Source organism: Phyllostomus discolor, chromosome 2, assembly GCF_004126475.2.
Source record: "Phyllostomus discolor isolate MPI-MPIP mPhyDis1 chromosome 2, mPhyDis1.pri.v3, whole genome shotgun sequence".
Lineage (NCBI taxonomy): Eukaryota > Metazoa > Chordata > Mammalia > Chiroptera > Phyllostomidae > Phyllostomus > Phyllostomus discolor.
The window spans coordinates 202,782,056-203,358,771 of record NC_040904.2 but is presented as its reverse complement, the minus strand read 5'-3'; the positions used below and the strand labels follow the sequence as shown (position 1 = coordinate 203,358,771).

Here is a 576,716-nt window from a genome sequence, read left to right as displayed (position 1 = left end):
GATCATATCCGATCACAGTGCCCCACCAGCTGCCAGCTTCAGCACCAGTTCCGCATCAGGAGTCCTCCACAGAACAGTCCAACCGTCCTCACCACCCATCGCCTCCTAGACACACACTCTCCGCAGGCTCCGGCTGAACTTCGAGACCCATTTTATTCCCCACTTCTGCTCACAATCTCCCCTTGGCCAGAAGTGGTTTTCCCGCTTCCTGTCTCAGTCTGCCTCCCATCCACACATTCAGTTCATTGGGGAACATTTGCTGAGCCCTGTCCTGTGCTTGACACCACGGAGGAGAGAGCGAGGAGCAAGTTGAACCCCTGGGGGCGCTGCCTTTCAGGGCCCTCCTGTCTCCTAGAAGAGGCAGACAGGCAGCCGATCGGTCAACGTGGTCACTGCAGATTCTAGTAGAACAGGTCAATGCTGTTCGGCGGAGCTTCCTGGCCGAGTGCCTGGAACGGATTACAGAGGTGTGAGAGATGGAGCTCCTCTAGAGTCTGCTCACCCATCCAGTCCGGCGTTGCCCTCATAGCCTCCGCTGTGATGGGAACAAAGTTCGGGAGGCCTGAGTGCTGGGGAAGCCTGCCTGACGGGAGGAGATCTGCGTGGAGCCTGGAGAGGGGCCCTGTGTGCAGAAGGGCAGGAAAGGGCAGTCCGGACACAGGGGGCCAGTGGACTGCAGGCCTTGACGCAGGCCACAGGGCGCCCTGAGGACACACAGGAACACTGGGGGCTGGGCAGAGAGGTCGGTCCAGTGGAGGCCTGGCGTGCGATGAGGCTGGAGGAAGTGGCCAAGGTCCACACTGGCCCACCTCACATGGGAATACGGTAGAAATGCAAAACCTTGGCCACGCCCCAGATCTGCTGAATCAGAATTTGCATTTTAACAAGATCCCCAGGCGATTCATATGTGCATTCATTAACCCTGTGATTCTGGACCAGGTCACAGAAGGTCTTTTTAGCCCCTGAAAAGGAACTTGAAATCCTTCCCCTCACTGCTGCTCCCTCCCCCTCCCCCTTCCAGGTCAGTGTTGAGTGTTTATTCGTCTGGGAAGCTTGTCCTGACCCCACACACCTTTGGGAATCCCCACAGGGATGTTAGAATTTACAGGCTTACCGATGACTCAAGTTTACTTGGCCCCAGTTACTGAATCACAGGCTCCTTGAGATCCGGGAGTTATCTTTGTCATCTGCAAATCCTCTTGTAACATCTTGCCTACAGTGGGTGAGTTGTCAGAAGAAACTGAAACAAAAGAAAACAAAATCAGTCACATCAGATGGAATGACGCTGCGTCAGACAGGACTCCGAACCCTTTTAGGGAACAATGACAGCATTGAACTCTGCTGGCTTGGGTAAAAAAATGATGGATTGATTATCTTCCACGGCTGAAAAGCACAGCAGAGTAGCTTCAGCTCCAGTCTATTTTCGTCTACTTCTCTACTTTGCTTTCCTTATAATGGCTCCTTCTTTAAGATCAAGTCCAAATATTGATGAACATGACCTCCAGCAGTCTGAGGCCCAGAGCGTACCAGCCTAGCAACCTAGAGAAAAGAAAGCCCTCTTTCCTGATAGTTACAGCTTTGGCTCTAGGCCCATCCTTTGGGTCAAGAGGTAAGCCTTAGCGCCATCTGAGCCAAACAGACAGGGAGAGGGAGAGGGGAAAGGCCCTAAAAGAAAGTCAAGGTGCTACTAGCAGAAAGAGAGGAGAAAGGATATTGAGCAGAAAGGGAAACCACTCACTACAAGATGAGCCAGACCTGCTGTGCTATCGTTAAACATCAGGCTATACGACGAAAATATTTAGTGAAAAATTCATGGCGTCTTGCAAAATGAAAAAAAGTGAGCTGCAGAACATTAATGTGAAATGATACCATTGGGGGTATGAAAAGAAATTATTTATATAAAGTGTCCAAATGCCTAGAATTAAGGTGCTAAGGACTATCCCTTCCAGTGAACCCTGATAGAGTTGAAAGTTTTTTCCTTTTTTATGTTTTTGCAATTTTCAAATTTCTATATTGAAGACATACTACCTTTGCTGTCATTAAGAAATGTATTTTTAAGCCCTGGCTGGCGTAGCTCAGTGGATTGAGCTCGGGCTGGGAACCAAAATGTCCCAGGTTCGATTCCCAGCCAGGGTACATGCCTGGGTTGCAGGCCATAACCCCCAGCAACCACACATTGATGTTTCTCTCTCTCTCTCTCTCTCTATCTCCCTCTCTTCCCTCTCTAAAAATAAATAAACAAATAAATAAATAAATGTATTTTTAAATAAGGGCACATGTGATGGTTAATTTAATGTGTCAACTCGGCTGGCCTATGGGGCCCAGATATTTGTTCAAACATTATTCTGGGTCTTTCTGTGAAGGTGTTTTTTGGATGCAGTTAGCATTAAATTAGTGGACATGAGTAAAGCTGATTATACTGCATACGAAGGTGAGCCTCATCCAATCAGTTGAAGGCCCTACTAGAACAAAGACTGATCTCTGCCAAGGGAGAGGGAATTCTGCCAGCGGACAGCCTTTGGATTCAAACTGTGATTCTCCCCTGCATCTCCAGCCTGCTGGCCTACCCTGCAGACTTTGAACTTGTCAAGCCTCCACAACCATACAAGCCAATTCCTTAGAATAAAATATCTCTCTAGATATGAGGTCTGACCAGGAAAAGTCCACCCATTGTTAATATAACTAGAATGGTGTGTATGACATCGATGTAACCTGGCAGCCAAGGAGAGTGGACTGGAATGCGCATGTGTGAACAATGACGACTTCACTGTACTAGTCAGTGGGGGGAGGTAGACGCTGCTGAGTGAGCATGTGTACTGTGTGGCCATTGCATTCAAAATGAGCGAGTACAGCAATGAATTTGCATCAAATTGTGTTAAGCTTGAACATTTCTCAAGAAGGCCATAACCGGAGATGAATTGTGGGTCTACAGCTGTGATCCAGAAACGAAGGCCCAGTCGTCCCAATGGAAGTCACCTGGTTCTCCACGCCCGAAGAAGGAGCAGCAAAATTACAGCAAGATGAAGACCATGTTACCTGTGTTTTTTGACTGGGAAGGTGTTGTCCATCACGAGTACACCTCCCCTAGGCCAAATAATTAATAAGGATACTACTTCAATGTTCTTTGGTTGAGAGATGCAATGCAATGAAAACAGCCACAGCTGCGGGCAACTGGTGGTTGGCAGCTTCATTGCAACAACACGCCTGCTCATGCATCACATCTCATGCAGAGTTTTTTGGCGAAAGATCAAATCACCCAGGTGACTCAGCGCCCCCTACAGCCCAGATTTGGTGCCCTGTGCCTTCTGGCTTTTCCCAAAACTGAAATCACCTTTGGAAGGAAAGAGATTTCAGACCGTCGATGAGATTCAGGAAAGTACAACAGGGCAGCTGATGGCAATTCCAGCAAAGGATTTTGCAGAGTGTTTTGAACAGTGGAAGAGATGTTGGGAGAACTGTCCCAAGGTGCCTACTTTGAAGGGGACTGAGGCACCATTGTCCTATGTACGACGTTTCTTGTATCTTTCTCAATAAATGTCTCTATTTTTCATGTTACGTGACAGGACACTGTCTGGAGAGATCTTGTATACATGTGTACATACCCCCTTGGTTCCGTTTTTCTGCAGAGACCTGACTTGTGCAGCATGGTTCCTGCCTTTCTCATTAACTCCCCACCAAAGGAAACAGCACTCTTGGCATCAGAAAGCCTGTCTTTGATCAAGCCCCAGAAGCCTGGTCTCAGGTACACCCATTGGCCCCCTGAGCCTGTGGTCCTCGTCTCCGACACGGAGATGACCGACCGTTCCAGCCCCAATCTCCGAGTCTGGGGGACAGAGCCACTGACACGACGGCCATGATAGCCCTTTGCATCATTTTCTCAACACTGAGATGCCACTCTCCTCTTGCTGCAGATTAGGTGCTGCCCTGAATTTCTTTACCTTAGAAGTTAGCATGAAAACAGAAAACAGAACAACAAAGTGTCTCGATCAGGGAGACTCGCCTAGTCACTAACGGACAGATGAAAAGAAGCGTCTCTCTTATCTTCACGTTGAAAACACCTGGAATGTCCATGTAGTTTCCAGTGTCGTTACTAGCATAGTAGACGGATCCGGGCCCAAGCCCAGGCAGACTTTGCTCCCACAAGAAGGGAGCCCGCACTTCTCGGCTCGCCTCTCGGACTCGCACTTCTCTGTCCTCTGAACGTCAACATCAATTACGGCACGAAGTGAGAAAGCCCCTCGAACTCCCCGGTGCTCTGAATCTCCGACCAGGTTCGAAGAGCACTGGTGGTGAAAGGATGAAAGGAAACTCCACCCTCCCTGCATTCCGGCCAGTGCCCACAGGAGATGCCCGGAAAGGAAAGCCTGCCTTTGTCCCAGGCGCGTGTCTCATCAACTACGCCAGCGCCAGCGGAGTTTCTCAAGGTCCCCAGAGCACCCGCCCTTGGCCTGCCCAAGTTCCTGCAGCTTCAGAGATGCTCGGGGTCCCCTCCCACCCCCGGGGGCTTGTTAAAACTGGAAAGTAACCAAGAATCATCCTGCCTCACCCAGAAGTTCTCCCGTCTGTCAGACTTGGCTGCCCCTGAGCAAAGGCTTGAATGCTTCCTTCATTGTGTTGCAATGAAGTTCATAGCTCGTTTTACTTCCCCGCACACACAATTTTAAAAACATCAATAGAACACCCAATCCATAGCATGGAGGGATAAAAGAAAAGTAATCCAGAATAAAAATGAAAGGCATTTAGGATGAAACAGTAGCCAAGCTTTCAGTCAATCAGTGAATGTTTGTGAGCACATGTCCCTGGGCAGTTCCGCAGACGTCGGGCGGAGCACAAGACGGGCAGGAAGAGGGAGAGGAAATGTTGAGGGTGTGGGTTGGCAGCTAGGGCAAGACCTCACTGGAAGTCCTGATGACCTCATCGGAGGCTTGCATCTTCTTGTATTAATTAGCTCAACATCTACCGAGCGTTGGCAGTAGGGTGAGCACTGTTCTGGGGGACGGGAAATCAGCCGTGAGCAAGCCTGCCCCTCGGAGCCAGCAGCAGCCAACCTGTGCAGGAAAACGAAGGCGTGGGAGGTCTGGAAGACACAAGAACAGAAGCCAGGCTCATACTTCCCACAGAAAGCCTTTGCGCGTGGACGGCAGGCGGAGAGAGTCGTGGGTCACCCCAGCCTCAACCCGTGCCCGAAGTTAGGGCGAGAATATTCCCCGGAGACAGCCGGAAACACACCCGTGTTGTATGAGACAGCCCCGGGCTTCCCAGACCTCTGGGCCTTGAGAAACAGACTAAACCCCACCCCCACACATCTCCCCACCTCCTGCCTCATCGACTTTGCCTGTCTCCACAATGTTCTTTTCCCGGGCACCCTCACGGACTCACTCCCTCGCCGTACTAATGTGTGCTCCTGACACACATCTGAGAGGCCGTCCCTGCCCACTGCACCCAAAATCACCCCCCACCTGTCACAACCCTTTCTCTCACTCTGCTTTGTCACTCATCACTCCTTGATGTGGCGTCATATGTTTCTTGTTTATTGGTTAGCTTGTTCACTTATCGTCTGCACTGCATTAAGACAGGGACTTTTTTCTTTGGTTCACTGCTATGACTTCAGCAGCCAGGACAGTGCCTGGCACATAGTAGGTCCTCAGTCAATGTGCTGAACATATAGCGTACTGTGGCCAGTGATGTGCTGAGCCAGCTCACAGAGCTTTGGGGGTGAATTGCCTACATCCCATCCCCAGTGCGAATTCCATGACACTGTGTTGCTATCTGCCACGACGGGAGTGTTTACACCACAGAAATTGGCCAGTGCTATATATGGAGACTTTTTTTCTGCCTGGAAAGCTGGTTGCTAAACATTAACGAGCATCTCACTAAACATAAATGAACGTGAGCTATTGGAATATGCCCCCTTCGTTAAGAGGGGTAGTTCCAGTATAACTCTGAGGAAAACGAACTCATTTCAGGAGTCCGGAACACAAACTGCTTCAACCTTAGGCTGTTTTTCTATCGCAAGCCTAACAGCTGGACAACGGTGCAAAGCCCAAACACTTTATATTTGTTCCCTGCACACTAAGTTACTGATATTAATATGCAAATGCATTCTTAATGACACTAGAGTCATCTCATCTAGGGGGTAACATTTTCTTTTTTCCTAGTAATTAAAAAAAATGGAAATTGCTAGTCATCAAGATAGGAAAGTGGATAAATAGTTGTGGTAATTACGGCCTCCTTCTCTTCAGAGAAAACAGCAATACTGTATGTAGTCATTTTCGATAAATATAGAAAATAAGTAATTATTGCTGGAGCTATTCATGATGGATCTCCAGTCCCAGCCTCACTTCTGTAAACACCATTCATTGTTTAAAATAATCATTTCGGAAAGGCAAGCCAAACTTCCGATTACTGGCGACCCTCGGCCAGAGACTCGGCAAGCACATGGGCCAGCCTGGAGAGTTGGTCGGCGGTCCCAGTGCTGACTGCGACCAACAGGTTTGAGAGATTATCTTTCCCAACATGGAAAAAGCCCCAAAGAGCAAGAGAAAGCCAGCGTGTCCCTGTGTACCCGCCAGGGGCGGCTGCAGGTTCGGAGGTCTAAGTGAGAAATGGGCGGCGGGCGAGTGTCTGGCGGGGGGAGGGGGGGTTGACTTTGGGTCCACTGAGCCCACAAGCGCTTCTTTCATGTCTGACCTTGACTGAACCGGGCTTCTCAGAAAGTCCGGCCCTGATGGAAAATAAATTCCGCGAATTCGAATGGAGCCATTAATGTCTTCTTTCTCGGGCCCTGAAACATTTATTTGCTTTAAAATACACACTCGCATCTCAGTTTTATTAGGAGGTAGAGCCAGCTTTTACCTCGGAGCGAGATTTGTCTCTGCCACCCTCTCCCCTCTCCTGCACGCTGCTCCCCTCCCCCAGGCAGGGCTGAGCTGCTGGGAGAGGGGGCGGGGGCAGGGGGCAGGGGGCACGGGGCAGGGGGCAGCAGACAAGCTCCAGGGAGTCCCATGGGCTCCACTCCTCAACAGCTTCTGGGAGGAAACCTGGCACCCCCTTGGGGTGCTAACTCATAACCAACCCCAAATTTGGACAGTGTAGGAGTTCATGAGAATGATTAAAATAGGTTCATCCACCACAAATACCTTGTGAGCGCCCACTGTGGGCCAGGTTCTGCAGTGGGTGCGGGGATCCAACACTGAGTCAGACATAGATCTTGTCTGCCTGAGACTCATCGTCCAGTGGAAGCAAATCTGCAATTCTGGGAAGGACGTCACGCCGCCTGGGGTCACCAGCACCTGACCCCCACTCACTGGTCTCCCGTTAGGTGTCAGGCTCGGAGCCACACTGGAGACATGGAGAGGAAGGAGACAGCGCCCCATCCTTAAGGAGCTCAGAGTTGGCGGGGCGGCAAGCGAGTCGACGGTGGCCCAGCCCTGCAGCGCCGTGGGATTGAGCCTGTAATGCAGGTGTGTGCACCGCAAGGTAAGAGCTACCATTGACCCCGCTTCCTGCGCGCCAGGCCTGCGCAGGCGCTCTCCGCACGTTGCGCCGTGTGAGCCCCAGCGCGGCCTTATGAAGTAAGCCCGCGTGGACATGCGCCGCCAGGTTTCCGCCACGCCCACCTGGCACCCCTTCTGTTAGTCACGTGACATTTTTCTTAAGCCAACCCTTGTTTTAATACCTCTCAAGTTCTAAACGCCCACCGAAACCAGGCAGGGGCCAAGGTCGTGCCATATGCCCACCAAAACCTGGCCCCTCTTGTCACACTGGCCACCTGATACCAGCACCAAAATGAGGCTCTTTTGCAAGAAGACGAGAAAGTGGACAAGCAGCACGCAGTGCCTCCCCACTACCTCTCCCTTGCGCCAGTGCCCAGCCGGTCAGCACAGCCTGCCAATCCCGCCTCCTCCGTTTCTCTCGGCTCCCTGCTTGGTCTCCCTCTAGGCTGTCATCGTGCAACGCCTCAGTGAGTTGGGCAAACTTCTGCTAGCAGCAAATGAGTCTGTTAACATAAATACGTCCTTCTCAAATGCTGGAAGTTAAACATTCTTTCTCTTCAGTGCTCTGTACTGTCAATTTGCTGCACCTCGTCTTTCCTCGTAGCTTTACATAATGAATTGTATCCCAGTTTGGTGCAAACTGTAAAAGAATAAATGAATTCTACAAGCGAGGCATCAGCATGAGTGGGTAGGTCCTGTAGTTGAGGTCCTTGGTTTCTAGAAATAATTGTGACTGAAATTATCATGGAATCTGGTTTCTGAAGATGCATTTATTAACATTTTTTAAATGGCCCATTAGATCATATATAGGTAACTCACTACCATTTGAAATATTCATGAGAAACATTATCGCGGAAACAGAAATATGTGTGTATTATACATATGCAAAACCAAATTCACTATTTTCCCATTTTCTATTTTCACTATTTTCTATTTACACACGTCTTATGATATGAGAAATGGTAATTCTATTCTTCTAGCTGCCCAGACCAAAAGAACCCTTCTGCATTAGTTCTGTATGGCTGTATAACCAATTACCCCCACACTTAACAGCGTAACACACCCACGTGCTATCTCCCGGTGTCTGTGGGTGAGGAATCCGGACACGGCTGGCTGGGCCTTCAGCTTTAGGATCCTCACAGGTGGCAGTCACCATATCAGTGGAGGCTGGGTCTTGTCTCTCTCTTTTTCAGTAAGATTTTTATTTGTTCATTTTTAGAGACAGGGGAAAGGAGGAGAGAAACATCATCAATGTGCGAGAGAAACATCGATTGATTGTCCCTCACACACACACCTACCAGGACCAAAACCCACTACACAGGCATGCGCCCTGACAGGGAATGAACCTGCAATCTTCCACTTTGTGGTATGACGCCCAACCACCTGAGCCACACCGGTCAGGGCTGCAGTCTCATCTCAAAGCCCAAATGAGGAAGGACCCTCTCTGAGCGCATGTGGTGGCTGGCAGGACTCAGTTCTTTGCAGATTATTGGACCGAGGGCCTCAGTTCCTTGCTGATTGGCCAATGGGCTGCCCCGCAGATCCTTGCCTCGTGGATACTTCCAACAAAGCAGCTTGCTTCGATGAAGTATGTAAGCCGACAGGGTAACACTGAGGGTCCACTAACAAGACAATCAATCTTCTGTAACCTACCTCAACTTTGTCACATTTATTTATTAGAAGCAAGTCACTAGGTCCAGCCCAGACTCAACAGGAAGGGAATTACACAAAGACACGACTACCAGGAGGCGGGGTCACTAGGAGCCATGTCATAAGCTTCTATCACACCCTGACATGATCCCCAGTTCCTTTCCTCTCACCCTGAAACCCAGGCCAGCAGGCAACTCAACAGGCTGTCCCTTTAAAACAACAGGCCCAGAATCACTCAAAGGTCACCTGTTCAGGGACATCTGATCGCCCCACTGGACATCACAACCAACCCATTAACACACATAGTCTCAGCCCTCCCTCCTTATTTGTCCTTATAGACCCCCACCAGATAGGCTAGATAATTTTAACATTTCTCAGGTTCTCTCTCTCCCGCTCTTAGCCTGTAAGCTCCAGGAGGGCGGAGATCTTGACCTTTCGGTTTGCTGCTGGGTTCTCCACACCCAAAGCAGCTCAAAAACACTGCTGAACGAATAAATACCGAAGCGCATGGGAATGTGCTCTCTTCTTTCCAAAGCCTAATGCAATGGGAAAAACTTTAGTCAAAAACTTGCAGATTCCAACCCCCATACACACACACAGCTGTGGACTCTGACCATTTTGTGAAGCACTCTGGTTTGGTGGGGCTTCCCAAGAGAGCCGGGCTCAGCTCGAACTCCCCGCCACACCAAAACCAGGTGGGACTGGACCGAGGAAGAGACTCCATTTCAGACTCAAGACGCTAGGGTGGTCTCTCATTTCGCCATGCAGACCACACGGCACAGGCCTCCTGAGCTGAAGCGACAGGGGACGTTCTGCCAAGGGTGCCTTCACCTCCGAAGACCCTGCCCGCCCACGGGCAGCCCATGGCCATGGGTGGACGGCAATGGAAGGCAGCCCAGGACAGAGGGAACCGCATGTGTTTTTCTGCCTAGTGACCGACGGCCATGAGGCTCAAGGGACTCTTTGTAAAGCGGAGTTGCTCAAACTTTTCCACATCGGTGTCCCTTGGGCCAGATGAAAATGACCACTGGGCCCCGGGACTCGGGGGGTCCAGTGTGAAGCTGACCAAGTCAGCTTCGCTTTCCTGAACTCCCCAATCCTGAGAGAGCAAGAAGCTTGGGCCGGACAGGGGGCGCAAAGGGGCTCTGATACCCATCTCTCTTTCGTTGTTGCTTTTGTCCAGGAAAAACAATTTCAGAGGAGATTTTCCATGAACAAAGATGATGGATTCTTTGATTCTTGTTTTATCCCCAAAGCTGTACATCTTGTCACCTGCAAATGAGCTAAGCCTCCGAAGATTCAGTCTCTGTGATCAGCTCCTGTCACTCACGTCCCAAATTTCACTGTCATCGGATCAGTCTTATCATGTGCGATAAAAGCAATAAAACTGGCACTAATTTAGACTTTCCGTTAAGCTGCTAAGTGAAGTAAACCTGGGAGGTAGGCTTGACTGTTAGGTCAGACTCTGAATCCATATTTGGACCCTTTGTCCTAATGCCTGCTTAATCCTTTGCAGAGAACATTGGTTTCATCCCGGGAAGCTGGGACTGCCTCCTCCCCCGACTAAGGCAGCAAACATCCACGGTTACAGTCATCCTTCGAGTCCTCCCCCAAGTCCGTGTGCAGCCATGGGAAAGGTGAGCGGCCGCACGACTTTTGTTTCTACTCTTTTTTTTTTATTTATTTATAGAGAAGGAAGGGAGGGAGATAGAGAGAGAGAGAGAAACATCAATGTGCGGTTGCTGGGGGTCATGGCCTGCAACCCAGGCATGTACCCTGACTGGGAATCGAACCTGCGACACTTTGGTTCGAAGCCCGCGCTCAATCCACTGAGCTATGCCAACCAGGGCTGTTTCTACTCAAATTTTAAGTCTCTATCAAATGCAATGAGAAACCACAAGGAACTGTCCAATGTGGGGTGCTCTGGGGAAATGAGGTAGGGCCTCCTGGGGAGTTTGGGCCCAGAAATAACCTTCATGTAGGCTCCCTCGGTGGCCCTTTGCCTGCACTGATTGGCCTTGACTTTGCCGTAGGTTTGCACGTTTTCTTCCTAATCTGGTCTGTGCTCATTAAAACACAAATCTGGTCAAAAATTCACTGCCAGTTATCATCTGACACAGCATACACTCTTGCGCCTCAGGACCGTGTTGGACCCTGGACCCCGGAGCCGGTCGCTGGCGTTGGAATCCCACCCCGCTCTACTGATCTCTGACTCTGCCGCTGCATCTCCTAGGTGCCTCAGTTTCCTCCCCGGTAAAAGGCGGCGGACAGGAAGGAGGATTTGAGTGAGCTAATGTGTGTGAAGTGTTGATGCCTGGTGTCGGAAGGGCCACGTGTGTGAGCTGATACTTCACTTTGCATGTGTAAGATGTCATCCTTTGAAAGGTGCACCATGGTTTTATGTACTACTGGGAAAGAAAAAATCCTCCCAATGAAACTATTCAATGTTTTCTTGTCTCTTAAAATTTTTATTGCAGACTTCTTTAGTGACTCATTGGACAAATCGACCCATTACCCTTGGCTGCACCTAAAAAAGGAAAATGTAGGTGAAAGAAAACAGGTTATTGTCAAAACAGCTTCAGAGAGTTCAAATTTCCTTAACGCTTTTCACCTGAATCCTGAATGTTGTCAGTGTTCACCTTTTTCAACTCAAGGTCGCCCTCTGGGCAGTTGAGGGCCAACGAGGAAGCATTGAGTTCAGGGCGCTGCCCTTTGGGTCTGTGGGAGGTGCCAGGCAATGAGAGCCGTGTCATGCATGACCTTGTGTCAGTGACAGTAAGACTTTGATCACAAGACACATCCCACCTACATGGCTGCTAAAGGTGTGTGTATGTGGCAGGGGGAGTGCATCTTAGAATGAATGAAATATGTTACTATCATTGCATTCTCATTATCTACAGGCCAGGCCAGGCTCACCGAGATGGTTGGGCCCTCCAAGCGCACCTGGGATGGCTTCATCTAACCGTGAAGAGCTATTAACCTCGGTCACGATCTCAACCCGGTCGTTCGAATGAATCTTTTGAGCACAGTCAAGCGGTCCCTCCACAAGGACCAGGGGCTCAGCTTGGCCGTGTATTTTTAACCCAGACCAGGTGCCCCTAAGTCTTTACCAAAGTTCCCCCTGGGGTATGAAGGCCACCATCCAAGGGGTGCTGAAAGAAAAGGTCAAGTCGTTCTTCATTCCTGAGTCTGATCACGCATTGGAAGGAGAAAGAAGCAAGCGCCATGGTGATTGTTTTCAGGCCACCCCGTCCCTGTGTCCCCTCGGGCTTCTGCCCACGATGCCAGGGGCGTGCGCCCAGGTGTGGAGGGACAGTGGTCCTCACTCAAACCTGGCTGCAGGACGGTCCCCTGGAGAGCCTGGGGGACAGGCAGCTATGGTGCAAAGGGCTGCAGTGGACTCTGGAAGTGAGACCCAAGAGTCTACATCTTAAAGAACCGGCCCCTCCCCATGTTCCAGACGCACCAGAGTCCGACAGAGAAAAAGGTGGGAAACACGGGCAAAAGATGGGAATGAGGAACATGGGGAAGAGGGGGCACAAGAAAGGTCATTTCTAGGGAATGCACTTTCCAGAGTGGCTCCTTTTCAACGGCTTTCTAAAAGGAGTATGTTGACTTTGCAGTGCTGTTAAAGTGGGGTGAAGGATGTGTCGAAAGCCGTGGAGAGTGTTGGGTTTACGACGCTTTCTCCTCCATCGAGAGCCCAGTCCCCGCTGTGTGAAACAATTGGGAAACGTGTTGGCCCACCCAGGAGGAAGTCAGAAGTGCCCGCCAGCAGTGCTCGGAGACCATGACGGGCCACGTCCCTTCCTGTCCCTCCGCTCTGCCACAGACAGCATCCGTCTGAAGGCTGCAACTGCCAGGAAAATCGGGGTGATGTGCTCGGCAGGCAGACCCCGGACGAGGCAACCGACTGGAGCCCCCAGTCAGAAACTAGTGCAGGAGGGCAGCGCCGCGCCGCCGTGGAGGACGTGTGAGCTACAAAGGTCCCACCTTTCATGTCGTCATGGGTCTAGACTTTTGTTATAGTATATGCAGTGTTAGAAAACAAATAATCCACACGTCTAGAAACCTGTCCTGGAGAGGTGGAAAAAAAAATGAATATGAAGACATTAATGTTGGGATGGCTGTGAACAATTTTAAACATAAGTGGCAACATAGATCAATAACTGAATTATAAATCCACACTGGGAAATAGTACGCAGCTCTTCAAAAAGGCATTCTCTAAAGAGGATCATTAATACTGTGAAGCGGAAAAAGCAGGGTGCAAAGCTGGATATGAGACAAATTTAGGTAGACCCTTAGAAAATAAAATCAGATCTCACACACACACACACAACAAAACAAAGAGAAATCACTGCAGGAATTCTTCAGAAGGAATAAAATACAATGTCCACTATGGAATACTGTAAAGGGTATTTTTAGCTACTCATAATCCCAGCAGTCTTACAAAGAATTATTTCCATTCGTTAATAATGGCCTTCTCATTTTAATTCGTACAAACCCACAAAATGTTTACATAGTTATAATCACAGCATATATATATATGTATATATATATATATATACACACAGTTTTTAGCATAATTTTTCCTCTTAATAATATTCTGTAGACTTTTCTTCAAGTTTTATAGTTGCTGGGGCACAGTATTGCTTTTTATGGCCACACCACCGCCCACCTGAGCAAACTCGCGCTGTCTTCTTGTTGTTCCCTGTCACGGGCAATGCTGTGACGAAAATCTTTGGCCTGTGGCATTTACTCACACCTGCTGCTTAAACTGATTTCCATTTTCATCCCTGTTCCCGGAAGGAGAACTGTCCCTGGAGCTGCCACCAACCGCCCCTCAGCTCGTCGGGTCACGCTATTGAGGTGAGGAGCCCGAGGTGGGGAAGCTATCCTGGGTTACGTGAACGGGCCCAACGTACAAAGGCCCCTTAAGAGGGAGAGGCAGCGGGGTCAGAGTTAGTAGGAGGAGATGTGACGATGGGAGCGAGAGGCTGGCGTGATGCGACACTCGGGGTCACAGGCCAAGAAATGGGGGTGGCCTCTGGAAGCCAGGCAGGTCAAGGCCATGGATCCCCCCTGAAGTCTCCAGAAAGAGTGCAGCTTGGTCACAGACCCCTGGCCTCCGGGACTGGAAAGGAGTAAACGCGCACTGTTGTGAGCCTCCTCGTTGGCAGTGTGTGTTCGAGCGGCAGCAGGAAGCGAACACATCTGGTCCCCGGGTAGGGATGGGAGAGGCACGGCAACCCGTGACGGGAGCGGTGACAGAAACGCCTGCTCGCACCCACCGGGTGCTGACGCTGGGCTGCGTGTCTGTGGAGACTCACAACACTGTGAATCGGTGTCATTGCTATCCCCTGCGCGACAGAGGTGAACCCGAGGCTCACAGGCTTAAGTAACTTCCCCAAGGGGGCATGGCCCCGGAGGGGTTGAGTCAGGATTTGGACTTGGTCCAGAATGCAGCAAAAAGGCCGCACGGGACTTGCCGGAGGCACACGGGGGCAGTGGAGAGGCAGGACTCCTCCCTGAGATCACCTGGAGCCTCGGCAGAAGGCTGGGTCTGGTGGGGGAGCCAGGCCTGGGAGGGGATCAGGGTAGACGTTTTCAGGACTCTGCTCTGGGCCCGGCTAGGGGGATGTCACTGCTTCGTGCCCAGATGGAGGCTCCAGGTGGGCGTTCTTGTCTCAGTGTGGGCGTTCTTGTCTCGGCAGCTGCTCTTGGGTGCTCTGACATCTCCCAGGAGCCTCCACGCCAGCACCAGCCTCTCAAGCATTAGCACTTTTGTCTGCAGGAAGGTCTGAGAAAGCATTGCAAACTCCACTGGCCCAGAGCTCCCGTGGTCCTTTGCAGGCTCTAGACTCCAGAGTTCATCTCGCTGAAAGAACAAAATGCCCCATAGACCTGTCCTGCCGAGCTGGGCTTCTTGGTCCACGTGGGCCCTGGCAAGCAACTGTGCGTTCGGAGCGCCACCCAGTGGTGCCCAGGGTCCCTGGCGTTTCTTCTCAGACCTGGTCTGGAGGAAGGGGCTCCTACTCTTCTCGGAGGTCCCTCCAGGAAGGTTTAGATGACTTACAGAGGGTCTCCAGCCCTCTCGGTTCCCAGCACACTTTAGAGAAACCCAAAGACAGCTGCTTCCCTGCAACCCTGGGCTCCACCGGAGAGTCCACAAGGCTGCTTCTGGGTCAAGACACAGAATCACGCTTTTTGTCATTTGTCCACTCTGGGACCCAAATGGGGCGGGTAAAGTGCTAGGGGAATTGGCATCTCATTGAGAAGAACCAGTAGAGGAAAGTGAATTAAAAAAATGCTGCTGAGAACACACACCTGACGACTCAGATGAAAAGGGCCGATTCCTCGAAAAACGCAAACAGCGGCAGCTACTCAATATGCTCCAGCTGATTTGAATATGCACGCAGCTGCTCAGGGAATTGAATTTGTAGTTTTAAAAGTCCCCCGAAAAGAAGTCTCCAGACCCAGATGGTTTCCCTGGAGAATTCTACCAAACACTTCAAGAGAAATGAACACTGTCTCTCTATACTCTCTGTCGGAAAACACGAGAGGAGGGAGCAATTGCCAGTTCACTCTGTGGAACTCGTACGGCCCTGATATTAGAGCCAGCCAGAGACAGTACAGAAAAATAAAACTACCAATTAAAATCTTCATGAACACGGACACGAAAATCCTTAATCAAATATTAGCAAGTAGGAGTCGGCAATAGATAAGAATTGGACAGCACGACCAAGGATGCAAGACTGATTCGATATTTGAAAATCAATCAGTGGAATCCACCATGTTAACAGACTAATGTAGGAAAACAATCACACGATCATACAAACTAAGGTAGGAAAAGTATTTCACAAAATTCAGTGCCCATTCATGATTAAAAAAATTCTCAGAAAAATGGGAATGAATACTCTCTTAGCTTAATAAAGAACATGTACCCAGGAGAGCCCCTCAGCTGACACGCTCACTGACGAAAGGCTTCCTGCGTCCCCATCGGGACTGGGAACGAGGCAAAGGTGTCTCCTGTCGCCACTTGCATTCAACGTGGCGCTGTCCGGTCTAGCCGGGGACACGTGGCCAGGAAAGGAAGAGAGGGCATACAGACCAGACAGGAAGATGTGTTTGAGATGGTATGACTGCCCACGTGGAAAATCACCAAGGCATCCACAAAAATGCCCTCAAACTGTGTACATGGGTTTATCAATGACACGAGACACGAGATATAAAAATCAGTTGTATTTCTGTACCCTAGCTATGGACATCAAAAATGTTAAAACAATACCACGTACGATTGTTCACAAAAAGAAGAAATACTTAGGTGTAGATGCAACAAAACGTCTACAGGACTTGTATGCTGTAAACCACAAAGTATTCATGAAAGAAATCGAAGAGGACAGAAATATGTGAAGAAACAGAGCGTGTTCATGGGTTGGCTGACTCAGTATAATAAAGATGTCACTTCTCCCCAAATTGATATACCGATTTAACCCAACCCCCATCAAGCTCCCAGCAAGATTTCTGGAGGTACAGACAGATTGTTCTAGACTTTACATGGGAAGGCAAGGAACCAGAATGGCTGGAACAATTTTGAAAGAGAGAAATACAGTGGGAAGAGGGGGTCAGACACCGGAATGCTGCTCAGCACCACAGAGAAATGGGAGACCGAGTCATGAAGGGACACGGGGGCCTTCAGTGCTCACCGCTGAGGGAAGGAAGCCCACGTGAAATGCTACGTACAGTATGACCGACCACACGATGTCCGACCACACGACGTTGGGAAAAGACCAAACTATGCGGAGAGTAAAGATCAGTGGTTGTCAGGGGTTAGGGGGTGGGGGGAGCAGAGCACAGGGCATTTTGGGGGCAGTGAAACTGAAATTCTGAAAAATAAAAGGGCTCCCCACCGTGAACCCCTTTGGACTCCCCTCTGCCCACAGCCCCCTTGACCTGAGAGAGCAGAGGAAACGAGAACACCCAGGATCAGAGATACAGGAGCTTAGATCATCATCTGCACCCCACACTTCTTAGGGATCTAACTCGGGAGCCCCCTTGCCCCGGCTTCTTGATGGCATTGACACTGACGCGCAGTCACTGCTCAGAAACACAGAGCTCGTCACCTGTGCGATGGCGTCAAACACACGGTTGGGTGCAACGAGACCACCCGTCTGGACGAGAGTGCTGGTGAACCAGCAGAGGCTGAGCTGGTGCCAGTCTTCCCCCTCCCCCTGCCCCCAGAACGAACCGTCCCTCCTGTGTGTCCCCACAGGACGTGCCACCAACAATACTCGATCAGGCTAATTTCTCTACCTGTTTCCATTCTCATACCACGACGGGGACCCCATTCATTTGTCATCTGTCGAGGGAGCCCCCGTCTGTGAGGTGGCAGGTACGAGAAACACAGAAGACGGAGGTGAGCCAGGCAGAGTCACAGCCGCCGGGGAGGGGACAATTCAGGAGCCTAGTGTCCTACTAATTCCTACGTCCTGGACAGTTAGCACAGGGCCCGTTGAAGATGGATGACAACCCCTAACTGAGGTTGCAGAAAGGGCAGCCACTAAAATCCATCCTAGCGCTTTGGCCGTGGAGGCTCGAGCCCCACACTCGGAGAGGGGCAGTGACGAGGAAAGGAAGGGTCCCGGTCACTGCAGCACAGAGGCGTCCTTTATCACCGTAGATGGGCGGCCAGCCGGCCAGCCAGCCAGCCCACGCTGACAGCCCAGGGCTGCCGCCCTTTGTGTGAGAAAGCTGCAAGCGAGACCCGTTCTTCCGGGAGCGGAAATAATCTTTTTTCTCCTTGTAACAAAAATAGGACTATGTAGTATGTACTATTTTGTAACTCTCGGGTCCCCCCATTTAACAGCGCCAGGAGAATACTTTTCCACAGGACCAGATCTCCAAGTCATGCACCGATTTCATGGCTGCCTAATGTTCCATTGCATGAGCGGATCGGCTTATATTTAAGCTATTTCCCGAGTTTGGGGTGTTTGGGCTGTTTCCAGACTTCTGTGTGATGAATCCTTAGCAGAGGAATGGCCGGGTCACACAGCCTATGCCTGTCACCTTTCGGCCCACACTACCTCATTGCCTGCAGAGTCCCTGCAGGGATGGCTGGACAGGGGCCCTGCAGGCAGGGCACACAGACCCTTGGTGCCCAGCTGAGTCCCCTGGGACCAGGTGCACTTCAGGACTCGGGATTGTCCAGGTTCTGGAGAAGCAGCGCCGGGTAGTTCTGCGCACCTGTGACACGTGCAGCAGGTTCCGGGGCCGGCCCACGGTCCGACTCATTATCACAACGTCTTCTCAGTAAACAGACAGACGTTCACAGTGACTTGGATAAATCAAGACCACAGAGAACCTCATGGCTGCTCAGGATAGGTTTTGCTACTATATGAGTTTTGGAGCTAGAAGTACGTTGTGCTTTTGTTTTGTTTTTAAACTTTCAGTGTTCCAAATTCTTGCAGTTTGGGTGTATGGCGAAGGGATGTGGTAAGCAGCCCATTCTGCTGCTTTGTGAGGGAGCCGGGGCCAGGAGGAGGGAGGAGGGAGGAGGGTATACAGGACAGGGAGCAAGGCATCAGCCAGCGTGGGAGGGAAACCGTCTGTGATTGGGTCCTGGCTGCACCAGCTACGAGCTGGGCGTCCCAGGCCAGCAGCTTGCCCTCTCTGGGCCTCATTGCTGAAGCGTGCACAGATCCCAGAGCTGTGGAGAAGGCTGTAAAGGATGAAGCATGTAAAGCACTTAGCATACGTACACTTAACTAGATGAAGAGATGAGCATTATTAAATTTCCCATGGTAGATGGCAGAGCTGGGCGGTGCAAGTGAAGGGAAGCTCTTGCTTTCTCTGTCACACCGGGTGGGGCCAGAGAAACACCAAGGCCCTTGGAGTCCATCAGCCCCCAAAGTCAACCCTCAGAACTCTGCTCTCGCTCCCCTAAGCAGAAGCCCAGAAATCTGGGCAGGAGGAAGGGCCCCACAGGAGGAGCGGTGGCCCCCCTCTCAGTGGCCCCCATCTCGGTGGCCCCCGATGGCTTCCGCCTGCTGTGGTGGCGCCGGCCCCCGCCTCGCTGGCAGCCCAGCTGTGTGGGGCCGGCCCAGCCAGCTCCGCCGGGGCCTCCACAGAGACCTATTTTGGTTTCCCGGAGTGTGGTTGTGGCAAATGGAGGCCTGGACAGTTGGACGCTGCCGTTCCAGGAGCCAGTCAACCCAGCCCCCGGGCAGGACACCAGCAGGGCCCACAAAATGTCAAACTGTCTCGTTAGGACACCGGCTGTCCAGCAGGAAAAGGTGTGACAATGGGCACAGGTGTGCTTCCCGAGAGCACTGGGGTCCCGGGTCAGGCCGCAGCAGGGTGCTGGGTGGGCGGGGCCGAGGCAGCTGGAGTGGGGGCGGGGGCGGGGCAGAGGCCTGGGCTCGCTGCAGGGACAGGCAGGGGGGCGGGGCTGGTGCCAGGCTTCCTTCCACGCGTTCCGACCACACAGCCCTGGCCGTTTACTAAACTTGAGAAAGAGAAAAAGAAGAGAAGGAACAGACTTGGAAATAAAAGCCTGAAAAGTCCTCTGTTGGCCAAGTGTGACCAGAGCAGATGATGGCACCGCGGGCGCTGGAGGCTCCTCGCACACCACACCCCGTGTTTGCCTGGAGAAACCTGTGCCAGGCCCCAGCGGCTCCGCCCGGCTCGCTCGCGGTGAGCAGATGGAAATTTCCAGAGCCCCCCATCGAATGAGGATCGCAGAGCTCACCAGACAGACCCTGAAAAACAGTCGGCTGGCTCATCAGTTTCGTGAGCAAGCATCTTTAGAAGAGTTTTAGAAGAGTTTCTCGAATCCAGTGTAAAACATTATCGAAAGTGTTTACTTGCTCATAAGCCCAGTCATTTTATACAAGGATAACTTCATTACTAAACGTGCCTTCCAATCTTAACCTATATAGATCTAAGCGTTTATGCTGTTTTAATCACAGTATTATTACATTTCATCTGTATCCCTGTCCTGTATATTCCATAAACAGTTTTTCATGTTTTTATACTGCTCATGGTAATGCTAAGACTAGCATTCATTTCATTGTGTTCAATACCACAGATTTCTTAGGCTATTAAAAAAATGGTTTTTCACTATTGTAAATAATGTTGCAACAAACATCTTTGTGCATATGGTACCCTCCTATATCGATGACTTAAATTCATGATCAGTTATTTAATCAACTACATTTATTGGATACCTATTATGTAAGGCCCTGGGGATAAGTGAACAAAACAGACAATCTCTGCCCCAAAGGCTAAACATTCTAGATTTTAATAAGTTTCTATCTTCCTGAGTGGGTCTCAAATACAACAATAATCCTGACTTAGAAACTGTAGCATTTACAGCTGACAAAGCGTGGACTGGGCCCTGCCAGCTTCAGCTACGTGACTTGTGACTTGGAGTTGGGGTTGGGGGGTGACCAACAGCGCCCCTCGCCTTCCCACGGGGAGCACGGAGAAGGCCCCGGTGGGGAGCGAGTGGCAGCTCGTTTCCACGGAGCTGGGCTGGAAGACAGAGGCCAGGGGCCCTGTGCTGGGGGCTTAGACTCCGTGCAGCAGGAGCATGCCCCACCCCTCACGGGACAGGGGCGGGGCTGGGATCTGCAGGCCTCTCCCCACCCCCACTCAGACCCTGGGGCCCGCCCTGGGAACTGCTGGGACTTGGGGTGCAGAGAAGGCAGAGCGTTTGCTTCCTGTGGGCAGACTGGCTCCTGATGGGGAAAGGATGTGCGGGGCATGCTCACTCCTTTTCCTGACAGAGGCCCGGATGCTACTGCATCTGGAGCGCCCCTCCCTGCCCCCGAACTGCCTGGAGGTTGTGCGGTTTCTTAAACTTACAGCCCCCAGCCCCACCCAACACCCGCTCCTGACACCCAGCTCCTCTCAGAGCCCAGCCTCTGGGACTGGCCCACCGGGGTTCCAGGGCCTTGTCAGCAGTCACGGCCACGGCTCAGGCAGCGCCCACAGGCTGAGAGGTGACCCGAGTGGTAAGAGCAAGAGGATGGCAGCACCCGTCTGAGAGCCTGGACCGCTTCCACCCTGCTTCTGCCGTTTGGTGGGCTGATGGGTCATGGGGTCGACGGTCAGGAGGCAAACCCCTCTCCCGCACAGTTTGGGTCGTGATGGCTACATTAACTGACTGGAGGCTCATCGTGTGCCAGGCGTGTGCCAACCCTGTCCATCGCTGTCTGCCTGAGCCTTCCCAGCAGCCCTCGCTCCGGGTGCACTGACCTCTCTCCTTCGCACAGGAGGGCAGGTAACTTCTCCAGGATCACACCCGCCAGGAGCAGCAGCCGGGCTCGGACCAAAACGTGTCCCATGGCACCGTCTGAGTTCCCAGCCTTCGCACTGTGCTGTTTACACAGCACCTGGCCACTCCTGTCCCTGTGCCTTTCCTCGCACTGCTTCCAAACTCACTGCTCGGGCAACCAAAAAGGAAAGAAAGAGAAAACATGTTTTTGGACGGACCACACATAACATTCCCAGGTTTGGCTGGGGAAAGGCCAGCTCTCCGGTGGACCAGCTGCCTGCCAGTGGGCCACGTGCGATAACCGCTAACGCCGGCCGAGCTTGGCCTCCACGCCGGCTCCGCTATCAGTGCCTGACCCACCGAAGTCAGCTTACATCGTCCCCACAACAATCACAGGAGGGAGACACTGATATTATCACCCCCATTTCATGGCTGAGGAAACTGAGGCACAGAGAGGCTCAACAACAAGCCCAAAGCCACAGAGTGGCTATGCTAGGATTCGAACCTCCCATCTCTCATTCCTTTCCGACTGAAGAACACAGCAGCCAGTCCCCTCAGAGTCCAGGGCGCTGCAGTGATTGGGAGCAGCTGCTTCCCACTCAGTGCTTTCGGCATAAGTGCCATCAGAATTTTTCCATGAAACGGTCCCTGAGAAGTGTGCATTATTTCTGGAGATGGGGACGTGGGGTGGTGAGGGCTGGGGGAGGTTATGAAAGCCTGGTTTCATTTCTCAGCCGGCAGACTCGCCTGTGCCTCCTTCTCACACACACGCACCCAACCCTTCTGGGTCTGTTCACCGACCCTCCCTGCTTCTAAAAATGCCTCGCTGCATAAAACACTCCATTTCCATAATGTGGCCTTTCCTGCGCGTGGAGGCTTCTCCTCCCCACAAATATTGACAGAGCTTTTCTCCCTGTTGGGGAGTTAACACACGCCCGGCCCAGTCGGCAGCATTCACGGCCCCCATCTATGCCTCGGAGTGCGCCTGGAGGTTTTCCACTGGTTCTATTTACAGAGAGGACCGACCGGCCCCGTCGCACTGAGAACAAAGAGTGACCAGACAAGGAGGGGGTCACCAGAGGTGAGGTGTACAGGCGAGTCCTTAGACGGCTTCACGATGGTTTAACTCAAACCCAAACCTTCTCACAAGTAAACAGGGGAAAAGAGCCGGCTGCTTCAGGGTGGCCCATTTCGCCCTCCCCTTTGGCAGCTCCGATGTTCTGAAAGGATGACCAGAACGTGTGCAGCACGTCACAGAGCCCTTTCTCGTACACGGTCCTCTGGAGCCCTGCAGCTGTGGGGGAGGGGTGGAGCCTGCCAGGGGAGGGCGGACAGGAAGCAAAGATTCGTTGTTCCTCTGCTTCCCTTCACTGTCTAGTGTGTCTCTATTTAGATGCTGAGACAGACACTGTACATTGGCTAATCCACTCATTAGACTGGACAAGGGTAAAGAAACTCACTTTCCCAGCTTCCCTTGCAGCTAGGGTTGGCCAGGGGACATGGCTCTGGCCAAGGAGATAAAAGTAAAAGTCTGCTGGGGAATGTTGGGACAGCTGCATAAGAGGTAAAGAGATAGTTCTACCTTTTGTACCCCCTCTTCTGACTGCCTTGAATATGGACTTGATGCCTAGAGCTGCAGCAGCCATCTTGCGACCATGAGGAAAAGACAAGAGAATTGCAAAGGAGCAGACCCAGAACCCTGGCTTCTTGGAGCCTGTTCTGTTCCTGGAGCAATGCTGGCCTGGGAGGGGAAACCATAAGTCAGTGCTGGGGTTCGGGGACCCGGGAGGGGAGGATAGCTAAGCGTGGAAAGGAAGGCAGCATGAATAACAGCGTGGGAAAGATGGTCTCTTACTGTTTCAATTCTTTTATCACACCAAGAGAAAGTTTCAGATGGATGCATGGTTTCCTCACCACCGCCCTCTGCTTGCTAACACTCTTTATCAAATTCCTAGGGCCTGGCATCTTCAGGAGGCAATGGTATCTAGCCAGAATTTAATGCCAATGTTTTATTTTCCATTGTATTTTTTTCAACTTATTTGTTTTTCTTTAATTCCAAAAGCAGGAAGTATACATGGAAATACACAAGAATAGTCACCAACAGTTGTCCCCTACCCCATCCCTAGTGACCAGCTCGTCTCTCCGTAGGTGATCACTATGTGCTCCTTATGCACTCTTCCAGAAATATTTTATGCATATTCAAATATATGCAAATATGTTTATTGATTTAAAATTAATCTCTATAGCACATGAGACTGAGTTCCATTTATGAGTTTGATCTGTGGTGTGTCTACACCGAAAAGAAAGGGGCTCACTTGAAAGCACAGTGCTAAGCAGAAACACAAAGATGACAAAAACTGTGACTGAGGCGTGTGACGGCACACACGGGGGAAGCTGGGGAGTCTGGGGGGCTCTGCTCCCAGGTTTGCTCTCTGCAAGAACAGTCTTCCCTCCCCCGCTCCCTCCTCCAAGGGGGGCCGGAAGGTGCTTTGTTGAGATTCGGGCCTTGGGTTCAGAACCTGAAGTCCTGCCACAGAACCCTTTTCCCCCCGGGAAGGCAGGGGTCCCTTACCACGAAGGCTCCGAGCCATCGAGGGACTCTGCGGGCGGGACCTGTGCCCCGAGTCCCACAGAATGTCAGAAGCTTTGGGCACCTGTTTCTGTTGTTGCAACCACATAATGGGGTTCTGTTAGGTCATGTCTGGCATGTATCTGCTTCCAGAAAGAACTCGTCACCTGGACACTGTTCTCCTTCCTGCTGCACGAGGGTCCTGGGCACAGGTGTGTGCACACGTGCCTGCATGATTGCGTGACTGCGTGCCTGCATGTGGGTCCCCGTGTGCGCCTGAGTGAAGGAGCAGAGAAGCCGCAGAAGCGGAGCAATGACTCAAACTCATGCCCAGCGCGGCTTTGGTTTGTCTACCAGCACTTCATAGTTATGAATAAAATATTAATGCATCTTATGTATGCACTAGTGAGTTTCAATATTAATACAATTAATGTTCTCATTCTGCTCAGACACAACACCTCACGAATGTAACGAACAAAGTGGAGGGAGCCACGAGCTGCCACTGTCCGCAGCTAAACCCCCATCTCCGAGGGTACACGCAGACTCTCGAAACCGGCCCTTCTAACTCCAGGCCGTGCGACTCGCACAGCTGCAGCAGCTGCGGTGGAGTCGCAGAGGTGGAACCTGTGTAGACAGCCCTGCACAGAGCAATTCTCAGATCCATTTCCGAAGGGTCAGATGAAAACATGCTGGAAATGCCTGCGATTGTCACATTCTGGGATGACCCACGACAGTCACTTACATAGTCTCAGACCTGATTGTCCTGTGACGAAATTCTTGCGCATTCATTGGTTGGAGGGATCTTCAGTACCCAGGTGAGCCTTGGGGAACCTACCTGAGCCTCCTACTTAGAGAATTATTCACAAAAAAACTCCAAGCCCCAGGGGCTACATCAAATAAACATGGGCCTCTGAGCTAGCCGTGAGAGACCGAGGCCACACTAAATGGGTCTTACATAGGTGGTGTTTGTCTATAAAGCCAGGTTAAAAAAAAAAATAGACTACTTCTAAGAGCAGCTTTAGGTCCACAGCAATGTTGATCATAAGGCCACCCCCACCCCCCCCCCACACACACACGACCTGCCCCATTACCAACACCCCCACCAGAGCGGCACGTCTGTGAAACCCACGAGGCCACAATGGCACGTCCTGACCGTCCTCAGTATGGAGTGTGCGACGGGCTCACTCTGCCACCGCTGCACACTTTATGGGTCTGGACAAACGTCAGCGCCGTGCATCCACCACCATAGTGTCACCCAGAGTCGTTTCACTGCCCTAAAAATCTCATTCTCATATACTGACTTCACTGAAATATAAACTCCTAGCTTTTTCTCATATCATTAAATATTTTCAGTGGCGGGGGGCAGGGATTTAAATGACTGCTTTGGTTGGAGGACAGGCGAGGCTGCCAGAGCAAAGCCCCCAAAGTGCTGCACCTTCGAGTGGGCGGGAGAAGACCCACACAGTGCTTACTCTCTCACCCGGCAGATGGGGGTGGGCAGGTGCTCGGGGCCGCTCGTCGAGGGGCCCTGGTTCCTTCCACCTTGTCGTTCCCCCTTTAGACTTGATTTGCTAAAGACACCAGATTGTCCGCAATCTGTGGGTGAGTCACCACCTGGAGGCTTTTCTGGGAAGCTGGGGGATAGCCCTGGGTGGGTGGCTCCGTTGGTTAGCGCGGTGTCCTGATACACCAAGGATGCAGGTCCCATCCCCGGTCAGGGCACATATAAGCAGCAACCAATGAATGCATAAATACGTGGAACAACAAATCGATGTTTCTCTCTCTCTAAAATCAATTTAAAAAATTAAAGTAAAAAAAAAGAGAGAGAAGAAGAAAGAAAACAAAGCAACGTGCCCAGCTCTCTGGTCCATCTGGGAGCTGAATGAGATCGTGCACAGAGGAGCCCTGGAGGGTGGGCGGCAGAGGGGGCGCTTCATTAGAGCATCCTCATCTCAGAAGTCAGGAGAGAGCGGAATCTGTCACGGTGGCGACAAGCTACGCCCTTATAAAGCACAGCTCTTGAAATTCTGCCCGTCTCCCAGAGCCGCCTGACCCCACACCCACCAGGGATGAGCCCAGCCCCGATCAGCTGCTGCTTTTCTTCCTTTGCTTAATGGCCCCGGATGTGGACCTCAGCAGAACACTGCAAGAATCATAAAAAGGAATTTATAACAAGATAGTCTTTAAGCTGTGTGAGCCACACAGGAGGCAAGGCAATTGCATTCCTAATCGTTTTCCTGTCTCCTCGTTTCACCATGAGAAACTCATTTCACCATTAGGCTCAAATTTACCGCAGGAGGAAGCCAGGGAAGGGAGGTGCCTATGACGGAGCCGGTCACCACCCCGCCTCCTAGAAGGGAAACTCACCCCACAAAACCCTCCTCCCACGGTTGTTTCTACACCAGGGCTGGGGAGCAGGGGAGGAAGGTAGTAGCTCCTGATGACACCTACCTGATGTCACCTTACAGGGTTCCTAAATGGGAAGACACAACACAGGGCCATTTTTTAATTGTGTCCTCTCTTAGAGGAGGCCTCTGTGGGGTTCCAGGGGGGCCGATGGGGGCCAGAGCGTTGGAGGGGCTTTTCTTCCCTGGCCTCTGTATTGCCCCTTGGTAGAGACAAGCTTTTCCTTCCGGGTCTCCCTTCTGCTGGCCCCAGAGGTCATCTTGACATCCTTGAGCATCAAATGGGGCTCAAAGCCACATTCCAAGTCAGTCGTCGCTAGGTCGATTGGGAGTGGGGCTGCAGTAGAAAGAGACCCAGATCAGCGTCCTGGGCTTGTACCCCAGCGCCGCCCGGCCCCCTGTGCTGAGAGCTGCTACTCCTTCTGGTCCTTCTACTAGCAGTGGTGCCCGCTCACCCGGCACCATCTGGGTGCCAGCCACTAGTCTGAGTAATTTTACATGTGTACTGACTAATGCGGTCCTCACAGCAACTCTGCAAGGTGAGCATTTATTTGTATTATTATTGTCGCATTCTCCCCTCTTGCCCCTTTGAGTCTTTTTGAAGACTAGACTCGCCCTTGCTTTCCATTCAACCCAGCTCACAGAACAAGTTCAGGTGCATCGTAGAGATTTTACACGTAAGTGCGGAACGGGTGAGCACTGTCAAGCCCCACGGGTCTTACTGCTCCTCTCTGTAACATTCGTCACCTCATCTCTCCATGACAACTGCCCCCTTTCAGGCCTTTCTTTCTTGCTCTGACGTGCAATTGCCTTTGAATTCGTCTCCTTCCCATTCTCTACTCTGACCAAACTGTGTGATAAGTCCAATTTTACCATATGCTTACTGTCTGCATAGCAAGGTCATGTTCAAAGCGCTTCACGTGTTTCAACTCGTGTAACCCTAGGAAGGTACAGTGAATATTCCCGTTTTACAGATGAGGAAACTGAGGCAAGGCGAGGTTAGGCACGGATAAACTGGCCAAGACGTGGCAAAGCTGTGATTCCAATCTGTGTTGGCTCGGTCTGGAACAGGGTGGGACGCTAACCCACTCCCCGCCCAGCTGTCCGTCAGGCACACGGGGCCGGGAGCAGGGAGAGGGGGGTGTCCAGGGTGCAGAATTCCACCCTGAGTGGTGTGAGGCCGGTCCCTGTGTGCACGCCTCTCCCCTCGCTGGTCCCAGCCTGCAGCCCTGCACCTTCCCGGCTCCCTGCGGCCCCAGGATGCCGCCCGAGAGCACTGGCCTGCTGTTCGGGGCCTTCCACGGGCTGCTTACAACTCCCCGCTCCACCTCTACCTTGTTTCCATGTCTTGTCTGGTTGTCTGTCTGGGATGTCCTTTCCCTGACCACGCTTATGGGGTAAAGCCTGTCATTCTTCGTCAAAAAAAAAAAAAAGAGAGAGAGAGAGACGCTGCGTGGTCCTCTGGCCCTGCTGTTCTCCTGGTGGGGAGGCAGCTACTGGTCTCTGGCAGATCTCATTTCTGCCTGCACTCATGACCTGGGGCCCTCCTCACTCTGAGGACCTGAAACATCCCCTCTGGGCTGACCCGACATTGAACCCTCCATCCTAAACTTTTGCAACTCCCCTCTGCGTCCACCCCCTACTCACCACCTCTACTCCGATGTTTACCAGCTACCTCAAACGCGGGACTCAAACCTGCCCCTCCTCCCAGTTTCCCATCTCTGTGAATGACACCCCTGCCTCAGTGCTTCCTGTCACTGACGCCCTAAAGGTCGCAGTCACTCTCTCCCACCCCACACCCAATCTAATGCGAAGTGCTACCGGTTCCTGTGTCACTGTATGTCAGAACAGGACTTACCCACCACATCTGCTGCTGCCGCCTCGACCCCAGACACCACCTTCCCTCCCCGGATCGCTGCCGATGCCTCCTTCTGCCTCAACGCCGACCAACCACGGGTGAGGCCGACCCACACTGGGCGGGACAGCCACCCTGGAGCATGCGCCGATTCCAGTGTGTTCCATTCAGAAACAACCAGACAAACTGGAAGTCATGTGTAGCCAAGGATCTGGGCATCCCCCATCCAGTCGAGCTGACACATAAAGCAACCCCCAGTGTTTATTATTCACTTTGGACCCACTGTGCCTTGGATGCAAGCACTCCACCATTTCCTTCCTGTGTCTTCACTCAGTACCAGGGGTGGGCGGCCACGGGCGTGCACAGTGCCGGGACCCAGAGTGACCCGGAGCGGGGTGGGCCGGGTCTGCCACCGTGGAGACCAGGGCAGACAGGTGGAAGAGGGCGAGCTGAGCACCAGACCGGGAAAAGTCAACCCGCTGAACCGTGGACGTAGCTTGCCAGCCGGGCCCCGGAGCCCAGCGTCACTGCGGCTCACGCGGCACCCGGTGCTCGTGGCCCTGGGTACGAAAGCTCACGCGAAGGACCCCAGGACCCCCATTCAGTAAGAAGGCACACAGGGCGCGCATCAGTGACTTTTAATGGTTCACGTTTTTATTTTAAAAAGAATTATAACAAAAAAAAACATGGAACTTAATATGTTTTGGTAAATCGGGCAGTTACAGAATCTAAACCAGGCGAGGCCATAGAGTGGGATCCTTCCCGTGGGGGCAGAACCTTCCACTCTACGGAGCAGGAGAACCACATGATTCGGCTCCATCGTCTCACGCTGCCTGCTGCTCTCACTTCAGAGACCCACAGACGTGGAGGCAAAACGAATTTTAAAAAATAAATAAAACTCAACAGGGTCAACTGCCTCGGTTCCCCTCACCATCTTCCCCTTCTGGCGTCTCTGTCATGCACGCGGGGGACGGGGTGGTGAGGGGCGAGGCAGAGCCCCGTGGGACGGGTCGGGGGCTCTGCCGACGGGGTGCCAGGCAGGAGCCTGGGTTCCCTGAGGTGGCCGAGAAATGGACTGTGACTCTAGTCCTCCGTGTTGCGGCTGAGGAACACAAGAGCGGGGGGGACGAAAAAGGAGCCACAGAACCCGCTGGCGGGAGGCCTGGTGTCCCCGGCACACGTGTACAATCCAGCCCGCGTAGCGAGGAGGTGGCCCGGAGGCAGCCCTTACCGCACGCACACGGGACCCCCTGACAGTGGAGTTCGTGCCCCTCCGCAGTGGCACGAGTCGGAATGGAAACGGGGCACAGACACTCCGGCCAAGATCCCACCGGGTATCGTCATTCGTTCAACAGAAGATTATCAAAACCATTTGGTTTTTAAACAAAAATCCTTCACATCCACCTGTGTTCAAAAATAGTAATAACTTATGCTATTAACAACTTCCTCAAAAGAGTAATTACCACAAAGGAGTTAAATCGTAAGTGTAAGAAAGAAAGACTTCCCTATAAATGTAGTTCTTAGGGAGAGACAGATACATATACATGAAAAATGAAGCTGTGATATTCTGTGTTTTTAGCTTGAAGCTAAAGTTACAAAAAAAAAAAAAAGGTTGTAAGCCAGCGTTAGGTGTTGCAGCTCACTTAGACCAGCAGGCAATGAGCGAAGGACATTTACTGTGTTTCACATTTAGGGGCGTGTCTGCCTCCGTGACCAATGACGATGGACATCGTGCCAGACTGCGAGGTCCCAGGCAGCAGAACAGCGCCTCCGACGGGCCTTTTCCTTTGCTAAACAGAACTGAAACTCATCGTAACTAGTGACACAGCACGCGGGGCGAGCCTGGCCACCAATCACACACGTACTTGCTTGAACGTGTAACTTATCGGGGAGACGACGCCCGATGGGTCAGGGGAGCGGCACAGGGCGTCCGAGTCCACGGGACGAGCCCACCACTGGCCGCCGAGGGGCCGAATCATGCCTCTGGAGCACCGAGGGGCCCAACGTGCGCACCCAAGCCCTGACCTGCTCCTGCTTCGGACAGAACTCGAGGGCTCACGCCTCTCATCTCTAGGATCATTAACACCTTGGAGAAAACAGAAAACAAGATCCGGCCTCAGGAGCCGGACAAAGGGAGTAAGGAAACCTGCAGAGGAGGAAGGGGCATGCGGAAACTGCTTCGCCAGTCGCTCCATCACGGCCCACCACGCGCGCGGGCTTGAGGCCAGTGACTTCATGGACGCATCCCTCCGATGCACTGCCGAAGGCCAGTTTCGAGTCCATCGCGGTGACCCCAGTGTGACGCTGCTTGCCTTCCATCCACCGCCTCCTGCCCGGGAGATCCAAGGGGGGGCCTCGGGTGATGTTAGCACAGGACACGCGGGTGCCAGAGCCCAAGACACTTCCTGAACACTTCACCTTGGATGTGGGCAAGGAGACCCCGGTGGGATGGCGTCTCGGCAGCAGCATCCACACTGGGGCTTAACCTCAGCAGCCAGCCTGCAGGATGTCGCCCCCGGAGCGCTTGGTCACCGACAGAGTCGTGAATACCTGCGGGGGGAGACAGCACGAGATTCTCAGACACGCGAGCAAATGGGTGACCAGCGAGTAAGTAATTCGGATCGCACTGTCCATGCCCGGGAGTGCGGTGTTTACCGAAATGGAAGAAACAGAGGAGCAATATGAGGAAGGATATCCTCAGCTTCTCCAGAGGGGAAAAGGGGAAAAACATTTTAAAACCAAAGCAAAAGAGAAGAAATATTTAGGTTACACCTAACACCAAACTTCTTAGCACGAGGGTGACTGGAACGAGCTACCCGGCCACTTGTCCGTTCTCTATAAAGCGGGCACCGTGGAGACTTCTGGGTCTGTGGAAAGGTGTGTAAAGTGCACTGTGACAGCCCCCCACGGGCCCGCCCAACCCGGGGAGCTCTGTGAGTGCGGCCAGAGGCCCACTCGTGCCGCCGCCTGGCCACTCCCTCCCCACTCCCTGCTCAGTCGTGTGGACCACGCCCCTACAAAGTTCTTCCCGCTTTCCTTTGTAGGTTTTTTAAAACTTTACATGAAAATGGCAGATGGTGTACATCCTCTTCTGCTACCTGCTTTCTTGGCTCACACTGCATTTCTGTAATCCGGGCACATGGAAGTTTTGTTCCAATTCTTCCACTTCTCACCAAATAGTTTCCAGTTACTGTAGTGTCCCATATATGCGGTGTACTGCAGGACCCACTCATTCGAGCAGTGAATGTACTACAGTCGCTTATCCGGGCTCCTCTGGCTGGCCATCCTGGCTACTGCCAATACGCTGTTTGCAACACGCTCTGTGCCATCCAGGAGTCTCCTTGTGCCCAGAGCTGGAGGTGCAATTGCTGGTTGGAGGGTAGGTGCCACTTTGATGTGACTGGATTTCCAAGGTGCCGGCCAAACGGCACGCTCACTTGCAGTGACCGCCGAGTTCTCACCTCACATCCCTGCACACACTTGGTGCTTGTGGGTTCGGGGCCTTAATTAATAACATCTTCAGGCGGCTTTAACTTGCTGCTGCGCAAGATGGCCTATACGTAAAACAACGGTTCTCAAACTTTCGTGAACAAAGCCTATTCATGCTGATTCAAATACACAGAAATTATGCAAATTGGGCGGACCTAGGGTAGGGCTGAGGGACCTCATTTTTAGCGAGAGCCCCAAGTGATTGGCTGTAACACGGGTTGTCTGCGAGCCGCATGAGGATTTGTCGTGCGACACCAGTGTTGCAACCCTAACCATGAGCTGTGCATCTTCGTAGTTTCACCAAGTAAGAAACATACACAAAAACATAGTATTTCCCTATCTAGAAACAGATTTTTATCCCTGGCCTAATGGAGTAACTGGCACCAAACCAACTGTCTCCGCTAAAACAACCAAAAACTAGACAAAACACAGGAAATAATTATTCCAGATACTAAACAACAGGCAGTGGGCTGAGGGTCCCGCAGGAGGAGCAACAAGCAAGCTGAGGCTTCGGCAGGCCTGGCTGTCAGCCTGGAGGCACCCATAAGCCCCGGGGGGAGGAGCCCAAGGGAAGCACAGACCTCTTGGTGACAAGGAGATGAGAGTGGACCCTGGGGAGGCTGAGGCGGCTAGGATTCGGGGGGCTGCATTCCCCAGACAAGGGAGCTACCCAGAGAAAGAAGAGCTCCAGAAAGCTGCAAGCAGGCCCGTCGTCACTGGCTGAATACCAGGCTGCGCAGGTCTGGGGGCAGGACCTCGCGAGGCCCGGGGAGAAACCGCAGCCCCAGAGCTGTAGGCTGAACAGCCACCAGTGCCCAGCCAGGACTAGGAGCAGTCCCGGTTCTCACGAGCTGCAGTCTGGAGGCCTCCCCGAGCCCCTGGGGCAACCACCGGAGACCCCAGAAAGCCACGCCCAGGCAGAGGGCTAAGCAATACTGGCCCTGGAGTAAAAGCTACTCTAGACTGTCCTGGCAGAGCTTAAAACACACCTCCCAGGGATCTAGTGAGCCACTAGGACGTTAATGGTGCGTGCGCCACAACGAAACCCGGGTACCCGGCGCAGATTCGAAATGCTGAAAGGAACAAAAAACCCTGTCAACCTAGAACTCTTTAGTCAGCAAAAAAATACTTCCACGAAGACAGCAAAATAAACACACTTTCAGACAAGCAAAAGGTGAGTGATTTTGTCACCTGCAAACAAATACTACCAAAAAATGTTCAGGGAAGTTCTTCCAGCCGAGAGCAATGGCAACAAGGGATGACACCTTTCCCTCCAAAGGGGAAACAGAGTCACCGTCACCTGCCCGGCGCTCAGCACCCACTGCTCTTATGAACCCCCCTTCCTTTATGACTTGGGGCAAGAACATCCCCCCTCCTGCCAGGCTGGGCTCTGCACCCCATCCCTCACGTTCTGGTTTCGCACACCACTCGCCCCGCCTTTTGATCCTTCACCTTGCTTTTTCCAGTGGTCTTTCTCAGACTGTATTTATCATAACACAGTCCTCCCTCAAACTGAGGATCACCTCTATCACCAATGTCTCTCATCCTCTTTCAGCCAAATGTTAAGCTGTTTGGCATTTACAGCCTATTTTTGCTCCCCATGTCACTGAAACCCGGCAGCCATCCTCCCCTTCTGTGGGAACACCCTCCCGCAGTTCATCAGGACTCTCACGGCTGCACCCACAGGACACCGTGCAGTCTCCATTTCACACAGCCTCTCCGTAGCATTTCGTGCTGTCGACCTCACCTGCCGCCTTTTAACAGCTCTTTCCTCTCGTTGTTTCCTTGACAGGGATCTTTCCCGTTTCCTTCTTTTGTGACTGGTCCTCGGCCATGGCATGGAGGTGTCCAAAAACACCGATTCCCTAGCCCCGGCAGTGGCCAGAGCCCCTGAGCTGGCTGGCTGTAGCCCTCAGCCACCCCAGTGTGCTGCATAAACACTGCCACTGTCCACGCGTGCAGGACACTGCGAGGCCAGAAAGCACTGCCCAGGGCTGCAGCCTCTGCTCCCCGCCTGCCCTCAGATACCTCCTAAGTGAGTGGCCTCGTTCAGGCAACACCCCCTTCTAGGCAGATGAATCTGCCATCTCTCCAGCCAGTGTCTCTCCTGAGCTGCGCACCAGCGAGACCTAACCGACACCTCTGCGTGGGTGACACCGCGAACCGAAAATGCCGGGCACCGAACCTGTTACCTTCCTTCCCCAAGTCCCGCTCCTCTCAGTGAACGGCACCACCACGACTTGGATGCCCAGGCCACACACCTGGAATGGATTGTTAATGTTTCCATCTCCGTTACTATGATAGGTAATCAATTGTGAAGTCATATGTCTCGCTTATCTGTTAAATCTGACGTCTCTTTGTGTGAACACTGGCAGCTCCGGTCTTCCCGATTCTGACCGGCCACTGTGAGGTTTTCAGCGTTTTCACCCCACTGTGACCACCTCTCATGTGGACCCCATGCTGCGCATTCCTGCCCTGCAGGGGCACTGACCTGGGGGCTGGGCTTGCCCTGGCCAAAGGCGTGTGTGCGGAAGTGGCACGCACTACTCAACGCCACGTGTGCTCTCCTCCCTCCCTCCCCTCCGCCCCTTGCCAGCAGTGCCCCAGGGAGGGGCTGCGCCATCGGCCTGGCCCTGCAGTGAGGATGCACGGAGGCAGAGCTGCGGCTCACCCAAGATGACCAGACAGCCCTGGCAAGGAGTAAACCGTTGCTTTTAGAGGCAAAACAAACCAAAACCAAAACACCACCCAAATGGTCCGCCTACACTGCCTAGTCACGGAAACACAGAAAGGCTCGTGTTCAACAAATGAAGTCGAGACACATATTTGGTCTCTGAGTACAACCGGAACTTTAATCCAAACCATTCTGGCTGCACTGAGTGAGCTGGATGGCAACACTGGTAAGATTCGGCTGAGTCAATCAGTCCTACCCTGCCTACGCGGACCACCCTTTCGAGGCCCTTAAGTGTCTCGCTGAGACTGGGCGCCATGGCTCATCTGGGTGTGCCTTGCATGGACTCGTGGAGAGCCTTCGCCCTTGTTGGCGCCCCTGGGCACCCAGATGTGTTTTTTAGTTAGCTGCCCCTTTGGTTCCTGAGAAACATCTGGCTCCCTGGCTTTTATTATGAGGAGGGAAAAGAGTACACGCACAGACACACACAATCAAGGCCACTCTGACGTACACAGATCAAAACAGCAGGTATCTGCATCAAAACTACTGTGGAATAGAAGGGGAAATACCGCCGTGTAAAGGAGGGACAACACTGAGAAAAACCCTGGGGCTGCTGCTGCAGCCCTAAACCGGTGACACCAGTGACAAAGCTTTTCCCCTTCCTTACATACTAATATGTCATCAGCACCTCAAAAATTCAGACACAAGTAATAATGGCCAGTATTGGAGAAGCATTTAAAATAAGATGCCAGAAGAAACTATGAACAATTCATATCCAAACCAATAATTATGGGCAAGAGCCTTGTTAGCAAAGATATGTGAAAATCCCCCTTTTGAAATAAGTTAGCTCCCCTTTTATACTTAATGCATAGAATTTTATACTGAAGTTTGGAACATTTTCATCAGCACTCGTAAATTCAATGCTGATGACACTGTAAGCTAGTACAACTCTTGGGAAAAGCGATAAGGTTCCTTCGTTTAAAAAATGTGTTACTGCAGGAGAGAAAAGACAATATTCAACGGTGAAGATAACTGCGCCAGAACGATGGTATCGTGGGCAACTGAAATAGCATCAAACACGCTCTCTTTTCCATTCTTATGATGGAAGAAAAAGAAAGAGCCAGGGAATGTATTCAAACAAATTTCAGGCATGCGAATTTGCCAGCCTGACTTTTCTTTCTCAGGAATTAATTTAGAAATAGAACTCGTGGCAGATTTGGAGAGACGGAAGCATATCACACATGCAACTGAGTAACAAAAGGAGAGTTCTTACCAATTTTTCTTACACTGATTTCTGTTTAAAAGATGGGGGAAGTCAATATACTGCCAGCGTTGTGTCGTGTACACGACAAATCCAATGAGTCAATTTTTACAAAGGTTTTATTTGCACATTGCTGCTTTATAATTTTCCTAAGAACACAATGTGCAAAGTGAGCATAGAGGCTGCCCCTTCATGCTTTTCTATCCAACACACAGAACATCATGTTTCTCTCCCCCTCTCCCTCCCTTCCACTCTCTCAAAAAATAAATAAATAAAATCAAACACACACACACACACACACACACACACACACACACGAGGGTCAAAGGCTGCTGCAGGCTTCACCTCACCTTCACATCTGGCCCTAACACCTCCAAGCCTCACGAGACCCCCTCACTCTAGACTGGGATTATGTTGACTATTAAAACGAAACATTTAGCCCTGGTTGGTGTGGCTCAATGGATTGAGGGCAGGCCTGTAAAGCGGAAGGTCGCCAGTTCAATGCCTGGTTGGGGCACCTGCCTGGGTGAAGGGCCAGGTGCCCAGCACAGGGCATGCAATAGGCAACCACACATTGATGTTTCTCTCTCTCTCTTTCTCCTTCCCTTCCCCTCTCTAAAAATAAATAGATAAAAGTCTTCAAAACAAAACAAAACATTTGATGGTGGGCACTGAAATTCATTTAAACACATTTTACAGGGGCCTTTTCTAACGTTCTTTCCTCTTGAGCTATTATATTTCCCCTACAAATAAACTTGATTAGTTGAAATTACTACTCCGAATGATGGACTGTCGGTTTCCCATTCAATTACTGCCGCTTAGCTGTCCGGAATAAATTAGCGCCACACCATCTTCACACTGAATAATGCTGATGCACCGCTGATGCTCCCGGCCTTACATGCGTACTGACACCAACGGGCGTTCAGTCAAAACTCGCGCAGCCCCCTCCTCTTGGAGCAACTCTGGAAGGGAGCCCTTCAGAAAGGATTTTGCCTCAAAGAGCAAAGTCTCAACTGAAGACTCTGTCGACTTTCCTAAGTACATACTCTTCAAAACCAAAGGCTGCTCAACTGCCCGAGTTATTTTCTCCAAGGGGTACGGAAGACGTCCCCCAGTGCGTCCTTCTGCCCCCCACCCGCAGCTGGCCTGGGGGCTGCGACTGGTTCCGAACACTCTAGAGCTGGGCTCAGGACCAGCTTTTAAGTTATTGTTAGTTCGAGTCCATCCAATGGGCTGACATTTGTGGAATTCAATAACAATGTATTAGGAAAGTAAGTTTTTAAAAGCCATAAAAATGAAAACTCAATTTTTAATTATTAGATAAGACGCTGTCAGATTACCCTTCAAGCTCCCAAACCTCTCTTCATTTCCGTCCTTAACTCAGTACGGATGGGGAGCGAACGTTCCGTGGCCGGCACGTTGCACAGCACCCCCGCACAGTGCGCGGCTTCACACGACAACACTACAGTGCATCCGGTCGCCAGTCCACGCCAGAACCCAGCATTCGGCACAGGGAAGAGAGTCCCTCAAATCCTCTGCCTATCAAATTTCACTTGCCCTTGATCGAGCAGCTTTAAAGAGATTTCCATCATCAGGGGTCAGAGGCCTTTGTTTTTTCAAAATCTAGTTTCTAAGCAAGTAATTCATGACCAGGGGCTTAGAAAAAATCCAGAGGTGCTTTTTCGAAATACACATCCTTCCCTACCTGCTTTGAAATACTGTAATGATGGCCTTTAGTGAAGCCACACCTATAATGAAATACCCTGGGGAAACCTGCCAACAGATGTGACAGTCACCGATCACCTGTCACACACCAGGGACTCTCCCAGACACCTCCACTTCCCGCGTAACACTGCTGCTCACCAACCCCCTGAGCGAGCCCTTACCTCTGCTTTATTTAATGTGAGACCCAGCTCCTGAAAAGCTGGGTGACACCGCCAGGCTCAACTGCTGAGTGAGATGACAACCCAGGTCTGTGTCTCCTCATGCTCACGGTGCCACCCGTAGTCATTTCCCGTTTTTATTCGATGTCAACTACTGTAGGAAGGTCTGTGGAAAGGGAGTATCATCTGTGCACCGTGGTGCCTCGGGGGCCAGGCAGCTTGGGTTGGAATCCCGGCTCTGCCACTTCCCGGCTGGCAGCCATGGGCGAGCCCCTCAACCCCTCCGTCCTCATCCATGAAAGGGAGAGATACTGCCACTGTCTCCCGGGCATCTTCTAAGGGCCTGGCAAGTGAATGCGCACGCTGCAGAGCCCCGCACACCCACCGTGGCCCTCGCCAGCACCAGTGCCACTCTCGGTGTTTCCCCTCGAACCTGCTCTTCCTACTGCTGCTCCCTGCTTCAGGCCACAGATAGAGGAGTCGTTCCCAGTCCCTCCCGTCCACATGTCCCAACGGCTGGCCAGTACTATCAACTCTATTTCCTGTTTCGGTGTATCAGCGTCTCTCAATTTCCACGGCCACCACCCCAGTTCGGGCTACCACTCTTGCCTCTAGACGTGCCTCCTCCAGTCCGTTTCTTAGTGAGCAAGAGTGATATTTCTCCATGTCATATCTGATCCTGTTACTCCCCTGCTTTAAGCTTCTCTCAGCAGAACCCAGTGCCTCAGGATAAAGTCAAAATGCGCTGCACCCTGGCTCACAAGGCCACGCGTGACTTTCCACTTACTTCTCCAGTGTGTGTGTCTGTGTGTGTGTGTGTGTGTGTGTGTGCACACATACTGTATTTTTCAGACTATAAGATGCACCCCCGCCCCGCATTTGGGAGGAATAATGGTTGCTAATGCTGCTGTTGAGTTCTGTTTACATTTCCACTGGTGAAATATTATGTTATTAAACATAAATATTTTATGTTTACCACGTTTTTTGCTTCAAAAATTTTTTTCCTCTTTTCCTCCTCTAAAACCTAGGTGCATCTTATGGTCTGAAAAATATGGTGTATTTTTTTTTTAAACTTCTCTGTAAGCTTTTCGAGCTACAGCACCCTTGAGGGGCTGTCAGTCCCTGAATGAGCCACGCTTGCTCCCACTGAGGCCTTTATTCAGTGTTCCTTCCGACTGGCCAACACCAACATAGCCTTCCAGCCTCAGGCAAGCACTCCCTGCCCGATGCCCCTGCCCCAAACACCACTTGGCACTCTTCCTCCATCCGAGGGTCTGAGGCACTGAACTGTGACGGGCACTTCACCACCTGCCTCCAGCTCTCCATTGCGTCTCAAATCCCTGCTGCGTTCCCGAGTGCCCAGCACAGTGCTATGCGCATAGCTGCACAGCAAGTGTGTTCATAGCGAGAGAGCGCCCAACGCTTTATCTCATTAATCACCCAGCTTGGAAAAAAAGGAGAGGTTGTGGAAAGCCCTAGCAAAGCAGTGGAAATTAGCTTCTGAGCTTCAAAGTCATCAGAGAGAACCAACAGATGGAGATGCACAGAGGCAAACAGTTAAAAAAGGGCTCCCAAGTGAGCCAGGTGTACCAGGGGGCACAGGCACTGGCCTGGCCCCGGCTTCAGGAAGACGCCCTGCCTCTTCGCTGCATCTCTGCCCGGCTGCTGGTGGCCACCCTGCCAGATGCAGCCGGCTCACTGCTGCCTGCATTATAACACAACAAACACTGCCAAAGGGGACAGAAGGAGCCAAGCCCTTGGCAGTCTTCGAACCAGCCCAGTGAAAGCAGAATTCAGATAAAAAAATTAGACACCCGTAAGTAAACTGGAAAGTTAGCTTTTCCTTCACATTGGGGATGATTGTGGTAGCTTTTCAGTATCTTGGACTGGCATCAAGATTTTTAAATATATTCCTGTTGTGGGTTGAATGAAGTCCCCCAGAAGGGCATGTGCAAGTCCAAAGCCCCAGAACCTGTCAGCGTGACCCGATCTGGAAACAGGGTCTTTGCAGATGTAATCAGGCTAAGGTGAGGCTGTAATGGCTTAGGGTGTGCTCTTATCCCATGACCGATGGCTTCGTGATAAGAGGAAAACAGACACAGACACACAGGAGTTAAGGCCACGTGAAGACGGGGTCGGAAATGGGAGTGATAGTCAGTAAGTGAAGCAACACCAAAGCTGCCGGCAACCACGAGAAGCTCGAAGGGGCAGGAAGGGCTCCTCTCTGGAGCGTCTGGGGGGAGCGTGGCCCTGCCCATCAGACTTCTGGCCCCCAGAGCTGCGGGAGGGTAAGTTTGCTGGTGTAAGCCACCCAGTTCGTGGTACTTTTTTACGGTAGCCCTAGAAAACGAACAAGCTCATTAAAAGTGTTTTCGGAAGAAAAAGAAAAAGAAAAAAGAAGTTAATTGGCTCTTTCCCTAGGCAGAGAGTAACAGTCTCAGTCATTACACTGAATAAAAGATATTATCACGGCACATTCTTTAAGAACATTAATCTAGGCTCTTTCCAATTTTCATGTTATATTTTTTTGAAGCTTAGTTTTAGTTCACAAGACAGCAGTTTTCTGTGACTAATGCCCTAGTCGCCGACCGTGTTAATGTTTTATGCTACCATCTCGGCTGGGTGCACGATGATTTAGGGGACACGATCTCTAACACGGCGGGGCGAAAGAAGAAAAGCGTTTTCCCAGGTCTTGACGCTGACCTTCCCTGATCAGCAGATAGTCCAGGTGTGCAAGGGCAATCGAGAACAGAGAGCAACGAGTCAGCAGGCTGCGAATGAAATCTGGCAGGAGTGCATGTACGTGTGCGAGCACAATGCACACTATGCAGACCACTGGCGATGGTGACCTGGCGACAGCGGCACTCTCATCCCCACACTTGAGCCAGGATGAGACAGCGCTTCCCGGTCTTCCCCGAGTTCTCCGGCAGAGACGCAATCCGTAGCTAACGTAGGCATCACGACCTTCGACTCTTGAATAGTCACTGACAAATGTGAAGAAACACTGACACGCGGAGGCCCAGAGGGGTCAATTTCCGATTCTACTTTCATCTGTCTAATCTTTTCAAAGCATCATTCTCACAACTCATTCTGATACCTAAAGCCGAAGAAGCACACATAGCATTTGGCCTCGAGGCGGCCCCAAGATAACTAGTATTGAAGATCTTTCTGGGTGTGAATGGCATTATTAGCTGACAGCCATGAAAATAATTTAGAAGACATGGTAAGTAGAAGATTTAAGGCCCATGGCTATCAATCACTCTCACGGCTTTTACCATTTAGTAGCATGACAGCACCACCCATCCGGAAGAGGGGAAACTCGGGTTCTAGAGGCAAGGCCTTGTTCGGAGGTGTTCTCACTCACTAATGAGCTGCAAGGAGGTACCGGAGTGGCCGGAGTACAGCAGAAAGAGCACACTAGCTGCGGCGCCCTAGACCCGCCCCCTGTAAGCCTGGGGATGGTGTGCAGGGCTCTGCAAGTGTAGGCGACCCACCTCGGCACAGACGGGGTGGATTCCGATGGTGCTGTCCAGCTGCTGCTTGGTCAGTCCGCACTTGATGGCGGCTGCGAAGCCTTGCGTGACTTCTCCAGCGTTTGGACCCAGGACGTGGAAGCCCACAACACGTTCCTAGGATAGAAAATCAAGTAATGCAGTTACACTGATATTTTTTCCCCTTAAGGGCCTAGAGTATTTTCCCAGTCCAGTCTAAAAACCCCATTCAGAAATGGCCAAGGACATACTCGTACTAATGCTTGCTGCTAAAAGCTATTTAGGCTGAAGATAACTCCAACGTGGGCCCAGACAGAGTGTGGGGTCACATGGAGCAAGAAGGGAGGGACAAAGGCTGGCCATGAGTGATGGTGAGGGGCAACATTAAAAGCAAAACTGTCTGCAATTCCAGAAGCATCACAACGTTCTGCGAAACGTTTTCAAAGGGCAGCTGTGTCCTCACCTCCTCTACCTGGCTGTCTCCAGCCTCCCAGTACACTGTGGCAGCTGAAACACTGAAGAGCACTCAATCAAATCAACAGTCATTTCAACTCAGGTTTTGGGGACAGATTAAACTTAAGCCCCTTGCCATCCAAAAACATTTTTGAAAGCAATAGAAAAACGTGTGGCAACTCTGAAATACCTGTGTAGAAATTACTTTCAATAAATTCTAAGTCCCAGACTCGGGACAATCTCTGCCAAGGGCAGAGAAATCCACTGCCCCACTCAGACTTTCAGAACCAACTGGGACCGAGCTGGCCTGCCCAGTGCCCAGTCTCCTCACACCAGACGTGGTGACGCAGGCCTTATCTGAGGCTCCCTCCCTCAGCGGAGAGCAATCAAGACAGTCACTCTGTCGCCCAAACACTGTAATATGTTCCACGTTGGACTGATGGGACTCATCCTGACAATCAGGGGTCGAGTATATGGATAAACAAAGCATATTCTAGGTCTTAAAACATCTACGTGTACAGGTAATATGAAGAGATCTCAAAAAATGACATTACAAACAGCTCTAGCCGGTGTGGCTCAGTGGATTGAGTGCCAGCCTGCGAATCAAAGGGTTGCCAGTTTGACCCTCATGGGAGGCAATTACATGTTGATATTTCTTTCTCTTTCTCCCTCCCTTCTCTTCTCTAAAATAAATAAATACAATCTTTAAAAAAATAAAAATTTAAAAAACAAACAAACAAGTTGCAAGCCTCTATTTAGCTGAGGATACCACTCAATTAAACCACAATATATAAAGTTTATGGATAAAATATGAACAGGCGAGACGCTCCAAGTTCAAGACCGTTGCCTCCAGGGTAGGGAAGAAAGGAGGGGTACAGGATCACGAAGGACTACAAAGGACAGGGGATGATGGTAAACAGCACGGAGTCTACCTTGTCCAAGTCTGAATCCCAGCTCTGCCATTAACTAGTACATGCCCTGACACAATTTTTTTAGTGCATCTAACATATATTTAACAGAACTAACATCCCTAGCTAACATATACTCACACAAGTAAACTTTTAATAAAATTTGTCTAAAAAGAAAAAAAACATCTAAGATTGTTTCTACGCCAAGTCCACATAGCTCACGACAGGTCACCCCAGCGTGTTCATGCACTAAGTGCACACGTGACGGCCCTCTGTGCAGAGGACCCAGGTGCTCCTAGGGCCCTGGGCTCTGCAAAAAGCGACATGCTGCTGTGCTACTGCCTGGAGTGATATCTTCTAAATAGGACACATGGCTTAACTGTATTCAGATCCGAGATAAAGAACTGTAAGTTTGTTAGGCTTTTAACATATGGATTCTTTAGCATCATTTATATTTTTACTGAGGGCATTTTCCTTAAAGTAAGATCCCAGCCAAGTTAAAAACACCAGTTCTTATGAGATGTAGTGAACACCACAGAGCATGTGTACGGACATGCGTGTGTCTGGGGCTACAATACAAACTGAGGGGGCAGCAGTCTGAAAAGTTTGCAAACCAATGATTTATTCAAGTATGGAAACAAACTGTAAGGTCGAGGAGTTTGCTCCCAGGCCTTCGTTGCCTACCCATGTTGCATGAAGCAGCAAGCAATAAAACCTTAAATCACAACCCAGTTAAGCCTTGGCCAGGGAGCTCGGTTGGTTAGAAACGTCATTCTGATACGCCAAGGTTGTGAGTTTGCTCTTGGTTAGGGAACACACGAGCAGCAACCCACGAATGCATAAATACAGGCCCAACAACTCCACGTCTCTCTGTCTCTCATCAATTAAAAAAAAATAGAATCCACTTAAGAGCTCTTCCCATTACTGCTTTCTCCCTTGTGCCAGCTGCTGTAGGGTATAACCTTGCACTGCTCCTGTTCTTTTTCGTGTTGTCATTACTTCTAGATGATCAATGACTTAAGTGGCTCCCTGTCATACACACACAGAGTTCTCAAATTGTCCTTCCGGTCCCTCCACTCAGCGCGTTTAACTGCTAGTCCACGTAGTGGAGCAGAGGGGAGATCAAGTGCGCCGCCGCGGCCCCCGCCCTGGCGTGCCTGTGCTCCGGGGGGACTGGCGGGTGGAAGGGTGAAGGAGCGCAACGTGCATCGTGTGACCAAAACAGAGCCACGTACTAAAAGCAAAATGAGGCCCGCTGAGAGGCTTAAATGAGAACTGTACTTACACTGTCTTTCATGTTGCAGACTATTTTTGCGTAGCACTTGTTGCTATCTCTTGATGGAACCGTCCACTCCAGCGGCCAGAAGTAGCTGTGGTAAACCTAAGAAGACAAGAGCACGGTGAGACCCGCCGTCTGCAGCAGCACGTCTGCCACACACCAGCTGTGGCGCAGGGACAGCGGAGGCTCTCCAGCGATCGGACTTGCATTAAACAGTAAAATTCACATGGAAACGGACCCACGGCTGCAGAGAGCAAACCGATGGCTGGCAGAGGGGAGGGGGCTCGGCAGCTGGTGACAAAGATGAAGGGACTGAGGAGTGCGGACCGGTGGTTACAAGACAGTCACGGGGGTGGAAAGTGCAGCACAGAACACGTCCCTGGTGTTGCAATAACCACGCGTGGTGCCGGGTGCGTATTCGACTTCTTGGGGGGATCATTTTGTGAATTGTGTAATTGTCTAACCACTATGTTGTACACCAGAAACTAATGTAAAGTAATATTGAATGTCAACTGTAACTGAAAACTAAAATTTTAAAAAAACCCACACAAACCAACAATAAAATTCGTGAAGTAGAAACCCAGTCAGAAAGCAAATGGTTGTAAGCCCTTGTCGTGAGACCCTGTTGCTAGACGCTCACCCCTTAATGACATGTCAGGCCGGAAAGACGAAACCCTAAGTTCTAACCAGCAGGCGAATGAGAGGAAGGGGCCACGTCATCACTTGCTGTCTTGCGTTAACATATGGATTTAAAAAACTGAAAACCAGCACTATCTTGTTACCAGAGAGGAATGACCACTTTGGGCAGGAAACAAGTCAAGTGCCAGCAACAATGACAGCAATTACCTAATTTTCTTGGTTAAGGCTTCCAAAGACATTTCCTCCTTTGGCATTGCTCACAAAAAGCACAGAAGGGAGGCGGGGGTTGGGGGGGGGGAGGGGAGGGGCCAACGGAAAGACACAGACATCCTTACTGATGGTTCACAAACTTAAGTTTTGCAGGGCTAAAGGGATTTTACTTTCTCCAACTGCTGGCCTCAATTCAAAACATATTGTATGTGGTTAGCTGCCTTTTAAAAACACACTGATTAGGTAGACATTATAGTAAGTGTTCTTTCATATTATAAAATGATATGAATTTTTCTTAAAATAAGGGTTACTAAATTGAACGTATAGTATTATAGTATCACAACAATTACACACGAAAAGGCGATTAAAAAAAAAAAATGACACCCGCCCTGACTGGCATAGCTCAGTGGATTGAGTGCGGGCTGCGAACCAAAGCATTGCAGGTTCAATTCCCAGTCAGAGCACATGCCTGGGTTGCAGGCCACGGTCCCCAGCAACCACACATTGATGTTTCTCTCTCTTTCTCTTTCTCTCTCCCTTCCCCCTCTCTAAAAATAAATAAATAAAATCTTAAAAAAAAATACACCCGATTACTAACAATTATTGTTATAAACATAACTATGAGTAATTATATGAGGGAATCCTACTTCCCTTACATATTTCAAAATTTCAACTTATAATAAAAATTTCAACTCTTACAATAAAAAATGCAAATTTTAATAAAACAAAACCCAAAGACAGTCTGTCAAGAAGTAGAATGTATAATAAGAACCTTAAAATGTAAATACTTCTTGATAGGCATCTATTCTCAGAAAATAATCAGAGAAACAGATAAGGGATAATGAAGAAGTTCATTATTCTATTAATAGTGAAAAACCGTAAACAGCCTAATAAAGAATGGCATAACAAATTACTATAGAGCATCCCTAAAAGGATATTACACAAGCCATTTTAAAAATGGCGAGTTTCGGGGGAAATGCTTACGACCTAATGTTAATTGTAAAGTAGGACTGAAAACTGCACAAAACTTAATCACACTTTTACAACCATTTGAGGCATACATACCTACATAAAATTATACATCATATAATATGTAGAAATACACAAAACTATTTAGAGACAAAAATATGCCAAAATATTAATTAGCAACTATCACTTCATGAATTAAAATTTCCTTTTTATATTTTTTTAATTTTTCAAACTTCCTATAATGAGGATTATTATTTTTAGAATCAGAAAAAGTTAATAATGTGTTAGGAATGGACCACGCTATTACATGCCACTATTAACGTACATAATAAACACAAAGATTGGTCAGAGATTTAAAATACACTCGCATCCTAAGACCTGGTCTTTTAGAGGGTTCTCCTAAAAGCTTTTCCCCAAACGATTTAAAAAGCAGCAGTCACGTTGTGTTGCATTAGTTGTGTATACAAAAACAGTGTACTTTGTGCGCATTTTCCTTAAGTATATGATAAAAGGTGAGTGGTAAAGTTAATGTAAATTAGATGATAATGGCAGAGGGGAAAATACCTAATAGAAGAGTAGAAATGTAATTAACTTTAATTTTCTTCTTTGTAGTTTCCCCTATTTTTCTTATTTCTAACAATATTGTTTTAATTTAAAAAATAAACCAGTAAAAGTGGTTCTAAAAAGTTGTATTATTGGGTCAACGGATGAAGTAGAAAAATGGAAGGTGGACCAGATAAATGTATTGTATGAATACATTAAGTTTCCTAAACGTGATAACTATCCTGTGGTTTTATAAGAAAATGTCCTTGTTCATAGGAAATACATACTGAAGTATTTAGGAATAAATACTTAGGAAAAACTTAACTTGCAATTGGTTCAGGAAAAAAAAATACACACAGATACAGAGAAATAGAGAGAGAGACTGTGAGTGTAAGAAACAAACGGGCAAGTGTTAACAACACATAAATCTGGATAAGGGGTATATGAAAGTTCTTAGTACTATTTTTCTCCTTTTCTGTGTGCCTGAAATGATTTTTAACTTTGAAAAACCCGTGGTAGTAACTAAACAGAAGAGTAAAGAGAACTTACCTCAATATTTTCTTCCCCAAATTTCTCCACGGCTTTCTCTTCTGAAAGCCCACAAGCGCCGTATTCCAAAGGAGTAAACACAGTGGTAGGAACATTTTCATAGTCGCACTGTTTCAAAACGGGGAAGAGTTAAGATGAGAGAAACTGTAACTCAAGAGGGGCTCACAATTAGGAGACGGAAGCAGACTAATACATTCCCACCGAAAGTATGGGAAGCCACCATCCCAGAGAGACATCTGCTACGCAAGAACCGTGAACTCATGCGACGGAGTTTCAGCAGAGGTTTGAAGTCACGAAGAAACGATTCGCGTGATGTTAACTACAAAGACAGACTTTCTCTTCTTTTAATGAAGCGGCCAAAAATAATACAAGCGTACCCAAAGCTGCTGGTCTCGTTACTGGTGACAGAAACCAACAGATGTCTAAAAATTAATTAGGTAACACATATTAAGAGTCATAAAAATATTTTATAACTCCTGACCCAATAATCTCACTCTTAGACATCTATAATGATTTAATATGTAGGAAGAGCAACATGCATTAACTGAGCCACGCTGTAGCTCTCCTCAATAGTGGCAATATTGGAGTGGCTTTAAAATGCAAATAAGGAAGTGGTTCTACAATATATACATGCAGTACAATATTATGCAGCTATTAAAATGAAATGAAAGCCATAAAAACACAAAAGTTAATGATTCTGACTATTTCCAAAGAGTATTTTATGTAAATAGGCGCAGATGACAAAGGGATGCTGAAGTCAAAGAAGTTGTAAAATGCTGTATTAAGCAAATAAATAGGTTTCTCAACCACCAGATTTCTCAGAGCCTTTAATGTGCTGATGCAAATTGTGAAAACTGTTATTATGTACATGCAAAATATGTCTGTAAATGCTATGTGGTATAAACCTACCCAGGCACATTTGCCCACAGAGGTGGGGTTATTCTGCCTTTAAAATATGAGAAACTGAATTCTCACTCTCTAAAACAGTAGGGTGAAATCTTTAAGTGTGCCTCCCCTCTAGGAATAAGTATAATCCTTTCCCTCTAAGAACATAAACCTCTGGAATTCTGATTCAAAAGTAAAGGCAGACATCCGCTTACAGCCATAAAGGTGTATTAGGGGCCAGATTTACCTCCCTGCTTTAAACAACTGCAAGACCAGACAAGGATGATGCAACACCTTTTAAACACTGGACAACAGCTACAGGGCAGAATGCCACTGGGGGCGAAGCTGCACAAGGAGAACTCTTGAGGTCTGCAGTGAGGTCCTCTGGAGGTTTGGGCTGAGCTCTGCAAATGTGCCAGAGGAAAGTACTCAAGAGTAGGAAAGAGCCACTGGAAAGCAGTGGGCCCCCAGCCACCAGAGCTCTAACGGGACTGGAAACGCTTCTGGTTCCCACAGCCAGGCCAGCGTAGAAAGAATTCACCTTGTGAGAGGAATGGAGTAGAGACCTCCAAAGGGCATCAATTTAGCAGTGAAACTAAATCATCTCTAGATGACAGGTTGCTATTGCCAGACCCGAAAGAAGCTTAAAAGCAAGTTACAAAGGGATAAAATTAATCCTCGGTAACTTCAAGGGCTGTATGAACAAAGTCCAACACTGTACAAAGCAACTCAACAAAACCCAGCACTGGACGATGTAAAATGTACCATATCTGCATCCATCCAACAGTATCCGGGCATGCAAGGAACACGCGAACCAGTACCGTAAGGAAAATCAACTAATAGGAACAGACACAGAAAAAGTGATGATGGAATTAGCGGAGGACATTAAAAGAGCTAAATATTTTGTCTATTCAACAAGGTAAAGGAAAACCACCTGCTGAAGGAAAAAAACAAGAAAACTTATTTTAAATAAATGAAAAAAACAATTTGAAGCACCAACTACACAAATTGGGATTAACAGCCCAAGACAGTGCAGAAGAAAAAAGGTCAGTGAACTTGAAAACATCGCAACAGGTTCTCTGAGAAAACAAAGCACTGAGATGGGGCAGGGCAGGCTGGAGGGCGGGGAGGGGACACAGGAGCAAAGACCAGAGACCCGTGAACCAACATCGAGTGAACCAGCAGTCATTAATCAGAGGCTAAGGGAAAATTTAAAAAGGGGAATACAGAAAAAAAAATAACCGAATGGCTGAAAATTTCCCAAATTTGATGAAAACTATAAACAGATAAATCTAAGAATCTTGGACAAACCATAAGCAGAATAATTATAAAGAAAAGCATACCAAGGCAAGCAATAATCGAATTGCTAAAAAAAATTAAAAATCTCGAGAAACAAAGATAAAAAAGTTTACTTTCTATGCAACCACAACACTATAGGTAAATTATTAAAATATTTTAACTAACACCATAAACCTAGAACTTTATATTCAGTAAAAATATCTTCCAAAAAATGAAGGCAAAATAAACGTATTTTTAAGCCTTGGAGAGCCCTATCCCCACGCCATTCCATGTCTGTTTCCTCCTTGAGTATTCTCTCAGAGTCCTAGAGTTTCCTTCCTCCCTTCTTTCCACTCCTCCCTCCCTCCCTCCTTCCCTCCTTTCTTAAAATTTTAGATATAATTCACATATCATAAAATTCACCTTTTCAAAGTTTCCATGTCAGTGGTTTTTCTGTACAGTCCCAAAGTTATGCAACTATTACCGCAATATAATCCAGAAAATTCCATCATCCATAAAAGAAACACCCATCAACAGTCATTCTCCACTCTTCGCCCTCACCCCTGACACCTCAGTTAAAATAAACTTAAAAAAAAAAAAAAAGAAAAGAAAAGCCAAAGAAATCAGCATGAGCAGACATGCATTCAATAACTGCTCTCATGAAACACACCTAAGAGTTTCAACGTCCTACACTGACTTCTAAACACCACACTAAAATATTCACATAAGGCACTCAACTCTCCAGGAGCTGCAGACACACGTTTAGAAGCACAGGGAAACACAGCCCGAGTACCGGTGTGAGCGGCTCTGCACTTCGACACTGTTACCTAGAGCCCCAGACCCTTTCACGCAGCCTCCACAGGCGCCACAAAAAGAGTTCTTAACTTGCTAATGATGAAATTGATAGAAAATGCCACCGTTATGAGTATATGAAACATAATAGTGCTGAAATGTGGTGAATCAAGCTCATTTTATTCTTAGTGTGATTCCAAGAGTGACCATTTTCTTATAGAGTCACAAAGGTACGGCGTCCTTCACCGTGTCGTTTGGAACTCAGCTAATGAAGCACGTCTAGGAGGCCATCATCAAAGTAACTGAATTACTGGGGACCTGGAGAACCTCTCAACTGCCCCTAGACAGAGAACTGGGAGCTCTATTGAAAGCGGTGCTGCGGTGGGCGGCGGCCGTGGCACTCACCTTGACAGTGGAGCCGGCATACAGCCTCTGGGCCAGCAGCCTGCCCGCCTGGATGGCGACCGGGGTGAGCTCCGGCTTCCCCTCCAGGATGTCGCCGATGGCGTAAATGTAAGGCACGTTGGTCTGCTCCTCATCCGTGACAGGTATTTTCCCAGTCCTGCAAGTCCATTCGGATAAAAATAGGCATTAATTACCATTATTAATTAAGTGGAACAAAGTCCCCTTTATCCCCAAGAAGCCCCAAACTAGGACTCCGGCTGAGGCAACGTTCTAATGTATTACCAAAACAAAGCAGCTCAGAGGAAATGAAAGCTTAGAGATAATTCTCCCTGCTCTTTTGAAAATTAAAGGAATAAGAAAACTATTAAGAAACCCTGGGATGGGAAAGCTAGAACGTGGTGATTAAGAATAAGGACTCTAAATTGTAATAACCAGGTCTGTTTGTTATTACCTCTGTGATCTTGGGAGAGCTATTTACCATCTCTAAGCCTCATTTCCCCACCTATAAACGGGAATCATGATCACGGGGATGGTAGTAAGAAAAAGAACTCCCTCCTCCGTTACCATAAGGGGTTGTGAGGACTGAATGACAATCCCTGTAAAACAGTCAGCACGAGAGTCCATGGCTCACAGTAAGTACAGGTTAAATGTTAGCTACTCATACATGAAATCTAAACCTTAGAACCATTGGCAACAGGCTAGCAGGTTATGAAGAAAAAGGAAGACAAAATAATCCTCACAGAAAGACTAGAAGTCTCTTCTCCTGAATAAAAGTGATTCCTGCAAGGACTGGCGGCTGGCCATGACCCGGGGGGGGCTTGCCGCCCGCACCACGGGCCTCTACTGGGCTGTGAGGAAGGGGGTACTGGGCAATGCCCCGTGCTGCTCCCACAGCAGATGCCAGAGTCTCGGCCATCCAGTGCGGGGCTACAGTCCAGAGGACTTGAACTTCTAAAGCACTGGAAGAAATAAAAGTTTCTATACTTGTAACTGTCACTAGAAATGTGACCACTCTAGTGACCCTAAAACTTAGTAGCTTTAAACGTGGCCCCCAAAAGTGCACACCTACAATTAGCTGGGGGCTGCAACTCGTTCTGTTCGCGTTAAAGAAACAAAAGGCAAGCCACTGCAGCTCTCACTTAGATTTTGAAAAGAAAAATAAGTGAAAGTAAAGCAAACAGAAAATACTATGAGTGGCAACAGATTTTTTTCTGAGCTTAAAAAGGGAATTCTCTATGATAAAATTAACTTTAAAAATCTGAAACTCCAGTATTAATCAATATTAGAGGTATCTAAAGTAATATTCAGTAAGATAGAAGAAAGACTTTGCTCTTACTTTTCATTTATCTTCACCCCCACGGCCTCTAAGCCGATGTTTCTTGTGCAGGAATCTCTTCCTATTGCCAGCAACACCTGAGAAGTGGACATACAGCAACTATCAACAAAAAGTCTTCATGTGAGTCATTTAATCATTATTTTTTTCTGCTTATTAAGCCAATTGGATTCATCCATAACTGGAAAGAAATATTTCACTAAGAAAATGATGCAAGTATAATGCAAGAGTTTAAACAATTAAAATCTTAAAAAAAAATCCTTCAAATGTGATATAGCAGAAATCCTTATCCATTTCTTATTAAGAAAAGGGGAGTTTAAGCCAGGTGGTAAAAGACAAATACCATATGATCTCACCTTTAACAGGAATCTAATCAACAAAACAAACAAACAAACAAGCAAAGGCACTGAAATTGAGAACAGGCAGACAGTGACCAGAGGGGACAGGGGAGGGAATTTCAGGGGAAGGGGGGAAGGGCTTGCAGGAACTAGTATAGAGGACACATGGACAATAACAAGGGTGGGGGGTGGATCTGGGAGGGAGGTGGGAAAGGCTGGGGGGATGGGCTGGGATGGGAGTAAAGGGCAGAAAACTGTACTTGAACAACAATTAAAATTAAGAAAAAAAAGAAAGAAAAAATCCCATTTGATATAGGGCAAAAAAGAAAAAAAGAAAAAGGGAGTTAACAATTCCTTAATAAACCTAGACAGGATTAAAGACAAAGACAGCACAGTGCATGAATGAATTCAGTTATTTTAAATATTGAAAGTGACGGGCTGGGGAACTGAAAGGGAAGAACATGGGACAGAGAAATTCTAGCTCATTTAAAAATGCTGATGCCTTTTTGTAGCCATTTGAGAAATAACATTTTAAGTGTACACTGGAGAAATCTGAAGCTATCCCTGTGCCACAACAAATTATAATGTCACAAATTAGAATGGGAACAGAACCAATGACCTTGCAAACAGCAAATAGCAAACAGCCAACAGCCATTTTAAGTGCCCACAGAATTTCCAGTAAGCACACTATGTGCTCTGTAATGACGTGAGGACCTGGGTCCCTTCCTTACCGTGTTGTACTCTCCTTCGATGATTTCGTCACTGCTGGTGGACTGAGCTAGCACCCTGAGTCGGCCTGGTGCCCCTGCTTCGATCTGTTCAACCTACGAAAGTGATAAACTTTTATTCCACAAGAAACACCTGTGTCACGGTGGATACTTATGTCCTCCCTTTCTACCTCGTTAACCCACAGTTAAAACAGAAAAGCTGGCCTCAAAGGTCTTTTAAGTCCCATCTCTCTCACCTTAACATCATCAAGATGCTGTCATTCTCTCATTATCCCCTTTCCTCGTGGCTTACGGTTCCTAAGCAGACGTCAGGGAAAAGAGTGGAAGGGAAAGCCCGAGGAAGCAGACTGCCCGTAATCCCTAAATCAAAGCAATGACTCACTGCCGGTAAGTCACCCGGAACCACTAATCCCCAGTAGAGCCACTGCTGCTCAAACTCAGAGGTTTTCTTGGCTGCAGATGACCAGCTTTGTCTACAAGGGTCAAACCGGGGGATGGGTCGGTCATGACGCATGTGACATCTAAAAGCCCTAAAAACCACCATGGGCAAGGAGGTGTGTGCGTTTACGGAAACCTGGTAAGAACGCTGGGAGGAAGCGAGCAGCCCGGTGCCGGTGCCGCGCCCGATGAGACACCAACCCACCGCGCACAGCTGTCAACAACGGTGACTCACAGACTGGGCACCGACGACCCAGACCCTACTGCCTGGAGGCTTCTGCAAGAATGCAGTGGCCCTCTGATGTCTCCCAATGACACACAGATCATGGGTTTCTATGAAATATTTACTGGGAGAAATTCATCAAAGTAACCTGCAATTTCTACCTGACCTTTAAAATACAACCACTCTGAGTGGAAAAACTGTCAAGGCTGATTTTCAGTATCAATTAGATAGTAAAGATTTACTTCTTGAACTCCCTTTCTTACACAGCTAAGTCCCTTTGAACATACTAGAAATGTCTTTCCTATTTAATTTAAGGTACAGTGTTCTAATCTTTGGAGAAAAGTTGAATTGGTCCATGGCTTAGATTTGCTTAAAAAAAAAAAAAACGGTAAGGGCCTTATCCCACCTCTAATTCATTCCTGCCTTCCTCACCTTTCAGTTCCGGTCAGGTCAGGCTGTCTCTGTATCCAGAACGACTTCTTCATTTAGAACAATTTTGTTCCCCGCGGAGTTTTTGCTCACACTTTGCTCTTTGCTCAAAATGCACTCAGTCCCTCCCTCCTCTCTGTAGAAGGCTGCTTCCACTCAGTCACTTTATAACATAGCAAGCGTTCACTACTAGCCTCTGGGGGTCAGACACCCTAGTAACCCCAGCAAAATGTTACATGCACAGATGTGGGATTATTTCACCAGGGAGAGTCCACCAGTTCTCAAAGGGACCCACTACTCCCTGAGTGTCAAGGCGGTTGTAAAGGAAGGTGTTACTTTTTCTACCAGCACAGCATTTACAAATAGCATTGTTTTCTAATCGCTGTCCTAATGCAAACATTACCTCCACTCCCAGAAAAACAGCTTTCAGGAGATTGGTTACTTAATCCTCACAACAGTATTATGAGACAGAGTCCAGGAGACTACTCTGAGCCAGGTACTGTCTTTCTAACTGTAAGCTGATGTGATCCTCACAAGAACCGGGATAGGTGCTATGACCATCCCAATTTCACAGAAGAAACTGAAGCTTGGAGAGGTTAAATAATTTCCTCCAAAGTCATGTAGCAAGAAACTGGCAGAACTGGATTAAATCCAGTCATTCTGACCCTATGCTCCACGCTCTACCCACATTAAGAGATTCATGGTCAATGCAATGAAACTACCTTAACCCACAGAGCAATTTTTAAAACGACAGCTCAAATTCCTTAACTGCAATGGAACAGTCACATCCTTATCTGCACTAAAGGAGACCATTAATCTGAGATACACAAAATATTTGATTCTGTCACTCTTATCTTTCGAACATTTGTAGTAGTTAACAAGTCTCCATATAATTTGGCATATTATTCAGCCTATTCAAAAAAAGATTAAATGAGCAAAAATGGATAGCCTACATAACAAAATTAGATAATTGTGTTCAAGGGAGCCGGAATAATATAGTATATCTACTGACTATACTGTAAAAAAGTTTTAAATCAGCCTAGTCTTGAATTCTTACTTAAATCACTGGTATGTATGAAGAAACAAAGTGTAACAGACCAAAGATAATAAAGGAATGCATAAAGCAAAGCCTTAAAAGAGAATCAAGGTTAAGAAAGCAGAAAAAGAAATTAAATTATTCTTCTTCAAATAAGAACAAAGCTATTTAGGTGGTAGGCAGGTACAAGTTTATACACCAGTATCACAAAACTGAGAAATTACAGCATTCCTAATGGTTTATCGTGCTGAGAGAATGCTTCCATCACCCACCCAACTCTCTCTCCTAACTTTTAACCTTAGCATAGAATCAACAAACTTACAGGCAATCCCACTTACTTTTATTGGTACAAATTGTCTGATAAACTTGACACCGTGTTCTTCCATATATTCACCAATTTTGTTGGCCATGTCCTGGTCAAATCCTCTAAGGAGAATGGACCGTACCATGACGGTGACATCCAGACCAATGCCAGCAAGAAATCCGGCACATTCCAAAGCGACATAAGATGCTCCGACCACCAGGGTCTTACCCGGGCAATGAGACAAGGAGAAAAGATCATCGCTGAAAAGAAATTTTTATTAAAAAAAAACACGTCAGAAAAATGTTCATATGTGAATAATGACCAAATCAAAGTAAAATATTTCTACTTTCTTATGAACAAGACACTTTTGAGACTTAAAACACTTAATCAGCTACACATATAATACATAAGAAGTTTTTATGAGGTCTTAGGCTCTCCCTTCTTGCCACCCAGTTGCCTGGGGAAAGGCTCCAGCTGCCCTGGCCAAGCACAGCACACTGTCCAACCTCTGACCGTGAGCCAGCTCACAGCCAAAACCATTCTCAACTGCCTGGGAAAGTTCTCCACCCATGTGTTCACTATTGTACATTTGAAAACCTAAGCCCTCCACCCACCACTCAGCTCCCTCTGAGGTGGAAGATCTGCTACTTCTCATCTGGATACCAATTACCAAGAGTGGGGAGAAGAGTGGGGGCAAACTCAAAATACTGTTTTTGTAATATAAAAGGCAACTATAAAGGGTAAAATCTAAAAAATAAATAAATAAAATAGAAAGTAAAATCTGACAAAACCTTCTAGTCGAGTGAAGAGTATGGACGACATGAATGATATCACAAAAGCACTGTCAGAAAATGAGTTTTTCTAAATATGAGAAAGGAGCCTGTTCAAGCCCACGGGACAACAGCTGCCATCTGAGCCGCCCTGTTTGAGGCACAAAGGAAAAAAGTATGTCCCTCCTCCCCTAAAAAAGGCCTAAAAAAAAAAAAAAGACTACTTTATAACACAATCAGGAAGTCCTGGGGAAAAAGGCATCCAAGAGGACATATTTATCAACAGTCTGTCTCAATGTCTTCATAATCTAAAACATATGAAAAACAATGTTGCCAGTACTATCACTTCACGTGCAAAAATAAATCTCTCAGCAAAGCCTTCTTGCTTGACTCATTTATTTCAGAAGGTCCGTCCCCACTGGCGCGGTGACCACTCGGACACAGTGAATGGGGCCCAGGGTTTCATAAACCAAACGGTCTGCCACCCTCTGACTCTTTCAGTGTCCATGCTGCAGGTGTTTTTAAAAGGGTGAGGGAACAGATGACCCTAGTTCTGCAAGAAGTATGTATGTACATGTGTATCATTTACAAAATGTTTGTGATCATTCATCTGTTCTTTTTTTTGTTTGGTTTAATCCTCACCCAAGGATGTGTTTATCGACTACAGAGAGACAGGGAGAAAGAAGGACTGAGGTTGTCACCCAAATGCACCCCGAACCAGGGCTCGAACACACAACCTGGGGACGTGTCCTGATCAGAGATCAGACCTACAACCTTGGCCTACCGGACACACTCCAACCAACAGAGCCACCCAGCCAGGGCTCGTCTCGTTTTACATTATACATTTATAAAATAAAATATACTCACAACTGCAACTTTCAACATGAGCATGTATCTGTATGTCAGTAGTGATGTAAACTCTGGGCAGTGAGATGACCAATGTTTAGAGTACTGAATTTTTTAAATGTTCTCTTGCCTAAAATAATTTTTCCTTTCTCTTTTTCCCAATCCCCTGCCCCTTTGAGCAAAAATATGGCCAAAAAAAAAATTGGCTAAGTTCAAGGAAATAGACAAAATGGATTTGAAGAAAAAAGCAAACCCATACATCCACAACGGTTTTTCTCTGCTGAAGTGCTGCCCTTACCTACTGATGCAGTGTTCCTTGTCACCAGGGATGCCCAAGTAACGGGGCCTTTCACCAGTAGCAATGAGAAATCTCTTGGCTGAGTAGATTTTTTCTTTGCCTTTGTTATTCGTTGTCTACAAAGGAACCAACATGTCAGCTTTTAATAGTTGTTATCTCGTAGAAGTTACAGTCAACAAGGGCTATTCCCCTCTCTGTCCAGTTTGATTCTCATAAAAATTTGGTAATACGTTGCAGATATTAACGCTCAGAGTAAGGAAGGGACTTTCTCAAGGTCACAGTGCTAGTAAGCGGCAGAGCCGAGACTCAAAGCCACGCAGCCTGGCCCTGGACCTAGTGCTCTGACCCCCCTACCGCACCCCAAAAAAAGCCCCGTGAGAAGATGTGACGGCACAATCACCACATTGGACAACTCTGGGTCACGGTGGCTATTACTTTCATTAGGATAATCAGCTTCTCTTTTCCTCCCCGACCTCCAACCACAGCTTAACGCAAGCAGAAGTCCCTCGGGCTGTCACACCGTTACCTTAATCCTGTGAGGGCCCACAAACTGCCCGTACGCATTCTCATAGGTGACTTTCTTCTCCCGCAGAGCCACCCGGTAGCCCCAGTTCAGGGAGCCAATGTGACTCTGGACAGCTTCTGTCATTTTTTCCCAGTCGTGTTTAACTGCGCAAGAAAAGGAGACACGACAGTTGAAACCCAAGGCTGAGCCACTGGAGCGTCGCCCCGAGCTGGCCAGGCTGTGTCTCACCTGGGTGTGCTCTTGTGCCCACCACAGCCACTGGATCTTTTTTTTTAAATAAAGATTTTATTTATTTATTTTTAGAGAGAGGGGAAAGGAAGGAGAGAGGGAGAGAAACATCAGTGTGTGATTGCCTTTCCTGTGCCCCCTACTGGGGACCTGGCCTGCAGCCCAGGCATGTGCCCTAACTGGGAATCGAACTGGTGACCCTTTGGTTCACAGGCCCATGCTCAATCCACTGAGCTACATACACCAGCCAGGGCCGCAAAAGGATCTTAAGCCAACTCTGTTGCTGCTCATCTGCCCCAGCCCACTACAGAGAGCCAGGCCATACCCTTCAATTCGACAATAGTAGTCAGACTAGCAAAACTACTTAGTGTCTTTAACATTTTCAGTGCACCCTCCATGTGGACTTCAAAGCACCTAAAGGGGCCCGAATTACCTCTGTTATATACACAGGGAAATGAAGGAGGGGCGGCTTGCCCAAGGGTGCACACTAACCCAGTGGCAGACACAGACACGTACTGTGGTAGAATATGTCCCCAAACTGCAAGCCCCCAACTACAAACCAATGAGCTGGCTTGCTTTTTGTTTTCTTTTTTAAGATTTTATTTATTTATTTACTTTCAGAGAGAGCAGCAGGGTGAGAGAGAAAAACATCAATGAGCGAGAGATACATCCATCGATTGCCTCGCCCCCAAGATGGGTCCTGGCCTGCAACCTGGGCATGCGCCCTGACCGGGAACTGAACTGGCGACCTTGCCGTTCGCAGGCTGGGGCTTGCTCCACTGAGTCACACCAGCCAGGGCTAGCTGGCTGTCTTTGTATTGACAATGGGATCCTAAAACTTCCAAAATACTTAATATTTTAAATGTGTATTTAACACTTAAGCATAGAAGTCAAAGAGAGAAATCTGAAAAAAACATAAAGCCCATAAATCTTCCAGAAGGGACCACCCATCCATTCAGTTTACACAGCTGAGCTCAAGTAATTTTGTTTTTTTAAGGCCTGCGACTTTCTCTGTCCATTCTGCATTTGGAGCTTTAGGAAAAGGGCAGATGACAGGCTGCATCCCAGACCTGTCACTGCCCCGTCTCCAGGCAGATCCAGCTGTGCCGCCCGGCCCAGGTCCCTTTCCTCCTTAGCCAGCTGGGAGCAAAGACAGCCTTCCCAGAAAACTAGAGCACTGTGCTTGCTCAAGGACATGAGATTACATGTGTTTCTATGTGAAAAATGCAAAATAAGCCTTTACTGGAACATTGATCAGCAACCTCCAGGGGTTTGTCACTTGAAAACTAAATTTCCAAGTTTCCATCTTCCTTTAAGATCTAAAGACATAAACATTTGCCTAAACCCACTGATTCTTCACCGCAATCATTTTAAGTGCAAAAAAAAAAAAAAAAAAAAAAAAAAAAGGGAGGCAATACTGCTCCCTCAGTGGTGGATCCCGGCAGGCCACTCCCACAAAGCTCAGCCCCGGTTCTCACAGCCAGGCCCCAGCTTCCTTCAGAAAGCTCAAGGTTTAAGGAGAAAAGCTGCAGATAACACTAAACAAACCACCAGGCTTGATTTCTGAGGGGGGAGGGATTTAACGAGAGGGCACAGTTCTTTGGGCCTCATCACAGACTGCAGGATTATTGCTTCTGCTGCTGATGAATACAAGGGGTGAAAGGTACACAGCTAGAAAACCATATTTCTACCCTAAAATCTGGAAAGGGGGAGGAAACACAAAAGGTAAAACTGGTAAACTGGTTGGATAAATAATTTTTGTAAGAACAGACAAATAAGATAAATAACTAAGTTTTAAGACTGTGAGATTCGGGGAGTTTTTGCTGGTTTTAATGTACAGATGGGGACTCTGATTGTAGTGGCTTATTGCTGTTACATGACAGCGACAGGGATACTCTTTTGCTGGAAAGAAAACATCGAATTCACCAGGTTATTTCACCACCCACCTGACGACTGAGTCTGTCAGACTCAACAACTCAGTTGGCCCCAGTAATAAAATTTGCCTTCAGCAGGGGCCTGTACTTACCTCCTATCTTTTCAAGATTCTAAAGACCCAAGAATCTTTTCAAGATTCTAAAGACTTTCCTCTAAGAGTCTGAGGAAAGAGCTATAACCCCAGGAAAACTTTTAAAGGAACTGACTTCTAAGATTTCAGACTTGAAGAAAAAGTACTGCTGATTTTAAAGGAGAAAGAAAAGCACCAGTAAAGAAAGCATGACTAGTTTGAGTGGAAGCAAAGTTTTTCAAAGCATGTATTTACGCTTGGGTTTTTTTGTTTTGTTTAAATAATAAACTATTAATTAAAACTAAAAATAAAAAAATAAAAAAACCCCACAAAATAATTTACCCCAGCTACTGGCTGGAAGATGTTTCCTCGGTTGTCCCATAACCCACAGATCTCACAACTGAACTCAGACAGGGGCTGCAGTGTCACACTTGGAGGACGCGGTGACCTAGGTCATTCATGAGCCATGAAGCTGCGCCAGTCCTCACGCTATTCTCCTCCCAGATAATGCAACGTACTTTGTAAACTCAACAAATCCCTCAGCTTTCCTAGGGCACTCTACATATTTTTAATCTGACAAAGACTAACCATCTGCTCTCTTCCCAACAGGCCAGCCATCTCCCCACCCCCAAAATACCAGCTCATGAAACAGACTTCTTTGGATGAAGAAAAATGTGCAGCTTCAAAAGGAAGTAAATGTAACTTGTACTCTCCTATGAAGCTCTCTAACGATGAGAATTTATTTGAAAGAATTCTGGTTTTCTATTAAAGAAAGATACTCCAAGTGCAACCTCTGTTCTTACCATGATAGCTGTGTAGCCACCTGACACAGAGTAACTGTAGTGATTTTATCCTTTTAAAGTATGAACCATAAAAACCACTCCCAGGCCACCGCCAGTCCCACAGAAATGGACGATGCACCGAGAGATCATGCACAGCTCAAACTCCCCCAAAGCACAGAGGGAACAGCCGCTCTCCCCCGTACCCATCTCCTCGACTTTCCACCCGTAGTTCCGAGAGTCTCTCAGCGCTTGTCCCAACAAAGCTGCCTGGTGCATCAGTTTCTTCGGTATGCAGCCCACGTTCACACACGTTCCTCCGAGACCTGCAACAACAGTGAGATGCCAGTTCACAGGCCGCTCCGTGGTCCTTCAGAGGAAAAGGGCCCCAATGGTTACCATTCTGAGAACCCTTAACGGAGTCAATACTGTTTGTACAAGCTTATGCCTAAGTCCTGTGACATTTCTAAGTTCAGACAACCTTACATGCCAAACAGAGCCATCCGAAGACAATACAAAAATGAGATTTCTACAACTTCCACGTACTTCGAAGGTTCAAAGTAATTGACTGCTGGTACAGATGCCAGAAATTGAAATTTTACTTTGTGCACAAGCCTGTACTTGCCACAGAGGCCGCGAACAGAACTGCCTGATGGAGCGGTTGGGAAGCTGAGCACGACTGGGCTGTAGTGGCTCTGAAGCGACATATAAAGTTGGGTGTCTAGGAGCATTTTGTAAACTGTATTTTTATTAGTTTTATTATCAAGGCATCAACCCCCATGACCGCCGTGAAGCCCAGGCCGGGTTAACAGTGACGTGTGCTGGAGGTAGCCACACGCCACTCTGTACTTTCTGGTGATAGCCGCTCTCTTCTCTCTCTGCCTCGGATGAAAACCCAAACCCACGAGGCCTCGATCCTTGCCCTCCTATTCCTGGAAGATGTCAAAACCAACTATGTAGGAGGCGTTTTCAGAGGAGAAGACCACTCAGTCTCCCCAGAAGACAAACCCTCTACTTTGCTTTATGAGGCTGATAGCAACTCCAAACCACGGCCAGGTCAGGAGCTGCGCAGGCCTCAATACGTGAGCATTGTTTTAAATCCCCACCCAAGGACATGTTTTTATTGATTTGAGAGAGGCAGGGGGGAGAGGGAAAGGGGGAGGGAGAGAGAGGGAGAAAAAAAGAAATGGGGGGTGGAGATGGGAGAGAAACATCACTGGGTTGCCACCCTGACCAGGGATCGAACCTGTAACCTAGCTACATGCCCTGACTGGAAACTGAACCCACAACTTTTGGTGTATCAGGACAACATTCCAACCAACTGAGTCACCTGGCCAGGGCAGAACCTAAATTTTTAACATTTAACTGGAGTCCCCTTTAACTTAGCATAAAACAGATACATGTTCTATTTTCTATTTTTTTTTATAATTGGGTTTTAGGAGCCATTTAAACCAGAATCAAGGAAAAACCTGCTCCTACAAATTCACTTCCAAAATATTTTAAAAACTTACCCCATTTAGTTCCAAGAGGAGTTGGCGTGACAAAATCCAGAACCATCACCTTCTGGTTAAATCTGGCTGCCTCCTGGAAAATAAGATTATTAAAATGAGTTGGAAAGGTTAACAAGATAGACTGGAAATGGGATGTTAAAAATCCATGCTGCTTTTATTAGGCTACAATGCCTAAAGCATAAACAGTAACCAGTGATTAATACCTGGGAATTTCATATAATTAGTGCTACTTCAGAAAAAAATTAAGCAATGCTTAGATAATCCTAAGAGTAGCTTTAAGAATATGCAGATTACAGTTATAAAATTGTCCATCAACTGGAAACCCCAGCACTCTTGCATAATCCCACTCAACCAGTAACAGATTAAGCAACAATCTGAAAAACATATGGCTGTTTCCAAGCAAGTGTGAACTAGCCAGTAAAACAGATTTACTGATAGTCTACAGCCCTTGATTCTGCATGTACCCTATAATATTTTTAAGTACTTTTGGTTCTATGCAGAATATTAGAGAAGTTTTTCTGTTGAAATTGTGATTTACTAAAATCTTCATGTGAAGAGCAAATGAAAAGTTGGCATCTCTAAGGTTTCCAAATCTGTTTTAGGGGAGTGATGACAGTCAGAAGCTCATTTGGAAGAGTATCCATTATGTTTCTCAGAGAATAAGCTTTGTGTACTGGCAACTTCCAAGACATCCAGGACTTATCTCAAGGTACTGACTCTACGTGTCTTTCTTTTTTTTTCTTTAAGATTTTATTTATTTATTTTTTAGAGAGGGAAGGGAGGGAGATAGAGAGAGAGAGAGAAACATCAATGTGCGGTTGCTGGGGGTCATGGCCTGCCACCCAGGCATGTGCCCTGGCTGGGAATCGAACCTGTGATGCTTTGGTTCGCAGCCTGCGCTCAATCCACTGAGCTGCGCCAGCCAGGGCTCTACGTGTCTTTCAAAATCACCATCGCTCCAGCATAACACGCACACCCAGTGCTACTCCGGAGTCATTTACAGCAGAGCACTGCTTGACACCAGCTACTGGCCTGCTCCTAATTGGGGAAGCTTCTTTTGAATCTACCTTTACTGATTCACCACAAGCTACACCTTCAAGGAGTATACGCACTTCATCTTTTAAAAGAAACTCTGCAGTGAGAATGACAGTTCCAAGGGCCCCTTCACACACGAAAAATGTATCTCAATTCATGGCCAGGAGCCTCACTCCTACCTCCCTGGATCACCCCCAGGCCACAGTTAGCGGTCATTCTCTTAGCTCCCTTTATAAACACGAGAGGCAAATCACTTTTACTGGGCTTAAGAAATCCAACTGCTCTCCATCTTTCTGTTGGAGAGGAGTTTCGAACAGGGAAATCAAAGTGAAAAAACATTAATATTTGACCCTGGCTGGCGTAGCTCAGTGGATTGAGTGCAGGCTGCGAACCAAAGTGTTGCAGGTTTGATTCCCAGTCAGGGCACATGCCTGGGTGGCAGGCCATGACCCCCAGCAACCGCACATTGATGTTTCTCTCTCTATCTCCCTCCCTTCCCTCTCTAAGAAAATAAATAAAATCTTTTTAAAAATGACAAAGAAAAAATTTTTAAAAACCATTAATATTTATTAAGAATAGAAATATATGTATTTAATTTCATTATCTTTGAAAAATCAACCAAACTTACAATGAATGAAAATGCATCCAAAACACTGGGCCCAGTGCTTTCATGTAAAGAACATATAGTTCAACCTGGAAAAGTGACTGATAAAATGGTCCCCTTAACATGTTCCACCCAAGGTAATGTGCAAAGTGTGACAGGAGTGGCTCAGACAAACCCCACGGGGAACCTGGAGACCTGACGTGACCCACGTCTCACACAGGGAGCCTTGCCTTGGCGGCTGCCAGTCCCCCGGAGCCCCCTCCGATGACAATGAGGTCATAGTCGTAGGACTCGGGGAGATCCTCAGAGCCGTTCATGGTTAGTAGCTTCTGAAGTCTGCCTTCCTGATAAGCCTGAAGAAGAAAAACAACAAAAAGGAAAAAGCTTTCACTTGAAAGCCACAGTGCCTGAAAAGCTGTGTGAGAAAACCTTTCTTTAAACAAAAGCAAAGGGAATTTTCACAGGAAACGATGTCGTTTGATTCACAGGACAGCACACAACTGGAAACGTTCGACCTTCTCACATCACCTTCTCACATCGCAGAGAGCTACTGTGAAGTGTCGCCTGAGCAAGGTCCCGGTGGCCCGGTGACATCCATCTAGGCCTAAATTAAGTTTGGTCGGCCCTTTTATCCTAGCACTTTTAAACTAGGTTTTTAAACCATTTTTACTGCATGTCTTTTAATAGAATCATTGATACAATTTGTCAATTATCTTTCCTTTCTAGTCAGAGGTGGAATAATGAGTGAGTGGGCTTACATCTCAGATGACGGCAGGGGCCCAGCAAATAGCAATGAAGACAGAGTAGCCAAATACTTAAGGGTTTTCTGCATTTTTCAGGTAAGGCCTCAAGTCTAGAAAGTCAGAACTCAATCATGAACTGACATACACCTGCAGAAAAAGGTAAGTGTAGAAGTCTCTGCTTTTGCATAATAAATAAAAGGGGGGATACATAAATAAACACGGCTCTATAAGGCTCGCTTCTTTACCTGTGTGCAAAGCCTCCTATGCTGTATTTATTACTTAGTTTCCATGTACTTAACACATGAAAGACTTTATAATATGACTGTTAGACTTTTAATTGTATTTTTATGATGAATATTTCTATTTTTAATTTTTTACTGTATTTTTCCCATTACCTTTTAGTTCCCTTATACCCACCCCATGAAGACTTTTAGTTTTAAAAAACCACTTCATGCCCCTAGTTTTTATATACATTATTTATCATTTCCTATTAGTTTTGAACACTGTTTTGGTGATATATTTTATATTACCTTTTATTAAAACAAAAATCTGTGCTAATATGAGATAAAACCTGGTAACGTTAAAAAACATTTTTTTTTGTGATGCTCATTAAAAATCAAGTTTTAACCTTCATAGAAAAAAGCCCCCGAACTTACCAGCCTAGACTGTACATTTTTCTCCTGCCTACCATCAGGTGTGGGGGGTGAGAGGCAGGGCCTGGGGTCAGTAGAACAGGATGCTTGGGGCGTGGGAGAGGGTGCAGTGGAGGAAGATGGTGGAGGTGGAGGAGGAGGTGGAAGAGGAGGCGGAGGCGGAGGCACAGGCAGCGCTGCAGGAACACAGGGGGGCCCGGGGACGGGAGGCAGGACACCGGGACACCAGTGACAGTAGGGACAAGACCGCGTCACCCAGACCGTCTGTACAAAAGGCCTAACATGAGTGGCTGGCAAGCACAGCCAGTATTCATCAACTGGCATTATGGCACAGGGTCCTCCTTCGACACAGGGCACTGTGGGGGGAAAAGAATTTGGAAATGACAACTATTCGGATCAAAGGATCAATGCAATCTTCAGATAGCAAGCGTTACTCTCTAGTTCGTCTCGAAGAGCACAAAGCTGGCTTGCTGGTTTGAAAGAATTAATAAGTACAGCTAGGCGTTCTTCTGGAAAACAACTATATTTAATCTCAGCCTCGCTTTATCTGCACGTACTTGGCGCAGATGGTGCCAGAACACATCACTGGCTGTATAAAACCACCGTTTCCGTAACCGCCTCCCCCAACACATCTACTAGAATGGGGAAAAAATGCACTGTCATGCTGAAAAGCCACATACTCCCCCAACAATGTTTATAATCTGTGCTGTACTGAAATTCTGTATCAGGGGGTCCAAGGTTAAAGTCAAATTATACCAACCAGTGCACACCCTTGACAAAGAAAGCGCTGAGTGAGCCTGAACATTGTAACTGTAAAACCAGTAAGACATAGGCAACTGAAACATCCACCTGACCCCAGGACTAAACACGGTCTCTTTAAACTTGAATCTAACTCGAAAGCGCAGTGGCTGTCATTCAGCTCCAGGTAAGTGGTTTCCCTCCTGAAACATAAACAGGGCGGGCAGTGGGAGACAGGCCACACGAGGAAGGAGCGTGCAGATGGGGTAAGGACACGAGAAAAACAAATGCTCCCCCCTCCCTCCTCCAATTACAGCTGCTAGAAATAGTGGCTGCTGACCGTAGCAGCTGATATAGAAGAGGGGTTCACACTTTTTAGCCTCAGGATCCCTTGACAGCCTTAAATTATTTAGGATCCCAAAGAGCTTTGGTCAATGGAGTTTGTTTATAACATTTAGCACATTAAAAATTAAAACGAAGAAAAAATTTTAAATATTTTAAATTATTAAAGTATTACATTTTTTAAAGGTTGTTAAACATAATTTATTTTAAAACTTTTAATTAGTGAGAAGAGTGGCGTTGCTTTGTACAGTATCTTTGTAATTCTCTTTAATATCTGTCTTGATAAAAGGCAGCCCGTATCTTTTCTGTGTTCACTCAGTTGCAACATCACTTGTTACGGACGTAGCTTCTGGAAAACTCCATGGTAGACTTGTGAGAACTCGAGTGAAAAGGACAAACAGGATCTTTAGTACTGTGAAGGTATTTTTGACCTCAGGACTCCCAGAGAGGGCCTCAGCGGGACCCAGACCACCCTGGGGACCACCGCAACAGGACGTACGTGCACATGCACGCACGACACCTCACCTGTGGGTGTTTGCAGGCTTCCCTGGTGGCCGCTCTCCCCTCTCTTTATCTGCCTCTCAGCAATGCCTCCCCACTACCCCCCACCCGCCCGCCCCAGTAAAACACTGCTCCAGATTCCCCGGAAGAAGGCCAAAAGCAATTCAAGTGTACTGGAGTTCTTTAAAATCAGAGTAAGTCATATTTATTTCCCCCAAACAGGATTTCTATCCTTAGACACAGATTTATACTGGGGCTTCTTACCATTAGACCTGAGTTCTGGTGTTGAACTGACCTACTATAAAACGCTTGCTCTACTGCTCGCTAAGCCAGGTAACTTGTGCTAATTGCTTGCTTTTAGAAGTCCCTGTCTTTTCATTTGTAAAGTTAACATACCCCTGTAACGCTCCAAACTGCAGTTTAAGTGAGACCATACATATGAGCACAGTGGCCGGGAGGAAAACCCCCTGTAAGTTACTAACTCTCCCCTACCCAGAGAAGGGAACCTGCCTGGGACCACACACAAAAGCTCCGGAGTGTTTAACAGATGTCCCTTGCACTTCCCTGCACTGCCCCCTACCTGAAATACCCTCTTCTGGTCAAATCCTGACCCAGTACATAGGCAGACTGAGAGTTCAAAGGGTCCTTTTATCAATACTCTAAGAGCCCACCATAAGTCCATTTCCTCCGCTGTCTCCCTGAAGTTCCCAAACCACATTCTCCTTTTCTTTCCTGCAGCTCTATTCACACACAGTGTCAGGGCACTTAGCACAGGCTGTTCCACCCCATTTAATCCTCACAATAGTCTTCCAAGCAGATGTCTTTCCCATTTCAGAAATGACAATCCAGACAGAAGCCCTTAAGAGATGAAGAGCCTTGCCCATTAGTCAAGAATGGAACTCAGCTCTGTAAGAGGATAAATCTCTTGCTTTTCTCACTTATGCCATACTCAGTTATTCATATTTCAAAGTTCTTGTCACATACATTTTCTAATTTTATCCTTACTGTAAATTTGCGATTGGTATTATTCCCACTTAGTAAATCAAAAACCGAAGGTTTACCGGTTCAATGATTTGCCCAAAGTCTCTACTGGAATGTTAAAGGGTCAGGATCCGATCCCAGGTCCTTCAATCACAAAATGGTTGTTACCTACCAAAGTTCTGGTAAATAAAAAAATTTTTCCTGTAATATTCTTCAGTTGATTTTATTGAACTTGTGAAACTTAAGCCACTCCATTAGTGGGAAACCAGCAGATGCGCAGTTTGGTTGATACCCAATCTCTATAATTAAATTATCTATTGGTCAATTCTCCTCTTTCTTCCAGGTAAGCAAGCGGTCACTTTAATTTCGAAGTGTTGCGGTGACCCAGGTATCATAACCAGTAAAAACAAAAACAAGAGGTCGAGTTCATTTATACCTTACCAGCTACAACTGTAGAGAAGACCCCCAACCTTTGCGTTCTCTGTTAATGCATCACCAAGTCTCAACCACTCCGAGTCAAGACACCGGGCATTTGACAGAGCAATCTGGTGGCAAGGAAAGAACGGGAACAAGACCGTTTTGCTCTCATTTTAAGAGTACCTTTTCCTCAAGCAGCAAATCTCTGGAAACCAAGGAGCTCAGTTAGTGAGGACACGCGCAAGTGAGGAGCAGCAAGACGGAAAGATGCTCTCCCCACTGCTGAATAAAAGGGTGGCAGACCCCGGGAACAGGCAGCATTCCTTCAGATTTTTGTGTGAACTAGTCTGTCTAGATGAGGAACTGCGGGGAAGGTCAAGGATTAGGGCATGCAGAACTACACACTGACCGCAAACTGGAAGGGTTCATCTGCTAGGAAAATAATTGACCAAGTTTGGTGAGAAATTTCTTTTTTTGCTAAAAACCTTCACCGTTACTAAAGAACCTTTCCCTCTCCCCCCCTACCTCTCGCCACCCACATATAAGATCTCTCCTCTCAATCTGACAACATTCCTTTAGCCTTTGGATTTCCCTCCACATACCACACTAGACCTAGCAGGACAATTTACCATTACTGCTATGCAAAATGCTTATCCACTTGCCAAATAATGGCAAAATCCACCAGGACCAAAGTAAAGTCCAATAGGGATGGGGAAAAAAGGTTTATTGGGATGCTCTCTCTACCTTCAAAAACTGTTTTTTTCTTAAAGACTTAAAGTTTTGGCAATAACCTCCAAATAAGGATGTAATTTATATTTTTAAAACAATCGAAAGTAACAAAAAGAAAAAATGATGGCTGTATGAATAAATTAATCAATTATTTCAGGTTAAACAGGAACAGTTTCCAGGCATTTAAAGTCCTATCAAGGAATGCAAAACTGAATTGAGAACAAATATTCAAGGTTGTTACATAATGAAACATCACTGATTTCTGAAGCACATTCTGTGTACTAGCAGAAGTTACAAAGAGAAACTAGGGACCAGGGAAGAAATTAACCAAGCAGATAAAGACTAGAACTGGATGTGAAAAGATGTTGTTTGAAATAATCTGACAAAAATATCATTTACCTCTGAGAACTAATCGACAAAATAAATGAATTTTTGCCCAGTTTAACATTCAAATGGAACACTTAAAATAGAAAAAGTTATGGTTCTCTGGTGCCGTACCTTCTCATGATTCCACATATTTGGCTTCCGTGTGCCCTGCCCAGTATACCATTCCTACCTGTGGCCAATCCCTACTCACCTTCAGCACTTAGTTGATGCCTCACCTAATGCAGTAGATACCCTATTGCTTTGGAGTCTAATCACAGAAGAATTATTTAGAATGTGGATACCCACTAACTAATCTGAGTCGTCCTAGCAATGGAGCAAGGCAACTAACATTTTACAATGTTAATACTGCATATTCACTGACCTACTGATAGTCTTTCTTTACCATTTTTTTAAACCTACTCTTTCCCCAGTCTGATTAGGAGTCCCATATGGGATTCCCTTCATTCCCTGTAACAGAGGAACATGGTATCACAGAGCATCATAACTAATTTGTTTTTGTAAATACCAAATACCTTTTAATTTCTGAAATTTTAGGCTGATTTTATTAATAAAGTCTTAAAGGACATTCAAAATTTTTTTCCATGAACATGCCACTAATTTTTTAAACAACAGATCATGACAACTTTATAAACTACCAAGAAAAAAAATACACTGCACAGTAAAACAATTTCTGATGTTCTGGAAAATACTTTTTCACTTTACAAGAGGTACAATATGTGCTTCTGTTGGGATTTTACACTCTATTTTGAGATGCTTTAGAAAAGCCACAAAATGCACCCTATACTAAGAACAAGAATATTTAGTAGGAGTTTGTGATCATAGCCTCTGAAATTTCAAAAGTCGCCACGATATTTTTCCAGTCCTGTAAACTCAAAGATATAACTCCTTGTTTCCGGCCATGGGAACTGGGGTCACTTCCCTCACCCACTTGGTTAATATTAATTGGCTCTAATATTGGCAGCCTGTCTTGGTCAAGCCTTATTCTTGCGAAACCATCCCTTATAATGAAAGAAACATAAAATATATTCTCCACAGTACGAGAAAAAGACTTTGGATCAACCACAAACTCAAAATAGGACACAGGAGTATCAGGATACTTTCGAAAGTACGTCTGCAACAATCCCAAGATTCTTTCCACTTCTTTTTCTGTGGCTTCTTGATTACTACTCAGGTCCAGCCTCCTCAGCTTTGTAGGCATATCCCCATTTTCTTCCATTCTGTGAGCTTTTTTATGGTGTTCAGATCGGTGTTTTGGTGCAGAAGAATGCGACTTGAAGGAACCAAAGATAAAGTGGAATGTTTCAGCTCGCAACATCCAGGACGCTGCTTCTTTGTGCACTGTCTCCCAGAAGGAAAGAGCTATATTATCATCACAGCCGCTCAACTCATTGTGCTCATCATCTTCCATCCAGTTCATGCCCACAAATATAAACAGAAAGTCACAAAATGCAACTTGATTAAAATAGTTCATATCAGAATTTAGCTGCTTGGCTTTTTCTTTACCCAAATCAGAAGCCAAAACAAGGAACTGGGCATCGAGAGCTGCTTCTCTTGTTCGGCTCACTCCATCGAACAGGACATTGGCTTCCTCCAGGGCCTCGGTTAAGGAGTCGCTCGCCGTGTTCACTATGTCTTCCCGGTTCTGCTGGACGTTATGGATGAGCTGCCGGTACTGCTTGCGGATATTCCGGCACTTCTCCTCGTCGGCCGCAAGCCCCAGGAGATTTGGATCTATGTGGGCCTCCCCGAAGCTGAAGTCGTCAGAGCAGCCGTCAGAGCAGCCGTCAGAGCAGCTGTCAGAGCAGCCATCAGCCCCCAGCGCCACTTCCACCTTCATGGGCTCTTCGTCCTCCGCCGCCTGCTTCACAGAGTGCGCACTACTGGTGACGGTACGCACCGCCGGCTCCTCCGCCTTCTCCTCGTGTCCCCGCAGGGGATCCTTTTCATCTGTCATGCTGGTGACCGCGGGGGCTCAGCTAGCGCTCTGCTAACGGCCTGCGCAGGGTTTCCGACAACGGCGGAAATTGAATGGGTCGGTCGGAGCGGAGGCTGCCGAACGCCCATGCGCCCCGGCGGCGTCGCCAGGAAGCCCCGCCCCAGCGCGCGCCGCCCGAGCGGCACACGCGCACAACACAGACGCGACAATGCATCCCAACCCTAGGCTCCAGGAACATCCGCTCGAGCGATAGGTGTTCTTTTGGCGTTTTCTGACAGTGTCGTGTAGCTTTCAAAGAAACACCTGGGTGATTTATGACAAAACTGAGGGGAAACTAAAGGTCCTGCAGTTTAAAACACTTGCTGTCACATATTGGAGTTAAGTCGACCTTCATCTTTCATTCTTACTATGATTCAAAGGATCTTCCTTATTTTTATTTTTATCTTTTGGAAAACTAAATCTGGCCAAGTTACAAACTGCCCCTAAGGCCAAGGAGCTTGACGCGCAGAACCACTACACAAACAGGCGGACTTCTAAGGGTCTATTTGCAAGGTGGTTGTTTGTAACTCAATTCATTATACAAATGTAAATTGAGTCAATTACTTTCACGGGCCCTCAAAAGCCCTCAAAGGCCCAACATCCTCCAACCTACCCCATGGGAGGTCGAGGGTATTCACAAAGTGTATTTCAGTGCTAGAGCAAGCTAAAAAATGGGGGCGGGGTGGGGGCGCGAGAGGTATTACCCAGGTGATCTTTGGTTCCACCATCCAAGGGTGGTGGAAGGATAAAGTGAGTACATTCTCTGCAAAAGAGCTGTTTATTTGAAAGCTGTGAAAACCTAAAAGCCACAGATTGAATGGATAGTAACTCTGAACCCTAAAAGGTGAGCAAAGCTGTAAAGATTTTAAACACAATTTGTTATATGAATATAAAAGTGAATGCTGTAAATCAGGCGACTAACCTAGATTGGAAAATTCACCCACCAGTTTACTGGGAATTCCAGTACAGCTGGAGAAAGGCCTCCGCTCAGCAGTCACATGAGCAGCAAGTACACATAACATTAAAACGGAATAATTTGGTTTTAAGTAGGGGTAGTAGAGGAAGAAGCATACATTTTTCAAAAACACCACACGTTATGGGTACTTGTGCATATATATTATTCTACCCTATTATACTGCTGGCTTCTCTAAAGCAAGGAGGTATATAAATCTTCCAAGCAAAGCTGTTTTCACATGGATGCGTTTGAGTATGCACATTTGAATGTATAAATGAATGTAGACGAAAAACTTTGGTCCAATACTATTGCAAGTTACTTGGCAAGAAAAGATTTAATTGCAGAGAACAGCTTAAGAGAATGAAATGCTCTTGCTTTTCGTTTTACTCATTGAAAATAAAAGTTGACTGCTTTTCAGCCTTACCCTTCTCGGAAAAAAGCAAGAGCAAAACAAAGTCGGGGCCCAGGATCAAGAAGGCGCCACATTTTGCCCCCAAGTCTGGCCAATTACCAACTGATATTTAAACCTGTTTTAAATCTTGGATGAAAACACATAGCTAATTCCAACTCCCAAATCCAAGAAATGTTTGTTTTTATCGTTAACCATATTCTTGGGAACTTCCAAAACCCACTTCACATTCCATAAAAGTAACCCAGAACTCCAAAAGGTAAATCAACCTTCCCACCCTAAGGTGCCTATTTTCTCCCGGCTCAGAGAAGGGAAAACAGGCTCATACCGATTTGCTCCATACGGAGCCTTTCATCTAAGAATTTCAAAACGCTTTACAAAAGCAAATTAATTCTCCTAACCTACTTATAAAGTATTACTAATACTACTCACAGGGATTTCTCAGGAGATAACAGCCCACACAATTCGCTTAAAGCAACAGAACACATAAAGACAGCACCATATCATTAAGGTGTGATTTCCAGTGCTTAATTCATTCTGTGCTACATCTCTGTCCCTAAGGAAGCTCAGTAACATGCAACTTAAATCATCGTCATTGAGCCATGTTCACATTATATTCTGCCTTCTTAAATCTGCCTTTAGAACACGAGCTTCAGATGTAGCCTCAAAGTAAACATTTCACGTCTAATGGTTTTCCCTAATCATTTATAGAATGGGAATTTCTACACTTGTGAATCTTTAAATCCCTAAACAGTGACTTTCTAACCTAAGGTCAAATTACCAGTAATAATTGTATAAATGCCACTTTACAAAGGAGAGAATAGCAATACACAATTTTAGTTATACTGGCAAACTTCTCTGTGACTTGTAACAAAAAGCAAAAAAGCACTATTACTCAAAGAAATCACTAAAGTCTACCCTCTTCATGCAGTAAGACTGGTACAGGCAACCAATGGCACGCAGCTCGGCCTCCAAGACAATTCAGCTCCTCTCCTCCCCTTTTCCTCCTTCAGGTGTTGCTGCCAAGGGCTCCAATGGTCTTCCATTTCCTTCCTTTCTTTCTTCCGTTTTCCCTCCTGCGTTATTTTTCAATCCCTTTGCTGGGCCTTCAGATTCATTCATTCCAAGCATTCTTAAGCTCCTCCCCACAACCCCCAGTGCTCGACACAAACATGAAGGGATGGATGTCATCAATTACAGGTCTCTCTCTGGCCAAATAAAAAAAGAACACAGACAGGGTCCACTGTCTTTCCCAGTGGGATTTTAATTTCAGGATCACTCTATAAGAGGGGTATCAAACTCATTCTCACCGGGGGCCACATCAGCCTTGTGGTTGCCTTCAAAGAGCCAAAATAATTTTAGGACTGTGTAAATGTAACTACTCCTTCACTGTTAAGGAGCTAAAATTACACTCGGCCCTTTGAAGGCAATCACCAGCCTGATGTGGCCCCTGGTGAACATGGAGTTTGACACCCCTGTTGTATAACAGGTAGATGTTTAAGAGTTTAAGTGCTGCACTCGGGTAAGAATTATCCTGCCATCTAGCGACCGCCCTAAACATTTTTGTTCCTTCTTTCACAGCACATTCTCTCCTCTCATCCTGCCCGGGTAACTATTTCATATTGAGCTGTAAAGAGATGTGGTAAAAGTCCTAGTTTACCACAGATTTGTCAGAGTAGCAGAAGGCAAGGTATATTTTCTTTTCCTTCTTAATTTCCTTTAAGTTTATGTTCCTGAATGTATACTTTGCTTCGACTGATTTTTAGTATTAATGGCAAACTTTGCTACAACCAAGCAAATGGGTTTTTGAGAGACCATGAATAGTGAGGAAAGAGGCAAACCTGGGTTCCAGTCGTGACCCATTAGCCACTAATGTTACCTTAGCCAAGTTGCTTCACCTCCAGGCCTCCAGCTTCCTCATTAGTAAGAAGGGAATACTACTATTTACATCATTGTTACTCTGTGTATTGAACGAGAATTACGTGATAGATTTGACAATATGTACAACTACTGAGTAGATATTTAATAAATCTTACATTATCCCAAAGATAGCAAATGTTTAATAAACATTAGATACCAAATAGAAAAATATATATACAAACCAGTAGCTTTACTCATTGATGCTGTTTTAGAAACAGAAAAATATTTTAAAGGTTGAATCCATAAGGAGGAATAAAGGAATATATCCCACTATAAGAAATACCAGTGAAAAGAAATTCGCCATATAATAAAATTTTAAAACCTAAGGTTTCACCTAATGGAAGTGTGTATAGTACTTTCAAGGGTAAACCAATCTACTAGATATTCCGAAGCAGATCCACAAAAAGTCTGGGACTATATGCAAAATTATTTATGTATCTTTTTCTCCTGAATGGCTCCTTGGATTTCAGCAGTGTATCCAAAAGAGGTTTTGAATAACTATTCTATTCAAATAGTATTGCTTTATTGTTAGTGGAATAAAAGATAAAAATGACAGTCCGGCTCCACAAAATGATTTGGAGCCATTCACTGAAATATTTCACAGCATATAAAACCTCCACCCCTACTCTGTGGAAACAGTCGCACACTTAACTGCACTTCGGCAAACCCAGTACGGCTGACCTGCCAAGCCTCAAGAGCTAATGTAAACAAGGGTGTGACATGAGGACAATAGAACCTTTCAGGTTGTAACAGCAATTATCAGCTCTCTGGGGACACCTCTGTAGTAGTCGGCAGTGACCAGGAAGATGGTTTTGATGGACAAGGTGTTGGAAGAAGTGCAGGAAAGGACCCGGTGTGTGGCTTTCAAAGGAGGCAGCCTGGAAGGAACTGCTGTGGAGGCCTGAGTTCAAATCAAAACTGTATCAGTTTCCACTTGTTTTCTTCAGTGTGAATTTCCTCTGTTGTGAAATGGGTCTAGTGAATGTGTTCTCTGCCAGGTTGTGACTCTCAATAAAAAAATCATGTACGAACACTGCAGACAGATGCATTCTAACGTACACACACTGCCCCACAGACTGGTGTGAGAGATAACAGAGTGCCTAGCTCAATGTCGGGAACACAGGTACTCCATAAATCACAGCGAAGTAGACGTGATCTGACTTGCTTCTCCACTGACCTGGACACACGTGCTCAGGCAGCTGAAGGCGGACAACAAGACCATCGTACAGCTCTTCGAAATGCTAAACTGCTTCACATGCTTCCCAGACTCTCTCCTGAACATCTGAGGGCTTGGTCTCTGACAAAGACTGCCCACCTTCACAAAATCGGCATCTTGTAGCTAAACACCTCACTTCAGTGAGTCTCCTATAGGCGTGGTCCGTCCGTTCCACAAATACTAACCGAATGCATACTAGTTGTTAAAACAGAGAAGATATAAAACTAAATCATCTCTGTCCTAAAGGAAGCTAAATTTAGTAGGCACAGAGGAATGCAGTTCCACTCAGCAAGCATCTAATGAATGAATTCCAAGTGGCCGGAGCTATGCTAGGAATACCAAGATCTGCACGGAGTCAGCCCTGAATCATGAGCACCCACCACACTCGGGAGATCAGGCGTGGATCCCAATGGCAACAACACAAAGCCAAGTGCCAGAAGTGTGAGTATATCTGAGTGAACTTTATAGACAGGCCTAGGTCCATTCCTGGCTCTGCCACTTAATTACTGTGTACTGGGCATGTTCCTTAAATTCTCAGGGCCCATTTTCTCATATGTAAAACTGGGTAATAACTCACCTCCTACATAAGACTACTGTCAGGATTTAATCAAGTAAGTATTACAGTGTTGAGTCTTTTGCATAGTAAGGCATTCAATAAACGATAGCTATTATCATTAAATAGGCATGTCTTAAATATTTGCTGAGCTCCATCTAATATAGACCTGGGATCACAGGCACAAAGAATACAACTAATGCTCTACTTTTGATATAGAAGCCAAAAAAAAAAAAAATCATTGGCGGGCTCCCTCCTTTTCCACAGAGGAGAATTTATGGAAGTGCTGTGGGAGGACAGAGGGGGGAAAGTACGGGCAACTCTGGCCTTGTACTCTAAAACAGGCCATGGGAAAAGTGAGTTTGAGCAGGAGGAACTCAGGAAATGAAATAAAGAGCAGAATGAAAAAGGGAAATTTGAGGGACTCTACCTGTAACAGCATTGCCAGGAGCTTCCTGTAGGTAAGGGAGCAGAGCAGAAGGTAACCAGAGAAGTAGGTGGGGCCGCAATCCCTGAGGCCACAGAAGACCAAACTAAGGGATGTGCATGTGAGCACGGATGCAGATCTGCGGGCAGCAGAGAAGCAATCAGAAAGGTGATTCTGTCAGCTGATGCACCGGAAAGAGAAAGAGATCAGAAGTGGGAAGCAAGTTAGAGACTGATGAAATGGTTTGAGCAAGAGGATGTGAGCAGCTGAAGTAGCCTGAGCAAAGCTAATAGAGGTGCACGTACATGGGAAACAGGCCCTGGTAAGTGAACAGACAGGACAGGCGCCAGGAAATCTGAGCCCCGGACCACCAGAATCGTGACGTACTGTAAAAGAACAGCTACACAGCAGAAAATGGTTTGGGTTCTCACTGGGTTACAGTGGGAGGAGGGGGCACTGGGTCTCAACATGGATTCACAACCAGTAAAACTCTGACTATATATGATCAGCACCAGATAAATTCATTTGCAGACTTAACCATCTATGCCCCCTTTAAATTGTGTTAGTCTTGATGCTTTCCTTATTTTTAAGTAAATCAGAGCCTGTTCGAGTCCCTCATCTTCAAAGCAGTCCTTAGATTCTCCTCAGACCTCAACCTTAAGTAGGCCAGAGGCAGGGACACTGCTCATCACCACCCTTCAGCGGACAGTCCTGTGGTAGGAGTGCCACCACACTTGCCACCAGCCAAGGGGACACTTCTCTCTTTTCCCTGCACCCAACTGTTGACTCTGGGCTACAAGAGAGACACCTGAAGAGAAATAAACCCACTCCAGGAACTTCCTGGTGGCTCTCCCCCCAGCACCTAGGGTTTCTGGGTTTCCCTCCCAGAGAATTAAAAGGAAGTTACAGACCAACAAAGGTAAGCATATCCTGGTCCCCTTTTCTCAGTGCTTCCTCAAACCAACAAGTTTACACTTCTTCTAAAAGTTTTTAAGTTATTTAGGTGTCCTGGGAGGGAAAGAAGAAGGGACAGATCCCACATGGAAATGTCTCAGAGGAAAGAATCTGAAGAAATAAAGTTTTCTGCCAGTTTTGGTACAATATTAAGAGAGAAAGGGAATGGCTGGAGAGTTACTAAATTCCCACTCATCTCCTGGTGTCTGTTCAGTTAAGAGTCTGGTTTCTGGAAACTGCAGAAGTTAGACTTGGAAAAAGGAGACCACCTGCCTTTGTTTCAATGCCCACCCCACCTCAAGGCTGGAACACGGGGCTACCTGACTGCTACAGGATCACGTCTGAGCTCCTCCCACAACTGTCTCCGCAATGCACCTGGATTGTTCATCGTGCACTGATGTGTGTCTGTCATCTCTCCCATTATTGCTTTGAAGAAATGAACTCCCACGTTGCCAGTTTTAGCCTTATCTCCCAAAACTAGTTCCCCAAACTGCTTAAGTCTAAGTAAGTCCAGAACTTAGTATTCCTATAAGCACTTTTTCATTCACTTTGCTTTTCTCTATTTCACCAGAGTGGTTTCAACACTCTGGAATCCTGGAGGTACTGATTTACATACTGGGTTCCCTATAAAGAATACTTGCAATCCTGCCCTTAAGAACTAAAATGTTCATGAAAGCCAGGTGTCCTGGAGCAATAGGAGTGCCATTTATAGTTCTCTGAACTTAGTAGCTCTCCAATTCCAATTTTACACATCAACATACAAGTCCTAGCATATTTCCCTATTTTTCTAGTCAGGTATAAATTGTTCCCTACTGAGTTGTCATTTGCTATCTTCTAACTATTGCATTTTGGGTGTCAAGAGTAGTCCTTGGCTTTCCCCACTTCTAACTATTTACCAACTAATCCTGACCAAACTACCTTATGCATTAAAGTAAGTCCCAAATTTGGTTATTGATAACAATGACCTAAGGGGGCTTGCTAAATACATACATACATACATACATACAGGCAGATTCTAGCCCCTTGCAGAGGGTTTACTCAGCCAGGCCTCAGGTACAGCCCAGGCACGCATGTTTAATAAGCACTCCAGAGGATTTGGTGCAGTGGTCCACAGACCACAGTTTTTTGTAACACTTTTGGAAAGTGTCATCTAAGCTCATCAGTTTCTTCCAATAGGATTCTCACTCCCATATCTCCTACAATAAGTGCATTAAAAGCAAGGTGAGCTCTGTTGTTGCTGCTGTTATTTATTGAGGGGGAAGGGAGACAAAGAGATGAGGAGAAAGGAGAAGCAGACTTTTTTTAAAAAAGTCCCCTCTCCATAATCTGTGCTACAATCAGAGTATGAAATCTTAACCTTTTTAAACGTGTGGACCTCAAGATTTTAACACTAATCCTATAAGCACTCAATTCTCCACTAAATAAATGCCTTTCTCCACTCAAACCCAATATTCCCTAAAGAATTTCAGAACCCACCATTTAGCCCCAAATATGGGCAATATTTGGCTAGAAATTCACAAACATTTCAAACCAGTAGTTCTTACCAGTAGTCTCTTCCTCCATTCCTTAGTACTCACTAAAAACCAAAAATAAACCAAATGATACAAAGCTGAATGGTAAGTCTACTTAAAAGAGATGTGCCAAATGATCTAATTATAAGTTGATGGTGAGTGCCATTCATGAAATTGCACTTCCCCAAATGGTTGGAATGACCTGCGATCACATGGAATTGAAAACATCAGATCATATCAATAAAATGGGTCCAAAGCTCATAAACAGTCATTCTTTTTACTCCCGCTGAAGTTAAAACCAGGACGGTCTGTAGAATTTATATAAAGATCAAATACCTTTTAAGTGCAATTTTATGACACAGGTGGAACACAGAGATCAATCAGACAGGAAGGAATATTAATAGATCTTTGTCTTATTTTCCCTGCAAACTAAAGGTCTGAGTAACACAATCATTTTAAATCAAGCCAAAAGCCTTATTAGCTCTTTATTTTCCATTAACTTGCTATTGTCTTTGAAGTCTACCTCCATTTCCTATGCCCATTTTTCAAGAACGTAAATAAAAGTCTTTTAGAAAAAAAGGCAATAAATAAAAATGCAAATCAGTTGCTAATATCCTTCCTAAAGAGGCACACATCTAAATAGACTTTACAAGTAACTGAGGCCTCAAGTTTACTTTCTCAGAAGGAAATGTTCAAGTATGAGTTCCATTTCTTAAAAATTACATAAGCCACAAACAGACAATGACAAAAAAAAATAATTAGCAGAAATCAAAGAAGTATCAAGCTGATGGGATTATGAGGCTTTCTAACCTGGTAACCAACCAGACCTGATGTAGCTCATCCATGAAACTACAGCCCCCTAAACGGGCTGCCAGCCTCTTGGCATTCTGCCAGTGCCCCAGGCCATGACCCATTCACCCCTCAGGGGATGGAGCAGTCAATGGAAACCTTTCTCCCTCTTCCCTCCACCCAAGTGTTAACCCTGGGTTACAAAAAAAAGACACCTGAAGAGAAATAAACCCACTCCAGGAACTTCCTGGTGGCTCTCCCCTACACCTAGGGTTTCTGGGTTTCCCTCCCAGAGAATGAAAAGGAAGATAGATAGAGACCAACAAAGATAAGCATTTCCTGATCCCCTTTTCTCAGTACTTCCTCAAACAAGTTTACACTTCTAGAAGTTTTCAAGTTATGTAGATTACTGGGAGGGAAGGAGGAATGGACAAGAGGAGGAAAAGGACACTCAACAGCTCGTTTTAAAAAATGAAAATAGTTACACACACCCTTCCCCAGTTCAGACATTTACCCAACGTTTCATCACCTTGGACTAACACGTGACCTAGCCCCTGTGCGTTTCTTGGTCTTGTTCTAAGGATGGGCTGGGTCCCTCTGAAGGTTCGTTCACGTCCATCCACCCTGGCTTTGAAAGTTGGTCTGCGACCACGGTGGGCTCACTCCCAGCTCAGGCGGGCGAAAAGAAACGTTCACGACTCCCACCTACCTTCAGGGTTGGACCATAGCCGCCTAGCTTTCTCCGTTTCACAAACACCACGGGTACGTTGGTCTCCGAGGTCTGCTCGGCCAGCGCTCGCTCGAGGCCCGGCCCGTCCTCTGTGGCACAGAAGCAGAGAGGGGAGCGGGTCAGGCTCTCCGCCCAGAGCCGCGGCGGGAAGTACGCGCCGGGGGCGGGGGCGGGGGCGGGGCTTCCGCGTCCCAAGGGCGCGCCCCCAGGCCACCCGCACTTGCCGCCTCGCCGCAGAATAGCGCCACCCGCCCCAGCCCTCACAGCGACCTAGGCCTGCGCTCAGGCTCGGACCCTGGGCCCGGTCCACTGCGCGGAAGCCGGAGACACGAGGTCAAAACGCCAGAGATCCGTCCAGACTCAAAGCGTGGCAAGTCTCGCTAAACTTACACCTCCGCCTTTCCCAGTAATTTCGGAATTCGGGAAAGCCTCAAGAAAGAGGCTTAAGGAACGATGGTCTCAGCTTTTATAGAACACCTCCTAACTTAATCTTCCTTTGAATACTGCATGCGTACAGAATGCCAAAATCCAACTTCTAATGTTTCTTTGACATTTGAACCCATGGGGCAAAATTACAAACACTCTGCCCACCTAGAGTTATCTATTTAAGAACCTTGAAGCAATACAATAACACCCTACACGACATAGGGGGCCTTATGGTCCAGTTTTACAGGTGAACTCGGAATGAGTCAGTGACAATCAAAAATAGCTCCAGTTACTCTGACATCAGGTCCATTTATGAGACAAAAACCAGACCACCACTCAAAAGTATAGTTGTTTGATAATAATGGTAACAGCAGCTAACACTTCTGTAGTGTTTTGCATATATGAACACAATCTTCACAACTACCTTTTCGAAGTGGGGCCTATCAGGTCCCTTTCACAGATAGGGAAACTGAGGCACAAAAGCTAATTTGCCCAAGGTCACGCAACTGGTCAACCGCAGACCCAGTATTCACATTCAGGAAATGTGGTGCACGACTTTATCCGCTCTCCTGTAATACCTGATACAGTCCGATAAAAGCGCTGGTTCCACTCTTAGCTGTCCCGGTTAATTGCCTGGGGCAAGTCATATGATTCTGAGCCCTGAACATGGAAATACATATAATTTGCCCACGTTTCAGGATTTCTGAGGATTCAATGGTGTGAAAACTCCTTAAAAGGCATCCTTAAATTGTTACACTCTCTTAATGCTGTCCAGGATCTGTCAATCCATTTCACCACCTACATTTCAAGACTCGTGCACCAAGAAACGATACGAAAACCCATTTTCCCGGATAATTTTGCGAGGAAACTGTCTCTACAAAGAGCTAGAGAAAAGAAACCACCAGGGGGCCGGTATCACCTACCACATGCTAAGCTTTCACCAACCCAGACGAAACAATGAAAGCTGCAAAGAAGCTCACTTGCCTCAGAAAAGCCTCACCCCCGCTCAGACACGCCTTACAACGTCTCCCCTTCCCCTGCATTCACCACGCACCGGGCAGGCGGAGGTTCACGTCCCGGGCGAGCTCACGGCCTGAACGCTCAGTGAGCCCAAGGCTTCAGGCTCTTCTTCAGGTTCCCCACGCCTTCGGCTCGGATGCAATGCGGGACTGAAGCAAACAGGGGAATGGGCTGCTGAGTCCTAGTGGCTACGAGAAGCCACGCCCTCGTCTGAGCTGAACGGGTGGGCCGAGAGCCAGAGTCAGAATGACAAAGCAAAAATCCACTCCTCGTGCAGCGCTGGCAACCTACGCCAATGGCTTAGCTAACTAGGATCCCCTAATTGGGTGACGCCACATCCTCTTCCTGCTCATAGCGCCCCCAACCCAAGAAAAGAGCAAAAACAATTTAAGGAGTATTTGAAACTAGAACCCAAAATAAGAGTGTGTTTTAAGTGAACAAAACTGGACTATGCCCTGAGGCAGTGACTCCAGAACTTTGCTTACCGCCCGTGGTAATCACAGATCTTTAGAAATGCTGGCGCCTGCCTCCCACCCCCAGCTATTCTGTTGTAATAGGTATGGGGTGCGACCTGGGCATCTGGGTTGTGGTTTTGTTTGTTTTTTTTTAACTCCTTGGGTGATTCTAGTGGGCAGCAAAGTTGGGGACCCATTGCCCTGAGGTAATGTATTAATTAGCCTGGAGGAAGTTAGTTATCAGGCTTTTAAAAGAAAACATCTAGCCCACCCTGACTAATCCTGAAAAGAAGTGAGCATATTTCCCTGCTCTCAGTCATACTCTCACTCAGCATCTTGTACATATAGCTAGCTATGAGTATTTTCTGAATAATGCCTTCCCCTCGTCTTTGTCTGCCTACTGCCGGGCTGAAGCTCACTCAGGTGAACAGGTTCTTATGGCTTTAAGAAATCACACCTGTGACCTGGCAGACACACACAATCCACTTTTTTGAACTTCCAATCCTCTCAGCTTTTGAATGCACACACACACACACACACACACACACACAACTGACACTCTTTGCATGATAACCACCGTGCATTTCCGTGGGAGCATGCCTCACCTGATTGGGGTCCTTAGAACAGAGGATGGGGCTAGCACACAGGTGTTCAGGAAACAATGTGAACTAAGGAGCAAAGGACGAAAAATGTGCCAGAAAGAAAGCTGGGAGAAAACAATTTCTGTATTAACTATTTTATAGGCCTTAGGTCATTTAATCTATACAATAACAGCCCGTGAACCTGGATCATAAACTCCTCCTTCTTGAAAATACATAGAAACTACAGCTTATTTCAAAAGTATGTCTTTGGAGAGGGACTTTAAAATCATTTAACCTGAAATAAAGTACTAAAAGCAAGTAATAAGGATTGATTTCTAAGAACCCTCCCTGTATGACAGACAGGTCAGAGTCACCGGAGTTAATATTTTCTAAAAGTATACCAGAAAAGGCTAGGTAAGGTATTTTAACTTCAGACTATTCATAAATGAGCAAATGACAGTACAAATCCCTAGAGTCGCTTCAGGTAGTTATTTTTTAAGTAAAAAAAAAAATCACCATTTTTTTAAAACCTTCACTTTTATTTGAAGTCCTTCTTGCCACCACTAAGGGCCCAGAGGCCTCACCCTTGTTACAAAATAGAGACCACTCCTTAGTTCTATTTAGTTGCTGGTTAATGGAAGAAGTTCCTCATCTCCCACATCTTCCGTGATGCAGCATTTGTTCTGGTCACACATCTCACCCTCTTGTCTGGGCTTATGTCATACCCCCGGCCTGAACTGTCTTCCCTCCCTGAGCAAAGCCTGCTTATTCAAAGTCCTCTCTGTGTCCCATTGTCTTTGCACGTCACAGCAAACATTTGTTCTTTCATTCCCACATGAAGTCCCGGTGCCTATCCCTTCTCTTTAGCTCCGGATGGCATATAAGCCTCAATTGCCCGATTGTCTTTGGGCCTCATTTTTTATGGGGCCACTGTAAATATGAAATTAAACTTGATTGTCTCCCATTAGCTTGTCACATCTTAATTTCATTCTTAAACCAGCTAGAAGACTCTGCAAGAGTAGAGGAGAAATTTTCCCTCCCTGACACGGGCCAAGAAAGATGTAAGAATATGGTGCTTGCGCAGAGACCACAGTACAGTGAGGGAGGGAGCCGTGAGAATATTGAAGGGACCTTTACAAGCAGAGGAAACAGAAAGGGCCCAAGCCCTAAACTGAGGGCCTGTTTTCTTTGACTTGTCCAAGGACCTTCAAGGGAACCAATGCGTCTGAAGTTCAGCGAGTGAGGGATAAAGTAGCAGACAGTAAGATCAGAGGAATAAGCCAGGGGTCAGATCCCAAAGGCCATAGTTATGTCTTTGGATGTCATTCTCAATGTGATAAGAAGCCAAAGCGTCATGAGAGAGGACTGATCTATTTTGTATTTTAAAAGCACTGCTCTGCTGTGGGGAGAATTGACTAAGGGGGCTGAGACTTAGAGTGGAGAAACATAACTGGTTAGGAAGTTACAGTGGTGGTCCAAGCTAGAGATTACGAAGGCTTGGATTAGTGAGGTGAGACGATATATTATTTGAAGGTAAAGCAAATATGTTCTGCAGATGGATGGAATGAAGGATGCAAAAAAAAAAAAAGTAGAATTAATGATGACTCCAGAGTTCTGGTGAATAAATGGGGACACTTTTTAATGACAAGGGGAAACATTTGGGGAGGAGGAGAAAAGATGGGAATGGAAGAGATGGAAAGCAATAGTTTGGGACAAATCCATAGTGTGGTTTCGGGGACCTATTGTTACCAAATGGAGATGGTGGACAGGCAACATCTGGAGTTCAGGGAAGAAGTCAAGGCTAGAAATAAAAACTTGGGAGTCAAATGCAAAAGATATTTACTTCCAGGTATGTCAATGAGGGTTATCTATTTAAAAAACAATAGGATATATCTATATATATAGATAAAGATTTTTATAATTGGCTTACAGCACTATGGGGCTGGCAAGCCTGAAACTACAGGGCCGGCCAGCAGGCTGGAAAGTCCAGCAATCTTAATGTTGCAATCTTGAGTCTTAGGCAGTCCGGAGGCTTAATTCCTTCCCCTTTGGGGAACCTCAATCGTTTCTCTTAAGGCTGTCAACAAAAGAACACCCAGCCTACAAAAAACTCTTATAAGAGTTTATTTGAACGAAACTGACAGCAATTTGTCCAGAAGCAAAATCTCAACAGATTGAGAAAATGCTCGGGAGAATGGCTGCTTTACAGCTTGTTTTATACACAAGAACTACAGGGGGAAACTAAGGGGAGTTACATTAAATCCACTGATGGTGGGTTAGGGAGGCAGGAGAAAGCCAAGCTGGGAAATCTCTGAGACTGGGTAGACAGTAAAACGGAGAGACACGCATTTCTTTTACACTAGTGGGCAGGGGACAGCTGACATTTCTAGCGCACGGAGATGGTATTTGGGCAACAGCATAACAATGCGGTGTTCTGCAACCTCACGCTCTCGTGGCAGATTGTGCCCCGAGTGCCCTGCAAAGAGGAGATTACTCTGACGTTCCAAAGGCATGTTATCTCAGATGCAAAAAGATAACAGGCAGGCTCACTTTCTTAAAGACTGACTTTTGTCAAGGAGGCTTCTGGCCTGGGACGTGACTACCCGCCATGACTCACCTTTACTCAGGAATTTTTATGTTCAGACCATCCTGTGGGTGGTTATTTTCAGTCTCTGAGTTTGTGAAGTCCGCCATGCAGGCCTCTCCTGACCTTGTCTGGTTGAGCAGGTGGCCCCTTTTTCATCCACAAAGCCTGCACTGATTGGATGAAGCCCACTCACATCACAGAGGGAATCTACCCTACTCAAAATCTACAGATTTCAATGTTAATCACATGGGAAAATACCTTCATAGCAACATCGAAACTGGAATTTGACCAAAAAAAAAAAAAAACAACAACAAAAAACTTGGCACCAACTTGACACATAAAATTAACCATCACATCACGGGAATAGATTAAATTGCCAAGGGAATTAATATATCATATTTACAAAAATAGAGATGGTCCAGGACTGAGCCCTGGCAGTGTGCAGAGGGGAAGAGTCCAGCAAGGGGCCTGAGAAGGAGCCAGAGGGGGGCAGGAAAAAAACAAGAGAGTGTGATGTCTCAGAAGCTACCGAAGAAGTGCTCCCCAAAGGGGGAAGATCAGCTCTATACGGTGCTGCCAAGAAATCTTGCAACATACGGATGGAGCCAAGGGAGTCATTGCTGATTTTTATGAAAATGACAGGGGGAAGAAAGCCTAATTAAAGGAGATTCAACAAGAAACGAAAAACAAGGAAGTGGAGGTGGTACATATAGGCAACTCTTTCAAGAAGTTTTGCTATAAAAACAGGTAAGCGGGAAAACAGCTCAAGAGGGATAGAAGATCAAGGCAGGTTTGTTTTCTGTGTTCTGAGAGGGAAGTTACTGTAGTGTGTTTTTATGCTGAAGGAACAATCCAGCAGAGGGAAATTTGGCGATTTCCAAAGAGGAAAGTAGGAAGAGCAGATCATCACAGAAGCAAAGTCCTTTGAATATACGTCTGTTGTGCAACATATACTTTGAGGTCAAATCTAGATTCTATCCTTGATCAGAGAATGGAATCATCAAGTTATTCAGTCGTTTAGCTTCATCGTCCTCTTTCTCCAAGCCGCTGTGGACCTCCTACCTCTTCGTTTCACCCAGATCTCTCTGGATCTCTATGCCCCAGGCCTTAGGTCTTTCTAAATCTCTTTAATTACCAAACCACAGGGCTTTGCAAACTTCCCGTCATTCATCAAATCTTCTTCCTTGAGGAAGCCATCACATAAGTCAAATCCCCTTATGAAATGCTCCTGTGTTACTATGTATTCTTTCTACTGAATACATACCAGTTGCAATTGTATGTTTATTTATGATTATTTGATCAATGTCAGCCTCAACTTCTACAACAGCATAGTTCAATAGAACTTTCTGTGATGACAGAAATGGTCTATATCAACACTTTTCAACCCAATAGCCACTAGCCCTTAAAATATGGCTAGTGCAAGTGGAGACCTGAAGTTTTTATGTTATTTGTTTAATTAATTTAAGTGCAAATAGCCATGTGAGGGCAGGGATCAGGGTTATTTATGCTCATCATGGTGTTCCCAGCACTTAATACGTGGTCCGCTTATAATAATTGCTCAGTAAATATTTGTTAAAAGAGTCAATCTATAAAATGGGATATTATTAGTTAAGTTGTGGATCCTAGCTTTTTCCAAAGAGGAAAGGGGGAAGAAGATTTTATATGGCAGCTGTCACAAGTTCTCAGTCCTCCTATAAAGGTAAATTTGATCTTTAAGAATTTGATCGACCCCAGAGAGTAGCTGGAATAATAACTGAGAACACACTGGGTGGTCTGAGTAAAATAAGATCTGCAATATGCCTATGAGCATGCCCGGAGCACAGTAGGTATGCAAATGTCGTGGCCCATCAGCTTGACAGAGGGGAAGCAAATAACGGTGTGGGAAAATTGGGGAAGGCTTCAAAAAGCAGGTGATTTTAAGGGAACCATATCTTGAGGAATAATGAAGGTAATAGTAATGGAAGTAGAAGTAATGCCTAAAATTTTTTTTCATGGTTTATTATGTGCCAGGTATAAATCTGGGTATTTACATGACTCATTAATCCTCTCGACAATCCTATGAGTGAGATGCTGCTATTTTTCCCATTTTAAGGCTGAAAATAAACTGAGGAATAGAGAGGATAATTGTCTTGCCCACGGTCTCCTACCTAATAACTGACAGAGCTGCGACTGACACCCGGCCCTTGCCTCTTACCACAGCGCTGTTCTACCTCTTGAACAGACTTTTTCTAGGGGGCCATATGTACAAAGACACAGCAATAGGAAAGATACTGTGTGTGACTTTTGGTCGAGATGGATGCATAGGTGAACATGCTTCACCTCCTTGCGCAACCACAGAAAGAATTGCAACTAGACCTCAAAACAAGTAACACCCAGAACTGTCAGAAAATGGAACCATATGGTTGGAAGTCCAACAACCAAGGATTTAAAGAAGCCACATTCACCCAGACGGGTTCCGGGGGCGGGGCAGTGGGGAGATGTGGCGATGGGTAGATGGGTGCAGAGAAACAGTGTGGCGCAAAGAGGCGGCAGAATGAGCGATCACGTGTGGTGGATAAAAATAAGAAGGGATAGCGTGGAAATGAGCGACCCCAGCCCCAGGCCAGACCACACAGCCCAGGATTCCAGAACCAGGAAGATAAATCCCCATAATTTCTGGCTGTAAAAACCACTGGGGGTTGGGGCAACAGAAGAAACTGCCAGATTTTTAGGAGACTTGGCTTAAAGGGCCCGCATGAACTTAAAATATACACAGACCTACCCCTCTGGGATTCAGCACCAGGGCAACAGCTGGAAGGGTGCTAGCCACACGGGGTGAGTGCCAGACAAATCTCCAGAAGCCAGCAGTGGCAATGTCCCCTCTCTGAGCCCTCCTCCGACACAGAGCCACAAAGTGGTGAAGCAGGTTGCCGCACCCTGGGGACTATGTAAGGCTCCACCCCACCCAATTTACAGGTGCCTTTTTTATAGTAGGCCACACTACTAAGACAGGGAGTTAAAGTACCTCTACCTAATACACAGAAACAAACACAGGGAGGCTGCCAGATTGAAGAGACAAAGAAATATGGCCCAAATGAAAGAACAAAACAAAACCCCAGAAAAAGAACTAAATGAAATGGAGATAACCAACCTATCAGATGCAAAGTTCAAAACACAGGTGATCAGGATGCTCAAGGAACTCAGTGAGTACAGCAACAAAATGAAAAAAGACCCAGGAAAAAATGAAGGTCGCACTAACTGAAATAAAGAAAAACCTACAGGGAACCAACAGTGGTGGAGATGAATGAAGCTGGGATTCAGATCAATGATTTGGAACATAAGGAAGAAATAAGCATTCAACCAGAACAGCAAGAAGACAAAAAAAAATTTTTAAGAAAATGAGTATCCGTGGGAGGGGGGGGCTGGACTGGGAGTAAAAAGGAGAAAACTGTATTTGAACAATGATTAAAGTAAAATAAAAAATATTTGCAAAATGAATAAAGTTCTTTCCATTTAAAAAAAAAGAAAGAAAATGAGGCTCATATAAGAAGACTCTGGGACATCACCACACATACAAAAATCTGAGTCATAGGGATGCCAGAAGGAGAAGAGAAAGAGCAAGAAATTGAAAAATCATTTGAAAAAACAATGAAAGAAAACTTCCCTAATTTGGTGAAGGAAACAGACATACAAGTCCAGGAAGCACAGAGAATCCCAAACAAGTTGGACCCAAAGAGGACCACAGCAAGACACATCACAACGAAAATGCCAAAGGTTAAAGATGAAGAGAGAATCTTAAAAACAGTAAGAGAAAAGCAGAGAGTTACCTACAAAGGAGTTCCCATAAGACTGTCAGCTGATTTCTCAAAAGAAACTGCAGGCAAGAAGGGACTGGCAAGAAATATTCAAAGTGATGAGAAGCAAGGACCTACATCCAAGATTACTCTGTCCAGCAAAGCTATCATTTAGAATGGAAGGGCAGATAATGTGCTAAAGGGCAGGCAAGGTAAAGCTAAAGAAGTTCATCCTCACCAAGCCATTATTACAGGAAATGTTAAAGGGATTTATTTAAGAAAAAGATAAAAACTATGAACATTAAAATGGCAACAAATGCACAACTACCAACAACTGAATTAAAAAAAAAAAAACTAAGCAAACAACCAGAACAGGAACAGAATCATAGGTACAGAAATCATTTGGAGGGTTATCAGCTGGAAGGGGGGAGAGGTGAATGGGGGAAAGATGCAGGGATTAAGAAGCATGATTGGTAGGAACAAAGAAGACAGGGGGACATTAAGGACAGTATAGGAAATGGAGAAGCCAAAGAATTTATATGCACAACCCATGGACATGAACTAAACAGGGGTGTAGGGAGGATTGCTAGAGAGAATGGGGGTACCAGGTGGAAGGGGACCAAGGAAGAAAAACCGGGACAACTGTACTAGCATAATCAATAAAACATTTTAAAAAACAGATTCTGTTGGTTATTGCAAGGGATACAGAAGCATAAGGGAAGATGAAACTATAAATATATGTTAGATTCTGTTTGGGTTTCACAGGGCAGCTAGGGATCTGGCTCTTTTCCCCACATTCTCAGCTAATCCTCAAAATCATCCAACTATTACCCTCATATTCCAAAAGTACAAACTGAAATTCCAGGAAGTGAAGAACCTTGCCAAAGGTCACAAAGCAATTGCGTTAGATTTGAGATATAAATTCAGGTATGTGTACCTCTAAATCCATTGTTTGTCTTCAAATTTGAAAGTGTGTGTAGTGAGGTACAGGCTATAAAGAAGTAAAAGCTGCCCTGGCTGGCGTAGCTCAGTGGATGGAGTGCAGGCTGGGAACCAAAGTGTCCCAGGTTCGATTCCCAGCCAGGATACATGCCTGGGTTGCAGGCCATAACCCCCAGCAATCACACATTGATGTCTCTGTCTCTGTCTCTGTCTCTGTCTCTCTCTCTCTCTCCCCCTTTCCTCTCTAAAAATAAATAAATAAAATCTTAAAAAAAAAAAGAAGTAAAAGCTATATGCTTTAAGGACAAAAAAAAAAAAGCATTAACTTTCTGACAAAGACCAGGACAGACTTCACCCATGAAACAACTACCCTGAAAACCTCGAAACTCTGCTTGGGGGACAATGATTCCCGCCAAGCCTCTGAGCAAACACAGAACTGCTCACTCCTTGATTTCTTACATCAGGCTGCACTAATGCCGTCTGTGTACTCATCTGCCGACCTTAGAACTGCCCCTGCTCGAGCACCCGTGTGCCGGGAGCTTTCCACGTTCTCATTAATCATCTCAATAAGCCTTTGGGATACGTATTACCATCTCCATTTGCAGATGAGTAAACCCAAGGTCTGACAGCTAGTCCAGGATTTACGCCCACACACTCTTCTTTCTCCACTGTGCTATTTTTTTCACTCGAGGGGCGTGTCTTTGTATCCCAGTACCTGGCGCAGCGCCTTTCCCATCGTAGACACGCACGCGAGACTTTGACTCAGCTGGCACTTCAGCAGGCTTTCACATGTCAGTGAAGTGGGGAGGAGAATCTAAGGTGTTCTGGTAAAGCAGCTTTGGGTGGTGGTGGAGAGATGCCCTAATTTGTAGCATTTGCCAATTCTTAAAAAAATTAATACTCCCACGTTGGCTGATTTCAAGTCATCAACCTGCCTGAAAAATTCCTGAATGTTTAACAATGGTTGTCCTGAGCTGGTTGGAGCCAGCTCCAGGATGCTACCCAAAAGCTCAAGGTCATCCATCAGTCATGAGCTACTTTCCCTCCTACCTCTACTCTTCAGGTCAGCTCTCTGTATTTAGACTCCACTGCAACCTCAGACGACACGGCCGAGGACCGTTCTACCTCTGCTGAAGCTTACCTTTCCCAGAGTCCCACCCACAGCCTGTTCCAGTCCAATTCCAAGCAGTCTTAGGGGTCCTTACACCCCTTAAACATCCTCTCCCTGTCCTGTCCGCTGCCTTCAAACATGTTCAGGTGTCCTCTTTTGTAAACATATGAGTGGGTCCCACAGCTCATCTAGCTTTCTACTAACAAGCAGGATGGCTCAGTAGTTATGGGAGCCTCCTCTGAAGTCACATAACCTGGCTTTTCTGCTGACATGTCCCTAGGCAAGTTCTGTCACCTCTCTGTGCCTCAATGTACTTATCTGTAAAATGGCTATGAATTTAGCACCTGATCCTCATGTGGTGGTTGCAGAAATTAGATGAAGAAGTACGATAGATGTAAAGAGCTCAGAATGTGGTAGGTATTCGATATCTGAGCTGTCATTCTGTCTTTATGCATAGTGCAACTCTATGTGTTAAGAGTTTGGATTTTCCCTCACAATATCTGTCAATGTGTTACACTAGATGCTATTCAAAATTCAATTCAAGGGGGTAATTCATTCATCTTTCTTTTAACTAGCAGTCTATAGCTAAGCATGTCATCTCCCACAGGCCGTCCATTTTCACCACTCAGAGTTTGTTCTCTCCCTGGCAGAAGAAAACCATGATTTTTTTTGAGTGGTAAAGTGTTTTTTATTTCTTAAAAAAAACACATGATTTTTTAAATGTAATTTTCTTAAAATTGCTAAAAGAAGTGGAAAGGACATTAGGAAGTCCTTAAAAATCAGTGCACGAATTCCTTATTACATGCACATATACACACAATGTACCTATGCTAGAACATGCAGGAATATTCCCCTTCTGCACTCCATTTGCTTTAGGTTTCTTGGTGTCCCCTTTCAACTCCAGAGCAAAGAAAACATTTTTCCTGTGGAAAACCCCCGGCCAGCAGAGCTTCAGGAGGCCCGGGCTCTGTTGCAGGAAACCCTTTATATCTTATAAAACGAGTTCAGCCACCCTTACCTCCAACCAAGAGGATGTGTGCGTATTAATTAATAGTGGTAAAAAGATGAAAGAAGGTACGTATAGCTAATTATTATTATTAACCTCTAAGTTCTTAAACCCTGTTTGAGGGTAGTTGATATTGAGAGGAACACTCCCCTCTAATTTATCCAAGAGCCAAAATTGCAGAATCCCCAGGCAAGTCACTGTGGAGGGCGATGGTCATGTCATGGAGCTGAGCCTGAGGTGGCCTTGACTCCAGGTTGGCAACTAAAACTCCAGACCCTGGTTTGGACTAAGAGTGACCTAGGTCTTATTTATGACTTTGGATATGTTAAGGCCAACTTTCCCACGGAAAGACAGATGAGAATATTGTAGTTCCCTGCCAAAATATTTCTGAAGTCCTTTATCTACAGAATTACAATGCTTCTTTAATCTTTCAATACTATCAGGAACTCTTGAAATTGTCTTGCAATGAAGGAGGCTGGATTATCTCCTACCCTCCTTGATGGGGTTCCATGTTGACCCTGAAGCGAGTTTACTAGGCCTCCAGCTCAGTGTTCAGTCATTGGCCTTACTGAGTAGACAAACTATTTTCCACCTCACTACCACCCTGCAACTCTATACTTATGATTTAAATAACGAGCAAATGTATGGCTTATGTGGAAATTATTGTACTAATCCCTTTAGATGAGTCAATCTCAGCCGTTCCACAGGCAAACCAAGATGTTATTAGCATCCCTAACTGGACTCTCTTATTTTTAGTGTGCATATGACTTCCCAAAATAAAGATTTTATTTCCCAGACTCCTTTCAGCATACATCTATGTCTAAACGACTAAATTCTGGCTGACAGGATGTAAGCAAACTGTCACGTGCAACTTCTGGAAAACGTTTGGGAATGGAAAGGACGTGCTCTCCTTCAACCCTTCCCCCTGCTCGCGGCTGGAGTTTGGGTGCCTGTCCTGGAACATGGGTGGAAGACAAATGCTGAGAACTGTGACCATGAAAATAGAAGGACTCGATACCGGCCCAAGCCCTGGACAGACTACCTCTCTCTGGCCTTCTTTTATGGTGGGAGAGAAATAAGCTTATATCTAGTGGTTTAAACTACATATAAACTTATTTCGAGTTTGCTGTCATGAGTGGCCAAACCTAATCCTAACTAAAACACTTTATGTTATGTTACAGGAAACACTTATATTTACATTACAGGAAATTATAAATAAAGAAGAGAAAGAGTCATTCACAATCTCACCATCTAGATGCGATTGAAATTTAAGGCTCTTCTTACACTCCATGCCTTTCCCTAAGTGCTGTTACTCGTTCCCACAGCTTCAGCCCTCACCCGTAGAGTAACCCTTCCGCCCATCCACACCTGTGTTCCCACTAGCCTACAGGTCTACGCTGGACAATCACAATGTGTCCAAAACCAAATTCATCACCTTCCCTAGTCTAAATCCCCTCTCTCTCTCTCTCTCTCTCTCAATGAATGATACCACCATCCTCCTTTCTTCATGGCAGAAATCAAAGCAGCATGCTTGACCTCTTCCTCTACTTCATCCTGCGTGGGACTGTGACCATCTGTCCCCCATATTAAAACTGTCCCCTGAGGAAGAACCAAGTCTCGTTCGCCCATGTTTCCTCAGGACCTCCTGCACTGGCAAGACAGACGCACAAATATTTGAGTGATTATGCATATTTTACGCATTTCTTTCCAGTCCTTTTCCTATGCTTTTTAAAGTAAGATGTGACTATTATACAAAAAGTATTTTAAGCCCTTTATTTTCTTGGCATAACTTGCTTTTTATTTTTTGAATTATTGTGTTTTTATTTTTATTTGATAAGCTCTTTGTTTTTTTAATGAAAGATTATAGTATAGAAAATTTCTCCTTGCTATTAAAGCCTCTGTGAGTCATTTTTAATGACAACATAACATTACATGAGTCAGTACCTACCACTGAACACCGACTCCATGTCAGGAACAGCGCTAGGCACTTCACATCCATCCTCATTAGATCCCCACTTTACAGATGAGGAAACAAAGGCGCAGAGGAGCAGAAAGCCCTCTACTTGTTGTGACTTGGGCCAATGAAGGCAAGGCTCTTATCAATTTTATGTATAAGAGCAGGTCCTCCAAAATTTGTTGAAAGAATGAAAAGAATCAACAATTTACTAGAATGTTTATCTGGTAACTAAAAAGAGATTTATCTTGCCTTATAAAAAGCTTCTAAATCTATCCTTTTTATATTGAAGTACAATGGGAAAAGGACACTAATTAAACACTGTGTCAGATGCATCACAAACATTATCGTATCTAATCCTAACAACTCAAACAGAGGGATAGACACTACCTTACCTGGTATGGATTTGAACGCTGGTTTGCATGATACAAAACCATATTTTGTTTTTAAGAGAAATTCTTTTATAAAATGTGTGAGCTGTTTTCTTAAATGGATAATCAACTTCCCTACGCTCCTTGCATCCATTCCAACACAGACATTTACTTAAATAGTGGTACCTACATATGGACCTTTACGGGACTGCTACATCACCACCGCACTCCATCCTCTCGATACATTTATATAATAGCAAAGCACACTCTGGGTGTCCAATCACAGCCGTGGCTTTTTCTTCCATAGATAGCACTGACACAGGTATCAAAAGCAGCCCGGTGGGGCGTGCATGGGTCTGTGTATAGAACTTAGAGGGGAGCACTGTGACCAACATGATCACAAGCACAGATTTGATCAGAGAACAGTCAGCATTAAGAGTCTGGTCTTTGGAGCCATTTGCCCTAGTTCCAAGTTGCAGCTCTGTCACTTGGTCCTTGTGTGTCGCCAAACAGGTTACCTAATCTCTTTGTGCCTCATTCCCTCATCTGTGAGTGTGATCTCACAGAACACAGGATTAAATCAGTGCCGACGTGCTTAGAGCTGTGGCTCGCAGTGATCGCCACCTCGGGGATGCCTGCTGGTATCATTCTTCCACAAGGAACATGAACAGACAATTCAGATAATGAAATATAGTAAATAAAATACTATTTGGATAATATAACATACAGAAACATGTTGCCTCATTAAGAATCAAAGAAATACAAATTAAAATAAAGATTTTTTTCCTCCCAAATTGGCAAACAAGAATTTTTGAAACCAATTCTTATTTCTTAAAGCTTCATTGAGCTTATGGGGTTATCAATTAGTACACATCAAAAAGGCTCTAGAACTCTAGAAATGTTCACACTCTCACCCCAAAATCTATTCTAGTAATCTATCTTAAGAAAAAAATTCTAAATACAGCAACACTTTATGTACAGAGAAAAATATTTCTAACCTGCAATTCTATAATAGCAAAAAATTGGCAACACACTATTTGCCCAATAATAGTGAAGTGACTTAATAAATAAATGAATATTTTATAGAAACTGAGTAAATTACTAAGAACTTTAATAACATGCAAAATACTTATTAAATAATAAAACAGAAAACAGGATATATAAAAGATATACAAAAATATTAATAGTGTTTATCTCTGAATGTAACTACATGTGATTTTTGTATTTTATTATACTACAGTCTCCAAATTTCCTAAAATAAACATTTTTTACAGATAAAACCAAAATGCTTAAATAATATCTTAAGCTTAATTCAAAAAATAAAAAGAACAGCCCCTCATGGAGCCCTCCTTCCTATAGGAAAAGCCTTGCCCTGGCTGGTTTGACTCAGTGGATTGCATGCTGGCCTGCAAACCAAGGACTCACCAGTTCGATTCCCAGCCAGGGCACATACCTGGGTTGTGGGCCAGGTCCCCAGTTGAGGGCGCACAAAAAGCAACCACGTGTTGATGTTTCTATCCCTCTCTTCCTCCCTCCCTTCCTCTCTCTCTGGATATGAATAAATAAAATTTAAATAAAAAGAAAACCCTCTTTGCTTGTCTACTTTTATCTCGCATCATTCTCTCTGCAACACACTCCTTAATAGAGTCACTATAAATGAACAAGCCATCATGTTTTAAATTCTTTCCTGTTTACAGCCATGAATTCCTTACTTTTTCCCACCTGTCCAATATCCTGTCACAGCTGCTCTGTGATCTGACAGCCTTTCCAGGCACCTTATTACACTGGAATGGGAAGGGAGGCAGATGCAAACGAGTGGAATGCCCTTGAAGAATGTGACGGTGTCTCATTCATCTTTTTTCTCCTTCCAGGGCTTGGCACATCAATAGGTGTCCAAACCACACCTGTCGAATAAATAAAGCTCTCGAGATCTGAGCTCGCCTGGGGCACCTCTGCATTTAAGGGGCTTTTATTTGTTTAAGGAGAGGGTACTGAGAACCACACGGGCCTGGGCTTGACACAGCCACACTGAGCAAGTTACTAAAATGCTGAGCATCTGCTTGCCTCCTTGTAAAACAGAATCAGCTCTGGCAACTCACAAGGTCACTGTGAGGATTAAGTGAGAGACATGTGAAACACTGGCAGAAAAAAAAAAGAAATTCATATGTTAGACTCTCTCCCTCTTGGTGGAGGCATTAAAGCACGCTGTCTGTAAGCAGCCAGGGAACAAAATGCTACATATCGGAACCCCCAAGCTAGTGACACGTGGCATCCAGATATACACTTCTGGCAAACTGTCACACAAGTCCTCTCAAAACCTTAGACTGTCTTCCATAGCGATAGCTGAAGAATGACAGCATGACAGCAGCTGCCAGACCAAAATGAAGGTGATTGCACTGATGTCTGTTCCTGGGATCAAAGCCACTGGGCAGACACCTGAGGCTGAGATCCAAGGCTTCATGTATTAACAAGTCCTGTGAGAAGCAGCTCATCACCAGGATAGGTAAGGAGCAGCTGGCATGGTGACAGATTTCACAACTTCCGGTGACAACAGCCTCTGTCACATCCGGGAATGCCTATCATAGTATCAATACTATGAGCATCATACGTAAGGCAGGTGGGATGAGGCATGAAAGGCTCTGAGGAGTCAGTCAAAGGAAGCACAGGGAGGGGCCAGGAATCACCACTGGGTTTACTGGCAAGCCACCTACCCTCTGTATTAACACTTTTCTATACTTTGCTTCCTCACCATAAGGTGACACCACACCTACCTCACTGATGGTACTCTGAAGATTAAGTAAGAGAACATGCGTATGCCTCTGGTACAGGAAAGACAGCATTTATGACTATTACCACTGCCCACATAGAGATGCTAATGCCTTGTCTTCCTGGTGCTGAGCTCCTCTCCAACACCAAACTCGGTAGATTGGGTTGACCAATCTGGGTTGACCTTGATGGTTGTTCTCAGTAACCTTAATCCAAAATGCAGCTCAAAAGAAGGAAGAGAAAAATGTCAGGGTGGTGGAGGAGGGTCCTGGCTAGTACAGCTTCCCTTCTTGATTTTTTTTTTGAGAAGCGATACTACGGCAAACGCAAGAACTGACTGCACAGTCACTCCATTACCAATCCAGTTAGGTGCTACAGTGCACTGGCTGCCACAGGCCCCCAGCTCGAAAGGAAAAGAAAGGAGATTTCCTGGGGTTAAAAATAAAAAAGCAAGCCTATCTCTGTAAGAGTAGGAAGCACACCTGCCTAGTTCCCTACTCTGTTTCCAGTGCTTAGTAGGGCACAGCGCACAGCAAGCACTCGGTAGACATGCTGGATGAATAAGTGCATCCATCTGATTCTACACCAGACAGCCCCACCAATCCATCTTCTGCCTCTTTGGGAATCTACTATGACCCCAAGCACTGGGGAGCTGAGGCAGCCATGGCTGGTGCAAAAATCATGCCTACTGAGGGTTTTTTGTGGAGCTGAGCAGAAGCAGATATAAAGCTGTTCATTCTCAAAACTAGCACCTAGAGACCACATCAGCTATTCCAGTCCCAAAATTAAAACCTAGAAGACATGGGCCAGGTCCCATATCTTCCTGTGGGAGGCCCTGCGGGTGCCGGGCAGTGTTCCTCTTGTGCTGGAGCAAGTAACTCCCACGGGTTCCAAAGTGCGTGGATTAGTAACACTCGTACTGCCTGCTTATCCCAGAAATGAGATATCGAACTTCTGTGTCAGAGCCCCTTTACACTCTTCAGTAGTCACTGAGAACCCCGAAGAACTTTTTTATATGGGTTACAGATATTAATACTTATCATATTAGAAATTAAAACTGAAACATTTAAAAATACTTATTCTCTTAAAACTAACAATAATCAATAATAAACCTGTTACATGTCAATATAAGACATTTAATTTAAAATAATTATACTTTCAAAAATATATAGTGAGAAGGTTGGCATTATTTTACATCTTTACAAGTTTTTTAGTGTCTAGTTTAATAAAAGACAGCCAGATTCTCACATTTGCTCCTTCAGTTTGCTGTGATATATGTTGCTGTGGTGGAGGGGTGTGCCAAAAACCCTATCTCACAGAGGCAAGTGGTTGGAAAAAAAGGAGAAATATTGAACAGATTTTTTCAGATGACTGTGGATATTCTTCTTTGCTACAGTACCAAAACTCATCAGGCAGTAGTTGATTAAAGGTCAGCATAGACTCTGAAACCAGGTGGATGAGCTTACCATACTCTATCACATTAAAATCCATTGGTCCATCTTAAACTTTGAATGGCTCTTTTACCCATGAATGACCTTGTAAGGTTATACACTGATCATTCAGAAAATATCCATTCATTAATTTATGCAGATTTTCCAAATGTTGACATATTTCACTATACAATATCAAAAAACTACATTCATAAACATTACCACCAACCTTATCAGCAAAGTCTTTTAAAGCTATCAAGTTCACATGGCAGATACTACTTCCAAAATTCTAACTTCCATGGAAAAGCTCAAACTTATCATTGGCAACAGATACTGTCAGTTGTTTTCCTTGAAGTGATAGACTCACTTTGTATACTTGGGGGAAACGTTTTCCAAGTACCCAAGTCTGAATAACCGGAGTCTGACTGTCAGTCACTCCTGCAGGCATGTATGGTGTCCCAGGAAAAAACCAAGTTGTTCGGTTTGCAATTCCAACCATCACCGCACAAGTGCTTTTCCTTAAGACAGCCATCCTACTTCACGTGGCAAAACTCTGCATGCCTACTTCCCTCATCACACAGAACACTGAAAATATGCATGCTCAGAGGGCTGAGATTTAGTAGTTAATAATTTGTACTTCTTAAATAAAATGGGCAGTTTTTTACTGTGATGGTGTGGTGGTGGGGACTGTGTAGTTTGATGCCCCCGCTTAGATTCATGCTGAGACACTGTGGTTGTACCCATGGTTGCTTTTTCACTATCACTGAAAGGGTCAAACTGTAAGGTGGTAAATAGCATCTTAACATTATTATGAAAGCAGTTTCGACCTTGAGAACCCCCGCAAGGTCTTAGACATCCTTTTGAGACCACATTTTGAGAATGGCTGCCTTACTCTATGAATCCTGATCTGTCCCGGCCAGCTGCCCAAGTTCCAGATTGTAGGTGAGGATGAAGAGGATGACAGCTTCTTTTTTTTTTTTAATTTATTTGAATCATTGTTCAAGTACAGTTTTCTCCCTTTTACTCCCAATCCAGCCCACCCACCCCAACCCTCCCCACCTCTCTCCCATTACCACCCTCCCCCTAGCTTTTGTCCATGTGTCCTTTAAATTTGTTCCTGTAAACCCTTCCCATTCTCCCCTGAAATTCCCTCTTCTCTCCCCTCTGGTCACTGTCAGCCTGTCCTCTATTTCAGTGTCTTTGGTTATATTTTGCTTGTTTCTTTGTTTTGTTGTTTAGATTCCTGTTAAAGGTGATATCATGTGGTATTTGTCTTTCACTGCCTGGCTTATTTCGCTTAGCATAATGTTTTCCAGCTCCATCCAAGCTGTAGCAAAGGGTAGGTGCTCCTTCTTTCTTTCTGCTGCATAGAATTCCATTGTGTAAATGTACCATAGTTTTTTGATCCATTCATTTACTGATGGGCATCTAGGTTGCTTCCAGCACCTAGCTATTGTAAATTGTGCTGCTATGAACATCGGGGTGCAAAGGTTCTTTTTTATTGGTGTTTTAGTGTTCTTAGGATATAGTCCCAGCAGTGGAATTGCAGGGTCAAAAGGCAGATCCATTTTTAGTTTTCTGAGGAAGTTCCATACTGCTTTCCATAGTGGTTGTGCCAGTCTGCAGTCCCACCAATGGTGCACTAGGGGGATGACAGCTTCTTACATGTGATGAAGCAACAAGCCAGGACACAGGGGATCATTAGCTCCTCATCTAGCAGGAGGAGGCTACCATCCTTCAACACAGAAGATGGTTCTAATTAATCCTATCCCGCCTCCCAGACTTCAGGTTTCCTTAGGCAGGACTTTAGCAAGGGGTGAGTGGGAGCTCCCAGCCGACATCTGTAGAACCATCGCCACTTCCACAGTAAAAAGAAGGAGCTTTCTGTCTGATTAGTGTTGCCAGAACTAAAATTTTGAAAATAGTTGACAGCTGCCTTTCCTGACCTCCCATCTACCTCTTGGCACCTTTGCCCATCAACTCACCTAAGGACTCATGCCCCTGGGCACTTGGTAACTCCATCCTGCCCACTCCGTGCCAATGTCACCTCCCTCACTTTTCCCATCTTTAATGGACATGCTCATTTGCTCACTTATCTTGTTAGTTTAACCATCTCATTGTGGGATTGTTTTTTCTAATTCATACCAAGTTGTAAATGACTTAACTCTCCCAGGAACACTTACATTTTTAAAAGACTACTTCTTGGCCCCTGTGAAATTATAATTATTGGAATTTTTCTTCCATCTACTACAGAGTGTTTAGGGGCAAGAGCCTTCCTTGACAGAGGAATAGAAAGGTTGTTCTAGAGAAGACAGATAACATGGTGTTGTAGAAAACACAAAGGCTTTGGAATTAGAAAGACTTCTGTCCAAATTACAGATCCACTACTTGTATGACTTTAGGGAAGTTATTTGACTTGTCTGGGACTCAGTTTCCTCGCCTGTGAAATATGATATTTTCCTTGTAGAGTTCTTGTGAGGATTAATGATGTTGTGTGTACACCCAGCACAGCCCCTATGAAACAGCAGGCATTAGAAAAGTGGCAGTTATTATTTGATTCTCTCTGTGTTAGGGAATCTGCCTTCAGAAGCATCAAAAAACAGTTTCCTGCTCAACAACTACCACCTTCCTCCTGATCCTAGAAACGAGCTTTCAATCCCAACTACCATGACTCTCTCTGGCTGAGTCTTTTCTCTGCTGTTTTATTCCTTTGGAGACTGGGCTAATACTGTAATTGCCCAGGACTCTGCTTCCCCAAGCTGCTGGGCCTGAAGATTACCTATGCTTCTTGATCTGGAGGGGCCCATTTTTCCTACAGAAACAAGGATGTCGGGCACCTGATCAGCTTCCTAATAATGTTTGACTGATGAGTCTTGGGGATTTTCTGGCCCATGATCAAAACACATGAACACCATGGCTCTAGGGCAAGGGTGTTAAACTCATTTTCACCGGGGGCCACATCAGCCTCACAGTTGCCTTCAAAGGGCCGAATGCACTTTTAGGACTGTATAAATGTAACCACTCCTTAACAGTTAAGCGAGACCTTGGTGCTGCTGCCAGGTAGAAACAAGGTGCTGGGCGGATAAAACAAGGTGGAGGGCCAGATTCGGCCTGCAGGCCTTGTGTTTGCCACCTGTGGTCTAGGGGGAGGCTTCTGTTTTACCCCACCCACCTTTCTTCCCCTGGGATTTCCAGCTACAGGCAACTATTTCCCTAGTGGCTCCTTGTGGACCTTTATCCCCACCGGTCTGTCTATGTCCTTGCCACAATTTCTGAATGCATCACAATTTATATTTAATTCAAATACAATTTGGTATGGTTTGCCAGAAAGGAGACAAATTTACAAAAATAATAAAGCTACCGTAAAAGCATCAAATACTGTACCTGTAACTAGACTCAAAGTTAGTAGGAAGAATAATTTCAACAACAGGAAACTCAGAGTTATACCAAGGCTATAAAACTAAGTAAAGACTAATGGTAAATATGATTTGTCCCAGGGAAATGCCCATCTAAATGGTAAAAAGAGAGGAATGGTTTTTTAAAAAAGAACTCACTAAACAATAAAAAGCTCAGAAAAAAAATAAAAGCCAGACAGAATAAATTAAATAAAAGGCACAGTGAGCAGATATAATTTACATATTAAACAGAATCTTACCTGCCTGGTCAAGTTCGAGCAAAAAATAAGGAACACACATTGATTTAAATAACTTCTTTACCTGGAAGAAGTTGAAAAACAAGGGGAGAGTGTCAAAAAAAGAGAAGAAAAGTCACCACCAACAGAAGAGCTCCTTACTCAGCTTTTTCGCTTTCCTCCTCAGTCGGCTTCTCCTCTGGAAACCTGCCAGTTCATCTGGATACAACCCACGAGAATCTTCCTGCTGACAGTAATGCTGTTTAAAGGAGTATTTAATGTCTCTTGATTCTATTCTATTTTCAATAATTTACCTGTATGGCTTCACAAAATAGTTTTTACATATTTATTGATTCAGTCAACCCGACTATAAAATGGGTTTAATATTAACAATCTTTAAAAATCACTGGAATATTTAATGTTTCCAAAACATTCTGTGGCAACCCTGAGGGAAAAAATACATCCTACAATAGTCAAACTATTATTTATGTTTTGGCCCAATAACCTTCAAATGACAAATCATTTACAACAGTTGTATATTCAAGATTATACAAATTATACTGGTAAAAAATTTTTACTTCAAGGATGAGTTAATTTTAACAAATTTATATCACAAAAGTAACATTTAAATTACTGATAAAAAAGACTTTAAAGTGATATTCAAATACAATTCACAGCCTATCATTAATAGGAAAGTTTAGAACCACATTCCTTCAACTTATACAATAAAATGAGAAAGGCCAGAGTAGGCTGGAGTTCACAGAAATCATCAATCAAAGGAATGTGTTTTTGTCTAATTTAACTACTAATTTAACTACATTCTGATTTAACTACTACAACAGTAGGCTTCCCATTGCACAGAAGTACACTGGAAGATTTCTACCATTAGTACTGGACCAAGTACGACATTTAGATAAAAATGAGAGATCAAGTTCATTCACATAAGCTTGGTCGCCCTCCTCTTACACTCCTTTAGACAGCTCTCATGCCCCAGTCTGAACTCAGCTCCCCCGGCAGCACCAACTTAAGAAAGTAGGAATCCTTTTGAAGGATGAGGGGCTTTGAGGATAGGGCAGGAAAATTATAGCTGGGAAACCACCTGGGTAACAGTCAATTCATATTCCAATGCTCATTTTCTAAGACTAAATATAAGTTCATACACTGAAAAACTCATGGACTCCTTAGATTTCTTAGTCACTTAGTTTTAGAAATAAATCATCTGCAGTATGTTACCAAAAGAAGTTTTCCAGATTTACAGAGTAAGACCTAAAAGCTGATCCTAAAAGTAATTTTCAAAATTTGATAACATGTGAACCTAGAAAATGCACTCTCTAGATTCCGGAGTAAACACGAGCCCACCTCAAGAAACCCACTACCTACTGTTTGGTAGGTTATTTTAACTCTGACTGAACTTGGGCACTGTTCCACAGTACAAGGTTCGAGATCTATATTGAATATCAGAAGTGCCAGCTTCTAGAATATTCTTATTGAGAAAAAGTAGAGGATGGAAACGTTGCTTGCAAAATAGGCACTTTATTAAGACACGGAAGTGGATCTGGATATCAAGCGACAGGTAAGCCACAGTGAGATACATCATCTGCTGATTCCAACTACATGCTTCCTACTTCACTGAAATATCTACAAGAAATAAATACCACATTTTCTGAAAAGGCAGGAAGGGTTTATCTTTGCACTTTAAAACCTACTCTTTGCTGTAGGGTGCATTCAAAGCACACACGGCAGTGTGTTGTGCAACAATAGTATGTTCTGTAGAAGTTAATTTCTTTGTGGACATTTCCCCACTTGAATGAATGAAAATTATATTACTGATCCCAAAGAGAAATGCAAATTAATCAGACCAAGCATAATTTATAAGGTCCTCCATTCTCATTCACTCACCTCACAATTATTAAATGAAATGATAAAATCAAAACTGAAGGAAACAGCCTGGGGAAATTCTATTTAATGGTAATTTTAAAAAAAAGAATGTGAAGAGCCAAGTACATAAGTTGTATCCCCACAGAAGGAAATCACCATTTTACCAAGAGAAATACCTAACCATCCTTCATGGCCAAAAATATTGAAAATTATTTCCATACAAATTAGCACAAATCTGAAAGTAGCTTTTATATTATGTATCTGGAAAAGCTAAGAAACTGGTATTTATCAAGGTAAAAACAGAGGTTGTCTGCCCAGAAGACTTAGCATACCCAGGAATTATTCAGATAATGACAATAAATAAAATTGCCAAAATAACTATACTTTTAATAAAAGAAGAATGCAGATATCTGACTCAGGTTTTTTAGGAAAAGTCGATCATTCCCACAGTACACTTAATTAAGTAAAACACAAAAAGGAAAGGGCCAGGCTTTGCCTTTTCGGAGCCAGGGAGGACAGCTAGGAAATGAAGAAATCAGTCGAATTCAGGGACAGGACAGTAAGGATAAGGGTAATCACAGGTAGGCCCAAGAGATCCGCAGGGAACAGGAACCCTGGCTGCCTATCACGAGTAGCGACCCTGACCACACTAGCCCAACCTTTCATTGCAGAACTAGAGCAGGGCCAAAGCTGGAATTGCCCAATTCATTCAAAGTGTTTTCAAATGTAAGTGAAGTGACCAAAACATGCGTGGCACGTGGGAGGCACTCATATGGTAGCTATTACTAATATCAGTGTGTACCGAATGCTTCCGACGTTTTTCACACAGATTGGAAGTCATCTGGGCCTCATAGTAAAGCTGTGTACTCAACGGTCATCCTTACTTTGTTGTTAAGGAAACTGAGATTCACAAAACGAGAAATGGGCTCTCTGAACTGTGCACGTTCCTTTTTCCACGCCGCCAGGAGCATGTGGCTTTGGAGGGGGTGGTCCACCTTAAAAAGGTAACCCCTCTTTAGCAGGATTAGTTGTACTTGGGACAGACTCAGATATTTGGGTTCTGGCATCTAACCAAGCCTCTGTACTGATGAAAGGAGGATCACCATCCAAGGATTTGAGTCGTGATAGGATAACGGGAAAAGCAGGGAGTTCTTTTATTTAACAAACACTTCTATAGTCTATACTACATGCCAGGCCTGTTCTGTGGCTTTTAGAAGTATTAAAGAACTTACCCCACAACAAACTTACGAGATAGGTGCTGTTATTATGCACATTTTACAGACGAGGAAACTGAGGCACAGCAGGTAAATAACTTAATTGGGGTCACATGGCTAATACGTCACAGAGCCAACATCCAAACTCTGGCTTCAGAGTCCCAGGTCTCAAGTACTTTCAGTGACAGAAAAGATGGAACCACCACATCATTTCAGAGCTAAAAGGAGTCTCAATAATCAACTAGCCCAAGCCCCTCACTTTAAAGATTAAACAAACAAGGGAGAGGAGTCCCAAAAGTGGACAAGATCATGAGAGCTAGATAATGAGCCCCCAGAGGCCAGGAATTATACCTCAGATTTCTAACACCCAGCCCCCTTTGAAATTCTCTATCGCTTACTGCCTATACTCACCATTTAGAATTCAGGGTTATCTTAGGTCCTTTTTCTTTTTAAGCCTATGTCCTGCCTTCTCAGTTTGACTAAAGCCCCCAGCAGAGGCAGCTGCGTCTCCTTTGTCTTTGCAACTCCGCCCCTAACAAGATGTCCTACACAGAAGGCATCAAGGTGATGGTAGGAGGGACAGATGCACAAGCTTGCTCAATGAGAATCAAGATGCAAGGTTCTGCCTACCTTAACTCTTTCTGCTGCTTGCCCACCTTCCCTGTTCTTTTTGGAAAAAATAGAAAACACACACACAGTCAAAAAGGCCTGTCTCTATGTAAAACTTCCAGAATAAGTCTTCTGACTTGAATAAACCTCCCTGAGAGCTGGAAAGTGAGTCAAGAGACAAACAAGCTGAGAGAAAACAGAACTTACTAAATAATCCTGCAGGTGAGCCTGGACAGGTGGCCAGTTATATTTACCTACGAGCCCACTGTGTCTAGTCCCAGAGCTACCCGAGTATAATTTAAAGCTGAACTTCAGTGACGTGTAAATGCCTTCAGCCTTCCTGTAAAGCACCAGAACAGCTTGGTCTTTCAACTCTCACCTTCATTCTAAGGTGAAATCAGGGTAGATTAACCCAATCCTCCCCTGGCTGTGATCCCTGAGCTTTTCTGCCTGATAATCTAAGGTTAAGAACCAAGTAGGAAGCACAGTTGATTCTTTCTGAAATCATCTTCCCCATAATAAACCAGAGCATGAAGAGGTATTTATCAAAATTTCAGAGTGCCCTAAGCAGCAGCTCCTTAAGAAATATTCCCTGTAGACATGCCTAAAAGAGCGGCAAATCACCTGGTTTGATAACTCCCCCGCCCTTACTTTCCCTGACTCTGACCCTGACCCTGACTGCCTGAAAACATCTAGCACTTTGCAAAAGCTCAGAAAAAGATGACTCAAGCAATACTCTGTCCCCAAATCAACCCTCCCGAAATACTCCAAAGCGAGTTACACCTACGCACACATTGTGCTGAGGTGAAATCCAGTTGTTTACACCTGAGCTCAAAAGTCTGTCGGATTCCCATAATTCAACAGCTTGTTAGCACCCCGGAGGTTAAAGCCTTACCTCAGTACAGCGTCTGCACGTGGACTTGCTGAAGATGACCACAGGGTGGCTGTCTATATAGGCCCGCAGCTGGGCTCTGGGGTCTGTGAGGGCTGTGCTGGTGGATCCTGAGGGGCCACTCCTACCAGTGGCTGGGTTTCCTGGCAAAGTTGGCCTGGAGAGGTGATCGTTAGCTGGAAGTAATGGAAGCAAAGATGGTAATTATCAGAAAGGAAAACAGGATGATGCATTTTCTAAGATTAGGCACACTCTAAAAGCCTTACAATTTTGGCCCCAACGGCCACAATAAGCAATCCAAGGAAAGACTCTAACGTGGATTATACATTGAGCTCTGTCACCTGACTGGAGGTGTGGGTGACTTCCCAGTGTGTCTGACTCATTCAGGCCCACTCAGAGTGAGTTCTCTGGGGATCCGGACAAGTGACAGCAAGAATCTGAGCCATCCTCAGAAGCAGGAGAGTACATAACAGGTTCTCGGACATTGAGGGCCATGTTTTACCCCACGCCCACTCCTCACCATGGTTTACATGCAGACAGACCAGAGATCAGACATTATGTCCCCTTCCCGCGCAACCCTGCTCAGAGACACAGGTGTACACAACCCAAATCAAGGCTTACTCTTGTTTTCTCCAACTAAGTGCTGGATAAGCAGACAAATCCATGGGACCTTCAAGCCACGCACAGCAAGCTTTCAAAAAAACAAAACAACAAAACAAAACAAAACCAAAACTTTTCTTCAGATTCTCTGTTTTCTCCCCAGGATTTTGCTGTCACCCAATCTGGCACCAGAACAAACATGATCCAGCCTAGTGGCATGTCATTCCCACATGACGACACTGTCATCCTGGGCATCATCACCAGACAAAACCACCGAAAGATTGCTACCTCTGGCTTGTAAATGTTTTAAACTACTTGAGGACCCACAAACAAACCAAGCTCAACCCTACCCTTATGACTTGCTTCATAAAGGATTTCCTCTAATTTCTGCTCATCTAAGATGTACCCACTCTTCTTCAATTTCTTCATCTTCATAGTCGATATCCAGAACTAGAGAGGGAACTAGCATTTGTATGCATTAACTCACTTAACCCTTACACGGATATCATTAGGTAGGTGCTGCTACCATCATCCCTGTTTTACAAGTAAGGAAGCAGAATCAGAGAGGTTAAACAACTTCCCCAATGTTGCATGGCTTACAGTAAGCGATGGAGCTTGGATTCACATCTAGATTATAATTCTCTGGAACCCATCCTTTAAAAAAGACAAATTTATTGACGGATAATTCACATACCATAGATTTCAGCAATTGACAGAGCACAAGTCAATGGTTTTGGTATATTCACAGAGTTGTGCAGCTACCATCGTACCCAATTTTAGGACATATTCATTACCCAACCCCAAAAGAAACCCTGTACTCATTAGAAGCTGCTCCCAAATTCCCCCCATCAAGCCCCACCTTCCCTACATCTAGGCAACCACTAATCTATGTTCTGGAATCGAACGGCATGTAGTCTTTTGTGACTGGCTCCCTTCACTTAGCGCAATATTTTCCAAGTCCACCCATGCTACAGCATGTATCCAGTGCTTCATCCATTTATATTACCAAATAATGTTCCATTGCACAGATAGTCCACATTTTATTTATCCATTCTTCAGTGGATGGATATTTGGGGTATTTCTACTTTTTGGCTGTTGTGACTAGAGCTGCTATGAACATTCATGAAGGGATTTTTGTTCGAACACCTGTTTTCAGTTCTTTTCAGTAAATACCTGGGAGCAGAACCGTGGGGTCAAGTTAAGTCTTTTGAGGAGCCACCGCTCCTTTCCAAAGCAGTGACACTATTGTACGTTACCACTGGCAATGTACGAGGGTCGCAATTTCTGCACATCCTCGCCAACATTTAATACCTGTCTTTTTTATTCTAGCCATCCTAGTGCATGTGCACATACCTATGAGCATATATTTTAAGTGTCCGCTGTCATTCTAATGCACACTTCTAATTAAGAACTGTTGGAGTAAGGCAGTATGTCACATGACTGCAACTCCACCAATGACATTTCAAAAATTTTCAGTTAAACTCTGGTTTTCATTCTCTCATTTCTATTTTGCTTCTTGTAATTTTAATAAATTTATTGGAGTGACCTTTGTTAATAAAATTATATAGGTTTCAAGTGTATAATTCTGTAATATATTGTCTGTTATATTGCATTGTGTGTTCACCACCCAAAGTCAAGTCTTCTGTCACCATATATTTCACCCCCTTTATCCTTTTTCTACTTTCCTCCCAACCCCCTTCCCCTCTGGTAACCACCATACTGTTGTTCGTGTCTATGAGGGGTTGTTTTTTTTTTAATCCTCACCTGAAGATAAGTTTATTGATTTGAGAGAGAGAAAGACGGGGGGGAGAGAGAGAGAGAAACATCTATGTGAGAGAGAAACATTGACTGATGGCCTCCCATACACACCCCAACAAAGGATCAGACACACAACCTAAGTATGTACCCTGACTGGGGATCAAACCTGCAACCTTTTGGTGCACCGGATGATGCTCCAACCAACTGAGCCACCCAGTCAGAGCTGTGCCTATGAATTTTTATTTGTCTTGTTTGTTCATTTGTTGCTTTCTTTTTTTTTAAATAAGATTTTTTTAAGATTTCATTTCTTTATTTTTTAGAGAGGGAAGGGAGGGAGAAAGGAAGAAAGAGAGAAACATCAATGTGTGGTTGCTGGGGGCCACAGCCTGCAACTCAACTATGTGCCCTGTCTGGGAATCGAACCTGCGACACTCATTTGTTGCTTTCAGTTTTATATCCTACAAATGAGTGAATTAATATGGTTCTTGACTTCTTCCATCTACTTCATTTATCATGGTACTGTCAAGATTCACCCATGTTGTCACAAATGGCAGTATTTCATCTTTTCTTAGGGCTAAGTAGTATTTCCTTGTATGTATGTACCATATCTTGCTTACCGAATCATCCGTCAAAGGATGCTTTGGTTGTTTCCATGAACTGGCCACTGTGAATGATGCTGCAGTGAACACAGGGGTGCATATATCTTTACAAATAAATGTTTTCAAATTTTTCAGGTAGATACCCAGAAGCAGCATTGCTGGATCATATGGTAACTCTATTCTTTAATTTTGAAAAATCTCCATACTCTTTTGCATAGTAGCTGCACCAATTTACTCTTCCACCAGCAGTGTATGAGTGTTCCTTTCCCTCCATACCCGCTCCAACACTGTTACTAACTTGTCTTGTTGATAACAGCCATCCTAATAGGCATGAGGTAGTATCTCACTGAGGTTTTGCTTTACATTTCCCTAATAGCTAGTGAAGTTGAGCACTTTTTCATATATCTGTTGGCCATTTGTCTGTTCACATCCTCTGCCCATTTTTAAATTGGATTGTTTGGTTTTTTGTTGAGTTGTATCAGTTCTTTATAGATCTTGGATATTAGCCCCTTGTCAGAGATGTTGTTTGCAATTATCTTCTATGGAAAGAGAATCAGCTGTTTGCAATTATCTTCTCCCATACGGTTGGTTGTGTTGTTTTGTTGTTGATGGTTTCATTTGCTGTAGAGAAGCTTTTAGTTTGATGCAGTCCCAATTCACTTATTTCTGCTTTTACTTCCCTTGACTTTGAATTTTAGAAGGCATCAGGGAAGGCCCTGGCTAGGTAGCTCAGTTGGTTGGAGCACTGTCCCAGTGCGCCACAGTTGCGAGTCAGGACACGTACAAGAATAAACCAATGAATGCATTACAGCTGTAACAACTAAATTGATATCTCTCTCTCTCTCCCTCTTTCTCTCTCTCCCCGGCCCTCCTTCCTTCTTTCTTGATCCCTCTCCCCTCAAATCAATCAATAAAAAAAAATTTTTTTAAAGGCATCATGGAAATAAGGGTTCATAGTGATAACATCTCATGGAAAGAGAAGCACAGAACACCAGCAGCAGCCAGCGTGGGAAAGATATTTGGGGTCACTAGGCCAACCGACGTCCAGATAGGTAATTAATTGGTGTCGGAGTCAGGGCTGCCACACGAGCCTCCTGATTTCATTATGCCTTGCTGCATCCTTGGGATGACTAACTCTAAAAGTAGGTGACAATTCCTAACATAACATCTACGCTTAGGGCACCACCTGCCTATTAAGCTCAGATATTTGCCAATAGGCACAACGCGGTATTCGGGGCCATTCCAAGGAGAGCAGTGTCTCTGTGGTTAAAAGGAGCTGCAGCCTGACTGGGAAGAGACTGTTCATCGAACATAATAATAAATAGGTAGATGGCTAGATAAATAAATAATAAGAGCTTACCCATCTAATCAAAATCATTAGAATTTTTTCTTAAATTCTGCCTCTAAAATAAAAGGCAAATAAAATTTCATTGGGTTTATCATTTGCTTTAAAATTTTCCCCCTCAATTTTGAAATAAAATCTGAAGCAGCATTCAAAGAAATATTTTAACTAGCCCTCACTGGTGTGGCTCAGATGGTCAGGTGTCATTCTGCAAAGCGAAAGGTCGCCACTTTGGTTCCTGGTCAGGGCACATGTCTGGGTCTCGGGTCAGGTCCCCGGATGGGGCAACCGGTCGATGTTTCTCTCTCACACCAATGTTTCTCTCCCTCTTTTTCTCCCTCCCTTTCCCTCTCTCTAAAAATAAATAAATGAAGTATTTTAAATGTCACAAGAATGGAAGAGAACCAGGTGATCAGAAAAACTCAGATAACACTGTAATTATTAGTTTCTTCTATTTTGTCCAAACTATTCTGCCTAAGACCAATGTCTAATATTGGATTCATAAAGTACACACCATCCACTGGTAAAAACTCAAACTAAAGGGTATAAATAAAATATGCTCCATAGTTACATTTATAAAAATAAACACAGACATCAACATGAGATTGGATAGCTCACAAATCAACAAATACAGAATAAATTATAATAAAAAAGTATCATAAAGCAATAAAGAGAGAATGTATTTTTAAAAATAGTATGGTAATAATGGCTTGAATTTGGAAAGAAAAATTTCACTTATCTCTTACTATGTAACAAAGCACGTCAAATGGAACCTTTTCCAGATCTCTAATGAGTCGATAACTTCCTAAGCTTAACAGTAAATACAGCCCCAGCTGGTGTGGCTCAGTGGGTTAGGTGCCAGCCTGTGAACCAAAGGTTCTCTGGTTTGATTCCCAGCCAGGGCACATGCCTAGGTTGTGGGCCAGGTCACTGGTGGGGGACAGGGTGCATGAGAGGTAACCACACATTGATGTTTCTCTCCCTCTCTCTCTTGCTCCCTTCCCCCTCTCTAAAAAGAAATAAAATCTAAAAAAGTGAATATAAAGAAAAGAACGACAAATTGAACTACAAAATAATAATAGTAATAATAATATTTTTAAAAGCCAAAGAGCAGCCTAGGGAAGGTATTTACATAAATAACAAAAAGAACTCAAGCAAACTGGTTAGAGAACAGTAGGACCACAAATGATAAAACGAATAAAGAACAGGAACAGCCAAATTGGTAGGAAGAAAAGAGCAAACCTAGAATTAAAAGGTCAACTTACTTTACTGTTATTTCATAATCAGGAAAGCAGATTAAAGCAATGAAGTGTGATTTCTTACCTATTAAATATGGGAACTCCCAGTGCAGGCAAACGCACATTGAGGTGAGTCCGTGGACACAGGGGCAGGGGCTATAATGTAAACCAATGCTATTCTTTTGGGAATGGTTTGACAGTGTGGATCAGGAACCATCGAAATGGTCATACCTTTTAAATCGGAACTCTTGTGGGAATTTACCTTTAAAAGGCATCTAAACAAAAACATTCTATTAACAAAAACAACCCCCTACCTCCAACTCTTCTCATAAGAAAAGCGCTCAGTACTTTGTATTACTATAACTAGCAGTACATAGTTGAAGGGGACATGTCCAAATCCCTTTCCAATGTGAGTGCTATAGCTTTAAGATTAATCATGTTAACGTCCTGTAAAACTCAATGGAACAAACTAGGCCACTGGCCTAACTATCAACCGTCTCCACGCCCTACCTCCTGGGCACGTCCATCACCTTTCCAGGGACAGAGACAAAGCTATCTTGTCTCCACTTTCTCCCTCCAAAGGCTAAGTCGCAAACAGTTTCTACCCCTGCTCTCCAGCCTACTTCACCCTTTTCTATTCCCAATCCTCCGTCTCCTCTTTTTACCTAATTATTATCAACAGTTTCATCACAACCTCACTGGTTATGGTAAAAAATTGGAAGCAACAAATGTCCAACATTAGAAAAATAGCTAAATTATGGTAGTGCTCTTTTTTTTTCCAGTAATTTTAATGGCTGCATACTGTTCAAGGTTCAAAAGAACATGGAAATGGTTTGACGTCATGTTAATTGAAAAGAAACAGAATATCCAATGCTATGTACCATAGTTTTACAGGTATGTGAAACTCTGCATCTCGAGTCCTAAAAAGGAATATGCAAAATGGTCATATAAATTACAAAAGTATGATAGGACTATGTATGGCTTCCTCTTTCTTGTATTTCTCAAACTGTTTTTGTTTTGTTTTGTTTTGTTTTTGCAAAACATTATAACTAGCCACAAATTACAACATGTGATCCTCACTTAGAGCTTGGATCCAAAAAATTTGAGGAGACAATTGCATAAATTTAATATGAACTTACACTGGATAGTACTATTGTATCAACATTAAGTCCACTGGATTTATGTAGAAGAATACTTGCTCCTATGAGACACATGCTGAAGTATTTATGGGTGGAAGTCATGATGTCTGCAACTTACTTCAAAAGGTTCAGTAAAAATGTGTGTGTATGGGGTGGGAGAGATTGGAGGGGAGATAGAGAGAGAAACAGAGAGAGAAGGAAAATAAAATAAATGTAACAAAATGTGAATCTCGTGAAGGGCTTATGAGCATTTGACATATTATTCCTTCGATTTTTCTGTTGTCTGAGTGAATTGCTAGATTGCTGAGATAGTCACTTTCAAAACTTTTCTGTAGAGCCCATAATAGTATATGTCTGTTCAGATCTGTGGGGAAAGCTGGCTCATTCATCTTCATCCTATCACCATCAGTCACGTTCCGACACGGAAGCTGGTTTGTGTTTGAAGAACTCAGGAAGCTGTAAGTCAGCCAAATCTGGGTATCTCCACCTGTAGCTAATAAGGAGACGCTGGGACTGGCTTCTTGATTTCCTTTGTTCAGGCAGAATCCCAAAGACTTCTCTGGTCCAGTATAAACATCTCTAAACATAGTCTCCTAGACCAGTGGCCCTGAAAATGTAGTAGACGTACCTTTGGAGGTCTTTGAGGTCAAAACTATTTTTAAGATGTTCTTTGCCCTTTTCACTGTTGGGATCCTTGATAATGTTTGAGAGCAAAGGGGTCCTGAAACCAAAAGTTTTCAAACCACCAACCTTGACATTTTGAAAATTTTGAAAGAAAGAATATGTGAAAAGTAGGGTTTCCGTGGCAGCTATAATTTTTTAACTAGGATCTCCTGTACCCCCAAATTCTCTTTAAACCAAATGAAGTGAACACAAATTAGTTTCTCTTCCAGAGCCCCCAAAACTAAGTGGAATGGGGCAGTGTTTCACTTTAGGCTTCCCTTAAAAGGGAAAAAAAAATTATTGTTGTTATTGTTGTTAGTTCTAACTCCATGCCCCTTAAAAAAAGGTAACAAAAAGAAAAAAAGATGATGACGTAGCTTGACTCCTACTAAGGAATAGACTCATCAGCGACTGCCCTTTTCTTGATTCTTCCACATTGCACGAGGCTACAAAGGCCTGTGTTTCTACATTGTGGTCATGAGAACTGACAAAAACCTGCAGAAGACCATTATTAGAGTTGACTGCTCAGACTTTTGAGAGGACTTAGGCTGAGGCTCTCAAAGGATGACAGAAGGAGGCTCTAAGTAACTTGCGAACTTCAAAGCAGAGAAACAGCAAAGTGCCACAGCCAAACACACACTGAAACTGCCACTTGTCAGAACTTGAGTCCTTGCCTTTAATGAGCAGCATGATCCCTTCACATGTGATGATAAAGATTTTATAGCACTCTGCTCTGCCTGCTGTCATCACTTTCTGGCTCGTAGGTTTGTCACGTGCATGTTTTTATTCTGCTGCTTGAGGTTAAAAGCGTCTGGACTGTCAGATGTCAGAAGAAATCAAGGATTTATGCAGATCCCAGAGCTCTTAGCGACACTTTTGATTCAGCTCAAGTACAAAGAGTCGCGCAAACACATTGCCCCTTCGGATTTCTTTTAAGAAATTAACAATTTTAGTAACATTTTATTCAATGCACAAAACACACAGAATATTAGTACAATTGGACCTATCACGATTCCATCAAATGAGAAGTAATTCCATAAAAACACCTAAGAGTGGGGAAGCTTAAATGGGGAGGCATAGCATGATCCATAAAGTGAAGAAGACAGGATAATTATACATGCTTTTTAGAGTCTGCAGGGTGTGAGACACGCTGGGAAATAAAACAGAAGTATTTGTGGAAACCGGAAAGATGAAAGATTCCTGAAAGGACAGGACCATGAGTCTCTGGTGCTGAATGCCATAAATGCATCTTCGTTTTCAGTACTATTTCTTTACCAAATTGAAATAAAACATTAAGATGTTTTTTTTTCACCTTAAAAGGGATTTTTAGTTCCTACAAAGAACGTGTCATATGAAGTGCTTATTAGGTTCAAAGCGAGCTGCTACAAAAAGGCCTACAACATCATGGTTATAACTCTTCTTCCTTTGTCTCTTCCAAAGGAGTCTTATTAGAAGGTTAAAATTAAACCTGAATTGCATTGCAGGCCCTAGCTTAGAAGGAATTTACTACTTACCTTATTCCACAGTTATATTTTAATATGATTTTTTTTTACCATATACAGGATTCAATGACTATATGAGCCTGGGAATACACATTTGAAAGGAAATATGTTAGGTCTGGTTTATGGAATGATTCACGATAGGAGAAACCACGCCAGAGTTCAGGCGTACTGTCACTGGAAGCTCCTTGTGTTGGGGTGGCGGTGGGGTGTGGCTAACCTCAGTTTACTGCACCACTCAGCCCACAGACTATTCTGTCATGGTTAGGATCTACTGCAGGTACCTTGGAAGGATCACTGAAGGACCAAATGGAAGGAAAAAAATCCAATTTTCTTTGGTCTTAGCTGTTAAATTTCATATTGATGATGTTAATAAGATAAGAAAATCAGCCCTGGCTGGCATAGCTCAGTGGATTGAGCTACGAACCAAAGTGTCGATTCCCAGTCAGGGCACATGCCTGGGTTGCAGGCCATGACCCCCAGCAACCGCACATTGATGTTTCTTTCTCTCTCTCTTTCTCCCTCCCTTCCTTCTCTAAAAAATAATAAATAAAATCTTTAAAAAAAAGATAAGAAAATCATTTTAAAGGCAATATTACTGAACTTTTGAAAAATCAAAAATATAAAAACATAAAAATGTTATATAAAACAATAAAATTTAAATGTTTTCCTTACTATACTACTTTTTTTAAATGACTTAAAAAATCAGACTTTTCACATCTATTGGAAAAATACCCTTGTCTTAATAATGCCCTCTGGACTTCAATTTCTTCATCTGTGATATAAGTGTTGGGCTAGATACATGCAAAATTTCTGTAATATGTCTTTCCTGGCATATACATGAAGACGATGTAAGTGCTACTTTTGACTGTATAATATACCCACTATAAAACCTGAATTACAGTCATTAAAATATAAAAGGAATACGTGGGAAATGACTAAACTGATCACATGCACCTACTAAGTAACACTAAGAGCTAACTAAAAAGCTCTCACCTACACTAGACCTTTAATCCCCACATCACTAAGCATGCTTTGAAGAGATACACAGAAAATATTTTCCATTTTTTGTATTCTTTGTTGCCTAGTGGTTGTTAAGAATAGCCAATAAATGGAGTAATCATAGTAAACTAAAATGTTTAGCGAATACGATCAACACTGGGGTTTTAAAGAAACTGTCTCAATCTTTCTGGTTCTCTCATAAAAGATTTAGAGATAAAAGATAAGGTTATTTTGTATTGGAACAGATTTCCTTTAACCCCAGGGTCTAAGAGAAAACTACAGAAAGCCGAGGTATTTAGAAAGTCACCTGATTCAGCAACATTTTCATATGTACACACATACACACACAAAGAATACCAGGGAAAAGAAAAGCTTAATATGATACCCTTCCAATCTACACAATCTTGTCCAGAAAATACAAAGGGAAGGACCATTCTCCAACTTATTTTATGAGACCAGTATTACTCTGATACCCGAACTAGACAAAAACAGTACAAGATAAGAAAACTATAGACCAATATTCCTCATAAACAAAGATGCAAAATTTCTCTACAGAATGAGGGCAAATTGAATCCATCAATATATTTCTTTTTAAGAATAATCATATGCCATGAGCTACTGGGGTTTATGCTGGGAATATAAGACTAGTTGAATATTCAAAAAATCAGTCAAAGCAATTTACCATATTAACAGTCTAAAAAGAAAAACCACATGATCACTTGTATGCCAACGAATTAGAAACCCTACATGAAATGGACAAATACCTAGGAAGATGTGACTGCCCAAACTGGGTTGAGAAGAAATGAAAATCTGAATAGCCCTATAATAAGAGATTGAAAAAGGAATAAAAAAAATTCCCACAAAGAAAAGCCTGGGCTCAGATGCCGTTATTAGTGAATGCTACCAAACATCTAAAGCAGAATTAATACCAATTCTTCCCAAAGTCTTCCAAAAAATAGAAGAGTTTCCAACTCAGTTTAGGAGACAACTATTACACTGATACTAAAACCAGACAAGAAAGTCACATAGAAAGATAAATGCAGACCAGTAGAGAAAAACACAGACCAATATATTTTGTGTAAATGGAGACACAAAAATCCTCTACAAATATTAGCAAACCAAATCCAGCAACAAATTAAAAGAATTATAAACCATCTAAGTGGAATTTATCCCAGAATAAACTTTGCATAGGTTGATTTAAGTTATGAAAACTCAACTGATACAATATCTTATATATATTTTTAAGATTTTATTTATTTATTTTTAGAGAGGGAAGAGAGGGAGAAAGAGAGAGAGAGAGAAACATCAATGTGCGGTTGCTGGGGGCCGTGGCCTGCAACCCAGGCATGTGCCCCAACTGGGAATCAAACCTGCAATGCCTTGGTTCGCAGCCGGTGCCCAATCCACTGAGCTATGCCAGCCAGGGCACAGTATCTTATATTAATAAAGGATAAAAAGTACACAATCATTTCAATAGATGCAGAAAAAACATTTGATGAAATTCAACACCCTTTCATGAAAAAAACACTCAACAATCTAGAAATACAAGGGAACTTTCTCAATCTGATAAACACCATCTATGAAAAACCTATAAACTAATATCATACTTAATGGTCAAAAACTTAAAGTTTTTCCCCTGAGATCGGGAAAAAGATAACGATGTCTGCTTTTGGCAACTTTGCTTAACATTACCTTGCCCTCGCTTCCACCTAGGGCAATTAGGTAAGGAAATAAAAGAAAACATTTCCAAGTTGGAAAGGAAGAAAACTCTCTGTATTCACAGATATAACACAATCTTGTAAGTAGAAAATCCTCAGGAATACACACACACACACACACACACTTCTTAGCATGAATAAGAAAGTTCGGCAAGAATGTAACATACAAGATTAAAATAAAAAAATCAATTCTATTTCTATACAATAGCAATTAATCACCTAAAATGAAATTAAGCACCCTGGCTGGTGTGGCTCAGTGGACTGAGTGCTGGCCTGCGAACCAAAGGGTCTTCGGTCTGATTCCCAGTCAGGGCACCTGCCTGGGTTGTGAGCCAGGGCCCCGGTAGGGGGCGCGTGAGAAGCAACCACATATTGATGTTTCTCTCCCTCTCTTTCTCCCTCCCTTCCCCTCTCTCTAAAAATAATTAAATTAAATCTTAAAAAAATAAATAAAATTTTCAAAATGAAATTAAGCAAGAATTTCCATCTGCAATAACCTTAAATAGAATAAAGTACTTAGAAAAACTTCCACAAAGACCTGCACCTTGAAAACTGTGAAACACAATGAAAAGAAATTAAAGAACTAAATAAATGGAAACACCTCAAGCTCACTGACTGGAAGATTTATTCTAGTTTAGATGGCAATATTCTACAGATTCAACACAATCCCTATCAAAATCCCAACTGTCTTGTTTGCAGAAACTGACCAGCTGATCCTAAAACTCGTGGAAATTCAAAGGATCCAGAACTGCCAAAACCTTGAAAACCAGAAAGAAAGTAGGAGCAGTCGTGCTTCTGAATTGCAAAGCCCACTACAAGCCCATGGGGATCCAGAGAGTGCAGTGCTAGCACATGGACAGGCACGCAGGCCGGCGTGGCAGAATGAAGACTGCCGAAATGAACCGCTGTATGGATTTTCTTTTTTTTTTTTTTAAAGATTTTATTTATTTATTTTTAGAGAGAGAAGGGAGGGAGATAGAGAGAGAGAGAAACATCAATGTGCGGTTGCTGGCAGCCGTGGCCTACAACCCAGGCATGTACCCTGGCTGGGAATCGAACCTGGGACACTTTGGCTCCCAGCTCGCGCCCAATCCACTGAGCTACGCCAGCCAGGGCTTGGATTTTTGACAAGAGTGTCAAGACAATTTAATGGAGAAAGAACTCTTTCCAACAAATGCTGCTGAAACAACTGGATATCCACATGCAAAAGAGTGACTATTTCTTCACACCATACAAAAAATTAACAAGATATATTACTGACCTAAATGTAAGAATTAAAACTATAAAACTCTTAGAAAAAAAAACAGTGGTAAATCTTTGTGACCTTGGATGATTCCTAAGATGCGACACCAAAAGCACAAGCAACAAAAGAAAATAGGTTCATTGGATGTCATTCAAATTCAAAGTTTTGTGCCTCAAAGGATACCATCAAGTAAAGTTAAAAAAACAACATGTAGAAAAGGATAAAATCTTCACAAATCATATATCTAATAAGGAACTTGTATCAGAATATATAAAAAAACACACAACTCAACAATAAAAAGATGAATAGCCTAATTATAAAATGGGAAAGGAGTCTGAATAGACATTTTTCCAAAGAAGATACACAAATGGTCAATAAGCACACCATCATCAGTCATTAGGGAAGTGCGAATCAAAACCACAGTGACCTGGCTGGTGTGGCTCAGTGGACTGAGCTCTGGCCTGCGAACCAAAGGGTCGCCAGTTTGATTCTCGGTCAGGGCACATGCCTGGGTTGCAGGCCACGTTAAAATGTGCTAAAATTCATGAAACACCAAAAAAGTCCATTTTACCTATGTGTTAATTTTAAAATTAAAATGTAAAAAGATATCCCAAAAGATATACGCATCTCCTGTGTAGTTGCTGTAAAATAAGAACCACACTGCACTAGAGATCTTGTATACATAGAAAAGGGATGTGAGTTTAAGGAGCATTGTCTCCAGGGAACTGGCTCCAGAACTGTACAGGATTTATGCAAATTCCTTTACTGGAATCTTTCTCAAATTCAATGAAGACATTATTTTGGATGTCAATAAATGTATTACTTTAAAGCAAGTTCTTTCTTGCTCTCTAGGCGTTGCTGACTTGCCTACATAAAATGAAGGGAATGAGTTAAAATCTAAGTAGTTCTTCAGGTATGTGTCCCAGAAGCCAAGACCGGAAAAAAGATATGTCTTAGAAAATGCATGTGAAATTACCCTGTGTATTGTGGAATCCTATAAAATGGGAGGTATTTTCATTTGGAATTACTACATTTCCTATGCATTTAGGGACTGTTGGGTTTTCCTGGGAGACAGGTCCACAGAAGTTTAGAGCTGGGAAGGACTTAATGTTACTCCATTCACTTTATTTTGCAAATGAGAAAACCAAGGCCCAGAAATGCTATGGAACTTGTTTAAGATCACACAGCTCATTGATGGCACAACAGGGACTCGAATCCTATTTTCTTGCCTCTAATTCTCTTTCCACTCACCATCAAGTTACTTGCGGAGCCATAATCTGAATAAGTAGCCCACACGTATAATGAGAGCCTTTGGTAATGCTGGTCTTTTATTGGGGATCAATTTTAGAAGCTAAGTTGTTTTATATCAGGCAGTTCCAGTTCAATGTTATGTGCCAGGTGTTGCTGGTAGAAATGGGGTTCTTTCACAGAGTTGCAAGGAAAACATGCCAGGGACCCACATATGGGAGGATAAGGGTTAGTGAGAAGGTTCATTAAGCAAAATCAAAGGACTGTCCTGGGTTGAGCTCTCATGTCTCATCTCTGCCTCTGAACATCCCACCATGAAAGAAGTCCAGCTTTGTCTTCATCAAGCCATGCAAGTGTCCAGAGATTCCGTGCCATTGGTTGAGTCCAGTTTGGTCCGGGGCCTTGTCCCGGCCTTGTCCGGCTAGCTTAGTCTGTTCCTGGCTGCACTTCCGCTGGCGCTGCATTGTGTACCCAGGCTCTCACTTAGGGCCTGAACTTGGAGCCTGCGCGGCGGCCAGCCACTTGGCTGCTAGGGCTGCAGGACTGCTATGGAAAGAATGCACGAATGGCCCTGACCAGTGTGGCTCAGTCGGTTGGGCATCATCCCCACAAAGTGAAGAGTCGCCGGTTCGATTCCCAGTCAGGGCACATGCCAGGGCTGTGTGTTCTGTCCTGGGCAGGGGCACGTCCGGGAAGAAACCAATCAATGTTTCTCTCTCACGTCAATATTTTTCTCTGTCTCCTTTTCTCCCTTCTTTCCCCTGTCTCTAAAAGTAAATAAATAAAATCTTTATTTTAAAAAAAGAATGCCTGAATGAATGGGGCAAGCGCATGTTACCAAGTGAGACAGCAAGAATGAGCCCCTTCGTTAGGTTGATTACACTATATTGGGCTTGGGACAGACCAGGCACCGTTTCAAACTAATCTTCCCAATCTTCCATAGGCTTGCGTTTGATCCTCCCCCTAACCAATCCATTTCCCAGATCTTCTGGGGTTCTGCATCCCTTATCCAATCTGATCCTTTTCTCAGGCTACACAGACAGGCCTTTATGGTTGCCATCCTGGTTCCTACTGCACATGCCTCAAAGTGGAGAGACCTCCCCTGTGCCATCTTGCCTTCTACTGGGCACGTGTCCAGCTGAGGAATTTCTCCTGCTGTTCTCTCTTTCCCTCCATAATCCCGACTAAGGACCGGTGTGATCCCTCCTGTCCACTTGGGGGGTCAGGTCCTGATGCAGCGGTGCCCTGGGGAGCCTATGAATGCTGCAGCTTCCTAGTAAAGCATGCGTAGTATCCGATTTAGCTTCCCAGTTGATTAGGCTTCTTAACATCCGATTCCCTTTGCTCCATTCCTTTATTAATAGCTACCTACACTACCGCAGGGACAGGACTGAACTTGTGGACATGAAGGGATTCCACATACTCTGTTTTGTAGGCAGGGTCAGTGAGCCCACAGCATTCAGCATTCAGCATTCACCATCCAAGCTAGGCATGTTTAGCTACATTCGGATTTCTCTGACTCATTTTTAGTCTGTTGGTCCCTAAATATAAGGTTAAACTGTCCAGAATATGTTCCTCTTTCCATTGTTTCCAGGTACTGGCAATCCTCCAAAAATCCTTTAATTCGACTGCCATTTTTCATGGGAACACAATGCTTTACTTTCAAATCTTACGAGAGGACAGAGGGATACAGGTTCTCGTTAGTCTGCAAATGGCTAATCAGTCTCTTACTCGAAGCAGTAAGCATAGTGGTTAATAGCATCGGCTTCCTGAGTGAGGATCCCGCACTGCTTACTAGTTATTCACCCTTTACCTCTCTGTGCCTCATTTTCCTCATGTGGCTGTTGCAATGATTACATGAATTCGTACATGTAAAGTAGTTAGCACAGTGCCTGGGTCATAATAAGTATTCGATAAATATTAAAGTCTCAGAAGTTATGAATTACTCGAGAAAACAACTCCGGAAGGGCAGGTTCACTCATACCCCCAACACTTAAATGCCTAACACCTAGAAGATGGTGAGTGTGGAATGGGTGTTGAATGAGTAAACGCAGCCTAATCAGAAAGACTACTTGAGGAGTTATCGCCTCTTTCAAAAACCTGTATTACTGGGAACTACAACATTCCATACAGATGTTGGAAATACCATTCCCTCTCCCTTGTGATAAGGGCAATTTTACCCACCTGAGATGGCCCATTGATAGGAACCCAAGGAGTCAGAGGCAAGAGAATCAGATAAATTTCCAAGGGGAAAAACGAGTTTCCTGGATTGAGTAACAGTGCTAGAGAAAAATCAAACAGGAGGGAATAACTTAACTCATTTCATTTACCGAGACCTACCTACTGTGTGCCACACTGTACCCCAAACAAAAATTCAGTTCTGAACAAGACACCCATGCTCTGCCTGGGAATTCAGCCTAGTAGACTACAGTACGTCATAATAGAAATGGGAAGGGCCACAGGTATCCACAAAGGGCAACACTTATTCTACTTGGAGAATCACAAGTTCTTGATAGATAAGGAGGTCTTGCCCAGCAAAAAGGAGAGGAAAGAAGATTCCAGGCCAGAGAGACCAATCATTCAAGAACAGATGAATGAGGATGCTTGGCAAGGTCAGGGGACAGGAGAAAGAACAGCTTTACAAGAGGCCTAAACCTGCCAAAGGTCCTTTGTTCTTGAAAGAAAATTCACCAGGAGTTACCACATTAATCTAATAAGTATGAGTGATTATTAATCCATGCCTATGCAAAAAACAAAACAAAACAAAACCCACCTCATATACAATTCCCTTTAAGTCTACCCCCACCACCACACTACTCTGCCCATATCCAGAGCCAGAGAGGTTGATTTAGCTTTGTTTTGTTGTTGTTGTTGTTGTTGTTTAAATAAATACAATCCTTAGCAAGCCTTAGCACTCCTTAGCAAGCCTGGCCCACTGCTAGAATCAGCTGCCAGACACACACTGGCTCATGCTTCCCTCCTCCCTCCTTGTCAGTCCCTAGCCTCGCTGGCTCTTGGTCACACCAGACAGCTCTTACTGCTCGTTCCCAGTGCTTGACTGAGGGCCAAATCCCAGCTCAGCTTTCCCTCCATTCTGCTTAGGCCTGGGAACCCCTCTTGCCCAGCCAGGTCAGCCTGGCCAAATCCTGAGGATTGTATTACCAGGCTGGCGGATCAAATCACATCCAGAAAGATACCATGTTTGCAAATGGGTACCAAAAACTACATGCTTCCTGCTCTCCCAACACGAGGATTGTTTGGTGCAGTATTATATTTCTCACAAACCTGACTTGGAGGTGGGGAGCTGCTTACTGAACTTGAGTTCCTTCTACTTCTTCCTTGATCTCGCTGCATACATAAAAGAAAAAACAAATCTAGCTCTTAGTCCAATAGGTAAGATTACTTCTGTAAACCTAAAACAAACGTGATGACCTAGAGCACTGTGCCCACTTCAAAATAAATCTTTACGATAAAGCGCTCAATGAAACAATCACTAACTGGATCTAGAGGGTAGGAAGCCTTCAATATGCTCACCGGGGCTTTAAGCCTTTTGCAGGCTGCTGCACGTCCTTGAAAAACTGGTCGAATTTGAACAGCACATTTTAGGAGAATAATAAGCTTAAAATCCATGAAAGAAGTGAGCAATAATTCCAAGATAATCATGACTATGGTTAAGAGAAGGTAATCAAAACATGGAAATAAAGAGGACCCTTTCAAGGCCATGGTGGGGCACTGTTTAACAAGCCCGCTCAGGGGTCATTTAATTCCCTAAGAGAATGTACCCGTGCTTGACTTTGCTACATGCTATTTGATCACAGCCCAGACACCGAAGTTTCATGTTAACTTTATGTCCAATAATATCATACATTATGGTTTATTGGCCTGTAGGATGTTAACCAGCTTTGTAACTATTAGCAAATGCAATTCAGCATTTCTTTGACTGATTACGTCTCTATTCCTTGAATTCTCTTTTAAACCAGCTTCACCTCCTTATTGATTCCTTTATTTATTGGCGAGTTTAATAAACTTTCATACATGTTTATGTTATCTTCGTATGAAACTCATGTTTTCAACTTTTTGGAAACCACACTTGTGACAACAGTCATTACACTGCTCACTCGGTCTCGTGGTCTCTCTGCATTGTGTTGATACCTGAGGAAAATGGTTTTCTGCCCTGGCCTGGCCACTTCTCCCATATATTCAAAAGGCACAATCCTGACCTGGTGGGGTGGCTAAGTTGCTTGGAGCATTGTCCTATGCACCAAAGCGTTGTGGGTTTGATTCCCAGTCAGAGCACATACCTAGCTTGTGGGTTCAATCCCCAATGGAGGCACATACAGGAAGCAACCAATCAATGTTCCTCTCTTACATCAATGTTTCTCTCTTTCTCCCTTCCTCTCTCTAAAAAAAAAAAAAAATCAATAAATAGGGACTTCTGGTCAAGATGGAGACATAGGTAGACACGCTTTGCTTCCTAGCACAACCATAGAAAGAATTACAACTAGATCTCAAAACACCACTCAGAACCCTCAGAAAATCAAGCTGTATTGCAGTCTGACAACCAAGGATTTAAATAAGCCACATTCATCCAGACAGATAGGACGGGCAGACTCGGAGGCAGGCAGAAAAGCACGGAGACAAGGCATAGTGCAAAGAGGCAGCAGCAGAATGGATGATCCCACGTTCACAAATGGCAGATAAAAATAGGGAGGGGAACCTATTTAGGGAGTGAGCAATCCCAGCCACAGGGATTCCAGCAGCAGTAAGATAAATCCCTGTAAGTTCTGGTTGTAAAAACCAGTGGGATTTGGGGCAGCAGAAGAAAATGCCAGATTTTTGGGATACTTGGTTTAAAGGGTCCACACAGACTTAGAACATATGCAGACTCACCCACTCTAGGATTCACCACCAGGGCAATGGCTGGAAGGGCACCAGTCGCATGCACGGAGTGGGTGCGGTGACTGGAAACAGGGCCAGTGCCAGGCAAATCTCCAGAAGCAAAGCAGTGGCACTGTCCCCTCCCCAAACCCTCTCCCCACACAGAGACACAAAGTGGTGAAGCAGGTTGTCCCACCCTGGCACCTACCTAAGGCTCTGCCCCAAACAATCTATAAGTGCCTTGTCTACAATAGGCCACACTCCAAAGATGGGGAGTCAAAGCAGCTCTACCTAACATGCAGAAACAAACACAGGGAGGCCACCAAATTGAGGAGACAAAGAAATAAGGCCCAAATGAAAGAACAGAACAAAATCCCAGAAAAAGAACTAAACAAAAGAAACTAAACAGATAACCAACCTATCGGATGCAGAGATCAAAACATGGGTGGTTGGGATGCTCAAAGAACTCACTGAGTATGACGACAACAAAAGGAAAGAAAGGAGCACAATGGCCAACATGACAACAGCCGTCTAGTGTGAATGAATCAAAATTACAACTTTTTTTGGTCAACTTGGCAAAAAATGCATTTTTTGGTGTGCCACAAAATTTTAGAAATTAGTTTATGTGTGCCATGAGATGAAAAGGGTTAAAAATCACTGACTTAGTCTACTAGGTAACAAATAGTTCGTTTTTACTGTCAAATAGTGATTTGTGATAGTGATTTACAGCTGTACACACGTAGGCTAGTTTCTACCAGCAAAGTAAAGCTCAGAGCTAAAAACCAGGATACTGAGTGTTCACGAAATAATGAAGGCATACGGATTAATCCCTTCTTTCACAGACTTAATCCAACTGTAAATCCAAAATACACTTTAAAAACAAGACTAAATAATTTAAAAGCTTTAAATATACAGTACACATTAATAAAAAAAAGTGAACATTCAAGTGTGAGGATCCAAATGGATAAAGACTTTTATTTCAATTACTTGGCTCATGTGAGCTGAAGGCAAGTTTTCTCTTGAATCATGTAGTAAATCATGTAATATTAGCTTCTGGTTGCAAATTCTTAGCATGTCAGTCCAAATGATCTTTGGTTGTACACTACAGCTTTCCATTTCTTTTTATTGCATCTGACTCACCTTCACAGCTACCTCCACCCAAGCTTTGCCCTCACGGCTGGGGACAGGAGCCTCTGCCCAGGAAAACATGGTTTGACTCTGACCCAAACACCTAACTGCTGAGTTCTCAGTCCTTGGTTGCAACAGAATAACCCGAGGCACCAAAAATGGCGATTCCTGGCCCAGTATCCTCACGCTGACTTAGTAGTCCAGAGTGGAGACCAGGAGAAGGAGCTTTTAACCTATACATCCCCATTCCTTATGTAATTGATTTTCTTGTGGGCGATCTTAGGTCCACACTTTGAGAAACACCGTCTCCTCGCCTCACTGGGCAAGAAAGTCATCACTAACAACATCAGCTTTTGGAAAATTCCTCACGTATGAGAAACTGCCCTTGGCCACATGGACCATATGGATACATTTACTGAATCCGACCTATCTGTAAGGCAGTGCGCCAAGGGCTGTGGGAGACACAGCCATGAACAAGACACATTCCCGATCCTCAAAAGTCCAACTAGGAAAATAAATGGTTTTGAGTGAATTAAAATAGAATGGAACGTGTGTCACAGCAGAAATACAAATTAAACTCTAAGCACCCAAAGGTAACTCCTTCTGCTGTTCTTATCTCGTACCCACCCACCCTCATGATTGCGCTCGATGACGCTGCACCTTCTATGTCATTCCTCTCTACCGGACTGTGCCCGGGCCTTATTTTCTGTGGAATCTCCAGTGCCCAGTAGATAATAAATGCGTGGTTGAAGAGCTATTCAATCCAGACCTTCATCGGGGCCAGATGGTGAGATAGCTCCCATTAGATTCAGGCTGCTCCTTTAAGAAATCAGTTTCTTGAAAGCTAGCCACATAGTTTTATGTTAGGAGGGGACCGAGAGCTTATGCAGTCCAACATTACACTCAATTTGATGCGTGGATCATTGGGGGTACCCAAGGAAGATAGGTTCAGAATGTTTGTAGTTGATACATGAAAGAAAGAACGCTTTAAATTTCAATAGGATCCACATACGTATGTGCAGAGAAAAAAAATGTCTAGAACAAAGTAGTGCTTTTGTAAATGAATGCATAAAACAAAATAACACACAATGCTAAAATTTCAAAAAATAAATGTAGAATAGGTGAAACTTCTATGCTGTTAGAAAACCATCGTAGTGGTAGCCCTTGGTATGGGAGTAAGGAGGGAGTACAAAGTGTGGGGGAGCTTCCGGGGTACTGGCAATGTTACTTTCTTTAGCTGGGTGCTGGCTGCATAGGGGTGCTCAGTCTGTAAAAATGTAGTAAGCTGTGTTATGACACTTGCATGTTTCTGTACATACAGTGTAGGTGTCAGTTGGGTCCTGGAAGTATCAGGGGCAACTCCCTGTAAAGTATATGATTAGCTAACCATTATGCTGTGCACCTGAAGGTGATACAAAAATCATATTGAAGGTAAACTGTAATTGAAAATTGTTTAAAATGAAAAGTATTTTAAAAGGTGGATATAAATAGTAAATAAATGATAGTATCTGGATAGTAAAAAAAAAAATCCTGAAGACAGTGCATGAAAGGCAAATTTGGGACACACCGACTCAGCCTCCCCTTGCAAAGATAAGTGTTAGAAAACAAAATTCCAGTGGGTATATTTGAAGATCTAATCAGCTTTAATTAAGTGACTCATGAATCGAGCAGCAACCCACCTGGCAACTAGAAGGGCACCCCAAGGAGTTGTACGAAATGGGAGGTTTTTATAGGCAGAAAAAGGATGGGACTATAAAAGTTTAAAAAGTGGATTATGGCAGGGGAGGACACCTTCTCTTAGGGAAAGGCAGATAATCTTACCAGGAAGATTTTAGAGGAAGCAGGGTGGGGTAAGGCGACTATTACGGGAAAAGAAGAAAAAATTGTTTTTAGGCCAGGACAACTTTTCTTTGGGGGAGAGGGGGATTAATGAGAAATGTTTTTATCATGCAGTCTGCCTCTTTCTGTGGGTCAGGGGTGGAAGAGAGGGCCCACATGACAGATTACCTGACTGGTGCCTAGCCAGAAAGTTCCGGACTGGTTGATTTGTTTCTGGAAGAGTTTGAAACTGCGATTAGATCAGGTATTAAATTGGGTTTGTTTCTGCGGTAGGCAGTTAGAACCGGCGAGAGGAGCTCAAGGACAATGGGCCAGGTACAGAAGGTCAGGGAGGAAAGCTGCGGGTGCCTAGCAACGGGCAAAACAGGAAAACAAGGAGTTTGCCCCAGGGTAACCTTTCTTCCAGGTCATTCAGTTTAGACTCCCTGACCTTTCGTATTGCTAGTCATGCAGTTCGGACCCTCCCCTGACCTTTTCTCCCCTGGCGTGTGTTGCTAGTCTTGCAGGTTAGAGGCCCTCAGAGGAGGAATAAACAAGGGGGCTGGAGAGCAGCCCTTAGGCATTAGGCCCCCAGGACGATGAGGTTCTTATGCTCGTGGAATACCTCTAGGCCTCGGTTGTGTTTCAGCTCCAGGCCCAGAAAAAGCAGCAAAAACAGGTAAGTGATGCCGTGGCTGGCATCAGGACCAGCGGTGTGAATTAATGTCCGCCTGCCCCGGTGCCAACCAATCAATGGAGACCACGACATTGTAAGGACACACCTGGAGAGCTGATGAATAATATTCTACTGGGATCGGCCCCTGAGACTTCCAGATAAAAAACCTCAACAGGAGGAGCCACCGTGCTTCTATCCACCGACTTTCACCAAGAGTGTTTTCCTTGTCTCTCTCTTTCTCCGAAACTCCAAGGGCCTCCCCTTTCCCTCTGTAGCTTGTTTCCTGAGCCCACTTCTTCTACCTCTGTAACTTTCTAGATAAACCTTCTCTTATAGTTTGAGTCTTGACTCTGAATTCTCTCTCAGCCAGAACTCAAGTCCTGAGGTTGCTGAGTGGGGGTCCAGTTGGACTCCATCTGTCCAACACCTGGTGCTGTTTCGCCACCATCCGTATCACGGGCTGCAGCGCGAGGGATGCCCTAGGGGGGCCTGTGATTTTCTGTTTCACAACAGAAACTCAGGTGACGGCCACAAATTAGCTGCTTGACCTAGAACAGGAACTGCCCCCATCCAAACTTCTCTCCTGTTGTCCCCCTTCGTCCAACTCAAGTCCTCAACTCCAGCAGGATACGAACCCTCACGCTCTCCAGGGTGGTTTCATCTGCTGCTCCCCCCCACAAGGGGGTTTGCCTCTCCTTCAGACACCCCTGCCAAACCCTAGCCCTTCCAAGGGAGATGCCCTTCCCACTTGGCTGCTTCTACCATTCCTCTTAGCCCTTCGCCGCACTCTGCCTTGCAACTGAATGGTAAGCCTCTGGAAGAAGCAACCTGCAGCATGTAACAATTCCATCCATTGGAGTGGCCCTCCATCCATTACTTCTCTGGGGTTCTTCTCACAGCTATTAAAAAAAAAAACAAAGGGTGAGGAGGGCAGTATAATTGCTATGATCTGGGCTTTGGAGTCAAACCGCCTCTGCTTGTTCTGCCCCTTAATAGCTGTGGGACTTTGGACAAGTTTAAAAAAAAAAAAAAAACACCACCTCTCTGTGCCTCAGTTTCTCCATCTATAAAATGGGGGTTATGGTAAACCTCTCTTAGTGTCGTTGGTGAGAGGAATGGTTGTCCATGTAAAGTGCTTAAAACAGAGGTTCATAACCGTTGGCCATTATTACCATGATCTGCAAAGTGGGGAAAGTATATATAAGCACCTTTCTCATTTCAACGATTAATGGAAAGGATAAAGTGGGAGCGTGGCGTAGGAAATGTGCCTAAGATTCAATGGGGTGGGGAAAGGGGTTCGTCTGACAACTTTCTGGACGTTGTAGGAGGGTGGTGTGGACGGGGGGGTACACGGGCCCCATCCAGGCCCCACCCGGTCAGCATCTCCAGTTCCACAGGCCTCAAGTTCCCTTGGGCGTTTGCCCTCCTTTGATTTGGGGGTTGTCACCCTCAGCTCGGATTCCTGGCTTTTTGAGAGGTAAAGGTTAATTCCCCGCGCGCAGTCAGGTGTGTGGTCCCTTCCTCTGTAACATTTGTGAAGCACGGTGGCCCTCACCAGCCCGTGGGCAAACACAGACCAGTACTCGCCCCCGGGGTTTCTGCGCCATCTTCCGGCAGGGGCGGCCCGGCACGTCCCGCCGTCCACCTCCTACCTGTCCGCGAGCTACCTGGCCAGCCCCTCGGCCAGCGCCAGCCTCCATCTCTTTGGGTAAACTGAGGGGGCTCGCTTTTCTCCGCCGGCGGGGCATCCCCCGGGCCCAGAGCAGACCTGGTCCGTTTCTGGACTCTCGGGGCGGGGGGCGGGGGGGCGCATGTCGGGACGGCGACGACGGCCAAGGGAAGCAAGGCCCACGGCCCCGGGGTGCTGTACCCACCATGGCGGGTGGGCGCGGGCCGCCTGGAGGGCGCCCGAGGCTCGCTACAGCGCCGGGCCTTCCCCCTCGGTCGTACCTGATGAACCTCGGCCCCGATCCCTGTGGCCTTTGGCCTCCGACTCAGGCTGTGCGGCCGCCCGCACCCCCTTACTCTTCGAAGGACCCATGTGCTGCGACACCCAGCGAGGACTCGCCGGCTGAGGGACTCGGAGCGGAGGCCGCGCGCCCCCTGCTGGCTGCTGCTGTGGGCGGGGCGCGCGGCGGTGGGGGCGGGGCGCGCGGCGGTGGGCGGGGCGGGAGGTGACGGTGGGGAGGGGGCGGCTACGCCGGGAGCGGTTGGATGGGGCGGGCGTTGGGACTCCCCGGGACCAGCTCTCTTTTCTTTTAAGCTCGTTGATTTCCTTTTTAAACACGCCCACCAAAGATAAGTAAGAAAATGTTTAGTGGAAGAAAATAAAAAGCATCATCCAAAACCTTATCCTGCAAACGACTGTCGCTGTGTCTATTTTTTCCAGTTTTTTCCCCTCAATGCACAGTTTACACCTAGTTTTTCATTTAATACAGGTATCTCCCTCTTTTCGATGGCTCCTGTTAAGCCACTTCGCTTTTACTAAAGACTTACTTTAGTGCATGTTTTCACTAACTGAAATAAATCCAAAGAGGATTCTCACGTGTACGAAAAAATAGCCTTCGGCATTTGTCCCACAGTGAGCGTGCAGAGACCGAGCGCACCCCGAGCGCCCCAGAGCGGCCTCGCCAGGCTCCTCCCTCAACCCGCCACAACTTCGCACTGTTTGTAAGCATCTGTGCTTTACCTCTACTTATTGTGTGCATTCCTGATTTTGCTATTACGCTAGTGTGATTTTAGGTTATTTGGGGGTGTGTAGGAATGCTCGAAATTTTTTCCGCATCCATGAATGGTAATTGCCTACAAAAAGTTTCATAGGAACGCTCTAGTTTTGGATGGGGGAAGGGAGCGGTCTCCTAGCATCTTCCACCCAGATAACTGCCGCGCTTCCACCCTCACCTCAGGCTTTGCTCATGAATGAGACTTAACACAGATCATCCTATTTTAAACAGAATCCTGCGCACCCCACCCTCACCTAAACCCCCGCCCCCTACCTTACTCTTTGATTTTATATAGCACCGACAGCCTTCTAACTTGCTCTGGGTTCTCTGTCTCCTGCTCCCACATCTCTCCTCCCAGAATGTGAACCTCACCAGAATAGTACCTTTGCCTTTTGTCCCCCTTTAACGTATCCCCAAAGACTAGAGCCGTGCTGGGGACATTGCAGGCATTCAATTTTGAAGGAAAGAAAGGAAGAAGGGAGAACACGCTCATTTTTAAACCTACCAATATAATAGTCCTTCAAGTAGAGCTACTGTACTACACTTACCTGGTCCTCCTTGTTAGACATTGAGTTTGTTTCTTACTTTAGAATATTGTGAATAAGGTTGCAGTGAACACTGTTGTGTTTAGAGCTTTAAGGCTCTCCTTACACGTTGACAAATGGCTTTTCCAGAATGGCAGTCCCCATCTGTACTCCCAGTGCTTATGAATGGAAGTTCCATACTACCTGAGCATGATTTTTTAACACTAAAACCATATCATAGTGTGTGTGTGCGGGGGGGGGGGGGGGTACAGTTCTCTACCAATGCAGTGCTTTGGGTTTTTTTTTCTTTTTCTTTTTCTTTCAATGAATTAACATATGTTAAGCATCCAGCCCAGATCCGGCTTTGTTCTAGGGTTACAGGGTATCTAACACAAGTTTCCTGCTCTTGAGGAATTCCCATCCCAGCTGAGGTTTAGCGGACGTGTCTGGTCCCCAGATGTGTGCTGGTGGCGCAGGCCCTTTGTGTGTGTCTGGGTTTGTGGGCAGGCTTATTTCCTGCTTTTCTTGGGAGCAAAACCAGAGTCAAAACGCTCTTGAAAAACACTGGGCGTTTATTTGCTTAAATACAGAAAACAAATAAAAACCGAACCAAAGCCTTTTAAAAGCAGACGCTGCAAAGCCAAAGTGAATCTTAATAACGACCTTCCCCCAGGTGTTCGCTGTCTGTTACAGTAACTAACACAACTGAGCCGGGACCTTTTGAAGGCCAAGCAAAGTTCCCTCCCTCTGTGAGCCAGGTCCACATTTTCTTTGTTCAGTTGGAATGACTGTTTCAGAAAACTTTTTTTTTTTAACATGCTGTTCGAGTTATGCTAACATTACTATTTTGTCAGCAAAATTCCAGTTGGGGTTGTCTTTTCTTTTTCTCTATTTAAAGCACACATTTAACTAAAATGATGCCTTTTCCATTTTTTTAATATGTAAGCAAAAGTAACTGAGAGTCATATGCTTACCTGAGACATCCCATCATATACCAACAGTTTTTCAGGCACTTCAATGAGCTGGGTGTCCTGCTGAGTATATCATTCACATCGTTTCCTGTTTTCTGCATGGGCACCCTATATGGTAGGGATTATTATTATTATTAGTCCTATTTTACAAATAAAAATCCTGACCCTCAGTGGGTTAACTGCCAAGGATCACATAGCCTGATACTTAAATACCACCACCCCAATTATGGCACTAGGCTCTAGTCTCTTCACCTTCAGCCTTTTATTTTCCTTTTTTAAAAAGATTTTATGTATTAGCCCTGGCTGATGTAGCTCAGTGGATTGAGCGCGGGCTGTGAACCAAAGTGTCGCAGGTTCGATTCCCAGTCAGGCCACATACCTGGGTTGCAGGCCATGGCCCCCAGCAACTGCACATTGATGTTTCTCTCTCTCTCTCTCTTTGTCCCTCCCTTCCCTCTCTAAAAATAAATCTTTAAAAAAAATTTATGTATTTATGTTTAGAGAGAGGGAAAGGGAGGGAGAAAGAGAGGGAGAGAAACATTGATCGGTTGCCTCTCATACACACCCCAACCGGGGACCAAACCCACAACCCAATGTGTGCTCTGCCTGGGAATAGAACTGGTGACCTTTCACTTTGCAGGACGACACCCAATTAACCGAGCCACACCGGTCAGGGGCACCTTCAGGCTTGTTCCCTTCACATCCTGCCTCTGTGTGGCAGCCAGGGAGCTCTGTGACATTTCTGCCTCTCGTGGCTCTGAAAACCCTGCCTGCATACAGCACACACGTTTGTCACCAGCTACAGGCCAACCGATCACTGTGATGGGAGCTAGGGCTTCAGAGGAGAATGAAACAAAACCTCCCGCCACCACTGACATTTACAGGGATTTGGAAGAGAGGAGACAAATTCCTCACCACACCGCCAGAGGAGGCCCTTCAGTAATCCGCGTCTCTCGCTGCTCTCCCCAGAGCCAACTGCACCCTGAGGCCAGGTCACCTTGGGGCCCTGAGATTAAGAAGCTGGCTCAGCTTCCTGCCACCACCCTTCTTTGGCTGACTTACCTCTGCTCATCTTTCAGGGCTGAGCTCACCGGACCAAATGCTCCCATACTCGTTGTGCTCAGGCTGCACCATCGGCACCCCTTGGCGCAGCTCTGGAAGGTTCTTACAGGGGGCTTCAGGGCATAGAGACGGTGTAGGGTGAAGCTGGCTTGCTCAGGGTGAACCGTGAGCTTGAGAAAATGCGAACTGTTCATCTTGAAGGCTGGAGGTGGCTGGGAGGCGGGGGAGAGAGCAGAGAGGTAAAACCCCCCAGCTACGCTTTGACACCAACAACGTTTTTCCTGCTTATACAGGCAGGTGTGTGTCTGGTTCACCTTTGTGTCCCCAGCACCTGGCTGGGTGCCTAAAAGAATGAATGTGAACAACCTCTCACATAACATCAATCGCCAATTATACACTGAGAAATGTTCTGGTTATTTGAGTTGACTAGAGATTAGATTTTAAAGCAATTTCCTTAATTCTAATTTCTCTATTATTAGAACTTTTTTTTGCTTCAGTCACACCCAAACCCCAAGTTCCATTTTAAAGGCGGTCATAACACTGGATCACCCATGTGTAGGGACTATCTCCGGTCTATTCATCCAACACAATGAACTGAGCATGTCAGGCAAGAGAAAGATAAAACGAACGCTGGTTTTGCAATAGATGGAAAGGTAGACATCAAAACTGCCTGCGGCAGGGCTGTTCCTCCTGATGCCTTACCGTCAGCATTGCCTCCTGCCTCAGAAATTCCCCACAGTGCTTGCCCTGGCGACTGAAACCTCGGGTGAGTAGAGCAGAGAACCAAGCTTTATCATTGACAGAACTGAATTTAAATCCTGCTTCGGGCACACGTTAGTTGTGTGTGTGTGTGTGTGTGTGTGTGTGTGCGCGCTTAATGTATTTTTAGATAGAGGGGAAGGGAGAGAGAAAGAGGAGAGAAACATCAATGTGCGGTTGCCTTTCATGCACCCCCTACTGGGGACCTGGCCTGCAACCCAGGCATGTGTCCTGACTGGGAATTGAACCAGTAACCCTCTGATTTGCAGGCCAGTGCTCAATCCACTGAGCCACACCAGCCAGGGCTGCTGTGTGATTTTGAGCAAGTTGCTGTACTTCTCTGAGCCTCCACTTTCTCTATAAAATGAGAAGTGTTTCATATCTGCATGACACAATATCTGTGAAGATTAAACATGTCACATAACTGGCACACAGGATACACTCAGTGAGGGGATGGCTTCTGCCTCCCCTCAGGAGCTGTGTTCTTCAAGGTCGCCTGAGAAAAACTCCAAACACTCTTCCATTAGTGATGACAGATGGCCATTATTACCCCCATGTCGCAAACGAGGAAATTGAGAAACAAAGGGGAACGAAAGGTAAATAGTTCCCTCTGCAAGAAGTGGCCAAACCAGAATCTGCTCCCAGTTCTATCCGGCAGAGACTGACCCTACACACTATTGTCTCTACGGCAGTCTCATCCAGTTTGTACTTTTCTGGGGGCTGGCCTGGTCTTCTGATTCAGGAACTTGCTTCCTCTGCCATTTTCATCTTCATTTTCCCCAGTGACTCATAGTTGGCTGAGCACATGGTTAGTGCTTATTCTTGCTTCAAGAATAGTGTCTTTATTTTTAGAGTAAAATATGCACAACATAAAATTGTTTTCCCTCCTAGAATACAAGAGAGTTTACGCTAAAAAATTAGGCTCTCTCCCATCTCACTCCAAGCCCCAAATCTCCCTGCCTAGAGGCAACTGCAGTTAGGTGTTTTGTGGATCCTTCCAGAAAGAAGCTTTGCATGTATAATGAGGGCACGGCTATAAGAGGGGAATTGAATCCTTTTTCTGCATCAGGCAAATGAGGAATTAGTGTCAATGATGCTGCAGATCAGTCAGCTTCGAGGGGATCAGACTAGCCTGAAAGAACACCGAGGATTAAGCATTGACCAAGACCAACCAGTCTGGGAACAGAGCTGTCGGCTCTGAGCTTCTGGACCCAGGCCCCCAGGCTCCTGAAACTAAATTCTATATTTAAAAAAATAGTGTGTGCTATCTGAAAATACTCTCCCAAGGAATCTTTACATACAGAGTAATAAAAGGAGAAAGATGGAATCTCGTAATTATCACAAGTCGGTGATGTTCTCACAAAGAAGACTTGAACAATGAATCAGGGGGTTCTCGAATTTATTTATTTCTCAGATATTTACTGAGCACTTATAATTTTCCAGGCCTCCCTCATACCAAGAGCTTTCCTCTTTATTTGCCTTTCCAGCCCTTCCGTTACTCTTATTTCATTTGAATCTCCCAGACTCCAGCAAGATCCGGAGAGATCCAGAGACTCACCCAAGATCATGTGGCGGATCGTGGCAGAGTGAGGACCACATCCTGCATCTTTTGCCTGCACATCCATCGCACCTTCCCCCTGACGTAACTGCAGCTCTCCGAGTCCAAGGTCTAAATTCTCTGATGAAGTCTTCAGCTGCTGCCAGTGAACCTGGCACTGACACGGTGCGGAGGCTCCACACCGTGCTCAGAGCAGCGTTACTCGCAACAGCTAAGTGGTAGGTAGATGCAACCCAAGTGTGCATCGATGGTTGAATGGATACATAAAATATGGCGCACACGCAGTAGATTATTATTCAGCCTTCAATAGGAAGGAAATTTTGATACATGCTACAACACGGAGGAACCTTGAAGACATTATGTGAAGTGAAATAAGCCCGTCTCGAAAGGACAAAGAGTGTGATTCCACTTACATGAAGTATCTGAAGTAGAAACATTTACAGAGACAGAGTAGAATGGTGGCTACCAGGGGTGGCAGTGGGGAGGGAGAAATAGTTAATGTTCAATAGGCAGAACTATGGTTACTGTTCAATAGCAGTATTGTCTGATAGTTACCGTGTGATAGGCACCTGCAGTGTGAGGAGGTGAAGAGCTCTGGCGTCCAAATGGCGGTGATGGTCGCACCACAGGGCGAAGGTACTCACCGCCACGGAACTGTACACTTAAAATGGTAAGTTTATGTTAGGTGCATTTTACCGCAACTTCTAAAAATTCGAAAGCAAAGCGCGGAGACTCCTCTAACATCCACTCAGACAGGACGAAGGGCGAGAGGAGAGCTCTGACACTGCGGCGTGCTCCTCGGGACACTGGCTGGAGTGAAAGCGACGCGCGCTCTGGACACCTGGACACACCTGCCTGCCGGGCATCCCCGGCCTCTTCCTTCTGGACACAGAACCCTTCTTTGTGGTGGAGGGACCCCGACCAGGCCAGCCACATACCCCATCCCTGGGGCCATGTCATTTGAGTAAACAGAAGCTTAGAAAAAACTTAAGTCATTTTTATTAGAATTTGTTCCTACATCAGTTCAAATGCTAGAGTGGTTTTACACTATGTCTAAAAATTCTTTAGCACTTGTCCTTTCCAAATATCCCTGTCCACGAGTGTGAGCTGACCTCAGGGACTCACTTCCAACAACGAGGATGTTTCATACATGAGGACCTGTGTGTCATCCGTGGCTAGGTCCTAAATGACATGCGGCTTGTGTCTCAAATGACTTGGCTTGCTGGAGGATGTCGATTGCTGTGTTATGAGAACACGCAAGCAGCCCAGAGGTGAGGTCCGTGTGGTGAGAAATTAAGGCTTCCTGCCAGCAGCCAGTGCAGGCCTCCAGCCCGAAGCCACGTGAGCAGCCTCGTGAGCAGCCACATGAGCAGCCTCATGAGCAGCCAGGTGAGCACCTCATGAGCAGCCTCGTGAGTAGCCACCTTTGGTAGCAGACCCTTTGGCTCCTAGTGAGGCTTCACATGGACTTGGGCCTCAGATGGCCGAGGCCCTGGCCACTATCTGACTGTGACCTTGGGACACCTAGAGCCAGAACCACCCTGCTAAGCTGCGCCTACATTTCTGACCCACAGAAGTACAGATAATAAAAGGTTGTTGGTTTAAAATTTTTTTTAACTTGTTGATTTTTAATTGTAGTAAAATACACGTAAAATTTACCATCTTAATCATTTTTAGGTGTACGGTTCAGGGGCATTAAACACATTCACCTTCTTGTGCAGCCATCGACCCCCGGAACATTTTTCATTTTGCAAAACCCTCCGACTTCAGCTGCACCACCAGCTCTCCAGCCTGCTGGCCCACACTGCTGACTTTGGACTCGCCAGCCTGCGTAACCCCTGGAGCCAATTCCTTCCTTATAAATGCCTCAGATCTCTGTCTGTATTCACAGGGTGGGGCCAAAGTCTGCTTACAGGTGTGAGTCCATGAAACACAGTTCGCTCTTGTATTGTGATTTATTCATTGTTGTGTGATTTCCCATGTGAACAACTATAAACCCACTCCCCCCCCCACCCTGTATGAACATGCACATCCTATTGGTTCTGTTTCTCTGCAGAACCCTGACTAATATCACGTTATATATAAACGCTCAAAATATCATATTATATGTAAACATGACATATATGCATCGAAAACAGTCTGGAAGTGTCCCAATCTTAGAAATGCTCGGTGTGCCACCACCACGTGTCCCAGCCCCTCTGCGGCAGGCCACCTCGGACGGCTGCCGCGGCAGCACGACATGCAACTCCGCCCGTGCACAGCTGCAGAGCAGAAACCACCGGAGCACCAGGTTCCTGACGTGTCCCCACGGGCGTAGCAATCGTTCACACATAATTAAGTTTCTGAATAACATTTTTGAAAGCATTTGATTCCTGCTTAATTGTCCTACATTGAGTAAAAAGAAAAACCCCATATGTATTACAGTGTGTATGTATGAATATATCATCATATTTATGTAAAAAAGGATGGGATATATATATGTACAGAAGACACTGATAACACTGGTTCTCTCCAAGGAGGGAACAATAAGATGGTCAAGGGAGCAGGATGGAGAAATCAGCGTTTCGCGGTCCAACCTTATATAACTTCCGAATTTTGAAACATTAGAATATATTACTCAAAAAAAAGTCCAAAGAAAAAGAAATAATTTTTGCCTCTATTTCCTCCAAACTTTGTTTTGGGATGAAAATTTTAACTTACAATAAAACAAATAAGTCCTTGAAAAAAAAAAACAACACTCAAGAACTACCCACGGAGCACCTGCCTGGGGCTGGGCCTCTTGGTGCTGGAGGACACGGCGGGGGACGAAATGATTATTTTTTTAAAAAAGTCCTTGACCTCAAGAAACAAATTCTAGCAAGGAAGATAGAACACAACCCCAAATAACAAACGGGTAAAATGTACAATACGTTAGAAAGTGGAAGAGCTATAAAAGAAAAGCGCTGGGCAGGACTAAGTAGGTTAGAGAGTGACCGTGAGGATGTGGGCGTGGCCAAGGGGTGTGGCTTTAAGCGGAGGGAGGGCGGGCCTCACCGCGAAGGTGAGGGCGGAGCCAGCCTCCGAAGGTGTGAAACTAAGGGTGTGTCAGCTCTTTCTTCTGTGATGCTGTTTTACCATTCTGCCGGGTCATTTGAAATGATCTGATCCCACCGTGCGTTATTTTTTCCAATAAAAACGATTTTTAGAAACACTAGGACTATAAACTACGTTGTAAAACAGTTCATGGGTAATAACTGAGTGCATTGTCCTAAAGTTAAACGTAGCAAGGAAATTTCTTAGAATCATATCAGTTCTCTGTGATGGCCATAGAGAGGAGACAGAATGTAAAACATCCCCCTGGCATTTACTCGGTGTTTAAGAGAGTGGCTCTGATGTCAAATTGGCTGAAGTCGGCTTCACCCTTTCTAGTAGGTCGATTTGGCCAGTTTCTTAATGTCTCCGAATCTCAGTTTCCTCAGCTGGACAATGGGAATAAGTATCATACCCAAGCCACAGAGTTTTAGAAACCCAATGAGATAATGCTTGCAAATGCATACAGTAAATGCCCAGGAAGTGGTGAGCAGGGACGGGTGCCAGCCGTCATTCAGACCCTGAGCCAGCACAGACTGACTGTGTTTTTAGCTGAGCTTCTGAACACCTCTGGGCTTCGATTCGCCTCATCTGCAGAACAGGGGTAACAACGGTAGCACTGGCTTCCTAGGCTGTTTATGAGGACTAAGTAAGTGACTACATGTAAAACACTTAGAATGGATATAGCAAGCTTTATTAGTCTGCTCGGGCTGCCTCAAAAAATGCCACAGACTGAGTGGCTCCAACAACAGCAATTTATCTTCTCCCACTTCTGGAGGCTGGAAGTCGAGATCGGGGTGTCAGCCTGGTTGGCGCTGGTAGGAGCCGTCTTCCTTGCTTGCAGATGGCTACCTTCCCACCGTGTCCTCACATGGCCTCTCCTCCACGCGTGTGCAAGGAGGGACACACGGAGCTTTCACTTCCTCTTCGTCTACATCCGCCCATCCTATCATACTGGGACCCTACCCTTATGACCTCATTTAATTTCCGTTACCTCCTAAAACCCATATCTGCCAGTAGTTTTTAAGTACGGTAAGCCAGAGGAAGGTGCAAAGCCGTGTGCACTAAATTCTACCATTTTTAAAAGGCGGGGGGGGGGAAGAATCTATGTATGTGCTTGCTTGTAAATAGTATCTCTGAAAGGATTTTCAAAGAAATTAGCGACAGTAGTTGTCTCTGGTAGGGGATCAGGGGGCTGGAGGCAGAGGTGGGAGTTGCTGTACTGCCTATATTCTCTGGCACCTGTTGAATTTTGAGCCACACGAATGCAATCCATATTTTAAAAAGAGGAAGGGACAAACAAAAAGAGTTAGAGCCAGGGTAAAGTCACAGTGAGAGGAGACAGAAACAGGAGAGAGAAAAGAAGGAAGAGCAGCTGTGGCACGAATTGGGTTTTGTTCTTGATATCTAGGGGGGAAAGTTGGGCCGAAATAGAATGTATGGGATCATCTAGGTGTGCAGGGGGCTCGGTGTTTAAATTCAACACCGAGCATCCATTTACTGTCACATGCCTTCTCGTGTTTGTGCTGTGTTCGGAACGGCAGGCGAGTGTGGCTGGGAGTCAGGGAGAGAAAGCCGCCCCTCGGTATTCCAGGCATCTCGGGGAGCGTGGAATCCCAAGAGGGCTTCAGGTTATGGGAGAGGTTCTGGTAGCTCGCCTTTGTGGGGCGGGTGGAGGAAGGCTTATTTCTAAGAAGGTGTGCGTGAAAACGTTGGCGTTAGAAGTAGGGAGAGAAAATAAGTCAAGGAAAAAACAACAACAGAAAAGATAAGAAGTACAGAAGACAGTCTGAGTCAGGCGCTGTGGAACCTGTGGTTTTTGCCAATGTGTAGGCACCCCTTCTTCCGGTGAGTGCACTCATTCTCCTTAAGCATCTCCTTCATCAGCGCATATCAAGGTTTCTCAGCTGTGGCGCCATTGACGTTTGAGCTTAGGGACTTCTTTGCTGTGGGGGCCGTCCTGTGCATTGCAGGATGTTTAGCAGCAGCCCTGCTCCCTGCCCCTCCCCGCCCCCCCCCCACCACCACCCATAAGATGTCATAAGATGTCAATAGCATCCCTGGTCCTCAATTATGACAATCCCAAATTACTCTAGAGACATTGCTGTATGTTTCTTGGGAGGCAAACTCACTCCCCTTCCCATTGGGAACTACTGTTGTGAACTGCCTGTAGGGCCACAGGGCAAGAAACTGCAGGTGACATCCAGAAGTCACACAGAGGAAAGGAATGCGGACCTCAGACCTACAGCAGAAAGCTTGTTGGATTTGCCAACAACACGAATAAGCTGGGAAGCAGATTCTTCCATGCATCCTCCAGATGGACAACAACTCAGCCTGGAGGATGCCTGGATTTTAGTCTTGAGCTGGGAGTTAATCAATGGGTGTTGTTACAAGCTGCTGAGTTTGTGGTGATTTGTTCTGCAACAGTAGAGACCTCCAGTTCTATGAGATGTATCTGTATTGTTACAAGGAAACAATCTGAATGATTTCCTCCACTCCTTTTTTTCCCTTAAGCCACTTCAAATGGATTACTGTTATTTGCAACTCAAAATGTCCTAAGTAAAACATTACCTCATAGGCCTATTGAATTGGACAACTGTATTGATCTGCACATCTCACTGTATATAAATTTTACCTCAATTAAAAATAAAACAGGAAAAAATTACCTCACAGGGTTGCAATGCATTTACGGTTCTGGCTCAGGAATCTTTTGGCTACAAAGCGAACAAAACTCAAACTGGGTTAAGTTAAAAAGGAATGCACAAGCTCACAGAGAAATCTGGGGGTCGGTCTGTGTATTTGTTCTTCATTGCTCTGTTTTGTTTCTTTTGAAAGCTGAGTGATATTCCATTTTATGGGTAGAACATAAATTTGTTTATGTAGAACATAAAACAAATTTGTTTATCCATTTGTCAGTGGGCACTTGGGTTGCTCCCACCTCTGGGCTACTGTGGATAATGCTGCTGTGGGCGTGAGTATGCAGATATTTCTTCAAGACGCTGCTTTCCGACGTACATTCTTTCAGACGTACCCCAGGAGTGGGATCGCTGATCGTGTAAGGTAGTTCTATTTTTAGTTTTTTGAGCAACTTTCATACTGTTTTTTCATAGAAGTTGCACCATCTTACCTTCCCATCAACAGTACATAAGGATTTCTTCACATGCTCACCAATACTTCCTATTTTCTGCTTTTATTCATGCTAGATTTTTTTTGTTTGGTTTTTACAAAACTCACTGGCTGCCATGTGTGAATGGTTGTGGGGCAGGGGCTCAGGGTTAACTCCTGTGGGCCTGGCATCGGCCAGAGATGAGTGGCTGACGGGAGAGGTGAACCTGTTCAGCCCTGGATGTCGGTCAAGATATGAAATGTTCTCACTAATGGTGTAGTTTCTTGATCGTGGGTCCAAGGTGAGTTTCAGGGCAGTTTCCATCAGCTTGTCAACATTGTTTGCTGAGAAGAGGGATGATTTGCACCTTGTCTCAATGAGACCCCCTCAGGGGCTCTGCCTTTGGGTAGTCACATAGCAAGAATATCCTATGCAACCGACTGCAGGGTGTTACAGGCCTGGCCGATGACGCATTTCGAGCGCCGTGATTCCAAGGTGTTCAGTGCGCATGGTGGTGGTTCAGCTCTGCAGAGAGGGGACAACTGGTGGCCACAGCTGGCCTCTCCAGACCCACTGTTGTGATGCAGACTTTGGTTGGCTGCTATGTATGACTTGACTTGAATGCCCTTGCTATATTTTAGCTCATTCGGCAACATTGTCATTTTGCATTCTATTAGATTTCTTTAGGAATCAAAGCCTGTCTAACTGCCACCGTAACTGCCAGGGGGGGTGACTGGCTCTATGGTAGCCCAGTGTCTGGCACAAAAGAAGCCTTTATTGTAAATATTGGTTGAGTGGTCCAGGCTAGAGAGGGTGAGGAGTGAAGAGTGGGGGCGGAGTCCTACAGTCCAGCTCCTCCTCTGTTCCCTCCTGAGTCACGCAAACTGCCCATCACTGATTGGCCCATAGTAGCTGCTCAGTAAACACATCTCAAATGAGTAAGCAAAGGAAAGAAAGAATAAATCTTTGATTTACTTGGACTTGGCAATGATCTCGAGGTGCTACAGAGTAAAAGAAAGAAAGGTACGTAAGCAGGCACCATAAAGCTTGTTCCTTCTCCAGGCCTCCTGGGCATACCTTTCTAATGACCTGGTCAGACAAGCTGTCCTGAAATGAGAGGGTTTAACCGATTTTATTCTTGCAGACATTCCAGCCATGCTCCTTGTTCAGCGTTGCCCCAAGAGTTCACTGGCCTTGTTTTGAACTGCCAAGAACAGTTTAAAAGCAGATTTGTTGGTACTAGTTGGTTCTTGTCAACCCCACCTCTGTTACAGTTTCTCTTTCCAAAAATGGCCCATACATTTGCTTTCCTCTAAAAACCTCTAAATAGAGGAATTCTCTCCACTTTGAAGTCCTGGATCTAGAGAAATCTTAAAATGCCATCATTTCTTAAACTTCTTGTTGTCTTCCTTAAACACCATTAGCACCCCAAAATGTGTGAGGCCTTTCTCAGGTTGCTTGTTATTTCTATTTAGTAGCCAAGAAACACTTTTTTCGTATTGGAGATAGGCTTTAACAGAAGGGTCTATGAGTAAGTGTCCATTTTAGGTTTTTCTGAGCATTAATAAATATGAACTTGATGGTTCACTGAAATCTTTGAGAGTAAAAAAAAAGGGGTTGGGGAGTTTCCCTTGGCTTGAGTACTTGGAAAATGAGCACTAGGTTTCTTAATCCAGCCCTCTAAATAGGCTATGCAGATAGCATCTCTAGTAATAATCTAAAAAAGAACTAAACCAAAAGCAAGTCTTCTTGGGTAAAAGACTGTAAATGTTGGTATTTACATTTGGAAATGGGTTTGCCTGATTTCTGGTAGCTTTCTTGCCACATTTGTAGATAAGAATAAAGCTGCTTTCTCCTCTGAGAAGCTGACTCAAGAAGGGCTAGAGACCCATAGTTTCTTCCCCCAAAGATTTTGCTTCAGTTGTACCCCATGCTGGGAGAGCAGGGCCTTACTTTTCATATCTAGCCACACCTTTTTCTGAATAAGATTAAGATAATAATAAAGCATTTGTTTTTCAAGTATAGTTGTTAGGGACGCTTTCACATATAGTTGGCAAAAACCCAAAAATAACTAGAATAAATGAAAAGACAATTTATTGACTCATCTAAAACATTCTGGCTTCAGGCACTGCTTGATCCAGGAGGTCAAATGATGTCATCAAGGCACATTCCCTTTTTCTCAAACAGGCCTTCTCTAATGAAGATCATAATGATGACTAACAGCTGAGACTTACATTTTACCAGCTTAGCATTCTCAGGAAAGAGAGCATCTTCCCAAATCTCTTTGGCAGAAAAGTCTCAAGAAGGATTTTTAATGGTCTCTGTTGGGTCATGTGCCCAGTCCTGAACCACTCATTATGTCCAACGGCATGGAATCCTTTCGGAGGTGATTATGATCAAACCCACTCAAACTACGGAGAGCGGGTTTTCCCATAGGGAAAAAGAGTGCCGTTTCCAGAAGCGGGAGGGGATGTCAGGCAGACAAACGCAACAGATTTTCCCCACAAAAGGCCTTTCGGCGTAACTCAGTGGAACAGGGAAGCAGCAGGCAGTAAGAAGTCGGGGATGGGGCACCAACTGTGGGACACTCTTAATTTTATTTCATTTCTAATTTCTTCCTTCCCTGCTTTCCTTCAGTCATTTCTTCTAACAAATCTTCTTGCTGGCTGGAGACAACAGCAGCGGGAAGTGTGACCGTAGACTTACAACACAGTGTGTGAGGATTTTAATAGGGATCAGAGAACGGACAGCTTGCTGAGAACGGAATGTCAAGTGGGGTCTGAGTGATGAGAAGGAGGGAGATTGCCAGATAAGGAGGAGGAGGTGGAGACAGGCCAGGTCGAGAAAACAGCTGGCACCAAATTACAGCTTTCTGGCAGAGTAGGCGCAGTACATTCAACTTCGGGACGTTCTCTGTGGTTGGGGCAGAGGCTGGGTGCGAGGAAGGGGGCCGGCGATGAGAGAAGTGGAGAGGGACCTCCGGGAAGATTGTGAAATGCCTTGAATTTCGTGCCAGAAAGTTTGGGCTTTGATCTTATCTCTAAGGTTTGGGGAACAGGAGAGGTCTTTGATCTAGACTTAATTTTTCAAATATTTTGATGAGGTTATTTCTGACAGCTGAGGGGAAGGTGAGGTGGGATTGGGCGACACAGTTGGCAAGGGGCCCAGGTAGGAGGGAGTCCCAGCAACAAGTGACAAAGAGCCCTCAGGCGGTAGTAGACGGAAGGGTGGGATTCCCCAGGTAGAGCTCCAGGAGAACCCGAGGGATTTGGTTCTGCCCCAGTTCGGGGAAGAACTGATTCGCAGAAGATGGGTAAGAGTCCGAAGCAAGGAGCTACTGCCCTCCTCTGGCAAATTATTGACACAATGAATCATCCATCAAGGGACAGGAAAGTTCACTGTATTTTCAGAACAGAGGATGCCCCGTGCTGGGAAGCTACGTCAGGAGGTACCTGTTGCATAACTGTAGCTTCTCATCTCATTAACTGGTCAACAAATATTTATTAGACTTCTATTATGTGCCAAGCCCTGTGCTAGAGGCCGGGCACAGACTGAGAAGTGGAACAGACATGATTCCTGTCATCAAGGAGGTTTCTGCATGTTCTAGGGAGGAAGGACAGCAAATGTGCATATAATTAAAATTTACAAACAGTGTTGAGTGTGTGGAGGTAATCAGTTCTGGCTGCAATGAAAGAAAGGCAAGGATAAGGAGCAGAAAGTCTCTCAAGACGGGTGGTTAAGATGAGGCCGGGTATAGAGTAGGACTCTTCACATCACCTCTCACCTGGGGAGGGCATTTTCTAGACAAGCAGATGTTCAAATAATGCAGATTTCTCTATGGTGACAAACTTCATTCTGAGTTCACAAATCACTCTTTTCTCCAAGTATCTTGCAGTTTTAAGTACATTCAGTACCAACAGAGCTTTATGGCCGTAACTCACTTGGTCTTTTAAATTTTACAATATGATTCTTCACATTTGCTGATTGACGTAGGTCCCGGTGTGGGCTGTTACAACAAAGGCTCCACTCAGTCAGGCTCTCCTAGGTCCACCCTTGTGTGGAGACCCTCCCACACTGGTGTTGGATGTGGCCATGTGACTGGCTCTGACCAATGGAACATTAGGAGACATGCTACAAACAGAGAATTAAAAAGTGCTTGAACTGTGGGCTTGCCCCCTCTTCCTCTGTAGCGTGCCATGTGAGGAAGCCGGAGCTAGCCTATTGGAGGATAAGAAACAGAGATGAGTATCTTAGGCTAGGCTTCCCAGATCAATCAGCCCTCAGCTAATCTGCACAAGCTAACTGTCACCACGTGAATGACTCTGGACAAAACTAGCAGAAAATCCATCTGGCTGAGCTCAGCCCAAATTATGATCCCAGAGAAGTTTTGAGCAAATTGGAGGATTGTTGTGTTAAGCCACCGAATTTCAGAGTATTTTTTATGTAGCAATAGATTTAATTCTTTTTTTGCATTGTAACAAGAAAACTTAAAGGCAACAAAGGTAAATGATAAATGACTCTTCTAGGATCTCATCATAGTATGGGGGTAGATCTGAACTCTTACATCATATCCTAAACTCTAGGGGCCACTTCATCCCTGCAACTTCCGGTATTTCTTAGAAGTACCCAAACAGTTCCCCAGCTTTCCAGTTTCCTTAGCATGCTTAAAGTGATATTAAGATAATAAGTTCTGGTTCCATTTTAAGTAGTTAAGAACCAAGATTATATATAATTGTATAAATAAGCAGAACTAGACTGATCATTTTCAAAATAGCCACATAACTTCATAATCAAACCTCACAGCCCTCTAGGAAGGATATTATTCTCTCCGTCATTCCAAACAAAAACTAGTTCAGAGGCAACAAAAGAACATTTTGCTCAATTTGTTAAAAAGCAGTCATCGTGACTTTCTTTTTGATTTCATTGTGCTTATGGAAGAACTGTATTTTTCCAGTTCTTTGAAATATGAACATGGTAACGAAACCTAAAGTAGTGTAATATGGCACATATGTTTCTGAATCTTTACAGATAGGGAATAATTTGTTCCCTAAGACAAAAGAGAATCTCACATCCCTTTCATGTGTCCTGGACTCTTCTTTCTAATTTGTGAATCACTTTCAACTTTTTAATAATGAAGACTTGAACATGTTAGGTTATTCGCCCAAGGCTACAGATTATAAATCACAGAGAGGAAATCAAATACTTTTCTTTTTGATGCCAAGTCCCATTCTCTTAACCAGACTAACTGAAATAATAACTATGTTGTCTTCTGAGAGATCATGGATGTATTTAATCTGAGAAATTTACTTTGTAACTCCTAGCACAAATCAAGAAAATAGATGAATTTTTTCAATAGTTTCATATGGTGTTAGTATGATAAAGTTGAATATCAAACTTCTTTATGGAAATTAAACACTCTAACATTTTTGGACATTTATAACGTTTCTATGGCCAATAAGAAAACAGTGGTTTTTGTATAATACCTTGCTCTAATTTTCCTTCAGAGTTTGTGTATTCAGTGCCTTTCACTGCATCTGACACATAGTGGGTTTTCACTAAATACTGGTGGAATATATATAAGATTGTATAGATAAAAAATAAAATAATTATTATACAAGTAATGCAGCTCATAAAGTCCAAACTGTACAGAATAGACAGATTAAACAGCTCCCCCGCCCTCCCTGTAGCAGGCTCTATTGATTGCTTGCCTGATACTCATTCCCCACAGTTTTCTTCCTAACAGAACCTGGGTGTCTTGCGGTCCCTTTCTCCCACACAGCCACATGCTTCTGGGGAAGTGGGCACTAGCCAAGCCTGAAGGTGTGGTCCTGATTGGTTTATCTTTAAGTCAATCACAGTGGCTTAGACAAGGACGTGTGGCACTAGTGACAAATACAGGAAGTCAGCTAGTGCATTTGTTCTTAAAATGAGAGAAGGCTTGTGAATGTCATGAGAGTGCCCCCTCTTTGCTCAGCTGCAGGGAGCCTGACTGACTGGCCATTGTCGCGGCGTCTAAGCATCTGAGGCCACGTTTCCCAGGGGCTGCTTCTAGTCAGTGATAGAGGGTGGTGGTGGGAACACGAAGATTTTTTTCTGACAGGTGACTTGAGCTAGGTTACTTTGGCCTTCTCTGCTAGGGATGTTAAGTTTGGGTGTTTCTCTTAAAACGAGTCCCCCTACCCCCTTAAGAGGAGCTGCCTAACAATAAAGCCCACTCCTCAAGAATGGCAAAACAGAAAGATGGGAAGAAACCTGGGTCCCCAGTGATGTCCTGAGCTGCAGAGTTCATCAATCCCAGGGTCCCTCTCTCCACGGGCTTCTTGTTGTGTAAGAGAATACATTTCTTAACGTGTGCACCTCCGAGTTGGGGTTTTCTTTTCTTGCGACAGAGAGCATTGTCACAGATACAATTACTCTCCGATCCACTTCCCACAAGGGTCTTCTGATGACATATTACTGTGAATTTTTCCAAAACATTTACAAACATATGTATAATTTTCAACTTGATTTGTTTTCAAGTCATTAACATATCATGTACAACCTTCCACAGCAGCACATATAGATCTACCTCAGCCTTTCTCATGGCCGCATCACATTCTGTGTAGGATGTGCCCTAATCGATGTGCTCCTTCCCATGATTTATGTTCTGCCCTTCTCCTGCCTCAGCAGACAAGAGGAGAGGGCCGCTAGCACAGCCTTCCCTAGAGGACCAATTTCTATGCTCTTGTTTCCATCCCAGATATGGCGCCACTTTTAATGCAAGGGAACCATACACCAAAGCAAATACATCAGATTTAGGAGCCAGAGAGGGAGGGCAAGTGCGTGGTAAAAGGATCTGCCTGAGACTGCGCTTTGAGAAGGTGAGTGAGTTGGGATGGGAGTAAAAGACAGAAAATTGTACTGTAACAACAATTTAAATAAAATTTAGGAAAAAAAAAAGAAAAGGGGAAGTATTCCAGGTTATTTGAGTCACTTGCAGCTCCTCTTGCTCTTCCCTCCTCCTTTCCTTTCTCCTCCACTCGCGCCCCTAGCCTTCTTCTCAGACTTCTGGTGTGCGGGGTTCTGGGGGCCCGCGAGGCAGGCGGGCGTGAGTTAGCCTAGCGGTAAGCATCATCGGGCCAGACAGAGGCGCGGCTGCGCTGGGTGGGCTCCGTGGCCTCGGTGAGATCTGTTCTGATCTGGGGTCAGGGGTCAGACCGACCCCAGCCTGGCCAGCCTCCTTCTCCCTCTCAGGCCAGGGGCTGACCCTGCCTCCTATCCCTTCAGGCCCCGCCCCCAGATCCCTGCCCCGCCCAACTCCTGGCTCCACCCACTGACCTCCCTGTCCCTGCCAAACCTCTTGCTGCTTGGAGCACAAACCTTTGGCGCTGGTGGTCTACTTGCCTTTTTACTCTGCTTGGGGTTGTTTTGAGTCTGTAAATGAAAACAAAACAAGACAAGACAAAACTACCAGGAAGTGTTTGTTCTAAAGTGCCGTTATTGTTGGAGCCCAACAACCCATGCAGTTCACCTAGCGGGACCCTCCACTTTACCTTGTGACAGATGGAGGGGGTCCTCAAACGCTTAGCCCATCTCAAAGGTGTGATGTTGGAGATTTAAGTCCGCACTCTGTTCCTCCCCCACAGAAACTGCTTCTGGCAGAACTGCAGTTCCTCGTCGGGCCAGACTGCTTCCCACGTTCAGCCAGCTGATTTCAGTTGCTCTGTGGACCTCAGACTGGCCGGGCTTAGAGATAGATTTGGTCTGGGCGAGTAGATAAAAGCCGACTTGGCTTTTTCTGAGCTGTTGTAGGCCAGCCTACCTATTATAGCAAACACTAAAATAGCACCCAACCACTCCACACATTAAATATATATCCTGGGTTTTGGCTGTAAATGTTATTTGAACAAGATGGGAAAAAAAGTGAGTATACTATTCCAAAGTTTATATAAGAAGAGGGAGATATGAATATATATGTATATTTACTTATCTGGCAGAGTAAAGTACAGTGTAAGAACATACCATTAAAAAACAGCTATCTCCAGGGGGAGGGAAGAAATTGTTTGGGAAGAACAGAAATAAAAGCTAAACTTCTTTGATTATCCCTTGTTTAATAGGTGGAAGGCACCATGTATTATTTTATATAATTATAAAATTAAAAGGCAAGGAAGCAATATCTAGTACTGGCAGCAAAATTTAAAAAAAAAGAAAAAGAAGTTAACTGTGTACCAGTTGTCAGCACAACTCACACTGTAAAGAATGAAGACCAAAATAACAACGGTCTTTGGACACCCTTGCAGGGAACTAGAGAATCTACTCACTATTTTGAAAACCGGTAAATACAAGGAAATAAGCATTTGATCTTGCCTTTTCTATACAAACTATGCTTCAGGATAGCCAAATCATTGATGAGGTAAGACTAGAATGAATGAATGGATCTAGGCAATGATCATCCACGGTAGCAAATGTTTCAGAAAGAAAAGCTACTGTGCTCTGTGTGCCCCCGACAGAGGAAACCCCCGAAGGAGGCCTCAGCAAAAACTGCATCTGAATCCAATCAAGTAGATTAGAGGGGAGGCGGGTGGGCATGTGGGTTGAAAAGGGGAAGGAGATGAGGAAGAACAAACTTTCAGTTATAAAGTAAGCCATGGAGAGGGAACATACAGTATAGAGAATGATACAGGGGTGGGCAAAAGCAGGTGTTCAGTTGTGATGCAAATAAACAGTATGATCATTAAGGAATAACAACACAAGAATAAACTTTCACAACTGTACACCGACTTTTGCCCATCCCTGTATTGTAATAGCCAGGTACAGAGACAGACGGTTACTGGACTTACTGTGATGATCGGTTTGAAGGTATACTAATTTTTGAATAATTATGTTGTACCCCTGAAACTAATGTAATATTGTATGTTAACTATTATTAAAAATACTTTCTAAACTACATATGAATCTAATCAAATAACCAGATCTGACTGCCAACTCATAGGAAATACCGAGGAAATGGATGATAAATGACTCTGTGAGCTGCAAAGTAGCAAAACCCAGATGACTATAAACTTCCACAGGACAAACAACTCGATTCATTCAAGAGAAAAACTGTATGTCAAAAGAAAAAGAGAGATGGAGTGAAAACCCATAGATTAAAAGTCACTTAAGAGATATTTATTTACAATGAGTGGATTTTATTTGGATCCTGATTCAAACAAACTGTAAAAACAAAGTAAATCAATTCTATAAATAAGCTCAAAATTTTGAACACTGCCTAGATATTTGATGCTATTAAATTTTTATTTTTTGTTGTGTTTTTGTGGTTACTTTTTTAGAGTCGTTATCTTTTAGAAATAAATGAATATTTAAAAATGAAATGAAAGGAGGTTTGGGTTTTCTTTTTTCAAAATACTCCTGGACAGGAGGGGCAGGGGAGTGGACAGAGGTATAGACGAAACAGGAGTAGCTGTGAGCTGATAATTATTAAAGGTGAGTGAAGGGTATGTGATGTTCATTATACTATTTTCTTTACATCTGTATTTGCTTACATATGTTATCAATAAAATATTTTAGGAAATCCTTTGGAGTTTTTATACTTTCGCTTTTGAAATTACTTGTGAGCAACTCATTTAATAGGGCTATCATCTCTTAGGAATCAGTTCATAATTTGGAGTTCTTTCCAAGTGAGAAAATAATGATAGTAACAATAATTAGCACACATCTAGTTTTTAGAATGTGCCAGCCGATGTCTAAGTGTTCGCTCATTGAATCTTTTCATAGAATCTATGAGGTGAGTGGGACAATTATACCCATTTTATATACGGGACTGCAGAGGATGAGGAAACCGATGTTCAGAGAGGCTGAACAACTTGCTGAAAGTCACACAGTAAATGGAGGAGCAAGAATTTGTACACAGTTCAGGCTCTTAACCACTATGTAAAGTTACAATTATTTTCCAACATAAGGAAATTTTTATGAGTTTGAACAATTAATGAAGTCGACATAATGTAATGCTTCATACTTATTTACTTAACATTTATTAGCTTACATTTTGAGATTTTTCTGTGTGTTTTAGAGAAATACTTTTTTTGCAAGTTCCCAAATATTTCATAGCCCCTATGCCCAGGGCCTCTCCTGCCCAGTGTATGAACAGCCTGAGACCTAGGGCGGAAAATGGATACATTCTCAGGTGTTGCTTAAGCCCGATCCTCTCTCATCCTTCAGATCCCCACCCAGGTTTTGTCCATTTTTTATATCCCTCTGAATGGTTTCCATCAGCCTCCTTTAGTGCATACATGACCCTTCATCCTGAACAGAGCCCGGTCCACTGGGATTCTTCACTCTCTTCTAACCAGCTAGTGTTAGTCTGCCCGAGAGAATGAGGCCCCCCAGCTCACAGGCTCTTCCTCTTCGGTCAGAATTCACGAGATCGGCCCCGAGAAATGCCGGGAAATGGGCAGGGCACCTCAGGCCTCAAACTTTCTTCTTCCCAGATACTTTATCAGTTTAGTTTAGGCCTCAGGACTTGGAAAGTTTCTATGTAATGCTATTTTCAGATCTAGCTTCTGTGTGGCGATCACCTGGGTGTGGCAACAGTTTAACTAGTGGGCAAAAGAAGAAATAATACGGAGTCAGTCCTGAGTGTCTCCATTTCTGGAGGCAGATGGGTTATAGGATTCTGAGATCTCTCGTGTTCCTCAGTCAGCTCGTTGTGTGTCTGATTTTCCACTCGAGGCTGTTCTTGGTGTGAATTTTAATATTACTTAATCTTCCCCAAACATTTGGAGCTGGAATGAAGGGGCAGAGTGTAATTTGCCCTGGGCCCCTCACCTGCTGGGGAAGCTACTAGCTTTGAACCCTCCCTAGAGATAACTCTGAACACAGGGTTAGCATGCATTCCAAGCATGATTTAGTAAGAGTTCTGTAATGTACTAAGAAATAAAAAGGTAAGCCCAGACGGACTCAAAGATCAATAGGGCAGAAGAATGAAGTTCCCAATCAATTTCTCCTCCAAAACATGTTTACAAATTTTTATGGGCAGCAAGCCTGAAGGATTTTTGGTGTTGTGGTCTCATAACGAAGCATATAGCCAACTCCAAAGGCTAAGGTCTGCTAGTGTTGGTTCCATCCTTCCTGGCTAAGTGAAGCAAGTACCACTTGCTGAATTTCCTCTATTGGTCCCTGCACTGCCCCTTTGTCCTGGGGGGTCTTTAGAATTTAAGACTGACCTGCTTAAGCCATTTTGGTTAGGAAATTGGCCTAAGGCAAATGAGACTCAGAGCCAGAAACACAGCCTGGTATCCCTGCGAACCAAGGTAAACCAGAGAAGGATGGAGCCATACTGCATTTAAGTTTGTAAAGATTGATGTTGCTGTTTGGATCATTCCAATGAAAAAGGAGTTGATACAGAACTGAAGTTGTCTCCATTTGTTGTGATGTGAAGTAGTCTGGATTGGGCTAGGCAGGGGTTTTCTCGAGCTCACTAGAGATAACAAAAGATCCCCTAGCCCTCCAAGAACGCATGGCTAAGATGAGAAGGGAGAGCTACGTGGACAATTACAATGCAAGCAAAGGCCCCGTGAAAGAATTCGCAAGCCTGGCTACACACCACTGCCGACCATTTTTCATACTGAAGTCTAGATCAGCTGGGAGGGGGTCGGGAGAGTTCGCTTGGCCAGAGTCAAGCTATTTGTGGTGAAGAACCAGTTGGTTTTGCGATATTGTGATTCATAATAAGAAATACAGGTTGGGACAAAAGTAGATTTACATTTGTGAGTCTACGAATCACAGCATTTATAAGGGGGAAGGGATTAAGATGTACAAATCGCCGATTACAAAAACAAATTGCCAATTACAAGTCATGGGGATGTAAACTGCAGCACAGGGAGTATAGTCAATACATTGGAATAGCCACATACAGTGGGTGCCAGGTGGGCCCTGGACTTCTTGGGAGCGCTCATTTTGTAACGTATGCTAATGTCTAACCGCTATGTTGTACATCTGAAACTAATATAATATCGCATGTCAACTACATTTTAAAATAATTTTTAAAAACTTTGAAAAGTACAAAATGCAATACATTAAGAAAACGAATAAATAAAAATAAAATGGGCAAAGGGTCTGAACAGACATTTCTCCAAAGAAGACAGACAGGTGGCCAAAGATGTGAGCAGGCTTTCGGAAAACCAGTAGGGAACTGTAGTTCCCTGGGGTTAGCAAGAGCAGGGAACCCTCAGCACCCTAGGTCTGCGGAAGCAGGGGGAGGGGACAGTCTCAGGGCCTATGGGGAGTAGCAGAACGGGGAGGGCTGCCCAGACCGCACTGGGGCCTTTGGTAGAGGAAGGCCACAAACTCACTGGTTCCAGGGGGAAAGGAGGCAGGGTATAAATACCCCAACCCTGCTCCCTCCTCACCTTGGCCTCTTGCTGGTGCTGCCCTTATGGGCCAAACACATGAGAAGTGCTTGAGTTTCACAGTTGGAAGAGAGTGGTAGCGATAGCTGAGCAGAGACGAATCTGTGATTTAGGGAGTAGGAGGCAGAGGCAGGATTTATGCCGTGGGCTATGGACAAGGAGAATCCAAACGAAAGGAAAATTAAGGTCAGGAGCAGAGAAGGTGGGGCGGGGAGCCAGATGGACCGATGACTTACATACAACAAGGTTGTATGTTCTGAGCACCAGGATGGGCGGGTCCAAGGGCCAGTTCATCGTGCAGCAGATGTGGCTGAAAAACTGTTCTGCTGGTTCCTGACTGGTTGTGTCAAGCCTTGGTCTAGGCTAGAGGTCAGCCAATTTTGTCTTAAAGGGACAGATAGTGAATATTGTAAGTTTTGCATCACATGACTCAACCACCGTCGTAGTGGGAACACCGCTATTGGACGGCACAGAAATGACCCATGTGGCTGTGTTCCAGGACGACCTCATGCACAAAAACAGAGAGCGGGCCCGCGGACTATAGCTGGCCAACCCCTGCCCAAGACACTTAAGAATTTTTTCACGCTGTTGCCTTCCAGTAGACTTTTGATGTATCTCTTTGAATGGGCCTTTCCCTAGTTCTAGCTTCTGACAGATTGACAATCTGGACCTCTTACAGAGGACCAGGAACAAATGAGTCAGGAGATTCTGCTGTAATTCCTAGAGATGCCTAAGAAAGAAGGCATGTGTAGCTGATCTCATAAAGAACCTGGGGCAGGAATTTTCAGTTCCAACATTTTTTTTTAAAAAGATCAACCTTTTTTTTTAAAAGATTTTATTTATTTATTTTTAGAGAGGGAAGGGAGGGAGAAAGAGAGAGAGAGAAACATCAATGTGCGGTTGCTGTGGGCTGTGGCCTGCAGCCCAGGCATGTGCCCTGGCTGGGACTCGAACCTGCGACACTTTGGTTCCCAGCCCGCACTCAATCCACTGAGCTACGCCAGCCAGGGTTAGTTCCAACATCTTGATGCCAGTAGTTTCCTGAAAATGTTTTAGGTTAAAAGAAGGTTTCCTTTTCATGCCAGGAACATGTATAAGATTAAGCTTTGAAATCCTACAAGTTTGAAACCCATCACTTGCTCACTGTTGGGCCTTGCTCAGCCAGTTTTCTCACCTGTAAAATTAAACTAATGCTCACCTCATAGGTAACCATGGTTATTACTGCAAGGGATAACAAAATATGTTCAGACTTCTAATTGTCTCTCTCTTGCCTTTTTCTACTGCCTTCCTGAAGACCACTGGTTCTTAAAGTCTGTTCCCAACCTGCAGGCTTTTCATCTGGGTTCTCTCAATGCTCCTCAGGCAAATCCAAAATAGAGCCCACACAATTTACATAGCGATCGGGACTCTTCGATAGCCAGCGGTAGAAACTGAGGTCCAGCTCATGGAAGGGGAGCACAAGACAGGTCGGGTGCTTTACAGGATACTGGAGCAGTTCTGAGAAGCGAAACATAACTCAGTCTCAGGAAAGTGAAACTAGGCAAGCTCAGGAATTTCAGAGACTGAATTCAAATTTCTTTCTTTCTTTTTTTTTCTAAAATAAGAACCTAAATATTTATTCAGTCTTAATTTTCCCTGTAAAATCAATTAAATACTAGGACAATTAAATGTCCTAATTATTAGTGATTCTTTTTTTAAATTTTATTTTAATCATTGTTCAAGTACAGTTTTCTCCCTTTTACTCCCATTCCAGCCCACCCACCCAACCCTCCCCACTTCCCTCCCACAACCACCCTCCCTCTAGCTTTTGTCCATGTGTCCTTTAAATTTGTTCCTGTAAACCCTTCCCATTCTCCCCTGAAATTCCCTCTTCTCTCCCCTCTGGTCGCTGTCAGTCTGTCCCCTATTTCAGTGTCTTTGGTTATATTTTGCTTCTTTCTTTGTTTTGTTATTTAGGTTCCTGTTAAAGGTGAGATCATATGGTATTTGTCTTTCACTGCCTGGCTTGTTTCGCTTAGCATAATGCTTTCCAGCTCCATCCAAGCTGTAGCAAAGGGTAGGAGCCCCTTCTTTCTTTCTGCTGCATAGAATTCCATCGTGTAAATGTACCATAGTTTTTTGATCCATTCATTTACTGATGGGCATCTAGGTTGCTTCCAGCACCTAGCTATTGTAAATTGTGCTGCTATGAACATCGGGGTGCAAAGGTTCTTTTGTATTGGTGTTTTAGTGTTCTTAGGATATAGTCCCAGCAGTGGAATTGCAGGGTCAAAAGGCAGATCCATTTTTAGTTTTCTGAGGATGAATTCAAATTTCTCTCTCATTTCTTTTCCTACGTGGACTAGTATTTTCTTTAGTTCCAGGGAGGTGCCAGCTGAGAACTCTTGGTCACACCATACCCGAGGGGGAAAGTTCTTAGCTTCTTCTGCCCCTCGAGCTTCCCCTATTTTAAAACCCCGGGAAAGGGTCCTCCTGTCTGTCCTGATTTGAGTCGCATGCCCACTCAAGCCAAGTACTGTAGCTCTGGAGGTGAGGTCTTATGACCTGCTTAGCTTGTACCGACTACCCACATAATAATGCTTGGCTGCCCCCACTAGGACCTCCGGGCTGCAGCAGGGGACGAGCAGTTGCCCCCGAAGAAGGAGAGTGATGTCACCTACAGTGGGTGGGAAGGCAGGCTGGGCCGCCAGGTGCACGCTACATTCACAAAGGACGTCAGCTCTCTGCAGCATATCAGCGCAATGCTTTTCCTGTGCGCCTGCCGTGATGACACCGCTAAGACCCTTCGAGTGAGCTGCAGGGCGAACGTGACCACGGACTCCCGCCCTGTCTTCGGGGCAGTGGGGGCCGTGGGCAGCGAGAGGGCCATGGATATAGGCCGTCTGGAATCAGTGCAGTTTAAGGCATCACCTAGGGATTCCACTTAATAGTTCTCCCAGGGGTCAGGCCAGACTCGTAAAGGTTTGATTCTAATTCCATAACAAAAATTTTTTTCAGCTGAAAATCTTTTAGTGAAAGTCCAGTTCACGGGGTCTCCCTCTTGGGACCCTCTTGCCGTGTCTCTCACTCTCTGTGTGCTCCCTTCCCCCCTTTCTTGGCGCCCTCTCACACACTAGCCTGCCTCCCTCGTCAGGAGCTTTGTAGAGATTTCTGTGCACTGCGTGTCACCCGGGGGAGTGGCGAGGCGGGTACACAGGACGGGACAAAAGTAGGCTTGCAGTTGTGAATATGCAAACCACAGAGTTTATTCTTGTATTATTTGTTAATCAATGTATTATTTTCTATCCAAACATCCGCAAACCTACTTTTGCCCCACCCTGTATGCTGGAACTCAGATCAAAGGAAACAGCAAGCAGTAGCCCAATGAACAAAATTAACTTCCCCTTTGTGGTTATTGTGTCTGGGACTGTACCAGACAAAGGACAAATTACTCAGGACTCAGTTTGAAGGTACAAACCCAGCTAATACTTAGACAGAAGGGAGAACCACAGACTAGAACTCTGTGGAGACTCTCCTCTTTCTCTTTGCTTCCCTCTCTGTCTGGTGGCTTTCTCCCCAGGGCTGCTGGCCAGGCAGGCAACAGCCACCAGGGAGGCTCCTCCCAGCTGTGAAGGGGGAGAGAGAGAGAGAGAGAGAGAGAGAGAGAGAGAGAGAGAGAGAGGGAGAGAGAGATGCTGTCCTTGGTGTCCAGCTGACATCCTTGGGTCGGGGTTTTTACTCGGGGTGGGCTGGAGGTTGAGTCAGCGTGTGGTGAGCAGGGAAACATCCCCGAAGAGAGTCACTCGCACACGTGTGTGTCTTTCCACAAGGCCAGCTTTATTAGGGGACACTCCCCCATCAGCCAACAGAGTCACAAGCAAGTTACACAGAGAGACGGGAAGTTTCTTCGATAGAAGCCGGCAGATCGAGCATCCGGGTGTGAAGTCCATCCAGGTCACTGGCGGCAGGTGGAGAGGCAGGTGTGGGTCTTGAGCCAGGTGGCTGCAGTGACGGTACGTGACTAGCGGAGAGGAAGGCCAACAGGGCTCCGAGCGTGACCCTGTGGCGCCGCAAGCTCCAGCATCCCATGGCCAAAGCTCTGAGTTCTTATACCCCCAAGGGGTGGAGGTCGCCCTCATATCGGTGTCCAGATGGAGTCCTTATCCAAACGTCCAGACTTAGGGTTTGGGGCGTTTCAGGCCCCTCCTAAGGGTATTTCAGCTACACCCCATCACGCAGTCTGGACAGAGCACTTGACACACTGGCGTGGCTGACAGTGACTCCGTATGGGATCGTCAGCGGGGTCCAGAATGCTGGCTCTGCTCTCGCTCTATACACAGTGTCGGTGGCCAACTCTCAGGTGTGTCCTCAGAGGCGGGGCAGATCACATAGAGGTGACAAACAGCCTGGTACGGGCCAGGGGCTGCTGGGGTCTGCTAAGGGAAGAAGCCGTCAACCCTGAACTACTTAAATTCCACCCTCCCCACTCCACACCTCGCACGGGGGATGTAAAAACAATGGGTGCGCCTCCAAAGACCACAGCGGCTGGGGAGGGGTTTGTAGTCATTGCACTACAAGGGCTCAAGAATTTCTCAGCAATTCTGCAGATGAAGTTGTGACTCTGATGACATAATGTGTAAACAAAAGTGGGAGGGGCTTTTCCCAGTGGGGAAAACGCCTGTTTCAGAAGGTTAACTGCCAAGTTGGGAGGGGTGCTTGGCAAGGCACCCTTCACTTTACAGTTCATAAAACTCACGGACTTCTCAGAGTGAGGTCATCAACGCCTTTTGAAGAAACTCTACCGCTCGAGGCTCAGAGAATTCAGTCATAGATATTTAGTCTGTGCTTTACAAGTTTGTATCCTGTGGTTGGGTTGGGTTGTCATCAGACTCAGTGTCAAATCAAAGGCGTCGTGGAGGGTCTCTGACTCCGGGGGAGGGGCAGATTACAGTGACCTCCACAGAGCTGGTGGGATAACTTTGTCCAGGCTTTTGTTGGGGGTGAAGCTGGGGGAGGGGAGACAAGGGAGTCGGGGTCTGGGTGTGTCACTCATTCAATCAACTGTCCTAGGATGCACTGACGGACAAGAGAGCTAGAGCCTGGCTCTCACAGAACCTACATTCCAGAGGGGGCTGTGCTTTAGTGAACAAGATGCATGTAATTCTAAAGCTTGAACTTCAAGGATCAGGGAAGTCTTCCTGGAGGGGGTGATACAGAAGCTAAATTCTGAAGGGTATATGTCAGCCAGGTAAAAGGGGCGAGGCATCTTTGGCCAAAACTTCCCAGGTGGAATTGCCTGTTATGCAAACCAAGAATGTGCTCAGGGCCCAGCAAAGCAGAGGTATCAGAAAATGAGGGGAAATTGTTTTTTTTGGGGGGGTTGAGAATTTGAAATTGAAAACCATATCAGAGTGCCCATTTGGGAACAGGCAGAAGTTTGTGGGGCTCCCAGCCATGTGTTTTGCAGTGAAGCATCATTTTCATTTTGAACGACAAACGGGAGATAGAGCGTCATCATCTTTTTGGTCCTTAGAGCCACTAAAAGTCCCCAGGAGCCTGTCCCAGTCCCAGAGGTGGACAGAGGTCTGTGGCCTCCCACCTCCTCCCTCCAACTACCTCCCTCAGCAGTTTCCTCTCCTCCAGGGTTCGGTTTGCTTTGCTCCATCGCACCTCCCTTGTCAGACCATTCTCTAAAGTCCCCATTAAAGTTTACTGCCCTTTTATTCCTCCCCAAAGCACCTCTAATCCACAAAGACGATGGGTGTTAATGATCACATTGCATATAAATTACTCCCGTAACTGGGTAAACCGGATACCCTTTAAGCATGGCATGATTCCACCGTAATCAAGGGTATTAATAACTGTTACACTCCCTAAGTACCTACAGTCATTCTTAATTTTGACCTCTTTCTCAGTCATCCCGTTCTCAATAACTACACCAATGACGACAAGGGCTAACGCTTTTGGTCATTTTTCAATGTGCCACGCACCCTTCTGAGCTCTCTATACTAACTTGTGGCTCCTAATAACCCTATGCATTAGGGTGTTACCTCCAAAATGGATGAGGAAAGGCATCACTTTGCAGATTAGGAGATTGGGGTATAGAGAAAATGGATATAGCCTGTGGACCCAAGTTCACTCTGCTGGTAGTAGATGACACCAGCCCGTCTCAAATTACCCAAGCCAACCACCCAAGAGTAAACCCTGCTTATTCACTGCTCCCTTCTGGCACCAAAATGCCCTACTTCTAAAACGTATTGCCAGTCCACCCACAACTCTCCAGCTCTCAATCTCCAGCCGCCGCCACAGAAGAAACCGCCATGCCCGACACATGGTAGGTATTCCGTAGAAATGGGCTAACTGAATGATTTCCACGCTGAAGTCAGTACGCAAGCATTGAGTGCTTATTCTGTTTTTCAAAGAAAACTGTGTGCCTTTCAACATATTTCTTTGCAGGTTTTCTCTGTTAGTATTCATGTAAATACAGACTTCTACAGCTGGAGTCATATTGTATATCTTTTTTTGTAGTTTGCTGGATCCTCAACATATCCTGAACATCTTCCCACATTATTAAATATTCTTTCAAAAATTTTAAAGCAGCATAATAGTCTATTTCATGGCATACTTTATTCAACCACTTGCAAATTGTTTGACAATTCGATTGCATTATTTATCTACTGCTGTATAACACATTACCCCAAAACTCAACAGCTTATAATAGCAAGTATTTATTGTCTTCATTTCTGTGGGGCAGCAGTCAGGGAGTGGCCGGGCTCAGGGCCTCCCCAGGCTGCAAGCCAGCCAGGTCTCGGGTGGGCTGCAGTCATCTCGGGGTTCAACTGGGGGAAGACCTACTTCCAAATTTACTTGGCTGTTGGCAGAATTTGGTACCTTACTGGGTGTAGGCTGGACACATCAGTTCATTTCTCTCTCTCTCTCTCTCTCCATATTTATATACATACCTATAGGTATCTATGCATACATACATATATATACATATGTATACACATATCTCTATATCTATTTATCTATCTGAGAAAAGTTGCCCAAGACAGAACTCACAGTCTTTTTGTAATCTAGTTTCACCTACTGTGCTCTGTTCATGAAAAGCGAGTCAGTAAGTCCCGCCCACACCATAGAGGAGGGGATTGCACACACGTGTGAACACCACGAGATGGGAAATCACTGGGGGCCATTTTAGAGTCTGCCTACCACTGAGTTTTTTCCAAGTGTTTCCTATTGCTAACAGTGCTGTTCTGTATAACTTATTACCCAATGACCTTATTACCTGCATTACAAATTACGTCTTTACAATACAATTACTGAAGAAGGGTAAGGGCATTGTCCAGGCGGCTAATGCTCACTGGCTGACTGCTCTAGAAAGCTCGCTGTCATCCGCGTATGGAAATACCCATCTCAACACATCTCCTTTTGTAATTTTTTTTTTTGCTTATTTGATAGGTTTCTCCTTTTGACTTGTATTTGAGGGTCTTTTTTGTTTATTAGGCATTTGTCTTTTTCTTATGTGAATTTTCTATTTTATGTCCTTTGCTCATTTTTCTGCAGGAGATACGGTGTTTTTCTGATCCGTTTGTATGTGCTTCCCACATAAAGACACTAACAGTGGGCAGGATTTTTTTTTTTGGTAACAGTTTTATTGAGATATCATTTACATACCACACTATTCACCTGTTTAAAGCATACAGTTGAATGCTTTTTAGGATATTGACAGATTTGTCCAATTATCATCACCATCACCTGGAGAACACTTTCATCCCCTCCACAAGGAGCCTCACATCTCACAGTTCTCGTCCCTCCTCGCCCATCCCTTCCCCCAGCCCTAAGCAACCACTAGTTGGCTGCTTGTCTCTTCGGATTTGCCTATTCTGGACATTCAAAATAAGTGAAATCACATGCTCTGTGGTCTTTTGTGTCTGGCTTCTTTGCCTTGGATAACGTTTTCAAGGCTCACTCACGTGGCGGTGGGCGCAGAACTTCATCCCTCTTTGTGGCAGTACGACGTCCCGCTGTGCGCATGCACCACGCTGGCTTATTCGCTTCTCATTGATGGACATTTGAGTGATTTCCATATTTTGGCTGTTAAGGATGATACTGCTCTGAGCCTTCATGTACAAGTTTTTGCGTGGACACATTTTTAAGTTTTTCTTGGATTTATTATACCTAAGAGGGGAACTGTGGGGTCAGAGGTTTGAGAAACTTCCAGATTGTTTTTCCACAATGGTTGCAAAAGTTTACCTTCCCACCAGTAATGCATGAGCATTCTGACTTCTCCACATCCTCAGCAACACTCATCTCTGTCTTTTTTATTACAGCCCAACTCGTGGGTGCGAAGTCATATCCCAGTGTGGTTTTGTTTGGATTTCCTTGTGGTTAATGATGTTGAGCATTTGTCATGTGCCAATCGGCCATCTGAATATCTGCTTAGAATAGTGGTTTTCAACCTCCTCACCTCATGGCGCACATAAACTAATAACTAAAATTCTGCGGCACACTAAAAATATATATTTTTGCAGATCTAACAAAAAAGATTAGGTGTAATTTTCATTCATTCACACCAGATGGCTATTGTTGTGTTGGCCGTTGTCATTCTTTTAATTGACAATTTAAGGGAAAAGAGGTCAGTGCCCCTGACTAAATAGTTAGGTATTACAAGCTTTAAAACTTCTTGGGGCACAGCCCTGTCCGGGTGGCTCAGTTGGATGAACTGTCCTTCCATGAGCCAAAAGGTCGCAGTTCAATCCCTGATCAGGGCACATAACTAGGTTGTGGGTTCGATCCCCCATTGGAGCATGTATGGGAGGCAACCAATTGCTGCATCTCTCACATCAGTATGTGTGTCTCTATTTCTCTCTGTAAAATCAATAAGCACATCCTAAGGTAAGGATTAAAGCACATTCTTGAGGTACACCAGTGTCCCTGCCGCAGCATGTCGTTTGAAAATCTCTGGCTCAGAGAAGTGTCTATTCAGATCCTGTGAATGTGTAGGATTTTAATAAGAGAGATTGGGGCCAAAATGAACCCCCAGTGGGGCAAGATTAAGGGGGGTCCTAGGTTTGAGACTTGGCTGCCCCACCTCCTAGCTGGGTGGCTCCCCTACCTACTAGCTGCGGGATTTCTGAGTTTCTTAAGCTCTGGGCCATTTTTCAAGTCTTTTCAATGCGGATAATAACATCAACTTCATAAGGCCATTGTGTGGCTGAAATGAGAAAATAACGCCTGTAGCATTTGTCAGAGTACCTGATACACAGTATACATATAGTTAGTAGGAGCCATTTGCATGATTTTTAAAAGGTAGTAACACGATAAGAACTGTATTTCAGAAAGATTAATCTGGCCATGTTATATCAAATAGATTTTTTAAAAAGAGACTGCAGACATGGGCACCATTCAGACAAGAAACTACAGTTTAAGCAAAAAGCAAATGAGATGAGAATAGGATGCTTTGTGGTTTTCTTTCCTATTAACAAGTTTTTTCTCCTGTCTTTGGCCTGAGCAGCCCTAGACAAGAGAGTGACCTTGTTGCTTTTCCAGGTTTATCAAGGATATTTTAATCATTTTTGTATCTTAACTCATGTAATCCATGGTGAAATGGTGATGAATATGTTTTAAATATTTTGATTAACATTATATAATAACTCGAGGAATTTTAAGTGTGCTCATTAATTCTGTTTCTCTGGAGAAAGATGACACAAGGCTTTGGTAATTACAAGGTCATTTATATTATCAATTAGAATATAGTTTTTCCAGTCCTTGCCCATGCACTCATTTCCCACATATCTATGGAGCGCCTACTCTGTGCCAGGCACTGTTCCAGGCACTGAGTATACAGTGGTGAACAGCAAGGTCTTTGCACTCAAGCAGTTTATATTTTCATGAGGTGAAGTATTAAAAATCCATTCATTCAACAAACATTTATTGAGTACCCATTCTGTGCTTGGGATGCATTAGTGAACAAAACAAGCAAACATCCTGTTGTCATAGAATTTAACTTCCAGTGGGAAGAGACAGACCATAAACCATACATATAATAAATAAGGTAAGTCCACCATTTGTCAGAAGGTGATCAGTGTTACTGAAAAATAAAATAAAGCAGTTAAGGGAGAGTAGGGGTAAGGAGCTGAAATTACAGTTTTTAGATGAGTGATCAGGGATGCCTCCTCAAGAGACGGAAGGATGTGAAGTGAGCTCTGTGGACCTCTCAGGGAAGAATGTGCAAGGCAGATGCAACAGCCAATGAGAAGGCACTGAGATAGGAGTGCTCCTGCCAGAGATGAGGACAAGGAGTAGAGTGAGCAAAGGAGAAAGCAGCAGGTGATTAAGTCAGATGTGGAGTGGAGAGAGGACAGACCATAGACCTCAGGCAGCTTTGTCCAGTGAAGAAGCCACCATGCAAATCTGAAAGAAACAAATAAAAATGCTGAGTATATTTCTTCCTAAGCAAAAGACAGGTTCGCCGTAAAACAGAGTATCTCTGAACAAAGAAATCTGTGGTCTCACACAGTGTTTCTGGGAAGCATGGGGTTCAGAGATTAGCACTTTTAGACGCTGGACTGTTTAGAGATGAGTTGACCTTTACCTAAGGGAGCAGCAGCAGGATTACTGGAGTGTGGCAGTTGGCTGCCGCTGATTGGGAGTCTGTCACTGATTGATTAAAACAGAATTACTGGCGGTTACTTGTAGTATGGCCAAAGAACAATCAGTTTTTTCCTTTGTTCAACTTGGCTCACTCTGGCTGCTGCGTAGGCCAGGGCGGAAGCAGGGAGACCAGCTAGGAGGTGAAAGGAAATGTGGCTCGAATCATGGTAGTAGTTGTGTGGTTAACGAGAAGTGTTCCCATGTGGGATATACTTATGTCGTCAACAACAACAACAACAACAACCCCCAGATAATGCAATTAAACTAAGCCATTGAGGTGCACACATTTACCTTTACATAGGATGAAATGACTGGACGGCATTATAGAGATTAATTGGGTGGGGCTGTCTTTTAAAGGAGGAGCCAGAGGAAGCTTCTTTGAAGAGGTTAGACCTCAAAGATGAAAAGAAGCCAGACATTAAGGCAGGAGACCGGTGTGTGTGTATAGCTGAGCCAAGGCCCGTGAGTGTAGCAGGTGGCGAGGTGGGGGGCGGGGAGTGGGGGAGGAAGGAAACAGAGACCAGATCCCTCCAGGCCTTCAGTACATAGAACCGATGGAGAAGAGAGGGGTGAGACTCCAACCAGACAATTGGAAATGGAGACAATACTATAATCTTGGAAATTCTATGAGGTCTCTTTGAAGTAATAAAGTAAAATCCAGCGGAGAAGTCTTCATTGTGCCAGAGATTGTTTTGTTTGCTGAATTATGACTCACCAATGGTGGTGTACACTAAGGGGCAGCTGTCATGTCCCTACACCATGCAGTCAGCTGTCCTCTGTCCTCTGACTTTAATGCAAGGTCTAGATGAGCATGAATGTCTTTCCCAAGACTAAATTGTGATCCAAATCTCTCTCATTCACCACATGATCACAAAAAATGGCTAACATTTATTGGGGGCTTCCTGAATACAGGTATGAAGGGACAGGTTGTCAAGGCGGGATGACCTGGGATTCGACTGCAGAAAGAGTGTGGACTAGGTCCCCTGTTTCGGTGAGTGTGGAGCTCCCAGGGGAAGGAGAGTGCTTTTTCACCTTTGTAGCCCTGGGGCTCCTAGCCTAGTGCCTGGTAAACGGTAGGAGCCGAATAACCTTTTTGTTGAATCTGAATTAAGCATGTAGATTAGATTTAGGGTCCTAACCCTAATAATACACTAGCTCAGAGAAAACAGTCACCTTTGCATCTTTTGGTTCATCATCTAGTGTGTGGATTAGTCATACTTCTGATGCTACTACTTCTTTTTTATATTTCCTGCCTTTGAGCACTCATTTCACTCCTAAAACTCCACCTCACTGTTAATCATAGAGAAAACTCCACCTAACTGGCAATCATAGAGAAAAGGAGGCCATTTTTACTCCTTTTAAGCAAATAACAGTTTTTAAAAGTTTGATGGAGATTAAAATTCATATCGCATAAAGATATTGAGATAATGAACCCCCCAAAATTTAGGGCTTTTTATGTGTATTTCCTTTATTTTAATGCCAAAGAAGCCTAAGAAATAGCTAGTATTACCCCCATTACGGAGGTAAGGAAACGCTCACACAGATGTAAAGCAATTTGATCAGGGTCACAAGCCCTTAAGAGGAGCTGGAATTCAAATCAGGTTGTCTGATTCCACAGCGGCATTGCTCCGTGCTGCTCTTGGAATAATTTGGAGACTTTCATTTGTCTTTGGTTATTTGCTCCGGAAATGTTAAAATATGCAGAGAAACAGTAGGAGCTCTATAAATAAAACATGCCTATATATTTCTAAATGATTAAAGCTGGAAAGTTTAATGTGGCACCACGCCACTTGTTTAGTGGAAGTAAAGGGAAGGCGATTCCCGGCTCCCTGTGCAGAAATCCTGTCGCTCTTTGCACTGAGTGGTTTCTGGCTCTTCGCCCATCCGTGATGGTCGCAGCCCAGGGAAGTCCGACCCAGACTACAGTCGGGGAAAGACAGCGAGGGAGCTCGGCTGCACCGAGGAAAGAAGAGGCCACGGATTCTTGCTGCCTAAATGTCATCTGGTTGGAAAAAGACACAAGTCAGGTTGCAACTACTAGGGCGGGGGGGCGGGGCAGGAAATGCAACAATTTTAAGTTGGGGTGCAGGCTGACTAGACGGACAGATCTGTTAAACCTGAAGGAGTGCATTGTGTCTCTAAATGAAATCCGAAAAGCGAACACCGAAGCTCAGAGACCCAGTCAGAGGGGGCGTTGGGCATTTGGCAAAGTTAATAGGGACACAAGGAAAACACGAGGTGCTGAAGGCAGTCCAGGAGGTAACTGCCGTTCAACTCCACCCGGTGGCTCGGGTGTCGCCCTGGCCGGCAGCTTCTGCCCTTGGTTTCCCCTTCTTAAAAATCGAGGCGCAAACCGGCTGCACCCAGGCGGGTGATACACCTCCACGTGGGAGAGGGTGGGGGCTGAGAAGAGAGGCAGGCCTGAGAAATCTCGTTTTGCAGAGGCCCAGGAAAACACCGTGGGAAGAAAGCCCGCCTAGACCCTTAGCGGCGCGCGGGATCCCGGCCCCTGGAAGCCCGGCTCCGCAAATAGACCCCGCTGGCCCTCTAGACCTGCACCCCGCCGCCCGCACCCTGCTTTGCAAGCTCGCGCAAGGGTGGCGGCTCGGCGCACGCGGTGGGGCCGGGGCGGGGCTTCGGAGGGCGGGCGAGCGGGAGGAGCGGAGGGAGGGCGTCGCGCGGAGGGAAGCGGCCCGCGGCGGAGGGAGGGGAGGCCGAGTGCTGGAAGCGGAGCTCCGCGCTGGGACTGGTTCCTTCGCAGCCATTTTCTGTCCAACCAAACAGCCGATTGGAGACGGGAGCCAACCAGGGCTGCATTGGAGGTTTGTGTCTCGCTTCGGCCAATGATCGCTCCTAAACCGACTCCACTTTAGCTCGAATGAAATGTCCGTCTCCTCCCGGCGCCGTCCCCGCCGCCAACGCCGCCGCGGCCGGGGGCACTCGCCTCCCTCACGCCCGCCCTCCCGCTCGGGCCGGGCCGGTCCGGCGCCTGCGAGGCCGCTCCCGCTGCGGGCCCGGCCGGGGAGCGGGCGCCGGGCTGCGGCGCGGCTCTTTGTGCGCCGGGCCGGGGAGCGGCGGGACGCGGGCCAGGCCGCCTCCCGCTCGTCCCTGCCGAGCTCCGGGCTGGAGGCCGAGGAAGGGGTGCCGCGAGCTCGTCGGGCTCCCCTCTCGGCGGCGCCCCGGCCGGCTCCATTTTGTGCGGGAACCCGGCCAGGGGGCGGGGGGACGTGGTTCGGACCCCTGGCTCCGACCCTGCCCCCTTGGCTTGGCAGCCGCGCGGGGGTCCCCGGGGAGCTCCCCTCTTCCGCCCGCGGAGGCATGCGGGGCCGGGCCGCTTTGTCTGCCCCGGCACCCCGGGCACCGCGCGCGGCGGGCGGGCGGCAGGCGTTGGGCGCGGGCCGGGGCCTGGGCTGGGCGAGTCCGGGGGATGCTTGCCAGGGCGGCAGTGCGGGACTGACAGATCCGCGGGGCTGTGGGGCCGGGGCCAGCCCGCGCACCTTCGTCGGGAGGAAGCGAGGTCCCCGGGAGGAAGGAATTGGTTTGGTCTCCCCAGCCTGGTTTGCACGAAAAGAATGCAGCCATCTGGCGGCTTGCGGTCCCTGGATTTGCCCCCAAGGTGGGAAGGAAGACTTTCGAATTGGGCTAAGGTTTAGTCTTGGGTGGGAGGCGGGGAGGATGTGTTGGGCCTTCGGAGCAGTATTACTCTGCGAGAACAAAGAATTACAGAGCACCCACAAGTCGTAATTTCCCCCCAAAGTACCATAACAAGATAATTTAAACAAGCTTTGGCGGCATACCACCTTCAAAACAAAACAAAACAGCACCCCAGTAAGCCTCTTGGACTTAAACAGTTCCGTGGGTCGTGCCACGAATCACTCACCGAGATGGATTGGGCATCAGTATGCAAAGTAATGAGCAACAGAAAGTGATGAGGTAAACCAATCAATACAAGTGGCATTTTAATAAACAGGAGTTTTATTTGTCAACTACTGAAAGTTCAGCCGGCATTACTTAAAAGGCAGTTCAATGATTTCAGTTCCTCACTGCTCTTGTAGCTTAATTTAAGGACTACTGATGCAAAACTCGGGTTGTTGATGCCGAAGAAGGGAGGGTGGAGGAAGGGTCTGCTGCTTTTCTTGGATACAAATTTGCATTTTTTTCAAACATTAAACAGATGTATGCATTCACTTGAGCTCTTACATTTATCATAATCTGCCTTTAAGAAAATATATACCATTTGAGGTGATAGCGTTTTTCTTTAATACGCTGAATCTAAAATACTCAACTATTTGGGTGATTGTAACGAGGTGTAGACCCACCCCAACTCCCAAGCAAAATACACATACATACGGTTCTTATATTCCTAGGAAACGTCTTTTTCCGACACTTAAAAAAATAACACTTCTAGCTATAAGAAAAGAATTTTCTGGGCAATTTGGGGGTTAGAAAGAGGACAATGTTTGAAAAGAAATTAAAAATTGCATTTATGATTATAGCAGGCAATGTCAGCCTGTCTTTGCTGCCTCTACCCTCCTAATGGCTTTTTAAAAATTCAATTCAGTGGCTACAGTTTTTTCTGTTTATTAGATTTCATGCTGGAATGCATATGAGTATTTTCTTCCCTTAAAATTAACACTGAAAGGATGTTTTTGTTTTGACACCCCCTCCTTTGTTTCACTTGAAAAAATGAAAAGAACCAATGAGAAATGGAGATTGTAACATGTAATTGATACCAATTTATTGAAGAGCTATTCAGATGAAATTGTAGTCCAGAGTGGCAGTGCTTTAAAATTTTAAATAGAGCCCTTGATTGACTGTGTTGTTCTCTGGGCGGCATGTATCTTCTTTCCAGTATAATCCCAGATACTTAATTTAGAAGCATTATATTCTGAGATAAATTTTCCTTCCCTTTCAGACCCCCGAATCTCATTCTAAAACATTAAGAAACCATCTCCCCAAATTAAGCTGATTCTCTGTTTTGGGTGTTAGTATTTTAAGTAGTTTAGATGTGTAATTGTTGGTCTGCCATCCACATTACATAATTTGGGGGTGTGTTGTGATGAATATTTTTGGTGAGCATGACTAAATTCAGGGTTATGTTGGAAAAGCAACAACCCCCCCCCCCCCCCCCCCCCGGCACAACCAAGGAACCAACTTTCAAAATTTGAGTTCTCCAAAATCTTCCAGTTTAACAAACATTTATTGGGTGCTTGCTTTTTGCACCGTTTTATACCATGCACTCCACTGAATAAGAATAGCAGGTAAAATTATATGTGCCTTTTAAAAGTTTACAAGGAAGAGAGCCTGCAAGCTATACATTTTTACTACCAATACATGTTTTGTCTTCCAGGCTGGCACTGGGCAGGGGTTAGACGCCGACTCGGACGGCTCAGGCTGGTGTTCTTGGACACCACTGACAGCGCGGCTCTGACTGTTTCCTGACAGTAAGTAGGTTTTACCATTTTGGTTGTTAATTAGATTTGCACAGCAATTAGCTGGAAACAAAATTATAACTGATTTTATATTGGAGATACCTGATAGGATGGATGCCTTCTAAGACTAGACAATACCTATATTCATTCCTGAGCCACTTGGCATGCATGTAGCAAGCGTTTCCTGTGGGCCCCTAAGTGCTGTCAAAAGCTACAGGATAAAAAGCTTGTCCCAGCTCTTAAGAGGCTGTTTATCTGGTAGGGCTTTCGTCGAATTGAATACTTGGAGAACAGTTATGCGTGGAATGGAAAATGCTGCTCTGAGAATAGTACAGGTGAAAAGAAGAGAGGTGTGGTAGGCCTGGGTATTTGGGAATGAACCTCCCAGTGAACCTTGCAGGATGAATGGGGTGTGGCGAGGTGCAGGGTATCACCAAATCTGAAAGCCTGAGGATGAGTAACATGTTTAGGAGGTGGAGAGTAGATCGGCATGGTCCAAGCAGGGATTTCACAGGACGACCTAGTGGGGAGATACCACTGGGTCTGTCTGGGTACTTGGTTCTGGGTCTGCCACGATATCTGTGACACCAGGCATGTCACAGCTACCTAGAGCTGTGATTGCCTCACTGCTAAAATAGAACTGCACACAGTGATCCCTAAGTAAGACACATTCCAGCACTGAGATTTTTATCAGCCATTAAAATGGAATTGAAAACAAGACTAATTAGGTTAAGTGGGAGTCCGCTCTTTATGCCTGGAAAGCATGAGAACTGTATTTGCAAGGATGGTAATCATACAGCATTTCATTGGTCAAGTTCTTACTATGTATCATGCTCTTTGCTAAGTGCTTTTTATGGGATAACTTCACTTCTCAGAGCATCCCCACGTAAAAACGGGGAGGCCGAAGCACAAAGAGGATGGTAAGGAAAGACACGCAGCCGGTGAGTGGAAGCCCAGCTTCCGACCCAGGTGGTCCGTGTAAGAGCCAGCGTTCCACCACTGCCTCCTGGTGAGAATCTGAAACCAGGTGCATTTCTTACCGTTTCACAACGTTGTCCTTGTTTCAGGGGCAACTTTAACTGTTTTCAGTATACAGTTGGTGAACTCACAGTTTCAAAGGGGCAAATGAAAGATTTAGGCATGAGGAGTATAGGAAAACCTGTCAGTAACAAATACTGTGAAGTCCTTGGCATCTGAAGCCCCGGGTTTCGGTCCCACGTACCGTGGCACCTTTGGCAAGTCAGCCTCCTATCACCTCCGTTTTCTCACCTCCTTCACAGGGCTGTGAACACTGCATGCAATATTTAAGAAGTGTTCGATAAGTGTTAAACTTACTAAAGAGAGCGCTGTTTACTGCATTTTGTACAACAGATTATTAGTATAGTTTAAATAATGCTGCATGGAAAAGTTCATTTATTGGCTTAGCCAGCTGACCATTAATTTCACATATTTTAGAGAACACTATTTTTGAACTAAATAATCAATAGAATAGTCACTAAATTAACGGGGTTTAAATACTCTTTGTCCGTATTTACCAGTTCCCTTGAAACGAATGGTTCACCATTTCACTCGTTCCCTTGTCATTTTCCTACATGTGCTTTCTCCCTTGTCTGCACGGACTCGGTCCTTTAGTTTCTCTGTTCACGAACCAGGCCTGTGAGCGTCACACATGGGCACACTGGTACCATTTTACACTCGTGGTCGCCAGCTTCAGCCAGGCCCTTTGCATTGCCCACCGCTCGTGCCCTTCCTTCCCCATTCTCTGCAGTGATGGGGAGGAAGAGCTGTAAGGATCCCAGCATTATCCTCATTTCTTCCTTCAGCTCTTGTCCAGTCAGTTACCACGTCTGCCGACTGTACGGACCACTCACGTCTCTTCAGCTCTTTGTCCCTTTGATCTCCAGACACTGGGCGTGACCATCATCCCGCCTGGACTCCTGCCCTGACTGCAGCGGTGTGGTCCTCACTGGTCTGCCCCCATTCTTAACTCCCTTCAGTTCATTTGTATGCTGGACTATAGCCAGAGTGATCTTTTAAACAAGAAATTGATTTGCCCTCTTTGCTAAAACTCTTCTTGGATTTGCTGTTGTCCACAGGCACTGCTTGACCTAGTCCCTACTACCCACCAGGACTATGTTTCCTTATTTCCTTCATCTGGAACATTCTTTTCCCATCTTTCCATGCCTAATTTCTGTTCATCTTTCAGTCTCAGTTTAAATATTTCCTAAAACAGCCTTCCTTGACTCCTCACACTAGTGAGGTCCCTTTCAGAATAAACTCCCAAAGCATATTAACAAGACATCTTTGTTTTCCTTAGCCCTAACAATTAGTTAATTAATAGCCATATATCACATTTACTGAGTATTCCTGTTATACAGTGGTGTCTTTACGTGTTGAGTTTTAGTCTCATCCTACTTGTTCAAGGTCTCATGACCAGTAAGTAATAGGGAATTCAAACCAGGTGATGCCATTCTAGAACCTGCCCCTTGGAAATACTAATAGGCTGTGCTTCCCGCCCCTTTCCTGTGCCCCCATTTTACATAATGACATTTGTCTTCTCTGCAAGATGAGGACAGAGTCTTTTCTGTGTTGACTGCTTCATCGCTAGCACATAGCACGGACCTGATAAATACTGTTTACTGGGCAAATTATTTGTTGACTGGCTTGCTTACAATCTGTAATCTGTTTTTGCAAATTTTTATAAGATGTTTTAGACCTAGAAAAAAACCTTTGGGATGTATGTAGTAAGTCCTGTCCCCCATTCCTCATGTATGGATAGCATATTGTAAGTATCAAAGATGAGGCTAATTTGTTGAATGGAAGAAGATACTAAGTCTTTGGGAATTCAGAGATGGGAACACTAATTTTTGGCTTACAGAATGCAGTAAACCCAAAAGATTTCAGGAGGATGGGGGAACACTGGGCTTAAGTATGGGGCACAGATTTTTATGGTCAGTAGTAGAGAGGCAGACAGAAGGTATGGTGAGATGACAGGAAAGCTAAAACTTGCGGAACCCAAGACACACACAGCCAAGCAGAAGACGGTGTGGCTTATCTTCAAAGGAGGGAGGGTGATATCTGGTGTCTCCTGGGCACTCTCCCAGCCAAACACTGTCCTGAGCAGGTTTCTGTTCTTGTTTGATTCTGACAACTCGGAAACACTTTCAGAAGCATTTTTTAGAAGACTGAGGTAGTTTAGAGACTAATTCTCTTAATCCAAATGATAATCTTGCTGCTAATTGCAGTGTATGACAAGATAAGGGGATTTAAACTTTTTGCCTTGTAATACTTTTTATGTTGTATTTATACATTAATCTCCCAGACTCTTTTTTTTGAACAGTGTCCTTATTAGTTAATTTTAAAAGACTCATGGTATCCTGTGGACATTCATTTTGGAAAGGATTTGTTACTTTTTTCCTCTCCCCCACTTAAAAAAGATTTGGTTTTAGTTGTATGTTTGTAACACTGGCCCTGTCTCCCGCACCTTGATCTCACCTAGGGCATTGTAAAAAGGAGTCAGTTTGCAACTATTCTAATTGAGCTCTTTTTATGGCTAATAAATCCATCATCATATCTGTCAATATATTAGACTACTCTCCTAGTATCTTGTTTGCATTTTAGGATTAATGTAGCATTTTGTATTTGGGTAATGTTCACATTCATTTATATTAGCTGTTTAGGATGGGGAAGGCGATACTGTTACTTTACATTTAACCAGTAGGGATGCTTGTTCTCAGGGATCAGTAAGAAAAGGCAGAGCTCACTGTGTTTATCGCCTGTTAGAGGCCACTAAGAAGTATTAGTAAATAGGTACCCTGTACTTTTCCACATTATTTAAGGTTAGGTGAGTTCTGTTCTCTCCTCCCTTAAAACAGCTAGGTTATGGAAATGTATCTGTATCTACAATGAAATTAGATACCACAGTCAACAGATGCATCAAAGAAATGCCACGTTATTAAAGACTTAGAAACTAGCCTGGTATTTTAGTATTAGATACAAATCCAGCAGAGATGGAAAAGAAGACATGTGTTACAACAAGGACTCACACTGCAGTTAATAATGGCAAGTTTGTGCTGATCCTGGGCCTTGATGAACATTTTAGGATCAAGTGCCTTGATTTGGCCCAAAGCATGTATAAACTACACTTAAATTTTGCTACACTGTTTACTCAGATAATGCATTAAAGATTTTTCTACTCACAATTAGCCAGTTCCTTGTTGTCCCTCCCCAGCCCCTCTTAGCATTATTTGCAGAGCAGAAAGACTTTCAGGATTTGTCACGTTGGTGAAATGGAATGTAGCCAGTTTAAAACTAATGGTTTTCTCTTTTTTCCCCTCCAGATTTTCCCTCTTAGAATTCTTTTAGCTCTGAGCAAAATTAATTAAGCAGGCCTTTTTTTTTCCCCCCAATAGCAACTCACTTGTCTGTGGTTACATGAGAGTAATTTTCCTGTCCTTACATGCAGATCTCCGGCCTCCCTGCCCCCTCCTTTTCTTTTCTCTTTAAAGAATTAGAGGTTGATGGGCTCATTTAAAATGTGGGTGCACGTGTGGTCAACATGGCACAGATTAGGCAAGGAATCCATGTGCTTCTTATCCCAAACAACAGTGTGAACCAAGACGTTGTCTGTTGTGGAACTCTGAGAGCACAAAGTAAGTCTGCATCAGGAACGAAAGGGTGTGCCTAGGAATATTAGGCTTTAGCAGGAGAACGGAAAGGGATGCACATGGTGCTCTGCAGGAGACGACTCATTTTGGTTTTGCTTGTTGCTCTAGGGATAAGTTAGGTTTTAAGTCAGGGTTGCCTGTACTACATTCGAGGATTATGCAGTGGAGAAGAAAGAGGTGTGTGTTTTAGATTCATTTCCTCATCTTGTTTCCGTGTTGGTCTTACGCTTATCACTTACGGAGGATGGATAGGGGACTTTGGGGTAGCTGGCACATTGCCAAAAGGCTTCCAAATCAAGAAATATGTTTTCTTTTAGTCAGCTTCAGCTGTGAACAATGTAATTGACCCATCCTATGACATTTCATGAGCACCGAATCTATTGTTTTTTAAGGCAAGTTTTATTGAAGAATATTGAACAAGGTTTTTCCCTCCTAGATGGACGGCGACAGTTCCACAACGGATGCCTCCCAGCTCGGGATCTCTGCAGACTACATAGGGGGCAGTCACTATGTCATACAGCCTCACGATGGTAAGAAAGCCACGGGTGGGGACGGGTTCACACGGAGAAACAGATTCAGAAGTGGAAGTTTATCAACATGACGTTCTAGGTTGTCTTTACAGAAAAATAGCAATCTTGCATCACAGTTCAGTGGAAAATCTAAAAAGGTATACTACCCTGCTATTTTAATGAGAAATAGTCTTCCAAGAGTGACGGAGTCCTAGAAGGGAGTTCTATAAAAGTACACCTTTTTAAAGTTTCTTTACAAAATTGTTACTAATTTCCTATGTGAGAATTAAACATGAAAAATTCTTACTCAATTGGTACAGTAAGTAAAATAGTTCTTTAGAGGGTGAGTTGCTAGCTCTTTCTAGTACCTATGAACAGAATTATTTTTGTTTTTCACTCAACATTAAGTTTGAACTATGCAGGTATTAAAATGGGCACTATTATATGGCCTGTTATAAATAACTTAGTTTTGTAGCATTCTGATTTACAAGATTAAAAACGTTAAGATAATATTTTTTGTAGCAGGCAATTAGGGAAGGAGGATTAGTTGTTTCATCCTAAAACATACTCAAACAAGTTAACTTTGATAACATCATTTTAAATGCATAAAAATGTATATTGAATCAGCTTAAGTGCCTTTCCTATTTAATTCATATAAAGAGTGGTAGTTTTACTTACAAGACAGTGCCTTTAATCATGAAAGGATCTTACTGGTACTGTGAAAGCCTTGGTTTCACTACATCTACATAATTTGAAAATTCACTTTTTGTAAGAATGTTGGATTACCACTACAACTTTGTTTAAAACTATTACTACACTAATAATAACCCAATTGGATCAGTAATATTCAAGTCCAGTTTTTCCTTACTATATACATTTGGCTTTGGATAAACATACTAGCTTTTAATCTAGCAATATGCAGGGAACCATCATTATAGGTCAAGGTCTGTAAGTTTTATACCTGAGTCATGTGACACATTTATGAGCACTTCCTCTGTGGAAGGTGTTACCAAGTCCAAGGAAGGACGAAAAGCTGATCTCTGGTCTCAAGTAGAAAAATCTAATTGAGGGAATCAGAAATAAAAAGAATTATAAAATATGTCAAAAAAAGATGCACAGAGGCATTTGTGATATTTTGTGGAATATCATTCATGCTGTGGAGATGTTACTGAGCTCTTTGGAGAATGGGGAGGAGGTAGGATTTGAGTAGGCAGAACTGAGGACAAAAGCGTTCCAGACAGTGGGTTTCAAATTAACAGTCCATTTAGTTCTGGTCCTGAGAGAGTGGTAAAAAGAACTACTATCCTACTCCCTAAAAAGGATTAGGAAATGGACCAAAATAGTTCTTATCCTAGATCGTTGCAGATAAGATGGTCTTTTCTTCTATCTTGAGGTAAAAATTACAAGAAGCTTTAAACCTAAATTATTTTTTCTTTGTAGATACTGAGGACAGCATGAATGACCATGAAGACACAAATGGTTCAAAAGAAAGTTTCAGAGAACAAGACATATATCTTCCAATAGCAAATGTGGCCAGGATAATGAAGAACGCCATCCCTCAGACGGGAAAGGTAATGCAGAGGAGGAGCCTGACGAGGCTTTCTTGGGGCTGTGCAGCCACACGAACACAGTTCAGGACCACAGTCAGCTGTGGACTGCAGCTTTTCAGTTCCGATGCTCGTCACCTGACAGTGTTCCCTCTGCAGTTCTGTCATGGCCCCAGAACGTGCCCCTCCCCCACCTGTGGGACGCAGATGGAATACAAGAATTTTTAAAAGAATAGGTGCATTGTCAGAGCTATCAGGTCTGGGCATGTGCTGTCACGTCTATAATGTTGCAGCAAAACTGGGTCATACTGGACTGATGTGGAAGTTACAAGGACTTTTTAAAAATCCTTTTATTTGGAAACAATTTTAAATAAAATTATAGATATTAACGTACATGTAAATTCAGCTGGAATTTTTTAAAGTAGTTTTGTTAGAACCACTTTAAAAACTCATTTGTCACTATACTCATCACTCGGGCTTAAAGTCACACTTTTAATATTTTATATTGCATAATACATTTTTCTTTTTATTAAAGATTTTATTTAATTTTAGACAGAAGGGAAAGGAGAGAGAATGAGAGGGAGAGAAACATTAATGTGTGGCTGCCTCTCGCGCACCCCCTACCAGGGACCTGGCCTGCAACCCAGGCATGTGCCCTGACTGTGAACTGAACCAGCAACCCTTTGGTTCACAGGCTGGCACTCAATCCACTGAGCCACACCAGCCAGGGCTAAACTTTTCTTTTTTAAAAAAACATTTTATTTACTTATTTTTAGAGAGAGGGGAAGAGAGGGAGAGAAAGAGCTATTATAGCTTATACAATACTTATATATTGTATACAATGTACTTTATTGTAGCTTATAAAGTACATGTGAAAGTAATAAAAGCTTGTAAATAAATATATTACTTAAATACATCACTCAGCCTAGCAGTTCCAGTTTGAGAGATCCTCTCCATGTTTTAAGGGAAAAAACCACATATGGTTATAGAGCACTTGAGTTAGTGAATGAATTGAGATATGCTTGTAAATGTAAAACATAAACCAGATTTCAAAGACTTGAGTGAAAAAAACAATGAAAATATCTCAGTTTTTAATGGATCCTGTGTTTAAATAATATTTTAGGTGTACTGGGTTAAATAAAACATAATTATCTTGCCGGACTGCATTTATCCAGCTCTGGTTTACTTTTCTCCAGGATGGAATATGGGCATGGCGATGAAGCACAGTGTGTTTCAGGGGGATCCTGAGTATCATTCCTGTTAGAAGTGGCTTCGGGAGTGCATGCTTTAGTCCACTAGAGCTTTCCTTTCAAACCCTAGACCCTTAAGAGAAGACTTGTTTTTATGAGGCGGCAGGTGTGTGCTTCTTTAAGTAGGCTTTTTAAAAAACTCAAAACCTGACACTTCACATTTTTAGCAGGAAAAGTGTCACCAGATGCCATTAGTTCACTTCCTTGTAAGCCTTACATGACTCCAGTGTGTTTGTTTTATTAAATGTTGGTGTGACCTAAGTCTGCAGCCCACGGTATACTAGCTACACACATCACCCGGTGGATTTTCTTGGGACACTTGGTTAATGAGTTTTCATTGTGGGGTGGTGGGGACATCCAGTGGTTGCTTTTATACTTAAATTGTATGTTTTCTATGAATAGTTGCCAAGGCAGAAGCCTTGTATTTAAGTTTTTAATTCTCACTTTGAGGGCTGGAATTTTAATAGCACAAATGTGTTAACATTATTAGCACGTATTTCAGAGATTAAAGGTTCACAGTCATAAACTGAAGTTTGTGTTCGTCTGCATAAATAGCCTTTTATTTTGCAGGTTGTTGGGAAGGTGATGATTATATTCCCTGCCAATTTACCTATAATTTTTCTCTTTAGATTGCAAAAGATGCCAAAGAATGTGTTCAAGAATGTGTAAGTGAGTTCATCAGCTTTATAACATCTGAAGCAAGTGAAAGATGCCATCAAGAGAAACGGAAGACAATCAATGGAGAAGATATTCTTTTCGCCATGTCTACCTTAGGCTTTGACAGTTACGTAGAACCTCTAAAATTATACCTTCAGAAATTCAGAGAGGTAAGTAAAATGCCTCCTATTATGCTTTTAAGAAAATAAGATACTGTTCACTAACTTTTAAAATGTTTAAAAATTCATTTTATAGCAAAATATATAACATTTCTCAGACGTGTGTAATAACTTAAGTTACCATAAGTCCTTTCTTTTTCCTTTGTAATTATTAATAACAGTAGTATAGTTATGTAATGATTAAGAATGTGGACTCTGGAGGGTGAATCCCAGCTCCACCACATGTGAACTCTGTGATCCTGGGCAGGCTGTGTAAGTCCTGTCGGCCGCGGTTTCCTGGTCTGTCAAGTGAGGCTAGCAGTCGTACCTGTCCCCCAGCTTGACTGAGAGCACTAAGCGGAACAGCCTACATACCGCACTGAGCTTACATGGGATGCTCAGTAATGCATCTCAAAGCTTGGGGCCTTTTAGATAAGAAAAAGAGGGAATTATAACCATGTTCCTTTCTTATTATTGACTGAATTACATTTCCTTACTGTAAGTTTGGTGTAAGACTTACTTTGCTTTCAAAACATTTTCTTAGTACCTTTCGTGTAAAAAAAAAAAAAAAAAAAAGAAAGAAAGAAAAATTTTAAACTCCAAACTTGCTGTTCCAGTACTGCCCAGGTGGCTGGGGACTATATACATAATTGATAACTTGGATTATTTGTAGTAGATTCATAAGCTGAATATTTATAGTCTTTTACAGATTATTTTATCTGTGAGTAGAATTCTGTTTTCCTTTAGATGTAGTGTGGAATTAGAATAACTAATTTTACCCATAAATATTTTAGATTTTCTAGACCATTGTTAAGACTGTTTTGTGATGATTACTACTTATATAAAAAGTTAGCATTCTGAAGGACCTCTTCATATGTAATTAACCAGAAGTATTAATAAATACTCTGTGTAGTGTTTGTAAAAATAGAAGCTCCTAATTTTAGGAAATAAGCAAGCATTCTCATTTAGAAAAGTTTCTTTTGAATAGCAGTGGTTACTCTTTTGGTCTTCCTTCCACAGGCAATGAAAGGAGAGAAAGGAATTGGCGGGGCAGTCACAGCTGCAGACGGGCTAAGTGAAGAGCTAACAGAGGAGGCTTTCAGTAAGCAGTGTTGTGATACATTCATGCAACTAAATGTAATGTGTGCAGTGGTACTTCAGGAAAACAGCACTGAATATTTTGACATAGCACTGTCTTGAATAGTTCGTCTTAGTTCATGCCCATATATTTGAAGTCAGTGTGGGCTAAGTATAAAATTTAAATTCTGCAGACATTATAATCTTTCCCCAATAGTTCTGATTGATTTCCACAGCCCCTAGTTTTTGGTTTAGGATTCACATGAGATAGGAATGTTGAGGATTACAGTTTGCAATATAAAATCTTGTGATTTAAATAAATTTGAACTGTTTTTTAATTGAGTATCATATTACCATATGGTGAAATGAAAGCTCTGTGACTATATTTCTCATATAAACTTTATATGTATACATTTTACATTTCTCATATGTAAAATATATGCTGCTTAGGTATGAAAATGTGGCTTCCAGCCAGTCCTCATGATGTAGGTCTACCCGTGAATCACAGCCTCATTTCTGCAGATTTGTACACATGGGTAGTTAGCTAAAGTATATTTCAGAGAAATGAAGATTAGAAAATCAAAAATGCTACAGAAGAAATGTGCTTTTTAGGGAGCTCTTTTAAAATGGAAAATTTGGGGGTTTATGATTGGGCCCATGATTATACTGATGAGCAGCAGAATTGTAGTGAGACATTAATGGCACAATTTTGTGGTTCAGACCAAGATGCAGTTCTTTTCTCACTTTGACTTTTCTTTTGTCTTTCAGCTAACCAGTTACCAGCTGGCTTAATAACTGCAGATGGTCAACAACAAAATGTTATGGTTTACACAACATCATATCAACAGGTAGAGTACCTTTGTATTTTAAATTATTTAAAAAGATGATTATTGATTTTGATCACAAGTAGTTAATTTCAACACGTCATAATTATTAACCTGATAAAAAGATTAAATATTGTTGCTCTGGCCAGGTGGCTCAGTTGGTTACAGCGTACACTGAGAGGTTGTGGGTTCGATTCCTGGTCAGGGCATGTGCGAGAGGCAACTGATAGATGTTTCCCTGTCTCTCCCTTCTCCTTGGGTCAGGATTAAAATATATATATATATATATAAACTGTTTGGTATTCTGTAATGGTTAAAAATACACATGTTCATATTTGCATAGAAGATTTCTAGAAAGATACACAAGAAATTAACAAAGTAGTCCCCCTTTGGTGGAGAGAATAGAGATTTAGGGTGAGAAGTAGACTGATTTTTCACCATCTGTTTTTTTTTAATTCTCTATTGTTTTCATTCATTGAATGTTTATAATATACATGTTATTTTAAACTATTTTAAATTCTTGTCAATGTAAATTTTCTATTTTTAGATTCCTGGTGTTCAACAAATTCAGTTTTCATGATCGGAAGAAATGGAGGAGTGGGAAGTACCGAGAAGCAAGGGAGTCTGTCTGATTCCCAGGCAGAGACATTGGAAGGAAAGGACTGGTGAAATGATGTCTCTTTGTATATTAAATAGCTGTAATGTAGCTTCCTGATGCTTGACTAATTGAGGTGTTAATTCTGACTTGAGAATCTTTTTCATGAATGATTTTAAAGAAAAATTTGGATTTTAAAGGTATTGAAATATTTTTGTTTTGTACGAGAGTTTGTTGCTCTGTATGACTCCTGTATGCATTGTATATTGCAATTTATTACTGTCAGATTTGTAGACAGTTTCTTATTTTCATATTGAATCATGTTACTTTTGTAATTCAAGTAAGCAGCTGGGTTAATCCATGATGTTTACCCTTTAAATAAAATATAAGGATAAGGGTAGAGTTCATTTTGAATGCAAGTTGCCTTTATTATAAATTTGAGTTTGTCTTGGTTATATAATATCTTGCATGATAACCTAGCTAGATTTTTAGCATTTGCCATATTTATTAAAATTAATTTTTTGTAAAACATAGCGTAAGCAGCACCATTTTTTAAAAAATGTAATTGAAAAAATAAGTGTGAATGCAGAAGCAATTATTGTCTGCCCTATTAAAACTGGTGCCCATTAACAGTGTTTACACTGTTCATTGTGCCTGTTAAGATAATTTTAGCTTATTGGAACTTTTGTTAAGGCTAGATTTGTTTATTATGAGTGTTGGAATTCATTTAAGTTTAATGTAGCCCTACTGCTCTTGAAATGGTGCCCCTTTCACTTTGCATAAGATTTTTCCAAAACATATCTTTGAACATCATAGTATCCCTCTTTCAGAAGAGGAATTTTGTAGTCTGATGGTAAATGTCCTTATTTTACCTTTTTAATTGAAATGTCGTTTCCTATTATACTATGGAAACCAAAAAAACATCAGACATCATTATGTGTATACCGATTTTTTTTTGCATGGGTGAGTGAATGAAATGAAGAATTGAGTGAGTGCTGTGAGTGGTGGGAAACAGAAGCTGCCAACTTCTAGTGTGCTGTCTTGTTATTTGCAATAAACTAAACTTAGATAATGTAACTTTGTATAATTTAGTAGTATGTACTTGGGTTCCTTTTTTTTAAAGTGAGGATTTGTATTTTTTCAATTAACTTCAGTGTGTGGTTCCTTTTATATATTTCAATGATTGCTTACTGTGTAGTCTGCCTTTAGGGAGACAGTTTGAGTGAACTTCATCTGGGTAGGACACAGTTACAAGGCAGAAGCACTTTCCCAGATGTAGGCTGAAGGGACACGTTTAATTTGCCAGAAGGCGCCTTTGGGGGTGTATGCGGGCTAATCTAAGGTTAATAATAACTCCCTTACTACCCCTCCCATTTAAAAAATAATCATCACAGAGAATTCAATTAAACAAAAGGGAAGAAGTTAAACAAAATCAACCATCATCCTACATGTTGAAAGAACCAATGTTTTGATAAATACTGTTTTTCCTTTTACTTTGCTAAATATGTATATTTTTATAAAAATAGGCTCATATTTGCATAGTTTCATAACCTGCCTTTTTTGCTGAATATATTATGAACATCTTTTCCAGGTCTTTAGTCTTCCATTTTTATTCCTCTATTATTCTATCATACGGCTGAAGCATTATTTATTTAATCCTCTGTAGGACATTTTGACTATATACATAATCTTTTCATGGTGATAAATAATAATTCACTGAATTTTGTGTACATCCATGACTGTTTCCTTAAAATAATTTCTTAGAGTTAGAATTGTTGGGTTAACAGATATGCAGAATTTTTAGGTTTTTGATACTTAACATAGAAGTGTATTTTTGAAATATCTCCCATTTGATCCAGGCAGCATGTCACTATATAACTGATAAAAAGCAACTGGTCTCGGGTTATCAGATTCTTTCTCTAAAATTAAAGATTGGGTTACATTTAAGAATCAGATAAAGAAAAGTTAGATGGCTTTAAAATTTATATCAATCTAGTAATTTGCTAGTAGTACTGACTAAAGGCTTTAAAGTAGGTAAAATCAGGTCAGCTTTGGGTTATATGGCTTTCACACTCTGAAAGAATATGAGCATTCTGTATGTGTTGGGTACGTAATTCCCTTTCGTGCACGTGAGAGGTAGCTGTGATGGCTTCTTTCTTGGCTTATGTTGCACTGAACTGAATGACACGTGTTCTTCTCCTCTGGAACTTTGTATTTAAGTCCCTACATTAACCTAAAGGTGGTTTTTTTCTTTTTTTAAAAAATAACTCTGTACATACTGCTTTTATGAGTTTCTAAGAGAGAAATGGGCTTCAGAGACTGAGCCATAGATAGAAGCGACTTGAGTGGCTTCTATCCATCCCCTCATACCTGTTAGAATAGAGATGCTTTACTACCTCATTAGAATTTTACCTTCCTAATGTCATATACTTGTGTGTGATGATGTTTTAAGCTATTTGTATTCTTTTCCTTCTACACTGTAATACCTATTCAGTATTTTCCTGTCTTCACAAACATGCCTTCGACCTTACTTCCAAAGACAATTTCCTTTTGCACTGCATATTCAACAGATACTTGTGCAAGGCAATGTATTACAGTAGCTCCTGTGCCAAGGTTAATGCAAGTGTGCCAAAAAACGTCAGTAAAATATGTGCTGGCTCTGTCTGTAGTAACCTAATGGCTGTGTATTACTTTTAGGGGTGGAAGTTCTAAATTGATAGGTAATTCCTCCATCTTCCATAAAAATACGTAAGATTAAAAAAATTCTTACACTACACCATAAACTTTTGCCTCTTTATGGTATAATTTGGATCTTTGAGTGTCCTCTAAAACAAACAGTAACCATTTTGTGTCTTACTTTTGCATCTGTTTCCCAGAGTTCAGAGTACATCTGAACAAAAGATATTTCTGAACCATAAACACTGGGTAATCGATAGAAAGCAAGTTGCTGGGCGAGGCAAAGATACATCCTAAGACAGTGCCTTTCAGCCAGGACAGGCAGGCCAAGAAAGCTTATTCATGCATATATAATCCCCAACGGTTGGTTTACAAGAAACCAAAGCCAAGTCCTTTTTTCAGGCCAGACCAAAGCACTGACTAATCAAAGAACACAAAGGGGTAATATTTGGGCTAACAGCCGTTTAAAGAAATAGCAGAGCCGTTCCTTTGGAGCAGGAGTGTCAAACTCTTTCACTGGGGGTCGTCACATCAGTTGCCTTCAAAGGGCTGAATGTAATTTCAGCTCCTTAACAGTCAAGGAGTAGTTACATTTATACAGCCCTAAAATTATTTCGGCCCTTTGAAGGCAACTGCGGGGCGGATGTAGCCCCCGGTGAGAATGAGTTTGACACCTCTGCTTTGAAGGAAGAGTGTATGTTTTAAGAAATGGTTTCTTTCTAAGCTTGCACGTAGCAGTCTCATGAAAGTGCTGTCTTGTAGGACAGTGCAAAAGGAAGAACTAGGCACCCTATAATTCTGTATAGACTATAAACTACCATGTTGCCTACTTACATGAAGGGCAAAACAAAGCAAATTTTAATTTTAGATTTCATTTCCCATTATAAGGCAGTCTAGATACCCTCAGTAACTCCCAGTTTGCAAAACCCAATGCTGGATAAAATATAAGCAACAATATAAAGTAATAATAAATAATATACAATATTTAAAATACATCTGAGTTGAAATGAAAGTCCTGCAAAACTCCAAGAAGGAAGTGGAAACAGGAAACCTGCAAGGTAAGCCAGCACCGAAGCCTGCTGTGCCCTGAGAATTCTGTTGCACTCGAGACCACGCAACAGCAGTGGGTGGACTGGACACGAAGCCCAAGGCTCGCTGGAGTCCAGGAGGGCCACCACAGGGAAGTGGACAGCTAGGCAATGTGCCTGGCTCAGTTCTGGTGCCAGGTGGAGGGGGATACATCACCAGCGCTCAAATTCATAACGGCCAGCCCTCAAGGTCTGTGATCTGAAATCCCGGAGCCTTCAAGCTGATAAAATGTTTTCATGTTGGTGGCCAAACAGTGTCTAGCAGAGAAAATCCTCTCCAAGATTCCAATTTCAGTCCATACTTCAAGTAATTCCTATTTTCCAAGGAGAGTAAGTTTAAAATACCACCGAACTCAAGGGAAAAGGGCACCATGAGTGGAAAACAACACAGTTTATAAACAGTGGAATCACCCTCAAGGACTCAACAGGAAAAAGTCATGATGTGTAAAGGAATAGAAGCATGGGAAATACAAATAATGAGCAAAAGACTACAAAGAGAACAAATGAGATTTGTAAACCAACTGGAACTCAGGAAGAAATGAAAATAAAAACCCAACAAATAGAGGGGGAAATGAGAAAATGAAAAACAGGCAAGACAACAACGGGGGTGTGTAGACAAAAAAAGATAATTTATAATGAGGACCTAGAAATAAGTCCAACTTACATTTGTGATCACAAAAAGTATAAATAAACAAACCTATCCAGTTCAAAAGACAGATTTTCTCTGGGCTTTTAAGTGCCTCTTGCAAACAAAATATCAATATAAGACCAAAGAAAAATCTAAGGTATTCAGATAAAGACTAAGCAGAACATTGCTAGGGTGAGCAATGACAACAATGAAGCAAAGGCAACAACCAGACGGGCACTGCATAATTAATTATAAAGGGTTCAGTTCACCAAGGAAGATAGAAGAATTCTAAATTACCATATTTGGCTGTGTATAGTGTGTACCTCTTGCCCAAATTCTTGAGGACAAAATAAGGATGTGCATTATACATGGGTGGTACTAATTATGTATCTATATATTTTAATTATTTTGTCTGTACTTATGCATTTAAAAGTGTAACTCCAGAAAGCAATAATGACACCCGTATGCAAAATAATACCCTGGAATACAATAATCAGTTTTGTTTCTAAATATAAATAAATAAAAAATTTAATTAAAAAATTAAAATGAGCCCTGGCTGGTGTAGCTCTGGATTGAGCGTGGGCTTTGAATCAAAGGGTTGCCAGTTCGATTCCCAGTCAGGACACATGCCTGGGTTGCAGGCCAGGTCCCCAGTGGGGGCCACGTGAGAGGCAACCACACATTGATGTTTCTCTCCCTCTCTTTCTCCCACCCTTCCCCTCGCTCTAAAAATAAATAAAATTTTAAAAAATTAAAGTGAAAGATTTTTTTCCTGAAAGTTTGAGCCCAATATGCAGGTGTGCATTATACATGGCAAAATGCAGTAGTATCTAACAAAGGCAGAAGAGAAAGAAAGCAAATAATGACAACTTCAAGAGACACTGAGAAATCTATCATCATGAGATCTGGAGGCTTCAGGAGATAAATCAAGTACGAGGTAAATCAGTAAGGAAGACCTGCACAGCACAGCTGACAAGTCTGAGTTAATGGGTACTATGCTCCACAGTTGGGGAATACACCATTCTTTTCATATATATATGTGGAACATGCATGAAAACCAATCACATGGTAAATCATGAAACTACTCTCAAATTTCAGAAAACCAAAACCTTACAGCTCATACTTTCTGGCAAAATAATAAAGATTGAACTATAATACTTCAGTCTCCAGCAACTCCACCAAAAAACAAATAGATACCTATAACACACCCCTGGCATTTGGGAAGAACTCTAAAAAATAACTAATGGGTTAAATATTCAAAGGTCTAGAAAAAAAATTTTTTAAATGGGCACACATAAACCAATAGGAATGAAAAAGGGCCATAACTACAGATGTAGAAACTAAAAAGATAAAGATAATGTAACTAACTTCATATCAAAAAAATAAAGGGAAACGAAGAAATCACTAGAAAAATTATCAAAACTGACATACTTTGGTTGCATATATACAAAACTGACTCAATAATACAAAATCCTAATGATCCTATAACCTCTAAAGAAATGGAAGCAATAGTTACAATTCTTTTCTGAATGGCAAATGGCTTTAAAGACAAGGCCCAATCAGAAACTCTTCCAGACAACTGAGAAACCTCGTTTCTTGAGGCTAGTCTAACTTGGATATAACAACCAGACATGAAAGGAGCATTACAGGCTGACTTCATTCACGAACAGAGGAGCAAATATCGTGAACAAAACACTGGCAAATTGAGTCCAGAAATGTATTAAAGTGCACGCATGTACACACACCCATAACCAAGTTGGGTTTATCCTAGGAATTAAAGGCTGGTTCAGTATTAAAAAGTCAACTACCATAATTTTATATATTAACTAACAAAAAAACCTATTGCACCATTTAAATGATAATATAAAGCAGTAAATTCAACATCCATTCATAATAAAACTATTAGCAAACTAGAATTAGAAGAGAATCTCTTTAACTCCACAAAGGCCATTTGTGGGGGGGGGAATACTAAACTGAAATGTTGAAAGCATTCTCTTTAAATCAGGACTGAGGTAAGGAAGTTCATTATTAGTTCTTTTCAACTGTACTATAGGTCCTAGGCAGTGCAGACATGTAAAAAGAATTTTTTTAAAGGTGTAAGGATCAGAAAGGAAGAAAACTTCCCTATTTGCAGATGACATGATACACGAAAAATTCAAAATAACATCTAAAGACATTATTAAAATAAAAGTTTAGTGAGGTTGCCAGATTCAAAATCAACACAAAGCACCAATATGCCTATAATCAGCAACAACCAGATAAAAACTAGAAAGTGTAATTAAAAAAAACTTACCATAGCATTAAAAAATATAAAATGCCTAGGGAGAAATCTAATATAAGACATGAAGGCCTTTATGGAGAAAAATTATTAAAGTTTATTGAGAGATATTAAAAGACCAAACACATGGAGAGACATACAATGTTTTTGGCTAGGAAGACTCTATTGAAAAGATTATGAATTTTCTCCAAGCTGGTCAACAGATTCAATACAATTACAAAAGGTAATACACAAACTGAGGGAAGATATATGCAACACGTTTAAATGACAAGAATTGGTATCCAGAATATATAAAGAAATCATATGAATCAGTGAAAAAAAGACACACACCAAATAGAAAAAAAATGGGCAAAAGACACGAACAGGTATTTCACAGAAGAGGAAACTTTTGTATGTGGGGAAAACCTCAATTTCATTAGTAATCGGGAGAATGTGAATCAAACCCACATGAAGACACGAGGCGTGACAGGAGTCGTCCAGCTGACAAGTACAAAAGACAGCCAAGGCCAAGAGCCTGCCGAGACGTGGAGCCCTGGCACGCGGCCACGGCCAGGGGGAGTGTGCACTGACACAGACCCTTTAGAAAACAGCTCAGCGTGACTAAGCCAAGCCTGCTTCTCAGAGCAGAGGTTCTCAAATGTTCGGTTTATGGACCTCTTAACACCCTTAAAGATTACTGAGGATCTCAAGCCGCTGTTGTTCATGTGGGCTATATTTGTTAACATTTGCCGTATTAGAAATTAAGAGAGACATTTTCAAAACAAAAAACACAAGTACACACTTGATTAGCTGTCAGTGTGATGCTGTCATGTACCCAGAAAACATTTAAACTCATGAAGAATGAGAGTGAAAAGGACAAACAATGTCTTAGTGTTTTTATGAAAAGAGTTTTGTCCTCACAGACCCCTGGAAAGGGTCTCTGGGGCCCTTCCAGGTCCCTGGGGCACACTTTGAAAAGAGTGGCCCTAGAGCAACCCTTGCCCATGTGCCACCAGGATCCATGTGCAAGAATTCATTCACTCCTCCAATATGTGCAGAGCATCTACCATGTGCCACGCATTGCTATAGACATCGTGAATGTCTAAGCAGACAAAACCCCTGCCCGCACGGAGCTTACATTGTAACTGGCAGATGTACAGAGCAGCATTGTTTGTTAGTAACCAAAAACTGGAAACAACCCAAATCTCTGTGAACAGACAGACAAATTGTGGTATAGTCATGTAATAGAACACTATACAGCAGTGACAACAAATGAAATACAGTTACATACATACATGAATGGGAATCTCAAAAACTGTTAGAAAAAAGTCACAAAAGAATACATACAGCATAATACCACTTACACAACAGTTCGGAAACAGGTAAATCTAAACAATTTACAAGGGATACATACATAGATGGTAGCTATAAATAAAAACATGAGGACTGTTAACCAAAAAAACACCTCCAGAGTAGTGTTTACTTCTTATGGTGTGTGGGGGGAAGACAAATGCGGATTGTAGGTACCTGAAATGTTCTACTTCTTCAGCTGATGGCTAAGTATACGCATAATCATTATTCTACAGCAAATATTATAAAAGAAAAAAGTATAAGGTTATGTAATATATAATTTCATCAACAAAGAAACGGAACATCTCCCCAGTATTTCAGACACTGCCATGTACTGCAAATCAGCCAATCCTTGTAACTGGTGGGGAAGAAGTACATGATGATGTGAAAAACGGAATGAGTCTGAGCTACTCCTCACACACAGAACTTAACTAGGTTCCCACAAGGTCAGGATCCAATGAGATTACACTATAAACAGTGTGACCGTTCTACTCTGCCAAGCAGGCTCACTGGCATAATTCTAGTTCACTGGCTACTTTGCTCACTGGGTATGATTATTTGTATAAAGTGAGAATGAAATGATAGAGGATGCAAATTCCAAAATAAACTGACAAGGACACCACCTCTTTACTGAATTCTGTTGATTTCCACAAGTACAAATTCCAGCCCTGGCTGGTGTAGCTCAGTGGATTGAGCGTGGGCTGCGAACCAAAGCATCGCAGGTTCGATTCCCAGTCAGGGCACATGCCTGGGTTGCAGGCCACGGCCTCCAGCAACCACACACTGATGCTCCTCTCTCTCTCTTTCTCCCTCCCTTCCCTCTCTAAAAGTAAATTTAAAAAATCTTTAAAAAAAAAGGACAAATTCCCTTTGGCACATTCTTCAATAGTATATTTATGTACTAAGTAATCCAAAAATGTGGACAGTGGATAGCTATTGGCTGTTTCTTGAAATTGATCAGTCACAGATGTGAGGTTGTTTACACAAATGTCATAAACAATTTTGCAATCATGTCTTTGCCAAGGTTATCACTGGCAGTGACACTTTGCATTTTAAATAAGACACAGTTAAGGTGTAGTTTCTCCTAATTCAGGGTATTAGCTATCAGTTTTAGTACAAACTTAAAAATTTGAAAAAAAACCCCAAAAAACCAAAGATCTTGAACGATTCAATCTGTCCCCTGTACCCAAAAAGGGCAGGCTAAAGTTACCATCTTGAGTTAGGGAGCTGGTGCAAAAGACAGACTAAGCCTAGCAGCAAATGCCTGGCAAACCACTCCCAAGAAATGGGGAAGTAGGAAGTAGATTCCCCAGGTCCAGTCTCCGCAGCTGGGTCTCATACAAGGGTTCCAACTCATCAGAAAGCTCCAGACATTGCTGTAGCTATTCTAAAAATCTGAGGTGACCACGAGACTCAAATCTTACCCATATTTTAGCTGGAATGGGCAACTGCCACCACGGGGTGCAAGGCTGCAACTCAGAGCAAATTGATTTTGGATCGAGCAGTTAGTTGGACCTTCAGCACTCTGCCCACTTTCTCACGTGCTATGCTCCCACAGTGGTACATGCACACCTTTGTTATATTGGATGGTTGTCACCATACCTGTAGCTTTTTCTTCCCTCTCATATAAGAAACAGGAAGGAGGAGAAAACCTTTTTCAAGTTCTTAGGGAGCTTCTACTCTATCTCCCCAGAGGAATAGATAATGCTCTTGGTCAGAGCTGGGCATCTATAGGACCACCATTCACTAGTGGAAAGAATTAACTCTATGTTCAAAAACAAATACCAGCTGCTACCTTTTATTTTTAACTTGTGATGCTCAGACCCAGAGGGCTGGCTCTCTTTGTACCTTCTTCAATGCTCATGGTGAGGAATGAATGATGTCTCCTTTAGCTCCTTGTCTCTGGGTGGTAAGGAGACCAGAATGGGTGAGTGGGTAGGATGAGGGACCATTTCCTTCTCTGTTAACAGCTTTCATATCTGATATGCCCCCAATTCATACCTTTTGCACTTTTATCTTCAGAGGTTATATGTAAACACCCTGACATCTCTGAGTACTCTGCCAAGACTTTTTGCAGAACCACTAAATCAAGTCAGGAAACAGGAAATCCTCCACAGCCTCATACCTACGACTTCTTAGCCTTCTCTCTATACAAGGCCAAAGGCATCATAACTGTATTCTCAAGACTTTTGAATTTGAGGTCCTGGCATGAGTGGTAGTCAGATTTGAGTTTGATGAACTTTAAGAACCAGATTCATGCTCAGTTCAAGTTATCCAAGACACCAAATATACAAAACAAAAGACCCTTGCCACACTTACTTGCTGAGATTAATAGTCCCACAAATGAACATTTTCCTGATTTTAGGTCTGCTGAGGGCAGAAAAGAAGCAAACCGATGCTATTAAGAAAAAGAAATCTATTTTGAACAAGAAGTATCTTTGAATTTTATAGCCTTTTCTTTCTTTATAGAGTTTACAGAATTTATTTTTTCTCTCCAGAATGTAGTAGTTCATGTTTTTCTATGAATGATAACACAGTCTTTTCCTGAGTTATAGGGATATAAATAAGCACAGGGATTCCCAACTATACCTGGGAAACTTAGAAGGAAGGCGTGCCAATATTACCTTGTTTTCCAGTAGTGTAAGAATCCTTTGCCCCATAAGCTCAGAGGTGACAAGAGTGGCCTGACCTGATACGTAACAGAATCCAGTAGGGTTCTAATGCTGGTGGATATGTGTCCTCCGGCAGTTCCCTGTGCTTAAATATTAAAACCAGGTGGTTTCTTTCTAATGTTAGACAATTACCCATGGCTTTCCTATATGGAAATCAGAGAGGTTAACTATGAAAATATTGTTGGCTCATTCTCCTGATCATCCAATATTAAAAGTCATAATCCAGCAATGTCCACTGATTTCACTAATCTTTTTAGATCCAAGACTTCCTCTTGAGATCAGGAGGATCTACATTAAATCCCCTTTAGCCTAGTAAATATGTGGCACATCCCTTATTTATCACAGAACTTCTCTTAGGGGTTTAGGTAACAGCAGGATAGGGTAAGACAAAGCTGGGGTTTGTATTTCCTCCAAAGCCTTATTAAATCTGCTAAAACCTCATTTCCTCTCAAAAGCCCCCTCCCATTTTCACCCTAATTTGAGAACGGGGAGTGAGAGTGTGGAGCTATGTAAAGGTAACAATTTTCTTTAATAATTTGTTAAAATATTTAAGAACCAGCTAAATGGGTGACATGGAAGAAATATGAAGACCCAGTCTGGCTCTAAGACCTTACCATCTGGCGGAGGGGGAGGAACGGTTCTGACAAATGAGGGCAGACAGGACACAGACTGCCGGGACAGAAGATGTAGCAAAGGACCCTGGGCGGACAAGCAGAAGGGGTCAAATCTGCCTGGAAATGGAGTATGTCAGGAAGGGCTTCACCAGGTGGGCTCCATTTGACCTGAATCTTGAAAAAAAACAGGATGGCAACCAGAAAAGGGGACACAAGGTGCATAAAGAAAGGTGGAGCACGGCATCCCAGAAACTGAAACACCGTGGCAGTGTCAGGAGAGTGGTTAAAAGCTTCAAATGACAAGGCTAAGCATAATCAAAGAATTCACTGGATTTGGGAAATGAGAAGTTATACCTGCCCGTTGCTAAAGCCATTTTGATGCTGTAAAAGGACAGAAGCCTGGCTGCTGTGAGTTAAAAATGGGTGAAAAGTATAAGGAAAAAAATTAAGATTGAGTAAACTTCACTTATACCTGCAGTCTAAAAAAATAAATGAATAAACACAAGAAGCCAGAAACAGACTCACAGATAACAGAGAACAAACTGAGGGTTGCCAGAGGGGGCTGTGGAGGCGGGTAAACAGGTGAACGGGGGTAAGAGGTATACAGTTCCAGCCATAAATTAATAAGCCACAGGGATGTACAGTGTACAGCACAGGGAACAGTCAATTGTGCCATAATTTGCATAGTGACAGACAGGTACTAGACTTACCGTGGTGGTCATACATAAGATATATAAATAATGAGTCACTATGCTGTACACCTGGAACTAATATAATATTATATGCCAACTATAATTAAAAAATTAAAGAGTAAATAGAAGACAAAAAAGAGGTGACAATAAGTTTAGACTATCGTTTTGAGCCATTTGCTTTTTAACTTCCAAGCATACTAGCTCAGCTACAATTAGGGTCAGGCTTTACATTTCTATAAGAAAACGACTCCTAAACACAATCCACTGACTTAAAAACAAGATTTTAGACATAATCCATTTTTTATGAACCTGCCTATATTATTTTAAGTGACTAATATAAAAATCAACATTTGTACAGATTTACTCTGCCATCATTAATTTTTCTTTCACATAGTTCAAAATAAATAACACCTGTAATTGGTTATAGTAGAAAAGGTGCTTTATTTTACATATCATTGGTATACAATACATAAAACTGCCTAAAATCATTTCTTGGAAAACATAACTGTCAGTTATACCTGCTTAAATGGTCAAAGACCAAGTCTACTTTGCAACCCAGTTCATTTGTGACCAGATGACTAGAATAATTTAAGTACTAATAATCTCTTGATATCCAATGTTACAAATGATTTTTATGCTGCAATTTTTAAAAATAAAAATATCTTCAGTTGTAGTAGACCATATCTCTAATTAGAACAAATCTTTGCTAGTCTACAAGTCTTTGAAATAGTGGATCAACAGTTTCACCTTCTTATAGATGATTATATTTATGTAATTCAGTTATAGGACAAGAGGGCCTTATACATGCAATCAGATTATTCCCATTTTTTAAAAAATGCAGATGAAAGTGAGTTTATAATATCCTATTTCTAGTCAAACTGCCAAAATTTACTAAACTGAATCAAAACCAATACAGTATTTTAGAAAACATAATCCTAAGAGCATGCAACATCAAGAGCTTTTTACTGCATATGGGAACCAAGGTTGCAGAGCCCGGAGGAGGGCTGTAGCACAAGGACTTGTGCGTCTGAATTGCTTATACAGCTGGGAGAAGTAAAGAAATTAATTTAACTCAAACTCATTGTAGATCCTCTTATGATATCTGCATAATATAGCCCACTGCTGCTCAAAGGGATCTTCACGTAGAAACATGCCAATCATAAGAAGCTAAACGCACTTCTTTTACAACTTACCCCAATCCATTCTAGTCATGAACACATGGGTCAAAGATCTCTTATTAACTGTTTGTGAAAAAGCCACAGAGATTTCTCAGCAGCATCTTTAAGTCACCACTTATCAGACAGATGAATGTGACTGGTACTTAATTCACAAATGCTAAAAAAATAATAACAGATTCTGGGCTAATTCTCAAAGTAAAAACACTAGTTATTTTAACAAATCCCCTGGTAGAGAAAGAATGCCTTTCCCAATAGAAAATAAGATAGGTGTTAGAACCAAAAGTTCATATTCACCTCGTGGTTTATAACAGTAGAGGCATTTAAGCAAAGTAAATTAAACCAAATACTAAATAGGTATAAATGTGCACACTCAAACAAATACTCCATTCTTTGCTTAAAGACAGCTTATTCCTTGTCATTAAGAGAAGCTTCAAGATGCAAACTGTTAATACAAAGAATAAGGGGTTAAAAGCCAGACTTTTTTCTAATGAAATAAACAGATCTTTAAAATAATTGGGCTTTGAAACATTACTTACTATAACTTTCCATTCTTACTCGTTTTATAACTAAACGCGCACACATACACAACAAACCCTAGCGTTTAGTATGTGCAAAATTGCTTACCATTTATTTTAACTTTGGTTAAGTATTTGTTTAGCCTATATCAGACATATTATGGAAGCTATACAAATAATTACAAACATAATAATGAGGTAAGTTGTAATTCTACTAGTGCAAAAAGCAAGTATATGCTAAAAGCAAAGCATATGAGTTCAACAAATGCAGAATGAAGCTCTCACCAAGGAAGGTGCTGGGATAACAAACCGGAGAAGCTCCTTGTAAACATTGTTTGTAAAGTACACATTTAAAGATTAAGGATTCATACAGCCACAAAAAGGGGATATTCTAACAACACCATAGTAGTGCATTTATTTTACCTTTAGAGTTTGGAAATCACTCGTTACGCATCTAACGATTTGCATATTTTCTTCAAGAGAAACTTCATTAGTGAAACACATTAATTACAAATACTGTAGTATAAAAATCCCAGTTCTTTACAAAAATTATATATTAAAATATTCTATACACTTTAAATTAGTAACTGGAACATACATATATATCAATTCTGCACATCTATTAAATCTATCTCTTCTGGGAGTATTATACATGAAGTTGGAGGACGTAACTACTCCGTCAACCCACACTGGCATAAGGTCACACAGTACAAAAAAGAAGACCTGTGCCCCTGCAGTTACTGCAGCTCTGAGTTGCAAATATCTCTTCTCTAATTATTGCTCTGTGTATTGATTCCCGATCTGAATAGGCAGTGAAACCATGAAATTCCTAAAAGGTTTAAAACAGGTTACCTGTAGCAGAGTATCCAGAATCCCTACCTGCATCTTTAAGGTTGTAATGGAACCTGAGAGTAAGCTATCTAATGCTTATATTTCAGTTGTAAAAAAGTTTATACAATTTTGAGGTAAAAACAATGCAAAAATAAAACATTTAGAGCACTTACAAAAATCTTACAAATGTTTAAAACACTATTTCAAAATTTGTGTCCTTTTAAGGTGCTTATTTCTTTCTGCAATAAGAGGGACATATACTTTAATTTTGATTTTAAATTATGAATGTTTTAATTTCAGCAAAAGAAAAGTTAGGACCATGAAAACAGATGCTGAATTGTTCAGGGAAACACTTCACTTCTGATGAAAATACAGAACTTAGGTGCTAAAAGAAAACTTAAAGGTAAAATATTCTATTAATGAGGAAATTAAGGGCCAAAGTTAAGTGCCTTGGCGAAAAATATATTCCTATATATCACCCTGGTATGAATCAAGAAAACACACTACATTTTGCCATGATACTTGGAAAATAATAAAAATTCAAAAGCAGAGTTTCTGAACTTGCCTCTTGTTTTTTTAAATTTCTTAAGCTCTGTGCTAACTGTGAATAAACAAAGAAATTTAATGGCTGCTAAGATTAATATCACAAATATTATATTATCCAGTAGAAAACAGCTGTTAGAGGAATACTGCTCATACAGAATCAAGTTAGAGGGAGTACTCAAAGACAGGACCTTTACAATGTAGAGAACATTTACTACAAAGACAGCACATTGTACAACAGCCAGTTACTAGAATCACCTCAAGAACTCTAACTGAGTTACATGGCCTTTATAAAATATATTGGGGTAATAAAACCTTCTAGCTTTAATCTTAATTTTACCATGTTCCTTTGTGAAAGAGCTATAACTATAACGAAGAATCCATATACTAATTCTCAGAGAGTCTTTACTTCTTTTCTGTTTTTATTTGGATCTAGAATTGAGCAAATACATTTTAAGAACTTACAAATTCAAATTCATAACTGCTAGAAATACAAGGAATACTCTTTTAAATGACAAATCTTCATAACCAGTTACTAATAAATAACCATAATCACAATAGCTTTAGTAAAAAAGAAATTTAATTTAAAGGTGCTTTTTTACTGTTACCTTGAAGCCATCGAACTTGTGTAGCTGGTCCATATCCCTTTTCATTCTTTGCTGATATCCTGAACACAATGGCAGGTCTAGATGTATAATCAATATGTGCATTTGCAAGTTGCCCAGCAGTTACTATACATGATGTCTCAGGACCACAGTAAATCCTCATAAACACAAGTTGACTTGGATTATCTTGTATTTGTGCTGTGCGGATTGCCAAGTAGGCTGAATATTCCAAAATATTTCCAGAAGGCGAAGTTGGAGGTTCCCAGGAAAGATGGATACCCTCAACATTCTTGAAGAGAAGAAGGCAAATAACAGGTCAAGTTTCTGAAGTTTTCTCTACTATCACTTATGTTGATTTTATCTTTAGAACACAAAATGCTGCTTTTGCTAAGGTAAATGCATTAGATGTTAGAACTTTTATTGTTGAGTTTAAAAAACGTACCTTAATTGGATCTGCAATGTTTAGTTTATGCCCACTTTTCAAACACATACCTAGGTTTAAATGTCTGCCTGTACTTTCCCAAGAAAGGGATTTTTCTTGCTTGAAAGCAGACCTTTTCCTCTCTAAGGTGAGGCAGGACCTTAGAATAAAATATAACCCAATTTCATGTATTCTATTAAAATTTTCCAACACAAACTTTTTGGTTCCATAAACAATAAGAACAAAATTAATACTAAGAAGCATACTGGATTTCTCTGAATTTCTGTAATTTGGATGCTGTAATTCTGCTTGAAATTTGGTCTTTAAAAATACTGTGAGTGATTAGAAAATAAATATTTTTAAAATTTCTAGTCTACCCCATTTAAATATCTCTCATCACGTCAGACACGAATGAGAATCTCCAAACTGACAGTTTTAGTTCATGTACAGAGTGCCAGGGATTTACTTGGCCTGACACCTCACCTTTGAAATCCTGACCGCGGAAGGGGCTCCGGGAAAACCGGGAATACAAGTTTTAAATTCACTGACTTTGCTGAAAGGGCCGATTCCACAACCATTGATAGCAGCAACCCTGAATCTGTATCCCGTTCCTGGAACAAGGTCTTGTTTCTTAAGTAAACTGTAGTCAGGTACGTCTGCATTTCCTATCTAAAATGTAACAGTAAGGAAAAAGAGCAGTTAATTATTTTTAATTAAAGAAAACTTTTAAAGAATAAATTATGTTTTAAAGTTCTAGTTCACATTTATTTCCCTCTTATCACACATGGATGAGCCCTCCGATACAAAAGCAATGACGCCATAAATTGGCAATTCTTATTCAGAGGAAAAGTGCGCTTTCCAGTGGAGAATCACTGATTATAAGAAATGTAAGGGTATTCTGTGCATGAAGAGTATGTAGGTAGCAAAAATTAACAACCACTATAAACAAAGTTATGACTATCTCATCTCCACGCTGAATAAATGATTAAACAAAATAATTGGATTTCATACTCTGGGTAGGAAGAGTGTAACATTCACAACTTTAAAACATTTTTTAGACTTCTGGCCAAGATGGAGGCATAGGTAGACACACTGTGCCTCCTTGCACAACCAAGATAGGGACAACAATAATTTAGAAACAGAATAACAACCAGAACTGACAGAAAATTGAACTGTATGGAAGTCGGACAACCAAGGAGTTAAAATAGACATGTTCATCTAGACTGGTAGGAGGGGCAGAGCTGGGAAGACGGGCAGAGAGGGGTCGAGTGGCACAAACAGCGTTGGGACCGGGCGCTTAAGACCGCAGCAGGCAGACCCTGGGCATGCAAGCAGCGGCTGGAAAACCCTGGCCGAGGGGTGGCAACTGGCAGACCCGGCAAGGCAGGGATTGTGAAGCAAGACACTGCACACAACCCAGGATCACAGCGCTGGGAAATAGAGCCTCGGGGCACTGATTGAAAACACCTGTGGGGGTTGAGGCGCAGGGAGAGATTCCCAGTTTCATGGGAGAGGTCGTTGGAAAGTCCCACAGGGTGCACAAGCCCACCCACATGGGAATCAGCACCACAAAGGTCCAGTTTGCTTGGGGGAAGCGGTGAAAGGAACTGAAATCAGCAGAGAGCACAGCAAGTGCCACTGTCCCCTCTTGGACCCCATCCCCACATACAGCATCACAACCCAGCGACTGGGTTGCCCCACCCTGGTGAGCACCTAAGGCTCCGCCCCTCACTACGTAACAGGCGTGATTAGACCAAAAAAAAAAAGAGAGAGAGAGATGGCTCAAACAGAAGAATACATGAAAGCCTCAGAATCCATCCTTTTAAGCAACCGAGAGATAGCCAACCTATCAGATACACAGTTCAAAACATTGGTGATCAGGAAGCTCACAGAATTGGTTGATTTTGGTTGCAAATTAGATGAACAAATGAAGGCTACAATAAGTGAAATGAAGAAAAATACACAGGGAACCACTAGTGATGGAAATAAAGCTCGGTCTCACATTAATGGAGTGGACCAGGAGGAAGAAAGAAACAACCACACAGAAAAGAATGAAGACATAAAAATTCAAAAAAATGAGGAGAGGCTTAGGAACCTCCGGGACATCTTTAAACATTCCAACATCTGAATTATAGGGGTACCAGAAGGAGAAGAGGAAGAGCAAGAAACTGAAACTTATTTGAACAAATAATGAAGGAGAACTTCTCCAATTTGGCAAAGGACATAGACTTCCTGGAAGTCCAGAAAGCTCAGAGAGTCTCAAAGAAGTTGGACCCAAGGAGGAACACACCAAGACACATCATTATTACATTAGCCAAGGTAAAAATGAAGGAGAGAATCCTAAAAGCAGCAAGAAATAAGGCGACAGTAACCTACAAAGGAGTTCCCATCAGACTGTCAGCTGAAAAGAGACCTTGCAGGCAAGAAGGGGCTGGAAGGAAGTATTCCAGGTCATGAAAGGCAAGGACCTACATACAAGATTACTCTATCCAGAAAAGCTTTCATTTAGAATGGAAGGGCAGATAAAGTGCTTCTCAGGATAAGGTCAAGTTAACAGAGTTCATCATCACCAAACCCTTATTATATGAAATGTTAAAGGAACTTATCTAAGAAAAAGAAGATAAAAAACATGTATAGTAAAAAGACAGCAAATTCACAATTAGTGACAACCACACCTAAAACAAAAACAAACTAAGCAAACAACTAGAATGGGAACAGAACCACAGAAATGGAGAACACATGGAGGGTTAGCAACAAGGGAGTAGGAGGAGGAGAGGGGTAAAAGGTACCAAGAATAAGTAGCATAGAGGGTAGGGTAGAAAATAGACAGGGGGAAGGCAAGAACAGTATGGGAAATGTAGAAGCTAAAGAACTTATGACACATGGACATGAACTGGGGGGGGGGGAATGTGGGTGGGGGAGGTGTGCAAGGTGGAGGGGGATGGAGGGGGGTAATGGAACAGGTGTAATAGCATAATCAATAAAATATTTAAAAAATTTTTTTACATATTCTCCCTAACTCTTACTACACATCTGTGAAACATGTAGCACCACTTTATCATCCCATTTTAAGAGAGTTATGTCGTCTCCATTTCAGGGATGAGGAAACTGAGTCTCAATAAGGTTAAATGAGTAACTTGTCCAAGGTCACACTGTTGAGTGCTGGAACTAATCATTCAAATCCAAGTTTACTGGTTCTAAATATTAAGCTCCTTTTATCTTTTGGGAAAAATAGGTAGCTGCTAGTACCTTATATGGATATTTCTTTATATATAAAATTAAACTGCAGCCAAAAATTTCATTAGGCATAATACTAACAAATTACTAAGATTTCTATTTTTTCCCAAGAATTGCAAGAATTCAATATGAAAAAGAGGAACACCAGGAGTAATATTAAAAAAACTAAAATATAATGATAAATGATATATTCTCCATTTATGCAGATCTTTGGGAGATTCAAACTGAATATCTATTTCCTTGGCAATTCTCTCTGAAATTCCCCATTCCAGATTAAAAGAAAAGTTCCATATGCTTTGAAGCAGTTATCTGTTTCATAATTCTTATAGGGTTATTTAATGTCACATATATATTCATATTCTATTTTAAGGGGTTACAAGATCAAGGGAAAATTAAATTGTACTCATTAGCCTACAGGGGCTTTTACACTTTTTAATTGTGAAATCAGAAATAAAGTTCAGAGTAAAAAAAAATATTCTATTTTCTAAACACATCACAAAACAAAATTAGAGCTATTTCAAAAAATCCTTATCTTACTGGCCAGACCATATTATTTATGGCTCAAAATCCAGCCCAGTGATTATATAAGATTTTTTAAAAGATTTTATTTATTTATTTGTAGATAGGGAAGGGAGGGAGACAGAGAGAAAGAGAGACAGAGAAACATCAATGTGCGGTTGCTGGGGGTCATGGCCTGCAACCCAGGCATGTACCCTGACTGGGAATCGAACCTGCGACACTTTGGTTCGCAGCCCGCGCTCCATCCACTGAGCTATGCCAGCCAGGTGGTTATATAACATTTTTTAAATGACCTGCTTGTGATATAGTCTATAAAAAGATCTTTTAAAAAGAATACAAGGTAACTAGGTATATATTATAGAATTCTCAATTACAGATTGTGAGATTCCAATTTCATGTATTCAAGTAACTACAATCAAAGTAATGAAAAAAAATCTCATTCTTGAGGCTTATAACTCACAGTGTATAAAAATATATTAATAGGTACCTTTGAGATGCTTTGCCTCCCTTTTGGCAGCAAATAAAACTGGCTTACCAAAGCTGTATTATTTTTAAAAATTCCTACATCACACCATTGTCGTTCTCCTCCTGCTTTCATTGTGGCCACTGGATTTGAAGGAGTCTCTTTCTAATTTCAGAGAAAGAAAAATTTATGAAGACTCTTATTGAGCATATAATACATTTCAAGATTTAATAAATCCATGCAGTGATCTACAAGTAGGTATATGGGTAAACACCACAACATTAATAGTTCATAAGTAAATAAACTCTTAACAGATTAGGTCAACTGAGAGTGAAACAGGGATGCCAATTCAAACATAGGGAGTGACAGGCATTCTCCAAGTCAGTAGCTCTGCACTATCAACCTAGCTGCAGTTAGCATGCTTTCCAATCAGTGGTATGTTAAAATGCCAGCTGTTCTGTGGAACACTGTCATCTCAGAGACCCTCTCGGAAAATGTAATCCCTTTAGTGTGACGTTACAACTTGCTCCAAAAGGAGCTAATATGAAAAAAAAAATCATTCCAAGCTGGCTTATTTCTAGATTCAAAAACAACTAGCAGAAATTCAGTGATCTTTGCACTTCAAATACCTGTGATTCTCCAAACCTAAAAGGAGAAAAAATGTTCAAAACTAAAATGCAATTTGAATATCTTTTAGTATAGATACTAAAGAGGAGCAGATTAAACAGTTTTACATGTTTTATCTTGCTTTAAAAGAAATAAACTTCCTCTACCTTAAGCTACTTTTAGTGATAAGTGAATTATACTTATCCCTGGAACTAACCTTTTTAAGCCATCTTCTTTATAAATGAGACACTGTTTCCAGAAGCTCAAAACAAATGTGCACTTCAGTTATTTATTTGTCTTAAATATATAACAGCAGAGGTACATGCTTATAATTCACATTATTTGCTATTTAGGCTATCACACATGACAAAGTGAGCTAACTAAGAGTCTTTAAGGCTTTTTTTTTTAAAGAAAGGAATAGCTTTGAGCTTATTTTCATTTTTAAAGTTGTATAAACTTAACACCTTTTGTAAAACAACTAACTCCAACTGAAATAACAAATATTAATACCATTCTGGCTGATGCACTGCAAAACAGATATAAGAGAAAAAAGTTCATATTTTAATAATTCTTCTCTAAAAAGAGTTTAAGAACACTAGGACTCAACATTCTGCAAAGGTAAAAGCTGGCGAAGGTAAATATATGACCAACATCCATAAAATCACGATTGAAAAAAACTAAAGTTATAGACAACTCTTGAAGACTCTAAAAAGTAAATATTAGGTCAAATAAAAACTTGCTCATGGCAATAAAGTTGAAATGATTGGTAATTTAAAAATAAATTAAAATGTATATAGATACACATGCACACAAACATGTATTATCCTTATATTTATCTAATTATTGTATCTATCTAATTTATCTTGGTGTATTTGTGAGGCACATTCTTAACATTTTAAGTTTGGTGTCATGCCAATCATCAATTCTAGGCTTCATAAAACAATGCAACACCAGAGATTACTGGGCTACCCTATAGGTATGCTTAACCTAATACTGCAATATTCTGTTCTCCTATTAAACAGCTGGTGATAGAACTATTCAAGCTTTATGTTCTATAACATACCTTTTACTCTTAAAACCATTAATGTAATTTACACATATACATATATGTGCATAGACACATTTCTGATTATGAAAGTAACATATTTCATTAGAGAAAATTCTTAAAAGCATAAAGAAGAAAGTAAAAATTATCTGTAGCCCCACAACCTAGAAAAATTCATCTAGCGTTATAGTGTAGATGTGTGTGGACTCAGGTGAAATATTAATGTATGTATGGGGTATATATTTTTTAATGTTCTATATGTTTTTAAACTGTTTTTAGAGAGAGAGAGGAAGTGGGAGAGGACAGGGGGACAGGGAGGGAGAGGGAGATATCAGTTTGTTGCTCCACTTATTTATGCACTCATTGGCTGCTTCTCCAATGTGCCCTGACCAGAGACCAGACCTACAACCTTAGCTTATCAGGAGGATGTTCCAACTCACTAAGCAACCTGGCCAGGGCCGGTTGTATTTTTTATTCATTTTATTTTTTAAAAGATTTTATTCATTTAGAGAGAGGGGAAGGGAAGGAGAAAGAGAGGGACAGAAATATCAATGTGTGGTTGCTTCTCATGCACCCTCTACCGGGGACCTGGCCCGCAACCCAGGCAGGTGCCCTGACTGGGAATCGAACTGGTGACCCATTGGTTCGCAGCCCGAGCTCAATCCACTGAGCTACACCAGGCAGGGCATGTTATTTTTTAATAAAACTGGGACCACAGTATGCATGGAGCTATGTGTGTGTATATAGCTTTTTATCCAGCTCTTTTCACTTAACATTACTGTGAACATTTCTCCTGCTCAACTCTTCATTTTTCAATCTATGTCAACTCATTACTAGAGGACACCCAGTAATATTTTTGTAAATTTGCATCAAAGCCGCTGAGCACTTAAAGCATATTTAGCCATCTGTAAACACACACTGTCTCTAGTTCATGTACTTACAGAAAATGGCATTGCTGTAGCATGTGCCTCCACACGGCTGATCTTAGTTGCAGGCAGTGCACATGTTTCATCAACTAAAAGTTAAACAGTTAATCAGATAAGATTCCATAATCACTTATCAAACAGACACATTAAAATGTAATTTATAAATATACAGAAAGAGCCAGAGTGATAAAAATCACAATAACTAGAAATATGTAGCCTCTAACTCAAACTAATTCACAAAGTTGATTTTTCTACAGTTTGATAACCAGCTAGAACTTCAGAGAACATTTACCAAAGATGAAACAAAATGAGAATTTACAAAATCAGAAATCAATCAAGCTGGGGGAACTGTTATTCCATAGTCTAAAACTAATCTTTTCTAAGGAAAAAGAATTTGCTGAATATATTCACATTATTGTATTTCAATATGCCCTGATTTAAATATTTTACGCAAGGCAGCAGAGAAAGTATACTGCATAATGATTTTAATTGAAATGCTTAATATGTTTACAGATGATTCAATCTAAGGTGAAATGTAACTCCCATCTAAAACTGTTTAATGAATTTGTATACAAATAAGGGTTCAAAATACAGTATGTGAAACACATTTCATTTCCTGTTTAAAACAAATAAATTCGATGAATTTATATACAAAAATGGTTCAAAATACAGTATGTGAAACACATTTCAAACCTTCAGATTTGGTACTGAATGTTGTTAGTGAAGTTTCATCTTTAACAACTGCCCCATTTGTACGGGATGATTCAGTTTTAATGGTCTGCTGGGTTACCATAGTTTGTGCGCTGCAAACAGTACTGGATACAGAAGTTTCAGGAATTATTGTTCTTAAATCCAGGCAACTACTTAGAACACCTGTATTTGCTGAAGTGTGAGGACCTGAAATTAAAGGGAAAAGATCAATTATTAATATAATACCTGCAGATAATTATTGTATGTTATAGTTCTTGTCATACAATTCTTGGTATTTTTCAATTTTAAAATCATAAACATGAGCACCACAAATGTCAGTTATATGAATTAACCATTAGTTTCCAAAATATTTAGATAAACAAAGTGGATGACATTCACAGTGGATATCCAACTTCTCAGCCTTCTCTTCCATTCCAAACACTGAATAGTTGTTCTGAGAATAACTCTACTAAATTATATATCAAGTGGCCTTGCCTCCCAGTTTAAGGGGAAAAAAATAGAGGTCATCAGGCATAAATGCGATCAATTTGGTGCATTCTCCTGCCCTAAATTCAAAAGGTGTGTATGACTGTGCCCCTCCTCTCCACCCTCTCTTACCACTTCAGAGGATGAACTGACCTGGCTCCTAAGGAACTTTAATCTGTCCTCCTGTGCTCTTGGTCCCATTCCTCCCCCCCAGTATTCTGGGACCCTCTCATCAATCATTCCTCTCTCTTCAGAATTTACAATTATTTTTCTTCAGTAGTTTTTGGCCCTCAGTCCATAATACTATCGAGCCTAGCAAGCAAACTCTCACCTTCCTTGAGCCCCAGGTCTTCTCCAGCTACTCTCTCTCCTCGTTAACTCCCTTCAGAGCCGTCTCTGTTTCCTTTGGAGACTGGACATCTCCAAACGGGGTTTCTAAAACACTACAGGCTTTAATAAAACGGCTCTGGCAAACTTCAGTGATTTCTAAGGCATACTTTTCCATTTTCATTTACTTCCCCTTTTTGCAATGTACACTACGCTGGCCACATACTCCTTTTGGAAGCTGTTTCTTCCTATGACTCATGTCCATTTACTCCACAAGACTAAAGATTTACTATCTACCAGACTTTGTGCTTGTTTCTACAATGGTGAAACACCGCAGGCATGGACTGTATCTCATAAGCGTACAGTCATGTATGTGGTAGAGAGAGGCATGGATACACTAGTCACAAACTATGATGCCCACTAGAGACGGAAAAAAACGATACCAATCTCTTTGGTCCTTTTCCTGACCTGCTAGGAACCCCATATCAATCTCTTTAGCTAGCTTCTCTTCTTCAAATGATTCTTTAAATGCAGGTATTCCTAAACCTTTTTTCTTCCTTTATATACTTTCTCTGGGCTTTAACTACCATTCATGATCAAACCTCTCTCAAATACCCATCATGGGCACTGTGCCAGTTTCTGGGTGTCTAACAATGAACGCATCAGATAGAGTGCCCTGCTCTGAGAAGCTTACATTTTAGATTCCCTTAACTTCTAAACTTGCATTTCCAGACAAGAACTGCTTCCCAGACTCCAGACAGAAGTATTCAGCTGCCCATCAGAAATCTTTACTAAGTATGTCCCTCAAGTGCTTCAAAAACAGTAAGTTCAAAGTTGAACCTATCTCTTCCCCAAATTTATTCTTGCTCCTGTATTTCTGATCTTGATGAATAGTATCATCATCCATTGAATGCCCAACCCCAAAAACTGGGAGTCACATTCAGCTCATTTCTATTGCTCGTATAAAACCAGTTTCCGAGTTTAATAGATACTACATTCTAAAAGTCTCCGAAATGACACCTTCTCTCCTCTCCATCCCACTCCCTGCTTTAGTCTCTATGCTTCTCTTTTTAGAGTCCTACAAGAGCCCCTGATCAAGTCTCCCCAACATCTCCTATCATAGTTCTTCCTGATGGTGAGACTAGAATGCCACTTCTGAAGAAACCTAATCATGTCCCTTTCCACTCTTGAAAAATACCAGCTACTCCAACCTGCAGAGAAAAAGCCCAGTCTCTTCCTGTTAACCTGAGATTGGGTAGCCATTCATTCATGCATCTGAGTGTCTATGACGTGCCAGGTAGTATGACCTGGCATCTCATAGTACAACGTGTGGTCATACTACAACTGTATGACTAATCTGGCTTTCCCATTTGCCTAGTATTCATTTTATCAAAACTGCCTTACAATATAGAATATAGAGTGCATTAAGATTTTGAAATCTCAAAGTTCATATTTGTTTTTTAAGATATAAAATTTTTAATAAGATAGACATAGAAAGTCACTACAAGAAAGAAATTTAATTTGCAGTCTAGGACCAAGCTTCTATAACTTTGACCAAATGATTCCCTTACATAAGAAAATCAGTAAAACAGCCCTGGCTGGTGTAGCTCAGTGGATTCAGCACAGGCTGTGAACCACAGTGTCGCAGGTTCGATTCCCAGTCAGGGTACATGCCTGGGTTGCAGGCCATGACCCCCAGCAACCGCACATTGATGCTTCTCTCTCTCTCTCTCCCCCTCCATTTCCTCTCTAAAAATAAAAATAAATAAAATCTTAAAAAAAGAAAATCAGTAAAACAAAAGCATTCTCCTCTTCCACAAGTAATGAAATGCCAAAAATTATTTTCCTTGAGTATTTCTGTATACTATCAACTTACAAAGGAAAATGCAAATAAAAAGGATATTCCTCTTGCTAAGTTTGAATCATTGAAGAGTAATTAAATTTGTACCAGCTGTCATGATTTTTTCAAATTAAAAATAAAGTCATATGTTTCTATGTCAGAGGTATATCAGAATGAGATTTATGAAATAATTTTAGATAGTAAAATCAGAGGCAACACTTAATATATTTCAATGGCTTCAGAATATTCAAATGAACTTATTTTAAATATAAGGTCACAAAATTACAAGTTTTCCCATGACTACCACTGGCTAATCAACAATTCTCATAAATAACTGCATTTCTGAGGATAATCCAGTTACCTGCTAAACAAATATTCACTAAGTGACTACTATTTACCAGGCACGAATCTGGATGCTGAAAAAATTGAAGTTGAACAAGACAGACAAAATCCCTGCCCAAAATAAGTAATATCAAACAGTAATAGATGCTAAGAAAAACAGAGTACTGGAACAGTGACATTGAACACAACGGCCAAATGCAAATGTCAGATGAGGGCTTGCTTCTTCACTGAAGTTCCAGAGCTCACAACTACTGACTACTGATCGGGCAAGTGCTTGCCTGGTACCTTGACATCATACATCACTCTAACTAGGGTCAGTAATGTAGGTATATTATTATTTTGAAAACGGATAAAACCATGTAACTTTTACTTTTTCAAAGACTTTAAATTCCCTATCATTAGTATAGAAAGCGTTATTTAGCTTTACTTAAAACAACACTATCTTTATACCTTCATTTTTCCTTAGTATATCCACCACACAACTATTATGATTAGAAGCATTAGTTGCCAAAGATGAATGTAAAATGGCATTAGAGTCAGTTGATGCTTTGAGATCTGGTTTGTTTTCCACTGAAGTTCCTTTTGTAGCTGTATGTTCAGTTTTTGTACTGTTCATTGTATTATTGATCTATAAAATAATAAAAGTTTATTGTAGCAAGCAACATTCAATTACATAGGAATATATGTTAAAAAGCAAGTAAAATAATTTACAACTCAATTATTTTGAAAATAAATTAACCAAAATATAAAACAGTTTAAATTACGTTCTTAATTTGTACAGAATTATTTTTTAAATTTTATAATAGTTTAAGAAAACAACTTCTTCTCATGTCATCTCCAGTCTCAAAAGGCTAGCTCTAAAGGGGAAAGGGAGGCTGTATTTGGAGGGGAAAAATGTACATTTTTTAAGTTGTAGTTAGTATTCAAGCAAATATGTATGCACCAAAGGAGATAACATCATAGCTACTGAGTTTAACATTTTGGTCAAATTTTCTCAGCAAGATCAGACATGTATACTACTGACCTGATGGCCCCTATAAGTAAAATCTCAGTTATATCGAACATTGAAGCAAATAAATCATTCCATACAACTAAGTTTTCCATGTAGACAACAAGATTTAATTCACAGGCATAATATGCTTCGCAATTAAAATTTTAGATAGGGATCATTTTAATTACATTTTCTTTGTCTTCTTAAACATACTACAAAGAACATATTGATTTTTTTTTTTTGCTATTTCAAGTCATCAGTGTGAATATCAGTTATTATACTGCAATATCTATAGGTCTAATGAAACATAAAAATAATCTGACTTCACTCAGATACCCCAATATTGCTGCTCCTATAATTTCTCATGGCCCTAAGGAGGCTTGTCCATACCATGCCCTGTGGTTCTCTTCTGAGAGTGACTGTGCTGCTGCTAACAAAGGATGATGACAGCCACGGCCATTAGGGAGACCCATACTGTGTGACAGGATTGTAATGCCTATTTGTAAAGTCTGTATTTCAATTAACCTTCACAGGAATTCTGTAAGTTGGATAATATGACCCCTGTTATACAGGAAAAAATGAGACTCAGAGGGCTTAAATAATCTACCCACAGTCAGGTACCAGTAACAGCAGAGCTAGAATTTGGACCTAGGTTTATTTCACTCCAAAGTCTCTGTGTTGTAGTGTCTCTAAAGTGCTCTTTGTTCAAAAATCAGATATCCACTCTAACTGGAATTATGTAAAATAAGAATAAATAAGCCCTAAAATTTTTGGTTAAACATAGTAGATTAAACACATGTGTTTCAGGAGGTTCTTCCACAAACCCAACTCAAGTAATAATAAAGGAATTTTTAAAATATATATATAAAGGTATGTACTTATAAGGAACAAGAGAATAGGAGAGGCGACAACAGTAGGTAAGAAGATATAAAACACAAAAAACTGCCAGCTAAAAGCCTAGAGGTGGAAAGTCACTAAGAGGCAAACGACCTGTACCAAATAGCCCAGAAAGCCTGGGGAACTGGAGGCACCAGGTTCTGTGGAGGCCGGGGTGTAGGGTGCGAGTACACACACCAGAGGACGGTCCTAGGGAAGACTATAGAAAGTCACTGCAGCCCCAGCTCTGCCCTTCCAGCACAGAGAGCAGACAAGTTCTTCTCCCTTACTCTAACTGTAGATGGGAAGTCAGTGGAAAGGCTGAAATGTGAGGCTCTGGACTGTGATATAGTGTTTCTCAGGCGATGATGGAGGAGAGGCACCCAAGCTAAAAATGAGGGTTCAGTGAAAGCGTGCGTGCTGAACAACGAAACACCAAATACATTTCTGTTGTTATTAAGCCACACAGCCTATGGGATTTTGTTCTAGCCGCCTAAACGGACGAAGACATCTTCCAAGCTCCTTTTGATGCCTCACTTTAAAAATGAAAGGACAGCCAAATACCACATTTGATGACAGCCTCTCACATGAAAGTCTAAGATAAAATAATTAAAAAAAAAGAGCTTGAAAAAAACAAATATTGCTGAGAATAGAATATAGCTCCAATTTTTTAAAGCATAATTCTCAAAGAGATAAAAGAAGACACTATATTTATAAAGAATAAGATGCTATAGAAGACGTAAAGAATAAAATCAAGCCTTTAGAAATTAAGTATGTGTGCCCTGGCTGGTGTGGCTCAGTGGATTCGGCCCCAGCCTGCAAACCAAAAGGTTGCTGGTTTAATTGTCAGGGCACATGCCTGGGTGGTGGGCCAGGTCTCTAATTGGGGGAATGTGGGAGGCAGCTGAAAGATGTATCTCTTGCACACTGATGTTTCTCTCCCTCCCTTTCTCCCTCTCTTCACCTCTCTCTAAAAGTATATAAATATTTTTTAAAAAAGAAATTTAAGTATGTGGTTGAATAGAGTTAAAAAATTGAATAGATTTACAAATGAAGAAACTTTTATATATATACATGCACATATATGTATACACACACATATATAACATATAAATATATAACATGTGTGCATAATGCCCCCTTAGCCATGGTTTTGCTTTTCATGGTTTCGGTAACCATGGGCCAAAAACATTAAATGGAAAATTCCATAAATAAAGACCTGATAAATAATTCCTAATTGCTACACTGCACACTGTTCCAAGTAGCACGATGAAATCTCTCGCTGCCCCACTCCATCCTGCCTGGACGAGAGCCAGCCCTTTGTCCAGCGTATCCGTGCTGTACACACTACCTACCCATTAATCACTCAGTAGCGTCTCGGTTATCAGATGGACTGCTGTGGTATCACAGTGCCTGTGTTCAAATAACCCTCCTTTTACTTAACAATGGCTCCAAGGTGCAAAAGTTGTAATGTTGGCAATTTGGATATGCCAAAGAAGGTGAAAGTTCTCAACAAAGAAATTTTTAAAAATCATATGCTGAGGTCGCTGAGATCTATGGTAAGAAAAAAATCTATCTGTGAAATTGTGAAGGAAAAAAAAAATCTGTGCTAGTTTTGCTGCTGCACCTAAAACTGAAAACGTTACAGCCACAGTATGTGGTAAGTGTTTAATTAAGATGGGAAAGACATTAAATTTGTAACAGAAAGACACAAACAGAAAAGTGTTCCAAGTGATAGCAACATGCTGTCAGAAAGCACTTAGCCTATATGAAGATTTCAGCAAGGGATCTCCCGAAACAAGTAGCCACATTCATGTAACTTTTATTGCAGGATATGGTTACAATTGTTCTAGTTTATTATTAACTATTGTTGTTAATCTCTTATTGTGCCTACTGTATAAATTAAACTGTATCATAGGTATGTATGTATAGAAAAAATATAGAATATATACTGTTTAGTATTATCCACAGTTTCAGGCATCCATTGGGGGTCTTGAAACTCATCCCCCCCAGATAAGGAGGGACTGCTCTGTGTGTGTGTGTGTGTGTGTGTGTGTGTGTAGTCTATTAATATGAGCTCCTCAAAAATAACTATGTGCTTTACTTGTTATATACCCTCCTTAACATAATAAGCCTTTTCTGCGTATTGCAGGTGCTCACATGTTCAGAACGTGTGAGCCGACAGCTACATCATTTCCCTTGAAAAGAGCCTGCTGTGAATGTAGACCAGTTTCCCAGATAAAAACAGTGTAGCCCTGACCAGTGTGGCTCAGTGGGTTGGGTGCTGTCCTGCAAAGCGAATGATCACCAGTTCGATTCCTGGTCAGGGCTCATGCCTGGGTTGCAGATTCAGTCCCTGGACAGGGTGCCTATGAGAGGCAACCAATCAATGTTTCTCACATCGATGTTTCTCTCCCTCTCTTTCTCCTCCCTTCCCCTCTCTCTAAAAATAAATGAATAAAATCTAAAAGAAACAAACAAACCAGTGTCAATCCTAATAAGCTTCATTAGTCCCCACAAATGCTTATTGTGAAGACTTCACAATCAAGAAATAACCTCATAAACACAGGTGTTCAACTTAACAACACATATTCTTTGGTAAACAAAATACATAGTGAAGAAATATATTTCATGTGTACTTGGAAAGTATACCTTCAGAAATTTAAAATGTGCATGATATTTAGAAATGTCAAAATACAGATTTCAAGATACTGTAAGTATAAATAATGGATTAGACTCTCATGCTATGTTAATGAGGCTACTTCAATCTCCTGGCCAGGGGTTTTAACTCGGCTATTTTAACTCGGGCTACTATCACAATAATCTATGGAGCTTTCTTTAAGAACAGAACTAGCTGGGCATCATCCTAAAGATTCTGCTACTACTACTAGATCTGGGGAAAAGCTTGGGAATCTGTGTATTTGTTTTTTAATCTCAGAGGTGATTCTAATTAATGTACAGCCAGGGTTGAGAACTTTTGTCCTAAGATAATATGCTAACGATATTAATAAAAAATGGGACCATAGCCATAAACATTCATTTACCACCCTAAATATTTTTTAACTTACACTGTTAGGAGCGATGCTATTACTGTCTTGTCTGTGAGGGTCCATCCTGACTCCTGTAAGAAGGAGAGAGTTTAGACTGATTTGCTGATATAAGGAAATATATTATATACAATAAAAAAATTTTTAAGTTACATATTAACAGTTAAAAAGTAGCATCTTTATCAAGGTTTTTTGTTTTCTTAACAGTTTGCTTAATAATTGACTGAAATCCTTTCTAGAAGAACATGAAAAATGAAATTTGCTTTTATTTTCCAAGTGCCTGTTTGTTAAAAGTATTTTTGAAAAAAAAAAGCAAAATATTTATGGAAAGCTAATTGAAACCATCTTTGAGGTAGTTTGTTAAATTAAGAAAGTCCACCCAAATCCACTGCAGAAGAAACAATCTACCGTACATATATGAGTTCTACTACATCACAACTGTGACACAGTCAAGTGTTAGAGTTGAAACATGACACACCTGCTTTACCAGGCCAGAAACATCATACGTTTCTTAAACCAGGCCTATTCACAGGCTTTTCTGCAATATCTTTTTTTAAAAAACACATAAGCAACATGTTTTAAGCATGAAAATTATGTTACCTTGCGTATTTGGTGCTGCTGAGGAATCTGATGGTGCCGCTTGGTACGGCAAGTCAGTGTTCAACTGCAAAAGATAGCCCTCCACTGTAGGCACTTCATCCCATTTGACATGAAAAGAGTTGGTAGTGGCTTTGATCAGCTGTACTTGTGATGGCGCTTGTGGCTTCTCTAAAGAACAATATTGATATTATAAGCTTCAAATGTGTCAACAGTTTTGTCTATAAAGTTTGTGTGGACCTGTAGCTCAGAAAATGTCAGCAATGAATATTTCATCTGATTACTGAGAGAGAGAAAATTTACTCATATGTACATAGCCATGGTAGGTCAAATGAAAATAATTTGGGGTTCTGATTCTATTTATTTATTTAATTCCTTATACAAATAAATCTATAAATAATCTAGTTCCAAGCTATTTGAGCCATCAGATTCAGAAACAGTGTGTAATTCTAGAAGGTGGGGGGGGGGGGGGGATGATGACCAAATATTATATAGTTATAGGTACATATAATTTTACATTCTCTAAGATTTTAATTTTATGAGCCACATTTTAGCCAATACTATATGTATTAGAAACACTGTTAATGCCAGGTGATTTGGATATGACATTTTGGAAAAACATAACTTCTTTGAAGCTAATACCCTCTTATCAAAATTTGTACTACCCAAAACAGGTAATTACTTTGATATAAAATATTACCAACATTTCCAAAGCAGATCACAATCACAGATTCTTAGAACTAGGAAAAAGGATCTGAAGTTGTTTCTATTACGTCCTTTTCCCTTTAGTTTACCTACCAAACCACAGAACTCACAATTCCAGAGGGAGTGCATCACATCTTTGCATAGATAGGAAAATAGATAGGAAAATTTAATGAACTGAAATCTATAAACAATAATTTAATCCTTATAGAGCTCATCTAATATCTTTTTAAAATATATTTTATTGATTATGCTGTTGCAGTTGTCTCATTTTCCCTTTATTCCCCTCTGCCCTGCACACCCCCCTCCCACCAAAATACCTCCCTTTAGTTCATGTCCATGGGTCATACATATAAATTCCTTGCCTTCTATATTTCCTATACTACTCTTAACCTCCCCCTCTGTATTTTCTACCTACCATTTATGCTATTTATTCTCTGTATCTTTCCCCCCTCTCTCCCCCTCCCACTCCCCTGCTGATAACCTTCCACGTGATCTCCATTTCTGCGATTCTGTTCCTGTTCTAGTTGTTTGCTTAGTTTGTTTTTGTTTTTATTTTAGGTGTGGTTGTTAATAACTGTGAGTTTGTTATCATTTTACTGTTCATATTTTTTATCTTCTTTTTCTTAGATAAATCCCTTTAACATTTCTTATAATGGCTTGGTGATGATAAACTCCTTTAAATTGACCTTATCTGGGAAGCACTTTATCTGCCCTTCCATTCTAAATGAAAGCTTTGCTGGATAGAGTAATCTTGGATGTAGGTCCTTGCCTTTCATGACTTCAAATACTTCTTTCCAGCCCCTTCTTGCCTGCCAAGTTTCTTTTGAGAAATCAGCTGACAGTCTTATGGGCACTCCTTTGTAGGTAACTGTCTCCTTTTCTCTTGCTTCTTTTAGGATTCTCTCCTTATCTTTCATCTTGGCTAATGTAATTATGATGTGCCTTGGTGTATACTTCCTTGGATCCAACTTCTTGGGACTCTCTGAGCTTCCTAGACTTCCTGAAAGTCTATTTCCTTTGCCAGGTTGGGGAAGTTCTCCTTCATTATTTTTCAAATAACTTTCAATTTCTTGCTCTTCCTCTTCTCCTTCTGGTACCCCTATGATTTGAATGTTGGAATGCTTAAAGATGTCCTGGAGGTATCTAAGCCTCTCCTAATTTTTTTTTGAATTCTTGTTTCTTCATTCTGTTCTGGTTGAATGTTCATTTCTTCCTTCTGGTCCACAGCATTGATTTGGGTCCTGGTTTCTTTCCCATCACATTGGTTGCCTGTACATTTTCCTTTATTTCACTTAGCATAGCCTTCATTTTTTCATCTAATTTGCTATCATATTCAACCAATTCTGTGAGCATCCTGATCACCAGTGTTTTGGACTGTGCATCTGATAGGTTGGCTATCTCTTCCTCACTTAGTCATATTTTTTCTGGAGCTTTGATCTGTTTTCATTTGGGCCTTTTATTTGTCTTGGCACAGCTGTTACGTAGTAAGGGGTAGAGCCTTAGGTGTTCAGAGCTGGGCAACCCATGTGGCTGGGTTGTGACACTGTATGTGGGGCAGGGGTTGAGAGGGAACAATGGCACTTGCTCTACTCTCTGCCGGGTTTCAGTCACTTCCCCAGCTTCCCCCGAACATATTGGGCCCCTCTGGTTCTGATTCCCTGGTGGCTGGGTTTGTGTATGTTCTAGGACCCTGTGGGTCTCTCCAATGAACTCTCCTGTGAGGCTGGGAGTTTCTCCCGCTGCCGCCTCAACCCCCACAGATGTTTTCAATCAGAGGTTTGAGGCTTTATTTCCCCGTATTGGAACCCTGGGTTGAGTGGTCTGTCTTGCTCCCCAGTTGTTCCTCTGGGTTTATCTGTACACAAATATGGGACTGCCCAGCCCACTATTGACTGCCTCACCATGTCCACCAGCTATCCCTTTGCCCGCCCCGGTCTGCCAGCCACTGCCTTGCCACAAGTCCTCTCCGCCTGGCTGCCTGTCTCTGCCCCTCCTACCAGTCTGGATGGATGTTTCTTCATTAACTCCTTGGTTGTCGAACTTCTATGCAGTTCAATTTTCTGTCAGTCCTGGTTGTTTTTTGTTTTTAAATTTGTTGTTGTCCTTGCGGTTGTGTGAGGAGGCACAGCGTGTCTACCTACGCCTCCATCTTGGCCAGAAGTTTCATAACAACTTTTCTTCTAATATCTCTCTCTTTATCTTTTTAGAGTGGGGGTCAGAAAACTATGGTTCATGTGCCTGTTTTTGTAAATAAAATTTTATTGGAACAAAGGTATGCTTACTTATGTATTGTCTATGACTGCTTTCATGCTACAACAGAGTTGAGTAGTTATAACAGAGACCAAATGGCCTTCAAAACCTAAAATATTTACTACCTGTGCCTTTATAGAAAAAATGTGATGGGCCTATTTTGGAGGATAATTAAGCCTAGTTCCTTCAATTATTCCCATGTAAATTCTTCCATGACCCTATCTGCAATCCAGTTTACTTATGTTTCTCAAAGTAAGGCAACCCACACCTGAACAAAAGCAGACAAGTCCAGGAGGTATACCACCCACACAGCAGAAGTTATATGAAGACAGAACAGGGAAAACAGTAGGGTGCAAATCAATAAAATAAATCAAGAAAATTCCCAGAACTGATGAACATGAATTTCCAGATTGAAAAGGTCCGCTGAGTACTCAACACAATAGATACACAACAGCCCATCATCATGAAAGTTAAGAACAAGGGGACTAAGAAAAAAATCCTAAAAGCTATCAGGAGTGAGGGGAAGAGTCACATTTAAAAGAACTCCAAATCACAAGTGGTTTTGGATGTCTCAACAAAAACACTAGAAGCTTGAATACAATATAACAATGTTTTCAAAATTTTTAAGGGTAATGGCTTCTAATGCAGAATTCTATTTCCATGCAAACCACCAACTAAGATGAAATATTTTCAAACAATGCAAGATTTCAAAATAAATTTGTCACCTATCCACCCTTTTCTTGGGGTGTGTTTCATTAAAAAATGAGGAAGTAAACTAAGGGAAACATATGGGATGAAAGAAAGAGGGAATCCAACACAAGTGAGAGGCAAAGCATATTCCCAGAAAGGTGATGAGGGAGACTCCCAGATGATCGCCGTGCTCAGTTTGTGGCGGGCAATCATCCTACACTGGAGCGGAAGAAACCTCTTCAAGATGGTGAAACGTGATGCAACATCTGGTGCATCTAACCATAACGGGAGAAAATTCAAGCAAATAACAGAGTATGGATTGAATTAGTGGTAAATACATCCATACAAATCTAAAATGAACAAAAGCGACAATTATTAATCCATTGCAAATCAAAAATGGTACAAAGAAGGTATTCACAATGTTCTCTCTATGGCTAACCAATCAACAGTATTTATATAGTCATGATGTAAACACTGAATTTCATCTAACAAAATTATGATGTAGTTATATTGAGAGAATAGGGAATAGTGGGAAAAGATAAATCCTTAATTTTCATAGTAGAAAGTAAGCATATTATGCCTAAACTGAAAACAATTAAAGTAACAATATATTTATGTTATATGTAGATATGGAAGTAAACACCAAAAAATTGTTTCATAGAGTTAAAAACAGATGCTTGTGAAGCAAGGAAAATGGGAGGAGAGTGGGAGCAAAAGACCAGTATTCATAATATGGAATTATATTACTCTTTTAAATATTACCAAATGCACAAAGTTTAAAAGCAAAAAAAGGCAAGATGAAGAGCCCTCATTCCCCACCCACAAAAACTGACGCTAACTTATCAAAAGGAAAAGCAAAATGGCCCTTACGATAGGGGCCATGATTACTTTTAGGTAAATATTCATGCCTAATGCCTTTTACAGAAAGATTTATGAAAAAAATTGGCCATTCAGAGCTAATGACTTTTATCCTTTTAAAAGCCACATACCACTTACAGAACCTGCTTAAACTGACATACCTGCTACTGAGAAAAACTTATATGTGCACATTTTCCTTCTAGTCTCAGAGGATGAAGCTTATTATTAGACTTCAGTTAATAATGCCCCCTTTCAAAGATGAATCAGTAATTTGGATTTTACTTTTTTCCCCACTTTCTAGTATGTGATTCTTTCATAGTCTTGAACTTTGTTCTATTTATTTTTTTTTCAATTCTGAATTTAAAAATTGAACTGTTTTTTCATTACCAAAGTAATGCATACTATTGTAGAAAATATAAGAGAAAACCTTTTAAGAAAATGTATACTCTCACCCCTTAGATAATACTTTGATACACAGTGCATCCTTCAAGATTTTTCTGTTCATACATTTAAAAATCCTGGAATCATGGGTGTGTTTTATCATCTGCTTTTCTCATATTACAATACACATTACATCTCCAGATCTGATTTCTCTCCTGGAGGCCAGTAGAAAAATCAGATCTTGTTAGTTTATGGTCTTAGCATGGTCTAAATGGAACTCAATTTCCCCTACAAGCCTGTTTTCTCATCAGTCTTCCCCATCTCAGTAAATGAAATACCATCATGTTTTTCATGCTAGAAACTTCATCCTTGCCCTGACTAAGTGGCTCAGTTGGTGGGTACGACGTCCCATATGCCAGAAGGCTGCAGGTTCAATTTCCAGTCGGGTATATACCGATGTTGTCAGTTCAATCCTGGTCAGAGCATGTATGGGAGGCAACCAACTGATGTTTCTCACATCGATTTCTCTCACATTTCTCTCTCTGTCTCTCCCTCCCCCTTCCTCTCTAAAATCAACGAAACATATCCTCAAGTGAGTATTTAAAAAAAAAAAAATCTCCATCCTCCACTCCTCTCTCTGTCATCGGCATAGTCAATTCATCAGCTAGTTCTGTCCATCACAACTCCACAATACATTCTGAATGTATCCATTTCCCCTCGATCCACTGTCACCACTACAGTCTAAGAAGTCTTGACTACTGCAGAAGCCTCCTAACTTGTCTCCCATGTGTACACTTTTGACCCCTCTAACATACTTTCCATGCAAATGCAGCAACCATTCCAAAATGTCCAATAGATCATGGTACATCTCTCCTTCAAACTGATATATAACTGACCTTATACTTTAAAAACAATTTAAACTTTTCTACGATGTTGGAGGCCCTACATGATCTGTCCTACGGTCACCTCTCCAAGCCCTATTGCTGTCCACCCCACTTTTCCTCAGCTCAAATCTGTTCCCAAACATGCCGAGTATTCCCACCTCAGGGCCCTTGTACTTGCTGTTCACTCGCCCCTCTTGCAGTTTTCCTCCAGCTTTTTATGTAAATAGCATCGTCCCACCATCTGGATGGTATCCCAAATGCCATCTCACCCTTTCTTAGCTACCCATTCTGAGGTAGCCACCCCCTTCATTTCCGGTACCCCCCACTACTATCCCATTGTTCTCTCTCACTGTCTTCACACGCTGACCAGAAACTGAGCTTACTTTGTTAATTTGATTATTGTCTGTCATCTCTCTGCCCTCACACTGTCTTGGAATAAGAGTTCTTTGACAGCAGGGCCATTATCAGTCTCATTCATTGCTGTATTTTTAACATTTGGAGCAATTCCCAGTACACAGCTGTCTATCAATAAATATTTATTGAAAAAGTAGATGTGAGTTTCATATTTAAACTTTTTCTTGGTGTTGTAAAATTTTTTTAAAATATTTTATTTTGAAATAATTTTAGATATAGAAAAGTTACAAAGATTTCCCAAATACCCTTTGCTCTATTTCTCCCAATGCTAACACATTTGTTAAAACTAAGAAGTTAACTAAGTATAGACTATTCAGATTTCACCAGATTTTCAATGAATGTCTTTTTTGTTCCAGGAAGGTGCCAGCTTGCATTCAGTCATCATGTCTGCTTAGTCTCCTCCAATTTGTGACTATTGCTCAGTCTTTCCTTGTTTTTCAGCACTCTGAATACTGGAACAGTAGTGTTCACATAATCTGTAGAATGTCTAGGATGTCTGTCAATTTGGGTTTGTCTGATACGTTCTCATAGTTAGGGTGGGGCAATGGATTTTTGGGAAAAGTATCACAAAAGTGAAATTTGTTTTTATCACATAACATGGAAGGCAGGGGTAAATGACATCAACATGACTAATGATGACATTAACCCTGATTACTGGATTAAGGTGCTATTTGCCAGGTTTCTCCACTGTAAAGATTCTATTTTTTTCCCCTTCCCATACTCTCTTCTTTAGAAGGAAGTCACTAGCCCTGGCTGGTATGGCTCAGTGAATTGAGTGCCAGCCTGGGAACCAAAAGGTTGCCAGTTCGATTCCTAGTCAGACCACATGACTGGGTTTTGGGACAGGTCCCCAGTGGGGACCAAGTGAGAGGCAACCACACATTGATGTTTCTTTCCCTCTCTCCCTCCCCTCTTCTCTCTAAAAATAAATAAATAAAATCTTAAAGAAAAAAAGAAAGGAGTCACTAAATCCAACCTGCCTTCAAGGTGAGGGAAATTAAGAAACTCTCTTCGAGCGGGAAGTATCTACATATATTATTTTTTCCATGCATTTTTAATAATGGAAAAGATAGGCAGTGGCATTTACAGTAAGTCTAAAAAGACAGACATTAATTGAATATTTATTTACCTAAAGGAAAAATTGTATCTTTTAAATACTCTTACCTACCAGTATCAAGATACCAGAGATCCTTGCAGCACACCTGACTATTTAGTGCTTTTCTGTAGCCATCTCTTCCACTCCAAAAATACAGTCGAGTGCCAATTGCAACAGCACAGTGCCCAGCTCTTGGTCTTGGTCTTGAATTTTTTTTATCTTCCTGAGAATCTGATACTAGGGTGGTCCACTCTGCTGTATCTAAAAAGATAGAAATATCCATGACTAACCTACTATTCTTAAACTACAAAACAAAAATTCTTTTGTTAATAAATTTTACTTCAATAAGTAGCTCTTAAAAGACTCACCCAGATTTAGGTAAGAAAATGAACTGGTACATTTCCATTCACTATCATGAGGTGAAGTCTCAATATTTTCCCCCTTATGTGGAACCCAGCCACCAAAAATGTACATCCTAAAGAACGAACAAACAAAAAGAACATCAAGTAGCTGATTTTTTCCCTAAAGCTTTAATTTTATTTTTTAGATTCAAAATGCTAATAATAGACTTAAATTTCTTCTTTGTTGACACCAATCTACACAACTATTTACTCACTTGTCAATGTCAAGGTAATGGAAACAAGATCATGAACCAAGTAAAGTGTTCAAGAAGTAAACTTCTTTTAAGAGTTTACAATTTTATGAAACAATAAAGGATCAAAATTATTTCTCTCTGGCAAGTTCTTCGAAGTGGGGAATATTTCAATTATTATACTTTTGAAAATTATTATTGCATGTAATATACTAAGGGTATCTCAGTCAGAAAGATACTCAAATGATCCAAGACACTCAAAGTCAAATTTAGAATTGCATGCACATAGTAACCAAAGAAGGTTGAGTTTCATACAACTCTGGTCATTGATATCACTCAAATAAAAAACTTCAAACTTTTTTCTTGGGGCCCAAGGGGTTTCTGAGACATGTCTAGTGGCTACTGAAGGAGAAAGGTTCATCCCGCAGAGTTTAGGGCCCATGTGACCTCAAGCCAACAAGAGAAACTCTGTTTTTATTCTCTTATACATTAGAATTCCACTGAAAAGCTACATTTTATAAAAGGGTTCTGCTGTTTTAAAAAATGTCTATTCTATCTATGTCTATTTTTTAAAAAGAACTAATGAGGTTCTAAATTACAACTAGTTATTTCCTAAAACATTATATTTTGTCTATTATTTTTAAAAAACTAATAAATATGGTGACAGGAGGAGACTTGACTCTGGGTGGTGAACACACAGTGCAATATACAGATAATATATTACAAAATTGTGTACTTGAAACTTACACAATTTTACCAACCAATATCACTCCAATAAGTTTAATAAAATTTATAATAAAAAAAGAACTAATGAGGTTCTAAATTACAACTAGTTGTTTCCTAAAACATAACTTTTCAGGTAAAGCCCCTACACAAATAAATAATTAAGTTCTACTTAAACAATTCTTCTGAAACAATACCCAGTGTTGTACAAATAAGGGAACTTGTTGATGATAGTAATGGCTAACCAATAAACTGCTCTGTGTACCAGGTGCTGTTTGAAGCATTTTATATGTATTAATCCATTTAATCTTCACGATGACTTTGTGAAGTAGATTTTATTATTATTGGCATTTTATAATTGAGGAAATTGAGATACAGACAAGTTAAGGTTTCCTGCCTCAGGTCATACAGGACAAACAGCAAAGCTGAAACCTGAATTCAGGCAATCTCATTACAGGCGTAGCTCCATCAAAAGTGTAACCATTGAGTAACCATTGAGTACTCAGGTATATTGAGTACGTACATACCTGAGTACTAATGAAGCACTACCAAGAATGTGTAAAAAGAAACAGTGAGGTCCTGGCCAGTGTGGCTCAGGGGGTCGGAACATTGTCCTGTAAACCATAAGGTCGTGGATTCGATTCCCAGTTAGGGAATGAGAGGTAACCTATGTATGTTTCTCTCTCACACAGATGTTTCTCTCCCTCGCTCTCTTCCTCCCTTCCCTTCCCTTCTAAAATCAATAAGCATGTCTTCAGGGGAGAATAAAAAAAAAGAAACAGTGAGGTGTGTCAAACCTGTCTATGGAGGGCAGGTCAGTTTGACAACACTCTGTATTACACCTATGTAACACCTACTCGTGCAAGGCATTGTAAGGAATGTAAAAAAGTATGAGGTAGCATGATAAGATAATGGCCCCATAAGTATTTTAGTTTCTGTAGGTATTTTTTAGCTTCAGTAAGCACAATCAATCACTATTAAATTCAGTAATATATTTCCAAGAAAATACTAACATCACTCTTCTTTGTGTGCATTTTTAAGTTGGTTTAAAAAAAAGTAAAAGCAAAAAACCACCGTACTTGTTTCCTATAACACTGGCTGTATGAAGGCTTCGTGGAAGTGGCACTGTCCCTTTAGTTTCTGGCTTTGACCATGACATAGTTTCTACAAGTAAAAATAAGTACATTAGCAGCTTGATCTAATAACAGCAAACTACCTCAACTTGCAGAATTTTAAAAATTTAAACCCAAAAGGGCTTACTAAATGTTTCAAAACTGTTACTTGAATTTCAGTTTAAAATAAACATTTCCATTGACATAAATTGCCAGTCACAGAAATCTATTTACACTTGAATGTCAGTACTTGTAATAGAGAGGTGTATTTTGAGCGCCACCAATTTCAAATTGAGTATTTAAACAATACTTCTACTTCTGGCGCAGTTGCACAAATAAAGGAACTCACTTGGATTAAGGTTTTAACATTTTCAGTAAGAGTACACTGTGCAGGAGATGGTCAAAAGTGAGAGGCACACCTACTCTCTAATTATTTATTCCTAGGATTTCTTTAAAAAGAGCTACCCAAGAGTTCTTCACTGACCAGCAATAACATTACCAATGTTATATTTCCTGTAGATAGGGTAATCATATAGATCCCCAACTGGGACACTTTACAGAGTGAAAGTGGGTACCATTGATAATCACATGGGACAATAAGCATGAGCCAGGACCCTCACAAGCAAACCAAGACATATGGTGGTCCTACTTATAGGAAGTACAGGAGAGTTACTGTCATAAACATTCACTTGTTCAACCTCATTGACCAGCAACCATTCATATCATACCCCAGCTGTCCCTGGTGATGGCTTCAAGTGCTAGTTATAAATCTAAGTGCAACTCAATAAATACTATAATCAAAAATATTTTTCAAAAAAATTTTTAGCCCTGGCTGGTGTAGCTCAGTGGATTGAGTGCGGGCTGTGAACCAAAGTGTTGCAGGTTCGATTCCCAGTCAGGGTACATGCCTGGGTTGCAGGCCATGACCCCCAGCAACCGCACACTGATGTTTCTCTCTCTCTTTCTCCCTCCCTTCCCTCTCTAAAAATAAATAAATAAAAAATCTTTTAAAAAATTTTATATTTGCCTTTATCAATCATAAGCAACTCCTGAGCCTGAATCAAGTTAAGCTTACCTAAGTCAAGTTGCCATAGGTCATCCAAGCGAGCACCACACATTCCACCAAAAACATACATTTTAGGACTCCCAGAATCTTTTCTGCAATATATAACAGCTGTGTGGGATTCTCTTGGAGAAGGCACAGTCCCTTTAGTCACTGGAATGCTCCAACCCACAACACCAGAACCATGCTGTAGCTCCAATTCATAGAAATCATTTAAATACCTAAGATATGAAAGAAATAAAAACATCAGCATAATATATACATTTTATTTGTTTCTATCTATAAAGTTAATAGATGCTTACTGTGAAAACTTCATATAGCACAGAAAGGCATTGTAAAGAGCAGAAACCTGTACCTCATTCATTAAACGCATTTATCAAATACTACTGTGTGTCAGCACTCTTGTGGGAGTAAGTAGAACAGAAGAGATCCAAATGACTTCTGCCACCATTTAGCCAACACTCTTGTCCATAAAAACAACCATGATGGTCTCAAAATAGCCGTAAATTCTCTGACATTCTTCCCACCAGGAATTAGGGTCTGTGTTCTCTCCCCTGATTCTGGGCAGGCTTGTGACTGCCTCATCTAGAGTATGATGAAGTGACACTATGAGACTTCTTAGGCTGAGTTACAGAAGGCTCATGCAGCTTCACTCTGGAATCCTGAACCAAAATACAAGTCCAACTGTCCCCAAACCACCATCTAGAGAAGTCATCAGTAGGCACATAAAACAACAGTCCCAGCTGAGTCCGTCCTTCAGCCACCTCAGCTGAGGAACCACACCTGCAATCATGTGACCATTCATGCGTTCCCATCTGAGGGCCCAGTCATCATCTCCTCGCCCTGTCTGAATTTCTAATACACAGAATCCATGAGCATAATAAAATGGTTTTTTGGATCACTAACTTGTAGGGAGGTTTATTACATGGTACAAGTTAGTCAGAAAAATCACTATGAATACCAACATGTGTATAAATGAGGCATACTACAAATGCCGTTTTGCAAATTCTTTCTTTTTAAAATTTCACTCTATACTATCATAACAATGTCCTACATTTTTTTTACTCTAGAAACTGGCATAAACTTCTCATCTGTGACATGTTTTCAATGTCTTCAACAAAATGATATTTATAGAAATTTATTTCCTATGAAATTACTACTCAAATATGAAGGCAAGTATGAAGGTAGCTCAATTGGTTAGAGTGACATCCTGATATGACAAAGTTGTAGGTTTGATCCCTGGTCAGGGCACATACAAGAATCAATCAATGAATGCATAAATAAGTGGAACAACAAATCAATGTTTCTCTCTCTCTCTCTCTCTCCCCACTTCCTCTCTCCCTAAAAAAAAGACAGTAACAAGTGTTAGCAAGGATGTGAAGAAATTAGTACCTTTGTACATTGTTGGTGGGAATGCAAAATGGTATGGCCACTTTAGAAAACACTTTGGTAGTTCATAAAGAGTTAAACATAAATTTACCATATGACCCAGCAATTCTACTGCTAGGTTTCTAATCAAGAGAAATGAATACATGTCCATACAAAGACTTGTATGCAAATGTTTACAGCAGCATTATTCATAAAAGCCAACAACTGGAAACAATCCAAATGTCCATCAACTGATGAATGGATAAATAAATATAGTATATCCATGCAATGAAGTACCTATTCAACAATAAAAAGGAAGAAATATTTGATACATGCTACGACATGACTGAACCTCAAAAACATTACACTAAGTGAAAGAAGATAAATGCAGAAAATCATACTTATATGAAATACCCAGAAAAGGCTAATCTATGGAGATGAAAAGTAGATTAATGTTTGCCTGGTGGTTTGGATGGGAATGAGGACTGACTGCAAAAGCATAAGAAATTTCTTTTTGGAGTGATGGACATATTCTAAAACTAGATTGTAGTGATGGTTACACAACACTGTAAATCTACTAAAAATCATTGAATTGTACATATAAAAAGGCTGAATTTTATGGTGTGTAATTTACACTTCAATTTTTTTCTAATCCTCACCTAAGGATATGTTTATTGATTTTAGAGAGAGAAGAAGGGAGAGAGAGAGAGAAACATCGATGTGAGAGAGAAACAACCATCAGCTGCCTCTCATACATGCCCTGACTGGGGATTGAACCCACAACCTACATATGCGCCCTTATCAGGAATTGAACCCCCAACCTTTTGGTGTATGGGATGACACTCTAACCTAATGAGCCACTTGGTCAGGGCTATACATCAATTTTTTAAAAAGAAAAATGAATGATATAAACACACAATTTCAAAATAGGAATTGCAAATGTCCAATAAGCCATTAATCAAGCTCATCCCTAGTTTTATCAATAAAAAAATATCAAAATACGGACTTCCAGACAAGACAGAGGTGTAGGTAGATAACGCTTCACTTCCTCACACAACCAAAAGAAGGATAACAACCAATTAAAAACAAAAAAACAACCAGAACTACCAGAAAATCAAGCTGTATGGAAGTCCGACAACCAAGAAGTTAAAGAGAAACATTCATCCAGACTGGTAGGAGGGGTGAAGATGGACACACAGCAAAGGCAGTGGCTGCCAGAGAGGGAGGTTTGGGGGTGGGGCCCCACATTTGTGTGCAGATAAGCCAGGAGGAATAATTGAGGAGTGAGACTACACAAACCAGGATTCTTGCATAGGAAACTAAAGCTTCAAAACCCCTGGATGTAAAAACTTGTGGGGGTTCAGTGGCGGGAGAAACTCCCAATTTCACAGAAGAGTACATTGGAGAAGCCCACAGGGTACTAGAATGTACACAAAGCCACCTACCCATGAATCAGCATCAGAAGGGCCCAATCTGCTTGTGGGTAACAGAGAAAGTGACTGAAAGCAGGATAAAAGCCAAGCAAGTGGCATTGTTTCTTCTCTGACCCCTCCACCACATACAGACCAGAACACAGTGAAATGGGTTGCCCTGCCCTGGCAAATACCTAAGGCTCCACCCCTTACAACATAACAGATGTGCCAAGACAAAGAAATATGGCCCAAATGACAGAACAGATCAAAGCTCCAGAAAAAGAACTTAACAACGAGAAGAGAGCCAACCTATCAGTGCAGAGTTCAAAACACTGGTAATCAGGATGCTCACAGAAATGGTTCAGTATGGTCACAAAACAGAGGAATAAGTAAAGGCTATACAAAGTAAAATAAAGAAAAATCTACAGGGAACCAACAGTGAAGGAAGGAAACAGGGACTCAAATCGAAGACTTGGAACAGGAGTAAGAAATAAACATTCAACTGGAATAGAATGAAGAAACAAGAATTCAAAAAAGCGAGGAGAGGCTTAGGAATCCCTGGGACATCTTGAAACATTCCAATATCCAAATCATAGGGGTGCCAGAAAGAGAGGAGGAAGAGCAAGAAAATGAAAACTTATTTGAAATAATAATGAAGAAAACTTCCCCAACCTGGAGAAAGAAATAGACATGTAAGTCCAGGAAACTCAGAGAGTCCCAAAGAAGTTGAACTCAAGGAGGAACATGCCAAGACACATCATAATTAAATTACCCAAGATTAAAGATAAGGAAAGAATCTTAAATGCAGCAAGAGAAAAGGAGACAGTTACCTACAAAGGAGTTCCCATAAGACTATCAGCTGATTTCTCAAAAGAAACCTTACAGCCTAGAAGGAACTGGAAAGAAGTATTCAAAGTATAAAAAGCAAGGACCTACATCCAAGATTGCTCTATCCAGCAAAGCTTTCATTTAGAATGGAAGGGCAGACAAAGTGCTTCCCAGATAAGGTAAAGTTGAAGGAGTTCATCATTACTAAGCCCTTATTATATGAAATGTCAAAAGAACTTATCTAAGAAAAAGAAGATGATCAAAACTATGGACAGCAAAATGATAACAAACTCACAACTATCAACAACTAAACCTAAACAAAAAAAAATTAAGCAAACAACTAGAACAGGAACAGAATCACAGAAATGGAGATCATATGGAGGTTATCAGCAGTGAGGGGAAGGGGGAAAAATGAAGGAAAAGGTACAGGGAATAAGAAGCAAAATTGGTAGCTACCAAATAGACAGGGAGAGGTTAAGAACAGCACAGGAAACAGAGAAGCCAAAGAACTGATATGTGTGACCCATGGACATGAACTAAGGGTGGGGGAATGCTGGAGGGAGGGGGGTATCTGGCAGAGGGGGATAAAGTGGAGAAAAAAATGGGACAACTGTAATAGCATAATCAATAAAATATACTTTTAAAAAAATCAAAATAAATCCATGAAATATATTCTTCTATTAGCTTGGCAAAAACTAAGAAGAGTGATACAATTCAGGATCACCAAGGGTATAAGCACTCTCATACACTGTTATTAGGAATATAATTGGTTCCCTGTCTTGGGAACCAAGGTTGATTCAGAAGTACCTAACAAACTTAAATGCAAATATCCTTTGACATCGCCCCAAATTCCACTTATTAAGTATCAATCTCATAAAAATTTTTATACATGTGCGCACTGACTGGTGTGGCTTACTGGATTGAGTGCCAGCCTTCAAACCACAGGGTTGCTGGTTTGATTCCCAATCAGGGCACACACCTGGGTTGTGGGCCGGGTCCCTGGTCAGGGGCATGGGAGAGGCAACCACACATTGATGTTTCTCTCTCTCTCTCCCTTCCCCTCCCTCTAAAAATAAATAAAAATCTTTAAAAATAAATAAATAAAAATATTTATACATGTGCAAAGACTTTAATAGCAAAACAAATAAAAATATTTAAATGTCCATCACCAGGGGGATGATTAAGTAATTTGCATAATTCAGACTACTTTTCAGCCTTTAGAAAAATAAGATCAGTATATACCTACTGCCATGAAAAGAGCTCCAAGATACATCCTTAAAGGAAAAGAACAAAAACAAACAAGTAAACACCTGAAGTCACAAAACAAAAATAGACCCCACTTCAACAAAAGAAAATACATGTCTGTATAGGATCAGATCAATGTTCCCAACTCTTCTCTCTCAATAAGTAAAACATGCGTCCCTTGGTCATTACTGAGGGCTTGGCCTTACGGCTTGCTTCGACCAATGGCATGTGAACAGAAATGAATGTACTAGCTTTAATCAGGGGCTTTAAAAAGCATTGCATGTATTTATTTGCACCCTCAAGTAGCAGAAACTTGAGAAGCTTGCCAGTTACATACAATAACCTAAGAAAAGCTGATTCAATGTGTTACGTGACAAAGGTCCCAAAAGATACACATCAAATTGAATTATGTGTTTGCTTATGTGGGGGACAGTGATGCTGTGAGAAAGAACTTTATATACTTTGTAACTTTTATGAGTCGCTATCTAAAAAATCTGTTAATGGAAAAATGGAAGACATGCTAAAGTATTAGTATGTCTTTAGTATTAGTATCTGTATTAGTATAGTAGGATAAAATTTTTTTCGTTTTCTCCAGTTTCCAAATTGCCCAGGTTTAAAGGTTATTTTTTAAAATAAGTTGTAATAATTATTCTACATCATTTTTTAAAAGATTTTATTTATTTTTAGAGAGAGGGGGAGGGAGTGAGAAAGAGAGGGAGAAAAACATCAATGTGTGGTGGAGGCTATATGCCCCCAACCCAGGCATGTGCCCTATGTGGGAATTGAACCAGCAACCCTTTGGTTCGCAGGCTAGCACCCAATCCACTGAGCCACAAGAGCCAGGGCGTAGTAAATGTTATTTTTAAAAGTTTGAAAAAAAAACGAAGACATTAATTTAGTGTAGTAAAAAGACACCGTATCATGGTCATAATAACTACTGTACTGTATACTGGTGGCAGCCTCAAAGTGCTTTGAAAATTATGCCAATGATCTTATTTAGTTATCACAATGACACTACAAGGTAGGTACTGAATCACTCCGATCTCAGTGAAGGAAAATGGGTTTAGATCACGTCTACTGAAGGACATACTTAGTAACCGGTAAATGAGCAAACAGCCTTTGAACTCTAAATCTCAAAATCCCGAGAGCTATGACAATGTAATCCAAACACTACGTGAAAAGGAAAAAGGGTATTAATTAATTGGAAAAAGGAAGAAAGGGTTGGTTCAAAACGTAGTTGCTTGTGTGAACCACTCTAATAGCTTTCTGTTGGGAAAAGGAAATGAGGGCCTTCGTTTTTTAAGAAAGATTTTATTTACTTATTTTTGGAGAGATGGGGAGGAAGGGAGAAAGAGAGAGAGGGAAACATCGACACGAGAGAGAAACATCGGTTGGCTGCCTCTTGTACGTGCCCAGTGAGGGCACTGAACCTACAACCCAGGCATGTGCCCAGACGGGAACGAGACCGGTGACCTTTCACTGTGTGGGATGATGCCCAACCAACTGAGCCACACTGGTCAGGGCGGGGCCTTCATTTTATAGTCAGATTTTTGTCATCAAATTCCCAGGAAAACCAAATTTTAAAATAACCATTTACTACTTTTCATGTTCAGTTATGACAATTAAAATACATTAGTAGTCTGAAAAAATGCAAATACTTTGCTATAAGCAGTTATATTAATATCAATTCAATAAAGATATTTGATTAGAAAAAGCATAATCTTGAAAACATTTACTCCAGGGACTAAGGAGAACACAAGTGCACACAAATCTATTCTCTGTAAAGTTGAAAACCAAAAGAGGCTAAGCTTCACCAATTTTAGTAATTAAAGAGGAAGGAAATGAAATGTTCTTAATCTAAATCACAAAATAAGCATTTGGTCTGAAAAGGGGTCAACATACCTGGGCACATTGTTGTTTGAATCTTCACTTTCATTTGCCAGGCCGCCAAACAAATAGCACTTGTTACCGTACAAAGAAAAGCTATGTCCCAGCCGAGGACAAGGAGGTAAACCAGAAGAAGGGGGATGGGGCTTCACTTTTTTCCACAACCAACGGCTTGCCTAAAAAAAGAGCATAAATACACTCAGACAAAATCAGGTAAGCATTCCCGTATTGCTAATAATGTAACATTATACTAATACACCCACAACTGAGTCTAGTCAGAAGGCTCCAGAAAGGCACTCTGGGGACAAATGATAATTAAGCAGATAACTTCTGGAATTAAAATAAATGTTCCAATAGAAATTCAGTCTAGTCTCCCATATTTACAAGTTTCCACAATGATAAACTAAGCTTATAATGATAAATACTAACAGTCCTAAAATATTTTCCAAATGAAAAAGTAAATATATGTAGCTTCAAGATTAAGTTAATTTATATAGTCTTACTTTCTGAAATTAGGTAATCCATTAATGGTATACATTTTAACCTTTAAATAAGCATAAAAATCATTTAACAAACCAAACTGCAAAACGTATCCTCTGGCTATAGATGCTCTCTTTACCTAAAACCATTTTTTAAAGTGAGTTGCTTATAATAGGTACAATCCACCTACATCCGCAAATTACCTGATGCCCTCGTGATCACGGCCCTGAAAACAGATGCACAGTTAATTAGGGCTGTCACAGAGGGCTCTGAGATGGATTTCATAGAGAGTCAAAATTAGACAAGATGTGTAAAACTGCTATTCCTCTTTTGACTGCATTGCAAAAAAAAAAAAAGATTACTAGTGTTAGGGTAAAAATTTCTATAACCAAGGCAGAGGTTTTCAAAGTATTGTCTGGGGACCTGCAGCAGCAGGTGGGAACTCCCTAGGAATGCAAATGGTGAGGCCCCACCACAGACAATATTGATTCGGAAACTCTGGGTGCAGGGGCAGGGGCAAGATATCTCTTTTCACAAGCCCTCCAGGTACTCTGCTGCAGGCTGAAGTTGAAGAACTGCTCTAAAATACCAAAGCCTAAACATTTAGCGGGTACAATGATGCTAAGTAACAGATACCTTAAAGATACAAGTGTTCCACTGGGTATTAGAAAAAGACTTATTTTAGGAACTAGTTTTTTTAGTGAAGTGGAAACAATTTCTTCTAAACTACAAAAAGGAAAGCTCATATGAGTTTAAATATGTTAATGGAATAGTCTGCAATCTTTTAAAGAATTATAAGCAATATCGTCATTACAGCTTCAGACTGAAATAATAAATCTGAAACCACTTACTTGTAACTCATATAACTCATTGCTGTATCTTCCATATTCAACCATTCCCCCAAATACTAATATTCTGGTTCCATCACAGACAAATCCATGGGCGGCACAGCCTGGAGGGATGTCTCCTCTAACAGCTGGTAGGAACCACTGATTTGTAACTAGTCGACAAAATAAAATTGAAAGCAATTATAATAAACAGCTATCACAAACTATGAATATGTACTTTATATGTACCATCTATATCAGCGGTTCTTAACTGGGGATGATTTTGCCCTCCAGGGGCAAACTAAAATTTTTGACTTGTTAAAATTGGAGAGAGGGGGATAGTGGGTAGAGGCTAGAGACGGCGTGAAACTTACAATTAAGTACGGTGCAGCTCCCTTCAACAAAGAATTCTCTGGTTCAAATGTCAACAGCGCTGCTGTTGAAAAACCCTGATCTATATCATTTAGTGCTTACAAAAACTCCGCCTGATATCATCATCTCTATTTTACGAGTGAAAAATCTGACCCTTCGAACTGATCCTGGGCAACTGGCAGAGCAAACTTCAAGCCAGACCTAACTTATTCCAAAGCTAGGGTTTTATACTATACTAAACTGTCAAATAACTTTTCAACTTTATGTGCTGGGGTGTCAGGAGGAGGAGAGAGTGAAAAAAAAATAAAATTTCCCTACTCCACTATTTTATTAACCTTTAAATGACCACTATGATCAAGTTGTTGGGTCCAAGAAAACTTACTACGGTACAGACCCAAAATTCAGTAATTACCCTTACACCACGGAAACAACTTTCTCACGAGGGCTGGCGCATTTACAAGCGGGAAAAACGAACTTCCAGCTTCCTTTCGAACCCACGGAGGTACTCAAAGACAGGTCTGGCCGGCCGGGGCACTTAGGATGTGCAGAGGTGCTCCAGCTGACAGCCCGCTTTCGGAGCGCCGCACGGCTGCGCTGCGGCGCACACACCCAGCAAACTGTGCACAGACAGGCGCTGGTCTCCCTCTGCAACCACTTGGTAAGAGGATTACCAAGGGGGTAAAAAATCCAAACTGCCACCTGCCAGAGACCCGGCTGTATTTGGGGTGAAAGTACCAGAGGCCTCTCCTTTTTCCTCGGCACCCCAGCCCTTAGATTCTCTTCCTCCTAAGGAGGGAAAGAAGGCAAAGACGGCAAAGGTCCGGAGGAGCTCTGGTTTGGAGTTGGTTTGGGTTTTTGACAGGAGAGGGATCTCGGAGCCTTGGGGTGGGCGAGACATTGGGCAGAGGCCCAGGCAGTTGGAGTCTCTCGTGCGCCGACGTCCGCCAGGGCTGGGGCGGGCGGCGGGGGGTGGGGGTGAAGACTGGTTCAGGACCGCTCGCTAGAGGGCCGGCGCGCCCCGCTCGGGGTCCGGTTCCGCCCCGTGGGCACGGGGAAACGGAGCTACCACTCTGCACACTGCGGGATCAGGGCCGCCTGGCCGAACCGCGCCCCTCGGCACCCGCGGGAAGAGGCACTGACCCGGCGGTGACAGCTGTCAGGGCCGGGGCCGCCGCCTCGCCTCCCCTCCCCCCGCCGGGGCTCCCACAGGCGGGGCCGAAGAGCCGCCGTCGCGCCTACCCGTGTTGTAGACGTGAAGCTCGTCCGCGATGCCCTCGTTGCCCCCACCGAAGATGATCATCAGCTCCCGGATGGCCACGGCCCGGTGTCCGTGCCGGGCACGGGGGACCGGCCCCGTGAAGGAAGAAACCCGCCTCCAGTTGAGGAGGCTGGGAGCCGCCATCTTCCCAACCCCCGCCCCTCTGCCCACAATGCAGCGCGCCCTCTCCGGCGCCTCGGCTCCCGGGGGAGGGCGGGGACCCGCCTCCAGCTGTGCGCGGGGGTGGGGGGGTGTTGTCACGTGACCACGGTCAATCGCGACCAGGCTGCAGGCCTTCGGGGAGCGGAGGGGTCCCGGCTGGGGAGCCCCGCCCCAACTCCGGGCGACGTGGCTTGTCTGGGTACCCTTGGCAACGGGTTTTTGGGTGACCTTAGCAACGGCTTTTGGGTGAAAGCACATTCCCTACCGACCAAGTCTCCCTTCTCCACGCAGAGCCCCCATTTGGTATTTGCAGGAGAAGGTACAGCGTTTTACTTTACGGCTACTTTGAGCATCTGCGACGTGCGGGCGAGCCAGACCCTTTACAACGCGGGGGAAAAGCTCGCGTAGAAGTTCGAAGTGCCGGGTAGCGGGGAGGGGAGAGGAAAGTGTCTTCGCGGAGGAGGTGACGTGAGCGCCCGAGCTTGGAGGATGCCCGCGAAGGCGGGAGACAGGGAGGGAGGTTGAACCAGGATACCGCGACCCGGAGCGCTGTACTAAGAACACCCAAAGGGATGATCGGAGCTGAGCCTACAAAGGCGAATCAGGCCGATCAGGTTTGCGGGATGACGTGCCAAGAAATTTAGGAACGGCAAGCCGCGAACCGTTTTTTTTGTTGTTGTTTGCTTTGTGTAAGCTGGTGACGTTATGTTTAGATTTCTGTTCTATTAGTAACACTTAAGCATCTTCCAATGCCAACCACTGTCCTAATTATCTTAGCTGTATTAATTCACTTGATCCTCCCAACAATCCAGTGAAATAGTTAACTGTTATCTCCTTTTTGTGGGTGGCGAAGTGAGGCACAGGGAAGTAAAGTACTTATCCCATGGGCACAGAGCCGAAAACGACTGGGAGCGGCATTCAAACGCAGGGCTTCTGGTTCCAGAGCCCCTACCCTTAACCACAGTACCGCCTCCGATCATAACTATATGTAACCCTTAAAAGGCTCGGCTGCCTTGTAATCTAGCCCCACACAGAGTCACACTCAAAAAGATACAAGGCAGCACGAAAAAAAAGAAAAAAGAAAACAATTTAAATCCTGTTTTACACCCTCAAGAATAAGGAATATGCACATACATCAAATTTTCTAATTTTTTTTCTTCATAATCTATAATTTTCAATTTGTCTCCTATGCCTAGGTCCCTCAAACCTAAGCATGCTTCTCCACCTTTTCATCCACCTAAACTTACTCTTGATAGGTGATTCTCTACATTCTTCTTTTTAATTTCTAATCTCACTGTTCTTTTAAGCTCCCACTTCTCAAGTTCTTCCTCTCACTATTACCCCAATAGCAAATATAGACAAAGACATTTGGGGAAGGGGGGGGGCGATGGCTGGAAACAAAGAAAGGAAGGTATGAATATTTACATATTAATATTTTTCTTTATCATATATTTAACATGGGCTCTTAAATGTTTCTGTTACAAAGTTTGTTGTATCTGAAACAAAACTGAAGAACTTGGAATAAAGCAATGAGTTTTTCATAATACAAAATTTACAAAGAACTGTATTTTATTCTGAGAGTTTGGTGTTAAAATGTCCTAACTTTTATGAATGATGCTGTAAGTAGATGATAGGGTATTTTTTACTTAAAAAGTGTTTTCAAGGATGAAGTGCAAAATTTAAAAGTCCCAAACCCAATGTTCATACTCAAATTAAACAAACAAAACTGGTCTATGATATTCGAAAGTCCGAAAATGCCTGAACTAGGAGAAGGGCGAAAGCAAAATGTTAAGACAAAAGAGGTTATAAGGCATAAATAGTTGGTTGGCTAAGGAGCTGCAGACAATGGAGGAAATATGTATCTGTTTCCTGGGGCTGCTGTAACAAAGTACCACCAACCAGGTGGCTTAAAACAACAGCAATTTGCTGTGTCACAGTTTAAGAGACTAGAAATCCATAATCAAGGGGTCAGCAGGGCCACAATCCCTCTGACACCTGTAGGCAAGTATCCTTCCTTGACTCCAGCTGCTGGTGGTGGCCACCAATCCTAGGCATCCTTTGGTTTGTGGTGCCATCACTGGAGTCTCTGCCTCCACCATCACAGGGCACTGTCCATGTGTCTGTGTCTCATTGTCTTATAAATTCACCAGTCTTGTTGGATTAAGGCCCATGGGAGGGACTTCATCTTAAATTGATTACATCTACAAAGACCCTATATTCGAATAAGGTCCCATTTACAGTTATTGGATGTTAGGACTTGAACATTATCTTTTGGGGGGCACACACACTTCAATCCCTGACTAAGTGCTTAATGCAGTGGGAAAGATGTTTTATCAGAGCAGCCCTGATTCAGCTCTGCTTAGGTGAGGAGTTTAGACTAGGTCCCCAAGTCTCAAGAAAGCTTCCTTCAATCTTGGAAACTACAGGAAGTTACCACCTAGGAGGAGAAGGTAGAAAGACGAGGGAAGAGCGAGGCAGAAAGGTACCCCGAAGAAGCTGACACTGATGAGGTGCAGACAGAAGGAGGCTCTCAGGAAGGAAACAGAGAATGAGGAGCCAGGGAGGTCAAAAGGGAACTGATTGATGTCAAAGAAGCCACCGGTAAAGGGGGTTTCACAGAGGCGGAAGTGGTTATCAAAGCCAAAAAGCATAGAAAGCTCAAAGAGGAGAAAGATGAAGAGGTGCCTATTCAATTTGAAAATTAGGAGGCTGTCGGTGGCCTAGATTAAAATGCTCAGTGGAGTGGGAGGAGGGAAAGCAGAGAAGATCGAAGAACAAGCAGCAAGTGAAGAAGTGCAAATAACACATGTAGTCCACTTTTTACAGAGACTTGCCCATGAAAGAAAAGAAAGAATGGAGGCTGGAGGGGAGAAATGGGTGCAAGGAAAGCTGTCTTTTGCATAAGTGAAACTTGATTGTGGCCCCAAAGAAGGATGCAGTTGAAAAACAAGGACTGGAGGAGCCATCAATGGGTTTAATTCTGTTTGGGCTGCTATAGCAAAACACGACAGGCCGAGTGGCTATACATAAAAGAAACTTATTTCTCATATTTATGGAGACTAGAAGTTCAAGATCAGGATACCAGCAAGGTCAGGGTCTGGTGAAGGCCCCTTTGCAGGTTGCAGACTGCTGACTTCTCTCTCTATTCTCACATGGGGGAAGGGGCTAGGAATGTCTCTAGGGTCTCTTTTCTTTAAATCACTTTTTATTTATTTTAAAAGATTTTATTTTATTTATTTTTAGAGAGAGGGGAAAGGAGGGAGTAAGAAAGGGAGAGCAACATCAATGTGTGGTTGTCTTTTGCACAACCCCCACCGGGGACCTAGCCTACAACTCAGGCACATGCCCTGGTTGGGAATCGAACCAGCGACTCTTTGGTTTGCAGGCCAATGCTTAACCCACTGAGCCACACCAGCTGGGGCTAAATCATTTTTTTAAATATATTTTATTGATTATGCTATTACAGTTGTCTCAATTTTCCCTCTTTGTCCCCCTCCACCCAGTACCTGCATTCCCTCCAGCAATCCCTCCCCTTAGTTCATGTCCATAGGTCATGCATATAAGTTCTCTGGCTACTCGATTTCTTATTCTGTTCTTAACATCCCCCTGTCTATTTTGTACCTACCAATTTGTACTTCTTAATTCCTACATGTTTTCTCCAATTCTCCCACTTCCCCATCCCAACTGATAACCCTCAAAATGATTTCCATATCTATGCTTCTGTTCCTATTCAGGTTGTTTGTTTAGGTTTTTTTTTTAATTTTATTTTAATTATTGTTCAAGTACAGTTTTCTTCCTTTTACTCCCATTACAGCCCACCCACCCAACCCTCCCCACTTCCCTCCCATTACCACCCTCCCCCTAGCTTAGTTTGTTTTTTAGATTCAGTTGTTGATAGTTGTGAATTTGTTGCCATTTTAATGTTCATAGTTTTGATCTTTTCCTTAAATAAGTCCCTTTAACATTTCATGCAATAATGACTTAGTGATGATGAACTTCTTTAGCTTTACCTTGCCTGCACTTTAGCTCTTTATCTGCCCTTCCATTCTGAATGATAGGTTTGCTGGATAGAGTAATCCTGGATGTAGGTCCTTGCCTCTCATCACTTTGAATATTTCTTCATATTCAAAGAAGAGGGGAACAAACGCCAGAGGTCGTCTCACAAAAGGGTGGCTCAAGGAGTCTGGGAAGGTGGTTTGTTTGTTTGTTTGTTTTCAATCTGAAAATGAGAATCAGGCAAGGAAGAAGAAGGTTAGAAATGAGAGTTGGTTTAGCTAACCAACTAGGCCTGCCTCAAGAAGAGTTGAAATTTGATAGAGCAAGATCCTGGAAGATCAAAAAAGATAGATTAAGGAGTAAATGTAGATTTACACATATGAGGTCTGTCCAAAAGGCATCCAGCTGTGTGTAATATGAAGAACAGAGACATTCATTAAAGAAGATACAAGGTACAAGAAACATTATACACAGGACAATGATGCCTCAGTCCCCTTCAAAGTAGGTAACTTGGGACCTCACACAGTTCTAATCATCATCAGCTTCCCCATCATATTTTCCTCAATCTCATCAATAGTCTGAACTCTCTTCCCTTTCAAAGGTGATTTTATTTTTAGGAAAAGCCAGAAGTCACACAGTGCCAAATCTGTGCTACAGGGGGGCTGAGTCACCTGGTTGATTTGATGTTTTGCCAAAAAACTCTACACAGGATGTGATACATGAGTGGGCGTGTTGTGATGAAGCTTCCAATCACCAGTTGCCCATGGCTGTGGCCTTCTGAATCATCTGAATAGTTTCTGCAGAGGATTGTTCAAGCTTAACGCAAAATTTGATGCAGATTTATTGCTTAGTCATTTTGAGTGTGACGGTCACACAGTACACATGCTCACTGAATGACAGCCACCCCCTACACTGACTAGTACAGTGAAGTCATCATTGTTCACACATGTGCATTCCAATCCACTCTCCTTGGCTGCCAGGTTACACTGATGTCGTGCAAACCGTTCTCATCATATTAACAGTGGCTGGACTTTTTCCAGACAGAACTGGTATATTAAGGTAAAATATATTATATTTCTGTATTACAGATTGTAAATTCTATAAATGTTTATGTTCTATAAATATGTATTAGAAAACAGAAAGCTCCTTTGAAAAATGCCATCCTAGTCTTTTTAAGGTTACATTAGTGAAAGTACCTTCATCTCTCACCACTTGTTCTCCTTCATACCGGCTCCCCCATATCAAATACCAGCGGTACCCCTGGACTCACAATATAGCAGTATAGTGGTTAAGATCATGGAAATTACAATCTAATAGGTACAGCCATGTACTGTTTTTGTGGTTTGGATCAAATTATTATCTTTGATCCTCAGATTCTTTGTCTATAAAATGGAGATGACAAGAGCATCTATTTCTTAGGGTTTTTTAAAGGTGAAATGAGAAAGTATATGTAAAATGCAAGCAGTCCTTGCTTTGCATGGTAGTGCAGCTCTGTAAAAATGACCATGAGTTGAAATGCTGCAAAATTGTCTTAATTCTCAGTGGTAAAAATTACAATTGTGTGAGCTTAAAATTTTTGTCAAAGAAAATAAAATGAAATAAAATTTTGGTCAAAATATTTAAAACTCTCTTATTGTTGGTTTTAAATGTTCAGGGAGATGAAAATTAGTAGACTTAATATTATTTGTCATACTATAATTTGAAACATTGAGAATTAAATTTTTTAGTTTTTGCATAAAACTTAGCAATACTACCTTCTTACAGAACTTACCGTACAGAGCGAGCGTCTTTTCTGTGCCTCGGCAGACTGTGAAATTGTCACATTTCTTTCCAATTTTGGATCAGCTTCTGGTATTTTATCCTTTGCACTCTCGATGACACAAAACATCTTTGAGAGTTCCTTTCATGTGAATTTTTTGCTTGCTCACTTTCTCTGGCACATCCGCATCCTTTTTATCATGACCACTCTCCTCATTTATGTTCATAAACTCACTTTCGCTAAATTTTTCTGGCTGCATAGCTAGAGTTGAATAGTTAGTTACATGCCACGACCAACTATTTCTTCTCTACCTCCATTTACCTCTGATGTGAACTTCACTCCCACTGTTCTCACTTTTTTGTTTCTTTACTACTTTTATTTTTGTTGGCCGCTTTTCTCTATTATCCATTTTTGTATGTATTGCATGGTTTATCAGTGGGAATTAAGGAAGCAATGTAACTACATGCTTTCTCGTCTGTGCGTAAACTGAACAACAGATTCCAGTGACCAGTCACCAACAGACACATGGTCAAAGAAGTAACATGTGTGGTCACTGATCAGGATGTAGATCTGTCATTTGCATTGTTACCTTGTGGACTGAAAAGCTAGCAGCAAAATTTGTACTTACGAAATTAGAGTTCTTTGGTGACAGATTCAAACTGTGTTGTCAGCGAACCGGTGTTATTAAACTAAACCATGGGAGCCAGATTTGTGCTGTTGCTATGCAAAGCGAGCACTGTGCTTCATTTATGCATTGCCTGGCCTGTAGTTAGCATTTAGTGAGCAGTGAATTGTTTTACTTCTGTCGTCATCATCCTCTTCATTTTGTCACTGCCATTTCTACTCCCTCTGAGCTACAAGCCACTGAGGTATCAGTCACAGGGGGAGGGGCTGGTGCTGGGAGGCCACAGACCGGGCTGGGTTTTCAGCCGAGAGTGTAAATTGCCATGTCCAAGGGATACCTTCGTCTCAGTTGAGGACTCAGGCCAAGGGTTTCTTGGCAGACTTCTGAGAAGGGGTTCTGGGGAGTGCCAGCAGGGACACTGAACTAGCCAGCAGAGAGCCTGGGCAGGCACTGCTCCTGCGATGAAGGAAGCAGATGGTGTCTGAGAGGCCTGTTCACAGATCACAGGGCTCTGGCCGATGGGTCTTGGCTAGAGCTATGGCCAAGGTGTGGAGAGGGCAGCTGGCAAGAGCAAGGCAGAGTTCTAGGCCAGGTAGGGCCTCCAACAGTTACCAGAACAGGAAACTGGCACAGGAGCCAAGGATGAAACACAGCCATCTTACACGGGAGAGAAGGAACCTGGGTGCAAAGAGTAGGGTGCAGTAGCAATTGCTGCAGCTCAGCAGGTAGCAAGGAAGAGCCCAGAGCTGCTAAGCCTGCAGGCAACAGAGGGAATTGAGGCTCCAGTAGTTGTACTTCCTGCCCTGCGTGGGTGATCTTGGAGCCCAGCCCTGGGAGACAGAGGCAAGGGTAGGTAGAGACTTGCCAGCCTGACTCCATTAGTGATTCACCGCTACTACAGAACGCTTCCTCCTTTCCTTCCAGTCACCTTCGTCAGCCTTCCTCGATGTTTATCTGAGAATGTATCTACACTCAGCAAGGCAGGCCCATTGGGTAAGAAGAAATGATGAACGTTTGACTTTCAACTGGTAAGAAATCAACACGGAATAATAATGACTCAGCTATAGATTGTGCTGACTAATGACACCACGAATTTAAAATGCGTGTGAAACACATACAGATCACACAGGAGTGCATTCAGGCTTGGAACTGAAACCTGACCAGAGAGACTTAAGCACATGAGGGTTTATGTTCCTCACCTAGCAAGATGTTTCCTGAGTAGTTGGTTCAGAGCTGCTGTGTCACTCCCATTGCCGTCAGGGACTTAGGGTCCTCCTGTGTTCTTGGTCTGCCCTCTTAGCATCTGCCAGGCTGCTGAGCCACAACGCCAGGGCACCGTGGCCACCCTGCGCAAGGATACTTTCTGTGTGCTTATACAGGTCGACCCTCCGCTCTTCAACCTGTTCAGTGCCTTGAGAGGCTGACCTAAGTGGATTATATCACTCAAGCTTTCTTGCCCTTTGATCCCCATTAGGTTTTGGCCAATGGGAGGCCCTGCCAAGAAGAGATTGTAAGGTTGGGGGAATTAGCCCTCTAGTCCCTTTTAGGTGGGTCAGCACAGGCTGCTCCTGCTGGGCTGCCCTGCTCATACAGCTACCCTCTCCCAGTCCTGCTAACTACTTCCTGCCTGTGCCCTTTAGGGCCAGAGGCAGTGTGATAGCTTCCTACAACTTCTAATCCCAAGCTATTGCACATCTCTTAACCATGTTTCTGTACGCTGCCTACGCCTTTTCAAATGGCCTTTTTCCAAAGTCTCCACCGTTAGCCGATTGGATTAAGCCATCTGTGCCCTGCCAGGAGCCTGACTGACTCAGCGCTGCAGTCCCCTCGCCCAGCCGCTGTGACCATATGCAGCGGCCCAGCGTGGATCTTTATTCTCAGAGCTGCAAAATGCTACTCCGCCTCCAGGCATCCAAGTTGGATTTCAGACAGGAAGCAAGGGCAAACGGCACCAAACAGCTCTTTGCCAGGAAAATGTAGCTTTCTAGGAAGTCGTAGACGGCCGACTCGGCTCACATGACACTCTACCATAGGATGTCTGAAAAGGTGAATATTTTTAACCGGGCACCTTGCTGCCCCAAAAGATAGTGTTTCCATTGGAACAGGGGAAGCAGAGAAGGTTATGAAGTACGCTGCCAGTAGTGTTTCCAACATCATGTAACTCACATGGACTTTTTTTGTTGTAGTTGTTACAAATGCCCTACTGTTACATTTCCTTTTCCTAGTTCATACGTTGGGCTTCTCCAGGAAACAATAATAATAATCTCCCTGTATTGAGCCCTTCCTGAGTTTTACAAGCATGATGCCCTTTAGCCCTGGCAAGGGTCCTATGAGACTTCCCCACTTTACAGATGAGGAAACCGAAATGAGATTTTAGTAACGTGTCAGTATAAGGGTTGAGCTAACAGCTGGGTCTGTCTGTCTCCAGAGTCCATGCTGGTAGCCACTGCACTTATATCCTGTGTCTCCTTCTGTTCTCCCCATTTCTTCCCCAGGGAAGAATATCTATATACAATGTGAAAATCTAGGTCACGGATAATAAGCGCCTTGCATCCTCAGCATGTGGCCCAGCAGAAATAAAGAAGAAAGATCGTAGAATTGGTGTTGGAGACAAAGAGCAATGACCAGAGAGATTTGGGTCCACGTAGCTGGTACTATGAATAGCAAGCAGGGTCTCTGAAAGCCACGTAATTACTATTTCAATTCTGAGTGCCCCCTTGGGTGCTCTGGTTGTCCTGCTCTCCGAACCTACGTGTTCACCAGCTCTCACACTGCATCTGGCGTTCTGCTCGGTGGATGAGAGAAACAAAGGAAGAGAAAGCAGGACCTTTGGAGAAAACTGGGGTGGGCTTGAGTTCGCCTGGAGCGTTTGCGACCACAATGGCTTGGGACGTGTGTGAGGGACTGTCCTGCTGCTCCTGGCTGCACGTGATTCTGGAAGCACAGGAGCAAGCCCCAGGCTCACGTGGGTGCAGTGAGGATGGAACAAGAGAACTTACTTAGAGCATAGTGCTCTGTGCTGCCACTAACCCTTCTGACTCCCCACAAGGACCAATGAATAAAAGTGCTTCTGCCAGAAAGAGAGATAAATATCTCACAACCACGTCTGTTAGCGAAAACATTCCCTGGAGTTGTGGTTTGAAACCTTGCTGGGAGTCAAGAGAGAAGAGGAGTAACAATGTCAAGTCAGCTCCGGAGGAAGATGACCGACATACTTGCAGGATTGGGTGCGGACTGGGGGATAGGAGTGTGTAAGGGAACAGCGCCAGGGCGGCCGATCATTCTATACAAGCAGTGACTTGATACCGGGGGATGACCAGGGGAAGAATGCAATAACTGTGGATGCAGTGCAACCCTCGACTTGCTGCCAGAAATCCTAGGATCTGAAATTTGTCTCAAGTAAGAAACCGTTGAGAAATGCTGAGTAGGCATTCCAGTCCTGGCTTCCTCACTAAATTTGCTTTGGAAACTTGGACTCGAACTTGCTCAGAGCCTCAGTTTGCTCATCTGCAAATTAGGGCAGACCACAGCTGCTCCACTTACTCGACAGGAATGTTGTGAGAGTAAAATAAAATAGGAGATATGGAGCATTTCGTCCATGGTCGAAGTTCTGTACAGATGAAAGATACTCAGGATGTTCCCACGCTTCAAGGTCAAGTCTGAAAAAACAAACCCACTGAATCCCTTTCCTTACAATTACTTTTGTAATTGCATTCAGTACAGTAGCCACTAGCCGCATCGAGCAGCCACTAGCCACACTTGAAAGGAGACTAGTGCAACTGAGAAACTGCATTTCACATTTTACTTAGTTTCAGTTTAAATTGAAAAACCAATACTCCATTTGCTACTGGAAAGCTTGTAAGTATGATTGGAACAACCTGGGGATGTATTTTTTAAGCTGTACATTTTAGGAGCTCTAAATACATATCAATTACTTCTGATGAAATTTAGTTTTTAAATTGAGGTGTGCTGCAAGTGTAAAATGCATACCAGCTTTCAAAGACTTATTACCCAAAAAATGTAAACTGCATGGTTTGTGATATTTATATTGATTACATAGTAAAGTAATGATATTTTGTATATATTGGATTAGATAAAATATATCATTAAAATTAATTTTACCTCTGTAAATTTCCTAAAGTGACTACTAGAAAATTTAAAATTACCATCTAGCTTGCATCATATTTCTTTCTGGCAACGTCACTCTAGAAGGAAGCAATGAGTGGAGGGGTCCTCATTTCCTTGCAGGAACTAGGGAGAAAGGCCATTGCAGGAATAAGTTCCACCATCCCAGTGGGGGGAGGGTTGGTTCCTCACCTGATTCCTTTCCACATTCAGGCACAAAGCATGCCTTCTTGAAAGTTCTGTCGCTTATCATTGCCTTGGTAGAATGACCATAGTTAGCTGGGCTTTGATTTGGGGACAACAGCATTTAATCGATTTCAGGAGACGCTAGTGTCTATAAAGATATTCTTAAGTACACTATAAACTGTATTTTCCACTTCTGATGGAAAGTTTACCTTAGACCCCAACATGTGGTAGAAATTTACCCTCCAAGCCTTTGCTTTTCCTCAGTGTCTAATCTTTTCCTCCAGAGCAGCCCTGTTTTCAAAATGACTTGCACGCAGACTCCTGGACTAGAATGCCAGAGGAAGTCAGGCTCGTCCCCTCTGGCCTGCCCAGCACATCTGGAAGTGGTTTCAGGGGCCGCCAGCGCAACGCCTGGATTCCCAGCTGCTGCGTCCAGGAGTGGAAGAAACCCGAGCTGCTCCAGAGTCAACGAAAGCAAAGGGTGTTGCAAGTCTGGGGTGAATACTCTCTTGGAAACGTAATAGTGGCCTTGGGCTCTCCAGCCCTTTGGGTTTTCCAATGGGATCCTAGGAGCAGCAGCAGCGGCAGCAGCAGCAACAGCAGCAGTGGTAGCAGTGGCAGCAGTGGCAGCGGCGGCAGCAGCGGCAGCGGCGGCAGCAGCCTGGGGAGTCACTGTTTGCTCGGCCCTGCAGCTCCCCTGGACGGAGGAGCCCAAAGCCTGCCCTCGCCAGTCCCCAGGTAAACAGACTTACAAGCAGCGTGGCAGCCTTTCCATTTTACCCTGTACCAGTCCTTTATTTTGCTATAGATGCAAGCAAGTAAACAGGAGGGAGACTGGCCCACACGAACTTTGTCTTCAGGAGCCCCAGCCAATGTGTGTGGCATTCCAGTGATTTTTTTGTGTTTTTTGTTTTGGCTTGTTTTGAGGGTTTTTTTTGCCATTTGCTATGGTAGCAAATCCAGGATACTCGCTGTGCAAGTTGGTGAACAAGTCTCCATCCTGGACTGCTTTTCCAGACTTGGGTGGATCCCCACCCACCCCAAATGGTGTGATTTCCTATTTGCACCATATTTTAAACATGGACATCTGCGGTCAGCTAGGACCCAGATAAATGCTACTCTAGCATTTAATGCAGGTATGTGTCCGAGCCACAAAAGATTTGATGGATCCGTGATTCATGTTTTCAGGATCTGTCCCAGGAAGCTGCTCTGATTTCCCCAACCCCCTCTTCCCCACCCCACTCCCCGCAAAAAGAACTGGCCGTTGTGGAAATGTAAATGAAGCTCATTGGAACTACATACGGAGTTATGAACGGAGGCAAGAGCTTAGTCATAGTGTTCAGGTTGAAAATGGTTTTTAACATTCAAAAAATGTCTTCTGTTCACTTTATGAGCAAGTGTAATAATATATTGGGTAAGCCTGACATGTAAGTGACGATATAACAAGGTATATGTAATGTAAGAGGAAAGAGAGAAAGAGAGAGACAGCTGTGAAGAAAACAGGACGATGTCTGAACACCTGGCTGTTCTGGGGAAGGAGGGAGATCAGCACTGTGGCCCTATGGCCCCGTGCAGCTAAATATCCAAAGCGACATTGGTTGGCGTGTTTTGTCCTTTTCCCCAAACGTCCTGTTGTTGCGTTTCTATGCTGTATCCTTTTTCGTGTTACATAATGAAATTCCAGCCCTCCGTCTAATGCGGTTAGCAGTGTGGTGCAGCGCTGGGAACATGGGCTCAGGGTCAGACTCCCAGAGTCGAATCCACGCACCGCCACTTACAAGCTTTGACGCCAGGGGAGCTAACTCGTCTGTGACTCTATTTCTTCATCTGTAAAATGGGAATTAGGTGATATCATGTGTCTCAAGGATCTGCAGAGTCGCGGCGCCGCAGGGAAGGTTCGTGTCTCTGCTGGTGCTGTTGGTGCTGCTGGTGCTGCTGGTGCTGCTGGTGCTGCTGCTGATAGAGATGAGAGCCAGCGACCACACATCCTGCAGTGGGCAGCAGCCCTGCTACTGACACATCCTCCTCTCCGGGAGTCAGGCTCCTTGTACCCCCACGTGTCTCTCGAGGGCTTGCTGTCTTTCTTCCCCCCTTCAAACACCTCTTTGCTTTTTTTCCCCACTCTGGCGTATTTCTTCTCTGTTTTCCCTCTTTCCTTGCTGAGAGTAAGTCATGCTCCTGAAGCCAGAGTTCTCATGGCTTTCATGTCTAGTCCCCAGAGAGCGTGGTTCTAAAGACTTCTTTTGGTTCAGCATTTACCAAGGAACGTTCTGAAGAAGCTGGTCTCACGGGGGGGGACATGAGCTTTGTGAGCCCTCCCAGGCATCTCATGGTATCATGGCATTTCAAACGTCCTGATAAGTCCTGCAGTAGAGGAATCTGCTTGAAGTAGTTTAACACCGTGGTTCCCAGTTGACCGCTGAATTATTTTATCACATAACCTTGATGAACGTTTCTTGGCGCACACTCTGCCATGTCCTTTCCTGACCACATCTGTTTTTATTTTCGTTCCTCTTATGGACACCCTCCGTCATATCTCCCCTGGTGAATACCCAAGGACACATCTTGTTCTTTCTTTCCTTGTCAAGGACTTAAGGTTCATTGCACGCGCCATATTGATATGTAGAAAATCTGACCAAAGAGATAAAGTGGGAATTGGCAAACTCCCTGCAAAGGGCCTGAGTTTGCAGACCATGCGGCCTCCGTTGGAACTACTCAGATCTGCTGTTACAGTGTGCAAACAGACACAGTGTCAGTGGGGAGGGGGGAGGGAGGAACGGGGGGAAAAGGTACAGGGAAGAAGAAGCACAATTGGTAGGCATGAAATAGATGGGGAGAGGTCCAAAAGGGTGTAGGAAACAGAGAACTCGAAGAACTTCTATGTACAACCCATGGACATGAACTAAGAGGGGGAATGCTGGGGGGTTGGGGGGTGCAGGGCCGAGGGAGGATAAGGGGGGGGAAATTGGGAAACCTGTAATAGCATAATCAATAAAATATACTTAAAAATAAAATAAAATAAAATGATAAAATAAAATAAAATAAAAGTCAAGGAATAAGTCCAGCTATGTTCCAATTAAACTTTATTTACAAAAACCAGTGATGGACAGGATTTGGCCCAGGGGCCATAGTTTGTTGGTATCTGATCTCAAACCACTTTATGACCGAAGCCTCAGTCCCACACCGGAGAAGGCAGGACGGGCTCCCCACGTGCTGAAGGCTCCCTCGCCTGGCTGCACCTGTCCTGCATATTTTGGTGGATCTTGAGTAAACCTTTCGTGCTACGGCAAAAAGTAAAAATGCCAGGGTGGTTTTTTTTTTAGAGGCCCAGTTCCTGAATCCTGATTTTCTTCCTTCTTTCTCTTTCTTCAGGCAAACCCATACTCTTGTCCCGTTCATGAGTCTGTGGCTTCCCCGGTTTAAGATGAAGCGCTCTACTAAGTGGGTCTTGTGCATGTGCAAACATAAGGGGACCGGTCTTGCGGAGTTAAGTTAAATCACAGAGCTTGTCAGTTGCTTGACGCATAATGGTAACTCTCAGCACTGGAAAGCGGCTGGCTTGTAGGAGCTATTAAGGCGGTGACGAATGTGAACTCAGACACAGACTGCCTACCTGTGAATCCTGGCTCTGCCACTCATTAGTTATGTCACCCTTGGCAAGTATCTGAACCTTTCTTAACTTTAGTTCCCTCGTTGGGGAATTGGGGCTAATTACCTTATAGGCGTGTTGTGTGAATCGAATGAAGGAAGTGTTTGTAATGGTGTGAGAACCACGGCTGGCACATAAAAACTGCTATGTGAATGTTACCTATTACTATAGGTTATCTGATTTAACCTGCAGAACAGTCCCGTTTTAGAGAGTGGGTTTTGTGAATCACCCAAGACTGCACAGCTAAGAAATGGGGCCGAACCAAGACTCAAAGGCAGCTCTGTCTAATGACAAAGCCTGTGATATTTCCACTCAGGTGCATGGCCTGCCGGATTTGGGTCATTCAACAATACCTTTTGAAATCTCCTCTGTTAGGCTCCCTTTTGATTCCCAGATCCTTTTTAATTCCTCCCTACCTGAACCCATGGCAGCCATGATTAATCCATCACAGGATTTTTTTTTTTAACTTACCGAGTCTGGGGATAGCCTCAGAGCCCATGTCAACTGAACAATGCTCAAAGTCCTACCTGATCAAAGTTGGCCTATAGGATAAAACCGATTAGGAGCTCTGATTCTGAAACACTTTTCTGAAGAGTCCTTCTCATTTTTGCCTTTTCTTCTAGGAAAGAGCTAATCCCCTTAGCCACTGCCAGGCCTTGAAACATTCTTTCTAGGTTTTATCATAAGCCCAAACTCTTCGTTACCTGGTAAAATAGCTCCACATGCGAGGCCTTTAAGGGTGTCTTTTTAGACCTCATGGCCTCTTCTCAGGTCCAGGCAAATTTTCTAAGCTCTTCTTTTCTTCCCAGTCCCAGGCACTAGGACCTTGGCCTTCTTTCTTCCTCTCTTTGAGGCTGCCACCATCCCATGCCTTGTCTAGGGAGACCTTCTGTCCAACACGGGCTGCCCGGTGGCTCCCAGCCCCATCCTTCTTGCTGTCTTGAAAACAAGCCTGCAGGCTCTTGAATGCTCAAGGCCAGACTACTTATCACTCCAGGGAAACCACAGCATGGAAGTCGCTCGGCCTAGCCAAGCTCACAAAGGTTTAGGGCACATGGTTCTGGGGCTCCTTGTTGTGAGGGTAAGAGGAAGCCTGATAAGAACACGAGAGCCCTCGGCTCTTATTCCTGGAATAAGACCATCAACGGTGCCCTTCTTTCAGCTTCCATCCTTCGTGAAGTTGTTGAAGAATAGAACAAGGGCCTCTTTCCCTCTCTTCCCCTTTCCTGTTTCTCACTCATTTATTTCTCACACAGTTTTTTTTAAAAGGTTTTATTTATTTATTTTTAGAGAGGGAAGGGAGAGAGAAAGAGAGAGAGAGAGAGAAACATCAATGTGCGGTTGCTGGGGGCCGTGGCCTGCAACCCAGGCATGTGCCCTGACTGGGAATCGAACCTGCAATGCCTTGGTTCGAAGCCTGCGCTCAATCCACTGAGCTACGCCAGCCAGGGTCACACAGTTTTTGAAGCACACAGAGGCAAGAGAAGCATAGACTTGGGTGTGGAGGACAGTGGAGGGCTGGGGACTAACCTTCCAGCAGTTCAGCCTGGACAGCAGTTGCGGCATGGGGACCTGTAGGCACCTTGAGTTCCAACCTTAACCTTTTGGGAGTGGGTTTCCAGTGTGGGGCTTTAAACAGGGAAGGGACACTCAGAGTTGTTGTTTTTTTTTAAATCAGTCAGTAGAATTCTGCAAGACAACTGGCTTGTCTTCAAAAAAGTGAGGTCATGAAAAATACAAAGGCAGTGTGGGTGGGGCGGGACTGATGCAGAGTAAAAGGAACTAAAGATACGGCAACCAAATTATAGAAGACAATATTGGAACAAAGGGGGATGTTGAATAACATCTGCTCATCAGATGTTATTAAGTTCATGTTGTTTTCCCTACGTATGATAATGGCATTGTGGTTACATGGGAGAATACCCTTGTTCTTAAGAGATGCATGCTGAAGTTTTAGGAGCTGAAGTGGCATGGTGTCATGATTCCTATGGATGCATGGAGGGGAGGAGGAAGGAAATAAAGCAAATCCAGCAACGTGCTAGCAATTGATGGGCCTGGTGCAAGGCATATGCGAATTCAATCTCTCAGCTTTTTGGTAGACTTGAAATGTTTCGAGTGATAAGAAGAAAAGGAAAATTGAACAAAAAAATTAAGGGTACTCGAACTGCTGTATGTTTCAAATGAATTTAATATAATTATCAAACAACAAAAATAGTCACCATTGCCACAGTTGTATTACTGTCAGATTGAGGAAGGGAAGCGAGCAGAATCCTAGGGGCGGGGGGGCCAGGTGGGAAGATGTTGCAGAGCCAGCGAATGGGAGAAATGAGGCAGCGAGTGCGTGAAATGAGGCGGGACATGGGTTTAAGGAAGACTTAGGGGCTGGAAGTGTAGGAGTCAGTGATGGCTGAGTGAGGGGTTAGGAGGGAGAAGTTGCAGGGCATGCTCCGAGAACACCGGAGGAGGAATGAACGCAGGAGGTTCGCGGTGCTTGTGCAACATCCTAGAGGAGAGAGTCCTGTGTGCATCCCTTCAGCCTGTTAGTATTTTTGAGGGGTTGTATATATTGCCAGGCACTTGTGCTGGAGGATGCACCAAACAGACAAAATTCCCTGACTTCATGGAGCCTGTAGTCCATCATTGGGAGGGCAGACAATACCCAGTAATGAACCAGGGAGTGTGTGGGATGGTGGTGATTGCTGGGAAGTAACAAATGCATTGTTGGGATCAGGGGCTTTTGACTAAGAGTCTGAGGGAATGAAGGAGCCAGCGATGTGGATATCTGGGAGCGGCGTTCCAGCGTTTCAGGTGGAAGGAGCAGCAAGTGTCAAGGCTCTGAGGCAGGAGAGGGTCTGGCAAGGAGGCCAGGGTGATCACGGGAGATTTTGTAGGACAGTGTAAGGACTCTGGCTTTTACTCTGAGAGAGGCAGGGAAGCCTTGGTGTGGAGTCCTGCAGACCTTTACAGGAAGTATGTAAAGGAGGAGAGAGCGGGCAGGGGGTCCACCCCTCCCACGCACCCGGGCTCTCCCCGCACAGGGATAAGTCCTAGGGCACATTTCCTCCTGCGCAGGAGCCGTGTTAACCCAGAAGATCCTCTCTCCGATCTTCTCTGCCCCAGATGTTCCTGCTTCTCTGGCCCCAGTTCTCTGCCTCTTATTCTATGCATTCTTATTCTTTTTTATCTTCAGCTGAGTACATGCGTATTGATTTTACAGAGAGGGAAAGGGAGGGAGAGAGAGTGAGGGAAAGAGAGAAAGAAACATTGACATGAACATGGATGTGAAAAAGAAACAGCAGTCGGTTGCCTCTTGTTCGAGACCCATCCAGGGACCTGAACTGGCAACTGAGGCATGTGCCCTGACCAGGGATCAAACCCGTAACCTTCCAGTCTGCAGGACAATGCCCAACCAACTGAGCCACACCAGCTAGGGCCTCTACACATTCTTAAGACGTCCCACAGCCCTTCTTTCCTGCTCTTGGCCTTGACTTCCTCCATAACTTTTCTACCTCCTATAATTCTGATCCTTCTTCCGAGTCCACATGACCTAGGAGCTGCAAACATTCCTTGAGCACCTACTTAATCTATGGAAATGCTTTTTCTTTAACTTTTTAAAAAGATTTTATTTATTTATTTTTAGAGAGGGAAGGGAGGGAGAAAGAAGAAAGAGAGAGAGAGAGAGAGAAACATCAATGTGCAGTTGCTGGGGGCTGTGGCTTGCAACCCAGGAATGTACCCTGGCTGGGAATCGAACCTGTGATGCTTTGGTTCGCAGTCCGTGCTCAATCCACTGAGCTACACCAGCCAGGGCTTTTGTCGGCCAGTACCAGAGACACCAATTTACAGCAGTTTAAGCAGAAAGCGCTACTGTCCTAGGTGAGATGAAATTGTGAAGAAGGAGAGAAGGAAGCCAGTCAGGATGCCGAATCTTTGTCCAACTTCATTTATTTTTAAATTAAATACACCAGGCGTTCTTTTTATAGCCCATACTCCTCAAGGACTTCACTTTGCCTTGTATTCTGAAAGAGGCTTGGGTTTCCTGCTTCAGGAATTTCCCTCCTTGACTCACCACCGCTGCACCTTGCCATTAACTGTGCCATCATCAGCTTCCAGAAGCCTGTTTTATCTTCAGGTGATTTTGGAGTTGGAAACAGGCTGGACTGGGCCCGCCTTCTCAGATGTGTCAACACTTAACAATTATTTCCCGGATTCTAACATGATCTCAGTAGTTAGAGTAACAACCGAGCACTCAGAGCGAGCAGACCGACCTTGCCTGTGAGCTGCAAAATTTTATGAACACCCAGTGACATCTGGAACCTGGAGCTCAACTGACCAGGTAGCCAAAATGGTCCTTTACGAGCACCAGCACCTGTGGTTAAAGGACACAGGCTTTGAAGTCAGAGAGCCCTTCATTTCAAATCCCTGCTCTGCCATGTACTAGCTGTGTGATTTTGAGCCAGGGCCACAACTGAACCTCTCTGAGCCACAGTTTCCTCCTTTGAAACATGGAAATAGTAATATATCCACCTGAAAGGTGTTATAAGAATTAAAGGAGATAATGTGCCTAAATGGTCAGTATAGAGCTGGGTGCAAGTGAAACTTTCAACACACAGTGGTAGCTACTCTAGTATTATTATCTAGCCACTGCCAGCTTCTCCCGCTATGGGCACACCATTCTGGCCACAGGGAGTGTGTTTGTAAGGATTCTTGTTTTCAAGACACCGAACCTCATTTCAAAGCAGTTTAAGAAAAAGGAGGAATGTATTGGCTTGGCTAACTGGGAGGAACTGGCATCAGGGACTCAGAGCTGGGATCCCTCTGGTTTTCCCTCCTCACTCCCTCTCCTGAGACTGGATGGCCTTCTTTCATGGAGTGTGTGTGTGGGTGGGTGGGGGGAATGGGTGTCCTGTGGCCAAAGAACATTCTAGGCTTATATTGTCTCAAAAAGTTAGCTGAATGGGTATCATTTAAAATTATAAATGGATACAAAGTACCCGAAACCGATCTCAGAAGAATCCTAAGTGAAGTGCTCTTCTGGCTCGATTCTTTCTCACGTGCAAGCAGGGAAGAGGACAAGGGTCACCGCAACTGTGCCTGACACTCTGGGTATCCAGTCTCTGTCCCAGGAAATAAAAGGGACATTGTAGCTAGTTGTTTATAGTGCGTGAAAGACTTGAATCAGCCCTGGCTGGCGTAGCTCAGTGGATTGAGCGCGGGCTGCCAACCAAAGTGTCGCAGGTTCGATTCCCAGTCAGGGCACATGCCTGGGTTGCAGGCCATGACCCTCAGCAACCGCACATTGATGTTTCTCTCCCTCTCTCTCTCTCTCTCTCTCTCTCTCCCTTCCCTTCCTCTCTAAAAATAAATAAAAATAAAACCTTAAGCTAAGCCCTGGCTGGCGTAGCTCAGTGGATGGAGCGCGGGCTGGGAACCAAAGTGTCCCAGGTTCGACTCCCAGCCAGGGTACATTCCTGGGTTGCAGGCCATAACTCCCAGCAACCGCACATTGATGTTTCTCTCTCTCTCTCTCTCTCTCTCTCTCTCCCTCCCTTCCCTCTCTAAAAAAAAATAAAATAAATAAAATATTTAAAGACAAACAAACAAACAAACAAACAAACCTTAAAAAAAAGACTGGAATGAAATCCCTGTTGAAGAGTTTCCCCTAGATCGCTTCCCACAGGTTCTCACAGCACTGGTTCATGAAGGAACTCTGTGGCACTGTGGCATCCGCCTGTCTTGATTGCCGGGTCCAGCAGGCTGTCTCCGTCTGTCACGGTGCTAATTTCTAAAGGGTATCATTCCCTGTTTGCTGACTGCTGCCTCCAGTCAAATGTCAAGGTCAGAAGTTCCTCTGAAGGGCCATAATTAAGAAGAATCGGCTTAATTGGAAATAAACTTTGAGCTTTCAAGACAAATTGTTGTTTATAGAAAATTAACTTTTTTTTTCGAACATAAAAGAAGTCAGTTTCCAGCTCCTGGGGTGCTTGGCAAAATGCCACAAAGAAGTGAATGAACATATACATGTGACACGATTTGATTTTAGATTTATAGGCTAAAATGAATTTCATAATCTAAAATTCTTTTCTAGTGGTTAACTTCATTTTTTTCCTCTAAATTGCCCAGCTATTCCATGTTTCTCTTAATACCTGCTGCTTCTTCTAATGACTATGTAAGGTTGTAATTAGCATATAAGTAAATTGTGAACCGGGACACCAGGAAGCGGAGTTGTAACAGCTCCATTTTGAGAACAGTTTGGTAGCTCTCTAGATTTCAGAGCATAAATAAAATGCTCCAGAATAGTTTGAAAAGATAGTATTTGAATTTGGGGAAATATCTGGTTGGAACTTCTTCATGATGGATGAACCAGCCCCCTTTTCTGACTCCTTAAGCCTGGTGTGACTTTGATCCCATGGTGAAATCTTTATTTGATAATATAATTCACATTTAGCCACCGATGGCTATCCAGACCTAAAATCCTTTTTGTGGAAAGCATAGTAGAGCATCTAAAGCCTGGGTTGTTCCCTCTTTCCCTTCTTCGGGGCACATGTTATCCTCCAGATTCAAACTCCTTGACAGATCTCGAGCCTCCTTCTGGACGCCCTGAAATTGGGATGAAATATTAAAGAGAAAAATCAATTCAGTGGGAAGGACAGCCTTCATAATATGTGGTCCTGGAACAACTAGATATTTATATGCTAGAAACCAAACTTTAACCGATACCTCATGTCATCTACAAAAATTGACTTGAAATATAAATGTAAAATATGAAACCACAGAACTCTCAGAAGAAAATATAGAAGAAACTCATCATGACCTTGAGTTAGGCCAAAAGTGTTACATATGATACCAAATGCATGACTCACAAAGAAAAAAACTGACGAATTTGACCTCATCGGAATGAAAACTTCTCTGCACAATTTGTCATTAAAGACTCAAAAGATGAGTCATGGGCTAGGGTGCAGTATTTGTAAATCACATAGCCAAAAAAAAGGACCTGTATCTGGAATATGTCAAGAATTCCCAAAACTCAAAAATAAGAAAACAATGACTCAAAAAATAGGCAACACATTTTAACAGATACTTCCCCACCGCACTGTCAGGGTTCCCCAGAGAAACAGAGCCCATGGGATGTATACGCATGGACAAGAGAGTTGTTGTCAGGAACTGGCTCGTGTGGTTATGGAGGAGAACAGGACCCGGGCTCTGCAGGGAGAGTGGGCAGGCTGGAAGCTGGAGGGTGTAGTTCCAGCTGGAGTCTGAGGGCCTGAGGATGAGGCAGAGCTGTGGTCTGATGATCCAGGCTGATGGCTGCTGGGCTAGCGACCCAAGACAAGTACACACGTTAATCTGAGTCTGAAGACAAGAAAAAGACAGTGTCCCAATTGGAAGACAGTCAAGATGAAGAATTTAACGTTACTCGGGGGAAGGGTAGTCTCTTTGTTTTATTCAGAATTTCAACTGGTTGGATGGGGCCCACCCATATCAGAGAGGGCTTACTCCTTCACTTTAATGTTAATCTCATTCAAAAAGAATACCTTTATGGAAACACCCAGAATAATGTTTGATTAAATACTTGGGCACCCCTTGGCTCAGTCAAATAGACGTACAAGATTAAGCATTATAACCATACACGGATGGCAAATAAACACATTAAAAATATACTTAACATCAATATTGATGAAGTAAGTGCAAATTGAAACCAGTGAAATAGGTCAGTTAGAACAGGTAAAATAAAAAAATACTGATAGTACCAAGAATGCAGAGTAAATGGAGTTCTTTTACACTGCTGGTGGGAATGCTAAATGATACAGCCACTCGAGAAAATGGACTGGCAGTTTCTTGTCAAGTTAAACACACATCTACCAAATGCCCCACCACTCTTACTGCTAGGTATTTACCGTAGAGACTCGAAAACTTCAAATCACACAAAAACCTATAAGCAAGTGTCGGCAGAAGATTTACTCATGTTAAGAAAACACTGGATAAAGCTCAGATGTTCTTCAATAGGTAAATGCACCAAAAAAAAGCGGCACATCTATACAATGGAATACTACTATTCAGCAATAAAAAAGAAAAAATTATTGATGCCCTCCAAAGCAAAGCCAAATCCCAAGGGCATCATACCACGTGAAAGAAGAGAGTCTCGAAAGATCACACACTACGTGGTTCCACTGATAGGACATTCTGGAAACTGCAAAGCCGAAAGACATGGAGAACAGATCAGCCCAGAGGGTAGTGTCTGCCCACCAAAGGGCAGCCTGAAGAAATTCTTTGGGAGTGTTGGAATTGTTCCCGATCTCATTTGTGGTGATTATGTACAAGGATTTATGCACGTGTTAAAATTCATAGAACAGGACAACCGCCGTAAGTGAATTCTACTGTATGTAAATATTTGAACGTTTAAAAGTCAACAAGTCAAATTTGGAAGCTGACCTGATAATATCTCTTTAATAAATGACATGTGTCATGGGAAAGAAGCCTATTTTTTTTTGTTTGTTTAAAAATAAAGAAACAGGTGTGCTGAATAATTATCGTTCAGCACCTTTTGTGTTTCCCTAGGTAAAACACACTTTCTAATTATGGATGTTCACAATAGGAAATTTCTGGAAATCTGGAAGACCACAAAGAAGTTACCTTGTCAACGTGTATCAAATATCTTGGCAGAAAAATTGTCCGAAGGCCAATTCTGTATTTGCTGAAGAAGCAGCTGGCCTCCTCTGCTAAAAGTTGTCCTGGATTCTCTTCAATTGATAGGCTTCTTGGAATTCACCCCAAATTTGTCTCCTGAAAAGCCAAGGGCTCTGTGTAAACAGTAAAAAGCTGGTGCGGTAGAACACGAGAGTGACTGACAATGTGACAGTGATTCTCATCTCATTGCTCATCAGAATATGACACATTGTGTGTGTGTGTGTGTGTGTGTGTGTGTGTGTGTGTGTGTTTAGGATCTCCTGTGTTTAAGTAGCTGATTATTTGTGTGGCTGTGTAACACATTCACATGATTCAACAGTCTGTAGGCTCCGAAGCTGCTGTTTATTAGTTGGAATACCCCGCCAGGACGCTTGTTGTGTTCATTTTAATCGATCAGTGCCAAGAGCCATCCTGGTTATTAAATAAGTTCAAAATGAGTCCTGTGAGAGTCTCAAGTGAAAAGTCTCCTTTTGCTTTGTGTCCCGACCCCTTCTTTATTTTCTGTAACCTCCATTATAGAGACAGAAGGGCTTTTGAGCACTGGTCTCTATGAAGTTGTGAAAAGGTGGGCATTTTAATTACTTCTGACGGTGTGCAGCAATGCAAGACTGGCAAATCTTATCCCAAATCTGCCTTTGGCATCTCTCCAGCCTTCCTTTGAAGATGCCTTCCTTCTGATCAAATCAGTCTTTTCCTGATTTCTCTTCCTGATGCACTCCCCACTTCTCTCGATCCAAACTCCTTTAGAGCCCCTACGGTTTGTCTCCAGCCTCTTCTGGCCAGCATTTCCCTTACTCTACTATGTTCTAGCCACATAGACCTTCTACCAGTACTGAGAATACTCAGAGCCCTTCCAACCACAGGGCCTTTGCACTTGCCATTCCCTTTTCCTGGGATGCCCTTCTGCATGCTTTCCACTTGACTGGCTCCTGCTCACTCTTCTGATCACATGCCAACTCCTCAATGAGGCTTTTCCTGATTTCTCTTGCTGATGCACTCCCCAGCTCTACTGATCTTTATCCCATCACATCTGTTGTTTTTTTTTTCATAGCACTAGTTATTTTGTGGGTTATATCGTAACATCTGTTTTCCCCTCTAGGCTGAAAGCTCTATGATGATAGGGACCAGGACTGATTTGTTCATTGGTGCATGCCCAGTACGTGGCGTGGTGCTGGGCTTTTGTCAGTATCTCAGTAAACACTGAGTGAGTGAATGACTGAATTGAACATAGGTGTGCCCCTCTCAGGGATGATTCTGTGTCCACAAGGGGCTCCTGAAGATGTGAGAGCTTCCTTATCAAAGGAATGAAACTCCAATGGCAGAAACAAACGCATGGGGCTGATGTTGTACATGGGGAGACCTTCCTGTGTGGCACTTCTTCCGGTTAGTGAGTGCCATCTGATCTGCTGACGCTCTTTTTTGCAGAAGGTAAAAAAAAAAAAACCAACCCTGAAGACAAAAGATTACCTTTGGTGGGGGTGCCCTTTGAACAGTTTTTACAGTCAGAGAAATCAATTTGAAGAGGTGAGCTGCTCCTTCAAGAAATATTTAGTTTCCAAAATTCTCGGCTCAGAACAGTAAACACTGATTGTGCACTTTGTGGCATACCAGACAGTCAAAGACAGGATCCTTAAGAATCGTATAATGACTTTTGAGTTGATTCTATTTTAAACAAAATGTTATTCTTTAATCCACAGGTCACTGTTTTTTACCCGCGTGAACACACATGGCTTTGTTACGAAAAAGTAAGATCACAACTCTTGAAAATCATGATTAAAAGATATTTGGGAGGGCTGTTGTCATGCTGGGTCTTGGCGCTTCCTTTTTCTTCTGAAATCTGCTTTCATTATCATGGATAGTGCTCCCAGAGGCAGTTCTTGGCATCATCACACTCCATGGAAACTTGTTAAGTATTTGGGTCAAAGGTGAACTCATCATGAAGAGGGGTCATATGTTTCTATAAAACTTGCAAATGTTATTTATTTTTGTATCTAAATAAATATTTGCGCTCCTGTCTACTTTAGCATTGGTAATTTTGTATTCTTATTCTTAAAGAGTTACCTCAAATTATATAATCCCAAACCCCATCAACACCCAGATTTGCCCCTGATTTTAGATCCAATAGTTTGTGAATTGGGGGGAAACATTATAACCTAGTTGTGTACTGTTATCCTCAGGGTAGAGTTGCCGGGTGTAGCAGATGGAAAGACAAGTCATCTAGTTAGATTTGAATTTCAGCTAAACTATGAATAATTTTTAGCATAAGTATATCCCCAAGGTTGCATGGGACATACTTACACTACAAGGAAAGCATGTTATCCGTCAACCTCGCATCAGCAGCAACAGCCATGGTTGAAAGGGTCAGGTGGCAGTGACCTTGGGACACTTCCCCGAACTGGCTGTGGCAGGTGCATGTTCATTGGATGTATTGATAAACTATAGAACTTTACCCCTTATCTTCTGCTTCTCTCCAGTTTTGTTTCAAACTGAGTAGCATCTGGTTGTCTCTGGCCGAATCTAACTGTGCAGAGGCAGGGAGGAGCTAGATGTCAGCAACACAGGGTCACGGAGCCTCAGAACGTAGCTCTGGGAGGCATCCTTGGATGCTGTCCAACTCCTTCCTTCTCCGGATTTTACAGATGTGAAAACAAAAGACGTAGGGGCCAAAAAAGTAGATTAGGGTGAGGCCAGTAAAAGTAAGTATCTTGAGGCACAAAAATAACACACAACAATTGAAAAATCTTTATCGGGCTTATATGGCCTTTGTTAACTCTCAAAACACCCCTGTGAGGTAATGATTATTATTACAATCCCAGTTAGCAGATGAGCAAACTGAGGCTCAGAGAGGTTAAGTAACCCTTGCAAGGCCTCACAGCTAGGGAGTAGTAGAAATTTGCATTTGACTCCAAATCCCAGCCCTTCCCCTTTGGCCAACATTTTCCCAAATGTAGCCGTTTGTACACCACGTATGCCAATGTAGCACCTTCCCAATTTTTTTTATCATTGGTTTTCTTTCTGTCCCTGGCATGACTGTTTTTTTTAAACTGACTCACTTAAAAAATTATACATATACTTTATAATAGAAAGTTTATAGATCCTTACTGTAAATGGAAGAAGTTATCTCCTCCCATAAAAAGAAGGTGACTGTACAATTGTGTGTGATTAGAACAGTGCTATTCAATTCTGGGTAGCTTTTGTGGCCTGCCTGCATATGAAACTGGGGCTGATTTCTCATGCTGTGATTTAATGTTACTTCCTGCTATGAACACAGACCTCCTGAATCATCCCTCGTAGGACCATTGTATGTGCTTCGTACTTCTGACAACACTGTTCTACATCACTCCACTTCTCACTAGACCCCAGGGGCAAGGGTCACTGTCCTGGAGGCTTAGAACTGCAAGACCCATAGAGGGTCTTCCAACCTCATACCCAGGGTGAGAATTTTACAGATGTCCTCCTTGGCCAGTGGTTGAATTAACTGAGAAGCAGCTGGGTTCTAATGGCTGAGAACATGTACTTAAAATAAGAACTGACTCATCACAAATGCTATAGAAATGCTGGTTCTTAATTGAAGCAAAGTTTATGCACAGAAAAGGCAGCATCAGACAGTCATTAAGGTGGCAGCCTCTGACTGTCTGGGTTTATCCCTAGATCCTCCTTAAACTGCATGGGTGTGCCCTTGAGTATCAAGAGTATTGCAGGCTAACTCTTCACTGCACGTGCTAGCTGCTTAAAGAAGGGTCCCAGGCCACCATTCCTGTGGATGTCAGGCAACTGCTTACACGGCTGTTCTCAACTCTTCCACAACTCCAGCCTGATAAGTAAATCTGAATGTGTTTCTCTTTTTAATTTCAGTTAATCAGGTGCTGCTGTTCCTTCTGATTGTGACCCTCTGTGGGATTCTGTATAAGAAAGTTCACAAGGGGACGGTGCTCAAGAATGAAGCAGGTATGAATGAAGTCAGCCACTCACAAAAACACACATAGTGTGTGATTGCTCTTATTCGAGGTACTTAGACCATCGCAGTCAGAAAGGCAGGCAGTATAAGGTGTTGTCAGGGGTGGAGGGGCAGAGGAAACGGGGAATTATTGTTTAATGGGTGGAGTGTCACTTTATGAAATGAGAAGAGTTATGGGGGTGGATGGTGGAGATGGTGGGACAACCATGTAAATGTATTTAATACCACAGAGATGTGCACTTAAAAATGGTTGAGATGGTAAATTTTACATTAAGTGTGTTTTACCACAATTTAAGAAAAAAATACATATTTTTAAAAAATATTTTATTTATTTATTTTGAGAGGGAAAGGAGGGAGAGAGAGAGAGAGAAAGAGAAACATCAATGTGTGGTTGCTGGGGGTCATGGCCTGCAACCCAGGCATGTACCCTGACTGGGAATCAAACCTGCAACACTTTGGTTCGCAGCCTGTGCTCAATCCACTGAGCTATGCCAGCCAGGGCTAAAAAAATATATTTTTTTTAAATGAAGAGGTAATCCATCAAGATGGGAGACCTATTTAAACTCAGTTTAAATATGATTCTCTGAGTCCTTTCAATAGCTGGGTTCAGAGACAACAATTTGGTCAGCTCCCAAGGACCTGCTTGAAGACTACCCACCCAAGGCCAACTTTCCGGCTGTGTCCTAAAATATTACTGTTCTTTAAAATTTAGCACATATAAGGGTCACATGGAGGGCTTGGGTCCCACCTGGAGAGGTTTTGAATGAGTATACATTGGGCAGGGCCCGAGAATCTGCATTTCCAACACCCACCCAGGTGATGCCAACACTGTTGGTTCTTGGACCACACATTGAGTGGCTGGCTCTACATCCATCCCTTTGGAGTCTCAACGGTTTCACTTTCGAAAATCACCCCCTCTCTCTTCTCCTTGCTGGTTCATTGTCATGAGCCCATAAACAGCCTCATGACTGTCAACTGAAAAAAAGATCCTGCCTTGACCCTGTCGCCTCTTCCAGCTGCACGGAGCAGCCCAGCCTCCTTCTCCAGGGGGTACTGTGTGAGAGGGCCACCTTCGCAACCACAGACACACAGAGTTGGCTCACACACAAGTTAAGAAGCACTGGTAGTGTGTTCATTATATATTTCTCATTTACTTTCCATGTGAGTCAAGCAAATACATTCAATTAAGGAAATTACAGAAGAGAAAAATATTAACTGCAGCTAGATCCACCAAAGACAAGCACAGTTTCTATTTTGGTGCTTTACACACATTCATTCAACAATTTTTTTAAAAAAGCCAGATACTTAGCTGCTGGTTACACAACAATGAACAAAACCCTATCCTACTCTCACAAAGCTGTTTCTTTTTTCTTAAGACAAAACTTCATAAAAGATCATTAAGAATATGTACAATTTTGTTTAAATAAACATCAGGGACATCTCGAAAGAAAGTACTCTCTACACAGGCATGAGGGCAGATGTTTATTGGGCATCATTCACAGGAGCCCCAAACTGGAACCGATCCACGTGCCCAGCAGCTCATGAGGAAACGGACAAAATGCAGCGAATCCATACAATGGATGCTTTTCTGCAGTAAAAGAGAACAAACTACCAATGCGTGCTGCAGTGTGGATAAACCTCACAAACGTTATGCCAAATGAAAGAAGCCAGACCCGGAATACCATGTGTTGTTTGACTCCATTCATGCTCACTTCCTAGAAAAGGCGAATCCGTGGAGACGGAAAGCGGAGCAGTGGTTGCCTAGGGCTGGGGGCGGAGTGAGTCGGCTGCAGGCTGCCTCGGGGGAGCATTGGGGAGGCCATGGAAGTCTTCTAAAATCGGAGTGTGGTGACGGTTGCACAACTGTACACATTTACAAAAAAAATAATCATTGAACCGTACACTTGTAATAAGTAAATACAAAGAAATCTGTATTGGTTTGGTAAAGCTGCCATAACAAAGTACCACAGATTAGGTGACTTAGACAATGCATATTTATTTTCTCACAATTCAGGAGGCTAGATCAGTGCAAGATCAAGGCGCCAGCGGGGTTGGTCTGTCTTGAGGCCTCTCTGCTTGGCTCGTGGATGGCCGCCTTCTTGATGTGTCCTCACGTGACCGTTTCTCTGTGCATGGTTCTTGGTATCCTTCTTCTCACAAGGACACCAGTTGTATTGGATTAGGCGTCCCCCACCCCCACCGTAATTGCCTCTTTAAAGGTCCTACATCCAAATACTGTCACAAGTCTGGGCTCCAACATAGCAATGTTAGAGATTATAGACAATTTAGTAGCTAAATTATGCCTCACTAAAGCTGTTGAGAGAGAGAGGGAGAGAGAGAGAGAAAGAATAGGAGTCATACAAGGTCAAATGCCGTGTGAACTTCGAGTTCTTTATTCCTCACATTTCACTCCCTGCCCATAAACCAACTCCTTCAATCAGCTGATCCCACTGCAAAAACTCCTTTCTCCATGGAGTGAAATGAAGAGCTTTTACAACAGTTGTTAGAACAACTTTGAGGAAATGCACATCCTGACGAATCAGCTATACCTGAATACTGATACAGTGTTTAGATCACATGAATGGATCCAGAATCATAATTTTTTCCCATGGAGAATTAAAATGAAGTCATTATTAGGAAATACCATTCAGGAGGATGTCATGTTGACATGGAAAGATGTCCGTGGTATGTTGAGTGGAAAAAGAAAGTTACAGAAGATTATGAAAAGTATGATTTCATTTTTTGTTTTAAAATAATACATGTATGTGTTATCAGTATTTGATATGATAGCTAAGGCTGGAAAGAATAATCACTGATTGATCTTGTGTATTAGTCACGCTTTTCATTTACTTCCTTTCCCTTCCTGTCGACTTTTGAGACACTTGACTAGAGAATGGATAAGGGAAGGAAGATCACACACAATCTATTTTATAGCAGCATAGGCGAGGTAAATATTCTAATTCAGGGAAAAGTTGAGAAGTTGAGGAATTGTTGAATCAAATAAGGCTTTTCAGTTCTTCACATATTTTTCAACTGTATGTATGTGTTAGGCTATCCAATTGGCTTCTGTAAGAGAGTTCCAAAAAAAATAGTGACTCAAGCAAAATAGAAGTTTATTTTCTCTCTCAAGAGAAAGTCTCATGTGTCAGCTCCACAGTCATCTAGAGCAGGGGTGTCCAACCTGTGGCCTGTGGGACACATGTGGTACAGGATGGTTATGAATGCAGCCCAACACAGAATTGTAAATTTACTTAAATTTTTTTTTTTTAGCTCATCAGTTTTCATTAGTGTTTGTGTATTTAATGTGTGGCCCAAGACAACTCTTCTTCTTCTAGTGTGGCCAGAGATGCCAAAGGTTGGACACCTCTGACTAGAGCAAGATTCCTTCTACCTTACAGTTTTGGTGTCCTCAACAGGTAGCTTCCATCTCATGGTCCAAGGTAGCTGCTGTCATATCAACATGCCAGCCAAGGGGAAGGGGCAAAGGAGAAGGGGAGGGTAAGCAAATTCATTACAAAAGCAAACCCAGTAGCTGCACATATTACTTGCACTAGCATTGCATTGGTTAGAAGTTGGCCACATAAAGCTGCAAGGGAGTCTGGAAAAAATATTCTTAGTGGTTGGCTATGTGCTAGCTAAAATTCCAGCATTCTATTTCTAAGGGAAGAAGGAACGACTGGATGTTGGAAAGCAATTGGCAGCCTCCTCCACACTATGCTATCTTCCCCTGGGGGTGTAGAAGTCGAGTTTAACTGGCTCTACTGTGAAATTCTTTCATGTTCCAAGACACTGATTTTGATGTTTCCAGATGATGACTCTGAGACTCCTGAGGAGCTGGAAGACGAGATCCCTGTTGTGATTTGTGCAGCAGCAGGGAGAATGGGTGCTGCAATGGCTGCCATCAACAGCATCTACAGCAACACTGACGCCAACATTCTGTTCTATGTAGTCGGGCTCCGGAACACTCTGTCTCGAATACGGTAAGTTGTGTACTAGAGACTTTGGAGTTTTCCACTTAATTTTGATCTTTCTTGTATTTTCTTAAATAAATTTCCTCCTTTTTTTGTTTGAGAAAAGTCATTTGAATTTAGAAGGGGACGACCTAAGGTTTATTTGGTGACCTGACAAATGTGTTACCTCGTTAAGGAATTTTCACCAAAGCCTCACTAATCTGGTAGGGCAATGCGACATTCTGCAGAACTGAATTGTCTAACGAATTAAGGAACCCCAATCCTTAAGCTTACATGAAAGTCTTTCTCTCCAAAATGGTATCTCTTTTCTCTGCTTTCCTAACCTAAAAGAATATAAACATAATATAATCATTTGAATATGGCTCAGAATCATCACTAATAATAATTTTTGAACTTCAAAGTGATATCTTTCATACCACTCACTTACTAAAAAAATTGGAGTTAGATTGAATTGAAATAGACAGAAAACCAAATTTTCAATGTATTATAAAAATGTGGGATAATTGTATAATTTTAGCATGAAGAGTGACTCTCTTTAAGCCCAAAAATCATATGGAAAAAAGCTGACAGATTTGACTGCATAACAATTACAAACTTTTAAATGATTAAAAAAACACTACAAAAAGTGAAATTAATCACATAATAGATTAGGCAAAATATTTTCAGCATGTATTATAGACAAATGGCTACTGTCCAAAATAGGTAAAGCATTCATACAAACAATTTTTAAACATGCAAGCAGCTAAGAAAAAATGAGCATAAAATATGAATTCACAGAAGAAAAAAATACAGTCAACAAATATGAAAAGATGTTGCATGTTACCAATAGGAAAATTCAAATTAAAACAACCATGACAGGTAACTTCGCACTCATCAGGATAGTACAAATTAAGTAGGACAACAATATCTAGGGCAGAAAAATGAACCTGCTCATTCACTGTAAGTTGGTAAAGCATTTCGAGAGGGCAATGCAGCAATATCTGTTAGCACGTTATATGCATATACAGTTTGACTCACCATACCAGTTCCACTGCTCAGGAACCTGTGCTACAGAAATTCCAGTACATAAGGCTAAAATATATGCACAACAATGTTAATTTCAGCATTATGGAAAATAGTAAAAAATGGCTTAAGTGCTTAAATGTCGATCAGTGGAAGAATATTTAAATGAACTACGAAATATCATCCAGCTCTTAAAAATGAGAGAAGGCACCCTGGCTGGTGTGGCTCAGTGGATTGATCACTGACCTGTGAACCAAAAGGTTAGATTCCCAGTTGGGGCACATGCCTGGGTTGCAGGCCAAGTCCCCAGTTGGGGGCATGTGAGAGGCAACTTATTGATGTATCTCTTGCACATTGATGTTTCTCTCTCTCTTTCTCCCTCCCTTCCCTTCTCTCTAAAAGTAAATAAATAAAATCTTAAAAAATAAAAATAAAGAAAGAAGGCAATCTGTGTCCACACACGTAGAAGACCCCCATGGCAGACCATTAAGTGGACAGCGTGAGTTGCCATGCACTTCACGTGGTACGACCCACTTTGCAAATGTCTTACCCTGTTCCAGCTGCTACAACAGAAAGCCACAGACTGGGTGGCTTATAAACAGTAGAATTTTATTTCTCACAGTTCTGGAAGCTGGGAAGCCCACGGCCTAGGCACCAGCAGGTTCTGTGTCTGGTGAGGGCCCACTTTCTGGTTGGTAGACGACTGCCTTCCTGCTGTGTCCCCACATGATGCAAAGGGCGGGAGGTTCACTGGGGTCTCTTTTACAGGGAGACTAATCCCATATTTGAGGGCTGCATCCTGGTGACCTAGTCACTTCCTAAAGGCTCCACATATAATACTGTCACGTTGGGAATTAGGTTGCAACATATGAATCTAGGGGGGCACAGACATTCAGTCTGTAGCAGTGAAAATCAGACCCCCAAGCTATGTGTGCACACGCACATATGTAACATGTGCTCCTGTAAAGAAAGCGCCTGGAAAGATCTCCATGTTAACAGTGACTGTCCCCGGGGAGGGTGGAAGATTTGGGAAAAGCAGTTATGAAGGGAAGTTCAAGGTATTTCAAGTGTTATTTCCATCAGTTGTAAGGAGATTGTATTTCTATATGACTCCTAGAATTATATTTTTGGGTAACAGCACCGTTAGGAGACATGTGCTGAGATATGGAAGACATTGGCTCCTCATCTGAACGACCCTTGGCTGCTGTGGGTTTTGTGGGCTTATATATGCTTTCTAGTTTTTCTGCCTCATTCGTTCTTCTTCTTTTTGGTTATTGTTGCAGATTATTCACTTAGTCTTCCCCTTAGTTATCTGTGGGTCTGAAAACCAGATAACCAAACCACAAGGATGGCACATGCCATACGTACTAAGGGTTTGCACTTGGGCAAACGTCATGAGCCTAGGGACTCTGTGACATTTGAGCAGGGAATGATTCCCAGTTCACCACCCCTTATTTTAGCATATTTTCAAAACCACTTTCATGGAAGTATGACACAAATACAGAAAAGTGTATAAATCCCGTGTACGGCTCAGTGAATCATCACCAATATGTAAGCAACACACTCATGTGAGAACCACCAGTCCAACACTTGGTCAGTCTTTTTGATGTTGCCATTCTGCTGAGAGCCCAGCAGTGTCTCACTGTGGTTTCCATTTGAGGTCCCTTTATTTCTAACGAGGTGGAGCACTTTCTTCACACATTGCTCGGCTGTCTGGACACGCATGTTTGAGTCTCTTGACAGTTTTTCAGCTGGGCTGTCTTTTTCTTACTGACATGAGTGCTTCCCACCCCCGGCTCTATTGAGATAGAATGGACAGGTAGCATCATGTAAATGGCTGATTTTTTAACACATTGTTTGCGGGTAGTTTTTATTGCGCGCTCTACTACCAGTCAATGTAAAACGTATAAATATGTTTCCTGAATACAATGTGTTAAAAAAGGTTTTCTCTCTTTATTTTTAGAGAGAGGGGAAGGGAGGGAGAAAGAGAGGGAGAGAAGCATCGATGTGTGAGAGAAACATCAATCGGTGGCCTCTCGTACACGCCCTGACTGAGGACCAAACCTACAACTCAGGCATGTGTCCTGACTGGGAATCAAACTGGCGATCTCTCAGTGTGCAGGATGATGCCCAACTGAGCCACACGGGTCAGAGCTAAATGGCTAATATTTATGGTTCCAATTTTGCAGACCTGAATTTTGTTGGAAAGATTTAATTTTTGGGGGGGGTCAATTTTCAATCAACAGCAAATGCTACCATGGATGGCTTCAGTTTTGGAAATTTTATTTTGAGATTATTTTTTCCAAGAAACTTATGAATTAGCTTAAAAGACAGGAGCTCCATAAGACTGAGAAAACATAAGGGGAGAAGACAGGGAGTGAGGAGGCATGAGGAAGACTGGGGGACCAAGGCAAAAAACGCAGGTCAGTTCCGATCATCCTGGGAGTCCAAGTGGCTTCAGTTACCATACGAGGTCGAGAATGTCCTGCTCCACAACATGACTGAGTTGTTGGCACGCGGCAAAGTTGGTGCCGGCAGCTACAGATGCTGCTTTATAGGGAAGGGGGAACATTTTGTCTTCTTCCAGTTTCCTGTGGAGATTATGTAGATCTGGGGAGATACTTGGTTATTCCTGTTTTGTTTCATTTCCTTTGCAGAAAAGTTATGTGAATAATGAAAGAAAAAAAAAGGAGTTAAACCAGACCAGATGGGGGAAAAATCTGGATTTATAGACTAAACTTTACTAAGGTTACATACATTTTATTTTACATTTTATTTTGAACTTTCTAAGGAGGCAACAGATTGAAGCAATAAGCAAACTGAGGAAAGGTGAGAAATGTGTACTAGAGGGCTTTTTTTTGGTCATCTCTTTAGAAAATGGATCGAGCATTCTAAACTGAGAGAAATAAACTTCAGAGTCGTGGAGTTCAACCCTATGGTCCTCAAAGGGAAGATCAGACCGGACTCATCGAGGCCCGAGTTGCTCCAGCCTGTGAGTAGGCCCATGCCTGTGCCCCAGCTGGCCCTTGGAGAGACCCTTGCCCAGCACGGAGTTCTGGCCACTGGGGTGCATATGGAATAGTTTTGAAGCTTCACACTTGTTAGATTTCTACCAAACTCTGCGTATTTGTGATTTATAAGCCAGCTGCTCCAGAGAGGATTTAAGATGGTTTACATAAACATAATGGAGTTATTAAAGAAGAAATGAAGCATAAGAAAATATAGGAAGCATGTATGTGTGTAAGGGCCAAGTAGTGAGGCCAGGGAAAAAAATATTCCCAGCCCCACAGGCTGTTGTGTGTACCGTGATTGGACACAATGTTCGGCTTGGAGTATCCCAGCAGCTAAGGAAACCAATAGCATGATGGATAATGTACTTCCTGGTATCAGCTAAGATAATATTTTTGAAAGACACCAACTCTTTTCCTAGCTTTGGAATCTTAAGGTATTTTACTGCAAGAGTTCTTACAAAAGGGACCACCTCTCTTCTGCATTAAAAGTGTTGATGGCAGATTTATAAAAAAAATGTAGCCACCTTCTACATATAATTATCACTTAAATCCATCCTTGCATATGTACTAAATTCTAAGTCCTCTGTGTAATGACATCATCTTCCCCCGATTCCAGATATTTATTATTAGAGTGTGAGCAGAGCTGGGACTTTGGATTAAGCCACGCTGTGGCTAATTAAACTCTTCCCTTCAAGCCAATGCCTTTCTTGACTTTTTCCTGGCTCAAGTTGCTAAGAGGTTGAGCTTGTTGTTGGGAATGATGCCTCTGTGTGTGTGTGTGTGTGTGTGTGTGTGTGTGTGTGTGTGTGTGTGTGTGGCTGATTCAGTTAACAGCAGTCAAATTACCGAACGCGGAGGAAGACAGGCAATTTGTGGCCTAAAAGAGTAACGAGGAAGCTTCTGTGGCTGCTCCCGCTGCGATAGTTCACAGAGATGAAAGCAGCAACAGCCTGAGCGGTTGGAGATCGGATCTAGAGCCAGTGCTGGCTTCAGCCCCAGGGCCCAGAGAAGTCGGGCCCCAGAAGCTGGGGCGAGGCATCTTTGCGGCCTGTTTTATCTGCTCCAAACCTGGGGCTGAGCCAAGGCCGCGGTCAACGCCGATCCTCCAGCACCCGTAGGAGGCGCTGAGCTGTGTGTCTCTTCTCCAGCGTTGCTTCTTTTGTTGTTTTAACAGCTGAACTTTGTTCGATTTTATCTCCCTCTGCTTATCCACCAACACGAGAAAGTCATCTATTTGGACGATGATGTAATCGTACAAGGTATGCTAGCCGACTGCCAAGACCACTCTGAAAAGGAGCAAGTGATAAGTAGAGTGACTGTCTGTCTTCACTGTCCAATCACTAGCTGTCCAGCAATGTTTCCTGCTTATTCAGGTTGGGAGTATCGTATTACTGTAAGTTCCGGAATATTTTGAAAACAGGGGTTGATGCTCACTTCCCTGGACAGTCCAGTTGACTTTCGGAGAGATACTCTCACATTGTCAAAGTCTGAGAGAAATAGCTTGGTAGCCTCTCCTTTCCCTGCACCCTAAAAGGTGGGGAGTGAGTCTCACGAGGACATTCTTAGAACTAAGCTAAGTTTTGGTGTATACATGCAAATAAGATAAGCCGTGGCGTGGCACCTGCATAACAACAGAAATAAAGACATTTGACCAGTGCTCAGCTGAGCTTTTCATCCAGTGGCTTTCTAAATGGATCTGAGCTATTCTAATGAAGTAAATTGACAAGCCACGGGAAACCAGGGATCCCATACTTCTCCCCCAGTAGCAAAATCAGGGACTAGGTTAAGCTCCAAGGCTCTATAAAACAAATGCTGCACTATCTTAACTCCTGGCGCTTCTAAATGTAGGTGACATCCAAGAACTCTATGACACCACCTTGGCCCTGGGCCATGCAGCTGCGTTTTCAGATGACTGTGATTTGCCCTCATTTCAGGATGCGAACAAAATTGTGGGGCTGCAGGTGAGCACACTGTCTCGGAAGTCCCACCTTTGTCCTGCTGCTCCCACCCTGGCCCCTCCCACAACTCAAAGTGAATGTGAGCTGCATGCTGGAAGAATGTGAGCTGGGTTGCTGCAGACAGAACCCAAGGGCCCCGACTTCTGCTGACACCCCAGCTCCACTCTCTAGCAACTCCTGGGCAAGTTACTTAAGCCCTGCAAGACCCATTTTTCTTAATGAAACATGGCGGCAGTGATATCTGTGTGGTCGGGCTTTTGTGAGCCGTGATGAGGTAACGTGTGGGCAACGTGTTCTGCGTGTAATAAATGCACCGGAAATGGTAGTTGTTATCTAGGTTGCTCTTAACCGCCCTATCAGAGATGGTGTTTTCTGTAAAAGACTTGCTATCTCTTTGGTTCTCTTTTCAGAGTTTTGACCATTGCTCCCCCCGCCCCCTTTTAGTAGAGGAAAACATTGATTTTGTTCAAAGGTAAACAGCTCCTTACCCTGGTGGAAATGAGAAAAGGTGTCCCCATGGGTAATGCTGAAACCAAAAGAATGGCTGTAAAATACACAATGCTATTAAGAATCTAATGCTGTTCTTTAAAAAAGGTTCCAGGGAGTAACTTTTAAACGTGTGACACTGAAGAGGTGACATACTTTATGGCCGAGACTTTGGGGCCAGACACGACTTTGTCAGGATCTGGGCTCCATCACTTAGTGGCTTTGTGACCTTGAGCGAGTGACTTAACCAATGGTTTTCTCCTTCATTTGTCAAGTAGAGGGAGAGTCACTGTGAGAATTAAATCAGCTAATCTATGTAACGTTATGGCACGCCATTAATGAGGTGATGCGTATACAGTTTTTAGAACAGTGCTTGGCACATGGAAGGTGCTCCAATATTTCTACTGCTTCCAGGTCGTGTTGGAGCACCCCACTGAGGCAGATTATTATAGCAGCCTTTGTGGGTGGAACAGTACATCCTGCCTGGAGCTCATACATTCAGTGAACTGTGTGTTGAGTGCCTACTATGTGCCTGACACTGTTTTAGGTACTAATATAATACAGTCAACAAAACTAAAATTCCTGCCTTTGTGTAGCTCACATTCTAGTGGGAAGACAAGTGACATTCAGCAACTCACAGAGGATGAGGGTGGAGGTGGTGCTGTAGTGTAAATAGGGTGGTCGTGAAAGGCTCCACGGAGATGGTGTGGCCAAGCCTACACCTGAAAGAAGGAAGGGAACCACCTAAATGGGGAGAAACATCCCACGAAGAGGCAACAGCAAGTGCAGAGGTCCTGAGGCAGGCGTGTGTCTGGTGGATTAAGCAAGGCGGTCTGGTGGCGGAGGGGTCAAGAGGGAGGATAATGGAAGGTGGGGAGCAGGTGGTACAGGGCAGGGCTGGCCACTTTAGGAACTCTGGCTTTTACTCTGAAAGCGGGGGGAGGCATTACAGCAGATGGGTAACGTAGAGATGGAGGGAACGTTGCAAAGGGTAGGAGAACAAGGAACCCAGGTTAGCAGGAACTTGCAGAAATCCAGTGAGTGGTGATTATGGCTTGGACTAGAAAGGCGACAGTAGAGGCAGTGGGAAGTACTTGGCTTCTGGACATGTTTTGGAATATGGCACCAACGGGATTTGCTGACAGATTTGGATGAACAGTAAGTGAGAAAGAGGAGTCAAGGATGACCTAATGACCCTGGGTTGCTTGGCTGGTTTTTTTTAGGTGGGTTTTTTGTTTGTTTGTTTTTTTGTCTAGTAATTAGGACAGGGCAGGCTGTACAAAAGCACGTTTGGGATAGGATTGGGAACCTTTTGGATATAAGTGGAGCTGCCCTATTGAGCATCCAGAAGGAGTTGGCAGATGTAGCAGGAATGGGAAATCCAGAGGGGAGGCCAGGGCTGTCTCCATGGACGGGGGTTAGAGCCACGAGACTGGAGAAAGGAACAGGTGCTGGAAATGAGACGGGGCATTCAGCTTTTAGACGCTGGGGAAACAAGAGGAAACCGGCCAAGGACACGAGGAAGTGGCCGGTGACACCGGAGGAAACCCAGAGACACCCCCCCAACCCCCGCACAATGATTTCAAGAAAATGATCGTTTTCCAGAAACGAAAGATTCGCTGGTCACAAGCATGCCTTGTCCTGTTCCTTTGCAGAACACATACATGGGCTACCTGGACTACCGGAAGAAGACTATTAAAGACCTGGGCATAAGCCCCAGCACGTGCTCGTTCAATCCCGGGGTGATCGTGGCCAACATGACCGAATGGAAGCACCAGCGCATCACGAGACAGCTGGAGAAGTGGATGCAAAAAAACGTGGAGTGCGTGCAGACCCGTCTACCGCTTTTTCTGTGCTCGGGGACAGAATTATTCAATTAATCTTCTGTGCATAGCTCAGGAGTGAGGGATATTTTATAGACATCTTAGGTCAGACTTTCCCAGAGAAAGAAAAGGGGCAGTAGATGAAAATTTATTCTCAAATGGGATGTCAGAGGAAGTGAGATCCTGCAGAGTCCCTCATTATGTGTTTTTTTTCTAAGTAATTGTTTAACAATGTGACTTTAAATCTCCTCCCAGAACTCTAGGGAACCTTTCCCACTAAAAATCACTTACCTTAGTTGTTTCTTTTTATAGGAGAAAATCATATAAATCTTATAAATCTCCTTTATAGGTTTGTTCTTAAGGATTATTTTGTGAAGTCAACTTTCTTAGGGTTGAATTTTCGTCCATGGATCATTTTTCTTTATTGAAATTTTGAGCAGAGAAGATTAATGCTGCTAACACAACCACTATGACCATACCCCTGCATTTCCTTTCCTGCTTTTATTCTGGGTATTTTAAATGCCATCGTAATCTTGAATTTGTAAATTGATCTATTCTGAAGAACGGAGGATCAGAATTTGATCTTCTATGTTTGTCACTAAAAAGACTGAGAATTAAAATGGCAAAATATTAACGCTGTGAAGCTAGGTGAGGTACGTGGAAGTTCGTGGTTTGCTGCTTACAATTTGTGTAGGTGGGACAGTTTTCAAAATACGAAGACTATCGTCTTATTAAATAGTGAGAGAGACTGTTTTGCATCTTTTAACTTGACTAGATTCTACTGTATCAAATGCTGCTTTTCCATTCCTCTCCTCAGGGAAAATCTCTACAGCAGCTCCCTGGGAGGCGGGGTGGCCACCTCCCCGATGCTCATTGTGTTCCACGGGAAATACTCCACCATCAACCCCCTCTGGCACATAAGGCACCTGGGTAAGTACTTTAGGAAAACAACACGAACGGGCATTTCATAGACCCACGGAGCGCCAAAGCCTGGGAAGCATGCTACAGCACCAGCTTCCTCAATGCAAATCCTCTGGGAGACCTTGGAGATGACCTTGGACTCATTTAACCTTCCCTGTTCAGATTGGCAAATGCAGCTGATTCAAATGGCCTACCTGAGAGGTATGTTTCTAGGAATTCCTGAAAAGCAATGAGATTCATGCTTGGCAAGTACCCAGTAGGAGCAAGATAAGCATCAACTATTGTGAAAGCTTTCACTGTCAAAACACTTCCACATGCCTTTATTGTACTCTTGCAGTGGCCTGTGGTGGACCAAAGCAAACGAATTAGCATAATGGCTTGTGATGCATTTATATAATTGGCAATGTGTCTTTGAAAAGGAAGTTCCTGATTGTGTACTGTGTGACTCCCTTAGCAGTCTCATTCCCTCTTCACTGCAGGAGGGCAGGCTCCAGGGTGCGGGTTGGAAGCCCAACTCTGCTACTGCCTGTGATCCTGGGCAAGTTATTCAACCTCCCTTAGTTTCTTCATTTGTAACCGAAGCTAACAGACCCTTATAAAGTTTTTACAAAAACAGTCAATTACCTAACACATGTAAATTGCTCAGCAGAGCCAGGCACAGAGACATTCACATTCACACAACATGTGGCCATTCACATACATGGCCACAGCCCATTAGCCGAAACCACTGGGCCAGACCTGTTTAGAAACTGAGATGGGTTTTGAATTTTTGAAAATTGAAGTGGTGCACGTATTTGTTATGCAATACCCTAAGCGGAATCTTGGTTATGCTGCCAAAGAATTTGTTAAAAATCATTTCGTTTGCAGACATTTTGAGGTTATTTTGACATTGGAGACAGTGGGTTATGGATTTCCATTTATTGAGTGCCCATGACATTTCTAAGCACCCGGATAAGTTCTGGTGGTAAAAGTGAACGTTATTTCTAATTCTGGGAACAAGCCTTTAAGGTGGCATTTCCCTTACTCTACCTTTTAGAAGAAAAGCGGACAAAACTGTGGACGCGGGGTTCCTGTCTCCTCTTACTGGTTCTGTACACACTGCTTCTGCCTCATCACCAGATTCTCCCCTGATTTTCCCAAGTGTCTGTCTGTGCACATAAAAGCGACACAGGGAAGTTAAGGACGCTATTGTTCCGTATGACTTGATTTACACTAATGCTGAGTTCACTGTTAGGTCAGATATCAACATTTCCGTGTAATGGATGAGCAGAAAACCCCATTAAAGTAGCGTGTCTATAAAAAGTGTTCTGTAGGAACAGCTGTGGGGAGCTTTGATCGATAAGGTTAGAGTATTTTTATGATCTCAGAACAGACTCAGAATTATGTTTTTTGAAATATATGACTTACTGACAAGTAGAAAGGGGCAGAATCTTGCCAAGGGAAAGAAGTCATTTTTCTTTGTAGAACAGAACCTATTCTGAGCTGAGGGTTTTGGAAACAGGGATGGTCCGCAAAGTAAATCTACACAGTGATCACCTGACAAAACAACCCGGTTTCAGTGTCCGGAAAGTAGAAAGCAATGTAATGCTAATGGGTATTAAGTTTGGGTCTAAACAGAGAGGCTTAAAATAATAATAAAAATTGATGAAACATTGAGCTAAAAGCAAATCTGCGAGCCCCTAGAACCCTTCAGTCACAGAGCTGAGAGATGATGGATGTCTTACTTCATGAGACTTCTCCCCTGAAGGTGCCTCTTCCTGAGTGAGTGTGTCCTTCACACAAACTCTTTGGAAGTTGGTAATTATTCCAGTTCTGCCACGATAGCCTGAAACACTGCTCCTCTTCTGCAGCTGCATTCGCAGCCGTGTTTATGAACAACAGAAGACAGGTGTTGGTCCTCTTCGTACACCCTATGTTAAACTAGAATGTCATAATCCTAGTTACTAATATTCACCCTCTCTTTCCTGTCGTTTTCCAAAAACATCAACTTCCCTTTCTTAGAAAAAAAAGTTTTACACCTTAGAGGATATTTTTAAAAGATTTACATTTGCAAGATCTTACTGCATTTCTAGAAGTGATATTCTAAAAATACTCCGAGCAACGGCAATGTTAGGGTAAATGCATAGTCTCTAAGTGATTACTTACGAAGGGAATAATATTCAAATAGAGGTAATAGCTGGGTGTTATAAAGTGGACCTTTTTTTCTAGTTGTATTTCATACAGTACAAATGAAACTAAAAGAAAATGTTGCCACATGGCAGGCAAGTGTAGGAAAACAAGAACTATAAATACTGGGTGGTAGTGAAACTGTTAGAAGTTCTTTTGGGGATAATTTGATCATCTCTTATCAAAAACTAAAAGACACACACCCTTCAATTTAGCAATTCCACCCACAAGATTTTTTATCCTACAGGTTAGAGCAAAGGTTTAGTTGTTCATGTGGAAAGTAATACAAAAATAAACTCTGTTTCATGTACTCGCAAGGGTAAATGTACTTCTGCCCCAGCCATATTCGTGTACATGCACAAACATGCATAGAAGGCTGTGCTTGTTGTAGCACTGCTCATTTTAGTGAAGGGTCCAAAATAGGCTAACTGCCCTCAATAAAGAACTCGCTCAGTAATCACACATGCATTCTATGAGTCATTAAAAATAATTCAGTAAATCCACATGTGCTACTGTGGAAAGTTTCCTAAGAGTAATTTTAAAGGCAAGTTACAAGTAAATTTTAAAAACACATATATAATATGCATGTGTATGTATATACACAAATACATAATATGTATACATACATACATGCTGGTGTACAGGTAGATTATTACTAAAAGATTTTTTTTAAAGATTTTATTTATTTTTAGAGAGGGAAGGAAGGAAGAAAGAGAAAGAGAGAGAAACATCCATGTGCGGTTGCTGGGGGCCGTGGCCTGCAACCCAGGCATGTGCCCTGACCAGGAATCAAACCTGCGATGCTTTGGTTCGTAGCCCGAGCTCCATCCACTGAGCTACGCCAGCCAGGGCAAATATTACTAAAAGATTTCACGAGAAACTCAAATCGTGCTTATTTTGGAGACTTAGGGTGGGTGGTAAACTCTTCATTGTGTACCCTTTGATTTAATTTTTATTTTTTATATTGAACCTATATTCAAATTTTAATTTATCAAGTGTTTATTTTCTAACAAGCCTATTAATTTTCCTATAAATACAATAAAGGCTGGAATCCAGATACCAGATACTCAGAGCACTTTCTGCAAGAAGCAAAATTACTCCACTGGAATGGAAGGCATAAACCCTGGGACTTCTCCAGTGCCCACAACGACCTCTGGGAGAGCTGGTTTGTTCCAGACCCTGCAGGGATATTTAAACTCCATCACCACGACACCTGATAGAACTGGGCGAATTTTAGATATTTTCTGTATGAGAACGTGGAATTGTCCACTTGTAACCTACTATGACATCATTCTTCAGGAACGGTATCTTCGATACGTATGACGCACAATGTGAAAACCGAAGACTGCTGTGTGCTGCTGGTAGCTTGGGTCCCGCTGGTGCGGATGTACTTCCTCAAGTACAAGTGGTAATTGTGGAAATCAAGATTCTGTGAGTGAAACATACGGTTGGAAAGAAAGAAAGAAACCCATCTGGGTTTCAGCAATCAATTTGCTTAACTCAGTGACAAGTATATAAAATTTAAAAAATTTTCTAAATGTATTTTTCACATGTAGGTATTTTTTAACAGGTTGTCCACATTGTCTTTTGTATTACATGTAAAACATGAATGTCTGAAAAAATAAAATAGATTTTGAAATGATTTTCATTGTAGAATACAGTATTCTATATAGCAAATATAATAGGCGGCAAACTGATCTCAGGTTTAAAGGAGGAAAGAATACCAGTGAGTCTTGCTATAGAAAAGCCTGGAACGTATTCATTCTTAATATTTTTTATTGTAAAAACCATCACACTTTCAAGTGAATTTAAAAACTTTTCCAATGTAACTTAATGAAACAGTCTCACACTGTCATGGATGGGATATGCCACCATTTACTACTCGTCGGTCATATTTAATGAAAAACACCTTTGTCGTATGCTTGGAAAATCCTCAAGCCCATTCTTCCAGTGAGTGTCCATAATTTAAAGGGCATTTTCTCCACTTAAATAAAAACAAATCTATTATAAGGCTACACATTATTATTTACCAAAGCAATACCTAGTTACATGCTTTACATAATCCCATGAAAAAATAATTCGATTGTTCCTAATCCCTGATGCAAGGCACTTCCAAGCACCCGCACAAAACATCCATGTAAACAGCAGTACAGTACAGGATTCAAATAACATGAATGACTTCACACAGCTTGATCCAGACTAAAGGAGAACAAAGTCCATCACAGCCACAGCTAAAAAGCATGTTCAGATTCACAAGGAGTTGTTTCTCTTATAAAAAAAAAAGAGAGAGGCCATATAATCTTTTAGGGAAAAAACACCTGATAAACATTTCATATTGAAAAGCATGCTCCTTGGGTATAAGTGATCAGGAATCAACGCACATGGCATTTCCAAGTACCCGGCTTTGTATCTGCCAGGCCTAGCCATCTGGACTGTTTGTAGCACCTTGGAGAATGCATTAGGAAATCACAAGGGTACGTTACTTCAAAACAACCTTGCCATAAGGTTAACTTAGTCCACAGTAGCAAAGAGCAATGATGTAGAGGAGGAATTTTTAAAATTACTGGCTTATTAGATTTAACGAGTGAAAAAATTCTGTATTATTTATATCAGTACATCTCATGTACATAAAGCACCAGTTTAAATAAGATTATTGAACACCTCCAGCTTCTTGTTGCTCGGCCTGAAGGTGCATTTTTCGTCACGGTCCACGTTACACCCTTAAAGCCAAGGAGGATAAAATTCGAATGGTGACAGATGCGGAAAGAGAAATTCAGCTCCTCCCCTATCAAATGTATGTCTGTCAAGTAAAACACAGAGGTGGCGACAATATTTAAAAGGTCTGCTGCATTCTCTGGAGACCACCGCCCCAGCAGCATGGTTTCTGCCCGTTGGAGGACTAGCACACAGGGGTGCGGAGGCCAAAGCAGGGGTCAACACCCTGTCAGTAAGGCCAGGACAGCCTTGCTGCCGCAAGGCCACACTGTACATTTGTACGAGTAAGCAACTCTCACAAACAATCACCGCCAGTAAAGAGGCCCGGGTGTGAACGAGACTCCACTGAGGCTTAACTTCACGTGAAAATCAACACACCTGCCTCTTTCCCGGTGGTAATTCTTATTATTAGTATGCCCTTCTAGGGCATAAGAGGGATAACGGTGTCTCTAGATTTATGCTAATAATCTAATATAAATATTCAGGCTGCTGCATTTTAAAATTACAGATACAAAGTGACTCCCAAAAGAAAATCAATTTCCTCATAAATGAAAAAGGCTTTATAAAATGCTGGAATGATGGGTAATTCAAATACAAAAACTCATATATATAAAAAAAGAAACCCTACATTTTCCTTCTAAACTACTTAGGTTCATACAGTTGACTCTACCATGCAACTGTACTGTGACTACATCACCAGAGTAAGACACTAACAAAATACTTCAGTTAGCAAACTGAGGGCCGCTGCTCGACAGCCGCATTAAAACTGCAGCATCTGAGCAGAGCCGAGAAGCACCGTTCTTAGGCCTGGTCGCCTTCCCCCTGCTCTTGCGTCCCACAGTGATTGTTAATGGAAGGAATCTGGTCTGTAAACGACGGGCTCATCCACTGCCCATTTGGAACATCACCGAAGGCTGGTTCTCCGCCGCCAGCTGCTGCGGGGAAGGGGGAGAAGGTTAGTTTATTCCGTCTGAAAGCTTTACATGATCAAATTAGGAGATTTAGGTCTCCAGTGAAGGACAACTGGTGTTAAAATAGTTAAGCGAGCTTCTTGAATACAACGATAAGTTTCTGTTCTATTTTCAGACACAGGACTGACAAACCCTCATTTGTTATTCGGGGAGGAAAATGCCGCTAAGATGACTTATTAAAGTTAGTGACAAAGAGAATGAGCCGGGAGCTTGTGTAGCTAAACATTAAATAACCATCACATTTTCTCTGTAAGTCACTAAACAGATGTTTATATTGTAATTCCCACTCTTCACTAGTCTACTTTTTTAAAAGAGCTCCCCGCCATGCTGACCAAAGCCAGTCTCTGGAAGCATGCGCACAAGGAGAGGAACATACTCAGCCCGTTCGAAGGGAAGCTGCAAGGCTCGCTGCTGCACGGGTTTGCACCGTAAGCACCACCGTACGCTGCTTCGTAACCTGGGTCATATTTTTCTTCCTTCACAGCCATCTTCTTCGCATCCTCTGTGAGGGGAGGGAAGGGGTTTAAAACCGATTTTGTACAAGAATTTTCGAAAATAGCTTTATTCAGAAATCACGATGTTATTTTTTTCTTGAATGTCCATGTATACTGAGGTACATCTTTCTCACTTTTCATAACATATACTACACTAACTCATAATAACTGTTCAAGTCTGTAAGATTTAATTTGAGGTGGGTTGCAATGTTTCTTATGGCCTCGACATCTGGAGGGGCACCAGATTAGATGGAAGACCATAGTAAAAGGAGATTTTAACAGTGACTAACACCCATGATCAAAGCCCTCCGGCTGCAAATATAACTGCTTTCTCTTCTCCTGCTGTCAAATCACCACAGACTGTCTGCAGCACGTACATACACTCGAAATGAAAACAAGCAGGGACGACGGTGACTCACCTTGGGCGAGCTGCAGGTCAAATGTGTACTGAACCTCTTGAACATCTGTGTTTCGTTCAATGCCTTTCAACTGATCTCTTAAGTCTTTCAGCTTAATGTAGTAATGCACCTTGTCCTGGGCCCGAGGGAACTGAGCGCACCTTGCACTGGATGACGGCATCACATAGCAGAGCTGGAACCATACAATTTCATAGTTACGGAAATCTTGTCACTCTGTTGAATCCACTCCTATTGCAACTAGAAAATTTGTCTTTCTCTGGGCTAATAATTTGATACTTACCACATACCAATATATACAAAATCAATAAAAGTAGTTGTGTTCGAGTTCAAAATTTGTAACATTTACATATTATAAAGTGAATAAGTCAAAAACAAGGCAGCTACCCCCCGTGTTCATCTCTCCATTAACAGTCTTTTCAATAGTAAACACATGTTCACAGTTGCAAAGGCTGAAAAAGGCACGGAAGCTTCCAGTGCAGCCTCCCGCCCAGCTCTCTCTCTGTCCACTTGGCACCCTTCCTCCAGGGCCATCAAGGTCGCTAGCCGCAGGGGTAGCCACGACTGTACAATAAAATGGGTCTGGATCACTATTCTCCCTTACCCCTTCTAAAGCACACACACAGGGTAACATGGTCTATCCTGCACCTTGCTTTTGAGATAATTCTGTATCAGAGTAAAAAGAGCTTGCGTTTTTATAAATGTGTGGTGCTTTTCATATTTATTTAACCAGAGTCCAGCTGCGGGCGTGTATGCTGTTTCCAATCTTTTAATACTATAAATTATGAAAAACTTTGTACATATTTTATTTAGAATATGTGTGCGTGTATCTGTTGGATAAGTTCCTGCAAGTGGAGGAAAATATCTGGACGGTGGCAACAAACGCCCTTCACAGAGCACGACTCTGACACACGGAAGGGTGAGACTGCCGGGTCACGGGCTTTCTGGGGCAGAAAGGGGCTTGCCGTTTTTAAATCGGCCTCCTTACCGCGTACTACAAAAAAGAGCATTATTTGCTTGTTTTGTTTATGAGGCATTGATACGTCAGCACAAATGCTACCAGGTCTTGTAACAGCATATTCTCCAATCTCAAAATATCCTTTAATTGAAGGGATCCAGAAACTTGAAAAAGTAGATAGTTTTTATTTCAAAGTTGAATCACTAACCTCATCAATAACTGCATATTTTATGATAGAGAATAAAATTTAAACAAAATAAATGTACTCACAGCTCATTATAAGACCTAAAACGACCTGCCGTGACATGATTTAAGGTCACTGACGATTGCACTGCTACATACAGTCACACGGCTATGAGCCGCACACACCTGAGCCTCATCCGGCATTTAAGGGACAATAATGCAGTGCTCGTTAAGAAACAGCGAACTCACACGTACAATGTTACCCACGGGGACAGGGTAGGCAGGCCTCCGTTTGGAGAATCGTCTGTGCTACAACCCACTTTGTCAATAGTACATTTACTAGAAGTTAAACACCAAAGACAGGCGGCGGAAACTTTATTCTGAGGTCTCCAAGAAACCTGTCAGCACACCAGCTTCTCTCTCATTTAAAATGTTGTCTATAACATACGGGTTTGTGTGTGTGTGTTGTTTTTTTTTAAAGCTGTAAACAAAACTGAAAACCATATTTAAGAAGCATGGTTTGAACCAACGTCTGCAGAAGCTCTGCAGAAATGGCAGAAGAATTTGGAAACCACCGAGTTATTTCATGACGCCTCCATGTGTCAGACAATGGTACCCAGAGCCAGTCACGTCGGCCAGATGTGTCTGCACCATGTATATGGCTCTCGAGCGAAAGTGGAGCAGTTCCAGTTGTATTGATCAGGATACCTATATTTTCATGTTTGTTCCACAAGTAAGGAAGGGCTAACTTACTTGAATTTGATGAGAATATGCCATTAAATATATTGTGAATATAGTATGTGAGCCAGCTTCTCTCAGTTTTTAGCCAAATAACACCATTGAGGCATTTATCTGATAAATGTTTCTTCAGAAAAAGAAAACAAAACTATATCAGTATCTAAATTAATTTATAACCATTAATTCAAGTTGATAATATAGATACTATTCAAAAAATACAGTGTTTTCTTTTCATGGGATAAATTTAAATGGATGGAATAAAAAAGACAAACTGGCTAAGGAAAATTTGTATTTAGCTGATTTACAAATGTAATTTTAACGACTTACAGTTTCTGTGTCTGGAATCTTATGAGGCTGAAGTCCAAATTCTAAGTTCTTAACCTTTACTCCAAAAACTTCTTTACTAAAAATTTCATAAATACCTAAAATGAAAGACAAACATATTTACATTGCCCATAATGCTACAAAGGGAAAAAGATAAAGTTAAAAGTAAATCTTACATTTTCCATTAAACACTGCTATTCGTGGCTGATATTTCTGTAATTTCTGTACTAGAATACGTCCTCCTTCACGAAATTCTTTACTAAAATTAAATTAAAAAGTCATCAAAATGTAAGTATGGCAATATTTATAATATGCTAAATTCAGACAGCGTTCAATGACAGAGCCATTCGCACACTGCCTGTTAGGCTCAGCTTGCACTAGACAGGTGCGTGCAGCGTCCCCAGAGCACGCATGGGAGGCACCGGTGTGGGCGGAGCTCCAGCCTCCAGACACGCCCAGCGATTACCTGGAGAGGTCCTTGCTTCCCGGGGTTGTCCTTTCCACCATATTGGTGAATCCGATACCATACTTCGCTGGTAAAGTGTGATCATCCATATGGCTCAGCTGGACCTCACTCAGTCCTGACATAAAGAGACACTTCCCTGTGAAAGAGGGTTTAGTTTATTTCCACAGATGGTCAAAGGTTTCTGCCCTACGGACTGATGTGGGAGTCTATATCCTATCTTTGAAATTAAAGAAACAAACAAACAAACAAACAAAAAACAGATAACATAGGCCAAATACCATATTAAACAATTTACTATATCCTAGGTACTATGCTAGCCCCTTTGCATGTATTACCTCATTTAATCATCATAATTATCTCATGAGATAATTATTATTATTATTTCCTTTTCACAGGGGGGTTAAGTTAAACGCCTGTTGAGAATACACAGCCACTCAGTATAAGAAACTTTGATCTCCTTTTTAATACCTGGTGATATCACCACCTGGCCCTGGAATACCTCAAACAGATAAACATACATCGATGGACTCAGAACACTCAAACACCTGGACAGTGGGGAAAATGAAAAGTTCAAAATTCTCTAGAGCAGGGTAGGGGGGTGTGCTGGGCAGAGGAGGGCAGAGGGGGAAAAACTGGGACAACTATAACAGAGTAACAATAAAAATTTTTAAAATAAATAAGCAATAAAATAATGGAGACAACATGCTATTCATTCCAAAAACATACTGTTGTCATTTACCCTGAATGTTTTCCATGCTAGTCTTAGATAATCAACTAGTATTTCCCGAGGGCCTCCACCCAGCAAGCCTTGTTCTGTGAGGCAGTGCTCAGTAAGAGGCTTACATACAGGACAGTACAAGAGTAGTGACAGTTTTGAGGCTCACTCTACAAGTGCAAAGGCGTTTAATGCCATTTCTGCTAGATACAAAGTATCTGCAGAGAATGTCTCCAATCACCGCACTTCTCAGCTTGACTGCCAATGGGCAAGCCTTCATGTCTCCTAGGAAACATGATCGCAGAAACCTGGGTTGGTCAGCATTGTGCCCGCACTGGCACAGTGACGCACTGCTGTCACTGTGCCTGTAGATAGCAACTAAAAAGAAATCTTTAAAAAAAGTGGTAAAACTAAGAGAAAGCACTCCTGTTCACGCCCCTCTACTCTCATAAGCCAAAATGTTAACCAGTGATGTGTCCTTCTGTATACACAAAAAGAAAACATGTATATACATTTACATATATATACACAATTCTTTTTATTAAAAACACAATTTGGTTTTAAGAAAACTAAAATCTGAACAAAAATACCTAGCTTAAAAGTAAAATAACCATAAAAAAATGAAAAGTAGCCCTGGCTGGTGTAGCTCAGTGGATTGAGCGCAGGCCTGTGAACCAAAACATCGCCGGTTTGACTCCCAGTCAGGGCACATGCCTGGGTTGCAGGTCGTATCCCCAGTATGGGGTGTGCTAGAGGCAACCACACATTGATGTTTCACTCCCTCTCTTTCTCCCTCCCTTCCCCATCTCTCAAAAATAAATAAATAAAATCTTAAAAAAAAAAGATGTTACCAACATTAAAAAAAAGAAGTGAAAAGTGACCACTTACAAAAATGGTTTCCAGGTCCAGGGTAATGATGCCCTTTGTAAGCAGCCATTAATCCTGGGTTTATGCCAATCTGAAAAAAAAAAGTGTATACATTTTGTCAGGGTTTAGGCCTTACGGCTTCTGTGGAGGAGTGGTAGACAAAACTGAATTTATTAAAATAAAATTTTAATTTGGCATTATAGATAGTATCATTTATCAATTCCCTACTCTTGACCTGAAAAAAGTTATTCCATTCTGAGAAGAGAAACTTCTTTTATGCTGAAAGCTTTGTTGTTGTTTTTAAAAACCAGTTTTATTCCCTCCTATCTGCAGGCCCCCACTCCCACCCAGCTGGGCTGGGAAGAAGGAGGTTCTGGAGCAGTCGGTCAACCCCATCCCCGGTCCAGCCACACGTCTGCTTCTCAACTCTCAACACGCAGCTCCCTCCGCACCACCCACACAGCTGTCTGCATGCTGCTGTTTCTTACAAGTGCAGACAAAAATCAAAGTTCAAAATCAATGTTATCATCACTTAGGGAGAACTCCCAGATGCCATGCAATTTAGGGAATTACATGGATTGTTTAACTGAATTGCACCCCTGTGCGGGAGGTACTATTATCAGCCCTGTTTCACCAGTGAGGAAACCGGTGTTTGGAAAGGCTAAGGCTTGTGTAAGGTCAAACTCATGAGGCTGGGAACCAGGCAGCCCCCCGCGGGAGTCCACCCCCTTACACACTCCCAGATAACACAACTTCGTGAAGGTGGCCAAAAGGGTTCTTAGAAATGTTCCTTTTCAGCAAAATTATTTGCATGGATAGAGTCAGGTTAATCCACCAACGCTAGCTATAAAACCAAATGAAGATAAAAAAGTCCTTACAATCACAATGTCCAGGTTGAAGGTCAAAATATCTGGCAGAGTCTTGGTCAAAAGTTCAGCTTCCGAAACACCATTAAAACGGTCGACTTTTCTTTTCACTTTAAACGTGTCTGTAATTTTTTCTTGCTTTTCTTTTGACTTTGTGGACTTGGCAGACTTTTTGGCTTCAGCAGGTTTTTTGGGTTCCACTGGTTTTTTTGGTTGTGTTGTTTTTCTTTTCCTTCCCTTTCGAGTCTCTGAAACACAATGAGTTCCAGGATATGATGCAGAAAACCGTAATTGCAAACTCCAGGCAGCTTTCCCAGAACAGTCACCCACCAACATTCTTTTTACCTTACTCTTCCATTTCCCAGCATCAGTCTCCTTTACAGCGTCTTCCCCTTGTCTCACCCTGGAACTGGGTTCATGTGGCCCCGTCCCCGACTCTCCTTCTCCCACTGGGTCTTCTTGAGAGGAAACTTCCGTAATAGTCATAGATTGATTTTTCACACAATCTTATCTAGCATCTTGGCCTCCTCGTGAATACAAAGTACCTATGTACTATTTTATAAGAATTCCAAATGTCAATACATAAACAATGTATTGACATTTACAGTTAAGTAAACAAATGAAAGAGTACGTAGATGGCAAAACAGACGGGAGAGGAAACATTCAACTCGATTTCCTCCTAATTCCAGCAGTAGAAAGCCTCAGACGGCTTGTGTGCTTGTTTTAGAGATTGTGAGTGGGTACGCTGTTCCACACACAGCCAGAAAGGTAAATTTGGAGGTGCTGAGGATGAAATCTCTGGCTGGCAGTATTTTTTCAAAAGGCAAGACCAGGGATCCGATCTCGGGACCTAAAGCACAGTTTCTCAGTCATAGCACGACTGACATGACATCTTAAGCTGAATAATTTTTGGTGGTGGGGTCCTGTCCTGTATATTATAGAATGTTTAACATTCTATATTCAACAGCAACCTTGGCCTGTGCCCACTAGAGGCCAGTAGCACCCTGTCAGTGATGGCAATTAAAGGTGTCTCCAGATAATGACAAATGTCCCTAGCGGGCAAAATCACCCCTGGTCACAAACCACTGCCCCAAAGTATACAACAGGAAGCCTTGCTTTCCTTACCCTTAGTTCTTTAACATCACTTATAATTTCTCAGGCTCCTACCCCACGCTCCTACTGTTTGGTGTCTCTCCACCCTGGCCTCCCGTCCTTCCTTTCCCCTCCTAGGTGAAAGGATCCGCCTCCACCGGCTGATAACTGGGACAGTCCTCGTCTGCCTGCCCAGAAAGACAGAAGTCAAGGGCAGGGCTATCTCCAATGCCCTGGAGTTAGAGGTGCTCCTGGAATCATAAACCGGAACCCTGGGCATATCTCTCACACAATACTGCTGCCCTCTCTCCGCTCCCTAACCCCCAATCTATTCCCCTCTCTTCTAATCCTCTGTCTCGGTGAGTGGCACCCCCTTCACCCAACTGCCCGGGAGTTACTTCTGGGTTTCTCTTTCTCCCTCGTCCCTGCATCACAGCAGTTGACCATGGCCAGGTAATTACATAATTCTACCTCCTGAGTAGTTCCTAATTCTGTCCTTTTCCACCCCTCCAGGTCCTCTTTATTTCATCGCCAGATTATTCAGAGTCTCTAACACACTCCTTGTTTCCAAGTCCTGCTTGCTCGTTACTACATGATCTATCGTCTGTAATACTTGCACACTGATATTTTTACTTGATTGATTGATTGATTGGTTGAATTTATTAGGGGTGACATTGGTTACTAAAATTATACAGGTTTCAGGTATACAATCCCAGGCTGACATTTTTATTTTTTAAAAGATTTTATTTATTTTTAGAGAGATGAGAAGGAAGGGAGAAAGAGAAGGAGACAAACATCAAAACATCAATGAGTGAGAGAAACATCAATCGGTTGCCTCTCTCGTACCCCCAACTGGGGACCTGGCCTGAAACCCAGACCGAGAATTGAACTGGTGACCTTTCAGCTCTCAGGCCAGTGCTCAATCCACTGAGCCACAGCAGCCAGGGCCAGGCTGGTATTTTTAAATGCTAGTATACTAAAGTTACTCTCTGCTTACATTCTCTTGACACTCCTTATTGTCTTCAGGATAGGATGTATTGGGTTGGCCAAAAGTTCATTTGGTTTTTTCCTTAGGATGACTCTAGTAGCACTTTGTTGTCTTTATCTTTATTCAAAACAATTTTGTTGGGTTGTATGTGACAGCTGTCATATCAGCATGCATTAAAAAAAAATCGAAACCGGTGAATTTTTGTGTGACTGTTTTAATACTGAAGATGGAAGAAAATAAGTGACATTACTGGCATATTATGTTTTATTATTTCAAAAAAGTAAAAACACAACTGGAACACAAAAAAAGATTTGTGCAGTGTGTGGAGAAGATGTTGTGACTGATCGAATGTGTCAAAACTGGTTTACAAAGTTTCGTGCTGGAGCTTCCTCACTGGATGATGCTCTGTGGCTGGGTAGACCAGTTGAGGTTGATAGGGATCAAATCAAGACATTAATTGAGAACAATCAACATTATACTAGGTGGGAGATAGCCAACATACTCAAAATATCCAAATCAATGAAGTTATTGGTGAAAATAAAAAGTGTGTCTTTTATTTTATGGACAAAACTGAATGAACTTTTTGGCCAACCCAATACATATTATTATTTTTTTTATTAGGGTAATCAAGCCTCACTTGCCCCCTATCTAGGCTCATCTCTCACCATTTCTTTGCTATAACCCAGAATCCAATGATAGAAAATCATTATTTTTTAACTGTTACATTTCTTTTTGCCTGTGCTTTGTGCATGCTTCTCCCTCGCCCTGCAATTTTCCCTAGCCCATTCTGCATGGGGATAAAGAAAGTCATTACTCCTGAGTTTCTGAGCTCTGGAAAGCTGCCCATGAGCCTCGGTCTGAGTTAGGTGTCCACCCCATGGGCTCTCACAGCATCCCATGCCCCTCTTCACTGCACTGTGTGCGGAGGCACGCATGTGTGCTTACTTACTATTTCCCCTATTAGACTATGAGATATTCCAGGGCAGGATCTGTGTTCTTTTATTCCCCCAATCCTATCACATGCCTGATGAATACTAAGTACTTGAAACATAGGTTAAACATTTTGCCCTGGCTGGTGTGGCTCAGGGGATTGAATGCCAGCCTGCAAATCAAAGGGCCGCCTGTTCAATTCCCAGTCTAGGGCACGTGTCTGGATTGCAGGCCACATTCCCAGTAGGGGGCGCACAACAGGCAACCACACGTGAATGTTTCTCTTCCTGTCTTCCCCTCTCTAAAAATAAATAAAATCTTAAATAAAATCTTAAAATAAAAAATGAAAAATAAAATAAATGGGCTAAACATTTTAACACTAAAACCAAACTAGAATTGATCATTAAACACCTTCTTTAAGAAGTTAGCTGATCCAATAACTAATTTCCTATAGTATCCTGGTGAAAACTACCTTGTGCAGGCTCTTCGGCAGGAGCTGGCTCTGCAGCTTCTGCTGGTATTTGCTGCTCGTTCATAACTTCTGTGTTCGGAGCTTCAGCCATCATTTGTTGAAATGGAAATGTATAAAAAGCTTGAGCTTGCGGAAGGGAATAGCTGAAAGAACAGAGGAGGATAAAATCACCCACATGCAAGTTTAAGTGATCGGCTATAAAAAAAAATTGTCAGGGTCCAAATATTTTGAAACCAGACAAGGATTTATTTAGAGTTGCCCACAGACCCAAAGTGAGGAGAAAGCGCTATTCTCATACGTACACACTCACCCAGCATTTGCTGAGTGCCTACTGACCAGACACTCATTAATTCTCACACTGTCTAATGACAAGATGTGTCACCAATAAAACTGAACAGTCCTGTCAAGTCAGCCTGTAGCTTCTCTGAAATGAGATCATGGGAATTTTCTAGTAGGGAGACACGAAAGGCCCACTAGTTCACACAGGAACACAAAAACAGTTTGTTGTTCCTACTTTCGGTATTTATTTCTCTTGCCGCAAAGATTCCCCCCAACCTAACCCTCCCCCAGCCTAACCCTCCCCTGGGTTTTGAGATAAAATTAACATATAACATTGTGTAAGTGAAAGGTGTACAGCGTGTTCACTGGGTACGCGTGCCTACTGCACAGCGGCTGCTGCTACCACAGCCTTAGCTAACTCCGCCATGGTGTCACACAATTACCACTTCTTTTTCGTGGTGAGAACACTTAAGATCTATTCTCTTAGCAACTTTCAAGTAAATAATAGCATGGTGATGCTGTGCATTGTTCCTTGAACTTGTTCATCTTTTTTTTTTTTACTTTACTGAATTTACTGGGGTGACATAGGTTAATAAAATTATATAGGTTTCAAGTGTACAATTCTATAATACATCATCTGTTCACCACCCAAGTCAAGTCTCCTTCTATCACCATTTATCCCATTTACCCTCTTCTACCTGGAAGTTTGTACACTTTAACCAACATCTCCCCAGTCCCACCCCTCTTCCAGTCTAATCTAAAGTTCTCTTAAATGTGGGGGCAGAGGAGAAGAAAATAAATATATGTTGCAAGTTGAAATAAAATAAAGTTCTCCTTTGGTTTATTTGGCTATTCATTCATTCATTCATTCATTGGATCTGTTTTTTCATTGTTGCTGGGTTTGTTTTTTCTGCTGCTAATGAAGACAAGAAATGAATATTTTATGAATGTCTATGAATTTATGCAGGAAAAAACCACTCTAGATCTTTCTTCTAAACACGATTTAAACTTTGTTCAAAGTGTTCTGTTCACCGTAAGGTAAGGAACAGAGACCTTCACAGAAAACAATTTCCCCAAAATATTTCTGATGACGATAAACCACTCTACCTCAAGCTGTTGCCATCAGCAAAGAGCTAGGGAAGGAAACGCACTTTATGCAACTCAAGTTACACTAATGCCAAACAACGCCATATGATATGCAGTAGGAAGAACAACACTAGGAAGTAAGGTGGATGAGTGCTGTTTACTATCTGGAGAGAAAAGTCGTACGCTCTGTGGTAAGATACTCTATTTATGGGGTTTCTTTCTCTTTGCGTGTGCAGAAAGAAGACAGAGAGTCGGAAAGCAGAAATTAAAAAGGCAAACTAGTACACTTTAAGTGGATCAATTTTATGGTACGTACCTCACATCCTAACAAAATAGTGGTAAAGGGGGCAAACCAAGCATTCCCCTGGGAGGGTGTAAACGGCTGAGACAGGCGCAAGGGTCCACCCCTGGGCGGCTGGGCTACTGGCACAGAGAACAGATTCGCAAAGAAAGCCAGAGGCTCAATCCCCTGGTTCACAACAGACAGATCACTGGAGAGGCTTTTTATTTTATTATTTTTTAAAAGATTTTTAGAGAGAGAGGAAGGGAGGGAGAAAGAGAGGGAGAGGAACACTGATGGTGTGCCTTTTGTACAGGCCCTGACCTAGGACCGAACCCGAGACCCAGGCACGTGCCCCCTGGGGACCGAGTCAGTGCCCCTCGGTTTTGTGGGATGACACCCGACCAAGCCTTGCCAGTCAGGGCAGGAGAGGCATTTTAATTTCCAGCTATCTTTAAGGGTACGTTGATTTTAAAAAGTTAAGAATTAGCAAGAAGGATATCAAACTGTATCTGAAGAATTTTATTTCTTTAAATATATTGTTCTCAAATTATGTAAAAAAAATAAAACAATGATTTAGCAAACAGTAATATGAGAAAATATTATGCAGCACCTAAAAATTAAATGTGTGGACATTCTGTGAAAGCACAGAAAACATTTAATATATGTTTTAACGTGGAAAAGAATACAAAATGGTACTGTAAACTAAGGCTACACATAGAAAAAAAATGCAGCCAAGGACTAGAAGTTCAAATATAAAAACGAAGAGAAGAGCTTAAATTGTGCCTGACACAAAGTAAAACATCCTCCTTTTTCACACTTTGCTTTAATGCTATTTGTAGCTCTTTTCATAAACTGTTTCAGTGTTTTCATAAAACACTGGGTGTTCGGTGTTCACGATTTAAATACTCTAATGAGGAGTTGGGTAAGGCTGGGTCACATTTCGAGATCACAGGCAGTTTACCCTCTGGAAATCCTAGCAGAACGAACTGGGACTTGGCAGCCAGGGGCAGCTTTCCCAGAGGCTCACAGCCCCTTTCCGCTGGAATACATGGAAGGAAAGACATGTGGTCACAATAAACGGTGGCCAGAAAATGCACGAGGTCTGTTCTTAGTCTGTCACACTGTCAGGACGGCGGCCTTCCACCCGCCCTCCCCCAAGCTTCCTGCTGCCGTTCTCGAAGTTTCACAGACGGGTTCCATTCTGAGTGCCTCACAGAAACCCAAGCCCACAGCACACACCGTTCGCTGTGTCCCCTAAGCACCCGCGTTTTTGTGTGCGTCATGCAGGGGGTTACTGCACCCACGGTGTGCAATCATGCTACCCACGTGTAACGTGCCTCCGTACCTTTCCCTCAAACATGTGGGCAAGAAGGGCACATTATACATGGCAAAACAGGTAAATCTGGGAGACACCATTCACATGCCAAAAGGATTCTGACCCTTAAAAAATAAATTTCCAAACGGTGGCTCCCTTAGCATGTGTAGGGGTCATTAAGGATCTTGAGAGATTCTGGGGTTTGGAAATTGAACATTAATATTTTCAAAATCAGTTAACTAAAGTGAAAAATAATGAAGAAAAATATTGGAGTTTTATTTTATGTATCAATTTTGAAAGAAACCTAGAAATCTATCTATAATATTTAAGTGATACTTTGTGGTAAGTTAAATTAGAACAGAAACAAAAAAAATAAAGGTATGGAAAACAGAATGTGTAGGTTCTAAGGCAACATACTATCTCTGAGTGTTTACATTTAGTCTGACCACCTCACAGCTTCCAACAGCCGGAAGAAAAGGAAAGAGGGTGGATTACAACATTCTTATTGGTTGGCAGAAGCACGCATGCCATCTGTACAAAACCCTTCATGAACCTGAATACTAGAAAACTAAAGGACTCTGGACAATCTCATTTTCTTTCATCTAATAGCAGTTAAATTTGTAAGCAACATAAACTTCCTTCATCCTTAATGTGAATACATTTGTTTTATTTATATATGGTAACTGCCAATTGATAACTCAGAATTCTGCAATGTTGATGAATAATGACCTCTGTATGAGAGGAAGAGCTACAAAATAGCACTCAGTCAAATCGTTCATCCTCGCAGGCACTCAGTTCCCTCAACGTGAAAATGAGAGGTGAGATTTGGTGATTTCTACATTTGTATATGGAGAATGTATAGAAAACGGCCAAATCTGTCCAGACTCCAGACATATCCCAAAAGAGTTTTCATTTTTTAGAACTCTCTGATATCAGTTATAAGTATGAATGATTTTTTAAGACTTTATTTATTTATTTATTTATTTAGAGGAAAGGAGAGAGGGAGAGAAACATCAGTGTGTGGTTGCCTCTCACACACCCCCAAATGGGGTCCCAGCCTGCAACCCAGGTATGTGCCCTGACTGGGAATTGAACCAGCGACCCTTTGATTTACGGGCCGGCACTCAACCACTGAACCACATCAGCCAGGGCAGAGTGATTTTTAATTGATTTTAGAGATGGGAAGGAAGAGAGAGAGAGAGAGACAGAGAGAGAGAGAGAGAGAGAGAGAGAGAGAGAGCGCAACACAGATTTGTTGTTCCACTTATTTATGCATTCATTGGTTGCTTCTTATATGTGCCCTAAGAGTTGAACCTACAACCTTGGCATATCGGGATGATGCTCTTACCAAATGAGCTACTCGGTCAGAGCAGTATGCATGGTGTTATTTCCTCTTGTTCACTCTTCCCTATTATTTATGTTTGTCCCCACCTGTCCTGTGTGCTGTTTCCTGTCTCTGCTGCTAACTGCCCTTCCTCTCTTCTGGCCATCACCCCCACCCGTGCACCCCCTTTCTCCTCAACTGCACTGATCCAAGGTAGGTTTTTATAGTAGTCTGAAATTGAGAAAAGTGTGTATTTTCCTGATGAACTGTGTATTTCCCAACAATCTTTCTCAAAACACACACACACACACACACACACACACACACACAGCTGACTGAGGAGTCCAGTTAATTCAGATTTTGCTGTATTTCAAAAAACTAATTCTTTAAGGTTTTCTCTAAAAGGAACAACTCCATTTTTTAAAAAAAAATTTATTTTAATCATTGTTCAAGTACAGTTTTCTGCCAAATTCCAACTTTTTTACATCTACAATTGTTTTGCACTATTTGAGAGACTGCAGTTGCTCTTTCTAAATACACTCGTCCCAGTGCATTCGGGCCACTACAACAAAATACCATGGACGGGTGGGTAATGAAGAGAGCCTGCTTCTGGGCCCACAGGGGGCTGCCTCCTCCGTGTGTCTTCATGTGGCCCAAGGGGTGACGGGTCTCTCTGGGGATCTCCTTTACAAGAGCACTAATCACCTCCTAAACTCCCCCCACACACACCCTGCCACCAAATACCATCACACTGGGGATGAGGCTTTAACATATGAATCTGGAAGGACATAAACATTCATTGCAACATTTTATCATCTTCATTTAAACAAGCATATACAACGCTGAATACTTACAAAAATATCAATCAATGCTAAGTAATCCAAATGCTCAAGTAAAAAGGACTAGTTATGCAAACTAAGATGGAATACCGTAACTATTTAAGGATTCCATTTAATATTGCTTAAGTGGACGTGTGTGTATTAGTCACAGATTACTGGGTACTTGCTGTGCACAGTCTACCAGAAACTGTAAAAACAAAGATACAGAATAAGCCAGAGCCCCCAGTTCATTTAGCTTCTCTTCATGTAGTATGATTTCAAGCTTCCCCACTATTTGGTCATTTTTGGTGCTCAGAAGCAAACAAACTAAAAACACTTTAGATACAGCCCCGTCGTCCTGAAACTGAGCAGGGCGATCGACTTCCTCATCCTGGAGGCCTCACAGAACCTAACACATCGGCTTTACTGGCACTCGGCTGTACGGGCACTTGCAGTACACTGGTGATTCACACTGCAGCGTTCCCCATCAACGAAAACTTCTGCTTTAACACCTCTCCTTCATCTCCCGTCTGGATCGCTGATTTTTCCACACTGAAACAAAGGATTGTGCCTCTTTTTGTAAAAGATGATTCACCATTCCAGCCCGTTGGGACTGATCCGGATTCTGAGTCAACCCATCAATTCCACAAACCCTCCCAGAGTTAGGTCACAGGCAGATCTTATCATTTCACCAGCACTCTGAGAAGTTGTTAAACTTCTGAAGAGAACCAAGTTGGGGTAGAAGTAAATGGCACATCAGTACAGACCTCTCTTTAGCCTGCCCTCAACTCTTACAGTAGTTAACCAGTTTTGATTTCACCTAATTAGACTGCCATCGACCCATCTTCATCTTGCTCGCTCTCACCCCCCATCCCCATACACAAGTGGTATGGCACGGTTGTTAGGGAGGCAGCCTTTGAAGCCACACTGCCTGGGTTCAAGCTTCGGCTCTGCCACTTACTAGCTCTGTAGACAAGTTCCTTAACCTCTTTATGTCCCAGATTCCACATCTGTAAAATGAGAATAGTTGTACCTAGTTCATTGGTTACGAGGATTACATTAGTTAACAGGTGACTTAAAACAGTACCTGGTATAAACTAAGTTTGCCATGACAATAATAAAAACAGCAGGAAATGATGAAATATTTAAGTACCTTCCGTCATCATCCTTCTGATGTTGTCTAGTCTAGTATCATTATATAAAAGGGAATGACCTAGCTTGGCGGGTCTTGCTTTTTTCTGCACTTACACTATAGCCTAGTGGTCACTAGTTCCTTTTAAATATGCTCAATAACCACTGAGAAGTAACCATTTTATTTAGGATCGAAGTCTGTAAGAGGGCAGATTCCACCTTTGGGAGAAACAGGGACCCACACATTTATTTTCTGGCTTCAGACCCCTCCCCCGTTGCCTACAAGTTCTCAGGCACTGCTGTATGTGGCCTTTCACTAGCAATCCAACTCATCCAGGCCAGGGAATAGAATTTCTGCCATGGCAGCTAAAGTTTTCCTAAAGAACCTCATTGATTTTTAGCTTTAAATCTCTTATAAACATTCATTCCCCATTTCTAGTCTGCCATCACTTTTTTTAACACGGGAGGTGAAAAACAAAAATCAGAACTAAGTGCTTATGTTTCTGTCACTACCAACACCACGTAAACTGGGCAGAAAACCTGAGCCTTTCTTGTCTTTCTCCTTGTCTGCACCTAACCCCAAAAGTTCTCCTTGCTCTCTTTAACACTTCTAGAATGCTTGATCTCATTCGAGGGTTAATGTTCCCTGCCTGTATTCTCAGTGGTCCATGGGACACTTTTTCCAGCCATTTCTGATTTGCCATCTTGTTTCCATCTTTCATAAATGTCTATTTCATGCTTGATCTCACTAGAAACATACTGGCCCTATTCTTCCTTTCTTTCCTCTCTGGTTAGATGGCTCTTGAACTATCTTCTCTTTTTAAAAGAGTCTATACCCACAGATTTTTTTCTTTTAATTTTTTGAGGTTAATATTCCAAAGTAAAAAGCAAACTCATCATTTGGATGGCATGAATCAAGGGATTCCATGTCATTCTTTGATTAGTGCGAAGTAAGGGTGACATAAGACCACTTTCTTGGGATTGTCTAGGGCCCCTCATTTTAGAATTCCCAGGGATAAACTCCTTACAGTATTAACGCAGATTTCTCCATGTTTCCTGAGGGTAAAGTATTGCAAGTTAAAATTTAAAAATTATCTATTACCCTATGGATTAACTGAAGACAGAATATAAGTCAGTTTTGAGCTAAACGTTGTACCAGAGACCTATTACTTTGCTTTATAAGACTCTGAATAAGGTCTTATAAACATGTGGTTCACCTGATGGTAGGTTTTTACCCAAGTTTCAATTCTGATCTGAAGATCGCAAGGGTGAGAGTGATTTTCACAAGTTTTGCTGAATTCTTTTACTTGTCAAGTTCTGGGAAAGAAGTGGAGTACTTCATTTCAGAATTTGACCCACAAAGTCAGGATAAAATCCCCCTTTATCTACACGTATCTCTTCCTAAGCTCTAAGACTATGTTGGTTACTCAACCCTTTCCACATGACCCGGATTCACAGAGTGTCAGAACCGGATCTTAGAGATGCCCTATTTCACGACGTGAACAGGCCCAGAGAAGTGAAGTGTCTTGCCTAACTTCAGGGCCAATTAGCCACGGAGAGTGAGGATAATTCTTCATAGGTCTCACAGTATTTTAGTCCAATATAGGTCACCACTTTATTTTTAAAAAGACTCTGTTATTTAACATATCTAATTATTTTTTTTTACTTGGTTTTCTGCCAGTTCAAATCTCGAAATCTCTGACTTTGCAATACATTTCCTTCCACGCGTCCAACACTCCCCAAAGGACATGTTAAAAGTAGACTCTTCAGTTCGTCCCCAAGACCTAGACGACATTTTTAGAGGAATTCTTGGACTGCTACCCACAGTCTCAGAATTCAAGAGCTCTAGGCTGGCAATGCTGTCTACCTCGTGGCCCCTGACGATGCTTTCAGCAAACCCTTGGGGAAGGAAGCCACACTACACCTAATTCTAAAATGCAAACTCTTGAACGGATACGATGATAGTGCATCTTCACAGCTCCTTCACATACAATATGGGGGTGAAGGAAATGCAGCCAAGAATGGCAGCCAGAAAAATTAACAGGAGGCTGCTGATCGCTTACTAACACGTTTTACAACCAGCTAGACGCCGGAAACGACTGAAAAGAGGGGTTCAGGTGCTAGAGAGGCCGCATCAGGACGGCCCGGGGGAGGAAGTGGCCAGAGCCGGCTGACAGTGCGCACGCGCGAAGCCGGCCTTTGTATGTATCGGGCCTCGGAACTTAAAGACCCCCTGCGCGTGTGTGCGTGCGTGCGTGCGTGCGTGCGCGCGCCGGCCGGGCCCGCCGGGAGGAGTGCGGGGGGGAGGGGCGGCGCTCCGCCCCGGCCTTACCTGCCGGCGTTCTCCGCTTCCATTCCCAGCTGCCGCTCGCGAAAACGGCTACTCCTGCCAGGCAAGCGAGTGATGTCGCTGTAGTATCTTGGCGTTCGTATGGCAGTTCGACAAAAACGAGAGACTTGGACACGATTGGCGGCAGAACTGGGATAGCAGCTCCCGCTCTAGCTCCTCCCCCCAAGCGTCTAGTACCCCCCCCCTCCCCACAGTGCAAACCCCTCTTTTGCGGGGCGCTTCCGTTCGTTCGGCGCCAAGTCCCACGACTAGTGGACGTCACGTGTCATAGGACAGTCCAATCAAGTGTCTACCTGCCGCTTGGCCTTTTGGGAAGGGTGGAGGACACAAAGGTGGGAGGGTGAGCGCTCCGCTGACGTAAGTTTTTGTCCCCCCCCAGGACTCTTAGGGGGTGGACGGGTGGTGGGAGTGAATGGGTGATGATGTCCTCTTGGGGACGCTGTGTAGGTGGGGCGGTTATGCTTATCGATCAAAATTATCCAGGCCTCTCCACCCCAAATTTTTATCCTGGTTAAAAACTGTTGTGCATTAATTGTCAAGCATGGTGTGGGAGAAAGAAGAGTCTGTGGAATCAGAAACCCTGGGAGTCCAGGCCACTATACCATCTTGGGCCTCAAGTTCCTAATGTATAAATTGAGGTGATTGTGAAACTGCTTTTTAAAACTTTACATCTGTTGTCTGCTTTACCTTGGGTGTGTAAAAAATACCAGTTTGAAGCGTATGATAGTAGATGCCATTGAGGCATCTTGACAACCTTGGTTATAAACATGGTTTTCTTTATAACCTTTCAGACCAACGCTATTTTTTTCTCAATGGCTCTTACAGCTGGTTTTTGTCTCATTGACTCTCAGGTTGTCATTGGTGCTGTGCAAGGATTTCATTAAATAACTGAATGGAGATGGCTCTTTCTTTTTCTCTAGTTTGCATGATGGAAAACATGGCTGCTGTATTAGTTTTCCCTAGTTAAGCTGCGGTAAAAGCTAACTCTAAAATCTCAGTGGTTTACAGCAACAAAGGTTTATTTCTCACTAATGTAACGTGGGCTGGGAGATGGCTGTGCCTCTGTGCTGTATGTGGCTTCTTCATTCTGCGATCCAAGAAAGTGCTTTCATGAGTATATGCAGAATGATTCATTTGTATTATGTAAATTATTTAAATAAAACTTTTACTATTTTAAAACTTTTCAGAACCTTTACAAATACCATGTCCCTTAGTAGGTACTACTCAGAACCTGACTCGTGGTGGGTATGTATAAACCCTGGTACTTTTTTTCTTTTTTTCATGCAGGTGCCTCACTTAAGCTTTGATTGCGGCATTCATTTCTAAGAGGCATCCACTTTCATAGACTGGCTATCTGGAACAAACACGTTGCCAGACACACACACACATTAAAACATACACACCATCTAGAATAAAGACATTGACAGACAGGCAGATACACACACATGCACACACATGCACACACGTGCACACACATGCTAGGTTAAAGAGCCATTGAAGAGCCTGGCCACCTCCCAGAACTGCTTTACTTTAGGAATCTTGGTTGATTTCAATAAATGACCATTGGGCTACTTGTTTTTTCCCCTTCCCTTGTGCTTTAAATTTTCACTCTCTTGTTTTACATTTACTGATGAAGAGTGAACTGTAAAACCCTAGGCACCCGTACTTGACTCCAGTAAAAGCGGAACTCCAGGTCTGAGCACGTGGGTGTGCTCACTCATTCTCTGGCTGCCACCTCATTGTGGGGCTGCAGGTGTGCTGTGTAATTTCTAGGTCTTATAAATAATAAACCTGTATCTTTTCAAAGTTTCCTGATGGCCATTGCTGAAGGGTGTCTTACAGCCCTAATAAGAACCAAAAGGGCTGGTTCAGTCACAACATTGGTTGGTGATAACCTGAGACCAGTACAAAACAGTAGGTATCTATTGAGTTATTTGTTGAATTAATGAATGAATAGCAGTGCATTCTCTTTTTCTCTGGTTTCTAACCACCTAGGATCACAGTCTAGAAAAGGTTTAAAGCAGGTGCCTTCTAATTGATTTCAGAGAGGTAAATCTGGTGACAGAAAGTACATGTAAGAGCTGCAAACTTTTCTCAGGAGGTTTTCACGTGGGAAGAGTTGCCCTTGGGCAACCAGCACCTCCCTCACTGTGGGGCTGCGCCTTCTGGGTCTGCCAGCTCCGTTCATAACCTCAGCAGACCAGGGGCCTCAGTTTAGTTCTGTCTTACGAAGAGATTACTAGAAGATTGTTGGGGAGCAGGACATGGAACTTGGGAATGGTGAAGCAATCAACAAAGTGGCTCCTGTTCCATCATGTCTCACTCACCACCCTGACTCTACCTGGAAGACAGACTTGTTCTGCTGTGAGCTTGATGGGGAAAGCCTAGGAGAAAATCTCCTGTCTTTGCCAAATATGTCTCTACTTCCAACAGACCTTGTATGACGGGGAAGCGAAAGAAGGCCAAGTCACTTCACCTTGTTTCCCTTGTCCTCCCAGTCTTCCTGTTCCTTTCAAGAACCTAGTAAGCTTGCTTACCATGGTTGTCCAGGGAAGAAAGCGATGTGGGGGGATTAGAAAGGCACAAAGAGCCCTGGCTGGTGTAGCTCAGTGGATTGAGCGTGGGCTGTGAACCAAAGCATTGCAGGTTCAATTCCCAGTCAGGGCACATGCCTGGGTTGCAGGCCATGGCCCCCTGCAACCACACATTGATGTTTCTCTCTCTCTCTCTCTCTCTTTTTCCCTCCCTTTTCTCTCTAAGAACAAGTAAATAAATAAAATAATCTTTAAAAATTAAAAAAAAGAAAGGCACAAAGAAACTTTGAGTATGATAGATACATTCATTATTTTGATTTAAGAATGGTTACACAGGTGTACACATGTCAAACCTGATCAAATGTTATGCTTTAAATATGTGATTTATTTTATGTCAGATATACATCCCTGTTTAAAAAGTGGGTATATCATGATTCATCTTATACACACAACCATAATCCTTTGGAATTGTCTTGTATTAACCTTTTCTTAACACAAATCAATCCTTAACCAAAGCACAACCTAAAAATGCATAATTAAATGTTGTCGACTTCAGGTTTCCTCTTTTCCAGTAGCATCATAGCACAAAGGTATATAGCTGTCTTGGTGTAGGTGTTTCAGGCATCAAAGGACATCTGGCATAAGGACAGAGTGCTTTTAACTTCACTCACTAGAAGGTGACCTCGCCTGAGCACTCACTGCTCAGCGTGCCAGTCTCCACCCGCTTGTTAAAGGTAGCTAACGCCAGCAGTTTGTGCACACAAAGGGACAAATGATGCATTAATCCAGCCAGAGCCAAACCCAAGCCTCGGCATCTGCCAGGGAAATCCTACTATGGGGGAATAATGAGGGAGACAGACACCTGGGCTGGGAAAGACCTGGGAATCGGTTTAAAAAAAAATGCTGGTCCTGGCCCCAAGTCCCACTCTTGCCCAGTTCACAAGCCTGCACTACAGTGCCCCCACTGTCCTCTGGCAGGGCCCCAGCCCCTGCACGCCTGTCTGGTCTGATGGCCGGCTGCTCGGGCTCCTGAACACACTTCTGCCCGCTCTCCTCCGACCTATTGCGGAGTGCCCGAGCCCTCCGAGGTACAGCCAGCCCCTGGGTGCACAGCTAGGGCCAGCGGGAGTGCAGCCTGCAGTTCTAGAGTTTGGAGGGGTGCAGGGAAACAAGGCGGGTGGGCCTTCCGCTAGCTCCTGCAAAGCTCTTTAAATTCTGAAGGACTCCAGGTGCAGGGTCGGAGGAAACTATGGTCTTCTGACCCTGCCCTGCACTGCTGAGAGACTTGTTTCCCAGCTCGGTTTAGACGTGAGTTGGAAACCTACTAACACTGCCCACTTGCCCTCCCTGCCCAGCTTGCCGACCATGCCTGCGGGAGTGCCCTGGACCAGCTACGTGAAGATGATGGCAGCCAGCCTCCTGGCCATGTTCGCAGGGGCTGAAGTGGTGCACAGGTACTACCGGCCAGACCTGGTGAGTGCAGGAGGGTCCTCGTTCCTGGGCCTGGGACCACTCCGTTCTCCTCGCAACAGCAAAAGTGATCTTAAAGTCAGGAGCACATGTGCCCTGGGCCTAAAAACCTTACGATGGCATCCAATTGCATTTACAGCAACACCATGTCCTCATGGCCTGCCTGCTCTAACACAGTCTTCCCCAGAAATCATACACAGCCTCAACGTCTTACACAGTCTGGCACCTGCCTGCCAGGGCCCTTACCTTATCTCTTTCCCCCTTGTTCCCTCTGTTGCAGCCACACTAGCTTCCTTGTTGTTTCTCAAGTTCATCCAGCCTGTTGCTACCTCGAGGCCATGCTTTATCGTTTCTTGGACTGCTTTTCTCCCAGATCTTGCCTTGGTTTCCTTCAAAACTTCAGGTCCCTGCCCCAAATCTCCTCCAGCAGTGGGGGTCCTTTGGGCAGCGTCACAGGAATTGCTCCTCTGCTGCTCTGTCCCCATCCTTTGTTTCCACAGAGTGTGGGGCACACGATCTACAATTACTTCATTCCTTTGTCTCTGTTTGCTTCTTGTTTCCTCCCCTAGAATGTAAGGTCCACAAAGGACTGTGCCACAATAAGACACCACTTTATAACCACTATGATGGCTATTGATGAAAAAAAAACCCAGCTAATGACAAGGTTTGGTGAGCTAGTGGAGAAATTCGAACCCTTGTACAGGGCTGTGAGGAATGTTGAAGGGTGCAGCCGCTGTGGTGAACAGCCTGGCAGTTCCTCAGTTAAACATGGAGTCGTGTGTCCCAGCAGGTGTGCTGCCCGGTTTATGCCTGAGAGAAATGAAAACTTATGTCCACACAAAAACTTGTACGTGAATATTCATGGAAGTATTCCCATGTTTTGCTGTGTATAATGCACACCCATGTTTTTGGCCCAAACTTTCAGGAAAAAAATCTTTCATTTTAATTTCTCAATTCAATATTTTACTTATTTATATTTAGATATTTGTTTTTTGTATTTTAAAGGAATTTTAGTATTTACTTTTTAATATATTATGGTACAAGAAATTTTAGGTAACAAATAATTATAAAACACAAAAACAGTTACAAGATACAAGAAATTTTATGTACCAGTAGCTACCATGTATAATGTGCATCCTTATTTTCCCTCAAAAATTTGGGCAAAAAATGTGCATTATACATGGCAATATATGTCCTGGCTCATCTATATATGGCAATAGATGAGCCAGAAAGTGGACACAATCCAAGTTGTCTGTCAGCTGATCAGTGGACACACACAGATGTGGTACACCCGTGTAGTGGAATACTGTCTGTTCCTAAGAGGACGTGAAGCACTGATATGTGACAGCACGGATGAACCTTGAACATGTGCTAAGTGAAAGCAACTAGTCACAAAAACCTACATACTGTGTAATTCCATTTATATTAAATGCCCAGTCTATAGAGACAAGAGTAGATTAATGATTGCCTAGGGCAGGGGCTCGGAGGTAGGAAGGCTGTGTGGAGACAGGAGTGACTGCTGATGGCTCTGGGGCGTCTCTTGGGGGCGCAGTTCTAAAATCAATTGTAACGATGGACGCACAACGTTGTGAACGTACTAAAGGCCATTCAGTTTATGCTTTCAGAGAATGAACGGTATGGTATGCAAACAATCTCACTAAAGCGGTTACCAAAAAAAAAAAAAAAAAAAGTGGCCTTCTCAGGCCTTTCCTGACCCTCTTTCCTGAATGCAGTTTTGTATGTTTTTGCTTACTGCTTTATGCATGGGAGAGAGGCAGTAAATTGCACAGGAATACATTTCCATATATGGAAAGCTTTGTTCCGATTTTTGATCTGTTAGTTGGCAGTGATGCAGACTCTCCCTCTGGGAGTTCTGTGAACTAAGACATAGGCTGGATGGCAGAGCCATAAATGTAGGGCTAGCAAGGACCTTGGGCAGCCATGGGTTCTCGTAATAGGGATTTATCAATGAGTAGCAAGGGACTTTCTGTCCTTCTTAGCTTCTTATTTGCTTTGAAGCTTTTCAGGTCACATTGAATTACAGTCTAAGAAAGCACTGGCATCTATGTTTTCTTTTGTTTTTAATAGACAATACCTGAAATTCCACCAAAGCCTGGAGAACTCAAAACAGAGCTTTTGGGACTGAAAGAGAGAGAACCCAAACCTCAAACTTCTCAACAGTAGAAACCTCAAAATACAACTATGCCAAGAACTCTGTGAATAATAAGTCTTCAGTGTATATTTTTGGAGTTTATGGAGTCAGACCGCTTGTCCTCACACACCCGATACAACTCGAACTGCGGGAGGAGGTGTGCAGTCGATAGTAACTGATGCGTTGAGATTTATTTATGATTTCACCAGTGTCTCTTGAAAACTGCCAAAGCTTATATCATCAGCTTCTTAATGTGGTTTGATAGATATTTAGTTGTCACTGTCATGTGAGATAGAGTATTTGCAATGATTCCTGCTCTTACAATTCTTTTTTTTTTTTTTTTTTTTTTGACATATGCACTCCCATGTTTATTGCAGTGTTATCCAAGGGACAAAAACAACCCCAACCCCCCATTAGCAGATGAATGGGTGAGAAAGATGTAGAACATATATACAATGAATGTATCCAGCCATGAGAAAGGGGGATATCCTGCCATTGACCGCAACACGGATAGGCTTTGAGCACGGTATACTAAGTGAGATGAACCAAACAAAAAGAAAAGTATTGTTGTGATATCACTTATATATGGAACCTAAAAACATCAAACCTGTGAAATTCAAAGCAGCAGAGAGTAAAATGGTGGTTAGCAGGGCATGGGGAGGGGGTATAGGAGTGATGGTGTTTAAGGGTGCGGCTTATAACAAGTAGTAAAAGAGCTGTAGAACTATAATGCACAGTGTGATGACGCTAGCCCAGCAGGGTTGAACCCTGTGCCGCAGGAGTTTTTAGAACATGTGGTACCTGACTGTTTAGTCAGGGGCACTGACCTCTTTTCCCTTAGATTGTCAAATAAAAAAAATGACAACAACCCACATAACAGTAACTGTCTGCTATGAATGAATCAAAACTATACTTATCTTTCTTTTGTCAGATCGGCAAAAAATGTATTTTTTTAGTGTGCTGCAGAATTTTAATACATAGTTTATATGTGCCATGAGATGAAAAAGGTTGAAAATTACTGATCTAGACAGTGATATTATATTTTAACTAGGTAATATGATAAATATTGTTACAACAGCAACCATCTACAATATATAAGTGTATCAAAGTAACACATTGAACACCTGAAGCTTACATAATGTAACATGTCAAATTTATTTAATAAAAAAAATTCAGACTACTAATGGTCACGCTGCTATATGATTTGCGGTCACTGTTGATTTTGACTGTTAGCTCCTAGAGAAAGTGTTCACTACAGGAACCTTGCGTAGAGCTCTCTTGATATAAGGCTTAAGAGGAAATACTAGTTCCATAAGAGAATCTCTCTGCCTCTACGCAAGATTAACCCGGTGTTCCTGGACCTGAACTTGGAAAAGACCCTGATGAATGACCTCCAGAAACATGCCCTCATGTCCCACAGGTCCTAAAAATTTACTAACTGCTCACCATCACATTGGGTCTTTTATGAAATTAGTTCAAAATTAAATTACAACAATCCTAACACACCTTCACACAGCCATGTGGTATGTGATTCAATAGTACACATAGACTTCAATAAGAATTCTCTTGAAATTGAAATACTCATATAATTGTACAACTTTACAAAGAAAAGTAACAGGCAAATGACTTAGAGCCAGAAATTCTTAAGTATCTTAGGATCTACCAATTTTAATATCTACTAAATAGGGCAAGGTGAAGTGGGTAGCTAAATTGTCTCTTAGTTTCTCTTTCCTTCCTTAGTAGCTGAATCAATGGGTATCTTAATATAAACAACGTTATGTTCAGTCAGTAAAGGTTAATTGTTTCACGGACTACAAATGAAGCCATTCATCTCTGTCCTGGTTGTAAATACACAAAAGACATCACCATATTTACATTTTAATTCACTAGCATCTTAGGGAACATATTTCACTAAAAAAGCAACTTATTCAAAAAGTTAATAAGCATCTAGAAGCAAGTACAAACAGGCGTTCTGGCCGTGAAGCAGTGTGATAAAGCCATGGATGCCTTTCTGGCTGGACATAACATCAAAAAGTTATGACCGAATGGCTGTCAGATACACTGTCAAATGATACCTAGCACGGGAAGTTTCACTCTGTCGGGAGCGCGTCTGGGCGGATGAATACTCGGAGATGCAGGGAGAGCCGCACTGCGGCTCCACACCCTCCCCCCATCCCTCGCCCGGTGCCTCCCTGCCAGCTGGCTGTTCTGTATTCAGTTGTCAGCTGCAGACCATCCAAACCTGCCTCTCTCCTTCCTTGCACATGCCTTCCCATAATCGTTAAGCTCCCAAGACAATTAGGTTCTGGTCAACATCAGTTTTGGAAACAAAGCCTCAGATCTTAACATGACTATTTTTCTTTTTTTGTACCTTTGGCGACTTCCCCCAGTCTCCAGAAACACCAGATTTACTTATTTCTTGTTTAGTGACTCTGATCTGACACCATGTAGATAGAATACCAGCAATTTCCTTTATTTTTTTTCAAATCATCATCCCGGGATATGTTTGAGAGAGAGGGAGAGAGAGGGAAAGAAAGGGAAAGAGAAACATCCATCAGTTGCTTCTTCTACGCACCCTGACCAGGGATCGAACCTGCAGTTTAGGTATGGGTCGTGACTTGGAACTGAACCTGCAACTTTGTGGTATACAGGATCATGCACCAACCAAACTACCCGACCAGAGCCACAGCATTTTTCTTAATTCAGGCAAAAACCAGTTGTGGGTTTAGAAGTAGTCTGTATCTTTCAAAGAACTTTAATGCTCTGTGGTTAACAATGAATCAATGGGCTTTTTAGCCATTCCTTTCTTTACACAATTGACATCCCTTATTAATGGCAATGCAGCAGCCAGATGAAGAGATTCCTAGGTCAAGGTCTTGAACAAAGAGCTGTTGTCTTGGAGTTTGGGGGCCTGGCGTGTTGGCCTATCAAAGCATTCTGATTCTCCTCCTGTAATTCTGAATTGTTTCTCTGTATAAGCTTGACTATGACAGCAAGTGAGAATTATAAATTAACTATAATCAAAATGACATTGACAGTGAGTGCTCATAGTGCTAAGTTAATGTTTCTATAAATGTTAGTACTCTTGGAGAGATCCAAGATGGCAGTGGAGTGGGTGGAAGCTACGCTCACCCCCTCCCAGGTCCAAATTGGAAATACAACTAAAATGTAGAACAATCAACCTGAATAACCAACTGAAGAGTCTGAACAGAAGTCGTATAACCAAGGATTTACAGGAGAAACCACACCAAGACTGGCAGGAAGGGCAGAAATGTGAGAAGGGCTGACCCTGCTCCCAGGGGCTGTGGCTGAGACCCCAGAGGGGTATCTCAGCTGTGAATCCTCCCCCTGAGGAGTGTGGAGTCTCAGTTCCATGCCAGGCTCCCTAGCCCAGAGTACCAACACCTTACTCAATGGGCAAAAACTAAAAGCATTTTCCTTAAGATCAGGAACAAGACAGGGAGGTCCACTTTCATACTCTTATTCAGTTAGGACTGGAGGTCCTAGCCAGAGCAAGAAGACAGAAGAAATAAAAGGTATCTTAATAGGAAAAGAATGAGTAAAATTATTATTATTTGCAGATGACATGATACTGGATATAGAGAACCTTAAAGATTACTCCCCAAAAACCTACTAGAACTGATAAATGAATTCATTAAAGTAACAGCATACAAAATAAATATCCAGAAATGGGTTGCATTTTTATGCACCAATAATGAACTGTCAGAAAGGGAAACTGAAAAAATAATCCCACTACCCTGTCTGGTATGGCTCAGTGGGTTGGGCATCATCCTGCAAAAGAAAAGTTCACTGGTTCGATTCCCAGTCAGGGCATATGCCTGGGTTGTGGGCCGTGTACCCTATTGGGGGTATACAAGAGGCAATTGATCAATGTTTCTCTTGCATATTGATGTTTCTTTTCCTCTGTCTGCTTCACTTCCCCTCTAGCAAGAAAGAAAAAGAGAGAAAGAGAGAAAGGAGGGAGAAAGAAAATAATTCCATTTACAGTTGCATCAAAAAATAAAATACCTAGGAATAAATTAAACCAAGGATGTGAAAGGTTTGTACTCATAAAAGACACAGAAAGAAGAAATTGAAGAAGATACAGATAAATGGAAGGATATTCTCTGTTCATGGATAAGTAGAATTAACATCATTAAGATGTTTATACTACCCAAAGTAGTCTACAGATTCCAACACAATTCCTGTCAAGATATCAGTGGTGTATTTTACAGAACTAGAACAAATACTCCAAATATTTCTATGGCACTGCAAAAGACCCTGAATAGCAACAACAATCTTGAGAAAGAAGGACAAGTTTGGAGGAATCATGCTACCTGATAAACTATACCACCAAGCTATAGTAAACAAAACAGCATGGTACTAGCATTAAAAAAAGACACATAGAACAATGGATCAGAATAGAAAGCCCATAAGCAAACCAATGCCATTATGGTCAATTAATATTCAAGAGGAGGCAAGAACATACAATGGGGTAAAAACAGTCTCTTCAATAAATGGTGTTGGGAAAATTGGACAGATCAATGCAAAAATTGGAACTAGACCAACTTACACAAGAATAAACTCAAAATGGATTAAAGACCTAGATATAAATCATGAAACCATACAAATCCTAGAAGAAAACATAGGCAGTAAAATTTCAGCTATTTCTTGTAGCACTATAGCAATACTTTTTTCTGATACATCTGCTTGGGCAAAGGAAACAAAAGAAAACATAAACAAATGGGACTACATCAATAAAGTTTTTGTGCAGCAAAGGAAACCATCAACAAAATGAAAAGACAACCCATTGAATGAAAAGAGCATATTTGCCAATGATACATCTGATAAAGGTTAATATCCAAATCTTATAAAGAACTTAATACAACTCAACAATCCAATTAAAAATTTGGCAAAGGACCTGAATAAACACTTTTTCGGAGTACATACAGATGGCCAATAGACATGAAAAGATGTTCAATGTCACTAATCATCAGAGAAATGCAAATTAAAACCACAATGAGATATCACCTCACACTTGTCAGAATGGCTGTTGTCAATAAATCAACAAACAAGTGTTGGTGAGGGTGTGGAGAAAGGGGAACCCTCTTGCACTATTGGCTGGAATGCAGATTGGTGCAGCCACTGTGGAAAGCAGTATGGAGTTTCCTCAAATAATTAAAAGTGAAACTGCCTTATAACCCAGAGATTCCGCTTCTGGAAATATATCTGAAGAAACTGGAAACGCCGATTCAAAAGAATACATGCATACCTATGTTTATTGCAGCATTATCGACAATAGCCAAGATCTGGAAGCAGCCCAAGTGCCCATCAGTAAATGAGCGGATAGAAAAGCTGTGGTCCCTTTACACAATAGACTACTACTGGGCCATAAAACAGGATATTTTGACTTTACGTGACAGCATGGATGGACCTGGAAAGTATTGTGCTCTGTGGAATAAGCCACAGACAAATAAAGACAAATATCATATTTCATTTATTTGTGGAATCCAAAGAAAAAGATAAACAAACTAGAAACATACTCATAGATACAGAAAACTTGCTGACAGCTGTCAGATGGGGGAGAGGTTGGGGGGCTTTGAGAAAAGTTGAAAAGCCCCCAAAAACCTCACTGACACTGTGCAGTGTGGTGGTTACAAGTGGGAAGGGGAGGTGGTAGAGGGTAAATGGGAATAAATGTTTATAGAAAGAGACTTGACTTTGGATGGTGGACACAATCCAGTATACTGATGGATGTCTTAGAGAACTGTACACTTGACACCTACATAGTTTTATTAACCAGTGTCATCCCAATAAATTCAGTAAGAATTTACAAAGAGAAAGTAGTCTTTGTTAACAAATTAAGTTGAACCGAGGTAAAATATTTTAACTGTGAAGTTATTTTGGAATTGTGTATGTAACAAAATTCTAACAGTTGTGACTTGGACTGTCACAATTTCTTTACCCCCAATTTTGAGGAACCATGTTAGCATCTTTCTTATGAAATATAGATAACTGACAAATTAAAAAAAATTGTTATGGGGCCCTGGCTGGCATGGCTCAGTGGACTGAGCGCCAGCCTGCAAACCAAAGAGGGTCACTGGTTGGATTCCTAGTCAGGGCACATGCCTGGGCTGCAGGCCAGGTTCCCACTAAGGGGCATGCAAGAGGCAACCACATTGATGTTTCTTTCCCTCCCTTACCCTCTGTCTAAAAATAAACAGAACCTTTAAAAAAGGTTGTGATGGGCTGAATTGCCCATTGCAGATGTTGCGGTCCTAGCCCCCAGGACAGGTGAACGTACGTGACCGTATTTGGGAAGAGGGTCTTGGCAAATGTAATGAGTTAGGATGAGGTCATTAGCGTGGGCTCTAATCCAATATGGATGGTGTCTATAAAAGAAGAGGAACCCTTTTGGGGAATTGAACCAGTGACTTCTTGCTTTGCAGTATGATGCACTGAGGCAGTAACTGAGGCACTCTGGTCAGGGCTATATTTAAACAAACAAAAAAGATAGGCAAGTCACTGATTATTTGGGATCTTTTTTATTTTTATACACATGACAAGATTTTACACCAAGAATAGTCAGTTAAATAGTACAAATTTACATTCATGAGGAATGTTAAAAAAAATTCAACTAAAAAACCCTCTTTTTCCTGTGACCCACAATTTCAACATTTTACAGTGCAGGGGAAAGGGAGCTGGGGGAAGCATCCAAAATACACGTCTCTCCCAAAAGAAATGACTTAATTTCACATTCCATCTCCACACAGGATCCAAATGGTGAAGAGCGTAATTTACAATTCATCTTTTTCAGCTGTAGATTTCTGTGGAAACAAAAATCAGAAGACATTAAAAACCAGCAGAAATAAAACCCTTAGTGCACAGAAGGGCCATATGTGGACCTTCTATGTATTTCTATTTCTATTATTTCAGCAGTAGGCTAACACCTCACCTTGCTAATCTGGAAACAATTTTCGATAATTTAGTACTCACAAGATCAATGGCCCCCGAACACAAACCATTAAGTTTAAAACACCCTAATGTTGCTATATAGTAAGGCAGAGCAAATGGCAGAGCATAGAAGAATTGTGGGTTGCAGAAAAATCTGTTTAAAAACATCAAGAATGGATGTCAGAAATAAAGAAATAGAAAGCTGGAAGATCAAAGAATATACTTTAAAGAAAGAACATGATTTGCTCTAGAGCTTTTGAATTTCATATGAGATGCCTATTTTGGGGCAGATTTCTGATAAGGCTGACTTCTTTACGTTACCCAGTCCTAGATTTGCCAGAACTAAGAAAGTCCCGCTCTTGATTAGCCATAATACCTCTGCTGTTTCTGCTTCTTCATCTGTTCCGGCATCCACGTCGTCGTCTTCGTCTTGCTCTGCGTCTTCTGTGGCGTCCTCCGTTGTTTCTTCGGGTTCTTCTTCTGGTTCTTCTTCGACCTAAGGACAGCATTTATGAGCCCATTAATGGATCTGTTTTCACTTCGCCTATTTAAATGCGTAAGAGCTCAATGAATTTCACAGTCCTCCAATTAGAGTTAGCAGTCAAGCTAACAATGGAAGATTAAAAAAAAAAAAAAGCACACAAAAGAATTTCTGTTTAACTTCTAGTACAGCACATGATACTGGGGATTCAAACATTTAATAAATTATTTCTAGCCCTGGCTCAGTAGCTCTGTTGGTTAGAGCATTGTTCTGACATGCCTAGGTTGCGGGTTTGATCCCTGATCAGTGCACATACAAAATCAACCAATAAATGCATAAATAAGTGGAACGATGAATTGGTGTTTCTCTCTTTCTAAATCAGTAAATTAAAAAAATTATTTCTAAAAAGTAGAGATTAGTCCCAATTTTCAGAGCTGTATCAATCACGTAATCAAGGGAAACCTATTCTAAAAAAAAAAAAAAGCCTATGTGGGAAGGTTGGGAATACAAACCTTGGCATCAGGGTCAATGTTTAAACTGAGGCGAAGCATCCTTTCTATTCTATCTCCATATGCCTTAGTGTCTGGTAAAAGGTATCCTGACCTCAGTGTTGCTGTTTCAAACAAAACCACCGCAAGATCTGAAACTGTTTTGTCATCTTCGTCTTCCTGAAGTGGAAGAAATCAGACTTTATTAAAATAAAGGCACAAAGCGTTCAACACGAAGGAGTATGGCTGTAATGTTTACTCACCTTAACTCGTCGGAGCATGTCTTTGATCAGCGGGTGTCTGGGGTTGATTTCAAATGTTTTCTTCTGGCTGGCATAGTAACTGTTAAGGGGTAAAAATGAACATTAACAAACATCCAATTTTAGGGTCCATGCATTTTTTTCTACTGCTCACGTTCATAATTACAGTGAGCAGCGCTGGAAGGAATCACGGTGTTCTTATACTGCCACATCATGCTTTCCCTTTTAAAGGGGGACGGGCACTGTTAGATGAATCCCAAGCGCCTAGAACACCCGGAGTGGACGAACTGATTCAGTAGCCTGCTCGTTCCCACATCATTTAGCCTCAACTGCAGCTCTGTCCCCCAGAGCTCTGGATTGTCTAGGCAGCTTCTGGGTGTTGCTCAAATAACACTTCCTCCACGATGCCTTCCCCAGTATGGCTCCAAGAAAAGTCAGCTGGTTCTTTCATCTGAGCTCAGCTCCCGATTCTGAACATTCCTTCGTGATCTCTAGCATTTTAGCCATGGCTGTTCTCACTCCCACAACTGTACGTTGAGAACAGGGAGGAATTCCATCTGTCCCCATCCCGGTATGCCCAAGACCTGTGCTGGCCTTAGAAGATTAGGACTTGATTTGTCATCCTAACTAGTCTGTATGTGACAAAGACAGCAGTAATGTCCACTTTAGACCATCGATGAATAAACGCAGTCCGTGCTCAAATACGTTTATTGAATGGAAGGTAACTTCCTATTAATGAATGACCGAAATAGGTGTACATATATTAAATGGGATAAACACAAACCTGTTCTCCACCTCACGTTTATAGTCTAGTTAGGGAACAAAACACATAAGCAAGATGACACCTTAGCATTTTACTGTATAAACATATTGGTGAGTCATGCTAATTATGAACTCTAAGTGTGTATAAGTCCGTATTTATTTTTAAAAACACCTGTGTGAGGAGATGCCTTAAGCTAGGCCTTGGGGAAAAAAGTATGATACTAGGTAGCAATAAGAGGTAGACAAGAGGGAGTAAAAGTGGGGGTGGGGGGTGCCGGGCGCATGTGCCATTTTCAAGGCTACTGCTATGACAAAACATAAACTTGACATATTAAAAATGAAGGGTACCAAAGACCCACTTACTTCCAGTACTTGGACCTTGAGTTCAAAATACTTGTTAACTCATGGGTTATATTTTACCTTTAATTCTGTGGGGCACACTATTTGAGGGAGAGGCATGGTGGTTACCAGCCCTGGCTGGTGTGGCTCAGTGGATTGAACACCAGCCTGTGAAGCAAAGGGTTGCTGGTTCAATTCCCAGTCAGGGCACATGCCTGGGTTGCGGGCTGGGTCCCCAGTAGGGGGTGTGCAAGAGGCAACCACACATTGATATCCCCCTCTCTCTCCTTCCCTTCTCTGTAAAAATAAATAAAATCTTAAAAAAAAAAAGACTTAACTAATTTGAGTAATAAAATGGCCATTAATCTCATCTGTACATACAACTAAAAATATAAAGAAGTCTAGACACCAGGCCAAGCACATAACCTAATGAAGTGAAGATAATTTATGGGTAACAGATTAAGAAAATTTGTATTTGAAATACTGTAAAATAAATTATAAATCCAAGACCCTTTCTTTCCCAAGCTAATGTGGGAAGAACCCCTTTGTAAGCTCATCGTCTACCTAACGTACAGTGGACACTGACACCCCTGCTCCGTAGAGGACAATGCCAGCCTCTACAGGAGGGCCGGATGAGAGCTCACCCCGTGGCAGCGACTCTCCCAAGGACACTTACTTTGTAGAGATGTCCTTGCCTGTTTGGTACGCTTGCGCTTTCATGATTCTCTCCATGTTGCCGGACCACCCGTACTGGCTGGCCACAAGAGCACACGGAGACTCCGTCAGGCGCTGCGACACCACAGCCTTTTCAATCTTAGGATAAGAAACCAAAGTTAGACATATATAAATATCAATAGTTCAGGCCGTTCAATAACTGCATTTCAACTCAAGGATTCTTCCCTTAAGACCATAAACACAGAGGCAGCCTAACAAAGTATCTCTCATTCAGATTCATAGGAGCCACCGTCATTTAACAATCTGAGTTTTTTCAGTCAGAAATACTTAAACATCAATTTTTAAAAACACAAAACTAAACTTAACCAGTAAAAAAATCAAGTTATTACAACAGCAATATTAAAACTACAGAAAACCTTCATTTATAAAGAAAAAAACCGTCTAGCACCCACATATAGAATAACCACTATTATCCTTTTAATTCTTTGTAGTTCCTAAATTTTAAGCCTGTCCTTCCAATAATTTAACCACAATATTAAATGTTATCCTGACAAGTTTTAATGGTTACAAAGTAACCAGCTGCAAAGTTTAATTTATTGACAAAACAATAAAAAACCCCCACAGATACTAAAAAATTTTCACACTAATTCCCAGAATACCTTGTCCTTGAGGGCTTTATCTTTCATCCAATTGAGCAGAGGCTCAAATTCTTTCTCAATTGCTTCACGGCTCTCCTTGGTTTTCTCACTTTCATCAAACTTCACTCCCTCCTTGGCAACATTCTGGAACCTCTTCCCGTCGAACTCAGGAAGAGCCTGAATGCAGTATTCGTCCACAGGTTCTGTGAGATAAATCACTTCGTAGCCCTTTTTCAGAAGTCGCTCGACAAATGGAGAAGATTCAGCCTACAAAATAAAGGGAATTTTAGCTTCCCAAGTGTAGCCTTGATGTACGCGTTCATGCTAGCAGCTATGTTTCTGGAGTACCAACGACCTCATTCACAGCTGGGGAGTTAAGAGGCACAGAGACTGTATGTGACTGGCCAGGCCTCATAACTGCTACAATTCAAAGTTCCAGTTACGTTTCCTTTTTGTTCCCAAGAGTTGGCCGGAACTTCCCAGCTACAAACCATGGTCCCTGACAAGTAGAGCGTGTCTCACCTCTTTCCTGCTGGACCCGGCCATGAAGTAGATTTTGTCCTGTTTCTCCTTCATTCTCTCCACATACTGGTCTAGACTAGTGATGTCACTTGCGTGATGAGAAGACTGGAATCTAAGAAGTTTAGCAAGACGTGTTCTATTGGAGTGATCTTCAATCACCCCAAGCTTGATGTTGGTGCCAAATTCTTTCCAAAAAGTGTCATTGTACTTCTCATCAGCAATCTTCTTGATCATGTCCAGAGTTTTACGAACAAGCTTCTTTCTAATCACCTAACCACAATGACAGAAAAACTGATTAAGAGAACTTCTCCAAGTTCTGAGCACCTACGACGTGTGAGGAGGCAGGGGAGTAGTGGGGAGAGGTGCCGACAGGCACGATCACCGCCGTTTGCCAAGGGGCAGGGAATGGTGCGCCCCCCATGTCAGACCGAGCGCAACTCAACTGTCAGCGGAAATGGTCACAGCTGGATTTCATGTTAATATTCTAACTTTAGACCAGGTAGTGTGTGTGTGTATGTATACATATGTATGTGGTCGCTATGTAATTCTTTTGATACGTTTCTTTTGATTCTTTTCTATACATTTGAATATTTTTTTATTACATAATGGGGGGAAAATAGCCAGATTCTCAGGATTTGAGAATTTCAGAGTAAAATGAAATCCATCTGAACAGCCAAGGACTAGTCCCATAGTCTGGTGACTCTGCTAATGGAAACTGTCCCCCGAGGCCCAAAGAGCAAAGCAGCCACTCTCTTCCCAGAGATGCTCACCTTCAGCAGCTTATGTTGCTGAAGAGTCTCACGGGACACATTCAGGGGGAGATCATCGGAGTCCACCTACACATGGCAAAAGAACGTCCGGTGAGCAATAAAAACACTGGAAAGAAACAAAACTAACCACTAACCAACCAACCAACCAGCGAACTGCCCCTTCTCCCAATCTTCAGGTACTTACAACACCCTTGACAAAATTAAGGTACTTGGGCATCATATCATGGAAGTCGTCTGTGATGAACACTCGGCGCACGTACAGCTAAGCAGACAAAAAGAAAAAAAAAAGGTTACCATCTGGAAATGGTACTTTCAAATTAAAAACCTCTGTTTACATTGCTTAAAAACCCACCTTAATGTAATCACTCTTCTTAGACCCATATTCGTCAAACAGACCACGTGGAGCAGATGTGGGCACGAATAAAATGGACTTGAAGGTAACTTCCCCTTCAGCAGTAAAGTGGATGTAAGCCATGGGGTCTTCGCTTTCCTGTGGAAAGTTGGTACTTAGTTATTCAAAAGGCACACACACACACACACACACACACACACAAAGGCAGTACAAAGGCTAGGCAATTTATTACACAGTACAATTCAGTTTAGCACTGAATAAAAAAGTTCCCTTTCCAAAAAAAGGGTGGGGGAGCACCTGGAGGGAAGAGGAAACAACTAAGACTGTGATTTCAGCGGGCCAGACAGGGCTGTTTTGATGGCAACTGTCAATAACATTACTCCTAAACTCGGGAAGGGTGGACTCCAATGTTTTACAGGACAGGAAAACCAGCAGCCCACCCAAATGACAGAATCATACACCACACTTCGTGAGTGTACTGGTCAACTATGGAAAGTACTCGAGAACAGATTTCTCCCATGGAATTTGGACTATAGCAGTAGGTATAAAGATGTATGTGAATAGCTACAAAAGTATAGAAACAGAAATTCCCTTCATATATTGCATTATCCATTACTGAACCCACATGTGGCTAGTCCGAATTGGGATGTGATTGGTGGTTAAGTGTAAAATACACAACCAGACTTTGAAGATACAGTGTAAAAAAAAAAACCCCAAAAAGTAAATTTCAATTTTTATGTTGAAGCCATACTATTTTGGGCGTGTTGGGTTAAATAAATATTATTAACAATTAACTTCACCTGTTTCTATTTTTTAAAATATGACTTCTAAAAATATTTAGGATAATATGATGCGGCTCCCATTACGGTGTATTTCCAATACAACTGCCCTAGATAAAGTGCCTTTATATACACTAGTAGGACTTTAGTGAACCAAGGGAAAGTTTCTAGAGGTAAAGCTTAAAGAGTGGTTGGATGTTAACATAAGGAAGACAAAGATTAAGTAACAAATCAACAGATAGAATTACAGGGCAAAGAACAAATGCAATCATAGATTATTGCTTTAGCTAGCCATGCTAAGTCCATTAAACTATTCTATTTTGTACAAAATGTGGTTTAGAGAAACATTAACTTGAAATAATCTTAGCCTGTGCTAGTTTTGGATCTTTAAGAGTTACAAGGGATCAGTAAAAGAAAAAAAAAAGTTAGGAGTTATTCCCATCTAGGCTTGTGACCTCACAGTAATTATTTAATGCTGCTGTAAACAAGCTCTTTGAGGATTATGTTAAAAGCCAGTCAATAATGCAACTTTGTTTTATGGGTTCTAGAGCGGAGTGACACACATGCCCATGGAGGTGTGATCTTTTCTTGTAACACAGACACTCTGGGGAAGCCTACAGATTTCCCAGAGTGACTTTTTTAAAAAAGTGCGTAATATAACCTGACTGGCATAGCTAAGTGGATTGAGCGCGGGCTGCGAACCTAAGTATCGCAGGTTTGATTCCCAGACAAGGCACATGCCAGGGTTGCAGGCCACAGCCCCCAGCAACCGCACATTGATGTTTCTCTCTCTCTTTCTCCCTCCCTTCTCTCTCAAAAATAAATGGATCTTTTAAAAAAATGTATAATATAAAATACACAGGATTAAAAACGAAACCAATTGTAAAGCAGTTATAAATTGTTTTAAACTTATTTTGGAATTTAGTATTTTTTTATGATCACATTATTTTAAGTAATAGTTACCTTTGAAAATGATTTATAGAAAGCTTTATATTCATCCTCTTCCACTTCTTTTGATGGTCTCTGCCATATTGGTTTGATATCATTCATAAGTTCCCAATCCCAGACAGTTTTTTCAACCTGAAGTTATTAACAGTATTAATTAGTTTCTCCCAGCAGTCACACCAGTGGAAACCATGACTCTAGGACATTTCAGAAAAGAACACGGGAGGGACAAAAGATACCTCTAATCTATATTAACTATAGCTCCTGCCAACTATATAAAAAGTTTAGTGGAAAAAAGTATTTCTCAACATTTAAGGCTGATTTAAGATTGATATTTAATATAAAAAGGCAACTGGTTATCACTGTAATTGATAAAAAGCCAATTTTTCCCACTATTTTTAGCTAAAATGTTATTTCTTGAAAATAGGTTTTAAAGTTAGGATATACGTATTATGTATTATAGAAACTCAGCATCTTACAATAACTATCACCCAAGCTCACAGCCATAATAACTTTTACCCACTCTGCTTCCTGCACAGGCCAAAGAACTACTTTTATAGTTAATACCTACGTAACAAAAAAGATGTAGCACACTTTTTTTAAGATTTAAAAATTCAAAATATTATAAGCCGCCAGTCCTGAGCAATATTTAGAAGTCAGAAAACTCTTATAAGAATGAACCGCGTTTGGTACTTACAACTTCCTAGAAGGGGAAAAACACACACAGCCCTCGTTTTTGAAAGACGGACTTACCATTTGAAAATAAGACAACCTTTAAGAACGGAAGCTTGCCTAAATCAGTGCCTACTTAAGTTTCTGTGTTTTCCTGATACATCCTGAAACATATTTTAAGCAGGGACATAAACCAGACTTACTTTTTTAGTTTTTGGTTTCTTTTCCTCTTCTTCTTCTTCTACTGCTGCCTCATCATCAGATTCTTCTTTTTCTTCTTTTGCTGTTTCTTCTTCTTCGTCCATGGGTTCCTCAACAGTTTCAGTCTAATGAGGTAGAAAGTAGAACTCGGGTTAAACTCATTTCTTTAATGATTCTGATTTCATCTACAGAATGAAACAAAATAACAGCTCAAAAAAATAGGTCTTCTGTAAAAAAAAAAAAAAAAAGCCCAAGTATCCTGAACTGGAAAAACAAAACAAAACACACATTTACCTTTCTTTAAATACTAAATATGTACCGAGGTAATATATAAATTTTTAGCAATATAGATTTACCTTGCTGCTCCACACATAAATAGGAAAGTTTATGAACTGTGAGTACTTTTTGACGAGATTTTTAATTGTGTCCAATTCAAGGTAATCAGATGCTTCTTCTTTTAAAACAAGGCTGCAAAGGAAATAAGACATTTATAGAGACACATCCATGGTTTCTAGAAGAGTTGATTATAAATTTGCCTTCGTGACAATGCTAATAGCCAGTAGTTCTGTTTAGTTCAAGATAGCCTGTTATTCATGGTAAGAACTCTCATCACCAGTAAGGGTCATGAGTGAAATATACCCAATATGGATACGGTAAAAGAATCTTCCTTGCACTCCCTGAAGTAGAGACTATCCTTAGTTCCAAGTAGGAAATGAAAATGTTTCCAACCTTCTAAATATATTGATTTTTTTTTCAGTTGAAAGAACTGAAATCTGAAGAAAGCTCAAGGTGAGAAAACAGCTGGAGAAAAGTGGAATTATATGCACTCTGAAAGTCAATCTAGAAATCGAATGATTATTATAGAGAGTGAACCCCTAATAAAAACAATGTTCCTTAAAAAAAGCTAGAAAATTAACCCGAACTATTGTTAGGCTGCACCATCCAAGCCATACTGGACAGTGCAGACACAGAAGACATCCGCCAGGGTTCTACTGGACAGTACTGGCCAGCTGACTCCAACACCTACAACTGCAACACTGCCCCCTCTTCTTCCTCACTGCCCGTTCTGCACATCCTGACCCCTACCCACCAACAATAACAAACCACACATTCTCAAACACAGCAGAGCTGGCCCTTATCTTGGTGTCTGTGCCCCCAGTAAAAGTGAAGGATGTTGTATCCATGGTTCCTTTCCTGCCTCAAAAAGTTAATAGCTCAGTAGCATTTGCCAACAAGTAGACAGACAGTGCGCATGACGCAGCCTAATGAGGTGACTAAGTCTCTAGTCTCAGAGCAGAATGCATCTTGGAGATGCTGGGTTGGGGGAAAAGTTCAATTTTGATTTTATTTATTTATTTTTAGAGGGGAAGGGAGGAAGAGAGGGAGAGAAGCATCAATCAATGCGTGGTTGCCTCTCCTATGCCCCCAACCAGGGACCCAGCCTGCAACCCAGGCATGTGCCCTGACTGGGAATTGAACCGGAGACCCTTCAGTTTGCAGAAGGATGCCCAGTTCACTGAGCCACACCAGTCAGGGCAAGAGTTCAATTGTGGATGCGAGCTGAAGCTGATGATTTGACATCTTAAGAGGCATTTAAATGGGAATTAGATATAGGAACAGTGCCCAGTAGTGAGATCCAGACTAGGAGTTCACAAACTGTGTATGGCCGGCACCCATACAAAATTTTACAGGGACATGACCTCATCATATATTGCCTAAGGTGGCTTTCAGCTAGAACAGCAGAGTTGTGACATGTGACAGACCCAACAGTCCACAAGCTTAAATGATTTACTAGATGGCCCTTCAGGATCAAGTTTGCTGACTTCTGATGTTGACTAAGAATACAGATTTGAGAATCCTGAGAAATATCTGAAACCCAAATCCATGACAGTGGTAAGATGACATTAGGAACACAAGCATGAGAAGAGGGCTGAAACTTAACTTTTAAATAAAAAGAATACCAACGTTTAAGAAATGGGCAAAGGGAAGATATGCGGGGCCACGGAAACTGGGCAGTGGACTGGGCGGCAGAAAGAAAGCCAACTCAGTAGAATGCACCACAGAAAAACTAAGGAAAACAGGGACTCTATTCCTGGAGCAATGTCAGTTAAAAAATGCCCGGATCCAATGGGTTTGGTGACAAGGATTATCGGTGAGTTATTTCAATGGAAAGGCGGTAGATAAAATAGAAAGTCACGACAGAGGTGAAGTAGCACAGGCCAGGGTACTTCTTAAAGCCCAGCTGTGGACAGGGACAGAAAGAGCGCATGTGTCCGACAAAAGGGAGGATGGCACCACCCGCCTTCCCCCACCCCGGAGACCCTGGCATGCTTCCACTCTGCCTGGGGAGAGGTGGGTGTGTGGGGAAGGCCAACCTGAAAAGGTGGGGCAGGAATTAATATGTGCTTAGTTTCTGAGGCGGCGAGATGAGGGATCGCAAGCAGGGACTAGCTCTGGGGAAAAGTGGAGAATCCTGCCCTCACTGTGGTAAGAAGGACAGAAGCACTCCTATTTCATGATCTCTTTCAATTCTCACAAAGTGTCTCCTAAGGGTAGGCAGAGGCTAATTTAGGGGTGCAAAGAGAGATGAAGTCATGCATGCAGGGCAGGATCCCGACTTCCACTCTCCGTCGTCCTCTGGCCACTCGAGACTTTCAGTTCCTCAAAGGGACTTTGTCTCTGAAACGTTCAACATGCTGCCCGGAACATCTGAACTCATCACTATTTCAGAAAGGCCCTCTGGCCTTTCCTGCGTCTGCCGCCCTGAATCAGACTTCATGTTTCTCCCCCTCGCCAGAATGAGCCACGGGAGAGCAGGGGCTGCATCTGTTTTACTCTCCACTGTAGCCTTAAGCCCTGGCAGGTATGAGGCATTCAAATGAGTATCTGTTGAATGAATGGCAGGATAGGAAGACTTGAAGAAAGAAAGAAAGAAAAAAGGCAATTTTGCCCAGGGAGAGCAGAACCTGTTGTACAGTTTCGCTGACTCATCAAACATCATCCCCGCTGCCTGCACAGAACTGTCCCGACGCCCATTCATTCACACACGCACATCTGCCAGTCGAGGGCTAGGCTCTGGGAACAGAGCAGCCAGCAAAACGTTTGCTTTCGTGAAGCTTCCTTCTGGGTAGTCTTGCCTGTCTCTCACGCCCTAAAACAGCAGCACCTCCTGGGACATCATCTTCCTTCTCTTTCTAGTTAAGAGGTGTGATTTACCTCCTCCCTGACACCTAATGAGAGAGGGCACTGGGGTATGGCTGTTAGTGAGGCCCCCTGAGGAGACGGGGAGATGTGAGCGTTCATAACAAAGCGGGGACGGGGACACTGGGACAAGTGCACTGGTAAAGAACTAACACGCAGTCCTCCAATTAGCCTTCGTGAAAGGAACATCTCTGACCACGGAGGCGGGAAATGTTATGTTTTGGGATGAAGAAAGTTGGTCAAGATGATAGATACATGCTTCTTTCCTACTTGAATATTTAATGTTAAGAAAATTTAAAACAATCAAGGGGGGGAAAGCGAGAACTTGGGCCCATTGTCACTTGGCGGGACCGAGCCCGTCTGCTGACCTGCAGGCAAGAAGCTGCCCCTCGGACTGCACCACACACGTGGTGCCGGGCGTGAGGTCTGTCTCAGCTATATGGACAATAATGATCGGCTTAAGATAAATTCCAATTAGAATCCACTAATTTCCAATTATCTTCATATGAGACATTTTCTTCCAAAAAAAATTCTTAACTTTAAGCCTTTAGTTTCTGCAATCCACCCCAACCCATTACTACCATAGATCTCAAATATTTCCAATCGCCACCCATGGAGTCTCCTGGCACCCAATCCTGCCCCCCTCTGGAAAACTAATCCTGTGACCACGCTGTTCCTCCACGCCTTTACCCGTGATGCTCCACAGACTGACTACCTTTCTGAGTCTCGCTTCCCTGGGAGACTTGGACCCAGCTGCTTCTCTGGGAGGCCTCCACTTTGCCTTCTCCCTGGGAAGAGCTACCTTTGCCTACTTATTGCGTCCTCCATGCACAGCAGCCATCATTAACTCTGGGTGCCTGGCCCTTAGCAAACCCTGAAAACATTCTTCAAGTGATGGGAACAACTCAATCTCCTCGTTTTATAGGCAAGGAAATTGAAACCCAGAATAAGGCGTTTGCTCAGAGAGCCCAAACTAGACAGTCAGGATCCTCACTCCCACTGTTAATTATCGTGAAGAATTAGTAACACTCACGTAATTGTCGTTCCCCGTCCTAGAGTGTTTCCTCTTGGATCGGCAATCACCGAAAATTCATTGGAGTCAGACTCCCAGATGTGCTGGGTATCGTTGTTGTGCTTCGATGTGACAATGACCTTATCTGCTACAAGGAAGGCAGAATAGAAACCGACACCAAACTGGCCAATCAGCTCAGAAGTTGACTGGCCATCTTCTTGTGCCTCGGTCATTCTGTTTAAAAACTCGCTCGTCCCAGATTTGGCTATGGTGCCAAGGTTTTTAACCAACTCTTCCCTGGTCATCCCCACACCGGTGTCTGTGACATGCAGCAGGTTCTTCTCCTTGTCACACTACAGAAAAGGCAAAAACAAGATAGTTAATTATATTTGCTTTCTACTCATGGTATGACAAGCGAATACTGAGCTAAATATTAAAAAACTCCCAGCTTTGGGAAACATCAATTCCAATGCAGAAAACTGAATTGTGGTATTTTCTTCCATATAGTGTTTTATGGTCTTTTCAGAAAATGCACATCTTAAGTATAAGCATCATTCTTTATGGAGAGCATAACTGTAAGTTCAGTGTATCTGAGAAAGTTTTGGAAGGAAGAGGGCGGAGACAGACTAAACAAAACAAGTTGTTTTTGAAGAAAATATTTAAGAAAAATAAAATTTTATGTTTTGCCTATGTCTTTGATAGAAAATAAAAATTCAAAGCTTGAATCACTTCTGTGTATGGAATCTGTGGGGAACAATGTTCTTCACCGCATATTCCCAACTCTCTGCCTTCCAGAAACGTGATAGGAATATGCTTCCTCCCTCCACTTCTGGTTGGGGAGGTCATATCACTAGTTTTGGTCAGTAAGTTGCAAGTAAGACTGTGACTTTCACATGGAGCCTTTAACTGATGCAAGACCCTCCAAGCTCTCTCTACACCATGGCAACCAGCTGCACTTCAGGTGGTGGCTGCTCTACCAACCTGTGGCCTGGAGTGAGGATGATACAAAGCAGAGGCCACAGCCTGTGATTGATTTAAGCCAGAGGGTGGCAAGCTGTTCCTGTAAAACAGCCAGAGAGTAAGTACTTTAGGCTTTTGGGGGTCATATGGTCTCTGTCACAGCTACTCAACTCTGCCACGCAGCACAAAAACAGTCACAGATAATATACAAGCAGGCGGGGCAATGTTCCGATAAAGCTTGACTTATAAAAGCAGGCAGCAGGTTCAATTTGGCCCACAGACCCTATTTGACTGACCTTTGATTTATTCCCTGAGATTTGGGGGGCGTTATTTGTTACTGCAGCATAACTTGTTTACCTTGATGGAAGTGAATTCTTAATGCTAAGGATTCTTTTTATTTGAAAAGAGAAAGAAAATTGTGTTAAGCTTACCTTAATTTTGACGGTTAGTTCCTCATTTCCAGAAAGAGCATTTTCATCAGTCAGTGATATTAGCCTTATCTTATCTAAAGCGTCAGAAGCATTTGAAATCAGTTCTCGCAGGAAAATCTAATTGGAAGCCAGATTAAATACTGTTAGATTAGTTAGCCTCAAGATAACACGAGATATTACATTTAAAGGCAAACTCATTTTATTTCTCCTCTGTGCTCTGAAAAAAAGCATTTTATGGTGAAGAGGAGGCTTTCCTCTCTTGGTAAAGGAGGTACAGCTCTTTACGTGAAGGACTACAGCAACCCGAAGGGACACCTGAACTGGTAAGAGCAGTAGCACCAATCTACTGGTGGTCTTTAGGTATGCAACACATGAAGCTTGGTCCGTTAGGGTCCCTGAGGACTCTCAACTGTTTAGCAGGCCACGAACATGTATGGAGGGGAAAGGAAAGCGGAGGGAGAATGCCTAACAATCCCCACCCACCATCACACAGCATACACTGTATCTAGTAGCAAGTCTTGTACTTACAGTCCTGGGTATTTAAACTTTGCTAACTACTTATTTGGAGTTACTATTTAAGTACATTTACTATGAATTGTGAAAGTAAACAAGTATGCTACCATACAGAGAAAAAAATTATCCTAGCCACATGTTACTTACCTCCTTATTTTTATACAATGAATTGATGATAAGTTTCATCATTCTGTTTACTTCAGCTTGGAAGGCAAACTTTTCTGATTTCTCTCTAAGTTCTCGTATTTGGGACGCATTTAATCCATCCAACTGAATAGCTTCTTCTTCTCTAAGAAAGTAAATTTGATAAATATTGAATCTCTTAGTTCCCTCTAAAAAGACAGGATCTGTGATGAGAGCACAGTGGTGTTTTAAGGTGGTCTTAAGGGTTAAAAGGGTAAAATGGAGACCTTTACACAGTATTACTAATCTACCATGTCATTGCTATTGTACCACAGTAGTTGGTTACCTTTAACACTGCATTGCAAACACTCGGTTCTTAACTTTGTCAGAAAAATAAACCCAACTTTCTTCCACGAAAAAGCAAAGTCATATTCATTAATGTTCCCTCGCATGTGGAACCGCCCCTTTGCCCAGGAAGCTCTACGGGTCTACACAACTAAGTTCCAAGAGGCCAAATTGTAAAACATCGTTCAACTGAAGTCTTTTCTAAAGTCTTAAGAAGGTTACAGTGCTAGTATTCTGCAACATAGTTATCAAAGGAATTCATTCAAGTTTGACCATTCTCAGGGACAAGTCAGGAGATACTTCTGTGTGCACCCACTTGCTACATTTTCCCTGACCATTTTTTTAGCTATTTAAATTTACTTCACCTGGGCTGTTGGAGCTACAAAGGAAGTATCCAGTATGGAGAGGGCTTATCGGCATAGTTTTAAATGAACACAAACCTCTGTACTACTTCATCATCTGTCCTTGAGCCTTCTCTACTTTTACCCAGGTCCGCTTCTACTGTGCCATCCACATCGACTTCATCATCAGCTCGGACCAACCCTGGAGGAAGATTTAACAATGAGACCCTCTTAAAACCCCATTGCTTCCTGTAGTTCTCAGAAGGAAAATAAACAGAGCAATGGGTAGGGGTTGCAAAAGTCAGTTGGTATATATATGATAGGGATGGGAGAATGGATCCTCTGGTTTAATTAGCTAATGTAAAACAAGCCTGCCGATTTCTTATTTAAGTTCAGACACTGAGGTTCGTTCCCCACTAGATTCTGAGATACGGAGGTAATCATCACTTTTAAAGAGCCACCCCCGATCCTTTTTAACGTTCAGCAGATTTGATATCAGGCCCCTTCCACATTCACGTGTTGTGCGCAGGCCAAGACAAGGCCTCCAAATTGACCATGCCAAAACTCAGGCCTTCAAAATCACAGGTCAGAATGCAAATAGGATTTTGTGTAAGCTCTGGCGAGGGGAACTGAAATTGGGCCCAGGGACCCAAGAAGGGACCGGGAGTTGTTAAAAGACTGGGAGTTGTTGAGGAGCTGGAGCACCAATGTAATCAGTCGCGCGGATAGTGCCTTTGCCGTGATCCAGGGCTCCACGCTCCCCAACCCGGGACCTAAGAAAGGAAACGCACGTTCGCCAGGAATCGGAAGACGTGGGGGACGGGGGTCCTCAAGCTCTAACAGCCAAAGGTAGAGGCATCGGCAAAAAGTCCTTGCGACCGGGCACCCGCAATGCTTTGGGGGTAGCGAGAGCTCGAGAGAGGCCCCACCTCCAGACGCGGACACCAGGAGATCTATAAGGGATTTAAATAACTCCGTTCTCTCTTTTCTTTCCAGAGGAGAAACAGTAAACGAAAGCCCCATAGCCTCTTTCGAGGAAAAGCGATGGTCCCCCTGGCCATCTCAGGCCCTGTTACTTTATCCCACTCGCAAGATCAACGGCACAAGAACCTTCGAGAAGAGGCCGCGCTTGATAAGGGGGGGCGTCCGGGGTGTCCGCTCCTCCTGGATCACTCACCGAAGGTCAGCAGTACGCAGCAGAGGCCCAGCACCCACAGGGCCCTCATGTCGCGCGGCCGACGAGTCTCAAGTCCCTTTTGATTGCAGGAGCCGCCTCGGTCCCGCCACCCCTGGGTTCAGATCCTTACACCTCACGCCGCGCGGTCCGCCCACTACCCCAAGCAAGTACGGCCGCTTTTCACCCTACTTCTCGAGGGCGGAGGACGGGAAACACGAACCCACCAATCGTGCCTCACCACGCACTCTCTGTACCCAATGGGGATTCGAGGGGGGGGACCTCAGTGCACCAATCGGAGCTGTCCAGGTGCGATGCCCAATGCCCGAAGCGTGGCTCCTTCCGATTGGTCATCCATAGCCTCTATTCTCCAATCAAATGGCTCCGCGGTCCCCTCTCTCACCCGGGTCCGCCCCTTTGCCTGGGAAGCTTTGGCCTTTATGGGAAACCGTCCAATAAACGTCAGATGAGAACACATTCCTCTTTTTGGAGAGGTCGCAGAGGTACTACTTCCGGATCCTAGAGCGCGTTAATTCCGTGACCAGGGGAACGGTAGCCATGGCAACGCGATCTTGGCTGTTTGCACGTGGAGTCACATTGCAAAGATTCCAGTGCGATTTTTCTTAGCTTTCAGTTTGTCAGTGCATCTCGGAAAAGAGACACACGTGAGAGGATGAAAATCCCCGGAGTGCTCTTAGATGGGAGGATGGTGTGTGTGTGGGGGGGGGGGGGGGAGGGGGGTTGTGAGTAATGATAGTTCCCGGCATGCAACGTACTAAGGGTACACTGTATTGGATGCTGGGAATCGTAGTCTTTGACCAGCTGCGTAGTTTGGCCCTTTCTTCTGCACTTTCCCAGTATGTCTTTGCGTGAACGGTGCGCTGCATTCTTTAGAATTTACATTTAGTTTTAATTGTAGTAGCGATCTATTCCAGTTCTAGGACTCTTCAATGTACACAGCCCTAAGAAGCGGGACTAGGAAACAGCCACGCCTGGGCCAAGGCCGATCTGTGCTCTGCGGGTCTGCCTCTCAGAGTCTGGGTTTCTTCTGGGGCTAGGAAGCGCGGGTTTCCGATAATAGCTTCTTGTGAGTCACTTGGGCAGCCGAGCCTATACTTCCTCAGCCTGTTCTGCCGACTGCCTGAGGCCTTATGGTTTACAGAAGAGGGTAGTGGGGCTTTTATTTTCTTTATTTCTTTTTTCCTTTGAATGTGCAACTTTGATGCCTTCGACTTCCTTATAAAATTCAAAGACGGTGACCCCAGTGGTCCTAGGGTCCCTTCCGTAAGTTGGGAGGAGAGCATGGTCGTGAAGTCTGGTATAGCAGAGCAAAAGGGGGGGGGACCCCAAAACCTCTCAGTTTAACGGGTGCAGGAGGATACACCTGCAGGTGTTTGAAAGCAAAACCTGTGGGGCTGCAAAATGAGAGAGGGAGTGCAGCTTCATAACTTCATAGAAATACTCAGTCAGCGTTCAGAAAGACACAAAAACCACCAGGTGTCTTTCCTGTAAGGGAAGTCCCTTATGCTCAGCTTGCGCCTTTCGACACACGTTCTGTCTCTAACCTAGTCTTGACATACCCCTCACCCTGACCCACCTTCGTTTCCAACAAAAACACTCCTTTTCTTATTGCTAGAAAAATTGAACTTCGAATTTGTTTTCTGATAATCATTCAAATTCCTGAAGACAAGCTTTTCAGTGACGATCTATCATAATCTTTTAGAACTTCCCCTATTTGGGTTTGACAGTCTTAATTCTGTGGTTGGTGCTTACACATTGTGGTGGTGCCTTATTTACATCTGCCCAAATTACCTACATTTATTAGTAGCAAGCAAAAGGTAGTTTACAAAGCTTTTTTAAAATGCCTCTGTGCTTGCATATTTTTAAAAAGAATATACTAGGGTGTGAATTACATTCAGAAATCTCAATTGTGTTTTTGTGTGTTTTGACTCTATTTTTGTTTTTGAAGATTTAACTGGTGTTACTAAGAGATTCATGAATCGAGCAGCATCTCATCTAGCACATCACAGGGGGCTCCCTCTTGTTTATTTTTTATATTTGGAAAAATATGAATTCTTTTACTTTCCTGCATTTCACAGTTCAACCCCTTTACATTTGTCTCCAGTCCTGAACAAGTAAGCAACCAGTTCTGAGAGTGCAAATTCCATCCTTAACTGCTCAGTGGCAGGCGGTCCGTGCTGCACCTGGAGGGAACTGAGAATGAGACATGCCCTCCAAAATAGATCCAGTGTTTGTGGGTATACTTTTCTGCCGGTGATGGTGGGAATTTATAAAGCAGACAGAATACAAGACTGGCAGAAGATGGCTAGCTGTTGTCTGGCTTGCCTCTGCGCCTTTAAGACAGGAGATCCTTGGCTATGCACCCTGTGAAAAGGAGGGAGGACTTGCAGTTTCTCACCGTTCTCTCTACCTCTTGTGACTTTTGACCCATTGTTTCATCAGTTCCCATCTTCGTGTAGCTCCTTCAGAACTTACATTCCAGATTGACCATTAAGATTGAATACTTTTGGATCTGATTCCCTTGCTTCCTAATTCTAATTTATCTCTTTTGACATTATATATCTATGGACTCTACTGGAAACAGCTGCCTTTGTTGGTTTGTAATTGTTGTCATTAAGCTTCTTCTTGGAAGAAAAAAACAGATAAGCAAAGGAGTGCCATTAGGGGCAGTGAATCGCTTCCCTGGTGTAGACAGGTGTAGTCTGGCAGTGGGGGGTCAGGCAGAACGCAGGAGATCATGGCACAAAAGCAGCCGGTATCAGGGAGCATGAAGGAATGGGGCTGGGCACCAGGGTGAATTTTTGGTTCATGGATCGGTTTACTCATTCATTCATGTATTTACTTTGTCAGTGTTGCAGATCCAGTGTATGCCAGGTATTATGCAACGTGCTGGCAGTGTAGCGGTGAACAATGTAGATACAGTCTCTGTTCATACCAAGACAGTGGAGTTGCATCATAAGTATGTGCATTTTATTTAAACTGAAGCAAAGATATAAAAGAATGACTGCAAAAAGAGTATGAGGGAACTTTTTAGGATGATAGATACGCTCTTGATCTTGATTTTGGGGGTGATTAAAACTTACCAAACTGTCCATTTAAAAAAGTGAATTTTCTGATGTGGAAATTATACCACAAAACAAACAAAAACAACCCAGACTAAAATCAACTATCATTCTGAACAGTAAAACACTAAAACCCATTTTAGTAGGAATCAGGAACCAGAGATGCCCACTGCTGTCAGCATTGTCCCGTACTGCTTAAGGGTGTCTAACAGGATGACCAGAAAAGGAAGTGGTTTTAGAAAAGTTGCAGTCTTATTTTGAAATTCCTTCCTGCGGATGAAATGATTATATATTGGAGAAACACACACACACACACACACACACAGAATAAATTATTGACTGTAAGGTAAATAGGTAAACATCAATGGACTTGCTTTCATCTTGCAAAAACATACATAGAACTTTTTAATAAGTTTCATTCATATTAGAGACAAAACCCATAAAATACTTAGGAATAAACTTGTCAAGAAAGACATAGCTCCTCTATGAAGAAAACTATGCAATTTTATGGAAGAATATAAAACTGTGCAAGAAAACTATGGAGAAAACGATGCAATTTTACGGAAGAAAACTATGAAGAAAACTATGCAATTTTATGGAAGAATATAAAACAAATGGAGAACTTGTCTGGTGCCATACGCTGCGTATTACCTATTGCTGTGTAACAAATTACCCCCACACTATGCAGGTTAAGCAACAAACATTTATTACCTCACACGGTATGTGTAGGTCAGGAATCCAGGAGCCCTTAGCTGAAGGGCTGTGCCTTGGGGTCTCTCATGAGGCCACCTTCATCCAAGGCCTGACTGGGCCGTAGAATACGTTTTTCCCGTGGCCCACTCTGATAGTTATTGGCAAGAGGTCCCAGTTCCTTCTCCCGTGGACCTCCCCATAGTGCTGCTTGAGTGTGCTCATGGCATGGCAGCTGGCTTTCCCCACAGTGAGTGCTGAGCCAAGGCAGAAAACAAGGCAGGAGCCATAATAACTCACGACCAACCTCAGAAATCACACACCGTCCCTTCTGCAATAACCCTGCTTGGTGAAAGGGATACACGAGGATGTGAATACCAGGAGTCAGAGGCCACTGAGGCCGTTTTAGAAGCTGACCGATGCCACACCCTTGTTTTAAGGGAAGCTGAGAAAAGCTCTGACATTTTCAGTTGCTTTTGTGAGGGATTGGCTCCTAAGTTGGGGATAAGAATCATAAGGTGGGGATTTCCCCAAACACAGGGAGAGGATTCAGATGCTGCAAAATAAAAAAGAATGATAAATATCCGCTACATGTTTGACTATTCAGACAGATCAGTGCCACAAAAGGGAGAATCCAGAAATAATTCAATGTAATACGTGAGACAAGCAACTGTTTCAATTCAGAGGGGAAAGGATAGTTTGTTTCATACATGATGAAACTTTGACAGGTTATCCATCTCCAGGAAGATAAAGTTGACTACTGTCTTACCCCTTGCGGAAAATAAATCCAGCTTAGAAGTAAATAAGAGAGCCTGTGAGTACATGCTAGGGGTTAGGGAGAGCTTCTTAACCAAGACTGAGCATCTGGAAAGTACACGGGAAAGCCAGGGTTTATCAGGCCCCCTTCTTGGTGGGCCCTGAACTCCAATTCCATCTTTCTAGCGCTAGCGTGATGAGGCTGTTGAGCTTTGCTTATCTCTTCAGCCACGCACCCTCTTCTAAGAGTAGCGGTGCTGCGTGGCGTAAGCATCAGTAAGCACAGGGAGGGCAAAGGCGGCAGAGAGTGTAGGGCTTGCTTCTGTAATGTTCTCCTCTCTCTGGAGTCTTGTCTCCTCAACTCCATGTTGCCTGCATCTCCTCCAACCCTGGTTGCCTGAATAGCTACCTGATGCCTTTAAATACATTCTCAAGTATCTTATCCGGCCTCTCTAGTTATTTTGACAGGAGGGTTAGCCTCCTTCAAATTGTCTGTCATAGTACAGTTGACTTTTGAACGACATGGGGGTTTGGACAACCTGTGCAGCCAAAACTCTGTCCATACCTTTGGACTCCCCCGAGAACTTAACTACGAAGAGCCTACCGTTGGCCAGACATACTCAGTGGATTAACTCGTTTCATATGTTTTATGTATTACATACTGTATTCTTATAGTAAAGTAAGGTAGAGAAAATAAAGTGCTATTAAGGAAATCAAAGGAAGAAGAAATATATTGATGGTATTGTCCATATTTATTGAAGAAAATCTGTGTGCCAGTGGGCCCATGTAGTTGAAACCTGTGTCGTTCAGGGGTGAACTGTGGAATGGAGGAGTAGAAGCAGATAGTAATAAAAGTTGTCAGTCCTATTTTTTTCTTTATTAGGCTCTAGATATTTATCTATTTATTTACTTATGTATTTTAAATTTTATTTCTTTTTTATTGTTGTTCAGTTACTGTTGTCCCCATTGCTCTCCCCTGCCCCATCCAACTGCCGCTCCCCCAGACAGTCCCCACCCCATTGTCCTTGTCCATAGGTCCTTTGTACTTGTTCCTTGACTTGACCCTTACCACTCTTTACCCCATTATCCCCATCTTCCTGCCTCTCCGGTCACTCTCAGTTTGTTCTTTATTTCCATGTCTGTGGTTCTTTTTTGCTCATTTGTTTGTTTTGTTGATTAGGTTCCATTTATAGATGAGATCGTATGGTATTTGTCTTTCACTGCCTGGCTTATTTCACTTAGAATAATGCTCTCCACTTCCATCCATGCTGTCGTGAAGGGCAGGAGCTCCTTCTTTTCTTCTGCTGTGTAGCATTCCATTGTGTAAACGTACCACAGTTTTTTGATCCACTCATTTGGTACTGGCATAAGAACAGACACATAGATCAATGAAACAGAATAGAGAAACCAAAAATAAACCCATGTCTCTATGGTTAATTAATAGTTGACAAAAGGGACAGGAGCATGAAATGGAGTAAAAAAGGCCTTTTCAACAAATGGTATTGGGAGATCTGGAGAGGTACAGGCAAAAAAATGAAACTGAACCACTAACTTACACCACACACCAAAATAAACTCAAGATGGATAAAAGACTTAAATATAAGTTATGACACCACAAAAGCCCTAGAGGAGAACATAGGCAGGAAAATTTCAGATATCCTACCCATCAATATTTTCACTGATATGTCCCCTAGAGCAAAGGACATAGAGGAAAGAATAAACACATGTGACCTCATCAAATTAAAAAGCTTCTGTATGGCTAAAGAAAACATCAGCAAAATGAAAAGGGAATCAACTGTTCAGGAAAACATATTTGCCAATGATACCTTGGACAAGGGTTTGATCTCCAAAGTACATAAAGAGCTCACACAACTCCACTCCAGGAAGACAAATAACCCAGTTAAAAAATGGGCAAAGGACCTGAATAAACACTTCTTCAAGGAGGACATACAGAGGGCCCAGAGACATATGAAAAGATGCTCAGCATCAGTAGCCATCAGAGAGATGCACATTAAACCCACAATGAAATACCATTTCACTCCTGTCAGAATGGCCCTCATAAACAAATTAATAACAAGTGCTGGAGAGGCTGTGGAAAAAAGGGAACTCCACTATACTGTTGGTGGGAATGCAGACTGGTGCAGCCACTGTGGAAAGCAGTATGGAATTTCCTCAGAAAACTAAAAATGGAACTGCCTTTTGACCCGACAATTCCACTTCTGAGAGTATACCCTAAGAACCCTGAAACACCAATTCAAAAGAACCTATGCACCCCTATGTTCATAGAAGCATTATTTACAATAGCCAAATACTGGAAACAGCCTAAGTGCCCATCAGTAAATGAATGGATCCTTGGTCCTATATTAATATTTCAAAAATATGAAGATTTTAGCTAAGACATTAGACAACCATAGCAATATTCTCATGTGAACCTTTTGGTGGCATTTCATCAAGCAGTTTATATGATGTTTAATGTTTCCAAACTGTGGAACTTGTATTATTTTTGGCTATAGAATAAATATTTATAGATATTTAATGTAAGTATAGTTTATGCTGTATCTTCTTTTTGACTAGTTTTATCTGTAATTTTGGATTATTCGTGTTCTTTTCCCTATCCCTTGCCCCAATTCACACCACATTACCCTGCTTGAGAATTTGATTTTATAAAGTAGTCACCTTCATTTGCTAATAAAATCTCTGGGTCTCTTGGTGTCTCTTACATGTAATTAGAAAGTTTAAACCTGTTATAAATTAAATTCACCTCCAGTCCTGTAGTTTACATTTTATTTTCTATTAGTTAAAAACAAACATCTCCCTAGAGTCTGCCTTAATTGAATTTCAAATAAGAGATCTATTAAATTTTAAATTGTGGAGATAAATTTGATATTTTGCATGATCAAATCAGCCATGTTGATGAGACCGTATTTTGCTGTGCATAATTCACACTTTTTTTTTGCCCAGATTTTTGAGGGAAACATAAGGAAGCACATTATACCTGGGTAGTACCTGAAATACCTTGTTTCTGTTCCTGTGTTTTGTAATGATTTGTTACATAAAATTTCTTGTATCATAATATGTTCAAGAATAAATGCTAAAATTCCTTAAAATACAAAAACAAGTATCTAAATATAAATAAGTAAATAATTGAATTTAAAAATTAAAACAAAAGATTGTTTTCCTGAAAGTTTGGGCCAAAAATGTGGGTGCACATTATACATGGTCAAATGGTGTAATTTTCAATAGAGATTTAATGGGGTTGTTGAGCTGGAGGCAATCTTAGCAGTCATGTAGTTCCACAACTGTCCCTTCAGTTTTAAATTACAAAACATATATTTTCATGTTTCATATATTATATGTTTCAATTAAAAACATGTATTTTAAAAAACCCAAATGGTAAAGAAAACTATAAGATCAAAGGTAAGAGTTCTAGGTTCTGCCCACCCCGCTGTTCCCACCCCACTGCTCCCTTCTAGAGATGTGTGTGTGTGTGTGTGTGTGTGCGCGCAATAAAATTAAACAATAAAATGTTTACCTTTTTAAAGATAAATAGAACAATACTCTACATGTTAGCTTATCCCATGTAATATATCTTGGCTGTCTCATTCCTTTTTATGTACTCCCCTCGTTGACATGCATTTGTCTTGTTCTAGTTTGTTGTCATTACAGTCAGTGCTTCGGGAAATGTTAGAATATGCACAGGTTTTTGTATTTGTGCAAGCTGATCTGGAGAATAACTCTTCAGTTGTGGAATAGTTAGGGCAAAGAGTATGTGCATGCAAAATTCCATGGATATTTAGCAATTCCCCTACAAGAAAGGCTCTACCAACTTATCCTCCCATCTCAAACCTCCCCAGCCTCCCTTTTATGAAGAAAATTAGAAAGCCTAGGAAATTTGAGGTCTGGAGAAGTTAAATGAGGTCCCAGAGTTAAGTGATGGCATAACAAAGTGGAACTCACATTTAAAAAATTTCTTACGTCGTTCTAGCCACCACATACCTCTTGACAACTTGAAAGAATTTTAAAGGCTTCTTTTTAAAAAGAAATTTTATCTTTGTATGATTTCAAAAGATACAAATATGAATTATAAAAATTTGGAAATTAGAAAAAGATCAAGGAAAAAATTAAAATAGCCCTGGCTGGCATAGTTCAGTGGATTGAGCTCGGGCTGCGAACCAAAGTGTCTCAGGTTCGATTCCCAGTCAGGGCACATGCCTGGGTTGCAGGCCATGACCCCCAGCAACCGCACATTGATGTTTCTCTCTCTCTCTCTTTCTCCCTCCCTTCCCTCTCTAAAAATAAATAAATAAAATCTTTAAAAAATAATAAAAAATTAAAATAAACCCATATTTCTTTACTAGATATATCACTATTAGCATCTTGGTGTTTTTATTAATATTTAACATCTATTTAAATTAAATTAGGATCACAGAATAATGCTGTTTTATAACTCTTTATAATTGCCTTTTTCATTTGCCAACATATGGTAAACATTATTAGAAATAAATATTTTTTACAAAGTATCTTTTAATGGCTGTGCACTATTTCATGCCATGACTATGTCATAATTATCCAATTTGTTGTTGTTGGAATTTAGCTTGTTACCAATTTAAACCACTATAAATATTCCTACTATGAAAATCCTCAGAGGTAAATCCATATAGACAAATAGAATAAGTTCTTAACATTGCAACACTTGCTGGAAATAAAATGCTGGCTTGATTTAAAAGGCTTTTGATAGACCCTGACCAATTGCCCGCAAGGAAAGTTGTACCAATTTACATTCTCACCGATTTACATTTTAAGTACAAAAAACTTAAAAGAAAAGCACAGCCTCGGGCTTTCAGTAAAGGTCACTCAAGTCAGAGGCTATGTTCACTGGGGATGGAGGGTGGGAGGCATGGCGTTTGAATGCAGAACTTTTTTTAAAAAATATTTTATTTATTTTATTTTTACAGAGGGAAGGGAGGGAGATAGAGAGAGAGAGAAACATCAATGTGCGGTTGCTGGGGGTTATGGCCTGCAACCCAGGAATGTACCCTGGCTGGGAATCGAACCTGGGACACTTTGGTTCCCAGCCTGCGCTGAATCCACTGAGCTATGCCAGCCAGGGGTAGAACTTTCTGAAAAAGGTCAGAGGAGCATTTGGCCAGTTCATAGATATTCTCTGTGTAGTTCCTAGGTGCAGTGATAAATACAGTGATGCCATTGAGCCTGCTTTATTGCAAACTATGAAATCAAACATTTGTGGTAATGTCAACACTGACAACAATAGGAATAGCAAACATTTATTGAGGGCTTAGTATGTACCTTGCAGATTATAAAATGTAAATTAAAGCAGTGATAACTTGCTTAAGAAACCTTTTGGGAAAGATATTTCTAAATGAGAAGTGTACCCTAGCAGTGCTAAAAGAAAACTAATTTTTATTTAATGCGTTTCTTAGGTAGGTGCCTACCATGCAGAGTTGCATTAAATCCTGCCACATGGGTGTGGTCATTATTTCCAGATTTCCAGCGGCAGGGAGTAGTGTCGGAGTCAGATCCTGAGGCAGGGTTTCTGTGACTCTGAAGCCCACACTCAAACTCTGTGAGTTTCCTGGGCCATGTGGGTGGTGCCACTGGGAGGCCACGTGCTGCAGTCAGGTGAGCCAGGGACACACCTTCCTAACGTGGATTCCCTGGTGGAGACGTCGTATCCTTTCAGCTGTCTGTCTGTCTTTCTGGTTATGCTAAGGGAAAGTCAGTTTGTTATCATTTGTCTTAAATGTCTTCCTCATCAGGACATGTTAGTCTATGTTTTGAGTAAGACAACTGTATCTAACTAGAATTTATTCACACTGGTTGCTTTAAAGCATTTATTTTTATGACTATTTTTGGCATATGATACGGGTTTTCCACTTGTGGTAATAATGGAAAATTTCTAATTAATATTTTTTTACTTAAAAATTTTTAAAGAAAAATAAAAAGACATGTCCTCCTTTTCTGTATCTTCTTTCCACTCAAAAATAACTCCTTCTTCCATTTTGGTCTGCTAGGTTTTTTGTTTCTGTTTTCTTTCAGTTAATCCTCCCTTTTTGTAAGAACTAGGAAAGTTCTTTATCAGCAGTTGTGGAATGAGGTATGGTGATTATTATTTTTTTAATTTTAAATTTTAATTATAAATAATATAATTATTTTGATTAAAAAATAGATGTGCCATAATCTCTCCATTCCAACACAGTGCCATATCATTTTTCTTTCCTGTTTTTTCCTCATGTGCATTGGTTCTGGTTATGATAATATTCCTATTTGTTAGTAGGCACCGTTTCTTAGCATTTTGCATCTAATAACTTGTTTAATCTTCTCAGCCACTTATGATATAGATACTGTTATCCCTGTTTTGCAGATGAGGAAACCAAAGCACTGTGAACTGAAGAAACTTACTAGAAGGACTGGAATCCAGGGAGCTGGTCCGAGCTTGTGCTTTTCACCTCTCTACTGATGGTTCCCACCTTTAGCTGCGTTTCATTAACACTGTTGTTGTTACGGCCTGTACTCATTTTTTTCCCTTTCATTTAAGCCTTACTTATAAACATTTTCCTCTTCCTGTGTAGTTCTCAAATTTTTAAAAAATTTAACTTAATTTTGGTATAATTTACCTGAACTAAAATATGAATTTTAAGTGTTTGGTTGATGAGTTTTGATGAATGCCGACACGTAACCGTCACTATATTTAAGAGAGAACATCCCCATCGCCCTAAAGAGTTCCCTGTGACCCTTCCCGGTAATTTCTTCCCCTGCCCTTCTGTCCCCATTCTAAGATTTCTTGCGACTTCATTTTCAGCCCATGAGTTATTTAGCAATATACCGTTTGATTTCCAAAATTTGTGAATTTTTCAGGCATCTTTCTGTTATCAGTTTCTAATTTAATTCCATTGTGATTAGAGAACATAATTTATATGATTTCACTTTCAGATTTGTTGAGCTTTTGGTTTATGGTCTAGAATTGTGGTTAGCACATTTATTGTTTAAAGGGCCAGATGGAAACTCTCTTAGGCTCTGTGGGCTCTATGATCACTGTCAACTTTGCTGTTGTAGCATGAAATTCATACGAATCCCATTCATGTGAATGGGATTGTCCGTGCTCCAATCAAGTATTCTCTGTTAATGTAGCCAACAGGTGGGCATTGGCCTCACACTGTAGTTGGGTATCCTCTGGCCTAGAGTATGGTCCTTGTTCTGTGGGTGCCTGGAAAGAATCTGCATTCTTTTGTTGTTGGGTGAATGTTCCAAAAATGCCATTGAGGTCAAGTTGTTTTGATAGCGTGTCTCAGATCTTCCATATCTTTGATGATCCCCTGTCTACTATTGATTACTGGGAGAGGAATGTAGAAATCTCTAACTATGTTATGGGTTGGTCTATTTCTCCTTTCATTTCTACCAGTTTTTGCTTTGTGTATTTTGAAGCTCTGTTGTTAGGTGCCTTATACTCTTAGGATTGTTATATCTTCTTGGTGGACTACTTAACCATTTACTAATGTCACGCTCTGGCCTGAGGAACACTCTTGTTCTGAAGTGCACTTTTTCTGATAATAAAATAGCTCCTCTGGTTTACTTCTCTTGGGGATCACTCCTACATTGTCTAATATCTGAAAATAGGTATTTCATATATTTCGCCCAGTGTTCTAATTTTTTGAAGAGGGTAGGCAGGTCTAGTCCCTGTTATTCTGTCATGAATGGAAGCAGAAGTCCATGCCTGTCTTATCAGTAGATCCACAACCTGCCGTCGGCAGTGGCCCTTTTATCCTCTTAGGTGTCCCTTAGTGAAGACCTTGCATTCTTCTATTTTTTCTATTGTAAACAATACAATGAACATCTTGGCTGTAGTTTTTCACTATTTTGACTAGTTCCTTGGAGCGATTCCCAGCAAGTAAGATCAAGTCAAAAATTATAAACACTAATATATTTTAAAGTATATTGCAATTTAGTTTCCAAATATACTTTCCAGTAGCTTTTAAAAGTTATCCAAGATATGTTTTACCAATATTGAGGTAGCTATACTTGAAAAACTCAGTAACATTGATTATTTTTAAATTTCTTTGAATTCTAGAAATGTTGAATATATTTTTATGTATATTCTAGTATTGTTCTTTTTTTCTCTCTTGGTATATTTTGCTTATTAGTTTACTAGGGTGTCGGTATTTTTCTTGGAATAAAGATAAATTAATTTGTGGTAAATATTTTTTAATAGCCTGTTTGCCTTTTTTAAAAAAATGTAATTATACCTCCCCATCTTTTCTTTTGTGATTTCTTATACAGCTTATACATTTTAGAAGTTCTATTCAGATTTGATAAATATGTAATTATCTTTTTTCTTCTAAAAATTATATTAAAAATTTTCATTCAACAAATTAAAACTTTGCCTAACACCTACTCTGAGCCAGTCATTATACTAATTGTTGGGGACATGATAGTGACCAAGATAGAAATGGCCCCTGACCATATGGGAGTAGGAGCAGGTGGGTACTTGTGAGGCTGTTGATCTAATTCTAGCCTCCTATGTGACAGGTGAGAAATCTATTAATTAAGCACCCATGATGCCTATTCTGTCATCTCTTAGAATTTTTTTTTGCTATAGTAGTGTGAGATTGTGTTTTAAATTAGTTTTTTTTCTTCAGATTGCCAGCTATTTATTGGGTCAGGGTTTCCCACCCATTGGTTTACATCATCTTCATGACCCATAATCCATACCATGGAGGCAGTATAATGTATGTATTCTGGAGTCAGGCCGGGCCGTGTTTAGATCCTGGCTTTCCACACACTGGCCAAGTCACTTCCGACATGTTGCTCATCCTTTCTGCACTTTTGTTTCCTCATCTGTAAAGTAGGCTGGTAATATCATCTACCATAGGATTATTGGGACAACTAAATGCAAAAGGGGTAACATTTTTTTTAAAAGGCACTGCCTTATTATATAATTGTCAGGGGATCTTGATGAAAACTTGCTCTCTACATTGTAACATGATATGTCTCTCCATAGGTGAAAGCAATAACCGTACCCGAAAGAACATTTGGTATGGGCCTGAGTTACGTCAAGAAAAAGCTCATTCCACTAGGCAGTGTTCACTGACTTTTTTTGTTTCTGAGTGAGACGCAAGCATAGCTTCCTTTTCACACTCTCAGCAAGACCCTTTCATCCTTGTTGGAGGGCATGTAGTGTTTCCATTAGCTCAGTGACATTGAATTCCCCATGCATGTAGGTGAGTGGAATGTTGTACGAACCTGCATAACTTCAGATTTCAAAAAAGCATAGAACTCCATCAGAATTCTTTGCCTCTCAGGTGCAAGGAGATCTTGGGCCTTATCATACTTCGATTTGTTTCTTTTGTTTTGATGTCAACTTCATACACATTTTCATTCTTGCTTCTTCTGGTCACAGTCACGGGTCTTGGCTGGTACTTCTAGATACATTAGGCACCTTTTCTGGATTTGTATTCCTTTCATACTCTCAGCAAAGACCCCTTTCATAATTTTCAGATTTACAGGGGGCAGAAGTGGCAGCTAGCCGAAGGAATGCTGGGAAGGCGGAATGGGAGGCCGAGGAAAAGAGGGAGGGCTTTGCGTCCAGCGCCCCCTCACCTCGTGGTTCTCAGGTCTTCAGCAAAAGCTCTGGGGGAGGACAGTGCACATGAGATCTTCCTGTCTCCTAAAATGAATGTGTTTTTTCTTTTTCAGTCCTAACTTAAACTAGCTTGTTTCCAACTCTGACCTCTCCATTCGCTGGTTGGCATCTTAACCTTCACGTGTCCATCAGAAAGAAGCAATTCTGGGGCAAGATTTCAATCCGTGTGTAGCAAACATAATTCAGAGGAAGTCCTAGAGGCGGTGGAGGTTGGTGGCTATGCCAGGGCGAAAGTTATGTTTTGAGTGTGATGTCATCCCCAAGTAAAGCGAAGTGAGCCGGATGGCGAGTGAAGATGCAGACAGCTGTGCCCAACTCCTTTGGAAGCCCCAGAAACCCATCCAGCCTTACATCTGCTCCACTCTGAATGATTTCAAAGAAGAGAGAGATTTTTTGGCAAACCGCATCTTCCCTCGGCTCAATGAGCTCTGCCGCTCGCGGGGCACGTATTTCAAAGCTGTGGACCTGTGGCAGTCAGTGTTGAGGGGCCACTCACCTTTGCCCCTCAGCCTGTGTAAACAGCACGTTTCCCTCCACTCCCAGCATCTGAAGCTCTGCCTCGACTATGTGAACAGCTGCTTGCCCTTTTTCATCTGCATGCTGGGTGAGACGTACGGGGACTTTCTCCCCGACCACTTGCCTTTCACGTTCACCAAAGCCACCGACTTGTCAAGCTTGTCCCGAGTGGAGCAGAATCTCTACGTCGCTGCAGAAAACGGTTATCCCTGGGTCCTGGAGAATCCCAACTGCAGTCTGACGGAGCTGGAGATCATCCAAGCAGCATTTCTGAATGAGTCTCCATTTCAGTATTTCTACTTTAGGACCGGAGCCACGCTGCTGAAGGCTTTGGATGCAAAGAAGGAGGAAAAGCTGTCCTTAGGTTCCCTGATGGACAATGAGGAAAAATTAAGGATTGGAAAGCTCAAGGCCAAGATTATTAGCAAAGGGCTCCCTGTCAGATATTATAGAGACCTCCAGGAATTGGGTGAACTGGTTTTCAAGGACTGGTCGGTTGTGATAGAAAAACTGTACCCAGCCACCTGCATGACTGAAAATATAGGTCAGTAAACATGGAGATAGCTAAATCTATTACCAGTATAATGTTAATGTATTTTGTATGTCTGCCTTGTGAAAGGAATATAAAATGATTGAGTATATTCCTTAAGCACTTAAAATTGTTACCATATTCCTATAACGTGTATTTCTCCACTTGAAGATCTTTGAAATTGAAACTAAGAGCAAATAATGGATTATGAAAGATTAGGACGTTAAGGAGCTCACAGAACACCGAAAATATCTAGCAGTTATAGATATTTTTTTTTGTAAATCTAGGGCGGAGGTTCTCAACGAGGGCCGATTTTGCCCCCAAAGGGGCATTTGTCCATGTCTGGAGACGTTTGTGGTGTCCTGGTGGCATCTAGCCGGTGGAGGTCAGGGACACTGCCAAGCATCCTACAGTGCCCTGGACAGTCACCCATAGTAAAGGATTATCCAGCCCCCAAAGTCAGTACTGCCGCGGGTGAGAAACCCTCACCTAAATGGATGAGAACTCTTATTAATCACCTGGTGCTTATGTTATCATACTTAATCTTTAAGTTTCAGCCTTACAAAGTAGGTACTATAATTCCTGTTTCACAGATGAGCAAATGAAAGCTGTTTTGTAACAGTTAAGTGACTCACCTAATGTCACATAATTAGTGAGGGACCATTTTGGGATTTGAACCCAGGTCCTTATGACTCCAAAATTCATTCTTGTTCTGTTTCATCCTTACTGTTCAGAGGGTAATCATCCATGGACCAGTTTCCTCAGCATCACCTGGGAGCTTGTTAGCAAAGCAGGATCTTGGGTCCCATTCCAGGTCTTACTGAGTTAGAATTTGCACATTCAAGTTTGAGAAGCACCGCCTGACATCATATTGCCTCTAAATGAAATGATTACCTTTACTTTTGAAAATAGTGTCATGTGGATGTGCACCGTATCAAAAAGTGAAGAGCAATGTCAAAGTTTCATAGTGCTCCTTCACCTAGTCAGACTTCAGGAGAGCATCGATGTGCGATGTCCTTACAATTATATGAAGAATGGAAAGTCTATATGCAATGTGCATTTTTTTTGAGGGGGGATAGGAAGATGGACTTTGTCTTTCATTAGATTCTCAAAAAGTTCCATGACCCCCTGCCAAAAAAGGTTATGAATTACTATCGTAAGGGCCCAGTTAATGTGGGAACACAAAACGAAGGGCGGGCGGTGCATTCTAACGCTTTCAAGGACCCGGCAGTTGGTAGTCCTTGCAATATGATGGAGCGCAGAGGAGTCTGCGGTGAAGGGAGAGAGCTGACCCACCTAAAGCCATTCAGATGCATTGTCGTGGGCAGGGGTGCAGGTGAAATCCCATCTGTGCTGGTCAAACAAAGCTGTCCATGAGCCAAATCATTTTGGAGCCCTGGAGAAGAACACTGTGCAATCATAATTCTTTGGGTTTTAAGTGACCCAAACTGGCTTCCACAAAAAGGAAATGTGTTCATTTATATAACTTCCAAGCCCAGGATTAAGTCTGATTCAGTTCAGTCTTTGCCCAGGCCCTGGTTCTCACCTTTTCTCCCTGTGTTTCTGCTGTCCTGATGTTGCCACAACTCCGTGGCTTCTCCACCATGGAAGGAAGAGGGCTGTAGCAGCTCCAGGTTCAAGTCCAGCAGAAATGGTTCAAGGTCCTAATGTGAATCTTTCTATCTCTGATTAGTCTGACCTGGACTGTATTTTCATATCTGTCGCAATGGCTGGTACTAAGAGAATGTGATGCTCTGAGGGGTAGCGCTGGGTCATGTGCTGCCTTTGGAGCTGGAGGTGGAGTCAGACACACTGGAGTAATGTGAAGTGAGAATCGGGACAGGATGGGATCTCAGCTGATAATCTGGGGTTGTTACACAAACTAGGGTAAGGGGAATGGGTGTTGGGCAGCTGAAAAATATCGTGAATATCCCCTACGGGCTTGGAGTTTTAGGGTGTCTAAGGACAGACACACTCTCAGACCCCAGATTTTTCAGTTCCTATCATGTGACCTTGAACAAATGACTTAATATTGGTAAGCCTTAGTTTCTTCTTCTATGTAATGTGTTAACATTAACCTTGAGAGTAATAATGTGTAACCTTGAGAGAAAATGACCTGAAAACAGTGTGTGACACAGATAAGGTACAGAGGAAATAGCCAATGAGAATAAATAATAACAAATGAATCCTGGAAAAATATACACATTTGGTTAACACCTGGAATATAGTTAATAGTGATATTCTTCAGCTAATCTCAATCTGAACTGCACCTGCTGATTAATATTTAGTAATACGTTCAAGGATCAAACCTTTTACCAGGGAGGGAGATGACAGGGGAAAGAAGGGGAAGGGTCAAGTCAAGGAGCAAGTACAAAGGACCCACAGACAAGGACAAAGGGAGGGGGAGGCAGGAGGTGGGTAGGGCAGGGGAGAGTAATGAGGGAAAAATGGCGACAACTGTGATTGAACAACAATAAAGAAGAAAAACAAACAGTATTAAGCCTTTCTATGTATTTGGGTTAGGGACAGATCATTTCTTCATAGTATTTTCCATAGTCTTTGATTTTGGTTATTTAAAGATTAGCTTGTTTTAGACTTTACTTTTGAATATATAATATGTGGACCAAATGTCTGAATTAGAAGGTACAGAAGGATTATGAAAAAGATATTAGAAAGAAGTCCTAAATTATTATTATGACTGTTTTTCGGATATTCAGGACCCTTTAACTGTCCAGTTCATTCCAAAACCTCTCAGCTTGGGTAGCAGCAGGCCATTTAGGTAGCTGGTAGTTACTGTAAGGCAATGCAGAACTATCAGTTTATATTCTTGACCCTTAGAAGCATTTCTGAGGTTCTTGGAGATGCCTGAGATTAGTTGGTGAGGTTCAAGATTGGTTCAAAAGACCCATTAAACTGTGTGGGGTCACCCCAAATTCTGTGTAGAATTTGAAGCTTGAAGCTGCCCTTGGCCAGACTGTAGGTCTTCCAGGTCTATTCTGGCCCTAATGTGAACCACAGAGCAGCCCAGTTAGCTATGCAGGTGCAATGTGGAAACCTTGGGAAGTTACCAGGCTAATCTACCTGGTGTTCCTTTTCTGCATAACAGCTTTCCCCTACCCTACCCCAGTTACACACACACACACACACACACACACACTCACACACTCACACCTGGGGAGTAAAGTTGCCTCCAGAAATAGGAGGGTATTTTTTCAGTCCAGAACACCCTGACTCTAATTAATTAGGCAATAGTTTAGAATCACAGTAAATTGACATTGGGAGGACTCTCAGATGATCCAATTGTCTGGTCCTGCTCCTTATTTTGCCAGAGAGATTAAGGGACTTGTCCAGTAGCAGAGCTGCAACTGTACCTATGGTTGTCATGACATTAGGGTGTCTTATCCTAAAAATACACCCTCCTTCCCCAGCCCCTGCCATCCATAGACACACATGTACCTCACGAGATTTAATCAGATATCTTCATTCTTTTTTTTTTTAAAGATTTTATTTATTTATTTTTAGAGAGGGAAGGGAGAGAGATAGAGATAGAGAGAGAGAGAGAAACATCAATGTGCGGCTGCTGGGGGTTATGGCCTGCAACCCAGGCATGTACCCTGACTGGGAATCGAACCTGAGACACTTTGGTTCGCAGCCCGCGCTCAATCCACTGAGCTATGCCAGCCAGGTGGATTTTTAAAAAAAAATTTGAGACATATTAATGTGGCTGCCAGGGGATGTGTTGGTTTTCACTCAAATATAGAAGGGGTTGTGGACTATGGAGCAACCCAGAAAGAAGGTGATACAGGTACAGAGGGGTTGACGCCCTCCTGGGCTTTTATAGTAACTGTGTGTAATCAAAAGTGTGAAACTATGAATCTTAAGATATTAAAACTTATCTTTTTGGCCATAAAGACTACAAGCACAACTCTGAGCGTTTCTATCACGAAGAGTTTACTGAGAAGTGCCAGCAAGTGTTTGTGGCTTCCAAGGAGTCACACAGAATGTTTGAAATCTTGGAGAGATTTGCCCTAAAGGAATTGGAATTTGATTCTGACAACGCAGCAGCGGGTTCCAGTTTGGACTCTGTTCTCGGGTAAGACATCAAGAAATCCCAGCCTTTTGTACCAGGCTCAGGCAAAACCAGCCTGACTTTAATAAATGCGACTTCCCCAAATTTGGAATTTCTTCTGTCCCTTCTCCCATTCTGAGCCCATCCCTTCCTGTATGTGAGGCCCTCCTGAAAGCCACCCCTGGCTTAGTTTCCTGATTAGATATCACTCTGCGTATGCAAAGGTTTCCTGGCTATTTCATGAACTTTCTTCCAGTTTCCTCAAGAAGATTATAAACTCTTGCAGGGCAGGGTATTTGCCTCTTTGTTTCTCGAATAGATCAAAATTGGTCTAAGTAATTCCTGACAATGATGGAATAACTTTAAGGAGACGGAATTAGATCAGGAAATATAAATAATGCATCTGCACAGTGTTGCATATTTTACAAAGAGCTTCCCCACACATCATCAGCCCATTAATTACATTTACATATCCAGCCAGCACTAATTAAATGCCTACCAGGGGCCATGTCATTATTTGTATGTATGCATAAGGAACAGAGTTACCTTCCCCAAAGCATGCGCTTCTTCATGTTTTAGCTAGGGTCCTCTACATGAAAACCCCCACCTTTTCCCACCCCGGGTGGTGATGTAGGCTGTTTCCCACCCAAAGGCACGAAGAGGCTCAGATGTGAAGTAAGCACTGCGGTTGTTTCGGGTGTCCCTCCCAGTCTCGTCCCTAGAAATAAGGAGGTTTAGGGGACAGCTGTATTTCTTCTATCCTCATCCTCCAGCTCTTACCACAGATGTCACTCCCACAGATGCTGTGGGAGTTGTGTGGTTTGAGATGAGCCCCAGTGGCTGGATGGCTCAGGGCCGTCCCTCACCGTCTCTGGTCCCACCTCAGCGCCCACCAGCTCAGCCCACTAAGGCTCAGGGCTACCGGTATTCTTGTGGTTCTGGGAACCCATGCCAGGAGGAAGAGAAGTTATTTGGTTAATATAGCATGGCACTCAGTTAAGGTTTTTAAGTCCATAGGATCTGAAACATATAGATGGTGTGTTACACATGCTTAGGTTTGAATAGGCAAAGCTATAGAGACAGAAAGTAGGTGAGTGGCTGTGAGGGGATGAGGGTGGGGAGGAAACAGAATGACTTCATGGGGGTGAAGTTCCTTTTTGGGGTGCCGAAAATGCTCGTGGGTTAGATAGTGGTGATACTTCAACAACCTTGTGAATATGCTGAAAACCATTGAATTGTACACTTAAAAATGGTGATTTTGGGGGGGTATGTGAATTATCTCTCACTTAGGTTATAATTTTAAGTACTTTAGAGTGAACGAGAGATTTAATGCATTTTATTGCAATTAAACAACTACAGTTGTGCCAATAAAATACAGTTGAGTAAGTCCTTTGAGAAGAGCCATGTGGAATCATTCAGAGCTCTGTTTGCTTTGCTGGTTGGAAAAAATACTATGTGCTATAATTTTCTGAATAGTGCATATAGGTAACAGAAAAGGGCATTCTCTTGAAGTTTCAAAGTATTGTGTTGATAACCAATCATCTAGAGCAAATAGCATATTCCCCTTGTTTTGAAAGGAGCCACAGAATGCTTTGCAGTGTTTTCATTTTCTATTTATTCTTGAAAAGAAATCATTATGACCCTAGCCTAATTATGTAGATGTATTATCTTTGTATTTTTCCCTTGCTGATTTTATCTGCTAAGAGCCCAGAAGAGTTTTAGACACGGGTGATATGGCAGTGAACAAAAGAGGCAAAAATCTCTGGTAATAATTTCACAATATAGACATATATCAAGTCATTATGTTGTACTCATAAAACTAGTGTGATGGTATATGTCAATGGTCTCATTTTAAAACAGAACAAACAGAAGAATTGCACGTATATATATTCTAAGATCTACATAAAGGGAAAATGCATAGAAGACTGAAGGGAAATGGGATGAAAAGGGAGAGAAAAATCCCTGCCTCCATGGAACTTGCACATGGAGACAGGCAGTAAGCATAATAAATATGTAAAAAATGTAGTAGATTAGATGCCTTTGAGGGCTATGGAGCAAAATGAAAACTTGGAAGAGAGTAGGCCGTCTGGTAGGAGAGAAGGCAGCATTTGGGTAACTTCTGGAAATCGGGGAGGCAGGAAGCTTTGCAAATATGGGTTAGAAGGAACAGCCCAGACAGGAGGCCCTGGGGCGGGAGGAGTGGCAGGGAGGCCGAGCAGCTGGAAGGAAGTTAGAGCTGCGGGGAGGGTGGTGGGGTGAGGTTGGAGATGTAACAGGTGGGGGCAGGATGTGGGTTTTGTCTGGTCTCATGGGTCATCCTAAGGACTTGGGCTTTCACTGCTTTTGAGCTGAGCGATGACCTGTATGACACATTCGAAGGCTCACTCTGGCAGCGTGGTGGAGGATAGTCTGAACGAGGGACAAGTTGGAAGTGGGACACGAAATCAAATTCTGCCATTCAAATTTAATGGCTAAATAATTAAAGCAATGAGATACTAGTTTCAGGTTCATACAAATGGAGATGGAATTCTTCTGGAGTAACTAGTAGTTAATGAATCTGCTCTAGGGTTCTTATTTAAATGGGTTTTCAGACTGATCCTCTGGATTCGCTGACACTCAATATCAGGCTTATTTGTTTTCTTTCCCTCACTCACTCAACACTTGATGATGAGGTACTGTGCCAGCCACTAGCTATGCCATAGGGAATGAAAGGAGCCTGGCATCTGCCCTCAAGGAACTTGCAGCAATGAAAACTCACTAAACACATACTTATTACGCTGCAGTGTGTGAGGAGCAGCTCTGGAGCCTCCATGCAGTGCTACCCACAGACCTGGGAGTCCTATGAATGCCCAGAACCTTTTCACTAAAAATTAAGCAATGGGCCAAGTTAATTTATGTTCATGCCCGTTCAAAGGAACCATATTTCTGCTGTGGTACAAGCCAGAAGACCCCAGTAGGGGAGCAGGCTTCTCAGTGAGTCCCTAACAACTAGGGTCATCTCATCACTGAGTTTCTAACGTCATGGCGATCAGGGTTGATGGGTACCCTTGGCATATGAGGGCTAGAGTTTTTTATTCTCTCCTAATATGATGTTACCTGGGGGACCAGTCTGCTGGTGGTGGCTGTTACTCTGGGGAGGGATGAGCAGGGCAGATACAAGGGCAGTGGCCTGACTTGGAAGAGTCTCCCTCCCTGGGCCCTTTATGTAACCCTGTATTCATAGGGTTGGACAGCCCTTGGGTCTGTGTGGCCGAAAGGCCTTATGAGGTTGCCATCTCTCTACTGCCCTGACTTTACACGGGACAAAGCTAAAGCCCAGAGGGTTTTATCGGGAGCCAATGGAGGCCCAAGTTGACAGATTAGAATTTCATATCTCTTAGACCCAAGCATATGTGGGAAAATTTTTCTCCCTCTCTCCATCCATCCCTTCCTCTTTTCCTTGGTAAATATTCTTAGTCAAGAGGATGTACTAATATTTACTAATGTTTTACCCTTTTATTTTTTAGACGACATTCTCCTTCAAGCTCCAAGTCTATTTTGCTTTTATCTGGAGAACGTGGCTGTGGGAAGTCCACTCTGATTGCCAACTGGGTGAATTATTTCAAAAAGAAATATCCAAATATCCTGATGGTCCCTCACTTTGTGGGCAGCACCTGTGAAAGCAGCGACATCATGTCTGTGATACATTACTTCATCACAGAGTTACAGGGCAAAAACTATGGTAATGGACTCAAGCTTCTAAATGTATTCAGAAAAGTTTGTTAGAAATCAGTTATTCTGTCTTCTGCCCATGTGGCTATTTTTCTCTTGTTTTAATCAAACCCCTCTATTGTTTCAGCTACATATGTGCCCATTTCTTCTCACAGAATTAAATTTTCTTCCTCCCTCCCTCCATTCCTCCTTCCCTTCTCTCCTCCCCTCCTTACCTCCTTCTTTCCTTTACCAAGTATTGAGAACTTTGCATGCCAGGGCACTATTCTAGGCAGTGGGGATACAACGGTGAACAAAATGGACAAAATTCTTTACCCTCACGGACTTTTCATGTTATTGGGGAAGGGAGGGAGGACAGTGAGTGAACTCACTAGATAAAAGGTGTAGACTGTTTGATGATAATAAATTCTATGCAGAAAAACAAAGCAGAGAAAGAAGGTAAGCAGTATGTGCATGTAAGAACTGTTAGGATTGAAACATTGTAGTCTGGCAAAGCCTAACCGAGAAGGCACATCCGAGTAAATATGTGAAGGAGGGAGCCAGGCCAGCATCTCAGAGGTAGCCTCCCAGGCAGAGAAGACAAGAAGGAAACATCCTCCAAGGCATGATGTGGCTTTCAACTGTTGTTTCTCCTCCTCATTTATTGAACACACTTATTTACTCGTTCATTCATTCAGAATATGTGTTGGTTGCCTGTTCTGTGTCAGGCGCTGTCTGGGTTCTGGGTGCATATGAGTGAGTCAGGCACATGAGGTCATGGCTCCCATAGATAGGATGTCCCAGCTGAAAAAGGCAGGTAAACAGGAAACCTAATGGTGATGCATGCCGTGCAAAGTGATGTGATGAGGTGATAGGGTGTCTATTTATATTGAGTGACCAGGGAGTGTGTCTCTGTATTAGAGTCATTCTAGGTAATGTAACAAATCTCATTTCAGTGGCTTCTCTAATGCGGTTTCTCACTCATGAAACAGGCCAGTATGGGGTTCCTAGTTAGGTGACAAGTAGCTTCCTGCCACACGGTGATTTGGAGACACATGCTCCTTCCATCTTGAGGTTGTGTCATCCTGTAATGCCTCAACTCAGAACCTTCTGTGCCTGGCTAAAGGAAGAGGGAAAAAGTGCAAAAGGCACACCTGTTCCTTTCAAGTTCCGGCCTGACAGCGATACACACCACTTCTACTCTCGTTCTTCTGGCAAGAACCTGGCTACCCAGAGCCTGCCCAGCCACACGGGCATTGGGGGGATAGGAAGCTAACCCCATGCTCTGGCAGGGGGAGCATGAACTTCTGTAGGACAAGCAGCCCTCTCTGCAACCATCTCCAGGGACACCTCACAGACAGGGAGCAGCCAGTCACGTGGCAATCAGAAGGAAGAACATTCCAGGCGGAGGGAACAGCGAAGGTAATACAGGCCGTGAGCTGGGAACCAAGCTGAGTGAGTGAGGAAGGGGAAGAAGGCCAGTGTGACCAGACCGTAGTGGGCTGCAGTGGCCAGGTGCAGCCGGAGGTCAAGGCCGGGCTACTTCACATTAGAGTCTCACAGGACGGAATGTTAGGTCTGGATTCTACCGAGTACTGTTAACCCAAAAGTAAAAGGCCTAAGTGGGAGGCAGCCAATATTTATTTGAGATAAAAGAAGAAGAGCTATTCAGGGAGCACGGATTCAGGCAGAAGTCCAAACAGCGTTCTGATTCAGAGACAAAGACGAGGGGTGTTTATGAGAAAGGGGAGGGAACAATGACATCAGTAGAAGGAAGGCTCTTCTATGGGTGCAGACAAGCCAACCCAGTGACAGCAACTGTAAACGATATTTCCACGTTAAGTCAGGTAGACTTCACTCCAGTAGTCGTATAGCCACTTTCTGGTTATCCTTGCAAACAGTTCTCCGGGACTCAATGCTGCTTTAGTGGGCCCAGTCCAAAGCTTATTTTGGCCAATTTTAACCTTCCAAAGGTTTGAGGTATGAGACATGCAAAGCAGTTCCTCAGAGATAGCAGCTCTGACTCTATTTTACAGTGGTTTATTCTTATTACTCTTTTTTTACAGTGTAACGGGAGGCCAGTAGAGGGCTTTCAGCTGGGGTAGGACATGATTTCACTGATATTTTTGAAAGGTCAAAATCAGGCTGAGGTGGAGAAAATGCATGTAGGGGAGCAAGCGTGGAGGCAGGGCCCTTGTCAGAGGCTATTGCAATGACCCAGGCAGGAGCCGAGGGTGCTGTGAGGGAGGGCAGTAGCGGAGGAGGTGGCAGGCTTGGGATGGATTGAGGATTTGCTGAGGAATCAAATGTCGGGGATGAAGGAGAGGGTGGAAGTGAGGACAACTCCTAGTTTTTGGCTTCAGGGAACTAGGCGATGAGGGCCGTTCACTGAGATGGGACAGCATTGGAGGGGCGGGGCAGTGGCTTTTGAGGGGAATAGAAGCTCTGCTTTGAACGTGAGATATTAAGGTCCAAGGTACGCACAGGGAATGACAGCAGTCAGGTGGGATCTACCTCTGCTCTAGGAGCAGTTGGAGAGCTCCACTGATACCGAGCTGTGTGACCTTGAACAAGTTATTTTAACTCTCCGTGGCTCAACTCTCCCATCTGTAAAATATGGGTAATAAAAAAATGAAAAACAAAGGCACTTGGCACAGTGCTTGGCATATAGTAACTACTGATAAATACTAGCTGTTATCATCATCATCGTCACCAGGTGCCCACGGTGCGTTTACACGTTTGTGCATGTCTGACTGCCTGCTTTTGGGAATTCATCTGTCCTCCCCCGGGGCTGGTACCCATGTGTGCCTCTAGGTGCTGAGTGGGTACCTGGGGCCCAGGGTGAGTTGTGATGGATGTAGATTATCTCCGTGTGAGGGGACAGATATTTGAGCTTCTTTCTGTGGGTGTGGTAAATGTCTGTGAGTAAGTGGGGTGAACGTGTGCACACGAGTTCTCCCTGGGTGCCTTTCTCAGGGTGTGTAAAGTCGTTGGCGTTAAAACTACGGGCAGCAGGTGTGAGTGGCTCCAGGAGGAGATGGCTAATCCTCCTCAGACACGTCCCGAAGGTGTTCATTGTGGCCATGCTAACGTAGAGCTCAAGCAGTTACGCCCAATTATGAGTTTACTCCCAAAGTGAATTGTTACGTTAATGAGGTGTTGTTAGGTGCTGAAAGCCCCTAATAAAAACAGCTGCTATCTTTCAAACAAATCTTTTTTTTAAAGATTTTATTTATTTATTTTTAGAGAGGGAAGGGGGGGGGAGAGAGAGAGAGAGAGAGAGAGAGAGAGAGAGAGAGAGAGAGGCATCAATGTGTGGTTGCTGGGGGTCATGGCCTGCAACCTAGGTATGTGCCCTGGCTGGGAATCGAACCTGCGATGCTTGGTTCACAGCCCGTGCTCAATCCACTGAGCTACGCCAGCCAGGGCCAAACAAATAAATCTTTAGTGGGACAAAACTGAATAAATTCAGGAATGGCCTATGACACTTGACAGCCAGGTGACACCTTCTGTCCCTGAAAGAACACTCCTCCTTTTTGTCAATCGCTAAGTCATTTTGTTACCAAGTATCATGGGACGATATCAGTTAAACGTTTTCCTCTCTCCATAACTTCTCCCATCTCAACTGGGCATTCAAAAACTCCAGATGTTACCATTTTAATTAGGTGCTAGGCCTTGTCATTTAGTAGAGACATTTGGTCCTGTCAGAATAAAGAGAAATGTGTGGGGTCATTTTTCAATACTAATAGTGCTGACTTTATCTTCAACATCATTTTGAGGAAAAATTATTTTATTGCCCAACATGTGATTTTATTATTTTTATGTTTATTTTTTAATTGCCCAACATTTGCTTTTAAAAACACTGAACATATGCTCTCCTTTGTATACCCAGATCTCGTCCACAAGCATCATCATCCTTGACTATTTGTTTGTTGGCCCAGGACTATATTTTTGATGATGATTATTAGTGATGTTATGCTTTGTGGTTGTCAGGGTCTGTGTCCTTTGGGAGGTTTGCTCGCATTCGTTTTGTTACTTAACCTCTAGGCCAGCGTTGAGACGGCTGAGCAATCCCTGCCTTCCAGATGAGCCGTAAACACCAAAAAATGGTGACAACAAAGCTTGAAACGCCGTCTTTAATGGTTACTTGTTGTTTGAAGACAAAGTGTTAGAAAAATGTGTGTTTTAACGGCCCCTGGTGGTCTGTGTGCTCACGTCCCTTCACGTCTCTAGGCCTCAGCTTCCTCACCTACAAAGTGAGTGGCTCAGACTAGACTAGATGAGGTCCGAGAACGCCTTCTGCTCTAAAAGTCTGACATTTAAGGCCTGACATCCCCATGGTGCCCATATTTTAAAGATTAAAAAAACCTCGAAAGATGAAGCACCAAGATTAATATTTCTGCTCTTGCTCTTGAAACATGTTATTTATCGTGTGACACAAGCTCAAACTCAATCTTTTTTGCTACCTTCTCCTTTAGGTCTCACATTTATGTGTAACTTTCTAGTCATTGATTTGATGGTCATTTTCTCATATAAAAATATCTATAAAAACAATACAACCCTCTACTATAATCTAAAAGAGGAGAATAAGTTATTTATTATAAAATAATGTGTATTTTCACATGTAAATGCGCAGACCCGATCCAATGGAGGGCAGTGGAGTAGGCAGGGGCCTTCCTCTCTGTGGCAAACGGCTGTGAAAGCAAGAGCTGGAAGAGCTTGCTGATGTGGGTATGTTGGGTTCAAGGCTCAAACATCTTCCGCCATATGGCTCTCAGGGTTGTGATTTTATGAAATGGTGAACAAATCTTGGTATTGTTTAAGATGAAATAATATATCTTCTACCAGTTTAAATGGCAATGGAATTCATAAAATTCAGTGTGTTTTTAACCCATGGGGGAAAGTATGTTTGCTTGGAAAATGGGGTTGGTTTCAAGCTAGGTGATTATAAAGCTCCCCCGCCCCACGTTAAGTGCCTTACAGAACATCTGACAGTCAGGTGGATCAGGGACAGAGCTCCCCCGCCCTGTGTGGTGGGATGTGTAGAGCCCCTGGAATGCCCTTGGTGAGTCCCACTGCTCTGAGCAACGTCCTGCTTTCTCAATGGTTACGCTCCCCGCTCCCTCCAGGCCTTCACCGAGGCCTCATCTGGCTGGGTGTAGCCTCGCCCTTGTCTCTACCTTTGCATTCTTTGGGGCTCATCTCAGATGTCCTCTCTGTGAACCCTGTCTTCACTGCGCTGGTTCTACATCAAACTCCAGCAGACTTCAGACTCATGTTCTGCCTTCAAAAGTGTTTTTTTGTGTGTGTGTTCAGGACCCATTTCTACTTCCCTTAACTCCTTGACTCTGTATTATAGATCATTTAATCTCCCTCATCTCCAAGTCATCTAGCACAGCATCTTTCCCATAATAGGCATCCAGTAAATATTTGTCAAGCATAATTACTCCAAATGGCTCGAACAGAATCTTAATGCATTTGAGAGACTTAATCTATCAGAGCTTCTTTGCATAACTTCATTTTTTAGATTCTAATGCGCCTAAGTGTCTACAGAAAATACTGCTTCTGAAAAATAACAGGAAGGAGTCGTGTGTAGTAAAATGCTCTTTGAATATTAGGTAGTTGATTATAAATTTTAGGTTGCTGCTACTATGTCACCTTACGGCAGTTTGAAAGTTGGTCTTCTCCTATTACACCCTTTACCCTTTGCTGGTGCATAACTTAAGTCTCCCTGGTGATTTTTGGAATCCAAGTTTCGGGGTCCAGTGTTGTGGGTAGAGGAGTTTAGGGTTGGTTATGTTAGGCTGAAGATATGCCAGGACCAAAGAGACTAAGCACTGGGTGGGAGATGCTATGTGTGTGCACTGCTGGGCTGCCCAGGGTGGTGGCCGCAGCCCCTGAAAAGGCACCCGAAGTAAAAGGGGCCTCAGAAACTTCATAATCACAGTAATCCAACCTCTCTCTTCCCGTCCCACTCTTTGTAACACGCTTTTTGCATTTTGGAAAATGAGAGTAATGTTCTGGGTCATACACAATATTTTTTATATGAAATCCTGCAAATGTATAGGAGACATCTGGTGGTAAATATCATGATCTATTTTGGGTTGAATAATTTGAGGCTGCTAATGACACACAGACATATATGCATCAGCTGTACTGTTGTAATTAGCACCCATTGCTCCCACCCCTTCTGCTTCCCCATCACATTAAATGTTCTAGCAATGATGGAACCATTTCTCTTAATTCAAGCAAATTTCTGTGCTATAGGTACTCAGCTTGAAACCGATGTTCTTAACGAAGACTCACATGTCTTGGTCTTCCCGCTTCTCGTAGAAGTGTTCATTGCTTCCATCAGTTTAAAGCCGTGTGTACTTGTACTAGATGGAATCGAAGAGTTGGTTGGCATTTATGGCATTTCGGGACAGAAGGTAATCTCTTTTTTTTAACATTTGAGATTTTTAAAAAAGATTTTATTTATTTATTTTTAGAGAGGGAAGGGAGGGAGAAAGAGAGAGAGAGAGAGAAACATCAATGTGCGGTTGCTGGGGGCCATGGCCTGCAACCCAGGCATGTGCCCTGACTGGGAATCAAACCTGCGACACTTTGGTTCGCAGCCCGCGCTCAATCCACTGAGCTACGCCAGCCAGGGCTGTAATCTCTTTTTAAAATAATACCTACTTTATAAGAAAAAAACCCCATGATTTAGAATGTACCTCTCCACTGCATTGCATATCTATAGCGACAGCCAGCATTGCTTACAGTTACTGCTCTACACTTTATGGAACAAACACTGATACAGCACTTACTGTGGGCCTGGTACCATCCTAGGAACTTCAGAGATCTTAACATGTTTAATTCTCACAACAACTGCATGAAAGCAAGACTGTGATCATCCCCCATTTACACAGAGGGGACTCAGCATGGAGATGGATAGTGGTGGGCTGGGAACTCAGAAATGGGAAGTCTGGTGCTAGGAACTGTGGCCTTGACTCCCACATGGTTCCGCCCCGCTATCCTATACTTTGGTCAGGCATTCATTTGGCCCCTGTTGTGTTCTTTGTGCTATGTATTTTGATCTGCCTCATCTACGCTGATTTTGCACTTACCAAACTCCATTGATCGGTTACTATCTTTAGTTTTTTCCCTGTTTGGAGTAGTGTTGGATGAATGGAAGCTCTGACACGTCTTGATATCAATCATTACTTTGTGGAGCATTTTGTCTAAAACTATAAAATAGACGTAGTTATAAATTCTGTGAGTGATACATGTTTCTCATAGGAAATATGATAAAGGAGAATAGAAAGTTAAATGTACTCACAGTCTTGCCACTGTTAAACCTGTTGTATAGCCCTCTGTTTCCTACGGGTGTCTGTATACAGAGATCACGCGTTTGCTTATGTAGATGAAGTTACACACCCTATTGTTTTATAATTTGGTTTTTCATTTAATACATGGCAACCACCTTCCATTCAACAAAGAACTGTTGGCTACTTACTGCGGGAAAGGCACGATAAAGCTGAGACAGCCATGGTCTCTGCAAAGAAATGGAGCTTTTATCCTAGTAGGAAATGGCAGCTGTTAATGACGTCATCACATGAATAAGTATAAAAGTACCACTGTGACAAGTGCTGCCAAAGATCAGTGTGTAGTGTCCCGAGAGCCTCCAATGAAGGGACTTGACCTCTGGGGAGGGGTGCCTGGAAGAAGTGCGAGGCAGAGCTCTGCCTGAAGGGGCTGCCCAGGCAGTTACCTGAAGCAGTTTGGTGCATGATTAGGAAACTGTCTCTGGAGCCAGACCCTCAGCCTCAGTCCCAGCTCTGCTTGCTGTGGGAATGAATTAGATAAGACATTTAGCCTCTCGTTGCTTCCGTTTCCTCCTCTGCCTTTCTAGAGGGTTGTTAGGAGGACCGAATGAGTTAGTGTATTAAATTGTGCTTGGGATTTAATTTATAAAGGGGCGACGGAGTGCTGGGAAAGGCTGTTACAGGAATTTACAAGGATCTTATTAGGTCCTTGTAATTTTATTTTATTCCCAAGTAAAACCATTTAGCGTAAGATCACATCACTGAACAAAGTGACAATTCTTCAGTGTAAAACAGTGTCTGTCTTTTTCAATTGTGAATGGCTCGATTTACACTCTCTTGGGGTTCCTTTGGTCATACCTATAGTCCATTCTTCAGAAGTCTAGGATTTTGTTAAAGTATTGATATGTGCTTGTAGGAACCTCTTTTTTTTTTTTAAAGATTTTATTTATTTATTTTTAGAGAGGGAAGGGAGGGAGGGAGAGAGAGAGAGAGAGAGACATCAATGTGCGGTTGCTGGGGGTTATGGCCTGCAACCCAGGAATGTACCCTGGCTGGGAATTGAACCTGGGACACTTTGGTTCCCAGCCCGTGCTCAATCCACTGAGCTACGTCAGCCAGGGCGGAACCTCTTTTTAGAGTCCACATTTTACTATCAAATTCACAACAGACAGGTGTCAGTCAAGTGTGGTTCTAGGCAATAGGAATTGGTGTTTTCGAATCACCCTATTGCTGACTTCCAAGATACTACTTACCTTCCATAACTCCAACCCTTATCCTATACTTACTCCCTATATTCCACCAACTCTCAGTTTAGAAACCATCAGGAAGTAGTTTTGAAATCTTTAAACTTTTCAAATGTCTTTGACTCCCCCAGGCAAAAGATTTCTCCTGGCTGCCACGCTCGCTGTCCCCTCACTGCAGGTTCATCATGAGCACCGTCTCCACCAGCCTGGCCCACAAGTCACTGTGTGCCCGCCCTGACGTGAGGACGGTGGAGCTCATCGGCACAGAAGACACAGAAGTGAAATTAAACATCCTGAGACACTATCTCTCCATTCCCAACAAAGACCCCTTCCAACAGATCAGACAGACGTTGAGCCAAAGAGCGAACCTCAATCCTCTAAAACTCACGATCCTAGCAAATGAACTAAAAGACTGCAGGATCTACCGAAATGAGTTTCAGTGTCTGAAGGAGTACCTGGCGGTGGACTCTATTCAGGAGCTCTGGGGACTGATTCTGAAACGCTGGATTGAAGATTATAGTTGGACTTTTAAACAAAAAAAGGCACATTCAGATACCATGACTTCGGGAGTAGGTATGTGTTCACAGGGCGGGGGGAAGGTATAGATAGGCTGGACCCCCAACCCAGGGGGCAGGGTCTCGAGATAGGGTTGTCAGAGAAAATATAGGATACCCAGTTAAATTTGAATTTCAGATAAGTAACAAATACTTTTCTCATGTAAGCATGTCCCAGATAGTGCATAGGACATACACTAAAAATTATTTGAATTACAGATAAATAATCAGTGTCAAGTGTAAGTATATCCCAAATTTTAATGGGACATACTGCTACGAACAATGAGTTTGTGGTTTCCCTGACATTCAGATTTATCTGGATGCTCTGTGCTTTTATTTGCTGTCTGGCACCCTGTCCAGGCAGTTCTGTGGGCTGACTCTAAGGAGAATTGTATTAGGCACACATTTCAGTCACATTTTTCAGCGGTCTAAGAAATGGGCCTTTATCTATTTCTGTAACTCTCTTGAATCTCTTTTGAGCCTACCGTTCAACCGATGGCAGAAAACCCAGGTGATTCAGGTTAATTCCATTGATTTAGTTTGTTCAGTCAATTTAGGGTTTTTTCTCTTTTTTTAAATCAAGCAAGGATTTGTGTGTCCTTCCTGGGTCCCTGTTGGGTTAAGCTTAGATCTGAGGGCCTTGGTGCTCGGTGTCCTTGATTGTCCTCTGTCCCTTCTGTGTTCCACTGAGGTGGCTGTGGTCCCAGATGGTTCGATGGTACTGACGTGGCTCCATGTCTGGCGTCCTTTAAGAGACCTGCTTCCCTTTCTGCTCTTGGGTCGTTCCCTCTATGCTGCCATCTGCTGCCGCATTTCCTCGTCCTCCTGCGAGGAGGCCTCTCTCCCCAGCTAACTTCCGTTCGCTTCTGGAGCCTACAGTCTTGTAGACACTCAACACGCCTGACATTGAATGCTCACTGCACCACGTAGAGGTCCAGACCCCACAGGTCTCCCCCAGGGCCCCAGGGCCATCTCTCCAGTCTGGTTCTTCCTAGGCTCCTGACTGGAAGCAGAGCTCAGGGCCTCCCTACTGTTGGGGGAGCATCCTGAGGGTCATTCCCCCCCTGCTCAAAGCTAGCTGGGGTTTGGGGGGGCACGGGCCCTGCTCAGCACCCCCGGAACAGCTCCATCGCTCTCTTCTCCCACTCCCACACCTTTCTTGGTTCAGCGAAGTCTCTTTTCTTCCTGGGCGGGGAAAAAAAGTTTTCTTCCCATCCTATAATTGTCTGAACCTATTGTTTTTTAAAAACATATTCCTTGAGTTGGCCAGGAATTTGTGTTTTTCATATTCAACAATCAGGCTTTTAAGTGTCAGAGTTTGTTCTCACGAATCACTGTCTGTGAGAAGGTGAGTTTTTCTCTTTCGTTTCTTCTGTAACAACCTTCTTATAAGGACAGCGACTTTCAAAGGGAGCAGGGATGGGAACACGGGGCAGGGAGAGAGACGCAGAAATACTTGGAATGGAAGACACATGGCCTGGTACTGCAGCATGTTGTCCTCCCCCAATTTTTGCTCTGGAGTTTGCATTTTTGCAAAGAAAACTGATTTCAGATTGAGCGTGCCCTCCCCGACCTGCAAGTAGGTGAACACAAGGTCTCTAGAAGATTCAGCCAGGCTGAGTGGTCCGTGGCTGTGCCTATGGCTACCCCTACAACTTCAGGAGTGTGCAGGAAGTCCCGCCTTCTCTCTCCCCCAGTGAGTAGCCTTTCCCAGGTGACTTTCTTCCCCCCGGCACTGCCCACTGGCCCCACTCAGGCTCAGGGGGCTCAGCCACTGGTGCAGGAAGAAGTTGGTGAACTGGGCACCCAGAGGAAGTTACACAGGTGGGGTTGAACAGCCGCCTCTGCTTGAAGATGGCCTGGATTCTGGGCTCATTCCTCAGTCCTAGTACAGGAGGTCAATTCAGAGTAGGACCTCATTGTCATTTCTCTCGGTGGACTAGGGACCTCTTGAGAGTTTGTTGATCACAAAGCCAGTGGGAAACCCAGCTGTGCTGGAAAAAATCTGAGGGCCAGGTGAGTAAGAACAGCTGGCTCAAGGGGCATGTGCCAGCAGGAGAGCAGTCACACAGAAAAAGCACTCAGCCCATACACGCAAATCTCATGTTTGGAAATCTTAATAAAGACTGCTCAGCAGAAATGCTAAGGATAATCATGGGCAAGCATGCCAGCTGGTCACCATAGCTAATATGGATTAGTTGTGACAATGTAGGTGATGACTTAATAATTAAGAATATGGGTTCTGGGCCTGGCTGGTGTGGCTCAGTGGATTGAGTGCTGGCCTGTGAACCAAAAGGTCACCAGTTCGATTCCCAGTCAGGGCATGTGCCTGGGTTGTGGGTCAGGTCCCCAGGTAGGGGTGTGCAAGAGACAACTGATCGATGTTGTCTCTCACACATTGATGTTTCTCTCCTCTTCCTTCCTTCCCGTCTCTCTAAAAATAAATAAATAAAATCTTAAAAAATATATGGGTCCTGAAGCCAGGCTGTCTGCAGTCAGATCCCCATTCTGTGTGACCTTGGGTGAGTTATTTCACTCCCCTGTGCTTCTTCTCTCTCAGTTGTGAGACAGCGGCAGTTGTAGTATCTACCATAGGATGACTGAAAGAAACAAGTGTAGTCACCTAAGACGTTTAGAATGGAACCTGGCACACGTGAGCTATCCTGTCAACCTCGTCCTTATGTTGCCTACGCAGGGCTGGACGGCTGGGTGGCCGACACTCTGTGCTTACTGAGCATCTCGCATTGTGGGTTGGCGGAGGATGAGATACTGCAGCTTTTGGACAAGCTGGGCTACAGGAATTGTTACAAAGTGACCACGTTGCACTGGGCTGCCTTCCGCAATGCCACGAGACCGTGGGTCCAGGAGAAGCCCAGTGGGCTCCTGTACTTCCAGCACCAGTCTCTACGGAGCACCGTGGAGCACAAGCTTCTTGGTAAGACCCAAATCTGTGCAAACTTCCGCTGGTTAAGGGGAGGTAAGTGTCATGTACAAGGGAAAGCTTGAAGCTGGGATTTCTTAAGTAGAAATGAATCTATATTCATTGTATAAAAATGCTTATATAAATTAAGACTGGTACTTGGCTGACTTGAGTGGCTGAACATCCCAGGGTTTATTTTCTTATGTGAGACACTTCTGGTAGCAGGCAGTCCAGGGCTGCTCTGGTGGCTCCCCAGTGTCATCTGGGTCCCAGCTCCTTGAATGTCCCTGGTGCACCACACCGGCTTACATTCTCAAAGTCACCTCATGCTCGTGACCACTAGAAGCCGCATGGCTGCTGGAGCTCCAGCCATTGCATTTCAGACAACAGGAAGGAAGACGGGAGGAAGAAGGGGTTGCATTTCCTTTTGAGGAGCTTTTCCAGAAAATTTCCATCAACATTTCCGCTGTGTCTTTTTGACCCAGAATTTTGTCATTAGGCCACAGCTAGAAACGAGGGTTTCAACTGGTACACTGCTACCTTAAGCCAAGGTGGGATTGTCATTGACAAAGAGGAAGGGAATGGATGTTGGGTAGGGATTAGCAGACTCTGCCCTAGTTCTGAAATCGAATTTTTACCCCCTTCTGAAAAAGACTGCAAGTCTGAACCTGAGAGGCCGTGGCAATCACAGGCCCCACCCTAGAAGCAGAGAATGTGATGACAATTACTCTTACTTCAGGTCTGACGACTTTATAAACCTTGAAATCACAGCCTCTGAAAAGAGTCTGAGTGCTGCGCAAATTTCCCTTTAAATTTCCTATGTTCTTTTCCACTTTTTAAAAAGGTAAATCCTGTTTTACTGTTTCCTTTGTACACTGTAATCCTTCCCACCATCTATTATGTTGCATAATATAGCAAGAGAGCAGGGCAAGAAATGAGGATGTTCTTAGATGTAATGCCAGCTCTTCTGCTCATCTGGTCTATGATGGGTTGCAATACACTCAACTTCTCTATTTTCCCAAGAAGGATAACAGCCTTGGAAATGAGGGGACTAAAGCAGGGGTGTCAAGCTCATTTTCACCGGGGGCCACACCAGCCTCACGGTTGCCTTCAAAGGGCCAAATGTAACTTCAACTCCTTAACAGTCAAGGAGTAGTTACATCTGCACAGCCCTAAAATTATTTTGGCCCTTTGAAGGCAACTGCGAGGCTGATGTGGCCCCCGGTGAAAATGAGTTTGACAGCCCTGGACTAAAGGGTCATGATGTGGCTGTTAACATTCTGGATACATGCTGCACCCCTTCTTGGCCCTGTGAGCCCCCAAGTAAAGTACTGCTGGCGGTATTCACTGTGGTCAGAAAACAGCAAGAACAACAAGTGTCTGTGCTGCAGAAGCAGGCTGCACATACCAGGCTTTGCCAAGTGGCAGCAGGAATGGTAAGCGCCACAGTTCCCTTCCGTGCTGCCGGGCATGAGAAGCAAGCCAGTCCCACAGGGATGAAAAAGACTCACAATCTGGGGCTATAGGACGTCAGTCTGCTGCCTTATTCTTTGGTAAAAGGCGAGTTTTTGACATGTTTTGTCTAAATGTCATACTGACCATTTTGAGGCAAACTGGTCTCTTAGCCACATGCACCTGTCCACTTCTTTCTTCTGAAATGCATCCTCTGTCTGGTATGGTATTCGACTTGTAACTTAGACTACTCCTGTTAGAAGCTGGCTAATCTAGAGAGACACTTTGATCCCTGGGCTCTGACGCAATAGCCTCTTTCCGCTTTGGTTACTATACTTCCCTCTTTGGTTGTATATACTTTGTTCATGTGTGCATACATGTGTGTGTACATGCATGCATATCAGTGGGGTGGAAAGAGAATAGGGCTATTAGGAGAGTCGAAAAGCTGACAAATACTCTTCTTAGTGGCTCAAGGCCATTATCACATCTGGTTAATATTGGCCATTCTAGCCACCATTTCTTTTTAGTGCTTTCATGTTGGCATTCACTTCAGATACATTATTTCACCATAAGAAAACCAGATCTCAGCCAGGGGTCCCTCTCCCTTTGTCCCAAGGCAGCCAGGCGTGCAGGTGCCAGGGTGGTACTGGTTCCACTGAAGTGTGAGGAGTCATCTCCTGGGAGACCTGAGCCATGCATGCCCTCCTCCCCCAAAACCCACCCTTGTCAGGCTCTCAGGGGGCCCTTCCTGGGAAGAGCCCTTTCTGTTTCTCCTTATAGCCCCTAACCCCATGAGAGCTCCCCACAATCCAGTCTGTGAAGCCCATTTTTCAGCCTATGTTGAGTGGAAGGAGTCAGCAGAGCAGAACAGTTGGAGGTGGGTTCTGGTGCGAGACCAGGGGTGGGCCCTGGCCCTCCGACTTCCTGGCGGATGACCTTGCAATGCCATTTCACCACCCCATACGCAGGCCCCCATTGGTAAAATGATAAGCATCCCAAACTCAAACGGGTTCTTCCTTGGGAAGCGCTCAATGAGTCAGTTCAAGTTGTTACGATCACTGAGACTAGGCCTGGCCCACAGACAATTCTCCAGAAATATTAGCCGTTATGAATTCCCTTTTTGTTTTCCTCCCCCATCTCCCCTGCGGCCTCCCGCCCACTACCTTTCCCAAGATGATCTGTACAAATCCACTGGTGAGGCCTAAGGATTATCCCGTTTCATCAGATACCCCCAAAGGGGTCTGACTTCCCTGGGGCCCACTCCAGTTACACTCAATAGAGGCTTGCTGAGTGGATGCACAGCTATTCCCGGATGCCGTTTTGGGGGGCTTGCCATTTTAGAAGCCCCCACACCTGTTGTTTAGAGAGCCAGTACCGAACGTGGGCCTGTGGTGCCTGCCTGCAGCAGAGCCAGGATCTGGGGGGCAGAGCACTGGAGAGGAGGTGCCAGCCGCCTGCGTAGGATGCAATGGTCATGGGAGGGGCATGGCTTCACTCCCCACCCCCCGTCCTCACCTCACCCCCAGGCCTGCACGCAGTGTGGCCAGTGGAGTCCACCTTCCCTCCCACAGGAAACCACCATGGCCTCTATGAGAAATGATTTCTTCTTAAGAGGAAGGGCTTTGGAATCTGACAGAACTGGTGTGACCTTGTGCAAGGTGTTTACCCTTCTTTAAGCCTCAGTTTCTCACCTGCACAATGGGGATGATTACAGTATATACCATAAGGGTACTACAAATGCTAAGTATACTTCATGTAAGGTGCTTAATACAGCATCTGGCACGATGATGAGCATGGGGGTGACCACTTCAGCCGACTGCCAATATTTCCCACTCTGCCCTCTGCCATGGGAAGCACTGCCTGGTCCCTCTGTTGGGTGGTGCCTAGGGACGAGTTCTGTCCCATGAACCTTGACTTGCCACTGGCAACTTTCAAGGTGGCCACTGCCCCATCGGTCCTGGAGTGAGGAGGCCTGGATTTGGGGGTCCAGCATTCTGGGATGGGAATGATAAACCTTTGGTGTGTTTTAAGCCACTGAGATTTGGGGTCTGTTTGTCCACCCAGCAAGATGTAGCCCATCGTGAGAGATAACAGCACTATGTAAACGTCAGCCAGTGAGTTTGCCGTGAGAACTGCGCTGAGTTTTGTGTGCACACGGGAGAGGCTGTGGCTTAGCCATTCCTCGTATCCCGTCTGCGATCAGAGGAGGATTGGAACGGAGTGAGGACGGTGGAACCCTGCTTCTGCAGTTACAAGTCACGTGCTGACCAGAGGCCAACTGTCTAGTCTCTCTGGTTTTCAGTAGCTCTGTTGGCCATATGGGGATTGTATTTGAGTCCTCCAGAGAGACGGGACCAGTAGGAGATATATAGGGAAACAGTGTAGATGTATAGAAAAATCTTTACTATGAGGGATTGACGCATATTATTATGGAAACTTAGGATCTTGCTGTCTGCAAGCTGGAGGCCCAGGAAAGTGGGTAGTGTAGTCCCAGCTCAAGTACAAGGGTCTGAGAATCAATGCTGAAAATCCCGGTCGGTGTCTGAAGGTCTGAGAACCAGAAGTGCTGAGAAGATAGATATTCCAATTCGAACAGCGAGCAAATTCGCCCCTCCTCTTTTTTGTTGCTATTCGGGCCTTCAGCAGATGGGACGGCGTCCATCTGCACTGGCGGAGGTGATCTTTTCTCAGTCTACAGGTTCAAATGTGAATCTCTTCCAGAAACACCCTCCCAGACACACCCAGATGTAGTATGTCACCGGCCTGGGCATCTCATAGCCCAGTCAAGCTGACACATAAAATTAGCCATCACAGGGATTTTCACATCCTCCTTGAGAGACTGTTTGTAAAAATTGAACATGGTGTCTGACGTTAAAGTGTGTTGCACACTTTCAGCGCCATGTTTAACCCTCCAAATCTTGGACTCAAGCTAATATTTCTGTCAGCTTTCTGTCTCTCTCATTCCCCGCCCACTTTCCCAATTATGATCCACAAAAATGCCTGCGCCACACACTGAGGGGGGTGGCATTTCTTTTCCTCCTATGTGTTTTTTAAGTGCTGCACATGCCACTTGGGAAGATCAGCACATTTTAGACCAGCTAGCACAGAGTGTCCCCAGAGGGGCAGGTAACATGGACGTCATTTCCAGCAGAGAGGCAGCCCCGGTCCCTGTAGGTCTTACAAAGGGCTGGGCTGGGTGTGCCATCCAGCTGTGTGACCCATTCATCTCGCAAGAAAAAATGTCCGACAGAAAATTAAAAATGCTTGTATATCAGTTTTCAAGGAGAGATATTTCCAAGGTTGAATGAAACAAAACCGTTTTGTTTTTGAGAAGCTTGCTCATGGGTTGTATGATCTGTTGGAACCATTTCTCTTTGGATATGAAGATGCGGTAACCTTGACCCCAACATTAATTAGCCATTAGTTCGCCCAGCTGCCTCGTGGCCTCTAGGAGACCCAGGCAGTGGATTAACTTCTCCAAAATGCATGCCCTCCAATATGCGAAAGTGCTAACTTAAGCAGTAACCATGGTGTATATTTAAAGTAGAAAAGTAGGTCACAAATATTTCCTTAGGGGAGGGGGGAAGCTCAGTGTGAAAAATCAACATGTTCACAAGCTTCTCAAAATCTAGGTCGGGGACCATAACTGTAAGCCATTATTTGGTAAATTTAGACTGATTTATAAGGAGGTACATTTTTAATATTTCAGTGTTTTTTCAACCTACCTCATTGTCTCTAATTATGGCCACAGAGCTGTTAACTTATTTACTATTGTGTTTTCATACACTAAAAAGTCAGAGGCATTCAAATGCCATTGATTTTTTGCATAGGTGTAATTACTCCTGTTCGAGAAAGCAACCCGCGTGCCTTCCAGAAACCAGTGAATCATAAGAAAACGCATTTGCACCGAATTTTGGTCAGATACTTCCAACGGCAGACGGCTTTCTGGAGAGTGTACCAGGAGCTGCCGTGGCATATGAAAATGAGCGGCTGCTGGGGGGACTTGAGCAACTTTCTCTCAAGTCCTAGGTAAGTTGCCTTGTTTTTATGTCGTGTTTGGCAGACTGAGCGTTTCCTTCTGCTGCTCTGCATTTAGTGAGCCCTGGTTCCTTTGAGCTGGGCTGAGCATCCCCTGAATGAATGAGCAAGACACACTCATTCATTCATTGGAAGGACCGCCATTTGGCATCAACTGGTGTGGCCGATGGATCCCCAGGGCTGCTCCATTGGATCATCTGGCTCTACAGAGTGTTCTGTTCACCCCTTGACTCCCCGTGGATTCCTCTCCAAGTTCAGAGGCATTCTGGGAAGAGGAGGACTTATAGCTGGGCAGGCATAAAGGATTCGCTGTGTTCTCCTGCTAGACCCTCCTCTCCTCTTGCCTCCCCTCCTCATCCCCCACTCCTATTCCCTCCCTCCCATCCTCTTATGTGTTCCTTCTGCAAACATCTGTCATTGGCCCCCTCTGTCTCCCACACTGCTGTAGGCTCTGGGGGATGCATGAGTGATTGAGATACAGCCCCAAGTCCTTAGGTGCCTTCTACGTGGTGGGGCAGATGTGCAGCCAGAGAATTGCTGCACACGCTGGTAACGTGTGTGCACTGCCTCACCAGAGCAAACGCAGCCAGCTTTGCAAGCTCAGAAGAGGGAGCGGCTCGCTCTGCTTGGCAGGTCCTGGGAGCCTGCTCGGGGGAGGGGCCTCCGGGACAGATGGGTGGCATTGGCTTTGACTGCTGAAGGGTGACAGGTTCACAGTTATTTGTTGACCTACTCAAAGGATATCAGTTAAGAAGTTTATGAATAGGCTTACGGAATGTAAACAGAAGACTAACTAACTCCCTTTAAGGCATGAAATGCTCAAAGGACTTACGCTCACACATTGTGTTACAAGTGTCACAGACTTCATATCGAAGATCCAAAGCCCGAGCTTCTGGACCAGGCTGCACCTCCTTCACTACTGGAACGTGTTGGCTGAAGTTGGGTACGATCCTGCCAGGGCCTACCTGTTCTCCGTGGCCAAGATTAAAGAAGACAAGTGCTGCAAACTAAGGAAGAGGTGCACACTCTCAGGTACAGTGAGTAGTGCTGTCCCCGTGCCCCATTTTGCTGGGATATAGCGCGGCCAAGAATTACCGTTTCCTCATGTAATTCTGATCGCCCCAACAGCCCTCTTAGAGTGCTGCTCCCCACAAGTTAAGCCGACAATTTCTGAAGATAGGAAATCGAGAAGAAGTGTTAATTTTGAAATAGTTCTTCTTTCTTTTCTTGTTGTGATCTTTCCTTAGCGTTTTTTTTTTTTTTCCTCTCTGCATGTTCTCATGGCTTCAACCACACCCCCAAGGCTGTATTTTCAGCCTTAACCTCTCTTTGGAGCATCCGGGCACAAACCTGACTTCCTGAGAGCTACTGACAGTATTACTGCTGCATCAGTGGCTTTCCCGAGTGACGGTGGACAGTTCAGATTAAGTAGGTGCGAAGCCTAAATCATTTCAGATTTCCCCCCAGAACAGATTTCCTCCTGTGTGTTTCCACGATCTGCTGATGGCATCGCTCATTCAACGTGTAATTACTGGGGAGCGTGGCCTCGATCCAAGTTGGGAACACTCTTCCTTTTTTAAATTTCAAATTAAAAAAAATTTTCAATTACAGTTAACATTCAGCATTATTTTGTATTGGTTTCCTGTGTGCAGCGTAGCGGTCAGACAACCAGGGACCGTTCTTCTTTGATGTCCGTCCAAGGGCCTGGGCTCAGACAGAGCTTCAGTTAACATTCCCTCCCTTTGTTGTCCATCAGCATTTCCCCTTGCCTGCCTCTCTCTCTCTCTTCCATCCTGGCTTATTAAAGAGTAATGACCTCCCTTCCTTCTTCCAACAAGTGATAACTGCGCACCTGCCTGGGCCGTGGACTCACCGGGCACTGCTGACGCAATGAGCAGAGTCCCTGCTCTCGGGGGGGCTCACGGGAGGGACCATAACAGCAGACGTTGAGCATTTGCCACGTGTCAGACTCTAAGTTGACTACTGCATGTGTGTTACTTTGTTTGATTCTCATAAAACCTCTGTAACACCATCACTACCGTATTTTGATTGAAATGGAGGAAACTGAGTCTCAGAGAAGCGAGGCGGGTTGCCCAAGGTCTTCCCGGAGAGTGAGGAACACATTTGGGCGAAACATGCCTCTGTCTGTTTCCGTCCTTAAACAGGTAGCCTTTACCTTTATTTTCATTCCCAGGTACGACTTAGGTCATTTTGGAATTTGTGTGATCCACTGATCCTCCATGTGGAAGGACCCCAGTGAAGCTTGCACGGTTGGCAGTGCTTAGGGACTGAGGGTGGAGGAAGGAGGTGGGGCTGAGAGACAGGGCGGGCGGGGGTGTTCTGTATGCAGAGGAAGCTGGCAGCTAACCAGAGGAAGATTAGATCTCCAAGGTGAGGGCAAAGATCCTTCCTGATAATGCCTCAACTGCCTGTCCTAGCGTGGTTGTCATGGTGATGGAAGGGATGGGCCTGGGGGTTGAAAGCAGGAAGAAACCACTTAGCATTTCAGCGTGTGAGGAGTTTTTGGTTGTAGGTGAGTTCCGAGTGCATCCCCTTGACCTAGGCTGCAGAGACCCGTAGGGCTGTCCTGGCGAAAGTGTAAGCAGTGGCGGGCTGCTGTGTGACAATGATCTAAGATGCTGCTGGCTAGTCTTCGTGTTCCTCTGGACCGCAGGGGCTCCCCAGCAGCAGTCCTGGCCTCTGTCATCGCCTTTGACACCTTCCTTCTACCTTGCCACTCAGGCTCAGTCGCCACCCAGTCCTGTAGTTTCACCTCCACGAAGTCTGGCACACTCATCTCGCACACCCACCAAGTCCCCCATTCCCTCTCTGACCATCTTCACAACACGAGGCTGTGACCGCATCACCTTGCACATCGCTGCCCACCTTCCTGGCTTGCCTGCCTCCCTGCTGGCAGAGTCAGCCCGTGGCCAGTTGCGGGGGGCAGCTCCCTGAGGTACCCCCAGGACTGTATAGGTTCACTTTTCTTCCTTTTGGGTTGCTGAAAGTAGAATCACAAGGCCAAATACTTGTCACCAAAGCAATAGAAAATGTATCGTAGTTTTCAGACTATAAGACACAGGTATTTTTTTTTACCACATTTTTTGCTTCAAAGTTTTTTCCCTATTTTCCTCCTCTAAAACCTAGGTGCACCTTATGGTGCAGACCCCAGGTGCACCTAGGTTTTACAGGAGGGAAATAGGGGAAAAAACTTTGAAGCAAAAAATGTGGTGAAAAAAAAGTGTGTCTTATAGTCTGAAAAATATGGTATTCTATTCAGTGGAACGAGGTTTAAGTACAGCAGGAACCCTGTATGATCGCCCCAGGAGGGAGATCAGACCACAGTGGTTGGTTGTCTGGGGCTCCTTAAACATTTTTTGTTTCTTCCCTGGTTGTGTAGCCACGCACAGCCCTGAGCCTATCTGCCCTCCTGGGGTGCTGCTGGAGGTAAGGCCCTTGACTGGAATACCCTTTCAAAGAGGTTCGAGAGAAACCTTGTTTTATAGCCTGCAATCTTGGGAATTGCTTGCCAGTTCACCCCTGCCTTCCTTTCTAATGAAGAGGCCTGTGCAAGTGCTCTCACTCCTCCCAGTCAATTCAACAGAACTTACCGAGTGCCTGCCTTGTGCCGACCATGGGGCTGGATGCCGGGGGTACAGCAATGGGTGAGACACTTGTGGCTCCTGCCTCACGGAGCAATTCAGCCTGAGAGGCGTGCTACCCAGTGCATGGAGCCTAGAGCAGGGGGAGAGGCCTTGTCTTAGGACAGTAGACATTATCCCAAAGAAGGGACATTTCATCTGACACTTGGAGGATGAGGGAGAACTCGGTGGATAAAGAGCAGAGGGAGTAGCACAGATGAAGATCCAGAGTCGAGCGGGAGAATAGTGAATCTGCAGAACTGAACAAGCCCAGCTCGGGTGCCAGAGAGGCTGCTGCAGAGGCCGCAGCAGCCCAAGTGCGGAGCGTTGTGCTCCAGCATGGGCCCTGACCCCGAGAGCAGTGGGAAGGCATTGGGGATCTAAGCATGCTGGTGCCGGGGCTGGTCTTCAAAGTTCACTCTGGGTGTGGTGTGAAGAATGAAATGGAACCAGCGGTGAGAGGCAATGCTGACTTTGATGAGGAGGTGGCAGTGGGGACGCAGAGGACGGTTTGGACCTAGAATCCACAGCTTCGGTCATCAGGGAGGTACAGGAGGCAAAGCTGACTTCCACAGGTCCGACATGAGTGACTGGCTCTGTGATGCCTCCATTAGCCCGAACAACAAACACTCCCACAGAAGTAGGTTTAGAGGATGGAAGCCGTTTTGAGTCTGGAGTGAGAGCAGAACGTGGGGAGCAGATATGCCCGGGCTCAGAGAAAGCTGGGCCAGGGACACACGTGTGGAGCGGGGAACTGAGGCCCAGAGAGGGAAGAGGAGCTGGGTAGGGGTCGGCTAACTAGTCATCGGTTTTCCTCCTAATAGTCAATGGCTAGACTAACGAGTCAGAAATTCCAAAAGTAAGGGTGGATGCCAATTGAAGGCACTACATTAACTATCTAATACATTTTTAATGATTTTGTTCTCTGTGCTGGGTTGAAGCACTCCTCTGATATCCCTCATTTTTAGTAAAAGCCTGTTACAGATTGTTTGGGGGCAGGAGTAAGAATCCAGTTATTCCACATTTAAGACAGTGTGCAACAGAGGTGGGATAGCAAGCAGCCCTGGGAAGTCAGCGCCGGAAGTGCAAGCCCAGGTGGGACAAGGGTTCCAGATGGGACAGGAGTTTAGGGTGGACAGCACGGTTAGAGCCAGGCATCACTGGAAGCAGGACAGGCCTGAAGGGAGGTGGATATGGGACACATTCCTCTCCCCAGAGCCACCAGCGGGAAGAAGAGGCTTGAGGAGGAAGGGCCAGATCTCGCTGCGGGGGGAAGAGGAGCTTTCAGGCAGTTACACGTCAAAGTAGGAAGAGAGCCCTGGTTCTTGGGGACAGCAGGGCCATCCTCCCAAACACAGTGCCTAGCCTCCCTCGCCACAGATGAGTCTGAATTCCCTTTCCGAGGCTTAGTCTGTATAGCCCCATTTTTTTCTGAAAGGAATATAGGCTACTTACATCTTTGTCCCCTGCCTGCTTCTCGAAGGCAGTGAGGGTTTCCAAGGATGCCCGGCCTGTGTACTTGGGTAGCGGAGCCGAGGAGCGTCCTATGTAGCTCTAGCGGCGGAGGATGTTAGTCCAGGAGGGAGCGCACACCCAGCTTCTGTTTCTCTCCCGTGAATGTGTGGTTTGGCTCCCCCTCCTGGTTGCAAGGAGAACAAGCGGCCTGATGTCTTAGAAAGAGGCCGTCTGGAACGTGAACTGGCTTCTCCCCAGGTGTTTGTTGGCGCCTGATCTTGCCTCTCCTCGCCAGCTGCATCCCTGACTGATGGCCCGTAGAGAAGTCCTTGAGCCTAGAGGACAACTTCTGTGGTTGAATAAGCTTGTATATATTATCGGATGCTCTTCTTTTTGGCTGGAGCCCCGGGTCACATAAAAGTGACAAAAACCCATTTCTGGCTGCAGTCTCGCTTTTTGGACAATGTGGAAAATGAGAAGAGACAGATTAAGAGCAGGTGTGGCAGAAGGATGGGTCCCCAGCATGGCTCCATCTCGACAGATGGCTGGCTTCCCTGCAGGTGGCAGATGTTGTGGGGCAGGGAGAAGCATCCCGTCTTTAAGGGGCAGACGTTCTTATTAGGGCAAAGGGTAAATGTGTTACATCGCCGGGTCTTGTCAGAAGGTTGCAGTAATGGGACAGTGGCAGCTTTTTGAAACTAATGTGTGAAGCTTTGCCCTTGGTACCTTCGGAAACCTCTAAGTATTTTGGGTGGATGGAACAAAGTGGTTTATTAAAGGATTTTAAAAATAGCTCTACAGAAAAATGAAAAGAACAAAAGATAAAATCTACAGTGTTCACAGAAAATATGAAATATTTAAGAATGAACTTAACACGAAATGTGCAGGATCTTGTATTTTTAAAAAATTTTTGGAAGTACAGAAAATAGCCCTTGTCAGTGTGGTTCAGTGGGATGGAGCATCGTCCAGTGCACCACAAGACTGCGGGTTTGATTCCCAGTCAGGGCACATGCTTAGGTTGCCAGGGCATGCTTGGGAGGCAGCTGATTGATGTTTCTCTCTCACATCCAGCTCTCTCTCTCTCTCCCCCTCAAGTCAATAAACATTTAAAAAAATAAAAAGAGGCACAGAAAATAAGCTTTTAGTATGTAGAGACATATAGCATATTCTTGGATGGAGCAATTCAGTGTTGTCAAACTATCTATCCTTCCCCAATCGATTTAAAGGGAGAAGACAATTCTAATGGATACCCCAATGGGATTAAAGCCTTTCTAAAATTTCAAAACAATGCCTATGTTCTTAGAGAAAAAAATATGTGAAAGCCCTGGCTGGCATAGCTCAGTGGATTGAGCGTGGGCTGGGAACCAAAGTGTCCCAGGTTCGATTCCCAGCCAGGGTACATTCCTGGGTTGCAGGCCATAACCCCCAGCAACCGCACATTGATGTTTCTCTCTCTCTCTATCTTCCTCCCTTCCCTCTCTAAAAATAAATAAATAAAATCTTTAAAAAAAGAAAAAAGAAAAAAATATGTGAGAATAACAATCTAATGAGGGCAATTTGAATATCCAATTATTTAAACCTATTATAAAGCTATAATAATTAAAAAATACGACTGGTAATAACAGTGGACAGCTCTGTGGAACACAATAGAAAGCTCAGGCACAGACTCAGCTACAGATTATGAAATTAGGAAGCAATAGAAGCATTTCAAATTAGATGGATTATGGAAAAAATGGTGCTTGGATAATCGCCCACTATTTGGTAAAAAGTTACCTAAAATGTTATATCAAAATAAATTCCAGAAGGATTTGAGTTAAATATAGGAAAATAAAATCTTACCTACGAAGGGACAAGAAGAAAATGTAGGTGAGCCTGAGCAAGAAAGTAAAAGAGTAAATCGTGAAGGAGAAGATAATTGAGAACTCTGTCTAAATAAATGTGTGAAATTTCTGTATGTAAAACAAAACAAAATGAAATGAAACAATTCTGAGAAAACCAGAAATGCAATTAAAAGGCAAGTGAGTCACTGGGGAAGTATTTGTAATATGCATAACTGACAGATGATTAATATTTCTAGCGTATAAAATGCTCTTAAAATCATTGGGAAAAGGACCAACCCGACAATGAAAATGGGTAAGATCATGTACAGGCCGCCCAAAGGACAGTCCTTGTTTGACTTCGCTCCTCAGTGTCACGGTGCCCTCGTCTCCCACACAGGCTGGTCTCTCGGCTTTGCTGACACACACTCCCCGGGTTTATTTTCCATCTCTCTGGCTGCTCCTTTATCTGTCTCTTTTGTTAGTTCTTTCTCTTCTACCTGGCCAAGTGTCAGAGTCCCTTAAGGCTCTTCTCCTCCCATGCTTCAAGTTCATGGTATACACAGCATACCATCTGTGTCTATGGTTTTAGTACTTGTCTGCGTGCAGGTGACTCTCACATCAATTTCTCCAGCCACACTTGACCCACTGACCCCCAGACCCATATATCCAACCGCCTATTTAACTCTCCACTTGGATAGTGTCTCCAGAGCTCCTCAGACCCACTGTGTGCAAGACTGAACTCACCCACATCTTTCCAAACGCAGGGTCTCTTCCAGGGACCGTCTCTCAATTTACCACCATGGAGCAATCCTTGACACTTTCCCCACATCCATTTTATCGCTGAACCCTGACATTTTTTACTTCCTAAACGTTTCTCAGATTTGTTCACCGGCACACCGCTGCCCTCCTCTGAGCTGTCAGGGCTGCTGTGTGCAGTTGTGCAGATTACTGACATGCACTTAGGGTTCTTCGGTGTCTTCTCATGGCCTGGTACCTCGTTTCTTCATGTCACCGCGTAATAATCTGTTGTTTGAGTGTACCACAGTTTGTCTATCCAATTCACTTATTGAAGGACTTTTTGGTTGCTTCTAGCGTTTGCTGATTATGAATAACACTGCTGTACATACTTGCATGTAAATATGTGTATGTATGTAAGTTTTTAAATCAGCTGGGTAAATACCTAGGAGCGTGATTGCTGGATCATATAGTGAAACAATATTTAGCTTTATAGGAAACTGCCAAACTGTCTTTTAAAGTGGCTTTACCATCTTGCATCCCTACCGACAGTGAATAAGAGTTGATGTTGTTCTGCATTCTGATTAGCATTTGATGTTGTCAGTTTTCCAAATTTGAGTCATTCCAGTAGGTGTGTAGTGGTTATGTTATAGTTGTTTTAATTTGCAGTTCCGTAATGACAAATAACATTGAACATCTTTATTATTTTTAATGCATAAAATAGATGATCTTTATTTTTATTTGTATATATTTTTATTGCTGACATTATTACAGATGTCCCTGATTTTCTTCCCCTGTGCACGCCCTGCCCCCGCAGCCTCCACCCCTGACTTTCACCACGTTGTTGTCTGGGTCCGTGGGCTTTGTGTACATGTATGTGTGTTCTTTGGCTAATCTCTTCCTGTGTCCCCCGCCTCCCGTGCCTCTGAGATGTCAGTCTGTTCCGTGTATCCATGCCTCTGGTTTTATTTCGTTTGTCAGTTTATTTTGTTCACTAGATTCCACATATGAGTGAGATCCTATGGTATTTGTCTTTCTCTGACTGGCTTATTTTGCTCGGCATCTTTATTATTGTTAAGGTTTAAGAGTTCTTTGTATATTTTGGATAAAAGTCCTTTGTCAGATACATATTTTACAAAAATGTTCTCCTATTCTGTAGTTTGGTTTTTTTTTTATTCTCTTTACTATGCCTTTCACAGAGCAAAAGTTTTAAATTTTAATAAAGTCTTAACACAATATTTTCTTTCATGGGTTATGCTTTTGATGTTGTATTTAATAAAGCCATTGCCAGATTCAAGATCACATAGCTTTTCTTCCGTGTTTCTTCTGAAAGTTTTATAGTATTTCATTTAATGTTTGGATCTAGGATCCATTCTGAGTCATTTTTGTGAAAGGTGTAAGGTCTGTGTCTAGATCCTTTTTTTGCACATGGATGTGTAATTGTTGCAGGACCGTTTATCAGTTAGACTGTCTCCATTGAATTGTCTTTGCTACTTTGTCAAAGGTCAGCTGGACATCACAGAAGATTTTCATTGAGACTGCAGTGAATCTACAGGTCAAACATCTTAACAGTGTTGAGTCTTGCAATCCATCAACATGGAACATCTCTCTATTTTTAAAAATCTTCCTTGATATTTTTCATCAGAGTTTCGTAGATTTTGCATATAGACCATGCACATATTTATTAGATTTATATCTAAGTATTTTATTTTGGGGTTGCTACAATAAATGACATTGTGTTTTAAATTTCTAATTCTAATTGTTCAATGCTGGTACACAGAACAATTGGCTTTTTTAATATTAACCTTGTTATAATTGCTTATTAGTTCCAGGAGTAGTTTGTTAATTTAATTTTATTTTTCTTGAACTTTCTATATAGACAGTCATATCCTTTGTGAACCAAGACTGTTGTATTTTTTTCTTCCCCAATATTTCTTTACTTCCTTTTCCTGTCTTACAGCACTGGCTAGGGTTCCTGGTATGATGATGAGTAGGGGCGATGAGAGGGGACATCCTGAGCCCAGCAGTGAGCCCGAGCCCCCCTCCCCTCTCTCCTGGCCTATTGTAACAGTCTCCAAACGTCTTGCTATTTCCATTTTTGTTCCTATAAAGTGTATTGTCTGCTAAGTAGCCAGGATGAGCTCTTAAGAATGTAACCCAGGTTTGTCACCTTCCAGATGAAGACCACTCCAATGGCTCGCTGTGGTACTAATTCTAAAGTCTAAGTCCCTCAGCTTAGCCTGCAATGCCTCGCATGGCCCCTGCATGTCTGGGTAGCATCATTTGTCGGATTCTTCCCCTTGACCTCTAGATGCCAGCTACTCTGGCCTTCTTTCTGACCTTCAATTATATTCTGCCTTTGGGCCTTGGCAGCAGCTGCTCCCTCTGCCAGAAAAACTCTTCCTACTCATTTGTTGTATGACTTCTTTCTGGTTATCACTTTCTGAGAGTGGCTTCTCAATCTAATATTATAATTGTCATTCTAGATTACGTTAGCGTATTTAAACTCTGCATAGCTTTTGCTGCTACTTGACTTCGTCTTGTTTTCTGTCCCTCTGCTTCTCTCTCCCCTGCCCTCTACCCTCCCAGCCACTGGAACGTAAGCTCCTTGAGAGGAGGACCCTGCCTCTCAGGCTCACCACTGTATCTCCAGCACCTGGAGCAGCACCAGGCATGGTCTGGCTGCTGAACGGGTCCTTCCTATGTCTCCATCCTGACCTTGAACCAAACGCCGTGCTCTCTCTGCTCTGCAGTCTCCGTCCTTCAGTTCTCTAAGGGCAGTGCTCTTTTCCTGCCCTATGGCCTTTGCATGTGTCCTTTTCTCTGTCCAGAATTTCCCACACCCTCTCCCTCATTTTGCCTCAAAACCTTCTATTCTTTTCTTAACTCTCAGATCAGTTTCCAACCCATGGAAACCCTTTCTGAATTCATACCACCATCTCTTTCACGGTTCTTTTCGTAGTTTGCACGTATATGCAGCTGCATGATTATGTGATGGTCAGTCCCTCCCACCTTCTGACAACACAGCTGGCCGGGCCCAGGTCTGTTCGGGCTCGTCCTTTATCTGCTGTGCCCAGGACAGTGCCCGGCCCATAGTAGGTACTCAAGGTGCTCAGCAAATTGTTGTTGGAGGAATGAATTCACTAAAGAATGAATACCAGATTTCACTGGTTCTAAGAAGCAGGCTGTCTCAAAACTGAACATTTCTGAAATAGGGATAGATTTGCACTTGATGGTACTTAGAGTTGATGAAGAACATAAATTGTTAATAAATACAATATTCTGTTTCAAATGCAAATTAAAATAGGGTGATATTTTTCAGGTACCAAACTGACAATGATGTTTTGTATAGTGAAATTTTTAAAATAGTAATAATATTGGTAAAGGTGTAAGGAAATAGGCACTTTTTCATGCTACAAGAAGAGTTTAAATTGGCACAATCATTCTGGGGACAATTTGGCAATATATACTGAGAGTCTTAAAAAGATTAATATCCTGTGGGTTATTAAATTTCTAGTAGCTGCTCTAAGAAAATAGGGAGGTTTAAAAAGATTTCTGCCAGAAAGTCTCACTGGATGACATTCTATAATACTGAAGAGTTGGCCAGTGGTAGTCTGTAAAATGGAATATGATCCAGTATGTGTATCCTCAAACAATTTTTAAGGATGTGGAAAGATATTTACAATGTGTTTTCCAATAGCTTAGAAGCTACGCAAGGGCAGGAACCATGAATATTATGTTCAATATCTATTCACCATCTAGTGTGGTACGGACATATCTATGTTGTTAAATATGGAAGTTAACAAGCAGACATGAAACATTATGTATCGGATGAGCCCAAGTTTAATTAGTTAATTAATTAATTTTTGAGGGTTGAAATGTCTTTTAATTAATTACTTTTTCTTGTATTTTTTCCATTACCATTTAGTCCCCTTATACCCTTCTCCCCACTGCAATCACCACATTTCAATTTTAATTTTAAAAAATGAGTGTGGGTACACACAAAAGATCAGAAATATCTACAGCTGTAGGTTAATAGAGATTATCTTTGAATGATGCAGTTATGAGGGAATTTAATTTTTCTTTGTACTTTTCTATATTTTTCAATTTTTCCTAATGTGCACATATTAGTTTTATAACAAGAAAAATTACGTTCTCATCGACTGCAACCCTACACTGGTGCTAAGTGAGTGAAGGTGAGGATGCGGTCAATGAGGAGAAGAAGCAAGGTTCGTGAATGAAAATTTCTTGGAGCACATGGAATGTTGAACTGAGTATTAAACATAGTGGTGGGCATTGTCCAGTCCCGCCTGAGCCCTTGGCAGGAATCTGGACCCAGTGATCTTTCTGGAATGTTCCAAAGCCCGGCTGTGGGCAGGAGCGCATTCCTTGGCTGTTTGTCTAGACCATTGCTGTCTGTCGGCTCTGAGCAGCTGCTTAGAGTTCCGAGGTTCCCTGTTGCTTGACTTACCTCCTCAGTTCTCACTCCGACCTCGGGCCTCTTTGCTTGGACAGCCACCGTGGACAAACGTCTTGGACCCTCAGCGCTCACTCTCCCTGGACTCTGATTTCATTTTTTGCTGTCTAGCCTGAGGCTCTGTAGCTATGGTTCAAAGCCTCCCAGCATCCCTGCAGGCTGAGGGCTGCTACCTCATCTGCTATGCTGATGGACCTAGAATGCCATCTCCCCCATAGATGCTCAGTGAATATTTACTCCGTGTATGGATGGTGATCCACGGAAAAGTTGGCAGGAAGAAAGCAGGAGGGCACTCGGGTTTGCGTGGCGTACAGCTCGTGCAGAGGAGCGAATGTGGAACAAGGAGCAGAGTGGTATCAACCACATTAGGCGCGGTAATTTGAAATGTAACAGATGGGTAAATGTAGAAGTTCAGCTAGTGGGACATTTGGAAAGAGAATTCTGAAAATGATGCCTTTGAAGTACCATGTATTAATTGGGCCTTCAAGTTCAAAAAGTCTATATGTTTTCATTTGTGCATAGTAAGATATAACCACACACACACATGCACACAAAGTATGTTCCTTATTTTGTTCTTTTAACATTCTGTACTTTCTGTTAAAGAAAGAACAATTCAAGATAGTTGCAACAGAGGGCAGAATTGTGTAAGGTATTGAAACACTTTCTTTCTTCTTGCTTGAAAAGCACCCCCAAATACAAATTACAGCACTTTGCAGACTGAGCTATAGAAATACTCTTTTTCGACCCTCTGGTTTTCAAAATTTACATACCAAGGGGATCTAAAACCATTAGAGTTATTTTTCATGTCATTGTTTAAAATAATTGGTAATATATGTAAGCCTTAATAAAAGCAAAGTGCTGATCCCTCCAGAGAGCTACACTAAAATATGGGTAATATATTTAACTCCTGTACCAAGCAAGAGGCAGCGACAGGGATTCTTTGTTCTCTTCCAGTGTGATTTAGGACTATTTGCTTTTCCTTCTCTTCCAGTGCTGGAATGTGGGCCTCTGGAGGCCACTGCCACAGACAAGTGCCGACTAATATTCTTTATTGCGAGATTTTTGAAGCTGATGGGCAAGACCAAAGAAGCGGAAGAGTTGTTCTTGAGTGTTGAGAGCATGTTAATGCAGGTGATGTGGGAACTAATTTTATTTTATTTTGTTTTGTTTTTTTGAAAGGGAACCTCTTAGGTAGATTTAAAAATCATTTAAATATTGTATTGTTTAAGCTATTACAGTTGTCTGAATTTCCCCCCCCCCCCTTTGCCCCCCTCCACCCATCCCACCCTGCTCTCCCACAGCCAATCCCCACACGGTTGTCCGTGTCTGTGGGTCATGCATCTCTGCTCTTTGTCTAATCCCTCCCCCTTCTTTCCACCAGCCCCATTGCCTCCTCCCCTCTCACAGCTGTCAGTCTGTCCTGTGTCCGTGCCTCCAGTTCTATTGTGCGCGTTAGTTTATTTTGTTCACTAGATTCCACTTATAAGTGAGATCATATGGTATTTATCTTTCACTGACTGGCTTATTTCACTGAACCCTTCAAGCATTGTTCCTTTTATTATTTTGTTAGGTATTTTTAGACATCATTGACCTGTGTTCCTTTTCAATGTAGCCCACAAATGGAGAAATCAATGAATTAAGTTCATTAATGAGGAAGCAATGACTTTAGTCCATGCCCTAAACTGTATATTAATGACAAGTAGCAGTAAATAGATGGGCGTCAATATAGAATGGATGCCTAGCAACAGGCCTCATTTGGGGTGGGGGGAGGAATGTCCTTCCAGCAGAAGGGGAAGCTGAGCGGTGGACTGAAGTGAATTTATAAAAGATTGCTTGCAGACTTGATCGCACTTTTCATAAAATGTTGGGGAAAGTTGATCGATTACCTTGTCTGTATTGATTTGTTTTTTCAGAAATATGAACTTTTGGCTTCGTTGAACACAATGAAAGTTTCACTCATATAACTCTTAGCCATGCTTAGGATGACATTTAACTGCCCTTTAAGAAAAATATAAATTTTTACTGATTTCAGTATTATTTGTGGAGCAAACACAGTGTAATCCAAGACAAAGCTGTCTTTGTTTTAAAGCAAACACCTTCAGGTTTTCATGAAAGACTGCCTCCAATCCCACTGGCACACAGCTCCGCAGAAGGAATTCCATCTGATAAAGTTTATTAAGAGTCAACTGTGCAAGTCCCATAACAGCAGAGACCATTCTCATCTACCAATGTTGGTATCCTCTATGGCACATGACAACCTCTGGGCGCTTAAGAAATGTGATAACTGTATCAATGAGCCAATTTGAATATGCAAATACTTTGTGTCCTTAGAAGGAAGCGTGGAGCAGTGAACAGAGCCCGGGCTGTTTGCAGACTGACCCAGATTTAAAGCTCTGCAGCGTTCACTGCCATGGGGCCTTGGCAAGGATGCTCACCCCTGACTCAGGGAGTTCTCATTGTTGAGGGTTCTGCTGCCCGCCTCCTGGGGCTGTTACCAGGTTGGCGGAGACAGTGCACAAAGCACTTCGCACAACGTGTGGCACATAGCGAGGTGTCAAGAACGGGTAGCTGTTTTGTTATTGCCGTCTATGGGTTATAAAGTAGTTGAAGCCCAGGCTATATATATTAAGAGTTTGATTGAAGCTATCTTGACCCCTCTTTCATCTTTCAGAGAGTACAGCCCAGTGATTCTCTGGTGTCTTATTATGATTGTGGGATTTCCCCCTTACCAGGTGATTTTTCCCCACGAGGTCCAGGTTCTCCTCACTGACATGTGTGTGTCTGGAAAACACTAGTCATGTTGCTAGGTAATCAGTGAGCGTCTGACTGTGGCGTCATTCACTCAGCCTTTCGCTCAGCGGACATTCACGCAGGGGCTCGCCTAGCCCGAGCACTGTGCCGGGAGGTGGGGAGAGAGCCACGAGCCGGGCATGCACAGCGTCTGCCAGTGTGGAGCTCCCCCTCTCGCTGGAAGCCCCTGCCGACACTGACATCAGTGAGGATGCCCAGCCTGTGGAACACGTTGGCCGTGACGGGATAAGGGCTGGCTTCACAGGCACGTGCCGAAGCCCAGGCATGCAGAGAGGACTTCCCATCCGGAGCACTCCTTCCGGAGGCGTCGGTCTTAGGGTCCCATTCTCAAAGTAGTTTTCAGACAGGCCTTTGAGACTAGCCACCATGGAGACCATTATAAGAATTTTCTTCAGGCTCTGCAGGCGCTTCCAGAAGAGAAGTTCTAAAACTATTTTGGGCAATCACAGCTTCTTTGAAATATGTGCCTGAGGCCCTGGCTGGCGTGGCTCAGTGGGTTGAGCACTGGCCTGAGGACTGCAAGGTCATTGGTTCGATTCCCCGTCAGGGTACCTGCCTGGATTGCGGGCCATGTCCCCAGTTTGAAACATGTGAGAGGCAAACAGTTGATGTTTCTCTCACACATTGATGTTTCCCTTCCAATTTTTCTCCCTCCCTTTCCCTTTCTCTAATAAATAAATAAAGTCTAATAAAGAAGAAATACGTGTCTGATAACAGATCTTGCTATTTGTGATGTATACATTCTGTATACCACTTTTAAACTTTCTTCAGCCTAGGATATTTTAAAATTTTAATGCAGGGGTTCTCAACCAGGAAGCAGTGTTGTCCCTCAGGAACACCTGGCAACGCTGGCCACCTTTTTGGTTGCCACAGCTCGGTGGGGGTGCCGCCGGCCTCTAGTGGGAGGAGGTGAGGGGTGCTGCTACACACCCTACAATGCACGGGGCGCCATCGCAGCCCAGAGGTCTCCTGCCCCAAACATCAGTGCTGAGAAACCCTGATTTAAATGGTACGTGTGTTACAAAAGCAGGTCTCCCTACTCTCCCCTCTACTGTTTCACAGGAGGTGCCCCAGGCAGCAGGAAACCAAAGGGTTTTTGTGTCAGAGGTTCCTTTGTTAAGCAAATGAACAGAAGAGAGCTTTGGCATTAGGCAGCTCTGGGTGGGATGCCTCTGCTCTCCTACCTGTGAGCCCTGTGAGCTTGGGCGACTTATTTACCCGCACTGAGCCTCGGTTTCCCCAAACTGCAGCAGAGGACTAATAACCCCTGTGTCCAAGAGTCTCCGTAAACACCCATCGAGGTCAGGCATGGCAGGAGCGTAGTTCGGTCCGTGCTCCACAGAGGGTGGCGGCCACTTCAGTCGGCAGCCTGGGAAGCAAACGGCATCTGTGCTTTGCAGTCACTGTGAATGTCCACCAACCTTTACTGACTGCCCGCGGGGCCCGGAGCCCGGTGTGTGGATTGTGGGCCCCCTGCCCTCAGGACGTAGAAGGTCTGGAGTGAGAGGAGAGTATAAGGCACATCTTCATAGAGAGGAAGCAGACTAGCTCCAACTGCATGTCACTTGCTGATTGGTGTTCCCGGTGGTAGGGGCGGTGAGACTCTGGTTGGAAGGGCCATGGGGCCTGTTGATGAGTTGGGGGATGTCAGCCGCCCTGTGACTGCGGGTGGGTTAAGGTTCTGCCCCATTCAGACTGATTGGCTATGACAGTGGCCGTGGGGTGAACCGAGCAAACCCTGAGGATTTGAATCTGGTCGACAGGAGCCGGGAAAGCCAGAGGGGAAGCTGGATGTGGAGAGGATGATGATACATTTTAAACATTTAAACGGCTGGGACCTTTAGCATCTGCAAGACGTTGTCACGTTATTCCTATCTTCAAAAATTTTATTACCACTAACAACCAGGGAAAACATTTTCCAAGATTTATTTTTAGTTTGCAGTGTCTCCCAATAAATGCTTTCCTATCATCAACACTTCATAAATGTTTAGACATCCCTGAAAAATGATATAAAGCATACAAGTCTTCTGCAAGTTTATTAAGAAAGGAGCCTTTCTTGGGGGGGTGGGTATGATGGCAGGCCTAATGCTGCGTCCCCTCAGGGATGGTGTCCTTCTCATTTTCTACAGAGTCAGAGCACGACAGACATGCTTCTCAAAGTCCAGACCGCCGTGGGGGAGCTCTATCTGGAAATAGGGATGACTGAGGAAGGGTTCCAGTATTTCAACAAAGCGTGGTTGAGACTGATGGAATTTTCACCCAGCGACTTAAAAGACAACCAGGACTTGGTGAAGCAAAAAGGTTGGTTGGGTATGTGTGGAGGGCGTAACCTCTTGTGTTTCAGGGTCAGACTCCCAGACTAGGGTCGCCCACAAAGAAAGGGGAGTGAAGTGTGGCTTTGTGTGTCGGATTATGTTGGCAGGTGGGTGGATGTGTGAGGGTTGACCGTAAAGCACTCCTCAGGTGACCCACCACCCTTTTAGAACATCGGAGGCTGCTGTGATGAGCTTCAGGAAGGAAGGCTCTGAGCAGTAAGCGGGAAATCCAGAGTTCGCCTCTGAGCCAACCTTTCTAGCTTCGAATCCTACCTCTCCACTTCCTAGCTCTGTGCCTTCAGACTCAGGACTTAACCTTTCTGGGTCCCAGGGTTGGTCCCAGTTTTCCTGTGTGTAAGGGAGGGATGAAAATAGCACGTGCACAGCACGTTGTGATGAGACTGGAAGTGTCACAGGACACTATAGAGCACACGGGACGGTGCCTTGCACGCAGTGAAGCCATTAGTTTATGCCGGAGGCCACCGCGGCACCACTAATACAGAAAAAGAATGTTCAGTGGGTGAGACATTAAACATTTTTGACCCCGTGACTGACAGTCTGACTAAACTAAAGGACTCTAGACTTACGTTTGATTTAAACGGCTATATCAAAACTACTCACAACTCAGCAGCTTAAAACACCAGCTGTTTATTATTGTTCATGGGCCTTTGTGGGGCTCAGGGTTCCCCCAGTCCAGGGTGGGCTCCGGCGAGCACCTACAATCAGCTGGCAGGGCCACTGGGCTGGCTGTTTGGAGCGGGATCCACTTGGAGGCCTGGTGGCTGTCCGGCTGAGGGGACGGGGTGGCTGGGCCACGAGTTCCTCCGTCTCCAGGGGGGTAGCCTGGCCTGTTGGAGTGGTGGCTGGCAGGATCCCCGGAGGGAGAGCAGAAGCTGGGCTCAGCTTCGGGACTGGCACAGGACGCTCTGTGCTGCCTTCAGCTGGTCTCAGCATCTGGGGTTTATTCTCAGTGTCGGGGGGAAGCCATTGCCAGGAGTCAGGGTGCGTCATGTCATCTGATTTGTGTTGTGAGATCACTTTTGCTGCTGTATGGAGGACGGGTTCCACGGTGAGTGAGAGCGGACATAGGGAGACCAGGTACGTGGGCGTCCCTCCCTGCCTGCGTGCAAAGTGGGAGGCCCCGGGTGGATGGCAGGGGAGGGGAGCAGTGGGCACTGGTCCACGAGCGAGGTACTATTGACGATGGGAAAGAGGCTTCTTGGCAATCCAATGGTAGTCCTTCGTGATTAAGACTGGATTCATCCCACGGAGGGTTGAATCTGCTTTTCTTTATGACCAGTAGTGCTGCAACAACACCTTCTGAGAACCTTAGCATGTTTTTCTCTCTTCCCAACAAAGCATAGCTTAGAAAACACTTTCTGTCCTGTCAGTTGGTTGGAGTGTCATCCCACACACCAGAAGGTTGTGGGTTCAATTCCTAGTCAGGGCACATACAGGAGGCGACTGATAGATGTTTCTCTCTCTCCCTTCTTATCTCTAAACATATCTTCGGGTGAAGATTAAAAGAAGAAAGAAAAATAAATTACAAACATGTTTAAAAGTAATCATAAAAAAGAAGAAAACACTTTTTTACTTTTCAGAAGTCTGTATTATTGTCAGAATATATAATTCTCAATTAAGGGTCAAAATGCTGGCCTTTGCAGAGGGCGCTTCTCAAGGTGCTGTGGGTCCAGGCTGAGTCCGGGCCGGACCGCCTGGGTGTGTGGGGCTGAGTGAGTCATGCGCCTGCAGTCCCAAGGTTGTACCACTGTATTGTTTCTTCTCACACTGCAGGACTCCTTGTCACAGTGACAACCGGGGTCACTACCTCTGTCACCCCGTTTCTGGCCTGTTCATTTGCAAGACAGACTCAGAATTTGGCTTCAATCTATTGTCTTAGCTCTTTGGCCCAATAATGGCTATACACACAAATATGTCATGTGAAAACCAAGCCCCATGCTGCGTAGGCCAGTCATTGATTTATTAAGAGGAAAAAAAATCCCTATTGGCAGTGATGAGGAAATGGTATTCAACGTTCTGCCTATTGTCTTGTTATCTCTTTTGTGGAAAAGGAAGCATTAAGTATCCTCTGCTTTGCAAAAATGTCTTCCCTGCAGGCAGAGTGCTGAACAACCTGGCAAAGTCGGCGCCTGAGGACTACCTGAAGGAAAACCGCATCGTGGAATGCGCGGCTGACACCTCCTGCCTGCTGGACGGCCACCCGAGAGACCAGGCCACCATGAAATACACCGAAGGTGTTCTGATGTAAACATGTATTTTTTTTTCTTGAGAATCTTTTGTTTTCTCTACTAGCTTTTATTGTTATGATGGATACACTAAACTCACACTCGTGAATCCATTTCCCGCCTCACTGGTTGGGTTAAGAATCGCTGAACTGAAGTATTTCCATCCTCTGGGTCAGTGGCTGTCAACCAGGGGCAACCTTGCCCCCGCCAGTGTCTGCAGACAGTGTTGTGTCATGACCGGGGGTTGCTGTTGGCATCTGGTGGGCAGAGGCCGAGGATGCTGCTAAACATCTTACACTGCGAGGGACAGCCCCCCTCAGCAAATTAACCGGCCCCAAATGTCAGCAGCGCTGAGGCTGGGAAAAGTGTTCTGGTTTCTTATGAAGATGCACAAACATTTTCTCACAAACCACTTTGAAGGTCTTGCATCTCTACTGTTGGGAAGCGCTCTGCTGTTTTGTGCCCTCGCACACACAACTCAGGTGTTTGTGAGAATTAGTGTCGGAAGCACAATGAACGTAGCCAACGCTCACCATGCCCGGTGAGTGACACATGTGTTTTATTTTCAGATTTGCTGCTGGAAACAGTTCTCTTGCAAAAACAAAACTTCAAGACGGCCTGGATATCAGGAGAAGTTTGTTTGGGGAGAAAAACATGCTAGTTGGAGAAATTATGGAATTTTTAGCAGATTTACTATTTTTTCCACTAAGAAATAATGAAAGGTAAGTTTTTATGAAATTGTTTCAGGTAAGCGTATCTCCCCCCCATCACCTCCCTGCCCAGTGGCAGGCAGGTCCGGGGACACCCATGAGGGGTGCTTCGCTTCCTTGGCTCCAGGCTCAGAGGGACTCACTGTGCCTGAGGGTTCTGTCCCAACTGACTCGTCAGGACAATGACCATAATGTGTTCGCAAGGAGCTCTTGGCCCACGACCTGCACGGAGGTTTCGGCAGCGGGGAAAGCACAGAGTCTGATGCCACAGGGAGTGGACCCCAGCACCATTCACAGGAGGACATCCTGACTCTGGGCCTCTGTGTAGGCCTCAGCCCTTCGTCTGCGGGGCCCACAGCCCACTGGTGTGTGTTCTGCCAGACCCAGGCCACAGCCCGCGATATCTCAGGCCATGCTTTCCTGCTCCCTCTCCTGGCCAGGGAGTCGTCTGACTCTCTTGCAATGTGTGGGGCCTTCCTCACCTCCCCATGCAAGGCTGTTAGAGGCAAAATTACCCATGACACTCGTCCCAGAAAGGCAAGGCAGCCATTTGTCAGACTGTTCATGATAGGTACCTGTAGGGCCCACAGTAAAGGGGCCTTTGCAGAGGGGGAGGGAAACTGGACTCTGCTCTGGGTACAAGGAAAGGTGGGGTGGGGGTGTGAGTGGGTGGAAAATTACCAAGAGGAAGCAGCAGGGGTGAACAGGGATCCTGGCTAAAGGGACGCCCAGGGTTCTTGCGGAAGGCAGGCCAGGCTGCTCAGACCCCGGCTGGGGTGGAGGAGGAGGACCATGGCGAGGTGTCTGATGAGGGCCAGAGAGCAAGGACGGCCAAACCGACTTAGCAGGTTTCTTGCTCACGCTGGACAACGCAGAGATGGCCATGGAAGTCGGAAGTCGAGGGCCAGCGGAGATAAAGCTCAGAAGAGCCTCAGGCGAGCTTGGTCAAGGAGAAACTCTTTGTCAGCATCTGCGTTTCAACGAGGGTTGCAGGAATTTCCCTCTGGATCTGACCAGCGTTAGCATCGGCCAGGTCTGACCACTCCTCTTGACAGGCTGGCGTGGGAGAAGACCCTGTGTGCGTCCGGAGAGAGCCCTATGCACCACGCCCTTCCTGGGGCCTGGCTTCTACCCTCCATTGCCAGTTCAGCCGACCCGAGGCCGGGGATGGGCACAGTTACATCGTGAAGTTGGGGACATTTGTTTGGTAGCTGCTCTCCCGCCGTCCCCTGTTCTGTGTCTTCCTTGTCTCCTGAGCTTTCCACTTTTCTTGAGATAGTTTTCCTCTCACTTTTTATCAGAAAACCGACCTCTTCCAGCTTTTGCTCCCAGGAAGCATGTGCTGTTGGTAGTCTCTAATATTTAATACCCTTTCTAAGAGTATTTACCTTTAAAAGAGTTCAAATAAAGGAGTGCCTGGGGGGTAAAATTACTGGTGCGATAGGGCAGTGGAGAGGCGGTGAGCCCTGGGGCCCAGGTGCCTGGGTTCAAGTTAGTAACAGTGGGCGCCTGGGCACGCACCTGACACGTCGGTATCTCGTCCGTCTCCTCATCAGTGAGAGGAGGGCGGTAACAGTACCTTCCTCGCAGGCCGACTGTGGAGAGCTGTGTGCAAGGAGCTTAGCAGCATGCCTGGCACATACCGAAAGAGTCCACCGCTGGGGCTCACAGTATGACTTTGCTCCCCAGCAGGTGATGTTTTTAGGCATTTAATACCACATAAGCCTCCTTTTGTTTCTCTGAAGAGCAGCCCTGTGAGCAGAGAACAAGACTTTCTTTAGAGAAACAAAAAGCTTGACAATAGAACCCTTGTCTCACCAATGAAAAACCTGAACACGTAGCTGACGGGCTGAGTCATCTCTGCCTCCCGGCTGCTCCAGCACGAAGGCAGAGCCAGCAGGGCGTGAATCACAGGCCATAGGCGGTTACCGGTGCTGCCAGTCCTCAAGGGTGGCCTCTGTGCCGGAGGACCGGGTCAGGCCTGGATGCCTCCTTCCCAGGCTCATTGCCAACCGTCCGCCTTCTGAAATGACCGTGAAGCCTTTTTCCTTGTTGAAGGTTGTTCTCAGGTGGCCGTGAATCCTCCACACTGGTCAAGATGGGGAGATATTTTGCTGTGCGACTGGACTCACCTGTCACTCATGTCCTGGTGGCGAGGGCAACCCCTGCCCAGACACCTTTCACGCACTGCAGAAATGACCCGAGGGATCCTGAGGGCCTTGTAGAATGGGATGGATAGGGATGGATAAATGAGTTGACATTTAAAAATTAAAAGTAAAAAAAATAAGAACAGGACAGAGAAGGATGAACAAACTGTCAGTGGAGCGATTGTCACCCACTCTAAATTTGTGTCCACTCACTCCTCAGTGTCCTCTCCACAGATAAGTCCCTTCACTTCCTCACGTCTCCTTTACTGTCCCTGGACGTCAACCCTCCCCGCCTCCACTTTGCCCGCTCCTGTGGCAGTCGTCAGGAACACCCCAGATGCGTCCCTTTGCGCTTCAGTTTTGTTGGTCCTCTCCTGCCTACGTATCTGAGCGTTGATAGCTCCCTCCTGGTTTCTGAGGTGCCCCCCCCTGCCCCCTGCACTTCATAGATATCTCCTCTGATTATGTCTTCTCTGTTTCTTTCGTGGGTTTCCTCTTTCTCTCCCCGACTCGTGTCCAATGGCGGTGTTCTCTTGCATTCCGTTCGTGGGCTCCGTGCTTGTCTTAGCCTTAATGCCTCAGCCTCACCTGTGCAGGGGCTTCTGCCGACCTTCTAGGAGGTGATGGCTTCTTGTCTCTCTTCTCAGACCCCTGTCATCAGCTGCCCACACGCGTGCCCACCTGCCTGCTGGACATGCCCATTTGGGTATCCCAGAGCATTTGGGCGTTTCAGAGTAAATATTGTGAGGAGTGAATGCATCCGGCCCCTCTCCTGACAAAATGTTTCTTCTTCTCCTTCGCCCAGGGCAGGCGTCCTCTTAATGATCCGTCTCCAGGATATTTATTATCAGTCACTGTGCTAAACACACATTCCATACATTTTCTCATTTAAGCATCACAGCCACTTGATGGTCCTCATTCTGAACAGGAGAAAACTGAGGTTTAGGTGATTTAGACGCTTGCCCGGCTTTTAAGTGGTAGAGGCGGGATTAGCACCTGGAAGTCTGTGCCTGCCGACCGCATCACCCCCAGGCCCACCTGACTCAGAGCTGCGGTCCTGACTGTGTCATCCTGCTGCATGTCCGGGTGCCCCTTGTCCCAGCCCCAGCACACAACAGTCACTGTGATGCCAAGGCTTAGCCAGTCTCCTTTCGTCTCTGTGGCCACTGCATTAACTCAGACCCTCATCACCTTCCTCTGGACTCACTGGTCTCCCTGCCTACAGCCTCACCTGCTTCCATTTATCCTTCATAGGTCCATCCCGATGACTTTTCTAAAATGCAAATTAGATCACGTCATTCTCTTAATGAAACTCTTCAATATTGAAGTCCCAAACCCTAGCTTTGCACTCAGTGCCCTTCCTGAGTGGTCAGTCCTCTGGGTCACTCTCCGATCTCTCCTCCTGCATCGGGAAATTCGGTGAGGACAAGGATGAGTCTTACGCACACTGGCCACCAGCCCTAGCGCCAGCACTCTGAAGTTTGTTGAGTGAATGAATGAATGGATGAATGACGACAATGCTTCTTTGATGCAAAATTTTAATTAAATGTCTCTTTTCTAGATGCCAAACGAAGAAAGCAATCGAATATTATAAACAAGTGGTAAAAATAAAGGAAAATGCAATCACTCTGGCCAACTCTTCGCTGGTCAGGAAGCAGCTGAGCATCAGCCTAAGCGATACCTGTTGTAAATTAGGTAACTGCTCTGGTCTAGTTCCTGTTAGACTTCTCGGCGTCTCACCAGCATACTTTGCTTATTTAAAAGATGTCATCTGTGAAGCAAGTAACCGTTCCACATACTTTCAACCTTTTTTTTTGCTACCTGTTTACCTTCCCTCATCAGGGAAGTGTCTCAGTCTGGTGGGGCTGCTCTAACGGGACACCGTAGACTGGGTGGCTCAAACAGCAAGACCTGCCTTCTCACAGTTTCAGAGGCTGGGAAGTCCCAGATCAAGGCACCGGCTGGCCATTGTGGGATGATGAGGATGGCGAGAGGCCTGCCTTATGGATAGGTCAGAAAGGTTATCTTTGGTAGGCTCCTAATTTACATTCTCCTTAGGTAGGTAAGGGGGAGTCCCCTGTAGAAGTTTCCCTGAAGCCTGAAGGGTCTCAGTTGCCTTTACCTGAAAGCAGTCCACAGACCACAGAGGCACCTCTTGAGTCACCCCACAAGATTTTTAATAAATATACTAAAATAGCGTTGTGGCTTCAGAGTCATGAAGGGACTCGAAGGACCCTTTTCTGACACTCATGTTCTGTTTCTTTGCAATGTGAGCATTTTGATCTCTTAAACAGACTGAACAGGTTCTTGTGATGTATTCTTTGTATCTTCAAAAAGCAGCAGGAATGGTGCTCCCATCGATGCAGGAAGGGGAGGGAGGGGGCGAGCAGGTCCTTTCCGGGTGTTTGCACAGTGGGCCCGGGGAACGCAACAGAAGTGCTGGCCGGGCTCCAGGCTAAGAACAGCAAAGGCAATGGCCTCAGTGGTATTTTATCCTATTGAAAACAGTAATCTTCCACTGATGTTTTAGAATTCAGTTTGGATTATAGATAAACGATGATAACTGCTAGCTTGAAAAGTCTTGGCACCTTCCTTAGGCTTGTACTGTTGCATTTGATGAACGTGTAGAATACTGTGTAATCCACCAACGGGTATGCAAATAGTGGGTTTCCAGCCATGATAGCTCAGATGTTAATTATCCTCATACTATTTTCATGCACAAGATGATAGTGAGCTCATGTTAAAATGATGGATTTGATAGAGGGCACTCAATCCTAAATCTTATTTCTTCCCATCATGGTTTTGTGAGGCACTTATTCAAAAGTGAAATCTCTTTCTGTTTAACAGATCCTTTACAGTTTATCTCTTCTCAGCTTATATATCTGATATATCTTAACTCAACATGTCAGCTTCAAGGACACAACTTAACTTAATAAAGCTTAACTCTAGAGATTTTAGGACTAATCTTGACTATGAAAGAGGGTTTTTGTGATGTATGTCCCAAGCCACCTCTGACACAAAGCCATCTCACTGTTATCCTTCTCTGGTAACTGGTTTAAATCTGCCTGTGGAAAAACCATCTCAGGGGGCGAGAAAACCAGACATGTGGGTTTTCATATTCCACTGGGTCAAGCTGAGCGTTCTGTACTGAATTGTTTATTTTGGATGCAGTGTGGTAGGTGAACATTATGTGACTTCCCTCTCCCCGGGGTGGTTTTCAAGAAGAAATGCCAGCCCTCTCAGTCACTGTCAAAGGAAGAAATTAAACAATGGCCCTAGTGGGTGACATTCATTAGGGTGAGTCAGCCCTTCTCTCCACATGTGGTTTCAAAAGGCTCCACTCAGCCAGAGACTTCTCTGTAGCAGGAGGTGCCTTCATCTGAAAAGTCAGGTAAGTGATGTAGACCACATTTGCATTGCAATTTTAACTTAAACGTGTAAATGCAATTCTTCCGCCCCCAATCTTAAATTTAGGATCAAAGTCTTTTCTTAATGGGTCCTCGGATTGGTATTAGATGTCGTCTTTCTCACCACTTCCCCACAATGCATCACCCACCATTTCTAATTTTGGCTTCTGTGGAGTGAGAACTTAGAAGATTGTGACGCAGTGTGTGCAAGATCCTTCTAGATTGCTACCCTTTTATCCCCATTTAAGTGGACAGTTTTTTTTATGGTTGCCTTGTCCTTTCATAATTTGAAAGAATTTCAAAGCGTTCAGTCTGGTTTTCACAGAGAACAACTCTTTTTCATTTCATGCCCACAGGTGACTAGTTTGTACCATGCTTAGTTCAATGACCAGAATTAGACTGACAAACCCAATTGACTCGAGGTCATGCTAGCACCCAACAGTTAGGAGCAGAGGATGCCAGCGGAGTAGGCGTGCGCCTGCCAGTTGCAGGCACGTGGGGTGCCTTGGGCACCAGGTGGTGTGCGGAGGAGACAGAGGGCCCTGGTTAATCCAGCAATCCAGCTTGTGTGAACAGAGCTTCCTGTTCGTTTGTTGTGTGGGTTTAATCATTTCCAGTGGGTTGTAAACTTCTAAATGCTCCTGGTTGCAGGAATAAGTCAAGTAGCTCTCACAAACTGGGAAAGTCTTTAAACCTGGAAGGGACTCTAGATGATTCTTCAGCTAATTTTAAAGCCAAAGGAATAGCAGGTATGTCATATGACCCACCCTAGTGCAGGTGAGCAGAGAATCCTTTGACTTAGACATTAGAATCATTGAGGCTCAGAAAGACCCCAGTGGCTTTCTGAAACCTCGAAGGCAGCAAGCAGTAGACTCAGTTCTGTGATCTAAATCCCATGCTGTTCCCATGTCTGTGGGCTCTTGGAGTTCGTGGTTTCGTTGGGAAGATAAGCAAGTGAGAGATAACTGAGATCCAATGAGATGCGTGCTGTCCACGTCCATAGCAACGTCCATGGCCAACGTTGCGAGCGGCCGTGGGGAAGCACATAGAACAGGCAACAGGAAGACGTCCCGGGGAAAGTGACTTGGCCGTGAGTCCTGACAGGTGTCTGCCTGGTGAAGAAGGTGAGGTGGAGCATTCCGGGCAAGAAGAATCGGCAAGAACAAAAGCAAGGGAGGATGAATCAGGGTGCTTTCTCTTTCTAGAGGAAATAATAAAGATACCACTTTGTTTATTTAGTTCTGAAAAAAAGGAGGGGACTAGGAAAACTCACCATTTAAAATTTGGGACTAAATTTTCAGGGAAGTTAGCACGACCTTCCCCTGCATTCCCACCCTCAGTTCACACTTGGTTGGAAGTAAAGTGGGTGTGGCTTCATGGAGAATAACAAAACAGAAACAGTAACTGATGGTTCCTTTCTAGTTGTATTTTTTTTTTTTTTTTTTTGGAAAATGTAAGGAACCAATGTGACTTCTAGCAATTATGGTCCTTGGATACTAGGGACCTAGACTTGAATCCTAGTTCTGCTGTTTTCTAGGCTTGTGAACATAACCCCCCTGAGTCTTGATTTTTTTTGTCACTCAAAGGGAATAATGACTGCCTGTGGGTTATTCTGAAGATTTAGTGAGGTGCTCTCTGCCAAACAACCAACAGTGTACGCATCCCCAATGAAGATTTGAAGTGGGAGGAGGGTCAGTTAAATGAACCCATAATGGTCTTTCTTTTCCCCGGGCCGGGAGGGCTCACCAGGCTGCATAGGGCTGCCCAGCTGGTGCTGAGCCTGAGGGAGGACAGAGTGGACTGGAGTTGGGCCTGAGACAAGGATGTCCCTTCCTGGCAGCTACTATGCTTGTGCCAGAAAGAATAATCAGACTGTTCAAGAACGTTCTGAAGTCAAATCTCCAGGTACCGATCCAGAACGGGTCATGAGGGTACAGATCCCGAGGACCTAAGTAAGGTGTGTGACCGACCGAGGGAGAGTCGAGGGGGCGTGAGGCTGAAATAGGGTGTGTGCAGCAGCTGATCCATGTGACAGCCTCAGTCTCCCCACGAACAGTCTGTGGAATCTGGTTGCCGCTGTCTAGAGGATTTCTGGGAATGAGTTCTTGCTCAGCCACCCCATGAGACTTCCTGGTTCTGTTCTTCTTCACTGTTAACCTGTTAAGGCCAATGAAGGCCAATGCAATGTGGCCATCCCAAGCAGGGGAACTCAGCATCCCGCTGAGCTAAACTGGGGCAACTGAGAACATCCCAGGGAGTCATGACAATAATTCAAAATGAAGAAAAATGGCCGCGGATTGCTCAGTAGGCACAACAGCTGAAGCTCTCTGTCAGATTTCCAGCAGAAGCTGCAGGCAATGTGTGACCCGGGCTATGACTCAAGGAGCAGAGCTTGCAGCGAGAGAACATCTCTGCAAGCAGGAGCCACTGCTGGTACTCAGAAGGCCAATCGTGGGGAAGAGGCAGCCTAGTGTAGAAGTCAAGAGCAGGGGCTTGGGCGTGAGGCAGACCCCCCGGATTGTTTTCCCAGCAACTGGAGCAAGTTACTTAACTCCTTTGTTTTCTCCTCTTTAAAAGGCATTGGACACACATAGATTCTCTGGAAGGACACGCATTTCAGGAGTAGATTGCACAGATGGGGACTGAGATGGGAGATAAACTCGTCACTTTGTATCTTTACACATTTTCATTTCTGAACCATGTGGGCACGTGTCCTAGTAAAAAGAGCAAATGAAAAAAGAAAAAGGCAGGTGATGATAGCTTAGACCTTACAAGGTTATAGAGGCCTGATGGATGGTAATTACTCACATAAATTTGCTCTTATTGTTGTAAATACAGGGATGCTGGCAGGGTCATTGGTCAGTGTTTTTTGCCCTTAATATCCAGGAGTCTCTCTCTCTCTATTACATATTCTGATCAATGCCCCATCAGCCTTACGTTATGTTTGTAATCAATAGTGTAAATTCTTCCCCTTAAAAGCCGTCTTTTATGGGTAAATTGAATGAGTAAATTGAATAAATGAGCACCACTTGCAAATTAGATTGTAAAATGTACATTTTTTAACTTTTAACACATTATAGAGAATTATATCGAATTATTGACAGTGGCCTTTGGCGATGTATGACGAACACCTCTATAACGTTCACCTGTATTCACACCAATTGTTAACGTTTTTTGACACATTTGCATTCTCTGTCTTTCGTACACACGCAGACACACACAACCATAGTTCTATCTAAACCATTTGAAAGTTGCAGATAGGACACTTTTATCTCTAGATACTTCAGCCTGTGTCTTCTGAGCACAACAAGTGCATCCTCCCACATAACGACAACCCATGATCAAGCCCCGGTAACTTGGCCATTAGGTAAGACTATCATCTACTGTGCATCCGCATTCAAATGTCCCCAAGTGTCCTAGCCGTTTCCCTATATAAGACCCTCGGTTGCATTTGGCTGTGTCCTTTAGGGCATTTAAGTGGGCTGGCTTTGTCTTTCGTGATCCTGACATCTGTGAAGAGTCAGGTTTTGTCCTGCCCTCCCTGCTCCAATGTCCTTCAATCTGTACCTGTCTGTTTCCTTGTAAGCAGACTCAGGTTAAATGTGTTTGGCAGAAATACTAGGAAAGGTGATGTTCCAATGCCACCATCGATAAGTCTTTTTTATCCTTCTCTCTTAAATGTGTGAAGTCAGGAGTAATTTTTAAAGGTACTGATATTCTTATTTTCCAATATCCAGCAGGTCAGTTACTGACAAGCGACTCTAGTCATCACGTCATGATTGAGGCCCTGGGCTATTTGTACAGATCACTCGATTTAAGGGCGACTTCCCTGGGGTCTTCTCATTCATCAGTCCATGGAATCCTGCAGTGAGTTCCCCTTCTGTGTCTCGAAAAGAAACATGCTTCCGGTTATTCTTGTCTTGTGCATAACCTCTTGACAATTTCTGATCTTTTGCAGTCTTGTAAGGGAAATTGAATGGATCCGGGGCAGGAGATTTTGGCCTCAAGGCATGAGCTGGCAAGCTGCTGAGGGTTCTAGGAACGGCACCTCCTTGTGGAAGCACTTGCTGAGGTTAAACTACCACAGCGCCCAGAGTCCTAATACAGTGAGTTCTGTGATGTGCACAAATGCAGATAAGCTACAGAGGGCTAAAAGCACAGAGTTGGCACCTGCTACAATTTCAGATAAATCAAAAATTGCTTCCAGAAAGAAGAAAAAGGTCTTGAGACCCATTGTTTCTATTTCTGCCGAGGAAAAGACCCAACAGAAGACACAAAATACTGTTGAAATACGGAATGGTCCAGAAAAAGAAGCATCAGAGAAAAGTAAAGAATATTTTTCTAAGATTTTATCTGTGGGTACAGAAGATGATGTAGTAAAGCTTTCACGGCAAAGGATTTTGTCAGCTGACGTGGGGAGTGGAACTGAGCAAGTCACCAACAGGTACCAGCATCGCCTGCTATGGCCTCTTAGCACAAACTATCCTTCTGAACCCATAACAGAGCTCATCTCAGAAAAGTGGCTTTTTCACAGGCCAGATTACCATTCCGTTCCTCAGAAGTGTTTTCTGCAGAGATCTCAGTATTTGTTGAGGACCTCAAAGGATACTAGTAAAGAATTAAAATGATTACGGGCTCTTCCGTGTCTGTAAATTTTTTCTGCTTACTTTATTTAGAACTTTTTGATGAGATGTGTACATTTTTAGCTGCTTAAAAATACTGTAACAGATTTTTGCTAAGAAGAACAATTTTTAAGTGACTCACATTTCTATGGTAGGTATGTGAGTGTTGATCTCACAGGGTTCTGTATCTAGAAGTGTAGTGAAGCAGTGCTATAAAGCTCTACTTCGTGATAGCTTTATATTATAGTTTATCTGTTTTGAACTTATGAATTAATTTTTCTTGTAAACAATTGCTATCACCAAAACTTTTTAAATGAAACACAAATAAGAAAAGATATAAATTAGAATAAACTAAGGCCATAAAGTTTAAAGTACTAGAGTCCACCCCTGGCTGGTGTAGCTCAGTGGATTGAATGTGGGCTGCAAACCAAAGGGTCACAGGTTCGATTCCTGGTCAGGGGACGTGCCTGGGTTGCAGGCCAGGTGCCTAGTGGGGGCCACATGAGAGGCAACCACACATGATGTTTTTCTTCCTCTCTTTCTCCTTTTCTTCCCCTCTCTCTCTAAAAATAAATAAATAAATAAATTTTAAAAAGCTTAAAAAAAATAAAGTACTAGAGTCCATGGACTTGAAATCATATATGTTTTAAGCATTTTAATTACCTCTTATTTTATCAGTGATTTGTCTGATACTACCCATCAACTGTTAAGGATTACTTATTGGCTACCTTCTTCCTTAACACCCAACTAAATCCTACCTTGTACATTAGAAGCCAAAGGGAAAAATCAGCTCAGCTGCGTGATCTTAGGAAAGTTATTTCACTTCTCTCAGCTTCAGTTTCATTATTTATGAAATGGAAGAAACTATGCACCTACGTTTTCAGGATTACTGAATTACTGCCGGAGAGAGTGCACACAGCATACTCTTCAATAAGTAGTGGTTATTATCTGTCATGGTTTAACCCAGAGGCCACCTTTTTCCATGAAGCATCTCCTGAACCTCCCCGCCACGGCTAAAGCCTACACTAAAGCTTTGTGCTGTTTGTCTTCAGTCATTCCACACCTATCTCATGGATGACAGTATGGTCTCCCAGGCAGAGCGCCAGGCTTGAGAGTTATTCCCCTCACCCAATCCTGCTCAAGAGTAGCTAATAGCTTTGGGAGTCCTCGCAGTTCAGTGATTCTCAGTGGGGTCCTGGGTGGGCCTTATCAGTCTTTCCCGCAGGAGCTGAGACATGCAGAGATGTTGCATGGTGGGAGTTGCTGTTTATTTGACCTTGGTGGAACCACAAGGCACAAAACAGGGGCAGCCTAGCAGGGCTGAGAAAAGACAAGAGCACCATGCTGGTGAATGCGGGCAGGAGCTGGGTGGCAGTGTCCCAGTGGCCTCCCCAGCTAGGCAGACATCTCCTGAGGGGCGCTGGCCTTCCAGGTTATGCAGTGGGGGGTGCCTTTCGAGTGAATCAGCCCAGACGCCCCCTCACCGCAGCACTGCAAGGATCCAATCTGGGGATCTGGGGACGTCCCAGACCTACTCTCGCGATCCAGGGGAGATCCAGAATTCAGAGGTCATTAATGTGGAGAGAGGTCACCTCCAGAGTGAGGGGACAGGCACCGGCCGCGGGAGGAAAATGCTGCGGAGCTCTGCGGGCGGCGCAGGGGTCACGTTTAGTGGCCCAAGGCCGGCAACGAGTCATCCCTTTCCATGTGGCCTCAGCCTGACCCGGCGTCCGCCCAACCGCACGGCCACTCCAGCACGCCGCAGGGCCAAGAAGTGACCGTGGCCAACTCGGCGCGTGGCCCCTGCCACCCGGGCCCCGCCCCTACTCCGGCCCCCACTCCCGCCCCAGCCGGAGAGCACCAGGCCCCGCCCACTGCCCCGCCCGCCCCGCCCCCCCGTAGATGCCCCGCCCCACCGCGGCTGAAGGGGCGGGCCGCGCCGCCACGTGCTCAGACGCAGGGAGCTGCCTGCCCGCAGGACTGGGTGCAGGCGGAGCTCCGGCCCCGCGGTGCCAGGCGCAGCCGGGCGGAGGCGAGCATGGCCACCGCGGCGGTGGCTGTGGTGGCCCGTGGGGCCTGGGCCAGGGTGGCGGCGGCGGCCCTGCGGAGCGGATGCGGGACTGCGGCCGGGGGGCCGCCGCGTGCGGGCTCCGCTCGGCCCCTGTGCACCGCACCTGGAACCGCTCCGGACATGAAGCGCTACCTGTGGCAGTGTTACCGGGAGGCGAAGAGGAGCACGGACGGTGAGTGCGTCGGCCCCCAAGCCCGCGGTACCTGGGGGGACCCTCCCCTCCCCTCCCCTCCCCGCTGGGCTGGGGCGCCGGGTCCTCTCGCCGGCCGTCAGCCAGCCGGGAAGCGTGCATCGGACCTGTGCACGATCCCAGTCGTGACCCACGGTCGCCCCGGTCGCCCCCAATCGCGGGCGACAAGGCGCCTGCATTGCGATTTGGGGAAACGCGGAAAAATGCGCCTCCAGAAACTTTGCAACTCTTGTCTTTTTCCTGCCGGGAGAGCTGTTTTATACATTCTTGGGGTTTTTAGCGAGACATCTGCATCCACAGAAGCGCTGTGGGCTCTCCCGGAGGGCTCGCCGACATCTCTCCGGAGACGGTCACCCTCACGCACCGTTAGACACTGTTATTAAGGAGCACTAATAATAGGAACAGCCCGAACCCGACGAGCCGCGGATCGCTTTGCATCGGGGCTGCTGGGCAGGTGGCAGTGCCCGGAGGCCAGCCGATTTTCCTTTGTTTTAGGGGGTAGGTGGGATTTGCTGGGTTTGAAATGGGAGAGAATGCAGGTCGGCAGTGTTCTGGGCTATCTGCCAACCTTAGCAAGGAGGGGGTTGCGGGGGGCGACTCCTTTGTGGCCTGGTGAACTTAAAATTAGCTTGGTTCCGTTGTTACGAAGGGGAATGGGGAAAGACAGAAAGAGGACGGCGTAAATATTAGTGCCAGGCACGAAGATTGTCTCCCTGAATTCTTCCTATGCCTAGAGGGAAGACCGGGGATCGAACAGCAACTTTGGCGCATCGGACCACGTTCTAAACCGACTGATCCATCCGGCCAGGGCAGGACTCAAGTTTAAGGTCACGGCCTGGCCACGGTCACACCTTGACGGATCTGTCTCAGCCTCTAACCCACTGTCTTACTTACTGCTTTGCTCTGCCTTGCAGTAGTAGCTGACCATTTGGGCACTGGCATAAAGGGCCAGTGATTTGGTGCTGCTTCTTTCAAGAAAGATTTAGAATGGACAATTTAAACAGATTTTTTGAGGGTGGCAGGGAGCAGTGACACAGAGATGAGGAGAGATTATTTGGTGGGAGAGAACATTTTGTAGAATCACATTTTCCCCTCTTTTTTGGGGGGGGGGCTAGAAGTCAATTTAATGAAAAAAATCAATTAGGATACTTTTCTGAGGGAACGCAAAGTGTCCAGCAAGGCAGAATGCTATGTAACAGGGCTACTTTCTTGGTTTTCCTTTGCTCAGACTTAATTTTGCATTGGTTTTTGAAGTGGCTGTGTGGTATGGTAGAAAAAGGACTGGCTTTGGAGACATTGGAAATTGCATATTTTTGGTGAAAGAAATATAGATCGCATAGCCCAGCTTTCCAGCGGGCAAGACTTTTTTAAAATTGCAACTCTTAATTGAGATATTGTGTATTTATAATATACAATTGTAAGAATGAATACAGGGAGATATGGCATACCCTTTACCCAGTTTCTCCCAATAGTAACACTTTGCAAAACAGTAAGTAGCACAGTATCATAACTAGTGTGTGGATATTGATACATTTCACAGCTCTTGTTCAGAGTCCTCTGGTTTTGCTTGCACTTGGATGTATACCAGTAAACTCCGGTGTGTGGTCATTAATCCCAGGGGAATTTTGGAGTATGACAGTTTGAGGGAGATTTTGAGATTGATTAGCCATGTGACCTTGGTGGCAAGTTGTTCTCCTCTCTGACCTTGGTGTTTGTCACTGTAACCTGGGGGTAATCCGAGGATTTTTAGTGTGGGCTTGGCACCCCCCAGATGCTCAGTAGATACTAGCTATTGTTATCAGTTACTAAATAACTCTTTCAGTCTTAGACACACTTAACAAAGAGGGGGAGGTGGGTTGCTTAGCTCTGGGTCTAGGTCTCCTTCACCTGGGCCAGCGCCATAACTAACTGTGTGGCCTTGAACAAGCCATCTGATCTCTTGAGCTTCCGTTTCTTCCTTTGTTTGTAGAATGAGGCCACTAAATAAGGTGTAAACCTTTTTGTGGGTCTGTGAATCAGATCCTCACGTGCCCCATCCCATCTTCACACCCCAGCACTTGGTCTGTCCCTCCATCACCCCTGAGAACACAGGGGCTTTAATTTGACATTTCCTTCTTTGCCCTGTGTGGGCCTGGACCACCCCTACGCCCTTTGGCTGAAGTCAGTACCAGCCCTGCTTACAGTCATTCACCAAGCATTTATTAAGCACCTAGCAGTGGGTTTGAAGGCTGTGGATTCACAGGTGGACGGGGTCTGAGAGGGCGGTGCCCACAGTGTCCAAGCCCCTGCCTGCCTGTGTGAGCAAGAGACCTGTGTTGCCCGGAGGGGGAGACTGGTAAACAGATAAAGGACAGTCCATCTTGGGGAGATACACAATGGGCCCCAGGGGCTCTGACACCAGAGCAAATAACTGCTCAGGGACGCAGGAAGTGCTTGCAGAGGACAGGGGATGGGGTCTGTAGGGACAAAAGAGGTCAGAAGAAATACAAAAGCATGTAGTGGTTGGTTTGTTTGTTTCAGTTTACAAGAAGACGGGAGAATTTTGTTTTCTCACTTCCTCATTATTTCCTTCTGGCCGCCCCATGTCTTGCTGTAACCCAGGCACACAGTGTGTCTAGGTGCCTTCCTTCCTTCAAAGGGGCTCCCGGAGGGAAGCTGCTCAGGGGAGAGAGGGTTTTTACTCCATTTTACTCTTTCTCTCCCAGCCTTTCTATCTTCATTTTAATTTTTAAAAAGTATTTTTTACAAGCCTTAGTTTTTAGATCAGTTTTAGATTTACAGAAAAATGACATGTTTCTACAAACGCTGTTAACTTCTTACGTGACTGTGGGTTGGGTTTTTTTTTTTTTTTGAGATTTTTGGAAGTATAGTATTTCTGTACTCTCTATCAAATTTAGCTCAAAGAAAACATTCTTTGTATTATTAGGAAAAGAAATATTGGTTTGTAACCTCTCGCAAAAATTTCCTGTAGAGCTATGGTTCTCAACCAGAGCTGGGGAGTGGGTGTGCATTTTGCTCCCTCGGGGGACCCTTGACAATGTATGGAGACCCTGCCAGGGGTGCTGCTAAACATCCCACAGTGCATCCCACAGCCACCCACGGCAGAGATTACCAGCCCCACACGTCAGTTGTGCCAAGACTGAGAAATCTTGTCCTAAAATGATGAATGCTAGGAAATCATTGTGCAATGATAATGTAAAGGGATGGCTGTATTTGCATGTGGTCTGTTATTTCCTGTTATGCTGCATGCTGTGTGCATCTTTGAGCTTCATCCCTGGTCACCCCTGCGTTCTGATTAGTGGTTAGCCGGCCTGTTATGCCCAGAGCGGAAGCATTCCTGCTGCCCCTGCCCTACACTTGGAGAGCTGGGTGGGCTTCCCCCTTTAAAGTTGTCTTAGAGCCGGAGATGAAGAGTGACTATTTTCCAAAGTAAAAGAACTTCAGAAGAATGCCTAAACTTCTAAACTTTTTGTAAGAACTTCAAAACAACTTTTACATTTTTGCAAATTTCTGTGGTGCCCGGATTAATGGAAGACTGCTAGCTTCTTGGGTCTGATTCTGCGTCCTTCTGTTGCAGAATCAGACATTTTATTTCGAATGTAGTTGCAGGTAGTTTGGTTTGTGGAGCTCTGGGAAGTGTGATGGATTTCTGTGGAGCAGAATTACAGATACTACTTACAGAGTAATAAGAGATATAATTTTAACTTTTGGTGGGAGTAGCATAAATGTCAGGTACTATTAATTATTCACATGAGTAATTTTATTTGTCATGGGTTGATTTCCCCTGGAGATGATGTAAAATATCTACACTAGTGAAGAAAAGGGAAGCTTCTTTGTAGAGAAGCTCAATAAAAATGGCTTGTCAATTGCGGCCTCCCTGGGGGCGGAGCTGGGGGAGTGGTACGCCCCGCTCTGTGTAAAGTGCCTTGTATCTCCTCCCTATCTCCTCTGGCAGAGTCCCTCTCTTGGTCTCTTTCCCTGCCTCTGATGTTGCTCACTCTATTTTGTGCTTTACTCTTATTTATAAGCCCTGCACAGAGCCCCATATAGTGTCTGGCACATAGTAGGTGTGCAGTAAGTGCTTATTGAAAAAATTCCTGAGAGTTGAGTAAGTGGGGAAAGCCATTGACCAAAACACTACATGGTGTATGATTTCATTGATATAGAACCCCAGAACATGCAAACAAATCTGATCAAGTGGACAGCAGTTGCCCGGGGATGGGCAGGGGTGCAGGAGAGGGGGAGGGACAGAGTTCACAGGGGTGCAAGGAAATGTTTGGGGATACTAGATATGCTCATTATCTTTTTGGGGATGATGGCTTCACCAGCGTGTACATATGTCAAACTGTATCACACTTTATTACACTATTTGTGATTCATTATATGTCATTGGTACCTCCATAAACCAATAAAGGGGAAACCTACACAGAAATAAGGGGTAGGCTCTGGTTTAGCCTGGGTTAAGGCAGTTCCCAGGAGGTGGGACCATCAGGAATGGCCCAGCATGTCTACTCTGGACCAACAACTAGGAATGGAGGGACAGGGCAGGGTCCAAGGAGAGCCCAGAATTTGTGGTTTTAGGGGTGGGGAAGGGTTATTTCTTACCTGAGGGTTGGGGTGTGCTGGGCAGATTGCCCGGGAGATGTTCACCATCATAGTGAAAAGGACACCTTGGACATCTTGATACCCATCACTGGACCATTGCAGAGGTAAAAGTGATTTGCAACTGAATGGTTATTGGAGACACTGGAGAAAACTGTTGGGCTAAAAACAGTTGTATTTAAATCTCTAAGGTCTGACAGTAGCACACTCCTGTGAATTGTCTGTATCTCAAGTCATTGTTTCTGCGTGTTTTGATTTCCCTTTCTGTATGTAACTAATTAGTAGCAGAAAGGATGTTGAATGGACACAATCACACCAAATGACATTGGTTGGCAGGAAACATAACATTCTAAACGTGAACGTGAAATTTGCGTTATAGTCACACTATTCTCTAAAATATCAATCGCATCGGAGTGAATTCACATTTTTCAGGCAAGTGTCGGTAGCACCACTGTCTGGCCTTTGCCCAGGCCTTCCTTGACAGAAGGAAGTTGTAACGTGTGAAGTTTGCTAAGAGAAAATACCCTCTAGTGGGCTTGTCATCTTCTTGGCAGTGACAGATGAGAAGTTTAAAATTTGGAAGTAGGACCTTGAGTTCACTTGCCACAGAGACACTCAGGGGAATGTATGTACTGCTTCCCCTTGGGGACTAAAGTTCCTTTGCTTTTTTCATATATTTTCCATCTATATAGATTGAAGAGAAATTTTGAAACCTTGTTTTCAATCTGCATGTGGACTTTTAAAAAGAGAATTTGAAGCCATCTTTAGTAAATAGGCACTAATTCACAAAATATTTTGAATATTTATGAGTATACATAAAATGTGGATATGATGAAGTACAATCAGACATTGAGATTTGGTCAAATGAGGGAAAAACAAATAGTTTCGATCTGCTGTAACTTTTGCTGATACGGGAACAGAGAAATCTTACAAAGACATGTGACCTTGAGCTGTTAATCTTGTCTCATCTTTATTTTCGTCCTCTGTGAAGTGGGGGTATTAAGTGACGCCCACGTGTGTTGCTCTGTCTGGTCCCTGACACACAGCAACTACATGGGGGTATTGGCCACTCGACCACGGGTTGTGCACCCAGCCCTGGGGAGATTCAAGGAAGCTTGGTGGTGCTTTATAGGGGCAAAGGGAGGCTTTCCTGTTCGTTGTACTCCAGGAGAAACATTGTTTCTTTCTCCCTTTTTCCCCCCTTTCCCTTTCTTTTCTTCTTTTGGTCTGTATATCCTTTTTTCCTGGGAGACCAGTTTGAAGTCTGGGGCACATAGCAAAGGAAAAAACCCTAATTTAATTAATTAATCTTTACTTAATCAAATTTAATTAATGAAAAAAATGTCACCTTAATGCCTTACTAAAAAATAAAAACTTAAACTTCAAGGATTTTCCTATGCATTTCAGCTTTTCTGTTAGATCATATTCTGGTAAGCATGTGTTCTTCCCCAGTTCAGATATCCGAGATGTATGTTTGGCCCTTCAAATAAAGCCTTTCGCCCAGGTTTTGCTTTATTAATGTCACTGTAGCCAGATCTTTGTATATAAATCTTTATTCACATCTTTTGAGTATTTCCTTAGCACAGATTCTTAGAAGGAGAATTACTAGGCCAAAGTGTATGAATATTTTTAAAAGACTCCTGGTAGTTATTTCCAACCTGCTTTCCAGCAAGCTCGGGCTAACTTACTCTCTTTAGCAGCAAGGAGCGAGGCTGCCCACTCCCAGCACCAACTTTGTGTTCTATCATTAAACACAAAACACGAATAGGAAAACCCACAAGACAGCACATGCAGATAACAATAATAGCAACCAACACACTGCTGTAGTCTGATAGGAGGAAAATGGCGTCTACTTTTATCTCTTAGACAAGCAACACATGCTTATACGAAAAAAAACTGAACGAAATAAGGACACTGATACCACTTATAATTCTGCCTCAGGGGAGAACAACTGCTGTTTTTAATTTGCTTTTTAATCATTAGAATGTTTGACCAGTTATGCTTATGAGTCATTTAATTTCCTGTCTTGTAAGATACATATTTTTTTATCTTTGCACTTGATGGAGTCTCGTTCTTGTTAACAGATTGGTATGGAGTTTTTGTTTATTAAGGATATTAGGCCTTTGCTGTTTGTCTTTTAATTTTTTTGTCTAGTAGACCCCTTCACCCCAAATTATTTTTGATATTTTTGGATATACAGATGTTTCAGATTTTATGTTGCCAATCTGTCAGTATTTTTCTCTGATGATTTATTCTATTGCTTTTACATTTGGAAAGTTATGTTGTATTCAGAGATGAACTAAATAGTAATCTATATATTTTTAACCTTTAACCTTTTAAATATTTTAAAAAATTAACTCTTTCATTCACATGGTATTTATTTTGCAATATAATGTGAAGGGAAATCTTATTTAACATTCTTTCCTTATAGCTAAGTGTTTATTTTGTTAGACCAAGAGATAGAATATTCCAGGTGAGCTTAATCCAAGTCAGAGCTGAGCTACGGTATATTCTAGAGAGAACAGAGGAAGAAATTACCCATCTTGTTGAAAAAGGGGCACATGAAGGAGAATTTAAGATTGGAAAGATGGACTAAAGTATAAATGGGGAATGCCTTTGATACCAGATTAAAAACTTAAAACTTATAGACCGTAAGAATTATGAGTGGCTGAATATCCTTGAAATGAACTTTTACTTGGGACTTTTTCAGTTGAAAGCAATTGAAAGCTCAACTCAAACCGAATTTAAACAAAAAAATACAAAATAAAAAGAAGAAATTGTATGGGCTTGTGTGATTAAAAAATCCAGAGGTAGTTTAGTACTAGCTTGAAGCATGGCTTGATCCAAGTTCAGATGATGTCGTTCGGTTGGCTTCTTTCCCTTGACCTTGCTCTCTTCCTTTGGGCCTCTTTTTCAGGTTCCTAGTAGTGGCCCCTCACATCTCCAGATTTACATCCTCTTAAGTCCAAGTTTGGAAGAACAGTGCCTGTTCCTTGCAATTCCCCTACAAATCCAGAACCTTTCCTGCTTGGACTCATCGGTGCACTTTGGCTGCAGGGAAAGTGTGATGATGATTGGCTAGAGGGGTCCTCTGCCTTCCCCAATCAGTGTTGGTGAGGGAAATCAGGGGCTCTGTTTGGCCAGGCCTGGTCACATGCTCTCTTGGAGACTCGGAAGTCTGAATGTTGGCGAGGGATAGTTTCCCAAAGAAATTCACATTAGAGGAGTAGAGGTATATCATTCAGCTAGGCTAGGTTTTGCTGAGAAGCGACACCGAAATCTCAGTGGGTTACTGCAGACAGCTGTAACCAAAGTTTATTTCTCACTCAGGCACAGTCTAGGGGTCTCAGGCAGCTCTCCAGGGCAGTCGCCCTCCGGAGGTGGCTTAGGCTTCCCAGCTTCTTCCATCTTATGTCTCCATAGCGTGATCGGCCCAGTAGGGGAAGGGAGTGTGCTGTGGTCTGGAAGTGACACTTGTCACTTCTGCCCACAATCTTTTGGCCAGAGCTGGCGTGAGGAGTAGGGGGGAGGATTGCAATTGTCTGCACATGCCTGCATGAGTGACGGATGTTAGTGGGAGATGACGTAGCCACGCGGGATGACCGCAGACAAGCAGTGCCTGCAACCGTTGCCCGCAACCATGGCTTATCGAAGGTGGCCTGTAAGGCCTCCCCATGTCAGATCCATCCCTTTCACCCCGCCTGTCTCGTGCCGGGGATGATGCTGAGAGCGAGTAATGTATCCCGTAAACTTTCAGAGCCTTCCAGTGCTGTGTCCCCAAGGGCTGAGGAGGAGTCACGCGATGCCATCTTTCTGAAGATAGGAAGAATACTGCTGACACAACTCAGGCCGTGGGTTTGTACTCGACCCTGTCCCACGCACTGCTCTGTCAGGCACGAGGCCTTTATTGAGGGAGAGTCACTTAGCACTTCTGGACATTGAAGGGCACGAAGTGCTCGGCGAAAGTTGTATTTTCCAGACTCAGATATTGACACGGTTTAAAATGTTTCCTTGACGAGGTGGGAAGCGTCTGACATCTGTACCTAAGTTATGACTTCATGTTCTCTGTCAGTAGTAAAGATAAACTTTAGTCAAGGAAGGAATTCTTTTGTGGTGCTCTTAAAAAATCAAATCAGAGAATGGTACAGGGGCTATGGAACAGTGTGGTGGTCCCTCAAAAAAAGAAAAACAAAATTACTGTATGATCCAGCAGCTCCGCTTCTGGGTGTACACTCTAAAGAAGTGAAAACAATGGCTCCAAGAGGCGCCCGCACCCCCACGTGCACAGCAGCGTTATTCACAGTAACCAGTGTCCCTGGTGGATGTCGTCCCAGACAAAATGTGGCCGCCACCTACACTGGAGTATTGTCAGCCTTCAGAGGGAAAGAAGTTCTGACACATGCTACGATATGCATTAGCCTTGAAAAAGTTATGCCAAATAAAATAAGCCAGAAACAAAAAGATACGATATGATTCCCCTTTTATGAGGTACCTGGAAGAGTCAAGTTCACAGACAGAAAGTAGAGTGGCGGTTACCAGGGGCTGGGGGTGGGGGGCGTGGGAGTTACAGCTCAGTGGGTACAGAGTTTCAGTTCTGCCGGATGAAGAGAGCTCTGGAGAGACAGATGTGCTGATGGGCACAAAGGGACATGAATGAACTTAATATCTGAACCATATACTAAAGAATGGTGAAGATGATAAATTTTATGTCATATATATTTTACCACAATGAAAATGAAAAAACTCCCCCCCCCAAAAAAAAAACTTACATGTTTTGCTGTAGGTTGCTCACCACATTTCCCAATGCTCCATGTGATTAGCCGATGAGAGACCAGAAGCTGCTGAATGTGTCAGTGGGTGTCCCATCTGCCACGCTGACCCCTGAAAGGCACTCGGCTTCCAGCTCAGGGTGGCTGCGTTGGGACCAGGCTCTGGCCAGAGCATCGGCCAGAGCAACAGCGCTGTCTATTTCTTTGGACCATTTATTCGCTGTCATCATCCTTTAGATGCAAAAGGAATTCACTTTCCAAACTCATACCCACTCTTTTTCCGCTTTGGGAAAGTACCTAACTGACGAGTTAAGGGCCCTTCCGTTTATATTGTAAAGTCTACAGTTTAGTCTACTCACTCTCTTTGCGAGTGGTTGCCGCTCCTTTCTTTTGCCTTGTGTTTGTTTTATTCTTAGCACTTTTTTGAAGTGGTTGCAGGGCATGCTGCGATCCCTGTTAAGCTGCTGATATTCTTCAGTTTATTTCGAGTGATGACAGACGTCCAAGAGTTCCGGTGACCGTGTTCATGTGATTGACACACCTCGGGCTCTCCGTCCGGTGGGGGCGCATTCCTGGGCAGCTCTCGGGGACGCGCTGGCCAGCTATTAGCGATTTTCCATCATGGGAGTGTTTCTTTGAGAGCTTCACGTATTCTTCTTAGGTAGTAGAAAGGGGGAGAGACTTCACTGCCAATGCCATTTCTAAATATAAACTACTTATTTCAACAGGCTATTAGAACTTCCCTTGGAAAGTTTATTTGTGGAAGAGCTTTTAGGCACTCTGTAAGTGATCCCGCTTCACGTACTTCACCGTGTGGTTCTACCCAGAAAGCAGCATCTGCCGTGACGGCCCACTGATTTCGTAAGGCCCGAGGTCTTGCACGTTAGATGCCCATGAGCTCGGGACTACCGGCCTCTCCCTTCCTCAGGGCTAGTTCTTGTCAACTGTTTGCCTTCAGATTTCTTAAAATGTTGCTGTTTCCTTCCTCGGTTTGGTTTTATTTGGAAAAGAAAAAGAAGCCAAGGTTATTGTCTAATTAGTGTCTTTGTCAAAATCAATGAAGAAAGGGAATTAGGGAATCTTGACCATTTGGGTTTTCAGTCGAGTCGGCCATATCTAGGCTGTCAATTCATTCACCCATTTGTTCACTCATCCATGCCCCTGCCCTCACTGGCCTGGAAATCCTGTGTGGGGATGTCCAGGCTGGGTTTGAGCTTAGGGTAATGAGGCAACCTCACTGGAGACCATGGATAGGTTCAGGGGTCAATCTCCCTGAAATGTTCTGCAAAACCTCTGTTTTTCTGGGGAAAGGATCCTAGAGCTTCTGTTAGTTTTTTTTTCTTTTTTTTAAAAATTATATTTTTTATCCCCATCTGAGGACATTTTTTCATTGATTTCAGAGATAGAGGAGGGAAGAGAGAAAAACATGGATGCGAGAGAGCAGCATCGATTGGTTGCAGACTGGGGATCATACACACCTGCGACCTTTCGTTTAGGGGGCGATGCTCCAACCGCTGAACCACAGCAGCTAGGGCATGTTAGGTTTTCAAAGGGTTCCGTGCCCCGAAACTGTAAGGGGCCTCTGAAACGCCCAGAATTGCACCTGGGACCGGCCCCCGCTTAGAGCTGTCACCTTGCTAGATTGGTACCTTTTGGGTATTTCAGGTGGCCCTTAGAACACAAGTGGATAACATGGACCATTCCTAGTCAGAAAGAAGTGAGCTGGAGGGAAAGGGGAAGCGTCGTAGACTCTAAAGCACTGAAGTTTGAAGGACTGAATCCACTTTATTTTTGAAAAAAAAAATGCACCTTTCTCCAATGCTTGTTGATTCCCATAATCCTGGGGAAGGGAGTCAAGAGCATAGATTCCAGAGCTGGACTTCCCGGATTCGAAGCCGGGCTCTGCCATTTCATTGGCGTGTGTCCTCCAGCAGATTATGTAATTTCTGTGTGACTCTAGTGTCCTCATATATAAATGGGATAGAGTACTTGCCTCGTAAGGATGACATGAGGTAACGTAAGCACTTACAACGGCACGTAGTATGTGGTAAGTGCCTAATCAGTATCAGCTACTATAATGGAGCCAGGAGGTTGGCTTTGGTAGCATAAAGATTAGAGGAACACAGACTTTTCCAGTTAGTGGTGCCATGTGGACAGTTCAGTGTCTGGGTGCTTGTTTTGTGCCTGTCTCCAGAGAGACACCTGCCTTCAGCATTTGCCTCCTTATGAGCTGTTTCAAGTAAATTCTGGTGCACAGACCTCACAAAAGGTGAAAGATTGTCATTACATATCCTTTTAGCAATATAGGATGGTTGGTGTTCCTGTCACAAAATGTTACACCATGAGGCTCTTCCTGTTCGCTGCCTTCCTGTGAAACTGTGTGCATAGTGCCAGCTCAGCTGTGTCGGCTTAGAACAGTCTTGGCAAGAAGCACACGACATATTCATCGTTGTTTTTCTGGGTGATGGCATGATAGTTGTGATACTTAAATTCAATGATCTGCTTATTTCCTGAAATCTGTAATTGACCTGTATTATTTTATAAACAAAACAAATCTTTCTATGATGTTGAAGCTAATATTCTTTTTCTTTCTTTTTTTTAAAGATTTATTTATTTATTTTATTTTATTTTTTTAGAGAGGGAAGGGAGGGAGAGAGAGAGAGAGAGAAAGAGAAACATCAATGTGCGGTTGCTGGGGGTCATGGCCTGCAACCCAGGCATGTGCCCTGACTGGGAATCGAACCTGCGACACTTTGGTTCGCAGCACGCACTCAATCCACTGAGCTATGCCAGCCAGGGCTGCTAATATTCTTTTTCAATAACAGTTTTATCAAGGTGTTATTTACATACTCTACAAATCACCCGCTTAACACCTCCCACTCAGGTTTTCTGGTATATGCACAACAACTCTTCAGCCGTCCCCGTAATCAATTTTAGAACATTTCCATCACCCTGAAGAGAAGTTCTGTACCCATCCCAGTCAGTCTCCTTCTCCCAACCCCATGGTCCCAGGCAGCCACTGCCGTTCTTTCTGCCTGTAGGGACTTGCCCGTTCTAGACCTCTCGCGTGAGTGGGACCACACGTGTGAGGTGCCTGGTGACTGGCTTCTCTCACTCAGCATCACGTGTTCCAGGTAAAGCAGATGGCTCTCGTACTTTCGTTTGCTCATTGTGTTGGAAGTCGTACTGACCCTTATTTATCACATGGTATAATGTGTTTGTTTCCTTTACTTCTAGAATTGGTTCCTTCGATTATGAGCAACCTGCTGAATCCGGATGCCATTTTCTCCAACAACGAGATGAGCCTGTCGGACATTGAGATCTACGGCTTTGATTATGACTACACCTTGGTGTTCTATTCCAAGCACCTCCACACGCTGATATTCAACGCTGCGCGGGACCTTCTCATCAACGAGCACCGGGTGAGAGCACAGGGGCGTCCCCTCCTCCTCTCCCGTCCCGTGGGCATGTGAAGAGCAGCCATGAGCTGACCCGGCCTCACGCCTGGCACATAGATGTCATTTAGAAAATTGTGGCTGAATGAGTGAGGAGATTTTGTTCCATTCCAAAGGACTCTACCAGGAAGATAGTTATTTTTTTAATTAACCATTTTATTGAGGTATGATGGCATGGAAAAAGCTGTACATAATTAACATATACACTTCCTCGAGTCTGGGGATAAATACACACCTGTGAAACCATCGTCACCCACATCAAGGCCACAGACTCTCCATCACCTCCCAAAGTTGCCTCCTGCCCCCCTCATTGTTGTTATTGTTATTTGTGTGTGTGTGGTAGGAACACTTCACATACAATCTACCCTCTTAGCAATTCTTCAGTATAGAGCACAGTATTTGCTCTAGGTACCATGCTGTAGGATAGATCTTTGGGACTTGCTCACATAACTGAAACTTGTACCCAGAAGATAGTTTTTTTGTTTTTTTTTAATCTTTAGGTATCTGTCAGTGGAGATTCATCTGCAAAAATGAGTGTGTGCTCTCCTTTCTCACAGAGCAGCAACATAGCTTCTCCCCATGTCTGAGGAGGTGGCAGCCTGTTGAGTTCTGGTTAGAAGGAATTCTTCAAATGTTAGGCATTGTGTCTATAATAACCAGTGTTGGGGCTGCACCAGCCCCCTATGGTTCTTATTACAGTTGGAAGATACCCTTTAGCAATAACCATCAGGAACTTCAGAAAGATACAGGAAACTTCAGAAAGATACAGCTTTATTATTTACAAGACCTAGAAATTATACACTGCACAGCTGGGGCTGCACAGCAAGGTGGACGTCGAGAAAGCACATGTTCAGGGGCCTGGGGCTCTGCTTTTATTGGGGTTGAGGGTGGGGGGTCCGCAGTGTCCTCGGCTCGCTCTTTATTGGTGAATGTAAAACATAAGAACCGGATTTCAAAGCGTGGGAAGAGAAAACAAACAAGCAGCCCAAATGGTCATTGACTGGCATCAGCCATGACCTCTGAAACAAAGAGCCACGGGAGGGGGAGGGGGCCCGGCCCTTGGCCTCGTCCTGTGGCTGGCAGTGTGTTTATTCCAGATTCGAAGGGGGTGCCTCTTTGAAATGGACGCCTTGGAAATCAAGCTTCAAGTCAGGCACTTGCATTACAAAAAAGCAAAATCAATGTCAGGGCTTATACTACACGATGTTTTACCCTCATCACTGATTGGAATCATGTTCTTTTGCAAAAAAAATTTTGAACGTCTTCTGGCACATAGTGTTGTTGAGGTCCTAGAATAAGGACGGAGAAAAGAAACACTCAAAGCCTAGCATGCTTCCCTCTAGGCTGCTGTGAGTACAGTTTTCTCGAGCCAGGACGAGAGGCATCCTCAGAGCTCGTGGGGACTCGTGCCCTTGGGGGACCCCCGCAGCATCCCGAGAAGTGCCCCTGGAGTCTCCGTCTGAGGCCCCAGTGCCTTACTCCGGGGGGCCGTTCTGATTTGGGGGAGAGTCATCCATGGGTTGAACAATTCTGCCTTCACAGAGATTGCCCCACCCATCTCTTCTCCTCCTTCATTCCTCTGCACGGTCCTGAAACCCTTACTAAGTGCCTGTTCTCTGCCAAGCCCTTGAACAGAAGCCGGGAGGATGAAGACAGGAAGGACCCAGGTTCCGCCCTTGGAGGCCGGGCAGTCCTTTCGGTGGCGGGGAGGGGGTCAGTCCTCCAGGCAGATGAGTTACGAAGCCACCTACCTGGTGGAGCCTCTGCAGACATCTGACTGGAGGGGGCATGTGTGGGGGATGCTTGGGACGACTCTCTCTGCCTGAGGGAACTGGGAAAACATCAAGAAAGGTGGTATTTCAGCACAGTCTGGAAGGAGTTTGTCAGCAAAGGTGGGCCGGGGGTGGGTGGAGTGGGTGGGTGTGAGTAGCCTAGAAACAGAAAACTTGACTGTTTTAGTAATAGGTTGGGTGTGGTGCAGACCAGCCGCCCGCCGTGCCCTCTGAGACTTCTCCTTTCTGAGGATGATCATTCTTCATCGTTCTTTCAGCCCTTCTCATTTGACCTCTTTTTACTATCTTAAATTTTTTTTTTAATTTAGTGATTTGAGAGAAAAGAGAGAAACATCTATTTGTTGTTCCACTTATTTATGCATTCATTGGTTGCTTCCTGTATGTGCCTTGACCAGAAATCGAACCCACAACCTTGGTGTATCATGATGATGCTCTACCCAAGTGAGCTACCCGGCCAGGGCTCTTTTTATCATCTTGGTCACCCTCCTTTGTGTGTGCCGTGGTCTGTTCCTCTCAGGTGTAAGGGCTTGAACTGGAGCTGTCACTGCAGGTGGGGTCTGACTAGTGCGGAATAGAGGGAGACCATCGCCTCCCTGGTTCTGGATACCATACCTTTATTAATGCTGCCAAAGTTCCCCTTGGTTTTGGATCCTCACCAGTTGATGCAGTGTATTCCCTTCAGCTTTTGGTTATCAGTGGATTTAATAAGCAGCTCATTTGGTCCTCATCCAAAATGCAGAAATGGTATTTGCCAAAAATAACTTGACCTCTGCCTCGAAGCCATCAGCTGTCTTTGTTAGCTATGGCCGCCCTACCAGGTGGCAGCCCATCGAGCCACCGGCCACTGAGCAACATCTCTCCCTTCGTTCAAGAGATTCTCTTCTGTCTAACCCAGGGTCCTTTCCCTTGACGCTGAGGGTGGATGCAGAATAAGAGCTAGGTGGTCCTGCCCTCTTCTCCCCTCTGTGAACCTGCACCACCTCTCCAGCACCCCACCGGGAGATCAAGCTGAAGGGGTGTGGGCATGGGTGCTGGCATTCAAGTCCCAGGTCATATGCTGCAACCCTGATATCACCTGTAAAACTAAGGTCGTCACGAACAGCACCGCCTGTTGCTTGTCTGCTAGGTACCAAACACACAGGTTCTAGAACCTGATTTGCTGGGGTTCAGATCCTGGCTTTACCATTTCCAGTCTGCATGACGACCCTGCAAATAGATGCCTCTGTTTTACTGGTGAGGACACTGAGGCTTATGGAGTTAAGGCAGTAGGTCAAGGCCACAAGATCAGGGGGAGGCAGAACCAGGATTTGTGCTTCAGTCTGCTCATTTCCAAGTGCACGTGCTCTTTCCTTTACTCCGTGTTGTCCCCTGTGGGGTGCATAACACCTGTCATTTCCATCCTTTGGGTTTATTGTTCATGAGAAAATAAAGTGTCTGTGAAGATTTAAAAATTTAGGAAGATAAAAATACAAGATTTGGGGGAAAGGCGGTTACCATGATTATGATTAGAAAAGCTTCTAGATTTAAGATCACTGAAATTTCATTCCCATTATGTATGTTCGCCGCTTGGATAAGAAAAGTGTGTCATAACACTAATTATATCGGGCGTATTAATAGAGTCCATTATGCTTACGCGCATTTTTCTCTTTATTTGGATCTGAAAATAATTCTTCTAAGATGCTGTTGAATGCACTGGCTTTGGCACTGGTTCTCCTGCCAAAGACTGCGTGTGCTTGTGGAGTTGGAAAGACATCTGCTTCGAGATGCAGTAATAGAACAGCAAGTGGGCAATTTAGCATCTTCCCAAAGAGCAAATGTAAACTTCCAGCTTCTGCTTAATTACCCTGTTCCTTCCTCTCTCTCTTTTTTCCTCCCTCCCTCCCTCCCTCCCTCCTTCCCTTCCTTCCTTCCTCCTCTTTCTTCTTTCTTCCTCTTTCTTTCTTATTTCTTTTATAAGAACATGTTTGCACAATAGAAATAAAGAATCTGGATAATTACTGTATCTGCACCTTCATTTTGGATGCCCACTGAGGGATAGAAAGGGAGTCTGAGAAGAGTTCTCGAGTTCGTGTCCGACATCCGCACCCTCCTCGGCATCCTGATCATTGATGACACCGACGCCCCCCTGGTGTTCCGTCTAAAGTCTAACATTAGCCGCAACCCCTGAGGTTCTCCTCCATTCCACATCTGATCGCTCAGCAGATGCTGCGGGTCCCCTCTCTCTTTTTTGGAAACAAATAATCTTTTAATTTTAGAGGAGTCTGAGAGTTACAGAAAAGCTGCCAAGGTAACACAGAGAGCGCCTGTCTGTGTGTCCTACACCTGGTTTCCTCTAATGTTAACATGTGAACATTTTTTTCTTTTTCTTTTAAAGTAATTATAGAGTCACAGAAAGTTGCGTAGAGAGCACAGAGTGGTCTTCTGTCCCTTCCAGCTAGTCTTCCTCACTGGTTACATCTCAAATAACTAAAGTGTAATAGTTAAAAAATGAGAAAATTGACATTGGTTTACTGGGTCTGTGTAGTTCTGTGTCTTCTTATCACATGTGTAGGTTCATGTAATCAGGAGTAGAATGAATGAATTCCTTTCAATGCCAAGGTTACTCTTACCCGTAAGGTTTCTGAGGTGGCAGCTGGCAAGCGGTAATGTGGACTGAATCCACATTACCGCGGTACATTTATCACAACCAACGGCACAGCAGTAACGAATTATTGTTATTATTATTATTATTATTATTATTATTAACTGACGTCTGGACTTGATTCAGGCATCCTTAGTTTTTACGTAATGTCCTGTTCCTGCTCCCTTTGGCTGTGACAGTTTCTCGGCCTTTCCTTGTTTTTGAGAACCCTGACAGGTTGGAAGGGCACTCGTTGGGATGCCCTTGTCTTGGGATTTGTCTCGTGTTTTCCTTACGGTCAGACGAGGGCTATGGGTTTGGGGGAGGAAGACCTCGTAGGGAAAGTGCTGCTGTCGTCACCTCTTATCCAGGGGACACATTGTCCATGGGACTTACCTATGACGTTGGCCTTGACCAGGTCGTGCCTGTTGTCACGTCTCACTGCCAGGTTCCCCTTTCCGCTTCCCATGCTGTTCCCTTGGGGAGGATTCACCCTGTGCAGACGCGAGCCCTCTCTCACTCACGCAGAGGATGTTCATTCAGTGTGCATCCGACTGCACCTGCTTCTCACCTTCCCCCTGCTGCCACCTCACCTCCCGCCCGGCGGTGCAGTGGCTTCCTGACTTGTTTCCCTGCTTCTCTGTTCTTGCTCCTTAGTCTGATCTCCATTTGGCAGCGAGAATGAACCTTTAAATATCGATCGTGTCACTCCTGGGCTCCACACCCGCCCCCACCCAGCCTGCCCGTCACCCTTGTAATGACATAGGAGGCCCCCAGGGCTCCCAGGCCCCCGCTTCCCCACCGGCCTCACCTCCCACCTGCCTGCTCTCTGCCGCAGCCACACCAGGCTGCTTGCTGCTCCTCTAGCTCCCAGTCTCGAGCCTGCCTTTCGGGCCTTTGCCATTTCCTCTGCTTCGGGATGTCTGTTGGGGCTGCCTGAGTCCTCGCTTCTCTTAGTTTTTTCAGCTCTCTGAACCCTTGGGCTGCATTTTCTTTGTTGTACTTGTCACTGTCAGGCACGATATTGCGTTTTTTTACTTGTTTATGGTCTGTCTTCCCATGGTAGAGTGGAAACTTCTTAGGGTCAGGGACTGTGTCAGTGGTGTTCATGGCCATATTCTCAGGCCCTGGCACAAAGTATGTGCTCAGCAAATACTTGACATCTTGGTGAATTCCACAGATCAGTGAGGGTATCGTGCCTGGCATGCAACTCTCATTCTAGTGTAGTTCATTTGCCCTTGCTGAGTGTTTTGTGTGGAATTTGGAGAGCTTTGCCTCTCTGCCCTTCTGCCCTGCCTCGAATTAGACTCATAATTTAGGGTCCTCTAAATAGCAAACTGAGACCTCTGAAAAATGGATATGCTTATTGGCCTCTGGACCCCAGGAACTCATGGGCAGTGTTGTAGTGTCCAGGTCATGAGCCGCAGCCAGAGCTCTGTCGTTAGCCGGGAATGGGTGCGTGGCCAAGCTGCAGGTCGGTGGGGATGGGACATATGGGGTCTCCAGGGTTCTCCGCAGTGTTTTAGTGCTAACTTTCCTCGAACCTGTCAGGGACATTTGTGCAGCGTGTTCCGGGGAACCTTGGTCTTTCCTTGTCCGCACACAGCAGCCTGCCCGGATTGCACCCACAGCTGGAACAGATCCGGGTACTGAAGGACACCCGTCTGGGCCAAAATAAGAAGTTTTAATAAAACTTCCGAGCAAAATAAAAATCCCGAGCAAAACTTTTTTATCTATTATATTTCTTCCTGCTTTTAGGGATACTAGTAATTTTCATGACATGTGAGGTGAGTCATGCTTTTCAGGATGGTGGAACGTTTCTAAACTATGAAGGGTCCAGAACATCTAGCCATAGGCCATTGGAGAGAAGTGTGGTCTCCTGGCCATTGGGAGTGGCTTTGGCTTCCTCGACCGGATGTTACTGTGACCGGCTATTCCGTGAGGTGCTGTGCGTGCAAGCCCGTGTGTGTGTGTTGGAAAGGGGCCCATCATGGGGACCTTTGGGACTTGGCTGCATGCAAGGGGAATCACAGTGTAGGGCCAGGAGCGGAGCACAGACATCACCCAGTTCCAGCATTTCGTTTTCCTTACGAAGGGAGAGGCCAGGGAGGTTAAACGACTCACCTAAAGTCTTCCGGGGGAGCAGCAGAGGCTAGTGGAGGGGGCCCGAGAGCCCAGGCCCCCTGATTCCCCATGCAGTAAAGCGGCTCAGTTTTCTGGAGCAGCTGCTGTGTGCTGGGGAGACTGGGCTGATCTCCCACTGGCATCCTTTGGCTTCATCCTCTCTGTTCTCATGTAGGGCCGGGCTCTTGTGATTTTCGCCTGGGAAATGAAAATACCGAAGCTCAGAGAGACACGATCTTGCAGTGAGCACTTGGTAGGACTAGAATTTGACACGCGGTCCCTTAGCCCTGGGCCCGTATTCTTTATCAGGTGTTGTCCCGTGGTGGCTCCTTCAGCTGCTTCTGTCAGTTCTCCAGGTTCCTCTGTGGTCTCTGGACCATTTGAAAACCACTGTGCATCTATCAGGAGTAGCTCCCCAAGAAGCAGCAAGAGTGACAGATAAGCCCAGATAAGCCTTGCTCCAGGAAGGAGCTGCCAGACTTTTGAGCAGTCCACGTTCAGAGTATATGCACTCTCATTCACACATGTCTCTTAGCTAAAGCAGTCGGCAGCCCCCCTGTCACCGTGAGTCCTCTCAGCAAACTCACTGTGCCACCTGATGTGGCAGGTACTGCTGTCACAAGAGGCGATGAGCATGTAGTATGTGGCTCAGGGTTGGTTCTGACTTGGTTGTGGGGGCAGGTTGGGGTGGACCTGGGTTCGAGTCCTGGCCTGACCTCTGTTTATCCCTGTGAGCCTGGGCAGGCTCCTTGGCTCTCCTCCTCGGACTACCCAACAGGAAAACGACCAGGAAGTGCCCTTAATGCTGGGGGAGTAAATAGAGGCACAGATGGTGTCCAGAACAGTGTGGCACGTGGCTCAGGAAAAGCCCCTCTCCCAGTAACCTCTTTAACACCTTCCTCCTGCCCTTTCCCTTATCTGTCACTCCCACGTTAAAAGGAGACTCCAGTGGGGGGTGTCCCGTGGCCTCACTTCAGGGGAGTGGCGAAGTGTCAAGCATCCTGTGGAGCATGTGTTGGGTTCCGGGGACGGGAAGTGTGCACAGTGTTCTGAATTCTTGGGAACGCCCATGAGTGGAAATATCATGGAGTGATTTCTTGGCACGCATGGCAGGTGTCAGATAAATGAGCCTGAACGTGGCATTTGAGTCAGCGCTTCGTGCAGCTTGAGCTGCAACCTCGCTGTCTGTGGTTCAGCCTGGTGGGGCTGGGACATTTTCTCATGCCACTGTGACCCCGGCCGTGAGGAGTGAGCAGCGCAGCCCTTGCAAAGAGGTTTCCTGTGCGTGTTGATTATTGCCTACGTTTGTGTTTTTTTGAGAGGCAACAAGATTTTATTTGAGATTATAGAATTGCAGTGCTAGTAAGCATGGATTCAGGCAGAAACCCAAATAGTGTTTCTATTATGTAGTAACAGCAACAGGGTTTTGTGAGAAAGGGAAGGAAAGTAATGGCACAGATAGAAGAAAATCCTATTGGGGGTAATAAACTGTTCTTCTTCAGCTGTACACAGACAGCACCGATTCTCATGAATGTCTGTATCACGCCATTGGGCTCAGGTCAGCTTTCCTGTTGGCTCTACTGACAGTTGTTTGGAAGATGATGTTGCATTGGTCCGGTGCAAAGGTTATTTTGCCCAAGTCAAACATTCTAAAGGTTCAAGGAGCAAGGCATGCAGGGCAGCTCCCCTGGGACGGTGGCTCCAACTCTGTTTGCAGAGGGCTCTGTTTACCTCATTTTTCACAAGCTCCGTGTAGCCGAAGAAACTTCTGCGCCAGGCAAGCAGGTCAGTGGTGCTCAGTCTGCCAGGGTCCTGCTTCTGGGGAGACATGTGGACTCCAGAATGACGAGGCTATGGATTATTTAACCTTTCGGGGTTCAGGAAATGTTAATCCAGGTACTCAGTGTAGTAAACCTGCACTCCCCACCGCGCAACCCCCACTGAACCCCAAACTCTGCCCCTGCACTGCAGTCTGTGTTGCCTGGCAGGGGTGTCCAACCTTTCGGCATCTCTGGGCCACACTGGAAGAAGAGTTGTCTTGAGCCACATGTTAAATACAAAAATACGAATAAAAACTGATGAGCAAAAAAAGGTTTTAAGTAAGTTTACAATTTTGCGTTGGGCTGCATTCATAGCCATCCTCATCCTCAACCGTGTGCAGCCCTGGGGCCGAAGGTCGGAGGCCCCTGCCCTAGAGCATTGTAGGAAATGTAGTCTGGAGGTGTTCCCTGTGGCCGCAAGCATTTTTTTGCTGCAGGAAGGCAGGCACCTGGGTTTTTGCTTAGGCAGTTTACATTGTGATTGGAAGATTCTGGTGACACAGCCTGTCTAGACTCAGGAGTAGATGTTCTGTCCTGCAGATCTGTGCTCTGAGGGCGGAGGCTGTGGGGAGAGCAGAGGCTGGTGCCTGACTCCTCACCCACCGCGCACCAGCTCTGAGGCCCAGGCCAGGTTGTTTCATCCGGTGCCTTTGAGCAAAAAAAGGTTTTTGCTCAAGTGAAGTGGGAATGGCAGGGCCAGCGGTGCTTGGGTCCTCGGTGCTGTCAGCGGCATAGCTGGTGTTCCAGTTCTGATCCTCGGGGAGGAGGGGAGGCCTCGGGTGCCTGGTGCAGTAGATAAGGAGGGAGCTGCTATTTTTGTTTGCATCGTTTGAGCAATGGCTTAATAACCAGCAAATACCAGGGGAGCTGAGCTGCCCCCCAAAGCCGTGCATGTTCTGAGTCAGAGTGTTGGAGCGGTAACTGGAGCCACGTGCTGAGAAAGGGCCCCTCCATGCCTGAGTCGGGGGACGCTGTCCTGACAGCCGTGGGGTCCCTCCAGCCCATGGAGGGTGGCAGTGGCCTGCTGTCCAAATGGGAAGTGTAATGAAAGCTACATGGAGGGGCCCCTTTGAATAGTGTTCCACTGTGGTGTCTTTGTGAAACCTGGTAACGGGCACGTCGTGGGGCTGCGACATGGGGGTACTCAGATGGGAGCTGAATGGTGGGTGACACTGTACCAAGGAAGGAAGAAGCAGATGTAAGTCTGGGGTCAGAGCTCTGGGAGTCTGGGGCGGAGGGGAGGAGGGGAGGGAGCAGTGAAGATGAGAGAAGTTGGGGGGATGAGGCCCCACCTGTGCTGGGCAGATGCACAGGGAGCGGGGCTGGGTGGAGGGCTCTGGGGCTGGGAGGCCCAGGGTCCAGAAGCAGAGGGACACGATGTGATTTATCCCTTCTGACCCCACCTTCCCACCGCGGTGCATCAGCCCCCTTGGCCTTTGTACAAGGGACACATCTGGACACTACCTTGAACCTAGTACACACTTGGTTAGCTAAAACTGGTTTCTTTCTTTCTTCTCAGTACCCCACCGAAATCAGGAAGTATGAATACGACCCAAATTTTGCAATTCGTGGACTTCATTATGACGTGCAGCGGGTAGGTTCAGTTCTCCTGTTTTTCTAGTTTAATGGTGTTTGGGGATAAAACATACTCTTGGTGCTTTTCTTTGCTCAGCACATAAATTGATTAAAAAATTCATGTTCTTTGGGACTGCAAAACTGAATTCTTCAAAACCTCTTTGCATCAAGTCTTTTTCAAGAGAATGTGATGGGAAAAGCACGAATGCATGTAGCAATTTGGGAGATACCGTTTTATTTCCAGTGGGCCCTTTTGCTGTTTGGGGGAACAGCCCGTCATCATACCTTTCAGTAATGACTTGCACGGTGCTTTAATCAGCAAGCAACGATGTCAGAAACTTGCCTGTGCTTCCTTGTGACAGCTTCACGTTGGCAGGATTTATAATGACACCTGGAATCCTCATTCAGTGTGTAGATTGTGGTGCATTATTAACCTGTGCCTGTGTTTGTGTTTTCGAAGGCTGTGTTGATGAAGATTGATGCTTTTCATTACATCCAGCTGGGAACTGTCTACAGGTAAGAGTAAGCTCCCTGGCCCAGACACTTTAGCCCTTCTCTCCTGGGCTCTTAGAGTTTTCTGCAGAGTAATCCATCCTAGGCATCGTTGCTCTGCTGATTTACCGAAAGCACTTTCCTCAACCACCCTCTCCTCTCTCCCGAAATCCCGGATGGCTCCCCACTCTCGGGAGACGAGAGCCACCTCTGTCAGGTTTCCTGTTAGCGTCCTCTTTTTGCACACACGACTCCTTCACTCACTGGGTTGGTTATGACTCTTAGCTGCAAGTGACTGCAAGCCAGCTCAGGCTGGCTAAATGAAACGCAGTATTGGCTCACTGCTTGTACAGTCCAAGGGCAGTGCCCGGCGCAGGTGCGGCCAGCTCCAGGGCCCAAATGGATGTCATCAGCACTCTTTCCATCTCTAGGCTCTCTTGCTCTCTGGGATAGCTCCCTCCGTGCGGAGTTACCAGGCTTTCCAGGTCGAGAGGCAAAGGGGAGTTTCTCTTCCCTACAGTTTCAACCGGTCTCAGAGGGCGTGGATGCTGGCAGGTGCAAGTAACCGTGTGTTCCTTTCCCCTGAGTTCTCCTTTCTCCCTGCTTGGCATCTGTTCATGCTGGCAGCCCGTCTACCAGGATAGTTTCCTTCTTCTCTGCTTCTTGAAAACCCGACCCTGCTTCAGGGCCGACTTGTGGTGAGGCCTCTCCTTACGCCTCAGCCTGAAATATTTTTTTTTTTTCTTTGCTGTTCTGGCGTCACATGATCCTGTGCTCTTAATTGTCTGGTGCGGCCAGGTGCCTGTGACTGCAGGTAGAGAGAGCCATGGCTTCCGACGGGTTGGGTCGGTCTATCGTGGAGGCAGGGAACTCAACGGCAGAATTTCTTCTACTTTTTGTATTTTCCTTCCAAGCGTTAAAACCCGAGGGGTGTGCACAGCTGACTGCTGCTACCTGAGCTCGAGCTGTTGTCCAAGGTCACCGTCTGGAATGATCTGGTTCAGTGCCAGTGTCTTATCTGATTTCTGGAACAAAGATAAACGGAAGTACAGTGCCTGTTTTGTTTTCAAAGGCCAGTAGTTGTAACAAGTTAATTGAGATCAGAGGCAAAATATTAATGAATCCACTCGGATATTTTTAAAAGTTACATGAAGGTGGAGAATGGAGGAAAGAGGCTGAAATTAAATGTTCACTGAAGTGACATCCCGAATGTAAATCGTTTTTTGTATGCATTTTAATATTGGCCAAGTAATTTATATTTTTACCTTGAGCAACCTATTTGTTTGAGTGACTAAAATTCTTCTTGAGTGATCTCTGCTCCTGTTGTAACACAGTGTGCTGTTTGGCCCGCTCCTTCTGTGGCCCCTCATCACAGTGTCTGTTTCTTCTAAAGAAGGGGGTAGAGGAGCAGGCCTGCCCCCTTTAGCATGCTAGAGTGTGCGATTCCAGGTGAGGAAGTACGAGGCCATTGAGCCCTGGGTAAAGGCATCTGCTCTCAGCGCTGGTGGCAGAGGCAGGGCTGAAACCCAGCCACGCTGACTCCAGATTTAGTTTTTTTCTTGGCACAAGAATACAGGTAAAGCTCATCATCAATCATTGTCAGGCACTAAGGATCAAACAATAGATAACATACAAAGAACTCCAAGGGCTTACTCTGAGTGAGGGTCAGTTAGCTAAAGGACTATAAGACTTTGGGAAAACAAACTCATTCTATGCTTGGACCCTTATCATTTAAATTGAGGATATTAGCAAAGTAGGTTTCATAGGATTTTAGGCATTCTTTCTTAGGCCTGATCACCCTAGGGAACCCGCTCTTTCCAGCACAGGGCTGCACCCACCTCCAGCATTGTTTCAGGCTTAAGTTAGGCAGGGGAAGTAAGGCAGCCAAGAGATTAGGAGACTTCTTGCAGACAGAATGAGGACTCAGGCTATGTCAAAGCTGAGGAGCAAGGGTCCATCACCCCCTTTTTCTATAGCCCCCCAAGTCCTTCCCTGAGGGCCCCTTCATGACCATGCCTGTCTTAGGTCGTCCCTCTTTTGAGGCATCTTACCCATCATTGGCTACCCAGTCATCTGCCTGGGGCTAAGCAGGGTGAAGACAAAGGGGGCAGAAGTAGTGCCCCTACAGGGAAGATAAACTTTGTCTCCTACGTGGCTCATGGTCCCAAGGTCCTTTACTCAGCTTTAGCCACGGGGGATTACAGATTCTGAAACCAGGCAGGGCAGTTGCCAACAGTAGTATGAGAGGGTACAGGATGATGGAGACAGAATCAAGCCTTTCTCACCTTAATGTATTAAAAACATAAAACAACAACAACAACCCCAAAGTAAGTAATTAGAAGAGCTTGTACCTTGTTGAGGGAGGCAGTGTAACATGGTGGTTGAAAAGCCACAAAGCCTGGGACCCAGTGCTGACCCACCATCTGCTACTTGGGTGACCTTGGGGAAGGTACCTGACCTTTTTGTGTCTCAGTTGCCTCTGCTGGAAAAAAAGAGATAATAGTGTCTTTCCCCTAGCATTGCTGAGAAGTAGGTAAAGGACTATGTGGCATTCATATCTGGGGTATAGTAGGTGCCATGTAATAGTAACTGTTATTTTTCTGCTCTTGTTGCCATTAGAATGGCATCAGTAGTAATAGTAGCACTTTGCCTGTCATTTGTAGCAGTTACTGGTGGCACACCTTGCCTCCTTGTGACAGTGTCTGACACCTCGGTAGGGAAACCCCAGTCATTGCCAGAGGTGTGACAGTCATTGCCCTCGCTGGCTGGGCTGTTAAACCTCACCGCCTGTCATTCTCCCAGGGGCCTCAGCGTTGTCCCCGACGAAGAAGTCATTGATATGTACGAGGGGTCCCACGTGCCTTTGGAACAGATGAGCGACTTTTACGGAAAGGTAATGAGAAATGCTTTATTTATCTAAAGCAGCCTGTGTTTTTCCTTTGCAAAGCATGGCCTGGGAGACTGAGGGGCTTGAATCCCTAGACTCTCTGACTGCCCACAGGGAGCTGACAAGGAAATGTGGGGTTGTGTTCTGAGAGACCCAAGGTTTGAGAGAGATGTGTGTGTTACAGGCTCCACGGGTTCATTCCTGGTTCTCCTTCCTTTACCCTTTCCTCCCTCCCCGACGAAGGCTCTCTACACCTTCCTCGTACCTACTCTCTTTTCCACCACCTCCCTGAGGTGCCCCCACTTTCTGGATTGAGTCACTGGGGGCTGTTAGTGGGGTGGCTGTCGCCTCCCCTGAGATTGAGGGCAGCCAGTTCTGACGTCTGTGGTTCTCTTTGCTCTCTGCATTTTTGCTTCCTGTCCTGTTGGGTACATTGTCTTGTTTGCATTGTTAAATCGCCCTGGCAGGTGGCTGGTCAGCTGGTGAACTGCTGTAACGTGCAGGCATTCAGAGAAAGGCTCTTTTTCAAGCTCACACAGAGGCTCGTGAGGGGCTCGAACCCAGGAGAGTTAAGTGGCTTTTTCTGCCATTCCAAGGGCAGCAGCCTGTGTCCTGGTTCTCCTCTGAGTCTGGTGAGGGCGCGAGCTGGGAGTTGAGTGAGTGGGAAAGGGGGAGGCTGGTTACACTTGGGAGGGGGGATCGGGGCATTTTCTTGGGTGTGCGTTACACTTAGAGGGAAATGTCAGCTCTGTTGTGAGTGATAGGAACAAGGTGAGCATTTTTACTTTTTGTTGTTAGAATTTCCCTTTTCTCATGGAGAGGGATGCAGATGTTGACCGGAATGCCCCTCAGTGAAGGTCATGTCTGGCCCTGCTGGGGCATTGGCCTCCATTTCTAAAGTCTGCCCCCCCCGCAGAGTTCCCATGGCAACACCATGAAGCAGTTCATGGACATCTTCTCGCTGCCGGAGATGACCCTGCTGTCCTGCGTGAACGAGTACTTCCTGAAGAACAACATCGACTATGAGCCTGTCCACCTGTACAAAGACGTCAAGGTTGTGTCGACAGTAGGAGGCTGTGGCTTTGCATCCCCGTTGCCTTTCTGTGGAAGGAACAGAATTTTTAGGCTCCTTTGTAGGTTAGGTGTTTGAAATAGCCCTTTGCCTGGGAGCTCTTGTGTTTGCGGTTTGTCGCTGAAAATGGTAAGGTGTCATGTTAGGAGAATTAGAAATCAGTCCCATTTGTTGTTAAAAGACGAGAGTGCTCATATAGTTTCCTGGATTTCTAATTCTTTCTGACCCAGGGCCAGGGCCAGGGCACCTGGCCAGAGGGGCGAGTGATGGCTACAGTCCAGCCTGTACCCAGCTCACCCTGAGCCCGGCCGCTGGCTGGGGGGGACTCTACCCAGAGACTTGGCATTTCCATCTCAGGCGGTGGCCCAGGGCCTGCAGTGCCCACGGGAGCCCCGTCTTCCCCTGTGCACACAGGTTCCATGCGGGCTTGCTGAGGCCCTGCAGAAGCTGGGTGCCGAGATCCACTCAGAGACAGAGACAGGGAAATCTCAATATTTATATGGGTGTACACACACCTCATTTATATGACTTTGTATTTATAGACTTTAATTCACATTCATGTGTGTTTGTTTGTTTATTTATTTATTTTTTATTGTTGTTCAAGTACAGTTGGCTCCATTTCCCCACCACCACTCATGTGTTTATATATATTCTTTAAGCTGAACTTTTTTCACTACTTAAAAATGTTTATGTATTATTTATTTACTATGTTTCTTATACATTTCTAAGCATGCTATAAAAATGTTTATATAAAATATATAATACATATTTATTTAAATACATGACATTCTAAAAGGTCAATATTCGTATACTACAATGTTGTAATTGTATGTGGCTGATTTGAGATTCTCGCTGCTCTGCATCATGGGGTTTAGGCAGATACAAGATGAATTACAGTTTCAGTGTCGGTCTGGTGTTAGGTGAACTGAATTTAAATATTTAGTTTCCAGTGTTTTTTTTTTGTGCACAAGTACTTCATGTTTAAGAAACTTTAAGAATCACTTACGGTTATGTAGCCCTCACTCTGCACTCACGAGGAGAGTCGTCTTGTTTAAAGGTTCAGTTTTTACTTTTACTATTACAAGTTCGCCAAGAGTGGACACGCAGGCAGGGTTTTTCTGTGTTCGGGCATTGCTCTTCTGAGGGCTTTGTGCATATTAACTGATTAAATCCTCACCGCAGTGCCTTGAGGTAGATACTGCCATCGTCACCCTCATTTTATAGACGAACGGAGGCACAGAGAGGCTGGGGAACTTGCCCACAGTTACACAGCTAATAAGTAGCAGAGCCTAGATGTCAAGCCAGGAGGTCTGGCTCTGGCTTGCTCCTCACCATTGCCTTCTGCCGATGTCACATTGAAATACGCCTGTGCTGGAAGGTGATCAAGGTTGAGTTTACAGCCCAGGGTGCACACGCTGGGCAGAAATCGCCCACCAGTTTTCTAAGGCTCATGGCCCAGTGTCTCTGCACCCCAGTCCCCTGCCACAGGTGCCTTCAGGGGTGCCACCTGTGTAGAGGACATACTCATTGTCACCTGAGAGTGGGGCTGTGCCTGCTCTTGGCACATGTGGGGCATCTTTTCCTAGATGGCTGAGCCTGCCGTTGGGACCTAGGGATGGGTGCAAAGATGAAAAGCACAATGAGGCCCGTGGCCCAGATGACCTGGACTCATTTGTTCACAAAACTACGTATAAAAGATGGCTTATCGTGTGGGGCATTTTTCAGAACTATCCACACAGGTTACCTCCTCGCAGCGACCCTATTGCAGACTGCATTGAAAACTGCCACTATCACTTAAGTTCTCCCCACAGGGGCCAGCTATGGTACTTGGATTGCCAGGCTCCTAGTGACAGACATTATCATGAATGCCATTTCACTTGTATTGTTACTTGGGCTCACGTGTTCACTGATTAAAAAACGTGTCTTGACAGGATTCAATTCGAGACGTGCACATCAAAGGAATCATGTACCGAGCCATCGAAGCAGACATTGGTGCGTACTCAGCATTACCATGAAGACTGTCTTGGGCCTGCCCTTGGCCATGGCACTGTACAGGCATTTTACTTTCCTCGCTGGCGCTGAGCAGAGGCTGCAGCACCTTTCTGAGTGCCATGCAAGGACCCTGCATCCTTGGGTCTCATCCATCTTCCCCCTCTTTGTCTTAGAACTTGACACAGTCCTGACTCCAAAGGCGAGGCGCTGGCCGCTACAGCCCCTTAGTTTTTTCCCCTAAGGGGAGGGGGCAGGGTCTTGGCTATGGATGCGTCTGATGCTGACAGCCTGCCCTGACGCAGGCGTCCTTAAGACTTCCTCCTCTTCCCCCATGTGCCCTGGACAGCTCTGGGCCTGCAGGCCCCATTTAGTAAGCACTTACAGGCTGAGTGACCGCACGTGAATCCCTGTGTGGGGTTTTTCTTTTTTGGCTCCTAGAGAAGTACATCTGCTATGCTGAGCAGACCCGTGCAGTGTTGGCCAAGCTGGCTGATCACGGCAAGAAGATGTTTCTCATCACCAACAGCCCCAGTAGCTTTGTGTAAGTGGTTCTGTGTGTCCCTGGCTCCCTCGCTTCCAGCTCCCTGCTTGCACTGCCTTTCACAATTGGAATTGTGCGAGAAAAAGTTGCAAAAACAGTTCACCCCTGCAGTGTTAGACTAACCCGGCTGACGTGTTGTTTAGGGACAAAGGGATGCGGTACATCGTGGGAAAGGACTGGAGGGACCTGTTTGACGTGGTCATTGTTCAGGCCGAGAAGCCAAACTTCTTTAATGATAAGCGGAGGTGAGTATCTGTCCTTCCAGGGGACCAGGTTTTTCTCATCTGCTGCTGTGAAGACGTAAGATTCAGTGTGTCTTGGCGAAATTCCGTTGGAAATCATGAGCATCTGACATTAAAGTTTTTGATTTTTAATTCTTTTAGCAAGTAATTGCAGGGAGGGTGAGGTTGATGCATAACACCTCAGACATATTGAAATGGTTGTCGGGGGTGATTTTGGGGGGCGATTGTGTGTGTGGGGTGGTTGTGGGGGCGATTTTGGGGGGCGGTTGTGTGTGGGGGGTGGTTGTGGAGGCGCTGTTCCCAGCACAGCACAGCCCCTCACTGCACCCATTTAATTTTGCCTTTGTTCTGGGTGCCTGGAATGAGAGCTGAATAATCCTCCACTTATATCCATCTCGGTGTTATTTTATAATGATGGAAGGTCAGCAATATCCATATGAGGGGATATTATGCATCCATGAAAATGGTGCAGTTGAAAAAACAGTGGTGAGGATGCATTATGACTGTAGAAAATGATATCTGAAGAATATGTAATCACATGGGAAATTTGTCACAACCTTAGAGAAAAAAAGGTATGACCAGTGTGCACAGATGATCCTCATCTTCTGTTCATCAGAAAGGGGAAAGACACAGATGCAGAAAGACCATAGACATCTACTGAAATGTGTTTGCACCTACACACTAGAATTATGGGTGGTTTTCCTTCTCTCCATTGTATTTTTTTTTGCATTTCCAGTATTTTTTGCAGTGAGTTTCTATTTTTCTAATCAGAAAAACAATGCAAATAAGTGTTACCTTAAAAAACTACAGGCAAACAGTCTCCTGTCCTTTGGACTAGCACCCCCAGCGTGAGGAATGACTTTGGTATTTCCCATTTTCCATCATAAAATAGTATGCCTGTCCTCTGATTTGGAGCACCTGAATTTCAAGTATAAAGCTGGATAAATATACTAAGACAATATTTCCAAAAACGTGTGTGTGTGTGTAATAGAGAGGGTTTTTTTTTTGCATAAAACCAATTTTTTGTACCATCAAATAAACTTGGCAAATCTGGGTTAAAGACAATTTCTGTATAGGAGGACTTTTCATAGCCATCAGTAACTTGTTAAAAAGGGGATATGGATAGGGCATAGTATTTTCCAAATATATTTGACCCTGGAGTTCTTTGTCCACTGCATGTCCTTGGCCACTGGGCCTGCAGCTTGGGAGGCATGGCCCAGGGCCAGGGGCTGTGTTGGAGCTGGTTCCGGGCTCCCAGGCTGGTGCAGCCCCTTCGTGTCCATGTGGTGTTCCATGTAGCACATGGCCCGCGCGGCCACCCGCCTCATAACACTTCCTGTTTCTGTTCTCAGACCTTTCCGAAAGGTGACTGAGAAAGGCGTCTTGCTCTGGGATAGAATCCACAAGTTGCAGAAAGGCCAGATTTACAAGCAGGTACCTTGTGACCCGTTCGTCATTTTTGTTACTTTGCTTTGTGTGGTCAGCGATACCGATAACAGCTGGTGTTCACGGAGGCTCACCCCGGGCCGGGGGCCGTTCTGAGTGCTCTCTGCTCCCGTGGACTGTTGACAACTTGGTAGCAGAATTTAAGCTGAAGTCAATATCTCAATTACCTTACATTGAACAATTTCTTAAAGTAAAATGTAAAGCATTACTTCTCATAGTACATAACATTTAAGATACCGGTAGGAAAGGTTAGACATTTTTATTTTATTTTATTTATTTATATTTATTTTTAGAGAGGAAAGGGAGGGAGAAAGAGAGAGAAACATCAATGTGCAGTTGCTGGGAGCCTTGGCCTGCAACCCAGGCATGTGCTCTGACTCGGAATCGAACCTGTGATGCTTTGGTTCGCAGCCCGCGCTCAATCCACTGAGCTATGCCAGCCAGGGCTAGACATTTTTTTTAAGAGGCATTTAATCATGTGGCATATTACTTGCCCAAATTAGTAATTATTTCCTGAGAATCTGTTTTATCTACAGTTTTAATATATTACATAAGGCTTGCAAATGTTTGGATTAAATGTTTGGAAAAAGTGATTATATTGCTGACTCTTATTGTATAACTGAAATAAGTTTTTTTTTTATTGATTTTTTTTTTTCATGATGCAGTTCTTGTGGGTTTATATAACAACCTGTTAGAGTTGGCATTAAGTTTATTTACTGGGCCTTGAAAAAATTAGCTTTGATAACGGCCATTCCCCTTCTAGGACATTAGCCTAAGAAGATGATTAAGACGTAGCTAAACCACCTGCTGTAAGAGTGAAGTTACTTACAAAATAGATAATAAAGTAAATGAGAACAACATACATGTCCGACATCGGGGAATTGGGTAAATGAGTCGTGGTATACGTATCGGGACCAGAAATCACATGGCAGGTCAATATTTGACCTGGAAAGAGGGTCACAGCGTGGTAAGTGTAAACGGAGCATTCCAAAGAGGTACCCACAGGATGATTCTCTTTTGAAAAGTACATTCAACTTACAAGAAAGGCCTGAAAGATTTCATACTAACATGCTTTTATCTTTATATTTTGATATTTAAAGTAAATTATAAAGGTGAGGTAATTTTTTTGAAGTTTTTTTAAAAAACATAAGTATTTGGGGCCATGCGTGATACCCAGGTCTCTGCACCTGTCACAGATACAATACCTGTGTTTTCCTCATTGCAGGGCAACTTATATGAGTTTCTGAAGCTGACCGGATGGAGGGGATCCCGAGTGCTGTATTTCGGTGACCACATATACAGCGACCTGGCGGTGAGGGGGGGCCTTTTGTCCCAGTTCTTTGTTGGGGGACAGATGTGGTAACCCCACTTACTAAGGAATTTCTCTTTTGGTTAAGACAATTTTTAGGCTTTCATAAAAATCAGGAGTAGGCCACTTTTTTTTTAATGTCTCATATTTTACAGAACAGATGCATCAGTCATGAAAAAGGTAAATTTTGGGGGAAGTGATGGAAGTTAGCAATTGACTCAAGAGTTTATCAGAAAAATCTTTGTACTTAAAAGATTTATTTATTTATTTTTAGAGAGGGAAGGGAGGGAGATAGAGAGAGAGAGAGAGAGAGAGAGAGAGAAACATCAATGTGTGGTTGCTGGGGGCCGTGGCCTGCAACCCAGGCATGTGCCGAACCTGTGATGCTTTGGTTCTCAGCCTGCGCTCAATCCACTGAGCTACGCCAGCCAGGGCTAGAAAAATCTTTGTATTTAAGTAATGGTAAGAAATAAATGCCATTGTCTTTTCCTTTTCCTTTTATCACTGTGTCAGAGACACACAACTGCAATGTAAAAGCGCAGAGACCTCAGCCAGGGCTTCTGTTGCCAGCCTGTTGCTTCGGAAAGAGGCCTTTCTAGGAAACAACTGTTAGGTGAAAATGAGGCTTTTCTTGCCCCATGGAAGGACCAGCGGAGCATCATGGGACTTCAGTTCTGTGATAAACCTATAACTGGAACAATATCTAATTGGAGGCAGAGGGGGGTTGATTCCAGGCACCTGTGTGTAGTGACACCTTTCCCAGGTGACTCATTCACACACCTGTGTAACCACATCTGCCCGGTGGGCTGAGGTCTCATGGGAGAAACCATGGTTCAGAGTGAGAAGACTGAGGGTTTCCACCCCAGCTCTACTGTTTATTAGCTGGGTGACCTTAAACACTTCCCCCAAGCCCTGATGTCCTCATGTGTAAAAGCGGTGAAATAAGATGATGTATATACAAGTACTAAGGAGAAATACAAAGGGCTACCAACAGGATGTCGGCATTCCTAGAATGTCAGGCCACGTGACACGGCATCATGGGCATTTGCCTCTTGCTAAGTGGGGTCTGCAGGCCCCGAGGGGAGACTCTGTGCTGCCCTGAAGTCCTGTGGGTGCACGCACGGCCCTGGGAGGTGCCACCACACGCACACACGCACAGGTCTTTGCTGACTCTGAGAGGTACTCACAAAGCAGTCGCGTTCTTCAAGTGGGATCCCGTGGCATCAGTGTCACCTGGGGCCTTGTTAGCCATGCACATTCTCAGGCCTCACCCAGGACCCACTGAGTCAGCGCCTCTGGGGGTGGGGCCCAGCCATCTGTGTTTTAACCAGCTTTCCTACTAAAATTTGATACCAGGGTAGTGCTGGCCTCAGAATGAGTTAGGAAGTGCTGCCTCCTCTTCAATTTCTGGAAGAGTTTGAGGGGGATCGATATTAATTCATCTTTAAATGTTTGGTAGAATTCACCAGTGAAGACATCTGGTTTGGGCTCTCTGTAGCTGGAAGTTTTTTGATTACTAATTCAGTCTCCTGACTACTTAGAAGTCTGCTCAGACCTTTTATTTCTCTGCGATCCAGTCTGGGCAGGCTGCGTGTTCCTAGGGATCTGTGCAGTTCACCCGGGTCATCCAGACATCATTGGCTCCCAGCCTGCCCTTTAACCCTTTTTACTTCTGTCAAATCGGTAGTCATGGCGCCACTTACATTTCTGATTGTATGAAATTGAGTTTCCTCTCTCTTTTCTTAATCAAGGTAAAGGTATGTCAATTTTGTAGATCTTTTTAAAGAGTCAATTCTTTGTTTTGATTTTTTTTTTCTATTCTCTATTCTAATCTTTATCTAATCTCTGATCTAATCTTTATTTTTTTCTTTGCCAGCTTTCAGTTTAGTTTTGCTGGTTCCTTAAGGTGTAAAGTTAGGTTGGTTTGAGACCTTTCATTTTTAATGTCAGCGTTTGTAGCTGGAAATCTCACCTTTGGCACTGCGTTTGCAGCATCCCGTAAGTCTGGGTGTGTTGCGTGTGCAGTTTGATTTGTCTCAAGGTATTTCCTAGTTTCCCTTGTGATCTCTTCTTTGGCCCATCGGTTAAGAGTGTGTTGTTCAATATCCACATATTTGTGAATTTTCCAGGTTTTTTCTTCCACTGTTGAGTTCTAGTTTCATTTCTTGTGAGCAGAAAAGATACCTGGTATGATTTCAATAGTTAAACAATTTTTAAGACCACCCAACACTGTGTGTTTACTTGCTTGAGGGCAGGGATGTGTCTGTTTTTGTTCCTTGTTTTATCTTCAGTATCTAGAACAGGGCCTGGCAGATGGTACTTGATAAATATTTGCCAAATGAGAGAAAGACTGACCTTTTAGTACAGTGATTGTGTATCTTAGATTTTCCAGGGCATAGTTGACCCGAGATAGTCTGGCCTGTTGTTGAATCATGGGGTTATAATGTTTGAATGAAAAATGTGATCGTGTGTGTTTATGTCGTATGATCATTCCAAGTTGGATATGCTCTGGTCCCCATAACCCACCAGGCCTGGCGCTCAGGGGGAGCTCCCCAGCCATCTGTGGATGAATTGAACGAGGGCCTTCAGTAGCATCTCAGTCCAGCCTCTTTCTGCCCGTGACCTAATTGTTGCTTTACAGGCCATGGTTAATGATTCCAGACCCTGTGATTCTGCAAGGACTGTGACTCATAGCAGTTATTTCCAGAACAGAAATTTCCTTGGGGTGAAATGATCAAAGCCTTGGGCTAACTGGTTTTAATGAAATGTAATTCATTGAATTTGGCTTGGTTAATAACTGACCATTGCAATTAGAAAGTAATTCAATGAATGCCTGTTGTGTCTGGGTAAGGAAATGAAATGGCTTAAATTCTGTTGACATTAATGTTGACTCTCTGTGATCTCGGCGATCAGGATTTGACCCTGAAGCATGGCTGGCGAACTGGAGCCATCATCCCCGAGTTACGGTCCGAGCTCAAAATCATGAACACGGAGCAGTACATCCAGACCATGACCTGGCTGCAGACCCTGACCGGGCTGCTGGAGCAAATGCAGGTTTGGGACCTTTTCCTCTCCTACTTTTTCTGTAGCCGGAAGTGAGTCCACTGGTCAAAGTTAATTTAAGTATTTATTATTTAATGGTGGTTATAAAGTTGGAGGCATAAGTCATCCAGCAGAATAACTACTGGGATTATTTTGCCCGGAAGAGTTTTGCCAGTTTCCCTGAAGAGACCTGTAAAAATGCCCCCAGAGCCATTTGGAGGAAGAGCTTCGTGGGGCCCATGTGCAGGTGTCTGTCTACGTCCCTCTGGCGGGTCCCCCGTCCTCACTTTCCCGCTAAAGCCCCATTGGGGGATGTCCTGTGGGGCAGCGGGATCTGAGAAGCCCTGCCACTGTTGGGGTCTAGTCCTGGTCCTGCCTTTAGCCTGCAGTGGTCTTCCCTGTTCTGGGCCTCAGTTTCCCCTTCTGTACAATGAAGCATCCTGTGGAACAAACACTTTGGGCTAGGCACCATTGCTTCCTGGAACGTCTCGAAGCAAGAGTCAGGGTCCCTGTGTGCAGTCTCCGTTTGGTTTTGAAGGTGACACCGACAGTGAGCTGGCTCACTGGAGAGCAGTGGCGGATTTTGCCTTCCCATAAGTCATGTGGCCAGTTTCCTGGCCTGTGAAGATGCCCCTGTGTGGCAGCCTCGACCGCCTGTCCAATCTCACGGGGTACCGTGCTTTCTCACTTGGTTCAGCTGCCCAGGCCTGCAGCTGTCTCAGCACGTGTGCCGACTCTTTCGGGCTAAGGGGCACGGAGGCCCACTCTCTGTGCTCACGCAGCTTCTGCCCGTGGCCTGCCAGCTCGCTGTGGACATGGCCAGGGAAGTGCCTTGCCTGGCAAAGCTGGCAGCCTGCATGGAGGCGGCTGGCAGTGAGCTCTGGTGGAGCTGCGAGGGGTGGCAGGCCCGGTCCTCACTCCAGGGCACTCTCGTTGCAGAGCATGGGGCGTGCACCCCCCTGTCTTGCTTCCATGTGCTCAGCTCCATTGGTTCTGGGCTGTTCTCTGACAAGGATTCGTTCTGTTTCCTCACCATGCTCATTTGTGAGATGATTTTCTAAACATAAAAGGCATCGATTCTGGGTTAATAAAGCCTGGAGTCTGTGCACAGGTCATACAGGAATTATAGTTTCTCTTTATATGTATGCACACACAACCTTCTACAGGGTCCGGCAGAAGTGCCGCCATGGAGTGTGGTTGGTAGGGTACATGAAGGTCTCACATGAGATAGACAGCAATTTGAGCATTTTACCTAAAACATGTGTGCTTCAGTGTGATGTTATGTTACCAAATTACATGCTTATGATTTTATAATAAAAGATTTGGTATAGACTATGAGCTCATAAAAAAGGGATGTTATTTGTGTCAGACCCTATATATATATGTATGTATATATTATGTGTATGTATGTGTGCAAACATGTATATGCATATGTATGTACATGTATAAATATATTACATGTGACACTCTACAGATTTTTTATCTCACCACATCCTTTGTAGAGTTTAAATTCTGTAGTGAGTAATTTGTTGATTAAAATGTCAAAGCTCATTAAAACTAGGCTCACAAAACCATCCCCATCCCCACAAGTGCCAGGCCAGTCTCCCGGTGCCCCACTGACGCACTAGTAGGAGCATCAGCGATGCTGCTCCCTGGTGGCGCAGGCTGTGTGCTGGGCGAGGACCCCACGCTGCAAGCTCAGAGCCTTGTCGGCGAGGCAGAGGCTCCGAGCTGGTGAGCGGGGCAGATGTGGTGAACAGAAGGGCCGTGGCTCCCACATCAGAAGCAGATGGTTTGCTTGTTTGGTCTTTTTCTCCGGGTCCCCTGGCTGCCCCGTGACCGTGAATTGCAGGGAGCCACCTGTCCCCTGTGATCACGTGCGCCTCTGACTCTGGCTGAGCGTTTGTTTCTGTTCAGCCGCAGGAGCCTTGCGGAGAGACGGGTGAGATTCCATGGTCAGGTTGGGGGCAGTCGCCGTTTTCTGGGTGCCTTTTGCTCATAGTTCAGCTCAGCTAGAGAATCTCTGCTTTTCCACCTGCTTGAGGGGCTCTGCCCTTTTTTTTTTTTGCCTTTTACAGAAAACATTTTTTTCCTTAAATATGTTAAGAGATAATACAATATTAAGGAAGCCAGTTTAAAACAAATTATAGTTTTACTACCCTTGCACAAATTAAGAAAAATTTCCATGATAATTTCTTAATACATGCACATATTTTTGCATGCTTTTAAAAAACTGCTATTTCTGTGTAACTGCCATTTTTATGTTGATGCATATATATAATATATGTAATAGGTAGTCTGTATTAAGTATATGTTTATGTAGGTAATACATGTGTGTAATGGATACATACTGGGGTCTATCCAGAAGAAGTCCAGCCATTGTTAATATAATGAGAACAGTTTGTATGATGTAACCTGACAGCCAAGGAGAGTGGACTGGAATGAACATGCTTGAACAACAGCTTCACAGTACTAGTCAGTGGGAGTGAGCGTGTGTACTGTGTGGCTGTTGCAGTCAAAATGAGCGAGCAGAGCAATGAGTCTGCATCAGATTTTGCATTTAGCTTGAACGTTCTTCACGGAAACTATTCTGATGATTGAGAAGGCTTTAGGGGACGATGCAGTGAGTGCAGCTGTGGGCAACTGGTGATTGGCAGCCTCATCACAACAATGTGCCTGCTCATGCATCACGTTTTGTGCAGAATTTTTTGGTGAAACGTCAAATCACCCAGGTGACTCAGCCCACCTTCAGCCCAGATTTGGCACCCTGTGACTTCTGGCTTTTCCCAAAACTAAAATCACTTTGAAACAGAAGAGATTTCAGACCATTGATGAGATTCAGGAAAATAGAGTGGGGCAGCTGATGGTGACTGGGAGAACTGTGTGAGGTTCCAAGGTGTCCACTTTGAAGGGGACAGAGGTATCATTGTCCTGTGTACAATGTTTCTTGTGTCTTCCTCAGTAAATGTCTCTATTTTTCATATTACATGGCTGGATACTTTATGGACAGACCTCATATTTTATGTGGATGTGTGTGTATTATGTTTTTACATAGCTTTTAACAATACTTTCATATCTCTAGTTTAGTAGTGACCTTGTTTAATACCTTCATAATATTCCATTTAACTTGTTAAACCCTATTTCTTTTGTTGGACATTTCAAAACTATTTGGGTAAAGAAGGGAGGGTTGCAACTGGGAAATCCGAAAATGTATTTTTCATGCAAGTGCCTGTCTCTTAGACTTGGATAAAATTTCTCCAAGAAAAGCTGCCTGTTAAAAAAATTCTAATTAATAAACCTAATGAGTTTATTTGCATCCAGAACATTCTCGGTAATTAGCTGTGTCCTGCAGGTTCACAGAGATGCGGAGTCCCAGCTGGTGTTGCAGGAGTGGAAAAAGGAGAGGAAGGAGATGAGGTAAGCGCAGCCCATTGGGCACGTAGGGAGTCTGCCCCCCCCCCCATCTGCGTGTGCTCAGCCCACACACCACACCTGCCCACGCACACTTCCAAACATCCTTTTTTAGCTCCCAGGTGTGACTGTGGCTGCCCCATTGTCCAGAACCACCCACCTGCTGTCAGTGGGTGACGTGTGACATTTCCTTGAGGCAGCAGTGACCTCCCTCTCACCTCCTGCCCTTGCATTTGCTTCTGTTTTGAAAATCAAACAGGTGTGCTCTCCTTTCTCTCACCTAAGCAGCCACGTACACCCTATCTTGGTGCCATGTGCCCTGCCAGGCCCCGTCGGATTTAAAAGCTCTGGGAGAAGGAGCCATTCCTTCCCACCCCTGCCTGCCCGTCTCTCCATTTGGGCAGCCGGGCAGCCGGAGGCCCACTTGTTGGCAATGCCGCCGCACAGCGGGGCTCCTGGGTCAGCGTTGGAGGCCGGCCCCGAGCCACAATGCGTTCCTGGGGCTCTTCCAGCCCTGGTGCTTATTTGTTACCACGGCTGTGCCAGGAGTGTGCCCGCGCTCAGTGTCGTCACGTGCACACCCGCTCTCAGAAGAGCTTGGTGGGGTGTGCATCTTGAGGGGACGGGGGTTCAAGGGGCCCTGGGCAGGCGCGCCTCGCTGAGAGGACACTGTGCACACGATCATTTCTGCTCTTGTGCCTGGCCTCCCCTGCCCCGGGCCCCGTGTCTCCAAGGCGTGGAAGGAGCGGTCACTGCCGGGGTTCTGGCCGCTGAGCAGGGCATGGAGCCAGGACAGAGCCCCTCCCTCGGGCTGCAGAAGCCGTGGAGGTGCTGGTTCCATCCTCCCCCCTCCTGCTCGGGGCCTGGGCTGCCGGGTGCTTGTTCTAACTCAGTTGTCACTCCAACATTGGGATAAAAATGTTGGGTGAGGTGAGAGGGTGATGGGCAGGTACCGTGATTTGACTCTGGGCCCCTCGCCCCTGAAGGCCGTACCATACCCGGGCGCTACACTCCAGGGACCTCGGATTATTAGATAAAGGGACCATTGCGCCCACCTGAGATTTTTGTTTTGACTTTGAGTTTCTAACAATTTCATATCTCAATGAGACTTTTTTTGTAAAAGTGTAAGTATCACTTATGTCACTCCACCCACCACCCACCTGAGTTCTTTTACTTCTCTGTTTCTTGGTCGTCAGCATCTACTGCCATTGTGTGATGACACAGCTGCTCCCAGCTAGTGGCTTTTGTCACACAGGTGAATGAATGATGATGGGTTTTGCTGGGTTTGTAAATGATTCACAGTTATACATTTTTTAGCCATTTTGCTGGAATATTCTGTGTCCAGGGGTCCTAGCCATCAGATGGCACGCATAATCTGTGTGCGTGTGATGGGGTTTGATTTACACACAGATACACGTGTGCACACCCGCAGGGGCCTCGAGCCTGGGGTGCAGTGCACAGCCTTGCAGAATGCTTGTCATCTGGGCTCCACGGAGGCTGTGCAGTGTTGGAGGCTGAGTAATGTATGGTGGAGGTTTATTTACATCACTATAAAAGAATCCTTAATTTCTCAGCTATCAAAGTGCTTTACAGTTCACAATATCTCTATTTTTCTTGCCTCACTTAGTTTTCACTATAACCTTACAGACAGGGGGTCTTGATCCTGGTCTGTAGATGAGGGAGGTTTGGAGACCGTGTGAACACCCTGCCTCTCTCTGTACTTTGAGAAGCAGCTCCTGCTTCTCTGGCTGTTTGGAAGTGTGGTGTGCGGACTTAGAGGGGCACGCACATCGGAGCTGGAGCCTCAAACTGTGCTCTCTGAGGGCTCCGTGGGCAGTGGGACCCGTCATTTGGTTGGATGGATGGACAGATGGTTTTTCTGATGAGAGGTTGAGGCTGCTTCTAGGCTAATGTCTCTCCCCAAATGAGTCCTACAAAAATGAAAAAGCGATTTTAGTGTCAGTGACTTTGACCAAACAGACTGTGTTGAGTCACTCTTTGCCACGCCCCTCTTTTCTCGACCCTTCAGAGAGATGACCAAGAGTTTCTTCAACGCCCAGTTTGGAAGCTTGTTCCGCACAGACCAGAACCCGACCTACTTCCTGAGGCGGCTGTCGCGCTTCGCCGACATCTACATGGCGTCTCTGAGCTGCCTGCTCAACTACGACGTCAGCCACACGTTCTACCCCCGGAGGACTCCGCTGCAGCACGAGCTTCCCGCGTGGTCCGAGGGGCCCCACGCCTGCCGGCTGCCCCTGCTGCAGGAGGCCCAGGCCAAGTAACCCGGCGCTCACCTGCGGACACAGCCAGAAAGGGCCCCAGCCCCAGCTTGGGCGGACACCACGGGGGCTGACTTTGTGTGGATGTGAGTGTTGCTTTCGGAAAAGACACTGATACGCCTTTTGATATTTATTTCACATCTTCTGGAGAATACCGCCCAGGTTGTTGAGACAGAAGCTAGCGCACCGGTCCCACCCTGCCGGCACGCGTCGGGCTGAATGGCGAGTGGCGCACGGAAGCTCTGTGATCGGTCTTCTTGTTGACCCAGGCGCTGTAACCAGTGCAGCTGTCCAGGGACAGGTGAGGCGTCTCGGTGCCATCTCCGCATTCCCGCAGGTGAAGTGTCGAACCTCTTCCCGACCCTGCCCTGGACAACACACTGAACACTCGCAGGCAGTGCTGTGGGGATGGAGCGGCACACACGGGCACGCAGCGATAAACTGCCCTCAGAAAGCCGGTGATTTAGTGAGCTCTGCAGCAGCAAACACAGTGGTGCCTAGCAGAGGCGATCGCCACACAGCAGCCAGTCCCCGCACAGTGGCCGGTCCCCCAGCCTTGTGGTTGCAGGGCTTTGGTGTTCTGGTGCGTCACTTGGAAGAGAAAAGAACAAGAGAAAGGACAAGTCCTTAGGGATTGTCCTCAGTATCTGCGTCCTGTGTCCTGCCGCATGCTGGGGAAGGACAGATGGTGCCACAAGTGATGGGTGGGTTTGCTCTTTTTCCCAGAGAAGGAGAGAGGAGCTTCTGGCTACATTTCTGGCCAGCAGAGCAGAACAGACTCAGGAGACAAAGGCTGTGAGCAACAAGCGGGCCACAGCCGATGCTTGGTGGTGGGTGACCTGAAAATGCCACCTGTGTGTTGATGTGCTCATTGGAGGACAGAAAATGAAACAAAAAAAAATCCTTGTAATGAAACGCCGTGCCAGGCCCCTCCCTGGGTTGTGTTGGCATTTCCAGAAACCGCCCTTTTCTGGGGGCTGCGAACCCAGCCGCCTTGCTCGTGACTTGTCGGGGAGACGTGGGCCTGTGTGCAGCCCTCGCCGCTTGGCCACCTCCCGCCCCCTGCTCTCCCAGCTTCCTTTCCTGCCCTGTTCGCGCGGCTCTTTGGGGGTCTCCGCCCGGGGGGGGGGTTTCTGCAGGTGTCTGTGTGTAAGCCGGGGGACGATAAAGGGCATTGAATCTAAGAGAAAAGTGTTAGAAATGACTTAGCTAACGGAGTATTTCTCACACCTGTCTAAGGACAATGCAAGTGACCTCCATTCTTAGACCTGATGCGTGGCAGGTACAGGAAGGGGGCTTGTGGAGAGTGCTTGCTGACTGAGCGTTTTTAGCGCAGTAATGAGTGTATCTCTTGGAACCAGCTCTTGACACAGTGCTAGCTTGGCATCCCGTGGGCTGCCCGCAGAAGGCAGGTATTAAACGAGTTCTGTAGCATGCTCTGTGATGCCGCCTCGTGTAATGGGGTTTTACTTGTGATGTTCTCTTGTATTTAACTACACTGCTGAAGGTGGCCGCATAGACCCAGTAGGCCCAATCAGTCGGGCCCCTTCTTTTCTGCTAAGTTTTGTTGCAAACACAGTGGTCCGTTCCTTTTCTGAGAAGGAATAGGCTTTTGTTTACTGTTGGTTATCTCCTAGGTGGTTTAAGCATTAGAGTTCATTGGAGATTGGCATTTATGGGGTGCAGGTGGGTGCCCAGAACTGCTCAGTATTGGGGTCCTCGGAAGGACACGCTGGTGCTCTTGGCTTTTGCTTTGGAGATGCTGAGTGAGGAAGTAGTGATCTTTTAAAAAATTTCTTAGTTCTTATCTAATTGGATATTCACTGGATGTCTCCTAGCTGCCAGTTACAGGGTATTTCGTTTATTTTGTTTACTCGAGAATGAAGTAGACTGTTTCTAAAACCTGCTTTCGTGGAGGTCCAGGTGAGGTGAGGCAGGTCTCGGGAAGAAACGCATTTTCTGGGTATGAGTAATGAATTTTGCAATTTATTACTAGTTAAGGTTGCGCCTGTGGGCCACCGAACGGGCCAGTACTGCGATCTGCCACGTGCGCCTGTCTCGGCAGGGCCCCAGAAGGTGTGCCTAGCAGGCGGCAGACCTGCGCCCGGGCCAGCAGCTCAGGCCGGGCAGCCGCCTCCACGTGAATGATGGTCCGAGCTCAGTCATTGTCACGACTCCACCAGGACTCTGCATGCTGCCCCGGGCATTGTGTTCCTTCCAGTTCCTTCTCTCAGGCACCGCCTGGTGAGCAGGGCTGTTGGTGCACGGGAAGTGAGTCTGTTTTCCACCCTTCAAAATAGCAATTGGGAAAGTGAACGGAATAAAATTAGTTTGCACATTTGAAAATATTTTACATTTTTAGCATTGGTTAGACGGATTTTCTCAGAATCACGGGAACAAAAATTTATAGTCCAAGGCAGGCTGTGCCAGCTGAATGCAGGGTGCGCGGTGCCCGCAGCGGGTCATCTTGGGAGGGACCTGCCCAGCCGGGTTGCCGGAGTCGCTTCTGTAGGTGAAACTTTGCTTTCAAGTATTTTAGGAGCTTGGCTTAGAGCTCCCACTTTTCCTCCTGACATCGTCTCTCTCTCTCTCTCTCTAAATGCTCTTTTGCTCCTGTTGCCATCATTGCCATGTAATGTAAACCACCTGTTGCTGATTTGGGCCCATCTCAGACTAAATTACTAGTTGCTTTGAATGCATTGGCCCTCTTCATTATTGCAAAGGAGAAATGGAAAGCAGTCTCTCCACCTAGCTAATTTGGCTTTGGATGAACTAAATGGGTTTTCCTCCCCGAAGGCCTTTGAATCAGCAGAGAGCTGGGCTCAGTGTTGGAACTGAATTCCACTACGCGGAACACGCGGCTGCTGCCAAAGACCCACTTGGGGGCTCTTGTCTAGAATGCTCTAAGAGTACATTTGGCCAGAGGCAGGGCTCCTTGATTGCTCTATTCAACCGTGAGGGAGCCTCTGTGCTGCCCTCTTATTATCAATTTCCTCTTGTACCAGTTTTCTTGTTTATTTTCTCTCTTATTTGCCTTAGCATTTGGGAGCTTGGCTCCAAGGTCAGTTAACCTCTCATATCCTAGTGGCTTAAGGAAAGGAAAGGGAGTGAAGTTTCTTTGATGCGGGGTAGGGGCGGGGGTGTCCATGAACTTTTCCTGTACAGGGCCAGAAAGTAAACATTTTCGGCTTTGCAGGCCACGTTCTGTCCCCACTACTGTAGGAGTGGACACAGCTGCGCTTCATTATAGCTTGATTGATAAAAGGAGGCTGCAGGCTGCATTTAGCTCTTGGGTCATAGTTTGCAACCCCTACTTGAACCGGCAAAAAAGCGTGTCCATGAGCAGCCTAATTGTGGGGCAGACAGTAGGGAGGAGTTCCCTGGGTGAGTGCCCCATGTTCCCCTGGGAGCTACTCTCCGGGGGTAGTTACTTACTCGGCCAGTGTGCGATGGAGCTGCTGGGCTCGGGCACCAGTTGAATATACCTCTTATTTTAGTTGTTTGTGACCGTGCTCATCGTGGGTGATGGGCTTGGCTGCTCAGATGACCCTCAGGACTGAAGGACTTAGTCCCCCACCTGCTGGGCTCTCTGGCAGCCCTCTGGGGGCCTGTCCTGCTGAAAAGCCCTGCCTCCACCGGTCAAGGTCAGCCTGCCTCCTCTGAGCGGCTCCCTTCCCTCCTTCACCTCCCTTCCCTTCCCAGGTGTGGACCCCCAGAACACACCCCATAAACTTGCATGCGCATCTGCATCCCAGCGGCACCCACTTTCCGGGGAGTGCACCCGCTTTCAGGGGAACCCCCCCCGCCGCAGCGCTCCTGTGCTTTTGCAGGGCTGCGGGAGTGAGGTCGGACTTGGGAAACTGTTTCTCACCGTGTGGCGGGATGACAGATGGTGCCTGCGGGAGAGCAGGCGCCGCAAATGAGAACTAGGCAGACCTCCTATTTATTCTGAATGTGCGTTTGCTATTTATTCGAAATGTTGATTTTGTTATATGATATTGAATTTACTGCCAAATAAAAGAGAATTGTCTCATCCAGTTTATTGTAAGTTATCGGTTTTTGTGTGCTTATGTCGGTGGCAAAGCCATAACAAATTCTAATATAACCACAAAGGACGATCCCTGTGGGAGGGGGGAAGTTAGGGTTCAGTGCCCACCCCCCTCATCCCTTCCCGCCCAGCAAAGCACACTCGCATGTTTTCAGAGCTCGAAGATGGAGAGGTTAAGCCACAGATGGAAAATCAGTATGAGCTTGGCTGTAGGTGCCCTCCCTGGAATTTTTAATTTTTTAATTTTTTAAAAATATTTTATTTATTTATTTTTAGAGAGGGAAGGCAGAGAGAAAAAAAGAGAGAGAAACATCAATGTGCGGTTGCTGGGGGCCATGGCCTGCAACCCAGGCATGTGCCCTGACTGGGAATTGAACCTGCGGTGCTTTGGTTCACAGCCCGAGCTCAATCCCCTGGAATTTCTTTTCTCCCACGGACAGTTTCCTCCTTGAGAACAGGTGAAGATCGTGGCCCACGTGTTTGTCTGCCATTAAATTACCCGGACAGCTGGAAATTGGACGCCCTGTTCTGAGGGAAGAAAATACTGAATAATACAGAATTAGGAGTGAGTGCTATGAAGTCAGATCACTACTGGGGTTTTGGTTACATTTAAATATTTTGAAGAGGTTTTTTTTTTTAACACCTGTTTAAACATGTGTGTTTGTATTTGAACACCTTGGTATCCTTGACCTCTCACTGTGCCAGGACCTTACTCGCATTCCCTTCTGCATGCACAGCCTGCTGTTTTTCCTTCCAGTCACTTGCCTTTGGGTGCCTGTGACGGTGGTACTAGCGGACCCACAGCAAACCTGTGCCACGTTCTTGCTGGGGAGTGACTCCCTGGAAAGGTGGGTTCCCTCCCACCACGGCATGTCATCCTAGAGGAGATGGTAGGCTCTTCCTTTGCCTGGAACTGGGACTTCTTCCCTCTCCTCGAGTTGGGGAAAGCTTACAAGACACTCTGGGGTTTCTGGAACGTTGGACTTGACACAGCAAAAACACAACAAAACCCCCTGATGATGTGGGAGAAGCTATGAGGGCCGTGAGGGCAACAGAGAGCAGTTGGAGAGCTGCCCTGCCCAGCCCGGCCTTGCATTTTTGCATCCCCGTGGAGATTCCCATGCCCTGCCCCTCACCCCAGGGCAGTTTGGAAATGTGCATTGGGTGGTTGGAGGGCGTTTGGTTGTCACAGTCATGGGGTGGGGGCACTGTGGGGGCAGGAACCTGGTGTTGTGGGCATTCTGCGCAGCACGGAGCGTCCTGCACATTACTGCTAAAATCCCGAGCGTTTTCATCACCGAAAAATACATTCCACACCTCGTGGTGGCTAATCCCATTCTGCCCTGCTCCAGTCCCTGGTAACCCCGAATTAATCTACCTTCTGCCTCTGAACTTGCCTATTCTGGAAATTGCATGTGCACGGAATTGTGCCGTAGGTGGTCTAGTGTGTTCTGGGTTCATCCATGTCGTTGCATGTTTCAGCACTTAGGTCCCTTAAGTGCTCTTTAGGTCCCTTTTCGGGTGGAATGGCGTTTCATTCTTGGACATACACAATGTGGTTGTCCATCAGCTGATGGGCATTTGCATTGCCTCTATTTTTTGCACTATTGGGAATAATGCTATTCTGAACACTTTATATGTATATGGACATGTTTTTGTCTCTCATGGGTATATATATACCTTGGAGTGAAGTTTCTGGCTCATATGGTATCTCTGTGTTTAACTTTCAGAGGAACCGCCAAACTTTCTGCAGTGTGGCACCCTGTTTGGGCAGGACAGCCCCCCAGCAGGGGATGAGGGCTGCGGTCCATCCACACCCTCGCGGCATTCATCATTGTCTGTCTGTCTGTCTGCTTGCAGCCATCCTAGTGGTTAGGGAGTGGTGTCATTGTGGTTTATTGTGTCTTCTTAACACACACACAGACAAAATGGAATTAAGAAAAGAGTCGAGAGGCAGAGGTTGGCTGCCGAAAAGACCCGAGTTAGGACCAGGAAGTGGATTTTACCTTCGAAGCTTGACTCCTTCAGTGGCAAAGAGCATTTTTGTTTATTTCCCAAAACACTAGATTTGTTCCATAGGCTTTATTTCTGTTCCATAAACATTTATTGAGCACATTGCCTGGGCCAGACACCGTGCTAAGGGCTGAGATACAAGATGAATGAGGCGGGTGCCTGCCTTTGGGAGCTTACAATCTAACAGGCAAGTAAGACAAGGGCACAGTTACTATCGAGCTGGGTATAGAAGGTAGGGAGAGCATCTAAGGGCACACAGGAAGGACAGCGGAAGGTCAGAGGAGGGAGAAGTCCCCTGGGTTGGTGGGTGGATCTCACAGGGTCCCTCCCTCACCCACAGAAACAAAACAGTCCCCCAGATGGAGCGAAGAGATGAGGTACGGCGTGAGTGCTTCATAGACTTCATCAGGCTAAAGGACCTTCCGGTCCCCCGAGGATTCACAGTTGATGGCCTCTGCAAGGAGGAGGCTGCCGGAGCCCAGGCAGCGGGTGAGGCTGGGCCCTCACAGCGCCCCCAGGGGGTCACTGCTCTCCAGCTGCTGGTCTCCGGGGGAGTCCTAGGGAAGAGAGGTCTGTGAACACGCTGGAGGGCCCAGGACCTTCCCAGGCTGAGCATCTCCTTTGGCCATGCGTCTGAGACTCAGATGGGGCTCAGGACATGCTACCCCCAAATAGGACACCTTGGCATATTCAATGTCTTAAGCTGAAAGAATTATTTAAAATATGGCAGAAGTAGGGAGGTTATTCTGACCTCCTCCCCTACTGTCCCCAACACAGGTCATAAAACTCCCATGTGAAGGTCCCCTCCTTCTGACCCAGGAGGGAAGAAGACACCCTTACCACCAGAGCTGAGGAATGTGGGGCCAGAAAACCTGCACAAACCAGCCTTGTTCAACCGCCCTTGTCTCCCTAGTTAGGTCCTTCACCAGGTACTACCCGGGCCCAAACCTCCTTGTCTTACCAATTCTTCACAAACATATTGTTTCTTTATTTAAAAGGCATAAAAGCTTCCTGCTCTGGTCACTTCTTTGGGTCTTCATTCTCTTGGGAAGCCTCTCATTTACATGTAAACACTCAACAAAATGATGATATGCTTTTCTCCCACAAATCTGTCTTTGCCAGTTTACTTTCCAGACCCAGCCAGGGTCTCTGAAAGGGAAAACGCTTCCCTCCTTTGGAGCCTAAAATACGACTCTCCTCCAAGAGCCCGTGCACACACGTGGTGGGAACACACACGCCTCGTGTTGGGAGGCAGGATGGTCTGATGGTTAGGGGCCCCGCTCTGGCGTCAGCTGCTGCTGTTGGAAGCTTGTGTGCCCTGGACAGATTAAACTCAGCTGTAGTGCCCTCACCTATAAAAAGTTGTAATAGGTGTGAGGATTGAATCAGATACTACATTAAGAAAGGTGTAAGCACCCCACAAATGGTGGCTATTCCTATGATTACCATAAGACTCCTTTTAGGTTGAAAATGCATCTTCAGCCAGGGGTGGCCCTTGGGCATCTGAGAGAGTCAGTCATAAACGCTACTCCCGAGTCTGCTGCCGAAGCTTCCCACTGGCTTTCTCTCTGACAGAGCACTGAAACTTGGTTTATTAGCATAAAGCACGTGTTTGAGGTGTCTGAGTTGGCTCCAGATACAAAAGGTATGAGATTCTAGCACGTCTCTTTTGGGATGGCGCCCTTGGCATAGGATTCCACTTACTGGAACCTTTTTTGCCACCTGGGCTCCTCAGAAGGTCTAGATGAATCCTGCATCTAGGATACTCTCTCACCTGCCTCAGGTGCATCTAATGCACAGTGCTGACGGAGCCCTTGGCTGAGAAGGCACGGAGCGTGGTGAGCAGGATGGGTGGCTTTTCCTCTGCTGTTTAAGTGAAGCTGATTTCAGCGCCATGCTTGCAGAAATAAAATATTAATACATGCAATCTAGCTGAGCTTACCCTTGCAGTTTAGACTAGAAATGCTCACATGGGTCTGGTTAAAAAATAAAATAGGATTTATGACATAGTTACTTTCCAATCTGTCACAACCACAGCGCCACGGGCATGCGGAGCCACAGGTATGCATGTTTGGCTCGCTGCCGACAAGTGACATCTATGGCACTATACGAGTTTAAAATGGTGCAATAAAATACTTTTGTAATGTTTCAATGCAGCTTACAAAAATTCAGCAACCATAATAGAGTCTTTGGGGAGAGGGATGGCATATATCTGCGCAAGAAACAATTACAGCAACTCTCTGGGCTTGGTTACTATTGCAGGAAGGTTCTAGTCGCACACAAGCCAAGTATTTCCTGAGACCTGAGTGAGGCCGTCAGCTGCCAGCTTCTTCTCTTGTGTTTATATAAAAGGAAGAATTAAATTTTTATCCCTAGCTTCTCAGTCCAGACCCAGGGATACAAGCAGGGTGTACTTTCCACATTCAGTGTGCCTGGGGTACCCTGCCATGGGGTCCCCCCAGGTTGAAGTCAGCGGAAGCCCCATCTAAGCTCAAGGATCACCAACTCCAGAAACAAACGGTCCTCTTCTGGAAAACCAGGGCAGAGCGCGCTCCCCTGGATATGAAAGACCTCACCAACGGTACGCAGCTTCAAAGGCTGGGAGCTGCTCTGACAACAGGCCATGTAAATATAAGTTTAACATATAACCAAGGAAACATACATTTCAAAGGCTTTGTGTCCTATTTCCCAGCAGCAACCTCACAAATATTTGCAGCAGAATTTAGCTCATTCCTTCTCCTGGTGACATGTCACCTGATCATGAGGTTGGCGTGGGGCAACCTCTGGTCTCCCCTGCTTCCAACTACTGGGGCTTCTGCCTCCCACCCAGAGGAACCCAGGAGCACAGACCAACCACATGGCTTCCCTCTGCTTGCCACACTGGCGTGTGCGCCACACCGGCGTGTGGGCTTGTTGCCCCGGATGCGTCCTAGGCGTGAGCTTTTCTCGGTGTGAAGCTTTCCACGGAGGGTTGCTGAAAGACATCGCTCCCCTGTGCCCCAGGGGAACCTGTTCCTAGATAAATAATGCAAACTCACCAGGAAGGGGTCGTAGGAAGGCTCTGGGGGAGCCGAGGTCCTGCTCTCATACAGGGGGTTCGAGATACTCTCGGGCGGCTGCTTGCCGAGCGCTGTGACATCAATATCCTCTTCTGACTGTTTGGAAAGACCAGCACCAGGGCTGAGAGGCAGGATGTCCCCGGGCGGGAACTTCTCCTTCCCAGCATGCGGGTAAAGCAAGCCCCGCCCCTACCTCCACCTCCGTTATAGTACTTTAATAGAGATCTGATTTACACAGAGGGACATACACCAATCTTAAGTGTTTAGCTCAGTGGTTTCTTAGTATGTCCACCCAGGTGTGACCACCACCCAAATCAGCATATCGGGCACTTCCACCCCCACCCCCCAGTGTGCAATCCCACCCAGCATAATTGCTCTTCTGACTTTCATCGCCCCAGAGTGGTTTTGCCAGCCCTTGAGCTTAATTTCAAAGAATTCACCAAGTGTGTACACCTGTGTTTAAATCGTGTTTTTTTTTTTTTCTTTGAGCTTTGCCCCTGGCATTTACACTTAGGCAGGTTATCCGCTAGAACACAGGTGGCAAACACAATGCCCGTGGGCTGAATCCGGCCCTCCACCTTGTTTTATCTGGTCTAGCACCTTGTTTCTACCTGGCGGCAGCGCTGAGCTCTTGCTTAACTGTTAAGGAGTATTTACAAGTATACAGTCCTCAAATTACATTCAGCCCTTTGAAGTCAACTGTGAGGCTGATGTGACACCCCTGCCCCCCCACCCCGCCCGGTGAAAATGAGTTTGACACCCCTGTGCCAGCAGGAAGTGGACTGCTTGGGGGCTCTGCTCAGTCTTTGCTGGGTGTGTCAGGAGGAGGCAGCCAGCAGAGAGGAGAGGCCAGGGAGGGGTGGGAAGCTCATAAGGGAGGGTGCTCAGCCACTGTGTGGCTGCCGAACCTGGTCCCAGGGTCACTCCACGGTCAGCCAACGCCCACTGACCTAGACGTGGGCTCAACAGTTCAAATAGGGCAAAATGCATTTCACAGCTGCCCCAGGAGGCCCCACAGTGCAGGTCCCTGACCCTGTCCCCCACCTTACACTCAGCCTTGAAGCCCAAGCCCGTCATGGTAGGCGTCTGTCTCGTGAATCCCCCAAGATGAGCACACCTCCTGGCCCTGGGGAATTTGCTTCCAGGCCAGACCCCTGGCAGAGAGGCTGGAGGATCCATGCTATTGGCGGCCCCACCACCCTCCTGAGCAAACTCTGTCTCAGCCAGAAAGAGGGGTTCCAGGCTGCCACTGCCGCTGCTCTTAGGGGCAGAGACCCCACTGTGGAGGCAGGAGGTGTGTGCCAAGCACCCGCTGCTGGGCGTGCTCTTGGAAGCCGCCAGTCAGCTGACGTAGCCCAGGGCCAGGGGCTGGGTTGTGGAGAGGACCCCCATCACCATGTTCCTGTGGTTTCTCTTTCCTACCTCAAAATGCTGGAAGCCAATTGTTCTCCGGTTCAGTCGGAAGTAAGAATATGCACCCAGAGCGATGGCTCCGATGACCAGCAGGATGGCGAAGAATATCCCCGTTCCCAAGCCGGTGTGGGCTGCAGTCTGAACACAGAGAGGGGAGGGGGTGGTGTGCTTTCTAGAGCCCATCCCCTTCTTGCTGGCCTGGGCATCTTGGAGCAAGTTGGAATAAAACTAATGATCAAATAGGTAACATGTATCTCCCCTTACTACTGCCAGAGCCTGTTCTACTACTCCCTTGCATGAAATAATCCATTTAAATATATGGTAGCCCAAAGAAATAGGGACGATCATTATCATTTCCATTTTACATGGGGAAACTGAGGCACAGCCGGGTTAAGCACTTGCCCAGTATCATAACAACCAGTGAGTGGTAGAGCTGGGCTTTGAAGCCAGCTTGGCTATGGAGCTGCTGAGCTTAACTACACGCGCTGCTGTGGAACTTCCCGGCGTCCCGCTGCGCTCCCCTCCCTCACACTTTGGAACAAGGTTAGGATGCTAACATCAACCACCCAGCTCTTACAGAGCATGGACTATGTGCCAGGGACTGTCCTAGCTATTTTGCATTAACTCATAGTCCTCCCCAGAACCCAGGGAGGAAGGCATAAGGACCCTCACTTTGCAGGCAAGAACAATGGGGCTCAGAGATGTTGTGGGGCTTGTCCACGAGCACACAGCTATGAAGTGGAGGGGCTCAGGAATTTTCCACTTCCTTCCAGTGGTTTTTCCATTGGCCCACCCTGTCCCTTTCATTTGACAAATATTAAAGGTGCCAGGTGTTGCGTTGGGAATACGCAGGTATTGGGCTGGGCGGAACCAGGGCCAGGTGTCCCTGAGGCCAGCTGCCATGACTCGGGGAGACTCTCCCAGTCTCCAGGGGAGTCGTGTGCAGGGCTTCCAGCACGAGTTTCCCCTTTGGAGAGTGGACACTGGGCTCTTTCTGGCCCCCCTCCAGGAGCCCTGGATACTCACCATTGGGGCAGGCGGTGCTTTTAAAGGCCCGGAAATGACATGAATGATCCCATTGGAAGCAAAGATGTCCCACTGCAGAATGGCTCTTCCATCAACAAACCTGGTCCCCTAGGGAAATGAGAAGGGGGCTGACGGAGATTGGCGGTCACCTGGCTCTTTCTCCCCATGTGGTGGCCCTTCCTTCCTACGGAGGGAAATTGTTCATTTTGCCTGAGATCTCGGAGCCTGGGTTCCAGGCCTGTGTTCACCAATGGGCAGCCCAGGACTCTGCTCCCCGGCAGGACTCAGCCCAGAGCACATTAGTGGCCCCTGTGCAACCAGCTTGATCCAAGAGCTGCGGAGAACCTAAGGGGTCACCTGTGCAGCCCACTTGCTGATAGGTGAGGGTTCAAGAGGAAAACGGTTTGCCCAAGATCACCCAGGTAGGAAGCGGCAAGCCCCTTGCCTCTTGCTTCCAGATCCATTGCTCTGAACCTCACACCACGCTGGAGAAGAGTAGGTTTTAAGGGACCGAATCCCTAGCTGATCAAAGTGTGATCCACTGGCTTGTGGTGAGGGTGGCCCCCTGAGAGGTCACTGGACATGCAGAACCCGAGGCCCCACACTCCACCTGCTGAATCACAACCCGCATTTTAACACACCTGCAGGTGATTTCAATGCCTGTTAAAGTGTGAGAAGCACAGGTCTAAACTACTGACCTTCAACAACTAGAAGTCTTTTATTAGGTAAAAATTAAAAAACACTTGTTAACATTTGCTACATGCCAGGCACTATTCTCACACATCACAGGCCTTGAGTCACCGAGTCCCGGCCAAAGCATACTCTATGCTGTGATCTGACATCATGGTTGTCATGGTCATCACTACCACCGCCAGCACCACCATCAGCAGCAAAATAAGCGCCACCAGCAACATAACCATTAATACCACCACCACCACCATCATCATCGACATCATCAACACATCCCGTCATCCCCCTTTTCAGAGGAGGAGATTGGGATGCAGAGAAGTTGATGGCTTGTCGTAAGTTCCTAAAACTAGCAAGTGGCAGAAGTAGTTTTCATTGCAGGGTTGCTTGACTGCAAGGCTCACAAGTTAACACCGGGGATAGGCTGGCAAACTGACAGAAACAAAGGCGGTGACCAGACAGCTTTCAAATGGTTGCATCTGTAGTTCCCCGTTACCGGCTGCTGAGGCTGGAGGTCACCAACGGCTCATTTCCCAGTGGGTGGAGGGGTCTCACAGTCAGTGTGGTGTGCAGCGAATACCATCCCCTCGCTGCACGTTTACAGTATACTTTCCCGTTAGAATAGCTGCCATCTATAAGCACCTACTGTATGCTAGGAGCTTTGCATGCATTATCTCCAGTCCTTCTAATAAGCCCAGAGGACTTTTCATACCAGTTGGCTCTGGTTCTGGCTGGAGGTGATGAGCAGATGGCTTCCCAGCCTCGTTCGCAGCATGGTGCCGTTGACGAGGTCGTTGTAAAAGAAGATGTTGACATTGGTGAAGTGGTGCTCGATGTCCCGCCCAGACAGCTTCTAAGAGGAAAGAAGCAACACAAGAATGGCCTTTAAAGGCCAAGCAATAGTTTTTCTTTCTAATGATAAGGATGACATAGAAAAAAACCATCACTTCTCATGGTCGTGGATCATCTGCCTCCTGCGGTAAGCAGGGAAGGGCAGGTTGATCTCAGGCTCTGGGCTGTCTGGGCTCTGCCAGAGGTCCCCCTCCAGCTAGGTCCCCGGATGTGGCACTGAGAGTCAGCCTTATGATCGAAGCAGGGCTTCCCAGTGGTGTCCTGGGAAGAGTGGGTCTTGAGCGGGTATCAAATGGGCAGAGGTGTTGTTCCACTTGGCCCTGGGGGCTGAGAAGGGCCCAGGGCTGTCAGAGCCCGCAGGACAGCCATCTGGGAGAGGGCTGAGTACACGTTGCCAACCCCTCTGTGTGCCATGTGTGATGATGACGTTTGGGGTGGCGGATTGGTTGCATCAATGGCTCTCATTCTCTACCCCTTCCTGTGTCCTTGCCCTCTGCCAAGTAACTCTGAGGGTCTCCCACCCTGGCTTTGGGCTCATCTGTGTCACTTGATTGGGCCAGTGGTATCTTAGCAAATGTGACCAGACAGGGGTTTGAAAAATGCTAGCAGAACTGGGTTTACTCTCACCACATCCTGCCGTCGCCATGACAACATGCCCCGGCTTGCCTGCTGGAGGGTGAGAGCCCTGAGGAGCAGAGCCCCAGACTAGCCAGCCTAGATCAGCCTAGAGCCAGCCCATCTCAGGCACACGAGCAGGCCTGGCCGAGACCAGAAGAACTGCCCACTGACCTGCAGATGGGAGAGCTAAATAAACGTGCAGCTGCTGAGTTTGGGGGTGATTGGTGACATGGCCTCGTTGTGGTGATGGGTCACTGACACTGGGTAGGAGAATTAGTTCACAGCACAGATACCAGGGACCCGACTCACCTCATCTTCTCCCAGCTCGCTGTTTTGGGGCACAAAGAGGGTGCCGCGGACCGACAGGTCCGTCAGGAGGTTCAGAAATGTCCGGCCCCTGGCTGAGCTGTTGGAGTAGGCCAGCGTTTCCTGGGGAGGGAAGGGGAGAGATCAGATGGTCCAGTGGTGTGCAGGGATGGGGGTGGCTGGAGTCAGGACCCCATCACCTGTTTGGGAATATCCCTGATGCTAGTAGCCCCAACTCAGTGGCCACTAGCCTGCTGTTTCTCTTTTTGATTTTATTTTTTCCCATGACTATTTATCCAGCTTATCCCTTCTCCTGCTTCCATCCACCCCCCTCCCCCAGTGCTGTCATCTGCTCTCCATCTATGGGTCTGTTTCTATTTTGCTTGTTAGTTCAGTTTGTTCATTAGATGCCACGTATGAGTGAAATCACGTGGTATTTGTCTTTCTCTTGTGGACCTGGAGAACATCATGCTGTTTCCTCCGGCTGGACCCTGGCGGAGTTTCAGGAGCACTTTCCCTTTCCTCAGTGAACCCTCTGGTCCTAAATCACAGCTGCGTCACAGAGCGTTCTCAGTGCGGCCACCTGCCCAGTCCTTTGAAACGTTCAGTCACACCTTGAGTCTCCTGTTGTCAAAACCCTGCCCTGGCCCCACCTTCACTCAGAGAAAGTCAGAGCCCTTATAATGACCCACGAGGCCCAAAGCTGGACACGGTAGCTCCTCTGACCCCGTACCCAGCTGTCCCCACTCTTGCTCACTCTGCTCCAGCCGCACTGGTGTCCTTGCTGTTGCTCCAACTTGTCTGGCCCACTCCTGCCTTTTGTCCTTTGCTTAGCCTTCTTCCTTCTTCCCTGAACGATCTTCTTCAAATCTGCACATCTCGAATGTCACCTGCTCACTAAGGCCTTCCCTCATCACTCTATGCAAAATGGATGCCCCTTCCCCCCACCCTACCTTTCCCCCATACCACCTTCTAGCATTCAACACTATGCACCTGTTTATTCCATTTGTTTATTTTGTTTGTGTTCATTAATATAGCTCAAGCACATAGTAAGTGCTCAGTAAATACTCACTGAACAGATTATGAGAAATCACACTGCCCAGCTCAACCCAGTCATCGTGCAGACAGGACTGCTAATGCCCAGTGAGGTTAATGAACTTGCTCAAGGGCACACAGCCAGTGGGATTTACTCTGACACTGTCTTTTCTCTGAAATGCTGTCATAAGCTCCCACACAGCAGCAATGTGGGTTTGGGTTATTATCTTCAGAGTAATTATGGTAACTTTGATTTTTAGATCAGTTAGATGGCTACCTTTGGTCTGTGGACAAAGATTCACCACTCTGGGGTCCTTGGACTAACTTCTGCCCTGATCCTGCAAGCCTTATATTTATGCCTAGTCTACTCTCCTTGGCTGTGTCCATGACCTTCCTAAACTTCGGTTTCTTTATCTACAAAATGGAAATAAATAGAAGTGACCTCATAAAGCTTCATGAAGATGTATTCCTAACAAGGATTTATTGAGCAGCTAATACATGTAAGCCATGAGGCAGAGAGAAAATCCTCCCCTCACAGAGCTCACATTCTGTGAATTGAGTGAAGAGTGCTCTGCAGGGGCCCAGTGCAAAATAAATGCTCAGGAAATGTTAGTCTTCTCCTTATTGTTATCATTATTAGCTACATCTTTGATCAGTCAACCTCAAACCCTCCTCCAGTTGGGGCTTTCTCTTCATTAGACATAACCTGTGGACGACCGAAGTGACTTTAAGTGCAGTGCAAAATACAAGCGGACACCATGTTGATAATCTGGCTCATTGGGTGATCACCAGGCAGGCTTAGCGCCCTGTGTCCCCCCCCCCCCCCCCGTCTGTGATGACAAAAGAGCATCTGAGACCTGCAGATCAGCCTCTCCCGATGCTCTCGATGCAAACAGAGATGGTATTGCTAACACCAATATGGCCCTTCCTGCATGCTGGCCTCAGGTCCAACTGCTTTACAAATATTGACTCATTTAATCATCACAACGATTCTGTGAAGTCGGTGCTATCATCATCCCCATTTTGTAGATGAGAAAGCTGAGGCCCAGAGAAGAAAGTAACTTTAAGGTGCTGCAACAAGGGGCAAGCTCCAGCTCCAAATTCAGGCAATGTGCCCCAGTACCCATGCTCTCAACCTTGACTGGAGCCTCTGCCTTCTTTCAAGGACTCACCTCTCTAAGACCTGCTTTGAGACAACCCCTCCTTCCCTGAGGTGAAAATGAGCAGACACGGTGCATACCGTCAGGAAGTTTGTGAGCGAGGGGAAGGACATCAGGACCTGCAACAGATTCCCGCTGCATGAGAAGCCATCTCCCACGTAGCCCTTCTTGCAGGTGCAGTTCACATCTGGAAGGCAGGAGCAGGTGGGGTCCCATTCCAGTGGGACAGAGGCCCCGGATGCCAACCTCACCCTTGGAGGTTGGCTGGCCAGGCTGAGCATGGCTCAGCAGCTGTGTGGCCTGGAGTCTGAAGTGTAGCTGGGATAATTACCTTTCACCCGGTAGCAGAAGACATCCCACATTTCACTCTTGTTTCTTGGTCCGTAGTCGACTATCCCAACAATGCCAGAGCCACAGTTCTGGGAGGCATAGGCTACGGGGTAGGCAACCCGCCCGCTCTCAATCCAGCCTGCTGAACAGAGGTGGTAGTTGGCCTGTAGGGACACAGATGTGGCCACGGGTCAGCTGCAACTTCCTATCTGTTGTGGAGTCCTTTGGTTAATGTCTGTTCTCCCATCAGACTATAAGCTCTACGGAGTCAGGGGTTATGGCTCATTTTTCTTATTGTGGCTCTCTGCCTGTAACATAGCAGGTGCTCATTACATTTTTGTTGTTCGAACCAATGGATGGATGAAAGTGGTGCCCTCTCTTTCTTGTAGGTACCTGAGTCCTTCACACTTATTTCTCTTCTCTCTGCTCTTGAGAAAGGATTTGCTCTCAGCCATTTCCCGCTGGGTGTAAATTCTTCTGCTTGTGGACTGGCAGAACTCTAACTGATCATCACTACCATCATCATCTCACCATCACCATTATTATCATCATTCTTACCATTATCACCAACACCATTCCCACCTTCATCATCACCATAATGAACACCATCATCATCATCATCATCATGTACACTGAGAGCTTCCTCTGGGCCAGGTTCTGTTGCAAGGGCTTTTCACCTGTCAACACCTTTATCCCTCGCATTAATCCTTTCAGATAGGAACTTAAAAAAAAAGTCCCTATCAGATAAATGAGAAAACGGAGGCAAAGAGGAGTTAAGTAACTTGTTCCAAGTCACACAGCCAGCAAGTAGCAGAGCTGAGATTCAGACCCAGGCAGTCTACTCCAGAGCTCTTAATCTTCAAAATTGAGGTCCTACTGCACACGGGCCACTGTGTCATATCACTTTTAGTCTCTATACAGCCATGCCAAGTAGGACAGAGGTTTCAGTGGCTTGATCAAGGCCACACAACCAGAAAGCAGGAGAGCAGAAGTTCAGACCCTCCAAGATGCTGGATCCTGGCATCAAAGGTTTGTTCCTTGATAAAAAAAATGTCAGGTCTGAGTAAAGGTGGAGAGATTTGGTGGTGATGGAGGCTGGAGGAAGAGCCCTTAAATTATCTATGTAGGCGGTCACTTCCTCCACTCCCAGCGAACAGTCACTGGGTAACTCCAAGGTGCTGGCCTTTCCTAATGGGCAGGGCTTCTGGTTTTTGAGGCCAAGAAAGTAGCTCTGGCCAGAGCTCTACTTCTTACTGGGCTGTGGCTGAGAGCTGGGGCTACCCCCATTTACCCATTTCTCAGCCCTTCCAGACATGGAGAAGTCCAGCTATTCCAGAGAAACTCAAATGCTTTGTGGGTTCAGAGAGACCCCAGGCTTGTGGTTATCGTTTTTTTCTGGTCTCCAGCTGTGATGCATGCACTCCCAGGCTGTGCTCCTGCCTTGGCAGTTGAATGTTGTGGCTGAGAACAGACTTTGGGAGTCAGGGCTACATTTGAATACTGGATCTGCCACTTCTTGGCTAGGTGACATTGGACACAATATTTAACCTTTTAGGGCCTTAGTCGTCCCATCTATACATCCAGGGATATTGTAAAGATGACAGTAATGTCAACAAACCACCCCTCACAGTGTCTGACACTTGGTAGAGACCCAATGGATGTGACAAATTGTGATTATAGCTCCAGGAGCTTCCTGCACTCCCCTACAAGAAGGCAACAGTGTAGGTGTCCTCGTGTTAAGAAGAGCCTGTAGCTCCTCCCTGCGTGGTGCTCACTGATTGGGGACCCACCTTCTGAGCATAGGAGAGCTGGTTGTAGGTTGCCATGGCTGCAGCTTCATTGGCACAGGCCTCTTGGGCTTTGTCAAAGGTCAGCTTATACCGGCCCAGCGGGGAGCGGAGATGGAACACTCCAACAGTGGTATCTAGATAGGGAAGGAGAGGAATCGCCCAGGTCAGTGCTTCCGGCAAAGAGCTTTGAAGGACTTTCAAGGAGGAAGACCAGCTACCGAGTCTATGTATGTGGAATCGTATATTTGTCTAGTGGGTCCTTAATGCTTTCCCTCCATCAGGTTTCAAGATGCCTTATCAGCTGTTCCTCGGTATCTCTTACTTTTCTTATACTCGTTGGTTTATTATAAACCGTTCAAATCATCCTTGGAAGTAAGTGAGGCCCAAGCCAGTCATTGTGCTCCTATCAAAATAACTGCAAAGAAATTGCTCCTGCATGTGGTCAGCGCTTCCTCTTTGTTGTTTAAACCCTAAACTGTGCTCTTTAGATTCAAATACAATGAAGGGTGGCAGGGGTTACTAATTAGTTTGAAGAAAGCAGGTATCAGGAGATTCGTGATAGAGGGCCTTCGGGCTCCCGTCTGGTTCTCACGGCTCAGGGTCCAGTGCTGAGCCCACTCGCGCCTCTGCTGTAGGAGCTGCTGCGGGAGCCGCTGCCTCCTGGGCACCAGACAGCATGGGCTGTTTGGCTTCCAATTTATTATTGAAAAAAAAAAACCCACTTTAATTAAACTGTAAAACTTAATGAAATTAAAATTTTTACTTTTTTAAAGTTAAATTTTTTTTTTTCTTTTGCCTGAAGCTTTGGGGCCAGAGCCCCTGGCCCACTGACCCTGGAAGTGGAGGTCGGCACAGCTGGCGTCTGCGTGGCACTGCCCGTTGTCCTGGAGGCAGCGGTCCACGGGCAGCTGCTCTGGCTCGCAGCTCACCCCGTCTCCTATGTAGTGGCTCTTACATTCGCACTTCTTCTTGCCCTGCGGGGAGAATGGAGAAGGTGAAGGAGCCCCTTGTCTAGGACCCCAGGGCCCCCCCAGAGCTCTGCGGGCCACCCTCCAGCGGAGGAGATGTTCAGAAGGATCAAGAACGTATGCCTCTCCTGTCCAGCGGGAAATGGAGTAAATGCCATGTCACGTGCTCGTGCAGGATCATGAGGAAGTGCCATGCTTTGCATCTCAGCTCAAATGTCGCTTGCCCAGAGAGAGCCTCCCTAACCCCCTGAAATAAGAAGTCCCCCCCCCAGTCCCTTCTTGCGCATTGGCTGATTTAGGTTCTTCCTGCCTCTTGGTGCTCTCTGAAAGTACCTTCTGTGTTCGTTTCTGCACCGAGCATCGCCCCTCCCTCTGCTTGCATACAAGCTTTATATTGTGACATCTCTGGCCCCAGCAACAGCACATAGTAGGTGCTTGGTGACCATTTGTGGAATCAATGAATGATCTCACTTAATCCCCACAACAATCCTATGAGATCTGCCTTATTATTAGGCCCACTTTGCAAATGAGGAAACTGAGGCTCCGGGAGATTAGGTAGCCAGCCCCAGGCCACACAGCATGTCAGTCCTGGAGCTAAGACTTGAAGGCTGTCTGACTCTAAGTTCACATTTATAACCTCAGGGGACATTATCTCCCACCGTTTTCTCTTCCCACCCGTTACACAGGGCGCCGGGTGCTGATCCCATTCTAAAAGGACTCAAGGGTGCCCAGACCTGCTGCACTTTCCCTGCCACTTAACCAACTCTTTTGGTTATAGTGAAATTTTCAGTTTGAATAATTTTAGATTTAGAGAAAAGCTGCAAAGACAGCAGACACAGTCCCTCCCAAATGCTCTCCACCCATTCCCCTAATGCTAATATCTTACATCACCTTAATACATGTGTCAAAGCTAAGAGAGTAGTGCTGGTCCCTTACTATGAACTAAACAATAGACTTCATGTGGACCTCACCGGTTTTTCCACTAACGTCCTTTTGTGGCTGAGGATGCCACCTTGCACTTGGCACGCTGACTTACCAAGAACTAGACTGAGGTGGGAAGAAAGTTTAGCAGGAGGCCGGGTGGGAAGCAGAGTGGAGAAGCCAGGCTGAGTGAAGCACATGGAGCTGATCTCATGGTTCCTCAGGGAAGAGAGACTCACCGGGCCAGTCATCTTGCAGGTGGCATGCTCATGACATCCACCGTTGAGGCCATCCGCACAGGGGTCTATCTCTGAGCAGCTGTGGCCGTCCCCCTTGTAGCCCTTTGGGCAGCTGCAAGAGACCTTTGTGCCCTTCTGGGAGCACTTGGCGACCTTGGTGCACCCTCCGTTGTTCTGTTTGCAGAAATCTACCACTGCAAGAGCAGGGGAGGGAGGGCTGCATGAGCCACTGTCTGTGTATCTGGGGCTTCAGATTGGGGCATGGGTCGCCCCGGGGCCAGGACCAGTGGCCCTGGGGGTAGTAAATGGGCCCCAACAGGTTGGCACCTTGTCTCCCTTTGCACCATGGCCTCTGTGCTCGTGTTTGTGAACCTAATATTCTGTGGTTAGTACCCTCATAGACCAGGCCTGATGACATCTGTCCACCTCTGCCCCTTTCACATACTTCTAGGCTCTACCTTGGTAGCACTTTCCTGTGTGAGTTTGGGTTTTTCATGTCAGGACAGTTATGCGTGTATATGTGTGTGCGGAGTTGGCACAGTATGGAACACCTGTGAGGTTGATGTTGTGCCCCTTTCTGCGGACAAACAAATTGACACTTGCCAAGCGAGAATGAGGCAGAGCTGGGATTTAAACCCAGACTGGTTTGACTCCAAAGCCCATGCCATCCCCAATGTGCTGTGCTGCCTCTTAGGACCTTTGTGTTCATAACCCCCCAAAATGTCAACCCAGTAATAGATTAGCTCTCGCCCTGGGAATAACTAGAAAGCCATTTGCTTTCTCTCACCTGCCTTTTTGCCTAGAGTTCTTGTGGCCACTTGCGGCCACATGAGGGGACATTAGGACACAAGGCCTCACCCTAAGGATGGCAGGGTAGAAAGGCAGACCTGGGACTTTGTTGCCATTGTAGGGGGACTTGTGCCACTTCTAGACCACCTTGTGGCAGATTACAAAAGAGCAGGTATAGCAAGATTTGTAAAGAAAGTTTATATCTCTGTGAATAAATTATTCATGAAAAAGCAAAGTACTTGTGGCCAAGACTGGCAATTTTCCCCTGGCAGCTACTGTTTCCTTCATAATAGTAGATTTTTAGCTGGGCTCATGGTTGCCCAATAAAAGACTACATTTCCCAAGGCTGGAAGTGACAGATAGTGAGGGCCCAGCCAATAGATGGAAGCAGGCAGGATTTTAGCAACTACTAGGTGTGTCCTGAAATCTGCCTCCTCTCCTGGGAGGTGCTTGTGGTGGTGGCCATCTCGGGCCAGGCAACTGCATGAGCCGAGATAGAGCAACAAGACAGAAGGCAGAGCAACAAGATAGAAGGGGCCTGGGCTCCCTGATGACCTTTCACAGCGACACCCCATGTTAGCCCTGCATGCGTCCATTCAAATTGTTATGTGAGATAAAAATGAGCATCTAAATACTAAATATCAGTGTTATTAATGCCACTGTTCCTCTGGGTCTCTGTGTGGCTGAACCCACATCCTAACTACTGAAGACAGACATTGCAATGTTCAGAGTGGTTCTCACTGAGTGGTGAGAGTATGTGTAGGCTTAACTCTTCTTTTCTACATTGGAGTGTGTCTTCCGAGTCATTTGAAGGAAGGCTGGATTACTCATACAGTTAGACAAACACTATAAAATAAAGCGTATCGCAGTTTGCAAAACAATTTCAGATCATGACCTCAGGCATAAGCAAACCCATTAAGGAAACTGAGTCGCATAGAGGGTAGGTATGGCCAGGGGGCCCAGGCGGGAGGTAGAACAGCCGGGATGCGGCCCAGGCGCTGCGACCGAGTCCCGCTCTGCTTCCGCATCGCGCCGCTGCTTCACACATGCGCAAAGGGCACCCACCTGTGCACGTCATTCCGTCGCCTTCGTAATTCAGGTTGCACTCACACGTGTTGTTCTCCTTGCAGGTAGCATTAGCAGAACAAGGAGGTGTGCACACAGGGGGCAACACTACAAAGAAAAAGGTCACCATTCATCTTGAGTCACGGTGAGAAGAGTTGAGACCCACCGAATGCGTCTCCCCAAGACTCTCTCTCTGGCTTGCCGCTGTGTTTCAAACGGGTCCCTGCCTAGCGGGAAGGCACGGTGGTTTGCTAAGGTTCCTTCTAGCCCGGAGACCCAGAGATTCTGGAATCACTCCTTTATATTAAGACATTATGTCTGCAATGTTAATCAGATTAAAATGCAAATATGTTATTTTGGGGGGCAACCAATGAAAACTTCCAAGTTTGCTAATAGAGGTGAATTTGGCAGATTACTTCTCTGGTCCTAAGGGCATGCATGGGGTTCCGGATGGAGATGGTTAAATTGGAGGAGAAATTCCATGGAGGGAGAGGTCTGGAGCTTCAGGGATGGGGCTGCGGCATCAGTAGGCCACGTGAAGCCATGAGGCAGTCAGGGGTTAGGGGGCAGGAGGAGGGAGGAGGAGGAACTGAATTAAGGGCATTGTTGGAATTCTGGAACTTCAGGTTGCCGAAGCCCAGCAGAGGAGCCTCGTCTGCCCTTGGGACCCCAGGGAGGATGAAATAACAGTGGTTCACATTAGACAGCTCAACCTTTACGTCTCAGACCTTCTGCCAGCCATAGGACTTTGGCCCGGGGGAGGCCTCAGAAAAATGACTGCTCAGTAAGTATCCAGACAGCGATGACTATGACAATGGGGATATGATAATGGCAGCCACGGTTTGTAAGGGCCCACATACGCCAGGCACTTCAAACCATGACCTGCAACCCTCACAACCATCTTCCCACTGCAAAATGTATAACACACACTTCTTTTCAAGGATGAGCACATCAAAACTCAGAGCAGGTGGGTTATGTGGGGCCATTTGTCTGGTTAGGAGCAGAGTCGGGGGTCAGATCCGGGATTCCAGACTGTGCCTTTTCTAAGGAACCAGCCAGCCTCTGGGCCCAGGACCATGATCCCAAGGGGCCATTCCTGCCCCATCCTGCATTCTGTGCCTGAGGGAGGTCCTTCCATGATTGCACACCTGAGGGTGCAATCATTGAATTATATATGGTCATCTACTTTTCCTTCAAGTCGCCACTCCTCCTGAGGCCTGGGCTGCATGGCCATGCCATCTTTTCCACATGGGAAAGGGAACACCTGTTTTGTCTTTTTTCTTGTCCAGGTGTTGCTCAGACCCAACCTCAGTTGGAAGCTCTCGGCAGGGTCCACTGCAGCCCCGTGCTGCTGCCCACTCCCATGACAGACCTGTCTGGGTGTCACAGAAGCGGCCGGTCCACCCTGCTTCACAGAGGCACTGCCCGGAGCCCGTGATCCCCTCATCACACTGTCCATGGTCCGAGCAGCCACAGGCTGTAAAGCAAATTGCAGAGTGATCAGTAATCAGTGATTCGAGTTTGAAATCCAACCAACGAGCTTACACCTGTTGGCTGTGTTGCCAATGTGGGAGGTACCCTCCTTATGCCACTGTTATTCATTCATTCATTCACTCACCCATCCACACATTCAAAAGATCACTTATTCAGTGGCTATCCTGCGGCAGACACTGCTAGGTGTCCATGAGGTGACACTGGAAAATATAAGACATAAGGTCCTGGTTCCATGGAGCTTACAGTCTAGGAGTAACTGACTATTGAACACATAATGATAGATACGGTGAGTGCTCTCTCCCTCTCCTATTATCTATAGATATAGATAAGGGAGAGAACATTATCTGGGGCCTCCTAACAGAGAAACCTATTTAACAGTAAAATCTGCAAGATACGTACCACCTCTTCCACTTCTCGCCACCCCCAGCACTACCACCGTAGCCCAAGGCAGCACCAGCTCTCACGGAGATTGTGGCATTAGCTTCCCTGGAGGTGACCCTGCCTCTGTACTTGCTCTCTGCAGTGCATTCTCTCTCCACAGGGCAGCTGGAGGAGGCAGATCCCTTCTAATCTGCACAGGACGCTTCTCCATTCATAACCCTCCGCTGGCCGCCCATTGCACTCAGAATAGATGCTGCAGTTCTTTCTCTGCTCGAGAAGCTTCCGTGTGATTTGGCCCCCGGCACCCTTCAGGCTTCATTCCTTCCTCCCTTCTTTGCTCACTGTGCTCAGCCACCCTGGCCTCTCTGCTGTTTGTTTCGTGCCGAGCCTGCTCCTGCTTCAGGGCCTTTGCCCTTGCTCACCTCTCTTCCACCATTCCCTGTACCTGCTTCTTTTTATTTACACCTTTACAACTAGTTTTGTTTCTGCAGTTTTTGTCTGTTTCCTCCCTTGGAATGCACACTCTCTGAGAGCTGGGATTTTGTCCCCTCCTACACCACTGTAACCTCGCATCTTAGAACCACTCCTGGCACTTGAGCAAGTCGCTGAGACTCTTTGTGTCTCCGTTTCCTCATCTGCTAAGTGGGAATAACAGTACAGATCCCAAGGTGCTATGGTGAGAATTAAATGGTAAAACATATCTCCCTGGCACATAGTAGGCCCTCCATAAACTAGTAGCTATCGATATTAGTGAGGACTGAGTGATGTATGCTGGTCAAATAACTGAATGAATGAATGCCGCTTGCCTGGGAGGCTGCAGGGGTGTGAGCTTCACTTCTTACAGGTGAAGCTCTTTCAGCGGATGGAACTGGGAATACATCCAAGGAGGGAAGAAGCATGTAAGGGCTGGTAGAGGGGGTGGGGGATGGGTGCTGGGGAGAGGGGGGAAGAAGGATGGCGTCAGGTCAGCAGGACAGTGTGGTACAGGACAGGGAGCACGCAGCTGAACAGCAGGCGGAACACAGGGGCGGAGGTGCCACCTACGCTGACAGTTGGGCCCGAATCTCCCCGGCCAGCACAGCTCACACGCCGTCCCGTTGAAGCCGGCGTTGCATTTACACTCTCCGGTGGCTGAGTACTGGTCAAGGCAGACACCCCGGTTATTACACGGGGCATCCGGTCCTCCAGGGCAGGCTGCAAGAGATGAGATAGCAGGGACTCAGCAGTCTCCCCAGCATGTGTAAATGCGCTGCTGACCCATCCTCAGCTGTGGGTTTTGACCTCCATTAGCTCAGAGGGAGGGTGGCCCTGGAGACATACCCACATAAGTGTCTCCATGTTTATGGGACATGAACTTAAATGCAACTGATGGGGTCCTGGTTTGGCAGGGTGATACCTTGAACTGTGCACTGCATTTGGGGGTCAGGGGCCCTGGCTTGAGTAGATCTGGGCTGAATAATAAACTCACTCTGAGCTTCAGTTCTCTTAGCTCTAGATGATGATGGTGATGATGATGATGATAACGATGATGATATAATGTCCTATACCACATTGTGACATGAGGGTCACACGAGGTAGTATAACTGAGAACAATTTAAAATATAAAGTGCCGAACAACTATAAGGGATGATACTGAATTTTGTGACTGTCCACACTTTAGTGATGGAGAGTGGAGAGTGGGTGATTGCAGGGACCCCCAGGCCAGAATCTTCTCAGCTGAACCAGAATAAACACAGAATGCCTGGTAGTTAAAACCCCGGCTTCTACAAACAAGCGCACTGTGGGACCTTGGGCTTGTTTCTTATCCTCTCTGTGCCTCCATTTTGTCCTTTGTAAAATGGGGATAACAGCATAATCTGCTTCTTAGGGGTCGTTTCGAGGTAAAGTATAATCATATATATGGGAAGTAGTAGCACCCAAGTAGTGTGCTTACTTGAAACAGTGCATGGCCAATGGAAAGTGTCATGACCTTTGTTATGCTGCTGTTGTTGATGTGTTACTGGCCAGGAGTTGTACCTCGACACAGGGGTTTCAGGATGGGCCTCCATTTCTTGGTGAGGTGATGGGGGGTGGGGCAATGCTATATACCCAACAACAGGGGGGTGTTCCATAAATAATGGCTCACACATATCATATTAGTATGGCACTGCGCCAGGGTAGAATTCTATTAGATGCATTTAAATTTGCGTGCTTATCCTGTCACGGACTAGAGTAACAAATGAAATCTGGTGTTTGCAGCGCCATACAGGGGGAGTGTCTTATGCTATAGTGGTGAGCACAAAAGCCTGCTGCACGATCACAGTCCATGCACAGAGTTGAGTAGACTCTCTCAAAAACAAAATAGCACAAAAGAAAAAAGTCAAAGAAAAGCCACACAGCTACTCAGAATGATTGCTTTGGGATCTTAGCGGCATCATTTAGAGGATGTGCCCCGCCCCCTCCCCAAAACACACACTTTATCATTTCAGCACTTTCAAAACTTCCGGATGCTGCATAGTGATCATGCAACCCATTCGGAATCTCACGGTGAGAAGCGGCGCCCTCACCCTGGCAGTCTTTCCCGAAGTAGCCCTTGCAGCACCTGGGCAGCTGTATCACCAGGGCACACTGCTGCCGGCAGCCTTCCACCTTATTCTTGAAGGACTGGTTGTATTGACACCTCTGCTTCATGCCCTAAAGGAAGAGAATGAAGCATCCTTCTGCCTTCCGAAGCCTGAAGTTGGGCTCTGGGGCTCTAGCTTGCTCCCAGGAGGAGGGGATCTGGTAGTGCCCCAGTGGAAAATGGGACTCCCTGGTCTTTACAAGGAATTCTTTCCTTGGAGCTTTAGAGAGGCAAATGAAGGGGGAGGGTGAAGACCTAGAAAGACTTCTTTCCAGTCTTAAGGCCCTTAGGGTGTTTGCAAAGACTGTGGTTGCCCGGTGAGAGGGTGGGGCATAGTCAGGTAGGTTTCCATCATGGGAGGGGTCTTTCTATCAGGCAAAAGACGTCGGAAGGGAAGGTAGGAGTTACAATTTGTTTTGCAGGGGTGTTTTTTTTTTTAGAGGTTTTCCTAGTAGAATAGAAAGAACTTGGCTTTGGAATCAGTAATAAAACCAATATTTAATGACCACTTAGTATGTGGCAAGCTCTGTGCCCACATTTTAAAACCTACTTTTCCTAATACCCATACACTGCATAGTTATTAGCTCTATTCTACAGAGGCAAAAATGTACAGATTATGTGATTTGCCAAAGACTACCCACTGAAATATGACCCTGTATCTACAAACTCCAAATCTCATTGGCTGAACCATTACGTCTACGTTGCTTTCTGGACTCCACTGCTAGCTTTGCTCCTACAAGCTGTGTGATCTTGGCTGGTTGCTTACCCTCTCTGACACGCATATTTTTCGTAAGTGGAGATGAAAATAGCTTCTTATGAATATTATAATGAGGAATAGGGACCTGAATAGCAGCTAGCCAAATCCAGCTGTTATTTTTGTTGTTATAATGTTATAATATTATAATAATATTAGAAGTCCCTTCTAAGTCTACACTTCCATGACTTTTCTTGACATTTTCTAGAAGCCAGGTAGTGGGTTGATAGGTCACCTGGGTTAAGAATGCTCATCTCTTACCCCAGCTGTTGTGGCTCAGTGGATTGAGTGCTTGCTTGCGAGCCAAAAGGTTGGTGGTTCAATACCCAGTCGGGGCACACGCCCAGGTTGCAGGTCAGGTCCCCAGTTAGGGGCATTTAAGAAGCAACTGATCGCACACAGATATTTCTCTCCCTCTTTTTTTCCCTCCCTTCCCCTCTCTCTAAAAATAAATAAATAAAGTCTTTTAAAAATGTTAAAAAAAAAGAATGTTCATCTCTCACCTATTGGCCTGATTGTTGAAAAATATGGCCTAAATTATAGTTACGCGACGCATGCACACGCCTGCCAGAAGACTGGGGTCTGATAATGAAACGGACCTACTGCCCTATAAGTGTCATCCCTGCATTCATAATTACCTTTGGTTTCGTCCACCTGGGACAGCTGGGCGTATAGGAACAGCTCCCACATTCCCCCTAGTAGTCAAGAAAAAAAACAAAACCACTTAAAAATCAAGAATATTGGGAAACACAAGGAAATGCCCCTGGCGAATGTCTCGATGAGTTGACTAAGAACTTAATCTTGATTAAGATTCTGGCTGTGACCAATACTATAAAAGCAAACACACGGCAACTTTGCCGTGGAGAATGCTCAAGGTCCAAGCATTCTGCCTTGGACCTCAGCTCCTTGTTTAGCTCTCAGAGGTGGAAAGTCCCCTGCTCGGCCGAGGTGGGCCGGGGCAGCCTCACACAGGCACGTGGTGTACAGTGGGGACCGTGGACACAGGGGTTGGGACCATCACAGACCCGCTGGGGTGCTTCTGGCCAGTCACATTCTTGGATCCCTAGGTTTCTGATCTACAGAACAGGGATGATAATTCTTGATGCTATTTCATCTTTAGGGGATTGGTGAAGAAAACTGATGAACTGAAACAATGTGTGTGAATACACTTTGGAAGTTCGGAAGGCCACCACCTCCACAACAGAAAGGACAACTGGGTTTGCATCTCCGACTCTGGCTGACAGGTACCCTGATAATTTGGGATATTTATGAACGCCTACACGTTGCCAGATACCAAAATCGACTGGTGACAGACTTGGCCACGTAAGGCACCTCACCTCTTTGAGACTCAATTTCCACATCCATGCACTAGAGTTGAGGACATCTACTTCTATTGTTGGGTTACTGTAGGGACAAGAGGAGCATCGAGCCAAACTCAGAAAATGGTCCTGGGTGGATGAGTAAGTGTGAGATGCCTCGTATACTGCAGGGCCCAAAATAGAAGTTCCTCAGTGTTGTTAATGACTGAGCAAGTGCATGGAGGTGTGGGTGGCATAAAGCATTCGACTGAACCACGTCAAACTGCCATGTTTGCAGTCACAGCCTGCTAAATATGGCAATTTCATGTGGTTTAATATAGCAGAAGCTCAAAAAATGTTTGTTGAGTAAATGAGCTGAATGGATGGGTGGATTTGAAAATGACTGGCAAGGCCCCTGTTTGGCACCCAACGATGTTTCCTTAATGGCGAGGGAAGGAATGGAGGGGCGGGCGGGTGGGTAAATGAACATTTGGGAGGCCCGCGCAGGGCTGGGTAGATGCTTGTTGATGGAGAATCTGAAGAACGCTGTCCTTTAGCCTCTGCCCTCTTGGGTCCCAGGCCCAGGGGGGACTGGCCCCAGCAGTTTTACAGCAGAGCCTGTGCCGGATCATGAGGGCTGTTCTTTGGCTCGAGGTTCTCTCCCCACAGTAAGAGTTAAGTGTGTGTAGGACTCACCGAGATGTTGAATGTGGTAAAAATGTCACAGCGTCCCCCTAGGGTGGGGTCAATCAGCAGGCAGTCAATGCCATAGGCCACGCCCAGGTCAAACAAGAGCTCCCGTTGTATAATTCTGCAGGTTTGGCCGTTCAGGAAGAGGTCTCCCTGGGGGGTTGCGGGGAGAGAGAGAGAGAGAGAGAGGCTCAACAATCCTTCTTAGATTTCTTCCTAGGCTGTATAATGTAGCCAGCACTTGCAAGACTCAGAAAGAACTGAGATGTATATTTGTATACCTCAAACGCTCAGCGCATGTTATGTGCCAAGGACCGTTCTATGTGCTTTACCTGTGCAAATTCTTTTATTCCTCCCAACAACCCTAGGATGTAGCTACTATTGCTCGTATTCCCATTTCCAGGTAAGGAAACTGAGGCAGCAAGAGGTTAAATAACTTGCCCAAGGTCACTGAGCAGGAAGCAATGGTGCAGGCATTCATGCCAGGTAGTCGGTCTCCGAGCCCACACGGTTGCCCACTCTGCAGCACTGTCTGTGCCAGAGCAGAAACAGTGGCAGGAAGGTGACAGAGTGGAGAAGGGGTGACCTGGCTGTGGTTCAGGATAAACTTTGTTATATGGCCACTTCATGTGCGGTAACCCAGTTTTCTTATTTAGTGCCAGCACCCAGCAAAGTGCTCGACACAACTTTCTTCCCAGGTGATGGGCTTTACAAGTGATGGGCTTTACCTTTGTAATGAAAACAATAACTTTTTCTTCAAATGTACTAGGCATTGTCTAAATGGTGCTTTAGATACATTACTTCATTTCATGCTGCAACGATCCTAGCACTTTTTCTCATAAGGGCCACCCAGCAAAGTTGATGGATACATTCCTCCCCCACAGGAAGCAAAATATTTTGAGAAAGTTGCTTGAAAAGAAAAAAAGATAAATTGCAGCATCTATGATGCGATGGACACAGTGCGATTCAGTGGAAAGAACACTGGAAAACTGATTAAATTCCCCCACTGCTACTCATCACTGTATGGCTGAGCTAGTCAGCGGGATTCTCTGAGGTTTAGTTTTCCTTACCAGGTACATAGGATTAACAATTCCATTACACAGGGCTGTTATAAAGATCAAACTGAATAATAGCATTGCAAAATTCTCTGAAAGCTGTATTAGCACACAGAGCGAGCAGTGGGCATTCTTATGATAATTCTGTGATAGGCATCCAGTTTCGTCTATGTAGGTAGTACAGCTGATCCCCAGTGTAAAGACACTGGGGTAACTTTCCAGAAGCTGGAATGTAAATATGCTAACATTCTTCATATTCAGTTATAAATTCAATGCAATTCCCATCCAAACACCAAAGGGATTCTTGGCTAGTCATCAGTTGTAAACAGAATGTTGTATGGGCCTTCCCAGGAGGCTCCTTGAAGGGAATCAACTTATCTGGGAGCTGCATCCCTTTTGCCATCTCTCTTTCTTACTACCTGGAAAGTAGACATGGTGGCTGGAGCTCCAGCAGCCATATTGGACCCTGAGGTTACTTTGAGGCTGGAAATGTGGTGAAGAGCCGAAAGACAAAAGGAGCTCTCCCATTGAGCCATCATACTAGCTCTGGATGGGCCACTTCCCAACTGCTTTTATGAGAGAGATAAACCCTTATATATTTAAGTCACTATCATTTTGGGTTTTCCATTATATGCAGGATATAGGATGTAGCTACTATTATCCTATCATATCCATTCATTGTAGGGAAGTAGAGGAAGGTAAAATTGTTCAGGAACCAGCCAGGGCAGGTGGAAATTGCAAATTTTCACTCTGTTGACTGATTTAGGAGGCCATAGCCTGGAGCTGGTTCTGACTAAGACTGGAGATGAGGTCACAGGAAGACTAGGAAGGAAAGGGAAGGAATGAGTGTTCTTTCCTGCTTCAGGGAAGTGTCTCCCACTGGAAAATACATGCTCCACCAATAACTCACTCACTCACTCACTCTAAAAGCTGCTCTCCACACGTGCAAGGGAGGAGGCTCCTTGATTCCTGCTCCCAGGGCATAGGTGGGCCAGGGTGTGTCAGGTTTTCCATGCTGGCTTACTTACTTTCAGGGAAATACCTCTCAAGGCCGTGAGGGAAAAGAGCTCGCTGTCAGCGATGGGAAAAAATGAACATGTTGAAAGGGGGGCAGTGGGGGGTATGCGGACAGCGTGTCCCCAGCCCCCACCCATAGGACAGCACTCACGATGTCACTGTCAGCTCCACACCGCACACTCAGCTCCGAGCCTTGCAGGGTCTTCAGGGAACCATGTCTGGGGAGATCCGCTGCTAAAACCTGTGGCAGCGAGGATGCCATATGAACACCCCGAATCTGGGCTGAGGGAGGGCCCAAAGGACCTGGGCCAACAAACCACATTCAGACATGAGTTTTTCCAAGAGTGCTAGTAATTCCAGCTTTAAAATGACAGCAGGGAGAGTCTAAAAGAATAATCATTACAGGATCTCCAGAGCTCGGAGCTTGGAAATTCTTTCTGCGGGGAGTTTCCAACAGCTGGCTGAGGTTCAGTCACCCCTCCATCCCCCATCTGTGCCTGGGAGTCCACGGAAGGTGCCCCCTGGGTGTGTGAAGCCAATGGCAGGGTGAGTGGGTTGGGGACATGGCGCTGTTGCGGGTGGAGTTATGTCCCCCACCCCAAAGTCAGAGTCCTGACCCCACTACTTTAGAATGGGATCCTACTTAGAAATAAGACCATTGCAGATATAATTGGCCAAGATGAAGTCACACTAGAGTAGAGTGGGCCTTTAATCCAGTGTGACTGGTGTCCATATAAGAAGGAGAGAGAAGAGAATGCCCTGTAAAGACGCAGAAACACTCAGGGGGAAGACAGCCTTGTGACAACAGAGGCAGAGGCTGGGGGCGTGGCTACAAGCCCAGGAGCGCCCAGGGTCGCAGCCACTGCCAGGAGCTAGGAGGGCTGTGTGGAGCAGATGGTCCGTTAGAGCCTCAAGGAGGAACAACTTTATCAGCGCATTAATTTCGGACATCCAGCCTCCAGAACTCTGAGAGAATCAATTTCTGTTGTTCCAAATCACCCAGTTTGTGGCAGTTTGTTACAGCAGCCCCAGGAAACTAATACAGATCCTATGAACTAACCAAAGTTTGGATATTTGGCATTTTTGGATTGAACAAATTCACTCCTGGAGAGGAACACGGGTCCTGGTCAGGGACCCAGAGTGACAGGGCTTTAGGGAGATCTGCCATGTTCCTGCAAGGTCTCCATCCCCGGAGCACGGTAGACCGGTGCAGCAATGAACAGCTAGCTGCCTGCGGGTGCATGAGTCAGCCCTTTGCCTGGGAATTGCGGAACTGGGAGAGGGTCCATCTGGAGACACGTGGGGACTGCCGTCAGCAGCCGTTTCGCCGTGTGAATGATGGAGGCGGTAAAGCTGATCTGCTGCACAAGGCAGACATGCTGTTCTTGGCTACTGGTCAAAGTTGGAAAGACACAGGTAGGTCGGAGAAACAGAATGAGGTGTGGTATACTGCAGGGGTCAGTTAATGAGGGTTGGTCAGAGGACACAGTGGGACAGGGGCCACTTCCCAGTTCCTGGATTGCATCGCCCCTGGGGCGTCCCTGCACTCACATCTGCGCAAGAACATAACACTGATACCTTGGCATCTCGGATCACGTGGAACTTCAGGTACTCCTTCAGCTTGTCCTTGTTGTCTTGGTTGAACAGGAAATCCTGTTGCTCAGGGGATAGGGCTTTGAGGGCCTGGTCCGAGGGCCAGAAGAGAGTGATCGGCGTGTGGATAGGGTCAGTGATGATGCTTAGCAAACCAGCATCCTGAAACACAGGGTCGGTCACGTGCTCAGCAAAACCCAGTCTGTGGGGAGGACTAAAGGCAGCTGGTCCCCACCCCCCATGACCTCCTGAGACACAGCTAGAAAGCGGAGGCCCATCATATTCCAGCCATTTGGACCCTCATTGTCTTAGAAAGCAAAACCGGAAGTCAAATTCTGGGCTTTGTTAATAGGAAGATAAACTTTAGTGAGCACCTTACAATTTTTTTTTCTTTTTACTACTCCTGACCAAATACTTTAATTTCTGGAAGACCCATTTAGTACTTTCCTCCTATTTCATTTCAAAAAGTGAAACTTATCCAATACTGAGATATTTCTGTTTATTTACAATATTTCTAGATCACATAGACCCAAAATTGCCAGATGAATGCGGAGGGATCGTCGGAGAGCTTTCTGCAACCTGGGTGCATCACATACATTTTTTTTCTTGTAATTTTCCTAGCAACCTCGTGAAGTAGGCTTTATTATTCCCTTTCAGTCAACCCCAGAGAGATTCCCTAACTTGCCATAAAAGCCTGTGTTTAACTAGACCTGATGCCCAGGTGTGGCAGGGACCCTATGGTTCTGGGAGGGAGTGGGTGGGCAAAGATTACTGGTCTGTAACATCCCTGGGATTCTCAATTTGAACATCTTAAAGTCTCCATTTCTTAAAAGCTGCCCAGAGAATGTGAGCCCCAGGTGGTCTGGAAATTCCTTGGTCAACGCAGAGAGTCCTAGATGGTGCTCTGGTGGTGGCGGAGACAGGGGTTGGAGGGGGAGCTAGGGTTCTTACAGCCCTCCTGGGACTCCCTGGAGCAGGAGGAGGAGAGGGGGCCTTGGAGAACCCTGATCCTTGCTGATGCTCCTCTGCAATATTGGTTTGGACAAGAAGTTTATCTACTCAATTCCTGGAAACAGTCTCTGAGGTCAGAGAGATATGGTTTTAAATGCAATTTCTGCCTGTCTCATGGACATGGGTTCCCTGACTCTCCGCCTCAGGTCCCCATCGCTGTCATGGAGGTGACAACTCCAGACAGGGGGCTCCCAGTTCAGGGTCTGGCACACCCGAATTCCTTTCTCTTGCTCCAGCCAAATATACTTCAATTTCCAACTCGGCCAATGTGCGCTATACAGCTGAACAAACCATACCACATTTTGGGGAGGGAGTGGCGGAGAATGACTTTGTTCTCTAGAACATTAGGACTCCCCCACACAGATCCCAGAACAGCTGGGTAGTGCCCCACACAAACAAAAACCACACACACACACACACACACACACAAATACACACCCTAACAGCAAACAACAGAAACAAACATAAAACCTCCAAAATAAACCTCTTTAGTCAGGTTATCCCCTGAGGTAACTATCCTCTGAGGTTTTTTTACCTGTATTAAGTTGCTAAATTTGATGTAGCCGTGGTTCTCTGCCACTGTCGTAAGATTTTGCTGCAAAGATAGTAAGAATAGGAATGATACCTTTCCTCATGCACTTCACAAAGCACTTTAACAAAAACTCAACTGAATGCAGTGAGGGTAAGATAACATGGCAGGTACATGAATATCTTAAGGACATGAATATCCTAAGAAAATCCTTTTTGTTTAGGTATAGTGAGTTCTGTTGTCTATAATGAAGAACTCTGGCCAAGATGAATAAATAACAGTAAAAGTTAAGATTGTCTTTTCTGTCAATTGAGAGGGAGTTTTACTCCAGGTCTAGTTGTAGTGATTATCTATCTATCTATCACCATCCATTTACATAATTTCTCCATCTTCCAAACCTATGCAAAACCACCTGCCCTTGTGGGCACAAAGAAAAAACTGATAGAATCCACTCATCTCTTTAAAATAGCCTTATTTGCTTCTTACTAAGAATAACATTTACTAGGCTTTTCCTAGTTGAAGCAGCAAAGTTAAAATGTCTCAACGCGATGCCTCAAAATCAGAATTGAGATCCCAAATTATTAGTATTATGAGTCCCTCTGTGCTGAGAGTGTGGTCGTGAGCTCACCCACCAGAATCCTTCCGGCAGCATCTCTAGGGGCGATGAGCAAGTCTTGGGGAGACAGCAATTTGTCTATGATGTGGATGACCCCGTTGGTGCTGATGATGTCACTGGATATGATTTTAGCTTTCTTATTGATATGCACCGTGTCCTGAAGTCAACCAGAAAGAGAAAAATGAGCACAGTCAGAAATAGACACACAATTACTTCTTTCCGAACGTTCGCCAACGCGTTCAATTGTCATAAAAGTGCATGTTTAAGCAGATCCGTGGGAGAAATCTGAAGATCCAAGATTAGCACATTTCTTGTTATGATGATAAAAAAAGGAAGCTGAGACAAGAACGTAATTTTTACCCAGAGAAGTTAATAGCAAGTGATCAACCAAAACAGTCCTTTCACCATGATTCTTAAATACGAAATAGCAAACAGATCAAAATTGGCTTCTTGATCGCGTGTGCTCTGTGGATCGCCAGCCCTCCCCGCTTCTGCCCCACCACACACTTCTCCCCCTTGGCAGTGGGCCTGGAAGCCTTCATGAGTTTCTCTGTGGTAGGGCGGGAGTGGGCCAGCACGGATAGGTGGCTTTGATCAAAAGCTTTCATCCTTCTCCAGCTTCTGACCAGTGCTGCCAAAAACAGGTCCATGGACCTGAAGCTGCCTCGCCTCTGAGTTTGAATTCCAGCTCGACGGCTTCCTTCCTGTGTGACTCGTGTAACTTCTCTGAGCTCGGTTTCCTAATTTATAAGTTGAGGAAAAGAACAGTATCTACATCAGGGGATTGTTTTGAGGATTAGATGAGTTAGGACGGATGAAACACTTAGTACCTGCCATGCAGCGATCCCTCAACCTGTGTTCGTTATTGTTGTTGTTGGTTGCACTGTCCCTGGTGTTACTCTGAGGGAGGGGAGAAGAAAGGAGGCCCGAGGAGAATGGGCACCTCCCTGAAGTGGCCTCCCTTACCTGAGAGACGGAGATGACAATCGACTCCCCTTGGAGAGAAGTAGCATTGGGGATCAGTTTCAGGTTTTCCAGGAGCAGCTGGTGGCAGGCGACCACGTGGTACCGAAGAACCTGGGGCATGAGGCCCTGCTTGTCCCAGTAAGCAATCTGGAAGGGAAGGTCAGAGGGTCCCTGACAGAGCCAGGAGCCTTTGCTCCAGCCTGCCCGTTTGCCGTCCTGTCCTCCATGCGCCCCCCTCCCGCCGTCTCTCCCCGCCTGGGCCCTGGGAGGCAGGGGTCAGGGCTGGCTTGGGGTCAGGGTGGAAGATTGGGAACTGCTCAGACGAGAGGGGAAAACGGCCATAGGTCCTGTCCAGCTTCCACTGTAGGACCTCGGAGGGAAAGAGCACTCGGGGTTCCTTCGGCCCAGCATTTCCCATGTGGCAAGGACCCCAAGTCCTGTGAGATGCCACTTGAAAAAAAAAAAGAGTTTTCTTGTGAAAAGGACTGGGAAACACCGTATTTGGGTCCCCTCTCAGAGAGGCACCCGAGCCAGACTGAGATGGTTAGCATGGGAGAGGCCACGATGCTTCTTTGCTTGTGAATCAAAATGCAAACCAAATTACTCACGCCGTAGGTGTAATGAGGAACCACGTGGTTCTCACTGTTTTATAACTCTTTTGATGTTTTTAAAAACTGATCAAATGCCAATTTTTTCAAAAATTATTTTTGTGTCCCTGCGTTGCTGCTGCCCAAGGTACATGCAGAGAGAGGCGGTGTGTGTGGTGGCGGAGAACACAGGTGCTAGGGGTGTGTTCGGGTCCTTGTGCCACCATCGGCTGGCCGGGCCACCTTGGAAAAGTTACTCCTCTCCGTGTCCTTGACTGTAGAATGGGGGTAATAATAGCACTCAGCTCACGGGGCTGTCATGATCAGGGCTGGAAATAGTGTCTGGTGCGTTCAGTAAATGTGTGCTGCATTATGATATATTAATAGGCAGCCCAGCATGAAGAGTCCCAGGGAATGCCAGAATATGAAAGGCTCTGTTAAGTCCTATAAGGAAAAAAATATTTAAATTCCTTTAATCACCCTCCCCCCCTTTTTTTTTTTGCTTACGGGAAGTTTGAGGATTGCTGATCTTTTTCAACCTCCTACCCTACTCAGGAATGTCCTTTAGGGGGGCTCTGGCCAGCGGTTACCCCAAGTCCACTTGACCACTCCCCCTGATAAGCGCCCCTATGCTGAGAGGCAGTCCCTTCCCCTGCTGGGCAGCTGCAGCTGATCTTCAATCTCCCGCTCAGAAATGTCTCCACCGTTGGTTCCAGGGTGACACCAAAGACTGTGTTCCAGCCCCAGCCCTCGGCCGCCGGCCTCAGCTTCACGCTTACCCGTGGGTCCTCGTCAAAGGCTGCAGACGAGGGCGCGAACACGGTGAAGGGGCCCGGGCCAGCCAGGTCTCGTACAGAATGCTCCTGTGGGAAGGAATTGGGGGTGGGGCGCATGCCGCAGACTTAACACGCATACAGACAGGGGCTCCAAGCAAGAGCAGAGGGAGTCGGTGGTGGTGGCAGAGGGCGTGGGCATTGGGTGGGGAGACCTGTGCTTCGTTTAGTCTCACATTCAAATTCATTCAGATTCGTTGTCATTGAAATAAAGTTTATTTTTTACCCAGTTATCCAAGTAACGTAAGGCTTAGTATATTAGAGATCTGAAAATACAGTGTGAAGAATAAAATCACGACCCAGAATCCCACCACCTGTCATTTTCAGGTATTCCTTTCCACTGCCTCTTCCACGTGTAAATATTTTACGTACTTGGGATAATGATACAAATATAAGTCACAAGATGATCTGCTTTGCTGTTCTGTCTTGCTGCTAATATTAACGTCATATGGTTGTATTTTTGTCTAATTTTTATGATTTCATTCCACTGGATTTTTATCTTTGATTCCTAACATATCTAGAACTTAGGAACATAGTGTACAGAAAGGTCTAACATAATATTTTTACCCAAAGAGGTAACCAGTTGCCCCATAATGCTTCTTTTTGCCTCTGGTACGATGGCAGTTTTTTCATGTGCCACATTCTTAAGTGTAGAACGGGCCAGTGTGACATTTTTCACTCTTTCACGCTGCCTGCCTGTGGTCTGAAAAGTTCACCAATGACCAACACAGAGCCCGCTCCAGAAATCCAGCGCTCCAGGCTTTCTTCTACCCTCCCCTACCCCAGAGGCCTGAGACCCAGCTGGAACAGCAAGACAGACACACAGCATTCTTACCAGCAGCTGGAAGAAATACTGGGAAGTTTTGGGGTTCCTGGGAAGCTCCTGGAAACAAAGAGACAGCAGGTGCATTTAGTATCTGTGGATTACATATGAGAATAGCACAGGGTTATTGCAGGACAATTTTTCTAAGGTCAAGGGCATCTGCCATCCTTTCAGCTGGGTATCTGCCCCCATGGGCCTTCTCCAAGCCCCATCCTAAGGCTGCAGCGTAACCGATGTCTGGGATGACGGTGTGGACGTGCTGAGTCCCACAGCCTTTCTGGAATCTCTGTCCGATTTATCAGAGAAAGATCCTGCCATGTCCAGAAGCTGCCGAGCTTTAAGAGTATTTTGAAAAGTTCAACTGCTTTTATTATTATTACTTTTCAAACAACAACACAAATTTGTTTTTTCACAATTCTGAGGCTGCAATTCCAAGATCAAGGTGCCATGCTCTTCTGAGGCCTCTGTCCTTGGCTTGCAGGTCACTGTGGGCTTCTCACTGTGCCCTCACATGGCCCGCCCACTGTGTGTACGTCCCTGCTGACTCTTTTGTGTGTTAAAGTTCAAATATTTCTAAAAAAATGAGTTATAGGTTTATGGCTGATTTAGTTTCTCTATTAACACACATTTTGGATCAGCTGGCATGCTCTAGCTTCTCTTGAAGTCCAATAAGGGGATGCAACCTTTATAAGAGGCAGAAATCTGCCAGCGTCCTGGGGCCTCCTGCTCCTCCAGGCCCGAGCAGACGCATGCGCTCTCCAGCAGCAGCCCACGCCGTGCCATGCCTTCGGCGGCTGCGTGCTCTGTGCTCGCTGCACACACGATCTCACTGAACACTTACGCCAACCTGATGGGGTGGGCACCATTGTTTCCTTTTACAGGTTGGAAAACTCATGCATAGAGAGGGGATGGAATCGGCCCAAGTCATACTGCTAATGGGTAGGGCTGAATTCCAACCCAGGAGCTCTGAATCAGTATGCCCTAAGTCAAATGAATTCCCAGGGGTAGATAGCACTTCTTGTCACTTCCAATTTATGTGAAAATAGTCTTTGACATTGCTAGGGAGCATCCCATGTTATAAGATTCTTGCACGTTCCTTAGCAACCTGGGTTCTTAGCACAGACCAGGAAGTAGAGTTTACCGTACGGAAGGAAACGCGCCTCGAGTTACCTGATGGATGTTGCCACGGCAGGTGAACCCGTCCCCGATGTAGTTCGGCTTGCACGTGCAGGTCCTCTCTTCTTCCCCAGTGTGGTTGCAGATGGCAAATTCACTGCAGCCGCCGTTTTTCTGGTAACATTTCCAAGGGGTGGGGGATAGGAGTCAGATCAGTTACTTTGCCCACTTTGCCAATATTCGTGAAACTATTCTGTGTTGAAATTTATATTTTGCTGCCTCTTTGGTTTGCGTTATTTGCTCTTTCCTGAGCTGGCCTTATATCCAGCGGTGGGTACATTGATAAACCTAGAATTGCCAAATGGGAACTTTGCTGGCATGTGGGGGTTAATGGGAAAGGTCCTGATCTTGTTTGGCACTTTCCAGCTGCAGGCTGAACTCTGATCCCTTGGTGGCAAAGGTAACAGTCATCAGCTAGAAGGAAATAGGTATAAAATGATACAACACGCTGTCCTTATCTGCAAAGAGCTGATAAACTGTGGAAGATGGGCAGAGACCTAAGCTATAAAAAAGCCAAACGCAGTTCAAAGCCGACACCCCTGGGAACACCGAGAAGGACTTTGTAAGCCCAAGCAAAGGTCCTCAGAGGGGAAAGAATGGAAAGCTCATGATGGACAAATCAGACGAGGTTGAACAGATGAGGCGGTCAACTGCCAGCTGCCAGCAAGTCTAGAAGGCCAGCTGCAAAATCTCCCCTTGAGACCCCCATTCCAAAAGTATTTGTGGACCTGACTGGTGTGGCCCAGTGGGTTGGGTGTCATCTCACAAAGCGAAAGGTCACTGGTTTGATTCCCCATCAGGGCATATGTGTGGGTTGTGGGATCAGTCCCTGGTCCTTGTGTATGAGAGGCGACCGATTGATGTTTCTTTCTAACATCAATGTTTCTTTCCCTCCCTTCCCTCCTCCCTAAAAATATATAAATAAAATGTTTTTATTTTTTAAACTATTTTTTAAAAAGTTTTTATTTATTTATTTTTAGAGAGAGAAGGGAGGGAGATAGAGAGAGAGAGAGAGAAACATCAACGTGTGGTTGCTGGGGGTTATGGCCTGCAACCCAGGAATGTACCCTGGCTGGGAATCGAACCTGTGGCACTTTGATTCGCAGCCCACGCTCAATCTACTGAGCTATGCCAGTCAGGGCCCAATAAAATATTTTTAAAAAGTATTTGTGGAGCATGATATTGCAGCCCAGGAGGGACCTACCACCTCAGATTCTTGCAACAAGTCAGTGAGCTTTTCAAGAAAGCTGACTCCTGAAAGACCATGGACCACCTCCTGGGGCCCTGGGTTTCCCAGCTAAATTCCTTAGATTTATTTGTCTCAATGCCCTGCGTGCTCTGAGACCACTAAGACGCCCCTCTCGTCCCACCTTCCTGCTTATCTCCATCAACAGCAGAATCTAGGCACCCAAGGTCACCTCCTACTACAGGGACACTCCCTACCACGTTGCTCTGTACACCAGTGATCTGACTCTGTATCCTCCCACTTCCTGCCCTCCCAAACCCCTCTCTGTGCCCTCTGGAACTCACCACTGTTAGCAAACTCCCGACAGTCTCCACCCGTTCCTCAAAAGTTCTCGTAACCTTTTACTGAAGAGGTGTCTGTCTCCTGCAAACACTGTTCGCCCTGTGCGGAGGCCCTTCAACCCCAAGAAGACATTTCACCTTGTCACCTCTCTCCTCAACTCTCAATCACTGTCCCCCTACTCTCAGTTGATAAGCTCAGCCCACATCTCATGGAGAAAAGAGACATGATAGACAAGAACCGCCTCAACTTCCTGTCCTGCAGTTCACCACCTCCCTGAGCCTAGACTCACAGCGGCTTCCCTCCCAGTCGCTGAAACGGTGCCTGGTGTCCAGCGAATGCTCCTCGTCCGCCTGTGCTCCCTGCTGTGCAAGGCTCTCCACGGGCTATCCACCATGCAGACAGTCTCTGCCTTCATGGCACTATTCATTTAGAATGGCCGGGCATAGACATTCTAAAGTTACAGCAAATTCACAGTAAAGGGCCCCATGAAGTAGGTGCCCATGAGTGACTCATTGACTTGACTGACTAGTTGAGTAACTAACTGATCAACCAACCAACTAACTAACTGCCTGACTGACCAACAAATGGACTGACTGACTACCTACCTACCTGTCTGTCTACCCACCCCTGCCCGTGCTTCCGTGTGCGGCTCTCCTCTCCACCCGAGGGCTCTGGTTCCATTCCCCTCACTGACTCATGCACTTTCCTCCTGTAGCTATCCACCTCCTCTGCTCCAGTGCCAATTTCCTTCTCTCTGGGGTATTTTTATACTCCTCAGGATAAACACATGCCTTAGTATCACTCATCTGGAGAGAAAACGAACTCCCTTTCTTCACCAAAAGAATCCAGTGGGGGCGGCAGTCAGGGGCACAGATGGAAGGAGAGAGGCCGTGAGTTAGTGACTCTAGTACCGGAGTGTCAGGCCCAAGTGACTTCATTGCATTAAGTGCCAAGATAAGGTGGCCATTTTTGGAAAAAAGATGAAAATGGCCATTGGAAGAACTGCTGTTGAAATAGATCTGGCCAGTCCTGGCTGGTGTGGCTCAGTTGGTTGGAGTGTCATCCCATAAACCGAACGGTTGTGGTTCAATTCCCAGTCAGGGCGCATGCCCAGGCTGTGGGTTTGGTCCCGGTTGAGGCACACACGAGAGGCAATCTATCAATGTTTCTCTCTCTCATTAATATTTCTCTCCCCCTCTCTCTTCCTTTCCCTCTCTCTATATTCAATAAGCCTGTCCTTGGGTCAGGATAAAAATAATCTGGCCTCAGAGTTAGTTGTGATGGCTCTGTACCCCAGCTCTCTGCTCTCTGCAGAGCCTTCCCTCGTGTCCCTACATGGTCATTTCGTGTGGGGACACTGTTCTCCAGATGAGCTAGCCACCCCAACACAAGGCGACAGTAGGGACCTCCCTTGAAGAGGAACAGCTTTCATTACAGTGTGTCTGCGCTGTTCTCATGCCCCCAGCTGGAGGCTCTCAGGTGGGCTGTGCATATGAATAAGAACAATAAGGTGTTTTGATGGGGCCCCACTGGGGTCACCGCCTTGTGGGAGGAACAAGTACCTCAAGAAGTGGTCAAGGCTGGCCTGTGAGTCAGACAGATGTGGCTTCAAGTTCTGGCTATGCCTGCACTCGCTCCATGATCTCAGGCAAGGACCTTCCCTCCTCCCATTCGCAGGGGGTTGAATTTTGGCCCTCCCAAAGGTATGTCCACCTCCTAAGCCCTGGTGCTTGTGAGTGTGTCCTTTAGAGAGTCTTTGCAGATGTCATTAAAGATCTTGAGATAAGATCATCTTAGATTATATGGGTGGGCCTGAGGTCCACCAGCGTCCTTTTTAGGAAAGAAGACAGATACAGAGGCGAAGGCCACGAGAAGACAGAGGCAGAGACTGGGGTTTCCCCAACATCACCCCTGGAACGTGAGGGAGAAATGAGCCTCAAGTCCAAGGCAGCTCTGAGGCAATCACCCCAACACCCCATCTCCTAGAAGAGGGCACAAGGCACCCCACGCCTGACCTGGGGCGCCCTCGGTCCTAGAGTTGCACTCACGGTTAAGCAGATGTTGATGAGCGAGCAGACCTTCCCATCTCCAGTGTATCTTGGCAGACAGTTGCACACGGCCTGTCCGGGAGGAGAGGGCCGTGGGTCATTTCACAGATGGGTTCTGCAGGCTGTCACACTTCAATTCCATAACAGAAATGGTGATGTTCACAGATTTTTACACTGGCCATATCTATTTTGTAACAATAACTGTTACCTTGCATTTTAGCACCTTGGGCCTACCTCACTCTAGTACTGGGATCTCCTGCCTATTCTGTCTTTGCTACCAAGATACTTTATTTCAAAACACAATGCTTTGTTATTCTTACTTGGTCCCTTGCCTTTCGGGCACTCACCTAGAAACAAACTGGGTTTTCTCCCTTGGGTTGGTTCAGTTGCAAGGAAGCTGAGCTCTCACCCATTCCCATGTACACTCAGTCCTTGCTCATCTCCACCCAGGCTCGGGCCCCTGGCATGAACACCAGGTAATGGCTTTGCAGGCAACTCAGTTGCCCGTGTGAAAATAATCACTCAAACCCACTGTTTGACCAAGGAGGTCAGCTGCACACTTCAAGCTGAGGGAGGGGACACTGTCTACAGGAAGTTGGAGACTGCTTGGTTCATCCCCATGTCCCATGTGCCATGCTCAGGAGGATCTGGGCATGGGGGTGAGTGGGGCTGAAAGCCAGCTACGCTCTAGTCACCAAGCTGTGTGTCCAGAAGAAGGGGCACCTGCTGCTAGGGTGTCCCCCAAGGGGTGGCTTTCCCCTCATTTGGAACCCTCAGATTTTTCCACTGGCCCATATCTGTGCATGAGGGAGGCCCTGCAAGGTCACTGTGTTAGGGAATAGATGACCGACAGAGGGCCTAGAAATGTTATCTCTGCTGTGGTGCATGCATTTCAGCCTCGAGCTAAAGAAAAATCATGGGATCATGAGAATCAGGGAGCTGAAAGAAAGGGAGTATTGTTGAAGACCTTCTAGGTGCTTCTGGAGCCATGCAGTGTTTGGAGAAGACCACTTCTCCCCACACTAGGGAAGCCCCTTCTCCTATCTCCTAGGGACCCTTTGTCCCCCCCCCCCCCCCCCCCCATTTCTCCTCATTCCCAAAGAATGGCCTCGTTGGGAATGCTGTCAAAATTTCTCCTAAAGTGTTTATTTTCTGCTGAGGTCTCACTCAGCCCCTTTCTCTCAGGGCTAGGTCTAAAGACCTTTAGCCCCACCCCCAGGGAGGCGGAGCTCACTTGGTTGGGTCCTGTCTGGGTGCACTCAGCGTGCTTGTGACAGCCACCATTGTTCTCCAAACACGGGTTGATCTCTGTAAAACAAAAAGCCAACACCGGGCGTGAGAATCACGCCTCATTTTCAAGTAAAGGCATCTTGAGAGACCAGCCAGATGGCTAATTAAGCAGGTGTCAAAGTGTGATTCGTTTCTTCTGACACCCCTGAGGCAGAAGTAACCCCATGGGGAGGGTACCAGGGATGGTTTCTCAAAGTTGACTCTCTGGGATGGGGTGTGCCAGCAGAGCCACCATCTGTGGCCTTGAATCTGTCCTCTGTTGAATGAATGTAAGCGTTTGCAGCCAACGACTTGAAATAATCTAGAATCTTGGAGTTCAACTCAACAGGTTATGAATGATGAGATTTAGGAATGAAAAAAATGTGTTGCAACCTTCACAGTATAATTGACTTAGGGAAGAATCATTAGTAGATGCTAATTTTAGGTGATATTTTTGAGGAGGAGCCAAATATTTCCTCGGTGTTAAAGTGTCTTCTCACTGATTTGCTTATCAGTACCAGTGGGGAAATCAGATAGCACCTTGACCTCGGGGTCAAAAGTAACCCCCCAAATGAGAGGCGGTTGGGAACCATAAGCTTCCAGTGTGATATTGGGCCTGGAACACCAAATCTGAATATAATCATGAAAGAGCATCGGATGAATCTCAAATGAAGGACATGTTAGAAGAGAAAGTTGGGGCGGTGAATGATATTATTCCAAAACGCCATGCCATGAAAGACAAAGCAAGGCCAAGGAAGCTTCCCAGGTCAAAGGAGAATAAAGACACAGGGTAATGAAATGCAATACCCAAGCCTGGACTGGATTCTGCACTAGAGGAAAAAGACTGTCCAAAAAAGACCGTTATTGGGTCATTTGATAAAACTGGAGTACAAATGACAATTGGCCAAAAGTATTAGATCAATAATAAGTTGACTGCAGTCGGTAACTGTTGTGGTTCTGTAAGAGCCTATCCTTATTCTCAAGTGCAGTCAGGTATTAAAGGGTAAAGGCAATATGATGTGTAAAACTTATTCTCAAACGGTTAAAATATAAATATAAATATATAGATGGAGAGAGAGAGAACAAAAGATAAAGCAAATGGGGCAAACTATTAACAATAAGTCAACCTAAGTAAAGAGGAAATAGGTCTTTTTTTTGCACTGTTTTTGCAACTCTTGTGTTTGATTTTTTTTTATAGCTAAAAAGTTAAAGTTTAGACAACTTGACCATGGCATATCTTTAGAGAAAAACAATGTTTAGCTATTAAACTAATGATTTGGAGGTATACTTATTTTCAGGGCGGGTTGTTCCATCATGTTGCTAAGCACAGTAAACATTATGTATCATAAGACACGTTTTTTTGTCTTTAAAAAATACATGCATATAGCCCTGACCAGTGTGGCTCAGTTGGTTGGGTGTCGTCCAGCAAAATGAAAGGTTGTGGGTTCAATTCCCGCTCAGGGCACATGCCTGGGTTGCGGGTTCACTGTACGAGAGGTGACTGACCGATTGATGTTTCTCTCTCACATCGATGTTCCTCACTCTCTCCTTCTCCCTCCCTTCCTCTCTGTCTAAAAAATAAATAAGTAAAATCTTAAAAAAACACATGTATACATAGCAAAACGGGGTAATGTAATAGTAGCAAAAGTGGTCATCTCCAGATTCCCGCCCTCCCCAGCCTATATGCATCCTCTAATTTTTCTATATTGAGGATGTGCTACTTACATAAAAAAAGAACTAGTAAATGTTCTAAAATTCAGTTACCATCAATAATGTTTAACTGTAAAAAGTACTTCCCCTTTCTGCTTTCAAAGTGATCAGCACATTCATACCCCTGTGGCCGCATGTCCATACCTCACACCTTCCTGCCCAGGCACACCAAAAGATGGCCCAATAGTGCCCACACATTGGGCTCGTATATATAACAGGGCCCCGACTCTGAAACCATTGCCCCTGCATCGATGAGGGGTGGCACGTACCTAAGCACACGATGCCGTCGCCGGCATAGCCTGCCTTGCACACGCACACTCGGCTTCCTGGGGTGGTTCTCTTACAGGTGGCCTTGGCAGAGCAGCCTCCGTTGCTGATCTCGCAGGCATTGATTGCTGTGGGAGACAGACGACACAGAGCAGAGGGGGGTGAGGGGGGAAACAATGACGCATTTCACTTGTCACTGAGAAATGGAAGTACTTCAGAATGGCAGACATTGGATTAAATATGAATAATCCGAAAGAATGCAAAGGGTCAGATCTTTTCACTGTAGATGCCTACCCAACAGTAAAAGAAGAATAAATAGCCCTGGCCAGTTAGCTCAGGTTAGAGCATCGTCCTGATACACTAAGGTTGTGGGTTCGATCCCCAGTCAGGGCACATGTCAATAAATGCATAAATAAGTGGAACAACGATGTTCCTTTTTAAAAAAAAGGAGAATAAATACCAAATTTTCACAAATTTTTCTAAAAGCTGGAAGAGAAGGGAAGCCTTCCCAATTTATGTTATGAAGCCAGTATTTCCCTGATATCAGAACCAGACAAAGTAATTGAAAGGAATATTCTAACCAATATCCTTTTGCATATAGACACAGAAAATCCTAAAAAAATTCTTGCAAGTCAAATTCAGCAATATATAAAAAGGATTCTCCAGTAGTCCCCTGTTATCCATGAGGGGGCACACTCCAAGATTTCCAGGGATGGCCGGAACTGTGGATAATATCACGCCTTATGTACACTGTTTTTCCTATACACCGATGCCTAGGATAAAGTTTAACTTATAAATTAGGTACAGTAGGAGACTAACAATAACTGATAATAAAATAAAACGATGATAACAATGTGCTATGATAAAAGTTAAGTGAACGTGGTCTCTCTCTCTCAAAATACCTGGAATTTTCTATTTAATGTTTTCAGGCTGCAGCTGACTGCAGTCACCGAAACCGTGGAAAGGGGGAATGACTCTACTCCATAACCAGGTGGAATCCTCACAGGAGCACAGTGTGGTTTAATGTGAAAAAAATCAATGAAATGGAATACAGCATTTCAATAGAATTAAAGACAAAAACCACATGACCATCTCAATAGAGGGAGCAAAAGCATTTACAGAAACAAGTTCCACAAGGTGGTGAGGGATCAAGTCCCCTTTCTTCCTCACTCCAGAGTCCCCACGCCCAGGTCACACCCTAGGTCCATTAAATCTGTGTTTTCAAAAGCTCTTCAGCCCTGGCTGGCGTAGCTCAGTGGATTGAGCGCGGGCTGTGAACCAAAGCATCGCAGGTTTGATCCCCAGTCAGGGCACATGCCTGGGTTGCAGGCCATGACCCCCAGCAGCCGCACACTGATGTTTCTCTCTCTCTCTCTCTTTCTCCCTCCCTTCCCTCTCTAAAAATAAATAAATAAAATCTTAAAAAAAAAAAGCTCTTCAATTTCAGTCCAGGGTGTGAACCACTACTTGGAGAGAATGGGTACAGCCCCTAGCTCTCCAGCAAGGGTTGGTAGCAGCTGCCCACTCAACCTGCAGGAGCATAGGTCTCCCCACAGCTCACGCTGGTCTTTCCCCCCAGAGTAAATTCTGCTTCACTTGCCTGTGCAGACGGTCCCATTCCCTTGGAATCCCGCCGCACATTTGCACGAGGCTGTGCCATCTGGTTTGAGAAGGCAGCTGCCGGGAGAAAGGGCAAATGCTGTTTGTAGATAAGCACTTAACACCCACCCCGTCTATGGCCAGCAGTCCAGCTCCTGCCCCAGGCGGCACTCAGAGGTCCTGCCTACGGGCTCAGGAGGACAGTCCCTTCCTAGTTAGGCCACAGGCACCTAAAATCGCAGTCATTATCAGGCAAACTAGAGGATGTATATGTGGACGTGAGCTCGGGGATAAGGGATAGCTACCCATCTTCAGAGAGTCAGTCACCTGTGTGTTAGGGGTCGTGCTCCACGCATTGCTGCCTGTAATTTACCCAATATCCAATAGCCCTGATGGGTGGGTGTTATTATTATTCCCATTTACAGGTGGAGAAACCAAGGCTTAGAGGCATTAAATCATTGAGTCAAGGTCATGCAGTCAATGACAACAACAGAGGCTTATCTGAATTCACCCCTAACTCCAGCTAAGAGGCTCCTTATTGATTAACCCATGAAGCTCTGCTGGGAGTTAGGAAAATAAAGTTGAAGCGTGGAGCAGGCTTTGGCTGTGAGTTTGGAGGAAGCTCTGACAAGAGCAGAGGCCTCCCTCTGCCTGTGTGAAGGGGTCGCCATGATGCGGACCGGGGATAACAGCTGGCATTTTACCAGCGTTCCAGGTAACGCAGGTGGCAGCTTGTTCAAGATGCTGGGTCTCGCAAGTTGATGGCAGTCTCTGTAGATATCCTTCTAGGTTTACATTAAATTTATCCTAAATCCTCAGAAACAGCCTCAGGAAAATACTCTTGTGAGGACAGGGCCTGGGGTGCACGGTGTTGGGCAAGGATCCCCTTCGCGACGTCCCCAGAGCAGGCCCAGAGGGCACCCACCTGGCGCTGGTGTGGCACGTCCCGTTGCAGTTGTCCTTTGTGATTGCTGGAAAGGAAATGTGCTTTGTCAGACCTCTCTTATCCAAGTTCACCCAAGGCCTATTTTTTTAGTACTAGGTGCTAGGAAAAGATTCACTTTTCCTGTTGAAAATGATATACATCAAGTGTACTGTGTAAAACTATGGGTCCATGTCGATGTTTTTAAAAAACAATGTTTTAATTTTCAGTTACAGTTGATGTACAATATGACATTAGTTTCAGGTGGACATGCTGCTGATTAGGTGTCATAGGACTTACGAAGTAATCACCCCAATGAATCTCGTACCTACCTGACACCATGTATATAGTTATTATAACATTACTGACTACATTCCCTGTGCTGTACTTTACTCCCCATGACTGTTTTGTAACCATCAATTTGTACTTCCTAATCCCTTTACCCTTTTCACCCATCACTCAACCCCCATCCCATCTGGTAATGTCGTGTAGATCATGTAGATCTCTTTTTCATTGGCCGCCAGGAAGCTCAGAGCCAAATATGAAGGTCAAATGTACTGGTGGAGTGTCTCCTGTGTGCTGGGCGCCGTGCTAGGGGGTGAGGATATAGGGGTGGGTAACACTCAGTGTCCTCCCTCAGGGCTGGGTGTTGAGGTGAGTCCCTCCCTGGAGCTTTATTTTCTAATTTATTTATATTTCCCACGTTTCTTATTCTTTCTAGTTTTTCATCACTTTCTTATGAAGTGATATAAATAAGCGAACACCTAGTTATAATAGATATTAAAGGTGAGTTTTTTGGGGTATGGTGCAGAAATAGCTCAGGGTCTGCCATACAAGGAGGTACTATCTATTCATTGAATTAATTCCTAATTTCCTAGAACAGTATAGGTTTTTGTTCTTGAATGCTTAGTTATTTTGGATGCTCCTGGCAGGGGAGGACCCAGACAGTGGTTAGAGACGAGGAAAGAGTACCCTTTGGGCAGGGTGCTCATGCCGAGAGGTTTTGGGAGAGAACCCTCCTTAGGCCTGGCAAGTCACACAGAAAGCAGTGGCCTGCTTTGTGTCAGAGGGGCCATTCACAGGCTCAGATGGAATCGTGCGGAGGCAGTGCAACATTGTGCTTTCATGTGCTCTGTCCCTCGAGCCTGGAAATCTGCTTCTTTCAATTCACTGTCTATTGAAATCCCAATCATCTTTTGGGTCCTCCTTTGTGAAACCTGCTCTAAGCCTTCGAGCCAACTTCAATGAATTGGTAGTGACTACACGGTGTGCTCTTTCGCCGTGGCCCCAGCCCCCGGCCGGCCTCAGAGGGGAGGAGTGCAGTGACGGACTCGGGATGTCTGCCGTGGGCTGGAGACCGAGGAGTCCGCACACAGACACCGGAGCTGTCTTCCTTGCTGCGGCCCAGAGACCCTGTGCTCCCCACCCCCGTGCCACCGTTTCTGAACCCTGTTGAACATTCATGTCCTTTTCTAGACTGGAAGCTCCCGTGCAGAGTGTGCACTGGAGGCCAGGCTGGAAAACACGGCAAGTGCCAATTGGTGAGTAGCTTTGAACTCCACCCTGCTCAGGTGTTTCTCTTGGAGGCACTGAACTGTGCCCTGGAAACAATGAAGAGCCATAGCTGGTAGAAGGTGAGGGACGTGACCTTATCTATTGCTACAGACTGAATGTTTGTGCCCTGCCCCAATCTATATGTTGAAACTAATCCCCAAAGCAATGGTATTTGGAGCTGGGTTTTGGGGAGGTGATTAGGTAGTGAGGGTGGGGCCCCCATGAATGGGATTAGTGCCTTTTAAAAGCGACCCCAGAGAGCTACCTTGCCTCTCTTGCCATAACACAGGAAGACGGCAGTCTGCAGCCAGAAGAGGGCTTTCACCGGAACCTGACCGTGAACTGGACCCCCAGTCTCCCAAATTGGAAGTATTAATTTCTGTTGTTTATAAGCCACCCCTATATGATACTTTGTTATAGCAGCCTGAACAGACTAATACTTCTATGTTTTTGGAAAGTTCTCTCTGGCGGCAATGTGGAGAGTGGAACGGAGGGAAATATAACACAAGGCAACGAGATGTATCACCAGGCTATTGGTGAGAGAAGCAGCAGAATGGAGGAATAAAACAAATGCGAAAAGATGTATGTATGAGATGCTCACTGCAGCATTGCACATGATAGCAGAAAGTTGTTTTCAAAAAGCTTGGTGCAGTCATATCATAGAATATTATATGCAAGTTAAGAAAATAGGGATGTTGACCTATATTTACTCACACAGAAAGATATCCATTATATAAAGTGGAAAAGTAGACTACAGAGTAGTCTGTAGACTACGGCCCTGTACACATATGTTTGTATGCTTATAAAAATTTTGGAAGAGTAATACAAAATATTAAGGATAGCCTTTTTCTGCCTTGGGAGTATGAATAATTTTTATTCTTTCTGCTTTTCTTGATTTTACAAACTTTTTGCTGCAAGTAGAGTTACTTTTATTGCTCAAGGAAGAAATAAAGATGTCACTTCTATTCGAGAAGGGGGAAACAAAACGTGGCTGCCGAGAAGGGAGGCTGAGGACAGATCCTAAGTCCTGAGGGGCTGGCTCTTACCGCTGTCACATTTCACTCCTCGCCAGCCGGCGTCACATTCACAGGAGCCGTCACCGGAGGGTCCTTGGTTGCATCTCCCATGGACACAAGAACACACTAAGTGAAAAAGTGCCCACACATTGTCAGACTTCTGAGCTGTGTTCTGTAACTCACTGATCATTTACTACGAAGGTTCACTTCAGTGCACGTTACTGTCCGACCCGACTTCAGAGAATAGTGATCTTTAATGGAGAGCTGGATTCACAGGAGGGGCCGGGGCCTGGGAGGTGGAATCGAGCAGGCTAACAGGCAAATTGGGTCATGCCTCTACAAGGACCATAGTTTTGGGACCGTGTCGCACTGTAGGGCAGCCTCCCAAGGAGTGAGAGTGTCCACAGCTAAGGTTATTGGAGGATCCAAGGTTATGTGGGACCCCCTGGAATCCTTAAGAGTGGACTTTTGAAAAAGCCTATTTACTACTGGGTTTATATAAACCTGGTGTGGTACTGCCCTCTTCAACCCCATAGAAATGACAATTCCTTTGTTATGCAGCAGTAGCATGAGCCCCTTTGGGAACTGGATGAAAGCTAGGGACGCCTTCCCCAGGAAAACGCCTTCAGCCCAGGAGGGTCCTCTAGGGGTCCCAGGTCAGCAACTCCTGCACAAATACAAAGGGGCACTCTCCCACGCAACACAGAAAAAATCAGCACTATAATGCCGATGATATATGATACGTCCCAATTATACCGAGTCAACTGGATATCGATTTTGCTTTGCTTGGTCCAGCTGATGATAAAGCAGTGACAGCTGGGTCAAATTTATGGTTTTTAGTACAGAGTAGAAGAAATACTTTGTTTTCTTATCATGAATTAGGAAATCCCCCCCTGTGAAGTTGGCCAGGTTGTGTCCCTGGGCACAAGAAAGTTCAGGGTAAGAGAATGCAAATGCCTTGGCTCATATAGAATACTCTTTTTTTTTTTTTTTGGTGGAAAGAAATGAAAGCGTGTGGTTTCCTGAGGGCGAATCTCTAGAGCGATCTTCATATAAAAGACAACACCCTGCAAGAGCAAAGCTTGGAGTCGAGCAAAGTATCCATTCAAATCTCAGTTCTGCCTCTTCCAGGTGTGACCTCGGGGAAGGGCATCTAATCTCTTTGCCTTAATATCGTCATCTGTAAAATGGGCATGATCTTATATGCCCACCTGTATAAGGTTCCTGTGTGGATTAAATGAGACAAGGTGCGCAAATCTGCTTTTGAAACTATCAACACTGTCCAAAACGGAGGGTGTGACTACAAGCACCAGCTAGACAGGCAAATACACGAACGTGGTTAGGATGGGGAGTGCCAGTGAACAAGTGGGGTGGTGGGTTGGTAGGTCTAGGTTAGAGATGGAATATGTTGGGAAACACTGTCCTATGCAAATCACACAACACAGGTGACGTTGTAATTCACGTGGTCATGGAGGTGGGATCACAGCCTGCCTGGACACAGGCCGAGTTCCTCTTCTCCTCCGGACTCCGGCAGGGAGGGGAGGGGCGCTCACCTTGGTCACAGTGGATGCCGTACTTGCCCTCCGTGCAGGTCTCGCAGGCTGTCCCATTGAAGCCCTCTCCACACTTGCACACGCCGGTGCCGTTCACTCCGTCCAGGCAGATGCCGTTTCCAAAACAGACGTTCTCCGCTTGCCTGGGGCAGGGCTGGCACTGGGGGCCAAAGAAGCCCGCACAGCATTCTCGTTTCTGAAACGAAAGGCCAAGGCTGGGCCTGCACTCCCCTCTCCTGGCTTCGTCCAGCTGCGGTGCAGAAATCCCACTGGCCGGACTGGCTGTGTGCCCTGGGCTGGGACCCCAACTGTGAAGGGGTTGCAGGAACCCCGGAGAACCAGGGAGGCTAAGCAACTTCCAGGGGTGCCAGGAATGGATGGAGGCCTCCGCCAAGGAGGTAGGAAAGAGGGAAAGGAAATAGGCAAGGAAGAGAAGAGGATGAAGCAAAGCAGGAGAGAAAGAGGGGCAGCAAGGACTAAGTAAAAAATAATGCAGGTGATGTGAAAGGGGAGGGACTTCGAGGGCTCTCCCCAACCCTAACCTGACCCCTTCCCATCGTATGGCATTTCATTCGGCACCAAAGGTGGGAGGCCCACGCCAGTGAGGCTTCCGTCCCTCTCAAAACAAATTTCTGGTAGATGGTTCAGGGAAACCCTGCGTGATGTCTGTGTGGCTTGGCCTGACTGTATTCTTAAGAACGTGAAAACACAAGATCTCCTATAGCCTCGAGCTCTGAGGCTTACGGGTTAAACCCTCTTACCTCCATGGATAGATAGACATCATGTTTGGTCTTCTGGGAAAGCAGGAAGACAGGAAGTTATAAAGAATCTTCCTACAGATTCCTAAGCAGCAGGACCTCACAGGTACTTAGCTCTGGGGACCTGCTTTCTAATTGCCCAGGTATACCTTCTCATTCCTTAGGCAGTTGGTCGTGTCTTCTATCTCTTTTGCTTACAAGCATGCTCAGAGGGCAGTTCACCTCTCAACTTTTCAGTCCCTCAATTTCTTCATCATCTAATTGGATATTGTAGTGTTTACCTGTTTGCTGACTTAACAAGGGCTGTCTTGAGCTTCCTGGCTGTCACCACTATTTTGAATGACAATGATAACGAAGATAATAAGGTGGAAGATAAGATGGCAGAAGGCGTATGTGTAAAGGCACATTGAAAAACATGGCATATGATGAATGTTGAAAAATAAGCATATGGTTAAGTTTCCCAATGCCACCCCTATCATTAGAGGAACGATTCAATTGTGATACTCACAATGACAGTTTTCACACAGATGGGTTGGCATCCAATGAACACGGATCGTTTGCCCATGAAATAAATGGCATAGATGCATCTCTTTGCCTCGTTACTCTACAAAATAGCAACGATTATATCAGATTTTTAGTCAGAACAATGTTTGCTGCTCTCTGAAAGCAAACAGGTGGGTGACGCAGGGCTGTCTCTCTGACTGAAATGCTTTCGAAAGGGTCAGGGATGGTTTCCTGGAGCTGCTGCGTAGGAAAGAAAACATGAACACACAGTGTTGGCCGCTGGAACACCAGGTGGGCAAGTCCAAGTATTTCTACCGTGAAGTAGCATTCTGTGAAAAGAACTGGTCTCCAGAAGACTAACTCGAGTTAGGAAGACTCGTGGAGTAAACCAAACAAAAATGGCCTTCCAGCACCGTACACCAGTCGGTCTGAGCCTGCATTTCCATCTACTGATTTCCACCCTACCCCGATCAGAGAAAGGACTGAGGCTACTTACAAAGAGCTATGATGCACAAGATTAAATTAACACTCAAGTGAGAAGCAGCATTGTGACTGTTATAATACTAATAATTATAATTATAATAATAATTATAATAATAATATAATATAATAATATAGTAATATAGTAATATATTATATTATAGTAATATAATATAGTAATATAATATAGTAATATAGTAAATAGTAATATAATATAGTAATATAATATAGTAATATAGTAAATAGTAATATAATATAATAATTATAATAATAATTATTATTGTTATTATTTTAAATTCTCACCTGAGGACATGTTTTTATTGATTTTAGAGAGAGAGGAATGGTGGGGGGTGGGGGAGAAAGAGGGCAGGGGGAGAGAGAGAGAGAGAGAGAGAGATGCAAGAAACATCAACCAGGTGCCTCCCATACGTGCCCTGACCAGGAACTGAACCCACAACACTTTGGTATATGGGATGACGCTCTAACCAACTGAGCTACCTAGCTGGGGCCTGTTATAAATTATTATTATCACAGTCTGGAAGGTGGACTAGTATTTATTCTTCCTAATGGTTGGAACATTGTCAGAATTAGTTTTTTTTAAGATTTATTTATTTTTAGAGAGGGAAGGGAGGGAGAGAGAGAGAGAGAAACATCAATGTGCAGTTGCCGGGGGTTATGGCCTGCAACCCAGCCATGTACCCTGGCTGGGAATCGAACCTGCGACACTCAGAATTAGTTTTTTATTATATAATAAATAGCTACAAGAAACACAGGTTGGTAATTAATTCAAAGACAAATTCACTCCCCCCTCCAAGTCTGCCATCTGTTTCTTAGAGAAAACCAGTTGCATCTTCAAGTGTAGAAGGAAATCTGGCAAGGGGAGCTCATCCAGGCTGGATATGGTTTTGGATATGGGAGCTGCCTTCCTGATAAGATGTCTCGCTTCTGGCCTCAGCTGGCTACCAGAATATGTACAAAGCGAACAAACTCTCTCTGCATTGTGCATTGGTAGAGATGAACTCCAGTTCCAATTTATTTATTAGTTAAAATTTTGATTTTGTCCAAAAGAAATGGATTCCAGACTTTAGAAAGATGCATACCACATAAGGAGGTAAAATGAAAGTAAAACCAGTCAAGGAGTGAGGGTGGTGAAGAGGAAGGGTCCTTGAGATTTAGACTTCCCTGGGGTCTGGAAACTATCTGATCAAAGCAGGAAAAATACTTACTAGTGGTTTAGTTCCAAATGGGCAGCTTGGTTCCCCAGCATGCGGGGGGCACTTCCAACATGTTCCCTTGACAGAACACAGAGGCAAAGAGAACATTACATGGTTATTGCTTTCATTGCAGAATGCGGCTGTAAATATTTTCCAGACTTTAGAGCTGAAGGGTTTGGGTTACAGAATTGAAAATCAGGAAGATATTAGGGAAGCTCCTCTGGTCAACCTCTTGAATACTTTTTGACACAAGCACTTGAACTATCCATACTTCAGGTCTTGGATATTTGAGCATTGCTACTGATGCTGATAATCCTTTAACATGAGGAGGTCTTATATCATTTAAGTCCAAATTTCTTTATCAACAGCCCTCACTCATTGGTAACCCATTATTTAGTGGATCGGGCCAGATTCAGTGCCCAGCTGTGGGAGCCTATGGTCCAGCGGAGGGGTCAGGGTGGAGATAATATATACACTATCACGAAACAAAGAGCACAACTTAAGAATGATAGAAACTCTTAAGTGTGACATGTCCCTAAAACAAGAACAGGTTAATGCATCTAGCTCTTAACTCAGCATCTACTGGAGAGTATGGTGAGGGTGGTTGAGAGTATGGAGAGTATGGTGAGTAGGGTCTGGGGCCACACTTGCGGGATTGGAACTCCTCTGCCACTTGTCAGCTCTGTGAACCTGGGTACATTAGTTTGCTTCTCTGTGGCTCATTTCCCCCATCGATGGAACGTGGATAGTAATAGTCCCTACTTTGTAGGGTGCTGTGAAAATTATGTGGGTTAATATATGTAAAAGGTTTGGAAGAGTGCTCGGTACATAATAAGTGCCCAATAAAGGTCAGCAGCTGTTACTATTACTGAAAGAATAGTAATGGACTGGAGTGAAAAGTCTCCATTTCCATATTTTCTCTCTTAGTAGATCAGGCTTGGCTAATGTCTGCCAAGTACCGTAGTCCCCTCCCTGTGTGTATGGTAGGCATCGCACATCTTCCCTTTGAGAAAGACCCTGGCTTCAAAATCCTGCTCAACACAACACTCCAGGCAGGCTTTCCCGGGCATGCAAGGTACAAGTTACTGCACTAGATTGTGAGCCCATCGAGGGCGGAGGCCATGTCTTATTTATGTTTGTGGAGCCCCAGCTGGGGCGTTGTGATGATCCTGTGCACATCAGAGATGCTCACCCTTTGTTTTTTTTTTTTAACTAAAGTGAGATATCCTAATAGATGAATCTATGCTTAAAACAAGAACAACTAAACCAACATTCAGATGCATTGTTGGCTTTGGATACAACTTACTCGTACAACAGTAGTGTCGTTAATATCACATCTGTTCTTCTGAATTTCCAGAACTTTCCCCAAGCCATGGATCACTCCCTTGTCAGTGGCTACGTTGGTGTAGTTAACTGGAGCTCCATTGACGTAGAGCTGTGAACAAGAGGGTTCAGTGTGAATTTTTATTGTAGTGATTTCAAGGGAAGTAGGGAAGGTGGGGATTGGAGGCTGTCAGCATGACAACAGCCTGAGAGACAGTCCGACATTCACCCAGAGGGTAGCGTGCTGCCGTGGGAAGAGCTCTGGCCTTGGAGAAGGGAGTCTGAGTAGGAGTCCTGCATCTGGCCGCTGTGTGACCTTGGGCCTGCTGCTTTTCCTCTCTGAATCTCAGTGTTCTCTTTTGTAAAAGAAACAGATTGCTCTACGTAATCTTCGAGGTTCCTCTCCACCCTTCAAGCTAACTGGTTTATGATTGTTTGAAGAACCTTGAAGCATGATCCCTATGTGAGTGGCCATTGGCAATATGGCTCCGTGGGTGGACTCGGCTGTGCTGCGGACTAGGGGCACACCCTGGAGGGGTGCATGCTTCCCAAACCAAAACGTGCACAGTGAGATTCACGGTCCTTTTCGTACATCTCTACTTCATGGCTAATTTGCAATTAACCCTCAGAAACGCTAGGTGACACTTGTATAAGAATAAAAGTAAGTAACTTTTTTAAAGTTTGTAAAAAGTGTCCCACCAGATAGCATCATTTCCTAGCATGTGGAGACTGCTCTGAGGTCAGCATTACCCCATGTTTCCCTTGGGGTTCCTTTGGGGTGTCTGGTATGTTTGTATCCATCTTTGCCTAGTGTGTCCCTAAGCAACCAAGACATGGGCACTAAGTCAATATCTATATGAGGTCAGCTCAAATTCAACTTTAAGTTCAAATTTGTTTTGATTTTTTAAAAACATTTTTAAAGATTTTTATTTATTTATTTTTAGAGAGGGAAGGGAGGGAGAAAGAGAAAGAGAGACAAACATCAATGTGTGGTTGCTGGGGACCATGGCCTGCAACCCAGGCATGTGCCCTGACTGGGAATTGAACCTGCAATGCTTTGGTTTGCAGCCCGCGCTCAATCCACTGAGCTACGCCAGCCAGGGCTGTTCTGATTTTTTTAAGGAGAAGGCCTTAATTATTGATGAATACAAGATAAGCTAATCTATTAATTCATTCATTCACATAAGTAATATAATTGGAAATAAATGGTTCTTTGAAAAATCAGGGTGGTGTGTGTATCTCTCTGTGTGTGGGTGTGGTAGGGCTGAGGTTGGGAGAATTTTTTATTGTACCAAGCAAATGTCAAGTTCATATTCAATAAGTGTTTGCAAATGATTAATAATATCTTCCAAAGTCCCCACAGCAGCAATATTAAAATGACTCCGCTAAATGCTTAAATTTGAACTTCCACTGAATGTTAAGAGTCCCTTGTGATGATTTACTTGGAGTCAGGTGAGTTGCCTGTGGCTGAGCTCCCCAGAGGGAGTGCAGGATCCGTGTAAATCTGAATGACCAGCAGTAAACCTTACTAGAGGTGTCAAATGATGACGACAGCACAAACATTTCCAGAACTCCAAGATGCTGAGCTAATTTGAAATATCAAAATGGCAGAACTTCTGATGCTATAATGCTGTTGATTTGATATTAAAATGTGCTTAATTTTCACTGTGAGACATATCCAGAGAATTTTGTGTTGCATTAAAATTTTGATTTGGATGCAAGTCTATTTATGCAGAGAACATTTTTCTACAGCTCCATTGTCCTAAGAGCAAGTAAGTGAGTCATTGATAAAAGAAAAACCTTGATTGTAAGATAGAACCATTTATTGGTTGTGAGATGAAGCCTCCGTTTTAGGATTGTTCTAGACCAAAGAATTTCTGAACAGATGGAAAATAAACATGACATAATTGAAACTGACTCAACTAACTGTGCATGAACATTCATTTCTATGTGATGAAGTAAAAGATGACATCAGATTAAAAATAGAAATGTAAGTACTTAATATAAATTGCTTTTCCTGAAAAAATAAGAAAATATATTTAAAAGAGTCTCCTCAAAGTTATTGTAAAATAGGTGAGATATTTGTAGGAGTCAGAGAAAAATCTTTGGAGTTCTATTATGCCCTAAGTACTGAAGAGTCAGAAAGACTTTCTTTACCCAAGCAGTTTAAAAAACATGCACACAAAATTCACTCGGAACTCAATGATGATACCACTGAGAAAACTGTTTGTAAGACTGCCCTTCTTAAAGAGAGTCAAATAACATCATTGATTAAAAGTTTCTACGATTAAACTTCCTTTATTTTAATATAGAGCTCAGTTTGTCTTAATAACTTGTTTTTAGCATTTTTTTCTTATGAGAATCTATACTTGAGTAACTCTGAGTTTCTTGTTGAATTTTCATAGATCGATCTTCTCTCTTGATGTTTGAAATGACATGTGTGAACAAAATTCCCTATTTGCAATATATCAAATATGTAGTCTCACGAATTCTTTTTTAATGAATTCTAAACATTTGAATATTTGGGGTGTGTGTGAGATGAATCCTGGCATGCTGGTGTGGAGGTCAGTTGGTCCTAGGACCTCAGTGTCCACAACCAAGCAGTGATCATACTAATTTATCTGGCTGCTGTGTCCTACATTAGGCTCCTTGTGGCCTGGAGCCTGTGCCACTTTCTGGGGGTAAGGTTTTGCGGGTGGTTCCTTTCCCGCTTAGAGACCACTTGGGGACTACCTGCTGGGTTTGACAGGAATCGGCCTTGAGGGGCACCTGTTCCTGCTGGGATGCAAATGCTGTGATTAGCAGAGCCACACTGGTTATCTGAAGGCTGATGACAGACACTCTGGCTTAGTCATTCCTTTACGGTGAAACACAGACACCTGTCTTGCGGACAAGGTTTTAGGGAGCCCTGGTGAGGTGACTCCAGTATGGAGGTGATGTCGGAGGACGGGAGCCGAGACGCCCGGTCCCGGGTTTGGAGTGACAGGACTGTACCTGGTCATTGTGGACAAAGAAGCTGAGGAGGTAGGAGAAGCCCAGCATGGTCTCCCGGTGCATGCCGTTGTGCAGGTCATTTTTCAGGAGTTTCTCCTCCAAGACCACGTGATACTTGAGTATGTCCTCCTCCTGGATGACACACGGAATTGAAAATCAACCCACAGGCCAGCCAGTGCCCAGTCGCTTACCAGGCTGCTCTCGTGTGCCGGCCACTGTGGGCCATGACAGGAGCAACAGCTTGTTGAACCAGAGGTTTTGACTGAGACACCAGGGCACACTGGACTTTAAATACTAAATCTGAGGCAGGCCACCTTGGAGAACCTGCACATTTTCTGTACGAGATAGTCGAAAACTCATTAGGTGATCCTAACACCCCGACTGAGGGCATGAAAGGTTGGGGGGAAGTCTGCAAGATGATTCCTTCGGAAAGAACTGCTGTGAAGAGAGAGAGTGGCCACTCCCGAGCCTGCCTTTCACGTTACGAGCCGTGAGAGGAGGTTTGATGGGGCGTGTTAAAGAGCTGGCTGTGTTTCCCCTGCAGAGATGCTGGCCTGTGGGACTGGGGTCTCACTCAGGCCTGAGCAACCTCATGCCAGGGACGGCTGGCAGGCTGGCTGATGCACAGGGGAGTGAGGAGGGTTGTCACTGCCCTGGGACCCCGGCACTCTCAGTGGTGGCTGGGACAGTGGACACATGTCTTGTGGACACACATCCAGGTTCCCGGGACTCCTGCATTCTTGTGTACATGGACCCAAATGTTTGCTTCCGTGAGTAGAACCTAAATACAGTACATGGGCATCTCTGGCACATATATGGGGAGGTGTGTGTATTACAGCATCTCCTCATGACTTTATGTGAAGTATCTGGTTGTGAAAAGGAAGTTTTTATAGAAGAGTAAAAAGATACATGATTGATGAATTGTGAAATGTCAAGAGTCTGAATTTCCAGAAAATGATTTTCCTGGTTATTGTTCCCAATACCTACTAGACTTTTGACCTTCTTTTCCCGGATGTAATTCTCGATGGCGTCATTGTTTGGTGCAAACACTGTGTAAGCGTCAGAAGCCTCTATTCTGCTCACCAGATTGTATTGCTGTGATGGAAAGAGATAAGAGGGCATGAGGGATTTCTGTTCCCAGAAACCTGAGCAAGGGGGTCACGCAGAGAACATGGTACTTGCAATGACGTAGCCCCGGAAGATGGAGTAGTCAGGCATCTGGGCCAGCCGGGTGAGCAGATTTGGTAAGGAGCCACTTAGACCTCTTTGGGGAACCAGAACCTGGGAAAGGAAGCCCCAAAATTCTGTTAGCAGGTGTTGGTTGGACTACGACTCTCCAGTACATGGGTTCATGTCACAGAACACTATTCACTTTTCAGGGCTACCCTCAAATGCCTGTGTAAACCTAAAATAAGGCACCCTTCGCTCTGATAGTTTGCGATACCAATAGGACACATGGCTCGGGGCATGAAGTGGGCTGGATTTCAGCCTCACTCCACCTTTAGGCCAGGAACCCTTATGCAGGGCACAACCTGCTCAGTCATTCATGGTGGCCTTGACAAAGGTGAGCACAATGTCCAATGGACAGGTGTAGAAGGAAATCCTTAGGGAGCCAGTGAATCCTAGAGGCTAGGATTCACTAGGCAGAGAACTTGAATTGGTGGACATGCATCCCTGAAACTTTTGTGTTCACATAACTTCTTCCTCAATCCTGTTACTTAACCATGAGGATGCTCAGCTGCCTCACTTGGGAAGTGAGAACAATAGCACCCACTTTCCCAGGTGTTGTCAACATCAAGTGTGATAATGCGTGCGGCACATGATACTTGTCACAATGCCCGGCCCCTAGTGGGCTGTTAATGGTCTTAATTATGACTGTATACAAGGCGAGATGCTCGTGCTGATGAGAACCACAGAGAAGATGCGGATCCCCCCCTCCAGGCTAATGCACCTGGGAGCCTTATAAAGAGCCCCTCTTTTCTGAATGGAAATAGTTGACCTTTTCTCTAACCTAAAATAAGAAAATGAGTATGTAAGTGCCAAATGAGAATAATTTTAGTTAAAGTGCAGTTAGTTAATTGCTTTTTCTTAATCTCTCACCTTTCAAAAGCTCCCAATATATCCTAAACTCTAACTTTAATTTTAAATAGAGATTCCAATATAATAACTAAGAACTGTCGTATAGCTTCAAACCCTATTTCACATTATACTTTATTTTCTATTTCATACCTGAATATTGCTGAATGGTACCTTAGAGGAAAATGAAAATTTCATAATACCTTTTTTCCCCATTTTCTATTTTTTTAAATCCCCACCTGAGGACACACTTATTGATATGAGAGAGAACCATTGATTGGTTTTCTTTTCTTATGCACCCTTACTAGGAACCACTCGTAAGTGCCCCAACTGGAGACTGAACCCACAACCTAGGCATGTGCCATCACTGGGAATTGAACCTGAGACCTTTCAATTTACAGGATGAGTTCCTATGTGAGTAAGCCGTCTTGGCCAGGGCTACCCTTTTCCATTTTTCTAGGGCTTTACCCACCCCATTGTTTTAGGGTGCAGTAATGCAGAGAAGGGACTGGAAAAGTGACAAGCAAGCACTTGCTTCTCTCCAGTTCTTGACTACATCCCATCTGGATGCATGGACTTCCCAGTACCAAGGCTCTGTGTGCCTTGTAAGATGTTCCCATACATAAGAAATATACTCTATGTGGCCACACTTTACAGAGGGCCCATTACAGAATGTGGGCTGAGTCTGATTGTAGTAACTGAGTCTGATTGAATGAGCAGAACCTTGAAATGGTTTTAAAATAAAAGTACTTAAGCACATTGCAGGTTACGTTTATATTCAGGATAAGTATTTACACCCCCTCCCTCCCCCGCCAAAGATGCTGTCCAGGAGGATAAATAAAAGGGGAAGAGAAGCTACCTATGAGAGAGGATGGGATTTTGTACCTTGTTGATGATGTGTATCACGCCATTTGTGGCTGCGTTGTCACTGTCAATGATAGATGCCCCTTCGATTGTGATGTTCTGCAAATGCAAACCACAGTGGGAAGGTGAGTCTCCACTGAGTACATCTAGGGATTGACATTATTTCTGGGTTTTCCACTTCCTGAGAAGCATGACCATGACCCACAGTTAGAAGTACCTTCAATTGGGGCCCATTAGACATCACACACACATACAAGCACACAAGGAAAATGAAACAGTGCTTTTCTTTACTACTCTGTGGGAGGCAGTCGATCATTGATTTTATTCCACTCCATTCTATTTCATTAAAGAAGCTCTGACCAGGCACTAAAGTGACCTCTATGTTTGAAAAACACTGTAGACAATGTTGTGGGTTGGACAATGTTGTTTCTCCTTCCTTCCCAAAATTCATACGTACAAGTCCTAACCCCCAGCACGTCAGAATGTGACCTTGTTTGGAGGCAGGATCTTTACAGAGGTAATCAGGTTAAAGTGAGGTCATCAGAACGGTATGACTGATGTCCTTATAAGAAGAGGAAATCTGGACACAGCTATAAGGGGAGAATGCCATGTGAACATGAGGACAGTCATCCACAAGACAGCCCGGAACAGCTCCTTCCACAGCCCTCGGGAGGAGTCCATTCTCCCCACCCCTTGACCTTGGACTTGCAGCCTCCAGAGATGGGAGATAAAGATTTCTGTTATTTGGGCCACCCTGTCTGTGGTACTTTGTTATCGCAGCCCTAGCAAACTTACACAGACTGTCACTGACTTTCCTGGTCAGAATTTTTCAAGAATAATAATTACAAGGGGAATGGAGCTGAGTCAAACCCAACCTACCCAACCACCTAGCCACCAACCGACCATGACAACCGGGCTCTGCCCTCTCTGGTTTCTCTGGTTTCCTCTCTTCATCTCCCCGCCATGACCCTTTAGTTGGAATTCCTCCTGGGCACTTTGGGAGCAGAGGGGACTTGCCTCACCCCGAGCAGCTCCAAAGGCACATCTGCAGAGACCCTGAAGAAAACATTCCTGGCCACCTAGCACACCTCTTGTGGTTAAAGGGAGACATTTGCATCAGATATAGGGATACACTCATTAAAATTAGTCTTTGATGGTGAACTCCTCCTGACCAGAGGTCTTGATTGATTTATCTTTGAATCTATAGTCTGGGATAGGCATGCCCAGGCTGCATGTTCACTTAACGCTTGCTAAGAGAATTAGTGATTTAAAGCACTGATGGAAAATAACCCAATTATCTGATATACGTATGTAATGCACCAGAATTATAATAGTATATAAAGAATCCATGGGGCCATAGGTAGCTCTTTTCTGCTTTCTAAAAGGACTCATCTGATGAAGCACATACATTTAGGTAACACTAGTGATAGAACCTTCTCACAGTGCTCACACCGATGAATAGGAAGGTAGAAATGCTTTAGAGCAATAATTCTGAAACATTCTGACTGTGGCCCATGGTGCCCTGATGTAGCAGTTCTCACTCTCCAGTAGAATCTTCATTCTCATCTTCTGAGATTCACAGGAAGAGTTTTAAGACATCAACCACGTGCAGCAGGGCAGCCAGACTTCCTTGGGGAGGACTAACTCCAAGCCCTTGACACCCTGTAGTTAGTAGGTGCCAGAAGGTGAGCGTCCATAGGGTTTGGTTCTTCTCTGGGCTCCATCCTAACTCCAGTACTTTGATCGGTTCCTGGAGCATAGCAGGTGCTCAATAAATGTTTGTTGGCTGACTGACCCTAACATTTTAATATAAAATTTTAGTTGTTGGGATCCACCCTGCATGGTTTCAGGAGCTGCAACCCCCCCCATAGCTAAGGCTGAGTGAGAGACACTAAGGAAACAAGCCTGTCTCCCTGGCATGAGCACTGCCTGCTCCACGTCTGGCCCCCATTGCTTGGTCAGTTAGCCAATGACAGGTAACATTCCTCAGAGGAGGATGGACCTCAGACATGAACGATCACGTGGGAAGGCCCTCAGGGAAAGACTCAGGGGGCTGTGGAAAAGAGGGGGTGATTGACCCCCACCCCCTCAGCTTTGACAAGCTCGAGTCCTTATTCTGCCTGTGAGAAACCCAAATCTCCTGGCTGCCTTTTCTCCTCTACCCGACTCAGGCCTGTGGCAATGACAAGGGGCGGTGCAGTCCAGACTAGAGACAGCGGACCCTCCGGGGTAATTAGGCCTGAAGCAGAGAATATGCAAGATCCTGTGGAGCTTACTTTGCTGGGGAATGCTCTTAATTAGAATATGAAGGCACAGGCAGGAAATGAAACTAGCCCTTTAGGTCCTAGTTTTTAGGTGATAAGACCCCAACTCAGCTCAAGCCCTTTTAGCTCTTTGAAAGTTATCTACTTGTTTGATCTTCCCTGCCAGACTATAATCAACAAACTGTACCTGTATTCCTGCCCAAAAGAACCTAATAAAAGCCTACTCAGGTAGCTGCTCGGGCGCTCCCCCCTTGAGAGAGTTGTTGTTCTGTTCCTATTCCTCCACAGGACTTGGTAGTCCGTGTGTATTTCTTCATTTCCTCGATTATCTGCAGTGCTCACAGTTACTGCTGGCCAGTAACTGCGTCATTTAGTAACCTGTAACGACTCAGTCAGCAGGTTACACTGACAAGCTCTTGGTTACCATATATAAAGATCAAAGTGGTGAAACTGTACAGCCTTCACCCAGAAGAACTGAAAGATTTGACTTTCTGGGCCAGTCTGTGGTCTGTTCCGAAGGGCCTGGTGGCTAACCAGTAGGCGGAGGACGTTTTATAGGTCACGGTCATAGAGTCCCTGTCCGTGTGTTTGAGTGTGTGTATCAACCCAGGTTGATGACTGTTGAAGCTGGGCGAGGCTTACATGGACATTAGAGGTTTTGCTTTTGCTCATGTTTGGAAATTCCCACAACGTAAACATTTGGAAAGTATGATATGAAGATAGCTGGCGTGGTTCCCCTAGCCAGACGAACGACAGCGCTCTTACCCCGTCTGCCTTCGCCAGGTGAAGGAAGTTGCCCTGCAGCGACGTTGCCAGTGTGTCTGAAGATGACAGAGCCCACAGGTCTGCCACTCTGTATGTGCCTTGCAGCATATGGTGTCTGAAACGACAGTCCAGAAGGGCTATAATGAAGTACCAGTGCATGAGGCAGTATCGTTGAGTAATTTTAAAAAACTGGTTCCAGAGCCAGACTGCCAAATTCAAAATCTCCCCCTGCAATGATCGGCCATGGCACCTGTGGGTTGGTTACTCAATCACCCTGTGCCTCAGTTTCCACATCTGTAAAAGGGGACTAATTATAATGCCTATCTCATAGGGTCGTTAGGAAGATTAACTGAGTTATACGTAAAGCAGTTAGCACAGAGCGGGCTGTCAATGATGTTAACTGTTGCCACCCTGTGGGGAGGGGAGGGGAGTCCTAGAACACGCACAGTGCTGTGAATCTGAAGGACCACGTGGCTTCCCTCCAAGGAACTTGTTTGCAGTGACACCAGTGAGATATCATGAGGAATAAAGTACGTAATACTTACTTTATCAGGGCGGGCATATTGCTCTTGGACAACCAAAAGTCTTTCTCATCTTGGTCCATGGCCTTAATAGCTTGTGGGGAAGGCACAAGGACAGTGAGGTTGGAGGCAGCTGCCAGCATGGGATGCAGAGAAGCGTTCTGAATCACAGGAGGAAAACACAGTGGCCTGACTCGTATCAGGGGACAGACCACAGCTGTCTTCATGTTTCGCAGAGATGACACTTTTCCTTTAATGTAATTGCAGGGGCACTGGCAATGTCTGAAGGACCGCTTTCCCAAGTCATTCCTTTTATTTAATTGTGTGGGCATTGTCAAAAGGCAAATTTTCCTGATCAAGCCATACTTTGAGTCCTTATCAGTCCTTTACCCTTTAGTCTAAATGAAGAGTCAGAAATAATTCTTGACAGGATTGTGCATGTGTGTACATGTGTGTGCATGTATAATCCATGGTAATTTTGGCACAGGATGGTGGGGAGATTACAGGAACGGTTTCAGCCCAGGAGAGAGTGGAGGACTGAGATCAAACTTTACCTACTTTCCATTCTTACCTAGAGCTAGTTATGGATAGAAGCAATGGTGCACTTAGGTTTAACGATTGGCTCTCCAAGATAAACAAGCAAATGAAAAGCCCTGGTTTATAGTGTTTGCTGATTTCTGTGGGGTCCACATTCCCACCATGGCTGAATTCAAGCAATCAACAGGACAGTGGAGATAGGAAAGGTGTGCTCTCGTGAGCGGGGAGGAGCTGGGTCCGGCACACCACTGGGCAAGCTTATGCATGTGAGGCTGGTCTGTGAAGAAATCAGCATGCACAACAGGACTCCCAGTCCCTGCTTTTCCTTGTGATGAGGCCAAAGAAGCCCCACAAAGAAGCAATAGGAAGGTGCTGACAGGGCAGCTTCCTGTCTTTGCATAAGCCTATTTAAGGGGATACACCACCTGTGCGCTGGCTGGCTGACCTTGGTCCCCTCAGGAAAAGATGACAGAGATTCAGTCAATGGGGTAGGGGTGGGGACTAGGTTCTTTGTTATAGAACTTTCCAGGCATGTTGGGCTGAGAGGTAAGCACACACAAAGGTTTTCAGATTGCAACTATAAATCCCAGCTCTAACTCAGTGAGTTACTGTGATGAATTATGTTGACTTTTTAAAAAAGGCCTCTGTCGTGAATGAAGCTATACATGTATATTTGAATTGGTTGAAAAGTTGACCACCCCAGCTTATCATAGACCAGAAGTTCTTAGCCCTGGTTTCACATTAGAATCCCCTGGGAATCCCCTGACCCCCGGGGCAAACCTCTGCCCAGGTCAAACCAGTGTCTGGGGTGGGTGCCTAGGCATGGCTCTTTAAATGATGTGTCCCACGTGATTCTAAAGGTCAGTTGGGGTTGAGAAACTCTGCTCTAGACAATGGCCCTCCCTCCTCATACCAGCTGCATTTTCAGTTTTCCATTATATGCATTCCAAGTTTCTAAAATTATGTACATTCCCAATGCTAAATTCCAACAAAGGTACTCACGTTTACCCACTGGTTAAATATAGTTGCCGCAGAGAGAAAGGACAATTCCTTTTTCATCGTGCAAGGGAGGGAGGGAGAGAGGAGAGAGCATGTGAGAGAAGGAACAATGGGAAATATAATCACAGCACATTTCTGGGTAGCCTGCACTTTGCCTGCCTGTGCTCGGCTCGTGTTCCTCGCCAGCCTCCTTGATCTGACATGAGTGGGTGCCCCAGCTACTTCCATTTCCTTGTTGCCAGAGCTGCTCATTTCTTTCAGGCTCAGCGGCTCTATTGTCCTCGTATTTGAGGTGAAGCAGTAATTCCAAGAACATCAAATGGAACAACTACCCGAAGGTCTTCCAAATCAGAATTTAGGTTGTAAGGACATGGCCACCCAACCCTCGGGAGGGTCACAGAGCTCAGTAAAGACCCCCCTTTCAGAGCCAATGTTGAGCAGTGGCATAGAACATGGAGCCAAAGTTCCCTAAGCAAGCGACTTAATCTCTCTGGGCCTCTATTTGCTCATCTGTAAATTAGGGATAATAAAAGCTCCAACTCAGAGGGTTGATGTGTGAACTGGAGGAGTTAATATTTTTAAAGTGCTTAGGAAGAGGCTGGCAGGAAGGACAGGCTTGTTTTTAATTTATCGCATGCAATTTACTCATGAACATATACATGGAACGGACCAGTGGTACCAGGCTGGACTGCAGGGAGGGTATGAGAGCTGAGAAGGAAAAGGTGGCTTCTGCTGTTACACAACTTACAGTTGTTCTAGGGAAGTGAGGACTTGAGGACTTAACAAGATAATCAACAGAGCCAGCGCATCAGTGACATTGAATGTGTTAGAGGAAAGAAAGCTCTGGACTATGAGTTAAAAAGGCCAGCTTCTTTTCCCAAGGCTGCCATTTGCCAGCTGTGTGATCTTGGGCAAGCCACTGAACTGCTCTGAAAACTCAAGTGTCTAATGTGAGCAATGACCAGGATGATGTCTTGCACCTGGGATTACAAATATGCTATGCATTAATGTGTGAAAAAGCATTTTTTAAGCCATTACACACCATGTAAATGGCAATAACAATTATAATATGCAAATTTCATAAAGACAGTAAATCTTAGGGCCATCTCAATTTCTTTTTGATAGTAGGTGAGGTTATTAAGTCAGTCAGTTAATACCCGTTAGAAACTAAATTAGTGAACAGATAAGTGCAAGAGCTGAGATGCTCATGTAACTGGTCAAGAGCTCAGCAGGGGCCAATGAGTTGTCCATTTAGGAAGTTTGGGAATGGAAAGAGGCAGAATGACCAGAAAAAGAAGCCAGGACTGCTGGGTACACAGCAGGTGCCAAATAAAATTTAGCTCCCATCAGGCTGTATAAAATATGTGACCCACGGGCCCTATATGTCATCTGGGAGAAGGAGCTTGCTTCATATAAGATCTCCTAGAGCACCTGGTTTGTACAGCACTTTAAAAGTATCTGAGCGCAGAGCGCTGTCTCAATGAGTCCTGTCTTCATCATTCTGTGCTGGAGTCCATCTCCGAGGACTTACCATCGCTGCGTTCCCGTAGCACAGAGAGCCGTCTCCTTCATAGCCCTCTCGACAAACACAGCTCCAGACGCCAGAGGTAAACTGACAGATCGCCTGATAAAACGGAAATGGAAAAATAATGGCCTGATTTTCTAACCAAAGAGTTCAATATGAGTTACATCTGCCAGATACCAGGCTCCATCTAAGGCGAGAACTACGAATTTGGGGTTGAAAGATGGTGGAAGTGACCTGCAGACCCTTCCAGGTTTCAATGAAAGGCTCTGGTCTGCGTGTTTGGGGCAGCCCTCACTTAATCATAGTTCAACTCTTTTTTTTCATCCCTGCCAGATGTAGCAAGAAAAACCCCAGGACACACAGCTAATTCGCACTTCAGATAAACAAAAACGTTTTAGTGTAAGTAGGTCCCATGTAATACTTAGGGGCATTACTTGTGGCTGCAAAAAGATTCATTGTGTATCTAAAGTTCATATTTCACTGGGAGTCCTGTATGTTATCTGGAAATCCTATGTTGGTCCTTCCAAGCTTTGGAATGGAGTGAAAGTTAGAATAATTACTCCCATTCTGCTTAAGGACAGCCTTTGGCACTAAGAGCAATTCTGTTCCCATCTATAGGCTCACATAAGACATAACCTAACTTTCTTTCTCAAGCAATTTTTTTTTTGGTAAGAATAAAAGAAATCAAGAAACTCACCAGGGGATGACATTGCCCGGTTTGTTCCAAGCATGAAGTTATTGGTTCACATTCAATCCCATTGCCTCGGAATCCTTTCTTGCACTCACAGCCATTCTGTAATTCCAAGAACAGAGCCCCAGGGGGTTATGGAAAACAGCTGCCCTTGGTGCCATGCCCTCATGTGGCACTGAGAGATGGACTATGGAAACCATAGCTCTCTGGTATACTTCAGATTCCAGAGCTGTTAATCATCCATACTCCACATTGAATTCCTCAGTCTGCCAGTTTCCTGGTACTATAATTATTTTTTGTCTTCACTGGAGGACATATGTATTGACTTTAGAGAGAGAGGAAGGGAAGGAGAGAAACATCCATGTGAGAGAGAAACGTTGATCGGTTGCCTCTTGCATGAGCCCTGCCTGACTGGGGACTGAACCTGTCACCCAGACATGTGCCCAGAGCCACACCAGCCAGGACTCATTTTGAATTCATTACCTGAAGAGGACCCGGTGGAGAGCCTCAGGAAACTTAGACTCCAAGGAGCATCGCATTGGAAAAGTTGGCCCCTCCATTGAAGAGGGAAAGATTAAGTGAGCCATGAGGTATCCATCCACTTGGCGGAGCTCCGTGCCCAGGGCCATTGCTAGACTAGAAGGCACTTTGTGCACTTTCAGATAAGCATCCCCCCTGAGTGGGCGAATCTGAGTAAGGCACCACCTCTACACGGACAACCAGTACCTCTGAATGTGAACTCACTTGGAAAGAGGATAGTTATTATGTAACTAGCCCAGTTAAGATGAGGTCATACTGGAAGAAAGTTGGTCCCTAATCCAACATGACTTGTGTTCTTATAAAAAAGGGGAGATGTGGATACTGATACACACAAAGGGGGGCTGCCATGTGAACGTGGAGACAGATCGCGCTGATGCATGCATAAGCCAAGGAACACCGAAGACTGCCAGCAAACCACCCAGAGCTAAGACACAGGCATGGAACAGATTCTCCTTCACAGCCCTTAGAAGGAAGCCAACTCGCTAACACCTTGATCTTGGACCTCTAGCCTCCAGAGCTGTGTCACAGTCGAATTTTCTTCTTCAGTGCCACCCAGTTAGTGACGCTTTGTTATGACAGCCTTAGCAAACTAACACCTGTACTGAGAAATCTTTTTTCTTTCTCAAATACAATTTGGCAACTCAGGTGAGTCAAAAATAAATGCTTTTTTTTTTTTTTTTTGCTAAATGCTTGGTGAGACAGGAGACTACAGTGACCTCTTCCACGATTAGTACTTTTTTGTTGTTTTTAAACCTCACTGAGGATACATTTGTTGATATTTTAGAGAGAGGAAGGGAAAGGGAGAGAGAGAGAGAAAGCACTGATTGGTTGCCTCTCATATGTGCCCAACTAGGGATTGAACCCACAACCTAGGTATGTGCCCTGACTAGGAATCGAACCTGCAACCTTTTGGTGTGTGGGACGATGCTCCAACTAACTGAGCCACCTGGGCAGGGCAGGATGAGTACTTTTCCATGGCTGCAATCCTAGTGCGGTTGTCATCACCTCTCCTGGATTGGATAAACTCCTGAGTAGTAGCTTTTCCTGCCTCAGTCTCCCTTAGATGAGGCTAAGTGAAGGTGGTCAACAGACTGCAGTGCCACAGAAATGGAAAGCACGGTCGAGGGTGTGATTAAGAGGGCGGCTCTGGAGTCAGACCAGGTGTGAATTGCACACCATGATTTATTTTCTGTGTGATGTGAGCAAAGCATTTAGCCTCTTTGTGTCTCTGTCATAAGAAATATTAATAATTGTACCTATGTGGTGCCAAAAGCAAAGATAAATGTGTGACATCAAACTAAAAGGCTTTACACAGCAAAGGAAACCATCAACAGAATGAAAAGACAACCTACTGAGTAGGAGAAAATATTATTCATAAGTCATGTCTGATAAGGGGTTAATATAAAAAATATAAAGAACTCATACAACTCAATGGCAAAACCCTAAATAAGTCTAAACAAAACATGGGTAGAAGATCGGAATAGTCATTTTCCAGAGAAGACACAGAGACGGCCAGCGGGCACATGAAGAGATTGTTCAACACCACTGGTCATCAGGAAAATGCAAATCAAAGCCACAACGAGTGGCCACTGTGTACATGTGAGAGTGGCTATCACCCCAAAGACAAGAAATGACAAGCGTGGGTGACGCCATGCAGAAAAGGGAACCCTTGTTCTGCTGATGGGAGTGTAAATTGGTACAGCCGCTATGAAAAAAAGTATGGAGGTTACCGAAAAATGAGAAGCAAAACTACCATACGACCCAACAATTCCACTGCTGGGTGTTTATCTGAAGAAATCAGAACACTGACTGGAAAAGCTACGTGCACCCCCACGTTCCCCGCAGCAGTGTTTACATTAGCGAAGACATGGAAGCCGGCTTCCGTGTCCACTGACAGGTGAACACTGAAGAAAACGTGAGACACGTGTGCGCACACACGGGAATACTATTCAGCCATAAAAGGGAATAAAGTCTTGCCATTTGTGACAATAGGAATGGACCTTGAGGGCATTATATCAAGTGAAGTAAGTTAGAGAAAGAAAGACAAATACTGTATGATCTCACTTATATGTGATATCTAAAAAAATAAAAAATAAAACCCTCCCAAAACCAAGGTCATAGAAACAAAGAACAGATTGGTAGTTTCCAGAGGCACTTCTATGTCTAAGGGGGAATAAAGCCTCCTTTGCTCTCTGCCAGCGCACACCTACCTGCCCAGGGCCCACGTACAGACAGGTTGCATTGCTGTGGCAGCCACCAGCGCTGGGCAGTAGGCAGTTGTTGATCTCTGAGCAATCTCTTCCGTTCCCGGTCCATCCCTGCTGGCACACGCAGGTGTGGGTCCCTGGGCCAGTTTTGATGCATTCTGCCTGCAGGAGGAAATAAGGAAGCAAAACTTTGGAAAGCTCAGTCCTGCCACGTGATTCCAAAAGCAAACAAGGATTTTCTGAGGTACACTCTAGAAACACATATTTGCATGGAATCCAATGGAAATAATGAAAGCACACATTTGCATTGAGATCAACGGAAAGGATGAGATGGTTTAAAGAGGAAAATTCTGTGGAGTTGGCCAGCTAATGGTCACCACTAACATTACTGTCATTTTATTGAGCCAGGGACTCTTCATATTTTGTAGGTGTATGCCACTTTTGAGGAGGGTATTGTTATTGCGGATAAGCAAACTGAGGCTCGGAGGAGCTTTCAGTAAACTGCCTCAGGTCATACAGCTACAAGGAGGTACAAACCCAGGTCTATATGATGCTGAAGACCAAGCTTCTAATAACTGTAGGATGACCACACCAGGAGGTCAAAAAACATGGTGAGAGGGGGAGAAGTGCAAGGTGAGTTGTTGAGATGAGGCTGTCTGGGGGGTGGGAGTAGCCCAAGGGGAGCCTCCTGGGCTGGGGTGAGGGATTTGCATCTGATTTCATCCTCAGAGCCAGGGGGAGTAACTGAGGGGCTCTCAGCATGGGAGAAACATGGTCTGATCAACTACAGGCCACTCTGGCTGTGGGTGGACAATGAATGGGCTGTGGGTTGGCAAGAGAGGCAGCAGGGAGACCCGTTATTAAACTGTGGGTAAGGGATGAAGGTGGTGATGGCCAGGTGCTGGTGGTGCTATTCACAAAGCATTCATGAAAGCAATGGTGGGTGAGGGACAAAGGGGTCAGCGAAAGCAGTGGTGGGTTGGGCTACACCCTGACAACAATAGAACTTAGGGCGAGTCACTTAATGTCTCCAAGCTTCAGTTTCCTAATCAGTAAGGTGGGGGTTATGAAATATGCTTCATTGGGTTGGTGGGAGAGTAAGTGAGATCGCCTACAGTAGAGTTGCTTGGAAGCTGTAGCATCTGAATCAAGAATTTATTTATTTATTTTTAAAGATTTTATTTATTTATTTTTAGGAAGAGGGGAAGGGAGGGAGAAAGAGAGGGAGAGAAACATCAATGTGTGGTTGCCTCTTGCATGCCCGCAACTGGGGACCTGGCCTGAAACCCAGGCATGTGCTCTGACAGGGAATTGAACTGTGACCCCTTGGTTTGCAGGCCAGCACTCAATCCACTGAGCCACACCAGCCAGGGCATGAGTTTAATACTAATGATCTCAATAGCTGATTCTCAGGCTGTGTTTTTAAGAGCCCCAACCCCCTGCACATGTGGACTTAGGAAGTGGAGCCTCCCAGAAGGTACCTGGCACCGTCTTTAAAATGCAAAGTTCAAATGAATGTGCTTCACGTGATGAAAAGCCATCGGACCCTGCCTTTTGGAAGGCCTTCCTTCAGGATTTCCCCCCAAAACCAGGCAGTTTAGAAATACAAACCAACACTCACATTGCGGCTGCAGCCCCCTGGGGTTAACCCCGTGCAAGGGTCCATCTCTGAACAGAGTCTTCCGTCCCCTTCATATCCTGGTTTGCAAACACAGCTGCAAGGAGGGGAATGCATGCAATCAGCCCCAGAAATATAAGCACCAACTACCCAGAAGATGGCCAGCCAGCATGTGGTTCAGGGCATGACCTATGCACCATGGTGGTTGTAGGAATTTCTGGGGTCTGCAGCCAGACAGACCTAGGTGGGAATCCAGGCCTCATTTCTCAGCAGTCATGTGACCCTGGGTGAGTCCCTTACCCCCTGGGAGACTGCTTTCCTCACCTGGAAAGTGACCCTAATCATTCCACCTCCCTCCTAAGAATGAGATAATGCACGTGGAGCAGTTAGCAGGGCATTTGCACCTTAAAAGGCTCAGCATCTGCCAGCTTTTCTGCTCCTACAGGACCGGAATCTGCCTCATTATAATTCTAGTTACTATCTCTGACTTGGCAGAAAACCACTCTACCCTCTTTTCTATGCTACAGCCCTTAAACTATGTGCAAAGGACAGTCCTGTGAGACCTCCCCTCTCTCCCTCTTCTAGTCCCTCAGTTCCCCCCACCCCCCACAAACACAACATTCTCAGGTGTCTCATTCTGTGAATTGAAATGGTTTCCTGACCCCTTATCCTCTCAGACACTCCTCTCAGAATGTTCCACCATGGCACTTGCACTGTTAAATGCGGGGCCATTTGTCCAACCAATATTTATTGGGGGCTTGATGACAGGTGCTGGGACTCCCCGTGGGTCCGTCATACGCCCACGTTCCTGCTGCAAATTGTATGCTCACAAAAAATAAAAGTAATATTTTTCATGTATCAAGGCCCCTGGAGAAACTAAGTATTGTATCTGGTGCCTGAATGAAGACGTAGGTAGAACTGTTCAACACTGATTTAAACTGAAGTTTATATAGTCTATACAGACCTACGTCCATAGTCCTTTGTGGGTGATTTAGGAGGTTTTAAGGGTGACTTTGGTTACTTGTGGTTTTTGCCTCGTGCACTGACACAGATCCTCACCCCTAGGAAGGTGCATTTCTGTCGTGAACTATGGAAGAGAAAAGACAGTCGCTGGCCCCAGGCCGCCTACAGTCTGGTGGGGGACACAGGTCACAACAGGTGAGCACTTAGCTGTGTAATCACGAATTAGGAAAAGTGCTGTAGAAATAAGGCCAAGAGTCCAGACATGCTTTGCATTTCCCAGAATATTTTGGGGGTGGTGACTGACTTTGAACCAAATATGCTCAGGAGGGAAATTTTCTCTCTCGGACCAGGGAGTATGTTACCATTAAGGAAACAAATAATGACCCAATGACCAAGGGCCCACATTCTTGTAAGATGCCTTTAACAGGGGAGTTATTATCAAAGGCTTCAGGAAGCAAAGATGTTTTTAAAGAAAGGCTCGGAAAGTTGGTGGGCAACTCCTTATTTCTGTCACGTAAGTGATGATAATAGTTATAGTTTCCACGACTGAACATCTATGATATGCTAACCCTGGTGCTGGGTGCACTTAGAATTTATGCGACTGCCCTGCCAGATAGGTAGCATCACCCTTATTGCACTGTTGAGGAAAGTCGGGCTCAGAGAGGTTAAGCAACTTGCCCAAGGTCACACAGCTGATAGGTTTCAAAAGAGGGAGAAGAGCAATTCAAACCCAGCTTACTTCGAGGTTTTCTCCACAAAAGCCACACCGGCAGTTGGCGAGAATAGGCCTCAGTGTACGGGTTGGGTCTATCTACAGGTAACACAGTGGCCACCGGCCACAAAGGGGGGAGTCCCCCTCCCCTAAGACTTACAACGCCATCCCATCGCTGTATTCACAGGTGGCGTGGATGTGACAAAACTGCATGTAGAGCACACAGTAGCCGTGTGAGGTCTGCTTGTCGCAGAATGTCCCCCAGGAGCCCTCCCTGCATGTGCCAGCGAGGCAGGCCCCGTCACTGTCCACCCGGTTGTCACACGTCCCGTGAATACACAGACATTCTGAAAGAGAAGGAAGAGGGACATTCAGGGCTTGGGGGACCAGCTTAGCCTTGGGGCCCACAGGTCACAGAAGACAGGGCCAGCTCCCCTGGTGTTCCATTCAGTCCTGTCGGAGGAGATGCTGAGGCCGAGCAGGGGGACACTCGGGGTGCTACTTCTTAGGGTCTCTTGGTGAGGCTGACTGTGCCATCAAGGATGAGAAAAATGTGGACCCAGAGCTGCTCTATATGTACGTGTCGGGTACCCAGGGAGGGTTTCGATGGTGTAACAGCCACCCAGGAACTCAATTTTCACCTGCTTCACGGTTGGAGAGTTTAGTCTGGAAATGCCTCACCTTTTTGTGAGGACCTTTCGGAACACATAGAAGTGTTTTCTCATGCCAGCAGGGACGGTCTCGGATTCCAGCTTACGTATCTCTTCTTCACTCTCCGTCACAGCAAACCAGTGGTAATGGTGGCCAGTGTTTGCCCACTGGCCTTCTTCCAGGCATGGGGCCAGCATTTAACCTGTACCATTTCACTGACAGCCACCAGCCGCAGGAGGTAGGTACTTTTATCATCCCCGTTTTCCAGATGAGATAACTGAGGCCCAGAGAGGTGAAGCAAATTGCCTAACTTGCTGCTCAGTTCCTAAGCATGGACTTGAACTCAGGCCTTCAAAGTCCGTTTCTGTTGGTGACCATGTGTAAACACAATAGATCAGTATATTCACTGATCAGTATATTCACTGATGCCAATTCACTGGCATTGCCATATGCCCGCTGTCATTTTGAACTTTAGCTGCTTACTTTGCTTTGGGTTATAGATATTTAAGAACTGCGGTGCGAGCCAGCCTGTCAGACTCGGGCTCCTATACATGCAGGAGGGAATGATTCTCAGAGGCAGGAGGCAAGGATTTGGGGGCGCAACACTGATCGGAAATGAAGGAACCTGTGGTTGTGCCCCTGAAGGGGCTGATGGGGGAGAATTAGTTTGCGTGTTTGGAGCCCACAACCAGGAGAGGGAAGAAAAACACGGCGAAGGGTCTGGCACAGCATGGCAGGATTTAACACAAAAGACTTCTCATAAACTTTTAAGCAAGTCAGGGCTTAATTTGCTAGAAACAGAACCCTGGAAAAGAGGCTCCCCTGTCTGAGACAGCGGGCAGCCCCAGACCTGGGAAGAGAGGCGTCCACACGGGAAGCCCTGCCCCTCTGCTCCGCTGGCCTCATAAGACCGTTAGCATTGGCAGGCTTCGGAATAAACCCTATTTTTCTTTTCTCAGAAAACTCATTTGGTAAAAAGAGCACTGAACTGGGACCAGCAGCCCCGACTTCGACTTCGGTGTGCTGGCTTCCTGTCCGTTTTCTGAGGTAGTTGCGAAGGTCAAAGCAAGGTCAGAGGGGGAAGGGCTGTGCATTTTGTAACAAATGAGTGAAGTTAGTAGTAACAGTGGTGAGAATGGCTTCACTTTTTGATTAGTTGCTGGGTGCAAGCTCTGTGCTAAACCCCTAAATTACGGTCTGACTTAATCAGTGGTCCGTGCCGTGGGTACCGGTGTTAGCTTCTTTTTGTGGGTGGGAAAGCCATCCACAAAAAGGCTCAGAGAGAGACCTTTTCTAAGGTGATAGGGCGGGTAAGTAGCACAGTGGGAACTTAACTTCAGTTGGGTTTGGCTTCACAGCCAGCTCTAATCCGTTCCCTTTATTCTTGTTAAATTCTAACCTTAGTTTAGAAGTATATATCTAAATGTATTTATGTACATAAATATACACATACTGTCACTTGAAAGAACATAATGCATTTTCTAAGGTTATGTAATTGCATTTTTCATTGTCTCTTGTTGTGGAACTTCCTACATTTTTTATAGGCCTCTTGACATTTTATGTCACTGAACTGAGAATAATAGTAACAGTGGCAACAGATAATAGATAATAATACAATATAATAGATAATAATAAGAGCTAGTGTATTTGTAGTGCATACTGTGTGCTAGGCATTGTTCTAAGGCAAGTGCTTTCCATTTGTAGCTGGTACTTACAGTACAAGGTAGTTAGCACATCTCCATCTTACACACAAGGAAACTGAACCCTAGAGAGGCGTACTAACTTGCCCAAGGTCCCACATTTTGCAAAGGGAGGAGCTGAGGAAAGCAAACTGCTTGAAAGGCAAGGGAGCGAGTCTGTTCCTTGATATGGAACCCACTATCACTTCAGGTATGTGGACACTTTAAGAGATTGTTTTTTTAAATTAATTTATTTTTTAAATTTTATTATGCAGCAGAAAGAAAGAAGGAGCTCCTACCCGTTGCGACAGCGTGGATGGAGCTGGAAAGCATTATGCTAAGTGAAATAAGCCAGGCAATGAAAGACAAATACCATATGTTCTCACCTTTAACAGGAACCTAAACAACAAAACAAAGAAACAAGCAAAATATAACCAAAGACACTGAAATAAAGAACAGACTGACAGAGTTCAGAGGGGAGAGGAGAGGGAATTTCAGGGGAATTTCAAGAGACTGGTTTTGAAAGTGCGGTGCTTGGACCAGCAGTGGGCAGGCTTCCCAGGGAACATGTTGGAAATGCAAATTCTCAAATACCCCCTCAGGCCCACCTCTCAGAAGCTCTGCGGGTGGGGCCCAGCAGTCTGGCAGGTGCTCCAGTGTCAGAACCAAGCGCTTCAGAAAAGCCCTGTGACCAGGGCATTCACCAAGCAAAGGGGCACGGGACACGGGCCTGTTCCATTGGCTTGCTGCAGTGCAGCAGGGAGCCTGGCTGAGGGGCGGAGGGCAGTTCTGGAAGTGTCACTTACTCTTGTCACATCGAGGTCCGTATTTGTTGGGGTCCGAGCAGAACTGGCACCGGGAGCCCTGGAAGCCATTCCGGCAAATGCACGTTCCGTTGCCGCCAAGGCCGTCTGCGCACTGGGAGCAAAGACAGGCCCCGTGGGCTGTCAGGACATTGCGTGCCCGTCCCCAAAGCAGTCCCAGACCCCTCTGTTGCGTGACCTGACTTCTTGGAACTCAGATTCAAGCCTGCTCGACATGACTCTCTGGGACCCTTTGGGACTCTAGTTGGTATCAGGTAGGAAGCTTCGGTGACAAGCTTGGGGGTCCCAAGCCAGGAATTAGAACTTTAAGGGAAGTCGTTCAAGTGAGGGTGGGTTTGGGGAGTCATAGCGGGGAACTGGGAACCTCCAAACAGTGAGTGGCAAGACTCTGACCTCCAGAATCAAGACCGGCTTTTCTTCCCAGACCCGCGCTTGCTCAGATCTGTGACTTCACACTGCAATGTTTCTCCCCTGAGTGGGAAACATTCCGCCCCCCCCGCCCCCCGGCCATTTTAAGGTTAGACTTCTAACGATCGACACTTCTCTGAGTTGGGTGCTGGTGTCTTCCCAACCACCCAGCTGCAGTGGTTAACTGGTACCAGCTCTGCCCCCATCTCTGTGCCTGTGTGGTGTCCCCACTCGTGGCTGTGCAGTTTTTCCTTCTCCTTGTAAGCAGCATATTTTAAAACATGGATGTCCTAAATGCACGGAACTATGCTTTTTCCATATGAATCACAGCTACTTTTATTTTTAACCTTCGTTTATTTAGCTCTGGCCTCCCAGCTAAGTGAATGAAACGTTGGCCTTTATGTTTCACTGCGTTTTGCAGATAGGTTTTAAGAAAGCAGTCGCTGGGCACTGCTGTTTTTTTTAAAGTGTCATAAAATCTTTGTCCTGGAAAGAATCTTAAAGATTCGGCCAACCCTACTATCTCCCCCAGGAGGAAGCGGAGTCCAGAGAGCCTTTGTCAAATCGCCCAAGGTCATGCAGTCAGCAGAAGCAAAGCAAAGACTAGATGTGACATCTCTGTGCCCCAGGGGTGTCAAACCCATTTTCACCGGGGGCCACATCAGCCTTGCGATTGCCTTCAAAGGGCCGAATGTAATTTGAGGACTGTATGAATGTAACTACTTGTTAACAGTGAAGCAAGAGCTGAGAGCTCGACATTGCCTCTGAGTAGAAACAAGGTGCCGGGCCAGATAAAAGAAGGTGGAGGGCCAGCCTGTGGGCCTTGTGTTTGCCACCTGTGCCCTACCCCACCCCCACTCCCTCTTCCCAGGCCGATTCCTTCGTATGCCTGTTCTTTTAGTAACTGATTCGTTTTATTTTTACTTCCTGGGAATAGTGGCTGGCTTTGTATCATTTCTTGGTTCAGTGGTTTTAAAAATCATTTTTTGACTTAAGAACAGTCAACCTCAGCATTCGTCAAAAAGTATACATCAGGGACTATCCTTATCACCTGTCCGTTTCCTGAGCACGGGTTGGCGAAGCCTCCTGGACACTGGTTGCAGCTCGGCCCATAGAAGCCTTTGCAGCACCGTGGTATCTGAGAAACAAAATGCGTTGTTGCCTTTTTCAAATCCAAAGTGCAGAGTGCCAATTCCTCAATTTCTATTATTGTCATAAACAGCATTAGCCCCTCCCCCATTAGGAGCTCGACTTTCCTTTTGCCCATGATGTCATGGCTGGTGCTCAAGCACCTGCTCACCACAAGTCTACTGAGGGCTGACCATGGGGATCTGCCTGGCTCTGGCACCTGACGAGCAAGACAGATAAGGCTTGTGCTCAGGTTCTCCGTGCTGTCTAATCAGGAAGGGATAATAGATAAGAAAGCGGAGGAGGAGAGGGGAGAGGGGAGGGAGGAGAGGAAGAGAAGGAAGAAGGAAGAAGGGAGGAGGAGAAGGAGGAGAAGAAGGAGGGGATTTCAGAGCTGGGAAAACAAAGTGCTATAATAAAGTGGCAGCACGTGAAGGCAGAGGTGGGGGAGACTGGGGAGGCCACTGTGGACTGGGTGGTGACGGAGGAGATGAGAGTGCAATGGAGACTTGAAAGGTAACTCAGCTCCCAGAGAATCTGAAAGAGCATTCTGAGGCTGGGAAGGGCCGGTGAGGGTGCTCTGAGGTGGGAATGAGGGTAAGGGGCAGGTCAGAGATGGAGGGCGGGCTGGGCGTGGGAGGCATGGAGAGCATGGGCTCTTCTATTAAGAGCCAGAGGGCACCATGGGCAAGGTGGATGCAAGGAAGGGGGTGACCTGGCTGCCGTGTAGAGAATCTACCCTTCAATTCCCTTAGAGGAAGACATTGCTGAGGCCACCCAGGCAGCCTGTGACATGCACGGAATCTGGGGCCCAAGAGTGTGGCCTTGGCGCCTCCCAGCCCTGCTGGCTTCTGTGTGCGCCCTGGTGGCCTGGACGAGGGCCCGGTGGCACACACTCCTCACCTTCACAGTGGCGTTACAGAACTTGGCACAGCCAGCCTTCGGGCTGTTTGTTCTGCCAACATAGATACAGCCGTGTGTGAAGACTGCCTGGAAAAAAAGCCAATGAGAAAAAGCGTTGCTGTCTGCCTTTTGAGGTCCTTTGGGCATTTCTCAGCGTTTACATACACTAGACGGTCTACTTCCATTTTACCAGTCACATCAAGGAGGCACTCTAGGCCACACCGGCACAGGTGGGTCCCCGTCGGAGCTTGGCAGACTACAGGCCAGGGTTTGCACCAGGACACATGTAACTTTGTGCCCCTGCTCAAGGGACGGCAGACATCAGGGAACACTTTCCGGTTCATCCTGGATATGTCTTGGCTTCCCCTTCTAGTCAATCGCCATCCCTAAGCTCCTCTTATGTAGCAATTTTGGAATCAGTAAAGAGTCTATCTCTAATTTTAGAAAGATGCCCCGCCCCAAATAGTGACAGTCTGAATTTTCTCTTGTGAGGTCGGGGCAGATGTAAATGCTTCCTTCTATTCTCTAACCCCAAGGCCCACTCAGAATTCTCTAGAACTACAGTTTATTGGGAGATTACTAGGGTTGGACACAGTACACATATGAGGTTATCCATCTTCAGCCCCATGTGGATATTTTTGATCCCTTTTTATAGATGAGGAAGCTGTGGCCCAAGTAGGTTGTCATTTTCCCAAGGAATGCTGCGTGTAAGTGGCAGTTCCAGAGAATGGGGCCTGCCTTACCACAGACGAACTTGAGAGGGTATCAGAGGCAAGTCATGTCGTCTCCATGGGCCTCAGCTGCCTAGTCCATGAAATGGGACAATCACGCACCTCAAATTTTGTCAGAAGCATTAATTAGTCCCTGGCTCAGACTGTATGTTAGATAAATGTGGATGTTGAGCTGACTTCTTCATCTTAGGCTCTTGCTCAAGAAGAAAACATCGAGAATGTCATGGACTATAAAATCCTAAAGTCTTAGATACATTGAGTGAGGAAGGTATATTCAGCCCTCTTGGTGGATCTCAGGATCCATAACCAAGTGTCAATCATGGAACCTGGGAGGGGCAGTTTCGAGGCTCTTTCGGCTGCAACCCAAGTGTCTCATCTCTCTTCTCTGCCTCCTCCGTCTTTGGGCCGAGGCCATGTGGGGTCAAGGTTCTGTCACATATCAGCTGAGTGACCTTGTGTGAGGCGTTTTATATTTCCTCGCCTTAGTTTCTTGATGACACCGTGGTTATGATAACAATCTACCTACCTCGTAGGTTTGCGGCATAAAGCATTTAGAACAATGTCTGGCACAGGGCAGCCACTGTGCTACCGGCCAATGGGGTTTCCTCCTCCCCCTTCCCTCTCCACGTTCCCTGCTTGACCGCATGCTGAAGGACTCAGGGGCGATGGCTTCATTCAGCAAAATACACACCCAAACACCTGTGCCTACTTAACTTTAATGTGTTCTTTATTAAATGCTTCACAATAAGATTTCATGAAGAGCTCATCACCTTTCTTAATGATTTATTCCAGTGTTGAATGAAACTTCTGGCTGGGGGAAGTTCTTTCTTAGGATGAACTCATAGGCAGACATTTCTATCATCAGCTGAACCTTAGAACACTTTGTTTTGGCCACCAAGAGAGTACATGGCACACGGATTATGAACTGTTACAACTGTCTGTTTTTCTTTTAGATTAGAGCTCTCAAGACAAAAACAAGATAAAACAAACTAACTATCTTACTCATCGTTTTGTCCCCAGAACCAGCACTACACTCCTCAATAGATGTGTATAGAATTCAATCAAACCTGAAAAGGTTTTGTTGGTTCCAGTGTCTTTTTTTTATATTTCCCTCCAGAACAATGCTTTGGAAGAGCAAATACAAATAAAAGGTGGCAGAACATGCCATCCCAAAGTATGCCACTTTGCCATAAGGATATTTTGAGCTAAAGGTACCTGAGCTAAAGGTATCTGTATCTCCTGTATAGGAGATACAAAAGGGACCCTCTGATTTCTTTTTTTTTCTTTCTGAAAAAAGGAAATAAAACTCCTATATGAAAGATGCCCTCACTGTACCAAGGGAGAAGAAATATCTTGTCACTCTAAACAGGGATTTGAAGCCAAGAAAAATCTGTACACACAGAGTTTGTTAAAATTGCTGATCTTCCATTAGCCTCCCCAAACATTTTAGTTGCTTTTCCTAAATTGTCATTCTTTGTTTCACCTACTAAATAAGCACTTGGGTTTTGCCACTTGTCCGGGTCTTCGTTCTCCTATGGCGTCTCTCACTGTAGGTATAAAAATCTGTGAGCTTTTCTCCTGCTGATCTGTTTTATGTCAGCTTAATTCTGAAGCCCAGCTGGAGACCCTAAGAGCCTGGATGTTAAGGTGTTGCCTTCCTAACACAAACTCTGTGTTTTATTTAAGAGGGAAAAGTAGAGAAGGAATAAACGTTTACTGAATGGCTACTTGATTCAGGCATTGTGCTTGGGTATTTAATTTATGCTAATCCTGTTGCAGTGGTTATGATTCTTATTACATACAGGTGAAAAAAATTATAGTAAAAAGGTTAAGCAGCTTACATAGGGCCAATGTGCAAGGATTCAAACACACATCTGTGGGCCGTCTTTCTACCATCTCCCAACTAGTAGGCTAAGAGCTAATCTTATAGTACCCTGGTTGGGGTTAACACCTTTTAAGAGGAAAGAAGAAAGGATGAGAAATCACACCAGTGGGGTGCTTGGGTGATGTGTGCTTTCATGAAGCTGTCACACTCACTGTGGGCTTGGAGTTGGCAGGACATTTGCTCCAATGTAACAGGGAACAGCTAACACAAGTGCCCTGGAAGGAAAGACAGTGGATCAGCACGGGTGCCCCTTTAGAAGCAGGGGACCACCCTGTCTGGCTTCATGCTTCCTCCCTGCAAAAGGGATTCTACGAGAGTAACTCTTGGTCTCTCTCCCCATCCCCTACCGACTCAGAGAAAAGGGGTAGAGACAACGCACGAGGGTTCTGGGAGAAGGAACTGAATCTGCTCAGCCCCTTCCTCTCCCTCTTTTAGGGTCAGACAGATAAACTCTCTGCCATCTAGAGAGGCACCCGACCCTCAGAGGATGCTGGGGTGGTCCACCTGCGACAAGGATGAAGTCTTAGGGCGAAGTTCTTGCTCTCCAATTAGCCTAGCAGTAATGAGGCTGAACATTGAAGCTCCACCTTTCAGTCTCCTGGGCTCCTTGCTCCAGTGGTTCTGAATTCAGGAGCAAGGAAAGGGGTGTATGCCTCCAGATCTCTCCAGATCCATTCTGCAACCTTCTCTACTGGGCTCTGTGCTCCAGCAGGCAGACCTTGAAGGATAGTCTATCAGGTTTCCTTGTCCACTGCTGATTGGTCTTGGTCAATGGGAGGCACCAGCAGGATATTGATGGGTAGGAGGAGAACAAGGTCAAGGAATTTCTTCCCTGCTCTCTGTATGCTTAGGTACTATCCCTACAGATCTTGATGGCATCACTTCGTCCACTCTTCCCATCAGGTAACTCTACTCCCCTTCTTGACCCCCCACCATGACTCTTTGGTTCTGGGGTGTTAATGATTTCCTGCCATTGCCTCTCCCCGGATGCCCTAACATAACTTGTTTGTTTCCTTAGCCCTGCCCATCTCTTGGCATTAGATTCTTCATTAAAGTCTCTCCATTTGAACCTTTGGGATACACTCTGTTTCCTGCAGGGACCCTAGACCTTAACAAGTGCAGGGTGCTGTTCATTAAACCACTAAAATCTAAAATACATGCCCCTAAATCGAAACATACATGGCCAAAGGCAGCGATGGGTTCAGCCTGATGAAAACTGAGACTTCTAGAAGGTGCCAGGAGCTTCTATTCTTTGCTAGCCCGCAATACTTTCCAGAGAATGCATTTGTGCTTTCACTAGACAATCAAAACCACCCTAACCATATGGAGCACATAGATTTGACTTTAAACCCAGAGAAAACGGTTGAAGATTCCATTCTAAGACAGCTATTGCAAAGGTCTTTCTCCTATCCAAAATTTTTTGGGTTGTGGTTCAAAGCCACATCTTGATTCTATTCTTTTTGGGAGATGGAGAAGAAACTTTTGAACTTCCTGGAGTTAGGCAACCTTGAACTCAGTGCTGCCCTTGTGACCCCACAGACTTTTTTTCCCTGAACATGAATGGCAGCTGCTCGAGGTGGAGGAGCTCTGAAGGAGTCTAAATATTGATTTCTTTTCATTCTTCTCTGCAGAGGACATATTTTCCTAGTCTTTGGGCCAGGAGTAGAGACTGTTTTCCTCTGGCCTGTTCTGATCTTCATCCTGGCTGAAGCTGGGTGAAGGATTTATTTAAAGAATTAAATAAGTATCAGTACTTATTTAAGTACTTATTTAAAGGAGTGGACCAGAAGGAAGAAAGAAACAACCAAATAGAAAAGAATGGAGAAATAAAAATTCAAACAAATGAGGAGAGGCTTAGGAACCTCCAGGACATCTTTAAACATTCCAACATCTGAATTATAGGGGTACCAGAAGGAGAAGGGGAAGAGCAACAAGTGGAAAAGTTATTTGAACAAATAAGAAAGGAGAACTTCCCCAATCTGGTAAAGGAAAATAGACTTCCAGGAAGTCCAGGAAGCTCAGAGAGTCCCAAAAAAGTTGGACCCAAGGAGGAACACACCAAGGCACATCATAATTACATTAGCCAAGATAAAAATGAAGGAGAGAATCCTAGAAGCAGCAAGAGATAAGGGGACAGTAACCTACAAAGGAGTTCCCATCAGACTGTCAGCTGATTTCTCAAAAGAGACCTTACAGGCAAGAAGGGGCTGGAAAGAAGTATTCCAAGTCACGAAAGGCAAGGACCTACATCCAAGATTGCTCTATCTAGCAAAGCTTTCATTTAGAATGGAAGGGCAGATAAAGTGCTTCCCAGATAAGGTCAAGTTAAAGGAGTTCATCATCACCAAGCCCTTATTATATGAAATGTTAAAGGGACTTATCTAAGAAAAAGAGATAAAAACATGGATAGTAAAAGGACATCAAACTCACAATTATTAACAACTACACCTAAAACAAAAAACAAAAACAAACTAAGCAATCAACTAGAACAGGAACAGAACCACAGAAATGGAGATCACATAGAGGTTTAGCAACAGGGGAGTGGGAGGAGGAGAGGGGGGAAAAGGCACAGAGAATAAGTAGCATAGATGGTAGGGAGAAAATAGACAGGGGGAGGGTAATAATAGTAGGGGAAATATAGAAACTAAAGAACTTACAGCACATGGACATGAACTAAAGCGGGGGAATGTGGGTGGGAGAGGGTATGCAAGAGGGAGGGGAGTGAAGGGAGGGAATGGGACAACTGTAATAGCATAATCAATAAAATATATTAAAAAAAATAAAGGATTGAACCAAACACAAATCACTGCCAGGGACTGGCTGGGAAGTTGACCAAGTTTCTGCCTCCTAAAAAGTGGTTTTCAGAGTAGAATCAAATCCCTCAGATGGTATGTGACTGGCACAGGTGACCACTACCCTCACAATAGCCTAAAACATATCAGAGTAATTACATTAATTAAGAAATCTGAAATCAAAGCAATGAGCCACAAGCCTGTGCCAGGTATTCAACTACGTATTTCCAGCCTTCATGACAAGAAGAGGGATCAATGAAATAAAATCTATAAAAAGAGGTCATTATTCCTTGTTCAGTGCACATGTTCCAAGAATATTGTGAGGACAATTATAGATGTAATATTAAAGTGTCCTGAAAAGAAATACCCAGACTTCTTATTGCTGTGACTTTGGGGTTGTGGTTTCCACAGGAACTGAAAGACCACATGTAACAGCAATATTAAAATTTGGGTGCTCTGATTAAAACCAGCTGAGCCAAAAAGTTGCTGTGGAAACAAGAAAAGCCATTAGAAGGTACACAGACTCATAGGCAAACAATAAGTTTCATATTTGGAAAGGAGTGCAGAAAGATGGATGATTGGCTGGACTAGAGCATCCACCTGAGAAGAAATTCTACTTTCAGTCCCTCATAAAGTATTTTGGAGTACAGTGGGTCAAATAGTGTTTCCCCCCAAAATTTACATTTGCACAAATCTCAGAATGTGATCTTATCTGGAAACAGAGTCTTCGCAGATGTAATTAGTTAAGATGAGGTCATACTGGATTACGGTGGGCTCTAAATCTAATGACTCGTGTCCTTACAAGACGAGTAGGAGACACACAATGACACATACAGACACGAAAGCCATGCGAAGATGGGGGAAGAGATTGAAATGATGCAGTTACAAGCCAAGGGACACCAAGGATCTCTGGGAGGCACCAGAAGCTGGAAGAGGCAAGGAAGAACCCCTCCACCCATCTACCTAAACCTTCAGAGGGAGCATGGCTCTACTAATACTTTGATTTCTGACTTCTGGCCTCCAGAGGTGTGAGAGAATAACTCTCTGTTGCTTTAAGTCACTAAACTTGTGGTGATTTGTTGTAACAGCTTTAGAAAACTTAATACACTCAGGCAGCACCTATCATTGTGGAAATCCCCCGCAAAAGAACCTTAGTTCGCGCCTGCCTGTCCATGAAGACAGAGACCTTCTGGGAAGAGGCCCCTCAGCACGGTGAGAGCTGGGAACATTATCTGCTTTGTGGGGCTGTTTAGGGGTCCTCATGTACTTCCCTCATTTTCTTACCATTTTAATTTTTGTCTCTACTTCATCACATCGGTGGGGCAGAATTGGGGTGATGGAGGGGGGAATCAGAACTCCAGTCAGGGTGTAAATGTGGCCATCTTTGGCAGCGACCTCCAGTTCTTCCATGGCCACATCATTTGCCAGAATCTGCCCCTGGAAAGAAGCAATGACATCTTTCATTCTGTCCTTCGGGAACACCAGTGGTCCCTCGGCAGGTCTGCGTGGTGGTGACCTCACTGGAGGACTTCAGCTTCACTTAACTTTTCAGTGAGTGGGAGATTGCTACTGGGAGGGCTTGGCTGAGAGGGAAAGATGAATCTGTTAAATGAATTCTTGACTAGCACCAGGCAAGGATGTTATTGCAGAAATGGACCTTGCAGGTGCCATACTAGGGAAGAGTTATAACAATTTCAGCTCCACAATATATTTGCTATGACACTTTGGGAAAATTATTTTACCTCTCTGTGGTGATCCATTCACATTCATTCAGATACATTTATTGGCCTTGTGATACATCAGTAAACAAACTAAGACATGTTCCTGCTTACGTTGTGGGGAAGGGAGCAGAAAATGGACAAAGCAGTGAGAAATTCCGACTTCCAGTTTTCCCCAAAATCTGTTCCACCTGTAGTACTAATGGCAACTCATCTCTGTGGTTGCACAAGTCAAAAGCTTGGGACTCATGCTTGGCTTCCTCTCTCTTTATCTCCCAACCCATCAGTACATTTTGTTACATCTGCCTTCAAAATATCTTCAGAATTCAACCACTTCTCATTACATCCCTGCCACCACCCTAGTCTGAGTCACCATCATTCTTCTCAATTGCCTCCTGATCAGTCTCCCAAAATGTATGTCTGATCACATCATTTCACTGCTCAGAATCTTCTGATGGCTTTTCAACTCATTCAAAGTTAAGAGCCTATGTCTTTACCTTGAATTCTTAGGCCCTGCGTGCCCTGACCCCATCTCTCCTCCCTTCCACTGTCTTGACATCCTCTCTAAACTCTCTCTCTTCTGCTCTCTCTCATCTAGCCACACTGACCTTGAAGATTTCTCAAACAGGTCGGGCATGCTCCTTGCCTTTGCACTTACTGCTCCTCTCCCTGGAATGCTCTTTCAAATAGTCACACGGCTTCTCCCTTCACTTCTTTCAGGTCTTTGCTGATGTGTTTTCTTCTCCATAAGGATTTCTTGGGCACTTTATCCAAAATGCCAGCCCTCTCCCTGCTTTCTAGTCCCCTTCCTTGCTTTGTTGCTTTTTATCTTCTCACTCCCAGTTCCCTAATAGGTGGCATATTTCACTTTTTGTTTATTGTCTATCCTCCTATTTACTAGAATGAAAGTTCCATACAATCAGAGCTTTCATATGCTCGTTGATCTACCTTCAGGACAAAAAAATGGTGTCTGGCACAAAGTAGGCACTCAATAGATGTTTGTTGAAAGATGGAGTGGCCATTCATCGTCACCATCAACAATGAATCAACAGGAGACGTAATCTCTATGCTGCCAGACTTCTGCTGATATTACAACCCCGGGGAGTTAGCTGAATATTGCTGCCTTCTTCGAGCTTCTTAATTAAGTCATGTTGTCTCCCACCTCAGGGCCTTTGCACATGCTCTTACTTCTGCCTAGAACTCCCTTCTACTCTTCTTTGCCCATGTTCACTCTACTTATCTTTCAAATCTTGGCCAAAGCCTCACCTTCTCACCAAGGACCTCTGGACCCCCAGAATCCCTCAGACTCCTCCTGTTGCATGTTCTCATGGACCTCTTAACTTCCACTTGGTGGGACTTATTACAATTGTAATTAAATAATTAACTGGTTACTAATTAGCTATTTAAAGTCTCTTTTCTTTGTTGGTATGGAAGCCCGTCTCTTTCACTGCTTTACCCTTGGCATCTAGTTCAGACTCTTACATAGGTAGCTGCTCAGCAGCCATTTCGTGAAAAAGGTAAAAAGTGAATGAAATAATTGTAAAGATTTTAAGCCCTTGGATTAGTATAGAGGTAGGATAACCTAAAAAATAATTATAAGAAGAGCAAAAAAATAAGTGACAAAACCAGTGGTAGAATTTTCACTTACATTGTTGGTTGTGTTAAATTGTATGATCTGGTTGGCCATGCTCCTAATGTGAAAGGTCGGAATGAGGGTGGCCACTTCAAGCTGCAAGGAGAACAACAGACAGAAACATTTAGAGCAACACACAGAGCCCTGCTTTCATCAAGTCTTCACGAGAAGAAACAGCCTGCAAGTTTATGGACTAATCATGGGAGCTTTGATGTCATGGGTTTTGGGGCTTTGAAGATGTCTTTGATAGAAGGCTCATCATTCCTAGCTAAGGGTGCACTTGAAACTACAGAAAAAAGACAACTATAACCTATTTTTTAGCATCAAATAGTGTAACTTACGACTAGGTCAGATATCTTCAAAGCAAGGGAAAAAAAGAGAGCGGGAAAAATGGGGCCAACCTGGGTAAAGGGGACAATGTGGTATCTGACGAGTTCCAGAAGCTTCTGAGATCCCTGCAAAGGAATTAAAATACTTCTTTAGTCAATGAAGAAAACAAAACACTACCTCCCTCTTGTGGGAACCTCCTCAAATGACTTTGGATACTTAGTCAAGAAAAGTAAGTGACCCATACTCTCTTTATTGGGAAGTCCAGGTTGAGAAAAATCCCATCCCCTAAATAGCCAATATTTAGCAAATTCCTACTCTTGCAGAGGCTGTGCTAAAAACATTATGTGCACATTTCCTTTATTCCCCTCGACAGCCCTGTGAGGTAGGGACTACTATCAAGTCATTGTATGTGTGATAACACTGCATTTTAAAGACATATCCAAGGTCACAGAGCTAACTTAGAATATAAGTCTAAGAATTAGCCCAAGTTCCCACTCTTCTCTATGACCTCTTTGAATGTCCAAGGCTATCTTCTGGATTATCTACTACAGCCTTAGTTTATGATTCCATTCCACTTTTGCCATAGTAAGAGCATGTGCAAAGGCCCTGACTGAGAGACAACATGACTGAATTAAGAAACTCAAAGAAGGCAGCATTATTCAGCTAACTCTCTGGGGCTGTAATATCAGCAGAAGTCTGGCAACATAGAGATCATGTCTCCTGTTGATTCATTGTTGATGGTGATGATGAATGGTCACTCCACCTCTCAACAAATATCTATTGAGTGCTTACTTTGTGCCAGACACCATTTTTTGTCCTGAAGGTAGATTAACGAGCATACGAAAGCTCTGATTGTATGGAACTTTCATTCTAGTAAATAGGAGGCTAGACAATAAACCACATACTGATTATGGAGGAGTATACAGTCCTTGTTTGAATCACTTGGTCAGGATGCTTTCCCTTCTGAGCTCCCTTGATACATGGGCATTTCTCTTGCAAAGCCCTTAGCAATATTTCGCATGCTTCAGAAAACGAAAGCAACAGCAGAGGAAAAAGAAAGTCTTGGGACTCTAAACAGGATGAGCAGTCCTCCTAAGGGTGTTCAGGAGAGAGCACACAGAGTTGAGGAGACCAGGGACCACACTCTGGGGGAAGAAGCTGGTGGCAGTGGTGGTGGTCGGTTGCAGGAGGTCACAATCTCCCAGCTGAGCCAGAGCTGGGAGTTGCAAGCTTCACAGCCTTTGAATCTGCTTCCTAAGTGGCACAGCCATAGTTACCAGGTGAACGATCGCAAATCAAGATGATAGTAATGCCCAAGAGGCTGACCATTCTAGGGAGGGACGTGTTCAAACAGTGTGAAGTCCCAGATCAAAAGAAAGCCCTGCTGAATCTGACCAGACTCCTCTCTGCATTTGACCCTGGTTCCTATGCAGAGAAGTTACCTGTAAGTAAGGTGATCGCATATCCTGGTTTTTCTGGTACAACCCTCATTGTCCTAGCAGTCCCAATTACTCTCAAAGTTGTCTTGGTGTAAATGATAAGTTATATGGCTACTGTCTCTGTAAGTCAATAGCATTAGGTGCAGGACACGGTTGGTAAAAAGAGTGTTGAAGTGGACAACCATCTATAGTACTGGTTCTGCTACTATGTAACCTTGAGCAAGTCACTTGGCCACTGGGTTTTACCTTGCCCTTTATGCTATTTTGTGGAACCCAGAAGTGAGACTTGCAGGCAAAAACAATGCTCTTACAAACTTGGATGCTCAGGGGCAGAAGGGGTGAGAAAAAGTGGGGACCACTGGGGAAAATGTCCGAACAAACTGGACTGCTAACTTCCGGAAGGCAGGAACTGGGCCTATCTTATTAATCACTGTGTGCCCGTCCGGCACAGTATGGGGCACAAACATTTATGACAATAAATTAAGAGGAGGGGGTTCCTGGGAAGATCACTGAGCTGGACCTCAGGATCCTGCGTTCTGCTTCTGTGTGACCTTGAACAAACCACTTAACTCCTCCAGGCACAGCTTCACCTGAACATGAAGGGCCTGCTAAGGATTCCAGCCCCCGAATTCTATATGGAGGACTTTACTGATTGAGTAATCCCCTTCCAAAGCCTTGATAATTAATTGGTGTTGGATTCTTTTTACAAGAAATAGGAGAGTGAAAGGGACAAAGGCATGGATCAGCATCACCCCTGCCACTGTGTGTGCCCGCTGCCTTATCTGGCTGAGGGGCACCATTCCACTGGAGTTCAGTCCAGTGCGGCTCACAGTGACAGGATGCGCTTCCAGGTGCTGTTGTTGTAGAAGATTCTTTTGGGGCAGTGTATCCTTTCCCTTATGAGGACATCCACTTCCTCCCAGCTGTTTTAGGTAACAAGAGCAACAACAATAACAACAAAAACCAAACCTTTGGGTGCCAGAGACAAAGAGAGAGTTTTCTCCCCAACTGCAGGACCTTGCATTCTGTAAATCCACTTCCTTTTGTCCCATTTAGGTTTCAGGGTATTCGAGAATTGGCAATCTCTACGCCCCCCTGCACCCCTTTGCTTTTATTTCTGTCTAGTTCAGGGTCAAAGTCATAAACTGGGGCTTATAATCAGCAGCTGTGGTCTTCGTGGGGATGGGATGATTTTGAGACTGAAACGTTTTTTTTCAGGGAGGAATAAAGAGTACACTGGAAGGGAACCATGGCATTCCAAATGAGAAATTGAAACCACTCTTCTAATGAGATTGGTTTGTTTCCCATTTTATTGGTGTAGCTGATGGAAATTTCACTGTCTCCAGCTGAGGTTCTTCTCGGAAGAAATAACCAAAGGGTGCTATTAAGATGAATGGAGACAGAAGTTGCTTCCAATAGGTTGAGAAATGTTAACCCACACAGGCTCTGTACTTGAGAAAGAGGCAAAGTGGTTGTTTTATCCCTTACCTAGAAATTGAAGTGGAAAAACAGTTTATGACGGAGGACAAAGAGACTTGAAGGGTTATATTCTTTGCAGGAAGAAAAATATTGCCTTTGAGAGAAAAGAGATTGAGAGCCAGGAGCAGCGGTATGGTAGTGATCATTTCTACGGGGAAAAAATAAGCCATGATTTATAGTGTTGGCCAGTTTCTAGGGTATAAATCACCATGGGCTGATTTCAAGCGACCAATGGGATCTCAGTGAACAGAGCTGGGAAGAGGTACTCACAATCTCCTTGGGAGGGTCTGAGGGTGCCGGCTCTGGACACCATCGGAAGGGATTATGAGCGAGGGGAAAGAGAAAAGCTTTCTGAGCAAAGGTGCTTGACACAAAAGCAGGGAGGTTGCTTTGTTTCCTATTCTCGTTAAAAGGTTTTGTTTTAATTTTAAGTGTCCCTGATTATGTGTCTGAAAACTCCTTTATTATTAAAAGAAATTTATATCAGAAGCTCATGCACTCAGAGAGGACATATAATCTCAGGATTTTAATAATTTTTCCAGGGGAGCAACATTACTTTTTCAGCTTTAAAATTAGGTAGGTATAAGTTTGAATTCTAGATTTTTTTCCCAGTAGCTAAGTTTCAGAAAAGTTGAGTGTGAATCATATGTTTAAAATAAGATCCTATTTTTAAGACACTGGGAAATTTGGCATTTTCCATGAAAACCTGTAGCAAATCCTTTAATATGTTGAACATCTGTTTGCAATGTAAGGGAGTTTACCTCCTTATTTATCTCCTTGATGCATATCTTTTTTTTTATTTATTCACTTTTTTTTTTAGAGAGGGAAGGGAGCGGGGAGAGAGGGAGAGAGAGAGAGAGAGAAAGAGAGAAACATCGATGTGCGGTTGCTGGGGGTTATGGCCTGCAACCCAGGCATGTACCCTGGCTGGGAATTGAACCTGCGACACTTTGGTTCGCAGCCCGTGCTCAATCCACTGAGCTATGCCAGCCAGGGCGATGCATATCTTTTTAATGCATAGTTTTCTGAAAGTAAGATATCCTTGTAGTCCTGGAAAATATTCTAAAAATGGGTGTATCCATGTGAACCTCCAAGCCACATGCAAACAAGTTTCAGGGTTCCAGAAGGAGTGTGGCCCGGGCTACCTGAGTTAAAGCAGGTGTTGACCAAAATGTCTGTTTCTGGGCCCCCTTCCAGTACCATTAAATCAGAATGCTTGGGGAAAGGTTCTGGAATATGTCTAGTTTTAACAAGCTCCATTGGTGATTCCTCAGCATATGAAAGTTTGGGAATTATTAACCTAAAATATCTGGATCCCCCCCTTCTGTATAACTGGCACTAATCTACATGAGGTTATGGGTAGTCTTGCTCATTGCCAGGATGGAAGCATGATCCCAGGATGTTGGAAGAAAGCTGTGGCTCTGCCACCATTTGACATTTTAATGAGCAAAACTCCATAGTTAGCTATTTTTCCCTTCACTTGAAGGCTGCTATCTCTGGGAGATGAAACACTTTAAATGCTTTCAGCCATTTACACCTTAGCTTGAAGGAGTAAAAAAAAAATCTCCTTTTCTACAGAAGATTGTGAGAGAATTGAAGGTGTATGGTTTACAAAGAGAGGATTACAGTGGAGAGAGATGAAAGCAATCAAAAGGAAAGGCTCAATCATCTAAAATAAAACAAAAACATTTGCGCCTTTTAAATTTAGCCTAGGCCTGGCCCAGAATGGCCTCGTTTATAGACTTCATTTTCTAGATAGTTTTAGAGTTGTCGAGAACTTAAAATACTATTTTGCTATTGAGAAATATTAGAGGAGACAGGACTAATTAAGCCAGCCATTTAGATCTGGGGGATGCAAATAGATTTTATTTCCTATGCCTAGTCTGATTGACTGGTTACAACTATTTGGAACTCCATTGAGGAGAAGTAAGCCACTGAAACACCAGGCTTAGTTCCAGAGAACTGTGATTGATTAATGATGTCTGCCTTGGTTGTGGGAGGATGGATAGTGATATGTGTGCAACTTTTTTTTTGTTATGCCTAGTTTAGAAAAAGCTTGTGTGGACATAGACTGAGGCAGTGGTACTGACGTGATACCATCAGAGTAAATAGGAAACAATACCTCTGGAGAGAGGAGGTAATCGAGAATGCCATCCTCCATGTTATTCAATGCTTCATTACTTGGAACAAAAATGGTGTATGGCTCACCAGCTCCATCCCCATCATAGGCATGCCCCATGTTGGTTTTCTGCATTTAAGACATAAGATTTTATATATCTGCAACTATCTCAGATAAATATCTAAGTCCTCAAAATATTGGTAATCAACACGTTTGCTAGTTTTACAAAGGCTGAGCATAAAAATTTCCCAGGAATTCATGAAAAGTACATACCTCTAACAAAGATCTGAACTTGCTGTATTTTGGTTGCAGCATTGTCATTATGGTTTGCTAAAAAGAGACATTTAAAACAAATTATAAACAAAAAAAGGTGGTTTAGAAAATAGACACCCTAACATTAAAAGACAGAGTTTATGTGCAAGTGTGGATAGATACAAATGTTTTCTGTTGATTTTGAAACAGTAGTTTAGACCTGCACATTCAGAAATAGCCTTGAGCCATCATCAAATAGGTCAGAGGGAATAAATGTTATTGAAATGAGATTGCCCTCCTCCATAAAGCATGAGGGATAAGTTTTCACTGGTCACTGGACTGAATTGTTAGAGGCAACCCTAAAGAAGATCACAAAATCAAGGTCTTTCCTACACCTACTGAGCGCCTTTCTCTGTGTAGAGGTATCTGGAGTTCTGTTGAAAACGGATAAATGATCCCATCTTCCCCATGGTTGGGGTCCTAGCACAACAAATAAAGGACATGTATATACAGCTGGCATGCATTTTCTTTTTGGATGTGACCCTCTATGGAACAAAGGAAGATGAACTTGGGTTGATGTCACTATTAGCTGAAATATCTCACCTCCGTGTTGCTCTTAAATGTGGGTGCCATCTTGTCCATGGCTCTGTCAAGGATGTGCAGGATCCCGTTGGAAGCAATTATATTCCCCTCTATAATTTTTACCTTCTTTTTACCTCCATGGAGTTTAAGCTTTAGTTGATTGTCCTATAACACCAAGGGAAAATAAAATAAAATTAGCGAGGTGGCCTTGAAGGGGTGAGTATTGGACTAGAAGTCAGAAGTCCTTGGGTTCAGCCATTTATTGGCTGTGGGATCTTGAATAAGGATTGGCCTCATGGTATTTTCACTAAGATCAAATGACATAGCTTGTGAAACCACTGATGACTATCATGCTAAATGTGAATAAGGCATTACAAATCTCCCCTAATAACCTGCAACCTCCAAAAAAGGCAACACTATTCAATTTACTATAAATACATCATCTATTTTATTTATTTATTTAGTTCTCACCCAAGGATATATTTATGGGAGAGAGAGAGAGAGAGAGAGAGAGAGAGAGAGAGAGAGAGAGAGAGAGAGAGAAAGAGAGAGAGATTGTTCAGTATTCTCCCATATACATTCCAGCTGGGATCAAACACGCATCTTAGGTATGTGCCCTGATCAAGAATGAAACTCTCAACTTTTTGGTGTATGGGACAATGCTTCAACCAACTGAGCCACCTGGCCAGGGCACATCATGTACTGTATTTTCTTATCTTGTACAGAGAAGTCACACAGTAAAAAATATTTGTCGAGTGAATAACCAAAGCTAATTCCTTCTTCCTCCCATGTAGCTCCTATAAGTTATAGACTTAGTAAATATTTGTTGAAAGAATGCATGTATGTCCTTGGGAGAAAGAAGGCCACATCTTCACCTATCTTTCCTTGCTTCCTTCATTGCTTCCTTCCTTGCTTCCTTCCTTCCTTCCTTCCTCCCTTCCCTCCTTCCATCTACCCACTCACCTATCCATCCTCATACCCATGGTACAAGATACTGGTTAAGGAATCAGGTTTTGAAGTCAGGCAGACCTGCATTTGAATCCTGGCTCTGGCAAAATGTCCTTCACAGGGTTGCTGTGAATCTTATCCAACATAAATAAAGATTTACGCTAGTACCTTGCGTAGAGTAAGTGCTCAATAATCCATCAACTAGTGGTATTTGGTGAAACATAACTGTATACTCCATAATGTACACACGCACACATTCTGTTGATTAGTCATGTGTACCTCAGCAAAGTCACAAAAAGAGCTATTTATGAAAGGGGGGATAGTTTTATTTTAAAAAAAACAAAAGAGAGCTAATGGCATTAGGAAAGACAGAATGTTAAGCAGGAGAGGATGGACAAACTCCAGCAAACTAAAGCAAACATAATCCATTTCCTTTTAAGAAGAAGGCTGATCTGACTTTGCGCTGATACTTCCAGGGAACAGGTTGGCTGCAAAGTTTCTCCTTCCTGCTCACAGTTCAGTGGTTACCTTGAAAACCAAACACTTTATGACCCCCTTTTTATAACAGTGTGCCACTCTCCTCTATGACCCTTTCTGGTGTTGCTCCCCACTTCTTCCTATGCAGGGGAGTTCTTTGACAGACAGAGAGAGCCAGCTGTTGGCATTGTTGACTCAGTGGACAGTTCTGTTCTGGGACATCGGAGAAACCCTTACCTTATCACCATTGAAGATTTCCCCCGACCTTCCCGTCAAGGTGTAGAATGTGTCTGTGTGATTCATACTCTCGGTGCTCATCTGCCCGGCAATTATGTGGAGTTTCACGAAGTACTGAGTAGCCTTATCATCCATCCAAAGCCCATTTACCTAAGAAAAGGGAGCCTGTTCCTTTAGTCATCTCCATTGTTGGAAGGAGCAAGTGGGGTTTATGACTCATACATTGACTTGTTCATCACAGATGTCAAAGTCATTGCGCTCTCACTGGGCTTACAGATGCAGATGCCTTTCCCTGAGTGTAGCTGCCCTGGCCAGGCCTTAAAGGGAGTGGAAAGCTGGAGAGTGAGAGGTGATGCAGACTAGACTCTCCAGCCAGGGAGGTGCTCTAGCCTGGAAACCGACACAGTGGAGAGAGCACAGCACCCGGGCCAGGAGGAATGCGGAGGGGGGCGGGTACCAAGGAATCATCTTGAGCTCAGGAAGCAGATGAACATGAAATACAAAGTTAGGTGAAAAGAGCAGGCAGAGTGGACCAATGGAGCTTTTGAACAGTAACATTAAGCTTTTTGGAATCCATTGGACCAAATCCACATTTTTTAGGATATCATCAACAATCAACCAACACAGACTTTTAAAAAATTAACTTTCTGTAAACGGAACCTGTTTATTAAACAAGACACCATATGCAAAGTGCCCAGCTCAGAGGCATGCAATCTTTACCGGTTCTCCCCAACAGGCGAGAAGGGAGGGCATCTCTGAAGGTTAGCGACAGATTCATCTCAGACAGATGAAAGGTGGTGGCATATTAGGGCCAATGAGTCTGGAACTGACTGGGTTTTTCTCCCATGCAGCAACAATGATCACAAAACATCTTACAGTAAGATAAACCTGTTTTCTACAAACCAGTGTGTCCATTATGTACATTAAACCAAATCTAACTATTGGACACCATCGCAATGGGACACCAGGCACTACGAGTTTCATTCCCGTGGATGACATTGTCTCAGACAACAGCTGCTCACAGGGGAGGTGACAATTTTCTAGTTTCTCCCATCACTGTGACCATTTAGGATTTTAAAGGAACAGATACTTAGCTAATACATGGATGTAATTCTTCCTGTAGGAAGTGAGCAGCTTTGCACTATTCAAATCTTGTTGACCACGTGGCTGTAGCTAAGAACCCTCAGTGATTGCCCTTGAAGGGATAACAATTGAAAGGGACATCCGGGGTCTTGATGGGAGCTGGTCTTCCTAGACACACAAGTACATTCACTTCGTGACAATTCATTGAGCTGTGCACTCAACCCTTGGCATGCTTTCTGTCGGGGTGTTATGTTTCACTAAAAGAAGTTTACCAAACCATCACCATCTCAACATCCTATCATCAGTAGCTTCGACTTTAATGGGGGTTTCTCACTTCATGTAAAAGCTGGTAGTGTCTACTAAGATTTTTGTTGTTGCTATTATTTTTTTTTGCATCAGTCTCTCAGTGTAGGTTTCTTTTAAATACTTACATCGAGTCCTTTCAGCCCCTTCTCTGTCGTCAGCAGCACAGTGAAGGGTCCCAGGTTACTGAGTGGCCAGGCGTAAGCTTTGCCTTAGTGGTTGAAACACACACAAAGAAAACACAATGGGTCAGTGGCACGTGCGGAGCACAATCAGGCAATGGCCCTTGTGGTCCATGTGCACCCTCGACTCAGGGTTCCTCTGTCCTAAGTGTCACATGTGGGCCCTTTGTAAACTGGGAAGCTGTTTAAGAATGTATGGCCTCAAAAGCTTCCTCATAACAGTGTGATTTTTCTCTGCATCCACAGTTTTGGCTGTAAGGATACCATGGGATGACATGAGAGGTTCTGTGAGGGTCATGTGACCAGATCCTCAGATAGCTCCAGCCAGCAGGTCCCTGACCCTGTGCCTGACTCTCTGAGCTGTCACCACTTCTGTGCGTAAAGCCCTTGTTCTATCTGGAACCAGATCAGACAAGCCCCATGCTTGGTTATTGCTCTGATCTTGCCATCTTGAAGAGGTTAATTTTTTTTTTAAATCAAAGGACTCTGCCTTTTCATTCTGCAGGGGCCCTGCAAGGCCTGTGGCTGGTCATGTCTCCATGCCACCGGGGAAGCTGTGCTCTCACACAGCAGGCAACGTGTGCACCAGCACTTTGCAAACTGGGCGGGTGAAAGGGTGACAGAACCCTGTCCAGGGCAATGTTCAAGGGCCCAGCCTGCAAAGGACACTGTCACTCCAGTCTGCTCTCATCTGATATTTCAAGAGTCCTGTGCAGAAGGCTGTGAGGAGCCTGGAAGACTGCCCCCGAGCCCTGAGGCATGCTAGTAATGCTTAAATCCCCTTAGGATGCCTCAGAAGGAACAGGACATTTATGCAGGACACACGTTAAGATTTATGTGAGGGACATAGCCCTGACCCATGCAAGACATTTCTTTCTCTGTGCCCTTTCTGGGGAATCATTTTTGGTGACTGGGAAATTCAAGATACTTATATTTTAAAGCTTCTGTGGATGGGTTGAGTCTGTGTTTTATTTTCCGTGTGTGGGCCATACTTGTGTTTTATTGAAAGTGTTGTCTAAGGCTGCAATCAGCCATCAGATTTGATTCTTAATGGCCTAGAGGGCATTTGGAAATGCAGGAGGGTATTTGGGTCTGTCACCTTTCCTGGGGGAGGCTAGTGGAGAATGTGTCACTGGAGACAATTAGTGGTTGGGTGCCAATGATGCTCAATGTCCAGCAATGTTTGAGATGGTCACACACAATCAAGACTATTCCCAAAGTCCAAACAGCACCTCCGCTGAGGAACATAGATGCTGCCTCGTGGCCTTAGTCATTCTTTATGCCCAGTGTTACCTGCCAACCTTGTTTCATACCTGAAGGGCCCATAAGGTCAGGGGAAAGAGGATGACCTCCCTACTCATATTAGTAGCTGCCCTGTCTCAGTGTTGTTGCAGACTGGGTAAACTGTGGTGACCCAGCTCCCTATCTCTTAACCGTGGCATTGCTAGGTCTCCTGTCACTAACTCCTCTGTCTTTGGAAACAGCTGCCTATCTTTTCCTTCCTACCTGCGTGGCCCCTCCTGGAAGTGCTGATTCCCATTCATAGCCTTGCCTAGCCTGCCCACCCTTTTTGAATGATTGTGCCTTGCAGTTGCTGTGGCCTGAAAGAGGGCAGCCCTTTCTGTGGAATGTGCACCTGTAGATGCATACCCAGGAGCGAGATGAAAGAAGTCAGACTTCCTTGCCATTTTCCTCCGGGTTCAGCATTTAATTCTCTGAGTCTCTCCATGATGTTTCCGTAACACGTTGAGCCATCACCCACGTAACCTTCCTGGCAAGTGCATCTACAGAGAGGGTGAAAACACATTCTCAGGGTCTCGGAGCCATTGAGTGTTGAGATCCTGCAGAACAGCTCCTTTGTCTGCATCCTTGTCTGCAACGATGGGGAGAGCGGTGCCCAGGGTCGGCCAGGGATGAGGCCAGGAGAGGAGAGGCGCTACACAAGTGAGCCCTCCTAGAGCGGTGCCTGACACACGGCCAGCCCACAAGAAATAGATGTTTAATAAATTATGTATACCTACAAACACCAGATATCTTTGTATATTTTCTCAGTATTTTTAAAAGTGGGATCAAGAGACCACGTACATCAGAATCACTTGGAGTGCTTACTATGAATGCAGAGTCTAGAGCTATAGGCAACTGATCTGCGTGGCAGTGGCGAATGTAGCTCAGCTCTGGTTCAGAAAACCAGCAGGCATGAGGTGGCACATAAGAGCCAGGCCCACAGATCAGCTAACCCATGAGAAACCAGGCCTGCATTGTACCTAGGCTGCTTTGAGGCTTGCTTTTGCTAAAACTCCCTCACCCTGAATTGAAGCAGCAAATGTTTACTGCGTATCTTTAAAGTAACTTCCTAAAGTCTGTGCTAATCCTCCCAAGGATGGAGTGTAACCAGTTAAACCACTTTCCCCTTTGCATTCACAACATCCTTTCCTTTGTTATCTGTAAAAGGTAATCACCTAAAGCAAACCAATGCATAATAAATGAGGACCATCCTTGATGTAAGGTGCCCAGAAAAAACAATAAAAGCTTGTCCAGGCAAGGGTCAGGGCCCTCTCTCACTCAGAGAGTGGCCACGTTGTCCCTTTTCTCCACAGGACTTCTGCAGTCCCTGTGAATTTGTTCATCGCATCCACAACACACAGACCCTGCTGGTCAGGGTCTACATCATAGCGGCCCACCATAGAGCCAGTGAATCAGAGTAAGTTACTGATGTCAGCCTCAGAGCTGTTGATCTGCTTAGGAGACTCTTCCCTTCTACTTCCTTCCTAGCTGAGGTCTCTGCTCAACTCTCCCTTCCTTAGGGAAGTATCCCATGATGGTCCACCCCCTCCCTACTCCCCAGTGTGGATAAGGCCCCCCTTAGTGTGTACTCTCGTGGTACCACATAGCTCCTCTCTGTACCACCAGGGCCAGTTGCAATTCTATCTTAACCATGTGGTTATTTGACCCAATCTAATTTGAGAAGAGAGTGAGGGCAAGGGCTATGTATGTACTTATTCATTGTTGTAACCCTGGGATTCTACATAATTCTAGAAGGATACATATGAGTTTCCCAGCAAGACAAATTTAGCGACTGAGTTTTCAAAGTTTTTATAGAGCATCCACTCTCAACCAGGAGCAATTTTGTCCCCCAAGGGACATTTGGCAACATCTACAGACATTTTTGGTTGCTGCAGCCACAGGGAAGGTGCTAGTGGCAACTCTCAATAGTAGGTAGAGGTCAGCGATGCTGCTATACACCCTAGAATGCACAAGACAGCACCTACTACAAAGAGTTACCCAGCCCCAAAGGTCAACAGCGCTGAGGTTGAGAGACCTCATTATAGGACATCACTAAGGTAGGTCTAACCACAGAACGGTAGTCTATTTAATACAATCAAATAACAGATTCTTACTTAAGCATCAACTTTTTCTGCAAGTACTGTGCCACAAGATGGTGGATTTAAGAAGGCCAAGAGCAGGATTGGAAGTGATACAACAGTCATTGCTGAGAACTAATCTTGCTCTAAATTATATGTTGCATTAGAAGACAACCGTTAATAGCTGGACAAGTAACCTTTACAAACCACTAAGTATGTTTCTCTCTAAAAGTTCCCTAAGTTGTTATGAGGCCAATGATCTGTTTTGTGTAAAATGACTTGACTTGTTTTTTCTAAGAATGATATTTTAATGGCCTCAGTGTGGGATGGAATGTATGAGACATAAATATTGTTAAATTTTTATTTAAAATCTCCGTCCAAAGTCTGAGACTTCATGAGATCACTTTCTGACTTAAGTGTTCTCCATCGGGCTACGGCACATTCACAGCATTGCCTTCTTTATAAATTGGTTCCTTATTAGGTGTAAAGGTCTACTGCTATCTTAAAGCTTTACAAACACCCCTACGTCAAACCCTCACGCACTGTTGGTAGGAATGCAGGTTCCTACCGATGTTGGTAGGTGCAGCCACTGTGGAAAACAGGGTGGCGAGTCCTCACAACATTAAAAATAGTACTGTGTTATGACTCAGTGATTCCACTTCTGGGGATATATCCAAAGAATCCCAAAGCACTAATTTGGAAGAACATGGGCACCCCTATGTTCATTGCAGTGTTATTTACAAGAGCCAACATAGGAAAGCAATCCACTAGACAAGTGGATAAAAAGGCCATAGTGCATATATACAATGGAATATCACTTGGCCATGAAAGGAATGAAATCTTGCTATTTGTGACAGCATGGACGGGCCTAGAGGGTATTATGCTAAGTAAGATAAGCCAGTCAGAGAAAGACAAATACCATATGATTTTACTTATGTGTGAAATCTAAAGAACAATATAAATAAGCAAATAACACAGGAACAGACTCATAGAAAGAGAGAACAGACCAAAGGTTGCCCAGGGGGAGGGGGTTGGAGAACTGGATGAAAAAGGTGAGGAGATTGAGAGTACAAATTGCTGGTTATGAACTATTTAAGGAGACATAAAGCACGGCATAGGAAATATGGTCAATGACATTGTAATAATTATGTATGGTGCCAGGTGGGTGGTGGCGATAACGGGGGGATCACTTTGTAAAGCATATGGCTGTCTAACCACTGTGCTGTACACCTGAGACTAATATAAAATAACATTGGATGTAAACTGTAATTAAAAATTAAAAAAAGAAAATTGTGAGAGTTTTAGCTCCCCTACAAAACAAACAAACAAACCAACCAACAAACAAACAAACAAAACTACCAATAACTGTGGGTCAGAATGCACGTGACTTGTCTGAGGTCACCCCACAGGTGAATAGTGGGGCCCCCATTGAACCCATTCTTCTTTATCGGGTGTTCTTTGGTGCTAATACAGTGTGATTTTAAATATTCTGCATAAACTAATTACCATATCGAGGAAGCATAAACAAAATAGATCTTTATCTGAGGTGGAACTAAATTACCCGAATTGCTGATGGCCCTATATTTTATCCAAGTAATTTAGCCAGCCTTTAACCCAAGCTTCTTCCCTGCTGAAGACAGGCCATTATTTGGGGAGGGGGCAGGGAGGGTCAAGGAAGTTTGTAAGTGATACACATACCCCTAAAATCCATTGTTAGTTCCACCGACATTCTAAACAAAAGTTTTAATGCAATTTATATCATTCTAATCTTCATTATTTTTAGTTTTTCAATTTTATCTTCTCAAACACGAAAGAGAGTGCTTAGAGTAAGCTGCTCACGCTTCCCCAGAGGATGGTTGGAAGTATGTAAGCTGGCTTGTTTGATTGTCAGTGGTACCAGAATCTGTGTTTAAAGAGGATGTGCCTGTACACTGTGCGTGTTGGTGCATACGTGACTATACACACAGACGGGGGGTGTTTGTGTGTGTACACACGTGTGGAGTGATTTCCATGTTCCAGGTCCTACTCAGAGATTGATGAACGTAATCTCATGGTAGCCTCACTATACCCCTCGTTTGGAGAGGTATGTGGCAGAGCTGCGATTTGAACCCGGATGTTCTGATACCCCAATTCTTTCCACTTTATCCACGGTGAGCGTGGATTCACTTATTTGCATAGACAGAATGGGATGACCACAAAACCTGTCTGGACACATCCACACATTCAAAGCCCAACCATGAAAGGAAGTAGAAGGGGGTCGGGAGCCACAGAAACCCTTACAGTTCCGTATGATGTTGAGCTCACAACGGCATCTGAGTCCTTCCTAGACACCCATGACAATAAGAACTGAAAGTGGCACCAAGAGGGAAGCCTTGGTCTGGGAAAGACTTGGGTTCTGGCCTCAGTTCATCCGCTAATAACAACGTGAGACAGAGCTGTGCCGCAGTTTCCAGAACATTCTCTCCTGTAACCTTCAGAACAAACTTATGAAGTAGACATCACCGTGCTCATCTCATACACGGAGAAACGGAGGCCAGAGAGATGGTGTCGCTTCCCCCAGGTCGTATGACTGAAAGATACCAGTGAAGAGACGCAAACCCAGGCCTTTAGACTTCAAATACCACCCCCTCCCCACCTCGCCAGCTGCCTCTGCCTCAGGAATTTTCATGCAAATATTTTTACTCACAGTAAACCCCTGCTTTTAAGTCCTGGAGTCTAGGAAACACCATTAATATTTTTTCACTTTCCCTGCTTTTGTTTGGCATTGCTAACAAGCCATATTTCACAGATGAGGAAACAGGCATATACATTAGAGGCCAAACCCCCGTAATCGCAACACACATTCGTTTTCCCAGGGCCAGCAGCTTCCTTCTCCCGCCCTCTGACCACTTCACACCAGATTAGCAGCCGTGTCAGTGTTTCAGGCCTTTCTAACGGTCATTAGAAAGGAAACACTTTCTGAGTGATTCATCAATTACACAAAGATTCGTGGAGTGCCTACTGTGCTTTTTGCATTGTGCTATGTGGGGGTAGGGTGGACATACACAGAATAAGACACTTTCTTGCAGGAGAAACTGATGCCATTGACTGGCCATCATTGTCACCACTTGGAAAGAAGGTGGTGGGACTGCAAAGACTTACTTGGTTTGGCCTGGTGCGATGGTGGAGCAGTTCGCTTTCCTGTGACAGGGGTTATTAGAGGCACAGATGTCAGTCATACTGCACCCCAGGCCAGGCACGAAGTTGTGGTAATGCTCTTTACACTCACAGTGAGACTTCAGTGGACAGGAGAAAAAAACAAAGAGGGTTCTAGTCAGTCACTGAAGCTGACATTCTCCTTACACTCCTGTCTTTATACCTCCATAAAAACTAACTCAGGGTAGGTCCAGAGTGTGGGCTGGAGCGAGACCTTTGTCAAAGTGTGCAGAATTGGGAAACCTCTCTCGATGCTGTATCTGTTTGGAGACTCATACACCTTGTTGGCAGTTTACCCTTCAGTTTTCTTGTTTGCAGACCCTGGGCCTCGCTGGCACCATAATTCTTGATTTTAGATCGTCTACAGCTGAGTAGAGAGTGGCACTCAGATGGGAAGTATTATTGCTCTAGAATACTGGTTTTTAGCCACTCAACTCAAGTGGCATTGGGCTATGTCTGGAGATTTTTGATTTTCACAACGGGTTAGGGGTGGTGTCACTAGAGGTCAGGGATGCTCCAAACATCCTACAATGCTCAGGACAGTCCCCACCCCCCCAACAAAGAATGATGCATGTGGTCCAAAATGTCAATACTGAGGTTGAGGACCCCTGCGACCCACCTCAGGATAAAAGACCTACACATTCTGAAACTGAAGGGCTGGAAACAAATTTTCCAAGCAAATGGACAAGGAAAAAAAAACCCGGGGTAGCAATACTCATATCAGACAAAATAGACTTTCAAAAAAGGGCCATAAAGAGAGACCCAGAAGGTCACTTTATAGTACTCAAGGGAAGAATCCACCAAGAAGACATAAACATTGTAAATATATATGCACCCAACCTAGGACCACCCAAATATATAAAGAAAATCTTAGAGGACATCAAAAAAGATATTGACAGCAACACAATTATAGTGGGGGATTTTAACACCCCACTATCAAAAATGGACAGATTTTCCAAACAAAATATCAACAAAGATATTGTGGCATTGAACAAGGCCCTAGAGGAAATGTACTTAAGTGATATATAGAGAGCCCTCCATCCCAAAGAAGCTAAATACACATTCTTTTCAAATACACATGAATAATGAAAGTAATGAATGTTCTGCTTCTGTGTGAGCAATGGGGGTTGCTAAGACTGGAAATTCTGCCTTGGAACGCATATCTTAAGAGATAAAATATATTTTTAACCTCACTCCCAAGGTCCCGGGACCTCGGTTCAGGGTGTAAAATGGCTTTGCCCACAGGGGACCTTGTTTAAAGGATACAGTTCAGCCCTTTACATTCTTGCAAATCTGCCCCAGAAATTGATAGCAGAAATGTTGTGTGATATATTCTTTTTTTTCTACAAGATAATATTGGGTAGATTCCATACAGGGAATGCCAGGAGCACTCCTGTGGGGTACGGAGCAGACAGCCGGGGACCCATCACTGTGTCTGGGTCAGGCACGGAAGCCTGTTCTCCTACCCAGACAGAAACAGCCTTGGGTGTGGACGGATTTCCTCCACTAAACACTCAATGTGCAGTTCTGGGTTTAGCAGGCACGTACCCCTGCATTTTTGACAGATGAATGAGATATCAGGAAAAGGGTTCTTTCAACTGGACTCCTCAGCAAAGGTCTCCTGACCAGGCTGAATTTTACCAGTCAAGGTCATGATGTGATTTCGAGGGTCAGGGTCTCAGCCCAGAATATCCTCACTGCTTCCTACACTCTGCCAGTGCTGCCTGGCATTTCCTCAGTGTTCATCCCTTTGACACGGAGTATTTTTGAAAAAAACAAAACAAAACACTAGAGTGACTGGAGGATTGCTGGTAAAAGTCACTTACACAGTCACCCAAGACTGGTTAACAGTTTATTTGTTAATCTAATTTGAGTTGTGTCTATATTTGTCAATCACCCTATAGGACTAGGATAGGAGAGAATGTAGGACAGTTAGGTTCTGACCGGGGAGCTTGGAAAGTGTGAGTGTAGAGGGTGCCCAGGGGAAGGGGCGTACTGTCATCCCTGAGCACGTGCAGGGCTGTCTGGAGGGGAAGCCCAGCTGGACGCTGAAAGGGAGCATCGGGAAGGCCCAGAAGACAAACGACACCTAAGGCTTGTTTTACCTTTGGTGGGTTGTCCTACGCCCGTCAGTTCCGTGCAGCAGTAGCTCACCTGTCCAGGCCCGTCATATTTGCACACCGTGGACTTTGCAGGGCAGTTCCCGAAGTTCGTTTGGCAGGGGTCAACTGGTAAGCACACGTGGCCATCCCCGTGGTAGCCTTCTTGGCATGTGCAACGGTGCTGATTCGGTCCCAGGTAGGTGCAACGAGCGTGACGGTGGCACACATTTTGTAAGCACGGATTGATGGCTGGAGAAGCAAGGACAAGGCAAGGGGCGGTTACCGCACCCGGGACGGGGAGGGACCACGGAACGGCGAAGGCGCTGCCAATCACAGCTCGTCCAAGTTGCACAGGCAATCCGACGATTTTGAAAGGAGGAGTCCGAAACATTCCACCTTACCCTCCCAGATCACCCCACCTACCAAACAGACTTCCATATGACCATCAGAGATTATAGCTATACATATTGCATTGATATATCGTTGTGCCATGTGCCATGCAAATATAAATATAAAAGAGCATGAACGAAAGCAATGAGGCTTATAGAATTTATAATATGCACTGTGCTCTGTTCTAAGCATTTGTCATATATTAACTCAGTTAATCCTTACAACCCTCCGTAAATACCATTATTATCCCCATTTGTTAGATAGGAAAATGGGGGCACACTCGGGTTAAAGAATTTGTCCAAGGTCATGTAGTCAGTAATAGGCAGATCTGGGATTTGAACCCAGGCAGTCTGGCTCCAGTTTCATGATGAACATTTTGCTTAGAACTGTTTATATATTTCTTTCATCGACATAGAGAGGAATAGAAGTGGTCATTGCATTAAAATTAGGGAGGTTGTGAGGGTTTTTTTTTCCTTCTGTTGAGTAACCTAAACATCTCAGCTAATGCACTAGCAGGATCTACATTGTACTCACGCTCGCAGGATTTGCCGTCGCCTTTGTAGTTGGGAAGGCATTTGCATTCCAGTCTCCTTCCGCCCTCCTCGGAAAGCGAGCACCTGGAGTTCTCTGGGCAGAGCAAGGCTGCACATTCAGGGATGGCTGCGAAGGGAGGTTGTGGAGGTAACTGTGTCAGTAGAACAACCCGTTCTAAACAACTCAACAAATGCAACATTCCCGGTCACTAAAAAGGTAACACAGGCTTGTCGTAATTCCAAAAAAATAGAACACATAAAGTGAAAATTAACTGTCTTCCTATTCTGACGATCCCACCCCATTCCTAACATAACCCATGGCAACAACCAATATATGTATAAGTTTATTTATATGGTTTTTAAAACAATGTAGGATCCTGTTAAAATATTTGGAAACTTGTTTTTTCATTTAACAATATATTATGGAGGTCTTTAAGGATATACTTTAATCTCTAATAACTGCATGGTATTTTACAACAGTGATGGAACGTAGTGGTTGTTAAAAACTATAAAGAGTTTGACATAAGCCCTGGCTGGCGTAGCTCAGTGGATTGAGTGCAGGCTGCGAACCAAAGCATCGCAGGTTCGATTCCCAGTCAGGGCACATGCCTGGGTTGCAGGCCACGGCCTCCAGCAACCGCACATTGATGTTTCTCTCTCTCTCTGTTTCTCCCTCCTTTCCCTCTCTAAAAATAAATAAATAAAAATAAATAAAAAATAAAAACAAAGTAAAAATATTTTAAAAAAGAGTTTGACATAATAACCAACAGGCAAAGCTAACCAGTTGGGCTGGTTCAGTTTCATGGGTGCTGGTAGAGGATAGGAGACCAGATGTAAGAGACCCTGGGTCAGAGAGGAGGGCAGTTTATTACTCATACAAAGAGCAATAGCCAGAGTGTCAGCATCACTGCTCCAGGCCTTCCAAGCCCCAGTTCCCATGGGGCAATGCAAAGAGTCCGGATGGAGACTGAACATGCAGGGGATTTCGTTACAGGAGAGGAGCTCTGACCTTAGGGAACCTAAGGTGTTTTTTTTTTTTTTTTTTTTTTTTTTTTTTTATAGGCAATGTATTAGGGCCCAGGCAGGAGATAGAAAACACATGATAATTTGAACAGAGAAAATTGTAGTGTAAAGCATTATGACCAGAGAATTAAAATAATGGCGAATTCCATGTGAGAGTTAGAAAGAACTCTAAAGAATAAAGGAGTAGCAGAAATACAAGGAGCAGCCACTCCCCTCGGGTTGAGGTAGGTACTCAAGGTAGGCCCCCCTCTGTCCAGGGCTGAGGTCCAGATACCCCTGGAAAGGGCTGAGGTCACTAGATGGGGAGAAGGTGCTGAGATGCCTTCGTGGCAAGATTTGCCAGAAATCTTCCCTCTGGGGAAGGCCATCCACAGGGAGGTGCTAAGAGTCAGGACTCACTTGGTATCTGAGGAAGCTGCTGGGACCGGGAGCTAAGAGACACTCTCTCGGAAGTGTGGTGGACTTCTGTGAGTGGCCGGGGCCGAGGTGGCTTCAGGGGCCAGCTGTGTGGGATGCAGATAGGGCGGCCAGCTCCCCCAGGTGGCCAGTCCCGTGAAGCCCTTGGTGGGCACAGGGCTGAGGAGAGGGTGTGCGGAACAGCACGCCCCTGGGCTGGGCCCAAGCCTGCGTGGTCTGAAACGCATACGCCTGTGCCCAGCTGACCTGGTGTGGCATTGAGGAAACTGGTGGTACTCACGCTTGTCACACTTGGGGCCGGTGTATGCAGAGTAGCACTCACAGGTTCCATTGCCATTGACTCCGCTGTTGCATACTCCATGCACGCAGCTGCACACTGCAGATGGAAAATGGGGATTTTTCAGTCCCTGAATGGATAATATTTTCAGAGAGTGTTTATGGAGACTCTGCATGACGAGGCAGGGAGAACCATGGGTTTGAAGTCCTAGACCTTGGCTTGAGCCTTGACTTCAGTTTCTTTTTAATAGCTTCGATGTATTTTATCCATAACACGTAGATAATGATACCTACCTCATGAGGTTTCTATAGAATTAAATGAGATAGTGTCTATAAGGCATACTTAGCATATCACATGTACTGGAGTTCCTTTCTCTATTTTCAAACTAGTTACATCATTCTCGGACAGCTCGATGAAAGATTAAACGGGATGTCTTACATACACCTGTCATGTTTAAGAGAGAAATGCCACCACCCATGCCGTCACTGTTGGTAAGAGGAATCTATGGGAATAAACTCTCCTTCCTGAATGATGAGGCAACGAGAGCGAAAGAAGAAATTCTGAAGGGCAGAGAGTAACTATGCCATGTTTAACAGTTTGAAATAGGTGATGTTTCAGCCCTGAGACAGGTCATTTCAGGGATGAGAAGGCCAAGTGAAGACAGCAGCAGTGATTGGGGGGATGCTGCCATGAGCCAAGGAGTGCCTGCCGCCCCCAGAAGCTGGATGTAGCCAGGAAGGGTCTCCGCTGGGGGCTTCGAAAGGAGACTGGCCTGCCAACATGTTGATTTTGGATTTCTGAGATGACACATTTCTATTTTTCAAGCCACTCTGTTTGTGGTATTGCACTTTGTCACACCAGCCCTAGAGAACTAATAAAATGATTCCTCTTGACTATTGAGGTTTTGATGTCTCCGTCAGTTCTGCATCTGAGACATACCCCTCATCCACCTCACCCTGGAACTGGCCCTGCGCCTGTTTTCGTTGAGTACTCATTACCTACCAAGCATTCTGCCACAGGCTTTACATGTATTATCTCATTTAATGCTGACAGCACCCTGCGATGCAGGGATCATTCATTCAATCATTTATAAGTATGAAAAATACGTATGAAAAAATGGGAGATGACTAGCTCAAGAACTCATTCAAATGAGTGAAAGATTCAATCAGATCTGCATTTGTCATTTTTTTCTTCAAAAACCAGTTTGCCACTGCTTCTATTTTGGCAAAGCACTTTGACATCCACCGACGGCTGTAGCTTTTGGAAGAGCTGAGTACCGGAGGGAAGTGAAATGGGTCCTGGAGACAACTGGGGTGAGGAGGGGGTGCACTACGAGCTCAGCAGAGAAGACTCAATTCAATTCAATTGAAAAATATCTACGCAGCTCCTACCTAGTGGCAGGCACTGTATTAGGCACAGGGAATACAAACACGAGTAATTCACAGTATCTTAATTCAAGGAGCTCACCGGGCAGTGCAGAAGGCGGACCCTGAGAGATACAATGACATTGTGTGATCTGAGTGTTGTCCTGTGGTCCATGGGAGAGGGTGAGGGGGCAGAAGAGGGAGCTGAATGTGACCCAGCCCCTGCTCCCGATTTCCAGTTCGATGCAACAGCTGTTCCTATTGCTGAGGTTCCCCTCAGGCAGTGTAGCTCGAGCCCAAGAATCTGGCTTGAGCCTCTCCCTGTGTCCTGTCCCTTAGCGCGGCCTTGGGCTGGATTAACAGCTTTCCGGGGCTTCCGACACACATTGCAGGGCTGCCAGCCTCTGTCAAGAAGGTGTCCTTGAGAAGGAGAAATGAGCAGCAGGAGGAGTCCCAGATGTCATTTAAAGAGCCCTTGGTATTTGTTGCCAATCTCTAGAGACGCTTGGAACTTGAGGTGTGTGACTTCGGAGTGGTCAAAGCCATGGCCATCTGGGTCAGAGGGACAGTGCGCAAAAGCCCCTGTACTGGGCCCCTTGGCAGAGTGAGCTGCTCCCTCTCCCACGTTTTTGTGGCATCCGCGGCACTGTGTACCCTGGGACAGCACTGTCACCTGTGTTTCCAGCTCCTTGAGTCTGGGCACCTAATCTCTCCCCTGTTTGGATCCTCATCACCTATCAGGGGTCTAGTGGTGCATGCTCACCTGTGCAGAGTGGCAGAATGCTTGGGCACCCAGGTCCAGGTGTCAGACACTTGGGGTCAAACCCTGCCTCTGTCCCTATAAAATCTGCATGACCTTGAGAAACCCCTCTGCGTCTTCATCTATAAAATGAGAAACCCAGCTTGAAGAGTTGTTGTGAGGATCTTCCCACAATGCCTGGCTCATTGCAGGTGCTCAGCAAACGCCAGCTACCCTTAGTAACTAGACATGGTTGTGGGACTGATCTGGGGGTCATGTCAGAGGAACGGGCTTTGCATTCGGCCCCAGCCAGGAGTGGGGCACTGCGTGGGCTGAGGCCTTGGCAGCAGAGATGAAATCCCTTGGCGGATGCAGCTCTAACTCATGTCTAAATTAATCACCGGTTGGGCAGGAGAACGCTCCAGCAGCAGGTTCAAGCCGGCGTTAAAAATAAACTGCAGCTAATAGAGCTGTCCTACTTACAGGCGGAACGGCCACCTCTGAGGGCCCGACTCCCCGCCGGATGCAACAACACTGGCACCCAGTGGATGCCCAGCTGAAAAGGTTTGCAAGTTCCCCAGTGCCTGCCAATAGGCAATGACCAGCCATCACTGAGCCATCCATCCATCCATTCATTCATTCATAGGTGAATAAATAAATGGTCACCTTACTGTTGGATTGCTTTTGTCCTCAATACTTGCTTTTGTTGGCTGAGTGCTTGTGCTCGGGTGCTAAGAGCTTTGCTACTGTGTCAGCCCCGGGAGGCAGGGTTACTGTTCACATCTTGCAGATGAGGAGGCCTGACAGAGGTTGAATAGCTTGCCCCGGGGCGCACAGCAGCTCATTTCAAACTCAGGCCCATCTGATGTCAAAGCCTGTTCTAGTGCTGAGCAATCCCATAAGGTAGCCACGAGCCACGTGTGGCTGTTTAAACTTAAATGAAGTATGTTGAACTGAAATTCAAAATTCAGTTCCTCAGAGGCACCAGCCGCATTTCAGGCCCTCCGAGGCCACAGGTGACCTGGAGCACTGTGGGGCGGCCCAGACACGCAACGTGCCCATCACCACATGAGGTGCTCCTGGGAGCTAGGGTTTGGAATTTTTTTCTCCTGACTCTCAGTTTAGGTTTCCAGTTTTCTTAACAATTTAGGTTTCTGTACCACCTTTCTCCCTTTCACTTGTCCTTTCTCCATGGCACAAATAAGTGTGAATAAATGCCGCTTCATATAGGAATGTTTGGATTCTCCATGTACATCTGTGCTCATGGGCAACCAACACCAGTTTCTTGGAGGCAACACGGACTCACCTTCTTTCTAAAGTTTCATCCCAAAGCGAGGACTTGGCTTTCCTGGGAAGTAAGCAATGCTAGATGCTGTCTTTCTCCCTTCCAATTTCAATGTTCATTTAAAATATGGGATTTAAATTCTAGTATTATGGTAGGGAAGGGCCAATTTAGGAAACACATAATTTCTAAACAGTTGATATTTTCATGTCCTTTAATATAATGTATAATCTTAAAACTATACAGACTACCAATATCTGTTTTAAATTTGCTTTTACTAACACTTTTACAAAATAATAATCATTTATGGAGTGCTGGATGAATGAAAGTCCCAAGATTGGGGGCCACTAGGGAATAACAGGTAATATTAGTAATTGCTAACATTTACCGTGCACTGATTATCTCATTAAATCCCCACCACAATCCTAAAGAAGACCGTATTGTTTCTGTTTTTGTCAATGAAAACACAGACATAGAACATGCTCGTGAACTTACAGTCCCCGCGATTAGCAGCCTTGGGACTGAAACCTGCCCTGAGTCTAAAGCTGAGCTCTGTAGGCTGCCTGGCAAAACCGTGGTTTTGAGTCAGGTCAGCGTGGCTGGAGCAAATTAGATCATTCACTCTTTCATTCCCTCCCTCACTCATCTAGCCAACAGAGGTGGAATGAGCATCTGCTGCACCCACAGGTAGCAGCACTGTGGGAGGTACTAGAGATAAAGAAGTATAACAGTAGCCCTGGCTGGCATAGCTCAGTGGATTGAGTGCAGGCTGTAAACCAGGCATCACCGGTTCGATTCCCAGTCAGGGTACATGCCTGGGTTGCAGGCCATGGCCCCCAGCAACCGCACATTGATGGTTCTCTCTCTCTCTCTCCTTTTCTCTCTCTCTCTCCCTTCCCTCTCTAAATATAAATAAATAAAATCTAAAAAAAGAGAAGTATAACAGTGTCTGCCTTCAAAGAACCCAGGGTTATTAGAATGAGACGACACCTCTGCTATTGCAGATAAAACGTATCACAGAGTGGGCACGCTTATGAGGGTGGGGTGTCTATATGTATGTGCAGGGTTTCTTCAAGAAAATTTGAATCAATGCAGCATCTATTGAATTTGATTTTTCCATAAAACCCCAAACCAAACTGGTGTTCAAGAGAGGCCACTGGAAATGTCCTTCTCGGAGGACTATGATTCTGGCTGATGCTGTCCCTACCATGCCCATGGTCTCTAGGCCTTGCCAGTTCTGCGCATGCCAGCTGACTCCCAGTAACCTGGGAACGCTTCCCAGGAAGCCTCTGCCACCTGGGCGTGCACTGGGGGCTGGAAGTGCCAGGGAAAGGACAACTCCCCCGTTCACGACTGTGTGTATTAGTTTCCTGCTGCTGCCATAACAAATTACCCCAAATCTGATGTCTTCAAACAACACAAATTTATTGTCTTACATTTCTGGAGGTCAGAAATCCACAATTCCTATCCTAAAATCAAGGCAGCAGGGTCATGTTCCTCTCTGGAGGGGGAAAAAAAGGTTTGCTTGCCTTTTCCGGTTTCTAGAGAGAGGCTGCCTGCATTGTGTGGTGCCTGGCCCCTTTCCTCTTCAAAGCCAGTGGGGGTGGGAGTCTTCCTCACATCTCACCACTGCAACATTGCATCTTCTTCCTCTGCTTCCCTCCTCCAGGTTCAAGGACCCTTGTGATTACACTGGACCCACCTGGACAATCCAGGGTACTCTACCTCGAGGTCAGCTGAAGAGCAACCTTAATTCCCCTTGCCAGGTAAGGTAATGTATTCTCAGGTCCAAGGGATGAGGAGGTGGACATACATTTTTTGCGGGATGGGGAGCGGTCCTTTATTCTGCCTGCCACACTGTGATTCCCCATCCCCTCTGGTGAGAGAACTCTGAGGTGTGCTTGACACGGACTGCAGAGTTCCCCGGGGCATCAGGCTCTGGTCCTCACACTGGTTTCTGGCTTGACAGCACACCCTCATCTCCTTTCTCAGTGTGTCCCGGGTCCCCTCCCAAACATGCTACTTGTACTGGAATTTTGTTTCAGGGTCTCCTTCTAGGGGAAAGTGGGAATGAAACATAGAAGAATGGACAAACCAGCGTTAGCCGTGTTTGTTTGCTTGTTTAACCTGCAACATGGAGCCCACAATCCCTGATCAACTCGGGTATCTATCTGTGAACTCCCCGGAGGAAGGGACAGAGTAGAATGTGGTGCGACATGTGGTGGAAGGGGAGACCCCTGGGGAGGGGATCACTGCCGAGCCCAGGATCTGGAAAGCCCTCAGGGAGAAGCTGCACAGGCAAAGGGCGGGGGATGTTGGACCCTGGAGTCTGGAGAGGTGGAGCTGCCCGCCCTGGAGTCTGCCAGAAGCATCGCTGGTGAGCAGCGGCCTGCACGTGCTAAAAGCCACACACAGCACTGTCTCTTTTTTCAAGAACTGCAGTTTATCAGATTTGTTGTCACCTCTTTGTAGATGTGGTTATGCATAACTGTTTGGTGTTTACCGCCCCCTCCCCCCCGTGTCCCCACATACAGTCTTTCTGGGGTCTTCGGCCAGGTAAGCCACATTTGACTTTCAGTCTTTCCAAATGCCCCGGATCACACAAACATCAGACATACCTCCTGTACAGTTGGGTCCAAATAAATTGTCATCCGTACAGATTTCACAGGCTGTTCCACCAAACGCTTCCTGCAAAACACCCCAGGTAGGTGCCATTAGACCCCAAGTGACTGACATCACCCAGGAGGCCCATGGATTTCTTTCTCAGTGGGTAGCCTGGTCAGGGTTTGTTTCTCAAATATACCTTTCCTCTGTGCCTATCCTGAAGCTCCTTCTTTATATTATTTCCTGTATTCTTTGCTGTTTTTCTGTTATAATGTGTACCTTAATCCCTGCACTGTTTTTTCACTGTGAGTTCAGAGCTCTTCATAAGAGAGCTGCTTTGTCATTCCAAAGATATAAATACAGAGCAAGTGCTAACAGCCACAACAGAATTTCACCCAAGGATGAAATGAAAACTCAGTGTTGCATTTCTAAAGACAGTTGAGCTCATTTTCAGAAGGATTTCTTTGTAGTTTCACCAAAGGCTTGAAATTTGCAAAAAGTCACTTTCATGGGATAACAAAGCAATTGGCAGGCCCGGTGCTTGGCAACGGGAGCCGTGGACAGCGCCGAGAGTGGTCAGCTAACAGCGGGGATTATCATCAGCAACAGCAAGAGATTCTATGGCCCTGCACAGTGTCACAAAGTATTTTCACATGTGACATCATTTCACTTTTCAACAAATGTAAGCGCATAGGGTTATTATCAAACCCATTTTACAGAGGGATACACTTAATTCTGAGCAGTTAACTAACTGCCCCCAGCCTCCGAGACGTCATTTTGTTGCAGATTGCCTACTTTTTCTTTCTTCTACTAGTATCACTTTTCAGAAACTCCATCTACTGTGTGTGTGTATGTTTAAGGAGGGACAAAGGTGGGGAGAGGGAGCAGAGTTAGGGAGAAGGACACATTCATGAACTTACTTGGCACGAGCAGCTTCCGTTTCCTTCCATGCCTTCGGCACAGCTGCCCCTGCCGCTGCAGGGCGACCGCGCGCCTCCCGGGCACTCTAGGGGACCAAAGGGCTCAGATTCATTCATTCGTGACGGCACACAGATATTCTGCAAGGGTGCCTTCAGCACCTCCTGTGTGCCACCTTCTAGATGAGGAAACTGAGGCCCAGAGTAGTATGGCGGCTTGCCCAAAGTCACCTAGCTGGCCAGTGGTCCCTCCTCTACTTCAAGAGTCCACCTCCCTGCCCGCCCTCCGCATCTACACCATCAACAAATATCTTTGTTCGAATCTCTCCCATGCCACCAGCTTTCTAGCCCATATATCTTCTGAGAAGTCATCAGCCATAGAAATTGAAAAAAAAAAAACCCCCGAAAACAAAACACAGTTCTTGGAAAAAGAGACCTCTAAAAAACAGACCACAGAGGGAAGCCTTTCTGCCCAATATACTTTGGTGGCTCACTTGAGTGACTAGGCTGGCTCTTTAATGAAAAAAAATATTTTTACTAGGCTAGTTCTTTAAAAGACCACGTGTAACTCTCAGGTACAGGCAGGTGAGAGAATCGAGCCGGCACCTGCAGACTGGGTTCTCTCCGGGCCTCCGTTTCTTTCCTGAGTGCAGAGTACTTGTAACCTGCAGGATCAAAGTCATGCACTTTTGAGTCTGTGGTCTTCCTTCCACAACATTGGCAGGGCCAGGTTTCAAACCCCGGCAGGTGCTCCAAGTCTTCCACACTGTTCATCACCGTGCTATCTACCAGCCAGGATCTACTGAGCCCCCCAGCCACAGCACAGATAACAAGGATGAGTATGAGGGGAGTGAGGGAGAAGACACGCTTGGAAAACCGACGCGTTGGTTCGGGCTGCTCTTCCCGGTTAGGGCAGTGGTTACATGAGATGCAAGGGTGTCCTGAGAGAATGGGGACTTTGCAATCAGAATGTTCTGGGTTCGAACCCCAGGCCGACTCGTTGCTGGCTGCATTCTTTTGGGGAAGTCAATGCCCGACTGTGAGATTTGGTTCTAGTGTTGCTCGTCCTGGCAGGCTGTGGTAGGGACTGGAAATAGCAGGCGCTCAGTAAAAGGGAGTTGTTAGAGTGGATACTCTCTGTCATCTCCAGCTTCTGTTCTTTGAGACTGAGACTATAACAGGCAACAGCACTCAGAAAATAAATTATCCGGCACCTGTTTGAATCAGGACCAAACAGGGTCCTGGATACACAAGGTGAGCACACAGACCTGGTCTCTATTTCCATGATCCTGCCAGTCCAGTGGGGAGAGAGTCGGGGATTCGCAGACCATCAAATAAATACTGGTTTAAAAACTGGGATGGGGGTTTTTGCTGGGTAGAGACCGAGGACTCTCACCATTCCATCTCCTGGAGGTTATCAGCATTTACCAAAACCAACCTAATCCTGAATGGCCAGGCTGACCTGGAGCTGGTCTCAACAGTGGGCAACAGCAGGGTCATTAAGGAATGGCCTAGTTAAAGATTGTGGTCTTTATCTTAGAAAGAGCAGGAGGAGGAGAGGATGAAGAGGGAAGGAAAACCAATGGAAGCACCTGAGTTCCCCATGGAGGACACAGGGTACCAAGAAAGTGTTTCCAGAAATCAGTGACCACCAAATGGCTCTCATCCCATTCCCTTTGCTCTTAGGCTCTGCTTGGGCTGAGATGGTGCTTTGGAAACCAGGCCCAACTCTGGGCAGGGGCAGAGAGATGGAGAGGTGACATTTCTGCCACCGTTACTTCTCTTGGCCCTGGTGCTTCTCCCTCGGGCTAGACATGCAAGGGGCTCTCTGAGAGACCCCCAGCCTGCCTTCTGGACTGGCTCAGAGGGACACAGAGCCTCCTCCGTCCTGGAACTCAGAGATCATCGCCACCTTGCAGAAATGCCCTTCCACGAGTTTTTACTTCTGCAGGCAATGCCAGTCTCCTCTGTGCTGCCGCCTGTCTCGCATCCTTTCTGTGCACCCTAGCAGGCTGCCCCAGACACACCCTTCCCTCCACATCTTGCCTGTGCCCTTCCCACCCCCACAGCTGCTCTCCCGGATGCCTCCTCTGAGGCCATCATGTGGGTGTCCCTTACACTCGGCCCATGCTTTGTGTTAATATATAGAGAAGAAAATAGGTCAAGGTCATCTATTGAGAATATAACCATATTCTAGGCTAGTCACTGAGGAATTGGGGAGCTTCCCCCATCCCAGCTCCCAAGATTGTGACACTGTGTCCTTTCTCTTTAGGGGACCGTTAGCGAGCCTTTCTTCTGCAAAACTATAGGCAGGTGTTCCCCTAAGGGTATTCACTGAACCATCTGTGTCTAATCACCTGGGAGTGGGGACTGCCCAAGGGCAGATTCCGAAGGCCTTCCTCTGCAGGAACAGTAGCCACAGAAAAGCACTTCTTGGATCTCTATGGTGGGAGCATAACTTTCCTGAAATACACCATTCTGCTCAGCAGACCACAGTTCCCATGGCTGCCTCCAGCAGTGACTGAGCATGGCAGGGATACCAAGGCGGGACTCTTCCTGCACCATGGGGGGCTCCTCTGTTGGGTGACATCAGCTTCACTGATTATTATTTCTTTTTAGAATTACATGTAGTCTGAGACTCTTCCATCCAACCTTCCTTGGCCCCCTCCCTTACTCACACCTGTCTGCTGGCTCCCCTGCGTCTCCTGGCTTCCTTCTCAGCTGCCCTCACAGGCACCTCTTTTCATTAACCTCTTGTAGCTCTAGCCGTGCCTTGGAATCTGCTTTTCTCGGGACCTTGGCTAACCCACCAGGGCATAGACAGCCTTTGTGCAAATTAGAAAGAGCTCCCCCAGCCTACTGCCCTTTCCTGCATATCCCCACAGACACTAAGCGTGGCAAGGAGACGAAACTAAAATCAAGAGATGGTCATTCCCTGGGGTGCACTAGGCCACACCAGAGTGTATGGCTGGGTGAGTCAAGGATGGGCTGGATTCCAGCCCGTATTCACCCTATTGGTCAATAATAACTTACTACAATTTTATGCTGGGTTCAGCCTTTCACACCTATCAAATGGGGTTTTCTGGGTGTGAAGCCCCGGAATATGCATTTTCACAGGCTTGATAGTAACTTTACTGGACATTAATGGCAGTAAACCACTGGGAACCACTGGGTATGGGGAACAATTAATGTAGATTGTCCCAGACAGGGAGGAGGTAAAGGTTTTTATGCAAAAGTGTGTTTCTTTCCTGCTTCTCAAATTATTTGCTATCATCTTGAGCTCCCATTAAGAAAAAAGATGGTACAAGGCACATCTCAGCAACCACACTTGAAAGAGAAATTGCAGACTTTGCTCCAAGGGCGTGTTTCTGAGACATTGTGAGGCCCAAGGAGCTGATTAGGCTATTTTAGGTTGTTATCACATTTCCCTTTGGTCGCTGCTCCTCTGGTGGTCTCTTGCGTATGACTTTCCTCATGCAAGGGGCTAACGCATTATAAACAGTCAGCAAATCATCAGCTGCCTGTTTCTTTAAAGGAAGATAATAAACTTCCTGGCCAGCAAGAGGCCAAGGACCTTCCTGTAACTTTATCTCTCAAGGATCCCTGGAGGTGCCTACTCTGTGTCACCACTTCTGTTTAAAAGCTTGGCTCCCAGCTACGCAGAGAACATGTCCTGCCATTCCATTTAAATCTATGGCTGAAACTGTCTGTCCAGGAAACTGATGTGAAATTAGCTTCCTTATGTAAGCTCAGCATTATTTGTTACTCAGAGCCGAAAAGGACCTGCCTAAAAGAATGGTTTCAGATCTCTATTGTCTGTTATTTGCAACCTGTGCAGTGAATGGCCAGGAACATACAACAGGGAAGAAAAAGTGGTCTGAAAATGCCAATAACATGACACAAAAAACAAGTGTGCATAGTTCGATGGCATTAACCTCAAAAAGTAGAATCAAGGTCATTTCCTTTTGAAACAGTCAGATTGTTTTTCCACATTCCTTTCCCATTACTTTGGGTTGTAGCACACGTTCATTAACGTTGGTGGAAGGAAAAGAGCTGGCATGTTCAAATAGAAAATCTATTTCGTCTTAAATAGAACTTGGTTGTTTAAATGTATGAATTTTCAGGGTTAGAAGTATGCTTTTGTGCTAATGAGAAAAGACTTCCATATGCACAGCTGATCAAGCAGTACAAGTTTTAGTGAGGGGTGAGCACATTTAAAATGGGTAGAAACACCTTTGTTATGTCAGGATGATATTTTTTTTTCTTCAAGTGAGAATTCATGCCTTCTTCTTCCTTTTTTTTCTTTTTAGCTATGAAGATGTCTATTGGAGTTTCATTTAACAAACGGAATATTGGAAATAACTTAAATGTTCAAAATAAGGCATGTGCTAACTAAATGATAGAACACGTAGGCCATGAAGCATTTACTACAGAGTCACCCAAAAAAGTGTCACTAAACCACTTCTATTGGCATAGAAAATTTTCAAAATACACAGTTGAATGAAAAGGACAAATTACCTAAGAATATATTAAAAGTATAGTATTTTAAATAAAGGCAGCATGTAGGTCTCCAAATTGTTACACCTCAAACAAATAATAGCAAAAGGTAATAACAATAGTAATAATAACAACAGTTAATAGTAATAGCTATGTTTTCTTTTTTGTCTTCACCAAAAAACATGCTAATTAGCATTTCCATCATGCAGATGGTAAAAGTGAGCCCTAGTTTGGTAAAGTGAATTGATCAAGAGTAATGGAGCTCATAAATTGTGGAGCAGGCATTAAAGTCAAATTTCTGTGCCTTCAAGCCACAACTATATATCACCCCACCAATTTATCAATAGTTTAGCAGTAGATGTCTTTGGAAGCTTATTGATGTTTATTTTCTTTATTTTAGTTATTAGTGCTACGTAATTTTCTTTAGAAGACACATCTTCTGAAAAATCAACATCTTAATAGTTTTTATTTTTCAACAATTACAGTTGATATGCAATACTAGTTTCAGGTGTACACCCCAGTCATTAGACATTTACATAACTTAGGAAGTGATCACTTCCATAAGTCTAGTATCCACCTGACACCATACATTGTTATTACAATATTATTGACTATATTCCCTAGGCTGTAATTTTAGAAGATGATGAGCCATTTTTTTGATGAACCAAAACATTCATTATGTCTTCCATGTTTTCAGAATGGATCATAGAGTTATTTTCTAATTTGAGTAAGGTGCTATTAAGATCATTTAAAAAGTAACCCTGAGGTGTAGAATATGGATGTATATCACAGTGCATTAAAGAAGAAGTGGGTGCTGCTCTTGCCTTGGAAAGAAGGCCGTTCCAGAACTTGTGCTTTCTCTGAAAGAAGGATGGACACATGTCAGCAGTTCTGAATGGCCTTATCCTGGGGGAAATGTCATGTGATAGGCAAGATCTCTCTTGTCATCGCCATAAAATGTGAGTCAGAATTGAAACACATGGCCCAGTAGAAGACTTATCTCTTTCCTGAACCAAAGGAAGGAAGCCTTTTGAGACATTTAGTATGTTTGGAAGACAAAGATAAAGGGGAGTACACTTTTGCACCAACAAGAGGACAGCAGAAAGAATGTCCAAGCCTCAGTTTTCATGTGTTTGGCTGCAATGGCTTTGAGACCTGTCAGAAGAAAATGACTGAATCTTTAAGGAATCCTCTAAGACTCCTTCGATCTTAGGTGTGAGATCTTAGGTGTCACATTGGTCCCTAGCTCAGAGTGATGGCATGAAAGACTTTGAATCCTGCGTGCCTGCTCATGTTTTCTGAGTTACCCACTGCTGTAGGCAGAAAATAGACAGGGGGAGGTTAAGAATAGTATAGGAAATGGAGAAGCCAAAGAACTTATATGTATGACCCATGGACATGAACTAAGCAGGAGGATGTGGGTGGACGGGGGTGTGCAGGGTAGAGGGGAATAAAGGGGGGAAAATGGGACAACTGTGATAGCATAATCAATAATATATATTTAAAAATAAATAAATTAAAGGTCTTGGAGAAAGGGTGTCATTTTGTTTGCCTTTCATGATCAGAGCTCTCTTTTGACTGTGATTCATGCATTCATTGATTCATAATATTTTTATAAAGTATCTGCTTAGTGGCATACATGTTCCCTAGTATTTTTACTTACATCAATGTTTTAGAGTCTCTATTATATTTTTGTAAAGTAAGACTTTTTTTTTAAGATTTTATTTATTTATTTTCAGAGAGGGAAGGGAGGGAGATAGATAGAGAGAGAAAGAGAAACACGAATGTGCGGTTGCTGGGGGTCATGGCCTGCAACCCAGGTATGTACCCTGACTGGGAATCGAACCTGCGACACTTTGGTTCGCAGCCCGCGCTCAATCCACTGAGCTATGCCAGCCAGGGTCCACTGAGCTACGCCAGCCAGGGTGTAAAGTAAGACTTTTAACCACCATTGACAGCTAAGGAGACTAGGGCATGAGGAGGAAATAACTTGTCCAAACCAGTAATGATGGAATTAGGTTAAAACCTAAAACTTGGTAGCAGACTCAGAATTCTTTTTCTCTCCTGGCTGTGGCCTGCCTGTCATTCATTCTGTTGAACATGCTGACTTTTATATCTTGGACAAAGCCTTTCTTCTCTATGGTGTGTCTGATCAATAACTTAGCATCAGGTTAGTTTTTGTGGATTAGAAAGAGAAAAGTAAATCTAAGAGATCTTTCTGTTATATCAGGGTGTCTATAAAAATGGAATGTGATATGACCACATTGATACTAAAAAAGTTCTCAAAATCTGGAAGTCTGGGTTAATCACTCAATTTTGATCTAATAAGCTTGTAGAAACACACTGTGTCAATATGCTGGGATGATGCAGAACAAAGCAGTAAACCAAGAGAAGGGCCAGGATATCCTAAACCCCAAACCTTGACCTTTGCAGGTCCAGGTAAGGAGCATAATCCAGGCACTGGCTGGGGGTCTGAAGGGAGTTCCAATCAAAAGAGAAATTTTAAAAAAAACCTCTTGGAGGATACTACCCCCGCCCCTCCCCTGTGGCAAGTGTGGTGCCAGCAGCCCTGAACTTGAATTTGCATGATCACTTAAAAGCTCAAAGGAAACTGGCAAGAAACAATCTTCAAATATCTGATTCCTCATATGCAAAATGGAGATAGAAATGTCTAACTCAAAGATTTGTTTCAGAAATTCAATCAGATGATACAGGCCAAGGAACTCTCTAGTAACTAATGCCAGCAACGTTGAGTGAATGGAAGATGACTCATTTCATCATCAGTTACACAGAGAAACCAGTGACAACATTATGCAAACACTGTAGGCTCAAGGATTTAGCGGCCATACATGGAATAAAAAATCAGGAAAATAAACCAAAATATTTAGGGTTTCCTACGTGTGACAAAATACAAATTTGCTATTTTTCTTTCTTTGTACTTTTCTTTCTTTTTTTTTTAAAGATTTTATTTATTTTTAGGGAGGGAAGGGAGGGAGATAGAGATAGATAGAGATAGTGAGAGAGAGAGAGAGAAACATCAATGTGCAGTTGCTGGGGGTTATGGCCTGCAACCCAGGAATGTACCCTTGCTGGGAATCGAACCTGGGACACTTTGGTTCCCAGCTCGTGCTCAATCCACTGAGCTACGCCAGCCAGGGCTATGTACTTTTCTTTAAAAGCTGTGTACAATTTGCTTATATTATTTTAATCAGAAAAAAACCCAAAGCTAAAGAGAACTAATCTCTTCCCTTACGTGCATACTTGAGATATTTTCATTACATTTTAGAATATGAAATGTAATAAAGAGTAAGTTCATGAATTAAAATCCCTGAATTTTTACTATCCGAGAAAAAAAGAGGGATCTCACACAATTTGCATGCCACAGCCAGGATGCGGTCACTACTTGAGTGTAAGCATCTATAATCAGGATAGAAGTTCAATTTCAGCTCGCAAATGCTATGCTTGCCCATAGGAGTCTAACTATACTATTGACTCAGACTTGGCTAGTTTTTCTTACAGTGGAAACTGGTCATTATAGAGTGTTTCATTCCATCCTAAAGCTTAAATTTTCAGAAGGTTGAATGATTATTTTGGTTGCCAAACAATAACTACAGCCTTTGAGATACTGCCATAAAACTTCTTACAGAAAATTGTGTCTGGGGTCATTAAAATCCCACATTCTTACTTCTTCTCTACAATCAGTTATTTTTTGTTGTAAAAAATGGATAACCTTCCCATTGTCCCTCTTGTTGAATTGTAAGGGAATCCTCTTGAAGACAAATCTCTAATGGGAGGAAAGCAGATTTCTTTAGAAAAGCTGAGAGGGCAGGAAAGATTGTCTCTATACAGACAGAACTGTGACTTTCTAGATGCTGACATTTCCCTTGTATCAAGCTTCCTTCCTCTCAATTTGCCATCAGATAGGACATTGAGCAGGAAGTCTCCGAATCCAAGAAAAAGCATTTGCCACTTACCCATGCAGTCTGGGCCCCAGTGGCCCGGGCAGCATTGAGGCTGGAGGTAGTCCTTCCTGCAGATGTGGCGGCACCCAGGGATAGACAGAGAGTATGACCTCAGCTCGATGGAGTACCTTGAAGGGTAAAGTGAGATAGGACCCATGATCAGAGCAATGCGTTAACTCTGCACAGTGGAATCGCCCTACATTTTTTTTTTAGGTCTTTACACTTGCCTATATTTAAAAATGTGTATATACATGGAACACAAAAGTTAGAAAAAACAATCGTGATTTATTTTTAATTGTAAAAAATAGATGAAAAAAACCAGGGCACGAAGAAAATAGGGGTGAAATAGCTAAAAGAATGTCAGAAGTAAAGTTAGTAGATGAAAAAACTGATGTTAGGGTCTAGACACAGGCTATAGGTGGACTTCACACTTGTGACTGAGTGTCCTAGCAGCCAATGCAAGAAGAGAAAAGTCATGAGTTGTGCGGTGCACAGGATCTGTGAATTTAAATCAAACCAACGACTCAGGATACCGTAGATGTAGAGATTTCGGTGAGAGGTGGTGTAATGTAGTGAGCAGCATCCGCCACATTTTTCTTGAGGGAAATTCAATGATGAGTTCCCTAGAACAGTTTTTGTACCATATGAGGTACGGTTCTAGAATAGCCATTCTATGGAGGCTAAGCATTACTGTCTATGTACAGGGGTCTCTGCGTGGATGGCTTATTGTGGGATTTGACTCCAGTGTTTCTAGAGATTATCTTCCATGGATATTGTTTCTTTCAGCTGGGCCATTACTAATAGTGTTCTGGTGAGTTCAAGGTTGTACTCCTAAACCAGTGCCTGTTATGTAGCTGATTAATCAAAGAGCTACTGGCTTTATGGGCAGTCAGGTTGAAGAAACAATTGACAATTTCTTTGAAAGGTTGAGAATGCTACCGGGGACACCTCTTTATAAAGATTGCAAAAGGGAGATTCAAAGACAGAACCAAACATCCCCTCAAGAACCATTCTTGGGTTTGTTTCAGTATAAATGAATGATAAATCAAAATCTTCAATAGTAAAACAGAGAACGGGAGTGTACTAATCTCCTAATCTTAGTCTGTGTATGTGCACATGTGGGTGTTTAGGGTAGAGTGGGCTGGGACATAGCCAAGTGCCAACCTTGGCCATGAAAAAAAGTAACCAGTACCAAAAAGTTCTCACTAAAGCCACTATGCGCTTTTAACTTGAACCCTAAGTCTTTCGGATGTGCTTTCTAAAGGAAACTAGTTGCAAATGTGCACCCACTTTGGTAACTGAGTGGGCAATTGCCACATGTGCTTGCTAATTCTAGGCCAATTAGTGCGGGGAAACCTCTATTAAAAATGATGACTCGCTGCCTAATTTTTAAATTAGTAGGTTGAGTAAATAAAAGATATTGTGTTTGCACTTGAACTACACGGCTGCATCCATTAGCTGGTGAGTGGAATGGCTTGTCATTCTTTGCCAGGATTAGCCTTGAATCCCGAGAGATTTGGATCTTAGGAGGATTTCAGGAATGCAGTACTCACATAAAATGCAACACAGCTGTAGTTCAGTTGTCTCCCTTCTTTGGGTGCTAATTAGTACCAGGGTCCTAGCTAGTTAGTAGGATGACTGTGGGACCCAACCAGGCTTTCTGGCATGTTCTGCCTAGAGCCCTTTTCCAGTAACACAGAACCCAGATGTTCAAACTAAAGGAGGGCAAAAGGAAGGAAGAATGTTTCTGTACCATGTAATACCATTCATTTTGTATTAAAATGTGAATCAATAATAATACTTTTTTTAGACTCAAGGTCATAGTTGTGAAGTACCTAAGATTGGGCTCAATGCAGTCTTAGAGAAAGAGAAAATCATGGAAATGCTTTGCAGTTTTTGAGACAAGAGGATTCCATTTGGATTCACAATCCCTTGAGTTTCAAAACTCGAGCACCTCTATTTTCTCATAATGAGTACCTGCAATCTCGAACCCCTATGGAGTCATTGACAACCTTGGTGTAACCTTCAGGGCAGTTTAGTCTTGAGTTGAGTAAGCAAGATTGGCACTCAGTCCTAATGATGAGCTGAGACTTCTTATCGCATCTGTTTGTCTATGAAAACATAAAAGAAAAATCAAGTTCCATTAGCAGAGCCTTGCTTGGCCAATCTTCTCCATCAACTTTATATCAATGGCGTGACAAGGATGACAATGAGGTCGATTAGTCATGACTGGCAGGCTGCCTTCAATCTTATTTGGAAAGAGTGCTGGAATCTACAAGCCATGTCTGCCATGGCTGTGCTATAGGCTGCTTGTAACCACCCTGATAGGAAGCCTAGAGTCCAGCAAGGTAAGGTAACCTCACTACATGCCGCTTCTCTAAATGGAGAAATATATTGTAGAGCACTCTTTTCAAATGAAATCATTAAGGCAGGTCATTCAAGGTCGATTGGTCATTGATGGACCACACGCTGGTTTGGGTGTTAAATGCCATGGAGCATACGGTTTCTGCTCCAAAGATGTTTGTATTCTTTTGATTATAGTCGAGCTAGAACCTGGGTTCCATGAGAGCAGCAGCCTTTTCCTATTTTATTTTCTGCTGCTTTGTCTGAAACATCTAGAATAGTGCCTCATGCATAGGAGTGCGCAGTAGTTATTTGTTGATGGGACAAAAGAATTGTAGGCAATCAGACAGGCATACTAGAAAATATTAGCAACCCTTTGCTAATATTGCAGAGAACTGTTACAATGAATGATGCAGCCATCCTTGGGCCCTGTCTCAGGATCCCTTAGTATCCAAGCTTCTGGTGCTGAGTCTCCCAAATGAATTTCCTCACCTTTTAGGTTTCTGTCATTTCCCCATCCAACTGAAACAGAAGCAGCTCTGTACAATGACGAGAGACTGAACTTGTGAGTCAAAAGACTTAAGCTGGGAATCAAGCTTGGTGTCTTGTTCATTGCTCAGTCTGGAGTGAATTCCTTAGTCTTCACCATTCTCTGTAAGCGGAATGTATTGATAACCGCTCCCCAGGACACTGAGACATTTGAATGGTGTAACATGAGCACATTGCCTGGCCCAGTGCTGGAACATCATAGGCAGTAAATGCTCCTTCCTGTACCCCTTCTCTATCCCCATCTCTGTGTTTTGCTCTGTTGCTTCTTCTGATAGAAATGTTCTCCCCTCCCCCCTTGGCTACTCAAACCCCTAATCTTTCAAGGCTCTGTTTAACACCACCGCATACACAAAACCACACGCATCCCTTTTCCTTTGCTCAGAGGTTGGTCAACAGAGCACATTTGTTGTCATTGCCCTAAATATCAGCAGGGCCGGGAGCATCATCCTCATTTCAGAGGGGAACACACTGAGGCGAGGGAGGCTCAGCGACCCGCCCAAGGCCACGCTGTGCGTTACAGGTCTTCTGGCTCCTGGGTCGGCCATTTCTCTCCCCTGCACGCTCTACAGGGGTGGACAGAAAAACAAAACCTCTGATTTTTTTTTCTGGGGGCTTTCATTTAATCATCCCTATGAGCCAAAATAGCACAGGAATGGTCTTTATGGAATAATAACAAAACCACCCTTAGATAGAGTTTCAGTTAATCTCCTTTCATAGGCACGAACTTCTATATTTTTTTTAAAGATTTTATTTATTTTTAGAGAGGGAAAGGAGGGAGATAGAGAGAGAGAGAAACATCAATGTGCGGTAGCTGGGGGTTATAGCCTGCAACCCAGGCATGTGCCCTGGCTGGGAATCGAACCTGTGACACTTTGGTTCGCAGCCCGCACTCAATCCACTGAGCTACGCCAGCCAGGGCTTAAACTTCTATATTTTTTAAAGCAGAATGTTCTTTACATTAGGGTTTCCCGTGTGGGTAAGTGTATGGGATGGCATTACTTTGCCTTTTCTTTCTTAGTAGGCCAGAGTTAATATTCTCTTTTCAAAAATCCCTTGACCATCAAACCAATCTTTTCACATGGAAGGGCCCATTGCGCTTCTCATACGATCCCTTCTGGAGAGCAAACTCATCTTTAAGCATCAGTCAACACCTGATTTCTGCACTATAGCCGGGATTCACCATGTTGGTAGTGATGGTGATGGCAAGGATGATAATGACTGCTGATTGTGGAGCACTGTCAGGGGAGTAACTGAGGCTCAGAGAGACTGAGTGACTTGCGCAGGGTTGAACAGCTAGTAAGCTGTGGAGCAGACATTACTGACCCTCAGAAATATTTGTTAAACAAATGAAACCATCATTCAGACTCACCCCTATCTAGCCTCACAGCTCAAGTGAGTAAACGTTATGGCATTTTTAAAAATGTTTCCGTGAAAAGTATTATTACACTATAGCCAACTGAAGTAAAATTGGGGTTGATAAAAATTTGCTGGAGCTCTGGCTGGCATAGCTCAGTGGATTGAGTGCAGGCTGCAAACCTAAGTGTCACAGGTAGATTCCCAGCCAGGGTACATGCCTGGGTTGCAGGCTATAACCCCCAGCCACCGCACATTGATGTTTCTCTCTCTCTCTATCTCCCTCCCTTCCCTCTCTAAAAATAAATAGATAAAATCTTTAAAAAAATTTGCTGGGCACAGACTCAGAATCACGTTTATCATTCACAGAGCAGAAACCATATCGTTGGAAGTGTGTTTTAAATAAATCCCTCGGATTGACTTCCACACCCCACACCCGCTTTAGGCTGGCCTTGTTGCGGATCTGACACTGAACTTGCTCTATGATGACGACTCATGGGAGCTAGCTTGAGAAGCTGGCGTGCAGGTGTCAAGTGCCCTGGGTACTTTCACTACAACTTGGGAATGCAGAAGGGGGAACACCTAATTCATTTTGTAATACGGTATCTCTCAGCCAGATATCACCCAGCCGGAATTCCCCAGAATATCTCTCCACAGCCATTGTTGTCCTCCATTCCGAACGGTACAATGGGAAGTGATGCGACTATTGAAACAAACAAACATACAAAACCCTGGATGCCCAAATCCACCATGGAATGAGGAATGTGAGCACTAATATCAGAGATTGCCAACAATAGCGTTTTAGCACAGACATAACCAGCTGGATTAGCACACCCTCAGAAAGACGGCGCATCATGCTAGATCCTGTCCTCCACAAGCTTTCTCTTTAGTCCACGAAGCCCAGATAGTACTCTCTCCCCGTGACAACACAGGAAAGCAAAAGGCTTTTGAATACATCCTGAAAATTAACAGATTAAAACACTGAAGTCTCCTCTTACCTGCTGTGTTATTTCCGGCGGAGAGCAGAAATTTTGTACAACCAATCCGAGAAACAGAAGTAGTAAATTTTGTAGCATAGCGAGAAAATAGTTGCTCCTTCTCCGTGCCAAGCACCTGTTAGAACTATTGCCCTATTTTGACTTTGTCTGGTGAACTCCCAGTGAATTCTTTCTCATGTCAGCGTCCGTTTTTAAATCCTTCCCTCTCCTTTCCCTGGACTGAACCAGATGATTTGTGGGACCCGCCTCTACACAGGAAAGACGGCAAATCCAGGGGTTGCAGTGACACTGGCCACCTCGACTGTACACATGTGCCCTGGCTGAATGACAGGATATCCTGAAGGGGCTGCGGAGGAACACGATCCGGAATTTGTGTGCCTTGTGAAACTCCCGAGAACAAGCCACTGCCTCCCGCCGCTCTGCCCGTCCTGCCTCTGGTCCTGCCTGCTCCTGGATCCAGAGACCCGCCAGCATTCCCACAACCACACCACGGAAAACGGCAGCCCTTTCTGGCCGAATCCAAGCTTGCTGCCTGGCAGCACCTGTAGGAGTGCCCATAAGTGAGTGCAATCCCCTGGAGGGAATGTTGCAGAAGCCCCTGCCCTTGACTTTGAATCCTAGGGGTGGCCTCACCTGGTGTGGCTGGCATACTACTGAAGTGAAATCTCTCTTTGCAGATGCTGACAGTGGGTTTTTGCCTTGTCCTTTCCCATCTTCCTTGTCAGTTCAGGAACAAAAGACTGAGCCCAC

General features: G+C 44.6%; 11 protein-coding genes and 2 long non-coding RNA genes across 23 annotated transcripts; 6 read left to right on the top strand and 7 right to left on the bottom strand.

Annotated features, from left to right (window-relative positions):
- Positions 1–28,913: 28,913 nt before the first annotated feature.
- TXNRD1 (thioredoxin reductase 1) lies at positions 28,914–82,074 on the bottom strand. Of its 2 annotated transcripts, none has more exons than XM_028532377.2 (15): positions 81,799–82,074; positions 80,298–80,407; positions 63,619–63,741; positions 61,750–61,822; positions 60,445–60,564; positions 57,227–57,369; positions 56,701–56,816; positions 54,821–55,046; positions 52,360–52,452; positions 51,294–51,370; positions 49,958–50,114; positions 46,598–46,705; positions 43,694–43,789; positions 41,051–41,185; positions 28,914–30,802 (listed from the first exon to the last, which is right to left on the bottom strand). In XM_028532377.2, the coding sequence occupies exons 3-15, from the start codon at positions 63,703–63,705 to the stop codon at positions 30,740–30,742; spliced, it is 1,494 nt and encodes a 497-aa protein (XP_028388178.1). In that variant the 5' UTR covers positions 63,706–63,741; positions 80,298–80,407; positions 81,799–82,074; the 3' UTR covers positions 28,914–30,739. The 2 variants fall into 2 exon arrangements, with proteins under 2 accessions (XP_028388178.1, XP_035875408.1); XM_036019515.1 differs by having other exon boundaries at positions 81,792–81,975.
- LOC118499171 lies at positions 34,813–63,220 on the top strand. Its single transcript, XR_004901695.1, has 4 exons — positions 34,813–35,896; positions 39,041–39,042; positions 58,956–58,965; positions 63,182–63,220. It is a non-coding gene; the product is annotated as an uncharacterized LOC118499171 (long non-coding RNA).
- Positions 69,487–73,536, bottom strand: EID3 (EP300 interacting inhibitor of differentiation 3). The gene has a single exon (XM_028532378.2). The coding sequence runs from the start codon at positions 70,831–70,833 to the stop codon at positions 69,679–69,681; it is 1,155 nt and encodes a 384-aa protein (XP_028388179.1). The 5' UTR covers positions 70,834–73,536; the 3' UTR covers positions 69,487–69,678.
- Positions 82,075–101,128: 19,054 nt separating the features above from the next.
- Positions 101,129–107,378, bottom strand: LOC118499172. Its single transcript, XR_004901696.1, has 3 exons — positions 106,968–107,378; positions 102,396–102,456; positions 101,129–101,180 (listed from the first exon to the last, which is right to left on the bottom strand). It is a non-coding gene; the product is annotated as an uncharacterized LOC118499172 (long non-coding RNA).
- A 61,625-nt stretch (positions 107,379–169,003) lies between these two features.
- On the top strand, positions 169,004–184,109 carry NFYB (nuclear transcription factor Y subunit beta). The gene is made up of 8 exons (XM_028532356.2): positions 169,004–169,128; positions 171,657–171,750; positions 176,842–176,935; positions 178,355–178,485; positions 180,341–180,538; positions 181,547–181,628; positions 182,372–182,451; positions 182,975–184,109. The coding sequence occupies exons 3-8, from the start codon at positions 176,842–176,844 to the stop codon at positions 183,005–183,007; spliced, it is 618 nt and encodes a 205-aa protein (XP_028388157.1). The 5' UTR covers positions 169,004–169,128; positions 171,657–171,750; the 3' UTR covers positions 183,008–184,109.
- An 8,602-nt stretch (positions 184,110–192,711) lies between these two features.
- HCFC2 (host cell factor C2) lies at positions 192,712–235,728 on the bottom strand. Of its 2 annotated transcripts, XM_036019513.1 has the most exons (16): positions 235,511–235,715; positions 233,924–234,072; positions 232,608–232,768; positions 225,865–226,073; positions 224,757–224,841; positions 222,731–222,837; positions 222,435–222,623; positions 215,088–215,255; positions 214,509–214,561; positions 210,024–210,201; positions 206,582–206,785; positions 205,904–205,977; positions 203,336–203,476; positions 199,576–199,761; positions 199,164–199,252; positions 198,675–198,960 (listed from the first exon to the last, which is right to left on the bottom strand). In XM_036019513.1, the coding sequence occupies exons 1-16, from the start codon at positions 235,671–235,673 to the stop codon at positions 198,831–198,833; spliced, it is 2,286 nt and encodes a 761-aa protein (XP_035875406.1). In that variant the 5' UTR covers positions 235,674–235,715; the 3' UTR covers positions 198,675–198,830. The 2 variants fall into 2 exon arrangements, with proteins under 2 accessions (XP_028387792.1, XP_035875406.1); XM_028531991.2 differs by lacking the exon at positions 199,164–199,252 and having other exon boundaries at positions 192,712–198,960; positions 235,511–235,728.
- Positions 235,729–246,982: 11,254 nt separating this feature from the next.
- GLT8D2 (glycosyltransferase 8 domain containing 2) lies at positions 246,983–279,348 on the top strand. 2 transcript variants are annotated; one of them, XM_036019506.1, is made up of 10 exons: positions 246,983–247,120; positions 260,417–260,464; positions 262,575–262,667; positions 266,486–266,657; positions 270,525–270,642; positions 271,836–271,920; positions 272,510–272,622; positions 274,761–274,927; positions 275,746–275,858; positions 279,030–279,202. In XM_036019506.1, the coding sequence occupies exons 2-10, from the start codon at positions 260,446–260,448 to the stop codon at positions 279,035–279,037; spliced, it is 888 nt and encodes a 295-aa protein (XP_035875399.1). In that variant the 5' UTR covers positions 246,983–247,120; positions 260,417–260,445; the 3' UTR covers positions 279,038–279,202. The 2 variants fall into 2 exon arrangements, with proteins under 2 accessions (XP_035875399.1, XP_028388476.1); XM_028532675.2 differs by having other exon boundaries at positions 246,994–247,120; positions 279,060–279,348.
- Positions 279,349–279,845: 497 nt separating this feature from the next.
- TDG (thymine DNA glycosylase) lies at positions 279,846–300,027 on the bottom strand. 2 transcript variants are annotated; one of them, XM_028532528.2, is made up of 10 exons: positions 299,779–300,027; positions 291,211–291,353; positions 287,741–287,976; positions 286,884–286,953; positions 285,281–285,416; positions 284,991–285,073; positions 284,818–284,912; positions 282,615–282,786; positions 282,078–282,203; positions 279,846–281,665 (listed from the first exon to the last, which is right to left on the bottom strand). In XM_028532528.2, the coding sequence occupies exons 1-10, from the start codon at positions 299,799–299,801 to the stop codon at positions 281,532–281,534; spliced, it is 1,218 nt and encodes a 405-aa protein (XP_028388329.1). In that variant the 5' UTR covers positions 299,802–300,027; the 3' UTR covers positions 279,846–281,531. The 2 variants fall into 2 exon arrangements, with proteins under 2 accessions (XP_028388329.1, XP_035875398.1); XM_036019505.1 differs by having other exon boundaries at positions 279,846–281,662.
- C2H12orf73 (chromosome 2 C12orf73 homolog) lies at positions 299,839–307,870 on the top strand. 7 transcript variants are annotated; one of them, XM_036019510.1, is made up of 4 exons: positions 300,034–300,153; positions 303,317–303,320; positions 303,689–303,803; positions 305,889–307,870. In XM_036019510.1, the coding sequence occupies exons 3-4, from the start codon at positions 303,696–303,698 to the stop codon at positions 305,982–305,984; spliced, it is 204 nt and encodes a 67-aa protein (XP_035875403.1). In that variant the 5' UTR covers positions 300,034–300,153; positions 303,317–303,320; positions 303,689–303,695; the 3' UTR covers positions 305,985–307,870. The 7 variants fall into 7 exon arrangements, with proteins under 7 accessions (XP_035875404.1, XP_035875403.1, XP_035875401.1 ...); XM_036019508.1 differs by having other exon boundaries at positions 303,309–303,405; XM_036019507.1 differs by having other exon boundaries at positions 300,034–300,157; positions 303,309–303,405.
- Positions 307,871–312,481: 4,611 nt separating this feature from the next.
- On the bottom strand, positions 312,482–329,122 carry HSP90B1 (heat shock protein 90 beta family member 1). Its single transcript, XM_028531725.2, has 18 exons — positions 328,894–329,122; positions 327,816–327,918; positions 327,055–327,196; positions 326,395–326,511; positions 325,025–325,356; positions 321,147–321,258; positions 320,793–320,915; positions 319,936–320,052; positions 318,194–318,331; positions 318,026–318,103; positions 317,842–317,907; positions 317,072–317,341; positions 316,571–316,816; positions 315,913–316,049; positions 314,139–314,217; positions 313,900–314,055; positions 313,283–313,402; positions 312,482–312,779 (listed from the first exon to the last, which is right to left on the bottom strand). The coding sequence occupies exons 1-18, from the start codon at positions 328,940–328,942 to the stop codon at positions 312,750–312,752; spliced, it is 2,415 nt and encodes an 804-aa protein (XP_028387526.1). The 5' UTR covers positions 328,943–329,122; the 3' UTR covers positions 312,482–312,749.
- A 177-nt stretch (positions 329,123–329,299) lies between these two features.
- LOC114513918 (putative tetratricopeptide repeat protein 41) lies at positions 329,300–400,030 on the top strand. The gene is made up of 16 exons (XM_036019504.1): positions 329,300–329,555; positions 342,436–344,137; positions 348,035–348,215; positions 351,698–351,912; positions 358,149–358,309; positions 360,561–361,002; positions 363,679–363,918; positions 369,186–369,384; positions 370,247–370,425; positions 382,513–382,652; positions 386,462–386,633; positions 388,765–388,912; positions 389,463–389,615; positions 393,312–393,445; positions 398,895–399,024; positions 399,116–400,030. Exons 2-16 carry the CDS (start codon positions 343,360–343,362, stop codon positions 399,783–399,785), a joined length of 3,942 nt encoding a protein of 1,313 aa, XP_035875397.1. The 5' UTR covers positions 329,300–329,555; positions 342,436–343,359; the 3' UTR covers positions 399,786–400,030.
- A 1,701-nt stretch (positions 400,031–401,731) lies between these two features.
- NT5DC3 (5'-nucleotidase domain containing 3) lies at positions 401,732–447,548 on the top strand. Its single transcript, XM_028532294.2, has 14 exons — positions 401,732–402,022; positions 414,649–414,833; positions 424,743–424,817; positions 425,259–425,314; positions 428,093–428,183; positions 429,094–429,231; positions 431,181–431,241; positions 431,680–431,782; positions 431,926–432,027; positions 433,377–433,458; positions 434,696–434,782; positions 437,693–437,833; positions 441,174–441,238; positions 443,262–447,548. The coding sequence occupies exons 1-14, from the start codon at positions 401,818–401,820 to the stop codon at positions 443,512–443,514; spliced, it is 1,644 nt and encodes a 547-aa protein (XP_028388095.1). The 5' UTR covers positions 401,732–401,817; the 3' UTR covers positions 443,515–447,548.
- Positions 447,549–449,640: 2,092 nt separating this feature from the next.
- Positions 449,641–576,370, bottom strand: STAB2 (stabilin 2). The gene is made up of 69 exons (XM_036019503.1): positions 575,967–576,370; positions 572,701–572,834; positions 570,736–570,851; positions 562,268–562,353; positions 561,362–561,431; positions 555,362–555,457; positions 553,643–553,768; positions 552,771–552,967; positions 550,563–550,696; positions 545,710–545,843; positions 544,006–544,088; positions 542,492–542,641; positions 540,851–540,994; positions 540,269–540,325; positions 539,999–540,124; positions 535,030–535,083; positions 534,644–534,724; positions 532,562–532,714; positions 528,638–528,700; positions 525,870–525,956; positions 524,890–524,976; positions 523,413–523,524; positions 520,440–520,623; positions 518,605–518,701; positions 516,987–517,145; positions 514,243–514,338; positions 513,552–513,644; positions 512,024–512,071; positions 510,509–510,645; positions 509,964–510,078; positions 506,956–507,033; positions 505,177–505,275; positions 504,982–505,089; positions 503,995–504,126; positions 500,984–501,112; positions 499,690–499,755; positions 497,988–498,083; positions 496,722–496,917; positions 495,199–495,294; positions 492,602–492,647; positions 491,678–491,754; positions 490,080–490,205; positions 488,066–488,139; positions 486,832–486,903; positions 483,250–483,369; positions 482,092–482,139; positions 481,203–481,286; positions 479,837–479,983; positions 478,887–479,027; positions 478,261–478,320; positions 476,700–476,876; positions 475,273–475,362; positions 473,056–473,202; positions 471,700–471,756; positions 470,252–470,378; positions 468,750–468,899; positions 467,203–467,307; positions 465,831–465,938; positions 463,977–464,170; positions 462,681–462,822; positions 461,849–461,982; positions 460,060–460,222; positions 459,809–459,915; positions 457,537–457,656; positions 456,470–456,610; positions 455,071–455,178; positions 454,054–454,182; positions 452,611–452,727; positions 449,641–450,129 (listed from the first exon to the last, which is right to left on the bottom strand). Exons 1-69 carry the CDS (start codon positions 576,042–576,044, stop codon positions 450,076–450,078), a joined length of 7,662 nt encoding a protein of 2,553 aa, XP_035875396.1. The 5' UTR covers positions 576,045–576,370; the 3' UTR covers positions 449,641–450,075.
- Positions 576,371–576,716: the final 346 nt, after the last annotated feature.

What these genes read in the sequence shown, in the direction of transcription:
- STAB2 (XM_036019503.1), bottom strand. Translation starts at nt 576,044, where the DNA reads ATGCTACAAAATTTACTACTTCTGTTTCTCGGATTGGTTGTACAAAAT. An exon ending in CTTCTGTGACACCCAGACAG is followed by an intron (nt 465,939 to 467,202) that starts GTCTGTCATGGG and finishes TTTTCTTTGTAG; the next exon opens with TGTTGCCCCCTGTGTGCACA. An exon ending in CGACGGAATGACGTGCACAG is followed by an intron (nt 464,171 to 465,830) that starts GTGGGTGCCCTT and finishes CTGCTCTTGCAG; the next exon opens with TGGTAGATTTCTGCAAACAG.
- GLT8D2 (XM_028532675.2), top strand. An exon ending in AACACTCTGTCTCGAATACG is followed by an intron (nt 266,658 to 270,524) that starts GTAAGTTGTGTA and finishes TCATCTCTTTAG; the next exon opens with AAAATGGATCGAGCATTCTA. An exon ending in GGCCCGAGTTGCTCCAGCCT is followed by an intron (nt 270,643 to 271,835) that starts GTGAGTAGGCCC and finishes TTGTTTTAACAG; the next exon opens with CTGAACTTTGTTCGATTTTA.
- LOC114513918 (XM_036019504.1), top strand. Translation starts at nt 343,360, where the DNA reads ATGGCGAGTGAAGATGCAGACAGCTGTGCCCAACTCCTTTGGAAGCCC. An exon ending in TACCATGACTTCGGGAGTAG is followed by an intron (nt 361,003 to 363,678) that starts GTATGTGTTCAC and finishes TTGCCTACGCAG; the next exon opens with GGCTGGACGGCTGGGTGGCC. An exon ending in GGACTTGGTGAAGCAAAAAG is followed by an intron (nt 386,634 to 388,764) that starts GTTGGTTGGGTA and finishes TCTTCCCTGCAG; the next exon opens with GCAGAGTGCTGAACAACCTG.
- HSP90B1 (XM_028531725.2), bottom strand. Translation starts at nt 328,942, where the DNA reads ATGAGGGCCCTGTGGGTGCTGGGCCTCTGCTGCGTACTGCTGACCTTC. An exon ending in CATTGTATAAAAATAAGGAG is followed by an intron (nt 326,512 to 327,054) that starts GTAAGTAACATG and finishes GCTTCCAATTAG; the next exon opens with ATTTTCCTGCGAGAACTGAT. An exon ending in ACATTGACCCTGATGCCAAG is followed by an intron (nt 313,403 to 313,899) that starts GTTTGTATTCCC and finishes TGCTGTCCTTAG; the next exon opens with GTCGAAGAAGAACCAGAAGA.
- TDG (XM_028532528.2), bottom strand. Translation starts at nt 299,801, where the DNA reads ATGGAAGCGGAGAACGCCGGCAG. An exon ending in TGGACCTGGAAACCATTTTT is followed by an intron (nt 285,417 to 286,883) that starts GTAAGTGGTCAC and finishes CCTCTTTCACAG; the next exon opens with GGAAGTGTCTCTTTATGTCA. An exon ending in TGACCTGCAGCTCGCCCAAG is followed by an intron (nt 282,204 to 282,614) that starts GTGAGTCACCGT and finishes CTCCCCTCACAG; the next exon opens with AGGATGCGAAGAAGATGGCT.
- EID3 (XM_028532378.2), bottom strand. Translation starts at nt 70,833, where the DNA reads ATGACAGATGAAAAGGATCCCCTGCGGGGACACGAGGAGAAGGCGGAG.
- TXNRD1 (XM_028532377.2), bottom strand. Translation starts at nt 63,705, where the DNA reads ATGAACGGCTCTGAGGATCTCCCCGAGTCCTACGACTATGACCTCATT. An exon ending in GGGGACTGGCAGCCGCCAAG is followed by an intron (nt 61,823 to 63,618) that starts GCAAGGCTCCCT and finishes CTTATTTTCCAG; the next exon opens with GAGGCAGCCAGATTTAACCA. An exon ending in GGGGTGAAGATAAATGAAAA is followed by an intron (nt 50,115 to 51,293) that starts GTAAGAGCAAAG and finishes ATGGACTTGCAG; the next exon opens with GACTGGGAAAATACCTGTCA.
- NT5DC3 (XM_028532294.2), top strand. Translation starts at nt 401,818, where the DNA reads ATGGCCACCGCGGCGGTGGCTGTGGTGGCCCGTGGGGCCTGGGCCAGG. An exon ending in TTCATTATGACGTGCAGCGG is followed by an intron (nt 424,818 to 425,258) that starts GTAGGTTCAGTT and finishes GTGTTTTCGAAG; the next exon opens with GCTGTGTTGATGAAGATTGA. An exon ending in ACATATACAGCGACCTGGCG is followed by an intron (nt 434,783 to 437,692) that starts GTGAGGGGGGGC and finishes CTCGGCGATCAG; the next exon opens with GATTTGACCCTGAAGCATGG.
- HCFC2 (XM_028531991.2), bottom strand. Translation starts at nt 235,673, where the DNA reads ATGGCGGCTCCCAGCCTCCTCAACTGGAGGCGGGTTTCTTCCTTCACG. An exon ending in GCTTCACGTCTACAACACGG is followed by an intron (nt 234,073 to 235,510) that starts GTAGGCGCGACG and finishes TTTGTCGACTAG; the next exon opens with TTACAAATCAGTGGTTCCTA. An exon ending in CCGCGGTCAGGATTTCAAAG is followed by an intron (nt 198,961 to 199,575) that starts GTGAGGTGTCAG and finishes CTTCTCTTCAAG; the next exon opens with AATGTTGAGGGTATCCATCT.
- C2H12orf73 (XM_036019511.1), top strand. Translation starts at nt 303,696, where the DNA reads ATGCCTGCGGGAGTGCCCTGGACCAGCTACGTGAAGATGATGGCAGCC. An exon ending in GGTACTACCGGCCAGACCTG is followed by an intron (nt 303,804 to 305,888) that starts GTGAGTGCAGGA and finishes TGTTTTTAATAG; the next exon opens with ACAATACCTGAAATTCCACC.
- NFYB (XM_028532356.2), top strand. Translation starts at nt 176,842, where the DNA reads ATGGACGGCGACAGTTCCACAACGGATGCCTCCCAGCTCGGGATCTCT. An exon ending in CCATCCCTCAGACGGGAAAG is followed by an intron (nt 178,486 to 180,340) that starts GTAATGCAGAGG and finishes TTTTCTCTTTAG; the next exon opens with ATTGCAAAAGATGCCAAAGA. An exon ending in GCTAACAGAGGAGGCTTTCA is followed by an intron (nt 181,629 to 182,371) that starts GTAAGCAGTGTT and finishes TTTGTCTTTCAG; the next exon opens with CTAACCAGTTACCAGCTGGC.